Source organism: Amyelois transitella, chromosome 3 (genome assembly GCF_032362555.1).
Source record: "Amyelois transitella isolate CPQ chromosome 3, ilAmyTran1.1, whole genome shotgun sequence".
Classification (NCBI taxonomy): domain Eukaryota; kingdom Metazoa; phylum Arthropoda; class Insecta; order Lepidoptera; family Pyralidae; genus Amyelois; species Amyelois transitella.
In genome coordinates, this window is record NC_083506.1 from 8185102 (window position 1) to 8761817 (window position 576716).

General features: G+C 34.8%; 46 protein-coding genes and 4 non-coding genes across 69 annotated transcripts in view; 24 read left to right on the forward strand and 26 right to left on the reverse strand.

Moving 5' to 3' along the window:
• Nucleotides 1–36461: 36461 nt before the first annotated feature.
• LOC106137818 (uncharacterized) lies at nt 36462–58500 on the forward strand. Its single transcript, XM_013338731.2, has 5 exons — nt 36462–36701; nt 52827–53052; nt 53351–56302; nt 56397–56514; nt 56749–58500. Exons 2-5 carry the CDS (start codon nt 52875–52877, stop codon nt 56810–56812), a joined length of 3312 nt encoding a protein of 1103 aa, XP_013194185.2. The 5' UTR covers nt 36462–36701; nt 52827–52874; the 3' UTR covers nt 56813–58500.
• Nucleotides 58501–58754: 254 nt separating this feature from the next.
• On the reverse strand, nt 58755–93656 carry LOC106137793 (dynein axonemal heavy chain 8). The gene is made up of 90 exons (XM_060949331.1): nt 93278–93656; nt 93077–93187; nt 92255–92366; nt 91574–91716; nt 90770–90971; nt 90251–90414; nt 89572–89748; nt 89217–89320; nt 88920–89139; nt 88567–88713; nt 88286–88425; nt 88132–88216; nt 87904–88049; nt 87606–87750; nt 87385–87483; nt 87089–87215; nt 86897–86999; nt 86575–86740; nt 86202–86337; nt 86002–86113; nt 85658–85722; nt 85265–85424; nt 84632–84764; nt 84293–84410; nt 83910–84049; nt 83651–83831; nt 83288–83495; nt 83052–83181; nt 82812–82975; nt 82468–82611; nt 82180–82290; nt 81884–82038; nt 81712–81797; nt 81394–81593; nt 81006–81177; nt 80677–80925; nt 80460–80594; nt 80245–80373; nt 79967–80172; nt 79662–79800; nt 79286–79496; nt 78868–79024; nt 78481–78674; nt 78207–78372; nt 78032–78133; nt 77379–77601; nt 77173–77302; nt 76820–77037; nt 76556–76692; nt 76425–76477; nt 76107–76314; nt 75734–75995; nt 75502–75624; nt 74437–74554; nt 74155–74250; nt 73926–74032; nt 73680–73843; nt 73221–73421; nt 72922–73062; nt 72721–72825; nt 72460–72644; nt 72248–72381; nt 72031–72162; nt 71736–71938; nt 71550–71664; nt 71279–71455; nt 70604–70771; nt 69950–70050; nt 69574–69772; nt 68769–68980; nt 68253–68391; nt 67582–67766; nt 67337–67463; nt 67130–67265; nt 66246–66463; nt 65836–66078; nt 65307–65442; nt 64873–65026; nt 64578–64697; nt 64079–64139; nt 63808–63987; nt 63470–63668; nt 62909–63170; nt 62134–62373; nt 61740–61907; nt 61072–61213; nt 60792–60981; nt 60446–60567; nt 59587–59748; nt 58755–58880 (listed from the first exon to the last, which is right to left on the reverse strand). The coding sequence occupies exons 1-90, from the start codon at nt 93575–93577 to the stop codon at nt 58755–58757; spliced, it is 14016 nt and encodes a 4671-aa protein (XP_060805314.1). The 5' UTR covers nt 93578–93656.
• Nucleotides 69208–69280, reverse strand: Trnak-uuu (transfer RNA lysine (anticodon UUU)). The gene has a single exon. It is a non-coding gene; the product is annotated as a tRNA-Lys (tRNA).
• A 670-nt stretch (nt 93657–94326) lies between the features above and the next one.
• LOC106137830 (DNA helicase MCM8) lies at nt 94327–101864 on the forward strand. The gene is made up of 15 exons (XM_013338751.2): nt 94327–94676; nt 94819–95051; nt 95316–95403; nt 96025–96156; nt 96383–96498; nt 97085–97189; nt 97576–97722; nt 98000–98219; nt 99036–99178; nt 99368–99507; nt 99747–99837; nt 100011–100135; nt 100615–100840; nt 101148–101309; nt 101637–101864. Exons 1-15 carry the CDS (start codon nt 94457–94459, stop codon nt 101862–101864), a joined length of 2376 nt encoding a protein of 791 aa, XP_013194205.2. The 5' UTR covers nt 94327–94456.
• A 30-nt stretch (nt 101865–101894) lies between these two features.
• Nucleotides 101895–106052, reverse strand: LOC106137831 (protein-cysteine N-palmitoyltransferase Rasp). The gene is made up of 4 exons (XM_013338752.2): nt 105652–106052; nt 104430–105214; nt 103848–104065; nt 101895–102681 (listed from the first exon to the last, which is right to left on the reverse strand). The coding sequence occupies exons 1-4, from the start codon at nt 105749–105751 to the stop codon at nt 102192–102194; spliced, it is 1593 nt and encodes a 530-aa protein (XP_013194206.2). The 5' UTR covers nt 105752–106052; the 3' UTR covers nt 101895–102191.
• An 891-nt stretch (nt 106053–106943) lies between these two features.
• Nucleotides 106944–111431, forward strand: LOC106137799 (endoribonuclease CG2145). The gene is made up of 7 exons (XM_060951009.1): nt 106944–107178; nt 107773–108604; nt 109121–109232; nt 109405–109489; nt 109713–109856; nt 110298–110386; nt 111060–111431. Exons 1-7 carry the CDS (start codon nt 107115–107117, stop codon nt 111291–111293), a joined length of 1560 nt encoding a protein of 519 aa, XP_060806992.1. The 5' UTR covers nt 106944–107114; the 3' UTR covers nt 111294–111431.
• Nucleotides 111432–114244: 2813 nt separating this feature from the next.
• On the forward strand, nt 114245–123763 carry LOC106137814 (5'-nucleotidase domain-containing protein 3). 2 transcript variants are annotated; one of them, XM_060948613.1, is made up of 9 exons: nt 114245–114609; nt 114844–115019; nt 116421–116648; nt 118115–118249; nt 118711–118868; nt 119177–119363; nt 120312–120452; nt 120988–121139; nt 121779–123763. In XM_060948613.1, exons 1-9 carry the CDS (start codon nt 114459–114461, stop codon nt 122002–122004), a joined length of 1554 nt encoding a protein of 517 aa, XP_060804596.1. In that variant the 5' UTR covers nt 114245–114458; the 3' UTR covers nt 122005–123763. The 2 variants fall into 2 exon arrangements, with proteins under 2 accessions (XP_060804596.1, XP_013194182.2); XM_013338728.2 differs by having other exon boundaries at nt 114247–114609; nt 121800–123763.
• A 294-nt stretch (nt 123764–124057) lies between these two features.
• On the reverse strand, nt 124058–128435 carry LOC106137815 (endoribonuclease CG2145-like). The gene is made up of 6 exons (XM_013338729.2): nt 127892–128435; nt 126751–126862; nt 126196–126280; nt 125339–125491; nt 125000–125088; nt 124058–124659 (listed from the first exon to the last, which is right to left on the reverse strand). The coding sequence occupies exons 1-6, from the start codon at nt 128269–128271 to the stop codon at nt 124423–124425; spliced, it is 1056 nt and encodes a 351-aa protein (XP_013194183.1). The 5' UTR covers nt 128272–128435; the 3' UTR covers nt 124058–124422.
• A 1350-nt stretch (nt 128436–129785) lies between these two features.
• Nucleotides 129786–131092, forward strand: LOC106137816 (uncharacterized). Its single transcript, XM_013338730.2, has 2 exons — nt 129786–130054; nt 130423–131092. Exons 1-2 carry the CDS (start codon nt 130003–130005, stop codon nt 130863–130865), a joined length of 495 nt encoding a protein of 164 aa, XP_013194184.2. The 5' UTR covers nt 129786–130002; the 3' UTR covers nt 130866–131092.
• Nucleotides 131093–149755: 18663 nt separating this feature from the next.
• LOC106137813 (cuticlin-4) lies at nt 149756–169608 on the forward strand. Its single transcript, XM_013338727.2, has 3 exons — nt 149756–149791; nt 160672–160742; nt 167666–169608. The coding sequence occupies exons 2-3, from the start codon at nt 160695–160697 to the stop codon at nt 169367–169369; spliced, it is 1752 nt and encodes a 583-aa protein (XP_013194181.2). The 5' UTR covers nt 149756–149791; nt 160672–160694; the 3' UTR covers nt 169370–169608.
• Nucleotides 169609–170092: 484 nt separating this feature from the next.
• Nucleotides 170093–173441, reverse strand: LOC106137792 (uncharacterized). Its single transcript, XM_060948844.1, has 6 exons — nt 173259–173441; nt 172910–173071; nt 172437–172568; nt 171713–171928; nt 170929–171111; nt 170093–170260 (listed from the first exon to the last, which is right to left on the reverse strand). Exons 1-6 carry the CDS (start codon nt 173439–173441, stop codon nt 170093–170095), a joined length of 1044 nt encoding a protein of 347 aa, XP_060804827.1.
• A 469-nt stretch (nt 173442–173910) lies between these two features.
• On the forward strand, nt 173911–174543 carry LOC106137791 (uncharacterized). Its single transcript, XM_013338700.2, has one exon. It carries the CDS (start codon nt 173911–173913, stop codon nt 174541–174543), a length of 633 nt encoding a protein of 210 aa, XP_013194154.2.
• A 1527-nt stretch (nt 174544–176070) lies between these two features.
• Nucleotides 176071–179854, reverse strand: LOC106137800 (E3 ubiquitin-protein ligase MSL2). Of its 2 annotated transcripts, none has more exons than XM_060952544.1 (4): nt 178982–179854; nt 178260–178448; nt 177473–177647; nt 176071–177051 (listed from the first exon to the last, which is right to left on the reverse strand). In XM_060952544.1, exons 1-4 carry the CDS (start codon nt 179714–179716, stop codon nt 176846–176848), a joined length of 1305 nt encoding a protein of 434 aa, XP_060808527.1. In that variant the 5' UTR covers nt 179717–179854; the 3' UTR covers nt 176071–176845. The 2 variants fall into 2 exon arrangements, with proteins under 2 accessions (XP_060808527.1, XP_060808519.1); XM_060952536.1 differs by having other exon boundaries at nt 178260–178469.
• A 1891-nt stretch (nt 179855–181745) lies between these two features.
• Nucleotides 181746–194868, forward strand: LOC106137835 (tsukushi). Its single transcript, XM_013338759.2, has 5 exons — nt 181746–182043; nt 189443–189626; nt 190091–190655; nt 190741–190823; nt 193117–194868. The coding sequence occupies exons 1-5, from the start codon at nt 182036–182038 to the stop codon at nt 193339–193341; spliced, it is 1065 nt and encodes a 354-aa protein (XP_013194213.2). The 5' UTR covers nt 181746–182035; the 3' UTR covers nt 193342–194868.
• Nucleotides 194869–194924: 56 nt separating this feature from the next.
• Nucleotides 194925–199043, reverse strand: LOC106137801 (regulator of nonsense transcripts 3B). Of its 2 annotated transcripts, none has more exons than XM_013338710.2 (6): nt 198911–199036; nt 198548–198761; nt 197986–198174; nt 197418–197566; nt 195471–196211; nt 194925–195343 (listed from the first exon to the last, which is right to left on the reverse strand). In XM_013338710.2, the coding sequence occupies exons 1-6, from the start codon at nt 198935–198937 to the stop codon at nt 195218–195220; spliced, it is 1446 nt and encodes a 481-aa protein (XP_013194164.1). In that variant the 5' UTR covers nt 198938–199036; the 3' UTR covers nt 194925–195217. The 2 variants fall into 2 exon arrangements, with proteins under 2 accessions (XP_013194164.1, XP_013194163.1); XM_013338709.2 differs by having other exon boundaries at nt 194926–195343; nt 198846–199043.
• Nucleotides 199044–199618: 575 nt separating this feature from the next.
• LOC106137826 (small ribosomal subunit protein bS1m) lies at nt 199619–200908 on the forward strand. The gene is made up of 2 exons (XM_013338746.2): nt 199619–200003; nt 200560–200908. The coding sequence occupies exons 1-2, from the start codon at nt 199749–199751 to the stop codon at nt 200836–200838; spliced, it is 534 nt and encodes a 177-aa protein (XP_013194200.1). The 5' UTR covers nt 199619–199748; the 3' UTR covers nt 200839–200908.
• A 299-nt stretch (nt 200909–201207) lies between these two features.
• Nucleotides 201208–210146, reverse strand: LOC106137825 (glutaminase liver isoform, mitochondrial). 3 transcript variants are annotated; one of them, XM_013338743.2, is made up of 9 exons: nt 209895–210146; nt 208873–208925; nt 205369–205465; nt 204478–204838; nt 204082–204234; nt 203469–203749; nt 202860–203168; nt 202477–202631; nt 201208–202081 (listed from the first exon to the last, which is right to left on the reverse strand). In XM_013338743.2, exons 1-9 carry the CDS (start codon nt 210054–210056, stop codon nt 201724–201726), a joined length of 1929 nt encoding a protein of 642 aa, XP_013194197.2. In that variant the 5' UTR covers nt 210057–210146; the 3' UTR covers nt 201208–201723. The 3 variants fall into 3 exon arrangements, with proteins under 3 accessions (XP_013194197.2, XP_013194196.1, XP_013194195.1); XM_013338742.2 differs by lacking the exon at nt 209895–210146 and adding an exon at nt 209048–209297; XM_013338741.2 differs by lacking the exon at nt 209895–210146 and adding an exon at nt 209015–209296 and having other exon boundaries at nt 201211–202081.
• Nucleotides 210147–210538: 392 nt separating this feature from the next.
• On the reverse strand, nt 210539–235327 carry LOC106137789 (uncharacterized). The gene is given in 27 exon segments (XM_060948853.1): nt 210539–210862; nt 211022–211201; nt 211974–212142; nt 212313–212381; nt 212456–212847; nt 213697–213879; nt 214296–214386; nt 214714–214823; nt 214932–215124; nt 216317–216495; nt 216804–216983; nt 217323–217491; nt 218002–218070; nt 218582–218979; nt 219613–219795; nt 221401–221491; nt 221784–221893; nt 222386–222554; nt 230184–230335; nt 230692–230865; nt 231216–231384; nt 231582–231650; nt 231876–232270; nt 232562–232747; nt 233668–233758; nt 233915–234024; nt 235162–235327. Coding segments are annotated over 27 exon segments (4596 nt in total). The 5' UTR covers nt 235310–235327; the 3' UTR covers nt 210539–210695.
• A 497-nt stretch (nt 235328–235824) lies between these two features.
• Nucleotides 235825–237581, forward strand: LOC106137788 (uncharacterized). Its single transcript, XM_013338696.2, has 3 exons — nt 235825–235866; nt 236522–236733; nt 237383–237581. The coding sequence occupies exons 1-3, from the start codon at nt 235825–235827 to the stop codon at nt 237579–237581; spliced, it is 453 nt and encodes a 150-aa protein (XP_013194150.1).
• Nucleotides 237582–237918: 337 nt separating this feature from the next.
• On the forward strand, nt 237919–245052 carry LOC106137810 (myrosinase 1). 2 transcript variants are annotated; one of them, XM_013338721.2, is made up of 9 exons: nt 237919–238078; nt 239150–239241; nt 239449–239717; nt 239795–240199; nt 240325–240627; nt 241839–241973; nt 242436–242542; nt 242832–242967; nt 243660–245052. In XM_013338721.2, exons 1-9 carry the CDS (start codon nt 238014–238016, stop codon nt 243678–243680), a joined length of 1533 nt encoding a protein of 510 aa, XP_013194175.1. In that variant the 5' UTR covers nt 237919–238013; the 3' UTR covers nt 243681–245052. The 2 variants fall into 2 exon arrangements, with proteins under 2 accessions (XP_013194175.1, XP_013194176.1); XM_013338722.2 differs by lacking the exon at nt 243660–245052 and adding an exon at nt 243498–243635.
• Nucleotides 243724–276877, reverse strand: LOC106137811 (transcriptional coactivator yorkie). 3 transcript variants are annotated; one of them, XM_060952040.1, is made up of 6 exons: nt 276246–276876; nt 250504–250652; nt 247893–248030; nt 247429–247586; nt 246527–246832; nt 243724–246210 (listed from the first exon to the last, which is right to left on the reverse strand). In XM_060952040.1, exons 1-6 carry the CDS (start codon nt 276719–276721, stop codon nt 246115–246117), a joined length of 1323 nt encoding a protein of 440 aa, XP_060808023.1. In that variant the 5' UTR covers nt 276722–276876; the 3' UTR covers nt 243724–246114. The 3 variants fall into 3 exon arrangements, with proteins under 3 accessions (XP_060808023.1, XP_013194178.1, XP_013194179.1); XM_013338724.2 differs by having other exon boundaries at nt 247893–248033; nt 276246–276875; XM_013338725.2 differs by lacking the exon at nt 247893–248030 and having other exon boundaries at nt 276246–276877.
• Nucleotides 276878–282005: 5128 nt separating this feature from the next.
• On the forward strand, nt 282006–285162 carry LOC106137804 (zinc finger protein 813). 2 transcript variants are annotated; one of them, XM_060952059.1, is made up of 5 exons: nt 282006–282627; nt 282720–283345; nt 283657–283852; nt 284247–284528; nt 284888–285162. In XM_060952059.1, the coding sequence occupies exons 1-5, from the start codon at nt 282478–282480 to the stop codon at nt 285044–285046; spliced, it is 1413 nt and encodes a 470-aa protein (XP_060808042.1). In that variant the 5' UTR covers nt 282006–282477; the 3' UTR covers nt 285047–285162. The 2 variants fall into 2 exon arrangements, with proteins under 2 accessions (XP_060808042.1, XP_060808050.1); XM_060952067.1 differs by having other exon boundaries at nt 283663–283852.
• A 1722-nt stretch (nt 285163–286884) lies between these two features.
• On the forward strand, nt 286885–300844 carry LOC106137820 (nicotinate phosphoribosyltransferase). Of its 2 annotated transcripts, none has more exons than XM_060949481.1 (11): nt 286885–287292; nt 288186–288356; nt 288433–288559; nt 288652–288735; nt 290998–291125; nt 292185–292647; nt 293681–293946; nt 295690–295808; nt 296945–297106; nt 297379–297507; nt 298271–300844. In XM_060949481.1, the coding sequence occupies exons 1-11, from the start codon at nt 287220–287222 to the stop codon at nt 298346–298348; spliced, it is 1800 nt and encodes a 599-aa protein (XP_060805464.1). In that variant the 5' UTR covers nt 286885–287219; the 3' UTR covers nt 298349–300844. The 2 variants fall into 2 exon arrangements, with proteins under 2 accessions (XP_060805464.1, XP_060805469.1); XM_060949486.1 differs by having other exon boundaries at nt 286888–287292; nt 292185–292497.
• A 1892-nt stretch (nt 300845–302736) lies between these two features.
• LOC106137809 (adenylyl cyclase-associated protein 2) lies at nt 302737–342353 on the forward strand. 3 transcript variants are annotated; one of them, XM_060951928.1, is made up of 9 exons: nt 302737–302893; nt 320745–320965; nt 321612–321697; nt 322189–322571; nt 324895–325044; nt 327991–328169; nt 328637–328843; nt 340574–340717; nt 341087–342353. In XM_060951928.1, the coding sequence occupies exons 2-9, from the start codon at nt 320933–320935 to the stop codon at nt 341174–341176; spliced, it is 1272 nt and encodes a 423-aa protein (XP_060807911.1). In that variant the 5' UTR covers nt 302737–302893; nt 320745–320932; the 3' UTR covers nt 341177–342353. The 3 variants fall into 3 exon arrangements, with proteins under 3 accessions (XP_060807911.1, XP_013194174.1, XP_013194173.2); XM_013338720.2 differs by lacking the exon at nt 302737–302893 and adding an exon at nt 313441–313591; XM_013338719.2 differs by lacking the exon at nt 302737–302893 and adding an exon at nt 319134–319347.
• On the reverse strand, nt 331697–337659 carry LOC132903504 (uncharacterized). The gene has a single exon (XM_060951919.1). It carries the CDS (start codon nt 337121–337123, stop codon nt 331799–331801), a length of 5325 nt encoding a protein of 1774 aa, XP_060807902.1. The 5' UTR covers nt 337124–337659; the 3' UTR covers nt 331697–331798.
• A 237-nt stretch (nt 342354–342590) lies between the features above and the next one.
• On the reverse strand, nt 342591–387003 carry LOC106137797 (mucin-2). The gene is made up of 13 exons (XM_060952442.1): nt 386945–387003; nt 378676–378868; nt 350180–350354; nt 349531–349765; nt 346441–349241; nt 346004–346210; nt 345753–345920; nt 345533–345668; nt 345068–345274; nt 344679–344813; nt 344040–344323; nt 343471–343640; nt 342591–343265 (listed from the first exon to the last, which is right to left on the reverse strand). Exons 2-13 carry the CDS (start codon nt 378787–378789, stop codon nt 342873–342875), a joined length of 5025 nt encoding a protein of 1674 aa, XP_060808425.1. The 5' UTR covers nt 378790–378868; nt 386945–387003; the 3' UTR covers nt 342591–342872.
• Trnaq-uug (transfer RNA glutamine (anticodon UUG)) lies at nt 352216–352287 on the reverse strand. The gene has a single exon. It is a non-coding gene; the product is annotated as a tRNA-Gln (tRNA).
• Nucleotides 353597–353668, reverse strand: Trnaq-cug (transfer RNA glutamine (anticodon CUG)). Its single transcript has one exon. It is a non-coding gene; the product is annotated as a tRNA-Gln (tRNA).
• A 2969-nt stretch (nt 387004–389972) lies between the features above and the next one.
• LOC106137786 (uncharacterized) lies at nt 389973–395226 on the reverse strand. Its single transcript, XM_013338695.2, has 4 exons — nt 395069–395226; nt 394493–394676; nt 392832–393014; nt 389973–390209 (listed from the first exon to the last, which is right to left on the reverse strand). The coding sequence occupies exons 1-4, from the start codon at nt 395224–395226 to the stop codon at nt 389973–389975; spliced, it is 762 nt and encodes a 253-aa protein (XP_013194149.2).
• Nucleotides 395227–398615: 3389 nt separating this feature from the next.
• LOC106137785 (uncharacterized) lies at nt 398616–402252 on the reverse strand. The gene is made up of 3 exons (XM_060948861.1): nt 402230–402252; nt 400210–401019; nt 398616–400098 (listed from the first exon to the last, which is right to left on the reverse strand). The coding sequence occupies exons 1-3, from the start codon at nt 402250–402252 to the stop codon at nt 398616–398618; spliced, it is 2316 nt and encodes a 771-aa protein (XP_060804844.1).
• Nucleotides 402253–402536: 284 nt separating this feature from the next.
• On the reverse strand, nt 402537–414288 carry LOC106137802 (uncharacterized). Its single transcript, XM_013338712.2, has 11 exons — nt 414040–414288; nt 412285–412550; nt 411791–411945; nt 409951–410150; nt 409225–409726; nt 408836–408994; nt 405992–406188; nt 404413–404576; nt 404052–404255; nt 403470–403637; nt 402537–403059 (listed from the first exon to the last, which is right to left on the reverse strand). The coding sequence occupies exons 2-11, from the start codon at nt 412379–412381 to the stop codon at nt 402650–402652; spliced, it is 2256 nt and encodes a 751-aa protein (XP_013194166.2). The 5' UTR covers nt 412382–412550; nt 414040–414288; the 3' UTR covers nt 402537–402649.
• A 460-nt stretch (nt 414289–414748) lies between these two features.
• Nucleotides 414749–418055, reverse strand: LOC106137803 (nucleoside diphosphate kinase 7). The gene is made up of 7 exons (XM_013338713.2): nt 417841–418055; nt 417343–417623; nt 417099–417260; nt 416796–416994; nt 416004–416249; nt 415672–415785; nt 414749–415004 (listed from the first exon to the last, which is right to left on the reverse strand). Exons 1-7 carry the CDS (start codon nt 417841–417843, stop codon nt 414864–414866), a joined length of 1146 nt encoding a protein of 381 aa, XP_013194167.1. The 5' UTR covers nt 417844–418055; the 3' UTR covers nt 414749–414863.
• Nucleotides 418056–430477: 12422 nt separating this feature from the next.
• Nucleotides 430478–431549, reverse strand: LOC106137806 (ARL14 effector protein). The gene is made up of 3 exons (XM_013338717.2): nt 431244–431549; nt 431027–431170; nt 430478–430759 (listed from the first exon to the last, which is right to left on the reverse strand). Exons 1-3 carry the CDS (start codon nt 431342–431344, stop codon nt 430678–430680), a joined length of 327 nt encoding a protein of 108 aa, XP_013194171.1. The 5' UTR covers nt 431345–431549; the 3' UTR covers nt 430478–430677.
• Nucleotides 431550–433300: 1751 nt separating this feature from the next.
• On the forward strand, nt 433301–437108 carry LOC132903760 (DNA-directed RNA polymerases I, II, and III subunit RPABC4). The gene is made up of 3 exons (XM_060952779.1): nt 433301–433634; nt 434399–434491; nt 436280–437108. Exons 1-3 carry the CDS (start codon nt 433577–433579, stop codon nt 436300–436302), a joined length of 174 nt encoding a protein of 57 aa, XP_060808762.1. The 5' UTR covers nt 433301–433576; the 3' UTR covers nt 436303–437108.
• A 1385-nt stretch (nt 437109–438493) lies between these two features.
• LOC106137812 (uncharacterized) lies at nt 438494–449562 on the reverse strand. Its single transcript, XM_060952770.1, has 6 exons — nt 449189–449562; nt 443820–447055; nt 443548–443715; nt 442188–442438; nt 441394–441587; nt 438494–440626 (listed from the first exon to the last, which is right to left on the reverse strand). Exons 2-6 carry the CDS (start codon nt 447033–447035, stop codon nt 438939–438941), a joined length of 5517 nt encoding a protein of 1838 aa, XP_060808753.1. The 5' UTR covers nt 447036–447055; nt 449189–449562; the 3' UTR covers nt 438494–438938.
• A 13917-nt stretch (nt 449563–463479) lies between these two features.
• Nucleotides 463480–469757, reverse strand: LOC106137832 (proteasomal ubiquitin receptor ADRM1). 4 transcript variants are annotated; one of them, XM_013338757.2, is made up of 6 exons: nt 469606–469757; nt 469164–469497; nt 467795–468012; nt 467507–467682; nt 466408–466625; nt 463480–463817 (listed from the first exon to the last, which is right to left on the reverse strand). In XM_013338757.2, exons 2-6 carry the CDS (start codon nt 469491–469493, stop codon nt 463698–463700), a joined length of 1062 nt encoding a protein of 353 aa, XP_013194211.1. In that variant the 5' UTR covers nt 469494–469497; nt 469606–469757; the 3' UTR covers nt 463480–463697. The 4 variants fall into 4 exon arrangements, with proteins under 4 accessions (XP_013194211.1, XP_013194208.1, XP_013194210.1 ...); XM_013338754.2 differs by having other exon boundaries at nt 463480–463940; XM_013338756.2 differs by having other exon boundaries at nt 466372–466625.
• A 3236-nt stretch (nt 469758–472993) lies between these two features.
• Nucleotides 472994–479557, forward strand: LOC106140147 (tumor protein D54). Of its 2 annotated transcripts, XM_013341695.2 has the most exons (6): nt 472994–474911; nt 476025–476191; nt 476546–476649; nt 476890–476949; nt 477895–478057; nt 478579–479557. In XM_013341695.2, the coding sequence occupies exons 1-6, from the start codon at nt 474527–474529 to the stop codon at nt 478696–478698; spliced, it is 999 nt and encodes a 332-aa protein (XP_013197149.2). In that variant the 5' UTR covers nt 472994–474526; the 3' UTR covers nt 478699–479557. The 2 variants fall into 2 exon arrangements, with proteins under 2 accessions (XP_013197149.2, XP_060805603.1); XM_060949620.1 differs by lacking the exon at nt 476890–476949 and having other exon boundaries at nt 473029–474911.
• An 84-nt stretch (nt 479558–479641) lies between these two features.
• On the reverse strand, nt 479642–494696 carry LOC106140149 (protein argonaute-2). The gene is made up of 14 exons (XM_013341696.2): nt 494561–494696; nt 493922–494256; nt 492902–493102; nt 492085–492328; nt 491491–491713; nt 490939–491184; nt 490279–490444; nt 489834–489958; nt 489285–489469; nt 487854–488020; nt 486868–487016; nt 486201–486378; nt 485430–485621; nt 479642–485157 (listed from the first exon to the last, which is right to left on the reverse strand). Exons 1-14 carry the CDS (start codon nt 494577–494579, stop codon nt 484849–484851), a joined length of 2739 nt encoding a protein of 912 aa, XP_013197150.1. The 5' UTR covers nt 494580–494696; the 3' UTR covers nt 479642–484848.
• A 693-nt stretch (nt 494697–495389) lies between these two features.
• Nucleotides 495390–497535, forward strand: LOC106140110 (large ribosomal subunit protein mL53). Its single transcript, XM_013341643.2, has 3 exons — nt 495390–495625; nt 496575–496702; nt 497142–497535. The coding sequence occupies exons 1-3, from the start codon at nt 495480–495482 to the stop codon at nt 497294–497296; spliced, it is 429 nt and encodes a 142-aa protein (XP_013197097.1). The 5' UTR covers nt 495390–495479; the 3' UTR covers nt 497297–497535.
• LOC106140111 (uncharacterized) lies at nt 497299–497535 on the forward strand. The gene has a single exon (XM_013341644.2). It carries the CDS (start codon nt 497299–497301, stop codon nt 497479–497481), a length of 183 nt encoding a protein of 60 aa, XP_013197098.1. The 3' UTR covers nt 497482–497535.
• Nucleotides 497536–497943: 408 nt separating this feature from the next.
• Nucleotides 497944–504331, reverse strand: LOC106140181 (eukaryotic translation initiation factor 3 subunit E). Its single transcript, XM_013341742.2, has 9 exons — nt 504094–504331; nt 503857–503973; nt 502749–502916; nt 502341–502463; nt 499901–500142; nt 499407–499541; nt 498998–499192; nt 498384–498618; nt 497944–498067 (listed from the first exon to the last, which is right to left on the reverse strand). The coding sequence occupies exons 1-9, from the start codon at nt 504187–504189 to the stop codon at nt 498041–498043; spliced, it is 1338 nt and encodes a 445-aa protein (XP_013197196.1). The 5' UTR covers nt 504190–504331; the 3' UTR covers nt 497944–498040.
• On the forward strand, nt 500136–502264 carry LOC106140182 (zinc finger protein 91-like). The gene is made up of 3 exons (XM_060949534.1): nt 500136–501547; nt 501625–501784; nt 501872–502264. Exons 1-3 carry the CDS (start codon nt 500448–500450, stop codon nt 501944–501946), a joined length of 1335 nt encoding a protein of 444 aa, XP_060805517.1. The 5' UTR covers nt 500136–500447; the 3' UTR covers nt 501947–502264.
• Nucleotides 504332–504741: 410 nt separating the features above from the next.
• On the forward strand, nt 504742–506887 carry LOC106133328 (putative nuclease HARBI1). 2 transcript variants are annotated; one of them, XM_060949543.1, is made up of 5 exons: nt 504742–504980; nt 505090–505186; nt 505383–505517; nt 505982–506117; nt 506360–506887. In XM_060949543.1, exons 3-5 carry the CDS (start codon nt 505413–505415, stop codon nt 506773–506775), a joined length of 657 nt encoding a protein of 218 aa, XP_060805526.1. In that variant the 5' UTR covers nt 504742–504980; nt 505090–505186; nt 505383–505412; the 3' UTR covers nt 506776–506887. The 2 variants fall into 2 exon arrangements, with proteins under 2 accessions (XP_060805526.1, XP_013188477.2); XM_013333023.2 differs by lacking the exon at nt 505090–505186.
• LOC132902855 (uncharacterized) lies at nt 506683–507847 on the reverse strand. Its single transcript, XM_060949558.1, has 2 exons — nt 507391–507847; nt 506683–506771 (listed from the first exon to the last, which is right to left on the reverse strand). The coding sequence occupies exons 1-2, from the start codon at nt 507741–507743 to the stop codon at nt 506726–506728; spliced, it is 399 nt and encodes a 132-aa protein (XP_060805541.1). The 5' UTR covers nt 507744–507847; the 3' UTR covers nt 506683–506725.
• Nucleotides 507848–509535: 1688 nt separating this feature from the next.
• Nucleotides 509536–520476, forward strand: LOC106140123 (uncharacterized). The gene is made up of 17 exons (XM_013341655.2): nt 509536–510016; nt 510613–510774; nt 510959–512759; nt 513066–513258; nt 513435–513662; nt 513743–514267; nt 514859–515191; nt 515277–515429; nt 515510–515637; nt 515710–516228; nt 516359–516618; nt 516723–516838; nt 516948–517156; nt 517273–517483; nt 518077–518236; nt 519152–519336; nt 519760–520476. The coding sequence occupies exons 1-17, from the start codon at nt 509884–509886 to the stop codon at nt 519919–519921; spliced, it is 5478 nt and encodes a 1825-aa protein (XP_013197109.2). The 5' UTR covers nt 509536–509883; the 3' UTR covers nt 519922–520476.
• Nucleotides 520466–523173, reverse strand: LOC106140124 (mitochondrial ribonuclease P protein 1 homolog). The gene is made up of 5 exons (XM_013341656.2): nt 522719–523173; nt 521962–522182; nt 521524–521672; nt 521077–521443; nt 520466–520868 (listed from the first exon to the last, which is right to left on the reverse strand). The coding sequence occupies exons 1-5, from the start codon at nt 522852–522854 to the stop codon at nt 520488–520490; spliced, it is 1254 nt and encodes a 417-aa protein (XP_013197110.2). The 5' UTR covers nt 522855–523173; the 3' UTR covers nt 520466–520487.
• A 477-nt stretch (nt 523174–523650) lies between these two features.
• Nucleotides 523651–524498, forward strand: LOC106140125 (peptidyl-prolyl cis-trans isomerase-like). The gene has a single exon (XM_013341657.2). The coding sequence runs from the start codon at nt 523818–523820 to the stop codon at nt 524394–524396; it is 579 nt and encodes a 192-aa protein (XP_013197111.1). The 5' UTR covers nt 523651–523817; the 3' UTR covers nt 524397–524498.
• LOC106140126 (solute carrier organic anion transporter family member 5A1) lies at nt 524293–564648 on the reverse strand. Of its 2 annotated transcripts, XM_060949582.1 has the most exons (18): nt 564357–564648; nt 548812–548863; nt 543219–543350; nt 539380–539544; nt 539165–539294; nt 538870–539086; nt 538432–538634; nt 537935–538076; nt 533225–533332; nt 532621–532851; nt 531881–532045; nt 530886–531087; nt 529692–529864; nt 529265–529365; nt 528792–528928; nt 528063–528254; nt 527617–527768; nt 524293–527514 (listed from the first exon to the last, which is right to left on the reverse strand). In XM_060949582.1, the coding sequence occupies exons 3-18, from the start codon at nt 543287–543289 to the stop codon at nt 526928–526930; spliced, it is 2976 nt and encodes a 991-aa protein (XP_060805565.1). In that variant the 5' UTR covers nt 543290–543350; nt 548812–548863; nt 564357–564648; the 3' UTR covers nt 524293–526927. The 2 variants fall into 2 exon arrangements, with proteins under 2 accessions (XP_060805565.1, XP_060805568.1); XM_060949585.1 differs by lacking the exons at nt 543219–543350; nt 548812–548863; nt 564357–564648 and adding an exon at nt 540241–540519.
• Nucleotides 564649–565035: 387 nt separating this feature from the next.
• On the forward strand, nt 565036–565107 carry Trnap-ugg (transfer RNA proline (anticodon UGG)). The gene has a single exon. It is a non-coding gene; the product is annotated as a tRNA-Pro (tRNA).
• Nucleotides 565108–569047: 3940 nt separating this feature from the next.
• LOC106140106 (uncharacterized) overlaps nt 569048–576716 on the forward strand; it is a 7739-nt gene continuing 70 nt past the window's right edge. Inside the window, exons 1-5 of one of the 2 annotated variants that reach the window (XM_013341638.2) lie at nt 569048–569159; nt 571938–572137; nt 573973–574072; nt 574488–574526; nt 576141–576716. The exon at nt 576141–576716 is cut by the window's right edge and continues 70 nt beyond it. In XM_013341638.2, the coding sequence (XP_013197092.1) occupies nt 571948–572137; nt 573973–574072; nt 574488–574526; nt 576141–576153 (342 nt within the window). In that variant the 5' untranslated portion in view covers nt 569048–569159; nt 571938–571947 and the 3' untranslated portion in view covers nt 576154–576716. The remainder of the gene's footprint in view (nt 569160–571937; nt 572138–573972; nt 574073–574487; nt 574527–576140) is intronic. The other variant, XM_013341639.2, reaches the window with a different exon arrangement.

A 576716-nucleotide genomic window follows, 5' to 3' on the forward strand; every position in this document is an offset into this window, starting at 1 on the left:
CTTTGTTCACCTTTTATGACATTAATGAATTAAGATGGCGTGCCGTGTGGTTTCCGGCATTTTTAAATAAGGCCACTACCCATGGTAGGCGTAAAAGGCAACTAAGGGAAAAACAAATAATCTTGGGATTATTCTTGCAGGCGTTGGGCTAGCAACCTGTCACTAATTGAATCTTAAACGTGACCTTTCCGTCTTTTCAAGACTGTTGGGTCTGTCTACCTGCGAGGGATTAAGACGTATGTATGTATGCATGAATTAATTCAGATTAATATATAAAAAATAACTTAAATTGTAAATGTTATAATGCGACAGCAATCACGTGTCAAAAGTGCATGTTTGGAATAGCACGGCGGATGACGACCGCCGACGTCGCTCGTCTCTTACGCATCTATTTTAGTAACGTCCGACTGCAGAGTAAGGAAGCGCAGAAAGGCACGGTTTCAAATCCCACCTCTGCGATGTATCAATGACCCAAAATGTCAATTACTATTTTCAAACTATGTAAATTCGTTTAAATACTTACCAATGCTCTTAGAGTGAGGGAAAAACATCGTGACTAAACCTGCACATTCAGGCAACTGGAACCATGGATCCAATAAGAGTTACGTTTACCTGCAAAGGTCGCTGAGGAAAGATGGGAGTCACTTTATCTAAAAACCTGACTCATCCAATCTGAGATCAATGGTCAAAGGCATACCCCGGGCTTCTCTCCAGGGTGAGGATGCAACCGGGATTAAAGCCAGGAGGAAGAAGAAGAAGAAGCCTGGTCTTTCCAGTACCTAATTCCTTTTCATTCATACTAGGAAGTAAAAACCATTAGGTAAAACTATTTAATCATTATTACTTCCGGCGTTATTCAATAACTTAGTTTAATGTTTTATAACAATGTAGTCATATTAAATCATTCAATCAATCAGTTAGATATGATAAGTAGAACCAGTAACCTGTAATCCTTCTGTAAAATTATTGCCCATGCAAGGTCCCAATACCATTGTTATAACTTTGACCTTTATAAAAATGGACGGAATAAAGAATCAACATTGATATTTTCATATTAGTATGTAAAAAATGATATAAATGAATTAAGTTAACGTGCCGTGTGGTTCCCGGATTTTTGGTATAGGGCTACTTCCCATGGATGAAGCGAAGGAAGTATGCAGAGATCGTGGCAAGTGGAAAGATGTAGTCTCTGACTACCCTTCCGGGCAAGCGGTGTGATTTAATGTATGTATGTATGTAAAAATAGGCATCAATGTTAATTATGTGCGATAAAATATAGGAAGGTCTTCATGATATACCCAAGGTAAAGGCATTTCCTCCAATGAGAGCTCTTACCAAGGGATACACACCTGCTACTTAATAGTTTTATGTTATCCGCAATCCGGTCCTTAACACTATGGGTCAGCCTTACGGATAAACTGATAGTAGATACAATTTCAGAAACTGTTACAAAATCGCGACAAATAGATGAACCACTTTATTGCACTAAATTAATATATACAAATCTTACTTTGTTTCAATTGTAGTTGATGCTACATCATATTGTTTTTAAATTAACAAATCAAATTATTTAAACATACGTACAGTTATGATTTACCTAATAGATTTTTTTTTAATCAATCAATTAATCATATTCACAAATGCTGTTGAAGAATTTAGTTAAAAATATACACCTATTTATATGAAGAAATTCCACGTCCTTTTTTTGTAGTTTAGTATGGTGTATTTCTTTTCAGTTCTTATGTAAAACTCACAATTAATCTACTTAAGCAGCTACGTCTGCTATTTTAATTTCAATATTTGTTTGCGTGTATTGGCTTTGCCAACTTGGTAATCTGATTAATATGAAGACCAGTTTGACGGGATTGAACAAGTCTACTTGTAATTACATCCACTAAACAAATAAACAAACTCACTAAGTGATGACAGGATTGTGGTCTGCTTGGCTTTAATCCAAAGTAATTCGCGTATGTAGATAGATTTTTTTGGGTCGTTGACTCGAATACTTCTTGGCGCCGTCTAAACTTAATCTGATTAAATTACAAAGTTAATTTTTAAAAACAAAACCGAAAAAAACATTGTTGTCCTTTTCAGTCTAGTCCCCTTTTCTCATTTCTTTCATACTAGTACTAATTTATATTGCATTTTCATTCAATTCTTACTCAAGGGATCAAAGCGTAAGTAGTAAGTACCTACTTTTCTCTTAGTATATACCTTGTATGTAGACCTTGATTTTCGTCTCAGACATATTGAAATGAAAAAGACTAAATCAACATTAGATTGACAGCAATAAGTGCTCGGCAATATTTGAATGGCTTCTGTATACTGGCATTCGTATGTAGTGAGACGGCGGCTGTGCATTTCGGCGCGAGCGTCGCGACGCGACGGATCGATAGCGTGGCCACCACCCGACGCTGCTAGAAACTCCATCTTCATAACGCCCTTCAAAATATTTATCTCTGACTCTCACCTTGGCGTGTTCCTAGTCGCTCATTCCACTGCAATGATTTAAGGCTCAGAGTCTACCTTCTAACTTATCTCTCCACACTTTGTTCTATATTCGCCGTCTTCATTTTTGATACAACTGATAAATACAGAAGGTTTATTACTTAAAATGATCTTAGCTTATAAACCTTATAAAAATCAATCACGAGATTTTCCTTTTAGCGTATATGTTGTATTAGTTTTACAATATGACCAAAAAAAAATCTACGTACTTTGCACTTGAAATCATAGTCACCTTATTGCAACATTACTCCAACCCTTTATACCCAATCCCGAGATATGAGCAATCGTCCAATTTATCGGAAGAAAAAGAGTAAGTAAGTATGTAATGTATTGTGTGTTTATATTATAATTATTTTTATAGCAAAAATCTAGTAGATTATGAAAATGTAACCGTAAAGTGCCCTTTTTCATAAAAACTCGGCAGTTGTGAGTTGTAGAATATTGTTAAAAATCGTAATCGTATTTTATGTCCAGTATACATTAATGAAGAATGTTGTTTATACTATGTTTTTATGAACCTTCAAGAGCACATAACTTTACCACGACCAAGATATACCTTAAACTGTAAGCCCTACCCATAAAGCCGTCACTAACTCCCGTAAGAGGCTCCCTTTATGGCGTCATACATGCCACCTTCAGCGCGAGATGGGGTATCATGACCCGTACTTAATGTAACGAAAAGGATATCATGCATGTCTTTGGTTATTGAAAGTAATAGATGTAAAAAAGATTTTTATGGAGTTTTTCGGATAGGTAATTAGAACACAGATTTTCTCCGACATACGTCATATTACTTTAAATATTCGAATCTAGATAAATAGCTCAAAAAAATAATAATATAAACTTCATACATATAGACAAAAACGTCTTAAAAAGACTGACAGGCCACGTTCAGCTATATATATATGTATAATTACAGATTTATGAATGAAATAAAAAAATGCGATTCTCCCAATAACGAAATGATTTAGGACACGCGCACACAACTATAAAGACTTTTTCATTAAACAATATTAGTATTGTTTGTTACTACTGCTTCGTTGATACTTTAGAAGTAGACGTCAAAACATTAGACGAAGTATCAGGTGGCAAGGATAACGCCGGCCATTGATCTCTATTTACCCGGACCGTTGGCGGCTAGACGGCAACTAATATTCGTCTTATCCTTCTTTAGAAGGGGCACGTGTTTCGCCAATTAATCCTCTTTTGTACAATACCTACCTAACATTTCTATTTGAAGAGTGCTAATACTTTTATAATAGCAGGTTGATCGCCGAACTTGTTTGAAGAGAGGTACGAATATGAATGAAGCGTAAGAAATTTGCAGAGATCGTGGTAACTCGAAACATATAATTATTTTATTATCTACGAAATTTATAATTTTGTTCGTATCTATGAAAGCCAGGTCAAAAGTACCAGATATCAACTAGGTGAGTAACGAAGCAAATAAAAGTTAGGGTTTTACTGTTAAACATAACCTCCATCCATTTATACATCCAATGAAAGTAAAGTCTCATTTATTCATTTATATACGCCAATGTTATATAGGAGTAGCCGTTATTATGTCAGAGAGGCAGAACCTTTGTTATACACTTAGGCCACTTGTTATTTTTTTCTGAAAGTGACAAGGGTCGCTGGACTTTATTTTCAAAATCTCTACAATTGAAGTGAAAAAGTAGGTGGTTTTCACTTCAATTGTAATTTTTAATTTCCTTTTTTAATTTTGCTGCGTCTTAAACCATTTCCATATTCAGCTTATTTATTTTTCCGTTTTCATATACAAAAATAATTAGATCAAATGCTCTAAAAATACAAATGAAATTGGGAAAGTTCGTCGGCTTTATTCAACGCTTTTTATGGCGCCATTTGCATTTCGATGCGGAAATGCAAAAGTGATGTTATTGCCGTTCGTGTTATGAGCTGGCTCCATGAAAAAGTTTTGTTTTATAGAAACAATTTGTTGTTAAATTATTTGACTTTTAATGCTTGAATAAAAACAATGTTACTATAGTTTTTTTAATAAACAAAATGCATCAATAAAAATTGAAGTCATTAAATTCTACATGTACTACTTTCGACATATTTAACAAACAACTTTTACTTGCGAGAGAATTCATATAAAAAAAATATTTACTCCGTCATGTTATACGATACTTATATTGACACAATATGACTCTAGTCTTAGTTGAAAGCAATAAAGAGAAATACAGTAACAGGAAGAAGCAAACGTGATTTCCGCAGTCAGCTTGCGAACTGGCAAAATCAATCGGATGTGAGCCGGATGTGAGGATATGTTATACAGTTGGGGTCCGACACTATGTTTTAAATTTGGAATACTGTCTTGTCTTGAAAAAGTTTGTTGTAAAGTTCAAATTAATTTACGAGGATGGAACTCGTGAAACATTTTATACCTATCATAAATTTTATAAGTAAATTACAATTTTTGTTGATTAAAGCCTGCTTTTATTCATTTTAAACATAAAGTTCCATTTATATTCGTTAAGTGGTAGACAGCCTGGCGCCAACAGAAGTTATTCAAGATTAGTGAACATATATCAAACCATCGCTTACCACGTTGGCTGACCTACTAAGTGAAATCAGTATGAGATATTTTTACGAAGCTCATCGAGAAAACAAACTGATAAGCTTGGAATAATGAGTCGATTTGAAGCGATGGGGTTAGCAACCTGTCATTAAAATAATCTAGAATTCAGCGCTAGGTGTGTTAATCAAAATGTGTTATTTGCACGCTTAAAATAGGTCTTGACAATCTGGAACACATCACTCAGAAGGTTCTGGATTTTATCACAACATCCGACGCCTCGACTGATAAGCATAAAGGAGTGGCGCCGCTACGTGAGTCGCACAAATACTGTTAGTTTCCTGTTTTTTCTGCCAGTTCCCGGGGGAGATTGCCCTATAAATATACAGAGGCTATATATTACTTTGGGGTGATTCCGACTTAAAGCAATATTTGCGCTCACACAACTCCGTGCTTGCCATGTGTTTTCACATATGACAATAATCTCACTACCATACGTAAAAGTTGATAAACATATTTTCCCTTTCAATCAGCATGTTCTTGATTGCATTAGCAGTTACTGACTTTAGATCGTTCAGAGCCTGTAAAATACTTTACATACGATGAAACCATACGGTTTAATACTTATTCAGAATTTACATAATTATTTATTTGATTATATTAAAATATTCATTCCAGTTATTTCACGATCAAACGTTGCTATTTTCTGAACAAATTCTTAAGATTCTTGACATTTGGATCCTACAGAATGATATTTTTTTTTTCACATTTTGAGATTTGGATCTTGAAGAAATTTACATTATTTTTCGACATTTAATGTGTACTTTATAAGACCTCACATATAGAACTTTGTATACGCAGTATGCTACAACTTAATGTGTATGTATGTATTTTATGCATTTATTAGCATAATTTTTGAACGAGATGTTACAAGTATAAGTATGTTGTTGACTTTTAGTGGAACATAAACATAGCCCTATAAGTGTCGGCCTATAAATTTACGACTTTACTGATTCGATCGGTAATATAGCAAAAGAAGTAATACAGAAACCTATCTTAGCATAATACACACGATCACGTCTTTATCTCTTATGGGATGGACAGAGTCAACACGTTAAGCTGTATGGCTTATTGAAGGAATTGAGATTTTAATAGTGACAGGTTGCTATCCCATCGCCTTAAAGAAAAATCGCAAGTTAATAAGCCTTTCCCTTGATTGACTTTTACAATCTGCACGCAGCTTGGTAAGTACCAGACCAGTATGACAGCATATCATCATCATCTGACTATATTTTCTAGTTACAATTTTAGCTCAGTTGCTTAAGAGCCAGCAAAGTAATTTTAGGTTAGTGGTTTTCCAAAAGACTAAACTATAACGAATCCTTGAATAAGTTTACTGTTATTATTTTTGTGGAGTTCTAGCTACTCTTTGTCCAATCACAATTGTTTGGTGTCTTACTTAGGATTACTTTAATAATAAGAAAAAGACGACAGAATTTCTTTCTTAATTCTGATATTTACTTTTATAAAACTTTATTGAGCCTTCAAGCCACAACAGGTTAACTTAATGCTACAGCATTCTTTGTATGACATTGCTGGATAAGCGTTATTGAAAATTAACGAAGTAAATTAAGGTTTAAATATGTGAAAGGTGATTTTTTTTGAGATTATGACGTTGCAATTACGTGCTCTCATTATTTTGACTACATATTATTTTATTACTTGCTTGATTACTTTAATGCATTGACTTTCAACAAAGTTGCAATTTGCAGGGAATAAACATGTGTGCCTGATAGAAATAGTTATGACCAGAGTATTTACCTTTACAAGGGACAACGATTCTATTTGTATGTAGGAAATTTCATAATTATCATCAGTCATTGTATGCGTAGCTTGAACTTTCAATCGGAAACAACCATTTGTTTTGCACATTAAGCAGCTTGGGTTTAAGCACTGCTGGCCTCTGTCAATGTATTTTGTTCTTTTACACAACTTATATGGTAAAATATCAAGGCATAATATAATAAATTCCGCATTTATCAAAAAAATATCAGAAAAAAGCAATGAAACGATTCATCATCTTGCTTCTGAAGGTGTAGTCACGTTACAATAATATCATTCCACAAATACAAATATGAATATTATAAACAAAAAATATATAGGTTGTCTATTTCTTCAAACAAAATAATGAAGTCGTCAAAATCATTCATCATTATACCATTCCAGGAATTTAATATACCTGCTACAATATCGTTCACTACTCGATTCCATTAGAGATGAATCACATCCCATATATCTGCTCTTTCATAACAGGAAACTGTTAATAACTCTTGGAAACAATTTCACAAGTAGTAGTAGTAACATGTTTGCAGTATGGTGTTCTGAGACACAAGTCTTGCTGAGTTCAGATATTAGTCTCTCTTTTGTCTGGGGTGGAGCTGCGGGCCATAGCTAGTAAACTATAATGTTCTATATGCACGATTGTAACTAATTACTATACATTCTTCTGACAGCGAATGACCGCTATATGTTTGAGCGAAGCAAAACATTAAGAATATAGAAAACACTCCACATAAGCGAAACATTTGGTTAATATTCAAACCTTTTCAATACATGATAAATGATCCCATAATTCATTATGACAATCATTGATGACAATATTATTATTAAAATCTAAGAATTCATACAATTAGATATTGTCCGTCATTGGTCCATCACTTCTTTATTATCTCTAAGAAGGGTAGGGTGACAAATCTAGTAATTAAAGCTTAAGAAGAAGTTGATAATCAAATATAACAAAAACTCCCCCTAGATTGACTTTTACAATTCGCGAGAAGAGAAGTAGCTGGCACCCACCATATTCGTCCTTCAATAAGATACCAAATGACTTTATTTCTTTCTATTTACTATTCTAAGATGGCACCCGAAGTAATACATTTGTATGACAACGGTGGCCAATGTGGCCATGTCTCCAGTATGGTCAAGTTCCGGGAACTTCGAAGCTTTGACTTCTGCTGTTGAATAACAAGTACGTCATACTCATCCTTCCGCCATTTTTTTTTTGTTTACTTTACATCTTATCTTAGGCATATAAAGTTAAATAAAATTGTTTAATATAAATTATAACAAATTTACGAAGAAAGTCAAAACATAAATAATTTTAGGAAATATTTTTGCTCATTTCAAGGATTCCAGATTCCACTTCTGCTGAAGAAATATTCTAATCAATTGTGTTTCGCTATCCACTAAACTCCTATAAACTAAATATTCATTATTCACGTAGTAAGCAGAACGCATTGCATTTGTAGATAAAATTGGAGGATGGACTATGGATACCGGGGAATGAAATCCTGTTGACAGTACAGCATACTGAAATCTACATCAAATCAGAAGAACAAGAAACAAAACATCTTTAACATAAATAGGAGTCGTTATAATACGAGTAGTAAGGTGTCCATAGCGGCGATATATTTAAAAGAAATAGCGGTACTCCGGTGAAGTTCGAAGTAGCTAAAGGCCGTGTGTTTGCCTTTATATGTCCATCACGTACACATACTCGAAGCGTCCTCACGAGTTAGCTTACTAAGTTGCCCACATTCGCTAATGAAACGTGCTTACATGCGCATGCTACGTCTAATTAGTGGATTGTCCATCATTTCTTTAAAATCTTCGATTCTTTTTTGCCGTGTGGTTCCCGACACCAATAAAATAAAGAATAGGACCACTCCTTTTTCCCATGGATGTCGTAAAATGCGAATCGTAATCATTATAGATCAAATCGTATAGGTATTACTTGTATAACTTGAATTTCCAAGGCATTGCTACCTATGCTGATTTGTTTGGGAAGAAAAGGCGGTATCAGCCGCCATAACGCTTAGATTGTATAAGTCCGTCAACGGAAAAAATTATCATCTTGGGATTTTCCGTTTAGGTGATGGACTAGTAGTATCTTTCATTATCACTAAATCTCAATGCGTTTAGTTGCTTTTTTACCTGGAGATGTTTGGAAAAAATGTTTGAATTAAGGTTACATTATTTACAATTTTACAAAATACTAGACAAAATGCATGAGCGTACACCTTAAAATTAATTTGGCTCTATAAATTTTTCCTATAGTTTTTTTTTCAAGCGTAATTTCACTTATTTTGTATAAGATTTGTTAAAATATCATAAACCTGATTAAAAATAATATAAATAAAATATGACAGCCAAAATTAATGTCTTTACAATGTTGCAAATCAATGTTCAAGATATTTTAATAATTAAAAGCCCGGCAATTAAAGCAAAAGTACTTTTGATATAAAATAAAAAATAAGGTAGGTACATATTTCGAGATACATTTATTTTGGCTGTCAATTAAGTTATAACTTTTATCAATATCAATCTTGGCTCGTAATCTGATGGTAAATATTTTAATGCAATATGAATGTTACAGGGACAAACGACATTTTAACGAAATAATGTATTCATACCGTCGTTTATATACATACATACATAAAATTATACCTCTTCCATGGGATAAGCAGAGACTTCAGTTTCCCGCTTGCACGATCTTGTAAACTCATTTCCCTTCATCCTCAAACCCAAAGCCGCCAAGTTTGCATGAAAACATTTATGAACATAGATGAAGCTATAAAAATAAATAAATACACATTTATCATTAAAGCTATATAAAGCTATATAAATACACATTTATCATTATAGGTATAAGCTGCCATGTTTTATCTGGACATTTTTGAGTAGTCTACTCTTCCAAGTTGGCCGATGCAAGAAGAACATGTGAAAATGGGGATTCGCAACGATGTCTCACTTATTGCGAGTCACCTGAATGCTTATCGTCAAATGCTACCTATCTGTAAGTTACTTGAATTGTTAGTCGAACCTGGCTGGATGCAGGAATAGCCCTAGAGGCAATACCAAATGTAACTCAAGTAAATATGGATTGGGCTGATAAAATTTAAATTTAATCATAGAATATAGACATGATCGACACATTTAGGATGGTCGGTCGGTACAATAAAGGACTTTCGTTTTATATCTATACTAATATTATAAAGCTGAAGAGTTTGTTTTGTTTGTTTGTTTGTTTGTTTGTTTGTTTAAACGCGCTAATCTCAGAAACTACTGAACCGATTTGAATAATTCTTTTACTGTTAGATAGTCTATTTATCGAGGAAGGCTATAGGCTACATTTTATCCCGGATTTCTTACGGGAAACGTCAACAATGCAGGTGAAAGTTGAATGAGTCAGCCATCTGCGAGCTTTCTACGCGAACGCTGCGCAAACCAACAAAGATATAGTAAAACAATGTACTAAAGATGTGAAGTACTCATTTTTTGCCACAAAAAAGTCCGCGAGAGCATATATCTATCTCTTAAGGTTTACTTACAATAACCACTTTTATGTTCATTTTTTGAGATTATTTTTTCATTATAAACATAAGTTATTTTGAAACCAATTTTCTTTAATTCATTATTAATCCTTATCCAAATAAATATGTTTATTACTTTCGGCTTTTCATGTAGACTAAAATTGCCATTTACAGTACCTATATAAATCAGACGAATAGGTTTTGAGATATAGTCATTATAAGCAATTTGCAGCGAAACATTTAATACGGCGAACCAGCGTTCTTTCTAATACGCGTGACCGCCTAACCACGATGAGTCGCCAAGTCGCATAACAATTAGCAGCTATAATTGATAAAGCCGAAGAGGATGTTTGCAAAAATAATTATGATGCCCAAAATAACTATTCCACGCGGACGAAGTCGCGGGCACAGCTAGTTCCTAAATAAATTAGACGCTCATTTATCTACAATTGTCAATTAAGTAGTGACTAATTATAAAAGAGTCGTGAATGATGCAGTTTGTAGGTGAATGCCACCAAACGCATTGAAAATTGTTAATAAAGGCATCGCAACAGTGCTAACATTTTCAACGCCTTCAATTTGTGAAGTCAAGGTCCATACGAGCAGACTGGCCATTGCCTTAACCTTGGAAGATATATTGCCAAGTTTCAACCAACGCTTGGCCAATATTTTGTCCATTTATAAATATATTTTTTTTATTAGTTACCAGTGTCAAAAGTGGCCATTGCGCAAAGAGGACGAATAATAATTGGCTGGCTGGAGAAAAATGGAACGAAACTAGGCACTAAGGGTAGGTATACACTTAATAATAAATAAATTAGCGTTCGAAAATGGAAGAGAATAAAATTTATAAATGTAGATTATAGTACGTCTAAGTACGTATACTGCAAAAATATTGTTTTAATTTACCAAGTATGTTATTCGTAAATGATTTTCTTTTATATAAATAGGCGGCTTTATATGAAATCAGTTCAACCTCATTCAGATTATTTTCAATTCACCCAGTAAATCCTTCCAAAAAGAGAGCATAAAAGGAATTGAATTTGTCGAAACAAAACTTCTGATTGAATAAGAAAGACGGAATTCGGAATAAAAACACCCGCCCCTGCCCTATTTTCGGGCTCCATTCGTTGGGTCAAATAAATGGTCTACGAAAAATTTATGCCTTTGATGCTTCCCTTGTGTTCTGGATTTGCCGTTTAACCATTATCGCTTTTGTGGCTTCCCGGACTTTAATCTTTCGTATTTGGATCAGAAACTTGTTAAATAAAGTAGAGAATGTTAGTTTTAATGTTATTGCAAACTTTAAATTACTATGCACGATACTAATAATAATAAATTAGGGTAGGCGTTCGAAAAGTCTTAAAAAATAGTTGATTTTTTGTCGTTAGAATTATTCTATTTTATTAAAGCCTAATAAAATAAAACATTTTACTATAAAAATCAGACCATTGGATGATAAGTAACGTAACTTATTAGCTTATTACCAACTTAAAAAGTTCTACTACCTATTCGTAGCATTTTCGCTCTAAACTATTAATATTTAATTGTTTACATTTGAATTAAAAATGTGTTCAAACATTAACATGATGGCAAGCCGCCTGAGTCAATATTATGAGACTTACTGAGACTGTTATTTACATGCTGTGCAAACGACACGACCTAAAAGATGTTGAGGTACAACCTAATTCATACACCAACACGTGGAGTTTATGTTTTAGACGGATTATAAGATGGTATATTTCCATTATCATTAAGGTCTTTCTTTCCTCAAAATGTATATGCGATAGCATTCTTAAGTAACAATTCCAAAGCTCGGATGCAGTGTCGAACTAAAATAAACTCACTACGAAATTTTTTACAAGTTTTTAATACTTTCTCTAAAGCAACCTACAGATAGAAATGGATGGTTCCTGCTTTACCAGAAACCACGCGGCCTGAATCCTAAAAATATTTTTTGCTTTTGGCTGATCTTTGATCTACTGAAACTTTTAATAAATAATAGCAGGATTTGTCATAACATGGGACTACTTGTTTACAGTCGAGTGACTAGAATGCTTCAAAACAAGGCCAAGGTGCGTCTACCATCAAGCAGTAACTCCCCGTTCACGGTTCAAATATTATAGCCTAGCTTTAGCATGTCTAATTGATATACACTGCCGTTTATGTTGATATTAAGTGCAGTTCCATTTTCCAACCCATTCATTAAATTTTAATTAAAACGACGGCCTACTTCAATCTTTTTAGTCTCAATATTCAACGTTCCGTTCGTCGGAAGACAGATGCGCCAAAAAATAGAATTTTCTCGTTCTTAAAATACCGCCGAGCGCCGTCAAAGGAAACAGTTCCAAAATTGTTGCATGCATTTGTGTCACGCTTGGAACGAGGTGCGTGCACGCATGTTTACTATCTGCTTTTAATTATCCGACCATTGTAAATCTTTGGCCTAAACGCCCGCAACATACCTCAGCTTACAAATTTGATAAAACTTATCTCATATGTCACATGCTAATATCTTGTCATACTAAAAATTGTACTTTAAATAATGCATACATTATAAAACAGCAACAACCTGTTACACTTTGAGAACTGGTTATCGAAATATGAGCATGCATTTAAGTTGACTAAACCAGTGCATTCTATCTCATACCCTGATAAACTGAATAGGGGGACATCTGGTGCCGCTTCAAATCTCTCAAGTGTGTGGACTAAACCAGATCTTTATAATGAAAAATACTTTCTCAATTATAATATCCTAATTATCTAATCATGTGCTTGTTATAAAGTCAAGTAGCTTTTATTAATCAGACAATTGGTAATTAAATGTATTATGAACATAGTTAATTAGTCACATTTCAATTAGTAAATGTAGATGCCTCTCTTTAGGAGTTACACTGAAGAAGTGTTAGCAGTTTGGGGCAAATAGGTTAAAGGTCAACGGCCCGAACCTGGATCTTTGCCAACAAAAGCCTAGCCTTTTTCGTTGAACAATTCCCGCATTATTAGAACCCTGTCCGTCGAGCAAAATTGTAAAGCTTGCCAACTTTATATAAGTACTTTTTTTATTTTTTGTACCCAGATAAGTATTTTCTATTTAGAAGGTCAGATGGTAGTCGCTTTATGTAAAATCCCAACTTACCCAATCCAAGATTACAATCAAAGGCGCTCGCGCCCGGGGTCCTCTTCAGAAGAAAAGAATGGCACCGGGACCAATCCCAGGACGTAGAAGAAGCCACCTACTTATTTTCTATTTACCTAAAAAAATTATGCATTCGTGAACCTTCCAACCTTCAAGCTCTTCATAATTGCATAGCAGAATTCCAAAAAATATATAACTTTTTTGGGACATAATACAGTGATTCATCACTACTGTTATTTGAAACTTTTACTCTAATCGTTAGGACATTATACAATATGCATGTTCGTAATCACTAAATATTATACACCCACTAGACAGTTAATCTAAGATACCATTCGACAGGGCAATTATCGGGTATATAATAATATCCCTTCTAATTTTCCTTCTCATCAGACAATGTCTAATCGATAAACTCATAGAGGGGCACAGTGTAGTTCTATCGATGGTTTAACAATCGATTATTGTTCTTAAAATAATTGACAATATTTATCTATCAAAAGCAAATAGTGTAAAACAGTATTGACGGCAATACTAGTTCATAGCGATAGTTCTTGAGATTGTGTTGCGACTATTTTTCAAGGTCACAGAACTATTTATAATAAGTACTATCGATAGTCAATGTCATTTCCACAACACTTAGAGGAAGGTCCCCCATACTCATCGAACCTACGTATATTTGTCGTTAAGGTCGTATTTTCCTTGAAACATAATGACACGATACACCTATGTAACAGGACCCTACGCTGATTAGCGCAGATGACTTGCCACTTTATTAGCTTTCCATCGGTGTGCATAAACAAGCGAGTGGGCTTTACGGAAAGTGCATGTTAATGCACCATAATGCGGCGAGTCGTCAAATACCTTTTCATTTGAGAAAAAGGTTACAGAATTGCAAGTAAGGCCTGTGAAATTACGGTTTCAGTTAACCAAATTCTTGATTGCTTGTCATTAACAGTAACTTTAGATAATAAATTTGTAAAAAAACAACGTTACACACTAAATATTACTTTAGATACCTACTTTTTTAATGTTTTTTTTTTTAATTTGACAGAAATGTAGAGGACCTCCAAACTAAACATTGTTCGAATTCAATGCACACCACGCTTCAAAATAATGACTTTAATCTATATTTGCCGTAATAAGGGACGTGACGTTCGTATACACAAAGCAGCCCTTGACACTTAAGTGATAGTCCACCAAAGAAGCGAGGTATTATTTGAGTAATGTAAACAAATATATTCAACGTTCATAATAGCGTTATAATGGTTCGTCATTTAGCCGGTGGGATCTTTCGTTTCGTTACAGATGAAGAACAAAGCGTCGCCACGCTCCTGTTAATTCCTCACTTTCCAGCGCAGTAAAAAGGAAGTCACGGTGCCAGGGTCAGTGACCTGAAGTTTCCATTTTGCTTTTTATCGACGAGGCAATTTTTTAAAAAGGACTATTTTTCAAACTGCCTAAAGTAATAGAGGATTAAATCCAACACAAATATACGAACGTAATTTTTTTCTTATTATTTTAGTTAAGTTTCTTGAAGTTTTTTTGGCTGTGTATATTTTTGTGAATGTATAAGTAATAACTACATATGTATCTTTAAAAAAACATAGATAACCTGCACGTAAGTTCAAAGTTTGAAAGACTGAAGTGTACTTACTCTAAACTAATTCTTATGAGCTCGTATTAACACACGTTTTCGATCACTACGATGAAATGAAATGTTTAAGGAAAGAATTCAATATCATTAAAAATAAAAGATCGTGGCCCAAAACCCTGCAAGTAAACCATTAGGACTAATTGCTTTAAGCCTCCTGCTTAACCAGTCGCTTTAATGATGCGCTATAGAATAAATCGCTATCGATTTCCTCTTACTGCGATGATTTAAGTCGATTACTACTTAAATGAATTTCCAATACTGATGTTCTATATGAATCAATTAAATTTTATTAAAGGATCAATTAATTTTAGTAAAAAATCAAATTATTACAAATCCGTTACAATATTAAAATCCACTTTTATTTCGTTTGTAATTCTACTTTGACTACAAAATCATAAGAAAGGTTTGTTTTTTCAATGGATTATGATTACTTATTTTACCGTTATCAACTTACAATATAATCAAGAAAGTAAATAAAATTAAATCGAAAAAATAGGATTGTATGACTGACTTGGCTCCTTGGTTAATTAAATCTACATACATTTATTCGACTTTCTACAAATCACATTTATTCATCATTGTTTATTACAAAAAAACATCTAAACTAGAACAAATGTAATGCCCCGGATACCATTGCATATTAAAATCAAGGGCATAAAACCATATGTAATATTTATGCGCCACAAGATTTTATACATGTTATGGTCGATGGTTGGATCGACCACATACTATGAAAATGAAAGTCGATTGTAGAAAGTACGAGTTCGTATAGTAGTGAGACAGTGGATGCATTAACCGTATTTTCATGGTAAATTTAATATAAATAAATTTAAACTATGATTTGAATAAAGATCGGTCTATAGAGTTAATAATTGTACTATGTATTTGGATGTCAAATACTTAGTAGTTAGATAGGACATTCAATAAGCGTTACATAATTTACTAAACGTTTATATACTTTGCAAAGTAATTATTGACCCCTAACCGCAAAGGCTACTGGACACGCTTATTTATACCAATCATAAGCATATACAACTCATATCTATAACGCGAATCCGAAAAAGTGCAAACCAAATCTAAACCCCCCATAATACTTTACCTTTAAATAAAAACGCTATAGCGCCACTACTAAACCCAGACGCACTGGGAATATGCTTCGAAAAGGCAAATTTAACATAAAGAAATAGTTACAGATTTAACTGCGTTGAACTGCAATGCCATCACATACTTGCATTGGATCTTATCTTAAGCAAACTGCAAGAACGCTCTTTAATAAGCATATCCATATAAAAGCATCAGCCAACAGGTTCCCAATGATAATATCAATAATATTAATAGCAAACGACTTAAGATCTCCTTTCCAATTACATTTTATGCATTTTGCTAGCGTTTAACATATTTGATGGAAACAATTACACATTCATAAGCTATTCGTTCTCATGTGTCGAGATATACAGGTATCCTACAGCGATATCTAATATTAAAGTTTTTTTTATTTGTGCAATTATCAATTGGACATTCATTTTACCAACGCAGATATTATTATGTATTGGTGCATTCAGTACACACAGATATCCTTTATTATTACCTACCTACCTTACCTACCTTACCTACCTTACCGTACCTTAGCTGGATCCCACGTCTGGGAAGATTCATTATTTCCTTTTTTAACCTAAAATCATTGTCCCATACTGGATTGTTGCTAGGTTACGTCATGTGTGATGTTATTTGAAATAGTTAACAAAATACACTTCCACTCGATAACCAAATACTATAACGACTAAAACCTAGTTCTAGTAAAAAATAATAATGATAAGTAACTTTATTTATAAACATTTATATGTTGATCAGGTCCGATTAAACTAAAAGTAAATTCTTCCCACTTAATTTTTTTTACGATGTTTATCCATTCCAACTTTAAAGGCTTGCCATTTAAATTTATAAACGATTTCTTAACAATATTACCTTTTAGTCATTCATGCTGTTTTACAATATAATTTTATGAATGTCTTAAATAAAAATATAGGTTAAAGTCCAGTTAAAATCGAACAGCACTGACATCATAAATTATAACAAATTGGCAATAAACCCTTATTATAAGGGTTTAACGACTTTTAAACAGCGCTATGACATAAAATAAAATGCTCTCACATTGTGTTGCCAGTGGAGAAAATACGTTTTATTTTATTTCATATGAAAATAGATACAAATAATTAGAACAGTCACCATTGTTCCAAAAAAAATACTGTTCATTTTTGCTTTAAGAATACAAATTCATCAAATTGGTGTACATACGCAGGTATCAACCTACGAAATAATATTTTACCATCTTTACACTTGGTAAAAGTAAATGACAAACTCAATGAACAAGAACATTTAAAAGTCACATGTAACCATGACAATGTAATCAAATACAGCTACTTAGAATTTCAAGTAGATTTTGGAACTATCCCGAGCAGATTTGATAAAAGATAAACATCAAAAAGAATTCCGCAATAAATTACCTCTATGTAAAGTAGGTACCACTATTGTATGTACTTGCTACCTTTAGCAGACCAATTGAGAATATCTTTTGTATAGTGAAAGATTCAACCCCAAAATGAATGTAACAACTACATAATGTGTGATCCAAAAACTTATCATCTCACCTGCAAAAAGGCAAATGACTCCGACATCAACATGGCAGCGAAAAAATATCTACATGTATTGAAGTTGTTTGTGTTTAAGGTATGTATCTATATTCTATTGGCCTTTGATGCCTGAGAAAAATAAATATACAAAAACACCACTGAAGGAAATACGTGCGACATACGCTACGCATGTCGCCAAACATTTAAAGCCATTTTTAATTTTATTTGTACAATGCCTTTATAAAATAATATTTATAACTATATTCAAGAGTTCGTAGCTCTGTTTTAAAGATGTATTAATTAATATCTATTTAAATACAACTATCAAAATAACGCATTGTCTTACATTGATGTTGGTATGGCTGCAATTTATAAACAGTCATTGTTACTCTCGATAATAATACAAGATGATCATAGCTCTAATTTATGTCACAACTTTCTGAGAGAGTGTGATAATTCACCAGATGTCGTTGCAAGCAAGCATGTCGTTGCATTTCATTTAAAAATCGAATGTTGTTTTATAAGTATGTTAGAGTATGCCACATAGGTCAGTTAATGTTAAACCTATAGAAAAGTAGTTCCTAAATCCTACACCTAAAATATTATTACAGTGTGCGATCTTGTAGTAGCGCTATTTAATATCCTTTAACGAAAAGCTGACCATAAGATTCATGATATATAAATGTTACATACAACCCTGAACACATATTGTTGTGATGAATCCATTACCAAAATATGTGTACAGGGCCATTTTCCCCGCCACAGATGTTTCTAAGCACTTTGGATGTGTTGAATTCTGATAATATTCGGAACACAAACATTTTTGGGAAATAATAGTAGAGTATGTTTCATATTATTATTAATTTTTTTTTTGGAAAATATGATCTATAATATTATATTTTTAAAAGATAGGCTGAATTATTAACGTTTAACTCGTATTAAATCATTCATATTTTGCAATTTATCATTATAATTGAAAACTTGATAATGGCAACATGAGAAAAAGTAACAAATATATTTATAACTCTCACGTTTTGCTACTCTCCATACATACATAACATACACAACATAAATGATTACAACGAGTGCTGTAATCATTGCACGAAAAGGGAACCATAAATACGCTTGTAAAAGCGATGAGGCATCGTAAAATATATTGATTGATAGTCGATCAGCAAAAACAGCCCTATTTCCACAACTGCCAGTAAAAAGTCAAATAGGCTTTGATTGGGCACTTTGTGGACGCCAGGGCGACCGGTGTCAACAGATTGCGTTTATTACGAGAATTATTAGACCTGATGAAGCAGCTGTGTGCACGTAAAGGTAATGGCGCTAGTAGATTACTTTTGGTGTGGGATCGGGAACATCCGCCCTCTGATGTAATTGGTCGTTCACTTCAATGGACCCGGTCTCACGATGTATGGGAAACGTCAGGATGTCGAAGAATACTCGAAATGTACTCGATGGATCACGAGCGTGGCTCTGTGCGGCCGGCGTTCGCACGCGATCTTTGCTTCGATTGAAATATTTGGTTGGAACAGACCCGCTTGATTAAATTCTTATTACGACACGTTATGTTATTTATTACTCAATATGTCATTAGCATATCAAGGTTAAATTGTAAGGAAGGCAGTGTATCTGAATATAAGCTAAGAATTTGTTGTCATTAATGAAAATCATCAAATATTATCGTCTTAACTTTAAGGTTCAAACCGTGTTCAAACTTAATGATACTTATACCAAGTCAACATCATTAATATTTTTACGTGTACCTGTTTTTTGCATAATTATTATTTATTATAAGTACTATAAAGATTACCATAAATACCGGAATAAACTAGTATTTGTAAATATTCATACGTAATTAGCCAGTAATTTTAACTATACTACTTATAAAAGATCTAAACAATACTTGTCATAGAATATATAATTAAAGCTAGAACCGGCTAGGTTGGCCATTTGTCGTTCCCTGTAATGAGGACCAGGAGACGCGTGCTGTTCCTTGATGGAATTTGTATTAGTGATGCCAGCTTACAGATTTATTGTCCATTACATTATAAACTGAACATTAATTTATATAGCTAACATAGTTTCATTCAAATATTTTAATGATTTAATATTACACAATAGCTAAAAAAATTTGAGGTTTTTTAGACAAATTAGTACAATTTTTGCAACTTTATTTTAGACTTTATTTCCGTCGCATAGCAACATTGGAGACAAGAGCAAAGGTATCAAGTTACTACTAATTTTATATATAAATCAAAAAATAATAATAATTAATGAAATTTCTATTTTGTAAATCCCAATATGTAGTGTAATAAAATATTTTCAAATCCGCGTAAATTATTTATTTAATATAATTAATATTTAAAATAACATCAGTGTAACTTGTAGTTTTTCAGATAGACAACTCTCAATTATGTAATATTTATGTAATTACACGGGTAACTAATCGAATATAGCAACACTAGTGGGGAGCCTGATCCAGGGCGCATTCCCGATTCGTTACCCGTTGTTTTTGCGGCTAGGAACTCGATAATGGCTACAGGTTTAGCTTCGGAGGCTGCTGCTGAGTCCCTCTTATTATATACATTTGGCGACAACATATGCCATCGGTCTGGTTATTTGTACGAGGCATGAGAGAGAAATAGACTAAGCTATATATGTTAGGCAAAGTAATTAACTATAATCACCAAGTCAAAGATAAGTGATTAATTTTATAAGTCACAAGTACTCAGCATATTATCATGACCTTCTTGACATCTTTATTATCCTTAACTTAATTAGGTATTTTCATCTGAAATAAACCGACCGTAGAGAAAGAAAGGTCAAGTAAGTACCTACTTCTCCGTGAAGCATCCGCAGTCTCCTCGCATAATTGTCACCATTATGAGAAAAAGGCACATTAAAAACTCGAACCTGCATACATGCACATGTTTTAAGGTATTCATTTACTGTTCTTAGTTAAGCTTAGACTAAGCATGTATGGTGTTCTCTAATTGGCTTGCTTCGTTGCCATGTTTGTAATATTGTTACGATAAAAAATTTAAGTTCAATTTATCGAAAAAAATATAAATGATGACCTTTGTTAAACTCTTAGGATTATTAAAGATTATATTAGATTAAGATTTTCTGTGATGAAAATACGAGAATTCTATATTAATATACACAAATACCTACTACAGTATTCAAGTCTAGCTTTTAATATGATAAGTAGAACATTATGTACTTATTTATCCTATAAGATGAACACAGTTTCGGAAATACATTCTCTTTATTATATTTATTGTATTGAAATTTTGAAACCTGTATATTGGGCCTTCATTATGAAGAATTTATGAATACGAAACGTTGAGGCTTTGCAACTTTAAATGTTTCGAAAATCGCAATACTCCGAATATTCGCGGTAAACGTAATAATTCGTAATTGCACTCATTTGTTTGCTAACAGCATTACTAAACGCGAACACTTTCCGTTTTAAATTAAACTTGCAGCTCAATGTACAAACTATGCGAAAACATTAAATGTGAACTATACTCCATGAGAAACAACTTAACTCATTTTTAAACTCCCGTCAAAAAAGCGCAAGTGTCTGTCTATATAGTGTATCCGCGACATCGTAGCTCCCGAACGGATAAACCGATTTGTTCATTAATTAATTTATAAAATCACGTCTTTCCGATTTGTATTTATTTATACCTTTTGTGTGAAAGGTGATTTAGTCTGGACTGCTCTTATGTATGTTTGATACCTCTATTAGGAAGTCTAGGTCTTAATACCTTTATCATTGTTATCATCACGATATGCCATCTCCTCCTGGTATTGCATCAATCCTGAATTTTTAGTAAGTCGTGTAATAACACAAAGCGGCCCTATATTTACTAAGTATATTTAAACAAAGGAACTTAACAGGCTGTGAGGTTTCTTTATCATGGTAACTAAGCACAACCACGCAAAACAACCAAATTTATAACGACACTTGCTACCCCGGGGCTTCGTTCTCGTAGGAATTTCGGAACAAAAGGTACCGAATGTGTTCTATTAGATTATATTCTACCCTTGTACAAAATTTCATCAAAATCTGTACAGTAGTTTTTGCAAAGTGTAAGAAACACGCACAACTTTCGCATTTATAATGATTCATCCTCGCATACTATCACGTTTCCAAATCACAAACAAACTTAAAGGCATTCGGTATCGTAGCGCCGTGGAACTGGAACGACCTCGAAGGACGCGCATTGTACCCGCGGCCCGCAGTTGCGAGATATCCGCATAGTTTCGCCGCCTGCGCAGCCAATTAAACAGAAATGTGATACGAAGAATAATCATTTTACGCAGAATCGACAATTTTGGTTGCAATAATTACCAAATTTCTAACAAATCATACTTTAAAAAAAAGTTAGTATTTTAAACTTTAGATATTCGAATGTGTAAGGCAGCCATACTCGTATATTAAAACTTTGCCAATTCATTTCACAGCCTATATCGTCCCTCTGAGCTTTGAACCATGAATCTAGATCGAATACAAAAAATTCAAGTAAGCTGCAAAACTATGAAAAAGACACAGGAATAAAATTTTTATAATTAAAGGCCACAAACTACAAATTTGAGTCTTAATTCCACATAAAAACTTTCTCGAGTTTTATACGATTTCGATACTGCCTTTCTGTATACCAGTTAGTATATAGCAATCAACGTATTAGGAGATTGAGCATGAATTACCAAATAGACGAGTGCCGCAGGAAACTATAGCATTCCGATAGTCCACTGACTCGGATTGATGTAGGCTATTGTGACCTAGTAGGGTTGTCGAGTCTGTCATTGAGATTAAAGTTCATTTTTCTAAAGTTGCGAATAAATCAATATAATATTAGTACATTCATATCATTCCTTTATTATATTTTTACGCAAAGTTGCTAATTTTTCTAATTATAAATTGGAGAAAGTCTCATTTTTACCTAGACATAAAATTATTTTCAAATTTAGAAGTGTATGAATACTAAACAATAGGTGATTTTATAGCACACTGAAATGTACAGCAGAAATTGGACCACCTTATACATATATGAACGTACGTTTTGGACATCCTTTACTATTCGAACTGGTTGGATGCGCGGAAAAAAATAATACCTACTACGCTTCTTAGAAATACAAATATCATTTGAGAGTACAAATATTTCCTGTCGATAAAATACCAAAGAGTCGACTGAGAGATTAGTGAAAGATAGTGAGATCCAACAACAAATATTTTTTAAAAGAAAACTAAACAAAATTTGCTGCTATTCTGGCTCGGTAGCGAAGAAATTTTAAAAGTCAGTCAAGATAAAGACTAATGAATTTGGAATTTTTCCATTGGGCAATTGCTAGCAACTCTACTACTAGTCTCTATTTGAATATTAGTTGCCATCATTCCCATTATGCCATCCAACTGAAGCCATTGAGCCGTTTTAAACTGTTGGCCCATAAGGAATAATGGACCTGACTATATTGATGTACCTACGAAGAAAAATATAACTCTGTTTGCTTTTGTGAACAAGTGAAACGTTGATATTATTTTTCAACTTAAATTGGTTGACCGAAAGATAAAACAGATAACTTTTGTACACTGTCTTGGAATTCTAGATATCATGAGTAGAGCGCCGACCCATCCCAACTCATAACCGCACCCGAAATGATAAGTTTGAAGTGCTTGTGGAAAATGTACCTAAACGTTAATTTTTTTACTTTTTATAGCTGTGCACGCGACTTCGTCCGCGTGGAATAGTTATTTTGGGCATCATTGAAGCCCTCAAGGATAAATAACCCCGTCTTTTTTTCATATATTTCATTATGTCTTTGCTCTTTATAGTTGCAGCGTGATGTTATATAGCCTAAAGTCTTCCCCGATAAATAGTCTATTCAACGCAAAAACAAATTTTTATTCGAACCCGTAGTTCTTGACATTAGCGCGTTCAAACAAACAAACTCTTCAGCTTTATAATATTAGTATATATATAGATAATGAAGACCCACAACTTACAAATCCAGCTTAGAACCATGTAAGATAAAGTGTCATTTACAGGTCCTCGCTAACAACAAAAGAAAATTTACAAATCGGTTGATATCTTAAAAAATATATATTTTTGCGTGCAACAACTAACTAGTGCTTTTAGCAAAATACTGTAGAAAACATGAATTAATCACCCAAAATCCAACGTAAAATATAATTTGAGCTCTTAATTATAAATACATGTTATATATAGAAGTTTTAAATAATCTAAATATTATCGCGACCTACACGCGAACGGAGCCGCGGGCAACAACAATGTCCTGTCCTATTTCAATCAAATGATTACAAATAATACATACATACATATAGTCACGTCTATATCCCTTGCGGGGTAAACAGAGCCAAGAGTCTTGAAAAGGTTGATAGGCCAAGTTCAGCTTTTTGGCTTGATGATAGAATTGAGATTCAAATAGTGTCAGGTTGCTAGCCCATCGCCTAAAAGAAGAATCCCAAGTTTATAAGCCTATACCTTAGTCGAGTCGCCTTTTACGACATCCATGGGAATGAGATTGAGTGGTTCTATTTTTTTTAATTGGTGCAGGGGACTACACACATTTAAAAATAATGACTATATTAATAGCAATATTAACAAAAGCTAACATCGTATATACAATACAATCATGTTGACTACTTATATCATAAAAACAAACGGATAATAAACGAAAGGTTTTCTTATAAGCATTACAATAATACGAGGGTGGAATACGGGATAAGTTTCGTATTCCGTAGAGTAGTGGGTAGTCCGTAATGCAATAACATAAACTATAGGACGGACATTCTCCCAAATAGGCCAAATATTCCTTATTCCAAATCCTACTTTTTCGATTTCTATGCCAGCCAAAAGTAACCTTTGTGGATTGTGCTTATTGGCTCTGTCTATTCCGTAACAGATCATAAAATATTTGTATGTAATCTTTTTCTTTTGGCAAAAAGACTTTTACACTCAGTTTTATGTGAGTTCAGTTCTTAAAGCATGTTAAAAAGGTCTATCTACTAGATGATGATTATGAACTTAAAAATGACCCATCGAAACATACAATAAATACTTTTATCTCTTTCATTTGTCTTTGCAGAGTAAACAATAGCTTTATCTTTATATTTTCTTATCATGAATAAGGTCGGAGTGGGAAGACCTAGACGAACCTTAAATTATATTTAAATTAAAAACAAATTAAAATTTGATTCCTGAATTATTTTATTAGCTTCTCAAGCAGGTTTACCAATTTATCATTTCTTTACGGTATTTCCATTGGAAATATTTTTTCTAACGTGAACTTTCAGTGTTTTCGAGACTACTGGCTCTATCTACCTCGTAAGGGATAACGACGTGATTATATGTATGTATATTCTCAAACATAAAAATTAATCGTTATTTTTATACAAGGTGCGGCATTGTTTCATGTCATGCATACTAACTAATTAGGAACAGGCTAGGTGAAAGTGTACGTACTTACTTAAAAATTGTCATAATGATGAAAATACCTATGTCCTGTATATTTTAATAAAATATATGCTATAAAAAGAATAATAATCAGAATTAGAAGAACTTCTTTAATATTTTTTTGCCCATATCGAAAAAACTTTTAGTTAGACATTATTCTGGGAGCTTGCTTTCTTTCACATAATTCAGAATTCACTCATCATAAAATGACATTACATCAAGGTCGCCAAGTATGATAGTAAAAGTTTCTCTCATACCAATTTTTTATTTATTTTGAGATGAATAAGTCACCATTTATCCAGACAATAGGAGCGTAACCACGTTTCCAGCATTAGAAAAAAATCGCATGAGTCGTAACAAGAGCAAGTGTGTCGTATGCGCAGACGCAGATGCTTTCCGCCCGCCAATCATTCTGTTAATTGGAGAGAATCATTGTAGAAAGTCTATCAGGGAGGGACGGGAAATTTGAGTAGATATTTACTTTTATATTTTGCCTTATTGTTACGTTTTTTTCGATTGCAATCGTGCTGTTGACTCATTAACTATATATATTAATTAAAAGGTTTCACCTCTTGACCGTCGACACGTCAATTTACTCACTGTAATCATTCATATGTAGAAGGCCCAACGCACTACGCGGTCGGGTGGAAAAACTACACCGGTCAAATCAGAATATAAAAAATAAATCCCCCAAAGATGTACAAGTCAAGAAAATATAGATATACTTAGTTTAAACTACAGCCTCCTCTTTGTAGCTGTTGAAAAAGTTTGACCTTTTGACCACTATTTCATATCATATACCTACGCAGTCACGTGTCACAGGTCCGTCACTATGAAGGCGCAGTGTCAACGCACAACGCGGCCGAGTGCAACAAACTATACGGCGGTCGTTCACGTGAACATTAATTTGTACACCGATGCCGTGCCACGTCCGAGCTGAGGTACAAAACTAGTACAAAATAAACACATTCATACATTAAATTTCTTACGGGGTGCATAGACCAGTGGTCCCGAAACGACTCCTTGATAACTTGCAATTTGATAGCTTAATGACGGAATTGTGACTTAAATAATGAAAAGTTACTACCAGAAGAAGATTTTCTCTTGATAGACTTTATGGATAACAATCAGCATGGGAAAAAAAGACAAGCCTGTGAAGAATAAATACTTCTTATTTTACATCTTAGTTGATATAAAATTATCTTAAAAATAGGAAAGCATAATTTTTTTATACATCTTTAATAAAAAATAAAAGTAAAATGTAAAGCGACTAGTGTTATGTAAATGCTCCAGACAGCACATAATTCCAGTTAATGTCATTAATCAGAGGAACGGCAACTTTAATGAATGCACACCTTTAGAATGTTATGTAGATATTAGCATCAATACACCTGTCTTCGGTCTCCATACAAAGAGGCAAATAAAGCCTGAAGATAGATTATAACGAAATAGAATAGAATGCATATCAATAAACGCACATCGAAGATGGCAGCATATTAATTTTCGTGAAAGGCTACGATCGCCTAAAGCGGTAGAGTCAATTGAATCGACGTAAGAGGCGCTGAGTCAGTGGCCCTTCCTGCGCACATGCCTTTTCGGGAATAGTTACGTGAGCGGACGCAACGAACACTCCAATGCCATCAAGCATTGTCTTCCAGACCAATGAACAAATGATTGTTAAGATTATAAATCTAATAACATTCAACCAACGTGGGCTGATCGTTTACGAGACCTCGCCAAGATACAGCTTAAACATCTGCATAACCATATTTAGTTTTACCGTCGAGGCACGTTTAAATTATGACAATCGCCTGCTTCAGTTCATTAGCAACTAATTATTAGATAACCTTCGATAAAGTTGGTAATCGCATGAATTGATATTAGTTAAGTTGTAGTTCGTAAAAATTAAAAATAAACGAACAAAACTTAAATGATTGATGTGCGCTGTTTACAGTTGTATGTTTGTCAACATTCTCAAACAGATGTACTGTTGCGGAGACAGATTACCCGTGTACAAGAATTTGCATTTATATTGATACCTAATTAACATTTACCGTTCGATCTTCAATTTACGCATTCTTATCGCTTCTCTCATCAATCAAAGGCTGCAGACCAGAAAACAAGTAGTTAATACATAATCTATTCATTTATCTACTACGACGTCGGATATTGGAATGTCTCTTTATTTACGCGACTGTCTCCGAGTATACCTCAGTATATTCATAATATTAACAATTCTTCAAATACCTTGCAAGATTAGTGTGACTATCCAAAACAAAACAACAGCATTCGACCGAAATCAGGGTTTAAACAAAGTTAAAAGTGATTATTGTTGTCTTAAATGACTGATCACACAGCAAAATTATGATAAAGGCTTCTTGACCTACCAATTAGAGTAGTCAGTAAGAGCCTAGGCATTCAACTAAATTGAGAGCGGAGAAGTCGTGGTCGACATGTAGATGTTTCGTCCTCTAGCTAGTTATGATTGTTAGGTTGACGAGCGAGTGTAATGGACGCACGTCAAAGGACTGAACGTCAAAGTGCGTTCGCTTCTCGATTTGTCAACGTCAAGGGACATCGTCTACACTGTCAGCTTTATAATAATGAAGAAAATTGACGAAGGCAGCAGAGTACTAGATTGGAACATGTGTCATCGTCAAAAACAAGTTGAATAAAATATTGTATCTCTTGATAATATTATTACTAATAGATTCACGCCTATTTATACGATGAGGCAAACCAAGAATATCATAAAGACGAATACATTAAGTACGCAATTAAATAAGGCCCGGAAATTTAAGAAAATTTACAACACACTTTTATTTATACCTACCGTAAATAATGTATTAAAAAATAATATGTTGAATTGCACTTAAGCGCATAAAATGATATAAATATTCCAGTGAGACTGTCTACTTCACCCAGCGTTTGGATAACATTAAATGTGGAACTTTAAACGAATCAAGTCGAAGTAAGTACTCGTTATTTAATATACCTACGACATTTTAGCCGCGACAGGTGTCTAGATCTCCTTTATTTCTGAGGATGTCGGGTGACATTTTTCAGCCGGTTAATTGTGGAATTTGTGCTTTGGTTCAACCCTGGTTTTTTGAAGGACTGCTAAAGGAATCCTGCTGGCATTAGCGCACCTGTCAAGTAAAACTGTACTAATATAATTAGTGAAGTATGTCAATTTGCCGGCGTTCCTCTGAGTTTATTTTTAAGTTATATCTACAAAAGACGTCTACCTAAATACTCGTTATAATGTTAAAATAAATAATGTTTTAAAAATTAAATGCAATAAAATTTAATTAAAGAATATTCTGTAATAACTATTTAGGTCCCTACTACCGAATTTGTTAAATTTGTAATAGAGGCCTTAATAATATACAACGTACGGATTTAATAAAAACTATTGATTTAAGTATTAGCAATCAACAAATGTGATTTAAGCTATTTAAAGGACCAAACATTACTTACTTTTTTTAATTTTTAGATTTACTACTGCTTGTATGTGGACTGCTGCTTTGATAGTTTCCGTTGCCTATAAATAGTCATTAATGTGATAAGATACCTTCATATTAATCTGACGACTTTGTTCATGGGTTGTGGAAATGTAAATCGCTAGTACGCCTATATCATGGTCCTATGATTTTGCCATTTTTAAATGCTTAGTGTATTATTGCCCAACCAGTGAACACCATTCACTTCATGCGCGTCAGCAGAATTTTGCATATTTTGTTAACATTCCGTAGTTGCTTAAGCATAGCACCACTAATTTTTCAATGCCAAAATAGTTCTTTCTAATACATAATGCAATAAAATTTTAATGTTTTATGACTCGTTACATCCGTACTTAGATAACAATAAAAAATATTTCTCTTAGCCATTTCCACTTGAACTTGAAAAAGAATTAGAAAATCAAAATATATTTCTTTCCTCTATTATTCTGAACCTTGCGTCCTATTTAACTAAATAAAATAACAATATAATAAGAAAATTGATATCTTGATGACACACTTCCACATTTATCTCTATGCGTTTTTAACTAGTTTATATCATTATGATGTCTATATACGAATGAATAACAAGTATTTCGATTCCTTCATATTTCACAATCATTGCTTTACACATTTGTTCCTTAATCTCAGTGTGCCATCTTGATCGCGCCACTTCGCTGCATATTCCCTGATTACCATTTCTAATATCATTAACACACATGTATATTGTATATTCAAAGATCATTAATTCATATACAATTACAATGCTCTTCATGTACTAATTAACATACATTTTGTAATACCAACTAGCTTTCCGAGACGACTATCCATATTAGATTTATATTACATTTCCTAATTTAAGTACATAATTGCTCTTATAATTATAATGACTTATTCAGTATATATATTTGATTTGAATTCGTGAACTGATTAATTTATGTAACATTAAAAATTAAAAATTACATCATAATAATATTTCATTTAATATAGGGTAACACTAATAACTACAACTGGCCTAGAACTTCCTATGTAACAAGCTTAGTCCATCCTGGAGGTTGCTCGGCTCATGTAAATGGAATTACGTTGCGTGCGTGCACAGCCTGCGTAAATCTAGATTTAACGCTTCATTTGCTCCAATGACAACTCGGCTGACATAGCTCGTTGATGTCCACTAAAGCTGATATGGACTGCGAAGATATTTACGGTCTAATCCCACACGCCAACTTTGTTTAATAGATTTGTTTTCTCATTCAATTATTTATATTTTTAGTCAGTAAAACAATCGTAAAAAAACCACGACAAAATTATTTCATTCTTAAGAAAAAGTATAGCGCCGTATCAGTATTAAATATGTATAATAATTTTGCCGGATTATTGCAGATTTTTATATTACCTACACATCCTCATAAATGTTACGATACATAATTGTCTCCCAAATTTGATGTTATTATACATATATATATCTATAGACAGAGCCAAAAGACTGAAACCATGTTTAGGCTTTATAATGGAATTGAGGTTTCAATAGTGACAAGCTCATCGCATGCAAGATAAATCCCAAGTTTATAAGCCTATCCCTTAGTCACCTTTTACGACATCCATGGGAAAGATATGGAGTAGTTCTATTCTAAAGTGCCGAAAACCACACGGCGGATGTTGTAATTATATAATTGTAAAAAGCAAGACAGGGTTTTCATTTTCATGTTGCAAGCCCATACCGTCCGCCGTTTCCCCAGCGGACGAGTTGGCCAACACTTGATGGTCATTTATAATCTGATATTGCTAATTTATAGCTGCTTATCAATTCTTTCTTAATAACTACACGTTTTTACAGGAAAGCTTTAAATTGATTGTAAGCATCGCTGGTGTAGCGGTTTAGTAATCAAACTTAAAAAAAATGTGTCCGTGCATCAAGCCAAGACTAACTTGGAATAATGAGTCGATTTGCTTAATTTTTAAACAGCTTCTATCAATATGCCTATTCAAAGTTATTTCCTTTGGCTGCTTCCAAGCCAGGCAGGCCAGCATTATTTTTCGTATTCTTCACTAATGAAAGAAATGTGAAAATTATTTTGTATGTCTATTGGTCTCTGTTGCGCGTACGAAACCGCTCACTTTTCTTTCATGAAATGAAGCACAGAGACTGGGTTGATAAATGTCTTCCACAAAATATAGATAAGTAGTAAAGAATTCATAAAACACTCAACATACTATGTCATGCAAACAGCTGTGATAGCTGTTAAATATTTAGTTAAAATATGTAATAGCTTGGTCGCGAGTCAATACACCGCAATGCGTATTTCACTACGGATACAATTTTTAATTCACTATTATAGATATGCTGTACGATTTTCCTGATTTGCTACAATGCACTTGTAAGTTAAGTTGTTTATACTGTAGCGACATTATAACGTAATTTAAATGTTGGTCACCTAAAACAGACATGAACATTCTATTATAATATTTTTCTTTTCATATAATTAAAACTTATATTTTCAACAACTATAAAAAAGTTGGTTTTTTAGATAAATATTAATAAGAAGTTAACAATTTACGAACATCTAGCTTATAATGTTAAGCCTATAATTTTTTTTTATTCTACTCTTAAGAATTTTTCGCTTATCAATAGGAATTAATTTTAACAATCTTTACATACAGACAGCACATACAACTCGTGCAGATGGTGTGGTAGGTGACATAGTTCAAATAATTCTTAAAAATTTGGTAACAATAGAGAAGACAAACACCTCGAAACACATTTTAGGGCACGAAGTAACCGTACTCGCCGGCAGGCTGGGACTCGTTTCACTAACACCAACTGTGTAAACATATTACTGAATGCATTTATAAAGCAAGTACGGCGATACTAACTAAAAATATGTACACAAGGCATTACTATACGGTACTTACATTATGTAACAATGCCGTATTTATCACTATTTCTGCCCAAGTGACTGTAATTATACAAGAAAATTATCTAAGCGGCTAGATAGGTATTCATCTTTTTATCTAAGTTCAATTTTATCGTTATGGATTATTTTACTTATAAGCTCACAAAAATATATTTTATGATGTACCTCATATTGTAGGTGATAAGAATGATGTCATACTTAAAAACTATGTTTATGTGTAATTAAAGAAAATCTGCTTATAAAATGAGCTGTGAAGAATAAACAACAAATATGTTAAGTTAATTTTGCATTTCTCTTATCACTACAAAAGTTGGGATTATAACACATATAATTAAATTAATGTACAATAATATCTTATTCCGTTTCGCTTTTACTATTCACAATTTTCATTTTGATGATTCTTACTTACTTAATAACCATTTCATAACTATTTAGCAAATCACAAAAGCGCAAACGGTTAGAACACAATGTGTGCATATTTTGCGGAGCAGTCACCTTACAAGTAGCATTTTATTTTTAGCCCAATCGCATTCTTGCAAACATGGAGCTTTGCTAGCATTACTCAGAGCCGTCCAAAGGAAGAATAAATTCTATATTATAGTGCCCAGAAAGAGCCCCAGGGATGAATTTGTGCTCAATTATTAGCTGTCCATATTGATAGTAAAAGTTAAATATTTATGGTAATTTTGACAAATTCGTCGTTAAAAGCATGAACTACTGAAATGGGCTTCTTTCAACGCAACTCAGGACTAATGTCGGAGTAAAAGTGATTCGCTTTTAATTATTGGGTAAGTTAATTTTAATTCTTTTCATTGGAATATCATTATCAAAGGTTAAAGTTTCTTATCTATCTTGGTCCAAAACTATTAAAAAAATATCATAATAGGACTACAACTACAATTATGACCAATTATTGACGACGAAAAACAAAAGAAATTGGAAACATAATATATAATGACCATGGAGGACTATTGTTAATGATGAATTCAAAATCTGTGTAAAAAACTTTGTGGCGTTCAGTAATGTTTTCTGAAATCATTATAATCATGTCTACGGAAAATATAATGTAGCTATTATCCAGGGATTATTTTAAATTCACTGTAAATAAAACAGTCTCTATGAACACATAGTTTTAAATCTTGTAAATATGTGTAATTGTTACGCCGTCCTAGTTTCATCACATACTTTTTTAATAAGGCTTTTCTTTTTTTTCGACATGGCGAAATACACATGTGGGGATTTAATATGACCACGACCGTTACTCTTGCCATATTGTGTATCCAACTAATTAGCAAAAAAGTGCATAATTTTGCAACTATGGCAGTGATGTACTTACAGCGTGGTATTAATTTGCGAAAACCGTTAGATAACTTATTTTTTATAACCTTTTACAAGTGTTTATCTTATTATTAGCTTATGTTTGAGGCTTTGTCTGCTTGTAATTGAAACTGCGTGAACAGCATTTTTTAATAAAAAAAAGTTTACCTCTGTCAAATTTGTGTCTTCTGTTTTTTTAACAACCATTTTTTATACAATTACGTTAATTTTTTTTTACTTTATTATTTATTATTTACTTGCATAAAACTATTTTATACAACAAATATCCTCGGCCGAACCTTAGTAACTTTGTTCATAAACTTGCAGTACAATAGGCGGAAATAACGCTTCACATACACAAAGGCAGTTTCTAACAAACGTTTACAATCAATGTAAAAAGTGCATTAGCGAATTAGGCACTACTAGGAATCCAAACATAGTTTACATCGTTATCAATGGTAAGTCGGGTGTTGACGCACGTGGTGCAAACAACACAAAATATACAGATTACAAATGAAAATCTTATTACAACTAAGAAGAAATTGGTATCACTACTTACTAAGAAATAAATGATATGATTATGATTCCCACTTCCACTTCTACATATTCCCACATTTTCACATTTATTTTAGAAAGGAATGTACTTTGTCAAGTTTATTTTTCGAAGTATAAAGTGGAATTTGTACATATACATACGCTGTTTCAAAATAACTAAAAATTAAATTGAAATCATTACCATTATTTCATGTTTTTGTTTCAAATATTTTATTTCATTGAAAATTATATCTGTCTACCTCTTTAATTTGTACTGTGAACGTGATTAACTCTAATCGAGAACCCTGGCCGTGACCGTCCGAACATTTAATTAAATTAACACGTTTCCCTCCAATAAAAATAAACATACACTCTCGTCATGCTCTTTTTTTCACGTTCAACGTGAATATTTCTTTGTGACAAATCTTATCTTTCTATCTCATTTGCTTATCTTGCGGCGATGAAATGAGCTACTAGCAAGACATTCATCTCGCTTTATTTTACTATTTGAATGTTGGTAACATACACGCTCATATGTTATTTTTTTACGTTTATATAATGATTTCTTTTGGTGTCACATCTTATCTTTCTAGCTCAGTCGCTTATCTCGCGACGACAGACCGAGCTCTTTTCCAGTCTCTCATCATCTCCTTTTTCATTCTTACTTTTATATGTTTAAAAGTAGGTAAGTTATGGATAAAATACGTTTATAGAATACCTTATCCTAATCCTAGTCCTTGTGCTATATAATGCTTTCTATGAAATTTTAATTTTGAGTTACTCAACAATAATCGTAATCGAGTAAGGCCGACTCTACTCATACTTTTAGGGGTGGGGAAGATACTTTACTCTGTCTACCTGCCCACCTGACACCCAGACGGTTAAGGGCCGACACACACATGGATATGTGGTAACTAAAATTCGTTGACTTCGAAGGTAAAAAGGTGTAAACCACGAAACTTTTTTATAAACTTGTTTGTTGTCCTTTGCATTGTTTCCGTTTTGTCTCTGCAATTAACATGTCCATTCATAACTTTACAAATTGTTTACCGTACCTACTTTATGGCGACCGGGAAATGGCTTTCATCTTTTACCGATTGGTTTATGGACGAAATAAAAACCAATTTATGAAAAGAGTTTAATATTATTATTCCCTTCAAATCCTTACATACTTATTTCACGTTACGTCTTTTCCATTGCGAGGTAGACAGTGCCGACAGTCTCAAAAAGTGTATAGTGTCTTTTCACCATAGATAGTTTTCTTTTATTAGATATGAGATACTAACTACGCTAACGATAATAGGTATATGTAAAACTACCTAATTATACTTTACATTTTCTCAACGGGATAAAACTCGGAGCCTTGTTAAAAATCTTCATCCATTTATTAAATACCTATCGAATGAGCTTTGTTAGTAGATTTAGTAAACGATGAAAGGCGAATTGAAATACCAAATATTACAAGGCTGTTACGCGAGTGGGCTTTGAAGGTAAGTATATAGTCGTTAATATTCACACTCGGATTGCTAATGAAACTAAATGATTATTTGCCTAATAAATAATGATTCATTGTAATGATGATACATCGCATTTAACGCATATACGTGGTTAAATTTTATTGTATTATTATATCATCAATTTACTAGAAAACAATCAGTTTTCTAAATATTCAAGTCACAAATTCAGGAGAAATGTTTACTGTACTCTGCAGTTATCCTAATACAATAATTTATTATTCTTAACACTTAAGATTAATTATTACTTCTGTCATCAATTCTATCAGCATTTATGTCCATACGGCGGGGGAACTGGCCTACCTTGTATATGGCAAATGATCACAATGATTGTATTATTTAGTAGTGACAATATCGCTATAACCAGATAAACTTTATCATCATCCTGCTAACTGCCGCCAGTATAGAAGCCCATCTATAAGTTATAACTTACGTCAGACCTGTGGGATCCTGCTACCAAAAGTTATGTTACCTAACCTAGCTTAGATTATTATATTACACTGTACGGTCGGCACTGAAGACAACTATGGAAAGGAGATAAGGGACAGAGCTGCATTTTGTAGCTCAATTAGGAACAAGGCTGCATTGTTATTGTTGAGATTACGGTGAACCAATAGACCTTAAACTCAGAATGTCCAAGAGCAACCAAAAAGAAACGTCGCAAAGCGGACCCCGGGCCCCGAAGCATAGCGCTGGAGAGTGCAACCGGGAACACGCAAACATGGGAGAGTAAGTAGTTAATTAAAGGAAGGTAATAACGGATAACGGCAAGTGCTATCAATTATCTCTTATAGACAACGCGACGTGTTTATCAGTGCGCGAGAGATCGAAGTAGGAAATTTGCCCAGTTTCTAGATTTTCAGTTTCCATTGATAGCTTTTATCAATAAATATTATAAACAATTCAGTTGCGGATTGAACTTCGTGCCACGTTATTCCCGGGAAAATAATAATAATAAGTCTTGCATATCATTTTAACAACATTGAGTTAATTAAAAAGATTAATATTAATTTTGTTCAGATAAATAACTTAATCAACATACTTTTCAGATGAGGTTATCACGTTTGTAAAAAAAAGAAGCATTTTGCGTATTTGATAATGAATTAATAAAATAACAAACAAATGTTTTAATCTGAACCATCAACTTTTAAACTTCATGTTTCTACAGTTCCATTAGGATTAATCTCACATCCACCATAATCTATTTCAGTTACCTTATTACCAAAGCAATGTTATTTCGGGACGAGTAAAAATGAATGGGTGCACTTGTCGCAAGACGAGATGTTTCGGCTTATCGTCCAAGGATTCGGGCGGAGTCACGTTACTCCAGTAGTCCGAGTCTTGCCGAAGCCCGGCTCAATCGCGTCGCGAGCACCGTGGCCTCCGCTTCGCCGCTACACGAACACCGCCCTTATCAAAACATTCCCGCAGAGCAATCGATACGCACGTCTCACGCCGTTTGATAACGAACTCGCGACCGCCGTGACTTTGTGACTCCAGTGCTAGTGTTGTGAATGACATGTGATTTTTGTTGGTCAAGCAAATATATTTTGGAACACACAGAAAATCTACAGAGTTTTACCGCTGTAAGTTTGAAGTGAAATAGTACAGTGCCAGTTTTTTTTTTTTAAATATCGTTACCTAACTAAAAAATCTTAGTAAATATATAAAAAAATATTACAATTTCATATAATTGAAACAATGTACCTACCTAAACTTCTTATCATTTACTTACCCAAAATCAAAAGTAAAAAAAGTATTTTAAGATAATATGATTTAGATTTTAAGTGAAACAAAACACATTTACTGCTCCTGTTGGAAATAAAAATAATCACATTATTATATACCTACTTTTTAAATCAAAAATATGTATGTATATATAGTTTCTGCCTCACATGAAACAGTTGCAATTAAATTTCGAATCATGCGTGTACGTGTACATAATGGGTGTAAATATAAACTAAGAACAATTATATAGGAAGGAAATCGAATTCCCTACCAAAGCAACTGCAACATTACTTTTGCCCCAGCGAGCCGTTTTAATAACAACACACATTTGTAACTTTCTTAATAACAGCTCTACATAAGTATAATATAAATTGTATATTGAAGACTCCAAGTAAATATATGTCGTAGTCGATAGACATCCCTGGTTTTAATTTTGTGATGTTAAGAGGATGCGATGTTTAATCTCCACATTTGAATTTTCTTAAAATCTGTGCCCAGAATTAGAGACCAGTGCCGAACAAACCCATGTTTTTTCACACGAGAAAAAGAATTGTATTTAAAATGAAAATTACTATTTTTCTGCGGTTTTTGTATCAAGAGAAAGACTAAAATATTTAAAAGAGCAGCGTTTCGTAAATACTTATTTATCAAAATATTATTGTTCATTTATAATGCGTGCTTTAATAATGTTTACTTCACAACATCTGTTCTTCAAAAGACGTGAATTGTTAAATTTATCTCTGAATATGAAATAGTTTTGAGTAAATGGAAAAATAAGGAGCACAGCCGTTCGAAACTATAATTTATGGCATTATTAATACATTTTATGGCAATCAAAACTTTTTTTGTAGCCTAATTCTAGGATATGATGAAAACAATTTAAAACATACAAGCATTATTAAAGTGTTAAACTAACAACTTTGATGAGAACCAAAAAGTTTGTTTAAAAGGATTTCTGAAGTCTAAGTTCTGCAGTCTAAATCATCGAAATGAAGCTCTGCAGCATAATCTGGTCTTACGTCTCAGAAAGCCTGACCTTTTCTTGCTCCTGAGCACAGTGTCATTTAGCTCCAGTCTATATTTACATCCTTATTTCATCGCCATCGGCAATTCATCTTAATAACAATAATACCGAAAACGCGCATAAACGATGTATGCACAAAATGACTTCCCCCTTATTTAGAGACAGTAAGAAAAGTGCAATAAATTTCCTTGATGGACATTCTTAGATAGATCATTATATAAAACTAAGTAAAATAACTCATTATAAAAAATAAACGTATTACTATATAAATATATAATTAAACTTATTTAGTTAAATTAAGTGTGTACAACAAAATCGGTATAAGGCGCGATCACAATTATACTGAGAACTTTATTTTTATCATGTAACTTTTGTTTGTAAAAAATATACTTAAGTAGGTAGGTACTTCAGCTTTTTGCTAAACCCCAATGATCTGTAATTTTGCTATTAACTGCTCACCGCCTGTTTCAAGGTTAACTGCAAACTCCAGTAGCGCAATTACATAAATACAAGCCACTTAAACATGCACTATACATACGTTAATTTTAATTTAAAAAGTAAGCTTTTGTGGGAAAACATCCTTTGCAAAAGATATACGCCAGGAATTTTAATGAATCATCTTCCCTACGATTCAGTAGTTAGTATAAGTATATATGATCAGTTATTCTATCTCACGTTCATATCCGATAATACGCGATATTAAAATGGAATTAAAACACTTCACGTTATACTTAATCATCGATCTAAGTCGCGATAAGTCGAGAATATGTTTTTATGCGAGATGAGACAGAACAGAGCTCATTGAGAACAACTGATTACCGTATTGCGGGCACGCATGTGCGACCTGGATGCTATCAGACCGTCTCAAGTATTAATCTGGAGAATTCATCAGCGCACGCCTCTATAATTAATATTTGAACATAAGCATGTTTCAAAATTCAATCTCGCTGCACATTCGTAATGAACAATTAGCACAGCAGAATATCCCAGTTTTCATCCCAAATTAAATTGAACGCACTAAAATGCCTTTTAATATTGTGATTAATGAATAATAAATCTTCGTTTTTTTAAGTACAGAATATGTTATTGAAAAATTGTTTAATCGACATAATATTCAATTAAGAGGCTCTCAGCTAATAACACCTCTTCGAATAATTACATAATGAGAGACCGTGGAAGAACAGTTGAAACGTCTTAAAAAATATTTCAAAAAACAAATTGGGCGCCAGACTGGTTCTGCGTAACTCCGGAAGCAAACAGGTTCCACCGCTCGACATAACTATTAATTGGAATTTTAATTCTGACTAATGAAATAACGAATGAATCGCCATCTCTGGGATAACTTTTCTATGCCTGTTACGTGGATTGAGTAACAGCTTTCACTCAATTCAACTAACTAGTTATTATAAGGCAACACGCAACACTTTTTAGGTAACTAAACACAATTTGTTGATCATGTCCGACTACAATATAATTGTGGTTCATTCAGGTATACATAATTTCGATACGCGCAATTAACTGTCCACTTAAGTACCTGTGACTTCAATTAGATAATCCCCGCTCAGCTGTCACCAACTGCGGCGCTAATGATGCTTTACTCATGGGAGTACCTATCGAAAACCTACTACTACTATATGTTCTACTTATACTCACAACATATATATTTTCATTTAATTTGACCTTCAACAATTTTTCTTTTACCATTACCATAAAAACAAGACTTTCAAACCGGCTCCGACTTAAAAGTTATTATTAGGTTATTGGTCTCCTTCGCACAATGAAAATATTAACAATCAATTTAAGAATCTACATAAATAGCAGAAATGATGATTCATACCTAACATCATTCAGTTTTTTTAGGTTTATACGATTAAGTTGTCGTGTTCGCTCACCATATCCAATCTCCTGAAGATAACGTTAATTGGCGAATTCTCTCTTCACACGTGAAATCAAACTAAAGTGCAAGTTCCGGATACATGATTCCTAAGATTAGAAAAGCTATGACGTGGCTGTTTCTACTTCATTTTATAGAATAGCATGCTCGTTATTATGATGGAACCGAACTAGAAGAAATTTATTAAATTAACTGTGAGGTAGTGTTTTCTTGCACAAGCTCTTCTATTCCTCAGCACTCTGGACAGCAGCCCGGGTATGCCTTTGACCATGGATCCAGGATTGGGTGAGTCAGGTTTTTACACGAAGTAACTCCCGTCTGGCCTCCGCAACCTTTGCAAAGAAACCTAACCCGTATTGGATTGATCATGGTTACATATACAGGTACCTGAATGTGAAAGTTTCCGACCACCGACGCTCAAGCTAATTCATCGAAATCCGTAGAGATCAAACGAAAACAATTTCACTCCACCACGGAATAATTAGTTTTATGCTAAAAACTAATCGTAAATATCTTTGGCTATGAAACTGCCGGTTACAATTTTGAGACAGGAAACAGTCTAGTTTGTTTTATTGCATGCTATTAATGTCGCTTAGCTTGACGTGTTTGATTTACTCCGCCTTAGGTGGGGCGGAGCAATCTCCAGCTATTTCTACACCTTCTACATCTATGATTAAGGTCATCGGCCTCGCTTATTTCTTATATAAACCTGAAATCGCAAGTAACAATAGACAACCATCATTACCTTATTCCAGTAATGGAAGAAACAATTTCACGACGACAAAAAATAACCCTTCAGAGATGGTCGCTTACAAATTGTTGTCGTATTGTTCTCATTGTTTACTTTCTAAATGGAGGTGTTAGTGTAAAGTTTTATTGAGATGTGTTTTGTTGTAGATCGTAAACGTGCATTTGTTTGTGTGGGTGCGTGAGGAGCATTTCTTGTGAATGACGGCGTCCGCCCACGCCGAGGTGCGCGTGCGACTCCCGCCCGCCTACACGCTTGTAAATTACCTCTCTAACTGTACCAGCGACAAATTACCCATGTTACAATCATAATAAGCAGTCTTTTAACGTAATCACTAACAATAATTCATTGAAATTATACACGACGATAGTTACGAGTATACGAACATAAAATTCACTGTCTTTGATCTTAAATCTTTTTAAGGCGTAGGAATCCAAATGCCAAAAAACAATTTTTACACTTATCTTCACATCTATGTAATCGGTTAAATGAAAAGTTAAATATATACCACCTAACTCGTCGTAATTGTAAAATACTTAAAAACGACTGGCTAAAATCCCAAACATGTAAAGAAGTCGAATCACTTTTATCTATACTCGTAATTAATTAAATTCCATCCAATAATGCTTAGTTTAATTGTGTCATTACATTTTGTTGTTTGCACGTTAGTTTTAATTTTTAAGCATTAAAAATATGTAATTGCACATTGTCTGCAAATTACACATATTTAATTATTAGAGAGCAGGTATTTCTGATACAGGTTTATATAACTTAAAAGAAAGGCCCAACCTTAGTTCTAAAATTGTAATTTTCAAGACAATATTAATAAAATCACGCATTTTCCCGGAGGGGTAGGCAGTGACTACATCTTTCCACTTGCCGCGATCTCTGCATGCTTCTGTCGCTTCTTCCACATTCATTAATTGTTACTTTAATATCAATATTACGTCAATTCAAAACAACAACATGGCCGATACTAAACATTTGTCAATCGCATATATTAATATCTTAGCCGCATACTTACGCGTAACTTGAAAGTCAAATTCATAATTGGCGGCCTCTGTGGCTCAGCGGTAGTACGCTTGTCTGTGACACCGGAGGTCCCGGGTTCGAATCCTGGCCAGGGCATGATGAGAAAAGAACTTTTTCTGATTGGCCTGGGTCTTGGATATTTATCTATATAAGTATTTATTATAAAATATAGTATCGTTGAGTTAGTATCTCGTAACACAAGTTTCGAACTTACTTCGAGGCTAACTCAATCAGTGTAATTTGTCCCGTATATATTTATATTTATATATTTATATTTATATAGTTAACTAAGATGGCTTACCATTGTCCTACTGAAAGAGAACTGAGTACCTACCTCACATCTCTTAGTAAGTCATCACATGTATGCGTTTTTCAAAGTGCGGCCACCCTACACGACTTTGCGTCTCAGCTCCCGCAAAATCACGGACAGTTGCTAATTATTTCCAAACAGAAAACGGTACACACTCGTATGAAATTTGCTAAAATAATATTGTACTTTACCAAGAAAAGTTTTCTTTGATCGACTTGAATGAGAGTCACTAAAAGACTGGATTCTCTTTTTGTATTATGTTTAGTTCCTTACCACATTTAATGTTTATAACAAATAATTTTAACTTATTGAACCATTTATGGTATCATTTATGACCTATTTCTAAGCCTAGCCTAGCTGAAAAACGTAAGCAGTCTTACAAAGTTTGGACCCTAAAATTTTACCGTCACCATTTTAAACCATCAAGAATAGGATATTCTGTTATTTGTGAAAAGAATAATATTTTACATCACAACACAAATCATATACAAAAAGCGCAGCGTCAGAAAACATAAACCATAAGACCATAATCTCCGCCAAGTACAGAATAACAAATTCTTTTTACCCCATAACAGTTGTTATTAACGTTTCACTGGTGCCCCAAAGTACCTGTCGCATGCAGCAAAAATACACCCCTCTTGAGATTAGCCATATTAGACCCCGACGAGACCCGATAAAGAGTAAAGTCAAGCGATAAATTTCATCACGTACAGTACAGTAATAGCTTCGGGGGTCACAGACGTAATTTAGCTAGACCTTGCAAGTGCGCCAAACCACGTGGATCAGTAAGTGGTGTCTAAACCACGTGGATAGTAAGTAGTGTCCATGAGACACCACTTTTCGAAAGTTTTTCATGCTGTCTTTATAATTAACCGAAGTATTAAAATCAGTACTTAAGTTATATCAGTATCTAATATCTTGTAACAAATTGGTCCAAATCAACTGATTTATTTCTAATTTCACCCCAATAACTACAGGAAGCTCGTGGCGAGCTGTTTGCACATTGAGTACATGATACGATAAATGTAGACCTATGTAAGTACAAAAAGTCCTAACGTTACCCTTGTGTTTTTTATCCTTCATTACTTTTTAGTTTTTTAAACTTGATTTTATTATAAATTTACTGCTGTAATATATGTATTTAATTTTGTCTTTCACTCTCTTTTAACTATTATTTTCTACTTGAGCGATACCTTTCATTTGTTAACTTCCCCATAAGCAACTGTATTTGACACACTTGCAGGCGGGTGAACTTGCGGTATGAACCGAGCGATCTGGCTGAAACTATGTATGTCTGTGGTCGGGGTAGGCGCTCGGGGTATTAGGATCTGGAATACATCGGTTTGTTTATGTCTGCTTTTAGTTTACCTCTGGGCTTTTTTAACTTGTGACTACCTACTAAATGACTTTGTAGGTGGTGGATGGTTACACCCTTATGTGTTTACATGTAAATGTTATGTGGAACATCAGTATAAGTCTATCTGAAATCTGTTACTTGAAATCTATAGGAAGCTAAATCGGAATAATATTGAATTTGGCGTATTTCAGAGAGAAACTTGTTTATAAAGTAAATATTTGTTGTATTGACATAATGGTGAATAATAATATCTACCTACTCATACAGAGTTATTTCAACTTAACAGATTTAAATAGAATTAAATCTACCATTTCATACCAAAAGATAATGAAGAATGGTTATAATAATGGTGAAATTAAGTTCAATTACTTATATATATTCCCATATCTTCTGAAACTTATTCTACAATCCGGCAATAAGCCCAAGCAGCGTCGTAACTTATTTACATATATCACACATAGCACTGGCGTTTCATTTAACAAAGACGATAAAATTAAAATATTTATGAACCAAGAAAGCTAAATTTGCGAAGGAAAATTTGTGAAAGATAAACGGAGTTGTTTATATATTCAATGCAATAAATTTATATTGTTATGTGCCTGTAATTTTGTGAAAACCTACTAAAAATACAGGTTTTAAAGGGTACCTAATAATATTAATATTAATGTATTTATTTTGTTCCTGCAACACTTAGTCCTAAGGACTAAACCAAATCTAAATTTTCAGTAATAAAAAGTAATTTATACGTAAAGTAATAAAAGATACTACAGATAATTTCCGCACAATCAATCAGAATACTCCCACGCTTCTCCATAATAGGGTCATGACTTGAGTGATAAGATAACCCACGGAAGCGCCGCTCTATTTCAGTTCAATAGTCCATCAGAGGGCACATTGTTTCAGGCCCTGAGAAGGGTAACGCAATCGTGTATTTAAACTCGGTCCTGTGGGTTAAATTTAAATGTAAATAGGACAAATGACACAGATTGTCAAAGACGTCTTACCTAGTAAAATGACTTAATAAAGAAACAAACTACTAATTTTGCTTTTCTATTAGAATACAATAAACATTAGTAAATAGTTTTCGCGTTATATTTTGCTTTGCTGTGTTCATTAGACAGCGCGGACGGCCCTATTGTCCTGCGGTAGAGGCGATAAAACAATCTACGTGATGGCATTTTTATATTTCCGATCGGTAGACTTCGCAAGCATTTCTATAGAAAGGTTTTATAATGAAAATGTTGACTATTATGCTTCATTTGTGAATAGACTTATCTTTATTTTTATTAATACAATTCTTACCTTCGATTAGGCCATAATCTTTTACTTTCGGGATAAGAAATTTCTGAAAAAGAAATATATAACATTTCTACAGTATTAATACACAAAACAAAAGGTAAATTTGAATGCCAGGCTCAGTGTTGCGCTGAACATGTTCAGCACCGATTTTCAGCCAGAACCTATTGTGGCATCAGGAACACCTGACCGACAGAACAAATAGATGTAAAGAAAAAACAAAATACTTTAGCCGACACTGACCCCTTTTTTATTTGGTGTTCAGAGTAAGAACGCTTTACACCAAAAGACATAAGTACGGTAGAATATCAGTATGATTTACTTAGGTAGGTCCAACCGTTAGTCCAACAGTTACGAAAATGATAATATATATAGAAAAATTTCCGAGACTCATTATAATAAAAAAATGGTTTTCATTAAGCCTCGGATTTGACGACTACAATATCTTCACAGTGCAAATGCAAATGATTAATAATATAGGGTTTAGAAAGAATGCAATATAATATTTCAGTTATAGCTTTACCGATATTATAGTCGTACTGGCTCCATATGCTCTGGCACGAGGTGACTCACGTGCTGGATTTAGCTCTGTTTACAACCACATTACTGCATCTAAGTACACTTCGCCGCGTGTTACTTCATAAGAAGCTATTGTACTTATAGGTATTAGAAATAATATTTTTATATTATATTATTATAGGTATTTAAAGGGGTAACAGTATTTGTCTTTATTTTTAAATACCTATTTGCTTTATTATCATTGCTAGGCTACTGGCAATGATTAAATTTCAAAAGGTGGCAAAATATTATGTCTTGAAGAAGTCGCATTCCCAGAAACGTAATAGATTCCAAAGAGACTTTTAACAAACAAAAGCAACATTGGTTTAACTATGGTATTGTTGATTTTGTGTACAACAATGGAAAACTATCCAACCAATTTACTGTAGACCTCGGGGTACTTTGTTTCATTGCGGGAGATTTTTAAGACAAATCATTCTACCGATTATTAATATTTTTGTTAACGGATTAGCATAGTCATCCTACGCGGCAACACAACTTGACAACAATCACTTTTAGACAATGATCTCGGTCTCGGATAGATTTATTATCCCATCGGTTCATTGCTTTCGGAATATTGAAAAATACCTTTTTTATGAAATTATGCTGTTAATTTAAGGTTTCAGTTTGTCGTTAAAATCTTACGACCAAACCTTATAAAATCGATTGATAAAAACAAAAATATACGTACTTAAGATAAAACTTCACTAAAATCTATTTAAGACGAACTATACCCAGCACAACCGCATTCTAATGCATTTAGAACTTTGTAATAAAGGATGTGTGGTAGAGGTTTAACGTTCATTTTCAGCCGGAATTACTTTAGAAAAAAAACTATCCGAGGTAATTACGGTTCAAAATCAATATGAATGTTATTGAATTTTTGTTGTTTACTTACATCTAATGTACTGCAAAACAAACATATCTTATATAAAACCATTATTATTTCTTAAAATCAACCTTCGCCGTTGTCGGGTACAACGGCGAAGGTTGATTTTAATTTTAATTTTATTACAAATAAATGATTACATAATTTTCCCAAAGTAACAAATCTCGTATCAGAAATAATTTGAATGCACATAAGTATTGAAAACAATAAGCATGAACTACGTCTACTTCTTGCTACAATACGTTAGAAAGTTACTTTTGAAAGTTAACAAAATTAAAAACAAAGACTATTTGAAGGTTGAAAGGCAAAAAATATGACGTCTTAAGTATTTTCAGTTATTAACATTGAGAAACAATATTCAATGTATTAATATATTTTGTTTTGTTATAGATATAAAATAAATAAAGTGATAATTTAAATAAAGAATAGTAGGTAAATATTGCTATGCGATTTTACAATCTTAAGCTAAGTTCAGAAAATTTGAAAATAAAAAAATTACGACTTTTTGCATAGGTTTCTGGTGTTATAATACTAAACCCACACATATGTTATCTTTGCGAGTTCATCATCAAAATAAAGTTATCTTATATTTATTTTAAAGTATCTCATGGTGTATTCATTATTTTTTTTTCCTTTTAATCGTAAAAAGATACAAACAAAGATCAAACTCTAGTCACTTCGGTTCGAAGCTAAATCTACTTATAGATTTAGAAATTTGGAATTCCAATTTTCATAGGAAGAAAACCTTGATCAATTTTACATTTAGATACCTCCCTTAAGTTATGATATCCCATAAGTAATATGATCTATATTACGATCATGAAACCTTCACTAGCCTAGCGAACGCATTGTCGTGAGTCCGCCATTAGTCTGCGCAGACGCACACCTGCTCTCGATGTCAATGGCCGTCAAACACAGTCCCCAGACTCACAAGAGCAAGGATACACTTAATTGCCCAGGACACCAGCTCATTTGAATAAAATGCTATGTCAAACTTTTACAGACATGAGTTTCATATATCCATACTAAATCAATACGTACATATATTTTACAGGGAAAAGATTTTTCTAGTGTCACGATTTTGATTCTATAGTTGACCTACGAGTATAATTGTTATAGGTAAAGATTTACCTAACAATATTCTTCCATTCGTAAATATCAATTTCCATGTATTTAGGACGAACTATACAAGCATAAAGTCACGTGTATATCCCTTGTGGGGTAGACAGAGTCAACAGTCTTGAAAAGACTGAGGCCACGTCTAGCTGTATAGCTTTATGATTAAATTGAGATTTAACTACTGACAGGTTGCTAACCCATCGCCTAAAAGAAGAATCCCATGTTTATAAGCCTATCCCTTAGTCACCTTTTACTAAGGGATAGGCTTATAAACTTTTTTTTCCATCTCGTTCCCATAGATGTCCCATGGGAACGAGATGGAGTGGTCCTTTTCTTTTTTTTTTTTATTGGTGCCGGGAACCACACGGCACCATTATATATATAATATTTTTATATCATTAAAATCGGATGTCTAACTGAAGTAATAAACCCTTGAATTAAATATAATTTGTATGTTTCTAAGGTTTCAATGTATGGGACAGAATAATTGCTTAACGAATTTCGTGTCGCAATATTTTATTGAGCGTCCAATAAACTTCACAAAGGCTCTTTTCAAGAACAATTATACAATGTCACGCTTACTTCGAAATTAACTGTATATTTCAATTTATATGTCAAGAGCCCGCATTCAACGTCTTAAATATTTAATAAACTTTGGTTTTATTTTTATTAACAGTATGAGTTTAATTATATTTTTTTATTGCTAGACTAGCTTTCCGCCCGCGGCTTTGCCCACGTGTAATTCGGTTATATATATCTAGCGTTTTTTAATGATCTCGACAGGGCTTTTTCTTCCACAGGCTGAAATCTTGTTACAACTGGAATTAAATATAGCCTGTGTTACTCAGGGATGATGTAGCCTCGTGATAGTTAATAGAAAATAAAATTCGGGTGTTTTATTTATGCATACCGATTACGCCGAGATTTATGGACCGATTTACGTGATTCTTTTTTTGTTCGGTAGAGTATACTTTCAAGTTGGTCCCGTTGTTACCTAGTCAGGATCTGATGATGGTATTCCAGGGAAATCAAGGGCAAACCTCAAATTTACAGGCAATTACGTTTTTGACAATTTCATAGATCTGTTTAAGTATTTGCGTCTGATAGTCATCATCCCATGTGAATGAGCTGATGATGGTAGGTACAACTCCTCAACGGTTAGGAGTTGAAAGAAAATTCTTACGAAGTTATACGTACATGTGAGGCTATTAGGTTGACCTGATAATAAAAAGTAAATCTCATTAACGTTAAGAATTTAGGTGAAAATGGATGCGGACAAATTTCGTCTCTTCACTTGTTTCCTTTTAGCTGTTTGTATGGGTAGTGTTAACACAAAATAGGGATTTAAAGGCGTGATGTTATTAATGTTATGCATGTATATACATAAATTATGTATGTTATTATGTATGTTAAAGAGACGACTGAAAGTTGTCATACAAAGTCTTTTTTTTTAAGGATGGGAAATCATCAAATGACCTCTCCCGCTCTGGGTGGAACGGAAGGGAGTGTCAGACTTTTACTGACTAAAACCCACCTCGTTCCTTCAGTTGCCCTTTGCGTTCCGGGGCAACGGTATCTCGTTAGAACTTTCCCGCAGCCCCGGCTCAGTTTATCCCGTTTCCCCCCCTTGGGGGTTGACATTTCAAAAATCCCTTCTTAGTGCTCACTTATGTTACTAAAGGAACCTCTGTTCAAAATCTCAGACTCCTATACCGAGCGGTTTCGGCTGTGCGTTAATAAATCAGTCACCCAATCGCACCCCCTAAATCACGATTGGAGGGTAGTTTGAAAAAAATTTATAATGTCAAACATATTTACTTGCCTATGTACGTGTTCATGCCAAGTTTCAAGTTAATAAACCCAAGGAATAAGATTTTTCATAGAAACGTTTTTACCCCTTTTCCCCCCCTTGGGGGTTGAATTTCCAAAAATCCTTTCTTAGTGCTCTCCTACATATCCCAAGGAACCTACATTCCAAATTTCAGCTGTCTACGACCAGTAGTTTCGACTGTGCGTTGTCTGTCAGTCAGTCACTCAGTAACGGAAGAGTTTTATATATATAGATAAAAGTTAATTTTCTTATGAAAAGAGTATTGAAATTTTGAAAGTAGATTTTGAAAACGAATACAATTTATTAAGTTTAAATATTATAATTTATAAGTAGGTATGTGTAGCATTTGACTCTTGAGAGTTGCTTTGGATTATATCGTATGTTTATATTATATGAGGAAACAGTACCTCGGTATATGCGAGAATATATTTACCGCAATAATTGCCATACATTCAGGTCCTGGTAAATAGTCTTTACCTACGTGTCCCCACAGAGGCGCCATTAAGAAAAACGTAATTACGAGTCACGTAAACAAATCAGAACCAAGAATGGCTTCCTTGGCATGCGAGCCCGCTAGGAATCTTAAGTGGTAATCTAGGCATATCCCAGTCATTACACTGAGGTAAGATTTGTCGCATTTGTCAGAATGCCCTGGATGCACCAACTGCCTTGAATTACGGTTTAATCGTCCATCTAATAATGTGCCGCATTGCAGCTTACAACATTTCAAAAGCACTCTTATAGCGTAAAGCAGGTCCTGTAAAAACCCGACTGGTTTAACTTGATCCTACGAGTATTTTATTCTTTACGTACGAGAGAATACAACTGTTAAGATATGTATTTTCGTTATTATTTTGTTATTTTTTGATAATAAACAGCATTACCATGATAAAAATTGTTGTAATGTAAGGAACCACTTAGTTTAATTGCAAATATGGTTTTAGCCCGGTGGCACATCGCTTTGAATGAAATTTTAAAAACCCTTTAATTTTATATCCTTAACACTGAATAAGAAGCTAGATTCAGCCCATTCTTGCATTTGTTACAACTATACCTACTCTCTTTCTACCAATACAATTCAGATTCAAATATAAATATCATATTATATTCGAACTACATTGAAAATCTCCACATTGATATTCAACATTACCTTTTCGATTTATAGCACTATTTATTTTATTCCTTTACCAAACCATGCTGTTCACAAACAAATTCACTGTAGTCTTTTTAAAATGATAACGACGCCATTTTAAATTGTTTTATTTATATTTATCCGTTACCGTCCTCCCATTAATGAGTTAAGTTTTGTATTTACTATTAGGCCTTAATGTTTAATTTAAGACTAACGATCCGGTCCGGCTTCGCAAGGGTAGCATTTATACTTAGACATAAACCTTTCTCAAAAAGCCTCTTTGTAACATTTTAAACAGTAACAAAATCCGTCCACGACTTGTCGAAATAAGTCCATTTATTCCTACAGACAGAAAATAAGGGGACTTCATAATAAGTAGTGACAAAGCACATTATGTGGCAGAGATAGAAAAATTGTGCAAGTATCACTTTAGTGACTAAACATTTCAATAACGCAAATTCTAAAGATGACAGGTGCAGCTTTAGCAAGCTGGTAAGTACCTATCTAAAAGATAACCGTGAAGTGGCATCCGCCGGAAGAAGCCGCTTCCTTGATGCTAATGAGATATTCACATGGCGACAACCACACTTCATATTATATCGATTATTAGTTGTATAACACGTAACAACTTGGTGACAGCAAAAGCAACAGGGGATTTTTTATGGCGAGCGAAAATTGATTGTGAGACATATGTGCATAATGTAAACTCATTCGTGGTTTTATTTATGCAAAAATTTTAAACCTCAGAGCAATATGAGTTTTTTAAGTAAGTAAGGAAACATCAATGTTTAATGTGATCCTTATATAAAAACAACCAAAAAAGGATTGTAGTGTATGTCAATATCGTTAGAAAATACATAAGTATACAATAAGTGTACGTACCTTAAAGAACATACTTAATTTTGAACTTATCAACCGAAATAATCAGCTACCTTAATGACAAAACATATGGGTTTTAAGCTTGGCGCAGGAAGCTCGTAAAGATTTATAGTAGGTTCAAATCAAAGTTCGCGGTACACTCTGCATCGATTTATTTAAATTTGACACTCCATTTAAAATTAAATCAATCAATCACATTTTTATTGCAAGTTTGGATATTGCTGAATTGACGATATTAAAGAGAATACTGCAGTGCAGTTTGTTACCATTTCTTCTGCACTGACGCTTTGGAAGCGGCAGTAAACTTAGTTTGAAGTAGTTAATTCGACGTCAACAAATGTGAAACCAAAAGATATGACGAATTATCAAATTATGTTTGAAATGTGCCATAATAATGAATAAAAAAGTCATACTATTTTGACATATTTATGACTATCGGGTCATGTATAACTATCATGTAAAGTCATACTACTAGAATGACAAATTAGTATGACCACGAGGAAACAGCGGAATATTTTTTTTTTATTGACAAAAAATATTTAAGTTATATATGTATATTTTATAATATTTTGCACCAAATATCCTAATATAAATGACAAGTCAATAATACAACATTTAAAAAGATAGTTACTTCTGTTTATTTGCAGTTTATTTGTAAGAAACTAGTGTTGATCTTGTGCAGTGAATTCAGTCAACCGTCTAAAGAAGCAGAGCATAAAACGCGCATTAAAATCCTCGAGTTGATAGATTATTGTTTTGTTTGAATACGAATAATAAAACGCAAACATCTATCTGATGGAAAACTGTCTCACTAATGCATAGAACCATAAATTATCAATATTAACTTGCGTATTTATCGCATAAACATACAAGCCTCGTCAGTTTCATCTTCGCGATCGACGTTAAACACTTAAATTCTGCGCCGCTACTTCCAATGAGACCCTCATGTTTAATCCATTAAGATTTCCTGTAACGGACAGTGGTAAATGGTATTAAGCATTTCCTAAAGATAATTAAACTGTCATTTTATAACATGCAATCGCGCGTGTCTCAGGGGTGATCTACGTGGTAGTTCTTAATCATCAGAAACTAAAGCTTAGTGTGATCTGTGTGGTAAGGTATCCGGTTAAAATGCGTGATGCGCTGAAAGGCACAGGCCTCAATCCCACCTCGGCCATGTACCAAGAACTATTTTCGAAGTAATATATGAGAGATATAAAAACTAAGTTTGAATACTAACCTATGTTCTTACGGTGAGGGAAAACACCGTGAGGAAACCTGCACATTCAGGAAACTGGATGTGTAACCATAGATCCAACACGAATTAGCTTGCAGAGGTTGCGAAGATCAGATGGGAGTTACCTACTTCGTGTAAAAACCTGACTCACCCAATCCAGGATCCAAGGTCAAAAGCATACCCCGGGCTCCTTTCCAGAGTGGTGACGATGTAACGGGGACTAAAGCCAGGAGAAAGGATAAGGGATTACTTAATCGATGGTCTTTGCCTCTGTCGACCATGTTCTTACAAACCTTACTTCTAGCGACACACTAATCACAAAAATACTTATGGACATAATCCTGCGGCTATGATCTAGAACTGGTTAGGTTAGCATCCAGTTATTAGACGGGCGTCTAAGCCGCATGGATTTCCGGTGATCCCGTCCAACTACTAGCCATTTAAGATGAGTCATTCCCAACTTGACCAGAGTGGCGACTACGCCACTTGTGTAATAATAACGTCTGTCAATCATACACTAGCCATAATCATAATAGTTTAATCATAGCTACAAAAGTATCTGCATCCTATGGCTCCGGCAGTCGAACTAGTCCTCTAATAATTTGTTCTACCTAATACCCAATGGAATTGACTGATATTTTAAGACTATTCATTAAAATGTCCGTTACAAATTTCAGAACAAAAGACGCGTGCGGCGTGGCGCGATGGATGCGTGAACGGTCATCATGCGCCTCTTCCGCGGGCCGAAGCGCAGGGAAGTGACCGCGCCGCTAGCCGCCGCGACGCCGTCTCCACGCCGAGACGCCGCCGCCGCTGCCTCGCCGCAACCCCAACAAGATTTTACACTCGTCACCGCTCTCCCCGCCATGGTCATGGAAGACGACGTCCGGGAGATGAAGAAAGGTATAATTTCCGAGCCATGCTATCAAAATTTAAGATCTCGTCCAGCTAGCTTCACAATCTGCAACTACAACATAATTTTACGCCAGTCACCGCTTTCCACGCCATGGTCATGGAAGTCGAATTCGGGAGATAGCTCGCAAGAAGAAGCAAAGTATCAGTCTCAAGCATCCAAAATGTAAGATCTATCTCTGCCAAATTCATTACTACCATTGTCACATTCATAATCTACGTTTATACTTTTGTCAGGGTGACATTCATATTATCTAGTTTTATCTTTTTTCTTTTGTTTCCTTTACAGTTTTCGCAACGTGGGGTCGTCGAATGGGAAAAAAGCTGGATATGCTAAAGAAACCTGATGTAAAAGAAACTTTGGAAAACAATTCTGTTAACGAGAATGCTAATGAAGAAAATTCTTCGATTATAACCGGACAGTATAAGAAGAAACAACAATGGAAAATGGGTCGAAGTAGTTCAGACTCTACTTCTTTAAGAAGAGATCCTGATTCAGATTCAATACGAAGCATTCGTAGTGGATCTAGGGATCGATCTCCAAGTCCTTTTAAATCATTCTTCCATAGAATGGGTTCCACTGGTATGCTTAATTCAAGTAAATCTCAATCCTTAAACACGCAAAAAAATAATGAATCATATCCCGTCGCTAATGGACCTTCGCTTTATCGTAGTTGTTCTACATCCCACCTCTCAACGTATGTGAAAGCTGATGATCCATCTGATGACATAGACTTGCAAAACGCCATCAATGAAAATAAAAAGTCTCCAATAAAACACAATAATCTAATATCTGATGAGGCATTGGTAGCATCGTCAACTAAAGCTATTAGTTGTGATAATATACCAAACTTAGAAGGACAAAATAACAGTGGCACTACCAAAAAACCGAATTTTCCATATGCTTTTCTAAGATCTAAATTATCTGTACTACCCGAAGAAAATAGTTTGACTTCACAACAAAGAACCAACTGCGTAAGACAAAGTTTTTCAGAAAGATTAGACCGAAAATCACCAAAACTACGGAGAGAAAGACTATATTTGCCTAATTCACGATCTGAAGAAAGATATCAAAGTAGTGACAGTATAGCGTTCCATGAAGAAAATATGCTGATAAACAATGTCCTAAGAAACGAATATGATTTTGCAAGAAGTTCTTTGAGAAGTATTAATGAGATCGACAATAACATTTATACTGGGCGACGCGCAGAAGAAGTTCCTAGAAGATCCTCAATGATATCTCAAAGAGCTCCATTTGATTATGATCCAATGCTCATACCCAGAAACAGAAATAGTTTACCGGTATATGAATATAATTCTGTTTTAGGGTCGGTAAGGGATATGAAAACTGAACTGACGTCTTCTTCTCATAGTGCGCCGGAAACTGAGGTTCTTCAGGCTCATCGTTTAAGTAATTATGTTAGCTCCAATGAATCTGGTTATGACAGTGATGGCCGCCCAACTGATGAACACAGTAATCACTCGCCCCCAGGATATTCTAACCATTTTTCCACTATTGCAATGAGGAATGAATCTCTCGATTCCCGTTTAGATAATAATCAGAGCAATTTTTCAAGGCAATTAAGTTTGAACCATAAAATAAATGTAAGCAGAGTACAAATTCCTGCTCGTAGAAGTTCAACGCCTTGTGCACTATTTCCAGTAGAAAAAATAACATCAGCCGAATATGAAACAGATAAAGGGCAAGGTAATAAACAAGCCAGTTTATCAGTGAATACGCAAATTTTCGAACACAATGACAGTAAACCACCACCATTACCTAAAAAGACTGGTAACAAAAAAGCGCCTTATATTTATAAAACAATAACATTAGATGAACGAGTCCAAACAAGAAAAATTAAATTATTACATTCGCAAATTCTTCCTGTGGAGCATTCGTCTACTCCAGACGTAAATAGAAGAACAATGATATCGGAGAGTCAATCGGCAGTACATCAAGTAGATGGTACTGATATAGATATATTTGGCCGTGGTCCGTGTACTAAAAGATTTAGGAAAATCAGATTATTAAAATCAAGATTAGATGAAAGTCTGGGAGTGTATCTGGCACAGCATAAAGTTGATTTTGATAGTTGTGGCGCAAATTATGAGGTACGGTATATTGTCGTGAAATTGGACTTTGATGGTATCGCCCATAGAGACGGAAGGTTGAGAATAGGAGATGAAATAGTCAATGTAAATGGAAAAGTACTTCGTGGATTGTCTTCCTTGAAAGAAGTTCAACACATTGTAAACTCGTGTTCTACTGAAGCCACAGTTGAAGATGGGGCCCTATTTCAAAGATATCAGGTAGACCTTGTAATGGCGCATGATGAAATTACTCCAATTACGCTTAGTCGAATAATTAACAACCATACTTGCGAGCAAAATCCAATTTTAACAACAGAACCACAACAAGTAAATGTACCTCCTGATATAATCTCAGAAACGGTACACAAACCCTCATCTTCTAATCAAATAACAATAGAAACTCATTTTCCTAGTGAAAATCCCGCACATAATGCAAACATTACCAGTGGCCATATAAATAATCAAATCACTTATAGAACTAATTCTATGAGATCTGAATTGCAAAAAAGTTGTGAAGTGGGTGTACAAGTAAACAACGACTCTTTGAATTCAAGCCAAAAAAGCGATGATGAAAAGTTACTGGAGAAACATTCCTATAACCAATCCTCTTCGTCTTTGCATAATATTACAAATATTGAAATATCAATGCGGTCATCAGAATCCCCAATACCTAGAAAAGGTAATGGAAATAATTATAGACCCATATCATTACATAATTCAAAACCGTCCCCAGTTCTGTTACACTATCCAAATGACAATACGGTCAATGAAATCAAAGAGAATTCTTCCCACTATATAAAACATGTGCCACGCCTGTATCAAAATCGATCTTTCGAAAGTATACCAGAACAACTCAGAAATGGCAGCAGGAGTAGATTTTTCAATAGAATAGGATCGCAACGATGTTCACCAAATCACAGTTTACATGTATCACGACAGCAAGAATATAATGCACACTATGAAAATCAACATTGTGGTCACTATGCGCAAACTTTTATGAACAAGGTGGAATTTTGGAAAGGGCCAGGTCATAAGAGTCTTGGGTTTAGTATTGTAGGAGGTACTGACTCGCCGAAAGGAAAAATGGGCATATTTGTCAAAACCGTTTTTCCAAATGGTCAAGCGGCGGATAAGGGTACTATTTTTGAAGGTGCGTATACTTGTTTTCTTCTATTCGTGTTCTTATTGTCATTATTCCATTTATTGTATTTTTTTTTTTGGTAATTTTATTTTAACACTTTCAGGTGACGAGATCTTGTCGGTAAATAATGTGCCAACACGTGGACTAAGCCATGCTGGGGCCATATCGCTTTTTAAACAAGTCAAAGAAGGAAAAATTGAATTGACGCTTTCAAGACGAAGGTATAAATGTCTACAATAAACACTCACTTAACGGACAGCCCCGATCAACGAACAGCCGTTTAACATCAGGATTAACGAACGGACATAACACACCTAGAGCCACACATAATTTAACAAATTCAAATATTTGCCCGCGCTGGGAATCGAATGCATATATTTCACATTATAGTAATACCTACATATAATTTTATAACTAAAAATATAATAGTAAAATTTATATGTTGTTGTTTTCAGAGCACCTAGGTCAAGATCTGTAGAACCACTCGGTCACTCTCGTGAAGACATCAAGCGTGACTAAAACTCAAGTGAACCCTAACTCCAAAGAATCATCGCATCAAGTGCAATATTCTCAGTAACTATTTCTTTGCCAAAGGCGAAATATAATGCTTGTTTGTATTTTTATGAGTTATCGTTGTAACAACGTACGAACTGTACTATTATCAATATATGGATTATTTTCTTGTTATTCATATACATAGATAATTATAAATGATGGCAGCGATATGAATTATAATGAACGCTAAGCATTGTATTTAAAACAAAGGTATCTGATGTATACCATAAACACATTCTACGCTAGATGTTTCATGTTTAATAACATTGTGCTTAATATTCATGGTATACATATTATAGGTACACTATATTAATATAAGACTGTCTATACTGTAGCTGTAATATATTATTGTTTAATTTGTTACTTGAAATCAAATTGTTACTTTTCAGTAGGAATGCTAGATCTCGTTGATATCTGTATAACTAGACTGTATATTTGCGATCGCAGATCATTAGGTAGCAGTAGGTTACTTATATTAAAATATTACAATACTTACTGTGTCAACAAGATCAAATTTAAGGTCTAATATATTTATTAAAGAATGGTTCACTAGTTATTATAAATAATTCGGAATACTATAAAACTTAGAAGTGGTAAGTACTAGTGAATGTGATGTTGCAAGTGATGGTAAAATGACACCATTCTTTTTTCGTCTTAATTTAAAACGAGGTAACACCTTTTCTACAGTTTTAAGTACAATCATAATATTTTTTATTCATATTGGATAAGACATTTGTCTCCCATCACCTGATGGTAAGTGACGATGAAGACAAAGATATTACATGCCTATCCAAGAGATAAGTATTTATTCTACTTTTGACTGTATGACAATTCTATTGTGTTATTTTATTCCGAATTATTGTGGTGTAGACTTCGTGGGCTCCCACGAAAGGTCAAATTGAGGTTATATTCCTTCTTTGAGCAGTTAAGTGAAAGAATTTAATTAGATCGTAAAATATTCTGATTTTAGTCATATTTTGATTGGCACATTGAAGAATTGGCCTACGGCATCCGCCTACACGGCTATGCCCTTCACTAGCAAAATTTGAGCACCTAGATCAACAAGATTGTTCTGATTTTACATTAATGCTACCTACGACGGGCATAATATGACTGTATATTATATTGAATAAATAGACAATATTCTTAAAATTTTAGAACCATGTAGAAATACTACTTATACTTTTTCTTCTTAAAGACTGATCAACAATTATTTTATAAATTAATATTGATTTACTTATGAAACAGAAAAATACTTTTCATTGTAACCAGGCAAATACCAACAAATAAAATAAACAACAAGTAATGGTTTATAAAAATTGTATGTATATTCGTTATCGTATTTATGAATTTCAAAATGCTTCCATACATGTTGTGATTAATGAACTACAAATCAGCGAATACTCCGTCCATATAAAATGTAACAATTATTTTGTTTGTACCTAAAAGATAAAAATTCAGATTCGAATGTAATTTTGCGCAATCTGAGTAGATTCTTCGAATACTAAACCATCCATGTCCCGTGCGCACACCAACAGTATTTGTAAAGTTATGTTGTATTGTAAATAATGTTATTATTAATATGTAAATCCACTTTGAATACCTCTTTACGCTTGGTATGATTTCTCCAAAAATAAACGTATAATGAATAATATTTTTGTTTATTTTATGTCAAATGATTACAAACTAAAACAAGAAAAAATAAAATACATCGAAATTATCACAAGACTACGACTAGAAAGACTTCCTCAAGGGTAGGCCGAGGGGCCTAAAATACTACCCGCACGCAATAAATAAATGTTTTGCAATATTTACCTGATCATTAAAATATCAAACACAAGTTAAATACCAAATAATAATACTAATAATATTCTATCAAAGTGAACAAAATAATAGATGAAAAAAATTATTTAATATCACACAAGATGGCTACGCCTCGTAGGATCCAGTGATCAGGGTTCTTGATAGTGGGGAGCCACAAAGGAGTAATGAAGGTCAATCCTGTACGGCAAGGTTTCTTATATACCGGGCACTGCAATAATTAATAACAAATGGAATTTTTCACAATAAAGTCAATGCTAAGATAGAAACATTCGAAATATTTAAAGCCAGCGTGACAGTGCTTTTGTAAAGTGTTACGTAAGCTTTTATAAAGTTTTACCAGGACTGAAGTATACAGGGTGATATTTAAAACAACTGCATCCTTTTAAACATAGACTACACCCATGCTTCTGAGCTGTTTGAGCCTATTTTTATTTAAATTAAACGTCATCATTTTCACATTTAAAAAACCCTCAAAAACTACGTCACACGCTTTATTAAAGACCAATACTACAAAAATAAATAAAACTAAACATGTAAATAAATGTCTGAAAAATAAATTATTTTTCTAGTATCAAGATCAAGTAAAATACAGAGTTATCGAGATCGCTCAGCTAAATGAATTGTATCGTTGACCTCTGAATCTTACGCGTCGCTTTTTCGCCGCCCGGGGTGATATGACGTATTTAGGATCGTGGATTTTAATACTTTTATTTTTTTTTCGTACTTTCTGAAATATGAATCGATATTTTTCTTTTAACGTTTTTAAATATCCTTAAGATGAGTACACTTAACAGTAAAATTTATGCAGTTGAATTAAAAGTCACCCTGTATAATATGATATTTATACCAAATTTATGATTTTTTATAGGTACATCTACAGAAGAAACAAAATGTCGATATAAATGATTTATTACCTGATAAAGCTTGGGATCCTTAGGAGCTGTAGAGTTGATAGCGTATACGTGGATAACTGGTAATGGCGTATACAAGACTTTTAGTATAGATTCGCAAAGGCGTAAATTTCTGCGATCCCAACCCGCACCATCAAGGAACACACCGTGAATGAAAACTCCCTCCTGCAATAGTTCACAAATGCTTGAACATGAAGTTATAACTTATTTATTTATTTATTGTGTGGTTTTGTGTCTCTTCTTCAAAGATCGACCGCTTTCAGCCACTAGCGTCTTTTGTGAATTTTAAGAAATCATCCCTTTGCCCTTGGTATTTGGTTAGATGACAGACAAAAATGGTGTGATGGACGATCCGCTTGGGGCTCTACACCGGCACGCCGGTGACTCGTACCCATTCCATTCTTACCATAGTAACCTATGCACAGTTCCTAAATTCCGTTCTAATACAGTGTGATCAGCATAATCATAATCAGCATGCACCAGACGTTTAGAGTCTCTTCAAATCCAGCGTTCGCGCCTTAAGATCTAACTATGTCATTATCAGGAATTAGGTTATCGTCGTTTGAATCAAATTAGCCGTAAGTAGACATTACATAAAGCATTCTTTTGTTTTTATTTCCAATAATTTGTACATTGGATTTCAATTGAATTTTGCTAAAATTTCTCTTCAATAAAAATAAAATTGACCGGTCTACGTTTATTTTTATACAAAACTCTCACTTTTTACACATTAACAAATATTCATTCCTGTTAAATATAAATCTTACCACCAACAATAGTCCATCACAAACCTTTCAAACTATAAAGACAAATCTCGCATCATGAATAAGTTGAAAATGAAAAATAGAGAGAGGGATCTCACCGGAGGGGGTGCTTTGATTTCTTCTAATGTGTACTTTGTAACATCATTATGTAAAGATACCATGTCCAATGCCCAGCCTTTATGCGCTCGCGTCACCTCCTGACGCATAGCCGTCAAAAATCCTAGGCAAAAAATACCGTAAAAGCTAGATTACTACATGGACTATCTTCAAGATAGGTGGGATTTTAAAATACTAGTTCTCTTTATATGATGAAATATCATACTTTTTCACATTTTAATAATTTTCTTGATAAAAAGGTACATAACAATGAGCAATATCAGGTAAAAATTACAAACAGTATATAGTTATAACAAATATATATGATTAAAGAAATACGATAGCTACCTTGAGGATTAAAGAAACCAGTCATCCAAAATGAGAAAGGCCTAGCTTGGAAACACCACGTTGAAAACTGAATGTTTCTTTCCAAGAATTCTGTGAACCAAAATCCTAGAGTAGACGAAGACCACGAACTCCTCAACCAAATTCCGGGTACTTTAGCATCATATATGTTATCCAATGAATCACGAAGTGCCTAGTTAAAAAAATATATGTTAATACGAGTAATATCAGTTAATTGAAATCAATGAAAAAATAAATTGAAAATTAAGGATGGATTTGTTACCTCATTCATAATAATGGTGCCATCAATAGCAAGAAGTAAATCTCTTAAAGTAGAACGGACAAGGCCAATAACTTTTTGCATTCGGTCAAGCTCTTGACGAAGGAAAATCACCATAGGGTTTATAGCACCATAGACCCTCAATCTATAAGGAAAACCATTCTCAATCATCATAACATCTTTAATAGTCTGACTTGCAAAAGCAGTATCTTTTTTTAATCACTCAGAATAATCCCATTAATCTAAATAATAGTTATTGCTTGGGTCCATTATCTTTACAATCTATACATATAATAAAATAGTAAAAATATTTTATCTGTACATTTAGCATTTTTGACTGAAATGGATAGAGATTTTATTTTTTAATTTTTTGTCTGTCTATCTATATCTGACTGTATGATTAAAATTTAACTCGAACTTTACGCGGACGAAATCGCGGGCAACAGCTAGTGAATAATAAAAAACAAATGAGTACCAAAACCCAGTCAAATATTATGCAGATGTGGAGAATATGAAGTCTATATCATGTGCACACTACACAGATTTAAAAGTCACCTTTTAGTCACACAAAACTTTCATATATTCGTAGTTTCGGTGTCATATTCAAACAGTTAGTTGGATTTCATGGAAATTTTTCCATGAACTTTTTGTATTATTAAAGTAATGTGTACCTCTCTTTCACCTCATGGGGATCAAAGTTTGGCGGTACTTTGTCAAGCATCTCTCGGGATTGGCGGTATACTGATGCTTCTCGCGATTCACCACCACCACCACCAGACTCTTTCGGCTGAATTGACAAGATTGTGTCCAACAAATCTTGAGTTTTATTACGCTGATACCTAAAATTATATTTTTCAAAAAAGAACGTATTCAAAAATAGTTATACAAGTTTTAATGGATGAAAAACTCGAGGAGTCAAATGAACATATAAAAATTAAGGAAATTTTCTTTCGATGCAAGACACAAAAATAAAATATTAAATATGGCGTTGTCAATGAAGTGTGAAATGATATATATTTTAAAGTCAATAATATTTTAATAGAAGTTAGTAGAAAATTAAATTACGTTATGTCTGCATTAGTGTGTAATCCATAAGCCTGAGGCGGGTCAACTGTTTTCATCTTATCAATCTCTTCAACATACTCTGGTATATTCTTGAACTTCATAATTCCGTAGCCCTTATAAAACTGGAATTCTTCGGTAAACAACTGATCTGAGAACCATACGCGACAGAATGTCACCAGCAGCCGAGTATCGTAGTCATCTGTTACCCTTCCGCCATATTGCACCGCAGATACCATGTAGCTGTTTTGAATTAAAATACAAAATTGTTAAAATCTGACTGACATATAATGATCATACTTATAGTAAGTCTACTACTAAAAGACAATAGAAATGCCACTTTGTTGACAAAACTTTTTTAGGAATAATGTGTCACACTTTGAAAACCACACGCATTTTTCAGCACAGTTATATAGCTGTCAAATAAATCTCAAAACAGCGAAATCAAAATGAAAAGGCTGTGATGCTATCACAAAAATCACTTGCGTCGTTGCATTATTCACTAGTACATAACATTTCTATAGTTTTACTAGAGGCCGCCCGCGACTTCGTCCGCATGGAAACCCTATCAATCCCGTGGGAACTCTGGGATAAAAAGTAGCCTATGTGTTATTCTGGGTCTTCAGCTACCTACATACCAAATTTCATGGTAATCGGTTCAGTAGTTTTTGCGTGAAAGAGTAACAAACATCCATACAAACTTTCGCCTTTATAATAGTAGTAGGATTTATTATTCATAATTCTATGGTCTTATTTCTATAAAATTGCTTCTGCTTACCGAACAGTTGTCCAACTCACACCCTGACCAGGTTCCAGTTGATCCAAATGATTTTGCACGAACATGCACGACGCCAACCAGTCAGCAGAGTTAAATTCATATGGAATATTCCATCCTAGAGGACCAAACTTTCGTCTCTCTTGCACAACAGTATGTAGGAAAGATACAGTGTAAATCATTGGAAGGTAGAATGGGCTGTCGCTATAATCCAGGAAGTCCTGACTCATGGAATCATAGGTCCTCATCAAACCTGCTTTAATTCCTGTGTATATAGAAACGACTATTAACAAACAAGCATTATTAAAGTCAAACGATGGAAATATTTTCAATTCAATGTAAATTTATTATGCACCATTTATTGGATGAAATATTCGTGGACAAGCATCAGTTTAGAAAGGCACATAAATCACATGAGTGCAAAATTATGGTAACGACTTTCAATATTGTTACGGAAAAGGTCCTAAATAAAACTTAAGTATATGATATCAAATTTGAAATAGTTGTTCTCTTACGAGTATGTAGTGAAATGACAAAAAAGATGTATCTATCTGAAACACGTACCAGAAGGCGGCTCACAAGTATATTTGATAGACATCTGTAGCAAAGTAATGGGGAATTTCTCATGAACCTCTGTAGTAATCCATAACCTAAACGTTTCGTGAACCTTTTCTGGTTCTTTTTCTAGTTCTGCGAACTGTTCCATGATTTCCACCATGTATTCTAATCCCAAGTGACAATTTTGAAGTAAGACCCAAAGACCCTAAAATGAACTTACTACATTAATTTCACAATTTTATTCACAACCAATACAAAGATTTTTGTTAACATTTAGTAAGAAGACAATATTAATATGTTTTGATATTCATATAAGTAACTATTTGATTTATTCAAATACTAACCTCCTTTAAAGCTCGGTCAATAAGTTTTCTGGCGTGAATTTCCTGCCCTTGACCCATAGATATAGAGGAACACAGGCACTCCAGCCGTTTCGCCGTTACTTCGATCGATGGAGTTGGATCGGAACCCATAGCCAAAAAGCCGATAAGTGGTACCAGCGGACGCGACTCTAAAACCATTTGCTGAAAAATTTTTTTTTATAAATTCTTGTCCATAGACAAAAGTCTTAATCCCCTTTTAAAATTAATACCAGGGCAGTGAAGTTATTCATACCTCGTAGTTAACAATTACTGCTTCTGAAAATCTTGCACCCATTGATCCAATAACATATTTTCTGAAACGAAATATTATAGCATTAGGAAATATTACTAATATCATGTAAAAGATACCTACCGTGGACGTCCGAACTAATATTACAAATGCGAAATTGAGTTGTTTGTTTATCCTTCACGCATTATCTACTAAACCAATCTTCTTGAAAAAATTGCGTATATACAATTAAAAGTATGGAAAACGACATAGGGTACTTTTCACCCCGGTAAGAACTATTATGTGGAATTTGCGAAAAACCTTTTCGTTTTACATTTAACGAAAGTGAAGTACACCATTAAGCACACAATAGTTCACACTAAGCAAGGAAAAACAATACTTTACAAAATTTTCACCGTGTGTATTTAGTGAGTTAAGTACTTACTACAAACGAACACCAAAAAATCATTTGCGCGTCCTTAAAGCTAGCTACTTTGCAATAAATTAAAATTTTGAGACTTACAAACTCTGTGCCAATGTTCTGTCTGGACACCAAGCGCGAACCACCAATAGCTTTCTAAAGACGTCCATTGAATGATACCCATCTGGCAAAGGTTCGTCTTCAGGCGCCTCTTTATCAAACCTATACAAACCATTCATCGCATTAAAAAAGAAAAAAATATTAGAAACTTAAAATGGTACGTATCAACGTACTACACGTAGATACGTACGTGATTTACTTTTAAATAATATATATATTTATTTTGCTCTAATTATCGCACATGATAACTTTTTTAAAGCTGTTAGCTTCTACTTACCAGCTTTTCCAGCCTTTTTCATTATTAGAGACTTGATTCAGAATATTGGTAAACTGTCTCAGTTCTGACAACTGCACCAAATTTAGCCAAGTCATGTCAGTTACCCACTTAAATGGTTTCGGAGGACATGCATTCAGATCAAGTGCAGCACCACCTGAAATTTATTTTTTAATTCACGAAATTTTTATAATACACTTATTTTACCAATCGCCATTACTAAAAGACTAATTTTTTCTTTTGCCATCGTCACCTCGTCAATTATGTATGCACAACATATACACACGAGTGATATAACAACAAAAAGGGAGGAATTAACAAATCATTGGTTTACTGAAATACGGCATCAATAACACCATTTTTCCGTTAATTTTTTATAGAACCTTTTCAGCATTTGGTTTTAAATATTTTATCCCTAAATCAAAAAGTATTCTTACCTTTAATAAATATTTGAAACTCTTCGTATGTAATGTATTCTTTTTGTAAATCAATCTTCAGAGTTAGCAGCAGCGTAAACAAATATTTGTGTTTCTCATAAAATCCTCTGCTTATGAACTTGAAAACGTCATAAGTCTTGAAAAGAACATAAAATAGATACTTAGACAGACAGTTGCAGGAATTCCGATAGGTATAGGTATTTTGTTAAGTGAGTATTGTATTGTGGTCATGATGGCACTTGTTAGTAATGAGAATTGATCATCATTAGAGTATGATCATTGCTAGCTTTGCAAAGTAATCACTGCCCATTTTATGGGAAAATGAAGGAAATAGAATTATTTACTTTATATTCGTTAAAAAATTACCTTTTACCAACAATTTATTTTTATGTATATTATACAACTAGTTATGTGCCAATTGTACTCGCGCACGAATGGTTCCGTATGGAAAAAATTTAATGACAAATTATTCCATAGGAAACTATAAGGGATTTGGCTACAAGGACTCCTAAAATTTAGACGAACTTACCAAGTATTCGATAATGAATCCAATTCTTCTTGTGGTGATCGGGCTCTGTGGTGACTTGTCCATAGAAATGTCGAATCTCTCCAAGAATTGAGCCAAAGAAGTCTGATACATATTGCAAACTAACGACATATTACAAATGAGGAAATATAACACAGAGCCTCGTGTTGCGACTGGCCGGAACTCTTCTCGGGCCAAATTGATTTTGATTTCCGTTTCTTTGGCTACGTCCAATTTTTCTTTCACCTAAATTAACATTAATTGTTACTACCTAATAAAAACATTATTTCAGGTTTTATTTGGAGGTAAAGTTAAAATATGCAGCATTTAGTTGCTACTTTTGTATGACATAGAGCGACATTGCAAAGTTTGTCCCACGGCATATAATTATAGATAGATAGAAATATTGATACCTCTGTTGCGGTAGATTTCGTAATATTTAGCACTTGGATCAAAGAAACGTCCTCTACCAATGACCCCTGTATGGTGGTCAGTTTATGTAGCAAATTAGCTTCAAGTTCCTGCATCTTTCGCCTATTAGCCGTTACGTCCTTTATAAGTTGTGTGCGTTCAGCCTCCATCTCTGCTTTCTCAGTCAAAATCACACGCCCTAACAACTGATCTTCCAAACCTGGTAAGTCAAACTATTCGATTAGGGTGTCAATTATGAGGTTAATTCAAATTTACCTGAGTTTTTACTTAAGGTAGACTGTTTATTTTTTTAAATATTATAAACTACGTGATGAAACGTGACGTTATAAAAAAGAAACACAAAGGAAATCCGTAAATATATTTTTACACTAGCTTCCGCCCACGACTCCGTCCGCGTGTCGCGATGTCGGTCTTCGTGTGGATGGTTTATTTCTCCATTTTGAGTAACTCGGACAATGACATCTTACAAATATCTATTGGACCCAAATACGGCTAAGCTTTGCCTAGCATGTTTCGATGTTTTAGTAAGAGAAGATCGCTTAAACTTAAAAATTAAGATTTTTTTTCTACGTATTTTTCCAGGATTAAAAAGTATCCCATTTTGTGCCCAGGATAATAAGGTATAATAATACCAAGTTTCATCGAAATCGAACCATTAGTTTTCACGTGATGCCTGAACATACAGACAGACAGACAAAAATTTTTTTAATCACATATTTGGGTTAGGTATCGATCCAGTAACACCCCCTGCTATTTATTTTTTCAATATTTTTAATGTACAGAATTGACCCTTCTACAGATTTATTATATGTATAGATAGATAGATGACATCTCTAGATATAGCAGCTATGAATCAATAAAATACCTTGCATGGTTACAGTAAAGTCTATAATAGATGTTCTAGCGGATATCTCAGGCGTATAAGCAGGGTTGGGTAGTTTTGTTGTTATGTAAATTTTATGACCGGCAGTAACGTCGATTTCTTTGTCGCCCAATTTTACCTGGAAACACGACAATTGTTAAATTTGCATGTCCTTTTAGCGGATATAGTTATTTTTTTTTAATATATTACCTTATAACTAGAACCAATTTTTATGTAGTTTCTCTCTAAAATATTATCAAGGGCTGGGTCAAATTCTTCACCCACGTCTTCAATCAACAATGGTCGACCAAGAGACACACAGTCTTCGATGTGATTCCTTGAATGCATTTACTGATTAATACTTATTTAAAAATTCACACTATTTTCAAAGAATGAATGGAACGGACATAATGTTGGGCTTAATTAAAATTTCCCTCTAATACAGTGGAACTAACCTAAAATATTTGTGATTCAGCGTAGTGACAATGAGGTCATTAAATTTCTCCATGTTCTTTATCCAGATTTTTCCCTGTGTTTGTGGATCGATAAGTAATGGAAATCTTGCCGCCTTGGTAACAATTATGCCGTTTTGAATTGACAAATCGTCCGTAGGCAGTCCACATAGATTCCATTCACCGATCTATTGCAAAATATATTGGTTATTGAATAAGTATTAAGTCTTCAATTTAAATTGAAGACCGGGATTAAGGATTTATAAATATGAAATAATGTCTAAGAGATGTGTAGTGTAGATGATTATAGGAAGTCCAACTTATATTATTCTACACGCGTTATCTACAAAACTAACCTTCTTGAAATTGCGTATATATAATTAAGATTCTAGGGAGAGACATAAGGTAATTTTTATCCTGGCAAAAACTAGAGTTTCCGTGGGATTTACGAAAATCCTGGTTTATTTTGTAGGTGGCGCTAAATTCGCGCATGTAGGTCTTAGAGTATCTACGAAATTATCAATAAATGATAGTTGTTTAGTAAACGTTCCCTTCAATTAATTTTTTATACTTTTTATCTGTTAGATCTGTAATTAGCTAAAATGTTAATTTATAAGCTATGATTGTAATATTTGTTATTGGTCATCCAAATGCATAAAAAAAATATTTGTTACCGTTGCAGTGTCCGTCAACTGATCTGTTATGTTTAAATTCATTGACACTGGTATTTTCCTCCTCAATAACTCATTAAGCCAACTCGTGGTCAATAAAGTACGAAACTCTTGATTGAAAGGTCCGGAGTATGATAAAAATCTGAAATGTAACTTATTTGAAATATCTACACTATATTTAATAAATGAAATATTACAATACATCGCGCATCGACATTATCAACAATGACAACATCCCACCCACCTTTTGAGTAGCACCTTTTGAATATAATCCTAGATCAAGTTCATATCAAGTAGTAAGTCAGGTTTCTACACAAAGCGACTTCCGTCTGACCATACTATTATAACATTATAAATTCAAAAGTATGTCTAATACAGATCGATCAAAGATTCACATGATGAAAAAATAGGTTATTTAATAGTTTATTTAAACATTTCTACGAATACAACACTGCAACGTCCAAAAACTAACGTATAACCCGACCCAACTCGACAATAACAAACGACGGTTGCGCTCACCCAGTGAGTAACAGTATATCTCCTACAAGCCGCTCAATCTCAGACTTGAAGAGCGCTGATTGTTCCGTCCATCGCACTCTCTCCCCGCTGAGGCCGTTTATCAGGGCCGTGGCGGCGTCCATCTTCTGCTGACATTTGGCCGCGTCGTCTAAAACTGCCTGCTTCAGAGACATTGCCTCCTCAAACGTTTTCTGCACTTCTGCTAATTCTGCCTGTACAAATAAAAAATCTTGATGATTTATGAGTGAACTAATCTCGAAATGGCAATGCCGAAATCATTAGATAAAAATAAATTATTAAAAAATATAACAATAACAAAATAAATATTAAGTCAACATAAACACATAAAAAAAATTAATCGCTCATTCATACATACTCGTATAAATATTTAATAGATAATAAGATTTACAATCACTATAAAACACTATAAAATTATTGCCGCCCGAACAGGGACTTGAACCCTGGACCCTTGGATTAAAAGTCCAATGCTCTACCGACTGAGCTATCCGGGCTTCGATATGAATTGCGAAATATATCACTGGTTTCCGATTGACAAATAGCATTTAGTTTTACAATAATTACGTAAGTGTTATTTCCGTCTGTTATTATATTTATATAGAAAAATGTGTAATAATTAGTTAGTTTTAATAAGTACCTGATCAGTTCACAGTAATTTTATAAAATTATTTGCCTTATATAAAATCAATAATTTTACCTAATATAAAATTAATACCTTTTGGTGATAGAACATTTAAATCCTGTTGTATAATTGTCAAAGTATTATAAACTTAAGCAATAAATTCACCTCTTTGGCTTGCAAAGCTGCCTCAGCCGACTCCAATTCTTTCTTAGCAGCCTGGTATTTGCCCTGCATTATAGCCAGATTGGCTTTGAGGGGCAAAACGTCCTTATTTACAGAGTAAAATTGAGCCATGGCAATAGTCCACGAGATCAAACCGGCCACATTACCACACGCCACTTTTGCGGCTTCAAATGTATATTGACTGTCAAGATATAGTACTATTATAATTATTTCAATATATATACGAGTTGAAAACACAGAGCACGGAACCCTAATATTCAATGAGTATATTAATGCTACAGAATATTTGGGCTACAAGTAAACGAGTTCTTAGAGAGAAAGATAAAAAGAAAAAAACAAGATAATAATTGGTACTAACGGGAAACTAAAGTAAGGTTGCAATAGGTCAACCATTTCCGCATTTATCTCATCCTTTGGATAAAACTTCAAATTATTCAAAAACCTTGAATCAGCCATAACCTGGATAAAAGAGCAAGCCACAGTTAAAAAAATGGCCCCATGCTGACTCATGTACGTTTGTGTATTATTATAATGATACTACTAAAATATTAATTTTCAGTTTCCGAGAAAATGTTCACGGATCTTAAAAAAGGTAAATTACAATAACTATTTCATCAATTTTGTAAAGATTCATTCAAAACCTCCATTTAACCATATATTTATGTAAGCATAGTCTCCGTATAAAATGGCTGTGACAAGCGGACAGACTAATGTAAGAGTACCTACAAAATGAAACTGTAGTTATGTTTTACCAGCATGGAAACTTGCACCAGTTATGTGCTTATTTCTTCCTTAGTCGCCACTTTAGATAATCACAGGAAAGAGATCGAATGGTCATATCCTAACGTACCTAAGTACTTGGAACCACATGACACATATAAAATTAACTTACTTATAACAAAAACTGTGATTTATCTAACCCAGGATATGTTAAATATCACATCTAGAGCGCCTAAAATATGGTGACTAACAAAACTTCATAAAACTGCTCAAAATAAACAATTTAAATAACCTTTAATGATTCCGCCCACGATGCCATTAAGAATTGCTTTTCTGGGTCAGGCTTGATGGAATCAATACGTTTTCTGAACAGTAGGATTACAGCGTCCATAATAAGGGTAATAAGATACGGCGGCTTTCCCAATTTCCTCACCGTTGCAATATCAGCAGCGTTGATAGTCTACCAGAAAATAAAAATTGTATTATAAAGCTGTCAAATATCCTTTGAGAAATAAAATATACTTTATCTTCAAAAGTACTCAAGGAGCATCAGCTTTATTTAATTACTAGTATAGAAATCCGACTCCCGCCCCTAAGTTGATAGAAGTTGCCGATTTGGTGTCAGGTTTTTCTAAGCATACCTTTACATAACAAAGAAGTATCAGACGGCCTCTGTGGCGTAGCGGTAGTACGCCTGTCTGTGACACCGGAGGTCCCGGGTTCGAATCCCGACCAGGGCATGATGAGACAAGAACTTTTTCTTATTGGCCTGGGTCTTGGATGTTTATCTATATAAGAATTTATTATAAAATATAGTATCGTTGAGTTAGTATCTCATAACACAAGTCTCGAACTTACTTCGAGGCTACTGGCTAACTCAATCAGTGTAAAAATTTCATCAAATATTCTCTTTGCGATTATTTTAATGAAGTACTAGTAGTTAGTATAAAAAAGATTCAAATAAGACCAGTAGGGCCGCCTCAGCTGCATCCAAGGCTGGTTTTGCTGCCGCCAATTTCTCTTCAGCAATAGCAGTCTCCGCTGCAATGACAGCGACGAGCTTCACAGCACGGTCTTTTACTTCCAACACCTCAGCCTTTACAACCTCGGCTGCTGCTGCCGACTCGGCCACTGCTGCTAACACCTAAAAATATAAGTACCGAGATTTCGGTATGTACTGACATATTATGTTCTGCTCAAGCATTACGATCAACATCACATTACAATTAACAACTTACCTCCTCTGCTTTCTCAGTAGCTACTTTTATTTCTTGCTCCTTTAGCTCCAATTCTTTTTTCAATATATCAACACTAGCTGCGGCTTCTACCAATTTATCGAGGCCGGTAGTCATTCTAAACAAACGAAATATAATTTTTAATTGTGAATTTGACCAAAAGCATATAGATGAAATGTCGAATATTACCTTCTAGCCATTTCTGCTATGTTAAGATGTTTCTCCTTGTAAAGTACTTTATAACCTTCCAAGAATGACAAATACGACTTCGGAGTGACATGAGTTTGTCTCCTAAACCTGTCATAATACATTGTACAAGTATCTGCGACATTATCTTGCACCATGCCCATTATTTCAATCAATTGTATTTTAGTCTCAGGAGAACAAACAACCTAAAACATTCAGTAAAATATTAATACAAATATATATTATATACGTCACGCATTTTAGTATATTCAAAATTTAGGACCGACACTCTACTAACATGAAAATCCCATAAAAAGTGGTGAGCTACTTCAATAAGCGCTTCTTTTGGCCATTTTTGGAACCAATCCATCGTAGACCCGGAAATTAGTCCAGGGAATTTTAGTGCTCTGCTACGGAATTTCTCACCAACCTATCCAAATAATTTAAAGGTATTTATTAGTTTACTTCTCCGCAACATACCTACTTCAGTTCGTAATAATCGTTAGTTAACTCACAGGAGAGAAACATAATACCACATGTAAGTTGGATCTTGATCTTATAATAAAATACTCGTACAAAATATCTGGAACTGGAATTCTCTTTGGTGCGTACTTCTTCATTATTGGCGTCAACTCATTCAATATTTCATCTGATATTAAAAAGAGTTAGCATATTTAATTCAGCTAAGAAAGTACATGACATTAGTAATAACAAAAATAAAACTAACCCATTTCGTCTTTAGGGAACAAGTTGGCAATTTCCCCTGAGCTGAGTATGTTATTGAGAAACTCAAGAAACTGTTCATCTTTAATATCGTTATCAGTAAATATGAAACTTATACCCTGCCCTTGTAGACCAGCTATTCTGTATAAGATTTTTATATCGTCCATAAAGTTACTCACATTGTAAGATCTGCGAAACACAAACAACTCATCAGAAAATGTAATAAAATGTTGATGAAATTTAAATTATGTTCGAATTTTCTTACCGTGTCAATGTTATTTGATAAAATGAAAAGTTCGCTATATAAGATGCCAGCTTTGTCAAGCTTTGTTTCCCTGAACCACCGACTCCGACCAATAGAGCATTTCCACTGAAAAAATATTAATGTTGTGATTACAACTTACTCGTATATTATCGCCTATTGTGTCTTCAATATATGAATCTTAAATGATAAAAATAAACCTACCGTGGTGTGTTAATAATGCGCGATATGATAAATAAATGAACCATAGCATCATGGAAAAATACCAAATCCAAATGTGCTCCTCTAATCTGTTCATTGAACTGTTCTTGAAATTGTCCAAGCTTTTTAAGTACAAAGTCCCATCTAAAACCAAGCAAGTTGATTGTGATCTTCTTTACGCCTTACTATAGTAATTATTTGTTAGTATTTAATAACAAATTAAAGCTGTTTGAAAAATTATTGAAGGATTAAATATCTAATTAGCTTTTAAAAATTTATTTGCGTAAAAATGTGGCACTTACGAAGGTAACTCTTCGTATATCTTCGGTGCATCAGTGCTGAAGTCCTCATCCTCATCACCCGTTGGATCAACAGGCTCTCTAAGGAAATTCACAAAGAAGGTTTCTCCTTCCGGGAACTCACTAGCTACGTCTGGCATCTCTGCCATTGCTGTCTTCCAAAAGTTTGCTACGAACCAGTGTTTGTCATCAAATGTTGTGAATCTAGGAAAACATATTCGTATAAAGTATCGCTAGAAGTGAACTCAAAAATATAAACAGAACAAAAAAAAAATTTTTACAAAACGAACTTTATCCAGATTTTATATATTTTCTTACTACTTTTGACATCCAATGCTCCCAAGCAAATTAATCCTGTCGTTAATTTCTTGCCACGCCTCTCTGATATTTATATTCGTCAGTATTTAAATATATGTAATTTTTTTTCTTTTAACACGCATTAGTTCTATTAATCTTGCTTACCTATCAGAAATAACTCTCAGGCATTCATGGAACCACAACTTGAGAGCAGTGTTCACAGATTGCAATTCTTCTTTCTTTATAAATAGTATTCCTTCCCAAATGCGAGATAAATCACGAAGATTGAATACATAATGAAATTTCGCAGGAGTGGGAAGCATTTTAACCTAAACCAAAATACAACTCTTAAAGTTCAGACAACAACATGCGACTAATTTTATTTTTGAATAACTGAGTATTTGTACATACTTTAGTTTGCTGCCAGATAATTCTAGTAACAGGTACAAGCCTCGGCATAAAGTCTACAATTTTTTTATCGAAACGAGTCTTGCAGAAATATCCTGCGCTAATAGTTTCTGAAATATTAATTACTCGATGTAAATTCTAACACTACAACATAATATTTTAACGACAATTGAATATGTTAAGTGAATGAACACGTAGTATTTGAAACTCCTAAATAAATACTTAACCTTACCAAAAATCCTGTCCATTGACACGTTGCTGGGTAAAGTGCAGTTGAATATATTAAATTGCCGTTTCAATCGAGGAGGAATGTCATTTCGACCACCACCTTTTTATAAAATAGAAATGTAAAAATCATCGCGATATTGGTACATTAAAAATAAATTAGATAAATCATTTTTCAGAATTAAAAAAATGGGACTTACAATTTATTAGCCGGTAGGCTAATAAATTGTAAGTCCCATTTTTTTATAAACTTCTTAAACATAGTAAGAAGAAATCTTAAATTACTTACCTGGATGAATCATTGCACCAAACATTTGTATGTCTGCGACAGTGGTAAAGTCTCCTGGCTTCTCCAAAGAGTAAAAGCCGCCACATTCCATCATTTGCCGCACTATTTCATTAGTAACCTACAATCGCAACATTTCATCATCATAATAAAAAAATATTTCATAAAACCTGATATTAAAACAAAAGACGAAGCCAGCTGTCGTCAGCCGAAGAGATACAAGAGATAGTAAACTGTATGTATGAAGCTTTGAATAAGAAAGGAATGAAGTTGAATGTAAGTAAAACATTGGTTTTTGAAATGAAGGAAAAATTAACATCAGATGGCAAGTGTGAGAGTGATATTAAAAAGAGAGTGAACGCGGTGAACATGGTGATTGGAGCGTTGCATGCCTTCAGTCGAAAACTATACAATACTGTCAAAAACCCTATGCACACATAAGGACGTGTTGGTCCCATCATTTATGTATGAGAGTGAAAGTTAGTGGTGGCAAAAGAAGCACGAAAGCAGAATAACTGCGGTGAAAATGAGAGCGTTAAGGAGTATGATCGGTGTAAAATTGAGTGACCGTGTAAGAAACAGAGTGATAAGGGAATGTTGTGACGTGAAAGAAAATGTACGATACGAATAGAAAAGGGTATGTTACGAGTAAGATGTTTGGTCATGTGGAGACGATTAATGTAGTCCACCTGCGACTAAGCAAATATACAAGGAGAGTGTGGAGGGTAAGGTCGGAGTGGGAAGGACTAGACGAACGTATCATGATCAAATTATGGACGTCCTGGCAAGGTTCAGGTCAAGAGTACTCGAAACCGCCGAAGAGAAGAGAGTTATGATTGTGGATAAAGCGAAAGAAGTATGCAGAGATCGTGACAAGTGGAAAGATGAAGTCTCTGCCTACCCCTCCGGGAAAAAGGCGTGATTTTATGTTTGTATTAAAACAAGCAATATCTACAGATGTAGACATTGACTAAATAAAAAAGGTAAATAGTATAAATTAAGTCGTATTAAACATCATAATTTAATTCCAGTTTAGTAATCAGAAGTTTTTCTTATAATCAATATTACCTGATCACCCCATGCATTGACAACTGGCATGTTTATATCGTCCACAAACACAGTCATTGATCTTCCACCTGGCGGTCCGTACGTCATGCCAACTCGTTTTTCTACATATGACTCGATAATGCGCTGAAAGAATGAAAATTCTTATAAGGACGGCTTAAATATTTTCTTATAAATGGTTTCCAATAAATAACATTGTGATCACTATCTACATTTTAGATATTTATACTTATACCTGGAACATGTTTGGTGTTGTAGCCGAAGAAAAGTTAATCATCTTGTACAGCTTAACTTCGTTATCATACTTCATCATATAACTCTTCAACATAACAGTCTTAGCTGTTCCCTGCTCACCTATCAACAGCACTGCCTTATTTTGTTTTGCAATAGTATCAATAAGGAATGATATACAGACGTTATCGACATTCGGTACCAATATCGATGCGTACTCTGGTACACTATCTTCGGGATAAATAAAATCTTCAACACTTTCAGACCTAAGAATATTAAAATATTATATTATTTTTACAAATGATAAAAATACATCAGTAATTTCATTTGCGGTTAGCTTATATATTTTAAGAAACATTGAAATTCATTAAACTCACCAATGCTGCCATACGCCTGTCTCATTTACCATGTATTCAAAAGGCATCACCCACTCTTTAGACTTTGCGCCAGGCCAGTCCATCTTTACTGGCAACTTGGTCATATACTCAGCCATACGCGTGCGTGCATCCAATTCCAACACCGCCCCCAGTGACCACATCATAGAGAATATAAACAGGCGCTCTAGATGACGGTCAGTATGCATTTCTAAAATCATTATTTGGTATTTGTAGCCCAATGTGGTATAAAATTAGCACAATTTAACAGGTAGATATATAAACTTCTTTTTTCTTCTAATGAATATTGAAATAACTTACTTCCACCTGGGATTTCGATTTGCAAGAGACCAGTTAAGACGTCCACCGCTTGCCTAAAAAATTAAGAATTTTTATAACAAAGTAATGCACGCAATCAATCCCAATGGCCGGTTTTATAATTTTTTACATACCTGACATAAATAGCTTCAAGCAACTTCATCTTTGCTGGTAATCTTTGTTGGACAAATGTATGTACATCGTTGTACACTTTGTTGAAGGCGTTACGAATAGAGTCAGCCTCTTTGGGACCACGTTTCTTCAACCAACCCTTTACAAAATATTAAATTTTAATAATGTTTTATAATGATTTAGTATTCAATTCCAATGTAAACTTCATTGTAACAAATTTTCTTTACGCAACAGCAACCACATAATAAAAATATCTCAAGTCTTACCTCAAGAATAGGCTGCCATTTAAGAACAGAAGATGACAAAAACACCATTCCCATCCGACTGACCGTAGCAGGTGAAGCATTATCTACGTTATCTGGCTCGAAAACCAGCTTACTGTTCTGCGCCATCGTGATGCGATCACCATTAGCCAAAGTCAAAGTTTTATTATCATCAAGCACAGAATTTAAATTCTCAATCCATACAGCATCTACGGGACCATCTATAAAAAAAAAATCTATTAATATGAACATACTGAATTACAAATAAGATATATATCTTAACCCTCTTTGTTAGGCGATGACTTAATTTTTATTATTTTTATAGGTGAAAATGATACTATTAAATATATCAATACCGAGTACAATCCATGTTGTGTCCGATTTTTTCACTTTGAGCGCTCGTCGCCACAAAGTAGAGAATATCCCGTCTGTCCAGTCATTAGTAGCGACATCCAATCGACCAAACATTTGAGGAGCTGTTATAGCCTAAAAAATTAATATCGATATTATCAAGTAAAGAAAGTGTAACCATGTGGGTATTCAACTCTTAGCTAATGCTTACTTTAGGATTCATTCTCATCTCCTTATGTGGCTTACCCACTTCAGTGAGTGCAGACATCAAAGTATGAATGCAGGTTGTTTTTCCTGAACCAGTAGGTCCCATGGTCATCAGGCCATGTCGTACAAGAGATGTCTCGAATAGCTGAATAATTTTCAAATTCCAGTCGGGATGATTGATAAGACCCGCTCTTTCAGTACACAAAGTGATAGCACGCTGCATTTCTCTGAAATTGACATAAAAATAATTGTCAAAAAAAATTTACATACCTATTTATATAACTATTTATAATCTATGAGAATAGTGACATTTTCACATATCCTTATATACGGGAACGGGTGACAAAAATAATCTTGCTCATATAAAGAAGCTACCTCGAAATATTTATTCCCATAATCCCAACACTGTCACTTATGCAAAAATTGCAAAAATGAGTTACATATGTAATAACTCTCCTAATGCTTCCCTTAACTTGGTGCTATAACGTTACTTTTGTAGTACACATAGTTACCGCAGTATAAGCTATTCATCTTGTAAAAATCTTCAAATATGACAATGTTATGGGATGTTAAAGTTTTAAATGCTTCTCTTTTAAATTGTGTTTTTGCATAAGTGACAGTGTCGCACCGGGGGTGCGTGTGATTACGTTATTTTACCTGTGTACAGTCTGACTAAGCTTCATACCAGGGAACAGGTCTTCAATCAAAGACACAAACAATGGTTCATCTTCATCCACTAATTTGGACACATTCATTTCCCTAGGAATTAATAAATCAGATTAAAATTTCAGAAAAAATTTTTACATATGTAATAGTAAATAAAAGAACATACTTCAGTACTCTCATCATGATGTTCTCCTCTGTGCTATCCGGATTGGCTCTCTTCTGGGCACCCATAGTTCTCAACACAGACAAAATGTTTCTCAACCCGAAGTCATAATGCACTTGTTTCGATAACTGTTCCTCGCATAATTTGTATAACGTAAAGAATTTACGTGCTGAAAATTGTATAGCAAATAAGCAATGACCAAATCAGCACAAATACTTACTTTTTCTTTCTAATACTTCCTCTTTTTCCCAAAAAAAAATAATAATCATGAGATTACCTAGCAGAATATTCTCCTTGAAGCCACAACTGGCCAGTTTTACTCGAATAATGATCTGTCTGTCAGGTACCATCATGGCTACGGAGCGGAACTGAATCTTTAAGTTTTCTGGCAATTCCTGGCGTCCTGCGTATCCAGGATTCATGGTGATAATAAAAGCGAATTCAGGGTTTAGACTAACGGTGTCGCCATCGCTTTAAAATAAAAAAGAATTGTTATTTAGTTCCCTTTTATGGTTTTAAGCTAAATGAGTACTTTCGTTAAAGCTTTAAAATCAACATTCATCACGCACGTGAGTTTTAGTTTTTATTCTAAAAAAAGTGTATGAGGTCCCAAAGAAAAATAGGTCACTATAAAACAGAAAATGAAATTAAAAATCATTTTTACCTAAATATAAAGAAATCTCTCTTTTCTCGTCTAGCTGTCAGACAAATATAGATTTGTTGTGCTGCCACCGATAGTACAGGAAGTTCAATTCGGTTGAATTCGTCAAAGCATCCCCAAGTTCCTGATTGTGCAAGACCTTTGTAAATACGGCCAAGACCTGAATTCAGAATATTTTTATCAATCTCTTTTAATTACATAATTTATGTTTGTGGTTAGAATTAAATATACTCGTAATATAATTGCCAAAAAAAAGGAATCTGACTTTTCAAGTCGGACAGTTACATAATACATACATACAAGTACACAGATTTATAAAGCATAAGCAACAGTACAACCAATTAACAAAACTCAGTTTATAAAAGTTAAGTGCTTTTGAACTTATTTGCATAAATAAATCAAATACCATTTTTTGAAATACCTCTGAAATCCATTTGATCTGAACAATTGAACACAATAACGAGTTTTCCGAGGGTCCGACCCATATCCTTGGTAGTTTCCGTCTTCCCAGTTCCGGCTGGACCTGCTGGGGCGCCCCCCATGCTCATACCGATGGCTTGTGATAACGTAATATAGCACCGATCAGTCAGCGGCGTGATTACTAGACGCTCGGTAATACCAAGATATTCATTCTAGGTAAAATCATAACGTTTTATTAGAATTTTTAGTCTTGAAATCTTAAAGTCGCAGAAACTTGTATAAATTGTCCTCTATCACTCAGCTAAGCAAAGGCATATTTGTATGCTATCAACATAATTAAAAGTAAATTTATCTCATACTTGTCATAAACAATTTACCTGATACAAGAAATCGACATCAGTAATAGACACAATACAATCGTCTGAATCTTCAAAGTAGTAAAATCGGGCTTGCTTCTGCCATTCAAAATCGATTGGAGACTTTATTCTCATGCGCACCAAGTCATCAAAAATATCTCTGGGAATTTAGAAATGACATTTTATCAAACATCGTCTATACCTCATGCGTATGCTGCTTGTAGGTAGGCCAACAATCATAAGCATATTTGGACCTTGGATAAGAATTTAAGTTTAATTGTATGAATGAAGATAGGGTTACCGTCAGAAATATACAATAAGCATACCTTTGATGTACATGGATAGTGATCATCGTCTCTACTCTTGTTCTAGCCAATGGAGTTAAATCAGTCACTGTTTGATCAATCAACCCGTTCAGTAGGTCCAGATTCTTCTGGTTGGTCAGTCTCATAATGAAACGATCTACCTTCGCCTTTTTCAAAGCATATTCGGCATCAGATGTCCACAGAATTTGCATACCAAGCAGACCAGCCTTAAATAGAGTAAAATGTAGAATTTTTCACAATTATATATCATAAAAATTTATTTTGTATGTGGTACGCACCTGGCCAGGGAAGTTCCAAAAACCAACTAAAAACTCAAATTCAGGATCGCCAGCCATTGTTTGTGATATATTTGCTATCATGTTTCTCACTGTATCTTTCATTGTATCCAGCAATGTGTTTAACCAAATCTAAAAGTTTTTTTTTTAATAAGAATATAATGAAAATGTAAATATTTTGTCAATCTTAAGCAATGTAATTTTTTTCAAAAAGTTACCTCCACACCTCCAATACATGCGACTGGTCTGTCAAGTGGTATTGTTTCTCCATTGTCAGAGTTCATATTTATTATCCTCTCTTTGTCATCGAAATCGACTGTATACATTGCATCGAAGATACTTGGTAGATGTGGCTGTATACAAAAAATAGGGCAGATAATACGAGTATATAAGTGGGGCAAAGAAACAATTATTAGTGAATGAAAACTCGCAAACCTGAATAGAATGGGGATCCGAGGCTTGACCCAAAATTTCCAACAATACTGGATCTGATACAAAGAAGAACCTTGGGAAAATAAGTCGTTTAGTTTCCAAGTAACCAGTGAGCGACTTCTGGCAAGCTTCTAGCTGTTCATATAAATGAGGCAGTAACTGTTTTAACGTATCATCTGATGTGCAAGTTTCTACACAATTAACTATGTCACGCGCACGATACATGATTTTCACGTAGGTTTTATCGATGGTCTGAAAAAAATATTTTAATCAGATATTTGTCAAAATTATACAAGTATCAAAATAATCTAGGTAATTAAATGAAAACTGACCCCAAACCTCTTTGCTTCAGCTGGCAGTTGCTTAGCAATGTCTCCACCAACGAATACGGCTTCCAGATACATCCACAAATTCTGGACTTGAAGCCACTTCTCCAGAATTTCACTAGTGCTCACCAATTTGTTGATCCAAAGTAAAATATCTTTTTTAAACGGAGCATTGTACCTTTAATAAATACATTTAAAAATTAATATAATAAGTATAGATATAAAATATTGATAGATAAGAAAATAATATATATTGATAGCAAATAATATAAATAGATAGCAATATAGACAGATAGAAATAAATTAAAAAAATTCTAATGTAAGATCACTTTTAACTTAATTTTTACTTATAGACACATTTTAACATAAAACGTAGATTAAACTTCGTACATACCTATTGGAAGCTAAAGAGTTAAGGACCATCAAAGAGTCTTCCAGTAACGTGATAATATCCAGTGTATCTTGAGCTTTTATCAACAACTCGCCACGGTTCTTAAATGGTGCAAACGTAAGATCTATCACTGCCCAGTCAGCAATAATCTGTTTGAGTTTCGCTTCGATATCTTTCTCTTTGACGGCACTTATGCAAATATCCTGAAGAAACAGGTTTAAATTAGAAGCCAAAGATAATAAACGATCTTATAATTGTTAAAAATATACAACTTTATTAAATCAATGTCAAATAGAAATAAAGCATAGTTAAACATCTCACCTCAACATCTTCCTTGTTCTTCAACAATGGAGCTTCCATAACATTGGCTAAAGTGAAGGAATCAGATTCTACGTCCAACACACAATCTAAAAATGAAATGATTACATTAGACCAAACCCAAACATTTTGTTTACTAAAAATAACACTATAATAATATCTATTTTATACTAACTCATCAACTTTTCCAGCCTTCTCCAGTGGCGATCTTTCATAGACTTATCTGCCATTAGCTCTAATAATGGACAGGTTTCGTTGAAGTCATCAATTTTATTCTTCAGTTCTATAAAAGCTGGCCAATCCTTCATACCTCTTGGCAGCTTACGACACCTACGTATTATTAATTAAAAACTATCACAATACAAATAAATATGTAGTTACCAAAACCTTAAGATATTCCTATGTTCATTTTTACAGTATTTTTCATAGTTGAATTATTTTCAAAGGAAAATTTAGAAGTATTAACGTCACCTTAAATCAAATTCAGCTAATTGTGCGATGATTTGTTCGATGTCAATTTCCACCCACGGCGTTTCAAAATAGCCATCGATCGAGTTCATTACTGCTAGATATAAACTGTACCTGTTATAGGGAACAAACGAAAATTATCTTTGCGAATACTAAATATTTAAATAGATTGTTTCTTAACGGTTTTATTTCAAAATATATTGTTATTTATCAAATTACAACAGACTAGTAAAAACCATGTCTTTGAATATGAAGTGAAAAGTATTAATAAATATCATTATATCAACGAACAGTTTGCTCAATAGATTGAATTCTTTCTTCTTTTGGTGTAGAATCGGGTAGTCTTTTACTTCCATTCCGAATAAAGTTTCACCATTGGAATACATTTCAAATCTTCTCCATAAATCATCAAACCTTGACTGGAACATTATGACTCTGAAACAAGATAGATATATATTTACTTATGTAGGTACATAATTCAGATAGCAAAAACACAGTTTAATAATAAACATGGCCTTTGAGATTCCTAACGCGATATACATTTTCAACATACTGATTTTCGGTATGCTTTAAATAAATAAACACGAAACCTTTATCTAGGACAATCATTGAATAAGAAAACGGAATTTGCAAACCTGTCACTAGCTTCTCTAGCGCTCAGCCCTGGGCTCATTGGTCCAAATGCATCATAATCCGCGTCAAATTTCAAAACATCTTCCATGAAGGTAGAAACGCCTTCAGTCAACTCTTTTTGGAGAGGACCTTGCATTTCTACAATCCTCTGTTGTACTTGTTGAGACTAAAAAAAATATTATTAGGTTTTTATCATACAATTTATTATTTTTCACTAATAAAATTTTAAAACCAATTCTTACCGTCGTTAGCATATTTGTGAATGCATATCGTAACCCATACACTATATCTGCATCTTCTTTTGGTATGTCGATGTGAAATTGAGCGAAGGTTGCATAACTTTCTTCAATCAAATCTAATTCCATGTCCATTCTACAAAATCAATTAATATTCATACAAAATAATGAAGCACCTAAATTGGCACTAATGTTTAAAAGTATCATTTAATTTTACTATTAGGATACACGTTATAGTTTACCCTATAAACTCTTCACGAATCAAAGCCAGACACAGCATGGCAACTCTGACATCATCCAAATCTTTGATTTTCTTGCCCATGGTCTTCATGCGATCATTGATAAACTGCATCATTTTTAATACTCGTTCTTTATATGCGTTGCTCAATAACTTTCCAAGGATTCGTTTCCACTCTATCGACTCCAAGTGCAACGCCAACTTAATTTTTTCTAAGTACAAGAAGTATTTGTATTTTTAAACTCTTAACTTTATGAATAAAACTAGTTTAAATATAAGTTTAAATTTTGAAACAGGCAGTCAATCAGTTTCTATCTACATTAAGATCAAGACAATTTTAGGTGAAAAATATCAGATATCATCATACCCATATTTATTTGAATAGAACCAATTATATGTCTTTCTGGCAAGTTGAGGACCTCCTCTGTTTGTCCCTCGTACTTCTTCAACATATCACTTATAATAACGTTCAGTGGATTAGAGTCTACAAAATCTTGTACTTGCTTCACTCTATCTTCAGCCCATAGAGGAGCAAATCTTCCATAAGCCTTATCACATAAAATTTATTGAAATAATAAAGTCTCAACGCTTAATAAAAAGAGAACTCAAATATAATTAAATGATACCTTCAACAGCTTTTCTATGTCCGGTTTATACATATACATCATTCCTTGCAAAGCCATCACCGATCGTACAATATCCTTATGTTCGGATACCATACGAAAATAACTTCTTATGCCCATCATGCCAGAGCCTGACTTCGAACCTTAAATATACACAAAAATTGATTGAGCTAAAATTATATGAAAACCAGGTATTGTAGAAAATCAAAGGACACGGCTATTTTATTTATTGGAGTACGGTGTCCCACACTTGGAAGTAAGTTTGGCGCTCCATCACTCTAATCATCCATCAAACATCAAAGCATATAGTTAAAACTAGTGATAAATAATGAACAAGCAAGTGTTTAACAATGACATACAAAAAATAATATAAAGCTTAGTCATACCACTCATGCTAGCAGTAGCAGTTAGTGAATGACCTTGCATTTGTTCTCTCTTTAATTGTTCTTGTTGACCCCACATAAATACATTACGATGCAAATCCATTATGCAGTTCAAAACCACCTGGCAAATAAACAATTTTCAGTTTCTAGTCGTATCTCAATAAATATTATCCAAACAACAATGATTGACCATGCTTTGTACAGGCTTAGAGAAATTTATGTTCATTTCCATTAAATTTACTAAAGATGTATGTATACATTATGAGTTTATTTTATATTTTTCTGCATTACAAGACTTTAATTGTGTAATTATTAATGCTTCAAAATTAATTGCTTAAAAACCTGTGAGAATGAAGTTTGGATTTCTTCCAGTGTAGGTTTAATCAGAATTCGTGGTATCATCAACTGCATCATGGTCAGCATAAGTGGCTTTAACTTTTTCTGCTCTTCTGGATCTATCGTCATCGTCAAAAAGCTAAAAAACACACCACACACATAAAAACCTATTAATAAGTATACATTTCACGCAATTATTTTTCCATCTCCCTTCATGATCCATTCCCTTTTGCATTCCCAGTTGTTGATTTCCAGACTCGGGTCAGGTCATAAAACAGCAAGCAAATATTCTCCCGCGCATGTTCAAAGGTTTGGTAGAATCTTAAGTGTTGGTTGCCTGCTTTTTACTGTAAGTGGGTGGTAATGTTACATACATACATAAAATCACGCCTCTTTCCCGGAGGAGTAGGCAAAGACTACCTCTTTCCACTTGCCACGATCTCTGCTTCATCCACATTCATAATGTAATTCATGATGGTAATGTTAACCATATAAAAGTATAAAGTATGTAGTCATCTTCCACTTCCACACACGAAATTACATAACTATTGAATAAGCTTCCTTGTACTAAGGTACTGATAAAAGATGTAATTATTAATCCATTGACTTTGGTGAAAACAAAAAGTAACTTAATAAAACCTGGATACTGAAGCTCTCCTTCTTAACATATCCAAACTTTGTCTGGTACATTTGATGAGTGCCTCCAAACATTTAGTAGCGAAGTATGCGAACAATTCATTGCATTCGTTTATAGTTGGGGTTATTTCAAATCTGTCGGGATTCTCAATCTCCAAAAATGCTACAATTAACAAATTTATTAATTATATGATGTGAAAATGGTCTTGATGATATGAAAAAAAAATTGAGTTCGGTAATTTGCAAATTTGTTCGGTAATAAAGACTGTGTAACTCCCATTGCTGGGTACTAATGCTGATAATCATAATTATGTTGTCAGCTTTCTATTAGTTAGGACTCTTGAATATAAAAATACAATCGTCGAGACAATGATTAAATATTCATAAATATAGTACCTGCGTCTTCTGGGAACACTCTGGTTGCTGAGGTGACTGGTTTTAAAGCTTTTTCTATGTCCAGCCTAAAACGAGCAAAATTTACATACATACATACATATGGTCACGTCTAGATCCCTTGCGGGGTAGACAGAGCCAACAGTCTTGAAAAGACTGACGAAGAGCCACGTTCAGCAAAATTTAAATGCGCAAAATCTCTTTTTTTAAGTTAAACAATATTAAAAAACTGAAAAGGTCCCTAAACTAGATAACGAAACGGACAAAATCTTTGCACAATACTGCCAGTGTTTTAGCATCTAATATATAAAAAAATATTTGAGGCTAAATAAATGAGAAAAACATACCAATTGTCTTGCAAGTCCTTAATTTGTTTCGATGGAACACTGTCCAGAAATTTATTTATCAATTCAATGACGGCGATTTCAGCATTCCAAGACTTCTGCTGTAAATCCGCAGCTAGAAATTTTAAAATTCGTTAAATTCGTATTTATCAGTGTATGAGAATTTTCTAAATAAGTTGATGAAAAATGTAAAAAGCACTTACCTATTTCATCTCGCCTTACCAAATTTTCTTCGTAAAAAACAGTAGGATCAACTGCTTGCTCCGGCAAGTACACAAGCATCGTCTTAGTTATTGATAATAAAATAGCATCAATTCGAGCTTCTTTCATATCTACGACCTAAAAAATAATCTGTGTTATTGTATAAAACAGAATATTCATGTAATCTAAATAAGAAAATAAATACTTAGACGCAATACAAAGTTAAACTGAAAACCACATTTGGCACGTTACCCATTAAATTGAAGTGCTATCTATGCTAGCCGTGTTACTATCCTTGAGTGATCACTTAGAAATACTTGTATCCAAGAGTACGCAATTAACAATCTTAATAAAATAAAATAAATAAGTGATCACCTCTTTTACGAATAAATCCACCTCATCCAAAATAAATTCTATCCTGTCACAATACGCTGGTATTTCTAACGAAGTCCAAGTTATTGTAGATAAACCAGGCTGGAAAGCCTTCTCCAGTTTTATTAGTTGAGCCCGAAGCAATGGTAAATAGAGTTTTGGCATACTCCTGTTAAATTTTTCGGAGAAATTATGATTCGAAATTGGTTTATTATTCAAAATCACAAAAATCTTACAAAGTACCTCGACCTAAAAGAACAAAACGTTGTATCTACTAAACTATTCGTACACCTAACTAATAAATTCGATGAATTTATTTACTCACTTTCGTATTGTGTTATTCCTGTCAACTAAATACTTGATTCTCTCGAAACTACCCAAAATTTTTTCCTTACAAAATGCTACTATTTGGGCGCCGTCTGGTACACCTTGAAATTTTATTCATTGATTAAGAATTTCAATATAAAATGGAACATAAAAAAATATAACTATTTCTAAAAGTTAAATCAATACTAACTTAAACCCAGCTGCCACATGTACTCCACCTCCCTTATACACTCAGGAATGTAGACGCTAAAGTTTACGATGTACATATTGGTCACTGGATGCCTAATAAGAAGTGGTGCTATTAATCCCAACCGCACCTAAAACCAAAGTTTTATTTCAAATCAAAACGAAATGATAAGGATAGTAATTTTTTTATTTAGATAATGTTCAGATTACAACAAAGCGGTTGTTGTTCTCGTAATAAGTATGGACAAAAAGAAATATCTAACTAAAAAAATAAAAATGAAATTCGTTTTATTAATTTACCTGACCGACATTTTCTTCCCAAGCTCTGTGATAAATTAACTCAAACTCGGTAAACACGATGGTCATCACATTGTACAATTTTATACAACGCTGGGTGTTCTGAAAAACAGAATAAATTTTGGCTAGCGAGAGAGAGTAATGTAATGTATGGAGGTCAATATCCAGTAATAATGTATATAACTATGGCTACAATGGAAATGAAGAAGTGCTTCCAGACTTACCATGTGCGTAATTACTTCGTGATGTTGGATAAACTCTTGCATAGGCGCTTTTATATTTTGATCATAAAATCTTATCCATAGAACTCTGCCTGCTACTGGGGGCATGTTCCTAGGTAGCTCCGGATTTTCTCTTTCTTCGTTATATCTACAGAATATATGATGGCACGGTTACTTTAAAAAGATTCAATAAAACTAAATCTTGTACTTTATCTTCAGCAATTGAATTAAATTTACCAATATCGCTAATCTAGACTACAAAAGTTACTTAAAATATTGGATTATCTAAAAATTAACCAACCTATCACGTAACGCTTCAATTTCCGATGTGTACATACTAATTAAGTCATAGTATTGATCTTCTAAGTACAAACAGTCTAGCTTGAGTGTTTCAAATCGTTTGAGCAGGTGTAATGCGATTTCAGTTGTGGGACATTTATTGACGCTCTAGAAATATAAACAAATGATAAAGTAAAAAAATATATAAAAAAAGAACTTCATAGAAATGAACTCAAAAAGTATTATTTACAGCAATCATGAAGTTCTCCAACAGCAGTTCTTGAGTTGCTACATTATCTTTATACTGTTTGTAATCCTTATCGAAATCTGGACGCCTGGTAAAAAAAATTAAATGTTTTAAAATTTTTAACACATTGTGAACTTGACTCTGAAGTATTTAGTACCTGTGATCTAAAGCATCATACGTCTTCGTGGATATAGTTTTGAATAACTTGTTAAAATTTGCAGCATACTCTTCGATACCCTCTAAAGTAGTTTTATTCAAAACGTAGTATGTAATATAAGTTTGAAACAAATCTGTTATCTGTAAAAGTTTTATGAAATTGTTGCTACATTTTTGGTAAAATTAGTACCTACATACTGGATTTAATGGATAAAAATCCGGAAAAATCAAGTTTTCTATGTAAATTGGCAATTTCCTAGAGAGTTTTGCTTGGTTTCTTACCTTCAACAATCTTCGCTTAAATGTTTCAAATTTTCCAAATATGTACATTTCAGAGCAATCAAAAGGTCTTTCATCTGCCGCCTCCATCATTTCTTTTTGGGTTTCAGTGTAACATTCCCGGTAAAAACTATACAATCCTAGACACATCTGTAACATAGGTTGAATTTAATGAACTGTTGAATACATCTCCTTAATCGTTCAAATCTTTAGGTTTAGGAATCGACAGTTTAACTAAGAAATAAAGCCAAAACAAAATAAGTTTTATAAATATGAAGAGTAAATAATATGATGAAAAGCTAAATCAACCCCTTATTATTCGCAAATGGAAAATAAATATTTAATAGTCGACCTACTTTGGCTTTCTTTATGAAATTCCATTTGTCCTGATTCCATATTGTCTTCTTGCCACCATTTGTCAAGTAATCCATACACATATTCAAAATCTGGTTGGTTACTTTTACTAGCAACGTTGATATCTGTTTTGTAGTGTTGTAGTATCGAGAAGTAGCATAAATCATTCGAATAGTGTACAGGAGACCAGGTATATATTGTTGCATTGTCAAAGGATCGCATCTAAAATAAGGGAATAAAGTTTACTGATGCATATAACCATGAACATCAGAAGAATGCGACGTAACTGATATATTTACCTATACAAGGGCTCACAATATTTCTCCAAAGCGTATAAATATTTAACGTTATCATAAGCTTCATTATAATAATCAGTCACTTGATTGTCCAAAAGTCTCCATTTCTAAAACAAAATAGTAGATAAGCCTTGAGGCAGTTAAGCAGTTTATTTTCGGCAGAGAATCTGGCAAAGGAGCTGTTCGCGTTTGTTAGGTACTAAGGTGGGTAGATATAATACAAGTAATTAAAGCGTAAACCACAGAACAAATTTATCTGAAATATAGATCATTGTCTCGTAGGCATCCAATAATACAGGATTAGAACTTCTTGTGGGAAAACCAGAGAACTTAACGAACCGGATGTAGCGGAACGTACCTTTATCAGCTTCGACTTCGCACGAATCAACGTGTGAATGTACATGTAACAAGGATCGCTTTTGATGTGTTCTATAATGGAGGTGAATGTCGTGAGCTGTCTTCTCCAGTGATCCAGCTCGGCTAGAGGGCCTATGTGAGATGGCTCGCGGCGCAGCTGCTGACTTTGCACCAAGACCTAAGTACAAAAAATTAAATATGAATAAATATTATTATGTATTACTCTTCAGTATCAAGTTTTGAAAATTTTTGAATCATCAAGATGACATCTATAAAGATAGACAACCATGCTCCAATAATGCTTATTCACTGTTGAAAGTTCGTCAATCGTGTTTTTGATAACGAATGATGTATCCAGCATTTATGTCTGTTGTATCCTCTTTGGGAAGGAAGCCGAGATCCGCACATGTCTGTGATCCTGGAGGGGGTAACACTTGAAATTACTCGGAGCTAACTACTTTTGAAAGCCAGCAATGAAACCTAAACTCACCCAGACATCTGGTAATAAGATCAAGAACCATATTCCATTGGTTTTAGATCTAATTACCAGATGTCGATAAGTGTTTCATGAAATGAATTGAGAAGCAGTCACCGAAGCCGAAGCCTTCCGAATACTTCGGGGTGCTTCCGGCTTGCGAAAGAAAGAAAGAGAGAAGAAGAACTAAGAACAAACAACCTACCATAGTAATTTGTCTCATCCATTGCTTGACGTACGTACATATTTCTTCTAGAACGTGAGTCTTCGTTATAGCGGCCTTCATTTTATCTTCATCTATCAACTCGTCCTCGTATAGCGTTAAATTAATTTTAAACTTCGTGCAGCAGTCGAGATCTATTTTTGTTTCTATGACAAAACATTATGTCTATACTATTTATAAACAACATTATTTACACCTTGTTTAGTACCAATGCGCAACTAATAAGAAAGGTAGCCTTCTTATATAAATATTGTGTCACAACTATACTGTACACCTAGATAGAGCCACTTGCTTCTCGCGCTTAAAGTAACTTGGTTTTATGGTGAATGATAATGTGTTTGTTTGCTAGCTTCACGGCAGAAGTACAGATAGGTAAATCAATATGGATGATCTGTCTTAAAGCAAATCCGTTTTAAAGTGAAAAGAGGATTATAAAAACAAACAGTAACAAAAAAATGGTCATAGGTAAGTTATTTACAAGGTACTTAATAAATATCTTACTTTCCAAATAATCGACAAAAAGCATTATCTTCGAAATATAAGACTTTATGATGTCTGCGCTCCGAGGGTTCGGTGGGTTGATATCGCCCCATGCTTTGCACACTTGTAACGCCGGGATGTATACTCGACTTATAGTTTTGTATATCCCTGATACGACGTTCTCGGTTTCTTGATTCATGTCAAAAAATACCAAGTAATAATCCTAAAAGAACGAAACTTTTAAGTACTAATTATAATTAAATTACTGTTAGATTATTATGTGCGAATAATTCCTGTAACCCTGTAAAGAAGCATTGGAATTTCTGTGATAATTTACGATGAGATATCAATGGAAACTTAAGTTGTACATAATTTGGGCGCCATAAAGTTTCGCTATATCCTACATACAATCACGTCTTATACCATGAGAGGCAGACAAAGCTGAGACAGTTTCAAATTTATGCGAAACGATGATTGAACCAAAATGTGTTATGCGAAAATATGATTATTCCTTTATTTTATAGGACTATAAGAACCATAAATAAGGATTTGCATAACGCAACACAATAAAGAGTCGTAGAAATTTGTATTATTACATATGTATTAGCATATGTAGGTTATAATTCTGGTAAAAAAACTTTGTAATGAACGGTTAATTCTGCTCAAAAAATCTTGAAAAAGACTCGGTAAAGTTTTACTTTCGTAGACTTGAAAAAGACTTAGATTTCATAACAAAAATAAACGAATTGTTCTCGTGCTTTATATATAGTAATTTAACTACATGCAAACGAAGCTGAGAATAATAGCTAGGATACTAATACTCACATCAGCAACATTTTTAGTATCAATCATTTTATTTTTAATCCTATACATTGCAACGCACGCACCCTCCGTTCCTATAGTCGACCCGTCAGAAATGTATGTTCTTTCCATTCTAGACTTCTGGTTTGGTACAAATCTCCCAGATTCTAAAGAAAATATTACACAAATCAATGCAAAAAAAATTGTTGCAGTAACTCTAACAAGGTAACTAAAATAAAAAGCATCGATGGTCGAATGATAAGGTGCCCGATTAAAAAAAGATTTACTTATTTCAAATCTTACCAGCACCGGTAGCATGCCACGCGATCCGCTGTTATCGCGCGAAAAAATCGTTTATTATTTTGGGTATAACAGTTTTTTGCGCGATAAAAACGACGTCGCGCGTTCCATGCTAACGGGGGCAGGGCACTTGTTAGGTTGGTAAACATTGCTCTCTTATGCTGAGAGAAAACATCTTATGGAAAACTCACATTCGGGCAATCGGCTGTGTAACCACAATTAGACCATTGATATCTGTATACCTAGCTTATGTTCTCCTACAAAGTTTGTTGCTGTCAGACGGAAGTCGCGGGTGGATCCGACTTTTTCCATTACCTATCTATCGGGCTCCTCTTCAGAGAGATGAAAACGCAACCGGAACTACCTAGATTATATTTCCTGCTCAGTCAAGAAAAAATTACAAACCCATTTTCAATGGTGGCAATAAAGCATCACAAAGTACAATGCAGTTTCGGCCCCCTTCAGCTACCGCACTGTCTAGCAGGTCGATGTGAACATCAGCGTCGTAAACTCCTTCCTATAAAATATAGTGCAATACAAATATAGCTATCACAAAAATTGAGACATTCTTAAAAGCACATATAGGTAGCCAAAAGTAAGGAGAGCAGGCCACGTTTAGTGGGATGGTTGTGTTGTACTCTGCAATAAATAAAACAGTAGTTAAAATAATAAAGTTAGATAAAACAATAGTTGCTTACATTTTCATTATTATTCTAAAACGTACATACTAATAAACGTTCGTACATCCTCTTATTAAAAAATCAGCTTTCTAGTATAAATACAAGTAAGTATTCTGAGTGGCGCTGCTGTAGAGTATACTCTCTAGCAGCGCCCTATAAACTATCATTTTTTCTCAAATTTACTGTACGTACATACTAAATTGTTTTTTGTACATAATGTTCTTCTGTTGTAAGTACATTAAATTGCCATAGGTAGAACAAAAATGCCAACAGGGGGCGTTGCTGCAGAGTACAACACGGATAGTTTGTATTGTACTATGAAATAGAGGTTTAGGAATAGTAAAGACTGGTAAGCAACAGCAAATAAGTTCTTAAATTTCCGTGTATAAGCCTTTCCTGGACTTTACAATTTCCGCGAGTAGAGAAGCCATAGCCTTACGCATACATTTTAATTCACTACGTGTGAAAACTAGATGAATTTGCTAATTTCCTTAGTAATTGTTACGAATAATGTTGACAATTGAAAAAATATCGAAAATCGTCTCACCAATACGTATTCAGGTGTTCTATTCAAAATAGATGCAGCATTTTCTAACAAAAAACGATGCTGGGTTTTCAAACCTCCCATACGATTATTACGAGCTTCTTTGGCTTTTGCCTATAAAAAGAAAAATAAGGTAGGGGTAAGTCATTTCGGAATGCCTAACAAAATAAAACAAAAGTTATTCTAATTAGAAAATTTATTTACTTGCTTGTCTTTATAAGACTCTTGGCCCAAAGCCAACGTACTCATGGACACTCTACTCTTCTTCTGAATATCTTTCAAGCGTGCCCCGGCGTCCAGTATGGCCTCCAACGCTGTCCTGTCTACTTCAACAAGCTCCTGATCTACGCCCTCCATATACATGGTCGACCTTGACTGTGGCCGCATTCTGCTAACTGCTTCATCAAGCTTTGCTTTCGTCTCAGCCACGTCTTCTGCCTTTTCTGCATCTTCTCCGGCATCGCCTCCTTCAGCTGCCGGAGCAGCCTCCGCTTCATCAGCCATATTTTTCTACCGCCTACGTAAATAGATGGATTTATAATTGAGGTGGCAGAAACTTCAAGCAAAAATTTATCAACATATGTTTCTGTCTAATCGGGAGACAGAAATGATTTGATATTTTAATTTCGTGACAATCTTACATTCTAAATTCAAATACGTTTGAATTTGGAGCCAATGAGTGTTTCAAAATTTTTTTTTCCAAAAAAATACAGCGATTTGGGAAACACTTTTTGTCTTTTAGCAATCAAACTTCTTAATGATCTTGTTTTTGCCACTGTCGACTGACGAGTTTAGACAGTTTTTGTCATAGAATTATGCTAATATTGGTTAAGTATAGCTGTGGATGCTGAGTGAGTGCTTCGGAAAAGTTTGTTTTTCATCATGCCCTAGTCATGACCGGGGACTTTGTGGTGAGGCAGGTGCACTACAAATGACTCTGTTATGTACATTAGATAGTTTAATGCTTCTAAATTGTTAAAAATATGTTATGCTCTTACGGCCAGAGATAACATCGTCAGGAAACCATATTCAGGCAACGGGGATCATCGTCGAAAGGTTTACTGTGAGCTCCTTTCCAGAGATATGTGACCGGGATTAACGCCAGGAGTCTTACTTTTGTTTTCTGGCCAGACCCTCATACAATTTCTATCTATTTATTATCCAAGACCATGTAAGGCATAAAGAAAAAATATATATGTGCCAAATGTCAGTGTCACTACTGTCACTTTTGTTGTTTCGATATAGTATCTCTATTTAGTTTGTGTTTTCGATTTGTTTACCGCCACCTGCTTCCCCCAGTCGGATCAAAGCAAAACAGATATTAAAAATTATTTGTTTATCATTATTTTATAAATTATCCGTGAACCTCTGTATAATTTTACTATGCGTCGCTCTTGGAGAGGTCGTTACCGAAACAACTGGCCTCGATTTAACAGAAATAAATCAAACAACAATTGCGATAGTACAAGTTTGAACAATTCTGCTGATTCTACCCGAATAAACAGTACTTCTGGATCTACTAGACCGCCTTCAAATCAAACACCTATTGTATTTCCTATCAACACTACAAATAGCTTATGGAAACTTTATTTCCCATCAGAAGGTATATAATACACTTGTATTCATTTTCACATCATAAAATCCACTCAGCCCTTAAATTTAACTTTTTAAAATTGCAAAGTACTATACTTACTTTCGCTTGCGACGTTTCCTGCATATGACAATGAATTTCTGAATAATTACAGACTATTCTTCAAGTAATGATACAGCTGAACATATTCAACACGTTAAATCATACATTGAAAGAAACAGAAGTTTATTTGATCTAGAAAAAATAGATCAAACTCGTAGTGTACCATTGGATGTTCAAAATTTAACAAATGATGTTGAATTCAAAAATGGATGGGCTACTTTTGAAACTGATTTGTTTGAGAAACCAGAATCCACATTACACCTGCTTGAGTTTTGTTTACATGAGGTAAGTATTTTTATATAAAAAAATTCAAATACTATATAAGTATACATTTGATCATGCTTAACAAAATATGAAATGTGAAGTATATATATATATATATTCTGTCTTTCTCATAATGGAACTCTAAATTGTTAGTAAAATTTCTGAACAATGGAACAAGACAGGTTAATGGTATGTAAACAAATATTCTGTCTACTTCCCTTTCTATGCCGAATTTTACAAACATTTTTTCCTCAGTTCTAAATAATATTTTTCTTTATCTTTCAGTGTTTAAAATGTGAGTCAAAAATCAAAGTGCGCATTCTAAACCATCAACCAATAATACCACTATCCAATTTAAAAGTAAATTACTATGGTAAGTAACCCATAACTTAAAACATAGCTAAACTTCTGATTCATATAATTTTAAAGTAAATAAATTTAGAATTCAATTACTGTTAAAAAAATATATCATAATTACTGTCAAACAATGTTATTGTTATAAATTCAGTGCCACTATCCTGGGTAACTATATTTTTTTTAATCATTTACTTCATAATATTGTTACTTTATTTCATATAATGTTACCAGTAAAATTAACACTAAGAGGTAAAGTTAGTCTGTTTAATGTTAATTAAAAGAAAAGCAATGGACGCGGGACACACAGCACTGATAGGCAACAACACTTTAGTATTGATATTTGGTAATGTTATTTAAAAAGAAAATTGGTGAAGTTATTGTTAATGTTAATTGGTTACAATATATAATGTTATTTAATATCTGTTATATAACGTTATAAGATTACATTACCAATATCATGCCAAACATCTATAACAGTATCAGTCATAACTTTTTAACAATTTCATTATTTACCAGTACTTTTATGTTAACATGCCCTGATTATTCATTTAAACTCATCTTTTGGATTGACAGTTTTTAACTTACAATTCTTCAAATGATTCAAGTAATCATCATGTATCTATTAAATTGTTTTCAGGAAAACTAGTGACTATAAAAGGCACTGTAATCCGTGTGGGCAGTGTTGGTCTGATATGCACTTCAATGGCTTTCGAGTGCTCCAGTTGCCATGGCGTCCAGGCTGTGGTACAACCGCAGGGAGTATTCACAGGTAACTATATGAATGAGGCAAGATTTTTCACAACATATTCCAAGGTGAACAAACCCTTGTTTTTGATTGATGTAGAATTATTTCACCAGGTTTATATATTTCAGAAGTCAATTGTGGACACTAAAATAGTGTACATTGTCCACCACACCAAGGTGGAACAAATTGTGGAATTAACTGAATTTGTTTTAAGATGTAATGGAAATTTCTTTCTTGAACACTTTTCCAGCTCCAAACCATTGTCAAAGTTGTAACAAAGGTTCCAAATTTGAGCCTTTGCAATCCTCGCCTTTTACGAATACTACTGATTGGCAAGTTGCAAAAATACAAGAAATACAGTCACAGGTGAATACAAAATTCAAATTTTCTTTTATCAACTACTTGCGACTGCCCGCGTTTAATTCCATTTTCCGTTTTTCCTGTTCCCATGGAGATTCCTTTCCTTCCTTAAATAAAACCTTATCCTGAAGTCTTATCTCTTTGCCAAATGTTAAAATTGATCCAGTACTTTTGGAAACATAAAACTTATCTTTTTATAATATTAGCAGGTATAGCTATATATTCATCTCTTTCCCATGGATGTCGTAAAAGGCGACAAAGGGATAAGCTTGTAAAATTAGGGTACTTCTTTTAGGCAATGGGCTAGCAACCTGTCATTATTTGAATCTCAATTCTATCATTAAGCGTTGGCATAATGAAAGAATTGAGATAGACAGAGCTGAACATGGCCTATCAGTCTTTTCAAGACTTTTGGCTCTGTCTACCCCACTAGGAATATAGACATGACTATACGTATGTACGAATAGGTATATATACTATATATACATAAGTGAAAGTTTTCATTAAAAAAGTTGAAATAACCTTTAAATTTATTAAAATTCTCTTGTTGTGAATGGTTAATTTACATATTTAGTGGTATTTATTTTTTCAGAGTGTTTCTGGCACAATACCCCGAAGTGTAGAAATAGAGCTACAAGGCGACCTGGTGGGAACAGCTTGCCCTGGAGACGTATTGTCTGTTACTGGTATTGTACAAGTGTGTATCTGATTAATTTTTTATACATTTTGTCCCACTACAAGAAAAGAATTCCTTTGACTTTCTAGACAAGCTAGGTCTTATCCTTAGATTGATGAAATTACCCCTTTCAATGTGATCAATTGAAAAGCTTAATTTCGTCAAACTCTTTCGAATTATTTTATGTAAATTTAATTGACAAAATTATGGCATGGCTATGCGTGGAGTTTCCACAAAATTACGAGAAGGTATCTTAACATAGGTACTTAAACATTCCTACTCTTTTTTGAGCTAATAACCTACAAGATCAATCTTTTGGGAGCATAATATTTTTTCCATTCCATTAAAGCCGTAAGGCGATTTGTATTTTTGCTCGTACCTAATACCTAGGGATAAACATTTTTCAGGTCCGTGGAGAAAGTAAGGGCGGCGAAGATGGCAAAAGGGCAGCAAGGCTGTTGCAGCTCTACATAGAAGCAGTGTCCATACATAGCCAGAGGAATCTAAGCAACCCTACCCTATCTTTTACTTTGAAAGATTACTATGCAATACAGGCAAGATTTTTTTTTTTTTCAAGATTATAATGTACTTTTAAGCTGCAACTTCACCCGCGCAAATTGATTTTCGCAAATCCAAAATGGGAACTATACTTTTTTCGGAGATAAAAAGAACCATAATTATGTCCTTATATAAGTACCCTAGGGAGGTACTAAAGAGAATTAATCGTAACTCCCACAGAAACGGGACTAAGGGTTTTCTTTACACGCAATTGTAGCCGCAGGTGCATACTTTAAAAACAGAGAAATAACTTCAACTTTTTCATATTCCCAGGAGATTCATGCATCTGACGACGTTTTCAAGCTGCTAGTCCACTCGCTATGCCCGACCATCTTCGGCCACGAGGCCGTAAAAGCGGGGCTAGTGTTGGGGCTGATAGGCGGCACTGAACTTGACAACGGCCCCAGGTCTAACCCCCACGTGCTGGTAGTGGGAGACCCTGGCCTGGGGAAATCGCAGTTGCTGCAGGCTGCTGCTCATGCTGCGCCAAGAGGTGTTTAATAATACATACATAAAGTCACGTCTATATCCCTTGTAGGGTTAGACAGAGCCAACAGTCTTGAAAAGACTGAAAGGCTACGTTCAGCTATATGGCTTTATGATGGAATAGAGATAGGTTAAAACCATACAAGAGGAATCCCAAGTTTATAAGCCTATCCTTTAGTCACATCCATGGATACGATATGGTGTGATCCTATTAGGTATTAAGTGCCAGAAACCACATGATTTTGGTGATTATAGTATCTTTTATTTATATACAATTCACTAGTGTTATTATAAATATTGCATGCTAGTCTAAACATAGCATACAAATGGGTAACTAAAGCATAGCAAAGATTTTAATGAAACTTTTGTAATGCTTTTCACCACCTTTCGCTCATCCTAACTAATATTATAAATGCGTAAGAAAGTTTGTTTGTTACCTCTCCATCCGTTATCTACTGGACAAATCTTCTTAACAACAAGCGTGTATTGAGTCTGGAGAAAAACATAGGTTACCTTTCATCCAGGCGAAAACTGAAGTTTCCGTGGGATTTACGAAAAAACAAAGTATTATTTTGTAGGTGGCGCTTAATTCGCGCAGGCGAAGCTGCGGGTAAAAGATTATCGTCAAATAAATTTTAAGTGTAATAAAAATAATTCAGGAGGTTGATTCACGATGACTTGATAATGTCTCATCTATTCTCTCTTTCTATCTTATTGGTTTTCCTAATTTATAGAAAGAGGTCATTGATAAGACTTACGCTTTGTACCTAAACGTTCTTAAATAAAAAGGGCAAGTGTTTTAATAAAGGGTTCATCGCTTCAGGTGTTTACGTCTGCGGCGCGTCAGCGTCGGCCGGCGGTCTCACCGTGGCGCTGGGCAGAGAAGCGGGCGGAGACTTCGCCCTGGAGGCCGGCGCGCTGGTACTCGCCGATAGAGGTGTCTGCTGCGTCGATGAGTTGGACAAGGTTAGTTTGGTATCCTAAGGCAGATAGCAGAAACAAAATATAAATATAAATTTAATAAAAAAATACTTCCATACCAAATGTTGCGAAAAAACTCGCGAGACATTTCATACTTCGGGAATAATAATTATCATTATCATCATTCATATCAATCATTTATTATGCCTAACCTTAGACATTTTTTGAATTCAGATGACAGCGCACCACAGCAGCCTGTTAGAAGCAATGGAACAGAGGAGAGTGAGTGTAGCCAAAGGTGGAGTTGTGTGCAGTTTGGCGGCGCGAGCCACTGTACTGGCGGCGGCCAATCCGGCTGGAGGCAGTTATAACCGGTATAACTTTAACAAAGATCAAAGAAATCGGAGATGCAATACGAAATAGTTTTAGTGTCTCAACAATTAGCTATGACGTCACATTTACCAGTATTTACAACTTTTATTGTCTAAAACGGTATAGTGACCGTCAAATTTATTACAGACCAGACTTGAATAAAGAGTTAATATAGGTCTTGTTTAATAAATTCAATTTTTTTTATGTTCTGTAAATTTCATAAAAATTTGTTACTTCTTAGGGCCAAAACCGTGGCGGAAAATCTGAAGCTCAACTCGGCTCTCTTGTCCAGATTTGACTTGGTGTTTATTCTTCTAGATCAACCCGACGAGGTAGGCATCAATCTAATAAGATTCAAGTCATTTTTACCTAAAGAAACATAGTCAAATGCAAATAGACGATAAATGTACAGTCAACTGCCAAGAAACTTGACCCGTACTTATTTCTGTCGTTAAACCGACTAATACCTATTTATATATCTAGTAATACCTATTTGCTTTTTTAGAAAATTGATGCGATGTTATCAGAACACGTCTTGGCCATGCATAGCGGCCATAAAACGAACGTCAGAAGCCAGGATGCTAATACTAGTATTATTACTAGTCAGTGTAAAAAAGAACCCTCACTAAGGTATTATATTTTTTTATCTCTGGATAATACAATAAGGACAATGAACTGAAATCCGAGTACGCAGAAAACCACTAGATTCGGTTTTCTGCGTAATCAGATTTCGGAGAGAGAAAAACTGGAAGGCGGACCAAGACCCCAAAACACTTTTGTGAAGGATGTAACCGGGAACACGCAAAGATGAGACAGAGGCAAATTATCATACATACACAAATCACGTCTTTATATGGTAAAGTAAGTATAAAGTTAAGTTAGATGGTTTAACGATGGAAATGAAATTTAGAAATAGCTACAGGATGCTCGTCGCCTAAAAGTTTTCCCTTGATTGTTTTTAACAATCTGCACGGAAAGTGAAGCAGCTGGTACATAGTTATCTATGCTACCAGACCAGCATGCTAACTAGCAGTAGATAAATCAGCTTCATTCTTCAGTCGCCTTTTACAACATCTGCTTGACGAATGCTTACCTAAATTATGTTTTAGCAAACGTCTTAGACTGAAACCTGGGGAAAATATCGACACATTACCTATAGTATTACTACGAAAATACATAGCTTACGCTCGCAGATACGTTCACCCAAAACTGTCTGTGGAGGCGGCAAATACCTTACAAAATTTCTACTTGGATCTTAGACACAATCACCAAAATAGCTGTGATGGAACGCCTATTACTACTAGACAACTGGAGGCTTGCATCAGACTTGCACAAGTAAGAGAGCTACTTTTATTAAAGAAATATTTATTTAAGAAAATAGATATCTAACTTATATAAGGTTTTAAGCAACAATTTCTGTCTAACCTCCACAACGCAACTTTGCAAAACCATACTGGATCATGGTTACATAGGAAGTTGTCTGAATTGCAGGTTTTCCCCACAATATTTTCCCTACTGAAAAGCATTGCTTAGAAGTCAAACTGTATATAACTCAATAAATGTCATTGGTAAATAGTGTAAAACCTTAAAACTAATATATCTAGTTCATCATAATGATCATTTTAATATTATTTCATTTTAGGCCAGAGCAAGAGTGGATTTAAGGGAAAATGTTACAGAACAAGATGCTAATGACGTCATTAGTTTGGTGAAGCACAGCCTAATGGACACATTCAGTGATGAGTTTGGAAATATACAGCTATCCAGATCGATCAATGGGTCGGGAGTCAGTTCTAGAAATAAAGTAAGAAGCATTGTGCCACAGTCAAATTTTAATAATTACTTATCTCTCTATTAATACTGAATTTACTGCAATAAAACAATCTCCGTAGTATAACGAATAAAGCCATTTGTCTGTAATAGCTTTAGAATCACGTCAACTGTAAAATTTTCTGTGATTATGAATTTTATAAATACTTTTCCGTAACACTATGGAGAACCTTTCGTGTGCACTGTATTTTTACCATAGAAAAAATAATATAGTATAAAAATAAAATAATATAAAAATAATATCAAGATAAATACTTTATGTTGATCATTGAAATTATAAAAAAACTTCATTTTGTTTCAGTTAAAGAAGTTTCTTGACGCGTTGACTAGGCGATCACATCAGTTAGGTAAAGACGTTTTCACGAGGCAAGAAATGATACAGATCCACAAGGCGGCCGGCGTGCCGGGTGATGCCAACGACCTCATTGAGGCTATGCACGTGCATTCCTATCTACTATTGAAAGGATCTAACACATATCAACTTTTGCCATATAAATTAAAATTTTATAACAATACATTCTTTGATTAAAACTTAATTGTATAATTTTAAGCATTCAATAAATAATTTTTTGAGTTCATTGAAATTACAATTTTTATTTTAATAGGTAAATTTGCTTATGAAGAAATGATATGTAACACAATTCGTCAGATCTAATAACTTATGACGTGAAGATAAAAATATTTAGTTACTGAATAGAAATTCTTTTTCATCTAAAAGAGGAATTTTTCTTCAAAAGTTTTTATGATGTAGCTATATTTCCTGCATTTATTCTACAAAAGAAAAATATATGAAAGATAATATTATAAAAGTATAAAAATAAAAAATATCACAGAATATCAATTAGGAAACTATATGCTATTGCATAAATTTAGCATCGTTTATCTTTCGGTCACTGCGAGAGGAAACATTTTTCAAAGCCATAGAGACTTGACAACATGAATATAATGCAAGGCTTATAATTATAGAATTCCAAAATGTAGGCTGAGCTAAACGTTCAAAGAACAAATCTCCCACTTTTGTACCAGCAAATAAATAAAAATTTGAGACGGCTGACACGGCTAGCAGTGGTGCACATAACATAGCAGTAAAACGAGTTTCCATTTGGTCTGTTTGTAATATGTTTTCTTTAAACCATTTATACTCTGCAGTTTCTGATATAACTTTTCCTGTTACTTCTAATGTTATACCTAAATAGTTTAAAACAGACCAAATAAAAATATTCCATGCAGTGCCGTGCCACATAAAGATGAATAGAAATGCAGCAAAAGATGCAAATAGTTTGTACACCATCTTAGGGAAGCAATAATTCTCAATGAGAGTATTAAAAGATGGCTTGTAGATGTACCTGAAAAACAAAATAGTTACACTTGATAAAATAAAGTTCATGTGGGTCCATTACAAAAAAGAATAGGACCACTCCATCTCTTTCCCACGGATGTCGTAAAAGGCGACTAAGGGATAGGCTTATAAACTTGGGATTCCTCTTTTAGGCGATGGGCTAGCAACCTGTCACTATTTGAATCTCAATTCTATCTTAAAGCCAAATAGCTGAATGTGGCCTATCAGTCTTTACAAGACTGTTTGCTGTCTACCCCGCAAAGGATATAGACGTGATTATATGTATGTATGTATGTTGATAAAATAAAATAACCCTTTATTGCACCACAATAAATAACAGCAAATTCGTCATGTATTAAAAACGTACTATGTTTTTAAAACATGACCAAAGGCGACCTTATCACTTAAAGCAATCTTTTCCAGGTAACCATGTAAATCATGTATAAAACTTTACCCAGAGAAAATATTAGCAGGTGGCGCTGAGTTAACTTGCAGCATATTCTAGAGATAATTTATCAAAATATCTACACAAATTCAAATTGCAATGTCACAGACTCTCTTATCTTGGTAAGTTCCCAATTGAACCCTCTGCCACTGTGCTTAGAACCTGGGGTCGGCTTACAGACTTTAGAAAAATATTTTTAAATATTTATTGAGGCTTAGCTCCGTGTTCTATATGGAGTATATGTGGATTAAGAACAAAAGCCTAATATAAAAGACAAACTAAGCAATAGTAACAAAGCAGCTTACAAGAAAAAAAGGGTCACCATTGTAAAAGTTGCTAAATGTATTGCATACATACGTACACACATATAGTCATGTATATGATATAGGTACAGTATATCCCTTGCGTGTTAGGCAGAGCCAAGTCTTGAAAAGACTGAAAAGCCATGTGCATCTGTATAGCTTTGTGATCGAATTGAGATTCAAATAGTGACAGGTTGCTAGCCCATGGCGACAACACAACAACATACAAGAGGAATCTCAAGTTTATAAACCTATCCCGTAGTCGCCTTTTACATTCATGGGAAAAATATGGAGAGGACTACTCTAAAGTGTGGGAAATCACATGTTCTGGATGTTTTCCAATCTGGTATTCATTGTAAGTTCAATCCTTTGTTTACTCAATGTGCCATTTTTATAATAAATATAAAAAATAGTGGAAGCACTTACTTCACTAAAAATTTATATAGGCCAACATCAAAGTATCTCCACATTTGAGAATACACATGTACCCTGGCTATACATCGAGGAGTGGGGGGAGGTTCCAGATGGTCCAGTCGAGCAAAAGCTGATGTAGTTCCATACGAAATGACGTACTTCAAATGAAATTCTATGCCCATCCACAAGCCACCACCACATAAAGCCAGTGGCGGCAATTTTCTGAGTGCCTAAAATGTAACATGGGGTTTACTATTTAGCACAAAAAAATTATTAATAATAAAAATATTTTATTTGTTTGTAACTAGGTATAAAGAACCTGAACTGATTTTGCATAATGTGACACAGATATAGACTTATACTTTACTTTCTTTCTGTAAATTCCCAAGAGAGGCCCTAAGAAAAATTATAGTTGTTTTGTCACTAAAATTTCTTTTGCTACAAAAAAACTTTAAGTGATATTATGACAGAGATAAACATTTGGAGATAACACTTTTTTTTAAATTCCATGGGAATGTTTTAACTAATCACAGGTGGATCTGTAGTTAACAGCCCATATCATAGAAAAATAAAAAACTTATGTGTTTATCTTACCTCCATATTGCTCTGCATTGCATAAAAATAAATGTAATGAAATGCTACATCCAAGCAGAAGGAATAGATTTGATATAACAAAATATCTGAAATAAATCTTTTCAGTCTTGGCCACAATAGTTCATTAGTAGCATAAAAGCTCTTTTCAAAGTCTTCATAGAGGATCATAGGCCCAATATACAACAATGGTAAATATAGGACATAGCTTAACATGTTCACCAAGGTCTCCAATGCTGAAGGCAAAACACCATCCATGTCCTGTATTTTTCTTTTCTTTTCTACATAGTCAATGCAGAAACTAATACATCTTAGTTCAATCCAAGCTACAGTGAATAATACAAGGTATACTTCTTCATCTTTTAGTTCTTCATTATCAAGAAAATACCAAAAGAAGTATTTATATTTTAGTGAATTGTAACAAACAAGTAATATTATACCAGTAAACCATATGCTTAATTTTTTTCCTCCTAAGATTATAATTGTGAAAAATATTAATGGTTGTGCTATTATCAAAATGAATTGCCGATATCCCATGTGAAAAATTACAAAAAATATACTTGACATAATGTACCAATATTTCAAAAAACTTTTATTATGTACATTTGTTCTTCTGATAAGTTCAGATACTGAGAACTGTATTATGAAGCTATACCAAAATTTTTGAATGAAATATTTCCAGCTAATCCACTCTATGTCAGAAACATCCTTGAGCCTTGATATAAATCTCCATCCTGGTGTTAAGTCATCAATGGAACGTAGTAATCCAGAGTTATTATCTAATATACCTGAAAGATGATTTAGTACCAAATTTATTAAAGAATAATTTTTGGCCAATGAAGAAAAGTAACTACAATAATTCATTAACTACTAGTGACCCGCCCTCGCTTGTTTCGCACGGGTAGCATTTAAAGATATAAACCTTTCTCAGAAAACCCTCTTTCCAACATATCTAACAGGATCAAAATCAGTCTAAAACTTTCTGAGATTAGCGCATACATACAGACAAAGAAAATAGGTGGACTTTATAATATGAAGTAAGGTGATGATTATTAGTGAAAGCTATTGTTATATGTGAGTGTTTGTGTTTATTTCATGTCAAAACCAATGAACAGATGTACATGAAATTTTTCATTCATTTAGTTTGAAGAACGAAGAATAACAGAGGGTACATTTAATGCGGATTTGATGAGCGAAAGCTAGGAAATAATTAGTATGTGCTTACTTGTTTGTGCTACGTATAATTTATACAAAGAAAATATGTTCGCAAATATCCAAACAGAAAAATATGCAAATAGTTCTACTTTATTCAATTTGCTATCCATTTCGTTACTTTGATGCCTCTTATGTAAACAAAACAACACATTAATTTATCCCATAATTATCCTCCTAAATAATAAGCTACATTATTTGTCCTCAACGGTCAACCACTGACTGAACTAGTGCTGTCCACTATCGATAGCTATATAAAACGTAGTGATTGCGTACTCTTTGAGCTATATCATATAATATCGATAGTTTTGCTCCTTTGCTACTGACGATTGCAAATTGCAACTAGAAATCGATTGTGTCACTTCTATCGATAGGTCTGAACTAGTGTTGCCGATCGATAATCCGCTATCAATAGTATCGATACTATTGTACCAAATTGAGCTATTGCTACTATCAATAAATTGGCAACGCAAAATTGAACTAACTGTGCGTGTTTTGACAGTGACAATAACAACTAAAACTATTCGATTTTTTTTAAATTGGCAATGAGTTATTACGAGCTGTTATATAAAAAAAGAATTCAGAAACAGTAGGTAAAAAAAGAATAATCTCAGCGAATTGTCCAAATCTTGCAAGCAAAAGATTACTTAGCACTTACTTAGCACTTAGCCTTTGCGGTGATTATGGCTCCCGCTGCAGTTCTTACTACGTACGTATACACGTACTACGTAGTAAAAACTCGTATAGGACCTCTGATTATATATACGGATACGGATACGGACCTCCTCCGAATGGAGGAAGTCCGCATTTTCGTCAGTTAAAACTTTGATATTATTAACCAAAGATACGAGATGTGCATAACGTTTATTAATTTATAAATATTCCTAAGCTACACGTAACATAGATGAACAGGCAACATTTTATTAAAATCTGAATATTAAATTCCCAACATAGTTTTTAGTTTAAATTTTTGTTGCATATGTAAAGTTATGATTTTTATTTCGTTTAATTGTTTTAATTTTTTTTTACAAAAGTATTATAGTTTTACTGATGTCCACCGAGCACCGTTCTGTCACCCAGGTACTATAGATATACATACAGGTTAAAATCTTAACTTTTCTTCTTGCTTCGGCCTAGTCGGGTAAAAATAAAAATGCAGGTATGTAGATACGTAAAATTTCTTTGGTAGAATTCCACCTCGCCCGCTCCTGTAGATCAATCACAAAACTTATCTCAAATAACAAGCAAATCAAATGACGTCATGTATGTAACTAGTAACAAGACTGGCAGGTTCGCAGTGCAGTTGACCCACACTAGCCAATCGTCTTTGTTTAATATTTAGACTACCAAAGTCGTCATCCATAGTATCTTAACTCAGCGACCCGTTAGTAAGGTCAATGTTTTATCAATCTAGTCCACAAAATAATACGTTATACACTTCGTATTAGAAGTTTGTGCTGTAGCTAATTTTAAAATATGCAAAGATTTATTCGCAGTGTTTTTATTTTGTTACAAATTTATGTTTTTAATAACATAACAGGTACGTAATAATGTTTATGTTGTCTTAGCAGATAAATTTTGTGTTATTACTTCAGATATAATTTATTGTCTATAAATATGTCTTAAATTTTATTCATTAAAAAATCTTACACACAAAATACACTAAATTGAAAAAAAAGAAAGTGAACATTTGGCGATATCCTAGAAATTTTCATTCATTGTCTGTATTAGCGCCAAATTTGAATCTTTGATTTTTCTATTTAATGAAGAACATAGAATATGTGGATACTAATGCGTAAATCTTTATTAAACTCATTTTAATAGCTTTTTTTTAAATTAATTTAAAATTAAAGTATCAAAGTTATGTGTTTTACTTCTGATTGGAGATCTGCTCTATTCTATCTCTGTGCCAACTGTCAAATTTAAAAGTTCCTATGTATGCATTGATAATAAACAAACAGGCCAAAATACAAATCTTTTCATTTTGTATTAATTATACCAAAATCACAATTCTTTTTTAATAGTTAACATAATAAAATTACACCTTATTTAGGAATGATATGCAACCAAAACCATTTCAACCTTAGGAGTGTTTTATTAAGCCTATATTTTGTTACAATTTTCTTTTTTTCAGGATTAGAATACGGGAAACAGCAAGAACGACATAATGCCAATACAGATTTTTTATTACACGAAGGAAATCCTCATCCTTCTCAGCCAAAGAGAGATTACGTAGTGCCACAATTTTCGAGCAATACTGTTTCCCAAAACAAACAAACCCTGAACCAAAATGATTTTCCTCCTCTGCGAACATCACCAACACCCTCCTTGCCCCCTTCCACTGTACATAATACAAAAAAGACCGATTACCCACCACTTAAGTCAACACTTCCAAATTCTTCAAAGTCAAATAATAATGGTTACACTACAAGTCTATCTGGTAAACGAGACTACGTTGCATCTCAATTTACAACGAGAAGTACTGGCCCAACTTCTGGGAAAGTCAAAGATTTGATAAACTTCTATGACAATAAAGATAAAAAACAGAACTCTCCACAAAAAAGTCCTAGTTACAGTTCAATTGTTCAAGGATCAAATGGTATTAATAAACCAATGTCAAGTACAACAAAAGCGATGCAACCAGTGACATCATCAACACATCCAACAAATTATACTCCAAAACCTGCGAGTTTCAGCTCCGTTGTAGCTGGTTCAAAACCAAGTAATACCGCAACAACACCTAAACCTCATAACGCTCATCCAGGAAGACCAAATTTACCAAGTATAGTAAGCAATAATAATAAAGGAAATCAAGCCAGTAATCAGAATAGTCCCAGTGACTCTGACTTACAAATATTGAGTGAAGAACTATTAAGAAAAGATTCAAATAATGCAGCCAAATATATCACAGTTAATTATCAAGGAAAAACTACGTCTTCTTCTAAGGAAGACAAAGCTCCTAGCCCGTAAGTTCTACCAACATTGCTATTTAAAATGTGATTTATGGCACAGGGTTTTGGACTTAATCATCGGATTCACTGATACATTGGGTTGATAATACATACCTATATATAAATATACAGAGAAAATAATATCGAAAAAACCGAAAAACTACCTTCCTGTATGGTCCAATGATAGAATTGGGATTCTTATATTGACAGGTTGCTAGCCCATTACCTTAAAAAGGCAAACCTATTTACCATTATTGACTTTTACAATCGGCACGAAAAACAACACAATTGATACACACTACTTTTGTTTTTTTCTTCGCTACTAGACCAGAACGGAAGCTGGCACTAGCTAGATGAATGTGTGGCTTTTAGACATTACAATAAAATATGTTTCGTTAGTTTAATATTTCACTACCGATACAGTCTTAGCTGATTTTTTACCTTATTAGCTCTGTGCTCTAACGGTATACTTAGTATATTTATTTATTACCTTATCTTTGCAGCGATTTCTCTGATAAATTTTACTTTCAGATTACTTACCATCAAAAATGACGTTTGGAATATACCAACTGTGGAAAAATTTCTTCCCTTGTTGGATAATTATGAACGTGACACTTTAGTTAATGAGTATGTTACTCCACAGGTAACTAATTATTATTATTGACATAAATTATAATTATTATATTACAAGTTGTTATTCTAAATGCCTATTAAGTCTAAATGCCTATTAAGATTGAGCAGATATCATTATTATAGAAATAAAATAAATGTATTTGTGTAAGTGTAGGTAAAATTATTAATTATGTTTTTTACAGGAGAGAAACGAAGAAAATGCTTTTTTGGATGCGATTATGTCAACAACCGTTATACGTCATTTAATGAATTTCTTTAAAGAAAAGGGTATATGTATAAGTATTAAAATTTTTTGAGAAACTTGTAAAAGCATATCAATTTAACATAAAGTGTGTTTATGAATAAAATATTCGATTAATAAGTTGTATGTTTTAGGTGTTATATGTATGTATGGATAATTCACTCACTAGTACAAATATAAAATACCTAATAATTTATTTAAATAAAGTTGCATGAAATTTAAAAGCTAATGATTCTTTTTTCCTTTTAGGTTACGTTACTCCTGATCCCAAACAGCAAAGAGATTTCTTGAAACAATTGTGGTTTAGTTTGTATTCAAGAGGTAAAGGAAAGATCAGCAGCTCTGGCTTTGAGCACGTTTTTGTTTCAGAGCTGAAAAATGGAGAAGTTTCAGGTTTATGATTTTATGAATTACTAGAATTTTGAACGGCGCTTCTCTCCCTTGAGAATTAAAAAAAAGCTTTTATCTATTTTATCAAAGTAGTAGTAAAAATAAAACTCTTTAATACTTTTTCTTCAGAGTAGGTATATGCGTCTATGTTCAGTTTGCCGTTATGTACCTACTGGCTTTCACCCGCGACTCTGCTGGCGTGAAAATACCCTATTTCTTTTTCCATTCATACACACATAAACATATAATATTGGTACGGATGGATGGATTAGAAACCTGTCAGCACCTTTACTACAATTTCAGTCTCCGGGCTATTTTAAAAGAATTTAAATACTAAATATGAGGAATATTATATTTGTATGTTTTACTCGGTGCTAGTTTTACTATCTAATATTATTCAAATATATTTTAATTAGTGCATAATTGTCATATTTTTAATTGCAGGCTTGCACAACTGGATATATTTTTCAAAAGAAGAAACGGCATCTCGTGTAAATTATTTAGGGTATTTAAAATACGAAGTGATTAATGATGTAAGTAAAAATGTACAATACTGCGAGTAGAGCCTAGAGAATAAAAATGTAGTTCATTGACAAAGTACCTATAAGTATACACTATTTATGAATTTGTGTCCACTGAACACCCAGAAAATATATATGTATGAAAAACTAAAAATATTGTACACAGTATATACATAGGTTTTGTTTATTATTGTGATATTGTTAAAAAATAATAATTAAAAAATTAAAAATATATATATGATACCGGAAAATAACAAGAACCGCAAATTTACAAACTTCCTCGGAAATTATAAACACTTGTTAGATTTTATACGACAGATGAATTATATTTCTTTCGTCCAAATTTTCGCAAATTGATAAACTTACCGAAAGAAGAAAACATTTCTTTCTCCTTCTTTCAATACACTGCACTAGTGCATGTATAGTGCATATGGATGGATGACTATGGACAATTTGTATGAAAATATGCACAGCACAAACCGCTGGGTTTATATTTGTTTGGCATATAGGTTCTATAATTTGCATAATTAGGGAGTTTTTGCTGTCGTAATTTTATGCTCTTTAGTTTTATTGAAATTGTCACGGGTCAGTCAGTCAACAGTTGCAGGAATATTTTAGTTTATTAAAATTTTCATAACTTATTTTATCTCACCTGTCAGTCTGATCACTTCAATTTTATTTTCAGAAAGGGGTTGTTATGAAATTGCATTTCAATCAGCAAGGTACGGACAAGCCCGTTGATAGTATGTTTATTGGGACATCCCCTGAGTTAGAAATAGCTTTATATACGCTTTGTTTTGTCACAAGGGCTGACAATGAATGCAAATTAAAGCTTGGTGGCAAGGATGTGGACATAAGGACTCACACATTCCGATATCGGAGTAAAAATTTAATTGGAAGTGCCTTTCCTCAAATATAAAAATGATTTGGTTACAACGATTACTTTGAAAATATTTTGTAATAAGGATTATTTGAAGAAAGTTAATTTCACGAACCTTTATCTTACTCATACCAACTCGTACTATTCTCCTATATTTAATCCATAATATAAGATTTGGCAAATTTTACAATGTATATTCTATTTATTTAAAATAAATAAGAAATACATTAGAATTTTTATTTCAGAATGAAATTTATTCACACAAATATCTAAGCTTTAACTCTTACGAGGTAGATAGAACTGATATAAGACTCGAAGGCTTCACTTACCTAGGTGACTTTATGATGAAATGAAAGCTAGCCCATCACCTAAAAGAAAAAAATTTAAATTTCTAATCGTTTCCTACTATTGACTTTTACCAATCTGCGCGGGAAGAAGAGACGCCGACTGCTTCAGATTTAAAATCTTTTTATCATAGAATTAAACGAAAGTCATGTCACTCAATGTTTTGTAACAGTTCCAGCAGGGCAATCGCATTATTTAATATATAATCTGTCCACTTTAGTCTAGGTTACTCATGGAATGAAAAATAAATGTGCGCCCAGCCTTTTGGCACGTTGCCGCCGACAACGATTTACAGACAGGGACTAAAAAATTTTTATTTAATCGTAATAATTACTTTTTCTGTTTTTTTTATTATTAAAATCGATAATTTTTATTTTTGGTTGCTCAAAAAATTTTATTTTTTAACCAAAAGCGTTCCTAATTCCTGTTAGTGCGTAAAAGTAAAAGGATGACGTAGAAGGACGAAATGTAAGCAGTGTTGCCTGATACGTTTTCTTTTTTTTGGATTATTATTTTACTTATGGGAATTACACGATTTTTGTGATTTTTCTATGTAAGTAAGGATATCCACTCAAAAATGCAAACTACAAATTTCTAGTTACGTAAGTAACTCAATCTAGTTCAAATGCAGTCAATGCCATAGGTTAAAGAACATAATTTCGTTCATTCTACGTACTAGAATTCGTAGGTAGTTAGATAGGTACAAGTACACAAATACCGTACAAGTGACCTCTCAGTCGGTCCATTTCAATATAATACTCACGGCAATAGGCTATTTGACAAAGTTCTAAAAACTATCTTAGGGTATTTATTTGTTTATAAGGAGCCCTACAAAAATACTTTTCTGCCTTTATTACAGCTATTTTATTAAAAAATCGAAAAAGAAAATGCAATATTTAAATATGCCGCCAAAACGCGACTTTTAGCAATATGGCGGCCATGGCATGCAGTGACGTAAATTTCGTGTAAATAAGCTTATTGGTGTTTCGAAAAGTTTTGATTTTCTCTTGTTTTATTTAACTTGTGCCACGTCATATGTGTGAAAATTATTAAAATGAGTTCCTATAAATGTTGTGCAGTGCCTCAATGCACTAATACAACAATAAAATCTCCTACGAAACTGTTTTTTTCTATGCCGATGGATTTGAATATTCGCAAGAAGTGGTTTCAGATCATGATCTAAGATCAGTGGTTACCAAGATATACTTACATTGATGTTTTCACATTCCTCAGTTCGGCAGCATAGAAATCTGGATTGTCTGGATTGAAGAAGACAATCCAGATTTCTTCTTCCAACCATTATTGCTTCCACTTTTGGTAGGTTTCGACTGTCAGCTTTCGCGGAATTGATTTCCATTATTAAATACCTATGTTATCTGAGTAATCCTGAGCGATCAAACACTTATAAAATCTTTAAAAATTATAGCGAACACTAAGGAACGGTACGAGCCACAGTCTGTTTATAGATAATTGACGTCATAATAGAAATAGCCAATCACGTTCGTTTTTAGTCACGTGACAGCTGCATATAAAAACCTAATTTTCTGAGACGGATTTTGTTTAAATAATGCAATATTTTTATCTCGCGTTATTACAAATCGCTCCAAAAAAATAATATTAAGACTGATGACATAAAAGAAATGTATATTTTTTATACAGTCAAATAGCCTATTGTATGACATATTAGTCCAAAAATTCTGAAAAGTACGGTCTTGCCTTCGATTTTGCTTTGGTTGAAACATGGACGTATTAATTTCATTTAAGTCCGTACCACTAATAGCTACTTAGTCTAATGGTCTAACGTTACTTTTTTGATTGATTTAATGACGGATTCGCCATGAAAACTACTAAGCGCTTCGCGTATCATACAGTTGCGTTGCGATAGACAAACTTTAAGTAAGTACCTACCTATATTTTATAAAAAAAAGAACAGATTTTCATTACACATAATGGTTATGTAATTTATAACGCTAATTGGTAACGTTATTTATAAAGTTAGGTCGTATCGCTATGCTTATCGTTAGTTGATCTTATATATAAAATTCTCGTGTCACAATGTTCGTTGCCGTACTTCTCCGAAACGGCTTGACCGATGTTTATGAAATTTTGTGAGCATATTGAGTAGGTCTGAGAATCGGCCAACATCTATTTTTCATACTAACAAGATACAAAACAACGTTTTCCGGGACAGCTAGTAATGATATAATAACGTAATTAATTATAGTTATAAGATTATAGTACCGATATATCGTCTTTAACGGTATTAGTCATAACATTTTGAAAATAACGTTATTATCCGTTACCGTAGTGTGGCCTAACTGTCGATAGTTTTATTATCGATTGTCGACCTCGAAACTCATCTCTACCCCATCGAATGCGTTGATTGTATCGATAGTTCACTTTGGTGAAATACTATTGATAAACAACAATACTATCGATAGTATTAAACCTCAATATTGAAATTACTACAATAATACAATACGATCTATAGTATTTTTGGGTGTTAATAGCATTGACGGTAACTGAGTTAGTGATACTATTAATAGTTTAATTGATACTATTTCTTACTCAACTATTATTGGTAGCGATTATCAATAGTCAATCTTATCGATACTGGACTATCGATTCGCAACACTAGTATAATTGTGTACAGTTAGACACTAGACAGTCAATTCAATTTGGACAATCAGTCATGTGTTCAGTACGTGAATTTAGAATTATGTTTTGAATTATGCAACGATATTTTCTTGTCTACAACACCGGATTAATTAAATATCGTAAAGTTCAGGTCTTGCATCAGAAAATTCAAATTAAGTCATCCTAACCTTTTTACAAAATTGTTTTTTAAACCCATTAAATATGAGTCTTTTCACTTCATTTGTTGGTGGTGTTAGAAGATTAAATCGTGTTTCTTTAGTTAAATCAGAAAAATGTATATTATTGAGACGAGAATATTCCACACGGGAGTTGCTGAAAGAAGCATATTGTCGCACGAAGTTAAAATGCAGATGTGAGTAGAGTACATACCTCTAGTTAGTACGCGGTTTCATATACCTACATAGTTATTAGCCAATCTCTGTGTAGGATTTGAAAGATTTTGGGGAGGATTTCTTATTATTTACAGGAGAAACACGCGACAGCACAATAAAGAATACATATTATCTTCTCCCACAGGCTTGACATTTTTTTTGTTACTTGTTACAATATTAATAAGTTAAAATAAATTACGGTGCCTGCTTTACAGCCAAGAAATTGCCCCAAGATGTAAATCCAAAAGGTGTTTTCGCCTGTAATGAACTGGACTTGTCAGAAGTTAAAGTATATGGGTTTGATTATGATTACACCCTTGCCCATTACAAACCTACCCTGGAACATTTACTATACAATCTGGGTAGAGAAATCTTATTGGAAAAATACAATGTAAGTATGATTTAATTTTGTTTTATTATTTGTTTTTTTAATAGTGTAATAAGCATCATCAATTAGGAACCAATCAATACCAGAATGGCATCAAGGGGTTGCTCACTTTCAGTGTGTTTTAAACCTTACTTACTTACTTAATGAGCAAACTTTTTTAAGTTTCTTCCACCACCAATAGGCATCATAGGTTTCAGATTTGCAATGTAACTTTTATTGTCAGTGTTAGCTCTATTTATGTCCTTACTGCTCCAGAGAAGGTTAGGTGCATAAACAGTAAGTACATGAAGTCATTCCTCAGTAATTTTCCTCAGTGAAGAGGAACTGTACCAATTTTGAAACATGCTTACATATTCGATGGAGTGTGCAGGTTTCCTTATCGTAACTAATGTGGAATTTTCACTGTTTAATCATTTTCATTATTAGCAATTTATTTTGTAATGCATAAAAGAATATTTTACATTGCTACAGTATGATTTGAATCTGTGCATCATTTTCTTTTTGATCTCTGTACTATCAGTGCTCTTCATTTCCAAGGTAAATACAAGTACATACATACATACATAAAATCACGCCTCTTTTCCGGAGGGGTAGGCAGAGACTATCTCTTTCCACTTGCCACAATCTCCGCATACTTCCTTTACTTCATCCACATTCATAACTCTCTTCATGCAAGCTCGGCGGTTTCGGGTACTTTTGACCTGATCCTTTCCTAGGACGTCCTTAATTTGATCAAGATATGTTCGTCTAGGTCTTCCCACTCAGACCTTTCCCTCCACACTCTCCTTGTATATCTGCTTAGTCAACCTGCTTTCATTCATCGTCTCCACAGGACCAAACCATCTTAACATACCTTTTTCTATTCCTGTAACTACATCTTCTTTTATATCACAACCTTCCCTTATCATGCTGTTCCTTATCTGGTCACTCAATTTCACACCCATCATACTCCTTAACGCTCTCATTTCCACTGCATTTATTCTGCTTTCGTGCTTCTTTTGCCATACCCAACTTTCACTCCCATACATTAAAGTTGGGACCAACATGCCCCTTACCACTTGTATTTACTTACATTCACTTTCATTCCTTTCCTTTCCTTCATAAATAGGTTGAACAGCCACGGTGACGTAACACATCCTTGCCTAATGCCTTTCTCAATCTATAATAACCACTTGGTGTGCACTCCGTTTATCCTGACACAAGCACTTGAATCCTCATATAAGGATTTCAGTGCTTGTATTAAGAGACTGCTCACCCCATGCATAGAAAGTGCTGACCACAATTCATTCCTCTCAACTCTGTCATAAAATACTCTGTCATAAATACTAGTCTTACGTCATATTCCTTAATACTAATGCTATTTTGTGAAGCATTCAAACTCATTTGATTTTTTCCTAATTCCAGTATCCACCAGAAATATTGGACTTGGAGTACCGACCTAACTTTGCAGTGAGAGGTCTTCACTATGACATTGAAAAGGGCTTGCTGTTGAAACTGGACTCTTTCTTACAAATACAGTTTGGTGCAGTATATAGAGGCCTAACACCTGTGTCAACTGAAGAAGTGCTCCAAATGTACAAGAATAGAATAATACCAATAGCATATGTTGAGGGAGATATGAGAGCACACAAAGTGAGTAAATTTTTTTTAATGATTTTTTATAACTTTCTATCATCACCATGTTCACCCTGATTTACATGTCCATGGAAAAAAACCTGAGGTCTGTCAAATCCCACTATCCAGATATAGGCAAATTAATTGAAGTGTAGCAATGCTGCCTTGTGAATTCTGTTATCATTGGATTGTGACCCTGATTATTTTGCCTGAAATTTCTGATAAAAAAATTTTGATCAAAATATCAAGCTGTTACTGTTTCTCTTCTAATAAGCCTTATCTACACTAATATTATAAAGAGGAAAACTTTGTTTGTTTGGTTGTAATGAATAGGCTCAAAAACTACTGGACCGATTTTAAAAATTCTTTCACCATTCGAAAGCTACATTATCCACGAGTAACATAGACTATATTTTATTTTGGAAAAAAATAGGGTTCCGTAATATATTTGGATTTTTCGGACACAAACTGAAAAAATTCAACCAAAAACTTATTTTGCGTACGCTGCCTAAACTACAAAAGGTAGAACCATAAAATGTTTTAATTAATTGTAGATCTTATAAATATCTACAAAAAAGTCCGCGACACACTATACCTATCTATGTCGAGTGAGGCACAACAACCACATTTTTATTTAAAAATTTTGAATTTTTTTGGTCTACATTTAAACGCGTTTTTTTTTACTCCTACTATTAATCCTTATCAAAATAAATAATTTCATCAATAAGTACAGTTTATGTAGATAATATTTGGTCTTTGAATGATTAAAATTGGACGTTTGGTTTTGAAGTTGTGGTGAAATTAAAATATTACGATTTCTGCTGCACGGCCCGTTGCGAAGTGAGCAAGACTTAGCCACTTTGCGGGCGGTCCTTTAGTTAGTTCTAATAGAGATATATTTAGTATCGGCTGTGCATCCGTGCGAAGCTGAGGCGGGTCGCTAGTACATTTATAAAATGAAATTTTCTTTGGCCTTACAATACAAATATATTATTAAAAGTTCATAGAAATTCTTGTTACTATTAACGACAAATCAAATAATAATGAGTCAATTTAAATTACCTTTTAAATTCCACAAGAAACTAAAATATCTGATAAAAATAGTATCATTATCTTTCAGTTAAGACTAACTATAGTATGTATATACTATCTACTATCTTATCTTTTGTCTTCATGTGTGTTCTAGACTTATGTGTCTAATGAGTAGCACTTGTAGGCAATCATTCATTTGTGCTCCCCTCAGTGTTGACACAAGTACATATTGTCACATTCAATTGTTAATAAACTGTTTATATTGGTATGTGTGGAGGGAGGAATGTATTATGCACATGGCAATTATTGTTCTATCTTATATGGTAATAGACCTGTATATATATTTATAAGTGAAATGATAGAGCAATGATATATTATTTTTGATTTTTTTTTATTCTTTAATGATTGTATTTTTGCACTAATAATGTTATATTTGTCTCTTAAAATTTCAGGCCAATAGAGCAAAGATGGTTCATTTAGCAGATTTATTCTCTGTGCCAGAAATGGGATTATTGTGCAATGTAGCTGAGTATTTTATCAAAAACCACATTGATTATCATCCGGAAATTCTATTTTTGGATGTTAAGGTAAACTATTTGCATTTTTTTGTAATGTATATATTTTTCAGTATGCATGTATACTTTATCGCACCACCAACTTAAAGTTTTTCTATTTGGTAAGCTGGTTGACTGGTAGAGAATGCCAGACGGCATTAAGTCCGCATTTTGTACATTTTTTTTGTGCAATAAAGTTTTAATTAAATAAATAAGCCATTTGTTGCAAAACTGTAAGTTTCCCTTTCTTTTGATATGGTGAGGTAGAAGGAGGCCCGTAGTTTGCTTAATCACATATTATTTAAGATATCCATCATGAATGAATACTTATGACATAATAACATTGTAAATTATAATGAAAGTACCTAGTTAATCTTAGAACCTAATTCAATGTAAGATGACAAAAGGAACCATATTAAATTGGCTTTCTCTTTTTATGTTAAATTTGCTTTCACTTTATATTAAAACTTCTTGAAATATTTTATGAATTTCAGAACTCAGTACAAAGTTGCCACCCACTGATGCATAAGATAGTGGCACAAAATGTCGAAGAATACATTAGGCCCAATCCAGACTTGAGAAAATACTTTCAAATGCTCCAAAGTAGTGAGAAAAAGTTGTTCCTAGTCACCAATAGCCCCTTCCATTTTGTGTACGTATCAAGTTCAATATTCATATATTAAGCTGAATATTCCTACTTAGGCGATATTTGAACAAAATGACTAATTGACAAAATAAAGTATTTGTGCAATTTAAATTAATTTATTAATTTAATTTAAATCATTATTTAGTAAGATAAATTTATCAGAAGAAGTTATATATATATGACAATTCTAGTAATTAGATTGCATGATCCCAAATATTTGTTTATAAAGTATTTAGTTTGTTGTTTAAAGAAATTGCCGTACTCAGTTGCGTGATTAAAGTATGAAAATTATTCCTAATGTCGTCATATTTCAGAAATGCCGGTATGGAGATGTTAGTGGGCCACGATTGGCGCGATTTCTTCGACGTGGTCATAGTAAATGCAAACAAGCCCAAGTTTTTTACGGAAGTATCAAGGCCAATTCGAGTTTTTGATAAGAACGCCAATACTCACATATGGGAAAAGGTCACGTCGCTCGATAAAGGCATTATTTATTACGAGGTATGTGTTGCATTGACCATTTTTCTCTGAGTTTAATAAATAGGTGGTTGTACTTTTTTTTTTATGTTTTCATGTACCGACTTATCTCCTATCAAATCATCGTCATGCTCCTCCGGCGTTAGTCTCAGTTACGTCTCCCGTTCGCTTATGAACAAGATCCTGGATTTCATAAGTCAGGTTTTTCACAAGATGCGACTACTGTCTGACTCCTCCGCAACCTTTGTAGAGGAAAGTGACTAAAAATATAAAGGGATATTTTTTAACTTCTACCTCGACATGAAATAATAAAATAACATATGTTTAAATTGGGTTATAATTTTATAAATACCAATGATTTTAATGTTACAAAACACGATGTCTATCTTCATACATTTGTTGTACCAAAGCATCTCATTAATTTGAATGTTCAATTACATTTTGGCACTTTGCCAAGTACGCTAATCAAATCAGCGTAATAGCACGTGGCATAAGCATGTTATTTATATCAAATGTTGTTTTATTTTGAGAAATATATAGATATATTTTTAAAAACGACGAGTTTGATTGTTAAACAAGCGATATTGTATTTTTTTTTTAATCCATTGGCAGCATACTTAGATAATCGCGTCTTTCTCTCTTACGGAGTAGACAGAGCCAACAACCTTGAAAAATTGGTAGCTCACGTTCAGCAGTATGGCTGGCTTTCTCATACCATTAAAAAAATATAAAGTATGAAGTTTACCAAAATTAAAAAAAAATCTAAGTAAAGATATGCCTGCAATTGGTACATATTTTTTAATTTCAGGAACTGCATTATATCATTTTTTTATTTTGCATTAAAGAGATTACAAACAAACAAAAAAATCTGCTCCCATTTTTTTCCCGTTCATGTTAATTTAAGCTATAGCTGTCACGTTTACGTTTATCAGTTTTCATATGTTTACACAAAAATATTTTTTTACATTTCAGGGTACGGTGAAACAGTTACAAGACCTGACCGGCTGGAGCGGCCACCAAGTGCTGTACTTCGGCGACCACCCCTACAGCGACCTCGCTGACGTCACGCTCGAGCACGGCTGGCGGACGGGGGCTATCATTAATGAGTTGACGGTAAATAAACATTTTATAGTTTTTGTTTTTGATATCATCTATTTTGAATTTAAATGGGTGGCTAGGCAGTCAAGTCACACATATAACACCACAGCAGCTTAAGAGAGAACGAAAAAATGTAAAATGGTTTAGAATCAGTCCCGTATATTTTTATTTAATTTTTTATTTATGTTGATGGCATCACAAAAAAAATTGGGTCACGCCTTCAAAGATTTAGATTTGTATTTTTCTCACCAAAAGAACGTTTGACTGTTAATTTTAAAAGGCGACTAAGGGATAGGCTTATAAACTTGGGATTCCTCTTGTAGGTGATGGGCTAGCAACCTGTTACTACTACTCTATGTACTACTACTACATAGAGCCATACAGCTGAATGTGGCCTTTCACTCTTTTCTAGACCGTTGGCTCTGTCTATTCCGCGAGGCATATAGACGTGACAACATGTATGTATGAATGTTTTTTATCCCATCGAACATCCTATCTTTTGTAAATTCCAAATCACAATCAGATTCATAGTAAAATTTATTTATTTTAGCACGAGATCAACACGCTTAACACGCGCTCATTCAAAGAAAACGCCAATTGGCTACAGATGCTCACTCAGTTGATTGAGGACCACCAGGACTATAAGGAACCTGAGGCGATTCAGGTTTTAGAAGAATGGATGGCGGAGAGAGACTATCTCAGGTTAGTACATATTTATTTGATAGAAATAACGAATGGTTAACTTGCTACGCTTTATGTTTGTGCAATGTTGTATATAATCGGTAAAAATGCTGGACAGTGTCACAAAGAAACTGCAGAAAGTGTAATATTTAACGTTGTCGCGACTTTTTCACAATATGCTATTTGATATACATCGTGTAATGGTTCCTTGTTCCAAGGAAATGCATGAGCTTATTAATAACATCAAAAGTTATTGGGATTTTCATTTGGATTTTCAGTCAGTCGGGGTCCTCTTTTATTTTTATTTATATATTTATGTACAACAAAAAAAAAAACAAAAGAAACAGAAAGTAATACTTTGTATGGAGGCATTATTTATTTCTTTTATACATTTTGAAGATTGTTTTGTGCTGTTTGTCTATATGAACTTAATTACTGTGCCGGCATCATGTGGGAAAAGGTATCGTCGAAAGATTAGTAAAGATTGGATGATGAAAATTCCTGCAGACTTATTATCATTATCACTTATACAGAATATGTTCAGTGTTATTGTTGCGTTATGCGATTGTTGACTTGCTCTTCAAAATTGATGTTTATTGTTCAATTGGCGCTGTAAATAACGCGTGATTGTATCTTTTGCTTTTCATGCTGTCATTGTAGGAGTTATTATATCGCTTCCAGGAACGACATCAAGGCAGTGTTTAACCCACAGTTCGGTAGCGTATTCCGGACGTACCACAACCCGACATACTTCTCACGGCGACTATTCAGATTTGCTGATATTTATACCTCAAATATCACTAATTTACTCAATTACTCATTAACTCACACGTTCTATCCCAGACGTGGCGTTATGCCACACGAATATGGCTCATATTTCGTATAGTTTTAAGATTAATTGTTTAAAGTAAAAACTTTAAAAGTAGATTAAGATCAATTGTGTTTCGTTGTATAAAGACTGGAAAGGAGTTATTATACCATTTGTTTAGGAGATGTTTGACATTTTATAGATGAATATTTTTACAATTTAAAGTGATACCGAAATCGATATATCGTTATTTCTGGTATACTCATAATTTTTGGTATATTTTACATAAGCAAATTTTGGAATATGCGTGAAAATTATATTTTCTTTTGTGGAATATTACTTTTCTTGTTGTTGATATTTTTGTTGATAAACTGAGTTTATATACATGTTATACAGTATATATATACTAAATACATTAAGTAATTTTAACTTGGGGCTACTTATTGGATTTGCTCATTTTGATCGGCTTCTTGTGTTCATTGTTTAGAAATCGAATCATGTCTTTGTAGAATATAAGTATTCAGCCAACTATATTCTAGTCAAATGTATTTAATACTGTCTCGTTAAAGTTAAGTTTGAATATTTTGTAATGTTTATAGTATACCTGCTAAGTTAACATAATTGTATAAGGTGTTTTAAATCATTCATTTTAGAGTAAAACATATTTATTATATTTTTTAATTTAATATTTATGTTAATTTACCTTAGACATATTTATTTATGGCAGTTTTACATGCATATAAATATATTTTTGCTGCAATTTGTATATTTAGCAGTTTTGTGAATAATATAGTCTCCAATGCTCTGTACATGGGCCATCCTCCTTGATATTCTCCAGTGCTTTCCAAAGTGTATATTTGGAGTGTCAATTCAGTGTTGTGCCCCACACAATGATTATATTTTTTCATTCTTGATTAACGAGTCGGTGCCAGATCAAAGTTTTCAGTGGAACAGAAGGAGTTAAGGCTCCTGATAAAAAATACATTAATACCACTGGATGGCGCCAGGCACTGGAAAGTGGAAATTAATTTTACTCTTGATTTTTGTTTTTATTATATATATTTTTATTTAAGTCTCTAAGGAAATAAATCTCATACATCATTATACGAAAATACATTTATGCAAACTTAGCTTTAGACCAAAACATATCTTTGTCAATTTGTAACATCATACCTACATTATACAAAATATAGTTATATTTTAAAATTACTAGCAAATTTCACATGACATGATGAAGATATGGAAGTATTAAATATCACGTTTCGCTATTTAGAAGAATTTTATTTAAAGTTTCGATCGATATACCCCGAATAAAATGTAGTCATTTTATGTATATAATCTTATGTATTATAAAATCATTTGTTTTGTTCGAATGATATAAAATAGAATAGGCATGTTCTGACAGATCCGAACTACATTCAGCGACTGCTATTTGATAGAATCAGTATTTTCGGATGCATTTTACTACTATACAAAATATACAACAGCTTTACAAGTACTATTTAATCAACTTAGTAGCTACTTTTAAAATCAGTAATGTTTTTGCCTAAATATCCAAAAGTGGACAACGTAGTGATTCTCTTTATGAACTGTCTGTAGTTATTATACAATATGTCTAAATTGTTGCAAATTGAAGATTTTGATTACAATCTTCAATTTGTCTACACATAATAATGTTCTAAGTTATAACAAAAACGTAGAGTTCAGCAAGCGTTGAAATTAAAATTCAAGTAGTTACTGTAATACTGTAAGCCTTTGTTTGTTTTTAATATGCAGATGATTATTGTGCCATTACTTGACTCATAATAAACTAGACAATAAATCATTGAAATATCAACATTGCGTTTTGTATTTTTTTCCATAGTATTTTCCCCGTAAATGTTAACCTATCATCGACGTGTTTTAAAAATAATAAATAAAATATTTTTGTCTTTATAATTCTGATTGATGATCGTATTCTACTTATTCGTTGTAGCGTTATCTCAAAAGTCGTGACATGACCTGTGAGACTAAGTTCTATCGATAACAACTATTTGCTTCGACACAAATACACTTCGTAGAAATCATACACAAGTTTGGAGATGATTAATGTGTGATAATAAGATTTAAAATATAAATAAAAACAACACTATATGTTTAATTTTTTTATACACATGCAGTTAACACAACGCCTATTTAAATAAAAATATGTATTAAAAATAAATTATTTGTATTAACTTAAATTAACTATGGCAAGTCGGTTTTACTAAAAATGGGGAAATGTTTTAATTATTAGTTGCTTAAATGGTTGTAAGAAATCTTCATATTAACTTCGAATAAATTAATCTTATTTTATGACATTTAAGAAGAACAATGTTTATCTCTGGAAACACGGGTAACGCAACCTTATATTTTCATTATCATCCTTACGTTTAACTCGGTTATGTCCTTCCACGGGAACAGCCCGTGGTACGCCTACGACTATTATACAGGAGAAAAATTAATCAAATAAACATGTTAAAATTGTGGGTAGGCTGTATCTATGAGTTTCACATTCTCTGCGGTAAGAGTCTTGGTTTGTATGCTGAAGTTGATGTTGTTGTAGCGAAGGTTGCAGGGCCGGTCTGGGCGGGCCATGAAGCAGAGCGTGTATAGAGCGGTCTCGAGTTCGGGGGAAGTTCCCACGAACATTGTCACCTCTGGCGCATCCTTGGTCTCCGACAGGACAGAGTGCTGCTTCAGTATCATGCCTTTCTGTAATGAGTTTAGACCTATTTATGATTGTCTTTGGCAAGTTTTTAAGGCACTCTTAACATTTAAGCGTAGCGTATTCTGATAGGGAGGTCGCGTTTTTAATATAATATCGTCAGTAACACATTGAGACGCCTCACAGCTTTTGCGGAATTCGTAAACAAAGGGACGGGAAGCAACTCATATTTAAAGTTCTCCTTTTAATAATTTTAGAGATAAGCAAACAAATTATTCTCTGTTGGACGTTTCAGGAACCTTTATTCCTCCTATTAGTCCATGTTCTGTGTCCACCTGTCTGGAAGAAAGCTCGGGGGGAAATAGGTGTTTTATTTTCAGTACTTACTCCCGCAAGGTCGAGTTTGTTGATGTATCCAAGGTAGTTTGCTTTGTGGTCCAATTCGCGCTTGGCAAAGAACAGCCAGCTGTGCAGGCCTGAAATTTTTGTATTTGATTTGATTATATTGACTTTTGTAAAATATAATATCATCAAAGACAGAAGACAAGAAAAATTAATAGACATGATATTGTATCCAGTTGCCTTCCTTATGTTACTGTCTAAATCTTTCATCATTTCTCAATTTCAAAGTAGTGGTTCTCAACCGGAAGAATAACTGGCAAGCTGGCTAGCAACCAACTGGTCGCATGAAACACTAGGTAATAATCATAATTCTGATTCTCTTACCGAGTACAGTGTCAGATTTGAGCTCAGCCATGAAGATGTTTTCGAAGGCACAGCTGCATTTGCACAGTCCAGTCCAGTGCCGGGCGTACTTCGTGAACCAGATCTTCTTGAGGAGCTCCACTTGTTCCGGATATTCGTTTAATTGCGTCAAACCTGCGAGTTAAGATCGAACATACATACATTCATCAAATAATTCCTCTTTCTCGGAAGAAGGCAGAGAGCCCCTATATATTTCCGTTTGCCACGATTTCATTCTCTTAATGCAAGCCCATCGGTTTAGGGTACTCTTCAAAGGTCAAGCACTTTCCACAGAACGTCCCCGATTTAATCAAGGTACGTTCGCCTTCCCCTTCCAACGTTCCCATTCACACTGGCTTTGTTTTATTTGCTTTGTCAATCTGTTTATGAACGAACTCATAAATAAGGTGAGTAAGCGCAAACAGATATGAGCACGTGTGATGGATAAGTTTAACAATGTTACGAACACTTGCAGGTGGGTGACACGGAATTCTACATTTTTTAGTCATCTGGCTGGTAAGTTCAGCCGAGGCGAAATGCAGTCTTAGCGTACTCACATTGGTAGTTATATATTACTATGATTGTTCTCTTGGATACTTTGTAAAGAATTATTTTAAAACCTTTGGCGCAGTAGTAGCGTTCATGCCACTTAAACATAAAGTCCTTTGATTTGATCTCCCCATTGGTATAAGACGAAAATTACCCATTTATCTGCTTATACTTTTACTTTTAGTCTGGCTCAATCTTTATAATACTATTTGTGTAATATTTCATAGCACGAAGTCATGCTAATCTAAACCTTGAATTAAAATTATGCTTTATACATGTAAATACCTTACCTTTGCTGACCAGATATGTCATGAGACTCCTAATTGGGCCGGTCGCAAGTATAGTGTTAATGTAAGTGACTTGTTCCGTTTCTTCCTGCAACATGAGATCACCGTTAATAAAGGTTGTCTGCGTTTTGTTTGATAAAAAGCAAAATTTATGATATTTTATGCATTGAAAGATTGAGTGTCATCCTAGGTTTATTACCAAGGATAGTACTTATAATTCTTCAATAAGAGCCGGTTCTCCAGGGCAATGTAAGTTTAAGGCAGACCTAAAAATCGCTACAGTGTGTAAGAAGGAGTACCTATCGGTTTTAAAGTTGCTTTATAAAAAAATATTTTGTCTTTCCTTCAGCAATATTTCATATATTTTATTGAAAATACTTATCATACTTTGCACGGAAATTATTTAGGTAGGTAGGTACTTACCTAGATTTCACAATAGGTAATTTAATTTTCATAACATTCAAAAATCTTAAAATGTGGCTTCAATACATGGAAATGACAATATTGGCATATATTATTGTTTTAAGTCTTAAGAATTCGAATCGGAATTTTACTTACATTAGGTGTGACGAATTCTGGCCTAATCACGTTTTTGTGATAGTTATCGAAGAGGGCCACAAAAGGTCTTATTGTGGGCCCATTCCACACATTTTCCGGCACGTTCAGAAGACTGGAACAAAAATAATATGTAAATATTTATATGCTACATACTATATCTTGGATAATATCTCGTCGACGAACCTAATTAGGTAAATAGAATGACCTAGAATACCAATTCTGACAAAGGTTTTATCAGCTGTTGTGACATAGTTACTTATATAATCACGTCTATTTGGGTATATAGCCTTGCAGGGTAGACAGAGCCAACAGTCATGACTCAGACTGAAAAGCCACGTTCAGCCGTTTGGCTTAATGATAGAATGGAGATTCATATTAGCCCATCGCCACATAGTTTACTTGTAGGTAAATAAAAGGTAAGTTTTAAACTTTATATGTAGGTACTACCCTAATTTCTAGATTCTAAAATCGGATCCTCGTGAAAATCCGCTCTTAAAATCAGATCATAGTAACCATGTTGTTGTAACATCACAGAATTATTAAAATAACATCACAATTTCAGTTGCTAGAATAATAGATAGGTACTTTGTTGGAAAAAGGTAGGTCTGTACTAAGGCAATTTCTTGATTCCTCGTTGATGCTTAATCAATTTGTGTACTAAATCATGGAGCTACAAAAATTATTTATCAAACTCGTTTCAAGTTTCTGACAAGTTCTACCTATATGTTGGTATTTCTGATGAAGTCATTGTTAAGATTCATTGTTATGTAAATTAAGTTCATATTGTATACATATGATTTAATCTTGTACCTACCTAATATTGACCACTTTACTATTTAGGGCGAATATCTATATAAGATTACACCGGATGCCTTGACAAAAGTTAGAAACAATACCTACTTAATTCTTATTATGTACATGATATACGTACATAAACATAAATAAATACCTAGTAACCTATTAACGTAATTACGGTTTCATATCGCATTTCATTTAAAAGCGACGGAGAAATGGGAATGAGTATCAACAAGTTCATTCTATCTATCTACTAAATCGTTAGTGGTGACGTATTATAAATAAATGGCCAATCTACTTGGTATTCAGGCGGTGTTAATGAAAATGCCTGTCCAAAGTGACTTACTTCGATTGCGCCTCGTCGTTCTTCGACATGGGACTGGTTTTGCCTTGAAGATTGACCTGAATGTAGTTGAATGCATTATTGATATCCGCGTTGAACATCTCATCACTGACTCGGAGGAGGTCATCGTCAGTGGTGGAGTCTTGCACTTGCTTGAGGAGGTCATCGTAACTTTTCTTCTTCGCGTAATCTACCACTCCTCCGACGACAGTTCCGATTTGCTGAAGCGTGTTCGTGGCGGAGTTTCCTTGCTGGCCACCGTTAGCGACTTGGTTACTGATGAGGTTTGGCAAAATGCTGTTGAAGATTTGCCCGGCAGCATGGGCGATGTCGTCAGCTCGAGTAGCCGCCAAAAGCGTCAGGAAAATAAATGAGATTTTCATGGTCAAGTAATTGAATCAGTACGTTGAGAGTGTAGGGATCACGGCGCACTAGTGATCTCTGCGCCCGCGTCGGCTTGGCCACACATTGCGACCTCTGGCTTACGTCACTCTAGGCATACTCGTATGTACGTTATTAAGTAGATACAGAACGCTATTGAGATTTAACCTGCAGACTTCCAGTTTTTGCGTTTTGTTGTGATTATTGACCATGACTTGTTATTGTCAATATTTTTGTAATGTGGTTTATAGTGGTAAATTTGTTACGAAAAAAAAACTTTACTTTGCCTACGACTTTATCCACGTTTATCTGGGGTTTTCTTCAAAAAGTAACATTATCAAATTTTATCAAAATCGTCAAGTTTATTCCATAACAAACAGAAAACAAATATTATTTCTCTAATTAACTAAATGTACCTACCTATTATTCGTATGGATTTGCCCTTCTAATGAGAACTGTTATGATACCTACTCTAAATCATCTGGATATTGTTTAGATATATACGCTTTTATTACAAAAGATAGACTAGATAACTAATAAATAAAAGTTTCTTGTGTGCAAAATTATTTGAAAAGTGTATTAAAATACAGATTGACTAGTAGTAAACAATGAAAAGTTAACATTCCCTATCTTCGGTAAATGCAGATCAGACCTGTCTTTTGTAGTAGTTTCTCCGAGTTATTTGTAACCATTTTGCCTTGGGAAGTACACCCATGAGGTCACTAGTTTTATTTCTAAGGCTGACAACATCACATCATGTCATGGCATATGTAGTAGTGCAAACAAAAAGAAAGTCAGAAAAGAGACATTACCTCGACGGTCGCAGGCGAGCGCGCATCTGAAATGCAACAGTTGCGTGCGCCTGCGCCGGGAAAATCTAAACTTCACGTCATGTTTTATGCATCAGGCGGCTTCCAGCACCGTCTATAGATCAAAATCGACGCTTCAGTTTAGATAGGGTAAGTAATAAACTTCAATGCTGCCAAATACCATTGAAACTCTACTTTTAATTTGAAATAAGTATTGAATAAACCTAGTTGATACTGATAATTTTAATGAAATTAATGGATTTGAAGTGAAACTCACGACTGGATTCTGGAATATGCTGCCAATCAAGTATAACCGCAACTTCTCATTTGGGTTACGTGGAGAGAGAAGGCCAATATCACATTGCTTCACAGTCAAAATTATAGTAGGAAGGGATAATCTTGCTCCCGAAACTGGAGTTGTTTTACCTTAAAAGGTAAACAAAAAAATGTAAATGCTTCAATGAAAGAAATTAAATCTGATTGGTTTTATAGCTTCTGTGGAAATCCATCTAAGTGTGTCAGAGATTGGTTGGTTATTTAAATTTTCCAAAACAATTTTAATATTCACATGAGATCTAAATAAAAAAGTGCTTAAAACTATTTTATATTAAATGATATTTATAAATTAGGTAATATTATAAGTGAATCGAATAAACAAAACCTGTTAATCTGTACCGAGAAAATGGTTATCGCAGAGGCCACTGTTAAGGTCATCGAGCGTTGTATCGAAGCTCAGTCGAAATCTTGTCAGATTGCCAGTGTGTTCAGTCAATATCTAACATACAAGTTTATAGCCTATAATCAGTGTCCAAGAAGTTTAGTTTTTATTTTAGTAGTCAGAAATCCTTAACTGAAGAAGAAATAAGGATATTTTATATTAGAAATAGGAAGCAGTCGGCCCCCAGCCTTTTTAGTAAGGACATTATGAAGGCCGCCGTAGTTGTGTTGTTGTTTTGTCTTCATTGCAGTGTAGAGTGTGAGTATTTTTTTATAAGTAATATTATGTTTCTTTTAATATCAGTAACCATTTAAAAATAGTTTTCGTATGTATCGAGTAGGTATAAAGGAAAACCATATGTGCAACACTTGATAAATGTAACCTAACCATAACCTAAAATATCAAAAACTTAGTTGTTAAGAATACTTTTTAATTTATAAAAAATGTTATAATTCTGATGTATACACAAAAAAAATGTTGATATCCTGGTCATCTTGCCGTCTGCACCCTATGGCTTTCTCTCTGCAAGTTATTTTTACTTGTAAATTAGACGACATTTTGTCGTTAAGATTGATATTGACGGAAAACAATTAAAGATCGATAATTGATTCTGTAAACAATTACAGGTCGTAAAACGTATGCACCAATCGACAAAAATGCAAACTTGGCTTTCATCAATATGGAAGGCGGCGGCGGAGCGCGACCACCCTCAAACCAGAAACCTGCAGTATCTTCAAACCAACAACCCCCACTTTCTTCAAACCAGCAGCCCCCGCCCAGCTCTCCGGGCAAGCCATCGTCTCCTACCAAGGTCAACCCTCCTCAAGTTTCACCGACGCAACCCCCGGCTAAACCGATAGTAACAATGGTTGCTCCTACGCCAGCTAAACCTCAGCCTCATGTAAACCCGACCCCCGCTCCAGTGAAACCTAACCCAGTAAAACCTGGATCACCTGTAACCACTCCTGGACCGGGAAGCGTGAAGCAGCTAGTCAATTTCTACGACAGTCAAGGCAAAGCGAGTGTCATCAGGCCATACAGCTACAGCCAAGCAGTAAAACAGGGATAAAGGTTAAGAATGATTGAATATGAAAAAATAAACAACCAGTAGAAATTGGTAGTGTTCTTTTGGTATGTACTGTAATAAAGGTAAACAATATTTTTATTGAAAAATATATTTTAATTTAATTTGCCTAGGGAAGACAAAAAATAACATATGACATAATAAATTACTTATACTTTTATAAAAAATAGAAATTTGAAACATATAGATAGATTTGAAATTTGTTTTTTTTTTTAAGACATGAAGCATCATTCAAAAATAACAATTTACACGTAACTCTTCTATAGAATTAAAAATGAATAATTATCAAGTCATATAATGAAGTAAAAGTGGCTTTTTAAAATAGTAGAGACTTAATTAAAATGCCACTCATTTTAAAACTAGATCTTTTGTTTCAGCTGGGTAGTTATGTTCCTATATTTCGATTAGAAGATATCTTACAGTTTTCAAAAATAGAGTTACCATTTGATATGTACTTACGCACGGCTTTTTTCGAATCGAATCGAAGTTTTTCTTTCATAAATAAATATTTTTGATTGTTGGCGTTATGGTAAAAACAGTCTGGAAATATAAGCTAAATCTTCAAATTTATTGATTAAAAAGTTTGTATTTTTCTACAAATAAACTCAAAAAAGATTTGCCGAAATTTGCACAGAGATATAAAAGACCGGCAGAGGTAACAAACTACTTTTGGCTGCACGCCTTTGGAATAAACTGCCTCTTCATAGAAAACTGTTTCCTTCTGCTAATTCCTTTAAAAATAATCTTAGTAAATTCTTTCTCGAGTCTTGAATTTGTTATTAATTTAAGTATACAAACATGTTTATATATATATTACTTTATTTATATATGTACGTAAATTATAAGTCTTTAGGATGCTAAAGACTTATTATTTACATACATATATAGGCAAGGGTGAACAACAGATCATTTACGAGGTATGATGGTACCTCGTAAATGAACTGTTGTTCACCCCTGCCTCAATTTTGTGTGCCTTATTGTCAGGTTGGCTGGAAGAGATTCCACTTAGGGATAATCCCGCTTTAGTGTACTGTACCTAACCTACTACTGTTTAATATTTGTTATGTACTCTTTTACCTGAACAATAAAGCATTTACTTACTTACTTTTTTCTAGTCCCGCTCAAAAGCTGGACCCACAGTTACAAATCTGAATACTTGCATTGAGATTTCTGTGTTACTTGTATTTAACATTGGTGAGCATGCTTCTTATTTTCTAAATGCAGATAACAGCTGCGCTTCAGTGCAAATGAGCCTCTATTCGATTAACATTAATCAGTAACAACATAAATTTATTTGCATACATGTACATATAACGATTAAATCAAATTATTTAATGAAAAAGTTCGAGAAAATGTTGAACATAACTTTCGTAACATGACGAAATCAATTATGTATACAATTAAAGGAAGAAAGCGTTTAATACACTTAAGATTTTAACGAAACTTTGATTGCAACCTGCTTCTCTGAGGTGAAGATGATTTTAATAATAATAAATATTTTATTACAACGTAAGGTTAACACTCCTGAAACTAAAGTGTTTTTGTTATACGAAAATAACCTCAACATATAAATAGAAGAACATATTATACTGGGAGGCGTCCTATATTATGATTGTATTTTATGTTTTTTATATAATTATTAATCGTGTTATAAATTTTTCATTCGATAATAGTGGAAACACCACGTCAGCGAAATAGGTATCTATTTCTTTAAAATAATCAAATAGAAAGTGGAGATCATGAAGTCCTATCTTCCAAAAAATACAAAATTATATATGTTATAGGTTTATTTAATTAAATATCATTTAAAAATTACGACAGGCAAGTATTTTCCATTAATTAAACCCAATGCAAGGGACGAGGGGCATTTAGAAACTGCTTTCATTACAATTTATTAAGCTAAAATTTTATGAGACATTCACGCTTTCTTGTTACGTTAACGCTGTATCATGCGGTTGAAAGAAGAGTACCTTTATAATAACGCGACCACGTAAATTATATTAATTTAATTGCTTAAAAATGTTACATAAGAGTGGTTAAATAATGTTTGTAAAATTAGAAAAGGAGTCAATGACCGTCGTTAGCCGGATATTATATAGATAGATGCGACATAAAGGGGCATTAAGACGTAAACAATTGCATGGAGCCTATTTGGTGGCAGTGAAAGTGCGTGGATGGGATTGGCGCGGCCGCTGCTAACTCGTAGAGGTATTTTCTAACACGGATCGGGTGGTTCGGACACGCCTTGCAAATTCTTTTGTTTTTATGACTAACCATGTATAAGTACGAATTAATAAAAAACATGATAAGGCGAAACATACATACATATACACAAGAAAACTACATACATATATCACGTCTTTATTTTTTCGTTATAGGCTCAAAAGAGTCATTAGTTACAAGACTCAAAGGCCAAGTTTAGCTGGATGGCTTAGTTATGGACTTGAGAGTGACAGTGGTTGCAAGCCCATCTTCTGAAATATAGAAATAATTAACGAAACCCCGCAAGCGATGTCCAAGTAAGCCGGAGGGGATAATGTTCAGTCCAAGTTAGCTGTGAGAATATTTAGTATAGAAACTTAGTCAACAGAGGATTTATCGGAGAGATAAACATAGTTTTGATCAAATATATACAGTAAAAACCCCACAAACGACAATCAAGTGAACACCCTGCATCATAGGACTTGAAAATTTACTTGAGAATAAGCAAGTTTAGACTAAAAATAACCCTGAGATCTAAGTGTGCGAGGTTGACTGAGCTGGCTGCATTATAAGCACCAGACTTATCATACTTTTGGCATTAGTTCAAGTTTCTTCCTCACATTTCTTTAGAGGTATCCAAGGTGCACCAATGACAACAATCTACGACGATCCTGGATTGAGTAAGACAGGTTTTATATTTTTACACGAAGCGACTTCGCAATCTTTGCTGAGGAACCTAACCCATATTACATCCTGGTAACACATTTTCCTTAAGGTTTCTTCACGATGACTTCCTTCACCGTAAGAGCATCAGTTTCCAAACTACATAACACAGTTAAGAAATAGTAATTGGATGATTTAAACCTGTGCCTTTCTCTGAAAAACATTTTTTTTTTATTAGGTCACCCACCGACGCCTTATTATTCAAGTTTACACCGGTATTAAAACGGCAAAATGGAAGCCCCACAAGCCCCGGATAGGACGCGGGCACTGGGCTGAGGCGGCGGCTCACGAAACGTACCACTTTCACCTTCGAAATGAATCATCGCGGTTACGTCGCAGGACCCCTTTGTTTGTAACGGCGACATATTGTGCAACAGCTGTTCTGTATTGCAGTCTCTTAATAAAAACAATGACGCACAACCTCCTTTTGAAGTATTAAGACTTGCCCTATTAGCCAATGTCCTTCAGCGGATTCTATATTATGAATAAGCATCCGTTAGCTTTCTCTCGAGATTATCATATTTTATTTTTTTATTATTCTACAATTTTTTTCAATGCTCGTTATTAATGTAGTTATAAAACATTTAATACTAGTATCATCAAACCATATAATTTCATAGAATCGATTACATAATGTAAGAAATAGATCAATTGATACAGATAATCATCTGTGAAACGAAAGTAATAGTAATTTATATTTTAGAAAATTCTGTTACGTATTTTTAACAGGTTTATTTGATAGATGCGGACATTAAAAGTAGTGCAGTTAGTAGAGAAAACTATTATAATAAAATGTGTAGGTATGTAATATTTGTTGTAAATTTTCACCAATTTTTTCCATAAACAAAGCAGCTTTTGAGAGAAATCTTTTTTTTTTGGTGAGAATGTAATTTGAAACCCAATTAAGTATAAACATTTAAATAGTAGGCATTATCTTGATAACAATGGCTGAGGGACAGTTCACACAACTTCTTCAGTTTGCTTTGATTATAGGGCTGCTTAACATTATTCATCTTATAATGAAAATGCAAATACATTGTCATATTATTTATAATTTTGCCATGAATGAAATTTCCAAAAAGTTTAGTAGTTGTGCCAAAATAGTTTCCTAACATTCAAAATCCAAAATGGTGACTCTCGATTATATTTTCACGTTGTTGTTAGATTTGACAAAAATAACCGCTATCATTAAAAATATCAAAGGATTATGACCATACTCAATCAAAAAAGATGTCAAAGAGTTTAAACCGTAACTTATTTCTGTATTTGGATGTAGTTCAAGGTGGACAAAACCGCAATGTGACTTGATTATTAGCACAACTTAATTGTCACGACAACCCTACGGAAAACAATGGAGGCTAACACATCGTGGTATGGTGCCAACTAATCTACACACAATGTTACAGATAATTCTACTTTATACATTTATACACACATTCAAGGCAAGCGAAAGTGGTATTACATTTTGTATGTGAAACTGCTGTTTCATGGAACAGAATGAAAAACGATAAGTCGTCGAGAGAAACTGTAATCTCTGTAAGTAAATATACAAATTTAGTCTTAAACGTAAGTGTAATATAAATTGGAGCTAAGTCATATGTTAGAGACTAAAATAATTTCGCCGTAATCAATGATTCTATATTTTTGACTGAAATCTCTTCACGCGTAGGTACTCCTTCTGACAAGTTAGCAATAAAATTTCGCACACATATTCCTACCTAAATGTGTGGGAAATTTTATTAAGAAAATAGCCATTATAGAGTACTTTACTCTTGAAGAAATGACTCTTGTCTTCCAATTGGCGATAAATTTGCTTTACGCGGGTTTAGCCGCTGGCGAGAGCCAGTAGTCGACAACAAATGGCTTATAAGTTTTCTAATCCAATTTAGGAGATTGATGTTTAAATAAACCTTTAGTTTGCCGCATGGTCGTTAAGAAAACTATTGCAATAGGGATTTCCTGTAAACATCCGTCCACGAACTCTCACTTTCGTCGAGGCAGTGACTTCAGAGTCCGTGTTATGAAATATTAAAGGTCCGCCCCCATTCTGCTGGCGTCCGCATTGTATTGAATCATTGAAGCCGCCTGACCCATTCTAATAGCTGCTTATTGACGCATGTGGTGTTACACAACAAAATAGTTTAGGTAAGGGTCAATGGCGTCGGTTGCGTGGCCAATGTGAATAGCCGACGCCGGTCAACGTAATTACTGCGTGAGAGATTCTTGCGAGTATCCGCTTCGAACCATAGGTAATCCTTATTCGAAAAGATTCATTTCTTCCGAGTTTTTCAGATGATTACACAGATATAGTAAGAACATTTAAATTGTCATATTGTTCCGAGTGCGATCTTATCTGCCCGTATAGAGGTTAAATGCGGAGAAATGTGTCTATGCACGGTCCAAGCACGGATCTAAGGCGCTGCACTGTTGGTTTCGAATGCATCATAATTGCTGAATGATTGCTCAGCGTTTGCGGATGTAAGAAATAGGCTGCGAAATCATAAACGACGTCATTTTCCGAGTCGCAGTGTAAAAAATGGAACTTCTATAAAATTAGTAGATTGGATACTGAAAACGGAGGTTCTTTTTCTAGCAGGAGGTGTCTACATTATTAGACAGAGAATAAATAAAGGTTAAAAACACGTCTCAAATACAATATATAACACTCGTAATGAAAGTTAGGTATATGGGTTGGGTATATCTACTGCAATTTAGTACCTACTTGAATACTTTCACTGATACAAATGCATTGACATACAATAATACAGAACTGTATAGGCACATTCCGCACTAATGATAATACTTTGTAAGCTGCTTATGTAAATCGGAGCAAATAGATGCATTGGTGACTAATTTACCCCGAATCCAGTAGTGTGCCGTTTACAAGAAAGTTTTTGTGTGACATACATTGTTATGCAAAATACTCATACTCGTAACTACCGCGCTATTGGTACCTACTTTCATTTCAGTTTGAAGGATATTGCGTTGTATTTTACGTAAAGTAAAAACAGATCCAACAACAGATGCGACTATAGTGTATCTGGGCTGATAATTCAAAATCTCCAACTTTTTCTAGCAGTACCAAAAACTATTCCTGTTTCCACTACATAAAATCTAAATTTTAATTATACATATTTACTAATATTAAAGACAACATTCCTACTGGAACTTCATGAGTGTTCTGAGAATTAACAGAATTCGAGAGGCATAAACTAAAACTACTGAGCCAATTTTTATCAATTTACACAGGTTTCTAAAATTTGGGTTTAACTCAAATGATAGAATACATAGTTTAAATCCATGCTATGTCTAATTACTGAGCTATAATACAATAACCCGTGACTGTATCAAGTAGTGTAGCAGATTTTAGGTAGTATAGCAAAACATATCAGAGCCGCTCGGTTTAAATTGGGTTTAAGAGTTTTTCGTTGCACTTACATAACTCCTTTAACCAGTTTTCGTTGATGCACATTATATTTTACATACTCATAGATTTTATGAATAGTGAAAGTATAATTAGGAATAATTAAGAGTAATCAAGCCAAGGATATCCGTTGCATAATCGTGTGAATAAAAGAAAAGTCAGCGTATTACGAAACCTAATGATCTAGCTGATCTAACAGCCACACGTGGGACTAGTGGACTTTGTTAGACATATGACAAAATAGCGAAAGCAGAGGGGAATATAAGTTTACATAGCCTGCAGGTTACTTAATAATACTGTTGGGAATATATCAGAGGCCTACTTTTACTCTTGCTGTGAAAATTGAATTGTAAGATATTATGGGACAAACATTTTCACCAAATCTTTCTCTTGCGGTCGATCTCATAAAACCTGCGAAAGAACATACAAACAGAGATTTTTTAAAATGTTTAAAAAATTTATACATTAATATTATATTCAAAAACTACGATTAAAGTTTATAAAGTATTAAATGGATATATTATATCTATATATATTAAAACAGAGATTTTTAGGGATTTACGTACAGGATTTAACAGAGAATACCTACGATAGATTATAACGTTACAGAAAAATCTTTCTTGATTCAGTCAAAACACGTGAACGATGACGTGAGCAACTTGTCACTATTTGAATCTCAATTCTATCATTAAGCCAAATAGCTGAACGTGGCCATTCAGTCTTTTGAAGACTGTTGGCTCTGTCTACCCCGCAAGGGACATAGACGTGACCATATGTATGTACGTGAACGATAAACTCTGTACTTTTATTATTTTTAGTTCACACGTGGAGAGAAAAGCATAGATTTCTTACCGAATTCGTGCACCTTACGAACACAATGGGCAATTTATTCGATTTCACTATTTACGTCAATTCCATGTTTCTGTTGGGCGCGAGCGATCTCACAATTGAATCATGAATAGTGTAATTTTGTACTTTGATTCTAGTCAAGGGTCCAGATGTAGCGTAAAGTCAGCAATTTGGTTCGTTTAAGTTGTATGGGTATAACCAAATTTCGCCAACAACAAATTACTGTTTTTTTATGATTTAAAGATGTGTCAAAATTACATAGGTATTAATTTAATTTAATATATCTTTTCAATAAGAATTAATGAAAGTTATGATGTAATAAAATTGTTTTGATGTAATATCATATAATTTAATATTCAAATATTAGTTATACATAAATACATTTTTATAAGATCTTAAATAAAATTACGTTGACAACCTTACATGTTAGAATAACTGGTTTCACTTTTAAATAATTTTCTAAGCTCGCTCAAGTTTTTTCGCTCGTTGAAATCTTTTGTGTGAAGCATTTCAATTAATGTAAGTGTCACATAGACAATGTATTTATTAGCCTATGTAATGTAATATTTGTTTTAAAAATAGCTTGGCAAATTTTCGGTTGGTTGTGTGGAATATAATATAATCAATATCATAGTTTAATTATAAATATTATCGCTCAATTAATATTTATAAAACTATTTCAGAGTGACTGTCTGACAGATAACAAACGTAAAACCGAAATTATTAGGCGTAGGAAGCAAATATTTAGCTTACGTAGAACATTATTGCAAATGTAGGGACCACTAAGTGAGGTTAACTTTATGTTCCCATGGGAACAAGAAACAAATGGGATTTTTCTACTGACGTGGAAGCAGCTGCAGGCGTGACAGTTTAATTATTAGTTTTGGTTCATTTATAATACCGAGGTAATGCGTTTAGCTTTGATGAAACTGTGAAATCAGGGCAATCTCATAGATGATTCATGAACATGATTTTCTGTAAATTTTATGAGGAATCTACCTTCTAAAACACTGTAAATCTATAATTGTTATATGTCAAAATTAAGAGCAATTTTTTAATATGTACCTTAACACTCGTAAGTATAAATATTTAAAGTTGAATAAGTTTACTCTTTTGAAGAAGACTCTTATCTTTATTTGATAGATGTTTTGAAAACTTTCTCATATGTAAGGAATTGAATAGGTCAAGAAACATTTGTTTCACCTACATTTCGATAGAATTCTGACATTGAGTAAGAGTCGGAGTATTTCCATTTCCATATTTTTTGGGTTACGACTATACCGGTTTTATCATTAAATACATCTCTCTCACCATAGCATTTTCCCGGTTGCATTTATCAGCTGTTTGCTTTAAGGCATGGGAACCGATAAAACAAAAAATAAGTAGTGATATTTTAAATGACGTGATTTGCATTTTTCCCTTCTTCTTATTGTTTCGTTTTTAAATGTAGGTTTGCGATTAGTACTCTTTATCATAATTTGGATGGTTATCATGATAATATACATAGATATATGGCAGTAGTCGAACTGACGTCATGAATATCATGTACGCTTGCTACTACTAGGACGCATGGCCTAGAAGTATCGTTGAGAAAAACTTATCAAAGCGTAAAGAGCTCTATTCGAACGGCAATAGTATTCGCTGGTTTGTTTTAAAACCTGGTAGGAGTAATTTTTTATTAAGTAAAGAGAAGATTATCCGTACAAGTGGCAGATGACTTAGACATCGGATGCAGTGTTTTAGGACTTAATTGATTATAGGACTTATGTGACATAATGCCCATACACACCATTATTGTATCGATGGTCTTTACTATGTTTGCACTTTCTGTACTTGTTAGGACTCATCCAATGCGTTTATCGCACGTAAATATAAATTTAAGTTATACTTATTATATATTTGATCCGTTTTAATCTTGTAACTAACTCATTGTTTCTGTCAGAGTCTAAATTTGTCAAACACAGGTAACATTTGCGTTATTTTTAATCATTTTGGTAGGAACTCGGCACGTCGGCAGCGATGATAATGTGAATTCAAGGACACAAAACTGTAGTTGAACATTGATAGACGGTAGACAGATACCTACAGGATGGAAGAAAATGTCATCTTCGGTTTTAAAGAGCACCAGAAAAGGGTTCAACCGAGAAAGAAAAGATAAATTTTCAGAAAAAATTTAAAGCGTAATTTTTTCTGTATGTCAATTTTTTAATGCAAATTAATTTCACATTCATTTACACTTCATATGCGGACTTCAATATAAAAATCGTAAATTGGAAAGTTGTGAATCAATTATCAAATTTGTACAACAACATCGTATATAGCCGCTGTTCCCACGCGTTGCCCGCATCAGCCGGTAAGGCACATGCCGATGACATCACATGAGTAAGGATTTCAAAATCCTCGCCTCAGAGTCCTCTTGGATCCGGGATGCGGTATAGTGACGTCCGCGCGGAACTTTCACGCGTATAAAACGGCAGAGACTGCGCCCGCCGCGACCAGTGAGAACTGAGACCTTGCACGAGTATGCGCATAGACCATCCAATGCGCACGCGAAATCGAAAGTGACAGACTGACGGATGAACAAAACCTGTGACATAAGGATAAGTGGTGTGTGAACTCTGGAGCAGTGATTGGTAGCTGGCTGTGTTATCCTGAAACTGTTTCTTCTGTGCCTGAAACCACCTGAAAAGGTACATGGATTTTGTGTTTAACCTGGATTGAAGGAACTTTACAGTGAATTTGTGAGATTGTTAATTTATATTTTTGAAGGACTAAGTCGTCTTTTAGATTCAAATTATTAGCTTCATTTTAACACTAATTAATACTAGTGTCATAAAGTTTGACAATAAATTTAATTGTTAACAAAGCCACTCAAGCCACTACAAATGCAATTTTGTTTGTTAGGATCAACCCGGTAAACAGGATGTTTTTTAAAAGTCCTATTAGCTCATATAAATGAAACTTAATAAATGAAAATTAATGTATATTGAAAATTAACTTATCAAATAAGGTCCGAAAAAATATAATCCTTCATAATATTTTGCTACATTTGCGATCTATAAAAGAACATACTTGAGATAGGATTGAAATTAAGGTATCTATCCTATCCTGTTGCTGCATCTATCACGGTTTTATCTTATAACTTTTGTTTTGAACTTATGGACATGGCTCGTAGTAAATTTCTTGCTTATATATATTCTGAAAATTTAAAACTACATTGCCGTAATAAAAACCTCTTCTAGAAGATAAAATGATGAGCGCGCAAGTTTGCCGGTAGTAGAAAGTTGCATAATTTTGCTTTCACTTACGCGTACCCAAATAATAATAATTCGCATTTCGCGGATGTTTAAAAAAAGCGCATTTCCATGTAGCCGGTTCGCTTTAACTACTTGCAGCTGATTTTTAATAAAACATCGGATGTACCGATGGTGTTCTTTATTCTTATAGTATTAAGAGTTAGGTGACTTTAGAAACGACATGTGGTGTAGCCGGTGTGGAAAGTAGGTCACGCGTCACACAATTCGCATTTTATAGGTGTACTGAGGGGTTTCTCGTATATTATAATCTGTGAAATTGTAACAAATAGGTTGAAATAAACTCGATACATTAGATAAGACTTGCAGATTTATCTAGCAGATGGAGTTAAGAAAAATGCTGCTACGATGTTATTATACTTATTATGTCTGCCACATTTTTTTTTTCTTAACGCAGACGTTGACTTTAAGTTGATGCAAATCCGTGGTATCTATTTATATTTTTTTTGTGTTATATTTAAGCGCGTTTTAAACAAGATCCATAAGAGTTTAAAAAAATGGGTTTTATAGTTTTACTAACACATACTGGAAGCCATACTCAATGCCTATAGCAACAGACGAGGCAAAAAAAACCCAACCGCAATTTATTATAGTTGACATTATTTCTTATCTTAGCGGATATAGCAACAGCAGGTTATTACTGGGCCATATTGTACGCTGGTTGCAAAATCCGTGCAAGTAGCACTTCCCATGCTATTGTTCAGATGCGTCCGATTTTGTAACCTAGGAGAGTACGTCACGGTACTCTGCCAGTCTCCAGGGATTGTACTGCCTTGTGTAACTGTAATGTAAATTGCAAAAGCATTTTAGTTCTAAATTTTCGTAACATAGACAAGGTTGGCACCTGTGTGCATGTTGACTTAAAATTACTTACAATCTCTTAGATTTCCTTAGCAAATACGGATTTCTTTATTCATCTTCAGAATGCGAATAAGTATGTGTAGGTTATAGTTATGGATATTTAAGCAGCGTTAACTAAGTACAAAACAATCATAAATATAATCATAATTATTTTTTACGGGGTAGACGGAGCCAACTTTCACGAAAAGACGTGGTAAAGTTGAATCAAAAAGATTCAGTGGTGGTGGGGTCCATAAATTTCGGTTCATTATATTTATATGTGAAATGTCGGAAGGCAGATGTCAAGCCAGAAGTGTAATATCGGTTGCATTTGTAATTGTATATATCATACATTTCTTTTAGTATCTATCTAATAATTGTACATTTATAGAAATTTTTGCATTTCTGTTAATAATTATTCAATAAATTATTGCAGGTAAATAAACTTTCTCCTTTAGTGTAAGTATGTGTAGGTTATATGTTTATAAGTATTTCTCGATTGTAACGGAAACGCGCGGAGAAAGCGTTAATGAGCATGTCCAGTTTTAATTTCCGTCAAGATGTCTTACTACAAGTGATACAACTTAAAGTTTACAATTTGTAACATTAGCTTTTCATAACAATTATACCTTATACTACTTTATATTATAAACGGGTAAGCTTGTGCATGTTATCGAAACTGATTTTCGCAAAAAAATAAATCTGAAATAATTTCTTTGGAACTTTACAGTTAATAACTTTTTACTATAAAATATTATTTTCCGCGACAGAACTTTATAAATAAGAATATTAGGTACTATTTTAAGAAAAATTGCTCATTTTGATTTTAAATCATCAATTATAATATCATATCGAATTAAAATGATAATTTTGAGTAGTTAATCACCACTAGGCATGGTTTCATCTGTGAGATACGAGAATTTATCTCGTAAGTATAAAATACCTATAGCTCAGAAAATTGTTCGTGGTTGCACAATTTTTGTTTGAACCAAAACAATTACCTGTAAGCACAGAGTATTATGTGCTGTATATCTAAGCTGAATGATAACATAATTGACATTGAATTTTCCTACATTAGACTTTGTCAAGGGATGCATAAAAATACCTTATTTGACCCCACAGAGTAATTTCCATCTTAGTGCCAAATTTTCATTGCTATCGTATTTTTGTAATAAACAAAAGACTACGGTGTGAATTGTTTTTGTTTATATATTACGAACTTTAAAAAATACTTTCTTCCTTTTACTCATTTCGGCGTACCTATTTCTAGTCGAACTTTCAGTAATATTATCTCGGAACCTGGGAACCTCGGTGGTACGTGGATCTTATATGTTTAGCCTCAGCGTTATCAGCATACTCACATTAGTTTTGCTGAGCACTTTGCCAGTAGTTTAACATAATTTCGGAAACTAATACCATTGGTGTTATCTGTTTCTGTCTGTGGAATACACTTCACTGAGTATTCCATATAGCAGTCAAATATAATTAAATAATGTTTATTTATTTAATACAGGAAATAAAATGTCCCATCCCACATACAATAAATATTAATTCAAACAACATCATATGTATGTATGAACTTTACGATATTTGAAGCCATGTTTAATTTGTAAGCAAGCTTGCGAGCGGTTCCTGCAGTGTGGAAAGCGAGTCAGTGTGTCAGGTGCCCACCTCTCTTCTGACACCTGATCAATGCTTAACTAAGACCCTTGTCATATTCCATAGTAGTGCTGAGCGTCCGTGGTCGAATCATTAAGGTATAGGCATAGGCATAAAGGTACAGGTTCACATCCTATCTCGACCATGTGTAATAACTATTTCTAAGTTATTTACATTAGATTGAATACTAACCGATGGTCTAAAGGTGAGGGAAAACATTGTGAGGAAACCTGCACATTCAGGCAATTGGATATATTACCATAATAGATCCAATACGGTTTAGGTTCCCCTGCGGTTGCGAAGGTCAGATGAGAGCCGCTTAAAACCAGACTCACCTAATCCAGGATCGGATCCATGGTCAAAGGCATACGCCGGGCTCCTGTCCAGATTGTTGAGGATCCAACCGGGACTAAAGCCAGGTGGAAGAAGACTACCTAGTAGTACAAACCAACTATCTACTGCTGACAGAAGGTATTGTCGAAAGTTCAGTACAAAAACTAACTTCAAGCGTTCGCTCATTATGCTAATATTTATGAGAGTACTGTACTGACATTCCTCTCTGCAAAAGTCGAAGATTTCACTTTTATGTAATGAATTATTTATTTTCAAAAACATGTATGTAGGTGTATATTTACTAAATTCCTTAGTGATTTCAGTTATATCGTGAAATGTGAATTTGTTTGTTGAATTTGAAATTCCTCTAAAGAATGCATTTAGGACAAAAAAGTAAAACATTAAGTGCACATACAGATTTTATCACAAAAGACGTATTTTTGAATGCCGAGTGAAAATAAAACTTAATTTAATCTTGGGAAAGTCGATGAACATCCAAAATGTAATTAAATTGAAAAAACGAAAGCTTAAATACGATGTTGTAATATAGATTAAAAGACAATAGTCAGTATATAAGGAATAAAATAAATATTAAAACTACATCACTTAGTTTTAGAAGGCAATCGCCTATTGAGCATTTTTAAACAAAGATTTTAGAATTGTTGAAATTTTTTTAATAGAACCAATGTTATTTTAATAAGGCATGATAAAGAAATAGGTACATTTTCATATTTACATCTTAAATACGATACCAATTGTTTCAATAAGCTTATAGAAACAAAAAGATTTTCATATAAGGTATAAATCGCCATACAAGAGACATCAACGCGATCCAAGTAATCTTTAGATTCCAATTTCCAATATTTCCTATCATAAAGTAGATAACGTAATCACAGCGTGTTGGATCGTCAATAATGATGACAGACAAGGAATTGAGGTGCGCTATTGTTCGGAGGCACCATTCGGAAGTGGAGCTGATTTCTTTTGCCTGGGAAATGAGTCACGAGCCATGCTTTGTAAACACGGACACTGCAAAACAACAGGTTGCATAAAAATAGGTGTACCACTAATAAGAGTTTTTTATTTATTTGGGAAACGTAAAGGTTTACCATTTGTTACTATAAAACTTTTCATTTTGTATTCTGAAAGAGGTTACAATACTGAATGTAGGTAATTCTAACGTTGCATAGTTAGAGCATACATATCTACATATAATGACGTCTATTTCCCTTGCGGGGTAGACAGAGCCAAGAGCCTTGGAAAGACTGATATGCTATGTTCAACTGTTTGGATTAATGATAGAATTGTGATTCAAATAGTGACAGGTTGCTAGCTCATCGCCTAAAAGAAGAATCCCAAGTTTATTAGCCTATCCCTTATTCGCCTTTTACGACATAGTTAGAAATTAACACAAAATCACTTGCACGTTGCAAGTGTTAAAAGCTATTGGAAAATACATATAGTCACGTCTATATCCTTTGTGGAATAGACAGAGTTAACAGTCATGAAGAACTGAAAGGCCACGTTCAGCCATTTGACTTAATATTGTAATAATCATAATATTGTATTGGAAAATATAATATTAAAAAAGGGTTAGAGAAATACTAATCAGTTAATAAATCTCATATAGGTATGTTAAATATTTACGTAATTAAATTTATTTTTGGCCTAAGTTTGGAGAGGAATGCGGTTATGCGAACGGCGATCGGTGGACTAACCGCTTTCCACTTATTGTTGTGATCGATTCTGTCGCCCGCGGCACTATCTTGACGCTTGTTCCAAACGATTTAGGCTAAAGGCATTAAACAATTATAAAATAAACTAACTGCTATTTCATTAATTTGAAATTGAAAGTGATGCCGTACTTTCTACATTTAATAACAGTTTTCCAGTCTTCGGCGAGACAGCTCTAATTATTTCGTGAAAATGTTGAAAAGAAATTATTTAGGCTTCAAGATTGTTATTCTGTATCAAATTTGACATTATTTGTTTAACTGAAAAGTAGTAATTTTTTTTTGTTTTTGTAAGGTATAAATATTAACGTTATGAAGAGGCTTCAAATAAATGTTAACGTTATGAAATGAGAAGAAATTAATTGAATAAGTAACGTATTTTAACACAAGTAATCAATCACTTAGGATTATAAAGTGTTTTGTATGGTTTAAGTAACAGTTTCAATGAATTAAATAATACCCGTATCTTGTTGTAACAAGTTGACAAACAGATACAGCCCCCATCTGTAATCCGTTTAAAGTAATAAATGGGAAATTGCGTAGTTTTCACTTTTGTTACTGCGTTATTGTCAAGGGCTCTATCACGTCGATGATTTATGTTAAATAAATTATTATCTATTTCATATGATTGATAACGATGGAAACTGCACATAACTACTTTATTGTGTTTATTTTTTTATTTGATACCTTTTTCCTGAGTATGCTTAAACATAATAGGATTTACAATTGATAACAAATAATTTAAATGTAGTATAGCAATTTTTATGACAAATTTCTAGTGAAGTTGTCAATAAGAACAAATACGAAGTCAATCTAAATGAAATCGTTGAAAAATAGTAGACTAGCGGGCTAAAGTTAAATCATTGTTCATAAAAATTCAAAAGAACAATTTGTAAAAAATAAGTTTCACACAAGAAAAACCTCATGCAAAAGTTTATATTTAATATAATAGCCTCTGCGCTTGTAATACACATTGTCTTTCTTTATAATACACAATAGAAACTAAAAGTAATTGAACAAGTAGAATTGTAAAAATTCGTGCATGTGTGTGAATTTTTATGAATTCATTTAATCGTCGGATTGGAGAAAGTAACTCAAATTATTGTGCTCCAATTATGATGTGATGTTTGGAGTTACGGCAGATAAGTTCGTTAGGTTGAACAAACGCGAGCGCAGCTTCCATGTCTCATACCCATGTCTGATTTGACGATAAGGTTCGTCTCTTTCACTGGAACCAATTACCACTACTAGTAATTTTTAACGAAGCCGAAATGTAGTCGGTTTTAGGAAAAACGAATACTATATCAGTTAGTTTTCAATCATTTGATTTTCTTCTTTTACAGGAGAATCTAGTAAGGATCTGAAAATAAGGAAGAGAAATAAATGAAATTTTAGTACTTCCTTCTCTTTTTCTGATTACGAATGTATTGTAGTAGTTTTGGCTTTTATTGGCGATTTGTACGTATTAAATAACTATTAATTGATAAAACTAGTAATGGTACTTAATCAACATATTGTCATCATTAACTCTAGATCAACTATCCACATACAATCGAAAAACAGTGTCCTCGTGTCTGTTGGCGTAGCCTTTATAATGACTTTAGGCCACACAGAATTTCAATCTCCTTCGATCTTGTCACATCTATTTTAAGAATTGACAGCACATTATATAAACCTTCAAACGCCCTAAGTACAAGTAAACTTTTATGTCGCAAGTAACCGGACACACATTTTCTAATCCGTTTCTCTAATCCACCGCTCGCAATCCCTTGTATACATGTCCGCACGCCCATATCTGTCACTATATCTTGTTGTCAAAATACTCTCATACGAAACCAGTTAGAATATCGAAGGGCCTGCAGGCGAACTAGTGCATTATTTATTGCCTCGGAGATTTCTCGCGGGCGCCGTCCAAAGATTTCACCACTTTCATCTCGTATTTACGAGTGCGAGCACGCCAGGCCATCCTCACAGATTTTCCGCTTCAGATAGCAATCATCACATCAATCTCTATTTTATAGCATTTTATCAATACACATTTAATATCATTAATGTTTGTTATGAAATTGTTTTTCACATAATTTGCACTTTTAAAAAAGCTTTGATATCGTTTGTCGCAAAATAATTAATCTGATGCGTATTGCGATATACCTTTATCACATGCAACAGCAGTAAAATCCTAATTACTGAGTCTAAATTTTTAACTTCAAAACACAAAGAAAGAATGAACAATTCCCGTAGTTTAGAAATATGTAAATAGCTACTGTAAGATAAGATAGGGTAAACGACTCCATCCGTAAAACTTTCACTTTCAGTTTCCGCGCAAGTCCCAACGCGGAAAGATAAGTTGGCGCGAAAATGGCACATTGTTCTCCTCGTATTGTCTGGCAAGGACGGTTTCACTGCTACAATGCGCGGGCGCAGGTAATCCGCGCACGATAAGCGGCAATTGGATAACAGAATTGTACTGTTTGTGACATTACTTACATCACAATGAGACAATGAAGCTATTTTATTTCATGCGCACCTTGATAGGGTGAAGTCGTCCTTTGTACAATGGCAGCAACTTAACTAGCACTTAATATACCCCGGGCCATATGGCTTTACTAATAGCCAATAAAATAACAATTTACTACTACTGATAGCAACTTTATAATTTGAATTAAATTTATTAATATCTCATAGAGTGAAGACGATATATTACATCCGAGGGCTAAGTATGTTTGTATGTCAGCTGGCGGCTGATCAATGGGCGTATGTCAGAAATATGTAAAAAATATTTTCTATTATTAAGAGGCAGATGTCACGAACTATTAGCGGTTTGTTATGCAGAAACTAGCGGTGGGTGACAATGAGATGAGATGCAGTCATAGAATTTGGAAAAATATAAGACTATAAAAGTGATAAATGCCTATTGTCATTCAGTCATAAAGAATTTTGTATGATAGCTTTACAATAGTGCATCGAAAACTGCGCTCGGTGCAAAATTCACAAATTCTTATATGTTATATGAAATTTCTTGCGTCAAGGGAAAATATCATGAAAAAAACTTGTATAATTGCACATTCGGGCAATTAGATGTATAACTATGATTCAATATTGGTCAGTTTCCCTGTAATGGTAGTGGGGGTCAGACGATCGTGATCATAAACGCACCTCTAGCTCCTCTACAGAGAGGTGAAAGTGCAACTGGGACTAACACAGGAAGACGAACAAGAAGACGATATGGCATTTCTATTTTCTTTTATGATTCCGATTTCTATGGATGTGGTATTGTTTTTGACTTCTAAATGTAGGTATTTGGGTGAAGTGTGTCGCTTTGGCGCCGAATGTTGGAATGAGGCCGGAACTTTTGCTTTTATTGGCGTTGATGCCTCAATACTTGTTTTGTTTTAAAGTTGGAAATTACTTATTTAAATGTAAACTAGCCAAATTTTGATATAAAATATTCGATTTATGTGATAGTTTTATGAAGATTTATCTGCTTATTTTTTATTATAAAGTGGTAATTTTGTAAATTATGTTACTAATCTCCCGAACAAAATAAAACTAAACGACTTAAATAAAACAAATTCAGTAACATCTAAACTTATTTAAGGTTCGGCGGATTTAAAGATCCGGGGTAATTACCCTTGTAATCATTTGTTGTTAAACTACAGTTTAAGTGCTCATGGATAAAAAATTCCTTTTACAGATTATAGATGTCCGATTGTCCATTGCTAACGTAAGCATAGTGTTCTTTAAGAAAAAGAAAATAAAATAAAACTTTTCTTATTGTTTCAGGTTTTCAAGAATCAAGTCACATATAAATATATGTCACCAAGATAATTCATTGTAAGTACCTATCAAAATCAAATTAAGAGTAAGCTTTGTTATGAGGGTCTTAAGTTCTAGAGAATAATTGTTTTGGATTGTAAAAGACATTCAAGTAAAATGCTTGTAAAGCAGAATTACATGTAACCAATATACCTACCTAAAATTTTTCAAATAAATGAATTTATTTGTTTATCATTCTTACACAATCATTAACAGGTTAGCCCAATGCGATATTTAGCTATATAAACTTAAATTTGGTAACTGATTATAGTTAGTGATATATGAATTGACCGATTGATGATGTGTTAGCAACCTGTCACTACATCTGGCCTTCAAGTCTTATAAAAATTTACTTCGTTTACTCCGATTGAGATAAAGATTTGATGTGTGTCTTGAGTACATTATTTAGTATTTTGGTTTGTTGGATTCTGCACCTGCTAAAAAAAACTAAGAAGCAAAAGTTAATAATCAACTAAGTATTTCTGGAGATCTGGAGTAAAACAGATAATACTTAGTGTAGTTCTGGACCTTATTCAGTTAAGTTCCCGTGGAATGGCAATTTTTTTGAAATTAATTAAGAACTAAAAGGTATCTAATAAGATCGAATGATAAATATATAGGCCTAACCCTTGTAATGCAAGAAAAAGTCGACAAAAAACAATTTTTTAACATAAATCTTAATGAATTACTTACAATATTGCCTCAGATAATTGCGTAACATTTCAAATTTCAATTCTATGTATTGTGCAACAGGGTCGTTAAGACACGGAAGCACTCGGTCGCTCGATCATTTCTCGCCAAAATGGATCGACTTTCTCCACTGTAATTATCTCGCTAGTACATTATGCAATGTCGTACTTACTGAGTATATTTCGTGCGAGTGGAGACGTGTGATAGTGAAAGTACGTATAAAAAATGTTAATATTTCGTTTGTTCCAGGCATATATTTTTGATGGAACTTTGAATAAGGCTATATAATATACTCCCAAAATTCCCGGCAGAACGGATTTAACGCGATTTTTAGTTTAACGTGGGTGGAACTGCAGGCGTACTCTAGCATAACATGATATATTTTTATGATTTTTAAATTTAGATTCAAAAACAATTTTGTTTTTTCATGTCTGCTTTATCGCAAGTACTTCTCTATGTTATTTACTTCTATATCTATTAATGCATCGCTGAGATGAAGTTTAAGTGAGATGAAAATGAATTGAAAGTCAATCACGTATTGGTCTTAAAGCTATAATTAACTAATAATAAATCACATGAGTTGAGTTATAATCGAACTATTATTTATTGATTACTTTCTATTCTATAAGCCGGTAGTTTTATATGATAGCTCGTTACGTATCAGAATAGCTTGTCAAGTTTAGACGTAATAATACTTTTATAATGCCTCCGGCCTGCCATTGAACTTTACTTGAAGATCGAGTGAAAGCACTGACCTCGAGCGATGATGTTCCGAAACCGGAGTCATCGTCCTTAAATAGGCGGTATTTTGTGGTTTCAACACAATCGCAGGTATGATGCGGAACCATCAATTATCTTTGTTACGTAATGCAACAGTGCAATGCGCAGGCACATCGGGATCGACGCCCGCGCCTCGTCCTTGAGCCCGTGAACCGACTTTCTCTTGCCGTGACCGCGCACTGGCCACCATATAAATCTCCCATGATGTATACAGACTACGAAATGAAGATAAATTGGAACGATAACTTGGTTTGGACTACTGTTGCTTTATGTTTGGTGTTATATGTGACACGTTTATTTCGTTTTATGGCAGAAGACTGATTTAAGTTGGGATGGCAAGATAAATTTAAACATAAACTTATGGGAATGAAATATAAAATTTTCATATAATTTATAACTTTGACTTTTTACTATGAGATTGTGACGAATACAAAAACAGGTTAAATATATATGAAGGTAATAATATTTCATCGCATCTAGTTAAAAGAAGGCTGCTTATCAATTTCCATACTGTTATTAAGTTGTGTTTGTACGTGGTATACCCAGCTGACGGGTAAACTTAGTAGCATATAGATAGCTACAACCACAAACTAATAGAGATACTACAACGACCCGCACAGGCTCGCTCGCATGTTTTACTGTCTCAGTGACATACATTATAATCGTATGCAATGCGTGTGCTCATGATATAATAATTATAATGACAACATTTTGTTATTCACACAGGGGAACAGTGAACTCTTTTTCATATGATATTTGTTCAAAAATTATGCACCTATTATGCAATTCATTGCGCTGTTCCTAGTAAAGTTTATAATACTTGGTGGGTATATCATTGACATAGAAAATTTCATTTCATTCTAATAACACTTAATAATTTTATTTCCATGAGCGATTCCTAGATGGTAAAGAGAAGTACTTGTTTACCAACCTTATATATTAATTTGATCTAGAAAGTTAGGCAGGCAATAACCAGAAACACTACCTACTTTGTGTTAATATAACCCTCTATCATACTCTGTAGCATAAAGTAAATGTTGTTAAAATTTTCAAGTACCTATACGTAGGTGCTAAAAATATCATCGTGTTCGAATATCGGCTATCGAGAAATTAAGTTGCGATACTAGTCACGTTTCTCCGGTCGGAAGTTCCGGCTATACCAGAATGGAGATATTGGGAAGAGCTAACACCTACTACATTCGCCTCGGCTGCTCGTTCTGAAAGAAACATGTGGAAAACCGCTTTCCTATCAGTCTTGTAGTGTGAGAGCTGGACATGCCCTTTTAGACAGGGTCTAACACGTAACGCAGGTGTGTTATCTGTCAGTTTAGAGTTAGATTGTATAGGGGTGACTAGATTCGATGATAAAGATATACTGATCGTGATCAAAATATGGATTATTGTAGTGCATATCTAAAATGACCGCAATATAATTTCTAATACCAAATTCAGCTGCAATAAATTACGTACAAATAGTTACGTCATTATCCCTAAACGACGGGAGGACTATGATACTTAACTAACAAGCTGTTATAAACATAGGCCACGTTCAAGTTATCAGTCACTTGATTTAAATGATCATGAAGATGGTCCAAATATATTGTGTGAATTTATGTTTTAATAGCGTTTAAAAAGATGTGGTAGTAGGTTATTGGTATGAGCAATTTATTGGTTTAATTTATTTGAAGTACATTAATATACAACGGCCTACTGAAATTATCATTAAATAGTAGGCAAGATTATTTTCCCAGAAAACCAGGCCAATTTCTTCAAGATAAGGAAGTAGACTCCTGACTTTGCATAGCTGACACTGGCGCCTAATTGCGTTGAAGCTAATTTAATGCCAAGTACCAGTCTCGACAACTTGGTGTGTGCGCACCTAGTGCCTTCATTGGACTCCTGATATGTAAATTGAGGGAAATGCTCTAGTCTAGCAGACTTCAAGTTAATATGTAGGGCTAAACACACCGGAAATCCGTCGTCTAATAAACACACAGGCTGTCACGTGAATGAACGTAAATTTTAATGTTTTCTTAAGGCGACTTGTTAGATTTCCGGCTATAACAGATTTCTAAATTGCAATCGTTAGTGTTTTATCGGGATTTAATGTACATATTGGGGTAGGTTGTTATGAAAGTCGAAGTGTAAAGAAATAGTGACGTAGGTGACACTATACAAACTTGGACATGCAATTAATTGTGCAACTACATGTCTTAGATTCCAAAGAGTAGTTATGAATATATTTCCTTTTGAAACGACCGATGGAATCTATAATCTAGTTTACTTATGTCGGCGTCCGTTTGTTTCGATCAACCGTGGCACCGCAGCACGTCTCGTCCCTATTGTGGCTAGCATTTGTTTCTTAGTACCTGGTTATTGGATCGCGTAATTTGCCTGGGTTATCAGATTACAAAGTACTGTCAGAAAAATATCCGCTTGTCAGTTTGTCATGGTCGCTTGAACGATTTGTTTTTTCACGTCGTTGAATCTGTTTATTTGTGGTAGACCATAGTGCTCATTGTTTTTTTTAAATGCTTAAAACGTAACTTAGGACGCGTCGTCCTATTTATTTGGTCATCCATTAGGCCAAATTAGCCTTAAGTACTAAGATAATTTTATAGATATTTGTTAATATTTATAATAATAAATAAATTAAATAATAAAATTAAATCTTATTGATTTCTCATTTAAAAAAAGTAGGATATTAGAAGGAAAGAAAAGCAAACACAAAAACAAATATGAAAGCGATAGAAATAGTACTTGAATCCTTTAATTGAAACACACGTGGACGCTTATTAGTGCGACTACCTATACTATACAGTATGGAAACCTTAATAAGGTGTTTCAAATAGACTGAATTGACCGGTTTTAGTCAATGCAAAGATTGTGACAGGTTGTTTGAAACATACAGTAGCCAATTCGATCTAAACCATTAGGGGAAAAGTAGTTCCAACATCTTGCCATAGTAAACAAGTCTTTGGTGTTGGAAAGTACTATGTATATTGACTTGTTTCACAAGATATATAGTCGCAAAGATAATATGTGAACTGATTAATATCTTGACATGTGGTAAACGAGACGATTTCACTTCGTTGAATATAGTGGCATATATGTTAGTTAGTCAGTCTATTTTGTCCTAAAAAATTGGATTTCGTCGTTCTAATAATTTGGTAGTTCGTAAATCATAAAAGTATTTCTATTTATTTTAAATATTAATGGTACATATATTGCTTTCTACCTGATGGTCTTAATAGGTATTTAAAAGAAGACTATCTCACATATCAACGCGCAGTTCTAACCACTGGGTCTAGAGATTTGAAATTTGGCATGTAGGTTCTATATGTAATCTAGGGGTTAGCCATTCCTAGAGAGGATTTACCGAAGTTCCCGCAGGAACAGAAATCAACGGGATTTTTCACATTACGCGGGTGGACTCGCAAGTCTTCGACACAAAACAATAATTTAGGTAAACGAAACCACAAAATAAATCGACGATTAATTGTAACGTATTTTTAAATATTTCAGCTTTTTTATTAAGGTAATCGCAACGTTTGTTGTTATCTTATTAAAAAAAAGTTAATCGTTACATAACGCAACTGATTGAAAATCAGTTAAATGTTCCGCGAATGCGCGGGCGTGTCACTTGCAAGACAAAGATAAACCGGCGCACTCAGCTAACGAAAGTTACCGGATTTTGTGCACTTCCAATGCTAAGTACCGCGAAGAAAGCGATCTGCTCAGCTTCTCCACACGAAACATTTTAAATACAGTCGTCTCTCTCATTGGACTTACAAACTGTAGTACGCCAGAGAGAGACCACGTGCACTTAAAAGAGAAAGTGGGCCACGTTACGTTTCTCGGTACCATTAACACGGGCATTGAACGTAAACGTCCATCGGATAGCACCTTCCACGATGTATGCTGGAAAATGCGTTTTATTGTGGTTACGTTTAGGTTCGCTTTGGTAGTTGTAGTTCGAAGCATTTCAAGGTGCGAACTTGGGCGGTTGGCCATTGATACGAGATGCAGAATTTGGAGAGCAACGAACTGCGGACGCGGAGAAAGTGTTGTGGCGTAACCTTGAGAATTGAGCTTGTGTCGTTCTTCATTGGATCACCTAATCGATACGTCACTATAATGAAAGAGTACTTGAATTCACCCACACACTTCACAGAATCAATTAAATTTAGGAAAAACTACTGTAAAATTTTACTTTCGTTTATAAACTTAACATGATGGGATTCACGTTGAGTATATTAATGTTTTATCTGCAACTATATTGTATTTGCCTTTTTTTATTTAAACCAGATAACTACTTATGCTTTAAAATCGTGTCGTTTTTTATTTAAGACCCAAGATTATACGTCCAGACGTGATGGGAAAATAAACTAAGCAAAAAATTTAGAACGTCAATATAAATATTGAGGTAACGTTTCGCGATAGTAGATTATTCGGTCACACGTTTGCCTGTAATCGATTGTGTTTGGTTTTTTGTACAAAGTATTTTAAAGAATACAAACGAATACAACAAAAGCAACAAAAAAAAAAATAAAGTCGAAAATTTTTGATAATTCGTAGCGTCGTAGCTCTTCGTAGCTAACTTGAAATATCTCGTAGCCTCGTAGCCCTTCATTTGCTCGTTTAATACAAAATTAAAATATGATAGGTTTTTTTTACGCTGTACTTTTTAATTCGGAACGAACAGGGTATGTTTATATTCTCCTTTTTTCTATATATATTTTTTATGTCTGCTTTAGTCTTGAAATCCATGTCTAGGAAAATCTATAAATTCCAATATTGATTTGTTTACCTATAATTCCAATATTAAATACGACATACTTATAATCTCTTAGCGCTAACGATAGGGTGAGGTGTGAAGTACGAATAATATGTTCGCTCTTCATTCTTGCGAGAAACATTACAATGGTAATCAACGAAGTTCATCGTTCAATGATCTATTAAGTGAAATTCACATTAAAGGCTTCGTCATAAAACTGTGATCCATCGTTTTTCTTCAAATTCGAAAGCTGACAAAACATCGCACATGTTTCTATTACATTGTCTCTTATGAATTCAGAGCTACTGTTGCGCTTGAGACGACGTTAACAATCATACCCATTCTTGGATACGCTTCAATAGAGCTCAATAATTTTACGTTTTTCTGTTGGGTGATAAGAGAATTTTTTTTGGGATTTGCAGTGTATTCATACATATATTAATATAAATCGTAACAAAATAAGGGTGTTGTTAATATTGCGTGTACCGTGACGTTCACTTTCTAATGTCTTGAGCCAAAAGAAAAATGCTTATTAGTCGATGTTTACTGCTCCCAGCTACTAATTAAATAAAACTTTCAGGTCGTTACCAGATAATTAAAAGTAAATTTTTTTGCTCAGGCACCGATAAATCAGAGATGAAAAAAACTCGTCGCAACGTCTTGGAATTTTCTTAAAATAGAATATGATTTTCACTTTCGAATAATTTTGAACATCTTCATTTCATCTTTAATGCGTCTGTTATTACTATTTATTACTATTCTATTAAACATGTTATTTTATTAGTGTTGCGGACTTCAGTTGTGAATAAATAAGTATATTCTAACCTCAGTCTCGAAAATTTTACAAAATATAAACTACAGAGTATTATTTAAATAAATACTATTATTACTCGTGACGAAGTACAAAATAATTTAAAAACTTATATAAAAATATCCTTATAAAATAACTTTCGATTGTCTTAGTTTAATTAAATTGGTCTGCTTAATCTTCCATTATGGTCGATTCAACAATAGCTCAGTGAGAGATATGATGATTGCGCGGCAATTGTAATTAACTAAAGTGACGAGGTGATTTCCCGCCAAATCCGGAACACCAAGCGACAGGTGTGTACACCGATTACAAAACTTTGATCGAACGTCATAAAAAAAAAATTTAATCTATGGAATTTTGATGCGATATTTAAATAATTTCCTAAAGCTAATAAGAATAATGCCTTCTCAGTGGTTAATATATTAAAGCGAAAGTTCTGAATTGTTCAAAGTCACGTCCGTTTTTGTCGATCATCTCGTGTGAAATCTTACATGACTTTTTATGTATTTAGCATAGCGGAGAATAACACTTTGTTCTGACTTCTGAGTATAGTTTTCACGACAATGGATAACAACATAAACATAGAAATGGACAGTCTGCAACACAATTTTACAATACAACTCAAGTTTACTGTAAAAAAACAAAACAAATCGAAATAGTATGTAATCAATTCTATAATATAATAATTGTAATAATTCACAACATATAATGAAAAAAAAACGGAAAGAATTTTGGGATATCCTCCTTTATGGTGCCTTATGATATACTTACTCTTTGGCTGTACTTTGTCTATCAGTCACTCAGATAGAGAAGAGTTTTTATATATTGATTGGGAACACACCTATAATATCTTTTTACAAGTGCAGAACAAGTAATATCTTTACAACGCATATTAGTATTTAAATTCAAAAAGTTAAATCATCACAATGTATAAATACCCGTATTCACTTCGCATGCGGGTTAATCTATGAAATATTACAACTAGTTCATGTATATCGACGATGATAATTGAATTATTTTCGGTTAATTCAATATTATCTTATTTATAGAAATCGGAATAATTATTCTATGTTCATGCTCAATGTCAACATAACAACAGAACTTGGATCATTCTTAAAACTACATATTATGTAGACAATACAAAGTGCATAATTGCAGGTATGACGACATGCTTGAATTATTGTATGCTAGACTTAAATTTCATATTTTTACTGTTACCTTTTTGTTATATGCTTTATTTTTAAATTATGACGTGAACACATAAGCTACTGCTGATTTCATCAAAAAATTCAATACAGAAAGTCTGTTATCATGATAATCACAAAATATAGTTTACGTACTATAATAATGTTGATGAGTAGTAGTAGTAGTAGTAGTTATAGCTATGTAATACTATCATAACAGATAAGTATTAAAAGCTGCTTTCACTGAGAGTTGATCAATAAACGATAAATTGGATAATATTGGCTGTGTTCATTTTTGACGAACGATGACTACTTTGACAGAGCAATTAAAAAAGCTTCAAGTCGAAGTAGCCCTGTAGACAGATATATAAATAACAGTTTGTAGATATTTCAGATAATATCTAGCGGTAGTATTGGACTTATATTCTCTCTTCTTATTTACAATTACTGCGCGACGTTAAGATTTCTAAATTCTTTGTTAATTATTAAATCACTAAAAACTGACGTGTTATTTCAATATTTGCAACAAATAAAAATTCGCTCTTAAACAGAGCGGTGAATACGATTTACACATTTCTCAGAGAAATATACAGTTAGAATCAATTAACCAAACGTTTCTTCAGTTATGATTGCGGTCGAGCATACATATTAATAGGATAGTAGCGGTTTTTGCAGATTGATAGGGGAATGAAAGTGATATATGGTATTAAAAGCTGGAAGGGCTCAGGTGCCATACCGTAATAGACTTTATTTCCAGTTCGATTGGGCGTCAGGTGTCGAGCATTTGTCGTATTTCTGGTCTAAAGCGCTTAATTGGGCGCAGCACCCACTACAGTCTATTATTATAATATCGCCGCAGATTACAGAAAATAGAAAATGCCCGAGGGCCCGCTTTCTTACAAGTAACTAGCGCTAGCCTAGTTGTGAGCAGGTGGGTGCAGCCGCAAAGAAAAAATATCAATCTCCGTTCTCGGGCGATCATTATGAACGTTTCGGGGCTCCACTAACGATTTGTAATTTCGCGACTACCTAGATTTAGTTGTAATTGTAATGTTCATTTAATTTTGATCTGATTATTATCAGGAGTCTCGACATGTTTAGTTTTATTTTTGAAAGTAAAAAAAGATAATTTGGTTTCAATTACGTTTAGAACGATAGCGTTTTATTTATATTTTTTTTATTTATTAATGAATTAACAGCACATAAAACATTACAATCGAATATATATTTACTTAATGCCAATAAGAGATTTTTGTTTCATAGATTTAACTTTGAACTGCTTAGAAAAATAAACAAGTAAAGGTACAAAAAGAACGCTTAGTGTAAATTTGTGTATGTTTGTGATAAGTACGCATATGCGTGAGTGTACATGTTTGGTGTGGTGTTGGTGTAAAAGGGGATGTTTGATGATTTTTCTTATTGGATAACTGTAATATTATAATTATTAATTACACAAAATGTAAGTCACCAGTATTATTCCGCCTTGCTCTGTAACTATATGTCAACAGAACATGAGATCATATTATATTTATTGAGTGTCCGTAAAACGGATGAATTAGTTGCATAATTGCAATGACAGACTCGTATGAAGTAATCTCCTGAATAAATTGCCTAGTCCCATGGTTACAATTACACATAGACCCGATAATGCTTAGACCCATTTACGTTGCGCATAAATATTGTAGATTTAAATTAATTTGTTACCTCTGTGTATTAACATAAATATAACATTGCAGCTGTCGATATTCACAGTCATGTATATTCTTGCATCGATCGGCGACTTTCTGTGCTTTCTAACCAGCGATCGAGTGTCTGGGGTGAAATCGCCAGCGCACCCACCGCCGTATACGGCTGTCTTGTATCTTACGTCCATCTGTCCATACTCACTTGTTCAATGTTAAGATAATTGTAGTAATTGTATTTCAAAGTCCTTCTATTTTCTTTACATTTGGATGCGATAGATTAAGAAACGACATTCAAAAATGCTTTAACGCTGAATGAAAATAGCATTTAAAGCAGTCTAAACCACTGATGGTTTTATTGAAAGCCGAAAAAACAGAATGAAAGAAGAAGTAACTCGGAACTCGGTATAAGTGGAAAAACTTGGGCAAAAGCTTATCAATAAATAACATATACATGAATTTCATTTCCTTTGCATATATTTTTATCAGATTTGGTAAAGACATAACTAATTTAAGTTATTTTTTAATAATGAGAAGGGTTCAGATATAGTGACAGGTTACTAGTAATTAGTACAATTATCCGATTTTAAATTTAATTAAGACCATCTTGCCAAATTATACTTTGATGGTAAATTATAAACAGTACGACCAATATTCTCGATCACAACGCGACCTTGCCTTTAATAAGGTGAAGGCCACGGCGGTTTCCTCTCGACGCAACGGGAGCGGCGCGTGCGCAGTGAAAGATGCCGCCGGTGCAGTTCCGGCGGCGTATGCACTCGGTCAGTGGGTCAGCCCCAGTGGTGGGGAAGTTGCGGACACCGTGTCGGCAACACGTCCGTGGTAGTGCGGCGCGGACAGTCGCTGCAATGGTTGTCGATCTGTTGTTGTCTGCGCGTGCTCAGCGCCGATGCTAGCGCCGCCTGCGCAAGGCGCTTAGTGCTGGAAGTGCTCACTTGAAGTTGTTGTTGCAGGCCGTGACCGTTGGACTGTGACTATGAAGAGGACCAGATTACTGCTGGCGATAGCGACGCTCCTGTTACAGGTTCGTGAAGCTTTATTTATTTTAATTAAACTGAATACATAGAAAGTCACAGTTAAAATGCTTTTTTTTAATTCTGCAGATATATATCAAACAAAAATATAATAACTAAAAATACATTTATTGTGATCAATAAGTATAAGACAAAATTAACACCAGCTTACCATTTCTATATGCAGGTGACGCAGATAACCATAATATTTACTAGGTTAAATTTATATTTAGATTAATTAGTACTTTCTCTGACACTCTTAATATCTATTACTCGAACCTTTTGCTTTCCGTTACACTTCATGAGATGATATTTTAAAATAATATTAAATAGTGACAACTTTATGTGGAAACTAAAATAGTAGAGCTATTTAAATTTAATTTAATGTGTGTGCAGTTACCGCTCATATCAGAATACAAATTACTGAAATATAGAAATAAAACGTAGTAAGTAAATTGGGCACAACACTCCTATATCACTTATAGTATAATCAATTAAGACACATAAAACTGTCAAATCGTAAATAGGTAGGTACCTATATCAAATCAAATATAAGATTATTTGTAAACCGAATGCTAATGTATATATAACATTTGAGAAAAAAAATTGTAACAGTTCCTTTAAATATAAAAGCATTGCCACTAAAATAAACGCTTATATCTTATTTGTTTTCTGTATTCTCATTGTTTTATGATCGATACTCCGTAGTGAGGATACCGTTTCAGCTCTGCCAGATCTAACTGACCACCTAACTGACTAGTGGCCGCTCATTTGGCGACAACGCCAGTAACGTAAAGTAGAAGTAGTTGTCGACATATAACTATGTGATAAGCGGAATGGTCAAGATCAGTTATTTTTAAGCGAATAATGGTTATACACTCTTGTGTTCTTTTCTATCAAACATGCACTTAAAAACAATATATAACCGATTTGGGAATGAGGCTATTATATATTATTATTATAAAGCTTATTATACTATATATTCGAATTATACAAAATTAAAGTTTTCCTAATAATTTTGAAGTATTTTGTAGACACAATATTATATAAATACAGTTTTTTCAAATATCGGATCACCTTATGCCGACAACTCGATAATTTAAGATAAAACAGCCACAAACAGTTTTTCATATTGATTTTTTTATAAGAGGGCTTATACATACATAAAATCACGCCTCTTTCCCGGACGCGTAGGTAGAGACTACATCTTTCCACTTGCCACGATCCCTTCATACTTCTTTAGTTTCATCTACATTCATAATTAGAGGATCGATATGAAAAAAATAAAATTTAAAGTCCTATGAGATGTATTAATAAACAAAACGATAAATTGGACGATATATCATTAATCATGTCGGTGTGGCGTTAATGTGGCGGTGCTCATCTGTACCGCAGTTGGCACATGCGCACGCGCGTAATGTGGCGCTGTTATAAAGTAATTAGAGTACGGACGGGATACTAGAAAAATCGTAAAACAAGTACTTTAAATCCTGTGAATTACTGAAAAGAACATAGAATAGTGAAGTCAATTGAAATTTAAGTTGTCAAAGTTAACTTCTTGTGATTCAATCATGTACCTATTTACTTTGTATACAGTGCATGGTTCCAATCGAATCCTTGGAATCAAATCAATGTATTTAATCCAAGTGGCTATACATTGGGTCGATAAAATTATGTTATACTGAAATTATGCAGTACTCTGAAATAATAGACCATCCACCAGCGTATTCCAAAACGGGTTAATATTATTATTACCGTATTTGTTACAAATGCAGTGATAACACGACACATCTATAACATCCTTATTTGCGGCTGCGTGCAACATTGCTGCTGTATTCTTACATTATACAGCTTTTTCCGTTCGCGTTCTCGGCAACTAGGCTAATGATTCCGTTAGCACATCCACAAAACAGACCATCGGAGCTAACTGCATACTTATACTGATATACGTATATTGAATGTCTGCAAGAGAAATCAACGCTAACTCAATGATTGCGAATTAATTGCCGCGCCGTTGTGTCTGAGAGCATCTAAAGGGTGGGTGCGGTAAGAGCAGCGACCATTTTTATTAATATTTAATTGAGAACTGGTATATTTTGAGCCATGGGTTGAAAAATAATTAAAAAACTGTCATCATATATATAAATAAAAAGATGGAAAAAATACGAGAACAACTACGAGAACAATAAAGCAAATCTTCGCTTTCCAACATCTTTGCATAAAAGACGGGCCACATAAAAGAGAGTTGTAACGTCGGAATGCATATTAAGTACGCAATCTAAATCCGCAGTTTCGGTACGTGTAATTAAAAAAAACTTTCATCTCAGTATTATTCTGCTTCAAACTGAGTTGCTACGAAAATAGGGTAATTTGCATAATGTGAGCTACGAAGCTCTATGACGGCCGGCTACAAGCTACGAGGCCTACGACGCGTCATCGTAGGTTCATTGACCGCCAAAATACCCTTAAAAGCACTTTCACTGAATGAGGTTTCGCGTTTTTGTTAAAATGACGTAACATTCGTAAATTCGATTTCATCTCAGTTCGTGAAAACGATTCCATTTCTATTGAATTGGCATATCATTGTTGATAGTAGTTACAGCGATTACGTTGCGATCTGTCGTGATTAAAAATCGGATGATTAGGCTATTAAAGCCTTTTAATTATCTTCAATTTCCTCGACCTGTTTACACAGACAAATTTGAACGCCTTAAAGGCGACTAAGCTTATGAACTTGGGATTCCTCTTGTAGGCGATGGGCTAGCAATCTGTCACTATTTGCATCCCAATTCCATCATAAAGCCATACAGCTGAACGTAGCTTTTCAGTCTTTTCAAGACTGTTGGCTTTTTCTATCCCGCATGGGATATAGACCTGACTATATGGATGTATGTATGTAATTTGTGTGTAAACAATTCTAGTAAAAGACATCAACGCGTCTTTTTAAATTTGCTTAATTATATCAAATATTACATTTAAAAGTAAGCGCTTATTAATAAAATAAATAATATAGAAATAAGTCAGATAGAGTAACTTATTTATTTCTCAGAATAAACATAACCGCCAAATCATGTTAGAAAGCACTGTTATTGACAGAACTACGTAACACTGAAAGTGCAAATTATCACTTTCGATTGTTCGCCAAAATTTTTACCAATCGTCACCTGTTTGTTAAACGATAATTTCATGATAGATCTAGTACAGGTGCTTTTGTTGAGTTTGATTTCTTTTTCAACTTAAATACAATATTCTTGTCAGTACAATGATACCTATAGCACAAACGTGTATCTCATAACCTTCATACGTATCTCGTCTTTATCTCTTACTATAAGGGTTGGCTGAGTCAAAAGCCATAAATCATACGTTCAGCGGGATGGCTTAGTAAAGGAAGTGAAATTTCGTCCATCGCCTTAAAGAACACATATAATTTTAAATTAAACTATCCGAATGAAGTTAAAGCGAAAAAAACACATTTAGAAAGAGATGTAGTAACTTGAATTTTAAAAGTAATATATACAAAAAAGCAGTGATTTGTAAAATCTTCGTATAGAAGTGAGAACTGAGAACTTCTTTTTTTAAGGTCGGATGAAAATACAGTCATGACAAAAAGACGACACACTACAACTATACGTGCGGGGAAAGTGGTCACGCCGCGTCTGCCCTTCACGAGCGCGGGTCAAGTTTACGTCTTACGATAACATTATTGCAAACTAAGAGTCGTTTAGGGCATTACTTTGTTATCAGAAGACTCGATTCATGAACGAAAATGTGAGAGAAGACTATTTTTCTTCATTTGGAGAAAGAGGTATTGCAGTAAATATTGTAATGTTCAAATCGTTAACGAAGTCGTCCCCGTATACCTCGTTCTCCAATTAGCTAATGCTAATAACAATATAAATAAGCGAGTTTATTAATTAAACGTTTTCTATATTAAAATAACAATACCATAAACTTTAACGGCTCATGTTATTTGCTTTTGAAATGAAAGTGGTAATTTGAAAGTAATGCTGATCGAAAGCGGGGACATGTTTGCAGTAAAAGTCTTCTGGCAAAATAACAAACAACAGATATGATCCACTCCTTATTATACATTCACGATTCTTATTTTTCTTAGCAACAGTTCTCATCCGTGAGAAAAAGCCCCCCGGTGACATGATTCACAACGTAACATACATTTTGGTGCAATAATTTTACGAGAGAAACAGAAACACTTGGGAGGATCAAAATTTTAGAGGTGATAGCTTCGGTGGACGAGTATTTAGACGAGCTTAAGGAATCATTTTTTTTCGAAGGAGGAATAGAGAAAGTGCATTGAACTAAACGGTGATTATGTCGAAAAATAAAAAAAAATCTCTTTAAAAAAAATTGTTTTCTTGGTTAGGCCACAAACTTTTGGATTCACCCTCGTGTGTAGGCTACTATTCATTGGGTAAAGCGCCTTTGGAGGACGTCTTTAATGAAGGTTTTATGGGAGTAATGGGATAGAAGTGATTTATTTATAAAGGTTGACATGTATATCTCTGAAAATAGGCAAAATTTTGCTCGCGTGTTAACATTTCCCTGTCTTAGCCAAATCGGTACCTAGCTTAACAATAATAATACATATAGATAAGTATATACATACTCCGCAAGCTTCGCTTTTGTTAGAGTTAGCAAACTTAAGAGATAAAAGTACAACTTAGTTTAAGTCACTACGTGGGGCGTGTTCGCAAGTTGTTGAGTCAATCACGAAGATCTTATAGGCCACGCACCTCAAACACAATTCTCACGTCCTGGTATATCGGAATGGGACTGCAGACAATATGAAACGAGTTAGGTCGAGTGTGCGACCTCACTTTCTTTGCGGCTAATTTAGATGCGAGTTCAGATTAACAAATAAGAAGTTTTAAGAATATGTCCGCGAATTGTTTTATGGCTGGAGTGATGTACACATCAGTGACAGTATTTTTAAAGAATGATGTTATCGCCCATCTGAACGTTGCCTTTCAATCGTCACGAGACTAATGGCTATGTCTACCCATAAGGGATGGGCACGTGATGTACGATATTATTGTTTCATTACAAATTTACGGAAAATCTGTCAGCGTCGGTTATGATCACATGAGTGGCCAAAATCTGAATCCTTTTTTATTGAAGGCGAATTACAATGAAGATTGATGTACTGGCTGCAAATTTTCTAACAAAGAAAATTAAGGGAAATTTCTAGATCAATGAAATAGAAATGGAATTCACTTAAAACCCACTTAGGTAAGGAATGACCAGAAAACATAAATAACATCGACCTTGTTGGTATTCGCAAATATTTTAGAAAGAAAACAAAAATCCGGTTCTACTCATTTCGCGTTCATATAAACAACTTTCATCTGAGTTGTACCAATTTGTAAAGACGTTTGGTCATATCTAGGTTTACATATACGATATTAGTACCCTTGAAATAAAAGTGATACATTTTTATAACTTATTTTAAAGTATCAAAAGAATGAAAAAACTTACACGATAAAATAAAAAAAGCGAGCAGAAACAACTTATAATATTTCGAACGCAATTTATCTTAAAAAGAAGAAGTCTAAAAATAGAAATACTTCATTTTGTTTAACTATCGTCGTGCTGCTAAAAATAACAATAGGCAGGATATGAACCTGCTGCAAGTACGCGGGAAGCGGATTTGGGTGCTTTCACCTGCGCATGCGACGGTCGCTCACCTGCTATTGCCGCAAGTTGTAAGACATCTATAATATACTCCTTGCTTTTCATTCTTATAAACGTAAACGATTTTGTTTTTTTTTCATATTATCCCTCTTAGACAAACCTATATTTATAAGGAACATAGCAGGTTTAATCCAATTTCAATTTAAACTCAAATAAGTATAAGTATTTGAAATTTTAAGCATAAGTTACCTACTGATAGTTAAATCATCTTATACGGTCAACTTCAAAGTAAAAGCTGCGATTTAAAGGCCCTACAATGCCCCAGCACCCGAGATGTCAAAGAAAGCTCCAGTTGTCAAGCTGCTATGTTTATAGGTCCAGTGTTTTCTTCCGTAACTGACAATCTCGATCAGTGGGTAATTTCTAACCGGTTTAGAAAACAGGAGTGCCACTCGCAACCTTACACTTCGATTCGTATAGTCTCATATCCCAGTATACATAGAGACCAATATTCCATGGTTTCCCCACCTTGAACCTATTACTCGTCTATGCGAACAAGTCTGCAAACATCTCACTTGCCTATTCTTGCACATATATGTCGCCTTCATAGGGGGACTTGTTTGTCGCTCTCACTCCATAAAGTTCGGATCTGGATCCAGTAATTTATAATTTTTTAGAAGTTCTATAAGTACCGACATGCACTCGTATCTGTTATAAAATATAACTCCATTACCACCATGGCTTTTATAGGTCCAGATTGAAACTGAATAAACTTACAACATTAGCTAATAATAGCGGCAAATAAGAGTTCCATTAAAATATAAGCTTACAAAATAAGTATCATTTTGAGCTAATTGACGCAATAACCTACACTCAATTAGCTACATAATAAACGATTTAAAGTAATGTGATAACGTAGCGTAGTATAGAGCTGGTTATCGTGAAAGCATCTTTGGAACTCATCTAGGCAGTATGATTGCGCTGATTAATATTATAATTGCTTGCGCGAGCTATACATCAGTATAGAAAGTCGGAAAGAACGCCGCGGCCGCCCGCGAGAAGGGGCGAGCAGCGAGATGGCCGCAGCACGCGTCGCGTGGCGCCAACTAGAGTGAGACGGTGGTGGAATGTACTTCTTTGCACACGATCCAACACACAATTATTATCTAAAGTTATATTCACAACATGCACAATGAACAAAGGTTTCCCTGTAAAAACCGATGACCTTGTAATGTTCCTATTTAATAGATGCTACATTTACTGATTCCATATTTTCTTATTTCAGGAAGCAACATGCGAGCCTCCAGTCGATTCGGCGTCGTTACCATTAGAACATCGCGCAGGAGCCGGCTATGGCCCACCATTGGCACCTACACATTCAGATGACCCCTGGCCACTCGCGACACCTGACAGCCCTAAAATAAAACATCTACAAGTACAATGTGAAAAAACGCACATGAGGGTTAATATTGAATTTGATCGTCCATTCTACGGAATGATCTTTTCTAAAGGATTCTACAGTGACCCACATTGTATGCATCTCAAGCCAGGAACCGGTCATCTCAGTGCAACCTTCGAAATTTTTCTCAACAGCTGCGGTATGTCCAGTTCTGCAAACCACAATGTAGCAAGTTATGGGAGTCCTACACCAAGTGGTTCTTATGTCGAAAATACAATCATCGTACAATACGACCCATATGTACAAGAAGTATGGGATCAAGCACGAAAACTACGATGCACTTGGTATGATTTCTACGAAAAAGCAGTCACATTTAGGCCTTTCCAAGTAGATATGCTGCATGCAGTAACGGCCAACTTTCTCGGCGACAACTTGCAATGCTGGATGCAAATTCAGGTCGGCAAGGGACCATGGGCATCAGAAGTGTCCGGTATTGTAAAAATAGGACAAACAATGACAATGGTGCTTGCAATCAAAGACGATGAAAATAAATTTGACATGCTTGTTAGAAACTGCGTGGCACACGATGGTAAACGCGCACCAATTCAGCTTGTTGATCAATATGGATGTGTAGTAAGACCAAAGATAATGAGCAAATTCCAGAAAATAAAGAACTTTGGACCGTCCGCTTCCGTAGTGTCTTTCGCCTACTTCCAAGCATTTAAGTTCCCAGACTCCATGAATGTTCACTTCCAGTGCGTAATTCAAGTATGCAGATACAATTGTCCAGAGCCAAAATGTGGACTGGGCACTGATTACGGTGTCCCATTATTAGGAGGCAATTCGCTTGGTGCTGCAGAATATGGTGTACCCAACTCACCACATGCTGAATATGGACCTCCGCCACCCTCTCCTCATGCGGAGTATGGTGTCCCACCGGCGTTCCCCGACCCACGTCATCCAGCTGATTCCACAGGGTCGTTTTCAGAAAAGAGGGACGATGCTGTACCACCACCACAGGCCCAAGTTTCTTCAACACCAAACGCACCCAGCCCATCATCGCCTGCCCCCACACGCGATGATGACGAGGTTAATCTACCACCACCGCCACCACCAGGGCGTCGTGGAGTATACAACACTGTGAAGAGGAAAGATGACGCGCACGGTAACCTTGCGACACTCGGAGGTAGACCCCGATCGGTAGAGGACTTACCAGAAAGGCTAGTAGGCGTGAGGCGGCGAAGAGAAACTTCAACACCAACTCGCATCTACAAGCGTGATGCTCAAGAGATGACAGATGTGAACACTAGTCGCACCATTCAAGTAGTAGCGCCGGGTGACGTGAACTTCGCACTGAATAATGCAGTGGCGAACGAAACTGTAGTGATTCAGTCTCCAGCAACGGACCCGGAGACGATATGCATGTCAGTGCCGTCGTTCGTGGCGGGGCTGGTTATGTTATTGTTAGTGTTAGTGGTGGCATCGCTGGTGGCCGCGTTTCTTTTCGTGCGCGTCCGAGCGCTCGATAGGAAGGGTGCCCACGGGGCCACCGCCTATTATGAGACGGATTACGTGAAGCACACGAATTAGATCAAAGTGTGCAAGTGTGACGCGTGGACGTTCTAATAAACTCTTCTCGGATCCAAAGAGCGTGCGTTCTTCGGCCCCGGCCGGACGGCGCGGGTGCCGCTGTCGCGGTCGCGAACGAAGCCCGGCCGCGTGCGAGTTATTTATTTAGTGTCTTGTGAGCGTGATGTATATGTTCGACTGTTTTGTAAATTATTTTATTTGTGTGGAAAGCACTCCTGTACTGCCTTATTTAGTCCATATGTCTGTTGTAATTTTGTAAAGAGTCGTAAGTAAGGATATAGTGGTAATGAAGTTGTATACCAATTAAAGTGCCGCGTGTGAAAACCTGATTTTGTTTTTATTATTATTCCATAATTGAGACGCATAGAAACATATTTTAATATTTATTAATAACGATAAAATAACCTAGAACTTACATGGGAATAAATAAATTAGAAACAAATGCTAGAGAGAATCAAGATTACATTATTTTGATATTGTAACTTGTAATAAAAATCAGCGTCGCACCAGTATTTGGCATCTTCATGAGTAGGTAAGTATCTACCCAAAAATGTAACAAATAATGTATGTGAATAACATGATGCATACATAATTTGTAAGAGCAGCTTAACTGAAAAGTTACTGGGTTTTAGGTTGGATGGTGAACAAGAATGTCATCAGTATAATCGTCATTAGAGCATTGTAACTCACAAAGAGAATGCTTATTGTTAGTTCGCACGCGTTTCACCGCCACGGCGGTATTTTCCCACTGCCTTTCCGTTTCCGTTTGCCTTTGGGAGTTTCTAAAAGAGTGACTGAAGAGTTAAATCTCGATGAATTTGGACTATAATACAAAACTTCTATTTCATTCTTGTTGACTTTTTGTTGTTCCTTGATTTTTTTATTACGGCTCTGGAAGGACAAACAACAACCATAAGTCAGTAAGATCCACCTAGACAAACTACATAATCATCAATCAATTTATATATTACAAAATTACTGAAATGTAAACAGTAGGTCACAGTCAACGACTTATAAACAGATAATGCTGCGTTTCCACAGTTTGAAGATGGCATGGCGCCCTGTTGGACGTTTGTTTTGACTGTTTTGATGTCTAAAACGAAGATTTTCTTGCTATACATAAACGGATAATGTTAAAGGTCTAATAGAGTAGATATTGCCTAAAATTTCATAGATAAATATATCTACTGGCATCAGTGAATAATGGTTGTTATCTCCGTTTGGTTTAAGTGCTTTGATGTCTAAGACGGATATTTTCTAACATAGCTTCACCTGATAAGGTCCCAATCCCAAGTAATACTATAAATGCGAAAGTGAGTTCATATGTTTGTACAAACAAACAAACGTCTTCACGGGTTATCTACTGAGTTAATCTTCTTGAAATATCATATAATATACTCTAGCATATTCTATCACCCGGTATATACTAAGTTCCGTGGGATTTGCGAAAAACCTATATCCTTTTGTAGATGGCGCTAAATTCACGCGAGCGAAACTGCGGGTGAAAGCTAGTAGACTATAACCCAAAACTAACAAAAAGGTTTAATATATGTACTTACATCAGTCAATAACGGTGGAGATGACTGTCGATGTTTTAATTTCCTCGGCAACAGGGTGGTTTTACCGGGACAGCGGTCGAAGGACGCGGCCGGGACGTTTGACGACACCCGCGCGCTGGCGTGACGCCTTATAGGACGTTTGGTCTGAGTGCTTTGATCTACCATTACAATTCTTGGGTCTAGCTGTGACAATACACACTCGTATATCAATATCATAATTTCAAAATATTGAAAACTCTCGCACTACTGACTGACGAGCCGAAGAGCCGAAGAATTACGAGATATCCCATATATCTCCAAATCCCTACTGGAACGAGAAATAAGTACTACCTATATTTCATTGATTTCATTGTACCTATGCAAGAAATAAATTACATGCAATAAATTTTCGAGTCATAAAAAGGGAAAGTATCTACTTACTATGCCGCTATTTTAATGTTTTGAACACGCAGAACTAATTACCAGATTGACAGGTAGACTTTCATTCATCAGTCTTTAATTATATTTTCGTTAATAAGTTCCTTTAGGCTTGTACGGAAGATTTTTCCCATATTAGTTGTTCCGTCTATGCCCAACTAATAGATATTGCAAATGCGAAAGTAAGTTTGTTTGTCACTTCATTCATAGATATCCCATTGAACAGATTTTGATGGAACAATATTGGTAAGTATACACAAATTTTAATATAGTGGCAACTTTTCTTTTAATTCTATCTATTCCTACGGGCACGGGGATAATGGAAATTTTAGTACAAAAGCTGGTGAATGATAAAATCAACACTTACAGATCTTCGAAAATATGTCTGTGATCCTCTCTCACGAGTACGTACTGAACGATAATAGGACTCGGTGCGACTTTTGGCAGAGGTAAAATGAGGTTGGGTAAACCAAGGATGCCATTTTTCCTCCGTTAACGGTCGAACTGGTGTTTTCTGCGATTTCGTATTCGCAACAGTATTTTCGGGATGGGATTTGGTGTTCTTATATCTCTGGTGTTGATTCTAAAAAGGATAGAATTATTTTTAATTTGGTGACCCAAGTGATATGCAAAAGGTGGATATGCTTATTGCATTCTCTATAGTATATGCCGTAGTAGGTACTTAGGCTTATTGGTGCCATGTGGTCCCCGGCACCAATAAAATAAATAATAGGAGAACCACCAACCTTCTCTTTCCCATGGATGTCGTAAAAGGCGACTAAAGTATAGGCTATTTGAATCTTAATTCCATCATCAAGCCAAAAAGCTGAAAGGCCACGTTCAGCTTTTTGGCTTGAGACAGAGCCAACAGTCTCTTCAAGACTGTTGTCTCTGTCTACCCCGTAAGGTGTACAGACATGGTTATATGTATGTATGTGCTTAGGTATTTCAACGTCTTTGAGCAGGTTGAGAAATCTAATGCTGTAATTGCTAATCGCTTCATCCACATTTATCACTCCCTTCATGCTAACTTCGGTTTAGGGTGATCTTGATTAATTTACGATTTGTTGCAAATAGACCATAATATTTACCAGAGATTGGAGTATTAACTGCAGTGGCGAGGTTGGGGACGCTTGCGCTGGCGGCTTGCGACACGGCGCTTTCGATGCTGTTGGCGGCGTTGAATAGCAGTCGGCAAAGTTGACACTTTGATGCTGATGATGCTGAATTAAAAATCATACGATCAGTTTTTGAATGACTTACAATATTGTTAATATAAATTAACAAAAATTAAGCGGATTCAATTTTGAATTTAATGTAGCCTAAAGAAGAAAAGGCTAAGTCCTTATCATTTTATTTATTATAAAATGGATCACAAACATGTACATTTTAATACGTTGCAACTGTGCGTCTTTGCGACTTAATATAAGACAAAAGCAATAAATCATAGAGACAACACATCAATTTATTTTAATTCAAATTAAAACAGCTCGTGTCAACTCTAATTTGATAGCCAAATAGTTTGCAAGATAAAGGGATGTCGGTGCTGAGTTGAGGCCCGTACATCGGAGGCAGCACCTGGGTCGTAGTGGGAGCAACCAGGCGCTCCAGGCGGCACCCGCTTGTAGTCCCCGCTGGCTGGACTTGCGCCGTCACCATGGATGTGCACCTTTATGTTGTTGCGGATTAAATGCGGCTTGATATCCTCGAACCACACGTCGCATAACTGGAAATGACAATTACGAGTAGGTAGAATTCAGAGGTTCCAGTTGCAGATTTTTATTTAATAAGTAGGTATGAATAAACCGTATGTTGTATGTATTTGCTCTGCTAACACTACACAGGTTTTTAAGAGGCAACAAAATAAAAAGCAAATTGTAGATCGTCACTACGGTTTTAAACAAGGCGCTTACCCCAACTAAAGCATTGTCCAAGTCATAACGTAAGTTCCTCGGTATCTTATTTTTACTGCGACTTCTAGGATGTTGTTGACGTTTAGGATTTAATGTAGAATCGCCAGAACTCTTGACGAAAGTAGACCGAACCCTAGACACCTCTCCGGCAGCACTCGCCTTTCGCATCCGAGGCTGTGACATTGTGCTACTCTTACCGTCGACGTAACATGAAAACACGAGCAATCAAAGCTATTAAACCACTAAAAATAACTTTCCTTAAAAAACATTTAAAATACGTGTATAAAAAGGTTACGTCAAAACAGCACTTTCAACTGTTATGTATGTCATTCATAATGTCATATTACAATTTGTAAAAAAATCAATCGCAAAAATACAAAACAATTTCTCAATTAAAACTGAAACAAAAAGTATTAATATTCATTATTAATATAATTGTAAAGCTTTTGGAATGCGGCGATCCGATCAACTGCGGGTAAAATTAGTTCACAGTAGGGGATTTACGTTGACAGCCAATTGAATAAACATGAGGGTAGATATAGATTCCGAAGTATTGCAGTCGTAGTGCACTCGCATGGAGGAAGTAATTGGTTCGGAATTTTTTATTGTATCAAAGTCACAGATCAAAGTACTACGTAAATTTTTAATCAGCATGAGTTTACGAAGCTGGAAAACTGCATTGTGCGCTAGTGGACCGGTAGTTGTTTGTGGTATTGTCATTAAAATTCTACGGCGCAACATCGCTCAACCTATCAGCAAAATTGACATCAATGAAATTCTAATTTATGGATCAGAAGACGAGCGGCGAATGATAGAAATAGGCTTAGACAACCTTTATTGTATCCATTACGTGCTGGCTCACGCTAACCAAAGTATCGACGTGTGCGTTCCAAGCCTTGAGAGTGATACCATAGCGGACTGTCTTATCAACGTTCAAGAGAGGAGCAAAGCGATGATCAGGGTAGTCATACATAATAGTAAGACCTTTAATCATTTGAATCCATTTTCTAAGTGTGGGATTCAAGTAAAGGTCGTTCAAACAGCTGAACGAATGGAACACGAGTTCATTCTTATTGATGCCTCGGAAGATTCCAGCGATGCTGTGGCGGTAATCGGTTCCCTGGACTATCAAACGACTCGCGTCAACTGTAACAGGGACATAACCCTTCTCACTTCGGATATTTCCGTCGTGACTGTACTCAAGAGGGAATTTGATAGAGTGTGGAACTCTGTACAGATCGATTTAGAAAATAACAACCAAGAAACCATGGCAAATACTATTTAAATACATATGTAGAAAGAAGTGTCTGCTCAAAACTAAGCTTTTTTTATTTCTAATAATTTTACAAATAAAAGGTGTGTTTAACATAAAATATTGATTTTATTTCATTAATCTATTTAATAATTTTACAAATAAAGTAATGCGAACTTAACATTAGTTTTACCATTATGTTTATTTGTACTGGAGTGCTGTCAGCCTACTTCATTCTCAATACACGGTGGTCGCTTAATCATATGGCGACCACTTTTGATCACAGATTTTTCGTAATTATGCAGAATATCGAATGAAAATATTTCCGATATTCAACCGACTGAATAAAAAAAAATACGTGTGTAAAATACATGTCGTGTAGCCTATGGACATAAAATGATAACAAGTACAGAAACACAATTCACTAATCACACGGTCCAATGTCTACAAGCATATGAATAACTATTACAAATGATTATGCAACGAAATAATTTCATCTTGTCGATTTATAAAACTAATGACAATAGATTAGTAAATTCAAAAAGTCCCAAAAACTATTCCAGCATAAAAAATGAGGCTATTGAATAAATAATCACTTAATTATATGTTTATTTACTACATATTGGATTATACCTTATATTTGGTAAAAATATATCTATATAAATAGTCTGTAAAATAATGAAGTACTAACTAGTTACATGAAATGTGAATGTTCGCATTTATACAGCGCGCTGATGACATGAGATGCATATGAGCTGCACAGCAGCTACAATCTACGTACAGAACTAATATTTGGTTCGTTATAAAGTTATAATTTAAATATACATTACACAAGCTACAATTGAAAATCTACACAAGAATTTGGGGGGGTTTTTCAGATTGTATACTATTTCTTAATTCCCAATTAAGAAACTATGGACATCAGAAATGCTATGATTGTCATTGTCAATTATGTAAATTAATAAAAAATAAATTTTTTGTTATAGGTACGCTCATAAGATATTCAGAAACTATAACTGATAAATTGAAAAGTAGAGACAGATTAGCAACACTTAAAATAGTGAGTTTATTAAAATAAAAATGTATGACCTCCAGACATTTTTATTTAGATGAAGTGATAATAACGTGTTATGTGTGTGTATAAATAACAAATTGCTTGCCAAAACTTTTGTTTCTTCCTTAATTTTAAAATGATTAAATGTAACAAGGGCAGAAAGAATAATCACTTACTCAGAATACACTTAGTTATACTTACATAGATATCAAATAACACTACTTGGGACTTGGGAATTATTAACAACTAGCTTTTACCGCGCAGCTTCACCCGCGCGAATTCAGCGCTACATTCACGTCAAATTTAACGCTACTTACTAAAGAATATAGGGTTTAGCAAATCCCACGGAACTATATTTTTTACTGAGATCAAAAGTATCTCTAAAAAAAGTAAGTAGTATAAGTAAAAGTAAGTAAGTAAGTATATCTATAAAAGTAAGTAGTAGTAAAGAGGTAGTCTCTGCCTACCCCTCCGGGAAAGAGGCGTGAGTTTATGTATGTATCAAAAGTATCCTTCTCCAGACTCTTGATTATAGCGAAATTTCAAGAAGTTCGATTCAATATATAATGCGTGACGAAGTCAAAACAAACAAACTTATTTACTATCTATCGCACTTTACTATCGCATACTATGTAGCAATTATTTTCTTAGTTTTGATTTTTATTTTGTGACACTAGTGCCTCATATTGTATGTTACATCAAATTAAAAATTTCAAACTTGTTTGGATTTTTTACAGTAAGTTTTCGGTAAATTTTTAATCAACATGAATAGACGAAGCTGTTAAATTCTTAGTATGATAAAATTAAGAATTTCTTTGATTTCATGGTTTTTATGTAAACTTACATTGAATGTTAACTATGGCACTAGTAGCTGAATAGAACAGACAGTATGAAAATGGTAGATTTGCAACTCTTGGCATTCACAGTAGAGTTTAAAATATTTAAGAAATGTGTATCATAACAAAATTACTATAAACAACAAGCAATACATATTTACAACAAAGATTCGACACATAAATACACATAGGTACGTACATACACCACGGATTTCACGTTTCAATTTCTGGGACCCATCTTATCTCAATTTCACTGACACTTAACTAAACTATGTAATACACTAAACACTTATTTCATATTCATAAAATAGTTCGACATAAATGTGACTAGCAAGATGATTGCGAGGACAGACATCTCCCTCATGGCCTTCAGTGCATTTTCTAAAACTGATGTCAAGAAAATGACACTAAAGAGGTCCTAGTCACTCGCAATGGACAGTGGGTGTCATACATCGACTTCGATGTCGCTATTGACATCATGGGTGCCTTCGGACTGAGGTGAGCCAAGATCAGGGTCCTGCAGGTCTCTCGGAGACAATGTGTAGTCGTGTGGGGAACTCATGTCGTCGTCAGGGGACCCCGGCAAGTCCTCATCCATCATGATAGTAGCAGGCAGAGAAGCAGATATTTCTTGTAATTGACTGGAATATACTGGAAAGCAATAAAAATTAGTAATAGTCTTACATTATTAAACATGCATTGTTTTTTGTTGTGATAGCAATTTGTAAAAAACAATCAAATCCGTTACATCCTAGTATCCAAAAGTAGGTTAAAATGTGACAACTCCATGTGTCATATTAAATTTTCCCTTTTGTGTGGCATCTGGCAAAAGATATCTTTTATATTATTTTATTTCTATTGTGTAATTTCATTTTAGTAAAAATTCTGTTCTTATACATTGGGCGCCGCCTATTTACCATTCCTGTAAAGGGATGCTAAGTAGTAAGCTCCTTTCTTAATTTAAGACCAATGTACCTACACTTAGTTGGCAAATAAATAAATATAGATAATTACATAGCAAACTTTCTAAAAGAACATTAATGTAATGAGTTATACAGAGGAACAGGCTTACCTTTAATATTAGAAGATTTGAGATCAGAGCTGAAGTTGAGGGACTCCTCCATAGCCTCCATTGTCAGGGTGTCAGTGTCCAGACTGTCCATGGAGCCTGAGCAAGACGGCGAGCTGTCGGGATTGGTGTTCAATGTCAACTGCAAGTTATCCAACTGAAGGATGTGTGGCCGCACCTATAAGACATTGTTTTCTCAATACAGATATTTAATATTGACAAATTTTTGTTTCAATTCAAATAATAAGTAATTTTATTTTTTAGACGGCCTCTGTGGCGCAGCGGTAGTACGCTTGTCTGTGACACCGGAGGTCCCGGGTTCGAATCCCGGCCAGGGCATGATTAGAAAAGAACTTTCTCTGATTGGCCTGGGTCTTGGATGTTTATCTATATAAGTGTGTATTATAAAATATAGTATCGTTGAGTTAGCATCTCGTAACACAAGTCTCGAACTTACTTCGAGGCTAACTCAATCAGTGTAATTTGTCCCGTATATATATATATATATATTTTTTTTATATTATTTGAAAACTTGGAGCATTTCCTCTGTTCCCTTCATTTATACTTAGTTTTTGTTTTGAAAAATCCCTATGACAGAATAGATACCAATCTTATTTGTGTGAAATAACTCCTTGAATGTATTTTAGTATGGTCTTTGTTTTTCAATAAATTAAATCTAACATATACATTTATGCAATGAAAAATAAAATCACATACAAAAGTTAGCTAAAAATGACTACATAATACAAAACAATCCAACTACATAAAAAAAAATCTAGATAAAAAATACCTTCATTCCATCTGGTCGGTGGGGATTCCTACAACCTTTGCACTTGCATTCTGTGCAGGGTTTGCTCTCCACGTAACAAGGACACCTCTGGCCACAGCAGGTCAGCTTGCCCGGGGTGGCGGTTGCGTTGCCACATCTGCAGCCTTTGCGTTTACTGCTCGCTGAGTTTCGAGACCGGTTTGAAGGCTTCTTGAAACCCAGTTGATGTGACTGTTAGTAAATGTATTTAAAGTTTGAGTTCGGAGGTTGAGATAATTTCAATTATAAAGTTGAAGTTGGGTATACAAAATTCATGATGACATAAAGGAAAAAGGTTGTTGGGTATTTATCTCTGATGCAAATAATAAACAATAAGTCCTAACTAATATAATAAATGGGACATTAAGTTTGTTTGTTATCTAATGATCCAATCTTCTTCAATTTTGTTTATATAAAAAAGTCTGAAGAAGCCCATAGTCTACCTCTTGATTGCAGCAAAAACTAAAGTTCCTGATGGGATTTGCAAAAATCTGTATTCTTTGGAGGTGGTTCTAAATTTGCGGGGGTGAAGCTGCGGGTAAAAGTTAGTAGGTAATAAAAGTAAAACAAATTGTTCTACATTGCACTATGCTAATAAGAATATGTGTCAACAACTAAAATGTAACTATGATCCAAACTGGTTACATTTTCTGCAAAGGTTGTGAACTTCAAATAAAAAGTTATTAAAAATTTTCAAAACTTACTTTGCTTTCTTTTGGAGGTGGGTCATTTTGGGATGATGATGATTCATTATCGTCAACTGCTTTCCTTTTTATTGTAATCTTATTACCAGAGCCTGCATACATTACAGAATACATAGGAGATCCATTAGAGATTGCTCTAGAGTTTGGAGAATCTTTACTTGATGATCTAGTTTCAGTATTACTTGATGAGGATGCTGCTTGTGTCTGAGTTGATGCTGAATTAGTATAAACACATGGCAAGATACTGTAAGCAGACTTGGAGAGGCCTGCAGTGCTCTTATAATCATCTGTAAATCCTGCACCTTCTTGTATGAGATCTATTAAGCCAGAACTTGCGACTGTGCCCCCATTTACACCTGCAGCTATTTCATCTTCATCTAATAATGTCTTATACACATCAGTGTCCATAAAATATTCACAAAGTTTCTTATAACATTGTAATAATATACGTAACTGTAAATTTTCAGCGTAATTATCGTAGTCTTTGCACCAACTGCAAGATGGTTTAAGTTTCTTTCTTCCACCTTTACACTTTTTACAAACATGATGCTGGCATCCTGAACTAGTTGGTGTGTAGGGTTCTTTGAGTAGATTACCGCAAACAGTGCAGGATAAAGATTGGCGTAAATAAGGAACCAAACGAAAAAGATCCGTCCAAGAGGATTTGTCCGTCGCGTCCGCCAATACTATAAGTCGGCACGTGGACACATATAGACTTGTCGCATTCATCTTCATCTAAGTAATATTATAGAATAGAACGATTGTAGACATTCACAAGTAAATCAATTACTTACTTTAAAAATACCAAGGTAAAATAAAATCATATTGTACAACATGAAAAGCCGCAATTTTATCAAACAACAATGTTGTCACTTGTCTTGTGTGTCAATAATGTCACGTCACTGTCAAAAATAAGTTTTTTTGTTAATGTTCGCGGAAAGGCAAAAGGATTTGAAGCCAATACAGCCATCGTCTGTAGTTTCATAATTCATTATAAAGTAAGCCTTTGTATAAGAAAGTCTGATATCCAGTCAACGTCTCGGTCAAATCAACAATAGTCAAAGACAAGTTACAGCTATGGTAGCTTTTCCTCGTACGTTAGGTACGAGTACGGTAGAATATCAACCATTTCGAGACATTTTGGAACAACAGTAAAATTCCCTCATTCCGGAATTCTTATACTTACTCTCTTCCACGAACAATAAATAATGACAATGATCAATAATCAACACTTACATAACTGTTAGATTATGTGAATAAAAATTTTCTGATAAAAATATATAGCACAAACAATACGACATTTATGTTCCCGCCAAAATAACATTCCGCAAAAACAAATTTTTTACTTTTATTTTCGTAGCAATAGTAAGCAACCGAACCAACTCAACGGCCTCTGTGGCACAGCGGTCGTGCGCTTGTCTGTGACACCGGAAGCCCTGGTTCGAATCCCGGCCAGAGCATTAATGAGAAACGAACTTTCTCTGATTGTCCCGGATCTTGGACGTTTATCTATATAATATTAGTATCAGTATTTTTATAAAATATAGTATCGTTGAGTTAGTAGGCACTTATCACATAACACAAGCCTTAAACTTGCTTCGAGGCTAACTCAATCTGTGTAATCTGACCCGAATTTATTTATTTATTTACTAATCAGTCGTGTTTGTTTTGGCATATTGGAAATTTTGAGCACTGTTTATTTATATACTACCTAAGTATTTCAGGTAGTCTCAAAAAATATCTAGGTATACCACCTACCTATGTATCTTCTTTGAATTGACCGTTAATTTTTTATTTTTTGAATCTTCTCTCTGATGGGGAGTATCCAAAGTTTCGTTTATGACTACGATCACGATTCTGTAGTGTTGAGTAAGCTAATTATACGTAATGACTTCCGTCTAACCACTGCGACCATTTAGTATAGGAGAACCAAAACTAGCTTTAATGGAGTAGCATTCAAACTAATGTAAGTATGTACATATGTACGTACATACTTTACTCACATTGGCAAATACAACGCGGTAGGATTCAAATCTTTGACCGATTTTGGAACGGATTAGGTCGTTTTAGTTTTAAAGATGGATAACGGATTTCTCGACCACCAGCGCCACGCTTTCCGTATCATACCTAACTAAGACATATACTTATGAAATTGACTGATGTCCGCGGCATCGCTAACGTTTCAATCGTAGCCTATTAGTTATTCTTATGTATAGCTATTATTACTGTAAAATTACATCCAAATTCGTTCAGCAGAAGTTTCTGGATTGGCTAGCCAACGATGCAGGTTTCGGCGCAGTCTAGAAGTAATATAACTTTTTCTCTACTAATGAGTCTCACAGCGTTTGAGACTAAAATCCAGGCGAATCTACAACAGGTAAATAATAAGTACATATCTAGATGCCTACGTCTGGCTTCTAAGACGCGCTAATAAAGCGTCAATTCTCTCTATTATTTATCCAATTGCGCTCACTTAACACATTACCACTGTGCTCTCTTTATGCATTCGATGATAAGTATAAAAAAGATATGGAAAATAAGCTAATCACATGACATTTTTGTATCTTCTCAAATAATTAAGATCAACATTCTGAGGCTTGCTCTTTTATCGCAAGTGAAGGCAAAACAAAGACATCATTTATAGGACAAACAAGAACTATTGTAAACTTTAATGTAATCGATTAACCAATCAGGCATTTAGATATTCATATCTAATAATGGCACCTATCAGGCCGAAATGAGCGTATCGTTTATTGTCTCATAGTAGTTCGGCGGCGTGCATCGCTTCAGAAGGACAACTGATAAAAGATTAAAGCGGGTCTAGTATCAGTTCATCCTCCGGTGAGTGAAGACTCCCTATGCCGAGGAATCAGATGTAGGCAGTGAGTTAATTGAATCAGTTCAACGAACGCTTCCCGTCGTTGATTGCGGCTCCCTAGTGAATCTCTGGACGTGCAACGTTGTTCAGAAGGTTGTGAAGTGGTAGTGATGAGGACCAGCTGATTACTGAATCCAGAAACTTCTGATTGTGTGCAATTTTGTGGATATCTGGAGATGTACAGGTATGAGGAAATTCTTATTCTTAGTATTTAATTGGACTTTTAGTATACTCTTATCGTCGTACTCTGCTCTTATATCGTTGCGTTTTAAGTAATTAAAGTGATTTGACTAATTTTGTGAAATAATTTTCCAATTAAGCTGTAATTGTTAAACCGGAATCTATTCATACCAATAATAATGCGTAAAGTGACACAATACTTGTGACTTTTGTGAAAAAATACCTATTAGGTACTTTACTCGCAACGCCGTAACTGTACAAGTGGAAATGGAAGCTTGTAATCTTCTATACCCATGTCTAGAAGTAGACTAACCTCACCGCGTTATACATAAAAACAGCGCTTGATAGGTAGGTACTTATATAACACATATTCGTTTTTAACTGATTTATCTGTTACATACTAAAAACAACACTTCTGATAGGTAGGTATTTACTTAGGTATATCAAAGTCATGTAAGTTTTAGTGTTTACTCGTATTTAGCAAAAGTAATAAAGGTAGATAGATACATAGACAGGCACAGTAGATATAGTGTAGTAATGCGTATTCTGTAAAAAATTGTACATAACATGTTATTTCGTATCGTAGTCGTTTAAACGAAATAATCGGCCACCACATAATTATCATAAATACATACATATAATCACGCCTTTATTCCTTGCGGGTTAGACAGAGCCAACAGTCTTCAAAAGACTGAAAGGTCACGTTCAGCTATTTGGTGATTCGAATAGTCACAGGTTGCTAGCCCATCGCGTAAGAGAAGTCTCCTTTTACGACATCCATTGAAAACAGATGGAGTGGTCCTATTCTTTTTCTATTGATGATTTATATAAAATCTCTAGACATACCGATTTGGGCTGTGTCCTCTTTAATATTTTACTCTTAGATATGGATAAATCTCTACCTTACGAGTAAGAAAAAAAAGCACTGAAGAGATTAAAGAAGAACCTTCATTGCATAAGTAGGTAGGTAGCTACTTATGACACAACTAATTTCGCCGCTGTTTTATATGTCAAGACAACACGTGTAAGAAGTAGGTACTTACTTGCCAAATAAAGTGATGAATTCGTATGACTCAAAATCATGACTTACACTTATGTCCACGAATTGTAGCAGCGAAGTTGTATGGCTCTAATCTACCTACCCATACGCTACGAGATTCATACTTATCTCATTTGTAATGAATTGGTTGAATTTTGAAATTCATACCAATATGTTAATACGAGCCATAAAAGGGATGGAAGCAAAGAAATATTCATAAAAACAAGGTTACCTAGTATGTGAATGGAACGTTTAATTTTAAGGTAATCAGTTTCCGGCAGAGTAAAGTACGAGCACACCACCTAAACATTATATAAATATAAAAATGTCGATGCGAATGAAGGATAATATTCACTAACTCAAAATCAAATTAGGTGGTGTCAAAGGGGCAAGCAAACTATTGCACCTACACCAACACTTAAACTATATTTTTATTTTTCAAATACTTAGTGTACATCAACATTCACTATTTAGATTTAAGAGATCTATATATGTAAACTGACGTCCGGTGAAAATGCTGCGGTTTGGTTTGTTCCGCCGTTTTTTCTACAGATGCGCTTTGGAAGCGGTATGAGTTATAGTAAGTGATGTGACATCAAGAAGTGATACCTTGTATCCAATTTTGAACATAAATCTATTCTATTCTATTCATTTTGAAACGTTAACACAAATAGATACGTTATTTAATAAAACTTTATTATGTTTCTAACTGGCCCGAAGATTTGCAACCAGCCAACAACCAGGGAAATTAAAACCGGCCAAGTGTGAGTCGGACTCGCGCACGAAAGGTTCCGTACCATCACCACGTTTGTTTCTTAAATATGTATTATATTTTTTTTATATTTGCACATATATATCTGTCTATTAAAATCGACCAAAAATTTTATTTAAAATCACGTTTGTTTTGGTGAAAACCGACCCGAAATTTTTTCTCATTGTAATGTATAGTTAATGTGAGTACCTACCTAAGATAGGTTGTTAAAATTTTTGTCCTCTATTTTATTTAACGTTCACTTCGTTTCAGAAATTATATTTGAACAGATGTTTTTTATTCTAAATACGGTTAGGTAAGAAAATAGAACGCTTGTAAAGTAGACATTTTGAACAATAACTTGAAAAGAAAATGACGAGCTAAATAACTGCGGCCAATCTTCCAAGTGAATATACATATGTGGTTCCTAGTTAGTTAAAATTAATCATGGAAAATGTAACTGTAAACCGGAATTAGATACCAAAAAGTTGCCTGGTTAGTGGTTATGATATCTATATGTCGTACGTAGTTCGATTATTCATCAACTGCTGTATGACTTGGTATTACGAGAATGTGCATCATCAAAATTAGTATTATTAACATCAAACTATGATTCAATTAAGTATTATTTACATTCTTGAATAAAAATTTTGTATGACAAACTATAAAGTTCAGTAATTATTTAGATGAATTTCTTTGAATCGCGATTACGGGGGCGTGGACGAGTCATAAAGATCAATCAGACAATTGGGGCCGCCACGCACACTGCGCAGGAGTGTCCCTCGGTCGTACCAACAGCTTCCGTTCAATGCTTTATCGGGATCGATACAATTCAAATCGGGTGCAGTTCTAGAATAATACTTCTTTGTTAATATCTGATCACTCTGGTATCAGCTGATATCTAGAAGCAGTTCAACCATTACCCACGATCATGGTCACAGGCGGACATCAGGATCCTCTACACAGAGGTGAAGACACAACCAGGACTAAACGTCAGGAGGGCAATGAAGAGCAAGTACTTACGATCAATCTATCGATATTTTACAAAAAGGCACAATCAGATAATAAACAGGATATCCTTATGACTAAAAACTTTGAATTGATAAAGGGCATAAAATATATAACTCATGAAGAAAGTAGGTAGGCATACCTACCTACTTAGTATAGGTTCGTACTTGTTTGTATTTTCCTACACTCGAAAAGTTCGATAGAATAGAAAGTTATGATGAAAGCACCTTTATCCAATTTATATTTAATCCAATTATTGAGTATATTTTTCTATTTTAAAAGCTTTTAGGTACCAAAATGGTTAATAATTTTAATCATTATTGATAGTTTTGGTTTGTGTCAGACAGGTACTAGTAGCCGATTGTGTAAACATTGCCGAATTTTTGCAAAGCGTAAGCGTTCATTTAAGAGCATGATATGATGAGAGAGAATTAACAACTGGAACAAGTGATGAATTCAGAATAAAACAAACATTCCATTTAAGATAACAGTAGGAAAACATGTTTATAGGTACCTACACGTGAAGATAAATTCACTATCAAGAATGATTCATTTCATTTCTTATTCTGCGAAGTTTTCTGTCCAGAACTGAGGCAGCAATTACTGGGAATTAATTTGACCTCTGCACAATTAAGACGGTTAACTGCAAGACCCTGCACATGTAGATATAGATAGTCCGCTACAAGAAGCTAATATAAAACACAAGTGATGTTGTCGACTTGTTGATCAATGTTGTTATTGAATTATATAAAGATACTACAAGTACCTATAAAGAGTCGTGTTATGTATAGGGACATGATGACATCTTGTTAATGGTTTTATAAATTTTAAAACTTGATGGCACCACTGCCCGGGCTTAGTTTTACAATGATTTGAAAAAAATTGAGATTTAAACTGTATCTTTTTGATTATTTGGTACCCAATAAATCGGCCAATTATGATGAAATGTTGATATTTGTTTATTGTGAATTTCAATTTGAATATAAAGGAACGAGAAGAAACCAAACGAACCTTTAAAATTAATTTTCGTAATGAATTGTACTAGTTTACAAAACTTCACCGGAACAAAAAAAGGAGTGAAAATATTAAGATCACCGATAGATATGATCCTATGTACCTATGGCGTGTTATGCTCAATATAGTGGCAATTTAGTAAGGAAGTCCTTATACTTCTTACTTCAATCGATATTTTAAATTGTTATTTTAAATGAAGATTCATTATGATTACCTTGAACATTTATCAGTGCGTATCTAATCAAACTGAGAGACTTATCTCATTGCTAAATGATATCATTGAAAACAAAGCAAAATCATGGCTCTATGGAATCGTAACCAACATGTAGGATTTTACAGTTTAATAAAAATTGTATCAACTGAAATTAAGATAGCTTCATTTGAAATTTTAAAAGTGAGTATCTATCATATCTATAAAAATTGAAATTAAATATAATTTCAATTTCTATGATGACATGCACCTAATGTATGATCATTTACAAAGCAGATAAAGGTACATTGGCCATTTACTTGGCTTACTTGTTGTAGTTTTAAGTAATTAATTTAATTGTCATCTATCTATTAAATTTATTTCTTTCTGAGATGAAACTTTATTTCAAACTAAACGCTAATATACATTACATGAAAATCTTATTTTTCTGTGACAAATTCAGGACAGTTGACTTTGAAGCTAAGGAGAACATGTTTGTATTTTATCAACCCTTGCTTAAAACAAAAAATCCCGTTTATTTCCAGGAATGTAGGCAAATCCTTTCTAAGTGGATGTCTAAGTTACCATGATGTAATGGTTACTTAGCCTAAAAGATTTTGTAGTTGAGTATGCGTTTAAATATCAATCAAAATGCTCCTTCATCATCAGTCACCTTTGCGTTTTAATATTGGTAGACTTGGTAACAAAAGATATAACATAAGTGTTATTCAAATCCTCTGGAATTATTGAGACCATTCATTTTAAGATCATATAGGCACAAAATGGCCATGTAAGAGCAGCTTTCCCATTTTGATAAATAATATAAGAAATAGGCCATAGTGGTATTACCACAATGAAAAAATATGTAACAAACTAACATGTAAAATTAAAACAATTAAGTAGCAAAATTGTTGCTTGTACTCAAGAGTTGAAACTGAAAAATGTGGTCTTTGCTTACTTCCGAGAAAGAAGTGTGATTTATGTGTTACACTCTGTGCTCAAGATGAACATACGCTTGATATATTTTTATTAATTCTAAGATAGCGATAGATTCGAGTTCAATGACAGCTCTTATCACAGTTCACACTATCAGGGTTATATTGGCGACACAACAGCTAGCGTTCCCAAAGTACAATTAACGACAACAAAGACGGCTTGACGTCAGGAATGGCATGGCTTGACATATCACGAGGATCGCCATTATACACACTATTATAGCATTACTCTAAACCCTCTAATTTGATATTAATTTAACTTCCATTATTTTCATTATCTCTGCTGACATAACATTAAGAACAACTAACTCGTTTTACAATGTCACCGTATTATGAGCAAGGAAATTATAGGCACCGCGTTGGCAGACCATTGTAGAGGAATAATATGGTACCTACCACTTTTCTGAAAACAGTTTCCGTATAGAGTCATCCGGCAATCACAATATATAGATAGTACCTTGCTAATTTGCAGCAAACTTCGTATTATAAAAGTTATAAAGGCAATAAAAACCTGATGATTTACTAGCCTATTCATATAACCGTAATCATCTAGGTATATGTTACTTTCAACATCATTTAACTTTCAACAAAATATTACTTTTGTAAAAATTAATAGAGTCATAGAGGTACCTTAGTATTAAGATACAATAATTATCTAACGTTCAGTACAAATTTAATTAGGAAGTTAAATATTTGTATAATGATTAGATTGTTGGAGACTGCTGCTTGTTTACTGAAGTCGTACAACAATTCTTAAATATCCCTAATGACGAATTCGGTACATGCCATTGCTTAATCTATGGCCTATGCATATACCTAGTACAAACAAATAGCAAAAGAACAACATCGGCCTAGTTTATGTGCATCGATAAAGATATCTATGATACCGTCTAATGATTGCAAAAGAGCATGGCAATTCGGCGTTCCCCAACGCTCAGGTTTCCAGGACAAAGACCCAGAAACTCGAATCACTGTTGTCACTCGAGGCCTTAATTGCCGCATCTATTTGCTTACTATTAAGATATGATACTTTATTATATTTATCACGTGGAATAGGCAGGCATACTGTGTCATGGTTTACTTACGTTACTTATATATAAACCAGTATCGCCCCCATTATAACAAAAGTATTTTCTACATACGAGTGTCTTAGGGCCGTTCAGATCGTAAAAGTCAATCATTTTTATGTATGTTTGGACGTACGTATTGTATGGACCTATGATTACTAACATGTGGAGACTGCATAATTATTTCATCATCATCATGCTTTTTTTCTGCACTAAACGCATCCTTTCTATACGTCTTCGATAAACATCTTGTGTATTGTTTAATGCTTGGATAGATAGTCACAAACATTATTCTATTCAGAAATGGTTATCAGATTTAGTTGAAAGGAGGCAAATAGGTAATAGGTATACACAACTCTTCCTAGTTACAAAATGTTTGGATGTAAGATGTGGTATATCGATAGTTCATGAATGAATAGGCCATGAATAATATTTTTGACTTACGTACTCGTACGCACTTTACTGTTTTGTTGAAAGATATATTTTAGTTCAATTTTCGAACTGAGTTCTGTGTAAGTTAAGTTTAAATAAATATTAAGATATCTTGCATTCAAATTAGATAAGTACAAAAATTAAAAAATTGCGCTAGTTTTTACCCAACCGCGACAGAAAGAAGGTAAGTTAAGTCTCGAGTGTATTAATTGAATTTTATTACCAAAGTTACATAAAATAAGTAAGCGAGCTGATGGCTTGGCTAGTTGCTCGTCTCGGTTGCAACATTATTTTGCTTCGTTATCTTCATATGCATAGATATAGTTACCTACTTTCGTCCCTTATCATTGCATGCGTACAACAATTTCGTGATGCCAACTAGAAAGGTTGATACTAACTATGATAAACTTTTGTAAACATTCTATCACCCGAATATGCAGCCATTCGTTAAAGCGCAAGGGTGCAACATCTCAAAGGAAATTTCCTAATAAAAAAAAATAAGGCTGACTCACATTAATTAAAAAAAGAATTATTCAGATTTCTGTAAGTACCTTACCTGTGAGTTACCTAGACTAGAAAAACAGAAATAATAAGGCAAGATCCTACTCCCGATATAATTATTTACTTATTCTAAAGAGATGAAGACCCATCGCTCTCAAAAAAAAAATTTAAACAAAACAATAGGCCATTTAAACCTCATACATACATATAATCACGTCTATATCCCTTGCGGGGTAGGCAGAGCCAACCGTAGAATGAATTAGCGGATTAAGAAAGTAGTAAAGACCATATTAAATTTTTTACTTGAGTGCTTAACATAGGACAACAAGACAGACATACTTGATCATTTTGGATTTATCCTTATTCAACACAGAATTTATTTTAATAGAATACAATTATTTTTCAGATTCAGCTGTTGCGCGGTCGTGGCATGGTTGTGTATAACATGCGCCCAAGGAGATTCCAACCCCATGGAGGTTCTCTCACCTAAGCTAACGCACTGCAGTCACGAAAGAGCTTACGATATGTATGGGGCTTATTGCGCTGGTCTGCGTCTGAACAAGATTCCAAGTTTGAAGAGCGGCATCGAGGTAGGATCAGCCCTATTATTTACATTTGCTTAAGCTTATTCTCTCCCTTCTTTATCACTTTGGTTAATCTCGAATAAACTCTATAGAGGGAATAATATACGTTTATTAGGTATCGTGACCGGTCGTAACACGTTACCGCTTGTGGCCCTCTATACTCACCTATTTATTTCCTTTACCTTGTCAACGTTCATGAATAAGCCAAGATCATCTCCTTTTAACTGATAATTTTTAGAGCAGGAGCACGTTAGGTTAGGTACCTACCTACTAGGCTGACGAAGGAAACCTAATTTACCTACAGTCAATTGTGTTAATCAACCTAAGGTCAGGATCATTTAAACGCCAATAAAATTTCATGACTAACATGGCTACTTATGAGATGATAACAAACTCACTCTTTATATGGATGTACCAATAAGAAATTAGACCTAAATTACTTATCACTTAAAACATTTTTATGATTTCAGATCTTGGACTTCAGTGACAACAGATTATACGAAATCCTGACCGATACGCTGTCCAGTTACTCAAATATAAAATACCTCTACTTGACTGAAAACCAAATATACCGCATTGACAAGGATGCTTTCGACTCTCTACCGTACCTGCAAAGTTTGGACCTCTCAAACAACGTCATACTGGAATTACCAAATTCTATTTTCCAATTACCATCCTTGCGCAACCTTTATTTGAAAAACAATCCATTGCTTCACATGAGTATAAGTAATTTACATCTCAGTAGACCAATAAAAGCTCCTTTAGAACTGCTAGATATATCTAATTGCAAACTAGAGATCTTACCGAACTGGGGGACCCTGCCACATTTAGTGCACTACAACGTTTCGTATAATCCTCTGATGTCGCTTGAAGCGCAACAATTCGCTGCAATGTGCAACTTGAAGAAAATTGATCTAACGAAATCTATTGAAGTAATTAATTTGTGTAAAATAAAAACCGCTGTCTCCTGGTATCAATACAAATCGATTAATTTCATATTGGATTCGGATGACTACAAAAAACTTAATTCCGATGGTTTGTATAAGTAATTTCACCCAATTGTTTTATGGACATTGAGTTACGTAAAATTTGATATTAAATTTGTTTAATTCCTTTGCAGAGTTTCATAGGTGTTCCACAAACGATACTTACTTGGAAGTTCTCAACGTGACGTATGTGAGATGTAAGGATATGTATTCAAAGGTACGTTTTGCATTACGTCGTACGTTACGTCTTCCAATTAAGTCTATGGGTCAATAATCATTTAGCAATAAAAGAACTTCGATTCTGTAGTTTGGAATATTGTTGAACAATCCGAAGTCTATTCCAAACTGAAAGTACGCAATAAATTCTTTGGTAACAATAAAATATAGTTAGGTATATACAAAAAATCTTAAACTAGGTTACACGCAGTGTCGACTAAGTGTGGCGCGAAACATATGTCAGCAGGTAAAGCTTGCTTCATCCATATACAGAATGCCACACATACATTTTACATACCTACATGATACGATAATATTTAAGCTACCTAATCTAAAAATACTGTTCTCGCGTTGTGTTAATTATTCCTTCATACATTAAAATTTAAAATACAACTAATAGATATGCCCAAACTTACAGCGAACTTAACATTAGGTACATAAAAGGTTGGTATTTTTCTTTACGAGTATGGTCAAATAATACCTACTTACTTAAAATTTACTACTTTGGGATATACTCGTACAACAAACGTCCACAAAAATTCTGATGAATTACATCCCAATATTAATCAAGATATTCGGCCCCTTCAAAGGAATATGCATATAATCACGTGTAGATCGCTTGCGGGGTAGACAGAGCCAACTGTTTTAAAGTCTGAAAGGCCGCGTTCAGCTTTATATGAGAACTAGCTGTTGCCCGCGACTTCGTACGCGTGGAAGAGTCTGTCGTGGTTATTCTCCGTTGTATGCTGTACATAGTGTTATCATAAATGTATTTTTGTACAAACTTATTTTTGACGTACTGTTTTTTTATCCAAAATTATAAAACACCCAATCAAATCTTTTCCACATCTGTTGTTTAATACATAAGCAATTTAAATTTCCCTATGCTTATAAGGTCATTATTTTTTTATTGGTATCTCAGATAGTTAAATAAATAGATGGGTAACATAACGCATGATAAATAACGCTGATCATAATACACTGATATCCATATAAATACCAAATATACCAATTATCTAATAGGGAAAAGCAGAAACAGTATTCCTCTTTGCGAAGAACCTTTTTAAAACTACATTCATGGTTGTAGCATCACGTGAAAATCCCGCTGTAACTAATTCGCGCAGTCAGTGACCAAGACTGGAACTCATAACTATATATTGTCTGTTCTACATGCATTTGCCGTAATTTCTAAATAATGCCGTAATATCTAATAAACAAAACCCAATGAGAGTGAGTTAACTTGCGCGACAAAACGACATCGGGTCTTCCCATACTCCCTAAGGGGAGTCGGAGTGATTGGTCAGGTCAGGTCAAACATCGCTGCCTGCGACTGTAGGCAGGTCGATGGGGCGGCCGTGGCGGCCTGGGTCTTTACGTCTTCACTGGGAGTTCCCATTGAAGGCAGCGAGGGGAGGGTTTCACCCGACGGTCCGGAGGGCGGGCGTGGAGTGGCGCGATGCCGCGTAGGTTAGCTGTGTGATGACGCGTCCGCCCTCTCGAACATGAAATCATCAAATGACCTCTCCCGCTGTGGGTGGAAAGGAAGGGAGTGTCAGACTTTTACTGACTAAAACCCACCTCGTTCCTTCAGTTGCCCTTTGCTTTCCGGGGCCACGGTATCTCGTTAGAACTTTCCCGCAGCCCCGGCTCAGTTTATCCCGTTTCCCCCCCTTGGGGGTTGACATTTCAAAAATCCCTTCTTAGTGCTCACTTATGTTACTAAAGGAACCTCTGTTCAAAATCTCAGACTCCTATACCGAGCGGTTTCGGCTGTGCGTTAATAAATCAGTCACCCAATCGCACCCCCTAAATCACCATTGGAGGGTAGTTTGAAAAAACTTATAATGTCAAACATATTTACTTGCCTATGTACGTGTTCATGCCAAGTTTAAAGTTTATAAACCCAAGGAATAAGATTTTTCATAGAAACGTTTTTACCCCTTTTCCCCCCCTTGGGGGTTGAATTTCCAAAAATCCTTTCTTAGTGCTCCCCTACATATCCCAAGGAACCTACATTCCAAATTTCAGCTGTCTACGACCAGTAGTTTCGACTGTGCGTTGTCTGTCAGTCAGTCACTCAGTAACGGAAGAGTTTTATATATATAGATTGAGATTCAAATTCTTAATGACAGGTTGCTAGCCCATCGCCTATAGGAGGACACCCAAGATTATAAGCCTATCTCTTAGTCGCCTTTTTAGACATCCATGGGAAAGATATGAAGTGGTTCTATTCTAAAGTGCGGGAACCACACGGCACCTATCATGACAAAGTCGATTAAAAACTGTTTTTACAGTTCCAGAGCGTGCACACCGCCCGTCGTACATGGCTGACAGTGACCGGCGGGCTCGCCGGCTTCCTTGTCGGCTTCATGCTGCTCCTCTACCTGATGCATCGGCACAACGTGGCCCAGACCAAGACCCCAGCGGAGAAGATCAAGAAGATTGTGCCCAAGAACGACAGCGATAGACACGCGGCCGTGCCGATCCTCAATAACGATGGCGGTTCTTCTACAGTTTGATTCACTATGGTTTAAGTTTAGTCGGTTTTTATAGAAAAATGGTTGTGTGCTTCGAACCTTATTCGGGTATTTTACGTCATTTTTGGGCATTCGGGTATTGTAAATTTGGGTTTTTAGCCTAGATCGTTAAAGATCTAAGAACGACCTATTGTCAAAATAGACTAAAAGTGGCCCAGACGGAATGTTTACAATATGCCATCAGATCTATAAATCTCGATGTCTTTTCTTTGATCACGCTAAATTATGAAGAATAATGTTATAGAAGAGATAGTTTTTAAAAAATATGCAGGATTTAGACTGGGCGCGCCCTTGTCATACCAACTTGATTTGTGATATACATATCTACCTACCCTTTTTTTTTATTTGCCTCATTGCCAAATAGTCTTTTGGGCCGACGTATTTTGGAACAAAAAATTATACTTGTAAATTCACCTCAAAAAAAAATTATTGCTTTGCACTTTCTTATGAAATAGTCATATCATAGGCCGGTTGGGTCAACTATTTAGTTGAAGTATGATTCTAAACTAAATGCACGATACCTAAGTTTCAAACACCAAAGAGGGGTAGTCTATTGTTTACTTATAGTCTAATAGATTTTTTAGATCTGATATTATTAGATTTCTTAGTATTAAGGCACTTTGTTGAAAAATCTATAGGATGGTATTTTACTAGTCTAGGTCGATATTAAGAAGGTACGTGCTAAACCTCTACTATAAGTCTTGAGTAATGCAAAACGTAGACCAAACACAATAATTGTGTGAATTATCTTAATAAATTGTCATGAACATAAGGTAGAACCTATTTATTTCTATCCCAATATAATGATTAGCTCACATTTATTTTGGTTAATTCTCATAAATAAAGGGCTTCCAAAGTTTTTCTTTTTTTTCAATTTATAAAACAATATAAAATCCGTCCGCGAGCTTTGTCTGTCTCTTTTGGAATCTAGGACATTTGGTTATAGTTTTAACGCATTTGATATCTTCCATTATATTTACTTTAAGAGGCTTATAAAGGCTGACTAGATTTATAAATTTGTGTTTATGCCTATGTGTACAATGTCCTTTTTGCCAATATAAATGGGACAAATATATTTACTTTGAGACCAAAGATTTAAATATTATCTAACCCAATTTTTTTTAAGAAAGTTTTGAGATCTTGTGATTAATTTTCCTCGTACGTAAGATTTCCTGTAGGTTTTTCATACATAATTTTTATTGCAAATAACATTTACTCTGTATATTTATTAAAAACGAATAAACAAAGAAGAAACGTGCAAGAATTTTTTCAAATTAATGGCAACTGCTGCCTATACCACAAGGTAGGATCTTATACTTTTTATATAGTATATTAATTTAACTCTATTAATAATAATAAGAACACTTTATTATGAATTAGTCACTGGATTTGTAATAACTATTTTTATGTTGATATATCGGTCCAAAAATTTAGTCTAAGATAGGTACACTAAAATTACTGTGATAGAGTAGAAATCGTTATTTTTAATAAAGTTATCATAATAAATTATTTCATTGTTTCATTACTCCTAAAATACCAGAAAGAAATCAATTGAAAAACCAATGCAGTTTAAGAAACGAATTATATTTAAATGAACTAAACAAACGGAACTAAATGATCACAAGCTAAATAAAAATACGAAGCACTGAATGCTATGCCGATTGTGAAAACATCGCCTTCCCATCACTGTATGTTAACTAAGGAAATAAAAACAACAGCTTAATAAACTCGAACAGAGTGTCCATCAGTTGGCATATTCATTATGTCCTCTTCTACTTCCCCAAGAACATGTTTTGAATGCCAGCTTCTGGTGATTCCGTTAAATGGTGTCCAATTTTCGGGTGGCGTGACCATATTCTCAGGTGTCTTTCTTTTCACTATCGTTTATCAGCTTAGTCTGTGGTTGTGTCTCCTTTTCTTTCGCTAATCTTTGTTTGCTGAATTTTCCCATTCCTGGTTGGTATATGACCATGCTTGGGCGATCCTGTGAGAAGAAAAGTTAACTTTTATCAGCTAAGTTTAAATTGTACTATAAAGTTAAAGTACCAATTGTAAAGTTCAACAATCCGATTTAAATAATAGTAGAAAGTTTCTCTGAATGTTATACACACCTTATTTCTAATCCTTTTCTCCATGCGACGATCACTACCGTCGCTCTTGTCTTTTTCCTCAGAGCCTTCTCTGTCTGTCGATTTGCTCCTGTCATCAAGTGATTTCTGCCTTTTTAAAACGACTTCTTCTTTCGTGGATAGTTCTCCCGATTCTAAACTGCTCCTTCTTATTTTGGATGCAGATGTATTCTCTGATACATCATGATCTCTTTGAGCTTCATCAAGTTTCATTTTTCTATCCATACCCTCTATTATTTTTGTCAAATCATCTGTTTTCACTTGTGGTAACTGAGTGAAAGGTTTTATATCGTCATAATTGAGAGATTTAGATTTCCCGTCAGATGATATTATTTTATTAATTACTGATTGCTTTTCTGATTTCACAAATTCAGTCTGCTTGATTCTCTCTTTCCTAATTTCGCTGTATTTTTTACTTTTAATTTCTCGTGCTGACTCCTTTAATTTGTCTTTTTTATCTTTTTTGTGTCCCCGGTCCGAATCTTCATCTAAGTCACCGTCTTTACCAGAAATATCTTTCTTGTCAACATCAGTTTTCTTTACTTTCTTATCACCAACAATTTTGTTTTCAATTTTACGCTGATCTCTGTAACTTTTAGATTCAAATACAGTTCCATCTTTATTTTCTGATCTAGAAGAATCATCTTTCAAATCTGTCGAAGATTTCTCTTTTTCCCATTCACGTGATTTTATTTTTTTAACTTCATCTCCAGTCTCCTCTTCCTAAAATATTAACAGTAAATAAGCAGAGCTCGAAGGTTTGCATTTAACTCTAAGCTATAATTTGTGGACTTGTTGAAAGGTAACCGAAAATAATAAGCACACCTTAATCTGCAGACAAATCTATGTGAAAAACTGTATAAGTTATCTACTAAATCTCCAGAATACAGGATTATTATAATGGGATAATCTCTTTACCATATTATGATAGGATACTTACATACCAGGAAGTGTTTATTTAATAATAATTGAACTCTGCAGTTAATTCAATGATATGAATGAATACCTGATGCTATACTAAGTGTATTTTTGGTTAGTTTCTAATTTAAACTTTTACTTGAGCAGCTGCACTAAAATTATTTTGAATACACAAACATATCATAACATATCAATCAATCACTAAATAATGAAAATATACCCTCACAATTTCTAATGTATATTTAATGTATTTAAACTACTTTACAGTACAATATCAATATTTCTTTCCTGACATTTTTACCCAACTACAGTAAGAACTATTTAGCACCTTGACATAAGTATCTCCACCACTTTTTTCATTTACTCCTACTGTTTCATCCTTTCCATAAAATTTACCAGAAGTAAGGGTAAAGGTATTATGGGTTTTCATACACAAAGCTGGAAATTGACTGTCCCAATCTGAATCTGTGCTTATAAATTCATCAGACCCATGGACAATTTTAAGATCAGGTTTCACATTGGGTTTTACTCTACTTTTGTGATAAACTCTTTGTTCTCCAAACCAAAAGTTCTTGTGTTTGTGTTCAGAATAGTCACAACATTCATTATAAGTTTCATCTTCTGATATGTCGCCAGGCCTCTAATGAAATGTTCAATAAATGGAAGGAAGGAAATGAATGATAATCAACAAAAATAATTAAATGGCCTGTTAAAGTAGTTATAATGTTGGCTCAGACAATGGTGGTCAACCTATACCAGTAAATAAAAGATTTATCACTTGATGCACAGGGCATAAAATATAATGTATCAATACGATAAAAAAGATAGTTGATCTCAATATTAATCTAAGAATTGAACTTATGAATGTTACATTAAATGTAGTTGCAGATATAAATACTATATTTTTAATAATTTTATCTTCCAGTTCAGTGGAATCAACCTATAAACCTTTTTTCCTACTTACGGAGAGTGGGCATGACATTACTGAATCAAAATAAAAATCAAGCATACCTTGATAGGCATTTCTTTAGTCTTTCGTTCGATTCTCATTTTCCTCTTATCATTTTCCCTTCTCCTGCGCTCGTCTCTTCCGCGCTTGTCCTGTTTACGGGCTGCCAGATACTCAAGTAGAGGTGTAGACTGCACTTTTTTGTCATTTCCTATAAAAACCAAATGATACAGGTTGGTTGTTTTTAAACAAAATGATCAAAAATAGGATCATTTTCACTGATAGACATTGTTGGTATTTAACATATGTTTGCTGTTAAATTATTTGGTACAACAATTTACAATCAACAGGTTAAAAGGATTTATTGTGTAGTTACATTAAATTGCAGAACTCCTGGTGTAACATCGGATCAGGAGTATCCTTAGTAATGAAGAGAGTAATTATGGAGATAAAGTAAACAGGGCCTGGCACAAGTGGGAAAATATAGTCTCTGCCTTCTTCTTTGATAGAGTTAAGATTTTATGAAGGATGTACATACATTGGTTTAACTAAATTAAATCAACACTATTAATAAAGAGAAAAGATTTTATGGGAGTGACATGGCTATGCAAAAGCTCACAGATAAATTACCATCATTCACTGGATATGAATACTCCAGTTTTGGTTGATTTTCAGTTTCTGGCTCCTTGTTGAGGCTCTCAATGAATTCCTGATAGATGGGGTCACTCTCTATAGTACCACACTTGGGATCTTTTTTCTTTTTCTTTTTGGGTATTCTTTGGAAAAGCGCATATTCCACAATACCTACATACTCCACACCTGTAATTATAATTAAAGTAAGGAAGTAAATGCTTTATTGTTAATTAAAGGAGTACATTACAACAATTATCATATTTTTTTTTAATTATTCACATTTTTATTTATTTTGATCTGGTACTACAACACACTTGTAGTACAACACAAATGTAGTAGTTACTTCTATCACTAAATTGTAAATGTCATTGAGGAAAAGTTTGTATCATAAGCATGGGATTCTTCTAAGACCCTTTCACTGACTCTTAAAACCATAATTTACCAATCCAAATATTGATAAAATCTTATATGCAACAGTAAAACAAAAACCTTATTAGGTTAACATGAACATTCACCAGCATATTACATCAAAAAGTAACATAAAACTTCAATATTTTACCTTTCTCATCTAAAAATATATAGCCATCAAATTTATCCCTAAAAAGGTATATGTCCTCAACGTTTACAAAGTTTATGTAGGCCCGCGAGTAAACATTATGCCCCAATGAAGAATCAGGCTTAGCAAAATAAAAGTGGTCATGCTCTGGAATAGGAGAAACCTGTTCCAGGAACGATTCTTCTGTCATAGATGGAGGCAGGCGCCGAAGCACTATCTGAAATAACCAATAATCAGCCATTAAATTCCACGTTACTGTAATAAAGAACGTTTCCACATTGTGAACAATATAAATAATCACTTTGGTCAGCGGACGTTGCGGTTTTAACTTTTTATCCTTATTCTTAGAGGTGAAAGTTTTGATACCAGAATCCGATTGCGAGTCTTTAGCATCTTGATCTTCGGTCATTTTCAAGAATTTATTTAAAATGCCCAATAATATTCCGAATAATCGACATATTCAAAATTCCATAACCAGTCGTCGTGTGTAATTTGACAATATAATGACGAAACGTAGCAAGACGACATGACAGTGACATTTTTGAATGCCGACATTCCGAATTCTGTGGCATAAAGTGTTTGGGTTTGACCCATGGGTTTGACTGAATTAGTACCTATATCCTATTATAAATGCGAAAGTTTGTCAGTATCTCACTCAGTATGGATGTTTGTTACTCTTTCACGCAAAAACTTCTGAACCAATTACTATGAAATTTGGTACGTAGGTAGCTAAAGATCAGAATAACATATAGGCTAGGATTGATTCCACGCGGACAAAGTCGCGGGCGGCTTCTAGTACCAAATATTTACCCCATTAAGTAAATCAATTTAATATAGCATTTACAGTAGAATCCCGATTATCCGAACATCCGATTATCCGGACTTGCGTCACAGCTCTGGTACCGCGCAAGAGATCGTGGCAAGTGGAAAGAGGTAGTCTCTGCCTACCCCTCCGGGAAAGAGGCGTGATTTTATGTATGTATGTACAATAAAAAAAATACAAAATTCCTATACGTAGGTATATAAGTATACGTAAGTTTTTGGATCTTTAAGAAATACTGACAGTCACTGTCATTGTTTCTAGTCAGTCAAAAAGTGAAAATAAAATAAGAAAATAAGAATAAGGAAGGAAAATTGCTCATAAATAAATTATTACTTAATTTATTTTTGTTCTATCTAGATATAATAAAGTACAGGCATTAAAATGCATTACATAAGGAAATCTCTTAGACACATTCAAGCTATGAAAAGTATTGTAACCTATAGACCAAACAAATACCGAAACTACTGTTCGTCTTTAGGACCTTCTGCACCAGAAAAGACTTTAAATACTTCTTCCTCAGCTCAAACTGGAGGCTTTGCAAAAGCGTATGAAAAGCAATCACATATTATTGATACCCAAGATACAGAGGAAAATTATACATTCGCATCCTTACTCCGCCAATCAAAATTAATTGATGTAAGTAACCTTCACTTACAAAGTTTGCCCTTGCACACTTCTTTTTTTTTCATGTGATACGCTTAAAGGTACATTGAGGATGCACGTTTTATTAAAATATTGGATTATTTTTGTCTAAATTTTTCTCAATACCCTACCCTTTGCGCCACTCATAAGGCTGCCTACTAAAAAAATTGTTTAAGTGCATTTGTTTGTTTAAGTATGTATACCAACCCACATACCGGCACACACAATAAACATAATAGACAGATAAATAGAATACCCTTTGCACATAAAATTATAATTATATAGCTTTATTCTAAGCTTATGTTAAGGTAATGTCTGAAAGGCAACCTAGTAATAGTTATAGTCAGGGACTACATCTTTCCACTTGCTACTTTCTTGTATACTTCTTGTGCTTTATCTACATTCATAACTCCAAGCAAAAGGTTTTGCAGGAATGTGGACATTCCTGCAAAACCTTTCGATTTGAACTTCACCCTTAAACTTTTTAATACTATATTGCAGGAAAGATACATATATTTCAATAAGTAACATCATTTCACTTTCTTTTCAGTTGGGAGATCCTGCAGGGAAAGTGGTTATTGGTAAAATATTCCATGTTGTAGAAGACGATTTATATATTGACTTTGGATGGAAATTTCATTGTGTTTGCACTAGGCCCACAAGCAGAGGCGATGAATATGTACGAGGAGCAAGAGTACGTATCCAGATTAAGGATTTAGAATTATCTTCCAGGTTCCTTGGTTCTACTACAGACCTGACATTGTTGGAAGCAGACTGTAAATTGTTAGGGATAGTTTCATCTCCTGTTAGAGCTAATGAAAAACAGTAATTATGTGTTTGAGGTAGTTACGTTTTTGTTAAAATAGATTTGTACCTATTAAATTAATGACATTTACAAAGTATTTCATTTTTCTTTGACATGAGATCTTCATTTATATCTCCCATGGAGTAATTTGGAGCACCCTAAATTTATGAACCCATTTTTGATTTATTTTTTTAAATTTGGCTTAAAATTTTATTGATTTACTGTTTTTATGTTGCTACATATGAATTAGCATTTATTTATAAGCAGCTTTGTTAATATTACTCTACCAAACACATGAGATGGAGATGTTTTTAATTAAGTAAGTTAAAGAAAATATGAGAGAGGCAGACTATCTTTCCACTTAGGGTCTTGCAAAGATGAGAGAGAAAGACTTTTTAATTCAACAGTTTAATTGACATATATATTTGGACAACACTAATAAATGACATGGAATATAATTCTTAACCTACATTGATTAAAATATCTATTTATTGTCTTATTCTTAAAAACATTTTTGTATATTTAAAAATCTTTTCTAAATTTTCTAAACACTACAAGGGTAAGTAAAATTTTCTTTAACCTGTAGCCAAATTTTATGTACTAGTTAAACATTTAGATATTTGTTTTGTAGAAATCAATGGAATGTAGAATATACAATAGCCTTAACAGCAGTATAGTACCAGAAATTTTTACTTTACATCAACAGTGTAAAAAGTCAGAGTTTAGATTTACATCTATTAACTGTCCAAAACTAAATGCGTCAATTTGAATAGGCTAACTATCAGTTTCTTTTTTACCTATAAATAATAAAAGATTCTAAACTTGATCAACTATTCAGTGATGAGATCGTCATTTTAATTAATACCTAATAAGGTTTGAGATTCGTGAATACAATCATAACATTTTGATTCACTGAACTTTATCACCGTTTCTCGAGACGATTTCTTGGATACTAGGATCTTTAACCGCATCATTGACATTAGTTTTGTCGAGTATGTCGTCTACAGCTGAGGGTGTGACGTCCGATTTTTGATTTTGCGGATGTACGCGTTCCCATTCTTTGAGGTATTGTACGACGGCGGTGTGTCCGAATGTCTCGGCCTCATTGAGGGGGCGGCTGCCCCAGCGGTCGCGAGGATCGTGGGGAACGGCGCACTGAGCCAGGAGGAAGTCTACGCAGCCCAGGTGACCTTCAGCAGCTGCTAAATGCAAAGCTGTGCGGCCATCGTAGTCTGACAAAGTCATGTCCATACCGGAAAGATGGTGCCTGAAAACAATTTTTTAGTCTCATTAAACATACCTACGTCTGAAATATTGAGCTAACGAACTATGATAACAACCGTTTATATCAATTTCGTATTCAAACATCCTTGTCGCCAAATGAAAAATTATAACTTACGATTAAACCGCGACCTTTCAACTAATTTAAAAATAGTATCAGCAAAACAAAAGACAATTTGTTACAGTAATTAATTGTTGGTATTATTAGTCTTGCTAATTGAAAATGTTATTGTACCTACCAATAACATCTTAAGCAATTAACTGTAACGCATGCAAAAGTTTCACTCTTTTAGCGATGAGCTCATCGTAGAGACTGCCAAAAACAATATGAAATTACAGAGTACGTAAGTACCGTGCAACCAGTATTCTACAAGACATTACCTTCTCAAAGCACTTATATCGCCACTTGCCGCGGAAAAAAGAAGATTGACGATACTGAGGCCTGTGGTTTCAAATTTATAGCGCCGCGGATCTTTCTTATGGCTCGCATAACGAATGTTGTCATATTTGTGAAAGTTGAATCGCTGGATCAATTCCTGAAGAAACATGACAAAAAAGAGATATTTTAAAGCCAGGTGTTGTCTAAAACGACATTTAATAATGAAGCAGGAACTGAGTCTTCAGTTACATCTAACATACTCGTATACATGTATGTTTCTGCTGATTTGCTTGTACTTATATTTGTGAGAGATTTGTCAGAGCTCCTTGCTTAAGAATATATTTTATTATTGTATTCTAGTAGAACACATAATTTTGTAACTTACGTCACAAAACTGTAGACCTCGGCAACTGTTGCCCAAGGGATCCAAGGGCGGAGACCAAGTGCAGATGCCCATAACATTGGGCACGACGATGAGCATAGCCCCCGATACCCCTGATTTCGCCGGCAGCCCCACTTTGAACGCGAACTGGCCAGAGTAGTCGTACATTCCACAGCTGTGCATCAACGATAAGACGTTGCGCACAGAATCTGGCCGGAGTACTTTTTCGTCGGTTATTGGACAGATGCCACCATTCGCAAGAGTAGCAGCCATTATGGACATTATGTCGCAGTTAGCCTCCATGGAGCAACACTGAAAACAAACCAATTATTACTTTATTTAATAAATAAATTAGTAACGTTTGCTAGTTTGAGAGGAAGAAACATGTACCAAATGCTTTTTGCTCATAGCTCCTTTACCCACATAGTTCGTGCAAGTCAATTAAAAAATTTAACTACTTACTAATTCTTCTCCATGCGGATAATGGGCTGGCAACCTATTTCTAAATTTTTCTTGTTTTTTTTGAACATTAAATAGTCCACCAAAATCTAAACGTATTTATTTTTTAACAACCACAAGAGAATCTATTATATTATTATTTAAAACAATTACCTGGAAATAGAAGTCCATACATTCTCGTAGGTTTGTCTTTTCTGGGTAACATTTATGCTCACGCATGTAAAAGCCAAGTGCGTAGTTCCTGTCTGCTGCTTCTCGTTCTGAGAGGAATACGGCATTGTTAAAACCCAAAACCTCGTTTCCAGCAAGTCGGCTAAAGAACGACATTACATAGTCAAACTTCTCAGCCAAAGTCATCTCTGGCTTGTCCAAGGTCTTGAGTAAGGAGCAAACCAAAATCGCACCAGCGTTGATCATAGGATTATGCGGCTTCACTGTAAACAAATAAATATTATGATTGCTCATGCATGATTTAACTTGGTAGATAATTGATATTAATACATTGTTGATATGCATTGCATTTGTATGTTTTATTTACAAAACTTATATCCGTGTTTATTCAAGTTACGTTTATTGTATGATTTGGTGGTAGTAGTAATTTCTGTTGTCACGCAACATGATAATTGCATATAAACATAGCTACCCCTCTACTAAAAACATGATGTGTCAATCGAAATCAGAGGTTCAAAGAAATTCGAACTAGTTTTTTTAAATATATCATATTACATAATATTTGTTTCTTTACTAAATCAATACATCTACATACTGTTGTAGTCCAATACAAGTTCATTGAAGTTGCGTCCACTGGGCTCTGTGCCAACGTAATTGTGCACGACGTCTGGGCCCAGCGTTTCCAGAGCCATTGCGTACGTCAGCGGCTTGCTGCACGACTGTAGAGTAAATGGGACGGTCACGTCACCTGTTAAGAAAATAATACTAAACTATACAATAAATCTCTATTATGCCACAAATTTACAAAATAATCATATGTGGCAAGCTTTTGGACTGGTGCCGGAAATTTCAAGGAAGAAAAGTGCTAGCTTATGTATTGCTGAAGTTTTATTAATGTCATCGTAAGGAATGATGTAGGATGACTATACAATTCGAAATGGGTCTCGTTTCTTTTTTCAACAATTTCCTGAAATCTTTATTACTTACTTACCGATAGAAAACCGTTGACCATCAATAGTGCATACGCTGACTGCCCAACTATCCGAACTTGCTCGGGCCAACTGCGGAATATAACTGGCGACTTTGCCGTCAGTGTTACTCTTCGCAGACCAATACATTTCCTCTATGTCTTTTATGAAATCCTGGAAGTCTGGAATTACGAACTGACTACGGAAAGCTCGCGTGATCAGGACTATGTTAGGTGCAATCACATCCTTGAAAGTTTGTCTGTCCAGTTTTAAAGTTTCAGGAGATCCACCCTCAAAGTTCGACTCCTTGTGTACTTTGTACAAATTGAGCATTACTTCTTTAACGCGAGCATCGTTTTTCCTTATTCCAGTTGTCCTCAGGGCCTGGAGATGTTTGAAAAAGCATAAGATGACAATCAGATAAGTGATTTGTAATCTATGTGCTATAAGTACCAAAGATACTTACTACGTCTAGACACGAGACAGAAAGCATAGTAAATATTGATATAAAAATATAATATAAAGTTTTATCTTCCGATAACATTTAGACTTTGGAGACATTTTTATCAAGAGTTTACTGTCAAGAAATTAACGATAGTCTTTTATCCGTCAAAGACGCTCTGTACTGTAAACATGTGTAGAACATTTATTATTTTTTAGTCCTATTTTTCGGTATGTAGTTGAAAAAGGTAACCCTAGCTGATCACCATTAAATACATATAGGCACAGAAAGATTAATACTACTACCAACGGTATAGGTATTGATTAAATGGAATTTAGAGACATTAAATGTCTGGACTATGGTATGATACCACACTAGTCATAGGTCATCGGTACCTGGTACCTAAAACTTTTTATTTTTACGAAATCCATTTTATTGAATCTATACTTTAAACGATTGTGATTAAACTTACCGCCAAAAATTTTCCAACGGGGAGAAGTCCTGTTTCTTCATTTTTGAACATGTCAAATAGCACATCGTCGGCATTTTTGTGTGAACCTTCACGACCCCTGTATTAATTAGATGGATTAATTTTATTTAATATAATTTATGTTAAGAAAAATTCCTTCGTATAAAATAATGTCAAACTAGTAAAAGAACAAATACTAAAATAATACAAACAAACTATGGAATTAATTTCTACTGCTACAAAACTGCTACGAAAATCGTAGCGTGTGCCACAAATAAGCTACGAGATTTGTAGGGTCTTCACCACGGGTCTACATTATACGATAACATGTGACGCCTAGGAAGAATTTAAATTAAAAAAAGAAAGGCGTGTAGTTCAATTATTTGTTACTAAAATTATAGTATTGGTTTGTTATTCAAATATTTTTTTATTGTTTTTATTAATTTAATTTAATTATTTAAGCCACCTTGTAAGTAATTCATTAGATAAATTTATAGCTGTTCATCATATAAATGCGTATTCTTTGAAATTTTTAAACTTCAACCTGTAGATATTGGACAAAATCTTCTGTCCACATTCTCAATTCTGCTTTACATTACTCTACATCAGAAAATATTGATAATGCGATTTGCAAAACCGCAAGCATGACCGACCAATGTCGCGCTCACTTTAAAATAAATCGTCACGGTTACGAAATAGATTTGTTAAACAAACATGTTCCGTGATTTATATGGAAAACAAGTCGTGAATGTATTAGGGGCCAATATTTATTTAGATTGACGTCACAGCGACGGGTGTGTCGGCGACGTAGGATCATCACCTGACACTTTATTTTTATCATGAAGAGACATGAAAAACCGTGAGAGACAAGAAAATTTCCGACTATCAACAAGTAATTTTGGTAAACAGCGATCTGCGCATAGTACCATCTCTTTGCGCGTACGCATGCCAAAACCTTGTGATCTGTGTGCAGATTGATCTTCTTCCTATATTTAGAGCTGAGTTTGTAGTCGTTAGTACTTTCTTTTTTCTTATTTCTGTCACATGGACACATCAAACAATATCGCTTATTCTTTAGTTTATACCTAACTAAAACAGTGTTTCGCCAGAGACAGTATTATTTGGCTATATGTATATACTTAGATTTATTTTTATAAACGTTCTTTTCGAAATATTGTTCAAATACTGTGTTTATAAATAAGTATCTAAGCTATAGACGAATTTTAAGGTTTCACAGTTTTCTGGTTAGCAGTCAAATACGAAACCTCATAAATTCACAAGGAATACCTACTCGTAATATCAATATTGTATCAAACTTACGAGGACACTGGAGGTATATCAAAATAATTTAAATAATTGGCCGATACACAAAAATGCATTATACTTCAATCGATCTCCAACGAAACAGTTGATATGTATTGTATTCGGCTTTATCACGAATATTTGATTTACGATACGAGTGCATAAAAATACGATTTTAATTTAAATGGAATGAACAATTCAGCATTGCTGTACAACTAAAAATAAAGTTTAAAATCATTTCCAAATAACAAGTTATCTAAATTGCGTAAAATTAATGGATATAAAACGTTACTTTGGTATTGATGGTTCTGAAGGTAAGTATCGTGTTTTTGTAAGAAATTATAATCGACTGTCGTCTTTGCTCTTTTTTGAATTAAAATCATTCAGTTTGTCCAATTACTTATCGACTTAAAATATTTATTGATAAAACGGATTAAAAGTTATTTATTTTAATACCCCAAATGCCGTAATACTTGTTTTTCAGTTTGCATCATTACTTATGCTTATTATGGTGTATTAGCTGGACGTCGATTTCGCACAACGTCGATCCATCCATGTTTGCATTCTCATGACGTCGATCCGCTTATAATTGTATTCTCATAAAGTCGATTCTATTGTTTTACTACTTTCCAACATAAGAAAGGTACAGTTAAACACAACATTTTTATTTAAATTTTTATATTTCAATCAACAGGTTATATAACGTTAAATAAACAGATTATAGCGACCTTTGTGTAATTATCCAGAGACATTGGAAAGATTTAGTTTAGAAGACTTATCAGACTTGTTTAATTAGGCATTACACAAGCCGTTTAGTTAAAAATCCCAGATGCATAGATTTTTATAAAGTTATAGGACTAAAATTTTATTCTTTAAACCTCTAAAAAAATATAAGTATCAATAGGAACACGACTAACATAATCAAAGCTAGGTAAAACATTTAAAAAATGTGATTTTTTTATCACCGTTATCTCCTATTATATCATTGCTTCGACACTTAGTCGTACGACTGTCATCCTCCAATAGGACGACAGGAAATTTCTAAACCAAGCGTAGTTCTCTCGTGTGTTCAACTTCGTGTGCTGTTAGAGCTGTTTGTACTATGTTATATTTAAGTTTTCATAAATACTTGCATGGAAGGTGAAGGAACCTACACTTTTAAAAGAATACAACAAAATGATTATTACCTTCATATATTCTTTTTTCGCCCGATTGTACTGCAAAAACATTGTAGTTTCTTTTAATTTATTATAATTATAGCATTTTATTGGATGAATCGATGTAATGCGAAGAAAAGCCAGGTAATAACTGTTGGATCGATTTTATGCGAATAAAAACGTAGGTCTCGATAAAATCGACGTCGTGCGAAATCGACGTCCAGCTAATACACCCTTATTATTTACTACTTTTTCACTATCATCATTCCATAGTGTTTTATTTTTAATAACAAGCGTAAAAAATAATAATAAATTAAATAATTAATATCATGCAATACTTCCACACACCAAGTCATAAGTACTCACAATCCAGAATCGATGTTATGCACGAACGAATACGCCCTGGACCTTGGAAGGGGAATATAAAATGCATGAATACGACTCACGGAAACTCCAGGAAATGTTAAACAATTTGATTTCATATAAACAAAAACTTAATCGAGTCATTTCACGCGCAGTTATCCGGTAAGTGATGCACTAAGATAAATCATCAAAAAGCCGGCTAATGATTTGCGTTACATTTGTGTTAGTTATTTTCCCTTCTTTGAGATTTAGAACTTTGAATTAAGTAAATGTAGGTTCTGGTAAAGCCGTGTGAGTTATTTATTCTATTTTCTATGGGTAAAGCAGTACCAATGCTTTTTTATTTTAATGTAAATTACAGATTTCTGTGTCCTCAAAATATTTTACCTTTTCTATGTAAAAATGTTGTAAATGTAGACCAAAAACCCACCATAACATAAGCTAGGTCAATTAAAATGTCAAAGTTGAGCAAAATAGCCATACCAACCATACTTTGTATTATATAAAGCCGGGGCATGGCGTTGACGAATGCGAGGATATTACCCACTAGAGTTTAATATAGATCAATAAGACTTGATATGGGTCATTACCAGCAATTGATTTGTAATAAAATGACGGCAATGCATTCTGTATAAATCATATCGGTGTGAAACATTGAAAAAAGTAGATTGTAAAAGATTCTTACCTCATTTCCATAGTTTGAACAGAATAGAAATTTGGGGCAGAATTGCGCCATTTCTGGAACAATAAGAACAAGAATTAAACCATTGACGAAACAATAAAGAGAAACTTAGAAATTAAATTTTAAAGCACACAAAGACACTCACTTCTGGTTTTTCTATGATATAATTTGGTCTCACTTGACTGTATCGTCGTAAGCAAATACAGGCGGGATGCTGTGGTAATGGTCTGGCGGCGGCAGCCAGACGCCGGAGTTGTCGGGCATTCATGCTGATGTAGACCACAGAAAGGGACGTAGGAATTTATTAGTTCGAAACGTTCTACTGAACAGCTGTGGCCAAGTCGGCCAAGTTTTGATGAAGGACGTTCGCGCTGGCGCTCTTCCGAGAGTCTCAACGCGCAGGCGCATACTGCGACCCCGCCCTCAGACGTTCTAGGCTTATCTGATAATGTTTACTTTCAGTGTTTACCTGTCAGTGACGTCCCGTTCACGGGAACTCCGCATTACGAATTCAATTTATTTAATGTAATTCATATCACTCTCGTCTCGGCTTTGTAAACGTGAAAAAAAATTTGTTTTATCCCTGAAGCAGTGTAAACGGCTATAGATATTTAATGACAAACTTAATAAAAAAGTTTAATTCAAGTTTTTAATGTGATTTCTCTTTTGTGGTAAAATTTTATTTAGTTTTAATTTATATTTGAAAATCAATGCGAACGTCTTGGTTTGTATAAACACTTTAGGATTAAGAGTGTTTAGTTATGCGAAAATTGAAAAATATTCTAAAGAGGTAAAACGTTGAATCTTTAGACACGACGGTTAGAATATCGTGGTATTAAATAAACGCGAAAACCAAAATATTGAAAACATAGCATTAGTCAAGCTTTCTATTTCCTATGGATTTCTTTTTATTTATCAAATCTAACAAATACTTACATGTATAAGACTTGAATTTGTTTGTCACGAAACAATTAAAAAAACCTCCATGAATAAAACTTAATTCCCGAGTTATAAAGCTATTTTACCTCAAATTCATTATCACACTCCATGACGAAATCCTGGTATCCTCCAGAATTGTGTCGCATAACACTCGGGAGCACTGAATGAGACGCAACTCCCGCGCCGCGCTTCAGCCGCGAAAACGCGACTATTCTCGCTCCCCTTGCAAACACTACAAACTGAAACATTCTTCCTGCCACGATGGTATAAATATTCTACTTCTAGTGCCAAGCGATATACCTAACTGGCAACGTCGTTATATTTAAACCATGTAAAAAGTTAATTAGTGATGCAAAATTACATAATTTCTTAAGAATTCGTCATTCGCTGCAAAATATATCTTTCAAACTTTTATATTCCAAATCTATTTTGGAATGTTATAATACCTCTAAGTATTTATAAAGGTCTGTTTTCAGGTTGGTTTCAAACATTCCATTCCTCCACGTTTTCTTCCAAACATTATGAATCATTTACCTTGGCAAGCCTACCTCTTGAAAATGTGATATAGTCTTGTGAAATTAAAAAAATTAAGTTTTTTTATTACCAAATTCTAGCTTAAAGATATCTTTGCAGCATCTTAGCAGTATATGAAATTATGTAATGCAGGTGTTAAATGTTCGGTATAAAAGTACCGATTTTTTTTTGTCGCACTGCAAAATTAAAAGGCATGTAATGTCATATGGAACATTTATTAGTCTGCCTTACAAACTTTAGCTGCGTTTTAGCTAGCAATATCTACATAAAAAGGTATGTAAGTACATACCACAGACTAAAACTATGCATATCACGTTACCCTTAATTATTGTAAATAAATCTTTTAATATAAATTATGAAGAAACTCTTTTGTTGAACGTGACGTAAACAGGTTGAGAATTCCTCAGCACGAGGTCTGTGATGATTTCCAGGTCTGACTGCCGAGTCACCGGCTCCAACTCGAAGTGGCGGAGGATTGCAGACAGGGCTGACTTCATTTCCATCATTGCGAATTTTTGTCCTGTAATACGTTTTTGTATTTACTTGGAATTAGGTGCATACAGATTCTTAGTATAAAAAAACATAACATACATACGGCGACCCACGCTGTTCTCAGAGAGAAATCGGTCTGGGTCGATTCGATACAAGGAACGATCAAAAAAAGGGTAAAATAAATTACCTATGCAGTTTCTGGGGCCCGCACTAAACGGTATGTATGAATAAGGATGGCGCCCGACGCTGTTTTCAGGTAGAAAGCGGTCTGGGTCAAACTTCAGAGGGTTTTTGAAGAGGGTCTCCCTCCGGTGCAAGTCATAAATGTGAATGTTGCAGTACGAGCCAACGGGTATTGTGTAATTGCCTATGAAAAAATAAAGAAGTTTGTGAGTGGATATAAGAAAAGATTATCAAAGTACAGGTAAATGGAGTTCATTTTATTGCTTAATGTGTAGTTTAGTTTATTTTATCTTATCGTTTATGAATGTTTTTGCAATCTAGTCCTCCTAGTTACATACATACATATAATCATATCTTTAACCCTTGCGGGGTAGACAGAGCCAACAGTCTTGAAAAGACTGATAGGCCACGTTCAGCAATTTGGCTTTAAAATAGAATTGAGATTCAAATAGTGACAAGTTGCTAGCCCATCGCCTAAAAGAAGAACCCCAAGTTTATAAGCCTATTCCTTAGTCGCCTAGTTACACTTGCGACTAGTGCTCACTTACATGCCATTTAAAGATTAGATTTTGACGATTGACACCTGTCTGATTCCAATTAGCCAAACCTAACCTGTCTCTGACGTAATTTACATCAGAACAACCCAGACCAACCTGGTTCATGATTCACATAATCATGAACCAGGTTGGTCTGGGTATCACATATACTCGAAACAATCACTTTAATTGGAAAACCCGGTTTTATAAATCAAAAAATCTAAAAAAGAGGACACTGACTGATTGTTTGACGCACAGCCAAACCGCTGGATTTAGAGATTTGAAATCTGGTATGTGGGCTCCTGATGTAGTTAGGGGTGCACTAAGACAGGATTTCCCGAAATTCCCGTGGAAAATATAGAAATTATCTCTTAAAACACAAGTCCTTTTTTTATTCCACTTACTGAGACTGAGACTTACTGAGTTTGACAGTTTCGCTCAATGCGCGACTGATCACAGGTACAGGCGGATATAGACGAAGACACTCTTTGATGCAGCACTCGAGGTACCGCATTTTAGACAAGTCTTCTGAAGTAGCTGCGCGCGACGAATCCCCGAATATCTCTCGCTGTTCTAGGTAAATTTTGTTCTGAAATGATAAAAAGTGTTAACTGTCTGTGCAATGGTGTAATTTATCGAACAAAAAATTAATACATACTCATTAAAATTAAAACCATCACCTTCATTATTTAATTTCTATTTTATTAAAATTAATTGTTGATAATCAAAGTATGGTTATTTTCAAAAAAGTATAATTACTTGTATATCTTTCTCCTCGGCTAATAAAACTAGACTAAATGTCAAGCCGGCAGCTGTGGTATCATGTCCCTGTTAAAATAAAATTAAAAATTAACAATAGTTTAAGTATACTTTTTCATACTTCTAGATTTATTATTATTGACCTCAAACATAAAAGTTTCTACTTCCTCTTGTATGCCCACATTATTTATGAGTCCTTCCTTTTTAGCCAGAATTAATAAATCGAGCATGGCTGCTTTTTTCTTCTTCTTAGTCATAAAAGTATCATCTGTATGTATATCGTCACTACTCGAAATGCGATTTGTTTCAATGTAATCTTTTCTGTCTTTGATTACTTTTTCTGTGAATTCTCGCACAGTGTGAAGATATTCCTTTTAATGTCGTCCTAAAGATGAGAGGTTGAAAACAAAATCTGTATGGTAGTAAATTCTGCTGATTCTTTGAACGAGCAAATTGCCAAGACCGTAAATAGCTGCTTTGTACGATTTTGCTGATCCAGTTGTTTCTTCAGATAGCTGAGTACCCATAGCAGTTTCTGAAATTTTTTTGTAGAAATTCAAAACGTTGTTAAATAAAAATAAATCTTATGAACTGCTACGTAAGTGTAAGATTTTGAAATCTTAAGCAATAAATTAATTTGAGTATGATGCATACCGTTACGTGCAGTTATGTAACTGTGGTTCCTGGCACCAATAAAAAAAATAGGACCACTGCATTTCGTTCCCATGGATGTCGTAAAAGGCGACTAAGGGATAGGCTTATAAACTTGGGATTCTTCTTTAAGGCGATGGGCTCGCAACCTGTCACTATTTGAATCTCAATTCTATCATCAAGCCATATAGTTGAACGTGGAACTTTCAAGACTGTTGACTCTGTATACCTCGCAAGGGATATAGACGTGATTATATGAATGAATGGAATGAATGAGTTAGATGAATTCATCGGAGATTTACAATGTATTCTCGATAAGTAGCTTTGAAATCAACCATATTTAATGGATATCTTCACTATTGTTGATCGTTCCCATGGTCATAGTACAAATTATATGTCTATTATTAACCGACTGTTGCATCAACTGTAGATATTTTTTAATAGTTCCTAATCTCAAAGCAGAACCATAGAGAATGGTCCGTTTGGATTTTTATTTTTAGGTAGTATATCTTTTTCAGTCATGAATATTTTTGACAAAGTGTATTAGAAATCAACTTTGATCTACTTAATACAAATACAGAAAAAAAATGTACAGGTGACTTTTATAATATGCTATGCTATTGACGTTATATGTATATTATTATGCTCGTGAAATTTCCATTCGATTGCTAACTACCGAATTAAAACATAGAAATCGAAATTATTTCGAATTCTATTTTAAGATATCACTTACCACAAATAGAATTGAGCGTATATTCAGAGAGCAGTGATACAATATCGATAGCTTTTCCAGGTGTTCTTTCAAGAGATTTGATTAATCGATTACTATTTTCTTCCAAAATAATATGAAATTGCCGTAAAATGTTAAAATGAAAGGCGGGCGTAAGAATTTTTCTTCGTTGATGCCATTTAGAACCTGAAAAACGATTAAAATACCCATTTGCCTTATTTGTTTAATGTAATTGACATATTCGTATCACAGTTGGTACCTTCGTAACAAAAAAATATAGACTAAGTTTAACATTATTTGCCAATCATTCGCTAAAGACTCAGTAGGAAATTGAGATACTTCCTAATTAACCAGAGCAGAGGTCAGACAATACCCTGGTGTTGACCCTGGGAAATAGAAAAACTTTACGTTCCTTGTGGTACCAAATATAGTGACCGATTAAGCACAGGTTTCCTTACAAATTGGTTTTTCACCTTTAACATTGGGAAAAACCCAAAAACACTTCTATTTTTGGCTCACTGAACTTATATCAAAATAAGAGATAATAACTAAGGGAAACAAAACTTTTTACACCTATATCTGAAAACATTAAAAGTACATACCAGAGCTTAATAGTAAACCATCCCACAGCCATGGTTTAAGGAAATTGTACAGAGGGCTCTTGCTATTATGTTTCGACGTCGCTATAACGACCTGAAATTTACAATATACCTTTTTCATATCTTGTTGCAAGACGTAAAGCCTTTTGTTTGATTTGGCAGTATTATATTAAAAAATCAATATAATAAAATTTTTTTAATTTCAATTTCTTATTGTTATTGGTAAATCGAACTGTAACGATTTACCAATGAAAATAAGAAGTTGAAGGCTGATGATTGAGATTTATCAATACACAGGTGTAATGAATAGACAGTTTGTAATTTACATGTACATATTATTATTAATTCAAGGACTCTTTTGTAATTTGTTATATTCCTTTTTTATGTGCAATAAAGAGTTAACAAACGAACAGCTACTTACTTCTATATCTTCTGGGTTGTAAATATTAACCGCCGAACGAGGAAAGGCCCAAAATCTGTAAATCCCATTATATTTCTGAGCATTCCGTCTCCCTAATTTGAATAATTCGACTGAAATCAAATCATATTACATTAACAAAAATTATAATCTCAGAAATGTTATGATGATTATGATCAAGCGTATTAAATATACTTTAAAATAAATTATCATATAATTACCAGGTGTAAGCATAACTTCTAAGGCATTGCCTAGTAAAAAAACGTCCTTAGGTCCAGGGATTTTCTTCAAAATTCTGGCCTTTTCATTTTCATTGATGAGATAATGAATAAAACACAGTAACAGCGCAAAAGCGAACAATACGAACAACATGATGGAACTCCGAGGCCAAGATAAGACTTTACTGACTGGCGACTGACATTATACTGTTAATAACATCCATAATTGAGGAAGCTTGTTAAATATAATATACATATAGATACAATAACAGCAACTGGACCCAAACATTTGTACTTATTTGACTCAATCTGGGTTCTGCGAGTAGAATTACCTTGCATTCTCGCCCTTAGGTGAGAAAACCTTAAGTTTATACTTGATTACCGATATTCTTGATGTGTATTCATAAAAAAGTTCTCGTGAGAACGACACAGGTTTTTAAACCTTTGGACTCGCTAATTGTTTATCATTTTGGACTTTGAACTTTGATCATTTTCCTCAAATCTGTTTGGTCAATTTTATGGACGATTTCTAAGTTTGTTATTGTGGCTTAGTAAAATTTAGTTCGGAACTATGTTCCATATTTTTAAATCATGGATTAAAGAGGAAAGATTGGATATCTTAGATCGGTAGATGGGAAATTCGTGACGGAAACGGCTAGGATAGAACCAGAAAAAAGAAATGGCCAATTAAAATAAATAAGTTAACATTTATAATATGGTTCTTTGAATATTACTATCACTAAATGAAATTAAATATCAGTATAACATCACTTTAATCAAGATTGTGCTATTCCTTTCTATATATTTCACACCTTCACACACATGAAAAAAAATGAAGAAATAATAGACTTCTGTACCAACGTAGGTAACGTAATATAAACTATAAATTTGCGTTTCAAATTATTGTCATTTTAATATCGCGAGTAATTTGTGAAGGTTCTATCTTGAGTATTAGGTGAATGTCGTATAGTCCAGTTAATTTCATAATTATAAAATCTTTTCGCAATATTTAATATACATTTCCTTCAAATAATTTAACATTTTCGATAAAGAATTACATATCATAGTTACTTATACAAAAAATCTCATTGGTCTGGGTACTGTTTTAAGATCAACATTCGCCTTGTATTAAAATAACATTACCTATTGCAATATTTATACCAATACCAATGGGTAATGCCAAAATACATTGAGAACACCAGTAAAAAAGACACTGTCATGTCAAAGAATGTCACTTTAAAATAAAATATTTGTTTTTATCCTTTATACTTCGAATATTGGCTTTATTTCTGTGATCCACAGACATATTGGTTCCACTTTTGGAAACTAGAGTTACTGGCAAAATACCTGGTTAATTTTATTTTCTTGTATTAATGTGTCATGTTTCATAACAAATAATTATTATTTTTATTTCTTTTTTCAAAGCGAACGGAAACAGGACCGGAGTTCCTTAAAACCAAGTCAGCAGATATCCTGATGTCGTCGGGAGTGGTCACTGGGAACAGCTGAAATTCCCGGAGTACCGCAGATACCACCAATTTCATTTCCAGCATCGCGAATTTTTGACCTGAAATTGGATGTGAGATTATGTGTACCATTCTTCTTGTGTATTGTATATTTGTGTTAGGTAGGTACCTAAAATTTTATAATGATCATATCGAAATTATTGCCTTTATATTGAATGCGCAATAAGCGAGTGAAGAGGGTAAAGGTTTCAACGTAACCGAATAGCTGCTTCAGGGGTCTGTTCATAAACATGCACAAGGGAAATATGTCTTATCTTTTCTTTCGTTTTGTTTTACTCCCGAGTTAGAGATAAAGGGAAAAATGAGACATTGTAAGCCTTGTTCGAAAATGATCCACAGCTATTCTTACCTATACAGTTCCTCGGGCCAGCACTGAAAGGTATGTAAGCGTAAGGGTGGCGGCCCACGCAGTTCTCTGGTAAAAACCGGTCAGGATCGAACACCAGAGGATCCTTGTACAGGTCCTCCCGCCGATGGAGGTCGTACACGTGAATGTGGCAGATCGTCCCTGGAGGCACGGTGTAGTTACCTAAAAGTTTAATGATGTTAAGGTTACAAAGATATAAAATCATCGCAGGTTAGTTAGTTTATAAATATACTAGTTCACAAAGTATGTATAGTATATAAAGAGGCGAAAATACATCTTAGTGCGCATTCAAGGAGGTGAACTCAAATGGTATTAGTACTTAATAGGTGTTAGCTAAACTAAACCTTAGTACCAAATTACAAGGAACCTCGGTGCAGCATTTATAATTTTGTTACTGGTAGGTAATAAGCAAAATGTTTTTATTAAATAACGTATATTAAAGCTGCTTGCTTTAATCCGCACGTTATAAAAGAAAATGTTGAACATTCCCTTTTCACATACTTAGTTCAACAGTTTGATTCAAGTTTCGACTTATAAAATGCACGGGTGGGTACAGTCGCAGAGATTCCTTGATGCAACATTCAAGGTATTTCATCTTGCACAAGTCATCAATAGTTGCGGAGCGAAGTGATTTTCCAAATATTTCGTGTAGTTCTTGAACGATTTTGTCCTGAAACAGTGAGAATTTGCAAACATATCTACATTACTTGGTTATTTTACAAAATCTATAATCATAGCCTTCTACTTATATTAAGCTAGTTGCAGTGCTTCCAAAAATAAATAAATGTAGCTTTACTATGAGTGTTAAGAAAGAAATACGTTATTCTATTGGTGCATAACTAATATATTTTCTCGCCCTTATTTTCCGGTTTCCAGTTGCATCTTTCGCCTCTGGCTTTGTCTTTAGGTATAGGCTTCGTATCAACTATAGGATTGTCAGGAAAGTTGGAATAGTTACGATAGATAGTTTAGAATCCTTGTGTAACTTTTACTCCATACAATTGCATTCTTACCTCTATGGAGAGGACCCCGGGGATTTTTAATCCATATAAGTAGGTATATTTGTAAAGAATAAAGTCTCTGCTCTACTGCCTACTAGACAATGCACGGCCAAAACTAATCGGCGTGGAAAGCTAAAATTTCCATGTATGTACCTTAGGGAGAGTATGAACAAAATTACCTGTTTGTCCCTGTTGTTAGCAAGCAGCATCAGGCAAAATGTCAAACCCGATGCAGTCGTATCGTGTCCCTAAAAGTAACATTTTTATCAAAGAGTTGTCGGGGCAAATGAGCTTGGGAATTGGGAACAACATTGTTGGACGTTTGCAAGCTACTGAAATATGCACTTGCTGTGTAGAATTATTTAGTTCTTACTTAGCTCATATAGCTAGTTTGGCCTTACGGAATCAAATATGAATTATTATTTTTGACAAATTTAAATGCCCCTGATTAAGTCAGCAACGCCTTTGCAGTCAATCATTTATTGCTTATTAATATTTGAATTTATATTACCTAACTATCGCACATATAGCACAGCTAATACAATAATAACAAAATCTTTTCATGATTTGCATGATTATTGCATATTAAGTATTTTCTTATCATTAGGTAGGTACCTTTATTATAGCCATGGAATAAATAATGTACATGTATTTCCATAAGCACACTAGCATATCAACACATTTTATAAGTATCTAAATGTACCTTTTACTTCAAAAGGTTCTAAAACATTTAAAAAAAACATTGTTTTTGTTTCTTACCTCAAACATAAAAGTGTCTACTTCTTCTTGGATGCCATTTTCATCAATCATGCCCTCTTTTTGAGCCGCAATAAGCAAATCCAACATGGCCGTCTTTTTTCTCCTTTTATTCATATACACATCGTCTGATCCACTTTCAGTAAAATCATTTAAATCGAATTTATTAAGTTCCCAATACAGTTTCCTGTCATGAATAACTTTTTTCGTGAATTCGCGTATGGTAGTTATAAATTTTTGCTGTTCTTTTCCCAAAGGCGATAAATTAAAGATGTTATCAAAATAATATGGCATTTTGATAAATCTTTCAAATACTACATTTGTTAGCGAGAGTATGGCCTCTTTGTAACGTTTTGCAGATGCGCTTGTCTCCTCACTGAGTTGAGTCCCCATGGCAGTTTCTGTAAAAACATTTATAATGATTACAAACCTATGTAAGATTACGATAAATCTGTTTGTTCTCCACTTAAAACTACTTACAAAATAAGGAAGTATTATTATTTTAATTCGTATTATTCTACTTATTATACTAATAATAACAAACATAAAAATCCGTTACAAAAAAAATATTTTGTTCAAAGAAATGGGATCCAAAAATATAGGTATTGTAATTATATTAGTTACCTTAAACAAAACATTGCGATAGTAATACAATTACCGCAAAAACTGAACGGACACCGAATGTTGCGTATTTCACGCTGCACTGGCGTTTCCTTACATATATTACCAGTGTCGAAATTGAGTTCATAATCTATACCACCGTCGGAGGATAACTGAACAATGTTCATAATTTTTATCATTACTAGAATATTCCCTCAAAAATCCTGTCAATGCTTGTTAAAATTTCACTTTCACAATACGCAAAGTCTACCTATCGCGCATTAGTCCTAGTTCATACCTCCGCCTTTAAACATAACTAACAGGACTGGATAATTCAGATGCATGTGGTTTTTTTTCTAAAAATTAATCAATTGAAGAATTAATAAGAAAAACTTTATATTCAAGCCGTTCTTGAAATAACTAATATTCCTTACCACAAATGGAATTCAGAGTGAACTCTGACATAACTGGTACAAGGTCAAGTTCCTTTCCAGTATGCTGAGCCAGTTTGGCCACTAAACGGTCAGAATTCTCCTCCAGCACCACGTAGAACTCCCGCAGGATGTTGAAGTGAAACGCAGGAGTCAGTATCTTGCGACGTTGTTGCCATTTTGATCCTGGGGGATAAATATTTTGATAAGGATAAATAAAAAATAATCAAATAACGAATAAATATTTACATACATCTTTCTGTGAATCAAAATGAAAATGTGAATAAATATTTACATACATCTTTCTGTGGCTTAAATGAATCTCTTAAAACTCATTACATACCAAATGCATACATGGTGCCTACATTGATTTTAAGGGTGTAGTGCTTTACTTGCTTTACTCTAGAAGTAGGGCTCAATTCGTTCAATCATAAACTGAATGGCCACCATATTGGCAGGTTTATATTTTTCCTATTCCTTTCCATTTATACCTAAATGTGTATTCGACATATATTTACAAAAGGATCATTTCGAACTACTGACGTATTCATGTTACCAATACCTGATAGAAGGTATTGCAGGTATTGGTCGGTAAATCCTCACAGCTGATCAGACCTATTAGGTTTGTTGTCAGGACAAAAACACTTATGTACCTAAATAAATGCACATCAAACATACTTATCTATGTAGATACATTTATGAAAACCTGTCTGTATGTATTAGGATTAGGTTTACTTTCGAATAAATTATATTTAACTTCTGTCTTTAATTGGTTATATTTATTGTAAGATAGAAAAGGTTCCAGGTACGAGGCAGTAAGTCTATACTTATTTCAAATTTATTTTCTCTCTACAGGAATATTTTTCGTTAATAGGTATATAATTTACCAGACATAAATAATGTCAAAGTTTATCTTACTAGATAAAATTATCACGCATGAAATAATTATTCAGCTATACTCGGCCTTCGAATCTCGTGGGTGAATATTCGCTCTATCTACCCCATAATATAAATAATATTTATAAATAGAAAAAGCTTTAATTATTATTTAATAACTTCCTTATTAAAATGAGATTTTTAAGATCCAACTTTTTTTATCCAAACCGTTTTAAAAAACAATTCCAAAGAATTTATTAATGCCCCTTTTGAACCGCCTTTTTAATATAAAGAATTTACATACATACATATGGTCACGGCTATATCCCTTGCGGGGTAGACAGAGCCATAGTCTTGAAAAGACTGAATGGCCACGTTCAGCTATGCCGTGTGATTCCCGGCACCAATATAAAAAAGAATAGGACCACTCCATCTCTTTTCCATGGATGTCGTACAAGGCGACTAAGGGATAGGCTTACAAACTTGAGATTATTTTTTTAGGCGATGGGCTAGCAACCTGTCACTATTTAATCTCAATTCTATCATTAAGCCAAATAGCTGAACGTGGCCATTCTGTCTATAAAGAATTTCTTCGTCGAATTTTATTTTTTATGATCGTACAAAATGAACCTCGTTTTAGTTCTTATGCGTCAAACTATATAAATTATCGCATCACTTGTTTATCTAAACAGGATACAATGAGACTGTTTCGTGGAACAAATATCTAGTGTACTTATAGGTATTTCACATAATAAATATACACAGTTTATCATTCTCTTGACGATAAATCCAAATTATATTCCTGCCTTCAGGATAGGAGCCCCAGATACGCCTATGACCACGATTCTTCTCTCAAACCACGATCTCAGACCACAATCTCTCACAAAATTGGCTAATAAATAAGTCTATAAATACCATTGCTGAGAAGTAAACCATCTTGAAGCCACGGCTTTAGAAAATAATACACACGGCTTTTTTCGTTAAACTTCGTTGTCGATATAATAACCTGAAATAAGGTAATAAATAAAATAATAAATCTCCATATTCTCAGAACAATAAAAGATCGATATTGTTATAAAGAAACACATTTAACACAAAAATAAAGTAATAAGTAGTTAGTACTTTTTCCGGCGCTAGAATAGCAACTTCTTAGTTTCTTCATCTTCTTAGAATCTTAAATTCAGCCAAAAAACGGCTATGAATGGAGAGACTCCAGTCTTGTGACACCGTAAGGTAGGTGTTATCTCTCTGCTTAAAAAAGTATCGGTGATTTTGATAAAAAAGTACTGCATTGTTACCTCGATATCCTCTGGATTGTAAATGTTTACTGCCGACAAGGGGTAAGCCCAAAAGCGGTACAAGTTTTTCCATGTGTTCGCATATTTTCTGCCTAACGCAAACAGTTCCACTGAAAGCACAAATTAATTTTTTTTCAATTTGTCATTTCATAGTTATTTTATAGTTGTCAATAATTAGTAAGGTATTTCTTATTGCAATATGACCATTGTCACTATTTTAAATAGCGATTAATAAAGCTATTTTATAGAATTTTTAATTAAGTTTTTGCTTATTAATAATTTGTATTATTAGTTTCATAACTAAAGCAATAATTAAGTATTTAATTTATACGTAGGCACCTCAATATATCGAACTATCAACTCAATGACAATTACAATATTTATATCTCGAAAGGTTTACCAAAGTATCTTTAAAATTTATTGAGAGTTAAGCAAAGAAAAGAGAACCTTTTTCGCTCACACCGCACGATTTCCTATTATCACGATACTGACAACTAGTACGACAATACAAAACCATTTCTTCCAGGCTTTGACTCTCATAAGTCTAGGATTTAACTATATCTGAAATATCCGCGGGTCCAACATACAATTGATAAAATTACCTGGCGAAACGATGATTTCTGGAGCATTTCCTACCAAGAAGGTCTCCTTTGGCCCTGGGATTCTGCGCATCATCCGCGCCTTCTTATTGTAGTTGATCAGCAAATGAATCACACACAGCAGAACCACAAGAGTCATCAAAACATACGCGATCATCGTGAGGAGTGCGCGCTACGCTACACAGCATAATATACTGACTGACGTCCAGATAATGGTTTTCGCTACTAAATGCCTGCATATTTCATTTATTGCCGTATTGAACAGCAGTATATAACATACACGCATGCAATGTACAGTACGCATAAAACAGTTTTGTAACTAGCGCGTGATTCTCTCCTGTTAGAATTAGCCTAAGCCTGAAGGTTTTGTCTGTCGCTTGGTTAAATAACTTCAAAATCAGGCCTTGTTTAGTCGTTACAAAAAAAAAAACAAATCTTTTCTCTGTTAAATATCAGCATGGATAGCTGATTTATGTAGACGACGACGCACTCGTAAAAATTATGAGTAAACAAAAGTAGGTTATCAGATAAGATACATAAAACTTCAGATTTTATAAGCAGAATTATTATTTAACCGGCTATTAAATGAACATATCATCCCATTAAATCATAGAAAATTTGTGATATACTTAAAAAAAGAACATTTTGAACTTTCTTTATCATAGTGATAATTGAAGCCACCTTTACGTCATACAAAGGGCGTGCTATGCGGAAGTCAAGCATTTAATTTTCATCTTTCGAACCAGACGCAATCAAAATTATAAGGAAAAAGCTTTTACGCAAAATCATCAGTCAATTAAAGACACAAGGAAGTAAGTATTGTCTTTATTTAAAGGTTAATTTATGAAATTAACGAGGAGCTGAAGAAATTCGTGAAACTATCGCACAAGATAATCATTCATTTTCGACGTTTTTTAAATAGCATATTAAAAATATTAATTATGTATCAATATACATCATTTTTGACGGGCTCTGTGGCGCAGCGGTAGTGCGCTTGTCTGTGTCACCGGAGGTCCCGGGTTCGAATCCCGGCCAGGGCATGATGAGAAACGAACTTTCTTTGATTGGCCTGGGTCTTGGATGTTTATCTATATACGTATTTATTATAATTCGGGTCTCCACCGAAGACGATATTTAATTACAAGCAGCAGTACGCTAGATGATGCTGTCTCCGTCACATGTTTAGAGATTTATATGAAACTGAAAAATCAGGTATTCCCCCCTCTCCTTCCCACCCCACGCGGCTGGTCCGGTGCGGTCGCTCGCCATTACGTTTTTGTGTGCTGTCGATGTCACATCGTTATTAAAATTTTTCACGTCACTTACTTAATAGTTTCGAACTCTTGAGTTTTTTATTCATTTTAAAAATGGGAAAAAGAAAAAGGCCTATGGAAGAAGATTACAAGGATATCATAAAGAAAATGAAGAAACTCGAAAGGAGGTTAGAAAAACGTAAACGCGATATCTCTTCTTCGGATGATGACAATTCATCGTGCAGCGAAAAAATATCAGGTAACTAAATGCATTTCATATAGTTTCAACAGTATTGAATCACACATATCTCTAACGGGAGATTTTATGATCTACGCTCAAAATACATATAAAATACAAACCATCAATCGATAATCAGATTTTAGTTTGCTTGATTGATAAATAATAATAATTTGATACATTCTATGATGAAATATAGTTGTTAGATATCATGTGTGATCGATCGTGTACAGATCGTACGGTCATGGTATGCTGGATTACTTTAAATGTTTTAACATTGTTATTCTCACTAATTATGCAGTCCCTAAGACTAACTAGTGTTTATTGAGACAACCTATATGGTTAGTCGGTTATTACTACATACACTGGCGACCTATATAGCTAGACTAAAGCATAAGACAACCTATATGGTTAGTTTTACTGCTACATACTGGCGGCCTATATGGCTAGACCAAAGCAAAAGACAACCTATATGGTTAGTTTTACTGCTACATACTCGTACTGGCGGCCTTTATGGCTAGACCAAAGCAAAATACAACCTAAATGGTTAGTTTTGCTACTATACTGGCGGCCTATATGGCTAGACCAAGGCAAAAGACTACCTAAATGGTTAGTCTTGCTACTATACTGGCGGCCTATATGGCTAGACCAAGGCAAAAGACTACCTAAATGGTTAGTCTTGCTACTATACTGGCGGCCTATATGGCTAGACCAAGGCAAAAGACTACCTAAATGGTTAGTCTTGCTACTATACTGGCGGCCTATATGGCTAGACCAAGGCAAAAGACTACCTAAATGGTTAGTCTTGCTACTATACTGGCGGCCTATATGGCTAGAGCAAAGCATAAGATAGCTGATATATACTAATATACATATATGTATTATATGCTTACAATTACTTGTCTATTGCAGACATCGCTCCAACAGTAGAAGAAAATGACAATGGTAACCATGATGTTCATTCACCATCACTCTCCTGTACCGAAAACGATAATGATACTGCGGAGCTAGATACCACGCCAGATTTAGACCCAGATATACTGGAGATATTAGGCGATGACCCGTCAAAAGATAATTGTGTAGGCGAAAAACTACACAAAGATATAGCGCTCAGATGGACACATATTTTGAAAAATGGCATGAGTAAAGAAATTAAAACCGAATTGCAAAAACAATATTTAGTGCCTGAGAACTGCGACAGCATTAACCCACCAAAATTAAACCCGGAAGTTAAAGCTGCCATAGACGAACAAAACCTTAAAAAAGAAACGTATAACGAGCATAAACAAAAACAACTATCTAACTGTCTAGCTGCAATCGGTAAAGCACTGAATATTGCTCTTAGTAATGAGGAAACGTCACAGGATCTTATAAAACCATTAAGTGACGCCGGTCGACTCCTGTGCGACCTCCACTACCGAGAATCACAATCTCGTCGTTACGCTATTATAAACTCACTTAATAAAGAGGCTAGAGATACCGTCAAAAATACCAAAATAGACGAATACTTGTTTGGTTCTGGCCTTGGGGAACATTTGAAATCATCAAAGGCCATTAAGAAATCGGGTACAGAAATGAAACCCAAACCGGTACGACCACAGTCTAAACCCTCAACGAGTCAACCTCAGCGCGGGGCTTTAAACGCAAGGGGGGGCTCGCGAGTGCCGGAATCGCGAACCAATCCCGGAGTCCGGAAATACACAACGGCACCGGAAATACAATAAAAAAAAAAAAAATCCAAAACACTTAGTGTGATAGATATGCATCATGGAAACTTGACCCATGCTCCGAAGTGGTTGACGCTTTTACTTTTGATTGGCAAAATATCTACTTTTACGCGTTTCCTCCATTTTGCCTAATCGCAAAGGTTCTAAAAAACTTATATCTGATAAAGCAAAAGGTATCGTTGTCATACCTTGGTGGCCATCACAACCATGGTTCCCCATGTGGTCAAAACTAACTGTTTCAAGAGTCATCTTTTTTGAACCGAGTAAACACTTGTTATGTTCTCCTTTCAGAGAGTACACAGACCTTACCCTGGTAGCAGCGATGTTATCAGGGAGGGATTAACAAGACAGAGCGTCCCTTCGACGTCCATGAGAATAGTTATGGCATCATTTGCTCAAAGCACACTAGCTCAATACAACTCCTCAATTAAAGCATGGTGGGATTTTTGCCAAGGTAAAAATTTAATCGTTTTCCAAACAACAGTTCCACAAGTAATGTTGTTTCTGACACAAACATTTGGAAATGGCGGTCCATATAGTACTATCAATACACATAGGTCAGCATTGTCCTGAAAGGATAAATTAAAACCCCCTGCTCCCAAATATAACTCTACTTGGGACACTAATAAAGTCTTGACGTTTTTATCGAATTATTACCCACATGAAAATTTATGTTTAAAAAAATTATCATTTGAAACAATTACTCTACTGGCTATTGCCTCAGCTCAGAGGATGCAGACTCTAAGCCTTATAAAATAACAAAATATTCTTAGTCAAGAAAATTCCATAATTATAAAAATCCCTGACATAATTAAAACATCGCGCCCTGGAGCATGCCAACCGCTCATCAGACTACCCTTTATACGAGAGACCCCTAATATTTGTCCAGCACTATCTCTTCAAACTTACATAAACAAAACAAAATCCTTGCGGATTCCAGAATCGGGTGATTTTTTATTCATAAGTTTAAGAAAACCCCACAAAAAAGTGGGTTCCCAAACGCTCGGTCACTGGGTTAAACAAGCGTTGGAGGATAGTGGGATAGATATTAGTTTGTATGGCGCGCATAGCGCTAGGCACGCCTCGACCTCGGCTGCTCACAACTCTGCTGCAGGGGTAAGTCTGGAAGCGGTTCGCAAAGCTGCGGGGTGGAGCGATACTCTGATATTTCTGAAATATTATAAAAAAGATAATATTATTAATTCTAATAATGAGGAATTTGCATTATCTATTTTCAATATATGATCAAGTTATCTGTAAAAGAGAAATGTGTTGTACTTATTTTTAGTTTACTCTTGTTTAACTATAAATTTGATTAGTCAGCGCAAAATCAGAACAATCAATTGCATCTATTGTATTAATGAGTGATGTCATTAAAAAAAATGTAAATGACATATTGATTGTTATGTACTTCATCGTATTTTTATTTGACCCATATGCCTTTCAAACTCTAAACATCTGCTTGTAATTAAATATCGTCTTCGGTGGAGACCCGAATTATAATTGGGAATTAAACGAACTTACCTAGTGAAGTTCGATTCCAATTATGAGAGGGTCCCACCGAAGACGATATGACTTCCCCCCCAACCCAGAAAATAAAAATACAAAATCAGGCAAACTTTGAAGATAATGGCGAGCGACCGCACCGGACCAGCCGCGTGGGGTGGGAAGGAGAGGGGGGAATACCTGATTTTTCAGTTTCATATAAATCTCTAAACATGTGACGGAGACAGCATCATCTTGCGTACTGCTGCTTGTAATTAAATATCGTCTTCGGTGGGACCCTCTCATAATTGGAATCGAACTTCACTAGGTAAGTTCGTTTAATTCCCAATTATAAAATATAGTATCGTTGAGTTAGTATCTCGTAACGCAAGTTTCGAACTTACTTCGAGGCTAACTAAAAAAAAATAATATATATGTATATATAATTTTACTTCTTGTAACTGTGAATTGCATCACAATTAACAGGTTAAACTTTAGATTTCTAAATATCCCAGGATTTCTCGTTGCCATGGGAATTTTGGAAAATCCTTATGTGGATTTAAGTACATTAAAAATATTATGTATTTCACGTAACCGGTAGTCTACAATTACCCAGACTTGTTTTTCTCGTTTATTGATATCCATAAAACAAATACGAAATTCTAGCTTTAGGTACCTTAATTAAATACGTTTTTGTACCGCATTCAACTGTGTTTACAAGCAAGTGCTTGAAGTAAATTTTTCAATCGACCATAACTTCTTTTCCCCTTAACTGATTTTGATGAAATAAACAACGCTCCTAATTATATATAATCCAACTTTTAAAACTGCATTGAAATCCTTTGAGTAGTAATAACGTACCAGAGAGACAAAAATAAAAAATATACATTTTTGTTTCTGTTACTCTTGTTTAATCACTCCCTGTCAGTTTTTTGCAAACATATGAATTGTGCAGATACTCTATTTTTACTATCCTATTGTCTTGATGGAAACTTGAAGAAATCAAAAAGTTAAACTTATTGTTTTTATAAGATTTCTAAGATTATTCAGACTTTAGATTTATTTAGTCTATACATTTAAAGGCAAATTTAAAACATCATCATTCATTTTGAGATAATTTTTTAAAATCATAACTTTTGTCTTCCGTACTCGCGCTTTTAACTACCTGGCTGGCGTGTATAACGTGAATTTGTTAGTTTTTCTTTTAATTTTTAAGGAATTACTATTTTTTTCTATATCTGTAGAAAACGAAATTAGGTTCTTGAAATATTATTAAAATACATACATACATACATAAAATCACGCCTCTTTCCCGGAGGGGTAGGCAGAGACTACCTCTTTCCACTTGCCACGATCCCTGCATACTTCCTTTGCTTCATCCACATTCATAACTCTCTTCATGCAAGCTCGCGGTTTCGGGTACTTTTGACCACACCCTTCACCAGGACGTCCTTAATTTGATCAAGATATGTTCGTCTAGGTCTTCCCACCCCGACCTTTCCCTCCACACTCTCCATGTATATCTATATATTAAAATATTTATAATAAATAGGTATAGATTATCAAATCGGCATTATAGAAATAAGACCACTCGTTTTAAAGAGAAAATGGGAAAGCCCATGGATGTCGTAAAAGGCGACTAATGGATATGCTAATGAAATTAGGATTCTTCTCTGGGCGATGGGCTGGCAACCTGCCACTGTTTGAATTTTAATTCCAACATAAATCCATACTGTTGAACGTGGCTTTTCAGTCCAGTAAGGGATATAGACGTGATTAGGTATATGCATATATTAAATCTTCTCAATAAATGTACCTACTACGAATATTACTTCTCTTTTTCTTATTACAAAAAACCTTTAGTACTAATTAAATATTAATTTATGAGTTTTCCTTTCACATCTGAAAGCCTATGTTATAATTTATTTTTATGCGCCTTGTGTAACAAATTTCTTTAAATCATGTTTTTTATTTTGTAAAAATAAATGCACATAATTTAAAAAAGTTTTATTTTCTCGTACAATATGAAACTATCACATGTAAAAGGTTATTTTGACAAGGAAGTGCAAGTTTATGATATTGTCTTACTGACTGCACCCGGCGAAGATTGTGAAAGGTGAAAAATAACACATCCTGGACCCTGAACTCGAACAGTCATCGACCGGACAAAGATTCTTTAGGAAAGATTAAGGTCATATTTTACGTCTCTGATACACTGTGCCGTGTGGTTCCCGGCACTATTACAAAAAAGAATAGGACCACTCCATCTCTTTCCCATGGATGTCGTAAAAGGCGACTAAGGGATAGGCTTATAAACTTTAGGATTCCTCTTTTAGGCGATGGGCTAGCAACCTGTCAGAATTTGGCCATTCAGTCTTTTCAAGACTGTTGGCTCTGTCTACCCCGCAAGGGATATAGACGTGATCATATGTATGTATGTATGTATGATACTGGTACTTAATTTTAAACACACAAAATTTAAACATCATTCCAAAAAAATATTTTATTTATAACATTTTATTACATAAAACTAGTTACCAAATTACTAAATAACTTTTTCTATTAGGCATTAAAATTTTCTGAATTGTAGGTACTTTAAAAATATAAACCAATTCAAGTATTTAGACCACTTATGGAACTAACGATGCAGACATAGAAAAAATAATAAATATAAACGAGACAGACTACACCGATTGAGTTTAATTCGATGTTAGTATGAGACTTGTGTTATAGATCAAGCCAATCAGAGAAAGTTCGTTTTTCATCATGCCCTGGCCGGAAACATCGGGCGTCTAAGTTCAATCCACAAGATTCTAAAATCTTCTACGTACATATATAAAAATAAGCGACTTATTAGGCATATAACTACTTCATATTTAAAAACACATAGATTAATTATTTTTAAGATTACTTATCTTAAACAGTTCGGTAGTCCACTCTATAATCCGAAGATAAAATATATCGTAATAAGGTACATTAATTACGAGTATTTTTATTTACTTTAATTTTTATGCTAATATTTCTAACTATATACAGATTATATTCTATTTATTTTCATAAAAATACCTATCAGTCTTGTTTTTTGTCGTTCATCATCGTTTCTGGAATTTAACGTAAATGGGAGCAGTGGTCCGTAGTATGAAATCGGTGACGAAAACCAGATCCTGTGGCCTGGTCACCGGGAGCATCCTGTACTTGCGAATCACCGACGATAGAACTAGTTTCATCTCCATCATAGCAAACTTTTGGCCTGAAAATGTAATGCAAGCAAAATTTATATATAATTAATATCTGATTTTATAAGCAGCATAATCATTGCAACCATATTTCTTTTTCATAAGGATAGATGGATTAATTGTGGTGGTTAGCAGAAAAAATAATAAAAAGCATGATATTCATATCCCACCGTGACTATGTAACCATTGTTCATTAATTTTGATAACCAAATGCTTTACGACGAAGGCAAACATCGTGAGGACACTTGCACATTCCGGCAATGAATATGTAACCATGATCCAATACTGGTTAAGATACCAGCAAAGTTTGCTCAAGCTACTACCAGCCAGAAAACCTGGCTGCATTGAACAATTAATTATCACGACGTACCAATACAATTTCTCGGTCCTGCACTGAAGGGGATGTAAGCGTATGGGTGCCAAGTGGGTTCAGCGAGGAACCTCTCGGGGCGGAATTCCAGGGGTTCCGGGAACTGGTCACTGCGTCGGTGCAGGTCATATATCAGGACCGCGCATTCCGTCTCAGTAGGTATCAAGTAGTCTTCTGTGCATAAACAAAGAGATTTTAATAACTTAATAAAGAAAAAAGATTGATATGGATGCATTCTTACGATTTGCTTCTTAGGCATGAAATAATAACTCTAGCTGAAGTTTTTTTATTGAAATTTGGCAGGTACCTTGGACACTTCGTTATAGGTGAAGGTTAGTTGTACATTAAAATCAGTAAATGAAAATTACAAATATTTTATATGAGTGTAGTACAGAATTTGACATCAATATGGCGCCTAAATAAAAGCGAGATTCGCGTTTGCAACCAACGACTTCTTATTTTAAATTACATTCAGATCGCATTTTTGGGTTTCTTAAAAATAGTAGTACGACAATATATCTTACTCAATTGCAGTGGTTGTAGTATCCTCCTTACAATGAACGGTACAGGTGGGTAGAGCCTCATAGTTTCCTTGATGCAGCATCCGAGGTATTTCATCTCAGACAAGTCGTTGATGTCCGCTGCCCGGTCAGAAGAACCGAATATTTTTTCGCACTCTTCAAAAATTTTCTCCTATGAAACATGATTTTGAATCAGTTATACCTACTCAAGAGTTAATGATTGAAATAAGGAGATATTTTCCTAAAATGAAATTAATATTGTACTAGACTATTATTATGTGTTACATAAGTCCAAAGCACGCCTCAACGCATCAACCTTTACGTTGAACAATGTCAAAAGAAAGTCAATTTTTGTTTTATTAATCGTACCTGGCATTCTTCATTGTTGGCTATCAGCATGAAAGCAAATTGAAGAGCTGACGAAGTAGTGTCGTGTCCCTGAAATAATTTAGAACAAATTGTTTTCAACAGTAACAAATAATGGATCAAATATTTCTCATGGTAATCTAGTGGACCAAATCTAATAACGTCATGTAAAGTACTTACATGCCAGCTTTAACAGATCGACTTTAAAGTTCATCTTCAAAACCAACTTTTATTTAATGAAAGAGGAAGAGAGGTGTGTCTTGAGAGTAACGTATTAACCCAATATAAATGGCCTACCTCGAACATGAACGTGTCTACTTCCTCACCAATACCATCCGCGTCAATCGTACCATTCTCTTCGGCATGGAGCAGCAGATCCAGCATAGCTAGCCTCTTCTTGCCTGACTCTAGCGAATCTTCGTACTGAACATTATCGTCTTTATCGAAGACTAGATTTTTAAATTCCTTATCATTCCTCCTTTTATCTACCACCTTTCGACGGAATGAAGTCAGTAGATTGAGCAATTCATTGAACTTTCGACCGACTCGCGTGCGATTGAACACGATTTCGAAGTACATCCAGCACCGCTGCCCCCTATACACAACACATTGACCGAGCTTGTGTATAGCATCTTTGTAAGTTTTCCCAAATTCACTGGTCTCAGCATCCAATTGTGTACCCATGGAAGTTTCTAAAATAATAATATTTTTTTTACTTACGTATGCCTTACTTTTAAAGCATAGATAACTTATATCAAACGAGCGCCTTTCCCTGGTTTGCTTTAGTAGAATAATGACTCATAAAAGTGACATTGATAAAATTTAAACTGGTGTTTATACGAATAATAACATTTAAGTAAATAAAGCATTCAAACCCACATTTCATTAAGTATACCTAAATGGTGCGATATTACTGTAGACAGAACATAAGTCAGAACGATTTAATCTTATATGACTTTGTACTGTTCCGCCTCATTACTTACCACAAATAGAGTTTAATGTGAAATCTGTAATCATTGAAGAGACTTCAGTTTTACTCTCATTTTCTTCATGACGTAAACGTTCTACAAATTTCCAACTGTTTTCTTGTAAAATATAATTGAAATTACGGAGAATATTGAAATGAAATGCTGGTGTTAAAATCTTTCTTCGCTGTTGCCATTTGGAACCTGTAATCATTATGAAAAAAATATATAAATAGAAATATTAATGGAATGAAAAGGAGTAGCGCTATTCTAAAGATCCCGAAACTATTTTTAAATAGGTACCTCTCACTCTGCAATATACGAAAATAGTGTTTCTTTTTGTGAAATTCAAATCCACGGTCTTCGAATAGCTTATCCACAATAAAGATTTCGAAGTTATGATATGGTGACTTAATTATGGATCACATTGAAAAAGACTAGCTTTATCGTATCTACAAAAACAATAACAAATGTTATCAACACTATGATGACATCATTAACATATAAGATATTTGTATTTATATGCCGTTTGTATTTAAGTTTGTCAATCAATAAAAACACGACGTTACATTACTCGTACGTATCGGTCAGTACTTTCACCCTTTGAACAAGACGTAGTTCCTCTATCGGCTAGTCAATTTTATCTGTTTATTGACATGACCTCATTAGTCCTCTCATAAATAATTCTTCCGGACGCTGGATAGCAATAAAGTCTTAACAAAGATTTTCATTTTATGGCTACAATTTGCCCGACACTTAAGTATTTCACGTGGATGTCGTAAAATGCGATTAACGTTAAAAGCACATTCATCTTGCTGCTAGACCAGATTGGAAGCTTATATAAAATATAATTTGGTGGGTCATTGCTGGGTCAATCAAGGAAACTCATAAACTTGAGATTGTACTTTTAGGCAATGGGCTTGCAAACTGTTACTGAATTTTATTTTTATCATGAAGCCATCTTGTTAATTTGGCCTACAAGTTACTTCCAAAACACTACTAGGTACGTCTAAAACATACTTGTTTGGGGTTTATAAATAAGATATTCGCTAGGTAAATCAATTATTTTATCTTATGAAATAAAATGAAAAGTAATTAGAAATAACATTTATTCATTTACTTACCATCACTAAGAAGCAAGCCTTCTTTCAACCACGGTCTAATAAAACTGTATACAAAGCCTTTTTGATTGTATTTTGTTCCGGAAATTAAAGTCTGAAATTTTAAAAATAATTGAATGTATGCCTTCAAAAAAGGACTCTCTAACATTTTTTTAACTGTTCTTTATTTAGAATTACGAGTACTATCTCAATATAATTGTAAAATCCTATTATTATTAGAATGTAATTTTGTTAAGCGCTTTTTATTCACCTCTACATCTTCAGGATTATATAAAATTAAAATCTTCATGGGTCCCATTTTTAACTTGAACAGCTTATTGTATCTACTGCCCAAAGTCCGAAAATGATAAAATAGTCGCACTGAAAAATACAATGCATTTAATTTATATGCAACACTAGAATATTTTTTTAGTAAATATAAAACAATATTTTGATTGTAAAGTTTTGTCACACTTTATTGTATAAAAGACATTTTTATTTACAACTGTCAATTTTTATATCAGTGGATAGCTTTACCATGTGGGTTCTTACCCTTGATCTAATTAAAAAATTAACGTTACACTTAGTTCATGACAAAATCGTATATTGTGATTAATTTTCATAAATAAATTAATGAAACAAAATAATAAAGCCATAGTTTGAGGAAGCCAAAAATAATGACACATAGGTAATGTATTCCATTCAAAAGCAAATATCAAAATAATTATTGTACGGAAGTTTCGCAACCTACGTTCTTTTACGCAAAATGCCATCTTGAAGACAATAAATTCATATATTTCGATATTTACTCTTACGAGAAAAGAGTTCTGCACTGTATACTTTATCACCTGTATGTAATTGTTATAAAAATATATGAAATGATATTGAAATAGAAAATACAAGTACTACTAAGTAAACTTGTCTTACAAACTGTGATCATACAAAAATTCAGGTATTACAGAAAGCAGGCTCTCGGAGAATCCTTGCTAACTCTAATAAATATAAGTTGGATTTCGGATAAATACTGTAATCGACAGAACTAAGACGACATATTATAATGTGAAACAATGTTTAATGACAGGAATAGAAAAAGGAATTCTTGATTGTTTGGACACGTTAAGTTGAGAGGATGCATATTATACAAGGAAGGCGAAAAGAACCTTGATCGAATCGGGGACGTCTGGGTTTAAGGTCAAGTTAAGAGTACACTAAATAAGACTGTCATAGAAATATGGCAAGTTGAAAATACATCTTTAAAGAAACTGCAATATCTGCCTATCCATCCGAGAAAGAGGCGTGATGTAAGAAAGAATGATTTTTTAATAGTTAAGGGAATTTTCACAGCATGTTTGGGCAATAAAACGGATACAACTGGGAAGAAACTTCCCTGTTGTCATCCCGGGGGATAGCGCTAGGGGGGACTACGGAGAATACTCGTAATCTTAAACATATTTACACCCTGTACATGAATAAAACTTATTATATTTGGTTAATAAACAATAAAAGAGTTACAAATACCAGTATCCATCAGAAAAAAATCCAGGGCATTTCCAAATATGTATAGACCCGGTGGACCTGGGAGTTTATCGAACTGTTCATGTTTGACCAGGCGGGCCAAGAAAATGAGGCAAAATAATATCACAATCAACCACAGAAATAACTCCATAGTGAGACGTGCGCCGCCTCCAACTTAACATTAAATAATTGAGCATATACACTGATACCGTACTTATACCCATTCGTAATCTATAAATAGTGTTTATCGGATAAATTGGACTTTAATGAATTGTTTATAAATTTTAGCTCATTTTTTTCATAGTAAATAATTATAATGTCAGACATTTAGCTCATGAAGCCTCATCAACAAACGGAGTGTTAACTTTAAAATAATAAAACTATAATTATATGGATACTCTAAGAATAAAAGTCGTTTTCATTATTTGATATGGATATAATAAACTCAAACGAGATTAAAAATTATATTAATCAAATCAATCAATGCTTATTGCTGTCTTTCAATGACATTGAGTCATTTATTGTATTTGTTATGACATAACACGATACCTAACTGGAGAAATTTCCTTTTATTTACATCCAGCTTTCATCCAGCATGGCACAAAATGCAGCAGAAAAATTACCTGATGCCATGGTTTGAGGACTAACAATAATCTAAGACATAGCATGAAGCCATATCGTCGGGCTAATAAATTATTTATGATGCAAGTACGTATTCTTTCTAATTTCTAAGCAATGGGAATTTTGTAGGTATTTCGGAAAGGTAGGTACTTAAAGAAACTATATATTACTCGACAATCGAACAGAAAGCACTGCCTACTTTTATCTGTGGCTGTAATTCTAAATCTATTAATATAGCATACACGATATAGCATAGCATGAATAGACATTCATTTTTTTTATATAAAGATCATTAATAATTTTTATTACCTGACGTCCCTAGAATGGGGGCGATTATTTCATTTCGTAACTTATCAGTTCACATCTCTACCTATGAACAATAGTTTCGGTATTTTCCTTTGACGATCCGGCCTGAAATTCCTTTGCATTGTGCGCCAGTTGGTTCTATTATGAAGCTTTTCCTTTACCTTTTCGCTTATCATCTAATCCCTCCGTGTTCACCAGAGTAACACAGGAATGAGTGTCGGGTTCCCACGAGGGGGAGTAACGACACATTCCATGAAGATGATAATTTAACATACATACAAAAAATCAAGCCTACCTAAGAGGTAAAGACCGACCTACCGAGGGGTTGGCAAAAACTACATCTTCCACTTTACACAATCCCTGAATACTTATTTGCTTCATTCACATTCGTAACTCTATAATTATAAGTAAAACAGGAAATAAAGTTGTTCGGCAGCTGCGCTCGACGTCAGGACTTGCGAGGCTGAAGGTTCTGGTGCGGGAGTTCGCCACCGACGTGCACGCCCTCTGGCGGTACGGCGCGCCGTTTCCCACCTTCCTCAAACTGATCGGCACGTTAATTCTATGTCTGCTCGCTGTGATGCCTCTCATCTACCCCATTTTTGTGGTGCTCGTCACCTACTTCACATTCGAAGGACTTTATCTTAGGTAACTTTGTTTTTATTATTGAAAGTGACGGTGAATCGTAGAAATATGTAATTGTGTGCAGAAGTTATCTTAAGCGTAACGAAGCCTCCAGCAAAAGTAGTCTCGTTATTATGAAATAAATATTTTCAATAAAATCCGAATGCACCAATCATTCCACCATGCTTCCATCATCCACAAATGCAACACTGAAATTAAATTATTAGCTAAAGAGATACTTACTGAATATTTCTTAAGTATCTAATACCTAGATATATCCATTACGATGCGAGAGAAAAGCGACGAAAAGGGGATACAAATATAATCACGTCTATAAACTTTGCGGGGAAGTGGTCCTATTCTTTTTTTTATTGGTGCCGGAAACCACAGGGCACGAAAACGAAACGAAAAGGGGATAATATGTAGATATTATGTTCTGTGAACTATACCAATAGAAATCGTTAACTGATGTGTAGTTCCAGTGTATAATAAAAAGGTACAACCATTCATACTATTTCTTTAATCAATACGGATTTATATAAGTTTGAAATTCATTATTTTAATTTTTTTATTTCACTGAGTTTGTTCTCCTGCAGTGGAAACTAAATTTTTCTGGTTATATTGTTAATCGTTTAAATTGGCTTTTATATTACTTAATTGAAAATATTTTCAGCTGGAGATTAGACCAACCCAAACTGTTTTACCCGTCGAATATACTGAGACGTGCTCTATCCAAAGTATTCCGGCCAAACCATGTGCAGGACGTGTGGAAAGTCCGCGAGGTCCTCACCAGGGGCGTCCTCCTTGCCCATTCCCTGGCCACATCAGTTGACTACCTCTGTGTCATGCAAGGCCTTTTGGACGAAACTTAAGTTATTGTCGTCATATGTACTAACGAAAGTTGATCAGCAAGAAATTTACGGTAAATCAAGATCTCATAGTCAGGATACATATAAAAAATAGTGGCTGAATGATCGCTCGATCAAAACTCAGACGGAGCTATGAAATACAGGCCTTCTGGGCATTTTAGGGAAGCACTAAGACCCCCGACATTTATAATGGGAACAGAAAAAAAAGAGAGTACAATATCGCGTGCAATTTATAGCTAGTTCCGAACAAGCCACAAAAACATACCTAGTAGTGCGTGACTAGAAACATCCATTGTATAATTTACCTTTATGCAGTTTATCAGTTTTTTTGACGATCGGCGACTTTATCACGAAGAGGACTAAACTAGCTCTTGAGATACCGTTATGGCTGTGAAATAGCGTCGCTCTTCGCCGCAGTGGCTCAGTTGGTGGGAGATGCCTCCAATGGAACACGCCATGCCCATTTGGACCTTTATCGCGGTGTTAGCACTCAGCCAAACGTAAGTACTGGATTGTTTATACACTTTTCGACGATAATTTCAAGGTTAAGCAATGCAGTAAGCGATTTCATCTATTTGCATGTATTTTTAGCTAGCTTTGTTGAATTAGGTAACTATAAATAATTTTTTGTTGAAAACTTTACCCATAAAAATGTCCGTTTTAATCTCAGTTCCGTCATTGGGTGTTCCAGCTGAACGTGATCTTTCAGTATTTTAAACAATGTTGGCTCAGTCTTACCCGTAAGAGATAAAGACGTGATTATTATGTAATATATATTAAACCAGGAGGAAGATGTTTGTAAAAATGACAAATGTTTGAAAACGAGACTTTCACTTTGTCGAGTATTTCGATATTATAATGTTAATAACTAGAACTTTTTATACAAATTGTTTCTTATACAAATTTCATATAATTAATGTGTTTCAAATTGATGTCAACACCAGACCAGCGACATCGAACACATGCTCTAAGCGCTGCAGGATGACTGTAATTGAAAGTAACCTTTACATGTTGTGAATTAATTAAATTGTTATGGTGTCATAACTATACGATACATATATAACGAAAATATTTGACTAAATATAAAGATACAACTTGGGTGTTAGATGTTTGTCTCTTTAAGTGTTTATTACAATATTTAGTATCGTTGAGTATCTCGTAACACAAATCTCGAAGTTACTTCGAGGCTAACTCAATCTGTGTAATATGTTCCGTATATATTTATTTATTTCTATAAAAATTTACAGCCTTGACACACATGATAGCTACAATTTTGCTACAAAGTATTTTCTAGATAAAATAGGTACTTTCTTTTTTCCTAAGAACTAGGAACTCATAACTATCTAGTGAAATTAATTCCACGTTCTTTTAATTTTTAACGTTAGTTTTATTGTTAATGAAACTCAAAATTAATAAAAATGGAGCCCACCTAATTCATAACTTCTATTAATAAAGTTTTTATAAAGACAAAGATTTAATATTTCTTATATGTACATTACTTTTAAAACATGGGATTGAGTTGTAAAAATAAACAAAAAAATTGTAGTTGTATGTTCTGTAATTCATTACAGATGCTTCGCTCGTTACACAAAATTCCCTGAAGGGTTTACTTTCGGTGTGGCGACAGCAGCCCACCAAATCGAGGGCGCTTGGAATGTCAGCGGTGGGTGAAAAACATTGCATGATTTATTTGATATGCCTACATTATGTCTTTTGTATAAATCGTACCTACTTACTAATAGACTCAGTGTACCTATTTATTCAACTACGATTTTCTAGATAAGTTGTGGAACCTACCGAAAAATTGGTTACCACTGCTCTTGGTTCTTGCCTTGTTTAAGAACCATAAGTATATGTTGTGATTTTCCAGGAAAGTCCGAAAATGTATGGGACCGCTTGTCTCACAGCCGGCCCGAAATGATAGCCGACGGAACTAACGGAGACATTGCTTGCGACTCTTACAACAGATACCTTGAGGATGTTGCCGAATTGGCATATTTGGGTGTGGACTTCTATCGATTTTCACTGTCGTGGGCCCGAATCTTACCAAGTGGACGCGTTGATCTTATAAATCCAGATGGAATCCGCTATTACAATGCTCTCCTTGATGCTCTCGAAGAGAAGAATATAGAGCCATTGGTAATCCATGTTTTATAAACCGCATTTACTTTTACTTTCAAGTAAAGATGTATGAATGTAATCAATTTTTCTTTAAGGTTACGCTTTTCCACTGGGACCTACCACAATCCCTTCAAGATTTAGGAGGTTGGGCAAATCCAAAAATGATCGACTATTTCCGCGACTATGCTGATGTATGTTTCCGTGAATTTGGAAACAGGATCAAGTCTTGGATAACTTTCAACGAGCCTTATGAAATTTGCGAAGATGCTTACGGCGACGAAAAGAAGGCACCAGCTATAAATAGTCATGGTGTCGGAAACTACCTGTGTAGCGACACCCTCTTGAAAGCACACGCTGAGGCCTATCATTTGTACAATGAAACCTACCGACCAATGCAGAACGGCAAAATAATGATCTCCATCAACTCGATCTGGTATGAACCTCAGGATCCAGAAAATGCAGAACAAGTTGCTTTGGCTGAGGTAGCTAATCAATTTAAGGTGAGTATCATAAATGATAATTGTATCTATGTTAGTTATTTATTTTGCGTTGCAAGCAACTGCTTAGATGGATTGACATTTTATGTACTGCTCTTAATCATACGTTTTGGTTTTTTTGTTTACAGTTCGGATGGTTTGCCAATCCTATCTTCACCGCAGATGGCGGATACCCAACGGTCATGGTCGAAAACGTGGCCAGACAAAGCCAAGCGGAGGGCTTACCGAAACCGCGACTTGAACAATTCGACAGCTACTGGATCCAAAGAATCAAAGGCACTTCGGATTTCCTCGGAATTAATCACTACACGACCCACCTTATCACTGGAGCTGGTGTCGATTACTCAGCCCAGTCGCCTTCTTGGTTGAAGGACATTGGAGCCATCACTTCAATGGAAGTTGGTGGAGATTCCGCCTCAGAGTGGCTCAGAGTAAAACACTATACTTACCTTTATATATAGTCTTCTATTCAAGAGATAACTGATATGGTTTTTGACTACTATCTATGTAACGTCGTGCCGTCGGGTATACCGTCTACTCTGCGCACCTCTTCACCGTCCGGGGACCCTGTATAAGTGCGTACGCGCACCCCGGGTCTTTGCCTTTCATCTACGTCAGCGCTCACTAAGTGGCTCGCTATTATCTGGCAGCTACTTACTGTATTTTGTGTCTCTGTTACAGTTTAAACTAGTTTTTAGATAGAACGCGTTTTCCCTAGTTAGAACTAGTTTTTACTAAATGCCTTTGTTAAAACTAGAATTAACTAATGCTCAAAATTAAATATCAGTTAAAACAAGTTCTTACTAGACAACACGCGTTTTCCCGAAGAGAGCCAGTTAAAACTGTTCCGACCAAGTTCAAAAAGGTGTCTCTGCAAGAAAAATGGTTGCCTTTGTAACTCGAAAGTGCCACGATAGTTTGTCTTGTAATACAAGTAGATCCTCATCCTCTTTATAAATTTAAGATTGTTTAATTTTAAGTATATTTAAATAATATAGAGGAATGAATTGTGGTCAGCACTTTCTATGCATGGGGTGAGCAGTCTCTTAATACGAGCACTGAAATCCTTATATGAGGATTCGAGTGCTTGTGTCAGGATAAACCTTTCTCAATCTTAAACCACTCAGTGTGCGCTCGCACACTGAGTGGTTTAAGACACTCATTCCTCTCAACTCTGTCACCTACAATATCATACATAGTTTGTCATACAAGACAAACTATCGTGGCACTTTGTGTTACAAAGGCAACCATTTTTCTTGCAGAGACACCTTTTTGACCTTGGTCGGAATAGTTTTAACTGGCTCTCTTCGGAAAAACGCGTGTTGTCTAGTGAGAACTTGTTTTAACTGATATTTAATTTTGAGCATTAGTTAATTCTAGTTTTAACAAAGGCATTTAGTAAAAACTAGTTCTAACTAGGGAAAACGCGTTCTACCTAAAAACTAGTTATAACTGTAACATCTCTAGCTAAAACCACGCTCTCTTAGAAATTGAAAAATAAGCCTGATGAGGTTGTAGTTTTTTATGGATTTTTAACTTATCAGTCATCACTCTTACCTGCGACGTTTTATCTTCACGTCACAACTACTTACCTTCTATCTCGTTGCCTAGTAGTATATGCATGTATTTATTTTACTTAAAGGTTGTCCCTACTGGTTTCGGTAACTTCTTGCGCTGGTGTAAGAGCACATACAACAATCCAGCTATCTACATAACCGAAAATGGATTCTCTGACTTCGGAACATTGCAAGATTATGGGCGCATTCAGTATTTCAATGTAAGCATACCTCATATTATGATATTTTGTTTAATCAGATACATCTTGAGAAACCTGAATACTTGCAGAGCGCTTTTCACCTGACCAAAAAATATCGAAATATAAAAGTTTATTATTACTTTTAAGAAAATGAATACTTTTGGAAAAAGATAATATTCTTAGATGTTTCTTTACCTATTACCCTACAAAATTTGACATGGACCCATTGACGTCTTTTACCTAGGTGTCAAAATCATAAAGGTTCAACAGGACTGTTCTCTCTCGGGAATATATGGAAATCCTTCAAAGGCAGATTCCTGTGTTGTAACTTACTAATGTATATCGAAATTTAAGTTTGTGTTAAACACCAACCTGTTTGATTGGTGTGTATAAAGTTTTGAAGACTGTTGGCTCTGTCTACCCCGCAAGGGATATAGACGTGATTATATGTATGTATAAAGTTTGTATACTTATATATTACAGGACTATCTTACCGAAATCTTAAACGTCATATACGATGATGGTGTAAATGTTCTTGGCTACACAGCGTGGACCTTGATGGACAACTTCGAATGGAGAGCTGGATTTTCGTAAGTATAGAAAAGGACTTTGTTAGTATACTTATGTAGTTACTAGAGTGCCCTCGCTGCAACGCTTCGAAACTATATCGATAGATAATGCAATGTGTTCAGTTGAACAAAGTTACATACTGTGATCAGTCAGTTTTTGACAACTATCATTATGTAGTTCGCTTTTTATATCAAAGGAACGTTTTTTACAAAACTCCCTAACTAAACTTGTCCAAAACTTATTTTAACAAAGTCCTTCGAAAGTCCATCTACAATAATCTCGTCAACTGATTTTCCTTCTCATTCTCAGCGAACGCTTCGGTTTCTACTACGTAGACATCACTGAACCTGACCGGCCGAGGACTCCGAAACTATCCGTGGAGTATTTCCGCCAATTGACAGCTAACAGAGAGCTACCTCAGGACGACCGGTTCAAAGACCCCTCCGTAAGACTATTGTAGTTATATGATTTATCTTAGGTATACTAGATAATATGCATTACTTAGCGGTGCAACTCTGATAATGGAAAGGGTGTATAACTAAGCTTAGATACATTTCCTACATTACCAGTTCAAAATTATTAGTGCAATTAAAAAAGCTTTACCTACGCATGATAGCTTCGTAAATATTCAATGCTTGTGATTGCATCTAAATTGTAGTTATTCATTTAACTGGTAGGTAGATATTTACAAAACTTCTTACTAACTCGATACAATGTTCACAAGACTACTTCACAATTTTGTACCAGAGTTCCTTACACTTCAACCGTTTTTCAATTTGTAGGGTAAACCGCAAATATAAAATGTCTCTGACATAAAAATATGACAAAAATATTGGGGTTCCCTTAATCAGTTTCGATACGGAACCCTAAAAAACATGTTTCAGTTTTAACTAAGGCTGTAGCATGTTATTTGGTAATGAATATTATGTTTATATGTAGAAACATGTAAATTAGTAGTAATTCCTACTTCAACAGGTGAAGCATTCGAAGTGAATTGGGTAATATAGTGGTGCATGCATGAAACTGTTTGATTTGTTGGTGAAGCACGTTGGATAGCCTATTGCAATGTCTGCATGTGACTCTTTGTATTCTAAATAAACAAGTTTAAATGAACCAGCCTTTTTTTCTTTCCAACAGAAGACAAGAATCGAACTCTAAATTACTAGGAGATATAACACGAAATAAAATAATACGTTGTATGTATTAAAACAAATATTTATTTACTTCGTATAAGAATATCGAATTATTTACAATGAAATTATTGTAATATTACCTTTGACACTTCATTGTTATTACATTGAAACACGTAATGTTACATACACTACAGAGAAAACTTGCATCTGTTATCAGACTGAAAGATATGTTTGTAAATAAGACTATACTTAGAAATAAACGATATATTTTACATTTAAAATATTGTTCTGAGTATTATTCTGTCGTCATCACCGACCAGACTACCAGCAGTGGCCGGGACTGGCAAACTGTAAGCAATATGGAATGTTTCTGAATGTGTTATAAGAGCAACCGGTGATTTAAAAAACTTACGTTTAGGTACCCCGCCTACCACACACGCGTTAAATTCTTCGCAGCCGCGCAACTAAACGTATTCATCTTTCAATGCTTCATTCCGCTCCGAGAAGCCGCAAACTATAATATTAGGAAGCTATCATACAGCATGGAACGAATTACACTTTAAAGAATAATAAACCGAACAATATGTGAAGTATCGCAACTTATGGGATATTAAACTATTACACGAATACAAAAGTACAACAAACGGATCTACGGAATACAAAATTAAATGTATCAAAAACCCAGCACCGTTACCTCTAATTACAATAGTTACACAGATGCTTATAACTATTAAATTAAACTGAAGATTACATTTAGTCTTACAAGAATAATAGTATTTTACTAATATGGCAAAGTTTTCAATGTAGCATTTAATACATAATTAAAGGCATAATTTCATTAACATAAATCAATCAAGCTATTTGAATTCATCACACGCATAAAAGTAATAAAACATCTAAAGACTAGGTGGGCTAAAACACAATTTTGAGAAAATTTTAGGTAAGATAAGTCAATCAATGGCATAATACTTAGAAAAGAAAAAAGTAAAGAAACACTTGTAAATAGTATCAGTCGGCCCCGGTCGGTAAGCCATGATAAAAGAAAATACATTGCCGATGAATTCCACAAATGTTATTCGACTGGTGCTTATCATATACGAGTAAATATACGTCAAATATATCAATTCGTTCATATTGCACGTACTGCCACATTTACTAGCTTCATAAATGACAAATGCACCACATGAAGTGATTGTAAAATTAACTGAACTTATTTCAGAAGCACTATAATCACATTTTCTACTAAAATCGCATTCTTCTTGAGGCAACTAGTCGGGTTCCCGGTACACTTTCATTGTAAGCTACTATTCAGCAACGTTAACCTTACATATCGCTCACATGTCTAACACTATAGCACTATAAATGTAAATATATAATAGTTGCCAACGCAATTATAAGTCCCAATTAAAAATAAAACTTAACAGCTATCAATAATCTCGATATGAATAAGTATGAAAGGACGGTGTAAGTCGACAAAACACATTGCTATAATTACATAATAAGTAATATAAATTGATTTAAAGTTAATACATCAAAATTCCGAGCGTACAAAAGTGTAGAAATAGTTTAACTTTTATTTAAATTTTAATATAAAATACAATAAATAACGTTTGTAAGGCACTGTTAAGATGTTGTTATCACATTCTTAGTTTAGTAATATAGTCAAATTCAGAACACATCTAGGTTTTTGTGTACCTAACGAGTGCAGTCTAGGTTTTCTTATAATCTTAACCGTGAAGAATATAGAAAACCGAGCCTGTTAGTTAGTTTTGCAATACATCTTCCTTCAGTGACGAAAGAAGGCTTGCAGTTTCGGCCCCAATCAATTGTTGAACTATCTAACTAAATATGACTAGCCATTCGTGACAGTCATGGCTCAAGCAGTTCTCCTCTTGTTTTCACTGACAAACAACATTTCTACTTTACTTTTTACGACACAGTTTAATTTTAAATCACTTGTAAATAATTTTTATAATAATAGGTACAAATTAAATTTTGATAATTTGTATAATGTTATTTCAATAATGGTCTCAATTCAAACTACATAAATCATTCTAAAGGTGATTCGTCTTTTAGTCAGGATTTAATTTTGTATCCTATTTAAATAAATGCAAAGATAACAAAACTAATTCTGACTAATAGACGAGTGAAAAGAGAGAAGCGGTAACTTAATGTCATTACGCCTCCTGTTTTAATGCACGAGTCCATCATTAAACCCTCTATATTTCATGCATACATTTATACTAGTTATTGTAATTTAATAGTGAAATATACACCATTTTACCATTTCGTCACCGGCACTGTGTAGAGATTGATGCCGTTTTGAAGCGGTAAGTACACTAATAAAAATAATACCTAATTTAAAAGTTTGTGAGCATTGAGCATGCACATTTCGTCACATAACTCGCGCCGCGCTTGCTCGCCACCTCCCGAGAGCGAGCGAGCGAGCGAGCGGCCGCCTACAGCCAGGTCAGCACGTTGCCGGCCTTGCTCGGCGTCGAGTTTATCAAAGACTGCACGTCATCCAACAATATGTCGTTTGTGAACTCGCTCAACTGAAAAGATAAGACACCTCCATTATAATTATTTGTCACAAGTCTTCCGTTCCTTTATTGTATCTAAAATACCAAGGTCTAAGCGTAATCGCATTCTTAGGCATTTGTAATGATTGTACTTTTTTATTTTGAAAATCTGCGAGCATTATATTACGAAAAAAGTACACAATGTAAATAGTAAATTTACTTATATAGGTACCATTATGGACGTGATTAAAAAATATTCTGTAAATATTTGCTGAATACAAATAAAAGTCAACTGATTCGCAATTTTTCAAAAGAAATATCTGGACACAAATAAGTACATGTAATTTACCTGCAATGATGGAACCAAATCCTCCGTAGTGTCAAGGTTATCACCAAGCGTCATGTCAGTAGAGTCTAAATTCGCGCCAGCCTCACTACTACAATCCATTCGGTCATCCATACTGGCCAAAAAATCTTCGGGCGTGTGAGGCATTGAGTATGACTGAGACACGGCCATTCCCAGGCCGCTGTCAGCTGATTCTTGTCGTTGGTGGTCAGCCAATCCCGACAAGAAGGGATCCAATGATAGTTCTGTATTGGTCACAGTGCCTATACTATTTGACAAGGACGTCACTTGCCGAGACATAAGCTCTTGCTGGAATTAATAAAGGAATCATAATAAACAAACTGATAACGAAATATATTGCGTAAAATCGGGTGATTCATCACGTGCTTGAACTGCTAATGAGCAACCGAATGACGATTTACCGGTTCTAATTTCCTTACTACGGAGATCGCCAGCGCACTGATTACCGCAAGTCTACTCAAATAAGTTGCATTGGTATTTAACAGCTCATTCATTTTGTAAAGGTTGTCTAATAGTGCGCTTTAATCTTCTTCCTTCCGGCGTTAATCCCGGTTCCATTCTCACCACTCTGGAGCGGAGCCAGAGCAACTCTTTTGAACGTTATCTTAGATTGGGTAAGACAGGTTTTTTAACGAAGTGACTCCCATCTAAACTCCTCCGCAACCTTTGAAGGAGACCTAACCCATATATCATCAAGGTAAAAATTGCACTAGATGAATATAGAGTATATTCATCTAGTGCAATTTTTACTTGTAAGTGCCGTATAATAAGTGCCGGGCACCAATAGTAAGCTTAAATCCAATTGAGATCATAGAAATCGGAGAAATAAAGTACCTATCTTTATGATAATCTTTAGTAATCTTTGAGATGAGATGGATTAATACCTGCAGTCTGATTTCCTGCTGGCGTTGTTTTAAGCGCTCCCTTTCCAGCTGAAGCGATTGCAACCTCAGCTTTTGTTGAGAAGCCTGCAAAGATGCGTTGGCCCACCCGCCGCCCGCCACGCCTGCGTTCGCCGCTGGCGTGCGCTGCAAGTGCTGTGCTGTAAATAATTGCAATATCTATTTAGTATTTTATATATTTCTATGAGAAGTTTATGAGGCAATCCAGGAGCATAAGCCACACCTCTCCAGAAAGGTGTGTATGTAACCGACACTAAACCAGGAAGAGGATGACATGTGGCAAATAAAAGAAAATGAAAGTAAGCTCTCCAAAGGTATGTAATCAGAAATTTGTGACAAATGATGAGATGATAAGTAAGCACCAACACTAATAAAACAAGATAGAATGAACAACTTACTAGTAACTCTCTGCCCGCGGTAAGAACTTTGAAAAATGTTAAACTTACGTATTCTTGGGTCGAACCATGACGTCGTGCGAGTAGCATGATTGATGAAATACGTTTCTCCCTCCAAAGTCGTCGCCTGCTCCCAGCCTTCCGGTAACGGTATGGACTCTGTAGTCGTGTTACTACTTGTACTCTTCGCTGCTGAAACCAATCAGAGGCATTCGATGAAAATAATTGATTTTCAGCAATTTTGATAAGGCGATCGATGTATGATCCGTTCAACAGCGACTAGTTACAAGCCAATGGCGATAAAGTGTATTAGAACGCACGTGATTGGTAATTAGGTGGTCGTCGGGAAGGTCACAGAGAGCTGGTTCCAAGAAAACAAAACGGCGCCAGACGCTCGCCCGCGCATCTCAGCGTCTTGGCGCACGCGGAGCACACGCACCAAAATTGTAAGATAACAATAGTATAGAAGCACAACTTACACTGATATTTCAAAAACAAATCATGCATACTATATCTCTATCCGTGTTTGCCCTAAACATTATATTCGGTATTCTCAAAATCTGATGAAGAAAGGAAGAATACCTACAACTTCAAACGGTAAGTTAACCATTTAGAACAACCAATAATGTAAACATGACAGGTTCATAACTGGAGGCACTTTTTACGGATCAATGGATCACTAAAACTTTGTGAAATGCTTCATCTATGTTTTGGTTATTTTGTGTTAAAATGAATCATTTTGCTTGTTAGCTACCGCGCCAATACCGTCACCATGCCACTCTCGTGCTCACGATCTTGTGTACTAACGTATCATTCATAAACAAATTTACTTATTCATTTGAACTATATATTTGAAAAGAAGGAAACTGATTCATCACCGCCGAGCTAAACCTACCCATGCTAAATGCGACTTCAATTTCCGTACCTACGTTAAACTCCGGCACAGATTGATAAACCCTATTGTTTGAATTACAATCTCAAAGCAACCCTGCTTACTTTTCTCTCATTTGCATTAAGTCCGCCAACTGTTGTATTTTGTCTTTTAAAACATACGCTTCTGTGAAAAAACTTGGTAAAATTTTCCCACATCGCTTCGTTCATGTTTTGTAACTAAAATATTAAGAATCGCAATGCAATAATAAATAAAACAGACACCTACCTACATATAAGAAAAATTATCGTTTGGATAACACATGCATCCATAGTAAAGCCATTCAATGTGTCATAAGTCAACATTATTCTTTCAATTTTCATAACAACAAGAATGCTTAGGGTGAATCTATTGTTAATAGCAAAACAATCAATGCACACCTAAGTTAATTATGAATGAACATAAAAAAATCATGCTCTTCAACGTTATCAGATAAAGGTACACCGTGTACGTCAGTCTAAGACGTCAATAGACAATCATTTTAATGTTGTATACAATCTTGATTACAATTTACTTACAAAAAATATACTCACATATTTTAATAAAATCAAAAGTAAACTTAGTGACGAGTCTTAAGACTCAATTTGACGTTTGGTGTCCAATCTACACTACGGTCTACGGCTTTTTTTTAACGAAGATTCATCTCACTCAGATATTTTTCTAGCCTATCATACAAATAGTGCTTCTGTAATAAGAGAGCTATGCGATGTTAGTTTACGGAATGACAACTCCTCCAACCTGCCGTCATGTTATCAGATTAAGGAGGAATGCGCTGTAACAACACAAATAATTGTCTTGTCACTTGGTCTACATATCTTGTCTCTGTTTTCATTGTAATTTCAGTAAAGACGATGGTCATACTACAGGAACATCAAACCTATTATAAAACGTGACTAAATCACGTACCTACCTACTATTTAGGATATTATAAGAATTTTACACAGTACTAAAGCACGTTCCAATGATTCTTCAAATGTGAACGAAACATCTAATTTAGATAAAATCTGTCAAATGTTTCTCTTTAAGCCTAAAAAGAGTTTCAAAGATCAGTGAACGATAAATAGTTATCATATAGTAACGGGTAAATTTATGAAAAACGCTTTGTCTTAGGAGTGTGTTATACGGACGTGTCGCAATATAGCGCTGAAAGCCGCCGCGGCGGGCGCCAGCGCCGGGCACTCGGGTGGCTCGCTGGCGCCGCGACATCGATGTATTTTCCGAACACCTTTCAACGCTCGTCTCGCATCGACCGACGGAAACAACGCGTTAATTCCCGTCATAAAATCAGTTTTAGAATTCGGGTTATTTACTTGTTTTTATTTCAGTTCCATGATAATTTTAAACGCGGTTCTGTGGCCAATCAGATCACGTGAAAAAGGATAGCGCCATTCAAAACGATGCATCCCTAAGTTTGGCTATTTTTAACAAATACGAAAAGAGGTTAAACTCGACGCGGTCATGCATGCTGCTCAATTTGTTGGCGTGATTCTTCGAAACTGTTTACTATTACTATGAGCTAAACTTGTTATTATTCTAGGAATGAATCATGATTATAATATTATAAAGTCGTACTACTACTATAACAAGATCTAAACATTAGTAGAAGAAAAAGCGCAGATTTAGTAACTATCACTAACCTTGTAATTTTCACTGATATATCCCAAAGCAATCGCTAAGTTGTATCTTGCTAATTAGTTAGCTGGATTGACGTCTTTATAATGAATGTCTTACCAGGTGTCGCGACAGGAGTGATGGCGGGCTGCGCGGGGCTCTGGTTGATGAGGGCCTCTGAGCTCTGATGCTGTTGTACGGCCGACGCAACATTCTGCGCCGCTAGAGTTTTACGGGGATCGTCCCATGTTGTAGTCTTTGTTATGTGACTGGAAATAAAAAAAAACTCAATTAAAAATCTTCATAATTAAATGATAAAGAGAAAACTCATGTAAACATCGTCTAAATAAAAATATAACTAATGAATGTTTGTTTGCGTTTATCTCAGCCACTCTCAGCTTGACGACCTTTGATTAGGTAAGTACCTAATTAATACAGGATATCGATACCGTTTCTGTGGTTCTGTTTCTACTCTGTTATTCGGTAAAAAGTCTAGGTGTTTGTTATTATCAATTAAATAACATTATAAAAAAATATTGACATGTTCGGAAAATAGTTGTCAAAAATTATTTTCTACGAGTAAGTTTTTGGAGCTCTACGTAGAATCACCGTAGATCACCATCTACGATGGGTCAACGGAGTCGTCGACGTTGATTATTCTTGTAGCTTCCATACTGGCGTGGTAACGAAAAAAATACACAATGTTTATAAGCTAATATTCTTCCGCAGATTATAAAAGTCAATCAAAGAAAGGTCTTATAAAACTTGAGGCAACTTAAGTATAGACAAGGGGCTAGCAACATGTATTTATCTCTGAATCTCAATGCTTAACGACATCTAGCTAAGGGCCAGAGCTTTTGACTGTTAGCTGTATCTACCCCGTAAGGGATAAAGTTATTATAGCTAAATATTTAAGTTAGCATAGCTAAAGTTTGTGCGAATACTGTACTCAAACAACAGTAAAATAAATTAAGCATGTGTGTATTTGGTAAAGTTCCAATAGCATAGAATTACCGGAAAAACAGGTTGTAATTACTGTTTAATCAGAGATAGTATCTGATCTACATTTTAAATTCTATGAATAGCTACACAACTCGTAATTATCATACAATGCTAACAAGTCATATTGCTGTCCAGTTACTTGACTGTTCTTCAAATGTTTACGAATAATAATGTTATTCGTTTTCACTGTTTGGGTCAAATGGTCAAACGTTCCTTAGGTCTACTCAGGGACGTCCTGACGAAAGATCGACAGTACATACCCTTAACCGACGAGTTGGCATGAGGGGAGTTATGAATGTAAATGTGTATATGGAGAGATCGTGGAAAGATGAAGTCTTTGCCTAACCCTCCGAAAATAGGCGGGATTTTCGTATCTATGTTTATTTGGGTCAAGTAAAACTGCTATGGTGACGCTATGCACTATAAGCTACATCGACGTATTTGATCGAAGATTAGTTAAGTAAATAATTCTACGGCGTTTGAAACGAATTTAATAAATTAAATAAAATGTTTGTCGTGTATTCTTTATACTCGTAATGTAATGCCGTTTTGTGACTGAGTGTGCACCGAATCCTCCCACTTAGCGGTCAATGTGACCAATTTTTACGTAAACCGGACACGACGCGAGCGCGAGCGCAGTTTAGTGAAGTCAAAGACTTCACTGAACCGCTTAAAGATATTTAACTACAACTTTGAATACGCTCATATATTCTCAAATATTAAATATACCTACTACATTAAGTCACAGTTTTTCACTTAACGAGAAGTTCTTCTCACATTCAACAATTAAGTACCTACATTCGGTAATTCGCACATAAGTTTGGCTGTGCGAAACTAACTATTCGCTGGCGGTGAGATAAGAAAGTGTTGCGTTGGAAAGTAGGTGGGCGCGTCGCCACTGGTACAAAATAACAAGAGTTCAGAACATTATACAAAACTAAGCAACTTTCGGGCTCACAAAGATGGGAGAAATGTGCAGGCTTTAGAAAAACCTACGACATATGAGTTAATCAAATAATTCGAGTGTTCACAGTCAGGATGCGCAGTTATAATTGACATCAAGCAAATTATGCATGGTTTCTCTTTGCGCGGATACCGCGCGTTACATTTCGATAGTAAACCATTACTTCGCGTGTATACTTCTCTTTAATAATTCTTTTGTATATCTGCGCCGAATCGATTTGCACGCAACGGTAATGAACTTGGACACTATCAGCTGTTCGCTATAATATAACTAATGCCCGTTGACCACCTGTAGGTAAGCCTTGCACCTGCGTTACCGCGTGCGCTTATCAATGTGTATTCGGAAGGTTCATACCTACTTCCTTTTATGAGTTAACCTTTACGTCACACACCTATCATACGGACCACCTACTGAGGGTCTTATAAAGCGCTTTAATTTTTCAACCGACCGACAGTTGCAATTACTGTAATGTGCAACGATTGTTTTAGGTACTCGTAATATGAATGTTTCATTGGTAGGTATCTCGCTTTTCACTTGCAGATACCGCCACCTATTATTTACGTACGTAATACAAATCTATTAATAAATATACGTATTTTACAGTATTTCATTTTGTTTTAAATTATGTCTGTAAAACTCAATGTTTCTCTAAGAAGCATAAAGGATTTATTTAAAATAGCACGAGAAAACCAATAGTATATATACACATATATATTTACATAAAAATAAATTTACCTTAATACAAAGTCAGTCCGGCAAAGAAAACCGTGAAAGAATCGGCTGAACTGGCTTCTGTAAGTTTGTGAATTGGTATATTCAAAGGTATACTTCCTGTCTGAAATTCAACTCCAGGAAATCATTATTTACTTAATAAAAATAAGTTCCGTATATTTAATTACAAAATACCGATAATACTCAGCTGCGCTCAGAACGTAATAAAGCTAAGCAGTCATATAAAATTTCTATATAAGATATATTATTTAACATATATCACACACACACACGTACACAAATACTCGTATAATCACATCCGATATGGATGCCTTGCGGGGTAGACATAGCCAACAGTCTTGAAAAGTCTGATAGGCCACATTCGGCTGTTAGGCACAATGATAGAATCAAGATTCGAATAGTGACAGGTTGCTAGACCATCGCCCAATAGAAAAATCCCAAGTTTACAAGCCTATCCATTAGTCGCCTTTTACGATATCTATGGAAAGGTGATGGAGTGATCCTATTCTTTTTCTATTGGTGCCGGAAACCACACGACACCAATAGAATATATATTATAAAATTTTATCAATAAGTCTATATATATACGTATATATACATATGTATATGGACATTTATGCAACGGATGTTTTCAGGTGATAACAATAATACTTTGAAGTGTTTGCTTTCTTTAAAATTCCAACTTATTTTTGTATTTTAATGAGAACATATCAGCTTTACTCGATTTATGTATAGTATCTAAAAGATGAGACAGGACGAGAAGGGGAGGGGAGGTATAGCGGATTGTAATTGGAGTGCAGGTAGTGTGAGGATGTCTCAGGTTGCATAACACCGGCCCAACTGTTGCATTGCACCGCTGCATCATCACATGACTTGTACAGTTAACGTCATGACAAACTAGCCAGCATGTACCCTTATGTTGCCGTATTAGGTGTATTACAAATGTGTGTAAGTAATATATCGTAAAGTGTACAGTAGTTAAATATGCAGCACCGCACTATTTACTCACACCCCGAGCGAACACGTAATATCACGTTCTAAGAAACATACGATATTGGCAACGTGGACATAAACAATATCCAGTACTCCAAATGGTACTAAAGAATATCATACCTGCAACAATGCGATGTAAACATTTCTGTGAATGAATAAGTATAGCAATTATCCGTTTGTACCTGTTACCCGCTGTGTTCACCCATCACACTGTCGGGAAATGCAAATTAACTAAGTATGAAAATTTAATAAAAAAAAAAATAAATTAATTATGCTTATCACTCATTGTACGCGTTAATATAAGAACTATAAGCCCAAAGACTTCCTGTATTTCCGCTGAAGCTGTCACCGGAATCGCTTTAAATGGATAGCCAAAATATTTAATTCCTCTGGAGATTTCCCTGAATGAAGAAAACCTATGTTAACCTATCTACATCAGAGCCAAATTTAATTAAAATCACTGTATTGTAACCATAGGCGCGAAGAAGACCACGTGGTACGTGAAAATCGCGCTAAGGTTGCCAGAACAAAAAAGAGGAAGAGGCCGCCCGCCATCGACCTGATGGTCAAGTATTTAAAAGGATCTCAGCAAGCCCAGTTTCCAGAATCGACAACCCAAGACCGAACGTCTTGGCGCAGAAGAGTGAGGAGACCCGACCCCACATAACGGGACCAGGGACGGAAGAAGAAGAAGACTGTATTGTAACCATAGGTTTTTTATAAATTTATTTTAACGAGTATGTAGAAATGTAATGCTCACATAGATACCGGTAGGCGTTCTAAGTAGATACAGAGTTACAGACCATTTAGACAAATTACGTAAACGAAGTAATAAACGGTTATGACGTTTTAGCACATGCGTCTGTAAGCGAAACCGAGGCAATTTGTTTTAATAACAGAGCAAGTGGGTTTACACATGACACGACGAGTAAGTCTCTCGAAATTAGAATTTACATAAATGGGTCATAGAGAACAATCGATGACAAGGAGAATTAAGAAACTGCCTGCCATTTCTCTCGTGCGAAGGCCTTCTACTAGATATTATTACACAACGTGCACTAGTGTTGGTGTTGGTGAGTTTCGAGAACACAATCTCCAGTCAGACTAGTGTAGAGTATCGTGATCGTAGGGGTAGAATTCGTGTCTTGCGCAATATTGCTTTGAAATATCAGGAAAAGATCGACTATTTAGCTTTCAAAGTTTTAACACGTACCTCTTTTGACGATACAAATAAGATGTGACAAATACAAACGAGCAAGATTTAATATAATCCATAAACGGTGCGAAAAGATGTTTGTCTCTGTCGACAGCCACTCAAAAGCGCATAAAGTCTGGCAACAACAAAATACGAGTCGTAAACTGAATCGCAGGCATAATATGACGAATTCGGTGAAATGCATCGTGTTTCAATTAAAAGGAAAATAAAGTTGGCATTGAGTACGTCCACGTAACATTAACACTAAAATAACTATGATTTTCAGAAACAACTTTAAATCTTATTGAGCTATACGACTTTGAACGCCCAACTTTAATTAGGAAACATACATACATGAACAAACACAAACCAATCCAACTGATAGTCATAAATGAAGGCCAAGGACAGAAACACGTGATATAAAATGTAAATAAAATCAATTTCATTTTGCCTAAAGCGGTTTGCATCAACAAAGTATCCTTCAAAAATAGCTCGTATCTAATCCTGAAACCGACGTTGGCGCCGGGTTCCCTCTCAACCAAACCATAAAGTGGCGAGCTTTAGGCCATTACGATCTCTAAATCAGCATTTGTAACTCGACTGCACTGAATCCCGATAAACAAGCCAATTAACTAGTTAAGTCGAGTACAATCTGCAGACGGGGAGTACGCGCCTTAGATGGCGCTGGCCACCACCGGACGCGCGTCATGCTCATGTCGGACGCACATCCTCCTCTCGAACGTAATTTTTCCGCTTTACACTTGATATACACAAACCAGAGATACACAATGAACATCAGCTGAGTAACCTCAAAATAAAGCTGCCAATGTTCCTTAGATTATGTAACAGAGTTGATTGTGCGGTTACAATGAAGAATCGCGAGGGATGCAATCAAGTCTTTTAGAAGAGATAATGGAATTCATTATATGCAAATGCTGAGAAAACTAATAGAAATTGAATATCAAATTTGATCCTGCCGCTACGATTAACAAAATATATTTATTTGCGTTATATATTGGCTATGGCTAATATATGACGCAAATAAATAAAGTAATGCCACAAGCGTAAAATATTTCAGCATATTTTCAGCTGTCTATATTTTTACAAATCAACTCACTAGCTTTTATCCGCAGTTGTTGTTGTTTTTACCAGGATGAGAAGTATCATATGCCTTTTTCTGGACACTTCACACACACACTTCTGGACAAGCGAGCGAAGCGAGTAGGTCTACCAATCAACTTGGGGCGAAACGTCATATTTTGTTCATATTAATGTTTATAACGCGATAACTTTCAGAACGTTTGTCTGATTTTGATGAAATTTAAAATGAAGATAGGATCTTTAAATAGAAATTTTAAGTTCAAAGGGCATCAATATGAGTAGTTATTGAAATATTCACAATTTTGTAAAATTTAAAAATGTTCGCGAGGTTGATATACGCAAAATTCAAGAAGATTGGTTTAGTAGATAACACATGAAGTGGCTACAAACAACTTTACTTTCACATTTATAATATCAAGTTGGGATTTATTTTGAATTCAAACAATTTCCTATTATGATCAGGGATCTCAGGGGATCAAAAACAGAAAGCAATAAAGACCTAAAGACAAATGAAATAACAACTATTAAGGCAAAATCAAAATAAAACTTCATGTTCATACAGTTCATTTCGTTGATTCATTTGTATGTTATTTACAAACGTTCTTAGTTTACCTCGTATAATGACGATGTTGACATGCTAATTTCTTTGTTGTGGCAAAGCAACAGATAGAATAGGCTAAACACCCGATACCGTTGACCGAAGTGTGCCGCTCATACATTGACGAGCTAAACACAGGCGGGTTATAAGTGCTTTGTTTTGTAGTCTCCTAGCCTAGCTTTGCTTAATAAGTATTTCTTATGGAGATAATTTACAATCCTTTTAAAACTGGTAAGTAAAAAAGAACTGGTTAAATGTAACAAGACCTACATCTTTATAGTTTGGATGAGTCCCTGAACGGAATTAGTCCCTCTTTGAATATTTCTGTACAATGTGATATATTTGTTTTTTCGTGATATTACAAACTATTTATAAGTACTTATTTCGGAATGACTGTAAGTTAGGCGTAATTAAGTTGAGATCACAGACCGTCTAGAGCTATTCTAGAGATGACTCAGTCATTCATTCGAGCATATTTCTACGCTTCTCTTATAGCAATATCCTTAACAATCTTGAGACTATCCTTTATAGTTTATAAATTATTCCCTAATACGACCAAAAATGTCGTTATTTTTGATATATTTAGAAGTCATTTTTTACTTTGTTTATGTTTGTCTTCATTACCTCCAGTTTTTCCACTTTTCTCCATTACTGCCTGCCTGATAGGTACAACACTATCTACATCAACTTTCTCCAACGACTTTTGAGTTTGCCTTGGTGTTCTTACCTTTTGAAAACTATACCAAAAATAATACAGGAGTATCGTTAAAACTATTTATTAAACTGAATCATATACAGTACAGTCACAGTACCCAAAACCAAAAGTAATCATGGCCGCGCTTTTTCCAAAACATCGTACTAAAGTCAATACAATTCTGTCTATGTATTATTTGCTGTAATGTTACATTATATACCAATTAAAAGTATTTATTTATTTATTCTAATGTAATTAACATATTCATTTTGTTATACAATTATATTTTTCAATAATTATTTTATTAAATCAACACATTACTGTTTCCTGTTTTCAACAATAAGTTGCCATATCAAAAAAATATATATATTGCGAATCAACTTTTGAAATATGGCAATTATTTTTATACCAATTTTATTATTTTTACACACATATTAAATACAGAAAAACCATTCAAGTCTATTTATTTGCTTTTGCTTTCACTTTTTATTATGTATTTATCGCGTTTGTCCATTTTCTTATTTTCCAAACATATTATTCCCAGACTCTTAGATACGGAACTCTTCCTACTAGTAATCATCATCAGAAAATGGGTAACAAAGGACCTATTTAAATCGTTCCATAAGTACCTTGTTTTATGACTTGGCTAATTAATCAAATTGATTGTTACATACTGTGATATCAGTACTGATAACACTTTATCTTTTACTATTTGATCAACTGTTTTTATCTAAAATGCGCAATTATCAAGGCAACAAACAATTCAAAACTAGTATTATCTTCGTGACACATCCACGGTTTCCACGCGATGTATCGTAGGTTTTTCACCGAGAACAACATGGCGGAGACGGCGTTCTAATTTTGAATCTCGGACGAGTCGGCGCTCGCGTACGTAAATAAACGCACACACTAATAATCAGAAACACTATACAATTTATACAAGTGTAGGGCTATTTAACTACTCAATAAATCTAACATTTCTAAAAAGCTTCAACTATTTAAGTATTAGCTATTTTACTGTTTTAAATCCAAGATTGAACGTTGGAGCGTCGGACTACCATTGGCAGTTTCATTAGCTTTTTATCTGCACTTGACAATGAAAACTCAAAATACTTTGCAGTTATAGTCATTTTGTAATTAATCTGAGATTGAGCCAACCCACACATATGAAATGCTAGTGTTCATATCCTACCCACACAAACAAACTTGGACGAAAACGTAAGAGTGACGCATCGACTTCCGGCCGGTGATTTTATTATTGGGATCTCTACTGTTTCATCCAGAAGCAGCACGCGCTGTACGTATTTTCCTGTTCATTGGGTATAAGTTAAGTACCTATAGGTATGTGTCAGATATTGTCTAATATAGCCCTAAACACATTTTATTTGCAAAAAGGTATATCCTTTATCAGTATTTCCCAATTATTCCCTTTTAAGAGTTCCGTGCCTAAAAAGTAAAAAACGAGATCCTATTACTAAGCCTCCGCTGTATATCTCCGTCCGTCTGTGTGTATCTCATAAAGCTAAAGTTTTCATAAATTTACAACAGATGCTAAAAATTAACAAAAATTGAAATATTAGGATTTGGGATGTCCCCATACAACAAAAGTGTTTTTTATCGTATTTATTGCTCAATATTGATAACGGTAATTGGTAGACATTTAACAATATTTACTTGTAAATTAAGTTTCAAAATAAATTATTCAATAATAAAAAAGTAATTTTTATAGGGAGCCCGCATACTCGTGTTTTGTCTACGACAGTGCCATTAAATTAATTTCTCTGAACTAAATAGGAGTGACCATGCAAAGTGGTAAGTATTGACTGCGTTTTACTCGTAGTTCCACCGATTTTTGCTAAATGATGTTGTTATGTGATTTTGCCGATATGTAAATTTTACCAAATAATGTACATTTAAAATGATTCTTATTCCCAAAAAACAGTTTTAACTAGTTTAGGAAATAAGCGAAATAAAAGTTTATATTCCAACGGCCCTGATTGGCGTGCACCAAGATATAGACCGGTCCTTAGTTTGGAATGGGCGCCGCTCGTTCCCTAAGCTTAGTTCACAGCCTGTACTTAGCAATAGCTTAATACTTTTAGTTGAAAAAGATGTGTACAATGTATTAGAAAATAAAGAATTTTGATTTTTGATTTGTATTGTTTTTATATCCTATGCATTTCTGATTCCGATCAGATGTAAAAATATTTAGAAATAAACGATGTTCTACTTTATTTACTTATTAAACCTACAAAGCCTATAAATATATTGCATGGCGTTTCTTTATATTTTTAAGCAATTTTTGGTCAATTTCAATAAACAGGTAGAAACGTGAATATAAAAAAAAATGTTTAAGTAACAAACGTGATGATGGTACAGAACCCTTCGTGCGCGAGTCCCGAATCGTACCTGGCTCTTTTTCACAGTTGTACTCTTATTAATTTCCATTTAAATCACAAAAATATCTTAGAATAATATTTATTTAATTTATGTGACCAACGCACTACCTAATGTAGGACCGTATGATCTATGAAAACATAGACAATTCATAGACGTTTGTCAGTAATGGAACTAAACTGATCGATGAAAGAATTCATAATCTGAAAGCAAAATGTTAACAATTGCACAAACATAAAAGACACAAAAACACAACGAGTGTGATAAGCAATCAAGACATAATCATGAAGAAGTAACAAACCGTTACTTGTAAGCGATAACGCATGGCGCCAATGGTGCAAGTTTGCGACAAGGACCGATTGATTTACATGCAGGGACATCAAAAGCTGGCTTGGCGCCACCTTTGCGAACGCTCCATTCGATCTTCAAATACATTGATCAACAAAGGCATTTAAACACACGCCTATGTCAGTACGAACACGTAAGTTTTATATATTTTCTCACTCCTACACCACATGAACTCTACTGATCTAGTTATTGCAGAGAAACTGGTATGGCATATAATTTTTACTAGCTTATTATCTACAAGTAAATATTTGCGCGACAATAACATGAATAAGTATACCTAGGTATCAGTCATACTTTATATTATATGACAAACACACCTAAAAAGAGCACATGATATAGGGGAAGTACGTCCAAAATGACATATACGGACAAAACGACACATTAGTGATATTTGAAAACCTGCACGGTATAAACTGTCAAAAGTTAGCCCATCAAGAAGCACCTACACCGGAAATATACCATTCGAGTTTTGAGAGCCGTTTAAAATACAGAACGGACGCCATGTTGACATTTGTTTTTTGAGGTTGGAAAGAAATTTGATAGTGGTCATTTGTTTTTTGTTTTTTGATAAGTTTTCATTTGTTATTGTACTGTCCTATAATTTTATATTTCGAAGCAATTTGTGTTTGAGGTGATCGCGTTGAATTTAAAACATTATTGTCACTGCAACAAGATTATTTTTCGAATTGTAATATTTTTTGAGGCTATGTACAAAATGACATACAACCACTACGGACAAAACGACATAATGTTTCATTTTGTCCGTAGAGACGGTGGTAAGAGAGTTAATGTCATTTCTCCAGTGCCCAGTGGTAAATTTGTAAGTGACAGGGTAAAAGAAAGCCAAAGAAACGAACGACGACATTCCTACTTACGTCATCACCAAATATGGCAGAATTAAAATACAAACGAGAGAATGCATCTGAAAAACCAACTCGTAAAAGGAAACAAGCAGTTACTAAGTCTCTTTACATTGATGATGACTCAAATAAAGAGCGCTCTGATCAAGAAGACGAAGAAGATGATTGTGCCTGTATTTATTGCAACGATCTCTACTCACGTTCAAAGCCTGGTGAGGGGTGGTTGAGGTGCAGGCGGTGCAGTCGTTGGGTTCACGCAGCCTGTGCTGATTTGCCAAAGCGTACCAAAAATTTTGTTTGCGAATTGTGCAATTAATTTTTACTGTTGTCTCTTATTTTATTATTTTTTTTATGTTGATGGCTGTGTATGTCATTTAGTCCATACGACTCGTGTCGTTTTGTCCATACGGTATGGACAAAACGGATTTTTCTTAATCTTCATTTAATACTAAATATTTTTGTAAGTGTTGATTTTTCTGACAAAATCTATATGATTCCTGTTAACCAATTAATATAAGCAAAGTTGTAAGTAAAAAATATGTTCCTATTATGAATAATATTAAAGTTATTGATGATTGATAAAACGATATGTCATTTTGGACGTACTTCCCCTATTGATATGCGTACGCACTCACGCACGCAAGGTGGTGCAGGCGTCGATGGCGGAGTGAACGCGCGGAGACCAGTCGGCCTTGCGGCCCGGCCTGCTTGCCTGCCGCTCGCTGCCAGAGGTTAACAACGTGTTTTTTCATCTAACTTTAGAAAGTAGCAAGATAAACTGGCCAGCCACGTTATCGCACACACTACGATTTGCTTGTCGGATATAAGATGCTACACAATAAAACATTTGTAGCGTCTCAGAATTGACTTATTAAAAGAATTATTTAAAGTTTAATTGTTGAAATTTATTTTGTTGTTTACAGTTTTCCAGCCATGCGATTATAGGTAAACAAGATTTTATATATAAGCAGATGGTAAGAATATTATTGATATGACATAAGGGACTCATCGTAGGGACATAAGTCTTTGAGAATCAACGTTGAGTCAGGGGCCGCTCGAAGCAGCATCCGGGTCGACGCCACAATGCTCCGCGTTATCTTAGTCTCAAACAAAACTGCCGAATATTTCCAAGAATAAAAACTTTGACTGAGTTCACTATTCATTCGAAGGACCGGTTTCGAATTGCTTTGAAGTCGTCTGACCTCTAAATGTTGGTTTCTAACAAAATAAGTTAATTATAATATCATTATTTACCTAATCAAAACACAGGTAAGGAAACGGGAAATAAATAAATCGCTTACTAACGTAGTACAAAGCTAATAACTAATGTTTTATAAATTTGTTAAATTAATTAAATTATTTCAATTGGCAAATTAGATGGACACTGAGAAACAAAATAAAAAAATCTAAAAGAGTCGTAAAGTTATTTTTAAAAGTGCTCATAAAGTCACTTTTAGAATCGCGTAAAGGGAATATCTGTAGCAAACTGCGTCAATAATACTTCTCGTGTGGCAGAAACTTGCTCTAGAACAGAAAATCCCCGACTGAAAACTTGGAAATCACGACGATATTTACTGTCTGGGAAAATTTTGCGACAATTAATATTAACATTCATTACAAACACATAGATCTCTGGTTTCTCTTCTCACTCTTAGATTCGAATTAAATATCTACAATACTAACACAAAGCACATGCAATCGGAGTTGTAAACTTTCACCCACTGTGTCAATTCTTAAACAAAGCAGCATGAGCAGCTATTAAGCGACACTGACTCACTAGGAGTCATGTGGTTGAGTTGAGAGCTGTGCCCTAAAATTAGATGTTAATCAGCTAAAAGGGCTGAACGTGGAACATGTGTCCGGCGCCAACGGAAGACGGCCTGGCACGAATAATTCATTGTGCAATACGCGTCCGCCATTCATATGGCAACTAGGCAGGTCGCGGATAGGACGCCCATTCACAGCGAAGTCACACAGGAAACTCTAATGGTCGCAATCGAACTGCTGCTCCGGAACTGGAAGTTGTCAGGAACTGAACAGTTAACGCTGGACATGGACACCCTTTCATTAATGTTCTGGTACTCAACGTTTTTATAATAACGCTATTATCCGCTCAAAATATTTAATGGGTGACGTGCGACTGAAGTCCCTATCTTTGGTAACTTGGCAACTGTTTGCTTTATCTTTAAATGACTTATATCAATAATCGTTTACTTAAATCTAAAAAGAAAGTGCAAATTAGATAATTATCGATAAAAAAGAAAATGTGCTTCTAATAGTATAAAATACACAGACGAGGGATGATCATACGTCATCATAGTGTTTTACTTATCCTAAATGATAACTCGAGTGGGGCTGGCATTGTAGAATGGATCAAAAAGAGTAAATAAACGCAAAAGATTCTGGACTCGCTCGTTGGCGAGCGAGTCCGGTGAGCGCAAAGTGGCGAGGCTAGTGTCCTGCAGCGGCCGCGGACTTTGGACCCGACTGTTTGTATGCATGTCCCGTTCTCTCCTGCGAACCAAGCAGGATCATTATCTCTGTGTCCCGCCCTCACCTACACCTCCCGCTTTCCTGTATGCACCAATGTCATTACCGCAACAATTCATATGTATCGGTGCACTTCTGACACAAGACTACAGCGCTCGACTACAACTCGCGTTCCATAAAATGGAAAAATAGCAGAAGCGTAAAGATTATAGGTAGTTACAATAAATAAAGTTGACTTTGTGTATTTATTATCTAATAAACTGGTCGCTCAATGATTACTTATTTAAGAAAATATATGTTTGAATATCTCAATATTACTAGATGATTTAAAAAGACATTTGAATTAAAAAGAAAACGTAAAAATGAGCTCTCAATATTCCTAAAACATGATTTACAATAGGATATAATTCAACAAATGTCTCAGCCTACTTATAAACTGGTTATACAGGATGGCGTCAATAAAAATTCACGAGAACGAGAAAATCAATCAGCTTGAGGCATGGACCATTGTCCTGGTTAAGTATATGACATAGGTGGTCATGTTTCAATCTCGAAATTCTAAATTATGGTAAATAAATAAATATATACGGGACTAATCACACAGATTGAGTTAGCCTGAAGTAAGTTCGAGACTTGTGTTACGAGATACTAACTCAACGATACTATATATTACAATAAATACTTATATAGATAAACATCCAAGACCCGGACCAATCAGAATAAGGTCTTTTCTCATCATGCCCTGGCCGGGATTCGAACCCGGGACCTCCAGTGTCACAGACAAGTGCACTAGCGCTGCACCACAGAGGCCGTCATGGTCAATGTCAATATCAGGTAGATTTGGATAATGAGGACAATTTTAGTTTTTACTGATTTTAGGTATAATATTATAATATATATGATCGAATGAAGTAGGCTGCATAGAGGAACAAAGGTTGTTTCGCAAGGCGAGTGAGTATTACCAAACTTGCATGACTGGTTTAAGCTACTCCTTTCTAACAATATAAAGGTGGTATTTGAGAACAATCTACTTGAAATTCTAAATTAAAAACCTAAAAGTCATAACAAATGTTCCAATCAAGGACAATCAAACAAAATCATAGCAAGAGGCAAGAGTATTTACTGAATTGCGAAATGCTAAAGGCGAGAAGGGAACGCGTAATGTAAGTACAGTCCCGCCTTAAAGAAACAAAATGTCAGATGTAATATCACAATCGTCCTAGATACAATTGTTTAATCGTTCAAGGTAAAAAACAATTTAACAACATATTCGTGAATCATTTCTCAAGAAATCTTCACCTTACGACATTAATGAATCATTAAGTGATTGCCAAAACTCAAAAGTTCAATTATGCTTTTACGTTTTAAACAATCAAGCTGCTTTTTTGAATCGAGCGAGGATCGACAGATCCTTTATTGTAATTCTACGCCACCATAAAATTTCTGAAAAGTCACTGTAAATTTAAAGCAGGTAGTTAATAGTAGTATATAATATTATAGGTTTGTGCCGTGTGGTTCCTGGCACCAATAGAAAAAAGAATAAGACTACTCCAACTCTTTCCCATAGATGTCGTAGAAGGTGACTAAGGGATTGGCTTATAAACTTGAGATTCTTCTAAAGGCGATGGCCTGTCACTATTTGAATCTCAATTCTATCATTAAACCAAACAGCTGAACGTGGCCTTTGTCTTTTCAAAACTGCTGGCTTTGTCTACCCCGCAAAGGATATAGACGTGATGTAATAATTTATGGTATCATTACCATACATTTGCCTTATATAAAAACCAAAGTTTAGCCTTAGCCTTAACCAAGCCTTATTTAAAAACCGTACAACGAACAAACTACAAACGCACACGAGATTAAAATTATCAGAAAAATTATACTAAGGCAGCCAACTTGAATTCTAAAAGGTTTTTTTGGTCCTATTAATCGAAGGGTCGGTTCGAAACGAAGAAGCCGACCGATGGTCGTGGTGCTATCGGCAATTTCAGATCACTGAATGATCGACGCCAGTTCTGAGAAATGCGGCGAGCTGCAAAGGCCGGGGCGGAGCTGAGAGAAAAAATAATCCCTTTGTTACTAACAACTCAGGTGTACAGAAATAAAATAAAAAGAGCTAAACACGAACTGCCAGTACGCAGGGAGGCGCCGACGCAGCTACACAATTTATCGATATAAATGAGATGTTTTTATAACGTGGTTACCTGGATGAACCTGTTCTTGTTAGTCTTATTCTTTTTTATACTTGTAATAGGTACCGGAATTTAAATAAAATCTAATTTTTATCAATCAGATAAATTATAGACGCGTGGGTTTGTTCTATATATCTTTGACAAAATATGCTAAGGTACAAAACTCAGTGTTTTAAATACGTACCTACCTACTGAGTTATTAATTTTAGGGCATACCCTTTAGGGGAAAATGTTTTGAAATAACACGCAAAATATGATGTGTTTCACATGAGCTAGACTTAAACCTAGTAGCAATACTTAGTTTGTTCGATGTACATACTTCATGAATTTATTGAAGGGATCCAATGTTATCTCAACCGTAACAGTATAAATCCAAAAAAAATCGAGTCGTCTATCCAGCCAGGTGCCCTTTTAAAAATATAAATATAATATTGTTCGTTACTTGTCGCTCAATTAACGTCAAGTCATAATAAAACATCACTTAAGTACGTATTGATTAGCTGCAAAGAGTTCTTAGCACGATTAGGAAAATATTAATAGTTAGAGTATGAAATGAATACCTAGGTGAAGATAGTATCGAAAATTATTTCGAACCGAAAACGATTTCATTAAAACGTTAAGATTGTAAAATTAAACCTGGTAAAGTTAGAGTGCTTATATTAAGAATATTTGCTCTACATGAGACCTGAGAATTGCGGTAACCTCGCACAATAAAAAATAAAAACGAGATGTTACTGGATAATTCGTAAATAAAATCATGTGAATGTGACGAAAGCTTTAAAAAAGTGCATGCAGTGGGTTCTGAGAGTTACCATATTCCGACTTTTATTAACACTTTTTTATTTATTTATTTACTAATTTATGTACACAAAATACACCGAGAATGATATTCACAAGAAACAAAATTACATAGGTTCTGCCTTATTTCAAAAGAAATCTCTCCCAGCATACCCGAGATAAGAGACATGATTGAAAGGGTGACAGGCGTGTACTCCACTCACACAACTATTTACAGACCTACATAAACAAATACCTACATAAATAAAATATTAGAAAATACTTATGTAAATACCAAATAATAAACTTACATAATATAGGTATACAAAATATACCAAATGAGCAAGTCGAGGTGAGGTAATAATTTTTAATATTTTTTTTAAAGTAAATACTTTGGAAACTGTGTACTGTATGCACTTTTTCAAATTTTCGTCACATTTACAAAATGTTATTTACTTATCACAGTAACATCTTGTTTTGATAGTTAGGGACTTTTTTGCTTGCGTAATACACAGTAAAAAAATTAAGATTTAACGAATGTAACTAGGTTACTCTCAAAGCTAAGCGAGTGGACCTTAAACTGGGACAATAAACTACGAAGAAAGGTAAGATTTAGATACTTTTTCAAAAGGTTTATATAAACTAAAATCTTCTGCATTTGGAAGTTGTTGTTTTTAAAGGTGAAATATGAGAAAAAAATCAATTTTAGGTACAGTTGGTAACTGTGAGGTTGGTAAATAAAACAAGATTATATGATAAGTTGGCACATTCGAATAAATAAGATTCTGTGAGACGTAAGTTGGCAAGTGAAAATTTGGCCAACAATTTTCGGTGATAAGGCAGAGAACCTTTATTTCTTCTTTGATAAGTATCTCCTTTCGTCCTCTATACTACCTATTAAATCCAGACCTTATGTTTTATAGCTTTCATATTACAGGCTTCAGGGAGGCTGAGAGTAAGATCGTTGGCGTCACGATGCCGGCTTTGCCAAGCCAAAATAACCGCGCGTACCGTGTTCAATGGACGCGGGGCGTAGGCGCGGAGGCAGGGCGTCGCGGCGCTCGCGCCAAAATTAGACGTAAACACGACCCACGTTTATGGCTACAGACTTCTCAGTTGTAGACTTCTCAGTTCTACATACTCCCAGAAGTCCCTAATTCTGTCTTAACTTCTTTAAATATCTTCAACGCCAGATACAGATAATAAGTATCGGTAAGGAAACTTACAAATGAAAAGAGTAATTTGACATCTGGTGGTCGAATGGATAAGGTGCCCGATTAAATGCGTGATGCGCGTGAAGGCATGGTTTGAATTACCATCTCGGATGTACCATAGACTCTCTTTTCTGTTATGTTTAGTTATTTTACCTCAAACCAGGTGCTGGTGAAGAGAAAATGCACATTCAGGCAACTGAACAAGTTACCATGATCCAACACGGATTAGTTTCCCCTGCAAACCTTGTGGAGGATTGATGAGAGTCGCTTCATGTAAAGACCGATTAACCTAACTCAGAATCATGATCAAAAGCGCATCCGCTTAGCTGTGTGACTCCAGACACACAGCTAAGGATATACCAGAATTAAGCAAGGAGCAAGAAGACTGGTAACACTGCACTGGATTTAAGTTTGTTACTTTTCCGATTTGACAACCCTAAATACGAGGCAACTACTCTCAACTCAACATACTATTTTATGCATAGGTATCTTATTATTTATAATTTAATACCCTCCTGGTATTAGCCTGGTTAACTTGGTCGCTCCTTGATAGATCCGGAGACGATTAAGGAACACGAATGTGTTTTTTTTTAAATTTATTTTTACCTTAAATGATGTACAATAGGTATACTTAATGCCATTCTCTACCAGTCGAACCTTTAGACCAAACTGATATTATAATTTGTTTGGTTTCAAAATAAAAGGGACCACTTTACAGTACTAAAAAAAGTATAATTTTACCTAAACGACCGATGATATACTGCTGAATAATGACTCTTCAGTTATAAATATATATAATGTATATACCTACTTGTTTCAATTCATAGAGCCCAGGAAATATGTAGAAATACATGTATTCGAATCATGAGCAGTAGGTTATATGAGTAAACTTATCAGTATTCATTAAAGGCGTATGCGCACAGTAGCTACCATCGACCGGTGCCTTGCTGTGACATCGCATGAGTAATATGGAACCACAACAATCAGCCCACAATAGAGAATTGAACACATTGAATCCAATCACACGCGTAACTTTCGTCCCTTCTGAATCTTCAGACTGCGTTTGCCCTAATTTTTTCAACAATTTAAATAATAGCTTTCGTCCGTACTACCCATCGCTTAATTTTGTTTCGGTCATACTCAATATGTTGGTTATAACCTAAAGCGGACGTCAAAAAATCAATAATAACCAAAATTAAAACTATACATTGCAGGGGGGGGGGGGGATCAATCCTGAGTTCTGCGACGTAAAAACTGATCGTTCTGATTTTTTGTTAACTGTTTCAAACTAGGAGTACCGTAACTACTTATTAATAATTCACGTCAGTGACTAATTTGTTAATGGTTTCAAATAACATAAAAAAATTATATGGAAAAATTTTTGGATAAAAAAGGGTGAAATATAAAAACAACGATTTTTCCCAGATATAGCCCCAGCTACTAAAAATTTCAAAATTATCGTTAGAGCCGATTTATACAAATATTGCTTTATTTTTGTTGTGTAGGATTATGTAAAAAATGGGTTGAGCGATAAAGACAAAAAGTAAAATTTACTTTTACAATAAACATTGTAAAATAAGAAAACCTAGTTACATGAACTTTACAAAGATTAATAATTAATCTTCAGATTAACAATTTAGAGTTACCGACCAAAGTAGTTCCTCTTTTCATGAACGCATTGGTTCATTATCGTGTGCTTATTATCAATAGCTATCATGTTATTAATTATATTTTGTTTCTTTGTCACATTATATGCATAGATAAGCCCGTAAGGTATCTATTTTTGTAATGTACATAATCAGTTATGTTATTATGTGGTTACTCTATATCATGTTATGAATATACATACATACATATACTCTATAGGCACGTCTATATTTCTTGCGGGATAGATAGAGCCAAGTCTTGAAAAGACTAATAGGCCACGTTCAGCTTTTTGGTTTGATGCTATAATTGAGATTCAAATAGTGATAGGTTGCATCGTCTAAAAGAAGAATCCCAAGTTTATAACCATATCCCTTAGTCGCCTTTTTCCAGATCCATGGATAAAACAACAAAATAATTGAATAACAACAAACAATAACAATAAGACTACGAACAACAATACTTCAACAAAAACAATTGGACCACTCCTCTTTTCCATGGATGTTATAAATATATAACAAAATGACTAAAATAATAGTAAAACTATGTGTAACTTTACATTATGTGGATGTAGTCTCAACCGGGGCATGAAGATGGAACTACCTAAGACGCTTGTCAATATACACAGTTGACCCCTTTTGATCCTACAATTAAGCACGGCGATATACTGAACATTCGGTTTTCAACTCTATATATCAGAACAAATCTTAATGCCTTTATTCTCAACTTAAGTCCAGTTTAACTAATCGAAGTTTTATCTAACAAAATATCTTACGAGATAAGTGTGTTTTGAGCGCAGGGTGGGCTATAGGGTGGGCTTGAGACACCGGTGTGGTCTGAGAATGAGTGAATACACCGTCTCACACGCAACAAGCGGCTCAGTTCGAAATGGCAAGTATTATTGGAGGTACATTAATACTGATGACACAAGCCGATGAGAGCCATCTGTGTCCACAATACACAAGGCTTGATAATACCTCGTAGAAAAGTTTGCCCTTGAAGAAGCCGCGACTAACATTCTTTAAAATTTTACTTGTATTACATTATGCATCCGAAACAAAACAGTCAATCAAATGCATTTGTTACTCGTCCAAGCACTCAAAGGAATTCAAAGTATCTCAAGTGTTTCTTGCATTGAAATGAATGCAGTTGAAATACCAACGTGGGTTAGGGCCAACGTTGGTACGTTCTTTATTATAGTAAGAAAGAAAACATTAGTGAAATTCTGTGATACAAGGACTGCTATCATGAAGAAATCATTGAAAGTTAGGAATATCAAAAAAATTTCCAGATCAACTCAACGTGCAGAATCTGAAATTATGAACTTTTTTAACAGGAATCAATTATTATTGTTTTGACTATGAATAACGAAATTTAATGTGGTATATGTTATATTCCATAACATACTTCATAGTTAAATTATATTGCAGAGCTCCTGGTGCTAAGTTTCTGATCGGCGCAGATAAAGACGTTGTCTAGAGCCAACATCCAGTAATCAGAGCGTGGAAACTGAGTACCTTGCTGCATCTCGTGATGGGGAATAGTCAGCTCTATAACTCATTCATAAGACGCACTATAGTAACTTGCAACTTTCAACACAAAACTGAACGCGTTAGTACACATAAGGATGTTGTAGATTGTTCTCGTAGATGGCATATGCCTATCGGAAGATATCAATCTGCAAATAATATATGAAGTTCCCAAATATCTGATTAACTAAAGCTGAATAAAATAAACATTTAAAACTTTAACAAAGTATTTCAATAATATTAAAAAGGTATTAACTAATTAATATAATCACAATCAGTGACCATTTGGTAATACACCTGTTACAGAATCGGTTTCACTGTACTTTAATAACTGATATTCTACGCACACGTTAAGAGAAAGTATATTAACGGCACATCATTACTTTGTTCTAAAACTAAAATTGTATTCTCAGAGTGCCGTTAGGCTAGAGCTACCTGTCGCCCGCCATCGCGTTGAGGCGGACTTCTCGGAAGTTGATAGTGAGCCGTATTTTAAAAAGTTATCGCTGTGAACACTCTTCGATAAATCTACTTGCATGTGGCTTGTGACTAGTCCAAATCCTTACATGCCCTGCTAAGAAACCAATGTGACGATTTATATAATTATAATTGCGATTGAATTATGCAGGTACTTTTTAATATTCTTATTTTTACTCATAGGTTCATGCATATAAAATAACAGTTATCCCTTACAAGGAAGGAAGAGCCAACAAAACTAAAAGGGTACGTTGTACATTGAACAGATTTAAATAATCTTCAAACGTCTTTCAATTAAGTTAACTCTTGTTACCCCCTTTCACCGTACAGGTTTTATCTTCAATTCTTTCACTGTTAAAGCTGTGAGGTTCTGGAAATCACTTCCCGAGTCCATCAAGACGTCCCCTAGTAGTTCTAGTTTCAAATCGCACGTAGATATACAGGTTTCTTTTCAGTCGCGGGGGATTTAAAATCAATACGTCTTTTCACTCATTTCGGTTTTAACTGCACCTATTTATTTATGTATGTTTTTTATAATTATTTCATTTTGTACTAGTTGACGCCCGCAACTCCGTTTACGTGTTATTGGAAATACGAAGGTTAAGGTTATTAAATTTACTCAAATTTCGGTACATATTACAGAGTAGCTGTTAGCTTGGCTTCTACACCACATGATCCAGATCTTCCATTTTTATTCGCCAAAAGATAATGCTCATCTGGTTGAACAACTTTTGTCAATACGTTTTTTCCATAATTCGCATAATATAGCTGGTCTTTATTCTGTTCTGCATCAGGTGTACCAGATCTTCGATTTTTATACGCCAACAAAATATACTTAACAGGTTGAACAACTTTTGTTAAGACGCCTTTTCCATAATTCGGTTGATTTAGCTGGTACATATATTATGATTCTGCATCAGGTGTTCCAGATCTGCGATTTTTATATGCCAACAGAAAATGCTCATCAAGTTGAATTAATTTGGAAAGACGTCATTTCGATATTTCCTATAGTTTAGCTGAGTTGTTATGGTTTAATATCAGCTGTACCAGATTACAAAATAAATTATACCCTAATGTTGGCATAAGAGCTATACAGCAAAAAAGTTTCATTCAAAATATTATAAGAACATGAACTTTACTTTTACTAGATAGATATTAAAAAAATATTTATGAAGCTTATGCAAGATTTGGCAACATATTTTTATAATCATAAATGAACAAAATATATTAATTACAAAACAATTGTAACTAAATATTTACTTAATGTTCCTAAATATTTTTGTGCAATAAATGTTTTTTTTCTGAATGTAAATATATAATGAATATGTAGGTAAATAAAATTAGTTTTGTGTTCATACATTAAAAATGTTGGTATTGACTTGTATAATTGTATTTTTAATACGGTGTTGTTTGTCTATAATTATATGTACCTACACGAACGACCTTGCTAAAGACGTCCAAAGGCTGTGCCTTTCGCATGTTGCGTCATTTTTATGCTATGTTATCAAAATCATATTTACATGGCTAATATTATGCCTATAGTTTTCGATTTAATACTTATTGTCAAAGTTTGCGACCAACCTTTTAAAAATCAAGTAAGACGCTAATAAACTTGGGATTTTCTTGTAGGCAATGGGCTAGCAACCTGCTATTTGAATCTCAATTTCATCATTAAGCCATACAGTTGTATGTGACCTGTCTCTTGAAGACTGTTGTGTCTTCCCCGTAAGGGATATAGACGTGAACATATTTAGGTACGTAAGTAAGACGTTCAATTAAAGTCAGCCTAATAATTCATATTTACTATGGAACTCTACCTGTCTAAATAGAGTTGAATGAACTTCGCTATCTTTTTCTTACATGTTTGTTCCTTTGTATGCAGCGCGAGAAGTTTCTCTGATTAAGGATTCAAAGAGCGACACATAAAAGGAAATATTGTCCGGAGTCCAATCACTCGCTCATTGTATGAACAAAGCACTACGTACTCGTATGTATGACGGGGGATACATGTGGTTTGGTTACACATTGAATAAATCGAAAACGAAATAGATTGTTAACTGCCAAAAATATGAATAGTACATCGTACTTATAATATAAAGAAATCAAAACATATACTTATCACGTCTTTATCTCTTAAGTGATAGTTACAGCCAAGAGTCATAAGAATAAAATGCCACTCACAACTGCATAGCTTAAAAATGGAATTTAGATTAAGAGATAGAGACAGGTTGCAGCTCGTAATTGAAAAGAAGAATCCAAATCAAAGCAAAAAGAAAACTAATCAAAATTCTGTATAGGAACCTCAAATTTCATCACTGCGGCACAAAAATAGGTAGTAGGATACAGGTAAAAGCTTAGGTCAAGAGTCAGCTGAAAGGTGTGACGACTCAAAGCCACTGGAGCTGATAGCGGCGCATTGGGCGTCCGCCAAGGCAATTTGCATCGCTACCCATTTCGGAACATCGCCAAGTCTAGCCGAACAAAACCACTGAGAATTACCCTCCATTCCAATAATAATTAAAGCAACATTTCGCAGCCGAGACGTACGCCGACGAACGTTATGGAGCTTATAAAGCATCGGCCATAGCTCGCAATTAAGAAACAACGCGAACGCGACGTCTATTTAGGAACACACGGAAGAGATGCAACGTTTTCAATGGCCCATCGCCGCCTGGTCCTCTGGCTGTCGTCTCGACAGCCAGCCAAGCCAACCGCCGTCTATATTAATACCTTTGATATTCAAAATATCAATATTTTAAGGGAGCTTGAACAACGGGCCTTCCGCATTGGCAGTCCTAACGTGCGCTAACGAACCGAGTTAAGCGGAATACATAATAAATCGTCGGAAGAAGCATTATCTATTGCCACAAACATTGTAATGTATCACTTTCTTGAACAAATTACACGTGTCATGAAGAATTTGTACTTCATTACTGTATTGTAATTGCAGATTTGTTTTTAAAATTTATTTTTTAAGTAGGTTTATAATGCACAGTTTCTTATCATTTTATGTAAAACGTATTGTACAGCGGCTCTTCTTTATTTATGATGTGGCGAAACCTTTGATGTTCTGTTGGCTGCCGTCCACGTACGGTCTATCGAACACCGATTTTGACGTTTTACTCGAAGACACCCATCAACCCTATTATCCTTTAAAATCTGAATCGGAAATCATCACAAATAAATAAGGAAATATTGTCTGAGAAAGGGAAAAAATCCAGATTAGAAACGGATCTTGTATTTGCACAAAGTAAAAGAATATAATAATTATTTATTTTTTGTTATAACAAAAGTCTCGAACTTTCATAAATTTATATTAATAACACACATTTCACATAATTATTCCTTACAGGTTAGAAACAATCAGTAGCCACAAGACTCGAATACTACAATTTTCTGGATGACTGACTTTGGAAATTGAGATCGTAGTTTCCTCGTGGTCTTAGATATAAGTAGTAAAAGATTGCTAAGTAGTGTGGTATACAAATAAATATGATCATGCAAGGGTTGTGTGGATTCTTTTTCTTCGACCTTCTGTTCCTTGTCTTTCATTTCTTTTATCATTTGTAATGAAAAACATTACATACTTAACTATTAATTAGTTGGAAAGTGGGTAGTCATCTGTTATTGTTTATTTATAAAAGCTTTCTTATTTGCACAAATTTGAACTTCTTAGTTTAATATCTTCATAGTAAGGCCTGCCTGCTATTTGCTAGAGCACTGTTCCATGAATCATATTTCTTCGTCTAATCATGCGTTATCATTGTGCACTGACGGCAGGTAGGTATAATGTGATCACGATAAGATAGCGACAGTGTATGATGACGAAAGTTCAGCACGATAAGTAAACTTATATAGTTTTACTTCTCTTTGCCGTCAAGAAACAAAAAATTGTTATACAAAGGTGCTTAAGATATAAAGTTTTACGTGCCTTCCTAACTGATTTTTTTATTCCTGGATTTATTTTTCTACGAGAGAAGTATAATTTATTTGCTGCCTAATTATTTGGTTAGACTTAACAGTTAATCTCCTATCGTCCTAATTAGGCTCTCAATCAAAGTAGGTACCTAAATATCAAAGTCGCAACATAGTTTTTAGAATGAGTAATAAGTCCTTTTAGTAGCTGTATGAGTTAGCATGTCCTCTTAGAAACCATATAGCTGCTGTGTTAATAAATTTACCTAACTGTTACTAGTCAGATCTCAATGTTTAAATAAATATACCTACTGCCATTATGTTTTGACATATTGGTACCTAGGTGGTTCCTTCTATCTTGGGACAAAAAAAATCAAGTAAGGTAAGTGCGCAAGTCAAATTTAAATAGGTATAAAAAAATCATAAATATAACAAGGTCCAATCTTGTTTCCATAACTATTATAGTACCTAGTATCTACGTAGGTATCATACTTACCATCCTTTATTCTAAATTCTGATTCTCTGCTCTGCTAATTGTATGCTAACCTATGGTAGTTTAATTAGCAAAGCGCTAAACAAAGGTCTTCAGATTCATAGGTTGGTAGGTGCCTTTTTACGCACCAATGTTTGCAATTATAATCCCCAACGTAGCTTGTCGTATTTATAATTATGTTGTAAACGATGTATCTATACCGATGTAATTTCTTGCAATAAATAAATTTCGAAAATCATTAACTTACTTGAGATAATAAATCTGTCCTTCTGGTGTTCGAGCTTGTTCCCAACCAGGTGGTAAAGGTCCAAGATCGTCTGGAATATGTGAAACAACATCATACGATCTTTGTTTAGAATGTTGATGATGCAACGGGGCGGCCTGCTGATTTTGCTGACCCGCAGCATAAGTTTGTTGTAAACTGGCTGGTGATGAATGTGCTCGTGAGTGCGACACTGGTGCGGCGCCAGTTGCGGACGACGATCCAAATGCCGAGTCCGCTGAGTTTTCTCGCGAGTGAGACACAGATGGCGACTTGGAACCGGTTGACGGCGGGTTAAAGAACGACTTTGGAAGCTGTCGCATACGGAGAGGCACCTGCAGCGGCCGTTTAGAGTCCGGCTTGAGCACTGTGTCGAACAATGACTGTAGAACCGAGTCCGAATCCTGGTCCACGCGAAGAACCAGATTCGATTTCTGCTCACCATCCGTGTTGAGAGCCATTATGATGTCGGAACGAATAAATCTCGAAACCGACCTGGCCCACCGCTGTGACACAACACTAGCACACGACGGGTTGGCCCGGCGCCACCCGACGTCCTTGCGATATAGCGCTCGTTGCGCGACTGTGACTGACGGCACGACAGCATGCCCCGCCCGCACCGCGCAAGACTCCCTGCCCACGCGCACCCGCCGCACCACCCGCGCACAGACGGCAGACCGGTCTTCGAGAACGAACCCCTCCCCCCTCACTCTCGGCTTACCTACAATACTATCTCCTTGCCTTGGCTTGCCTAACCGAACGTATGTGTAAGCATTAATTAAGATAGAACTTTATGAAATCACTATTTTACGAAAAAATAACGAGTACTAGGTACTTACCGAAGTACCAACTTAATGAATACTTAGGTACCTAGTAATTTTATTGTGAAACTTGAAAAAATAAATCAATTAAAACAAAGAAACCACACCTACCTACCTAGGTATGGTTTCTTTGTATGCGAAAGATGGTTAGTCGAATATGAAGGTACCTTCATATTCGACTAACCATCTTTCGCATTTACAAATATAAAAGTTGGTTAGTTTATACGTCATCATCATCAAATCAACAGTTAGGACGTTCACTGTTGAATAAGGCCTCACCCAATGACTTCCACCTCGCTCTGTTGGAGGCAGCAGCATCCAACGTTTCCCCGCGGACTTCACCAGATCATCGGTCCATCGACCTACGCTGGATATTGGTTGGGTTAACCACAACTCATCTAAACTATAGGAAACATCGAAATGACGTCTTACCAAATTTATTCAACTTGATGAGCATTTTCTGTTGGCATATAAAAATCGCTTATCTGAAACACCTGATGCAGAATCATAATATACAGATTCGATGTTGTATAACCTCATGTGTAATACCTCATCAGAACATGCTCATCAGTAGGCTACTGAACAACTTCTGTTAAAGCGTCATTTCTATATTTGTTATAGTTTAGCTGGACTGGAGTGTTACAGTTTTTAAGATCAGTTATAGCCCTTATATGTTTCCCAAGCTTAATTTCTAAATACCAAAAAATGTTTCGGAGATTAGCCTGTACAAATTTATAAATTTTATTTTTACTGAAAGAACCTTTATGGTAGTCATTTAGGATAAAAATATTTAAAAACAATTAAAAATAATAATAGTCGTAAAAGGCGACTAAGGGATAGGCTTACAAACTTGGGATTCTTTTTTAGGCGTTGGGTTAGCAACCTGTCACTATTTGAATCTCAATTCTATCATTAAGCCAAATAGCTGAACGTGGCCATTCAGCCTTTTTAAGACTGTTGGCTCTGTCTACCCCGCAAGGGATATAGACGTGACCATATGTATGTATGTATGTATGTAAAAATAATAATGATTGCATTTTTATAATAAATTATCAATAAATTGCACCATAATACAACACACGAAGAATTCCTTTATTTATTGTCGTTCGCTTAAAATTCCATATTTTGACAGAATTAATAGAGCCCAGGAAATAGGTAGAAATACATGTATTCGAATCATGAGCAGTAGGTTTTATGAAGTAAACTTATCAATATTCATTAAAGGCGTACGCGCACAGTAGCAGATATGAATTTGAAGATTTAGAGGAAATGAGCGATATTGAAGATGGATGGAAGGAATTTAAAGAAAGAATTGTGAAAGTAGCTGTTGAAGTGTGTGGTGTAAGTAGAAGAAGGAAAGGAAAAAATCACAAAAATGCGTGGATGAGTAAAGATGTGCAAGAACTTGTGCGATTAAAGAAGAAAGCATGGCTGGATTTGTTAGCAGCAAAAGCTAACTTAAGAATGCAAGAGGTTATAGATGAAGATGTGAATGAAGCACGTAAGGAATATAAGAAAATGAAAGATTTGGTTAAGAAAGCTGTGATTAGAAAGAAAGAAGAGTATAAAGAGGATTTTGATAAAAGGCTATCAGAAGACTTTCAGTCAAATCTGAAAGTATTCTGGAAATCCGTAAGGTCAGCCCGAGGAAATACTATAACCAGAGAGCTGACTAGGATCAGATGCCAGGATGGTAGCGTTGTGAAAGGAGAAGAATGTGTACTAAAGATATGGAAGGACTATTTTGAAAGTTTATTTGAAAAAAAGGAAGGAAATAAGAAAGATTTCTGCTATAGCGAAGAAAAAGAGAATGAGATGGAAGGCGAAATTGAAATGTTCGAAATTGTGGAAGCACTTAAGAGTATGAAAGCGGGAAAGGCTGCTGGGTGTGATAGAGTGTCGGTCGAGATGCTTAAAGCAGGAAAAGGCGTAGTAGCTAGTCAGTTGTACTGCCTTTTCAATTTGTGTTGGAGAAGCGGCCGAGTACCAAAAGATTGGTGTAAGGCTGTTATCGTGCCACTTTACAAAGGAAAAGGGTCACAGCTGGACTGCAAAAATTATCGTGGTATAAGCCTGCTTAGCGTCGTCGGCAAATTGTATGCTAAGGTATTGATTAATAGAGTCAGGAATGAAACTGATGACAAAATATGGGATGCTCAAGCGGGATTTCGAAAGGGAATGGGATGTACTGATCAGGTCTTTTCCTTGCGGTGCATAGCCGAAAAGTTTTTGGCCAAGAGTCAAAAAGTCTATTGCACATTCGTAGATCTGGAAAAGGCCTATGACAGAGTTGAGAGGAATGAATTGTGGTCAGCACTTTCTATGCATGGGGTGAGCAGTCTCTTAATACGAGCACTGAAATCCTTATATGAGGATTCGAGTGCTTGTGTCAGGATAAACGGAGCGCACACTGAGTGGTTTAAGATTGAGAAAGGCGTTAGGCAAGGATGTGTTGCGTCACCGTGGCTGTTCAACCTATTTATGGATAGCTGTTTGACAGATTTGAAAGAGTCTAAAAGTGGATTAAGGATGAATGAGTTACTCGTCAAATGTCTGCTCTATGCCGACGATCAGGTTATACTGGCGTCATCAGCGGAGGAGTTACAGGAGATGGTAAACTGTATGCATGAAGCTTTAAAAGAGAAAGAAATGAAAGTGAACGTAAGTAAAACTAAAACACTGGTTTTTGAAATGGAGAAAGAAATGACAGCATGTAATATTTTGATTGGAGGAGAAAAAGTGGAGCAAGTGAAAGAGTTTGTATATCTAGGATCAAAGTTTACATCAGATGGCAAGTATGATAGTGATATTGAAAGGAGAGTGAACGCGGGGAACATGGTGAATGGAGCTTTGCATGCCTTTATGAGCAGTCAGAAACTATCCAAAAAGGCTCGACTGGCTGTGCACAGGGGCGTGTTGGTCCCGACATTAATGTATGGGAGTGAAAGTTGGGTATGGCAAAAGAAGCATGAAAGCAGAATAAATGCAGTGGAAATGAGAGCGTTAAGGAGTATGATGGGTGTGAAATTGAGTGACAGGATAAGGAACAGCGTGATAAGGGAATGTTGTGATGTGAAAGAAGATGTAGTTACAGGAATAGAAAAGGGTATGTTAAGATGGTTCGGTCATGTGGAGAGGATGAATGAAAGCAGGTTGACTAAGCAGATATACAAGGAGAGTGTGGAGGGAAAGGTCGGAGTGGGAAGACCTAGACGAACGTATCTTGATCAAATTAAGGACGTCCTGGTAAAGGGTCAGGTCAAAAGTACCCGAAACCGCCGAGCTTGTATGAAGAGAGTTATGAATGTGGACGAAGCGAAAGAAGTATGCAGAGATCGTGGCAAGTGGAAAGAGGTAGTCTCTGCCTACCCCTCCGGGAAAGAGGCGTGATTTTATGTATGTATGTATGTATGTATGTAAACTGTGTCAGCAGTTCATTTGTAGGTATTAGTTCTGAAATTACTGTAAATAGAAAGCACAATAACGCTTCCAACTCGGAGTGCCGATACATGTGATACACCCGCGGCCCCCGTTGACCCCGCAGGAAGAGGAAGACCTCATTAGTGGCCGCCACGGCCACGCTCGCGACCTGCCTGCCGCTGCAGGCAGCATAGACAGTCGCTGAAGAGGGCCACAAGCCCTGAACAGCAGCCCCACATTTCCCCCCCACAGAAGATCCCCCCCAGGGAAGACCCCACGACGTGTTGTTCGGCGAAAAATTTAACGTCATAAGTAAAACATTGAAACGTGGCCCACGCAGCCTCGGCAGGTGCCATTTGATTTGATTTGGTTATAGGTTTGAGAAACCGTTTCTGTAACGATTTTAATGGTAGAAAGGTAGTAATAATAAAATACTTTTTAGACAACTTTGGGTATTCTTTATGTCTCGTCAGATTTAACGAACGATAGACGTCAAAAGTCGATCGAAATATTAAAATGAAGCACACGAGAGTTAGGTCCTCGAGCCACAAGTTTGCGTACTTACTCGCGTGTCTGTCACCCACTTAAGGATTTACTGTCTTGTCTTTGTAAAACTAATTGTTCTATCACTCACTGTCAGGTTAACTTAACAGTCATGTGCCAGATTGGCAGTGCACATTGTCAATTTCAGTTAATTCGACAAAAATTATACCCTACCCTAATTACTAGGGATGTGACATTGCTGATAAAAAATCGATTTTTTTATAATCGATTTATTTTTTAAGTATGAAAAATCGATTAACAAATAATCGATTTTTCTTAAGAAAATAATCGATTTTATTATATTGATAGATTTTTTCCTAATTTTTCAATTTATGTCAAAATAAACGCCATATACATTATATCAATAGATTTATTCATTAAAAATAAACAACAGAAACAGCAAGTTCTTATATAATCAACACAAATTAAATTTTTTAACAATCAAGTGTGAATCAAAATGAAGTTTCAGCAACGAATAATGAATAAAATATCAACCGAATGTCGGTAAAATACTATTCATCGACTAATTCCATCTAGAGAATGTTTGATTAAATTAATCATCTAAACTGTAACTCAATTCTATCATTAAGCCAAATAGCTGGACGTTGCCATTCAGTCCTTTCAAGACTGTTGGCTCTGTCTACCCCGCAAGGGATATAGACGTGAACATATGTATGTATGTATCTAAACTGTTTTAAGAGCAAAGAAAGAATGCACAGATGGCGTTAATGTAATATTATGGAGCTATGATAGTATTCTTTGGCAGTTCGCGTTCCGGGCTCCAAGCCAGAAGACAAAAACGTAATGTCGGAGTGCATTTATTGTATGATTATAAAAATCGATTTTTAATCGATTATTAATTTAAAAAAAATCACGTATAAAAATCGATTTTTGCTTTAAAAAAATCGATTTTTAATCGATTTTTTCCATAATCGATTTTTTTTTCACATTCCTACTAATTACCCATTCAATTCAACCAACATTCAACAAAAAAGAACGCACCTACCTAGATGTAATGGTTAGTAATGAAGTTAATGAACTAAATAATAATAAACTAAACTAAATTTGACTTTTCTTTCCTGTTCCTTCCGGGATATGATAGCCCAACGCCCCTTTTATTTAGTTCAAGATAATACAACAAAGATAGGTACATACATTTTGTTATTTTATACATCATGATGATAAAATTGGGCGGTAATGCACCATATCTCACCGCATAGAACAAATTGCCACTCGAGTTTGCGCATTGCAATAAGAGATGAAGAGTTATACTTACCTTTCGAAAAATATCAATATGAAGTATACAAAACTCGACATCGCTATCTTCCCTCACGCATGCGCTATAGTTACGTGGATAGACAAGTGGAAAAATCATTACAGTATACTAGAAAAGCGTGATAAGTATGTTCAAAGTATAATCATTCAACATCGAAATGGCAGTGGCTGAAGAAGACATCAAAAATAGTTTCGAAAGATGCTGTCGCCTTTGTGCAGAGGAACAAGAAGCAACTATAATGATATTCAGTGAAGAGGCTAAGGCCATGCTTCTCCATAACAAGCTCAATAAATATCTATTGATTGAGGTAAAATTAACTACTCAATTATGTTATAAAAGTGAGTTTTAGAGTGAAATTGTTGGATGTTGTAATGATATTGAACATGTCATTATTTTCAGGTTGAACAACATGACAAACTACCTAAAAATATTTGTGTCTCATGTTGCACCAAATTGCAATCTGTTTGTGACTTTATTGATTCTGCTAGAAAGGCACAAGAAGTACTTATGAACCGTAACTCTATGGTGGAACAATTTGTATCTGAACAAAAATTTATGGTAAAATCTGAACCCAAATCTGATCATGAAGATGCAGATATTTCGGATGATGAGAATAAGTGTACTGAAATGGAAGTAAGTGTTGATCCTATGATGGTTTTACAAAATTGTGAGAGACCATTGTCACCAACAAATTTGTTAGAAAATGAGTCAAATGCTGCATTTATTACTGAAGATGTTACACATATGCATAGTGTCGATCAAGATAATGTTACCATTAAACTAATAAGGAAAGACTTTAATCTAGATTTGACATTGAAGCAATTTGTATGTGTATCAAATGGATGTGGTAAAAGTTTTGCATCAGAATTATCATTAAAAAATCATTCATGGATTCACTGTGAGAGCCAAGATGAAAAACGATATAAATGCAATTCATGTAAAGCTGGTTTTGACATTAAATCCAAATTGATAGCACATATACGGGAACATAAATTGAGTGGTTTGTGCAGGATATGTGGACGATGGTAATGTATGAATTAATAATTAACAAGATTTTCAAAACTATCTAAGACCCAAGTATCTCCTGAAATGTTAAATCATTTGGTGTACTTATAATAGTGTTAATGAGTGAAGAAAATGCTGCAGTGCAGTTTGTTACCGCTTCTTCTGCACTGACGCCTTGGAAGCGGCAGTAAACTTAGTTTTAAGTAATTTATTTGACGTCAACTAATGTTGTTAAACCATACGTTTTGAAGCAATATGAAGTATCCTATAGTAATTAATAAAAATTTTGAATTTTGGAATGCTTTATTTTTATGACAAAATTCATGGACAGTTTCAGGTCAGAAAGAAATTTAAGTGTACATATGGCAGCACACTTATCAAAGGGAAAATCATATATTTGTAAGATATGTGGTCGCTCCTACAATACTAGGAGCAATCTGAAGACACATAGCATAACACATAGTAATGAGAGGCCTTATGAATGTCATATATGTAAAAAGAGTTTCAAAAGGAATCAAGATTTAAAGGTATGTAAGAATAAATAAATACAAATTTGTGAAGACCAACAAAATTAAATGAAACATTTTCCTTGAACCCAAGAATAATATTAAAAGCACAAACAGCCATAAAAAAAAATTCAAAAGAACAGCTTGTAGAAAAACAGTTGGTAGAAAAGTAGTTATAGCACTGAACAAGTACCTAGTTAGTTGACCAGTATACCAATACTTGAGAAATAAATAAATAGGAAATTATAAATACTACCAAAATTAAATAACATAAATTATAATTGCCTTTTTGAAGTCCCATCAGGCTGGATAGCTTTGTTTTATTAAATTTTCTTATGACAGCAAATAATTAACAAATATTTTAATTATGTGTTTCTCTTTTGCTTTTACATGTCTATTTTGATATATGTTGCAGTTTCACATCAACCAGCACACAGGAGCAAAACCATACAAATGTCCATTTTGTGATAAAAGCTTTGCCAGTTCAGGCAATTGTTACTCCCACAGGAATCGTATGCACCCTGGGAAGTGTGTAGACTCAAAGATGCGACGACTTTCTCGAGAAAACCAACCACTTTTATACAGACCCATAGCGCCAAAGCCAAATAAGCCTAATAACCAGCCTTCTTTTAAAGGAATAATTAAATACCAATGCACCATGTGTGATCACAGTTTCATGAAAAGAGATAACTTCACAGTAAGTTGATATTTTCAAAAAAAATATATAGCAACTTATCACAAATTTGAAATGAAACCTTTATATTCACTGCAGTTTTAAAACTCTGACCAATATTAAATGAAATATTAGGATACTTTGAGGATATTGACTGTAGATAATTGTATAAGCAGATAGGTAAACTAAGAGAAGTAACCTTCACATATCTGTTATATCTTTGGTTTCAGACCATTCTATATTATTATTTATCAAAATTTTGTTTATTATATACCTAACCACTTGATCACATTCAAAATGAGCCTTAAAGTCCAGTACTTAATAACAATTTTTATTTTACTTGAAGAGTTGAAAAAATATTTATTTAACAATCTTCTTTTCAGTACCACATGTATCAACATACAGGAGAGAAGCCATTCCATTGTTCACTGTGTCCAGAAACATTTGTAACTAGAAGAGGATTGTTAATACATCATAATAAGGAGCATCCTAGCAAAGACAGACCTCTAGCATTAATTTCTAAAAATGTTTTGTTAAAATGATTCACTTTAAAAGCAAAAGAAGCAGCAGTACTTACTTTACTTATAAGATAACTCAATTTCATAGATATACTCTTACATATAAGCTATAAAATATTACCCATGCTTTTATACTGCAGTTTAATTTTTAATCAAAACAAAGCCATACCAACTTAAGCAAATAGAAAGGCACCTAACTGATCTATAATCTAAGCAGTTATAGTAATGAAAGGGTGTGCAAGATACAGACTATTCTATATTTTTTTAATAAAACAACCTATATGTAAACAATATAAAGAACTCGTCGCTTATTAGTCAAAAAGCAAATCTTACTATAGCTGTGTCAATCAACAAAAAGTAAAGAAAACCGTAAGATTTTATTTCATAGGAAACTTATAAGAGATGAATCGTATTATCATGCGTCTACATTTTCGCAGGTATTCATGCCCTACCCTCCATAAAACCCTGCAAAAATATGGACGTAATGACTTTTTTTCAGTTTGATTGCTAAGTAGTTAATTACCTACCTATATACATATAATTGCTTTTCTTACAATAAGTGAAAACATTGTAAGGAAATCTGCAAACTGATTGTCAAAATCATAATAGACAGAGGTCAGATCAGACAGCACAAGCTTCGTGAAAAAACCTAACTTACCCACTTCAGGATCATGGTAATAGATGAATAGATTTTGTCACATTAAATAGCTTAAACTTTTACAGTGCCACCCATATTCCTACAAATAGGTACTATACTCGACAAAATTTTAATGTAATACAAACAATTTTACATGTATCACAATAGTAATCGGTTTCAAAATATTTTTCTTTAAGTTTACAAAAGTTACTACCTAGTAAGTACAAAAAACGAGCGCAAAACAAGAATTAAATTTTTCCAGTTTGCTTTGAAAACATAGGCAATAACATGATGAATATGCGGCCTAGCTATGGACTCCATGCATTTTGCAATTTATCCCTGCGACTTGTTGTTGTAAGCAAGTTGCAATGCACGACCTATCGTTGTGTCCCCAGCGACACTAATCGCAAGTAGGGTTGGCGATCTGAGATCCATTAATCGATGAATCCACTTTTAAGTCCAAAATATCGATATTGTAAATCGATATGCAGTACTGAATCGATCCAAGGAATCGATGTTTCACCCATGAAAAACGACATTAGTTTTTTTTAAATTTAGATATGAAGCATTTAGAGCTTTAAGTTTTTCATGTAATAAATACATTTTGGGAATAAACTTAAAGACTTCTTTAATACTTGATTTGACTTTGATTTGGTATTAAAATGATTGATATTTATCAAATTCCCTGTACTTAAAAAATGATTGTACTAGTAATAGATCAGATATTATGTTATTTATCTTGTTTTTCATAAAATGGAATTATATTTACATTATAAATGCAAACTTGAAAAAAATGATTTTTGAGAAATCCAGTTTTTAAACCTTGATTTTACTGTGAATCGATACATCCGCTTACGATTCGTATCGATTCAAAAATATAGTCACGTCTATATCCCTTGCGGGGTAGACTGAGCCAGTTGCTAGCCCATCGCCTTAAAAAAAGAATCCCAAGTTTATAAGCCTATCCCTTAGTCGCCTATTACGACATCCACGGGAAAAGATGGAGTGGGCCTATTATTTTTTGTATCAGTACCGGGAACAACAGGACACTAATTACTTCTCCTAATTATATCGATATTATCATATCTAGATAGTTGAAATATCGTTGTGTACCTGTCGATATTATAGCTGCGATGTTCAACCTTCGAACTTAATCAAAGTTAACATATTTTCGATATTTATAGGTACCTAACGTTGTAACCCTAGCGTCAGCCTGCTCTGCTCAGCTGCTCTGCTCTGTGCCAAAGAAAATGTATTTTGCTGTTGTGTTGTGTTTGTTTATAAAACCGAGTTTGGTGTATGTGGAGAAATATAAGAAGTTTTAGTTTTTGTTAAAAAATTTAAATGCGACCTTCATGAATGACCTTCAAACAACAATTCGTCGATAGGACAATATACGCATGCGTAAATTAATGTCAAATTGTGTTTGGCGCGCTGATAAGGTGTTGTTCTGTTCACGATCACTTGATCGCGATGTTACTATTTTTTTAGTCGCGCATCAGATAACATACATTTCTCACGTTCTTTAAATCTATTGTCGTCACATTACTTACTTTTAAGATGTCGAATGAAAAAATGGATGTAGACAAACAAATGGCACGACAAAATGGCATTGTGCAACCTTTATTAACTGGTATGTAAAAACTATTTTATAATATTTAGTAATTTTCTAAGAAGTACTAATATACTAATTATACCTTGTGTTTTGTCTTGTACCTTAATAAATTGATTTGGATACAGAACATCTATATATAAACAGTTCATATGTTTTTAAATTTCGAAGTTACCTACCTCTTTAAAATAAAAGTATACACTTAAAGTTTATATCGTCTTCCTCGATCATAAGGCAGTCATAGCAAAATTATGTCATCCTGGTTAATTGTTGTAATAGGGTAAAACAAAAATTCAGTTTTACATTACGTTTATTTGCAAGTGACAGCATCTTTATAGCATGATCACTAATTCAAATTATCAATCTTCAATATGTTGTCAAATAACATAGTTTTAGGCTGAGCATATTATTTTACTTATGATACATTAGCGCTTCACACGGGTATCATTTAAGAGATATACTTAAACCTTCCTTAGAAAACCCTCTTTCCAACATTTCAAACAGGAACAAAATCCATCCACAACTTTCAGAAATTAACATATACATACAGACCAAAATTGGGGTGACCTTACATTTTAATATGAAATTAAATTGAGGTACAAAACATTGATTTATTTTAAACCTTCCATATTAATGATGTTTAATCCTTTTTAATAGTTACTAACTCAAATTTAATGTAATAAAACTTTCTGTTTCTTCAAATGTCACTATGAGGTACTTTACATTACAATAACTCTTTATTGCACCACAACTAACAATTTGAGGTGAATAAATAAATAAATAACAATGTGTGTGAAATAATACCCATCAAAAATATACTACTGTAGTGAGATAAGAATATTCTTTGTGGTCTGTATTGAGTGTATCTATGGCTTATTAATTAAGGTACTTCTAAATACATATATTTTTTACAGACCTTTATCAAATAACTATGGCTTATGCATATTGGAAATCTGGAAAAGTAAATGATGTTGCTGTTTTTGATTTATTCTTTCGGAACAATCCTTTTCAAGGAGAATTTACAATTTTTGCTGGATTGGAGGAGTGTTTAAAATTTTTACAAAATTTTCATTACTCTGACAGTGGTATGGCATGTTTTACTTTATAGATACCTGTGTTTGAAGAAGTGTTTACAAACATTAAATATTATTTGTGTTTTAGATATCGAGTACTTAAGACAAACTTTGCCTGGTAACATTGAACTTGAATTTTTTGCATATTTAAAAGATTTGACATGCAAAGACATAAAACTCAGTGCTATAGAAGAGGGATCAGTTGTCTTCCCAAGGTTTGTAATATAACTTAAATAATGTTAAAAACTACAATGATATCATGAGTTGTGTGGTGAGTGTAAGATTATATTTTGATTATTTTTTACAGAGTTCCTCTTCTAAGGATAGAAGGACCTTTAATAATTACACAGTTATTGGAAACCACTCTACTGACCTTAGTAAATTTTGCAAGGTAAGTGTCTCTACATTACTTGGCATGCCAAAAGCGCCATATTTCTCACTTATTATTAGCTGAGGGTCCAACACCGTCCTATCTGTACAATTGAACATGGGATATATTAAAAAAATATATGAGGGGTATTGATTTGACAGGACTAATAGAAGCCAAAATTTATTATTTTTATTTTAAAAAAATCGTCTTTTTTTAGATTTATATTTGTTTGCACATCACACAAACATACTAAATAAATTTTGATGAAATCTTTAACTAACATTTCTGCCAAATCAATTGTGCAGAAATGTACCAGCAACATTGTATGTGGTACCTATATATAATGTTGCTGATCAATTTTAAATATTCTTGCCAATCATATGATCTCAAATATCTTTAATTCTACATGTTTGATCTCAATCAAAACCCTATTAATATTAGATTTCAAATTCATACTCTAAGTGACACTTAGTGACAATCACTAACTATAGTCCATTTCTTTAGGTACCACTGAAATAAAAGAAAACAAGTTTGAAAAGCATACATACATACATATGGTCACGTCTATATCCCTTGCGGGGTAGACAGAGCCAACAGTCTTGAAAAGACTGAATGGCCATGTTCAGTTATTAAGCTTAATGATAGAATTGAGATTGAAATAGTGACAGGTTGCTAACCCATCGCCTAAAAAAGAATCCCAAGTTTGTAAGTCTATCTCTTAGTCGCATTTTACGACATCCATGGGAAAGAGATGGAGTGGTCCTATTCTTTTTTGTATTGGTGCCGGGAACCACACGGCAGAACTTTGATAAGTTTTGTTGAAAAATATTTTAAATTAATTTATAGCCATGAATTGAAAAAGCAAAATAAAATAATGTATTCTGTAATGAACTGAAATTACATTTGCAATTCTCAAAACATACTTACTAAAGAAAAGACATTTCTTTAATTGCTGTTCCTGTGCAATATTGGGTTTGAAATCCCAATCCCAACTAATATTATTAATGCTAAAGTAAGTTTTTTTATTTGTTGTCTTCACGCGGTATCTACACAACCAATCTTTTTGAAATTTTACGTATATAATCATATAATTAAGAATTTGGAGAAGTGCATAGCATACCTTTTATCCCGGTAAAATAAAAACTAAAATCCCGTGGGATTTGCGAAAAACCTGTATTCGGTTATAGGTGGCGCTAAATTTGCAGGTGTAGTTGGCACTAAATTCACGCGGGCGAAGCTGCGGGTAAAAGCTAATAATTTGTAGAACAGAAAACTATTTGATAAATATGTTTTACGTTGATCCTATCGATTTATTTCACGGTTACCTACAGCCGACGACAGTAAGGTCATAAAGTTTTTGATATGTAGGTATTGACTGCTTGACTTTGAACTACACGGGCTGTACCGCACGCTTCTATTCCGTTGCTTGTTCAAGATTGAAGAGAATTGACTTTATAAAACTATTGTTTATATTCTGCGATGTGACATTTATGATGGGTGGATATGGTTTATTTTTCGTACTTTAGTGTAAGAACGGTACTTGTACACATACGAATTTTGTCAGAGAAATCCCTACATATTTTCTATGTATTATTAGCCGAGTCGTCTTTTATATTTTTCCTTTATTTTATCTGTACACTTAATGTAGTAACGCCGCTGTGGCTCCTCCAACGTATTACAGAAAATCCTGTTAATTTCCGTTATGGTTTGATCGGAGAAGAATATAAAAAAATCATTCCAGTAGTCCTACCGAGTTGTATTACTAATGGAATAAGTATAAAATTCAATATTATATGAATATGCATACAGTATACCAGTACATACTCGTTCGATGTTTTGTGTACATATACATAAGTAAACAATATTTTAATTAATCTCATCCTTTATTAGTTTTGTAATGAGTTTTTTGTTTGAAGTATATTGATAAGATAGTTTATCTGCTTCGTTTCTATCCTCTGACTATGGCTTCGACCCCGTGAGTTTTGCGTTATAGATACTTACGTATATTATATAGCTACAACTGGCTGTCCCGGTAACCGTTGTTTTGCCATATCAATAATTTTTAAGTTATTTCTAGTCAAAAAAAGTGCTAAAGGTGGACAACCCTTATCACTAAGGGGTATGAAAAATAGATGTTGGCCGATTCTCAATATGCTCACAAAATTTCCGCCGTTTCGGAGGATAACGGGAACGAACATTGTGACACGAGAATTTTATAGATGAAACCTAGGGACATTAGTAATACTTGATTTTATTAAATGTTAAAGTTAAGTTTGTTTTTAGTTTAATGGCTACAAACGCTGCTAGATACCGTATGGTAGCTGGGAAACATGTATCTCTATTGGAATTTGGATTGCGGAGAGCGCAAGGACCTGACGGGGGACTCTCCGCTTCAAAGTACGCATATATTGGTAAGAAAAACGTATGCAAGAATGTGCTTTTTTAGTTTTTTTAATTCTGATTAATAGTGCCAACCAAATGAAATCTGAAGAAGTATTTTTTTTCTAACAGAATTTTATGTACTTATTTTTCTTTGTCACAGAATGGTTAATTATGTCGTGATCATAAGATTCGGAATAAATTTGTTCCGTCAATTATGATGGCCGTACTTTAAAACCTACATTTTGTTGATTGAGAAAATTCATAACTTACCGAATAAGATAGGGTCGCCTTGAAATACTGTTTTCTGTATGTACCTGAACAAACAAATAACAGGACGATGTATCGTGACTTGTCAACGAATAATTGTATTTTTAAAAATCTATATTTACAAAAACTGTTTCCGCATGTTTTGAATTTTCATTTCCTAAATCTGGGGTGATGAAAAAATTAACATGTTTTTGTATTGATTATATTACCATGTTTTCTCGGCTTGTGCGGCTCAATCCAACTCGGTGCCAGGCACCGACCGCATCGCCTGTTCAACTTGTGCAATATAACACACCCCATCGCGCCATTGACTCATGAGAAGCTCCAATAACGAATACGTTTATTTAATAGCTTTAATCAGGCAAATTTTCCCAACCCCGTCCTTGAACTGCTTGGTAGCAACAAAGTTCTGATGGCCTTTGTTGCCTATTTGATTTATGGTAAAAGACACCTTGAAATACAAAAGTTTATGATCGTTTCAGGTTGTAAGGGAATTTCATTAGGTATTCAATTTACTAAGGGATTGGCTTATAAACTTAGGATTCTTTTAGCCGATGGGTTAGCAGCCTCTCACTATTTGAATCTCAATTCTGTCATTAAGCCAAACAGCTGAACATGGCCTTTCAGTCTTTTCAAGACTGTTGGCTCTGTCTACCCCACAAGGGATATAGACTTGATGATATGTATGTATGTATTCAATTTAAAATATGCTACTCTAATAGTACCTATATTCTCTAAACAAGCTTGCACAATTTCGATTCTTGTACTGCTATGACTTGACATAATAAAAGAATTTGCTGGCATATATAAATTTCTTTCAGGTGGTTTCGATGGGACGAGCAATGTACTCGCTGGCAAAATGTTCAATATACCAGTGAGGGGGACGCACGCTCATTCGTTCGTGACGTCATTCAGCACGCTGGCGGACCTGTCCGCGGTGACACTCGCACACGCGCACACGCACGAACCACGGGACCTGCTTTCATTGGCTACTGACTGGCGCCAGAGAGTTTCGTCCATCATAGATATATCGCCCGAAGAAGCCAGTGATGGAGAACTTGCTGCGCTCATATCATATGCCATAGCTTTCCCGTCAGGTTTCTTGGCCTTAGTGGATACGTACGATGTCAAGAGGTATAATTTTCAAGGCTTACCCACACGACACAGCGAGCATTTGAATGGGCATTCTGGCTACAATAGCAACTGTGGAACCAATGGTCCTAGAATACAAAAATCACCGGTACATAGTACATATGGATATAGCACGGTCGAACGCACACTGAGGTAAAAATGCAAGTAGACTCATTTTGACATTTGGTGTCTGATAAATATGTTCTATTGTTTTGCATCGTTCATTTATGTCTAAGTTATGTGAAGTTTGATTTTATTAATTAGACAATTTTTTGGAAGCTGGCGTGGCCCCTCATCGCAGCTCATGCATTATCATCGGCGGGAAGGGCATGTGTAACTCACTCTGGAGGGATGACATTAACGTTCAAGCACCAGTAACCTCACACGCTCAGATGCCATGAGGCCTCAACATGATATACCTAATCCATGGCCGTAGAAATACATATTTTGTTTAGCTTATTGAGTGAAGCGCATTTGGACGGCGCTTCATGACTTACCGAATGTAAATAAATGTGAACACAATCAAAATATTTACTTTTGCTTCAGTGTGACGTATTGTCCTGGACCTATGAATAAAATTAGGGACAATCTTAGTCATTGGGCACAGTTGCATTGTATAGGGAGATGCACAATTCACAGTTATTAATGTTTGTATTTGCATGCGTAGAAATCATTCATTCATCGCAACATTAATTAGAAATTTAATCATAATTTATTCAGATATTGCTTAAAAGTAGTTTCAATAAGTATAATGTAGCCAATCATGAGTTATGAAATACGCAACGTTGAATGACATCATAGTGCATAACCGCAGCGCACCCACAACGAGAACACTAGTAGTAGGTAATTTAATTCCTGCGAGTAGTTACCGCGACATTTAAATACAACTCGCAGGCATGGTGAAATGGTCCTTAACTGCTACTACTACGATGCATTGTTATTTATCAACGAGCTGTTTACCTACAAACTAAATTGGACTTTAACGCATGTCTGTAGTATGCATGGCGATATAAGAATTACGTACATAATTAGTTTTGATTGATGACCTAATACATCGTATTTATGTGTCATTATGCGAATAATAAATATTCATTTGAAAAAAAAAATACATGAAGGACTAACTAGCGGTGAAGGATTGTATTCAGACTTCAATTTTTTTTATGTATTGATTTCATTTGTCTAACAGGAGTGGGTTGTTGAACTTCTGTGCCGTTGCCCTTGCGTTGAACGACTGCGGGTACCGGGCGGTAGGCATTCGAATTGACAGCGGAGATTTAGCATACTTATCAGTACTAGCCAGGGAGACCTTCGAACAAATTGCTGAGGCTTTTAACCTGCCCTGGTTCGCTAAATTGACGATCGTGGCCTCAAATGACATCAACGAGGAAACCATTCTCAGTCTTAATGAACAGGGCCACAAGATCGACAGTTTCGGCATTGGAACACATTTAGGTAGGTCTCCACCTTCTTTGAGAACAACTAAATGTAATCTGTATATATATAACCGGCCAAGTGCGAGTTGGACTCGCGCACGAAAGGTTATGTGCCATTATCACATTTGTTACTTAAATTTTAATTTTTTGATATTCACGTTTTTACCTGTTTATTAAAATCGAAAAAAATAAAAATAAAAAAGGTCCCGTTGTTACCTTTTAGGTAGGGAACCCTAAAACTATTTATAGAAAATTCAATCTTAAAAAAGTCTTCGTCAAATTTCCTTTATCGTGCTGAGAGTAAGTACATTTAAATAAAAATATTCATTTAGACTTACTTTTCATCGCTTATTATCTTCTTTATCTGTTTCTGTCGTCTTGATTACAATTGATGAAGGACATGAAGTATAGTTATCCAATTAGATATCAATTGGCCATGTCATTAAGATTACAGATACTAATAAAATGGTTTATAGGTACCTATTTTTCAACCAATTAAAAACTGTTTTTGGGTCACTTGAACAGTTTCCATGAACTAATTAAATCCTGGTTTGGGTAAGTTAGGTAATAACACGAAGCGGCTCCGGTTTTACTTATTATATTGCAGGTTGCAGGGGAACCTAACCCGAATTTACAGGTTTCCTCTTTATGTTTTCCCTCAAGCATAAGAGCATAGGTTAGCAATGAAACTTGTCGTAGTATTCAGAAAAAGGTAATGGTACATGTCCTTGTCACATTCTTAATTAAGTAGGTACTAAGTGCATTTATAGTATTAGCATGGATAACTTCATACTAATATTATGGATAACCGTACTAATGGTATGGATAACTCCATACTAATATTATAAATGCACAAGGAAGTTTATTTTTTCCTTAACACAGTTCAACTACTTGGCCTCTATCAAAGTTTCACTTGTTTTTTATTTCATCTTATATATATAATTCGCGTGTCACAATGTTCGTTCCCGTTCTCCTACGAAACGGCTTGACCGATTCTCATGAAATTTTGTGGGCATATTGAGAAGGTCTGAGAATCAGCCAACATCTATTTTTCATACCCTTAACATTTTTTTAACTAGAAATTACTTAAAAATTATATGACAAAAAACATTTGCCGGAACAGTTTATTTATATAAAACTCTATTTACGTTACGTGCGCGTTTAAACTCTGTATTATTAATAAATAGTATAATGCAACGCGAAAGTTTAAAATCAATTATTTATATATAAATCCCATATGATTGTTTTAAATACATAGTCAATTTACTAATAACATACATACATACATATACTCACGTCTATATCCCTTGCGGGGTAGACTGAGCCAACAGTCTTCCAAAGACTGATAGGCCACGTTCAGCTATTTGGCTTTAAGATAAAATTGAGATTTAAATAGTGACAGGTTGCTAGCCCATCGCCTTAAAAAGAATTCCAAGTTTGTAAGCCTATCCCTTAGTCGCCTTTTACGACATCCATGGGAAATAAATGGAGTGGTCCTATTCTTTTTTGTATTAGTGCCGGGAACCACACGGCACTACTAGTAACAATCAGTTTTATTCACTATATTAGCATTGTTAGTTAAATTTATTATATAAGCAAATTATAATTTCATATATAGAGCCCAAATGAATGTAAATAAATAATTAATTGGCGCATAGTTCCCTAATACGATTAACAAAGTATTTTTTAGTAACTCGATTTTAATTGCCTTTGCTTTATGTTTAATGTTCTATCCACACTATATTTACTACTGACCTTACAGTCACGTGTCAAAGGCAACCAGCCTTAGGCTGCGTCTACAAATTGGTGGAGATAAACAGCCAGCCGCGGATCAAACTGAGTCAAGATGTCGGCAAAGTCACTATCCCTGGTCACAAAGAGGTAATTAAGTTTAATATTGTTAGTGATGCCGTTGTATATTTTATTTACTACTAAAAACAAAACAAGCTTCTATGCTTGTTTAGTAGCGATGAAACAAACATAGTGTGCAAGCTGCTTATCTTTCCGTGTAAATTGCAAAAGTCAAAGGAAAGGCTAATAAATTTAAGATTCTCCTTATAAGCGACGGACTAGAAATCTCTCACTATTTGAATCTCAATTCCATCATTAAGCCATACAGATAAAAATAAGGATTAAGACGTGATTATATGCATGTATCATACAAGCAACAGTACTAAAATTTAATCAAGTACCTTCCTATGTAGAAATACATTTATTGCAGTGTTAAACCACCATATTTCAGTGTATGTAAACGAGCAGAATATCTTCCAAGATTGCTTATAGAACATAATAAGACATCTTCAGTTTCATAAATATTGACATATCGATAAATTACGTTTACTTTTGCATCATGTGTTGTTAACAATTATAGTGATATAATTATTCACCAAGGTTTTCCTGCATTGGAAATAGTACCCTAATACCTACCTAGTACAATGCATAAATATTTCTTAAGAACTGAGTATACCTATCATAAATGTAGCTATCTTTCGCAATAAATATTCGTTTGAGCCTTAAAATATGGACACAGTTACTCCGCGTTCTAATTAAGATAACAGAAAATTTGTTATATATACTTGGTTCAAGGAGAAAAGATAAAGCAGTGTTCTGTTTATCAACAATTTCTGCTGTAAATGTCTTAAATGTTATTTACCTTATAACGGAAGATTTCTTATCCCATCCTTACAAAAAAATTTTTAATTCAATATTGGATTAGGCATTCTCTTACGAGTACCATCTATGAAGTATATCTACGTCATATGTGCAAATGTATAAATTATTATTATCTATTGTATTCATATTTCCAAGTAAACGAATGTTACAATGTATTAAATATCTACTAACTATCGAAATTATTTATTTTAATATGATGGAACCAGTCTGGAAAGTATCATTATATTTATTTAAGTAAAACATATTTACCAAACAAACTATTTGTTATTTAAAAGTAGTACCTTTGTAAAATCTAACCTTCTTATTCATGTAACTTTGCTCATTTTATCTTTTTAACTTTTCAGGCTTATAGATTGTTCGGCGCTGATGGCCATGCACTTATTGATTTGTTGCAACGATCGTCCGAGCCGCCACCTGCTGTAGGTCAGAAAGTGTTATGCCGACATCCTTTCCAGGAATCGAAGAGGGCTTACGTTATCCCAAGTAAAGTGGAACATTTGTATAAGGTAAGGATGGATGCTTACATTCTGATGTGGTAGAAAAGGAATGACATTCTCACAATATTGTGTGCCCTATGCTTATTAACCTGTAAAAATCAAAGTGTGAGGTTTATAAACTTCACATATTTGTTTTAGCTGATGGTTAATCGAATTTATATTTGTGAGTATCGGTGTTGTTAACACTATAAGGAAGAAACCACATATAGAAACACATACCATATGTGTGTGCAAAAAATTAAATGCCGTAGAAAATGTTAGATATAGATTTTTGTTTTCAGGTTTACTGGAATGACGGCCGGATTTGCGTACATCCAAAACCATTACTGGAAGTAAGAGAAAGAGTGCAATCGTCTCTTCGCACTTTACGACAAGACATCAAGAGGAATTTGAATCCTACGCCATACAAGGTATGGTCTTGATGATTTTGATAATAATAAAATGTAACAATCTATTAAGGTTTCTAAAATAAATAAAATTGGGTATGTCAGGTTGTTACACAAAGCGACTCCCCGCGTAACCTCCGCCAATTTTGCAGGGGAACCTGGCTCATATTGGATCATGATTACACATCCAGTTACTTGTATGCAGGTTACTGGAAGCATAGATCTACAAACTATAATTGCGCTAATTGCTTTGTTGATTTACGTTCTATTTCTGTTGTATTACATTTTGTTCATGGTTTCCCATCTGAACCTACTTTTAAATTCTATTGTAGACTCATTTTACCCTACTGTCCCGCCGTCTCAGGGCCTTTTTAGTGTGGAGTGGCTGGTTTCTTTACATCCCATAATAATAAAGCCGTATCATCCCAGCTGCCCAGTGTGCAGCAACTTTCACTAAAAGCCCCCTTTTCATTCTTTATTACCTTCACTAAAAGCCCTGTTTTCGTTCTTATATTACAGTGCTAATAGATAGCCCTGTGGTTCCTGGCACCAATTTAACAAAGAATACGACCACTCTATCTTTTTCTCATGGATGTCGTAAAAGACGGCTAAGGGATAGGCTTATAATCATGGGATTCTTCTTTAGGCGATTGGCTAGCAACCTGTCACTATTAGAATCTCAATTCTATCATTAAGCCTAACAGTTGTACCCCGAAAGGGATATAAACGTGATTAGATGAATAAATGATAATGCTAATACAAATACTCCTATTTATTTTTGTTCCAGGTGGCTGTTAGTGACGATCTTTACAATTTCATTCATGACCTATGGCTACAAAATGCTCCGATTGGTGAGCTTTCGTGAGTGTTTCTCGGTGTTTCTCAACCTGGTTTAGTTCTGGTATGGAATGGAGCTTTATTCATTAAGATAGATATAAATAAAAAGATGAGAATACATTTTTAGGGCTAGTTCTCGCTTTCACCATAAAATTTTTCAAGTATTAGTGCACATTAAAAGGAAAATATAATTATAAATATATGCAGCTTTCATATATTCTTACTTCTTTCTTAATGTGTCCTACCGCTAAATATATTTTACTCTAATGGCCCATGTTGCTAACTGTGAGGACTTAGTAATTAATTTAAAGGAAATCGTAATAATTATGCTTTGGTAGAAAACATTAAAAAAGTGGTGATATTATTGCTCACAACACAAATATTGTTGTAAATACTAAATAATGTTTATGAATAGAACATTACGAAAGTAGGAGTTCCTTATTTATTAAGATTACTGAAATCAAGTGTATTCAATCATTCACCAATGATGCCAGTTTTATTATACTAGTCAAGAGATACAATGTTTTTAATTTATTAGGTTATTAATTTAGTATTGTTTTTTAACTAAACAGCATTCCTTAACTACTTCGAATAGAAGGAGAGTGACCAAAGCAGCAATAAGAGATATATTACAGCAGCATAAAGGGCAATGTATCTGACAAGAATTAAAAAATATACTAGTGCAATTTAAAAAAAGTTAAGTAATGCGAAAAACGTAAACAATGAAATCTATTCCTCTCCGGGATATTTATTCAGCAGTATCGTCTAGATCGGTAAAAAACGGTTTTTGTTTACCCTCTAAAATATATTTCCCTCTTATCTTTTTTCAAATACATGCTCTTTTATGAGGCTCTCGATTAGCCTTCATATAGATCCTAGATGTAGATTTAAGCTAATTATACTCGTAAGTATCCATATTATTTACTCAGACTCTATCCTGTTGATTATAAAGAGAGATAATTGCAATGCATTGTACAAATAATTATGTATTTATAGTTCTACATACAGTAGCGCATTTAGTTTTTTTGGAAGAGTTTTGATATTGCAAATATAAAATCTATTGTTTGGACTATTGACTTTATTCTATGTCATTATAATGTTATTAAACAGTCCATTTTATATGTGGTTACACATAATATATGTTATAATTTTATATTATGTTTATTTAAGGTTACATATATTAGATTGTTGACAAGGTTCGTTTTAACACAATGAAAAAATATATTTTTAAAAGTACATATTATATGAGCAAATATTTTCAAAAATAGTTTTTAAACTGGGTAAAATTAAAAAGTGTTATGGTTTATCTGTCAAAACTAGTAGTTTATCCAAAACCATATATTTATCTCGTGTGCAGCAAATTGAATTATGTTGGTAATTAGCCAATACTAACAATCAGAGAGAAATTCTTTTCGCTACTTTTATATAAACAGCGTCAATAAAAGTATGCATGAGTATGCTAACTTGTGTGTCAACTTACTAGAATTGTCATAAAAACGACGGTACAAACAATAGTATCAGCTCAGCTCAGTTACCGCCTGCATTGCCATCGCGTTACCAGGTCACATACAAATTCGCGTTTACATGCTCGACTCGTTTGATCGAGTAAAATTCGGACTAATCCCTCGGATGACAGTGTTACGAATTTTTAGATCAGGTCACATGTCCTGACTCTTGACGCAAGTTAAAAAACCCATAAAAAAAATTCACAACGCCGAAAAAAAAATTTCACTGCAAAAATATGAAATGTAAGTGTATGCAATGCAAACTTTTTATCGAAGTTGTTTGTGTGTACAGTAAAACCAATCTTTACGCATTTAGTACAAAGCTGTTATTTAAATGACACTTCTGTTGTATTTGTTTAAATGGTTAAGTTAAAACCTGAATGTTAATTGGATACATGGAAAAACAGGGTTCAATTTCATTATCCATCGAAATATGTTATAGTAAGTAGTAGTGATAATGGCATAGTACACTAGAACCCTAGAACAAATAAGTTTATCTGGCTGGTTTATTTATTCTTTTTCTGTAGTTATAGCCACCGTGGTCGTATTGAGGGTTGAGAAATATAATGAATCGCTTCAAATGCAATACAACACAATGTTTTCTGGATTCATAAATGTTATTTCATTTATAAAAAATAAATCAATATTTACATGAATAATGTCACATTCTAGAATGTTTTTCTGATATGATTATTTTTTATCATGTATGATAGTGGCACCCAATAATAATAAAGTATAATTTATTTATATGCTTGATTAAAATTACTATTTCATAATTCGTGATACACAGCTTTATCAATGGGCGGAGCACAGGCTTAAACGGGATGTGAATGTAGGCAGCAGTATAAGGTTTTTATGAAGACGTTGAAGTAGGCCTGTAGAGATACTTGAGATGGTTATGTGCCTTTGATTAAACGAACATAAACTTAGTTATTTACGTCGCACAGTTTAGGTAGTTATTATTTATCTATAGAAACATTTTATTTAGGAATATTAATATATACAGTACTTTTTTTAAATTGTTTTATTTAAAGAAACCTGGCTTTCCCAACACCACATCTGGACCATTCACTTCAAGGGAAGATTTTCCGCCAGGCTAGGTGTTATGCCCAAGGAGCCATGGCGCCGATCTTGTGTCGGAGGTTGTATTTATGCTTTAATCTGTGAAGGCGAAATTTTAGGAGATGTCGTCAAAACAAAGTAAAAACGTTGTGGCAACATCTCTACGCCACAATAATTACCGTACCGTAATTGTGATTACCGCCATAGCATCTAATTTTACATTAAATTAGTAGTAGTTGTACGTTGTGGGAGTACCCATGTACCTAACTTACCCCATTATTACATTTACCCTACTGTTTCCTACGTATATAATACAGGGCCTTCGATCACTGACGCGACTAACAAGCACGCTGTACCCACTGATCTCTAATTTTCGCAATTTTGAGCCTTGAAAGTGCGAAAGCAGCGAAAGTCTGGAACTATAGCTTGTTCAACGATGTATCTTAATTTTAACAGCCTATTAGTGTTGTACTATAAATTAACCAAATACATTTCAAATAAAAATCACCAAATAAACTAATAGAAGCGCATACCAACCAAGGATGTGAAATATAGCAAAATAAAAAATCTGAAAAAGTGCAAGTGTCCGACTCGCACTTACACTTACGCACGAAATCATTCATTATTACGTTTGTTACTTTTTATTTTTTATATTCACGTTTGAAAATTTGCTTAAAACTATGAAGAAATGCCATGTGATTTCCTAGGTGTTTATAACAGCATCATATAGCGTTAAGCGGTAGAACTACAACGCGGTCAATACATACCATGTTGTATTTTTATGTCCTGCCTCTTAATAAACTCGGAGAAATTTATTATATTATGTCGCTGTCGCTGACGCTGTCGATAGACAAAATACGTTTGTATGGGAACCCCCTTTTAAATGGTAATATATTATTTCAAAATCTATTTATATTTATCACATGAAAATTTCGTCGAGCGTTAGTTTCGAAATTATTTGTAGGGTAGGTGTGCTGATTAACCGCCATCAAAAAAGGTGGTTCTCAGTTTGACCTGTATGTTTGTATGAATGTTTGTCCGCAAGTATCTCGCATTTCACTGAACCGATTTTGATAAAGTTTAAGAAATTTTCCCGATATAAATAAGGAAGAGATTGAAGGCGACTTTCTGTTTTTGATCGCCTTTAAATAAAATGTGGTTCAATGTTTGACCTGTTTTTATGTATGTTTGTCCGTGATTATCTCGCGTTTGGCTGAACCAATTATGATGCGGTTCTCAGAAAAGTATTTGTTTTATCTACTTAAAAAGTTCTTAAAATTTATCCGACTTCAAAAAAGAAGGATACCGATTGGAGGCGGACTTCGTAGTCTTTATTGTGAATTTTACACAATTTATTTTTAGAATGAGACAGGGGCATCTGGTATCATCAATTATTTCATATTCCTAAATCATTTCATAGAAGCCTTCAGTTTGATTTAAAAGATGCCATTAAAATTATAGTAACTATAATTTGTGTAAGCTTGTGAAAGATGGCGTTGTTCTCATATATTAAAAAAATATTTTTTACTAATATATTACCTTTAGCTATTATTTAAATATATTTGAATTAATTAATAAAAAATTATATTAGTCATATTTGTTCTGCTACTTAATATAACGAATACCTCTGTTATGGGTCCTTCAGCATGCCGCCGATCTAGGTCTGACCGACTGGCACAGACTGGATTGAACGTGCGTTAACAAATAAACAGCGCAGTGAAACGTGCCACAATACAGTCTGTCCGAATCTGTCAGACCGAGGTCGGACGAAGTCAACTGCACGCTGTTCGGGCCCTTATTCTCATCAGTGACGTCGGTGGCCGGTGGATAAAAAAATATTTTTGCGAGTTGAAGTTGGTAACACTATTCACTCACAACTACACAAAAGTGACAAGTAACCTTTAAAAGACTGATTTTTTTATCAATTTATACGTAAATAACGAGTGATTTCGTGTTTACAAGTGAATAAATAATACCGGTCTGCGAGAATTTGTTGGTGAAATAGTGTAAGTTTGATTATTTTCTTTATTTACAGTAAATTTCGATTATCCATTCATTAACATTACCCTCCGCGACGTATACCTATGTACTTCATGTTTATAATCATATATTTATTAATTCAGTCACAAAATTTTATGGGACTATTAACAATAAAAAAATAAATAAAAGGTATCATAAGTTTGAACTTAAATCAATATAAATTAAATAGATTTATTCTAAAAGTTCAACAAGTAGAATTGCAATTTTACCTATTCTGGAGTATGAGTATATACAGTACGTATCTAGCTTGATATAATAGGCTTATACAATTTCAATCAAAACAGTTGCTGCTTAATTTGGCTTATAAGCCAAATTCAAGTACATTGCACTTAACACATCTAAAGTTGCATATCATAATGATGGAATTTAGTGTGATTAAGAAATTGTGCAAGTCTTTGTTTTGATCTGAGAGCACAAACTATGCCAAATAAGAAAATCTAATAAAATAAAACAATTATAGCCTATGTGTCTACAAAACGAAGTGAAATCCAAAAATATTTTGTAATGAAAACTAGCCAAGTCTCAATGGAGCTGTTTGTGTATCTCCAAAAAGTAACAACATCTAGATAAAGTCATGCAAAGACTAAGGTTCCTTACAGAAATTTCTTTATTATTTTAGGTATATTGTATAAAGAATGTTCAACAGCCAGTCATATAACATTAATTATCATAATTATTTTTTTATTTGGGATTTTTGACCACAAATATTTGATACAATGTTTATTTTTAAAAACATCAAAATGCATTTTTATTATTTTTTACAGCACCTAATTGGAGACATTCCTATTTACTAGCAGTCATATGGTTGAACACTGCCAATGCTATTGATAGAGCACAGTAACTTTATGTTCTTCCTCGGTAGTAACTTTGCTAGTTATCACATCCTGAGATCATTTAGGCTCTTAGACTTAGACCTTAAAACCTAGTTAAGAATAGCACCTTACTATTTTTGTGTCATGTGATGAGAAATGTACTTGGGTATTTCTTTCAATTTAACCTCTTTTTCGTTTTACTAAATTTAAAAAAAAATCTTTTTGCTGTATCATTAATCTCTTTACTTCTCATTATCTTTCTACTTTATCCTAAGTATATGTTATTATTATTTATTTATGTGTATTTGTATGGGTATGTTGTGATGGTTCGGTCATGTGGAGAGTATGAACGAAAGCAGGTTGACTAAGCAGATACACAAGGAGAGTGTGGAGGGAAAGGTCGTAGTGGGAAGACCTTGACAAACGTATCTTGATCAAATTAAGGACGACCTGGTAAAGGGTCAGGTCAAAAGAACCTGAAACCACTGAGCTTGCATGAAGAGAGTTATGAATGTGGATGAAGCGAAGGAAGTATGCAGAGATTGTGGCAAGTGGAAAGAGGTAGTCTCTGCCTACCCCTCCGGGAAAGAGGCGTGATTTTATGTATGTATGTGTAGTTATATGTATTCATGTATTATATATAGATATATTTTCTGTGTGCATTAAATTATGTTTAATCATTTATTTATCTAACTCTGCGCCTATGCCAATCTCCTGTTTAATTTCCTTCCACTCAAAGGTAGACTGGAAGAGATTGCATTAGGCATAAGTCCACCTTTGTACCCTCTATATCTGTTTTGTATGTTTTACTCTTATGATGCAATAAAGAGTTTTATAAATCTATCTGTATTGTTAATATACTCTGATCATCCTAATAAAAATTCAGGAGTTATCAGTCTTAGGTTTGTTGTAATAATTAAATACTAGGTATTTAAAAATTACACCTTTTAGAACCTCAATATACTACTACTACTACGTACCTATATTCTAAATGCCCTATTATCGTTGGATTGATTCTTTTTATCTAACAAATCGTTAAAAAGAAGTAAAGCCATACAGGATTTTTGTCCTCATGAATCCCAAAGAGCGGAGTGATGTGGGTGGGTGGCAGTCGGCAGGATGCGCCGGGCGGGCGGCGCATCCGCCCTGCGTCAGTCGACCGCCGCCGCGTGCTCGGCCGGCCGCCGACCCCCCGGACTCTCGCGTTTTCAAAAACGTCAACAAAGGCTACGACTCCCATAGTATATAATTATTATAATAATTACCACTAAAAGTTAACTTTTGAAATTTTAATAGCGTTAGAAGATTTTTTATTCAATGTTGTAATACTTCTAAATCCATTGTTAAATTATTATCAATATAAATACTTTTTAAATTATTTAGATTATAATTATGTTCAAAAGTTGTTGTACTCGACCTAATAAAAAAATTAGTAAAAGTAAGTCGAAATCTGAAAAAATGGATTCACTAACAGGGTCGAATATGAAAGAAAGCAAGTCATATGGAAATGAAGAATTATTGACATCTAGTGCCGTAACTAAAGAGACTGTTGTCATGAATGCTGTACAAGTTGATGATAACATACTTGAAGCAAAACATGCTGACTTGGGGCAAGCTAAGAATAAGGTAGATTGTGATGAATCAACGAGTGACGTTGGGGATGGAGATACTTTAGATATAGATAGCGTGCTCGTTAAAAGAGATTTCTCTAAAAAGAGATATTCAGTAGATTACAAACGTAATCGACTAGATTTCAAGCGTTTCTCAGTAGATTGCCGCCGAGATTCGGCCACTTTAGAAGAATTGGCGCGACTCGAACAAGAGTTAGCCAGAACTAACGTTGAAGTTCGACCCGCTTTTAGAAGAAAATCTTCAGGGATTCTTAAATCAACCACAAGCACCAGTAATGGTATATCCGAGCCTAGTTCTGCGCCTAAAGAAGAATCCTGTTCTGATGACGATGAAGTCTTTGGAGAAACTGTATTGAAAGGTGGGGAAAGTGAAGGCCCTGCAGAACCGCCAGCTACTCCTGTTGGCCGAGATGAGTTAGCTTTACGGAGGCATAGATTTTTTTCTGACTTGGTTTGTGCCGCACGTGCAGCTGTCGAACATCGTGTCCGATTCGATCCTCTCGGTCCTGTTATAGCAGATTCAGGTGAGGTAAAATAGTATTAAACTAACATTAAAATAGCCGAAACAAAATAAAATAAGTTATACATTCGTGTATTTATAATTTCGGTTGTTGCGACGAAAATCTCGGTATGTAATATGAAGTTGCTAATGTAATGTTTGTTCGACAACTTAAGATTTGGCTTGGTACAGTAACCGGCATCTTAAGTTTTAGGGTGGGCTTGAGAAAATCAATGCGGTGGCTGGCTGATGCCCAAGTAAGCTGTTTATCTTCCTATACTCGCAGTCATTGATTAAAAAGATATAGAGCGATTGCCTTAATAAGATTGTTGCTTTGTAAACACCTATAAACATTCGTAAGGTGTTAAATCTATTCTTCGTTAGAATTTTACTATTGTATTCCTATCGTAAAACTGCCATTTATGGGACGACCAGGATGAATGGGAAGAACAGAACAAGCCTTTTACGTACCCTCGAAGAATGAATCATAAATTGTATGTATGTGTGCCATGACAGTAATTATATTTAACTTTAACCTTAGGAAACTTCCAAATTCAACTTGCATAATCGGAAATGATACAGAGGACCACCAAATTATTGTTATATGTATAAAGAAAAATAATGATGGTGATATGATGATTGGATTGTAATCCAAATTATATTAAATATATATACTTTAATTAAATAAAGCATATTATACAAAAAAAATATAGAAAAATAGATAAAACTTTAATTGCACCATAAGAGTAAAACATAAAAAACAGCACAAAATAGATAGAGATGCAATCTCTTCCAGTCAACCTTTGAGTGGAAGGAAACCAAACAGGATATATAATATATACAAAAATATATATTATTATTTTGAAATAATGCTGCCAAACATTAAAAGTGCCTTGTGAAAAAAATATACGCGTCATTAAAAATAAATATTTCGCTCAAAATAAATAAATGAGATCTTTTATATCCGTGGCGCGCGGGAAGATCTTGACAACTAGACCTACATGTTTTTTTTTTATTTGTCCAAACGCTTTCTAAGCCTATTATTCACCTTGTCAAAAAAAAACAGCCAGATTGGTAGAATAATTGCGGAGATATTGCATTTGGTAGTATGTGGATAACTCGATAATTAGGGTTTTTTTCTTGACAAGACTATATATCAATTTTCGAATTCTCAGAACTTTTGTGAAAATTATTACAAGTTGTTTTATCAACTTATGATCTGAAAACAAATGAGGTTCCTAATCTGATATGTGAATTTGTTCCTTTAGAAATTGTACCTCATTCCCCGATGTAAACTGATAAAACGAATTAATCGGTTATACTCGATTTATATCATACGTACGTTACTTAATATTTTGATTAATACATTTAAAATTTATTTATTGTTTTACATAGTAAATTGATATATTCAGATAATTAGTTAATCTTACGCAAGTATAATTGTTTTCTAGTTTGGTAGGTACATAACTTTGATCAATCTCACAATATTTTTATATTTTAATAAATATATATAATTGACTTTCGTACTAGCTGTTGTCCAAAGCTTCGCCTGCGTAAAAAGTAACTCACATCAGGCTCCATCGAATACAATATACAATAAAAAGGTTTTTACATTTGTAAGCATTTTGTCACTAGCTTTTATTTTTAAGAAATATAAAAAAAGGAAAGATTTGGTTAAGAAAGCTGTGATTAGAAAGAAAGAAGAGTATAAAGAGGAATTTGATAAAAGGCTATCAGAAGACTTTCAGTCAAATTTGAAAGTATTCTGGAAATCCATAAGGTCAGCCCGAGGAAAAACTATAACCAGAGAGCTGACTAGGATCCGATGCCAGGATGGTAGCGTTGTGAAAGGAGAAGAATGTGTGCTAAAGATATAGAAGGAATATTTTAAAAGTTTATTTGAAAAAAAAGGAAGGACATAATAACGATTTCTGCTATAGCGAAGAAAAAGAGAATGAGATGAAAGGCCAAATTGAAATTTTCGAAATTGTGGAAGCACTTAAGAGTATGAAAGCGGGTAAGGCTGCTGGGTATGATAGTGTCGGTCGAGATGCTAAAAGCAGGAAAAGGCGTAGTAGCTAGTCAGTTGTACTGCCTTTTCAATTTGTGTTGGAGAAGCGGCCGAGTACCTACCAAAAGATTGTTGTAAGGCTGTTACCGTACCACTTTACAAAAGAAAAGGGTCACAACTGGACTGCAAAAATTATCGTGGTATAAGCCTGCTTAGCGTCGTCGGCAAATTGTATGCTAAGGTATTGATTAATAGAGTCAGGAATGAAACTGATGATAAAATATGGGATGCTCAAGCGGGATTTTGAACGGGAATGGGATGTACTGATCAGGTCTTTTCTTTGCGGTGCATAGCCGAAAAGCTTTTGGCCAAGAGTCAAAAAGTCTATTGCACATTCGTAGATCTGGAAAAGGCCTATGACAGAGTTGTGAGGAATGAATTGTGGTCAGCACTTTCTATGCATGGGGTGAGCAGTCTCTCAATACGAGCACTGAAATCCTTATATGAGGATTCGAGTGCTTGTTTTAGGATAAACGGAGCGCACACTGAGTGGTTTAAGATTGAGAAAGGCGTTAGACAAGGATGTGTTGCGTCACCGTGGCTGTTCCACCTATTTATGGATAGTTGTTTGACAGATTTGAAAGAGTCTAAAAGTGGATTAAGGATGAATGAGTTACTCATCAAATGTCTGCTCTATGCCGACGATCAGGTTATACTGGCGTCATCAGCAGAAGAGTTAGTGGAGATGGTAAACTGTATGCATGAAGCTTTAAAAGAGAAAGGAATGAAAGTGAACGTACGTAAAACTAAAACACTGGTTTTTGAAATGGAGAAAGAAATGACAGCATATAATATTTTGATTGGAGGAGAAAAAGTTGAGCAAGTGAAAGAGTTTGTATATCTAGGATCAAAGTTTACATCAGATGGCAAGTGTGATAGTGATATTGAAAGGAGAGTGAACACGGGGAACATGGTAAATGGAGCTTTGCATGCCGTTATGAGCAGTCAGAAACTATCCAAAAAGGCTCGACTGGCTGTGCATGGCGTGTTGGTCCCGACATTAATGTATAGGAGTGAAAGTTGGATATGGCAAAAGAAGCACGAAAGCAGAATAAATGCAGTGGAAATGAGAGCGTTAAGGAGTATGATGGGTGTGAAATTGAGTGACCGGATAAGGAACAGCGTGATAAGGGAATGTTGTGATGTGAAAGAAGATGTAGTTACAGGAATAGAAAAGGGTATGTTAAGATGGTTCGGTCATGTGGAGAGGATGAATGAAAGCAGGTTGACTAAGCAGATATACAAGGAGAGTGTGGAGGGAAATGTCGGAGTGGGAAGACCTAGACGAACGTATCTTGATCAAATTAAGGACGTCCTGGTAAAGGGTCAGGTCAAAAGTATCCGAAACCGCCGAGCTTGCATGAAGAGAGTTATGAATGTGGATGAAGCGATGGAAGTATGCGGAGATCGTGGCAATTGGAAAGAGGTAGTCTATGCCTACCCCTCCGGGAAAGAGGCGTGATTTTATGTATGTACATATGTCGTAATAGAAATATGATGATAGTAATAGAAAATAATGTTCTGGGGGTACATTTTTAATAATGGCGGCCCAGTTTTCGCAAGCAAGTCAAGGTCGCAAAGTATGCAGATGAAGTTGCTGCCCATCCACCAAGGATTTTTATAGTTTTTGTTTAAAATTGTTGTTTACTACAAAAAAGACGAAATATAATAGGTGAAAAACTTGATAACTCATCTTTACATTCTGGAAAATATATTGATAAATGGATTAGTCACTTGATAAGTCGTCGGTACGCATATTGACATGTCGATTATTTCAAAAACTAAGAAAAATTATGCAAATTACTGTACGTTATTCGAATTATCGTAAAAAGTTTACCTTAGATAAAGTATAAGTTATAAATGTAACAAACAAATGCATTTTCCAGAGGAAGCCAAAGTTTAAAATGGCCGCCCTGTAAAATTGCTTTTTTCAACATGTCAAATTCTTCCCGCGGGGCACGGATATTTTGATTCGTTTATTTTTTATATAACTGGCACAAGAAAGGTCTGCACCATAATCACATTTGTTGTAAAACCTATATGTATATTAACATTACCTGTTTGTTAAAATCGACCAAAAAATTGATTAATTAACATTTGTTGTATGGGCCTTTAATAATAACTTTATTTTTATTATTTTGAAAGATAATATATAAATTAAATAATTGTGAAAAATGTAAGCTGTATGTTAAAAAAAATAGGAAATACCGTTTATAGTGAGAGGACCCCACTTAATCTTATTTTTTTTTTAGTATTTCTTGTTATAGCGGATAAGGAAATACGTAATTTGTGAAAATTTCAACTTTATAGCTATCATGGGTTACGAAATCTAGCCTGGCGACAGACGGTCGGACGGACAGATAGACAAACGGCAAAGGCTCAGTATTAGAGTTTTTGGTTAGGAATCCTGAAAAAAGAAATGAGAGAGAGGGAATGCCTGGGGATAACGTTGATATTTTCATAAAAATGCTAGCTTTTGCCCGCGACTTCGTCCGCATTTATTATAAGTCCGCGTCGAGTTTCCATACAAACATCCCTTCTTCCTTTTTTCGCGTTAAAATATATGTTCCTCCTCGGGGCCAACTCTCCACAAAATTTAATTCAAATTAACGAACTACGTTAATTTACGCGTGAAAACGCAACAGACAGCTATAGTAGAACCGCCTAAATGAGTCCTCGCCCGCGGAGTACAGGGGCGCGGGGGTATGACGACGAAGGGGAACGAAAGAGGTGCGGGCGGCGGTCGAGCGTAGCGTGTAATACAAGGGGCGAAATGTTACTGGACATTTCTTGAGATATGTGACGTCATAGTGGTTAGCGGCAAACAGGTGAAGATTTTTATTAAAAAAATAATAATGGCTATACAAAATTTGAATGAAACAACTGTAAACTATACAACGTGTTCCTTTTGTTATCCCATAACTCCATGGTATCAACGAGACCACGTACATGAATTAAATAGCATAAGCATTTTTCGATTATTGTTATTTTCAAATTTTTATTTTTCATACAAAACAATTCGATAAAAATGTGATTTTATGATATATAGGTATGATATGTAGGTAAAAAAAAGGTAATAAAGTTATGTATGTAATATTTATTTATGCAAAATTTATCAAAATTATAAATCAATCACTTATGTCCATAATATCACTATCACTGGAACTTGATTCTTCACTTTCACAACAGCCATCATCAGAATCATCAGAATCGTCTTGCACATTAATAATAAAATCAACAACTTCATCTAGGACTCCATCATGTTTGCAATATTCGTCTTCGATTTTAATCACGTGTTTAACACAATTCTCCCATTTCTCTTTGGGATATTCAGCAAATAATCTCTCTAATATTTCTTTTTTCTGGTCCAAATTAGAGTCGATACTTTTTTGTGCTAATTGTCCTTTGATATCACCCCAGACCAACTCAATTGGGTTCAGGTCTGGGTGATATGGAGGCAAACGCAATACTTCGTGTCCGTTTCTTTTCAATACCTCGTCAATTTTGTAAATATCTTCTGTGAAATTACTTTTAATTAATTTATATAAGTCATCCTTTCTAAGTTTTTCATCAAAAGGCACGTTATGTCGTCGTAGCCATTCTTGCATAGTTGGCTTGGTAGAAGCCATAGTTGGCTTTTTCTCTTCTCGAACCGAATGATAAGCTGCGTTGTCCATTACTATGACAGAATTTTGCGGTATATTAGGCATGAGCTTTTCATTTATCCATTTACTGAAATTTGCGAAATTCATAGAATCGTGATAATCACCTGTTTTACATTTGGATTTGAATATCACAAGGGCTCCGTCTACAAATCCAATTTGACCTCCACAATGTACGATGATCAAACGGTCCCCTTTACCAATATGAGATAGAACGCCAAGTTCATCCTTTGATTGCCAACATTTTGAAACGTTATGAGACGCGTTTACATAAGTTTCGTCAAGGTATAAAATATGTCTTCCTTCTCTACGATATTTTTTAATAGTATTTAGGTATTTCCACCTCCACGATGTGATATTTGGCTGTTCGATAAGGAGTTTCCTTTTAGATCCGCATTTCTTAAATTTAAAACCTAGATCATGTAATAATAGCCTTAAATATTCCCTGCCGCAGTGTAATATATTCTCTTCTCTAAGTACAGCGTTCAAAGTTTTCAGAGTAGGTATTTTTTTGAAAATTGTGTAAAACTGAGTGACTTTTCTTCTTACCACTCCTTTTGTGAAATCGTCTATTTCCACTCTTTTTCTACGAACCTGTTTTGGTTTTCTCGGTGATTTAAATCTCTCGTTGTCATTTAATGCTTTCCCTTGTTGTACAATTCTAGATACAGTCTTTTCTGATAGTCCAGTAACTTCTGCTACAGTTTTATTTAAAGGTATATCTTGTTTATATTCATCAGAATTTGGGTCGAGTTTCTTTTTTCTAAAATATTCATATACGTTAAACGCCATTTGTTTGCACTGACTATTAATTCTATGTCCGAAAATATTTCGACTCATCTTGAGAATGTAATCTCATGTATAATTTTCACAAGGCGTCCGCAACTGTCAACACGTGTGATCGCTAACCGCGTAGCGAGCGAACTGAGTTTTTACAAGAATGCGCCCGCCGCCCGCACCTCTCTCGGTCCCCTTCGTCGTCATACCCCCGCGCCCCTGTACTCCGCGGGCGAGGACTCATTTAGGCGGTTCTACTATAGACCTTTGCATTTATAAAATTATTAGCAATTGCCCATAACTTCTAGCGTGGTTTCTCTTTTTCCGTAATAAAAAGATGCTTATGTTCTTGCTCCGTACCAAATTTCATAAAAATCGGACCAAATTTCATCAAATGATCATTAATGATTTGTTACTTTCGCATTTATAATAATTAGTAGGGATAAGTTAATAAGACTTCTTATTTTAACCATTTTTAACTGTTGGCACTTCGTGTACAACACCCTTCAGTATTACCTACTCAACTCAACTTATACCAATCAATAAAATATAGCGTCAAGGCCAACTATTGATAATTATTAAATTTCTTTAAATGATACAGTTAATAATTTTATAACATATTTGATTTCTTTATTATATTTTTTGGGTAGAACAAAATGCTACTCTCAAAGAGATACAATGTTTATGAAGGCTTATCACAAGGACAAACCATTTGTTACTAGTATTTCTTGAAATGCTATTATATATATATTATAATACTTAGTTCCAGTTCTGTCAGTCATTAGCTCAACACACAATATCTATAAACGTATTGTAAGAAAGCACTCGCCGCTTTACATATCAAATATTCATCAATATGCCATCGTTGAGGCATATCAATATCGACTTCGCTGGCGATCCGCTCTGTTTTGCTCGTAATGTCTACTATGTCGTCATTACGAATATGTCATCGCTAAAAGTGAGTCATTGCGATGCTTAACCGTGTTGGTCGGTGATCATACTGATCATTTAGTTGGTTGAGATTCTAGTGCTGACGGTGCGACTGGTGGTGGTGATTCACGTATCCGCTAGCGGACACCGATACGACCCAGTCAGTGTCTGCCGGCGTACGCGCATGTTTACACGCGCATCTGTATTCTGTGTTATCAGTGCATGAAGACAATATAAGTGTGCATAACTGTGTTTATCTTGACGGATTTTATAGAATAAACGGTGAGAATTAACGAATTTTTACTCATTATCGCCAACATTCCCAATTAGAATTATCTTTGTACTTGGTCCGGCTATTAAAAAGTTTTTATAAAATGAAATGGGGACAATTAAGATGCAAAACATATATTGCACAGATGTGTAACTTCTTCACTTAAATTACAAAATCATAAAAAAAATTTTTGTAGTTTTCTGATATGGTTGTGTTATGTATTTTCCAAGCCTCGATTAATTTAAGAGTTCAATGATCATATTAACCTTGCATATTATAATTTTACAACCGGTCGTCTGCGCGACGTTGTTGCCTTTCCACTAATCTTCCATTTTCATGAGTAGATATAAGTGAATAATTTCGAAATATTTGTGTTTTGTTATTGTGATTTCTAAATGGTCGAACGTATTAGATTTAAAGTCAAGTAGTAAGTCGTTATAAACATTATAAATAAGGTAAAAATAAGAAATAATCAACAATGGGTATAAAATTGTGATTCACAGAATCACGTTACTTGTTTTATAATAATTTTCTTTTTATTGACGTAACATTTCCTTTATTCTTCATTAAGAATTCATTGATTTGATATAGTAGGTTTCGAAATAATAGAAGTTTTAATAAATTATAGATAGATCTTTGTTTCTGATTGCTGATTGATTTTTGACGGTCACTGAGGAAGCTGTTCCCTAACAGATTTGATTCTATTCACTATTGTGTGGAATGAAGCTTATCGATCTGGAAAATGTGTGTGCGCTCAAGTAGGTAGGTACCAAAGGAATATTGCTAATTCTGAAGAACAAATTTGATTTAAAAAAAACATGTATTAAAGCGTAGATTTGACGTCTTGAAGAACGAAGCTGTGCATCAGTTTGTTTTCGTTTATTATTTTTATATCATACGCACATTTAGATTTTACTTATTTTCTTTTAAATATAACTTAAACATATCTTTATTCTTTATATAACTGGATTTATTCATCTCAAATATGAATTACGCAGGCCGTTTTGTGGTACTATGAGTTGACCTGGCTGGCAAAACTCCCAGGCTAAATGTAAATATAGAACAGAGAATATTGCTGGAAAACAAACACATTGGTATCTATCTCTTAACATCTGGTTTCTAATACGCCTTGACTCCATGATTCGTCATCGCCCTTGACACTTTCATAGACGTAATCGTTTCTGACATTGTCAAATAGTAATTTTCCTTTGGACTTTTTCTTGCAAATTCACCTTGGAAAAAAGCTCCATCTGCTCCGTCTTAAAGTCTTTAGTGTTACGACTTATAACTCTGTCTATCACGTAAGACGTGAAATGTACGAAAACTTATTGGTAAACTCGAACTCTTAAAATCTACAGATGACATTTTAAGACATGAAATTTTTAAAAATAACTTGGCTCATTAAAAATATTCTTGAAGCTCTCGTTTACTTGGTGGTTGTGAATGTGGAGCAAGCTGAGGGGTCCTTGTGACTCTCACCTTACTTCACTTTAATCAGTGAGGTTTTGAGTACCATAGCGAGCGCTTGGCAAAAGTTCACCATCCACTTACCTATTTTCTGTTTCTACTTAGTGGATTATTTTGAGAATAATGTTAAAAATTTAAATGTCGATAAGCATCTGGCAAAGCAGGTCAAGCGTGAATTCGCAAGCTCTGCGGTGAGCCATGTACAAATGTATCAACGTATAAGGATGATTGGCACATGGCAAACAGCTAGCAGAGAAACAGATGGATCTTAAATTATATTACATGTCTTAAGTGATTGGCGTATTGTGAAGAATTCATGTACTTACGTCCATATACTTATTTAAGATGAATCTTAATATTTTGTGTTATGTGTTAATATATATTATATTGTCTTGTTCTGTGCGGCAGAGTAGAAAAGAACCACTCGCTATTTCGCTCGCACTAACATGGACGCAAATGGCCAAAAGTACCAACAACGTTAACAACCAATATTTTAATGCATTTATTGAATTTCACCTTTTACACGTTAGTTCTTAATACAAAAAGTTCTTAAAGTAAAAAATTAAGTGTCAGACTGATAGCCGACTTTAAAAACTTTGCCAAATCTAGTCACAGCACGTACGCGAACTAAAGAATTGTTTGATTCCGTTTTTTTTTATAATTTTAACATAATTTCTGCAAATTAATAAAATCTTATACATTTTGTACGCTACTACTACCTATAGAACTTAATATACTTTCACATATGTCTACACGTATATCGGATACCGTTATAATACAGCTAGTCCTGGAACATGCTTAGATGCAGTATTAACGGTGATCGAGTAGCTAGCAACAATTTTATTAGCATATCCTCTATAAAAAAATCCAAATTATTTTCTTACTTTTAGTGATAGAAAAACGGCAACAAAAATTTAGTTGCAGTTGCAAATTCGGGTTGCATCTGCTCATTAGTTATTTTCTAATAAGTGTAAGGTAACGTAAAGCGAAATCGTTTGCTTATTAAGGCTCGGGAATAAATCCGGCTATTTGGTAATCCCTAGTAAACCACATGATTTATTGGACATTTTGCTCCGATATTCATTCTGAATTCACCAAAAAATGGGCGAAACTACAGCAAACTTCTGATCTTTAATATTTTTTGCTCTTTGATATTTATTACACGCCATCTTTTTTCACATTATATGATGTATTATGATTTGCTTACCAGCAGCATCACCCGCGTGAATTTAGCGTCTTCAAACAGCGAAAAATTAAACGCCACCTACTAAAAGTGACTAATTTAGCGCCGCCTAAAAAGTATCTATATAAAAAAAGTCAAGTTAAGTTTCGTTTTTACCAGAATGAAAGTTACCTTTGCTCTTTTTTAGATTCTTAATTATATATTCGTGATATTTAAAAAAGATTCATTCAGGAGATAACCTGTGAAGGGGGTAAACGAACAAACAAATGAATTTACTTTGGCATTTGTAATATAAGTTGGGATTTTAGTTAGAATTAGAATGTCATTCTGTGGCTTTTAAAAAGCTTCAATTATAGTTATGCTGTTCTACTATACTACTATACCGAAATTAATTAACTTAACCGTGTGATGGTTCATTTGACATTTTTTAATATTTTAGTAATGATTAATGATAGAGTTGAGAGCTAAATAGTGACAGGTTCCTAACCTGTCACTATTCAACTCTAGCCCATCGCCAAAAGATAAATCTCAAGTTTATAAGCCTATCCCTTAATCACCTTTTACGACATCCATGGGAAAGAGATGGTGTGGTCCTATTCTTTTATATATTGATGCCGGGAACACAGTACGAAACCCTAAAAAGAAAAAATACTTAACATTGGCGGTCGTTTTCGATTACAATAAACAACAGTCAATTTCATTTTCTTAACAACTTAAAGAGTGGTTTCTGTATAAATTCTGCTTACCTTAATTCCAAGCTATGAATTAATCGGGGAACTTCAGACGTGCCTTTTGGAAACAACTTTTTTAGGACGCACTTTTTAAGGTAACTGAAACGAAAAATTAGAATTCGAAGAACAATATGTACAAAGCTTTTTTAATTATTATTTTTTTGCCTTTTATTGTTCACAAGATTACACGGCTATGCTCGTGTATCTAACACATATAAACTTCTTAAATTTAATTCCCGTAACAATTTCCAGCAATCTCTTATCGAATCTCTTAGAGAACCTTCCTCTAGATCACGTAAGGTACCTGCATGCCAAATTTAGAACCATATCCTCATTTTTTGGAGTGAAACAATATTGCCATTAGAGCAATAATATGCAGCTCACTCGCTTTACGTAACTGCTTTTAAAATGTTAAAGCGGCCTTGGCCATGTCAGCCAAAAATACAGCAGTGAGAGAGCAACGTAACGTATTGGCCTATCCAATATTAAAACATGTGCGTCTATTATGGTGGTATAGTATGACTTTACATTTAGAACTAAGTGTAAAATTAGATGATTTACCAACTTTAGAGACCTGTACTAGTTTATGTGCTGCCTTGATTGATTTTTGTTTACGGAAAATCGCAATCGCTGTTGTGTTTCGCAAAATATCGGGTTTTATTACAAAATCGGAACTGCATCAAAATTGATTATTTAATAAATCAAGCAAAAAGTCCCAATTCACAAGTATGAAAAAGATAATAATATTAATTAGATATGGTACATGGTGTGCCGTGTGGTTTCCGGCACCAATAGAAAAAAGAATATGACCATTCCGTCTCATTCCCATGGAAGTCGTATAAGGCGACTAAGGGATAAGCTTATAAATTTGGGATACTTCTTTAAGGCGATGGGCTAGCAATCTGTCACTATTTGAATCTTAATTATATCATTAAGCTAAACGGCTGAACGTGGCCTATCAGTCTTTTCAAGACCGTTGGTTCAGTCTACCCCGCAAGGGATATAGACGTGAATATATTATGTATGTAGACATGGTACATTGTAGAAGGTTCACATGTCACGGAGGTCAGACGGCAGTCGCCATAGTGATTTTCTGAATCTGTGGGTAATAGCAGTTTACGCTCTAATTTATCTTAAACGAGCTTGCCATAGAATACAGACAAGAAATGTCATTGACGTCAGTACAGTAATTAGAAGCCGTTTCGTTCTGGCGATTACCGCTCTGTTGCCGACAAAGAAATGAATTCACTACCAAGCAGCACACTTGTAAGTTAGTTTTAGTTTACAAGGTTTGATCTGCCCGAGTTATGTCGACTATGTAGGTGAAAAAATTCATTAATTTTAAAGTCTATTCCTTATACAGCTTTATAGACCTTTGGCGCCCTAAAACTCCTGCATTATAGATAAAATATTATTTTTAAAACATATTTTTCAAGAGACACATTTTAAAACTGGTAAAGAAAGTAAATGTACTCAGTGAACATAAAGCTTTATTACCGGTTCATTGTTACTTTTTAGTACTTATAATTAAGAAGGTTTATCGCTTTAGCTGAAGCCATTAGGAAATTATATCTACAATGATAGTTTATTTTTTAATAGCATAGTTCACAACAATTTTCTTCAATGTCTACGCAATTTCAAATACTTCAATATCTATGATTGTAATTTTAAGCTTTAGGAAATGTAGGATAATTTAGACAATCGTTCAATGTGAGGGCATGAAATGATTTTAAATTTACAATTTTTTTTAATAGGTACTTACCAGTATATACTTAACAATATGGTTGTAGGTTTTGCTTCCATTGACATTTATTGTCGCGGTTCAGCCTATTGTTAATAAGTTCGCGTACGAGAAATGGACTTAAAATGCCAATCGATTTATTCATTGTCACAATTAAGCACTGTAGAATTAAATTCGTTATTTATTTGAACTTAAGTAAATAACGTTATTCAATTGTTTTTGCTTTCTGCCATATCGACACGAATTATTGGTTCTTATTAATATAATAAATTTTGTGTAAAAGAAGCAAATTATTACCAAATAATGTGTTATTGGTTGGAACACATTATGCTTTTGGTAACAATTGTTTTAGTTATCGGGCAACGATTACTCAGAATATCGAATCGTCTTTATAAACAAGTTTTATCATTGCCATATCTCTAAGTCACTTGATAATAAATATTCAGTCAGTGTGAAGTAATACAAACACTTGAACAGCAAATTTGCTGTAGTGTTCTGATTAATTTTAATTAGGTATATAAATTATATTAATCCAAATAATGGATTCCGATGGCGGAGTGCGTAATATGCGCCATCTTATCAAAATGTTTGAAAGACAAATTGAGGAAATAAGAGACGAGGATAACGATGGCTTAGAACGCGTTGGTATGTAATATTATTGTAGATTTATGTTTTATAATAAATAACTTAATATTTCATTGGCTTCCCAAAGTGTATAAAAGAGAAAAAAGCTATTGTAACTTTTTATCTAAAATTTAAAAATATCCATTTACTGATGTAAATGTCAGGTGCAAATCGAATACATTTGATATACTCGTACATGCCACAATCTTCTTTGTATACTCTTACATACTTATTACTTTTAACTAATACACTGCTAATACACTACGATAAAATTAAGGTTGCCTGGAAGAGATTGCATAATGCGAAAAGGCCGCCTTATGTACATTGCCTTAGCATAAGTTTAGGATCAATTATTCTATATAATTTCATGTGTAATAAAGGGTTATCTATATATATTTATCTAAACACAGGCTAGCTACAATATCGCTGGCGGAAGCTTAATATGTCCGTTAGTCATTAATTTGGATAATTGATAAAATTTCAGTTAACGCTCCCTGATCCGCTATAGCAACATAATTACGACCGGCCCATATTTATTCAGGTTTTATGGGCTTAGTTGTTTGCTTTTAAAATTGGATTCAGCAATATTGATTGTTTAAGTTATAATCCTGCTTTTTGTCTGAAGTACTCAATACTACCTCGTACGTATAAAGCACCAAAATTGTGAATTTGTCTTCAAAAATTACAAACAATTCGAATGTGTATATTTTGGTTTTCATGCACATGTCAGCTAACTTTTCCTTCTATATGTACCAGAAGACTATGTTACACATTTTATGTAGTAAAATGCTCGGGTTGTTTCTGAAATAGAATTTCAAAGAGCCTTTGATACGGGGCCCTTTCAGGCAAACTTGTTTCAAAGTTATTCACAATTAGAGGACACAAGAGGCAGGGGTCCCCTTGATGTGTCCTATAATTGTGAAAAACTTAGAGATTATCACCAAGTATGTTTTCGTTTCATCAACAAACCTCTCTCTCCATCAACCTAACTCTACAGCTTCGGGTTATTCGTGCTGATTTACAGGGGCACTCCTATAAATCGGTTTCTTCGTCCTCTCGCTTTTATGCTTCTTTCATGGTCTCTTATTAGTTAACAAATTTTCTAGGCAAAGCTGCCAATACACGATATTCTAAGGACTTGATGAAGTGTACTATTTGCTACTAGAATTCGCCCGCGGCTCCGCTAGCGTGAAAAGTACCCTTATGTTCTTTTTGGACTTCACAATACGCATGCAATTGGTGCATTGTTAGTATGCGTGAAGGCATAATAAAGAAATTTTATTAAGTTGGCATATATGCTTTCTCATCTTTGGGTGTTGTTACCATTTGCGCCCTGGGCTACTATAATTTGGGCCTAGGGTCCACTTTCCGACTCCTCTTTCCTCATTGCGATACAACTTCTTAATTTATTTATGCAGGTAACGAAGCAGACCCGTCGGCCACTAGCCACAGCCCAGCAGCCGAGTTCGAGTCGCTAATCGAGCGGCTGGAGCGCGTGACGTCGCGGTTGGAACGCCTGCCAGTGCTGCGCGTGCGCACGCCCACCCCGCCCCCCTCGCCGGCTTCCGCTACCCCATTGCAAACGGAACTAGTGCGATCAGACAACATGAGCGTTAATGGATACCAGGATATAGTGCAGGTTCTTATCTATTTCTTTATCTTTATATTCTTAGATATTTTTAAGGGTTCATGTTATGGGGTAGGGACATAAAGCCATACAGCTGAACGTGGCCTTTCAGTAATTTCAAGACTTTTGGCTATGTCTACCCCGCAAGGGTTATAGACGTGACTATAAGTATTTATGTTTTGAGTGATCAGTAAAGTGACCAAAGCTTTATGTCAACCATAAAGTAGTTTACAAAAAAGAAGCTCATTGAGTAAAACATTCACGATAAACTAGAACAGGGATATGATTCCACAATATGTTTGATTATTAAATTCTATAATTCAAATATACTCGTAGTACAAAGAACAGTATGTATTTATTTATTAAATATATTTTGTATTTCGTCATCTTGTAGTACACGTGATGGTTTATTTTCCGTCTACATCTGTCAAATGCAAATAATTTCACAGCGACGACAGTTGGATTTGCCGTTGCATAAATTCTAGTTAATTCATAGAAAACAACTAAGGATTCCATTTAAATGTTTTAAGTTATAAGAATAGCTGGAAATTGCGTTGCCATGGCATTGTTCGTAGTAATAAGTAGTGCCTACCTAATAGGTTTATTTTTCATTTTGCTTTACGAATTTGTAAGTGTGACGAAACCTTTTTTTCGTCAGGGTCCCCTGCGGACGTATCTCGACCTCTCCCAGCAAATTGGTGGGGATGTCGCCACTCACGCCAATTTGGTCAATGCTGCCTTCCAGTAAGTATAACACATAATAAAAACATAATTTATCTTAGGATTTTAAATTTAATAACTGTCCTAACATTCTAATTTCAACTAATCAAAAGTGTTAAAAGAAAACTTGTATGTATGGATGCATCTATCCTTTACCTTCATTATTTTCTTGTTCTCAATGAAATTTAACACCGCCGCGCCCTAATGGTAGTAACGCTGTGTTAATTATCAGAATTTATTGTTACGCAACAGATACACTAATTGATGAACAAATAACAGATGAACTAATTTATATTTGACGACATATTGCTTAAAGTCTTAGCAGTCAGCTATTTGTTGAAGGACACGAAAATACTATTATACACTGTACTACATGGTAATAATCTTGGACCTGGTCTTGTAATGTTTTTAATGTCTCTTTAATTGTTCTTCGCCAATGTAATAATGCTTTAATCCAGCGATTTATGTAAAAAAAAGCTTTAATTATAATAGGAATCATTGAAATATTTGAACAGGGCACAGCTGCGCTACATCGAGCAAGCGACGCTCCGTAGCAAGCCGTCGCAAGCAGAAGAGATGCAATTGTTGACTCCCACCAGCCAACAGATCACTGCCATCCAGCAGTTTCGCGAGAAGAATCGTGTTTCACAGTTCTTTAACCATTTATCCGCTATATCGGAGAGTATTCCGGCCCTGGGATGGGTAGCGGTGTCTCCTACTCCGGCCCCGTACGTGAAAGAGATGAATGATGCCGGCCAATTCTACACGAATCGTGTGTTAAAAGAGTGGAAGGAGAAAGATAAGAGGCATGCCGATTGGTGCCGCGCGTGGGTGCAGCTGTTGTCTGACCTGCAGGCTTACGTGAAGCAGTACCACACCACTGGGCTTGTTTGGTCTGGTAAGTAAGATTACAGTTATATTCGCCTGTTTTTAGCTAATACAGTAGTTCTTTTAAACATAATAAGGTTATAATTGTTAGGTTTTTGTTGGAGTTCTGTTTTGAATTTGTTTATCACTTTTATACGCGAATCCGACAAGCAGTTGACCTGTTCATTATTGCTTTTCTTCCATGAGGAATTCACTATATCATTACACAAGTAGCAACTAATCAATATAATAGGAATAAAGTATAAACTCTGGATAAAACACAAAGGTCAAACAAAACTTTTCTGTGGCTGCGTGCGGTGCGTTAGCGTCATAAAGAATACGCATAGCTAAGTAATCGAACTTGTCAAACGGGAACAATGTACGAGGTCAAATGAAACAGTCCAATTAATTTTGCAATTACAAGTTCGAAGAGCCCGGCCAATAAAGCCAAGCTCTTGCATATTTCAGCACTCAATTATGTGGAGAGTGTTCACTGTTCAGCCGACAAGGACGCATCCTAACTCGACTCACATGGCCGATGTGTTGGTTTAGTGAAGTTGCCTTCTCTGATCTTATAACAGTTTTGGTACAAATTATTTATAATATTGAACTATCCATCATTATCAAATTTAAAGAAGGAAAATACAATTAAAAAGAACAATTTATAGAGGTTCTAATGGACTCAAATAACTCATAAGCCATTTCGTGCAGTGTTGAACTATGTATATTATCAGCGAGTTAAATTATGGCCATACAATAATATGGCTGATGTTAATTGTAACTTGTAGCCAAAATAATTTGTATGCATGTTCAATTCTGAGATTGTGACGGTGTCGAACTTGAGAGCTTTTAAGACAGCCAAAATCGAATTAAGCTAAATGAGTTAAGAAACTTTAGTATTAAATTTAGACGAGTTAGGCAATTTAAGCATAAATTGCTATTAATATTAAATTGTTCGATGCTGAAGAGCTTTGAACTGTTTGGTCAACCTATTTATTATGGACGACACTTTAAAATTGATATTTTACATGCGATATAAAAGTCAAATCTGAATGCAATAAGTTATTTGTATATAGCCTACAGCGTTATGGAATTATTTTTATTAGCTGTTTAATTTTTAATTAAATAATTTTTATCAATTCATTTTAACAAGCAACGACAACGACAAACAACGACAATTTATTTGTCGTAATTGGTTAACGTTCCCATCACAATGATTAGGCATTGCTTATTAATATTTCAAATATGCTGGATACATCCGAATAAATATGCCCCAGATCTTTTAATTATTCAATAACTATGCCTACGCTCCATTCTCATTTATATTGTAAATAGTAATGTACAAAGTAATCCATAAATCTTTCAAATAATACAAAAGTGTGATTTTATACATTAACTTGCGAACACCGGAAAAATGGGTCAAGTGGTACAAATACAATAAAATGTAAAAGTATATATAGAGACTGGGAGAAAGACTACGTGCGATTGCGACGTGAATGATACATCACTATTCTTGTACATATAGTAGGAAGGTATGTTATGCTATCTACGCGTATCTACTTGCTATATCTTGATATGATTACACTCATAAAAGCATTCATGCAGGAAGCCTATTTATACTTTGTCTCGATATAGCCGATCGCAATATCATCGCTTTAGTTTTGTTATCCTGTTTAAACAGTAACTATGAATAATAATTTTGTAGTAACAGGATATTAAATTTCTAATGATCAGTCAAAACCGCAAGTTGAATTAAGATTTAAGATTTTTAGGTAAATCTAGGCTAGCGAATTGAATCTTATTAATTTTAGTTCGAAGTGATTTATTGTAAAGTGTGTGGAAGCATCATTTTCAAAAAATATGGACAAACAAAACTTTAAACAAGGTTTAGTACATATTTTACATACATACATAAAATCACGCCTCTTTCCCGGAGGGGTAGGCAGAGACTACCTCTTTCCACATGCCACGATCTCTGCATACTTCCTTCGCTTCATCCATATATTTTGTCGGTTAAAAATTGATATTAAACAATGATAACTTTATGATAAACTAGAGGCCGCCCGCGACTTCGTCCGCATGGAAACCCTATCAATCCCGCGGGAACTCTGGGATAAAAAGTAGCCTATGTGTTATTCTGGGTCTTCAGCTACCTACATACCAAATTTCATAGTAATCGGTTCAGTAGTTTTTGCGTGAAAGAGTAACAAACATCCATACATCCATACAAACTTTCGCCTTTATAATAGTAGTAGGATAGCGTATCCCAGGTTCCGAAGCATGGTGTAACTGGTGGAGGGTGCAACTCGCAAAGAGAGAGACGATAAGATGAAATACAATATTATTGTACTCAGGTAAAGGCGCCGGGGCTCCGCCACCGCCTCCCCCCGGCGGCATGCCGCCTCCGCCACCGCTACTGCCGGAGGCCGACTTCGCCAACCTGAGCGTCGACGACCGCAGCGCTCTCTTCGCGGAAATCAACCAGGGCGAGGGCATCACTAGCAGTGAGTAAATTAATAAGTTTTGAACAAAACTGTGTCAGCTATGTCTACTCCGCAAGTGATGAAGACGCGATCATGTTTGTTATAATAATCTTCCCTTTTTCATTCTCTTTTACTATCTGCGTGGGAAAAGAAGCAGATCAGAGATCAGACACTGCTTTTTCTTTTTTCGTTTTGTAGTATTTTCGTAGAGAATGTTACATTTACCATACATTTTGATTTGATTTAATTGATTTTGACCTTCCTCTATTTTTAGGGCGTGGTCTCTTTCGATAATTGAGTCAAAATATTTCCACGAAATAATTTTTGCGAACCTTTATTTACACAATGTCATTTTCCGGTGATTGATTGCATATTGATGACATAAAAAAATGTAGCTGGGTTATCAGCCTTTAGCTCTTATTTTTACGAATAATATTATAATAAAATAAAGTGTGCGAAATAAAGAGCGAATCGAAAGTAAATCGCATAGTATAATTTTATTAATAAGTATATATTATTTGCCGCAATACTGTCGCCAGCTTTACAACGAGAACCAACAAACCCCTTTGGGAGATTCGGCCAACCAAAGTTGTGATCGGAATAACATTGCGGACTATTAAAAGGGCCTTGACAAATGTCCTTTCCACTTGCGTAGGCAAAAACGCTACGAGTCAATATGGAAAAAGTTAATTTAATTTCGCTTTAAGCTTTTAATCTGTTCAGTGAAAATTAAGAGCTTAAAAATTTGCGCATTAATGAATTCGCAAAATGAAATGAATATAAATAGAACGAGTTAATAAATGAGAAGTAGGCGTAAAGTGGTATTTAATAAAATCATTTCCTTTACTGAATCAACAGGAAATTTCGCATCTATTGTGAATTCTTAGCAACGCTGTAGATCTTAACAAAGGTTAATTCGGTGTAATTAAAAAAGAACCACTAGGGGTTTCTTGATTTGAAACGAGAGAGCTGTGCAGCAAATTGTCTAGTGAATCTTTTCAGATTAGATTCTGCGGGATAATCTCAAGCGGCCTTTACTTAGCAAGAGCAACAACTCGATTTTCGAACTTAAAATTCGACTGTCCGTTCCTTTTTTCAACGAATATCTATCAGATTCCATGTGACAAAAAATCCTGTATGTGATGGAGAGTCTATCATATTATTATGATAGAAACGCGGCATTAATTATACATACCGGAATGAAGCTACCGCGTTTGTCCAATATTAACATTATATTAATCCAAATCTGGTTCAAAGATTTCCACCATAATTCATATCACTTATTGAATTTATTTGCACCCTTAAGCCCTTATTGCATATGATTCAGGTTATTCCAGCTTGTTGTTACGAAAATTGTCGTGTGGTTCCCTTCACTTTCGAATAGGACCACTCACTGTCTGTCCCATGGATGTCGCAAAAGGCGATTAAGGGATAGATTAATAAACTTGGGATTTTTGATGGGCTATATGGGCCAGCAATCTGTAACTTTTTGAATCTTAATTTTAATCCCATCATAAAGCTTTACGACTTTTAGTCTTTTAAATACTGTTGGCTTTGTCTACCCTGCAAGTGATATAGACTTGAATATATGTAGGTATGTATTAGGTAAACAGTGATTTTTATTCTTTGGAAAATTAAAAACGAGGTTCATCACAGTTTTAAACTGTGTTTATTATAAAAGTATATTTAGGTTAAATAAAAAGTTCAATGGTATAATAAAACTGATCGATGTTATGTTCGAACAGATCTCCACAAATTAACGCCGGACGTGTAAACGCACAGGACCCCGCAGTTGCGACCAGTGTTACCCTCGGATTTTGAAAAGGACGTAGGCCAGATTAGAAAATTACGTAGAAATAGTAAAATTTCCATATGAGAAATACGTAGATCTACGTACTTTTTTCTGATTTAAATGAAGACAGAAAAGTAGGTAAAAGTGAATAAAACGACAATTCATAAGACCCTAACAGTTGCAGATAGTCAGCAGATAGATAAAACTGGTTAAAGATACCTCCGCTAACAAAATAATAAAAAACAAATAAATATTCCAGTAGCCAGTTAGTTTTTACATTATCTACATTCTACATGTAAAACCGCCATTTACAGATAATTTAAAAAAGTTTGCTACTTTTAGGGTCATCGATTTATTTAAATTTTATAATGATTTTCAGTCGCGGTTTATTTTTAAGCCACTTCGTGAAAAGTAAGCCTGTTAACGTTTCAGTGGAAAGTCTGTTTCTTATGTTAGTTTTCATCAAATTGATCGCAAAATACAGACGCTCAACATTTGCACTACTATGTGGCAATATTAATAAATTTTGCACAAATTGGGCCAGTGAAAAGTTTTTAAAATGAATGGCGTAAAAATAAGTTGAGTGGTGAGGCAAGTGTGCGCTAGTATGAAACGGAACGTTTATTAAACTTTTTTTCCGAGAAATTAACGGAAATAATGCCCATTCAGTCTAACGACGAGATATGTTATTTTGCAATTGAATAATTTTGATAGAAAATACGTAGATTCTGGTATAAAGTTCGTAGGTTTGCGTAAAAGGTTTAAAATACGTAGATCTACGTAAAAAGACGTAGAGTTGGCAACGCTGGTTGCGACAAAGGCCTGTTAGAGCAAGATCTAGCTAAAAAATCACGATGTTTAATTGAACTTATTAGCGTTAATAGGTTTGAACAATCATGGCCTGAGTCTATTCTAATTTTGAATTTGATCATAAAATAAGGTTAATTTTTGTTTTTGTTTTTGTTTTTAAAAAGAAATATGTAATTGATTGTTATTGAAATCGTACTCCTTCGCCTTCGCAAAGTAAGAAGTATATGCAAACGAACAAGAAACCGCAGTTGAGGCAGGGCCCGTTCAAGCCAGACAAAATGCATCCGAATCGTTCATAAACTCAAAATATTTCCCCTTATTGACTACTACTAATCTGTATATATAATAATGTTTTGTTTGGACAGGCCTCCGCAAGGTGACGTCGGACATGCAAACGCACAAGAACCCGCAGTTACGGCAGGGCCCGGCGCCGTTCAAAGCGACGGCGGCTCGCGGCGCCTCCAAGCCGATGCCGCAGCCCGGCGCTGGTGCGCTGCCGGACAAGCCGCCCGTTTTCATGCGGGACGGGAAGAAGTGGCTCATTGTAAGTCACCTTTCGCTATATTGTGCTAGTTGCATATATGCGTGTATGCAAGTGTCATATGGGTGTGCCAGATGTTAAATTGTCAAACACGTTAAAGGTGCTGTAACACTTTGGTAAACGCAACTTCCTTTCAAGTCGTATACTGTTTTATGTATTACCTAACTAATCGCAAATATTTAATATTTATATTTTGATAAAACCCAATCCGAATGCGAGAATCTTTGTTATAAGTACTCCTAACATGTAAGATACCCTGGATATTTCGAGGAATCGGCAGATGTTACCTGCTCCTTCGGGAAGTCACCAAAACTTCTTTCTTTGCGGGGAACCTATGCGAAATTTCAGCGAAATATATCATTTGTCTCTGAACAACATTGATCCAAGTCGGTCCACCTATCACATTCCGTCATTATTCTGTCTATTCAGAAATAAAAAAATATAACACAGCATTTTTTATTCCAACACAGGAGTACCAGAAGAGCAACCCAAACCTAGTGGTTGAGAATGCCGATATGAACAACGTGGTGTACATGTTCCGTTGCCGTGACTCGGCTTTGACGGTTCGCGGGAAAGTCAACGGAGTCGTCTTGGACTCTTGCACCAAGTGCGCCGTGGTCTTCGACAATCTGGTTTCAAGCATCGAGTTTGTCAACTGCCAGTCCGTTCAGATGCAGGTTAGTCTTATATATGGCGTGTTGAATATTTGATGGCAGCTTTAGTCAATGAACCAGAATTTGTGCTAACCAAGCAGCTACTTAAGGACCAATTTCTTTTTCAAAATCTACGTAGTGGCTGAAGGTGGTCCTTTTCATAGAAAAGACAAACATTTGGAGAGTAACCCTGTTCTAGCATCCATATCAAAACAAAAATCTTCCATGATTATTTCGTAAAGCGGTGAAGCAACGGAAAATTTGCAACATGAGCTAAGTAATAAGAAATAGTACATCCTACGAGTTGCTAGGTAAAGAAATGTTTCCATCAACTTTGTTTATCCTTTTTTCTAGCCCTCGTAATAAAACGTGATTAAAATCTATACGAAATCTGCCATAGAATATATAAGACTATCAAAGTTCAATAAGATCATGGCATGAACTTCCATCTTCGCGTTCGTCGTTGGATTTACTTTCTTCGAAAAGAATCTGGCTTTTTGTCTCCTCCAATAACGTAGCGAGTTTTTCTGACATCTTCGGGTTGTCGTTGTACGGCTGGTTGTATGGCTCTGGCTGATATTTAAAATCATTGATGTCCTCAGAGTCGTAATATTCTCTCGACACGTTATTTGGAATATCCTGAAAATAAAACCTCCGTCATCCGGCTGTCCAAAGAAAGATTTTTATTTCATGCCCTAATTATTACTAATTACATGGATCGATTTTGTTAAACATAACAAGATATACAAAATTACAGTAACAAGTAAAAAAAAATGCATTCATTAAAAATCGACTTAAGTTTTTAAGGATTACTGCTAAAAGCCTTTCTGCCTTTCTTTAGGTAATTTGTCATAGTCGTTATAAAAGTTATAGTCTGAGGGAAATACTTTATACATATTTAACTTAGTAGGGTCGACAAGAGTGATTACTGAGGGTTCCATCTTTGACGGTTTTGCACCCAAAGGGTAGCAATAATAAGTTTTTGTGACAGTCTATTTCCACGTCCTTTAAAACGTCGACTACATAATACATACTTATAATTATGTCTATAGCCCTTGCGGGGAAGACAGAACCAAGTCTTAAAAGAAGTTAAAGCCGTGTTCGGCTCAGCTGTATGGTTGTGCAGGCCATGATTTACTTAAGACTCAAATAGTGACAGGTTGCTAGTCCATCGCCTACAAGAAGCATTCAAAGTTTTTTCCTTTAGTCGCCTTTTACGACATCCATGTGAAAGATAAGAAGTAATCCTATTCTAAAACGTCGAGGTCTACTATTTATCTATTTTATTTTGCCACAATCCACGTTTTAAGTCCATATTTTAAGTAATTCGATTAAGCTTTAAAATTTTGTGAGACGAAAAGAAAGATATAAAATATTCCTCTTCGTTTATAAATATCCTTACCTGGTATTCATAGGGATGGGAGTAGCAGTGTTGCAGTATTGCAAATCGTAAAAAAAAGCAGAACACTTACCTCATATTCATAGGGATAATTTTGATACGGATTATGGGTCCAATAATCGTCGTAAGCGATATCATTGTTGTTTCGCAAATCGCTATCGGAATTGGAAGATTCCCGCAGTGTAGGCTTGGAATAGTCTCCCATGGCTTCTTGTGAAGTATCCTCGGCGCGTGAGTCTACGCAGCCATTCAGGATGTTCAACTTGCTATTGATCACCATGTTGAGAGACTTCTGCCAGTCTTCGAGAAGCTTCTTTATGGTCTCAATCTGTGCAATGTTGAATTTATTTTTAGTCTCAATCATCTTTGCCCCCTACATACATACATGGCTGCTTCAGAGTCGAGATACTGCTTTAGAATTACTACTGAATTCGTCATTGATGTAATTTAAACTGATAATAAAAGGCTTTCATGTCGTGAAATTTTAATGTTCAAATTACTGTTAGCCACAACATTAGAATGTGTTGAAGATTAATTCGAGTGTAAATATTTCTTTTAGATGACTTGAATAATTTTTACGCAACAATATTAAATCATTTACCTTCTTCTTCAAGATCGCTTGTTTATTCGCCCGCCGCAACCTCTTCTGCTTGATGTAATGCCTGAGATATGCCACCTTGTAGACGTTGGTGACCCTCACGATCTTCACGTGGCAGTCCTGCTCTCCGTCACTGATGGAGGAATACACACTGTTCTCAGATATAGGCTCGCTTTGCGGGTGCTCGCCGCAGTCCATGTTCTCTGGCGGTTTCTCGGCGATTGAATTGTTATCATACTTCAAATCCTTGAGCAACTCCAACAGGAATTCTCGGTCTAAAAATGACATATCTGAAGTCGAATTATTACAGTAGTTTTCATCACAGATGCAAATATTCGTTTTTTTAAAGAACTACACACTTTATCACGTTTTTTCTCTATCTCTCATCTGTCTTTTCCTTGCGATGTATACAAAACCATCCGTTAGAATTCACACGTAGGACTCTCACGCCACGCCCAGCTAGATGACTAATGATAGAATTTAGAAGAAACATGTTGCTGTTAGCACATCGACGCACATTCCTAGTTTATAACACTATAACTTGATTGATTTTTTTTTAATCTGTGTGGAAAAAGAAACAGCTGGGACACATTATATTTTTATATTATATAAAACGCCATCAGAATAGCAAAAAGACAGCATTAAATTAATTAAAATTTTAGAGCTGTTGGCGCTTGGGTCTTGAAATGAATGATTCCTTTGGTTCAAATGCCTGTGTAATTCCGTTTATTTCTTTTGATGACAATATTTTTGCGAAATGAGGTTATGGCGAGCACAAGATCTAGCGTGATTTTTTGTGAATTAAGGAAACGGATATAAATGCAATAGACAACCGCCGCGTTGTCGTTCAGAAACTAATTTTACAAAGTTAAACATTGTCTATGAAATGGTGTAAAAATATTAAATTAATATTCTTTATTTATGTATATATGCTCCAACATGCCCCCGGCCTTGGAAGCTCGTGCTTTCAATGTGTTCTCTGCTACTCGAGCAAAGGACATATCTTGCTGTACGATCGTTTGACAATGCCCGTCGAAGTCCGTATGTCTGCCACTCTTGCAACGCCATCCTTTCCTGGGAAGATGTCGATGATTCGTCCAAGATGCCACTTCAAAGGCGGCAAATTATCATCCTTGATAACGACGAGCATTCCGGGCTTCAACGGAGTATCATCCTTTGTTGTCTTGGTCCTTGCTTGTAGTTCAGAAACATATTCTTTAGCCCATCTGGACCAGAAATGCTGGCGAATCTGTTCCACACGTTGATAGCGAGTAAGACGATTCGTCGAAATTTCAGTCACGTCTTCACAAGCAGGCGCAGTAAGTGGACGGCCAAGCAAAAAGTGAGCTGGGCTCAAAGGAGTGAAGTCTTGCGGATCTGTGGACATAGGACTAAGGGGACGGGAATTCAAAACGGCTTCAATCTGAACCAAAACCGTGCTAAACTCCTCAAAGGTTAAGTGTGCATTTCCTACGACACGTCGTAAATGATACTTACAGGATTTCACTCCAGCCTCCCACAAACCACCAAAATTAGGAGAATATGGAGGAAGAAAAGTAAACCTGATATTTTGACTTATTGCGTAATCTATTATCTCCGATGAGCAATTATTTATAAACTTTTTAAATTCATTCATAAGCCCAACAAAATTTCTACCGTTGTCGGAGAATATTTCTAAAGGTTTGCCACGTCTGGATATAAATCTTTTTAATGCAAGTAAATACCCTTCAGTGGACAAGTCACTGACTAGCTCCAAGTGAATGGCACGAGTCACGAAACAAATAAAAATACAAATATAACATTTTGTAGTCCTCGAACCTTTACCCCTACGATTTAGCATGAGCATTGGCCCGGCGTAATCGACACCACAACGCATAAAAGGAAAAGTAGCGTCCAAACGTTCCATTGGTAAATTCCCCATTAAAGGAGTTGGAGTTTTTCCCCTTAACCGCTTGCAAACAATACAATTATGTACCACTTTCCTAGCAAGATTCCTACCACTAATAGGCCACCAGGTCTCTCGCAAATTGTATAAAAGCGCTTGTGGAGCTGCATGTAACAAACGGGTGTGCTCATACCGAAATAGCAAAGTAGCAAAAGGATGGCTACCAGATATGAGTATTGGATGTTTTTTATCCAACGAGAAAATTTGTGAATTGGAAATACGACCACCTACACGTATTAATTTGTTGTGATCAATAAATAAACTTAGCTTTGCTAAATTGTGTTTATGTCCTAAACAATTATTTTTAGTAAGCGACATGTATTCAACTGGAAAAGATTCCAATTGAGACAGCCTAGCTAAAGTTATATCAGACTCTCTCAATTCATCGACACATAGGACGCCTGATCGCGGGTTATTAGTATTGCGTGAATTATAAATAAACCGATTTACGTATGCGACAGCGCGTCTCATGCGATTAAATTGAGAAAATCTATAGAAGGGAAACAAGGAAGACTCGGAAACTTTATCAGGCACAGCAGAAAGCGTCACGCCCGATTTTAACTCTGGTAACTCATCAGGCAAACCATTTATAAATGAAGGCACCAGATCGCATCTAAAATCGGGCTGGCGAAGATAGGCCGGGCCTTCCCACCATAACGTAGAAGTTGAGAGATCTTCTAGCGACATACCGCGGGACACTAAATCAGCTGGATTATTTTTTCCACTTACATGACGCCAAGGAAGTTCCCTCGTCAACTCATGTATTTCTGATGTCCTATTTTGTACAAAAGTTTTTTGTAAGTTAGGTGGCATGTGTAACCAGCCTAGTACAATTGTTGAGTCAGTCCAAAACATAATATTTTTAAATTGTAAATGAAGTGCCTTATTCACTTTGTCGTATAGCCTTGCACCTAATAAAGCTCCGCATAATTCTAGCCGCGGAATACTAACGGGCTTCAAAGGAGCAACCTTGCTTTTTGAGCACAACAGTCTCACCAATGAATTATTGTCACTGCTGACTGAGCGTACGTAAATACAAGCGCCGTACGCTACTTGCGATGCATCGGTAAAAATGTGTAACTCCGAATGTGTAGCAGTAGTGTTAATAACATGACGAGGCACACGAATGGTGTTAAGTTCCGATAGGGCGTTCGCAAACTTAGTCCATGTAAGTAGAACATCGCTTGGCACCACATCGTCCCAACCTAATTGCAATAACCAAAGTCGCTGTAATAATATTTTCACTATTATTATAATTGGACTAACTAAACCAAGGGGGTCAAAAATTTGAGATATGTGTGATAAAATACTACGTTTTGTTATCTTGTTAGTGTCACTCTTAAATTGCGTATTAAAATAAAATTCATCACTAGTGTTGTACCATCCTAAACCCAAAGTCTTGCACTGAACAGTATCACCTAATGTTAACTCCTTACCTGCGCTGAACGGACCTGATGACTGATCACATTGAAAGTTAAATGTCCATTTTCTCAATGGAAAACAACCGGACTGTAAACACTTTGAAGTCTTGTTACAAAATGATAATAATTCATGTTTATCATCCCAACCTGTGATCATATCATCAACGTAAAAGTCCTCAGAGATGATTCTCTTTACATCAGGGTCAGTACACTCAAGTGCCAGCTGTTTGAGGCATCTAACAGCAAGATAGGGTGACGCTGCCATGCCGTAGGTCACGGTGTTGAGCTGGTACATACTTAAAGGCTCAGAAGGATTATCCCGCCAGACAATCAGTTGCATGTCGCGTTGTGACTCATGTAATAGGCACTGCCTGTACATTTTTTGTATGTCTGCACACGCAGTAAACCTATATCGTCTAAACCGCAATAAAATATCAAATAGTTCACTTTGTAGTGGCGGCCCGACAAGCTGAATGTCATTTAAGGATACTCCATTACTAGTAGCAGCACTTCCGTCAAAGACTACTCTCAATCGGGTTGAAGAGCTATGCTCCCGATATACACCATGGTGTGGTAAAAAATAATGTGGTGTTCCATATGAACTTACCTTTTTCATATGACCCAAATCAAGGTATTCATGTATGAAATCAGTGTATAATTTTTTATAAGTAATATTACGTTCGAGGCGTCTTTCTAAAACTAAAAAACGAATTTTAGCCTGAGTGTACGACTCGCCAAGGCTAGCTGGTGACTTCTGAAGCGGCAGATGTACGCAGAACCTTCCATCACTTGTGCGCGTTGTAGTGTTAATAAAATGTTCTTCGCAAGCACGCTCGTCGTCCGTGTGTGTGAGACTAGCCTTAGGCAGTTCCTCTAGTTCCCAAAACTGCCGTAATTGTGTTTCAATAGCGTGCGAAAAATTACATTGGAAAGACCTATCAATATTGTGCGTATTACTGTGTATAGGCCCTGAAATTATCCAACCTAATTTTGTGTTTTGTAAAACTGGGCCATTTGGTAACCTTATTTTACCTTCGCATAATAAATCCCAAAATATTTCTGCGCCAATCAAAATGTCAATATTGTGGGACTCGTAAAATAATGGATCGGCTAGCTGTATATGTTCAGGGATGAATAGTTCGTTTTGATCATATGCAACCGCCGGCAATGTACATGAAATGTAAGGCAACACAAAACATTTTAAACTCGTAGAATAGGCACCGGTGCGCGATCTTATTTTAACATCACAGATCTGTGTTGAGTTTGTAACCGAGTTACCTATTCCTCGTATTTCACAAGTGGACTGTATTAAAGTAACATTAAGTTTTGTACATAAATCCTTAGACAAAAAACAAAGTTGACTTCCTGAATCGAGAAGACAGCGTGCAATATGATAATTATTGTGATTATCCGCTATTTCAATCATAGCAGTCGATAATAAAACAGAATTTATACTTTTAACCGATTGATTATTGAACGTATAGCGAGTGTTATCTATGTGCGGCTTGTTTACCTGTGCCGTGCCAGACTGATGCATGGGGACGTCGACCGCGGGGACCGCGGGGGTCGCGGGCGCGGTCGGTACATCTCTCGGCTCACGATTATTGCAATTTGAATGAAGCGTCATTACTTGAGCGTCATTAGACGTGTCACTATGAATTAGCGTATTATGTTTTCTATTACATTTTCGACACGGACCAAACTTACATGTTTCTAACGTATGTCCAGAGCGTAAACAGTTCTCACACAACTTGTTGGTAGCTATAAAGTGTAGTTTAGTGTCTATATTAGCATCCAAAAACTTTGGACAGGAATACAGTGCATGATCATTGTAACACATTAAACATGGCTTCTTATAGGCAGTGCGACTTTGTTGTGACTTGGTGGAGACATTGCATTGAGCCTTATGTGTAGTTTGTTTTTTGGAATCAAGATTAATCTTACTATGAGAGGCTTGCAATGTTTCCAACATCTCAGCACGGTCCCTGAGAAAGGTGAGTAGATCATCCACCTTTAGTGATGATTTAGTTTCATTGTGTTTACGAATAGTACACTTATATTGCTCCCACTCGCGTTCAGTAGTTTCATCTAATTTAGAAGTGACTATGAATATGACCAGTGTATCCCAGTGCTCAGTGGGTTCACCAAGCATTTTTAAAGCTCTTAAATTCTTAAGTATTGTATCAATTAGGCGCCTGAGCATGTGGTACGACTCCTTAGTTAATTTCTGAATGGTAAATAAGGCCTTAACATGGTTGTGTATTAACATACTGCTATTATTGTATCTATTGAGAAGTAATTCCCATGCTATAGTATAATTGCTGGCTGAGAACTCCACAGAATCTATAACCAACTCCGCACTGCCCTTTAATGAGGATTTTAGGTAATGAAATTTTTGAATATCGCTAATTTCATTAGAATTATGAACTAAAGACATAAATGTATCTCGAAACTCGAGCCAATGCTCATATGAACCATCGAATGTAGGCATAGATATGACAGGTAATTTAATTGATTTTATTTTACTATGACACACACTGGAGCCATCAGAGACTTCGGCTCGGTTAAGTAAGTATTCAGCTCGTGACAAGGCACTATAATAGCTATCCTCAAATAAATCTCGTTGATTTAATTGGCAATCTAAATCAGAGTCTATCACTATCTTCTCAATCATTGTTTGAATATTATTAAATTCAGTAAGTAAGCTGGCTGCGCCTTGCATACGCAGTTTTAAATCAATGCATTTTTGACTATTTAATTGATCTCGAGTTATGCTATTAATAAAGGTTGTTAGTCTTGTGAGGCGACCTTTGATTATGCCTCTGCCTTTTACTAAATCAGTCAACTTCTCACTATCTTTGTCACAGAAGGCGGTAGGGGGCCTACTGTACGGAGACCTATCGCGAGATTTAGGCTTAGCTTCATCATTAACTAGGCTCATTTTGGTTGTTTGTGAAAGGACTTACGGTTTGTGAATATTCCTGTTCGTACTGTGGCGTCAGCCGATGCTAGCAACGGCACAAAGCTGACTATAGCGATGCACAAGAACTGAAATATGAACAAAGCACGGTATTAGCACAGATTGAACTCACAGGGACGAGGTTAGGAAGGATGGCTGGCCGTACCGAATGTATGCAGCAGTTCCTCCGACGTCTTAACCTCGCTGGTTCTATGTCTTCATGCGGCGACGAAGGTCCACAACGTATGTTGGCGCTTGGGTCTTGAAATGAATGATTCCTTTGGTTCAAATGCCTGTGTAATTCCGTTTATTTCTTTTGATGACAATATTTTTGCGAAATGAGGTTATGGCGAGCACAAGATCTAGCGTGATTTTTTGTGAATTAAGGAAACGGATATAAATGCAATAGACAACCGCCGCGTTGTCGTTCAGAAACTAATTTTACAAAGTTAAACATTGTCTATGAAATGGTGTAAAAATATTAAATTAATATTCTTTATTTATGTATATATGCTCCAACAAGAGCAATTAGCATTAACACCTTGTGTACACTTTTAATACCCCTCAAGATATTTAAAGAAAGAAGAATGGTGGACCCAATTATGTATTTTGTTTTAGATAAATTGCAGTATTTACATTTAATTATCCCTAAAACGACACGACAAAAAGTATGTTTTTTTTACCTTGCTCAACAGTGGTATTCTGGTAGGAACTGACATCCATTTCCAAATTGTGAGCGGCGTTGTCCAAAGTCCTTTGCAGCGTGTCGTCCGCCGATATAAGGTCTCGCACCCTCGCCCGCACTAAACGCAGCCGTTCCATTCCTCGCCGCAGTAACTCGGCGCGTTCAGTAAACTCCGCGTCCCGCACACATATCTTCGTGTTGACGATTTGGATCTGTTAAATCCGTACCCTAATTTTATAAATATGAAAATGTGTTTGATTGGCCGTCGGTCGCGTCAAAATTATTCAACCGATTCCCATGAACATGACTGTTGAAAGGAAAGGGAATAATAAAATAACTTGTTGCTAGAATTGCTTGTTGTTGCTTATATTAAAACACCCTGTTTCAGACAAGAGCCTGATCATGTGTGCGTACCCTGTTTCATCGGTCTCAGACTGTCATTTTACTTAGTATGCTCATATTTTATTTAAGTTAATAGACAATTCTCAATCGATACACTGACTGCAAATACTTTATATTCATTCACGTTTATAACCCGTAGAAATTCGATCGTATGCATGCTATGGTACATATGTAGGGCTAATACGATATATTTATTGACACTTGTATTCAGAATAGTAAACATAAAACTCAATCCATTCAATTAGCAATAATTAAATATCTCATACTTTTCAAACTAAGTAAAGTGTATCGTTGGTTCGCGTTCAAGTTTAAAATGAATGTAACTTATATTATTAACCTGTAACTGTATATCCTCCAATTCCATTTGCTTCTGCTTTATTCTGTCTCGTGATGTCACATAAATTCTTTTTATAAATTTGTACATATAAATACCGGTTGGCACATATTTAAGAATGAAAATAACCTACAAAAGAAAAAGGTCAAAAAATATTCTACTCTTTCATTGTATTCTTAAAGTCGTAATAAAAATTACTGGCTTAAGCATATTGCGGAGCGTACAAGATGTCTATGTCTCTGTTAAGTTTCATGAAAATTTGGTCAGAAGTGTTGACCAAACTTACGTTTTTAGTATTATATGTAAATTTATATTACATCATACTCCGAGACTTTGTTTCCGTGGAATTTTACAAAAAAAGTCGTGTTCTTCGTTACAAAAAAAAAAAAACAATATTCACTTTATGCTATCAGTACCTGTATGGAAGTATGGATTTACCTTTTTTTTTTACAAATTTCATGGGTTTTATACAATTTGAGTAAAAATATAATTGAATAAACAGAAAACGGCTAACAATACCCAATCCTAAAAATCATTTAACATCTTAATTTGACGACGAAACACCCTTGAAAAAATATTAACATTAAATAAGCGAGAACATTTCTCTTTCGTGCCGACATCAAATGAGGTTTCACGCTTCAAGTACTCGACAACTTTGCTTTACATTTTAAAATTCATTTGCAAAAGGGTTACAGAAACAGAATCAGCACTGAATTAAATAGGTATGTCACACATAATAATATGTTGCTTCAACTAACATTTCAGAAGGACTAATATATGATATTTATTCCTGCGTGGAAATATAAATCTAACCATCTTTACGACTGAAACTATATCTACTAATTCTATACCTTTCTTAAACAAATACCTTTAGGTACCTACTGTTTTTATATTATTTCACAGTGAATCATATTTAAATTATCATTGAGAAAAATCTTACTCTTTCTGCCACTTCTGTTGAAATCTAGTGCGTCTTTTCCATGTACTTACTGAATTGGTAAAATATTTTATAATAGAAGCGAAACATTACGTACCAAGTTGAAAAACGAAAACCTCAGATACAAGCCATAACAGTATCCAATACATGTGTGCCCCGCAGGTATTATAAACTGATTTTTCATCAATTCCCAATAATGGTGAATCCCTGCGCCCCCGTTGGCTATCTGTTCTTTACTCGGAACCGCATCCTTGGCGACACTCTCAGTAATCATGAGTTTTCTCAATCGAAACGCTAACAATATAGAGGTCACTATTCCTATTAGAGTATACATTTAATAATGGCTATTGTATGCCAGACAGCGTTTTTCACTACGCATTTAAATGTGGTAAATAATAAATTTCGGAAAATCTTTAAAATAAATATACTGACATCGGACATTTGAGCATTTCACTCGTTTGACTTTTTCAAGACAAAGTTGAATTTGATATATTCTATCTTTGAATCTTGGTACTTTATACTTCTAAGTTCTAAAAGAAGTTCGTGTAACGGTGTTTAGACGCAGAGCAGCCAGCTGAATAACATGCTATATGTATACATACATACGTCGTCTTGTTTGTTTGTAAGGGCTTAGGGCTAATCAGCGCAAATCCAGAACTGATCATAAAAATTATTTCACTGTTGCAAAAATTATCTTCGGGTGTTACAGGCTACTAGCGACCGACCGGGCGACCCGCCCCAGCTTCGCACGTGTAGCATTATTGATTTCATACAAACTTTCACCTACCATTTTAGTTTTTTAGAGGTTAATTTTTGATAAAAAGAAAGTATCCATGTTAGAACGCGAATTTCAACTATATGCATACCAAATTTCATTCGAATCGGTCCGGCGGAAGCGTGCAAGCGGAGGAGACAGACAGACTTTCACAATTATAATATTAGCAAGGGAAATAAGGGATCATAAAATAATATGCCGAGTGAAGCCGTGGCGGGGCGCTAGTGTTTTATTAGTTTATTTATTTATATTGCACTCAGTATTTTTTGTCATCATCATTCATTATCTAAATTCACCAGGTACTGGGCAAGGTGCCGACCATATCGATTGACAAGACGGACGGCTGCCAGATCTACCTGTCGCCGGAGTCGCTGGAGGTGGAGATCGTCAGCTCCAAGTCTTCAGAGATGAACGTCCTTGTGCCTAATGGCAACGGCGACTACGTAAGTCATTTAATTGTATTGGGAAATTCTATTTTCTAGGGAAAATAGAAAGAAATCGAGGATTCTCTTCTCTCAAAAGATATTTAATTAGAAATCATTTATAATTTCACTTCATTAATGCACTTCTATGAATAACCAGGTGCAGTAAATCTATGTTAATATTTCTGACGAACGTTTAGGTTTAGCCAAATGGGAGCAACAAAGAAGAAAATATTTTGTTTTGAAATGAAATTCGCTAAATATGCTTACCGACTTCTGACCATCAAGCTTCCAACTCTGGTGTCAGCCAGCAAACTAACATATTGTTAGTTTCTTCCAATTTGTTCTGACAAGATACTTCTTTCCTAAACATCCCTATATTGCCAACAGACGGAGCACCCAGTACCGGAGCAGTTTAAGACGACCTTGAGCAAGGGCGCGAAAGGCTTGGTCACTTCCCCCATCGAGAACAAGGGCTAAGGAGCCCGCCGCGCCCGGGAGCTCGTCTGTTGATCGCAGGCCACTGTTTGCGTCCCCTTTAATTTTTATACTTACTTTTTTAATTGCTTTATGATAATATGTAAAGATTTAATGGTCATTACATTGTGTTAAAAGAACCTATGGCTGTTGGATATGATTGTAAAACCAGCTCATAAGTTTTATTTCGCTTGCAATAATTTAACTGCATATATCTCATATTGTCATCATATTCCGGCACCATATGATAATACAACCCAAGTATGGAATTGAACGGTGTTTCAGGAATTACATACATTTAGATAAACGTAAGTGGTCTGTCCTCGACAGAAGAAGACGCGTGTTTTAGATAACTGTAATAACAAATCAGAGACGAGACCGGCGTTCTTTAATTAATTAATGAAAATATTTTGCACGGTCTAGTTCAATATTAGTTCACTTTGTAAGTCTCGTCTCGAAAACGTTAGAGCACAAATTATAATTCATCAGTAAATCCCATCGGCACTCGTTCTCGGGCTGTAATATTATTGATAATCATTTAAATATCTTAATTTCTTGCTCATTTCACTCATTGTAGTATTATTAAAGTTATTAATCTTAAACGAGTAGAGATTACAATATAACTTGTATTTACTGGCCTTCATGTATAATTTGAAGATGTTCCTTACGCTTGTCTCGAGGTTTTAATTTTGACATTATTCGTATATGAAGATAGCTTGGAGTACCATCTGGTACAGGATAAGTTAAGATTTATAAATAGATGTAAGGCGTGTGACTGTCTGATTTAATTTTAAGGTTTGCATTCTTGACTATCGCTATTTTGTGACTAAGTGATTCTAAAACCCCGTTTTGTATGAAGGCTATTCTTTTTAATGCTTATTCTGTAAGTGTAACATTCACATTAATATTCTCTCATTTATTTTATTTTTCCAAATATTATTTATTTTAAGAACTACTTTTTATCTTTTATGGAAAGTATTATGGATGGATCAGTATAATAATTTAATTTTATTCAGATAATTACATATTTATATTGTGAAGTCGTGCATAAGAATTGTAATAATTTATATTAATCATAACTACTCTCCTAATTTGGAAGAATATAAATATAATATTGTATTACCTACAAGATTGCATTTTGTTAATTTATTTGTCTAATTAAAATCATTTTTAAGAATAATCTATTCTTTTATATTTTTAACCAAAGTCTTGCCATATCATGCCCAAAATCTCTAATCGTAAAATAAAAATAATGTTATAGAAAGATAAACATACATGCTAAAGCAGGTATCTCCTTACATTAAACACGTAGGTAGGGCTAATTTTATGAAGAAAACACTCAAGAACATGTTATTTTTTATTTCTTTTAAACATGGGTTACGTCGTCCATTTGATTCTGATACTATTACTACTCAAACGGAAAAGGCCACCCATGAACTTCAATAAATAATTTTAGCTGTAAATATGTAGTGGTAAAATCAACGATTGGGCATAAATATAGCTATATATACAAACAAAGCCCTCATTTTCTTCAGCTATGGCAAAAGTCTGGAGGCTGAACTGATATGATTCACATTTATAATGTATGATTCCATTGAGAGTCAATTATCTTAAATCTACTTAAAGGTATCAGTCGAATTCAGAAAAATATTCTATGACCTAAGTACTGGCTTACAGGTAATTTAATTATTTTCTATTATTAATCTGGTTCGTTGATGCTGGAGTTGAGCGTGTGTCTACTGCAGTGCCACTCGTCGCTGCCGTCGGAACATTCTAGAAAGCCGTTACATTTGCTCGAGGCGGGTAGGCATTCACCTAACGGGCATCGGAAGCCTTTACAGGTATCCGATTTGATGGAGGACTCTTTTAGATTTCTCTTGTTTTCAGCTGCTTCTAGATCAGCGTAGAAGTCTTCGTCGGAGGTGTATTCAGCACTGGTGATGGTTTCGTTGCGGGGAGGCGTGTAAGTGGCGATTACGCTGTCGATCCAGTCGATGTAGTTGGACACCTTGGTGTAGACACCGGGTCGGTTGGCGCGAGCGCAGCCGTACCCGTTGCTTGTCACGCCATAAATGTACCATCTGCCAGACTCCTGTTATTAAAAAATAAATAAATTATGCTCTAGATCTCTCTAACAGATTTTTCTACACGAGGACTTTGAGGAATAATGCATTGAATAAAAATAAGAATATTTTAAAAATATGAAAATGGGATTACTTTAAAAAAAAAGGAATTGAAAGTAAAAAAATTGATTCCCCTTGAATGATGACTCTGAAAATGATCTACAAATTACCTACCTGGCACATGAGCGGTCCTCCAGAGTCCCCGAGACAGGCGTCGCGTCCGCCGCGCTCATAGCCTGCGCAGAACATGTCGTCAGTGACTCGGTATAGCGGCAGAAGGCGCGTGCGACGCCGGCATTCCGCTGTCGATATCACCGGCAATTCCACTTCTTGCAACGTGTCCGCTGTAAGTGAAACACATATTAACAATAGCGAAAGCAGTAAGTACAACATATGGTCAATAAATTTCAATAATTGCCGCTATGGCTACGGTAAATATAACCACAAAGACCGGTTAATAATATGAGAATTATTTTATGCATTAAGCAATTCTTAAGATTAATCAATAGCTTATATACTAAGTAAAATTGTGAGAGGTAACCTCGCTGAGTATGTACTACGTGTTCTACGTGCAACAATATTATTTGCTGGTACATCTCGTAGGTTACTTTGTTGCTACCGCAATAGCCGCTTTCCAAGCCGAAAAACGTACTGTAATGTCCTGTTGGAGGCTAACTGTGGGGTCTGCCCTGAGCAGCGCAATATCGTTGCGGCAGCTTCGGAATTTAATTTTATTGACTCACGGAAAACTCTCTCGTGTTCATAGAGCTGTCCCCAGCCGACGACCGTACAGTAATGTCCTGCTGGAGGCTGGCTTCGGAGTGGGGGTAGACACGCTGGCCGCAGTCTCGCGTGCAGTGACAACGGGTCCACTTTAAGCAGGGCGATGTCGTTGCGGAAACCCCGCGGCTGGTAGCGTGGGTGGATTATGACTTGACGAACTCGCGCTACTCGCTCCCAAGGCCCTCGTGGCCATGCCCCGCGACGAAGAGCGCCAAGCCGAGCTACCCAATGAGCTTCTGTTGCTCTGGAAGTGATTATTTTTGTATAATAAGTAAAGTACCTATAATACAAAATGCAGTAAGTACCTATAATACAAAGTGTCATTTCCAGGCCGCTGGATTAACTTTTATTAAAGTGAGACGATGACATTGTAAGTGGTATTGTAAATGACTCGTCAAACCCCATCGCTAAAAATTAGTAATTTGGCCTTTGTCTTTTATTGTACTCAGGACTCCGACAGACCCACGACCTAAGCTTAGATAGAGCGTAATAAATTTGAGGTAATTTACAAAAAAAAATGTTTTATTTAACATTATTAACATTAACACCCTAAGTGGATGTGACAAACTGACATTAATCTATAAAGAAGAATGACTTACTGGTAAAAACAGTGACTGGCGGAGAGCAGCCATTGTTCAGAGACGAGGGTAGCGCCGCACTGGAAGTCTCCGTCGCGGTACAGCGCCGCCTGCCATGGCCACGCACCCGCTGCCGCGCCGCCGCCGCCCACCACCCTGCTCCATCGCACACGGCCCACGTCACTTACAGATCTAACGTTACACATGCTCAATGTGGCCATTGGCTTTTTGAATCGACATTTCTAGAACAAAAACTGTAAGTCTACAGCTTTTGTTTTATTTGGAGGACAGGGACAGAAAAGTATTGAATTTAACTAAATAATATCAGGAACAGTCTAATAAGACACAGCAAAGGCGATTATTTTAATAAAAAGCAATAAAAACTATCAACAAAAGTTAACATAAATCACCTAGGTTGCTGTGCATCAGCATGCGGCCTGATTCCGCAGTCGAGGTCTGTGCAGCGCACGCGGAGAGCCCGGCGTCGCGAGCACGAGGTCCTCCTGAAAGACAGCCTGGTGTCGGACGCGCGCGCCGCAGTGTTGTGCCACACTTCCCAGTAACCAGCGGAGCTCGCTGTGCGCCCCTCGCGGGCTTCTCGGGCCCATGGAGAATCGCTACAATGAAAATATACGAAAAATAGCTTATTTGGTACGATGGTTGGCGGTCACCTTAGGTATATTTTCCGGGTCAGCCTATCCTATACCTAATAGCTCCCATTCCATAAAAAGATGTAACTCGTAAAATATGATATCTCGCATCTACAAAAATAAGAAAGGTTGAATCAAAGAATTAAAAGTACAGAAAGCAGAGATATTCATTCTTCGCTCGGAGACACTTTATTATTAAATCGTTTCTAATTTTATTAGTCTTACTGAAATGTCATAGCTCGGCAGACGGCTTTGCCAAGATCAGGTAATTTGAGTGATGAGTGGGCCTGTGTTACCACATCATCAAAACTCTCCACGCAGAGCCGACCCCAAACTCCTTTCTTCCGCACCATGACGTATCCTAAAAGAATAAATTTTGCTGAGTACGTAAACTAGCGTTTAAAAGGTTTCCATTTCACATTAACCTACTCATAAATAAATTTACCTTCTTCATTATAAGGGATCACCTCATTATCTTCTAATTCTTCGGCCAATGCTACACAGCTCTTTTCATCATCACCAAGCGGGCAATCGGGTGTACCGTCACAAACCTTTGCCATTTCAATACACTGCTGTGCATTGGAACAAACATACTGGCCTTCTTGACACCAGTCTGTAATGATTACGAAAGAAAGTTTGAAATTTAAGGTCACACTTTAAAGTAAGATTGTTAAGCAAAATTATATGGAATTTTACCGCATTTATTTTCATCTGAATAGTCCCAGCAGTCCACAATACCATCGCAAATTTTAGCTTGGGAGAATTCAGCCCTCAGATAGTCAGCACAAGTACAAGCGTGCTCGTCTTCACCTCCAGGACAATCAAGAAGTCGATTGCAGCGAGACGTTAATGGCAAACAGGCACCAGAGTTGCATCGAAATGATGTTTCGTTCAGACATTCCTCTAGAAAAGTAAATAAAGGTTTAATCAGGGCTTTTAATTCTACTTACAGTTTATTTCTTGCTTTTTTCTTTTTATTATGAAAAATAAAAATCGTGTCTTTTATGTTAAAATCTGTGTTGTTCTTTAATTTAGTGATAAAGTGTATTCTATTCTCTTTTAAAATATAACCTCACTATAATTTGTACATTAAAGAAACACTAAAAATAAATAAATATTTCACTTTTTCATACCTTCTTTGATATCCTTTTCTTCGCCATTTTCTTTTTGGGGCTTGACCGGTTTGTTATAAAAATTTTCAGGTTTGTCTAGACTATTTTCGTCTTTTATGTTATGAACTTTATTGTATGTTTTTGTTAGAATTTTAAATCCAGCTTGATTTAAAGTATAACTGGAAGGAATCGCTTTTGTAGAAATGACCCCACCAGGAGCTCGAAATAGAGTATTATTATTAGAATCTGATATTGTAGCCAGATTCGCCAATTGTTTTAATTTATCTATAGTTAGGCTACTTGACTGATTAAGTGGTATTTCTAAAACAACATCAGGTTCTAAGGCTAATTCATAAGCTGGTAAGTGTTGAGTTTTATTTGCTTGTTTCGTACTAACACTCCCTGTGACATGATAAGAAACTCTATATGTACCATTTGGCACATATGAATCGTTATTTAATCTTTCGAGTTCTGATGTGACACTATTATTGTCCGATTCATTTAAATCGTCGCTAGATTTAGGAAATCGGTTATTGCTCGGTACAAATACGGTTGAATCAGTAACTTTTGAATTTTCTGTAGCTGTTGCAATAACCATTCGTTCCTCAGTAACTTTTTCTTCATTAATCGTAGAACTTGGAAGGGAGTCATCTGCTCTTGGTGAAACTTTCATTATCTGCGCATAGTGTTCTGTGCTTAATTCATTTATTATTTTTTGTGTTTCTGGGTCATTACGGAAAAAACTACGCAGGTTTTCTTTTGAAGTCTGGGATTCTATATTTATTTTTGGTCTGGGTCTTAAGGGTCGATTAACTCCCAAATTTGATTTTGCTGGTAGAAGAGTGATAACGGCTGCCGTCGTAGTTGGTAAAGTTTCATCAGGCACAACTTCAACGGATCCTGTTCCCTTTATATTAGTGCCTTGGTTATTAATTGCTTCATTGTTTAATTCTTTTACAGATTTTTCAGTTGTATTTGGTGAATACCTTTTTATAATTTCGGTTAAATTTCGGAGTAAGGAAATTTTACTAGGAAAACGTGGCGTTGTATTTGATATAACAACATCATTTTTTGTTATTATCGCTTGTAAGGTGTCGTTGTAATATTTCTCTGGAGATGTTTTACTAAATGTATCATTTTTGTTAGTAGAAGTATTAACTAGTTCCCAAGTGTGGTGAGGTGAAGCAGTTGTGGGAATAATAGATACTTTATTATTTGGACGCCTTGTAACATGTTGCTTTGAATCATTATTATTGTGATTTTTGATGTAATCACTTTCTTCTATTTCAATATTCGGAAGTTCATCTTCACCATCTTTGCCCTGTAATGTGTCACTTGGTGACGTTTGTTTTACTGTTGTTGTGGTCGTTGTACTTGTAGGATAAGAAGCATGGCTTGTACTTGTTAAAGTAATACCAAGACTAGTGGTGTAGCTAGAACTTTCTGTATTTTTAATACTTACAATAGAATCTGTTGCACTAGATGTACTTGTAGAAATTATACTAGGTGCAATGGTTATATTATTCTTCTTTAATATTGATGCGCCTTCAATAGAAATTTCTTTTGTATTATTATCTAAATGATCAAGGTTAACATTTAATACGGCAGATGTTGTCTTCTCTTTTGGTGGTCTTTCAACTGGCTTTCCATCATCTTCGTCATTTAAATTATCTGATGAAACTTCAACAACTGAACTTATTTTATCAACAGGTATCGGGTGGGGTTTGACATACCCAGATCCTAATGTTTCCATATTCTTAAGTGGTGGCGCATATGTAGGTAGAGTAAAACTTGTATATACCGGGCTGGGTACATACACATGGGCAGCTAAATTTGGATCTACACTATGAGGTCCTATCGGTTTGCGAGTTGTTTTCTCTCTATTCTTCACGGGAGGTATGGGAGTTAACATACTTTCCAATGCCGATATATCTTCTACAACCTCAGCAACCCCAATTCTGTCTTCAGCGTTTTGTTCATTTGATTCCTCATGATGAGGAGTTTGAATACTTGTTGTTTCATAGTATGGTCTTGTTATCGGGCGCCATGGTTCATTATCTATGTCCACATGGGGGACTGTGAATAAAGTATCAATTTTTGGTAAATCTTTGTCATGATTTTCATTTGTTAATAGATCTAGTAATATTTGTGATACATTATTTGTTGTAGTCATAGTTGTAGTTGATACGGGATCCAAGGTAGAGGGTGTAATTTTGGTACTAATATCTTTTTTTGGTGCCGGTTCTGTTCTTGTTTTCATACTAAACGAAGAAGTAACAGTGAAGGGCCGAGATTTCATTGTCGTGGGAGAGGGCTTTTTTGTGGTTATTTTAGTCGTTGTTTGTTTCATACTTGGTACTCTTGTAGTTGTACTTGTTTTTGAAATAGTTCCTCTATGACTCGTTTTTTCATCATGTCGTATAGAGCTACTAGATTGTTGTTTATTTTCTGTTATATCCGCTTCAGTTTTGGTAATTTGGAAAGACCCTTGCACTACAGGAATATTTTCTGTATCAATCTCAGGTTCATCTAGATCACCTTTCTTTCCAGGTTTAACGGTTGTTTTTCGAACTACTCCAACCCTAGTCTGAGTTGGTTTTTCCTTAGAATTTTGAGGTGAGAGAGATTTTGGATAATTTGTAGCCATGCTTTCATTCATGGCTTCTTTCACAAATGATTCTGAATGATAAGTGTGCTCTAAATCTCGCTTTATCACAATGCTAGATGTATCTACTTTTATTGTTGGACCGAATGCCGGGTGTTTTGATAAAATATCTTGTATTAAAATGTTCTTAAGAGTTTCTTCAATATTTGAAACAGTACTGAAACAAATAAATACATTGAATTATTTATCTGCTTTATCTTCACTTTTATACTAATATTATATGTATACCTATAGAGAAAAGATGCGTGTTTTCGTAGTTTGGTATTTTTGTTTGTAAAGAATAAACCCAAAAACTTCTTTAACGATTTTAATGTAAAATGGCACTGAGTTAGAATACACCTTCAAAAGAAACATAGGCTACTTTTTTAATTCTTAAGGGCGCGTAGTCCCTCGCAAAAGCTAGTTTTTAATAAAATGTTTGGACATGTTGTTTAAGGTTATTGTACCTAGGTATTTTTCTTCTATCCAGGTATAACTTGAAATGTACATCAAGTCTTCTGTCGCCGAAGCCAGTGACAATGGCCCCGGCAAAGGCCTGCCGCAGTGGTGATGGCGCGGCGTACACCTGTCGCAGAGCGGTCCCGTAGCGGCGCGCCCGCTCGCGCCACGCCGGACTGCCCGGCGCTCCGCCGTACACGTCACCTCTGGTTACTCGTAGTGTACCCTCGAAGGCCATCATAGCTGAAATTATTTACCAATTTATGAAAACATACAAATGATAAACAGTTAGTTATTGATAGTACCTTAAACAATCTTCTTCAGAATACCCCCATGTCCCTTACATTGAAATAGTGACTCACAATTATTGCATTAACATCATCATCTTTTTCTGATTGCACTACATAGAGACCAAAAAGGTCTGAAGTCTCTGAACCACCGAGTTGTGTAGGCTTACCTATGACTGTTTGTCTACTCGTACAACATACCTTCTTATTGTACACTGAAAATGTATATAGCTACGTACATATAATCACGTCTTTATCACTGACGGGGCAAAGAGAGCCAATAACCTCGAAAACACTGAAACGCAGCGTCGCTGCTAGTGTGAGAGTCTTCTCCAACCTCGAATCTCTATTAATAATAAAGTTCACTCACGTTCTCCGTTATCCGGCCTTAGCGCCCCCATGTAGAAGGCGAGCGCCGCGACCGCCAATACCGCCACGGCCGCTAGCAGCGCGCCCCCAACCAGCGCGGCCGAGCATAACCCCCCACTGCGACTGCCACCGCTGCTAGTATGGGGGTACCCTCCGCCGGCAAACCTGTATTCACTCTGTAAAACAAAAAATATTATTGAGTAACAAAATTCATTAATAGGCTTACCTATCACTAAATCACAATTCCTTCAGTCACCTGTATAAGCTTAACCTGGCTTTGTCTAACCCGCATGTATGATCCATAAGGTAAGGCGTGATGTGTATAAAAAATAGTAGTGTATAATAGAATATAAAGCTGCTGTTGCTACTACGCCTGTTATACCAATATGCTAGAAAACTTTAAAAATGTAGGTTAAAATAAAATCAACGAAAAGCGAATAGATACAATCAATTGTGAACCATTTATTTTTTTCAGATTTTTATTTAAATATGGTTTATATTACTGTATACTTAACTAAATTGGGTTTAAGTACCATCTTATATTTTTTTTATCCTTACATCAAAAACAAAAAAATATTTATTTATTAGGATAATAATAATTTACAGTCATAATAATTGTATAACAAAACTGGATTTGATAATAAAAATGGTACCTACGTCGTGCCCGCCCTTGTAGTAACACACGCGCGACACCGTTTTCATCGCGCGAAAATCTATCGCTGTCCCGTTTCACGTCATAATTAGAAGCGAAACAGCGATAGCTTTTTTTTGCGCGATAAAAACGGCGTCGATTGTGCTGTACTACGGGGGCAGGTATTGTATGTAACATAACATGAGAGTGATTTCGTACTTTTATTTTATCAAATCGGTAGCCACCTATTGCTATCAATTAAATTATTTCAACCCCAGTTTATTTGAGATAACAAACATTACATACCCCTATCTGAGGGTTACTCCGAAACAGGACAGCTGGGGGTGTCTAAAAATCAATATCCCCCACCACGCCACCCCATTTTGGCATTTCTCTGCATTCTCCTGCGGGAATCTGGCAGGTGAATCACGTAATAAAAATCATGCATAAATTTTAAACACAAAGACTGACAAGTAAAATGCATGTTTGTTACTCACACAAAAACTACCCAACTTAGTAATACTTTAGTACAACATATACATCAGAACGATAAGAGATGGCTTTCACACAAGTAAAGCCGCAGGTGGAATATTACTTATGATAAATATAAGAAAGTACGTATGTATATCTAAGAAAAATACTTATTTCAGTTATGCAAATAAATTATTTTTGTTATATTTTCAGTTTGTTACCTGAACAGTCAAGAAAATATTTGATTGCGCCAATGCTTTATTTAGGCCAATGCTTACTGTTAAGTTTTATTTAAACGCCCAGCCTACTCATATACTTAGACATTCATAATATCTCGGAAATTGCCTTATAAAAAGGCCCAATTAAACGAAAATATAAAACGGGAGAGGTGGTAGGTACGTAAACTCTGTGCAAATAAATTGAAATCACAAAATACATGTCATCTTATTATGTTATCACATCTAATCTTTTAACAGGCTACGTTAATAAAGTACCTAAATGTTCATGGGAATGTATATGTATTTGCCTGGGCGCTGTATGAGAACCGCCCGAGGTGGGCTATTCGTCTGCAATCCTTCTTGTTTCGCCTGTCACTTGCCGCTGTTAATCATCTCCTGACAAAAACCAATCTCGTTGAAACGGCTGAGAATGTCGCACGGGCACACTTTGATAAAGTGAAGCAGAAGCACATCTTTGGTGAAACTTGTTTATTTTTATTAGTTACGTAATTAATGTATTGATTAGCTACATACCTTTAGTGATAACATAGAGATATATAGATACATTATTTAAAGTAGTATTGTTTTTATATTACAACTATGACGACAGCAGAATATTTATTAATTTTAAATGGATACATAAAGATAATTTAATCTTTTAAGAGATAATGATATTAAAAAATTAATTAATACAATTAAAAACAAAAATGTTCCCTGAGGTCCCACCGAGATTTGAACTCGGATCGTTGGATTCAAAGTCCAAAGTGCTAACCATTACACCATGGGACCGCGACACTAGCGCCACGAATTTATCCATATAGTAGTAGATTTTAGCATGTATCTTCATTCATTTTATTGATTTTATCACTGTTTTGTGAACAAATTGTTATCTTTTTCATAATATTAACAACAAAACAATGTTGAATGTTGACATTCCTTTGTTTTCCTTCCCGACCGTCCCAATTTTAGGAGAAACCAGATTTTTCCTGAGATAAAAATGTGGACCTGCGCTTTTTAATGGAAGTACTTTAACAATTACAACATTTATGTGATACACTTAGTCATAATTAAAACCAAGCATTTTTGTAATGGGAAGAATTAAGTGAACTGGCTTCAGAGAAATGATTCCTCGCGACTGTTTTCTTTTTCATAAAAAGTAACCATTTTCTGTATATAAGTCACAGTACAAATAAATGATCGAAGGGTAAACCTACAAAATAGGTAGGTATGCTTTATAATAGCATAAGAACTTATATAAGTCCCTAATAGCATAACAATTTAACACAAGTACCTAGATAGAGATACCAACTTTGTACCTTTGTTCGGAGACTCTATGACTCTCCCCTTTGGAATGTATTTATGATTAGCTATAAAAAATTGTACCCACTTTTTGTCAACGATACTATCTCCGATTGGCTAATTGTAGTTAATTGGTTGTCCGCATCGCGTCATGCAGTGGAGACTGGAGACGAAGCTTCGTAATTATCTATATAAATAAAGATATATATTTGGCTGGCCAGACATCCGCTATTTAATTACCCTTTGCACATTTCTTAAAAATTTCATTGCGTAATGAGGCTATTGACCCTCTGAGTATTATTACTGTGGCGGGCATATATTTAGTTGTTTACATCGTAACAGAATTTAGTACATAAAGAATCTCTGCCTATTTAAAAATACGATTGAATTGAGAACCTCCTCCTTTTTTGAAGTCCGTCAAAAAAATCTGCATACCTATCTACAAGAAGTGCTCTAACATTTTCCTTATTTTTTATTCAATATTGAATTAAGCAATTGTCTACCATCTTACCTGATGGTAAGTGACGATGAAGACGAAGATGTTGTTACATGCTATCCAAGAGATACTCGAAGACGTTCTCTATAGTCTCTTGTCTTTCTATAGACTCATATACTTTACTTATCCCTACCTAAGGCTGACAAACACAACAACAGAATAATTTTAATTTTGAAAATGTACATAACATATACCTATTTAGAATCTTTTTAGAAATATAAGAATCTTTTGAGAAATGGTACACTGGTGATTAGAATGCTTTTTTCATTACACCGCTCTATGTCACGTCATGACAAAAATAACAGGTTCCACCGAGATTTGAACTCGGATCGCTGGATTCAGAGTCCAGAGTGCTAACCATTACACCATGGAACCGTTGACCAACGTATCGAAATAACACAAAACTTTTCATGTTCGATGTAGTTGCATGCAGGTATTTATATTTTTTTAATTTCTAAATTTATCTCTGAGAAGATGCTGCTGAGGTGATCGAGCAATCCGAGGTCAAATCTCGTAACAAATTATTAATTAATGGCTCATGAACAGTAGTTTCGTTTCAGCGTTGTTCATAGTCTATCGGTGACCGATTAGAAGGGTAATAGTTAATTACTATTATTGATGATCATGCTTTAAATCATGCATGCATGTATTAAACCATGGTAATTGCCACTACACTAACTTAAATTTTTGACAGAAGTTGATTAATGACATACTTACTTATTTATTTTGGCAAAATACCCACTTTACCATCTTTCCATTAAAAGTCCAATTTTCTAGTAATTCCATGACAGCTTTTGTATTTTATTTATTTATATGACTTAGTAAACACAATTACATGCATGACCCAGCGATCTCATTGTATGCTTCTTTTCTTAAATAACTATATTTAGTTATTGTATTTTCTTAATAATAAATAAATTCTTGTCCTGCCTTGACACAACCTACTTAGCTGTACAGCATACATTAATTGGAAACGTAAATAAAGGTGTAGGTAATGAAAACTGTAAGTAAATTATGAAAATCTCTAAGATGAGATAATGGGACTGTCAAACGATACGATTCTAATAAACTAATTAATATTAATAAAGTAAATTGAATTGAAATTCAATTAATGAGATTTTATTCCACCATACTTACGTATTACCTACCAATTTGAAATTGTATTTTCTTAATAATAAATAAATTCTTGTCCTGCCTTGACACAACCTACTTAGCTGTACAGCATACATTAATTGGAAACGTAAATAAAGGTGTAGGTAATGAAAACTGTAAGTAAATTATGAAAATCTCTAAGATGAGATAATGGGACTGTCAAACGATACGATTCTAATAAACTAATTAATATTAATAAAGTAAATTGAATTGAAATTCAATTAATGAGATTTTATTCCACCATACTTACGTATTACCTACCAATTTGAAATTACGAGAAATGCTTTTTGTTCTAATGACCTTTGAATTTATCCGTGGGTTCTTCCGGGAAAATTTCCCTCAAGAACAATAAATAAATACTTTGTTAGTACTCCAAAGTATGCGTCATGTAAGTATTAAATTTTTACAGTTTTAGTTACATACATATTACATACCATGACGCCTGTTTCCTATTGGGTAAGGCAAAGCCTATAGATTTCCACTTGCTCACTCTCCCGCTTCATCCTCACTCATTACTCTTTTCATCCATATTCGACGATTACGGGTACTCCTAACATCTCCCTTTTTCAAGACATTCGTGGTCCTTGAAAGTTCGACGTGGACGACCCGTCCCATTTTTACAGTCAGCTCTGCCTTATAAATTCTTTTCGTTAATCCGTCCTCATCCATTCCCTCGACATGTCCAAACCAACTAAACATACTCTTTTCAGTATTTTTTTCAATTTTAGTTGAATTCTAAAAAGTAACGCTTTTAGAAATACCTATAATTTTTAACTAGTTACATACAAATATATTTAATATTGGTTGAGTGGATAAAGCATGAAAAATTAACAAAGAAACTAAGGAACTGAGAAGGACATTACAAGGGTATCTTTCATCAAAGAAGGAACGCATGTCGGGATTGATGCGGGATTGTCTATGAACGACAATGTGCCGACAAAAACCGTAGGATTTAATTATAAATATCGTTAATTTGGCATGTTTGTTTCTTAGATTCCTCACGCCTCAAGCCTTTAGGAGTGCTGAGAACATAAATACTTTATACATTTTATCCATGAAAAAGACTCTTTAGGTAGAATTTGCATTGAACTATACAGCTAGTATTATGATAAAGTAATATGAAGAAGCTACAGATAATATGATGTAAATGGCTATAACCGGTTACTCAATGCACTGTGAGAATATAATAATATATTAAATAGTGCTATTTTAAGTTGGAATAATGAACGCCCTTGCAAGAAGACTGGGCGACCTTGTGGCGGATCTGATCGGCCTTACTTCCAGTTCTAGAGCCTAGTAGGCATAACCCTATTTTTACAGTGTCTTGTGCCCTAGCATAGTGTGATACCCCCACCAAATCTTTGTCAACACCACTGATGAAATTGACTTCCAATTAAAAATCCATAAATAATTTCGTAATAATATGTGGTTTTGATGCGATGAGGTTTTTTTTAATTTGGATATGTTGTAGAAACATAATTAACAAGATATTTTTCAGTTTTACCTGTATTCTGGCTAAATATTTCTTAAGACGATGGCATGTGTTAACGCTTATTAACAAACTCTTGCATTTTCTCATGAATATTATTTTCCGAAGTTCTAAACCTTACATAGGTAGAATATGTAGGTAATTACACATATTGTCCCTTGAAGAACGGCACTACATTATGTTATGGTATTTGTTTTGTATAAGACTACTTAATATTTACTTATGCGATGTATGCCTGCCCTCTAAAATACCAAGATCCACAGCACGTCAATCAAACAAAGATTGTTTGAAAACTAATTGGTGTGCAAGGTCCTATGCATGTTGTTTGTGGGTGTAGGTCACACAGCGCATCCACTGAGGGAACTAATGCGGCCGAGGCAGCGCTGAATGACATAATAGCAAACAACACACTAATTACAATCAATTACGGTCGCTTATTATAATACAATGGCTGTTTATGAATACAAAAAATAATTTTAAAGCGTATAAACATGCTAAAATCACCGGTTGGTATATTTTGACGAGTTTAATGTGCATAATTCTGCTTGTTTTAATGTGCCCAATTACCCCGTTCGGTGGCATGAGACATTCGTTTCCGTTGCTTAGATCCACACGACACCGCGGCAATCTGACAGCCTTCCTAGGCAGATTACATGTAATAGGTCTTATTATCTGTAACTATGCATGAAACAGGAAGATTTTTTGTTAGAATAACCTTCAAGCTGTGGCAGCTTTGTAACTTCTTCGTATTTTTATGTATCTTAATGAAGAGGTAATAAACAGTCAAATAGAATATGAAAAGACAAAGCTTATACATAATAACTGTTATAACCTTTTGGTCTTTTGTGCGTTTTGACAAATAGTCATCATTTTACAATGCCACACATATGTTATCGTCAACTACTACTGGTTTAATTTTCAAAAACAAAAACAGCATACATTAGTTGCGATCTCAACAAAAACAAAGAGAAAAAAATTATTAAAACAACAAACCATCGCATTGGGCGTTGGCTATTCGATACGATCTAGATCAGTCAAAACTCAGAATGAATCATGGTTGCCGTGTGTAAAATAATTACCATAGTTCTTGCTTGGATTGATAAGTGACAAAAAACCTTGACATGCGAACACATAAGCTTCTCATAAGTCATAAAAAAATAAGACATTGATTCGGAGGCTTTGAACTGTACCAAGGTTAATTGATATCTTTAGTCAAGAAATAATTTGACACTCCTTTTGTTAAGTATTGGTATTTTTAATAAATATATATGAGTATCGTAGAAATCAATTATTTCAATTTTAATGGTAAGTAAATACATTCTAAGGGTAAATGGATTGAATTCGTCACTAACTGGCTGATTTGAATGTGAATTGAATGTTTAATATTTTCTTTCATTTCAGGACTATATACTTGTATGCGCACACATACCTTCCTTTATGTGCATTACAAGTCTCTAAAGCATTTTACAGTGTAAAACTAATAGGAATTCAGCGTGATAATCGATCACGTCAACTTGAAATGTCATGTGGAGTAAATCCGGGATGGCGATTACTTTGGAATTCTTGAGGAAGATTGTGAATAGCTTTTTCTATCATCTTAATAGTGCATCGTATCAAGTTGTCATCAAGACGTCATTTCCGCCCGTTAGCAACACGTGCTGAGAATGTAGAAGTGGTCCTATTGTCAGCAACGGTAGTGGTTACCATGAGCAGCCTACATGAGATTTATGTTATAAAATGGCAGTCATGATGGTGTAGTAAGCCCAAGTAGCGAACCATTCATAATAATGCTTGCTTTTGACCGCGGCTTTGCTCGCTTTGTGGTTTATCTATATATATTTGTAAATTGACGTTCGGTGAAAATGCTGCAGTGTAGTTTGTTCCGCCGCTTCTTCTACACATGCGCTTTGGAAGCGAAAATATAATTGGATTTAAGTGATGTGACGTCAATGAGTGATACTTTGTATCCAATTTTGAAAATAAATCTCAAACCAGGTGTTTACCGGGAGAAACAGGAACAGGAACTCGATGATCTCTTTGGTACTTCTAACCTGACTTTGTGTGTGTGAATTTTTGTACAGGATTAGGCAAACAAAAATACGTTCCTATTTATAATATAAATCCGCTCGCAGCTCCGCCCGCGTAAAACCAAAAATCAACATTAGTCCCGTTCCCCCGGGAATTTCGGGAAATCCTTTCTTAGTGCACACAGAGACCACATAAAGAACCTACACGCCACGGGGATAGACCCAGCTGTTTGAGCTGTGCGGTGTCTGTCAGTCATTCGCATTTCTTTTATGTATTTTGATGTTAATTAATCTTTTCATGTGAACATTTTCCTCCTGGTCCTCTTCAGGGAAGGCTGAATCATAAAATTGTAGGACTGTGTCGATGCTCTTAAACAAGACTTATTTTGATTTTGGTAGAAACCTTACAATCTAGGTACACATATTCAAAAAAGGTCCCAACCACGTTTCCCTTATTATCCTAATCAATTGGATTATATCCTTCTCACCCTAAAGATAAGCCTGGGGTGTGCCTTTGACCATGAATCCTGCGTTGGATGAGTCAGGTTTTTACACAAAGCAACTGCCATCTGACCTCCGCAATCTTTGCAGGAAACCTAACCCGTATTAGATTGATCATGGTAACACTTTCAGTTGCCTGAATGTGCAGGTTTCTTCAAGTTGTTTGCCCTCACCGTAAGAGAATCGGTTAGTACTCAAACTAATTAACATAACTCAGATTTGGTGACTTACATTGCTGAGGTAGTATTTGAATATGTTTAAAAATGTAGTAATTCATGTACAATCCGCAAAAAAAATTGTGACATTAACTTTGTAGTACGAGTATGTCAGTAACGGGACACGCGTCACGGCACCCGTGCACGTCAGCGGAGGCAGTCTGCAGAACTGCACTGTCATTATAAGGCAATCAGTTATGTAATGTTATAACGCCGAAAATATGAACAAAATTGTTGAAGATTCGCTGGTTACGCCTGACTGAATAGTTATGACTGACTGAATGATTCAATCGATGATAACTAATAATTATTTTGCTTGTAATTTTATTTAGCTTATTCACATCATACAAGTGTATTTCTGATAGCACTCTAAGGGCTAAGGTAACGCTTCAGAGCTAAAGGTCTACAAACTTAATACACAAAGTACCTGCCTCCGGACCGCCGCAATCGTAAGTAAATCTTACGATAGGAAAAGTTACTTTCTGTGTTGGTAAAACGCATCGTATAACCTGCGGGAATAAATGTGTGCGCTGGGCGCATTATCCCTAACGAATTAACTTCCCTTCAAGTAAAACCAGTTGTCAATTTCCTTAGAAAAATTAAAGCGCAGACTTTATTCAATAAACTATCGTACGTTTAGATTATTTTATTATAAATATGAGAAAACTATTAATTACCTAAATATTATTATTAGGGGCCAACTGTAATTTCCATAACACACACAATTAATTGCTATTTCTCTGATAATTTGAAACCGAGCCCTAAGAGCCCTGTTTACAAATGTCAGGAGTACTTGAAGCATACGCTCTATTGAAAATCGTAAATAGTCCCACTATATCTACTTATATGGACGAGTCGTAGGTACGTAATTGTTCCCAGACCCAATCACACAGTTTTGTCGTCTTATAGAAGGTATGTGTATTTTAACATTATATTAATCAATGTTAACGCTGGATGTTAAATTTCCACCACGTCATGATCTAGCCCCGTTGTGAATAACGGAAACACGTATTACACGTATGTCACAAACCCAGCCGGCGACGCGACGCTCCGCGGCGATACCGGTTTCCGTCACAACCCAACTCTTTATCACATAATGCAATGTAATAAATTTTTGTTCTACGTTCCCACGAAATCCCGGCCACTTTGAATACCGTTATTTTTAATTTAGAGAGCAAGTGGAATTTAACCTTTTAGGTTTGCAAGTTAGTCTGATAAATAACACTTAACTTCGGAAGGTGATAAGAGAGAAAATTTTCTAACACTCGTATTTTTAAACTGCAAAATACATTAATGGATATTTAAGGCGATGAGCTAACAACCTGTCACTATCTTAATCTTAACTCTATCATAAGTCTATCCAGCTGAACGTAACCATCGAGATTTTCCAAGAGTTTTGGATTTGCCTGTCTCGTTAGCAATGAAGACGTGCAATATGTATTTAGGTATATTAATTTGCATAACAATATACTTTTTTTCACGACAATAACGCCCTGTACAGTGTCACTCAATGTGTCTTATGCGAAACTCGAACTTTATAAATATATAAAATGTTATAGAATATTCAATTGTTTAATACGGAAGACATCAACGCATCAAACGTGTCATTATAAACATTAGAATGACAGATTTATATTTTTAAGTTTTAATTATTTAAACAACATTTATGCTGGAAGAGATTGAATAATTCGTACAGACGATTTTCACCTTTGCTATGTTATAATTAATGTACAGTAGATAAAGGGTATTCTATCTATCTATCTAGGCATCGGAAATGCGGAACCAATTGCAAATAAATAGAATCTTTGCTTAATAACGACGTTTACGTGTAGCCTTGTTGTGAAAAAAATAAGGAGGACAAGGAAATTAACCTTTTGTAATAAAAAACTGAGAAATTAAAAATTATCTTACATTTAAATATTTTGTAACTTTGATCATAACAGATGAATCATTAAATTAATCGTTTAATGAAACGACAAATAATAGTCATTCTTAAATGAGAAACCGAATAAAACATCTTCAACTTTTGTCCTTATATACACGAAATACCGCGTTCAGTCTGCGCCCTCGTTTTTATAATGACTTTGTATTCAAAGCACTTTCTCCGCGCGGGCTCCATCTCCAAATGGGATATAATGTAAATATGCCTAATAGTTCCGAGATGATAGGCTGGCTGTCGGTCAAGGCCTCGGTCACTCACCCAGTATCCTCTCACGACGAGAATGTGACCATGGCTCTTGACCATATCATATTTGATCATTCCATAAAATATGAAATCGTAGATGCGGCATTTTATGCGGAAATGCTGGATATTTTTGGTAATAATTATGAAATTTTGAAAAACTGAACCAGTTTTTCTTTATGGCTAAATTTAGTGCATTTTAAGTACAAATTGATTATTATTTTTAACAGCGATCATAAAATAAAATAGAAAGTTCTAAAACCTTTTTTTTCATCCCGATCAATCCGACTTGATTTATTTGGGGTTGTCTCAGGTAGGACGCACCTTGAAAGAGCTTAGGGTCTAGTTATAATCCCCACCTAACCTTCCATTTATAGAATAAAATCCATTACTTAAATAGAAAAAAAAAACTTCTTGTTTAGCAGAAGACTCTCGCTCGCATGTTTAATTGCTTCAGTGTACGAGTATATACTACTCTGTCAAGAAAGTAGCGGGAAAAGATCAATAATACACAAACTGTTTGTTATTCATCCAAATTTATTTTATCACCTTCAAAATATGCTCCTTTAGAAACGATACACTTACGCCAACGAATAATCCAATCATCAAAACATTTTTTAAACGCTGTTTCCGGAATTGAGGTCAGTTCTCGCCGCGAATTCTCTTTTATGTCTTCTACCGATTGAAAACGGGTGCCACGAAGTGGTAATTTGAGTTTAGGAAAAAGAAAAAAGTCGGCTGGAGCCATATCTGGTGAATATGGTGGTTGCTCGATGGTATTTGTTGAGTGTTTGGTTAAAAACTCGTTCACAATGATGGCCTTGTGCGAAGGTGCATTATCATGGTGCAAAATCCAAGAATTTTCTTTCCACAAATCTGGCCTTTTTCGTCGGATTTGCTCTCTTAAACGCCGCATAACACTCAAATAATATTCCTTATTTACCGTTTGACCTTCCGGCAAGAATTCCGAGTGCACAACACCGCGATAGTCAAAGAAAACAGTCAACATGACTTTGACTTTTGAACGACTTTGGCGTGGTTTTTTCGGTTTCGGTTCAGTTGGAAGGCGCCACTCCGAAGCTTGTTGACTAGTTTGCATGTCAAACTCGTAAACCCACGTCTCGTCACCAGTAACAATGCGTTTCATGAATGTTGGGTCGGAATTGACTCGTTCTAGCATGTCCTCAGCGACTTTCATGCGATTGAGTTTTTGAAAAAAATTCAGGTCTTTTGGGACTAGCCGAGCGGCAACATGTTTCATACCCAAATTATTAGTTAAAATGGTACGGATCGACTCGTGAGATACAGAAAGTTCGGTGGCTATCTCTCTCAAAGTTGAATGAGGATTTTCTGTCACTATTTCCTTCACTTTTGCGATGTTAACTTCAGTTGCAGACGTTGATGGCCTACCAGAGCGAGGCAAATCTTCCATCACATCTCGACCGCTTTTGAACGCTTTGTACCACTCATAAGCACGAGTTTTTGATAAAGTCGATTCACCGTAAGCCTTCTGTAACATTTTCAGTGACTCCGAACACGATATTCCATTGGCAATGCAAAATTTAAGACAAACTCTTTGTTCGATGTTTTTATCCATTATGAAATTAGCAATACACACTAGATATGATATAACTAAAAATAGCACTGTATTTAATGTAAACAACAGATGCAACTCAAACTCCGCGCCAAAATGGAAAACAGTTGTGCCAATCTAACAACAACAAAAAAAAAACAAAAATTTGAATTTGGAACCATAAATAAATAATCCATTCCCGATACTTTTCTGACTGAATGTATAAGAACTCAAAAAAGTGTTATCACACAAAACCTCTCACTTACCCTACATTCTAATAACTATCTATAAAAATCATTATTTTTGTGCTCGGAGAGTTCCATCGTGATCTGTGTCAGTTTAGATTGTATCTTTATTTTGACTGCTGGGTTCAAGAACACGTCATGACGCCAACGACACACGACACACTGACCGAAGAAGAGGACCCGAAAAGGAGATTCCTGCTAACTTATTTGTCATCTATCGCCATAAGTTTCTCGGCTGAGGTAAGTGACTTTCGATTTCAAAGCCTTATAAATTTACACACCATTTTCGTTTGATGAAGATAAGTTTTCTTTACTAATATCCATACTTACATTATAATATTTCTAACATTACAATTTGTATTTTGGAGTATGTCTTACAATTCTGGGGTTCTTTAATTAATTAACTTAATTCTATACGAGAGTTCGAATCCAGGCCAGGGCACGATGAGAAGAGGACTTTTTCTGATTGGCCTGGGTCTTGGATGTTTATCTATATAAGTATTTATTATAAAATATAGTATCGTTAAGTAAGCATCTCATTATACAAGTCTCGAACTTACTTCGAGGCTAACTCAATCTGAGTAATTCGTCCCCTATATATTTATATTTATTTATATATTTTCAGAAACTATTAGTCAAATTTTATATGGGTAACGAAATACCTCTATGGTATTTATTTTTTGAAATGCTATGTCAGCAAATGTACGGGCAGAAGTTTAGTCTTACTAAAATAAATAAACAAGTATAAATTAATTATTTAATCATAAAGATGTACGTAATCAAGGTAATTGTAAGACATAATAAGTGTCTACTACTGAAATAATTAGCTGGAACAAAAAATATTTATATATTTAATATTAAACATAAACATTACGCGGCTATGGCAGGTGAATAGACCAAGCAATTATAGAATAACGTGATCGACGTTGTAGGCACTTCCTCTAACATAGCCTTCAAATTATCTATCTTTACATAAAAACCATCAAAAACGGACGAAATCATTTCTGTGGTTGTACAATAGGCTTGTTTTATTTTTTTAATATAATGAATAAATGCAAAATATTATTTAATATACATAAAAAAGCAAAAATAAAACAAAATAAAATCACTTATTAGGTAGATATAAATGCATTTGCAAGAATGCAAGATTAGGTGGCTATTATTCTATTAAATCAGCCAGCCTTCTTATTACTTTAGGCTAATGACGCTATCATGAGATAAATTAAATTATTTTTATGGGCATGGTGAGGAGTCGTTTAACGTTAGTTTACTATATAAAAGAATATAAAATATGTACTTAGTCATTTCTATAAAAATGTTATTTTAAGTACAAAGCCCGAAAAAGTACTAAGTAGTTATTTGACTTATTATTTTTGCTTCATATTTTCCTAAACGAATAATCAATACATATAATAAAACAGTTAAAAAAATTTGTCTGTACATCAGTATATTTTCAAAAAAATAATTTATAACGATATAAAAATAGTAACCGAGCATGAATTTGAAAAAAAAAGTTAGTCTGTTTGTTTGTACACGCTAACCTCCAAAACGAATTTGAATGAAACTTTTTTGTTGTATAGCTTTTATGCCTGGCCAACATATAGGATATAATTTATTTTGGAATCTGGTACAGCTGATATCGAACCATAATAACTCAGCTAAACTATAGGAAATGTCGAATTAACTTCTTAATAAAAGTTGTTCAACCTGATGAGCATTTTATGTTGGCGTATAAAAATCGAAAATCTGGAACACCTGATGTAGAACAATTATAGACCAGCTAAATCATCCGAATTATTGAAGAGACGTCTTGACAAAAGTTGTTCAACTTGATGAGCATTTTCTTTTAGCAAAAAGAAAATGAATATCTGGATCATGTGAAGTAGAAGCCAAAGGGACCAGCTACTCTGTAACATGTACCAAAATTTGAGTAAATTGTATAACCTTAACCTTCTTATTTCCAATAACACGCAGACGGAGTTGCGGGTGTCAACTAGTCTTTAATAAAGTAGATCAGCAAATTGTCAAGTCCAGTTATGCCATTAAGTGTAATTCAATTAGATACGTTTGATAAGACGGATGCTGCATGATGCTATGATTCTCAGTTACAACAGCAGCCACACCTATACTTACTTATTTATTCGTAACTCATACTGAAAATATTGGGCTATATCAAGAGGACAATAAACCAAGTTGACAGGTGAGAATAAAAATTGACTTACGGTGTTGTGAGACTAATAGGAGTAGCTAACATAGATTGTTGCTCGAGTGCGTGTCGAGAAATAGAAGAAAAAATGTAGAAGGTTTGGCATTAAGGTAAAGGGATGATGACAGATATAATTAAATGCTGCAATCACCGTTCATAATGAAACACGCAATGTTTTAAAAAAAACCCCTATGTGATCGATGGCCAGCAGTCGTGTTATCTTATAAATAATATGTTTGATATTTTTAAGTATTTTTAGTCTTCATACGATGGTTTAAACCATCTATGAAGCCATCGTATGCATCAGGATTATATTTGCATTCCAGAATTTTAATACGGATAAATAGCTAGACAATATATTCGAAGTTTCATAGGTACTACACGTTTGAATAGTTGTTATCTTCATAGCCCTGAGATTGGCTGATTAGGTACTAATCACCAACATGCCTTGTAATGTAAGTAGGTAGTGAATATTTAAATTGTTGCAGCTATAATAAAAAATCTGCATAATTTTTTTTTCTCAAGAACTATTCTAAAATGTTATCCTGCATGTTATCTGTTGACGTATGGTCTATAATTATAGTTCTGTCATTAATCATATGGATGGACGCACCTGTACATGGCTATCTGACCATATTAGAATGTTGTAGTATGTCGTTAGGTACCTATATAAAAAGAATTAATAAGTGATGACATTTTCTCATCCGCAAGTACATCACACGGAATAATAATTCCAATTTCTATGTTCCGAAATATTCACTTTGAGGATAGAGCAATCGATGGATTTGTAAAAAGAAACAGTTTGCTAATAAGTTAAACCAATAGGCTAAAGCTGGCTGGCTATTTACAACTTTTCGCAAGAAACAAGGTCCGAGCAAAATGTCGATTACTAAAATCTCAATAAAAGCTTAACCTACTATTTTTGCAATAAACCTATTTTAAAAACAAATTCGTATAAGTAATCTTCTTCTTCTAAAATGTAAGAGCTACTCTTGTCGGCGGATGTAAGTAGAGCGCCTGAATTCATTCAATATTCGATTAAATCAGGTCGAGGTCGATTAAAACAGAGTAAAAGAAACAAAACAAAATTATTTTTGGCATTTTCGTCTATCTGTTTTTATGTTTGGTACGTTATAACTTCAAACTACTCAACGGATTGGAACGTGGTTTTTATACGTGAATTACATATATTTAGGAGCGTTGTCAAAAAGATCTGTTTCGTCAAAATCGGTTAAATGAAAAGAAGTTACCTATATAGTCAATTGAAAATTTACAACTTTAAAACATAGATGAATGCGGTAAACATACTCGTAAATGTTCCGGTATAAATTTCGGAATGCTTTGCTTGATGATATGCGTGACAAACGGTATTAACTGAAGAGGTTCCGAACAGGACAAAATAGAAGCAAAAATTTCGGAAAGTGGACCCCAGGCTCCGAAGCATTATAGCAAAGTGCAACTGGGAGACGCAAAGAAAGAGAGAGTAAAAGCGACCTTCTTTTAAATAAAATTAGATGTGTCTGCCTAAATAGAATCTTTTAACCCTGATATCCAAAGATCAACATATAGATCTATTGGATATCAGGGTTAAAAGATTGCTCGTTCAAAACAAAGAATAGTAAACGTTTGCACGTGCAATGCCCGAGGAGGAATGGAACTTAGATGGACCATAATTTATGGAGAACTGATGCTGTAATGAGAGATCTTATTGTTAATGTACAATAGGCGTAGTAGGCGAGTCTTCAACTACGATAAATATAAGGCATCTAGTTCGTATCGATTACCATAATTACTCAGTAATCATAGGATTTACACTCATTGTTTAGGTACCACGTATAATCGGTTATTATACTCGTATCAAAGTTTTATAAAAATATTGTAATTTTAACAAATGGATAACAATGGATTGAAGCATGCTTATGACAAGTGTATAAGTAACCAATGCCATTAGAACACTGAAAATAAATAAGTGATTGTGCAAGTACCTACTTACTAAAAGAAACAACATTACCAAACGGCAGGCCAAGCTATTTAATTAAATTCTACGTTTCATCTCATTACACTCATTGTCTTTCAGGAGAAAATCTACATAATGACTGCAATAAACACAGATCATTAAAGAATAGGGTACACGCCCGGACGTTCTTTAAATCCAAATCTGGTACGAATCCAGGGTTTCTCGGAGCAGGGGCACAAAAGGTATACAACACTGTAAGTACTCCACTAACTAAATTTTGTATAACCATATGAGCCTTATTCATTTCATTAATTTATTTTTTATAATTACTTAGGCATTTAATTCCACTTATGCGGAACTTTCGTATTCTGTATCAGGTAATAATATATATTTATTTGGTACAATAAATATTCACTCTATATTCACTCGATACGGTTGCTTATATCATATCATCCTTGAAACGACCCTTATCATAATTATATCAATTATCATCAGTATAAGGACTTTACAACCTTTACAATGGAAACACAAAGGATACGAAATACATCTGGGGAGGGCCACGGCCCCTCTGAATGCGCCCTTGGTTCGGATAACCTATTAGCAGCATTTGGTCTAGCTGCGAGCCCGCGAGCATTGAACTCGGGCAGGTCAAAAGCCTCGCTTGCAAACCGTCTGCACATTTTATTGCTAATATAGTTTTCTTCGACGGCGTCTATTTTATTAACGTCATCCCCAAATGACACGATCGCACGCATCTGAGCTATGCATCTTTCCAGAATTTTTTTTATATGCTTAAAGATTGATAAGTACTTGTGAATTGTCGAATTAATCTATAATCAAAGGTGATTAGGTAAATTTTGACTGTTACTTTCCTGATGCAGATTAATAGTAACGTAATAAAGGTACCTAATGTAAAGATTCACAGTGTAAATATGCAACATACCTGAAAAACAAAGGCTTTAAACATTCTGGGAATGTTGTAATTAACATGTGCGATTGAGTTGGTCGTGTGAAGTTAATTGATGCCTATAATTTCCATGTCGAGTGGAATGTGCGGTCCACTCGTAAAGGCGTCACGGATAATGCGATTCTCGATATGTAGAATAAGGTAGCCTTAACGAACTGTGTCAGCTCTACAAACTATCCAGTTTTTTAAAGTATATTACTAAGTTTATTTCTGGAAATTTGCACATGTTTATTTACAACAGAGTCAGGATTACTTACTATAATTTCATAACTTTATTCTGGGAATGGTTCTGATTAACTTTTTTTTTCTGAACCAGGTCATCGGATCTTCTGTATACCTATAAGTTTTCTTCTGCTGTCTTGGTGTCAAAAGGTTTTAACGAATGAAACGAAAAATGATACTGTTTTACATAAGGTGTGATATTATATTTTGCATTTTTGAATATTTTAGCATTTAACCCAAGTGCGAAAGAAGGCAGTCATTGATATGCGTGCCAGGCGACTGCGTGCTTCTGCGTAGAGTTTAACATTCGACCGAGAGCCCTCAATTCGGGAAGATTTGCACTATTCATTTTTAGATAGTTACATGAGATTAGTTTTGTGTCTGTTCTTTGTTCTAGTGGGAAAACTAGCGTTTCTGTTGATTTAAAAGGATTTAGGACGTAACTACAATTTTAGTTAGTATTAGTTATTGATGTCCTGACTAGAAATAAATGTAAATAAGTACTCAATTTTGAATCTTAAGAGATCATTTTTAATTTTTTTTTTAATTTTTTTTTTCTTGAAGAATGCTATCACACTAGTTATTTGCTATAAAACAGTCATTCCAGGAAGACGGTTCGTGCTCGGCTGTAAAGCTAGACGATAATTCAAATATATATAGTCCCATTAACTACCACTACTAAATGTTATAAACACTTTTTAATCAATAAAGCAAAAACGGTTCGGATCAAAGGCTTTCTTATTATAAATTATTTGGAAAGACATCTTTGTTTGATTAGTATGCAAGAGAAACTTCATGTGATGAATGAAACGCGTAGTGGGTACCACGAAATCAGCTGTGAAATATGTTTTGTGCAGTGCGATGTGCCGGCGATGCGGAGAAAGGTAAGTCTGGACCTACTGACATACTCTTGAGGACTTTCCTTGCGGTTACTCACTTTATATTTGTCATTTAGAATGGCATTGTCACATGTTTTGTATTTCTTTAACAACGTACAAATAAAATTCTTTGTTTCTCCTAAAGTCTAGGTATAGGTTCTCCTAATTATATAATATAGAAGTAGTTTGTGCCATAAGAAAAAAAAACAAACATGTTCTCTTTAAATTAAAGGATCATTTATTATTCATTTTAAGCAAACAGAATCAAACTGAAGAATTTAAAAACGTCTTGTTGAAATGGTTATATTTTGTAAGAAAATGTTGCCATTTTTATCTTCCCTCTAGCTATACGGCATGTTTAATTAAATTAGTGACGAAGTATGGAGAGTTTGTATAAGCTGGGTGCAGGACAGGTTGGCAGGTAGGATACCTGGCTAAATATAAACCCTACACGACTAGTTTTTATTTTAGTCCGACAGATAGTAAATAATAAGCTGGAAGACTACTAACAAGTTTTGTAATATCGATTATAAGTATATTTAGAATATGTATGTACGTTATTAATGTGAAGAAAATCTATGAAAAATATCTTTACTCTTTTGTAAAAATACGTTAATTATAACACATTTGTGAAACCACGATCGAATAAAATCGTATAGAACACTTAAACAGTTTATGATACAAGTTAACAATTTTGATGTAAAAGACATTCTGATACATATATATATATATATATATATATATTAATAGTATAATATATATGTATTATACATATAATATGTATATATATATATATATATTAAAGCTATTAATATATATATATATATATATATATATATATATATATATATATATACATTAATAGCTTTAACCTACTTAAAGCTAAGAAAGTAATGGTCATTGGGTATATACTCTCATATTACAATAAAGAATGTTTAGGTTCACACGGAAATGATAACAATAGCATATTAACTCGATCCCGCTAATCCCGAACTATGCCAGCAGCTTAGGGCTATCAAAAATTAGATCCTTACTACATATGTTATTATTTTTCTCTTCTTTCCTAAAAATGTGAGTGTTTTGCATTAGGTATCTATAAAAATTACAAAATCCGCAGAAGCGTGTAGTGTGACTAAGTAATTTTATACTTCAATTGTCCGTTGAATATGTGTGTTTTAGTTTTTGCCATAGATTTGACGCAAGTTAAAGATGTAACTATGTTAAACTTAAATGACAAGTAAGTAAGTAGTTATTTGAAACAATTAATGTCGTAAAAGGCGACTTAGGGATAAGATTATAAACTCGAAATGCTTTTTTTAGGCGATGGGCTAGCAACCTGGCACTATTTATGTGTATCTGTATGTATGTATCTCAATTCTATCACTAAGCCAAACAGCTGAACGTAGGTTGTCGACAAACCAAAAGATTTAAATTACAAAATTTACAACCGAGAAGTCATTGTAAGCAATTACTAGCGTTGTATTAAGTATTTGTATTTGTCGACAACCCTGCCGGTAGCCGGTTTATCTGTTGACCCGAATCGCTTAGCTATCGCGAAGCCGGTCCGGCCAGGGCCAGCCGCGGCTGTTGCACTGAAGACGAGCCAAGTGCAAGGCGAACCACTCCACGTAACACCGAGTTATCGTAATGCAAGCCAACTCGACCCAACCGACTCATTACTAGCTACCACCGCAGAACACATTTTTTATTTTGTTTTGTGAATGTCTTTACTGCCAGCCAGTGTCTTTGAAAATAATATTGGCAGCCTTGTTAAGACTCTTTTCATGGCTTGTCATACTAATCAAAGCCCTCACAACTTCCCTTAGTAAAATGGATCATGTGACTGCACAATACTCGTATACCTTAGAATCTTCAAAACTGTCTGTAAGGCCATCGGTAATATTTTGTCTTTGTACGTTAACCACTAAATAATACCGTAAGATCATCGGTTAGTATTCAAACTAATGTACATAACTTTGAAATTTGTCATTGGAACAAGACCGAGGTGGGATTTGAACCTGTGCCTTTCTGCGCATCACGCATTTTAACCGGGCAACTTACCGATTTGAACACCGACGCTCTATTTTATTATATCTATGGATGCTTAATTCGGTATTTACTCTATGGACGATTTTTGTATCAAAATAGTTTAACTTTCTCTAAATTGTTTAAGTGTACTTAGTCTTGTGTTTTTAGTGTACTTTTTGGGTACTTTTTATCTTATTTCGAACTACATAATATAAAGCACAATATTCAGTAAATTCAATTCAATTTTATATTGAAGAGGCGTTTTCTAGTTTATCGCCGGACAATAAATAAACCGATACAGACAATAGCTATTTGTGAACATCTCATCTTCTACGATATAAATATGGTAACGTAATGGAATTGAGTCCGTCCGGACATACTTGGTAGGTACCTAGTTAAGTCGATATGGATCGTAAAATAAAAATAAAATCTTGTAAGTAATAACTTGCAAGGATTGTATTAGACATACAAAAACATACAAGGCTTTTTTCGAGTGCTAGTTACAAGTTACTATATTTTTTATAAATCTAGATAATGAACTGAGATTTGAACTAGCACACGTAGTAAAAAGGACTGGGTGATGATGGGAGGCGCGATATTCTTGAGTAATTGAAATCTTTTAAAATAATTATTTATGTATTGAAACTTTACTACACAAAATGTATGGCACTATTGGCGGACTTAATGCTAAAAGCATTATCTATCAGTCAACCTATTCTATTTTACCAAACACTTATAAAACCAGGCAGGGTTCTTTCAAACGAGCAACAAAATGTTAAAAATTTGTAAGTAATTTTATCAAAAAAAATTGTCTCGATAGGAATATTATTATTATGTTGGCAATTTTAATCACCAGGATTCTGAGATTCGACATAGGTGAAATTTGCAGACGAACTAATGTGGCCCGGCGACGACGCAACAAAACGAGAGCACCGGCGCGGACGCCGAAGGTCGGATAACTCATAAAATTGAACTGGATGGGAACCCTTGCTCGCAATATTTACTATTTACATGGATATGTATTATTTTAAGTGCGAGTGCTTTTCCAGTGCCCATAAATGGCAGCCATATTCCATCTGTTGTCTTAATTTCTCCTCGAGTTTAAAACTACAGGTCATATTTCATTAAATTCTGTTTAGCGGTTTATCCGTGAACATGTTAAATTAGTTAAGATTTTTCTATGTATCGGGGCCTCGAACATCAAATGAAAAACAAAATCATCTTTATAAAAAAAAAAAATAAGGTTGTAATGCAAGGCAAACTCCGTACGTAAATCCGTAAGCAGAAAACCTCTTGGCAAAAAAATCGAAGAGATTATTTCACCCGAATAGCTTTATGCTTTCGTGCAAATTTATAAGAAAGGTCATGTCGTAGCTCGTAGCACGTCGTGTCGTAGCAATCATCGGGCTCCGTCAATATCCTCCGTAATAGGAATAAATTATTGTGTTACGACTGTGGTCTGCGAGCTAATTCCATAACGGCAAATAAAATAGTCACGTAAGAAGAAATCCTCTCTTTGTTTCAAATTAAATGGAAGACTTTTCAAGTCTGTTGGCTCTGTCTACCCTGTAAGAGACTTTACCCTAATGTAGCTCGGAGCAACTTATTCCTCTTTTATTATACGGTACGGTATATGTAAATGCCTGTTATCAACAAGAGCTGAGCGAGAGTGGCGTTTGTTCCATCGAAATAGTTGTCTAGCGAAGTAATTTTACATAGTGAGAGCTGCTCAACATAATGATACACCTCCTGTGAACACAGGAGATTCACATTGGTATGTGGCGACTCGAGCAGGCGAATTAGGTTTTACTAGATTTATTTATAACTTTTAAATTTGCGAACAATTTGGTGACTATAAATAAAGATTGCAGGACCTAAATACGAGATAACAATAAATATATAAAATGGTTTTACAATATTGTTATTTATAAGACAAGTAAAGAAACAGAGTTCAGGCAATGAATTTCAGCAGATCTCTAAACTAAAATTCACGTGTTTTATAACGCTATTTTACAAGTTGCCTCTGTAGGCGAATTTATCAATCCATTGTGAACATTTCCTAACGTTACAAGCCCAGTGGGACTGGAAAGCGAATTAAAAGTGTAACGGTAGGAGGGCAGAGAGCGGTGACCACTTTGCATGTCAGAGTAGCGGCCGTCACGCACGATGCCCGCCACACCTTCCCAACCGAACTCTGGGGACCTTCTGTTTTGTCTATTCTGTTCTAGAACAGGTACCTATTTCTATTTATTTTTAAAGCAGCAAATCAGTCATAAGTCATACTTGCAGAATCGCCATTATTGTGTAAGTACTTAAGACATCCCACTCTATACTCTACTGTCGAAAAAGAGGTTTAGTTATGTTTACGATTCAAATCAAATTTTTCACAATATTATATCCGATATACACTTGTACTTAAGTATTCTTTAAATATTTATATAATTTACACAAGTACCCCAAGTAAGTTCATGACGACAGCGGCAGACAGCGAAAACTTTATTAAATTATCATTACTGAACCTCAACTATGACATACACGCGGGTAACATTAAGTTAATGTATTTTTTGACAGCTTATATTAATAAGTAGGTACCTACTTGGTTTAATCTTGTGCTTAAATTTTTCTATCATCGTATTCAATAAAAAAAATAATAATTACAACGTGCGTGAAGCGTATCTCTCATCTGATTGGCATTTAATTATTAGAAATGTTCATAATACCGTTACAGAATTTTGGCTTGTATCTTGAATAGATAAGATACCAATAACAAAGTATCGAAACAGGTTGAACGTGTAGGAATTCTCAACATTATTATAAGTCGATAGATGTACCTACAGCTGTTTAAACAGGAAATCTGAGATCGTTGACACAAAAATCAGGCGCGATGTTGGAGCACCGTTGCTTGACTCTCGACCTTCTCTAGCCTGTCTTCAGTAAACATTTCGACATTACCCATGTTTTATCCAGAGTTCATTGTGCCAGTTCTAACGCACATAATTACTTTTTACTTATTATGCCGTAACTAATAACATGAAGGTTTTAAGAATAGCATAATTTTATTAGGTTGATTAATATATATTAAGTACCTACTTACTACACTTATTACACACATAACTTCTTGCCGTATTCCTGAATAAAATAACATAAAATAGACTTAAACTTATGCAGTGTTTTTTACTAAGCTCCATAATTTATCCACTCTGCACTCTTAATTAAATAATCTTAGCTCATGACTTGATCACATGAGATTATTACATAATTGCGGAAAACTAGATTTAGTAGCGCGTGTCTTTACGGTCAGGCGCGCCCGCCGCCGGAGCCGCATAAGAACAAACAAAATTTACATTGCGCGTGCTAGCTTCAGCTATGACGAGTAATTAAGCGAACATGCGGAAGGCCATTCATCATTATTCATTAACAGCATCAGCACGTTTCCTGGGTTTTTCTGGCCAGGATCAGCCGTAGATGAGTCTCGCGTGCCGACCCTCCGCGCTCGTGCGCACACGCCGTGCCACCTACTCGCAATTCTTACATCATTTCATTAACTCCGTAGAAGTTTTATTTTGCATTAATAAAAAGTATTCATGACTCGCTCTATGATTTCTTTCTTGTTATCTCTAACGGACCTAAAGTGCAATATGAATAGGTAGATCTGTGATAACAAGAGGAAATAATATTTATAACCGAGTAGGTGATTGATTGGTTTACACAAATTAGGTATTTTCTATATTAACACCGACTAAATATCTTACTTTTGAAACCTCATTGAATTTTCAATGATTTTCCAAGTGTTTACAAGGTTACGATAAGATAATGCACTGCCTTTCGCTTGATTTTATTTTATAATTCGGTGGGTCTATTCCTACGGGAATTATGCCTCGGGCACCAACTACTTCGTATTAAGTTTCAAACCCGTATATTGTTATAAATTATAAAGTTGGAACTAAAACGTAGAGTAATAATGAATAATAATAGCTGTACATCTATTGTAATAGGTTCTTTTAAGATTTTTCTATTCTTCACATAACTATTCTGTAGACTACTACAACGGCAAAAATATGAGGGTAATGTACTCTCGTGTCTCGTTACAGATTTAACTCGCCTAATCACAAAAGCGTGAGCATTAAAAATTGAATGCTGACGTTCTCTGTCAAAAACATATTTTTAAAACATTTGTCAAAAGATTCCTTTTATATCAACGGAAAACTATATTATCTGAAAACCAGCCATTCTTATTACTTCTCTTGCTTCATAATAACTTTTCCGTTATTCCTCAACTGCTTCTTAAATGTAGTATATGTTTATAGTAGATCTATGACCGTATTCTATATTAATGTATACATTTATGTTAAATAAGAAAATAAGAATCAAATTTTTATAGCCATTACAAGTTATAAGAAATTGATTGTTTACTTTGTTGAGTTCTTAAATTGTAATTGTAAATAAAATAAATTGTCATACACCTAGACTAGGTAGTCTACCCATAGAATTAATAATTAAATCAAATAATTAAGTCACATGTTCATAGTTAAAAAATATTTGTACAGCACAGTTTACTTATATATAAGTACTTATTTGATTTTTATGTCAAAAGTCTATCTTGTTTTATGAAAAATTTATTCACCTAACTTGTTATATAAAAAATGCATTAGACACAATTAAAACTCTTTAAGTTCTCCATGAATATTTGAATTTAACAACATTTTCCTATTAACGAAACACACGCCAGATGCAACCTGTTTTTACTTGGCACATCAATGATAGTCGAAGACCATGTATACCGTTAATCACAATCGACAATCGATGTAGCTAAATGACCACACCTGGATTATCACGCCGATGTAGCTCACTAGAGCATGAGATCGACGTTTTTTATTTGTTTTCGTCACGTAATCGATTCTCAACGTATTGGACCCGCTGGTGCTATACAATCACAACGTTCATGACGAAGTCTATGGTTTGTCGAACTTGAAATAATATGTATATCGAAGTCATAAAATTTGAAATAAGATATATAAAGTCCGTATAGCTGAAGAGATATAAATATTTATTTTCTTCTATTTCAGGTTATATTCCACCCGTGTACTGACATTCATCAAAATCCGTCTAGTAAAAATGTTGCGTGAAGGGGCTACAAACACAACCATATATATTTACCTTAAAACTCTCGCATTTATAATATTTAGGACATTAGAAGATGGTGACTAGTGGTAAGACTGATAAAAGTGTCGTCGCAACTCTATAGTATTTTTATATTACATTTCTAGTTTGAGACTTATCTGAAAATTTGATAACTGTTGAGAAAACTTCATACGATACAAGTCGACGATACAGTCTTTAGTTACAAATATAATATGACATTTCTATGGCCCTATTCTGATCTCTATGGCCGTAGTCAAAATAATTTGTTTATTGCTACAGTATGTGTCTGATGTACGAGTAGCAGCGTGACCATTTTTTGCTGAAACTCGTACGTGAGCAATGAGTTTGTGGTTAACTTTAGTACCAAACCTCAAATTGTCCAATTTGGATCCGATTCTTTTACCTCAAGCTCTATCAAAGATGCAATTTTTTGAAAGTGTCCTTATTCTTATATATAACTGTGTTAATTTATTTTCAACCAATCCAGAGGTGGGATAGTTAAATATTTTTTTATTGCTTATTGCGATAAGGCCGCTTTTTTCACGTCACTTAATATGAGTTACAGATTTAAAAAAGTCTAGTGGGCATAAGTTTATTCATTTATTAGGTAGTAGGATCGAAATTCTCATGACAAATTATACTTACACACACTACCAAAATTATTCACTGTAGAAAAAGTAACGGTCGCGTCCCGTCGGTGAATGACACTAGATGTTCCTCAAATGAATTCTTGTCATTGATTCAATGCAAAGGTTTTTTATCGTAGTCCTTTAATCCACATCAATATTTTATATGCAAAAGTAAGTTTATTTGTTTGTACCTGAAACTTTATGAGATTTTGAATTAATAACTAATGTGGTATATGGAGAAAGACGTAGGATACATTTCAAGTAGCCAAAGCCACAGGCGAGAGCTAGTTATAAAAGTGGCCTTGGAAAGTTGAAAGATTTAGTCTCTTTTACGTTGTTGTAGCGCAGTTGTTCCCGTTTGCCCGTGGTCAAACTAAGATTGAATAAAAGAGAAAATGAGTGGTTAGATAATGGGAAACTGACGGTATAAAAAATCGGCAGTGATAAACTTCTCAGTTTGTCTTTGATTAGTATATTTAAATCGAATCTTCTTATAATATGACTCAGGTATATTCACAAATATGCCCGGATTTTATTTAATCTGTGTAGCAGCCTCCTTGATTTTTTATATTTTCATTGCGTTAAACTACATAAACCAAGGTAAGTATATAAGAATAGTAAAATATATAACAAGAAACAATGCGTCTTTCCTATTCTAAGAACATCCGTATACTCGTAACTAATTAGTACGTCACTCTACACGAGTTTTGAAGGCAAAACAATATTAGCTTGACAAATTAACTCTGCCGGAACAAACTTCCGTCAATTTTATTCTTGAAACACGATTAATATCTAATAATATTTTTTTTCCACTACCTAGTATTATTTGTGTAAGATATTATAAATAATAACATAAATCAACTCATGAAAACGAAAAGTAAGTCTTCTAACGTTACCTGAAGATTATTACTCTATAAGTATTTTGTACTCTTTGTAAAATGGAACAAGGCACTGCATATTGTCTACTTAATGCTTGTATAGGTGATCTAAACACATTGGAATGTTTTTCTCACGCTGATCGCAAAAATCGAGCAGGGAACCAACGAGTTATTTTGTTCTAAATTGGTTCCATTCCAATAACTTGTTAATTGTTACCATCATTGAAATAACAGCACTTTAGAATTTTTCCCGTGTTTTGATTGAATAATGTTAAAATTAAACTAAAATACCTAGTCCAAACATTTGTTTATCAATACATAAATAAGAACAACATAAATAACTTAGCAGATGTTGTCTGCTGACAGTTCATTACCACCAAATTGAAGATTCCGTACAATTTTCGAGATGTCGGCGTTGATCCGGGCCATTCAAGCCGGGGCTAGGGCCGGTGGGACATTCCCGTTAGTTGGAACGGTACTCTACAACGATCGCCAGTTGAATTAAAATATCGTACTCTCGCTCTTGTTCCGACAAAGAACGCTAACATAAATATCCAAAATCGTCACTAATCTGAACGAAGGTATGTACGTAAAGTTAACCGCTTCTCGTGTTAATTACTTTTAACGTATATAATTTACTTATCTCCAATTTCTTCGTTTAATTATAAACTTTTTGTAAACATATCGCACGTGTTTATCAAAGCAAAATTAAGATGATTTTAAGGTAGTAGAAAGAAAGTATCATATAGCAATGTCGCAGAATATATATACACTACTAATAAAGAGAAAATATTTGTATTTTTGTATGTTTGTTACTAATAAACTCAAAAACCAATTAAGTGATTTCTCTAAATTTGGCGCAGATTAGCAAAAAGTAGGGATTGGCAAAAAGTAGCTGGAATTCTACTGGAATTTCTCACAAAGCGTTCTGCTAGATTGAGATTCAGATAGTTGATAGGTTGCTTAGCCCATCGCTTAAAAGAAGAAAACCATTATTGAATCTTCGGAAGGCCTTAGAGTTAGAATGAAATCTGGTACACACTATGTCTTTTCTTAAATGCCAGCATGGAAGATAAGACATATCAACATACCTGAGGACGGAGTGTGGTGTGCCTGGAGTAGTAGTCATGCTGGTAGAAGTTGGTGGGCGACAGCGGAGGCCGGTATTTTTTGTGGCCATAGCTCATGGTGTCCATCGTATGCATGGTGACGTCACTACTTTAACACCAGAGTCCATTACAACACTACAGTCCAGCTATTGACAGTCACATAACAGGTTCACATCTGTAACAATTAATTTTTCCGTTGATAACATGACAGTAGGTATTTAGAGTTGCTTTCAGAACTCACCATCTGTTAAGAAAGGATTTCTCAAAATTTCCCGCGAGAATGGTCGATAGCGAGAATTTTCATTTTAGACAGAGAGCCGAGGATAAAGTTTTATTTATTTAAAATAATCCTATATTATTCATATACAATCTTTTATTTAACCACTGTTTACCACAACCACTGAATACAGCACAAATGATTATTGCCTTGTCCGGTTTATTTTATTAGTATGAGTAGACTTTATTCGTAAGTAGTACTATCGGTGTAAAGCAAGTTTTAAAATACTATATTTCTTTTTATTTAACAAAGCGTCAATGACAGGAGGACTAACCGACCACCGGCACATGCTTCGCATCGGAAACGTGGGATGAAGGTGTGGTACTGCGCATTCATAATCATAAATTCTTTTATATAATTCTAAAGGAACAAAACCTGGCCATTATCGTGTCGTCGCACCTTTAGTTAAGATGTTATAGTTCAACGTGATTTCCAGTTATCTTCTGACCTGACTTAGTATTCATTTATCATTTACTTTAAATAACTCATTGTGCGTGGAGAAAGTACATTTAATTTTGCTTTTATCCTTTTTAGTTATAGTATGCTTTTTAGAATGCGGCCTATAACGGAATCTTTTGAACGTGTTCTTTCAACATTGAATGCACACACACTATGCAAAATATCAGTTGGATATTTACATACATAGATACTCTGATTCATGACGTTCTAGAATAATGATCCAACTAACAAGCTAGATTTAATTCGTAAATGTTAAGAGCGATGTAATTTTGATGGGTCAACCACCTGTGCTTTAATGAAAACCAGTCTTGTATTTTATATTTGTGTTTCAAAGATACATTTTATAGATCTTCAAAAAACTAATTTCTTTACATTCCATTAAGGTAAATTAAATTTTATTGAGTTCATAGCGAGTAAAAACATATATTTATTCATATATGACTTTTGGCTTATCAAATAATAAAATCCTCAAATGACTTGCCAATTAGCCAGACTGCGCTCCGTTTTTCATCAAGTGGTTATTTAAAATCTGGTGACAGCCAAAATGAATGATATCGGCGACAAACAATTTTGATTTGAAGAAAAAAGTATAAGTCCTCACACCAATTTCAGTCTACGATGAGTAACAAATTAAAAAAGTTTTTAAGATACAAGGAGTGGGAAAACCAGCGATGTTTTAGTTAACCTTTGGTTCCTTCTGATAGTGATAGATAATCTGAAAGGCGTTTATCTTTAGGTTTATTGTTCTTTCTTTTAATACATTTATGTATCCTTTAACTGCTGGCATCATTTTGATTTATCAGAAAATTGGCATTTTAGGTGTGCGGTAGTCAATCATATTGTTGAAGAATGTAATGCAATACGTAGTAAGAAACAGATCAATAATGCTCGAAGCGACCTCATCTCACGGCCAGACTCTGCACCGCTCCGCAGTCACACGGTTCAATAATCGGTTTTTACTCAAGTTTTTGCACCATGATGTGTTTTAATCATAACCACTATTATCTATAAACACCACAAAAAAAGGCAATGCCGATGTTATTGTTAATTGTTGATTGGTATCAGGAAGCCGCTATTTTGTAATAGAACGACCTACGTGGATGTTCGATATTGTACTTACCATAGTAATAATATATTCCAAAAAACGAAATCAATTTAAAATTATTTATTGGTGTATTAGGAGTTTCTACTAAAAAATAAACAATATGAAATCGATTTCGTTTCTCCATAAAAAATAATAAAGTATTAATATACTTACGCAGCATTTAGATACTATATGAGTCATTGATTTTTTGATAAGCATTACTATTAAAAAAATACTTTGATTAATACCTTTTGCTCTCACATAAATATGTAAAGATAACTTTAAACACATAAGTTTTTGTTCAAAAGGAATAAATAAATGATAATACATATTTGAAAATGACATAAATAGAGTTAGTTAATTTTGATTGTTTCTTTTTTGTCATTGGCTCTCCAGAGAGGAGAGCCTATATGCAAAAATGTAGGAAAATAACTTTAACTAATAATTTACCTTATAGAAATTGTGATAAAAATGTTGCTGCAGATACTAGTGGTGTGTTGTTAATAAGAGCAGGAGATAGTGTTGTATTCGGCTCTAACAAAAACGCCCTTAAAATTTTCGTGGCGCAGTACTCCGTCAATTTAGTGTCGTTAGCACGTAGCCTAGTGTTGCCCAATGCGCTCTAGACCTTGCCCTGGTCGTGGGCTTGGTTGACTCATACCCTTGAGGATCGTGGGAATGATCGAGTTATCAGCCACCGCTGCGTGGATCATGAACTAATTATGCGTACTAAGTTGTTGTAAACAGTCTTGACGCAAACAACAAGTGAATCGCAAGTGCCAGGCCTATTTGATGTTGATGGTCATTCATACATAATTACTTTGCAATACAATGTAAGTGGAATATTTACATATGTTACCTCTCGATTGTAATTTATTTATGAATTCAAATTTAAAAACTACATGAAATAATATAATCTGAGAACTAGCTTAGTGAATAACGGACAGTCAGGCAGAAAATTATATATGTCATTACAATAAGAGCGATACATTATCTACGAGTTATGATAGTACTGTATACGAGGGATCAAAGAATACTTTATTTTTGTTCTTTAAAAAATAAGGACCTCAAATATTTTCACCCGAAACATTTGAGCCACACATCTTGAACTTGGCACAATTTATTAATAGAAACAAATTTGCATATTAAGATTGGGGTGCATATTAAGAATTTGTCGCGGACTGTTTATAAACAAAATACCTGCAAAGTTCAATGCTACTACAGCCTCGTCAGCAATGTCAATGTCACCTTTCCCGTCGCTGGGCGCACTGGGTCGCGGAGCTTTGTCTCACACCCACGCAACTTGCTCTTATAAATCAAACATTGAATTAACATTTCTTAAATAAATTCTTGCTTTATATTTGGCAGCAATTTGTTTCAATATGGGTAACATATAGACATATGAAAAATAAAACTGTTTTCTAAGTTCTGTGGGGTATGCTATTGTAATGTAACCTATGTATCTTGATATTTGTGAGTAGCCGCAAAAAAAAATTGGTTAAGTTTTAAACCGTTAGATAATCATACTACGCAATTAGACAAACAAAACGAATCTACTTGAGATGTATGTTTACCATAACCATGTTTTTGTACAATGCGCGAAAGAATTTGTAATGTGGGTTAGTTAACCCGAATTCGCTTCGGAATTTGGTTTGAATACGGTATCGTGCGTGTGCCGTGATCCAAACCCAGTTTCTATTCTCATTTTCACACGGGACATTTGAAATTACTCATATAAGTATATTTTAAATGTTAAAAGAATTCATTTTCTATTTTGTCTAAATACTCAATAATATAAAGTTAAACTCCTTCCGAACATTTATTTAATTTGCATCTATGTATCTAACCTACTTATGCAGTTCCCTAAATTTGGATTTCAATAACATATTGTACTCGCGATTTCCATTTCTAAATGAATTAAATAGTAGGTAAACATATAATTATTAACGAATGAATTGATAAATAATGAACGTTAATGTTGCCTGCGCGTGATAAATACTATTGCAGAATGTTGTTATGTACTGGTCTTGATATTGAATGTAAATTTTTATTGAGCAGGTAGGCGAAGTGAACTTGCTACTAAATATTTCTGTCACACTCTTTATGAGCAAAATTGTTTCAGCAACAACGGGTGTAAGTATGTATTGATTAATAAGCAATGTCACACCAGGGAATTAATGAAAAGGTATGTTAAAAAGTTTCTGACTTTAATAAATATATTATGTAGGTAAATATACATATACCATGTTTTTATCTTTACAGGGTCAAAAAGTCCATCTCCCCGTAACGCTATTTCTCAACCTTAAACTGCCACATCTAACTGAATAGCTGATATTTTGGAAAAAGTGATAGGTTGCTAGCTTACCAAATATACATATGCTACTGATCACTTTGTATTTGATACCAAAGCTAGGTGCTAATTGTATGTTAAACAGGAAACCCATAAAAGCATCTTCATGCCTAACAAATGCAATGGTTCAACACCATATATTTTTTAATTTGGTAAGTAGCAGTTTGCTTCCTGCTGCCGACGATTACCAGGCTTGGTCACGACCGGGCGTCCTCACTGCGGAGTCAGGGAGGATCCGTGAGGTCCATTAGCCTCGAGTGACGCCATCAGATGATACACGAACTATGCAGTTATCTAATACATTATATCACGAATCTATTTTTTTTACCTTAAGCGTGCGCAATTATTATTTCTGGGCATTAGGTATGTATTAAATCGTTGCTAAATAAGTAGAGATTTATCTTTGCGATTGAATGGAATTTACCAGTAATTAATTTTGTTTCTCGTTCACAAATTTCTAGCAATAAAGAATCAATTACTAAGTGATCTCTTGTAAACTTTTTGCATCGTAATCCAAATTATCATTGTAATGTGAACGCTTAATGTCGACGTAATAATAGACCATCAATATCACCAGCCACTTCAGTCACATGCTGGTTCTCAAGTAACTGTGAACTTAACAAGATGTTACGTTATATGACGTATCGACATTAAAAAATGCACGCATGCTATAACAAGCTTACAAAGTACAGTCAACAGCAAATGAAACTATCCTGTATAGGCTTTTTGTCGTAGCGATAAATGTGCTTTTATCGATACTACTAAAAGTAGCTGTGGGCAGAGAGGTAACGTAGCGATATCATTGAACATGCAACCTATGGGAATTTACATTCAATGGGTAACAGTGCTAGAAAACGAGTGAACTGCATGATTACAAAGTATTGAAACACCGGCAACAGAGCATGCGACTTTGCTTTTTCATGTCCCAGTCTTTTATTGACAACCCTGTGATAAAAGTTTGTTTTTATATTATTAAAATACCGAGAAGTATGATCCGATGACGTCCCTTAGATAAATATAATTTTGTAATTTACCTTAAAATTAACTCGTTTTTTGTTGTTTTTATTTTTTTTTTCTCTCATTCGTCGTACACCTCCCAGGGAGGCTGGGATACTTGGATGTAAAAACTGAACAAGGTACCAGTCTCACACATTTTACTGATAATAATGTAACGTATGAAAAAAATAATTGTAGCTATAACTGTTATATAATATTAGCTATAATTGTAGCTATAAAGAACAATGCATACAGTTTTGGATGAACAGAAATATAAATTTATCGAATGCGATATCAGTATTGTTCATATAAACTTCTTTTTTTTTATTTTCGGCCAATAGTTTTATCAACTAAATGATTTGGATAAAGTCAGATTATTATTAATTTTAATATTTTTCTTAAAGAAAATAACCGCTCACATTTTGTAGGTACCCTCTTTATTAAACGATGTTTAAGACAACTAGCATACAACTTCACGATCGATAGAGTTTATCGATCACCTAACTGTATTAAACGTTATGTCGTTAGTTCGAAAATGCAAATAAAATAAATATAACTGGACAAAATAGCGGATATCACTTGGCCCGGGTATAACTGGTTCTAGCAGCCCTATGGAATTATTAGATAAAATTATTTTCACTTTACTTGTATATCTTACAGTCAGTAACGGGTAATACGTGCGATTGCAACAACAACACGGGAATATATATGTATGCTGCCATCGGGACCCCCGGGCTCCGAAGGAAGATGGAGGGTGCAACTTGGACAAATATGAGAGAGATGGAATATACATTTATAACGAGGTAAAGGAGACCAGATATTTAAAATCATCCAATCTTAATGGAACGGAAGGCTTTATTTGCTAAAACTAATAATTCATGTTACATGTAGGAATGTGGGTATTAGATCATCATAATAAAATTACATAGATTTTAAATTATGCACAGTTATGTAATAATAAATTATCATGAATTAAATATTTGTTTTAAGACATAAGCGTTACTTAATCTCATAACTTTTTGTAAATGTAATATAGGTATATTATTATACAAGAATTCGCTAAATACTTGAATTTTTTATTATTATATAGAGTAGACCCACATTTCATACAAAAATATTTATTATTTTGTTTAAGTACATTGTGGTTAGAAACAATTCAGAATTACGTACTTGCGATTGGAACAACTATTGATCCCATACTAAAGATGAGTAGAATGGGAATCTCATTTCAAATGTATTTGCTGATAACTTACTTTTAATGAGAACTAGATTATTATATCTTCTTATGAGCTTTCTTTATAATTGAAACGACAAGTAATTTTATTAAGCGACTCCATTGAAATCATATTTTTCTTTTTACTTAAAGTTTTAATTTTTTAAGGTTTTTTAACTGGCATAACTTAATTATATTTTAAGTATATAATAATATAATTTAGGATATGCCGTGTTATTGTTGGCACTTAATAACAAAATAGGTTCATTCCATATTATCTTTTATCATATTTTCCAAAAGTTAGGGCGTAATAGACTTTTGGTTCTGTTGTTGTTGACAATGGATAAAGACGTGATTATTGTTAAATTCAGTAAATACCTACTTTTATAATAATTTTTGTGTAAAAAATTTTAATCTGTAAAACTCACATACTCAATAAATTTGAATAACGTCGGAAATTTATAAAGGTGTTAAAAAATCGTACGACTTGTAAGTACAGTAAACCCCGTTATGTTTCTTCACGGTGTGCTCGCTTATAGAAGTCTGGGCGCTACTTCGTCAATTACGTATTTTACGTGTCATGTTCATACTTCGTTAGCGAGAATGAATCTATTTAATGTCGTTGATTGATAGCCAGGAACCAGTTCTGCTGAGAAACTATGCCATTGATTGATCACATCTATCAGTGTATATTATTTTGCAAACTGCTTTGTTATATCAGACAGAATGATGAAGGAATATATGTTATGAAGTAAAGTTATTCTTGCTGTCTACGTATTTAAAATAATTATATTTAGGTACCTTATCGGGCACTAGTCATACATTTATTGTTTAAACTAATTTACGAATCTTGATATTAAAGAGCTTAAAATAAACAAAAGCTCTTTCCTATCAACAACAATCTCAAAATTGTCTGATGAGTCACCACAGATACATTGTCTTGGGAATATTACATAAATAAGCGAGTTACGAGTATCGTGCAGAACTCATCGAATAATAAAAGCAAAAGCGCGCGGCAGCCTCCGCGGCCAACATCTACGATAACGACGGTATCCGCAGGCACATTTTTATTTAGAAATACATTACGTTATTTTTTTAAACCATATTTATTATATTGATTTAATTTTATGTTATATTTACATGCCACGTATTTAAAAGGAAATATTAGGCATATTCTAGATGTAAATTAAGATAAAAAATTATTTGGCGGCGCGTTGATGTCTTTTTAAAGAAGCAGTTTCGCTTTGGGAAAGTTGGCGCATAACGCATTGCAACTTCACTTAATTATCGCTATAGGTATTTTTAAAAAAATGATTGATGATGACTAATTTGATAGCCATTTAATTTAATAAAAACTCATTAAAATATTATATACCAAACCCACAAAGGAAAATATTTTATTGAACAATTTTATTAATTTGCACCTTCGAACACAATATCGTATTTTTGACATGATCATGACATAATTTGTACAGTATGTTCATTATTATGTATGTTATTTTATTTTTTTTAATTTGACGAAATATTCGTATTGACATAATTAGTTCTACATTCATTCATGTTTTTTAATGTAGCCAATGTGCATTCGTCCACGATTTAGATTTAAGAGATCTATATTTGTAAATTGACTTCCGATGTAAATGCTGCAGTGTAGTTTGTTCCGTCGCTTCTTCTACACATGTGCTTTGGAAGCGGTAGTAGTTATAATTAGATTTAAGTTATGTGACGTCAATAAGTGATACCTTGTATCCAATTTTGAAAATAAATCTATTCTATTCTATCAATACAAATGATAATGTATAATATTTCTATATTTCAGTCATTTTCTTAAACCTAACAAAATCTAAATAAATAAAAGCTTTATATATTTACCTTTTTAATTCGACCTAGATAGAAACAACGGTTACTGTTTCAGTGGCAACTGATAGAACAGATAACGCTGTAAAAACACTGGTCACTGATTATGGTGTCCGATAATGTATAGGTATGAATAGTTCACAAGTTTAGTCAAAATTGTTATATTGTTCGAAATTCGAGAACGGAACGTAACACAGCATAAAGTCCGCGCAGCCGCGCACAGAAACGGCCCCGTCCGGTGTGCGGCCGCGCTGCACTTGAACGTTGAACTAGCGCGGCAACCCGTTCAAGATTAAATGTTATCCGCACTCCTCAACAACCACAGTAAAAACTGGCGTCTGAACTTGACTGGTTTATAGCAATACGCGTGCTCGAAACTAAAGTAATTGTAGCGCAAAATCCGAACGCGGGCAATGGACAGCAAACCGCAATGGTAGTTTGGAAAATGTTGTGGTCAGCCGCCGGAGCACGAGATAGCTTAATTGATCGCCGAATGATTGTCGATCGCTATCGTCTGCAGTTATCTGTTGTGCCTAACTGTTTCCGAGATATCGCTTAATTGTCTAAAGGGTAAAACCACCAATAGATGTTTTGATGACAAACAAATTATGAATAATCTATAACTGTTATGATAGTCATTGCAGTAGGAATTTCCTGTTCGTCTGAAGTACATAAAGGCTCGTTTACGTCAATCAAATTGTAACTTTTTGCACAAATTTTGCACACGCAAAGCTACTCCAATATTCATTTTTCCTTTCGGAAATACTGGAAAAGATGACACCCTAGCTTGTAGGTACTTAAATTTTTGTCCCTAATGCACATATAAGAACTTTGTAAAATAAAAATAAAAAAATATGATTGTTAATTACAGCCTAATAACATTATGATTGTACCATAATGTTAGGATTCGTCTTTAAAGCGATGGGTTTCTCATGCTTAGTCTGTGACATGGTGTATGATTCCTGTATACAAATTTTGTTTAGTATTGATAAAAAATAAAACTTGCCTAATATGTTGAAGTGCAATATAAATTGTTTTTTCTGGAAATTAGAGAATTTCCAGAAAAAACAACGTATATTGTTGTAGGTGTAGATTTCCATAGTTTGAAAGAGTTCAAACTATGGAAATCTACACCTTCTAGGTTGAAGCTATAAGATGGAGAAGTTTAAGAAATTGAAAAGGTGAAACACAAAAGAGGTTAGTCAGTAAATGTGTTAAATAAAAATAAGCAACAGATATTGATTCAATATTTTATAAAAAATAAACAAACTTCGAATTCACCTGTTATGACGCGGCCAATCACAAGACAAAAAAAAACAACAGCAATTTCATGTATTTTTTCGTTAGCTTCGATTTGATAGCTATACTTTTGACAATAAACAGTGTTTTATATAAGTTAGGTAATCCCAAAAATTATATATGTTATTCCTAAACATACCTATCTCCATTCCTAAAATGTCTCTATTTTAGTAACAGTAGTATGTTATTACACTAATTAATTATTTTTTTTACTAATAAAACTGGTTAAAAGCTCTGAAATAAACCGAGAATTACCTTTCTGTACTATGGTTATGTTGTAATAAAAGTACAATAATAGCGACATCCTGTGCATATCCTACGCCGGCGCAGGCGCAGCGCAGGCTCGCCCGGACGTCGAACCCGGCCGCCACCACACCACGATAGGATGGTCACACACAACTATGGAATTTACATTTCACTTTTGTACAGGTTTATAATATTTATGTTTATATTAATATGTACATATCATTAATGTTATCAGAATCGTGGAAATCTCTGCACTATAAGGCAACCTGCTCCTGTAGCATGGCACGCGCGACGCCGGCTTTATCGCGCGAAATACTATCGCTGTCCCGTTTCACGTCGTAATGAAAAGCGAAATAGCGATAGTTTATCGTACTAGGTCTGGTGTGTACCAGTTTGCTCCCGTAGCATGGTATCACTACGGCGAGCTTTATTCCAATTTTGCGAGCACAACCTACTGAAAAGTCAAGCACGGTTTCGAAGGTCAGATAGGTCGCTTTATGTAAAAACATGACTTGCCCACTCGTGTATCGTTTGACGATGAAATTTATTAAAATGATGCATCTTCAAGACAATGAAGGAAGTAAATGTCTAAAAGTGGACTCCGAACACCGAGGCAGTTTATTATTAGTGGAGTTTGTACCACACAAGAGCCTATTTATGTTAGTAATGACAAAAAAGTTTGGATATAATTTAAGTTATTTAAGTTAACCTGCTTGTACACTAAAACATCTCGGTGGCCTACGCTAGGCCTAGCTGTTCTAGCCGTCAATGTTCCAGCGGCGGTGGCGGTGCGGGCGTTACATCACATAAAACCTGCGGCTTCCACTCCCATATTTTACGGCCCCATACAAATCCCACAAGCTTTATTGTTCGAGGTTTTTGTTTTGTACTTTATAGCTTTTTGAAATAAAACTAAGTCCGCTACTCTGTGAAACATTTATTTCCTTGAATTCTCACTGAAGTCTAAACACTAAAATTGAGCACCAATTGTTATTATTTTATCAAACATTTATAAAGTACCTAAGGGGTAAACAACAATATCAAAGTATTTACACATTATAAATAAATTCCGATTCGATATTTTTTGTTGTAAATACTATCAAATCGAACATTTAGTTCAATATAGGGTAACAAGGACTAAAAAATCAGGAACTTTATTTAAAAATCAAATATATACTTACATAAACTGATGTCATCGTTACCCTGTAATGATCTCCTCTTCATAACTGTACATTTGAATATAAGAAGCTTATTATACTCATATATGAAAGAACCTACACAAAGCACTGCTCCAATTTTAAAAAGAATAGTCAAGCTTTCTAGTTCGCTTTATCACGTTAAAACACAAATGTTCTCTATCGCATTATAGACAGAGCATATAATATTGATCCCCATCATTAAAAAAATATTACCCTTACGAAATTCCTTCTATCATTAAAAACAACGGAAATTTAATATTCTTTTGGCTAAACTTGTTCAAACTAATAATTACTTAAACCTATTCTTCCTCGTAATGTTTTACTATAGCATCTAATATAAACTGGAAGGTTCTGGAATTCATCCAACTCAGCCCCGAGGGTAGCTCCGATGTATCCAAACTCCTGGCCTTTCTACCCACAGTTCTTTCGAGGAAGTAGTCGTCATACTCCATACTGTAGTCCGGAAGAATAGGGTTGAACTTCGCGTAGTAGATAGCAGAAAATGCAGCGTATAGGAGAAGAGCTGCTGTGAAGAGCTGTAAACAAAGTAACATACAAGAAATTAAAATTTGACTATTTTCACTAAACTTATGATGCGGGGGTAATGTGCTTCCATCTGCGGTCAAACGATCAGGTTTCGACCCCGGCCAGGTCATCACGAATAATGTCTTTTTCTGATTGAACTTAATATTAAAATTTCTTACATTTAAATAGGTAATACATGTAAAGGTTTGCATGCCATTTTATATCAAAATCCAGTTGTGTAAGAAAAACATAAGGTTGTCCTGCTTTACAAAACGTAGTTGGGTAAATTTAACACCTCTTACTCGTCGTCAATTAATTGAAGATAAGTGTTAGTTTAACATATTAAATAAATACATATATTCAATGCAATCTTCAAGCTTCTGCCACGACCACGACTGAATCATCAGAGCGATGGTGTGAAGGAGCTTGACCTACGACATGAATAATGATTCATCACAAAATACAACATATCAATGATTTTGTTAATTGTAAATCGTAAAAAATTTAAACAGACGAACATGGTTAATGGCCAGTATGAGGTAATATTTATTATACTAACAAAGTAAAGTGATATATACCTATCACGTATGATGTACTAACACTTCTTTTTAATTAATATTTTTATTGGTCTTTAATAATGGATAAATATACGTTTATAATCTAGCGGCAGCTAAAGCATGCCACAACACGAGCTTCAAACTTATTACTTCTTCGGACATGTATCAGTTACTTATAACATGGCTCACGTCAAATACCTAGCCTATAAGTGCAAATTTCCTATCTTCCTTCTACTGCATCGTGGTTAAAGGTGAACAGGAATCTTTCCTAAAGTGAGCTAGTTAAGAATGGAATGAAACATACCTAATTAATATTTAAGTTTAGTGCCTAACTAATGAAATCCTGTGAAATATTATTCTCTGTTTATAAGCAATGCATATACGAGTATGCCTTGATCAAAGTTCAATACCGCGACCCGCACGCGTTTTAACTTCGGTCCAACTGCACCATTATCAGATGTAACGATGTATTCTACGCGAATTGCATTTGTCATTTTATTAACTAAAGACAATGCGTTTATAATATTTACTTTTATGGCAAGTTCAAGGCTTCAAAATTTTAAAATTACAAATTCAAAATTACCAATTTTTTGTGTGGTGTTTTATCTTTTTAATCAATCTGATTTGAATTTCCACTGTAAAAAGCTACTATATATTTTAGAAAAAGTACCCATCCTCTGTAATTTGTACAAGTTGACTTATCTTAATTACATATAATAGCTATTGCTAAGTTATGTGTAAAGAAATGTTTTTAATACAATGCACAAGTTTTCGGTGGAGGCTTTCTTAAATTTTCTTTTCAATATTTAATAACGAATAAATAATATCCGGAATATTTTTTGAAGAAGCACTTAGAGTGATCAGGGTCGATGTACGAATTAAATGTTTTTCAATTTGCTTACTGGCCTCGTAAACGTGGGAATTAATTATGAGAAATCAGGATGCGGGAACAATACGACCATCTCCATACAGTAGTCTCGAAAAATTTTGTTCAAAAGCGTTTTCTCATAAGTACAAACTTTTATAGTTATTATAATATTGAGTTGTTATAATATTTTATAACAACTCAAAGTTACCGCCATAATTTTGAGTTGTACAAAACGTTGTTAAATGACATGAATTGCACGAAATTTGTAGAGTACAGTGATAAATAGAGAAGATAGATAAATTTCTATTATGCATATTTATTAGATAGGTCCGCTAAAAGCAACAGCTATATTAAAGAAATGGCAATGCCTGGTGATCTAGATCCTATTCCTAACAGTCTCTGATAATCATACAATGACAAATGGAAACAATTTTGATCTTTAAAATATTCGTGTATAAACATTTTTAGTAAGTAGATATGCGTTAAAGCACTTCAGTATTATGAATGTTATGACAGCGCAATATAGACAACGTAATCTCAGTAGGAACTACATCCATTATAACAGGTGCAAGGTCTCCAAGACCCCAGCTAGACGTCACCCATACAATGACGAAGACATTAGCAAACTATGTCAATGTTATCGACACTTTTTGGTTGTAAACGCGAAGTAATCGCGCGTTTTCAGACAAATAATTAACAGCAACGTTTTCTCGGTACGATGCGCTACGGTGCATTTGAGGTCGAAATCATTTAATATACAAATTGACCACTGGCAGTCTTTGTTATATCTACACAAAGTGTAAGCGGTAAAAATACTGCGAGGATACTTTACAAGATTAAAATTAAATGGTTGGCACCATAGGCAATGAGTTTCAGAACAATTAACAGTACTTAATTTATTTTCAGGTTTTTTCGCCTAGATACTCTCTACACAAGAGCCCGTCTGCTAACGATCACGATCCTGGTTTGGGTAAGTCAGGATTTTAGACGAAGCTACTTCACTCTGACCATTTACAATCTTACAACCTTGGGTAAGGTTTACCCATATTGGGTAATCGTTACACATTCAGTTGCTTTAATGTACAGTTTCCCTTACGATGTTTTCTCGCCACAAAACCGTTAAAGTAATCAAACTTATTTACTTATGTCAGGAAAGAGTCATATGTTATCTTGATCTTTGTCAGATACACAAAAACATATATATTTACCTGGAAAGCGCTCCAGAACTTGAAAGAGCCCTCGTTGATGATCCAGTCATAGTACCCGGCCCAGGGGTCGGTATACCGGCCCTGCTTCATGGGCTTGGCGGTCGTGGTCGTCGTGTCGTGGTAGTGGTGCTCATCATAGTAGTCATCGAAGCCGCGCCCGCTGCCCGTGCCGTTTCTATGCAACTGTCAATAAAGAAAAGCATATTTTTTAATAAACAAACAATAAAGGTATGAAATATATATTTTTTGGAATAATATCAAAAGGCTTCGTTTGTTAATGTTGTTACTTAATAAAAAAAGAATAAGTTGTGTGCTGTGTGGTTGATACATAGAAATCTGAATAATATAGGGCAACTTTATTATTTCTATGGTTTCGCCCTTTGGTAGAATTTTATCCTCTGTAGAGGTACCGTGTTCGATTACCGGTCAAATAAATTAAAAATGAACTTTTTCTGTGGCCTAAGTCATTGTGTTTTTGATAGTATACCAATATCACAATTTAATTTAAGGTAAGCTAAATCTATGTGATTTGTTAGTAGACATTTAAGTATTTATTTACACCAGAGATGCATGTGTTGCAAAGTCTAAAATATTTATGTCAGGCCCGTTTGTTACCAGAAACAAAAACCAGTATAAATTTTGGAACTCCCTAATATAATCAATGAAACAAATATAGGTAAGTAGGTATGCCTTCTAAAAATATGAAAATTCATGCAGAATATTTTAAAGCTTAGCTCATATCCACAGCTGGCAGTCGTTATTCATTTACACCGAAGTGTAAACACAACAAATGCCTTGTCTAAACAAGGGAGCCTTCAGTTAGCGACGCCTGGTCACCTACTTCAGGGGAGGGGTACCGTTAGCCCGTGACCCTGATACTGGTGACCCGACTGTAGTCTCTAATGCGTAGGTTGACATTAAAAGATGTGTCACAAAAATGATATGGTCAATTCCGAGTACGACTGACATTTTCAAAAACTGAGTGGGAAAAATAAATCATTTTTTTTTACATCAAAAAATGAAATTGTCAATTGCAAGTACGAATGACATCTTCAAAAACTGAGTGGGAAAAATAAAGCCTTTTTTTTACATGTACATTAAAGGTCAGTCTCACTTTTGTTCTAAATTTACCTACACGCTACATCTATAGAGACGTAGTATATAAAATACAGATGATGTAAAAAATTTACTGTCTTTCCAGACAAACAGAAGTCGAATATTTTCATTCAGTTGATTCATCAGACATTGAATGGAAAAGGTAAACATTTATGAGGCCAATTTTTATGAAAACTTAAACGAAAAAAAAAATAAGAGCATGTAAGAGCAGCAGAGTGAACTAAGGTTGGTCCCGGCTCCCGGCTGGCACCTTTTTAGAGAGGTACCCAGTGTCTGGTTGGAATATGATGCTAAAGTCGGTCAGTTAGGTTTTATTACACCACGACTACGATCCTTGAGTGGTTGAGTCAGGTTTTATATTTAGTTAATACATACATACATATAATCACGTCTTATCCCTTTCGGGGAAGACATGATTATGTGTTCATGTTTTGTGTAGGTGTAAATATATTTATTTACGAGATGGAGTGGTCCTATTATATTTTTCATTGGTTCCGAGAATCACACGGCAGTTAATTAATATGTTATTATAATAAGTAACTTACCGCCAGAGCAGTTGAGTTAGCTTGTATTGCTTTCGAGCTAGCTCTCTTCTTATTGATGTTCCTGATGACGTCCAGAATGGTTCGAAGACCAGTGAGTATCATCTCGGAGGGTGCCATGTGAGAGCCGCTGGGTTCCTCCTCGCTGGCGGGCTCCACGGGGTCGTCAGAGTCGTAACCGTCGCTGCTGGATATTTAAGAACCAAAACTTAACAATCCACACAAAAGAGTAGAATTTGGCTTTATTTATTTGAACTTAATTGCAGTTCATAACTTGTGCAAATAGGTGGACTTCATGTTATATGGCATTATCTGCCAGCCAAACGTTTGTAACAAAACTGAGACGTAAGGTATACCTATTTTGTGGCTTAAATCACTATCTGTGATACGCCTGCAGAAGAAATTTAAAAATTATACGTTAGCTTTCATTTATGATTTAAAAGAGATACCAGTATAAAATAAAATTACCCAAATCTCGCTGTTCTTCAAATATACCAAAATGACAATTTCATGTTATCGTTCCGGCAAAGTAATCAAGACTTTATATAATATATAAAGTAAAAATAAAAATTTACTTACTGCAGTGGGATATATTTGTATTTATTGTAAGGCGGCGCATGCGGCGTGGCCGTGTCGTAGCGAGCCGCTGCGCGCGCGCCGCCCGCCCAAAGCGCTAGAACGGCCGCAGCCCATATTAACCCGTGACATGACAAAAGTAACGTGCCTTTTGATACCATTTTTTATAATTCACTTAGTTAAAATCTTAAAATCAAACGGTTGACTTAAAATAATATGTATTGAAAACTAACATTCGTCTTTTATTAAACACCTCACAGACGAAGGAGCGCAAAGCGACTGAATACTTAAAATGCCACCTAGTCGTTAACAGTCAAAAGAGAGCACCTGAAAAATGAGTTTAACAAACAGATCGCGTGTAAGTCTCAACGAAAAGTGTAAATTTAATTTGTAAATGACAGCGAAAGCTTTCCAGTCGGTAGGCAGTGCTGGCGACGTTAGAAAACTTATGTCACATAATAACGGTATGTCTTATCTACATCATACCTACTAAAACGTCTTGTAGACTATCAACATGTGATAATTATACAAAAGCCATGACTGGACATTTTTACTATGTTTGCCTTACTTAATATTATCAAAAAGAGTAGGTAAGGATTAACGCTAAGAGGAAGATGGCTGATAGGTATGGAGTTATTCGTTTGCAAAGAGACGGTGGTCGAACCATTAAGGTTCCTGAATAAAAACGCGTGATGCACAAAGAGAGACAGCGGTTTAAATCTTATGTACCAATGACCCTTTTCCGAGTTATATACATTAATTATCGGCCTCTGTGGCGCAGCGGTAATACGCTTGTTTGTGACACCGGAGGTCCCGGGTTCGAATCTCGGTCAGGGCATGATGAGAAACGAACTTGCTCTGATTGGTCTTGGATTTTTATCTATCTAAGTATTTATTATAAAATATAGTATCGTTGAGTTAGTGTCTCGTAACACAAGACTCGAACTTACTTCGAGGCTAACTCAATCTGTGTAATTTGTCCAAAAAAAAGTTTGATGAGAATGAACGATGTTTTTCCTCGCCTTGCCAACCGATGCGATTGGCAAGGCGAAAAAGACATCGTTAGGAAACCTAATTATTCAGTCTACTGGATATGTAGTACCATGATTTAAAAGGAGTACAAACAGATGGCTGAAGTCAAAACGTCAAAATTATTATAATATAATATGTTATGAAGTCAAACACAGGATCATGGTCAAAATCAAAGGCGCATTCTATACTTTTCCAGTTAAAGGTAAGGACAGGACTGAGGCCAGGCGGAAGTAGAAGACTACGGATTTAATCGCTGTAAGTGGGGACTCGCCCGATAATCTGAAATTACGCTTAACAACGACGTTTAAAATAGCGTTATCACGCATTTTTAAATTATAAAAAACAATTATCGACCGAGATCGGGTTTAATTTTTTAGAGTAAGTTTCTTTTATTAACTTTTTGGCATAATTTTTCACATGCACATGGAGCTAATTTTTTGATCCAAAAATTAACTCCATGTGAATTGTAAAAATTACTGATTTCTGATATACTATTTGCATAAAAGCCGACTGTAATTTGAAAACCATTTAAAAAACAGTTGACATTTTTGAGAATTCAAAAAATTCAAAATTCTAAATTTTTATTCATTACTATAGGATACTATATATCGCTTAATAATTGTCAAAACGTATGGTTTAACAACATTGGTTGACGTCAAATAAATTACTTAAAAACGTAAGTTTACTGCCGCTTCCAAGGCGTCAGTGCAGAAGAAGCGGTAACAAACTGCACTGCAGCACTTCTTCAACAACGTCAACTTCACAATATTAATTAAACTTAGAATAGAATGTGGACGAGAGAATACATTGTGCAGATTTATATATTTATGAGATTTAATATTGAAAAAAGAAATATATATATATATATATATATTATGGATTGCCAATTTTAAAAAGATTTATGTACAGAGTGTACTGAATTTTGATTTGAGTTCAAATCAAACTACAATTAATTACGAGGTTCCTGTGCCAAGCTCAAGCCAGATGTTTTTATCATTAAGGTAATCGTCAGTCCTATAATAAGCCTTCTCACAAAGTACTTTCTTTACATACTCTGAATTTTCGGTTGGGCATATCAAGAACAGACTCCGGCAACCTATTATAAAATCGTATACAGTTTTACCCCATAAATTATTTACTGACTTTGCTAAGCCTATGAAACGGCATGACTAATTTATGTTTATTACGTAAATTTCTATCAGTTGTGACACTAACTTTTTGAAAAAAAAGAGGTATTTTTCCTAACATACATTATAAGATCAAAAATGTACTGGGACGCTACTGAAGGTATGTTTATTTTCTTAAAGAGTTGTCTTAACAAGTCTCTTTGTCCTAAGCCGTAAATTGCGCGAACGGCCGTAAATTTAGATGACGGGATGTGGCTGTATTTGTCTACTTCCGCAAGTTTTGGCGTTCTTACCTTAGTTTTGTCAATTGTTAATATTATGTACATGAACCGCCCTAGATCATGTAAGTAATTCTGAAGTGCCATTATGCTTACGATATCGATGATTCTCATAAGTTATAGGTAAACTTGTTTATGATTATGGACGAACATGGACTAAGCGCTATAATTGCACTACCAAAATTTATGTCACGTTTAGTAATTTATGCTGTTTTTCATCATAATACTCCTGGCGTTAGTCCCGGCGTCCCCCTCCCCCACCCCTCTAAAGCGGAGCCCAGAGTCCAACTGTGAACACGACGTTAGTCAGGTTTTGATACAACATTACTGTTTGACCTCCGCAATCTTACAGGGGAACCAAAGAAAGATTCTGAATGTGCGAGTTTTGTCAAAATATTTTCCTCACCATAAGGGTGTGATTTATTCAGAAAAAAGCATATAGGTACATATTATATTAATTGGAACTTAATAACGGGCAATCTTTTTGAATCAAATGTCTTAACAGATCTAAAGCTTTTATAGTACCATTAATATGTAACTATTGCATCATGACGTCATAACTCTGGTGCCTGGTCATGGCGTTCGGTGGTTTAGACTTAATTCTTAAATATGCAGATCTTGATGATGTCACGAGGACAACAAAAGTTGCGAATTTTTATATGAAAAATCGGTTAATTACGTCACTCACTCTTACTTGGGTAAAAGGAGTTTTAAAAGAGAAAACAAAAAATGAACATCGAGTATAAGTTATAATTATATTTGGCATATTTTCATGTAACACATTACAAACTTCAATTTTCAATGGCGCTTTTTTTACAAGGGATCGTACTTTATAGGTAACAAAAATATAAACAATGTTGAAACAATATCATTATTTATTTATTTTTTTAAGTAAAACATGTCGATGTATTCACCTATTTATACCTCAAATCAGAAGTTAAAATTTCTTTCATATTTATTTCAGATTGCTTTCGTTGTAATAATGAACGATATCTAAATCCATATTACAAAATTTTCATTATTATTAAATATGTCCAGTTTACAACAATTTTAAACCTTAAATCTATCTACCTAAATTTATATTTTACAATTTAAGAGCCAACTATCAATGTATTAATCAGACTTATCCTTTCCATTTGTATACTTCTCCGCTGCATCAGCTATAGCTTTTGTAACTCTGCCAGTTATTTCATGTAAGTTTTCATGTGATAAGTCCCATGAATTTACAGATCTTTTAGAGAAAAATGATGCTGTCTGGTCATTAGGACGCCAACTGTTGGGGTAAACGATCTTATGTCGCAACACGGCTTTTATGATTAAAGCTCCTACGTAGATTATAAAATATACGCTGAAATAAAGTGGTAAATAGTAAAGTTTCTTTCCCAAATAATAATAACTATATCTGTTTACACGAGGCATTTCCGTTGTTGTTGTTGTCGTTGTGTGATGATGATGGTGATGATAGAAGTCATGATCATGATCAAAGTCATGATATTTAAAATCACCAGGGAAATCGTGTGGAAATCCATGATCATCTGGAGGTGAACCTGCGTCCATTTCTGATTTCATATCTTGGGGCGGCATATCCTGTGGTGGTGGTGGCATCATCATACCCATGTCTTTAGAGTCATCTGCACCTTTATGTCCATGCGGCTTGTCAAATATTAATTCAGGATAGTCGGCGTCATGGTGGAATGGCGGTGTTTCATGTGATCCATAACTAGGGTTTGCTGGTGATTCCGAGTGATGATCTTTTGTTGGAATTGGCTTATCGTAATGATATCCATTAAAGTCAGGTTTATCATTATCCATATTCATATCTGGCTGCGGCTTATTGTAAGAATTGCTGCTCATATCTGTATCCATAAGTGGTGGAGAATCAAATGCTACCGATGGTTTCTTATAAGAGTAACCTTCCGAATGTAAAGAAGGGTCTGGTGTGTCAGCAGCCATCATTGGTTTATAACTATCAAATGGATTGCTTACTGGTGGGACAGTTGGTACAAAGCCTGACGGTGAAGGAGGTTTATATCGATATCCTTCATCCATTGGAGGGCCATCGTCATTATTATCATCTTGAGAAATATCAACCGAGGCTATATTTGGTGGCTTATAAGAAAGAGGATCTAGGGCAGGGGAAGGTAGCATTGAAGACACTGGTTTTGAAGGAGGGTAAGGAGGAAACGACTCGTAATTTGTCGGCGCAGGAAAATCATCCGCGGTTAATTGAGGGGCTGGTGGCAGTGGGGGAGGCACTAATTTCGCAACGGATTTTATTGGTTTCGAACTTGGACTGGACTGTTTTGATTTACTGCCATACTCTTGTGGTAAATATGGCTGTGCTGGATTATACCGATCGATAGGTTGATGCAAAGTAACTACATCCTGGGCCTCTCCTCTTACAGGATTTTTGAGTTCTTGGAAGCTGTCCAAATTAGTAAATACATTATTTCCTTTTTTACTATTGTAAAATGTATTAATGAGTGGTTTTTTCATTTGAAATGGTTTTAAACTAACATATGGAAATCGTATATTTGGTTCTGTGCGAATAGCTCGAGATTCATTTTCTGCTCCATGGCCAGGATTCTTGCCAAATCTGCAATAAAAAGAAGACAAATGTTTTCATCTAATCTTGTTTAGATTATATTTTTTTTATTTACGATACTTCTCTTTAACGTGAATACAAAAAAAAAATTAATATACATACCCTGGTAAGGCAAAGTTGTCATCAAACTCTTGGTTGTTTTTGTTTCTGTCCTCATTAGATTCTCCGAGGCTACTTTCATCGTTACTGGAATTTAAAGAAACTTCATTCCACTTTCCGACGTCGTCATCTTGTTTCTCCTTATCAATAATGTGCCAAATATTCTCAACGTTCATCGCAGCTGGTGTGATGGTCGTAGGTGAGGTCGTAGAGATCGTTCGTGTCGTTGTTGCCCGAGTGGTGGAGGTCTGGTAAACAGGAGCGGGAACATTATGGTTTATATTATTATACAAAGTAAAATAATCAGTCATCTCACTGCCGCTTTGTTGTTTTCCCTCATAATCTTCCAAATTTGATGAGGTGAATTCATTTTTATGAATACCGTCGTCCGAATCGTCTTCTGGTACATATATTGGCCTCGATGTCGTTGATGTGCTGGTACTTGTCTTCGCTTCTACTCTCTCTTTTTCCAATAATTTCCTTATAGATTTCTTCATGTTGTTGTTAGATTCTGATTCAAATTCAGCAAATATTAAATCCGGTGTCTTGACAGTTGTTGTAGTCGTAGATGTCGAATTAGGTCCTGTGTCCATCCGCCGCATCCAGTTTCGATAATAAAACGGCGCTGATCTACCTTCATTTGCACTTGATGTTTGCGTGGACGGAGTAACTACATACACTAAAGGTCCAGGAAGATTCAAAGCTTTCACGTTTAGAATACACACTAACAAGGAACAAGCTATTATTCTTTCCATTTTTAGTTTATTGGTACATTGGGCTCCCACTAATCTAGACCAGTGACCCTCTCGAGAACTGACAATAAAATGAGGAATACGAGCTGAAATATTCAAATGCCACAGACTGAAATGGTCCGGGTGTGAACTTGCGATAATTGCTAGCGGTACTGGGTATGTAGCACGTTTGAGACACGATGCGGATGACCTGCGCTCAAGTTACAATTTACATTGTTAGCAGGATAAATCAATGTCACTCACTACGTCTTTTCAGTAGAAAGTGTTACATATTTGTATAAGTTATTTAGGGCGAGAAATGAATTGGAAAATTGTTATAAATCGTTTTTCTTTAAATAGTTTTTACAAATGTTCCACTAATTTTCATCCCCCTTTCTTTTTTGAACAATTATTTTCCGTTACTGCCTACATCTTAAGTTCAGTAAAATTATCAACTTAAACAGATTATCGTTTTATTCTAAAAAACTGTGTTAAAATGAACGCAATGATATGCCTACAAAATTTAATGGATCTTTAGAAAATATTTGGCAAATATAATAATAAAAAATAGGTATGACTAAATTACACCGTCCTTCGCTTTAATGCTTTTTATTATTGGCGCCTCTTGTAAGGCATAAAAAAGAGAATATTCTAATCCGTGTGGTTCCCAGTACTTTAAAATAGGACGACCCCTTCTCTTTTCTATAAATTTCGTAAAGGCGACTTAGGGAATGTGCTCACATTCATCTTATGCAAACTTCCATGCTGGTCAAGCAGTAAAAAGAAAACATAATATTTTGTGGCAGCTGCTTCTCTTCACGGGAAGTTTGTAAGGGTCAATTAAGGGAAAGGCTTAAACTTTAACTTTTGAACTTAGGATACTTACTTGTTATAGGCTACGGCCTGGCAACGTGTCACTATTTGAATTGCAAAAATTCCATCGTAAGCCATAGGTACCTACAGCTAAACGTGGTCTACCCCGTAAGGTATAAAGACGTGATTATATGTTTGTTCTAATGGCCCGGAAACAACATATTTGACAAAATGTTTGTAAGTAACATTTGCTACATTAAATAAATATATACGGGACAAATTACACTGATTGAGTTTAGCCTCGGAGTAAGTTCAAGACTTGTGTTACGAGATACTATCTCAACGATACTATATTTTATAATAAATCCTTATTAGATAAACATCCACGACCGAGGCCAATCAGTTCTTTTCTCATCATGCCCTGGCCAGGTTTCGAACCCGGGACCAGGACCCGGTGTCATAGACCAGCGTACTACTACCGCTGCTCCATAGAGGCCGTCATTGCTATGATTTTCAATCTCTAACGGTTAACAAATGCCGGTACAATTATTTTATCGTTAGGCGAGTACGTACTTACTGTATAATCTGAATCTCCTAATATCATTCTAGAATTAGCAAGGTTTTTGTAAGAGAAATCATGTGATTATAATGAAATAAAGAATTTTAGTTTATCCGGACCCCAGGCCTCGGAGTATAGGGGCAGATTGTGTAACTAGGAACACGCAAAGATTGAAGAAGTTTTGTCTTAAAATAATTTATTTACCTATATACATTATACGTAATTAAAATAATACCTTAAATATTTTGTGAACTTCACTAAAATGTCCATATCACGGAAGCACTAATAGTTATAGGCACTAAGTTACTTCCATGGTTTGTGATAACATTACCCGTCAATTTTATATTTTCTCATCCTTCCTATCATTACAGCTTTCTGTGTCATTGTATGCTGGATTATCCACTCCGGAGTCGCTACCGCCATCTATGCTATCGGTTGCGCATTTTATCTTTTGGTGGGTTACTTGTGCTACATTGGTGCTAGTATCAACTGTGTCCACTTCGGCGACATCTAGTGGCAGATTCGTTCTATCTGCATCTTTACATGCTTCACGACACTCTACGTCTAGTTCCGGTTTCTTCTTACAGGTGTCATTGTCGTCGCTTGAGGCTCTTTTACGGAGATAAAATTTATTGAATAAGAAGTAAATGCATCCCGTGATAAAGGTTGCCCCAGCGAAGATTTGATACGTTGGCCTGTCTCCGAAAAATTTCATTAGGTACCCACCAATCAGACTTCCAGACCCTTTTCCTGAAAGTAAAGAGATTCGTGTTAATTAGATTATCACGGCTCGGCAGGCATCCCAATAAGATTTGGAAAAAAAAAGTAGAACTAATAATTCTAATCCCTAATAATACGACGAGCCGAATCCGGGCTTCTATAAGTATGAAAAGGTTCTTTGAATAAAATCTTTTCGGTCGATTGATTATTTTCGGTCTATACTAAGACTGACCATTTAAGGAGAGTAAAAATAATTTCTTTAACTTTTTTTTAGTGTTTTAATGGAAACCTACACAGTTTCATCGTCTAAACATGCTGTGAAAAGTTCCTTAATAATTTAGTTAATAGCCGAAAATGGCGAGCTATTTCATACTGCATGAAATCATCTTAAAGCGGTGAATATATTCTTGGTAATAAAAGGGCAACTAATGATAACGCACCAACTCCATAGTAAAGTCCGCCTAGAAGCCCTTGTACCGAGGTGTCAGTGGTGGTAGAAGAGAGCTGTGCGGCGTACGTGACGGCCGCCGTGAACGACAGCGAGGACGTCACCGACTCCAGCGCCTCGAAGATCAGGCACAGCCACGGCGTGTAGATCAGGGAATAACCTACATTACAATCAATCAATATATTAAACTATTCATGAAATATATTTTTTAACACTCTTCATTACTAACATACATTTTCATAACTGTCGGACTAGCAGAGAACGTGCAGCTGCAACCGCTACTAAATTTTGATTTATATGTATGTTTCTTAGAGATTACTATCGAAGAATTTTTGAAAATTCACACGTGTATAACAAGATTTTGCGCGGACAAAGATCGAGATAGTGGATATTTGCATTTGCAGTGGTTTTCGGTACTTTGGAAAGTTTCTTTCGGACCAATCATAAAATTCAAAAAAAGTGTCTTGTTAACTGCACGTTTAACTAGAGAAATAACTATGAACCAGATGGGTCGCGTTCTTTTGTTGACAGGCTTTATGGAGGTTAACCGTAAAAAAACTTTAAGTCCACTCACCGAGCAGCCTAATAGCGTAGAAGACAAATCCGATGAACAGCACATTGGCGTGTCCCAGCCTCCTGATGATGGGTCCAGATAACACCAGTAGCGGCAGGCCGGCGATGCCCCCCACAGTGATAGTGATTCCCATCAACCAGCGAGACGCGCCCATATCCTGCAGCAGCCAGAATAGCCAGCTCTCTATGAAGCCCCATGCGGTACCTGGAACATAAAAAGTAAGTGGTAACTACAATGATGTGTTGCTGATATATATATAATACAAAAACGAGCCATATATCTTTGTACAAATCAAACTTTACTATTTTTATGATCTACAGAAAATGAAAATTAAGAAAATAATAGCACGAAAATCACTTACCCATTACGAAACAAGCAATCAACAAAGCCACCATCTCAATATTCTTGAACACAGAGATGACGTCCCCCAAGAGATTTTGCGCAGGTTGCTTGAACTGCAAGTCGATGCTCAGCATCAGGAAACCGGATGCTACCTTCAGCACCGCGTACAGGTAGAACGCCGGCCTGAAATATGTATACCCTTGGCCGTTTAGAGAGGTTAAACTTTATTGACTTTAATGGAGGTGGAAGTGTTCGATTCAATTGTTTCCAACTTGCCCAATTTTATAAGTTCTAAAGTAAACATATTATGGAATTAAACATGCATGAAATATTTATTAAATTAACTTAAAAGTCTGCATTTTGAGAAGCAAAATTGCGCATCCACGACTCATCTCTTTCTGCAACGTGTGAAAGCATCTTCTCCCAATTGGCTACAAGAATGAACCACAATATTTTAGGTGTGGCCAAATCCTATCGATCAATTTAAAACTCATAATAGCTTCTCATATAATTTGACGGCCTCTGTGGCGCAGCGGTAGTACGCTTGCCTGTGACACCGGGGGTCCCGGGTTCGAATCCCGGCCAGGGCATGATGAGAAAAGAACTTTTTCTGGTTGGCCTGGGTCTTGGATGTTTATCTATATAAGTATTTATTATAAAATATAGTATCGTTGAGTTAGTATCTCGTAACACAAGTGTCGAACTTACTTCGAGGCTAACTCAATCTGTGTAATTTGTCCCGTATATATTTATTTATTTATTATTTATTTATTTATATAAGTATAACAGTTACTCTTGAGTAAATAAATTTAACGGAAGATATTATTACGTAGTCACCTTCATAAAGTAACGATTCTATGCCTCGGATGTATTTACAATCTACTAAACATCACTTCCCTTTCACATGACAAACGTTGTGGCAGAGGTCACAGCGAGCCTCATAGTTTATTATGTAATGGGTACCTACATACAATTAGTCTTCTAAAAAGATCAATTCCGAATAGAAACTATTATAAAGTTAAAGAATACTACTTACAATGACACAATGGGTCATTTTTGAACTTTAGAAAATATTTAAATTATATGTTTGTTGAATTAAATCGTCTTTGAATTACATAACTCTGTCATTTTCGAAATCTATTAGAGGAACATTGAACCGACGACGCTCATTGATACCTATTATTAACATAACCGGTACTTTACTAGTTATGCAAATATATGGTGCAGTTTTCACTTCACATAGAAATGCAGTCTGAATGCTTCTTAGACTGTTGCAATAATCTTACACACTATTTAACAACCTCGTTATCAATCATTCTTATCATTACAAGTTGTTTGTTGAATTATCTTGGTCAAGTTAATTAATTAAAGGTTACTTTACGATTGCATAATAAAGGTACTACACATTGTTTGAAAATGTAACAATGCAATCAAGGCTTGTTATCATTCATTACAGCCTGACGGATCTATGGATGAATAAAGAATTTTATAACTATAAATTACACGCGGTCTTGCCTAATATAATAAACAATAATTATTTTTTATAAGAGAGGACAAGAGTCATAATATGCCTGCTGTTCTCTTAAAGGAGCAATTACCTAAAGTCTGTATATCCTTTTCCCCTGCTAGCGTAGTCAATGAGCAATCCGGAGAGCGGCGAGGAGATCATCCCTCCGATGCTGCCGTACACCCTCTGGAGACCGTAGTCGGCCTTCTGTTCCCTCACGATGGCGATCACCGCGCCTTCGAACATGGCGAACGCGGTCCCGCTGATGATGCCGATAAACACGCGGACCTAAACAATCACATTTCATATTTAGGTAAAACTAACTACTGCTATTAAATTAGATATATTTAACACGCTTCTTTTTAAAAAAAGGTCATACATACAATTAAGACGTCTGCGGAGTAGACAGACCCAACAGTCTTGAAAGCCACGCTCAGCTGTATGGCTAAATGATTCAAATTAATGACAGTTTCCTAGCCCGTAGCCTACAAGAAAAATCCCAAGCTTATAAGTCTTTCCCTAAGTGTGGTCCTATTCTACACGGCAAAACGAAAGTTCATCGTTAACATTGCACCTATGTTCTCTCTTGGCCTCGCCGCTTATAATGATAGGACACCTATATTAAAATTTTTGTGTCTCTGCTAGATCAAATCAGAAATAAGATAAACTGTAAAAGCACCAAAGCCACCTATGTACAAAGTCCGGTAGATTACTCGTAAAAATGCGTGAAACACACGTCGAATGGGGCAGAATAGTTTCAAAATGGCAAACAAATACCGGTAAGCAAATCGTACGTCATCCAAGTTCATATAAGTTGCAGAAGGCGGGATAAATTGCTTTTAACAGGTCCAGATGGAAATCTTTGGGAGAGATAACAATAATGTCTCTTTTTTTACGAATACAATAATAGGTACCTATACAAGAAGATATCAACAACACAATATTCGTATATTTAAAAATAATAATTACTGTTATGTAAACATCGTCGCCATAATTAGGTATTTTCCTACCTACTATAATACGAGTAATACCTATATTTAGTTGAACCGGAATAAAAAAACTTTTGTACCGGTTTCACTGGCGATATTTTTGGAGCTGCTATTAGGTAAAGTACTAAAAAACATATTATGTAATGAAGTATACGGACACAGGTCCTTAACTACTATGAAGTATGTGTAAAACAATTTTGTATCAATATAAAATTTTAAGTACTAAGATTAAGCTCACGTCCGTGCCACATGTGGGACAAGGCTGAGGCAGAGCTCGGGCGATTGATTGCGAAACAAACAATCGTATGTAAAGTGATAAACTGAGCTCGCATTACCCACGTGGATATTGGATACTTATTCGTTTTCTAGAAACTGCCTCTTATTTAGTTTGTTACAATGTACCAGAACTACATCTTATCCCCAGCAGGCAGAAAAAAATACCTAGTTGGACTGATCCTGTCATGGTTCTCTATATCTTAATAAATATAGAAAGCAATTTCATGTACAAAGACCTGAATTTTAGTCATAAGTTAATTTAATAGCTCGTTGAAGTCTTTTGAATTAAAAAAAATTGTCTATTGTCAGACGATGGTTATTGCATTTTAATTGGGTTTTCATAATTGGTAAAAAAAGGTTTTATTTTTAATGCCAGCAATATGAAAAACATCCATAAACACTTCCACGCGTAATCGTTAATAATAATTATATTATATATAAGTTTTGAACTTAAAGTACTAGTTTTGAAAGAACGTATCATATATTTCCGCGTTCAATAGGCAGTTGCCTATCGTAGTGTAAAAGTTATTTATTTTGCGGTTACAATGCGTTATCACAAAGTCACGTTGCGGCTTAGTAATTCTTCTCGTTTTGATAATTAATATAGATGTCAATTTTTGTATTTTTACAATGACAGACATAGATCACTGGTAAAAAAATTGTAATCTGTTTAAATGTAGAACACATCATACACCTAGATTAGTCTTACTTTCTTAATCACAGCTTCATCCTTCTTATTTTCCTATAAATAAATATGTCCAAAAAAATCTTATTCAGCGTAATTGATATAAAGACATGATAAAGAATATACGGTTTGATATAAAAGTAGGAACACGCATATTGAGTCCTCCTTGGCGAGCTAAATGAAAACACACTTTCATTACTAAGAAATTTCTTCTGTATATGGAAATGGGGTCTATTTATCGGTCAGTGTAATGGCATTCTCGCGTATACATCTAGAAAACAAATAGAAAAACTGGGGCTTACTGCGTGATCGAAACAGCAGACGGCACGACGTGGAATTGGGAGCAGGCAAGGACAGAAAGCAATGAGGCGATAGAAAAAGTACTTTTAATCCGCAGCCTTGATACACCAGCGTCAGAATTAATACAAATAGAAGTAGGTTGCGAAAACATTGAAAATGCTTGTAAGATGCTTCAAGAGCTTCTTTTGACTATCGTCACTTAGTATTTTAATTAAGGCGTCAACTGATTTATATTTGTTTATGTTAGAGATCCTTTTTAATATTTAGCTAAATTGAGACAAATCATTGAATGTGCGAGTAAAATGAAACATATTTAAAATAAACTTGCTTAAGGTGAATAGAGCAAATATTTTATACGCTTAACTTATTATTGACAGAGAACAACAATGGGCGCTGGGCCGTTCCATTTCCAGTTCGCTATTACCCAGTTAGCTGAGATCAATCTTCCCATCAAGTGTTCCGGTGTTCAATATGCATGCGTTTACGTTAGCGTTCCACGTGCTCTTTGAACCGGCTTGCACGGGATCCATTGTAAGTATATATACACTATTTAGCATATTCTTCGAAGAAAATATAATTATGTAGATTTACTTCCGCATGTTTGCATGCGCCTAGCGCTTCTGAGCTACTGCTCAGGCACATAAGTAACCATGTAGTAACATGGTTACTTATCAAAAATACTTACAGCAAGATATGACCAAAAAGTAAACACAGGGTCTATTTCGATATGTTGTTCTGTGTTTTCACACAAAGTTTTCCTCGAGATCGTTGCAATACATGCGGCAGAGCACTCGTCCAGCTGCCTCGAAGTTGTTCGCAAAGTAATTCCTTCCGCGTCTTGTAACTAAAAGAAAAAATAATAGCATAAAATTAGTAAAAAAGCATAATAGATCTCGTTGTTTGTTACTCGCAGGCCGGACAGACGCAGATGTAAGCGAGTTTATGGGTCCAAAGGTTTAGGTTATTTTTAGTTTCGAAGGTTTTTGCTGGGTTATTACAAATAGAGATTAATATATTCTTTTGATTATTTATTACTTCGCTAAAATTGAACTTTGCCGTAAAATATCGCCTCACCTGCAAGTAATCAACGCAAGAAACTTGATCATCTTTCCCGAACTCTGTAGAACTATCCGCAGCGACGCCATTCACCCAAAACTCTTTAACGGTATTCTGTTCATTTTGTGCTTCGTAGGAAACCCAAAGGTGATATTGCGTATCATTACTTTCTACTGTCATTTGTGTAATTGTGTCCACGTTTCCCAAAGAACAAGTGTTGTTCATAGGGTCACATTGTAACTGATATAATTTAGGAACTGGAAAGAAAAGTCTATCATCATCGATTCTTGTTACAGTGGTGTTGATATACGGGTCGTTCTCCATGTTTCGTGTGGCGTGGTCTTTGTTAGGCGGCGTTGGACGAGGGACCATGGAGGAAACCGAATGCCGGTACAGCAGCTGCTCGGTGCCTTGTCGTGATTCAAGTCGCACTTCGTAAAAATTATTATTGACGACAGCTTCTTTTTCTTTACTCGATAAGCCAAAGGGTAACTTGCAAACAAATCCACATATCGGTATTCTAGGAATAAAAAAAAATTAAACGATAAGCCCATTGTGAACTTCTAATAGGTATACCTAACTATTTTCTTGCAAGGTAACATTCGTGCCATAAGTCTAAATATATAGGCAACCGCAATTAAACTTCAACTATAGTCTGTGGTTTTGGTGCAATTTTCTTATAATTGCCATTGGAAGGATTTTTTGTATCATTTATGAAAACAAAACGTTCAAATTCTCACTTACTGCACGTCAACGTCATAAGAATAGAGGTGTTTAGGCTTGCAGCCGTGGTCGTGCCGCGGCTCGAGCAGCAGGCCGGCCGGGCCGCAAGCCGCGAGCGCCTCCACGGCCGGCGGGAACGTGATCTTGACTCGCCCGACTGGCACCAGCAACAGCAACAACGCAGAGAGACCGCCCAGCGTCGACGATAGCGCCAGGAGTAACTACATGTTAACAAAGACTTCGGTTTAATTTCCTCGTTTGATACTATTAAAGTATCTTTAAATCGATGTGTACTCGCATTTATTTTGATCACTTAGTAGCTTCAAAAGTTATAGTTAAAACCTATAAAGTATACATTCCTACGTTAATAAAAGAAACATAAATAGTGAACTGCATAGGTGTATAGGTATCTAATGATAAGCTAAAAAGAGACGTTTACAATCAAATATAGACAAAACTGAACTGATTGTCATTACCGGTCCTTACTAAATTGAATAATCACAATTAAAATGTCATCCAAGAATAGAATATTGATGTGCAAATGCGACCACCATGCGACGATCGTAAATTGATGAATGCGATCAAGGTAGAGGAAATAAAAGGTAGGTATTGTCATAATAGTCAATAAGTGTCGCGTGTTCTAGATTATTACTCTAGAACACAATAAGCATACTTATTAAAAGATGAATTCTATGAAGCAAACTCGACAATCTGTCTTTGATGTAAGTAAGTAGAGTCTTTTAAAAAGCAAAAATAGAGATGTTTTCATGATTATGTTCGAAATGATTTTGGCCAGTTAGGAGATTATTTAGTGCATCATAGCTGCTGGTCAAAAAATATTTTACAAATACAAACTACTTACTTGCAAAAATACTAACTACCTAATTATAAATTCAACAGTGCATTGTCTTAACGGCCTACTTTCTCTATAAAGTGTGAACCGTGATGTACTGAATAGTGACAACGTCCCGCAATGATTTTTGTAAAATACTAAATATACTACGGTTGGAAAAAAATAAATAGGAAGACCTGATAGAAACATGACAAAAAAAACTCAATTGGTATTTTTCGAAACATGGTATTGAATAATAATGTTATTTGAAAAACTTTAAAAATTTTTCGACTTCAGGTAGGTAAGAACTTAGTAGGTATTTGCAAATTTGTTGACCACAACACAAGAAAAATAAAAACCATCTTCATAGTAATTTTGTCGTCTTCGTAAGTGGAAAGAGCATGGTTAAACAAACATTTAGTTACCTAAATGTGACCTGCGCATACTACTGCGCCGTTCTTTTAGTTATAGGTAGTACTGTGCCGTAAGAACGTCTACGGTTAACATTCAAACTAACATATGCAACTCATCGAACAGTCATTGATATAACCCCAATGATGCTTCGAGCCCAGGTATTTTGGTGAGGCTACACTTAAAAGTTATCTTAATGATACTTCTCTCAATCTAACTTATAAAATACCTAAATTATGTATACGTTAATTACGACATTATTCCAAAAATAGAGGTGCTATTTTGCCGCAATTAAATAGTGGTTGATATGGCATGGCATGTCTGTAAAGGAGCGTCGTTGTTTCCGGCGGCCGGTTGACGCACGCGCAGTTAGTACATGCCCTATAGACGCACTTACAATGGCTCGAGTACAATGCAAGGTAAAGGTTATTGTAACCAGAATTTATCGTTGTTGTCAGATTGGCTGTAATATACTTGGCTAATGCCTGAGCTCTTGATTAAGTTGCACCGAAACCTTTGCTAAACCAACTATTATGAAAACGTTTTTTTTACTTTGACTGGTACCTAGTTTCTCGTTGATTGATTATACTATATTAATAGCCAAGTGTTGGTACTCACTCTAAAATTGCCAACTTTGTCCGCCAACATGCCGGCGAGCGGCGGCATGACGATGGAGACAACAGGAGTGACAGCCGACATGATAGCCGCTTCCTCCACGTTGATCCCCAACTCGCGCATATGTATAGTCAAGTACGGATACAGAACAAACAATGCTGAAAATAACAAGAGGTTACAACGTTTTTCGGAATGAGATAAGTTTGTATTGTAGGTATTTCCGTGAAATGAATTCATAAATGACGGGGACAACACAACTCATCCAGTGTTGTGCCCGTCAATTTTTCCAAGTACCCATGTAAAAATAAGCAGAAATTTATCTGCGCTGGTTGCAACTACAGAAACTGCACTGCAGACCAATGAACTGGCGGCAACGTGCTTTAGGGAAGTCGTTATTCAGTGTGCCAAATTAATTTCGATTTTTTTTTTCTAAATTTAAAGAAAAAAAAATTTCTAAAGTCCTTATATTAAGTTTTATAATAGGTACCTATACTTACTGGAGGCATGTACAAAAAACAATATCTTCAGCGGTATTAATTTTTTTTGCCTCAAGTCATCAGTAATTCGCCTGCAGAAAGAATGTAAAAACTGCATGTTTGGTTCACTTATGTCCTGATGTATATATTTTAAAACAGGCCAATTTCGAGCTCGAGGGCAGCCTCGTGGGTGACGTCCTATGTGGGAAAATACTTAGTCAGTCTGCCTCCCTCATAAACAATCTTCTGATGACGTGCTTGATTCATGGAAGATATATTTCTGATTTCTGCAACAAATTTATAAATTTTTGCGTCTTCAAAGCTCTAAAACTTCCATCAACACCTCGACCCCAGATAAATAAGTAAACCCAATGACAGAAGGGCTAAGCATTTAACTCGAGACTTGGGAAGACACTACCTGTTACTTGTAAATGTGTTAACGATTCTTTCATTCAAAGAGGATCTCGAATATATCTACCAAAAAGGCATCATCATCTAAGTTTGCATCGGTTTTATCCTTAGCAGTGATGCTTTAGAGAATGGAATCCATTAGGTACTTAACCTAAGTGAGCTGGTTTTTACAAAGAGTGCACCTACTCTTAGGTAACTCCGCAACTCAAAGGCAAGACGAGAACCAACCCCAAGATTTATTTACTCTTCACTGAGGTAGGTACTTTTAACTTATCTAAGTATTTCTCTTAAGTCGCTTCTAACGACATCCACGAATAAATTTGGATTGGGATATAAGAACCTAGAATTTGTAAAAGTGAAGGGTATTTATGCTTCAAGATCTTGATTTGGTTCCATCTTTAATTATAATTCTACGCTAAGTCGCGACCATGGAACGTAGACCTTCAACTTTTAAGATATCCACATCTTGCGACCAAAAGCTGCATTCCATAACCGAACATAAAATAGGATCTGTGTAGAATCGGTTCTGAAATAGATTGATACGTTCATACATACATACATAAAATCACGCCTCTTTCCCGGAGGGGTAAGCAGAGACCACCTCTTTCCACTTGCCACGATCTCTGCATATTTCCTTCGCTTCATCCACATTCATAACTCTCTTCATGCAAGCTCGGCGGTTTCGGGTACTTTTGACCTGACCCTTTACCAGGACGTCCTTAATTTGATCAAGATACGTTCGTCTAGGTCTTCCCACTCCGACCTTTCATAACATACGTTCAACGAGTTCAAACAATAGATGTTCACAATGGCCGTTTTATCAAAATATAAGCAACGGACACATCGACGTGCCTTACAGGCTAATCCCAGCCGCATTGACTCAATTTTTAAAGTATAATCTAAAAGCATTTTAAGTAAAAAACTGCTTAGTACCTAACTACGTTTATATTGGTAATAGTAGGATTCTATAGGTAGGACCTACTATTATACAGTTCTATCAACAGACTTCTAAAGAGTCTATCATTCGTCATCACTTCACGATGTGTTTTTGTATATTTAAGAAATAAATTAATCTGAGGAGCTACATAAATTAAAACATAAGTACTCATGTAACTCATATTCACGCCTATTGAGCGAATTCGCCTGAAACTTTTTATTGTAAAAAGCCTAGGCAACATAAATGTTGTTCAGGTGTTAGTTTAACATAAGGTTACCTACCTAAGGTATTTTACACATATTATCAACTGACCAATAAAACATGCTCGGACAACTGATAATTTCTGGATTTAAATATGTTTAAGTAGGTAGGCAGGTATCCAACAAGCAAGTTAAAACGATAGAAAAATGTTAATTAAAATTTCTTACCGCAAACGTAGTTAAAATTAAAAATCCCTTATCATGCACTTTTCTTGCGTGAAAAAATGCCAATATTTTTTGTCCAACAAAACCATATCAGCATCATTAAACAAACTGTTTTACATATTTGTATTCATAATCCTTTATATAATAAAAAGATACAACAGGATCACACAAAACATAAAAGGAGCGTCTGATATGATGCAGGGAAGTGTTTGTACGCATGCGCGACCGCGAGTATGAAAGTTTTGCGCGACACTGGTTTGGGTAGTCAAAGCCAAGTCCAACACCACCACATTCGTATGTATATACGCGAGTGGATTTACAACACCACAACATTCATTTCGCGATACCACTCGCTCGACGCTGCCTGCACAGTGAAAGGCTTATGGTAGATAGTAACATTTAGATACCTAAGTAGAAAACGGACATGGTCAAAGACAGTTCAATAAATTTATTATTACTCAGGGCAACAAAATTTCAGAATGTTATTAATGCCAGCCCACTGAAGTAGTTTTTATCACCTAATTTTACTATGAATTATTTATTATCAGAGACGTCGGCGGCAAAAAGGTTAATCATTATCAAAATCATCTGTGGAAACCTGCACATTAAGGAAAATGGATGTGTTACTTATCATGATCCAATAATTTTAATATGGGTTTGGTAACCATACGGTTGCCAAGTTCAGAAATTATGTAAATGAAAATGCTTGATGTAAACGCAATATTTTATTTAATCACACATTACTTCAAACTGTAAATTTTAATATAGTGCGCAAGTAATTTTATTAATAAAACATCAGTCTCAAGTGTGTTTGGTTTCAACACGTATTATAAATCTAATATTTTAAAGAAATATTCGACCTCTAATAAGCCGTCCTCTGGTAAATCACTGCAGTGGACTGCATTCTGAACTTTCGTCTTCCCCAACTTCGCTCGTAAAGTGTTTGGCCGCAACAGTCTTGCTATTTCCTGGGGAAAAAAGATTCAAATGTAGGTATTTACTTATACTTTAGGTACTCAAATATTGTGATTTGCAAAAACATCAAGGTTATTTTAAGGATTATTAGCATGAGAGGTATTCTGTACCTACTTAGACACATTATACATCGTCACGTCCATGTGATGTCCAATGATAAGCGATACTTATCATTGTCAAAGGTATATGGGAAAAGCAGTAAGATATCTCAAAATATAGTTCAATCATAATAATCTAAAATTATTCTGTTTATTGTGTACTAGCTGTTCCCGGGGCTCGGCCCGCGTAAAAATCGCTTCTCGCCTTATGTAATAGATTTATAGTTTAACAGTACCCTATTCCCGAGCCAATTTTATAAAAAACGACCAAAAACCAAACAGACCAATAGAACCATATTAACAACAACAACAACAACCAACGTTTCTTTTTAAGTTTTAGTAATAATAATTGCTGTATGGAAAAAATCTGATTTGCTTACCATAATGCGGTAAAATAATTATTTTTAATTTATTATATACCGTATTCAACTCAATTTTAAAGTTTTGAAGCAGTGCTTTAAGTAATTTTATACCTGCACTACTCTCTATGGAGTGGTTGGCTAAGACAGTTTGCGAAAGGGGCATTCTGCAATGAAGCCATAAAAACAATTAATAAACTTACGGGATCGGAAGGCCCCACAATTTTCCTGAATTCTACTGCTGTGTTTAGTGATTTGTCTCTGCAAACAATCTCCATTGCTACACAAGGGCCGCTCGATAACTCTTCAACCATCCCCTAAAAAGGCATTACATTTTTTTTACTGTACTCTCTCTCTCATCTTCGCGAGGTCCCAGGACTAACACCCGCAACAGCCGCTTAACTTCGGAGTCTGGGATTCGCTTATTCTTTACAAGTGACAATACTACTAAGAAAATCGGCACGTATTAGTGTTGCCATTTAGCCAGGTTTTTTTTATATCTGTCGAAAAATGAAAAATAATTGATTCCACAAACCTTATACTCTGGAACGATTCCTTTATAAACTTCATAGAATTCAGCTGCATTAACATTTTCCACAATAAACATATTTAAGGCAGTGATATCAAATCCTCCTTCATCAATCCCCTCTATTGCAGCTCCCAATTTTCCTTCACGGATTGCATGAGGCTTAACAATACATAGTGTGCAATTAGATAGTGTTGCTGTCAGTCGGAGCCTCACAGAGCGTAATGGCGGTGGAGGAAAAAAATATTCTAAATCCTGGAACAACAAATTTAATTTTACAAAACATATCAGATATATAAAAAAATCTCAAGGCTATTGTTTTTCACAGTTAACTTCCATAAACCATAAGAAAATCTCCAAATGACAAATATTAATACATAATCAATACATACAAAATAAATCTGATAGGGGACAATATAAGAATAGAAACAGAAACCAAAAACATTTTAATTTTTGTCTTCGTCTTTTGTCTACTTTGGAACTACTTAATGGATTTAACAGCCTGTCAAAACTTTGTTTCGTCAAAATCAGTTATGGGAAAAAGAAGTTATAGACAATTAAAAATTTACTTCAAGCTTCTATTGGTTTAATTAAAGTTGTTTGTTGTGTTGTAAGTCTAAGTTGTCTATTTGAATTAATTGCTTGGTTTGGTTTGACTTTGGTAAAAAATAATTAGCTGGTCAACCATACAAAGTAAAATATCAATTTAGTTTGTTAAACATGTGAATCTGACTCTATTCCTATATTTTTCTTTAGACAAGGTTTTCAATGAAATTGCTATTTTTATACCAATACATTTACCTCAGCACCTGATTCTGCTGACGGTGAACAATATACACAGTTTCTAACAGGATCAACTCCATATAAAGCTCTGATAGTTCCAGGTTCTGCTTTTAGTGGGTCATTATCCCCAACAATGCGAGCACATTGAGCCACTGCATCTTTTCCTACCAATTCTAAACCATAGACATGTTTGCCCCCTAGAAATTCTGATAGGAAGCTGTATAACATAAATAATTAATCTAAGTTAAACAGAAAACACATTTACAAAAAACAAAATCTGTAGCTTAGACAGTATTTTATTAAGTAAATAAGAATACACACGGAAATGTAGGATCCGACAGCATTGATCTAAAAATGAAATTAACATCATCATGAGTCATTTGTGCCATCTTCATCTTAGTAACTCGAAGCCCATGTTCATGGAAAAATGTTAAAATTTTACCAATGATATTTAAAGGTCCAGGCTTGATGATACTAAATGTTCTGAAATAATAACATTTAATAATTATTGTATATTGTCAACTCATTATCAAAATATAACAACTAACCTTTTCACAGTACTTACACCTGCACATCTTTATGTAATTTCTGTCTTGTATCTTCACAAGCAAAGCCTACAATTTTAATTAACCGCCCTAATATATACAATGTGGCACCAATGTAGAAACTATCCAATTTTATTCCATCCACTTTAACTCGACGAACAAACATTTTTCTTAATTTCAAATCATACATCTCTAGTGTATCATCAGTGGGGTAGTAAAAAACGTTAAAACGGCGAATTAAACTCGCTTGATTGTCGTACCATTCGCCTATAAATGAATATTTGTCTTTGTATGATCCTTCCTGAAATTAAGCAAATTATAAAAAGTAAATGTATAATTTCAAAAAGTTCAAACCTGTACTCTCATCACTAAAACAAGCTGCGACAGAAAATAATTTTTTTTCCGAATTTTTGTAAACACGAAAAAAACGTAAATATATTATGCTGCCTTTACATGCTAAGATACAGCAACAAACGGTACTGGAAAAAGCATTAATATGATCAAAAATAAAAACTTACCATTATGGAATTTTTAACTTAATCGGAACTCCTAGAACTTATCGTCTTCTAAAGTTTTCTATGTTCATAGGGGAATTATAATATTTAAAACAGTCTTCGAAAACCAATGCTTTATAAATTAATTCAAACGAAATAAATTTCTTTCACTGAGCTACTGTGAGTTTATCAAAAAAATAATGTAATCACAAACTAAATAGAGATATGAATGTAATCAGTGAAATCTTTAATGTTTGACATTTTGTAAACAGAAATATGTCAGTACTGTCATATAGGAATGTGAAAAAATAATCGATTATGGGAATAATCGATTAAAAATCAATTTTTTTTAAGTAGAAATCGATTTTAATACCTGATTTGCAATGCAATACATGCACTCTGACATTACGTTTGATCGTCTTCTGGCTTGGAGCCTGGAACGCGAACTGCCAAAGAATACTCTCATAGCTCCATAATATTACATTAACACCAACTTTGCATGCTTTCTGTGCTTTTAAAACAGTTTAGATGATTCATTTAATCAACCATTCACTAGATGGATAGTCGATGAAATTCGTTGTTGAAACTTCATTTTTCGAAATTGATTGTTTTAAAACTTTAATTTGTGTTGATTATATAAGAACTTACTAGTTCCTGTTATTCATTATACATTAATAAATTGATTGATATAATTTATACGGCGTTTATTATGACATTAATTGAAAAATTAGTAGAAAAAAAATTATCAATATAAAAAACCGATTATTTTCTTAAGAAAAATCGATTATTTATTAATCGATTTTTCATACTTAAGAAATAAACTGATTAAATAAAAATTGATTTTTTATCAGCAATGTCCATCCCTACTGTCATATCTTTTGTCAGTGCGGTCTGTGGCAGTGTTGCCACATGTAGAAGTTGGTAGCATTTTTAAGGTAGATCTACCGACTTTGCCCTCAGTCTACCTGTCTACCAACATAAACATCAAATCTACCTATTTTTCGAAATTTTCTTACTGTACATACATAAAATGACGCCTCTTTCCAGGAGGGCTAAAGAGGTAGTCTCTGCCAAAATTTTCTTTTTTGTTTTATTTTCTTATTTTTATAATTTTATGAAACGTAAATTTAAATAATTTTATTTATGAATAAAGGAATTAAAAGTAAAAAAAGTTGTCAAAGCAATTATTGAAAAAAAATATAAAAAAATCTTACTGAAGGAATAGGCGGTATTCTATTAAGATTTAGATAATTTTTTGTCAAAAGACTATGCCATTCTTATTTCACCGGTATTGATTTCACCTGAAGAGTTCTGGAAGCATGTTTCATTAATCAAAAAAGGAGACCAGTATCCAATGTTCCCTCTGCAAAGTCAATTCATTAGAAAATTACTGGCACTTCCTTATAGTTGTGCCGATCTTGAGAGATTGTTTTCCTCTATTAATAATATGAAAACACTCTAGAGGCTTTGTTACATACCAAAAGGTTTATCACAAAGAATAATAGGCAGCCTAGTAGTAATCATTTAAAACTTTTTAATAAGAATATGTAGGTATAAAATAACAAACAATAAATTAAATATTTATTTTTTGTTAATTTTTATTTTAAAAAACCTATAAAGTTAAGGTGGTGGTTCTACCTATTTTTGATCTTGGATTCTACGAAAGCGATTCCAATTTCAAAAATGGAACTCTTTAGCAATAATAATGAGTAAAAATTTCATTCAATTGTTGTTATTGTAAGTGTAAGTTAACTCAACAAGAAAGATCAGTAGACTTCGATTGGCCTTTCATAATGAAGCCCCATCTCGTGCCACTCTTTACAACTGGTTCAATGAATTTAAGCGTGGTCGGTCTAATCTCACCGATGATCTGCGTGAGGGACGGCCTTCTACGGCGACGATTGAAGAAAACATCAGTGTTGTGCGGCGTATGATAGAGGCTGACAAAAGTGTTACTTATCAGCAGATTCGGACAAGTCTAGGCATTGGTATGAGCCAAATCCATAAAATCCTCCATGAACATTTAGAGGTCAGGAAGCTTTTTGCCCGGAGGATACCCCATAATTTGACTGAGGCCCAAAAACGCCGTCGTGTTAATTGGTGCCGTGATATGATTGAAAATTTAATGGAGGTGACTCAAATGCCGTATTCAACATACCTACTTACGGGTGACGAAAGCTGGATTTATTGTTATGATTCAGAAACTAAAAGGCAGTCGGCCCAGTGGATGTTTCCGTTCGAGGAGTTTCCCACAAAAGTGAAGAGAGGTCGAAGTGTGGGAAAAAAGATGGTGGCTTCGTTCTTCGGAAGGACAGGCGATTACGCAACAATTGTTTTAGAGGATCAAAAAACAGTTAATGCAGAGTGGTACACCAATATTTGTTTGCCACTTGTCTTTGAAAAAGTTCGGGAGAAACGACCTCGCAGTATCAATCCTCCTTCATCACGACAACGCCTCGGCGCACACCGCCAGGCGAACCATAGACTTTTTAGAGACATCAAATGTGGAATTACTGGGTCACCCGCCATACAGCCCCGACCTTGCACCTGGTGATTTCTATTTATTCCCCAAAAAAAAAAAAACTTCGCAGTAAACGTTTTGTGAACGCTGAGGAAGCAGTCGCTGCATTCGAAAGGGCCGTCGAAGAGACACCTAAGGAAGAGTGAGCAAGGTGCTTCTCCCAATGGTTCCATCGGATGCAGCGATGTATTGACTTAAAGGGACACTATTTTGAAAAGATATAAAACTAATATTATAGTAGAATGCTCAGTTTTTGATTTTCTAAAAAAATTCAGTTTGACCCTCGTACCAGCTTCAACCGATTTTTGGCACATTATTTACAAATTTTCTAAAATTAGGCAGCAAAGGCGAAATATGTGTAATCTATTACATGTACTACACGAACAGAAAAATTAGCTTCGCTTGCCCATTTTAAAAAAAAATTGGCTCTGTAGATAACGCGTGAAGAGACAACAAGCAAACACTAACTTAAACTTTCTTTCGCATTTATAATATTATTTGAAATTGAAATTAAAATAGTATGAAACTTTCTTATAAAGTTATGGACGTAATGGAATCTCCATGAATAAACTGCTTATGTTAATTTGGTAACTAGTACATAAATGTGAAATTTTCCGGTCCAAGGATTTGAATAGCACAACATAATAAGTCCTTTCCGTCGTATTTCACCTTAAAGGTATGTAGAATGATGAAGAAGGATGTTTTAACTGTGAACAGGTTACAAACTTTAGAATTTATAATAGGTACCTATTACTTACTTACCTAGTCGTGATAAATAAAAACCAAAGAAAGTGAAATGACTAAATAACGTGAACGAGCAATAATTGTTTTTTCTTCAGTAGGTGTACTCATACATAAATCCTTTACATAGGATGCTATGGCGGTTAGGGAAACAGCTTTTTGATTAGATATCAAAAATATTCTGTGAATTATTCAGCTTCTAAAGTCTTCATCTTCATTCATCATATTACATACATCTATATCTATATCTATCTATATCTATATCTTCTATCTTCTATATCTATACTTATAATAAATCTATCTATACTTATAATAAATCTGTAGAGAGGTCAATTCTGTACATTGAATATATTTTCAAAACTAGCTATGCCTGCGACTTCGTCCGCGTGGAATAGTTATTTTGGGCATCATTGAAGCCCTCAAGGATGCTCCTTCCCCGATATTTTTCACATCTTCCATTATTTCTTCGCTCCTAATAGTTGCAGATAGACGTTATATAGCCTAAAGCATTCCTCGATAAATGGTCTATTCAACACAAAAATAATCTTTTAAATCGAACCAGTAGTTCTTGAGATTAGCACATTCAAACAAACAAACAAACTCTTCAGTTTTATAATATTAGTATAGATTAATATAAGATCGTGGCAAGTGGAAAGAGGTAATCTCTGCCTACCCCTCCGGGAAAGAGGCATGATTTTATGTATGTATGTACAAATCTAAGTGCCTATTTAAACTAAAGAAAATATTCTAATATAATTATAATCAGAAATATGTACCTACAACTTACAAAATAAAAAGAAATGAGAATAAAGTTGAAACGCCTGTGCAATACTGTCTTGCCGTCGTCGGGTCTTCCCATACTCCCTTAAGGGAGTCAGAGTACATTGGTCAGGGTTTTTGGCCCTCTTCAATGGCATCATCGCTGCCTATGACTGTAGGCAGGTCGATGGGGTGGCCGTGACGGCCTGGGTCTTCACGTCTTCATACACTGGGAGTTCCCATCGGCGGCGGCGTTGTCACTGGTCGACGACGTCAGCCGCGAGGCAGCGAGGGGAGGGTTTCACCCGATGGCCCGGAGGGCGGGCGTGGAGCGGCGCGGTGCCGCGCAGGTGGCTGTGTGATGACGCGTCCGCCCTCTCGAATATCTAGGTTCTCCCACTTCAGGTCCCTGAGGATCGTCGAGTTCCTTACGTAGCACGGGGCTCTGTCGACTGCTCTGAGACTTTGGTTCTCTTGGGCTCTGAGTCTTCTCCTGTTGGTCTCAGAGCAGAATGCGTACCACGCCGGGGCCGCGTACGTGAGGCGGGATCTGACGTACGTTTGGTAGATCCCGAGCTTCGTCCTCAGGGGGAGGCTGGAGGAGAGAACTGCGTGAAGTCTCCCCCTGGCTGCCTTGGTCATGAAGCTTACGCTCGCCTCCTGCCCCTTTTATACCCTGCCGCCGCTAGCCGCGTCGAGCGCGGCAACCGTTACGCAAAAATAATCCTTATAGCATGATTCAGTATTTACGCGCGATGGCTTGTTAGGGTATTTTATTTCATGTATAAGTTTGGTGTTTCTATACCGATTTCGATGATTCTTTTTTTATTGAATAGGTACTTATATTAATTTTAAGAATAACGAATGAGTGTGAGTGTTATTGGTATTATAAACATCAGAGTAAAGAAATATAATCAGAAATCTCCGAACTGCTAAGCTATTAGGAATTAAACGTGTTATTGTGAGTCAACTATAAAAGATAGACTTATGCTGTCGTGGGATATTTTATTAATAATTTTATGTAGAATATTTCCGTTATACATGGTTTCGCTGTATCTTTAACCATTAAGGCTTCACACGCGACGGAAGCTTAAAAAATCAAGTAACTTCTCCCGTTTTCCCAACATTTCCTTTCACTGCTCTGCTCCTAGTGATTGTAGCGCAATGAAAAGTATACTATAACCTGCTCAGGAGTATGAAGAATACCTGTACTAAGTTTCATTAAAATCCGTCCAGTAGTTTTTGTTTCTATAAAGAACATACAGACAGACAGACAGACAGACAGACAGACAAAAAATTTACTGATTGCATTTTTGGCATCAGTATCGATCACTAATCACCCCCTGATAGTTATTTTAAAAATATATTCCATGTACAGAATTGACCTCTCTACAGATTTATTATAAGTATAGACAACTTACAAAAGAAAAATAAATGAAAATAAAGTTGAAACGCCTGTGCAATACTATCTTGCCGTCGTCGGGTCTTCCCACACTCCCTTAGGGGAGTCGGAGTAGATTGGTCAGGGCTTTTGGCCCTCTTCAATGGCATCGTCGCTGCCTACGACTGTAGGCAGGTCGATGGGGCGGCCGTGGCGGCCTAGGTCTTCACGTCTTCATACACTGGGAGTTCCCATCGGCGGCGGCGTCGTCACTGGTCGACGACGTCGCTGCAAAGCAGCGAGGGGAGGGTTTCACCCGACGGTCCGGAGGGCTGGCGTGGAGCGGCGCGATGCCGTGCAGGTGGCTGTGTGATGACGCGTCCGCCCTCTCGAACATCTAGGTTCTCCCACTTCAGGTTCCTGAGGATAGTCGAGTTCCTCACGTAGCGCAGGGTTGTTTCCGACGACTGCTCTGAGACTTTGGTTCTCTTGGGCTCTGAGTCTTCTTCTGTTGGTCTCAGAGCAGTATGCGTACCACGCCGGGGCCGCGTACGTGAGGCGGGATCTGACGTACGTTTGGTAGATCCCGAGCTTCGTTCTCAGGGGGAGGCTGGAGGAGAGAACTGCGTGAAGTCTTCCCCTGGCTGCCTTGGTCATGAAGCTTGCACTCGCCTCCTGCCCCTTTTATACCCTGCCGCCGCGAAACGCGTCGAGCGCGGTAACCGTTACGCAAAAATAATTCAGTATTTACGCGCGATGGCTTGTTAGCGTATTTCATTTCATTTATAAGTTTTGTGTTTCTATACCGATTTCGATGTTTCTTTTTTTATTGAATAGGTATTTATATGAATTTTTAAGAATTACGAATGAGTGTTAGTCTTATTGGTATTATAAACGTCAGAGTATAGAAATATAATCAGAAATCTCCGAACTGCTAAGCTATTAGGAATTACTCGTGTTATTGTGAGTCAACCATGACAGATAGACTTATGCTGTCTTGGGATATTTTTTTAATAATTTTATTTAGAATATTTCCGTAATACATGGTTTCGCTGTAGCTTTAACCATTAAGGCTGCACACGCGACAGAAGCTTAAAAAATCAAGTAACTTCTCCCGTTTTCCCAACGTTTACTTTCACTGCTCTGCTCCTACTGATTGTAGCGTAATGAAAAGTATACAATAACCTGCTCAGGAGTATGAAGAATAACTGTACCAAGTTTCGTTAAAATCCGTCAAGTAGTTTTTGTTTCTATAAAGAACATACAGACAGACAGACAGACAGACAAAAATTTTACTGATTGCATTTTTGGCATCAGTATCGATCACTAATCACCCCCTGATAGTTATTTTGAAAATATATTCAATGTACAGAATTGACCTCTCTACAGATTTATTATAAGTATAGATAACTATCAGGGGGTGATTAGTGATCGATACTGATGCCAAAAATGCAATCAGTAAAATTTTTGTCTGTCTGTCTGTCTGTCTGTATGTTCTTTATAGAAACAAAAACTACTTGACGGATTTTAACGAAACTTGGTACAGTTATTCTTCATACTCCTGAGCAGGTTATTGTATACTTTTCATTACGCTACAATCAGTAGGAGCAGAGCAGTGAAAGTAAACGTTGGGAAAACGGGAGAAGTTACTTGATTTTTTAAGCTTCTGTCGCGTGTGCAGCCTTAATGGTTAAAGCTACAGCGAAACCATGTATTACGGAAATATTCTAAATAAAATTATTAAAAAAATATCCCAAGACAGCATAAGTCTATCTGTCATGGTTGACTCACAATAACACGAGTAATTCCTAATAGCTTAGCAGTTCGGAGATTTCTGATTATATTTCTATACTCTGACGTTTATAATACCAATAAGACTAACACTCATTCGTAATTCTTAAAAATTCATATAAATACCTATTCAATAAAAAAAGAAACATCGAAATCGGTATAGAAACACAAAACTTATAAATGAAATGAAATACGCTAACAAGCCATCGCGCGTAAATACTGAATTATTTTTGCGTAACGGTTACCGCGCTCGACGCGTTTCGCGGCGGCAGGGTATAAAAGGGGCAGGAGGCGAGTGCAAGCTTCATGACCAAGGCAGCCAGGGGAAGACTTCACGCAGTTCTCTCCTCCAGCCTCCCCCTGAGAACGAAGCTCGGGATCTACCAAACGTACGTCAGATCCCGCCTCACGTACGCGGCCCCGGCGTGGTACGCATACTGCTCTGAGACCAACAGAAGAAGACTCAGAGCCCAAGAGAACCAAAGTCTCAGAGCAGTCGTCGGAAACAACCCTGCGCTACGTGAGGAACTCGACTATCCTCAGGAACCTGAAGTGGGAGAACCTAGATGTTCGAGAGGGCGGACGCGTCATCACACAGCCACCTGCACGGCATCGCGCCGCTCCACGCCAGCCCTCCGGACCGTCGGGTGAAACCCTCCCCTCGCTGCTTTGCAGCGACGTCGTCGACCAGTGACGACGCCGCCGCCGATGGGAACTCCCAGTGTATGAAGACGTGAAGACCTAGGCCGCCACGGCCGCCCCATCGACCTGCCTACAGTCGTAGGCAGCGACGATGCCATTGAAGAGGGCCAAAAGCCCTGACCAATCTACTCCGACTCCCCTAAGGGAGTGTGGGAAGACCCGACGACGGCAAGATAGTATTGCACAGGCGTTTCAACTTTATTTTCATTTATTTTTCTTTTGTAAGTTGTCTATACTTATAATAAATCTGTAGAGAGGTCAATTCTGTACATGGAATATATTTTTAAAATAACTATCAGGGGGTGATTAGTGATCGATACTGATGCCAAAAATGCAATCAGTAAATTTTTTGTCTGTCTGTCTGTCTGTCTGTCTGTCTGTATGTTCTTTATAGAAACAAAAACTACTGGACGGATTTTAATGAAACTTAGTACAGGTATTCTTCATACTCCTGAGCAGGTTATAGTATACTTTTCATTGCGCTACAATCACTAGGAGCAGAGCAGTGAAAGGAAATGTTGGGAAAACGGGAGAAGTTACTTGATTTTTTAAGCTTCCGTCGCGTGTGAAGCCTTAATGGTTAAAGATACAGCGAAACCATGTATAACGGAAATATTCTACATAAAATTATTAATAAAATATCCCACGACAGCATAAGTCTATCTTTTATAGTTGACTCACAATAACACGTTTAATTCCTAATAGCTTAGCAGTTCGGAGATTTCTGATTATATTTCTTTACTCTGATGTTTATAATACCAATAACACTCACACTCATTCGTTATTCTTAAAATTAATATAAGTACCTATTCAATAAAAAAAGAATCATCGAAATCGGTATAGAAACACCAAACTTATACATGAAATAAAATACCCTAACAAGCCATCGCGCGTAAATACTGAATCATGCTATAAGGATTATTTTTGCGTAACGGTTGCCGCGCTCGACGCGGCTAGCGGCGGCAGGGTATAAAAGGGGCAGGAGGCGAGCGTAAGCTTCATGACCAAGGCAGCCAGGGGGAGACTTCACGCAGTTCTCTCCTCCAGCCTCCCCCTGAGGACGAAGCTCGGGATCTACCAAACGTACGTCAGATCCCGCCTCACGTACGCGGCCCCGGCGTGGTACGCATTCTGCTCTGAGACCAACAGGAGAAGACTCAGAGCCCAAGAGAACCAAAGTCTCAGAGCAGTCGACAGAGCCCCGTGCTACGTAAGGAACTCGACGATCCTCAGGGACCTGAAGTGGGAGAACCTAGATATTCGAGAGGGCGGACGCGTCATCACACAGCCACCTGCGCGGCACCGCGCCGCTCCACGCCCGCCCTCCGGGCCATCGGGTGAAACCCTCCCCTCGCTGCCTCGCGGCTGACGTCGTCGACCAGTGACAACGCCGCCGCCGATGGGAACTCCCAGTGTATGAAGACGTGAAGACCCAGGCCGTCACGGCCACCCCATCGACCTGCCTACAGTCATAGGCAGCGATGATGCCATTGAAGAGGGCCAAAAACCCTGACCAATGTACTCTGACTCCCTTAAGGGAGTATGGGAAGACCCGACGACGGCAAGACAGTATTGCACAGGCGTTTCAACTTTATTCTCATTTCTTTTTATTTTGTAAGTTGTAGGTACATATTTCTGATTATAATTATATTAGAATATTTTCTTTAGTTTAAATAGGCACTTAGATTTGTACATACATACATAAAATCATGCCTCTTTCCCGGAGGGGTAGGCAGAGATTACCTCTTTCCACTTGCCACGATCTTATATTAATCTATACTAATATTATAAAACTGAAGAGTTTGTTTGTTTGTTTGAATGTGCTAATCTCAAGAACTACTGGTTCGATTTAAAAGATTATTTTTGTGTTGAATAGACCATTTATCGAGGAATGCTTTAGGCTATATAACGTCTATCTGCAACTATTAGGAGCGAAGAAATAATGGAAGATGTGAAAAATATCGGGGAAGGAGCATCCTTGAGGGCTTCAATGATGCCCAAAATAACTATTCCACGCGGACGAAGTCGCAGGCATAGCTAGTAGGTACATATTTCTGGTTATAATTCTATTAGAATATTTTTTTTAGTTTAAATAGGCACTTAGATTAATCTATACTTATATTATAAAACTGAAGAGTTTGTTTGTTTGTTTGAATGCGCTTATCTCAAGAACTACTGGTTCGAATTGAAAATCTTTTTGTGTTGAATAGACCATTTATCGAGGAAGGCTTTAGGCTATATAACGTCCAGCTGCAACTATTAGGAGCGAAGAAGTAATGAAAAATGTGAAAAAAATCGGGGAAGGAGCATCCTTGAGGGTTTCAATGATGCCAAAAATAACTATTCCACGCGGACGAAGTCGCAGGCACAGCTAGTACATACATAAAATCACGCCTCTTTCCCGGAGGGGTAGGCAGACAATAAATAAAATAAATAATGTGCCAAAAATCGGTTGAAGCTGGTACGAGGGTCAAACCGAAAGTTTTTAGAAAATCAAAAACTGAGCATTCTACTATAATATTAAATCTATATCCCTTGCAGGGTAGACAGAGCCAACCGTCTTGTATGGCAGATAGGCCATGTTAAGCTGTGAGGCTTAATGATAGAATTGAGATTAAAATAGTGACAGGTTGCTCTCCCATCCCCTTAATAAGAATCCCAACCTATATAAGTCCTTAATTTTGATTGGAGGAGAAAAAGTTGAGCAAGTGAAAGAGTTTGTATATCTAGGATCAAAGTTTACATCAGATGGCAAGTGTGATTTTGAAAGGAGAGTGAACGCGGAGAACATGGTGAATGGAGCTTTGCATGCCTTTATGAGCAGTCAGAAACTATCCAAAAAGGCTCGACTGATTGTGCATAGGGGCGTGTTGTTCCCGACATTAATGTATGGGAGTGAAAGTTGGGTATGGCAAAAGAAGCACGAAAGCAGTATAAATGCAGTGGAAATGAGAGCGTTAAGGAGTATAATGGGTGTGACATTGAGTGACCGGATAAAGGAACAGCGTGATAAGGGAATGTTGTGATGTGAAAGAAGATGTAGTTAGAGGAATAGAAAAGGGTATGTTAAGATGGTTCGGTCATATGGAGAGGATGGATGAAAGCAGGTTGACTAAGCAGATATACAAGGAGAGTGTGGAGGGAAAGGTCGGAGTGGGAAGAGCTAGACGAAAGTATCTTGATCAAATTAAGGACCTCCTGGTAAAGGTTCAGGTCAAAAGTACCCGAAACCGTGAGCTTGCATGAAGAGAGTTATGAATGTGCATGAAGCGAAGGAAGTATGCAGAGATCATGGCAAATGGAAAGAGATAGTTTCTGCCTACTCCTCCAGGAAAGAGGCGTGATTTTATGTATGTATGTATCCTTAAGTCGCCTCTTATAGATAGGCTTATATCAAGACATCCATGGGAAAGAAATTGAGTGGTCCTATTCTTTTTTATATTCGTGCTGGAAACCACACGGCACGGGCTTCTAAAGTAGGATAGTATTTTATATAGATGGGCCGGGCTGCAGCTTAATCTAGTCGTCAATAAAACCATTTTTTTTAAGTACATTTAATTTTTTTTTAATAATAAATATAAAGACCTTCCACATAGACATTTTTCTTTCCTGTAGTAAAACTTATAGTAGATACTATTATTTATTATTAATACATATATCAGTATAATCACATCTTTATCACTTCCAGGATAGACAGATAAGAGCCAAGTGTCTTGAAAAGACTAATAGGCCACATTGAGCTGATTGACTAAATGAAAAGAGTTGAGATTGAAATAGTGACAAGTAGCTAACCCATTGCCTCTATCAAATCCCAGATTAATAAGCCTATTGGGACATCCATAGGAAAGGACAGGTCCTATTCTTTTTTCTATTGGTGCCAGGAACAACATATTATAATAGGCTATTTGACAAAGTTCTAAAAACTATCTTAGGCTATTTATTTGTTTATAAGGAGCCCTACAAAAATACTTTTCTAAAAAAAAAAAAAAAAATGCAATATTCAAATATGCCTCCAAAACGCGACTTTTAGCAATATGGCGGCCATGGCATGCAGTGACGTAAATTTCGTGTAAATATCATACAAAGCTTGTTGGTGTTTCGAAAAGTTTTTATTTTCTCTTGTTTTATTTAACTTGTGCCACGTCATATGTGTGAAAATTATTAAAATGAGTTCCTATAAATATTGTGCAGTGCCTCAATGCACTAATACAACAATAAAATCTCCTACGAAACTGTTTTTTTCTATGCCGATGGATTTGAATATTCGCAAGAAGTGGTTTCAGATCAAGATCTAAGATCAGTGATAACCACCAAGATATACTTACATTGATGTTTTCACATTCCTCAGTTCGGCAGCATAGAAATCTGGATTGTTTTTGAAGAAGACGCCAACCATTATTGCGTCCACTTTTGGTAGGTTTCGACTGTCAGCTTTCGCGGAAGTGGTTTCCATTATTAAATACCTATGTTATCTGCTATAGCGATCTAACACTTATACAATCTTGAAAAATAATAGCGAACACTAAAGAACGGTACGATCCACAGTCTGTTTATGGATAATTGACGTCATAATAGAAATAGCCAATCACGTTCGTTTTTAGTCACGTGACAGCTGCATAAAAAACCCTAATTTTCTGAGATGGATTTTGTTAAAATAATGCCATATTTTTATCTCGCGTTAATACCAATCGCTCCAAAAAAATAACATTAAGACTGATGACATAAAAGAAATGTATATTTTTAATACAGTCAAATAGCCTATTATTAATAATATTTTCATGTTCAAAATTTGATGTCAAATTTAATATCACAAATAAACTAATACGGACACGGTATTTGGTGTTACTCTTTTGTTAATCAGGTAGGTATCACACTCATACTAATTTGTACAAGACAATGACTTTGTCCCAGAAAGTCAATCTACTATTATACCACATGAAGGAAATTTCTCTTCATTTTGTGTCCTTCACTTATGCTTGTACTCATTTTTTATAACAAAATCATTTCCTTCTATTTCAATTTTGTCATACATCCATTTTCTATTAACCCTGAAATATTAATGTTAACATAATGTTTAAGCACTGGTGGTCAAAAGTTAAGGTTTCTAACTTTAAAAAAAAGCCTTATTGTTTCATGCTGTAAGCTGTCAGTTCAGTACAAATAATTTAAAGATATTGTATTATGTAAATCAAAGTTTAATACTTATTTGTAAACTACTAAGGGCAAAAAAATTGTTAAGTATTAGGACATAACAGTTTCAGGTATCTACTAATACAATATTAACAGGTAACTAGGTAGGTACCTAGTTCGATTACCTGCATTCATGACCACATTTTGCAGAGCTGCACTTAGGGCATGGAAAATGACATCCCGGACATGTTTCATCCAGGCAATCACAAAGGTCTTTGCCGGTGACTGCTATCTGTCCCCGTTCATTGTAGATATTTTTACTTTTACGACTAAAATAAAGTCACTATTACAAATAAATCGTAAATAATTACAAAATTCTATTGGCAAAAAAAAATTACTTACTTCATAAAATAACTTTTACGATTTAATTTTCTTCGTTCGCGTGCTGATGTTTCTGGATCAAAATTACCAAGAAAATCATTCCTTGCGACATTTTTCGACATCGTATTGAACTTATGTACTGTATGCACGTGAACAGATCTTCCTTTCTTCCTTTTTATTGTATTTTTAACCACAAACTAAGAGATACTATGTATTAACGTAGTTTGTGATTATATTGCATCCTCTCGTCATTAATGTACCTACAACAGATATTAATTTTTAATTTCTAAGAGATAATCTATGTTAAAATGTCATAGATAAACAAAGAGAATGTAGTCACTTCACTACGTTTAAATCATACGGACGTTATAATTTTCTTTTAAGTTTAGATATTCTGGAGTTGCCTTAACATGTACTTTTCCTGCATAGGTACCCTAAATAAAACGCCAAAACGGGTGATCAACATGGCGGACTAGAGATGTTCACTTGTTCGTTTAGTCTAAAATATTTTATCGATAGATGAGTGAGTTAAGATTGTTCATTTCCGATCACAGTTTTACCTATAAAGTTTAATACGTCTGTGATTTGGTTCTATATTGAGAATCCTAACTATCTTGGCTATAATTCAAGGTCCAACAATATTTTATCTATCACCAATGTCATTCTGATAAAAAGTGTTTGGAAATCAAATATTATTAATACCCTGCCATTCTAACTGCCTTATTTCGAGAAACAGTTTAATTTTTAGATTTTTATTAGCTGTCCTGATCCCAGTGCAAAGTGTAGTTTTTTATTTAAATATTTGATTAAACGTTATTATGATGTGCACAAAATGTTTGTCGGATCACTCCATAACATTCACGTTTAAAGGGTTAAGAGATAAATGATATCAATAAATAAGAGAAATAATAGCAATTTTTCTCTTAGTTTATTTTTTCTTTGAAGTATTTATGGTCTTTTGAATCCGCGAGATTTCGTTTTGACTAAATTATATAAACTTTATGATAAGCGAGTGCCAAAAGATTGTTGTAAAGTCGATTGTTCTTTCGTGCCCCTAGAAGAGGCCTGTAGCAGGAACGATTATTCGAGCTCGACCGCCTTCAAAGGAATGATCTTCAGTAAGGTTTTATGCATGGAGAACCTGTTGTTTGTTCCTGGCCGGATATTTTCTATGCCAATCATGTATACCCATCACGCAGATTAGTTCCTTGGTAAACTAAAACGAAAAAAAAAAATACTAGAACATAACTTAGACCCTAATTTATCGATGTTTATTCTATGTTCGATGGTGTTCGACACTAGCACCCGTGTTTTCGATGTGAATGAAATATTAAGAATATTATAGGTTTCTAGAAAACTCACAACAAAGAAGATTTTTCTTAAATACTAATATTAACCACTTACCGGTGAATGGTTAGATTCGGCCTATTTTTGCTTGGGCATAGGCCACAATATGCTATAGAACACTTCAGCTTATAGTTTATTTTCGATTAATATTAGCACAGCTTCGTACATAGTCTAAAAAACTCGGGAAAAACGTAAACAAAGCGGTAAAGTTCGATGGCGTCCGCGCCAGCAAAAGGAGCACCATACTACATGTTTGTTTTTGTACATATTTTTGTTTCCTTTTTTGTCTTTTTGTTATGGTGTTCTTTGAATAAATTCTTTTTACTTTACTTTACTTTACTTCTCCGTAAAACCACTGATGTGAGAAAGAAACAGATATATCATTGTTATTTCTGAATCAAGTTGAACAATTACGGCATTTTCAATCTAAAGCATTGGGAGCTTTAACTTTATCATGTAATAAATCATTTTGAAAATAAATATCTTCTTTCATACCCGATTTGACTTTGATTTGGTAATAAAATGATTATTATATGTAAAAACAGATTTTACTGTTAAGAGATCAGTTATTATGTCATCAATCTTATTTTTCAATAAATTGATTTATTTTAACATTATAATTGCAAACTTGAAAAAAAAAACAATCTTTCTTCTCAATTTTTCTTTCAATCGATAATTTTAGGAAAGAATGGCCTTCACATCCCTTAACTAACCATAGATTTTGTAATTAATAATTAATCTGGTCTGAGGCCTCTAAGGATGGTGTCTTGTCATTGTCATCGATGTCATCCCATTTTTTATTTTCGTTTAAATTAATTCAAGCAAAAAGCGGACAGGTGGTTTTTTGTTTTGTGGTGTGCTATCATTTAAATAAAAAGATATATGTGGTAAAAAGTATCAACCTAGAAAAAGGAATTAAAGAATATTTGTGCAACGTACTGTGAGCTGTTTATGCCAAAATACCTATAACATCAGAGAATCCAAACGAGTAAATATACCTTTCTACCATGGCCGATACAAGTAAAGACCAGTCAGTTACCAAAATTATGATTTATGTATGTGGAGGTATGTATTACTTTCTACAGGTTTATCAGCCCCCAATAGCTGTTTTCCTCCTTGCAATTCCAAACTTTAGTATCCGCGCGGAGCCGCAGGCAAAAGGTACCATTACAATATTTTTTTATAATATTTTGTATGGTTTCCCAAATTTAGTATTTCAGTAAAATACTTGGTTAAAGGTCTTTAAAAGCCAGGACTATTCAGCATTTATTCATGTTATGTTCAAACTGTGTGGGGCCAGTAATTTAATAAATAGGTTGGGTTGGTGGGTGAAAAGCAAAGTGTTAACTACAAGTCATACATACATACATGTAATCACGTCTATATCCCTTGCGGGGTAGACAGAGCCAACAGTCCTGAGCGGACTGATAGGCCACGTTCAGCTATTTGGCTTTAAGATAGAATTGAGATTTGAATAGTGACAAGTTGCTAGCCTATCGCCTAAAAAGTAGTCGCCTAGTCGCCTTTTAGGACATCCATGGGAAAGAGATGGAGTGGTCCTATTCTTTTTTGTATTGGTGCCGGGAACCACACGGCACTACAAGTGAACTACAAGTCACTACATGGAATCATCAGTAAATTCTTATAACACATCCTCAATGCTTTTGTGCAATGCCATTATGAGTTTGGGTATTCCTTTTTAAATGTTGACTGGAAAAAATTCCAATAGGGTCTGCTATTGTAAAAATAACTTTGCAATTCAATTTCTGTATTTTATTTTGTTGCATTTTAACAATGTTGTTGTATTAATTATATTTTTATTTTTTCAGAATGTCATAAAGAAAATGAAATAAAACCAAAAGACCCAATCAGATGTAGAGAATGTGGATATAGAATCATGTATAAGAAGCGGACTAAGAGATGTATCCTTTTAAAATTATGTATTAGTTAGGTTTCTTGGCAAAAACCGAATCCTATTATTTTGCCATTATATCAGTCTGACCATGTAAAATATCCCCCTTCTCTTTAAACATTACAAAGAAGAAAAATATTTGGTTTGACAATATGTACATAATAAAAACTTCAAAACAAAAATAATTTGAACATGTTTCATGAACATAATTTGAACATGTTTCATTAACGTGTTTCAAAAATTTGTTTAGAAAATTTTAATTCTTTATTTTATGTGTGTAATATTTGACATTACACAGAAAAAAAAGAATTAAAATTTTAATAAAGTAATAAGTATCTATTTATTTTTTAATTAAATTTTCACAAAAGATAATTACTTATAATGTTTTTGGGATCACTGAATAGGCTATTTGACAAAGTTCTAAAAACTATCTTAGGGTATTTATTTGTTTATAAGGAGCCCTACAAAAATACTTTTCTGCCTTTATTACAGCTATTTTATTAACAAATCGAAAAAGAAAATGAAATATTCAAATATGCCGCCAAAACGCGACTTTTAGCAATATGGCGGCCATGGCATGCAGTGACGTAAATTTCGTGTAAATATCATACAAAGCTTGTTGGTGTTTCGAAAAGTTTTGATTTTCTCTTGTTTTATTTAACTTGTGCCATGTCATATGTTTGAAAATTATTAAAATGAGTTCCTATAAATGTTGTGCAGTGCCTCAATGCACTAATACAACAATAAAATCTCCTACGAAACTGTTTTTTTCTATGCCGATGGATTTGAATATTCGCAAGAAGTGGTTTCAGATCATGATCTAAGATCAGTGGTTACCAAGATATACTTACATTAATGTTTTCACATTCCTCAGTTCGGCAGCATAGAAATCTGGATTGTCTTCTTCAAAGACAATCCAGATTTCTTCTTCCAACCATTATTGCGTCCACTTTTGGTAGGTTTCGACTGTCAGCTTTCGCGGAATTGGTTTCCAGTATTAAATACCTATGTTATCTGAGTAATCCTGAGCGATCAAACACTTATAAAATCTTGAAAAATAATAGCGAACACTAAGGAACGGTATGATCGACAGTCTGTTTATGGATAATTGACGTCATAATAGAAATAGCCAATCACGTTCGTTTTTAGTCACGTGACAGCTGCATATAAAAACCTAATTTTCTGAGACGGATTTTGTTTAAATAATGCAATATTTTTATCTCGCGTTATTACAAATCGCTCCAAAAAAATAGTATTAAGACTGATGACATAAAAGGAATGTATATTTTTAATACAGTCAAATAGCCTATTGTCATGCTTGGCTTTATGAAATATTTATTTATCATATTCTACTATTGGTTCTCACTTTAGAAGATACAGTGTCTTGGTTAATTCCTATGTGCATGTTTTGCTGGTAAGTAAATTTGTTGTTGTATGAAAATTTTGTATTTTTTTTTTACTAATTATTCTGCTTGTTTCAGTCCTGCATGATAAATAACCTAACTCCAACCAAAATAGTTTGACCAGATTAGGTTTTGAAGTTTCATGTTTTGTTTAAAAGTTATGCATTTGGGTTAGGGTCTTCATATTTATGTTGTTATGTTATGTTTGTATTATGTTATGTTACTAATTGAGTCTATATCACTTTGACCTTATAAAAATGTTTAAACATTTACATATAAATAGCACTGCTTTCCTGGAACAGTAGCCACAGAATACTTCTTTTAACTTGCCACTATCCCTGCATACTTTTTTCGTACATCAATATTATTAAAATTATCCTGAACTTATATTTCAGTGGTTGTTTTTGATGCTCGCTGAAAAAAGAAGACTACAAATATTTCATTTACTTTATTATTCTTACTATTGTAAAGTATCCATCCATACAATGTATAATTATTATGTAGGTATAAACAATAAATGAGTAAATATTTGACAAGTCTTTCATTTATCCAATATATACACATTAATAATACATCTAAAACACATATTTTTACATATTTTATTCATTTTATACTCTTAAGTTTCAAAGTTCGTTTATAAATTATCACCATTATTATATACTTAAATAGTTTTTGCTTGGTGGTGTGGGAGACCAATACACTTATTTATCAAATTGTTTTTCGTTCAGAGCTCTGCACCAGCTAAGCTGAATAAGGTAGCTAGATTATTTTTTTTATTTTATTTTTAAATAAATTTTATATACATATAACAACTTATTACCAAAATGTCACATGGGTCATTTTTTTATATGGAGGTTTCAGATTATTTACTTCCCCATTGCATTAACCGCCTTACTCTGTTTTATGAAAGTAAATATATGTTATGGTTACATGGACCATAAGCTATTCACAGATTATCTATATGCTTCGATATGCCTCTCATGGACAAAGATACTTGCCTCTGTACTCAATTTACCACATTTTGTTTGTATGATAATATTTAACCATCTTTTAATTGTTGTATATCGACTTTATTAAATCCATGCTTACCCATTTTTTTGTGAGCTGCTATATAATTTTAAATAATTGATATGTCACTTTCGTAATATGTACCTACATAATTGTTACATAATTTTGAGACTTGCTACATACTAAGTACGAGTATGCATACATGGTAAAATGATATACCTTCCCAAAAAGTTACCAATTAGCGAAATATCCTTTTGTTCCGAACTGAGCTCAGAAATTTGGTGGTAAATATATTTTCTTTTATATTTATCGCGTAATTATCTCGTAGTTGAAACCGAAACTCATACGACACAAGCTTAAAAATTAACACCCTTAGTTTTGAGATGATAATTTTTTGTAAATTTTTATTTAAATACAATTATCTCTAACGATGAAGATACAATACTTTATAATCGAATAATCTTTTATCCATATTTTAATTAATATCTAATCGTTTTATTTATTTTACTCGCAGTTCCGTAAGTTTGAGATCTTCCCCACATTGTACGTCTCATACTGTCCAAGACATGTTTTCATCCCTTCTTCTTCTTCTTAAATTTAAGAGCTAACTCTTTTTTCGGTGGAGTTAAGTGGAGCTACCTCCATTCATCTCTTTGTTAATTTTTTACTTAATGTATGTTGTAAAGTTTACTTTTTGCTTTATTTGATCCAAATAATCTCTTCCTCTCTTTCCGTAAATTAAATGGCCTATAATTTTCCCTCTCCTTTTTTCTATCGTTTTAAAAGAAGTTCTTTTTTTATCTTATTCTGAATAACACTTCTTCACACAAAAAAACGACTGCACAAAAAAACGTCAGCATCCAAAAATCAAAATAAAAAACAATCAGTTAAGCTCAATAATCAAAAAGTAAAACAAGTTTACAAATTCCAAAATTTAGGCAGTATTATTATGCATGGAAAATCATGATGCTCACAGAATATTAAACCGAGAATAAGAATAGCAAAAACTACTTTCAAAAATAGAAAAGATTTATTTTGCTCAAACATATGTAAAAATCGACTAATTAAAACATACATTTGGAGCATGGCCTTATACAGATACGAAGCGGACAGATACAGAAAGACAGGAAAGGATAGAGGGATTTGTGATGAGGTGCTGGAGAAGAATGGAGAAAATAAGTTAATGGAAAAAATCACAAACGAAGAAGTGTTTATCCCAACTAATATTAATTCGAAAGTGAATTTTTTTGCTTATTACTTGATAGTTATATTATGAAGCCTTGTATAGGTAATCATGTATACAAGGCTTGATCACAGTACCCTCTAATAGATTGAAAAATATGGTTGTATTATTTTTTAAATTTTATATGATTAATGATAAATTAGATAGAAGCTTAATCGTTGTGGTTTGGAACTTCCACACTCGTCAAATATTCACCCACATGAAGAGTTACAAATTTTTAAAACATCTAGCTCAAGTACAATTTCGATATGGAAGACTCTTCAAGGATTTTATACATATATCTAAAATTTCGTTTCTGGAACTTGATATGCCAATAGTATAACTTTAGGGATTTTGGAAGTAGATTTCACACAGTGTAAATACGTCATGGTATATATTTTATAAAAATACATACAAAAAGTAGAACGGTACGTTAGAAGATAAACTTCACTACATCTCAAATTGTTTGTAATATGTCTCACTGATATTTTAAACGTTACCTAAACCTGGACCACTTTTAAGTTAAAACTTCAAAATTTTTGAAGTTCGGAACTTTTAACATTTTTCTTATTTAGTAACAAATATCGTATCGTAAGCCTTATAATGGAAGCAAATGTAACAATTTTAAAATTATATCGATTTCAAATATTTACAAGGTACTTGCAATTATATTGAAACTAAATTCAAATATGTATATAATTAAAGCGCATAATTTTGTTTTTACAAATCCCGAGTCAAACCCCAGTATGAAGACTTACATCTTAAATTAACAATTAAACAAAATTGCACATTAAAATATCCTACTTATCAAATTAATTTTGGCACTAATTATCTGTGGCACTACAATTAACTCGTGTTTCTCCATTCAGTCCTTCAATATTTTCGTTAGTCTTTTTCTCACTGTCTCTTTCACTATCAATGTACATTTTGTCCAAACCAGTTTCTTCATCATCAGAAGAGTCTTTACTAGCAGTTGCTGTCGATGTGACAGCACTGCCGCCTTCTAGAAAGTCCAATTTGGTTGGATCTCTCTCGTGAAGCTTCTGAGCAAGGGACTGTAAACTGGCGAGTGAACTTGCGCAATCGGTCGTATCAATATCTGTTAAACTAACTCCAGCCCGTTCGATTTCAGTAAATGTCCCAAAAGGCAACTTGAATAAACATTCTAGCCGCATTACATGCATCTTGCTTCTTAGATGTTTAGCTAAATGCCCATGAATTCTAAACGCAATGTTACAATCAGAACATCGGAAAGGGCGAGGATTAAAAGAAGTCGCCGCTCCGAATGTCGATGTCATTGACACTTTGTTGTGATGAGAACCTGAACGTTCGTGTTTTTGGAGATGTCCTCTTGTTCTGAAACTAACTGCACAAACACTGCATCGGAAAGGCCTCTCCATATAATGTATATTAAGATGCAATCTGAGTTGAGAAGGTTTCGTGAATGTCTTATTGCAGAAGTCGCACACTCTCCGTCCATCTTCCATAAGTCGTCCAGGCGAAAAAGACGCATTTTCAAATTCCTTTCCTTTACTAACTTTAAACGCCACACCACCAACTCCAATAACAACTTTCCTTGCAACCGGATCATGATCTAAAGTTGGCAATTTCAAGGATTCTGCATCAGCGCTGACATCATTAACATGAATAGTGTCTTCATTGTCTTTTATGTTATTACCATCATCTTTTGTATTATCGGTAAAATTTTCTTCTTGTAATTTCATATTTAGTCTAGCTTGTTTTAAATACTCTGATACTACGTATTTTGCATTTTCGGAATTACTTTGAGTTGATGCCCGTATCTTCTTCATTTCGGTCGGTATATTTTCGGGTAGTGGAGACTCCCTTACTTTACATAGACTGTCTTCTGTTGACGGAGCTAAACTTTTTAGATTATCATTTTCAGTCATCTGTGTATTGTAATTATTTTTCGGAGAAATTTTAGGTGAACATGTAGTGCCTTTACTGGAAATTGAAATATTGATATTGGTTTCAACGGCTTTATTGTTTTCGGTTAAAGCAGATTTATCCAATTCTATTTTCCTTAATTTGGTTAAATTGGATGTGAGTTGACTTTGTTTTATTTTAGAATCTAGAAGCGCGCGTTCTGTCAAATAAGTGTGTAACATTGGCTCTCCATTTGACCATTGAGTCTGATGCTGTGGAAGCTTAGCTGTGTTTGAAGCCAGTGATGCAAGAACACTCGACTCTCGAGCGGTTGGGATTTCAGGAATGCTGGGAAATGGTTTTGATTCGTTCTTGCTAAGATCCATTGGTTCATTTTCAATGTCCACTCCAGAATCAACTGAAGTGCCGCTGATGCTAATAAGTTTTTCTTGTGTTATGTCTGAAGATAATTTATCTAACCCTACTGGAGTGTACGGATAGGTGGATGGTCGCGCACTTGTTATCAAACCAGGAGTAGTAGTCGTCGTTGGACGAGAACCTCCTAGCGATAATAAACAATGCGCCGCTTCATGTTCCGGTAATCTTGATTTGCAAGCTTCAGTATCTGAAAATAAACAGTGTTTTATTAACAAGGCTGACAGATTTGGTACATTATTTTGTCTAAATGTTACGTATATATGTAACATTTCTAGTATATAGCGCACCAATTAAAACTTATCAGATTAAATATTTATATTTCAAGTTTTTCTTATTTACCTAACGAGTATGCTTTTTTATCATACTAATCCACACTAATATTATAAATGCAAAAGTGAGATTGTTTATTTGTTTGTTAATTTTTTACAGTTACTTCAACTGCATTCCTTTGTATGTGATGCTAATTTTGTCGCCTTTTTTAGATGACGTTAAATTTAAATTCATTGATGACGCTAAATTCACGCGGGCGAAGCTGCGGGTAAAAGCTAGTAAGATTATTAATGCGAAAGTGAGTTTGTTATTTTACCTCTTCAATGCTAAACTACTGAACCGATCTACATGAAATTATAAAGTGTGGAGTACGGAGATGGGCATAGAGTACCTTTCATCCCGGTAAAAACTAAAGTGCCCGTGGGTTTGCGAACAACCAATATTCTTTTGGAGGTGGGGCTATATTCGCGCGGTAAAGCCGCGCGTTAGAACGGTGTGGTATTGCTCAAGGCAAGAGTATAATATTACAATGCCCAAATAATTAAACTGATACTTCAAATCTTAGGATAGTAATTCCTTGGACTCAAAGTATTAAAGTATTTCTTGACATTGTAACAATTGTTAATTGAAGTAACTAAGTATCACTAAACTAACCAACTTCGTTCAGGATATAAAAGTATTTACCGCTAGATTCAGTCTCTCCCTCGTTGCCTTCATCTCCATCAGATTCTGTGTCATCATCAGTTTCCCCTGAACACTGCATCATTTCACCACCTTCGCCATCGTTATCTTCGTTTGGATTGATTCCTAATTCACAACATTTTTTGTAATGCGCCTTACTCTTCATGTGTTTCGTCAAATTTCCTTTTGTTTTAAAACTGCAAACATGAGAAGAATGGTATTTTTTGATCATTCGAATACAACATTTATAACTTTAGTTATTACTAAAGTTATAAATGTTGTATTCGATATATACAACATAGAGAGGTTTACACTTTTAGTTACAGTTTCTACTGCATACATTATTATGTATGCAGTAGAAACTGTAACTAAAAGTGTAAACCTCTCTATGTTGGACGACATCGTCATTGAATACTTACTAAGAAATATAAACTTCCTCCATAAGATTTGAGCCGAATTATTAAAAGAAAGAAAGTATCTAAAACTAAACTTACATTAAAAATTTTCAAAGTAATTTGTTTGGAAACGAAACTTCGAGAAAGTTTCGTAATTATATGCGCACCGACCTGTTGCATCTTCTCTACTCTGGAGAGGAGCCTGGGTTAAGCCGCAAACCTATCACGTTGCTAGCCCATCGCCGTCAAGATGAATCCCAAATTTATTGGCCTATGCCTTAGTTGCCTTATACTTACAACATCATCATTACATCATCAGAAATAGAGTAGTCCTATTGTAAAGTGCCGGAAACCACACTGTAGATATAAAGTTCTCTAAAATATATAACATCAAATACCAACCTAAAAGCGCAATGAGTACAAGTGTACGGCCGCACATCTGTGTGAGTACGGATATGCTTCTTTAACATTGATGGTTTCTTACAACGTATTCCACATTCGGAACAAACATATCTTCCTCTGCCACGACCACGTACATACGTATATTCCTCATTGCTCTCGAATCCTCCAGCAAGTTCTTTTTTTGGTGTTGTTGCATCTAATAACTGAAGTTTATTCTCATCATGTTTCTTACTTTCTGCTATTGTATGAGTCTGAAATAAAAGTAAAAACACTAATTGTAGTCATTAAAATAATGTGAAATTGTCTCTTATTAAGTTTATTGCTACTAAGTTTTGACCAAGTGAAAATTCGAATATATTGCGCAGTAAGATAGAACAAGCCGTAATTTAGTTTTGTCCTAGGAATGTTACACAATTATAAGAAAGCGATTCATTCCTATCTTACTAGGAATATAATTATAAAATATTTTAAGTTTAGTGATATGATTTAAGATTATTTTCAACGAAATAGAAATCTACCATAGATTGAAATAGAACAATATTACATTATTGTTTTTATTTAAATTACATAATAACTGTTTGTGACCAAACTACTTTTAAGTGTTGCTTAAAAATATTTAATTTTTATAATCCATTTATACAGGTAGTGTTTGAGTCCATCAACCACTAACCTATTATAATCTTTTTGACCAATACCTAATTACCTCGATAAAAATCTAATGAAATAGTTATAATTTATACATACTTTGTCAACTATATTATTACTAAAACACCTTGCGGGGTAGACATAATCAAATAGACACGAAAGTGAGATTTAACTGGTTGGCATAAATGTTGGAATTAAAATTCAGATAGTGACAGGTTGCTAGCCCATCGCCTAGATTCCTAGAAGAAGAATCCAAAGTTATTAAGCTTTTCCCTTGATTTACTTTTAGAAAATGCGCGGAAGCTTCTTATTTAAATATGCATACATAAAATCACGCCTCTTTCCCGGAGGGGTAGGCAGAGACCACCTCTTTCCACTTGCCACGATTATCACGATTTAAATATATTTATAAATAATTGTGTTTCTATGTATTTTCAATCCATATATGTACTCGTATATAAAACTCTTCTGTTACTTAGAGACTGACTGACAGCAACGCACAGCCCAAACCGCTAGGTCTAGACTTGTATGTAAATTTGGCATGTAGGTTACAGGTGTGGTGTGGTCTACAGATGCCCTAAGAAACGATTTTCTGAAATTCCTATAAAGGATATTAACAGGATTTTACGTTTTACGCAGGCGGAGTCGAAGACAAATTTTAAGTAGAAGAGTAGATAAGTAGATCACCTGTAAAGTGAGGTAATTTAATACTAACCTGCATAATTTCTTTCAAATTTTTATTCCATTTTGAAGAATGAGTCAGTATGAGATCTTGTTTGATGGTTGCTATAGAAGTTTTTTGAGGACGATGGCGTGAGTCATAGAGAGACATAGCTATTGACGTTGATAATCCGAGTGGATCTGGCGTCAGTTCCGATAGTAACTGTAAATTTAATAATTCGTTAGTAATAACAACACAAAGGTACTACGCGTACCTATGTAAAAGTAAATGTGTGATTTAAAAACAAAATATATAGCTATATATACCTGCCAATTGCTGTACATTGATAAGAAGTGTTGATTAGGAACGTATGTAGGCTGTGGTCGATTGATAGTGCAATAGAACACCTTTGTAGAACACTTCAAACCTAAGTAAGTATAAGCATTTCCATTCAAATAAAGCTGCCCATAAGCCTTTGCCGGACGTGGGGTCTCCGGTGACACCAAGGGCATAGTGTTTGCGTTAGGTGTTATACCATGGTGCCGTTTAGGTGTGAATGTGCCAGGCTTCAACGGTAAAGTCGATGGTCGTAAAAACTTAGGTTTTCTTTCTTCTGAAGTTGCTTTAGAAGTAATGTTCTTTTGAAAATATGATGTTTCTGATCTTTCATTTGGCATACCAGTACTATCCACCTCTTCATTTTTTTGAACATCCGTTGAACTTTGCATTTGATTATTAAATATTTCTACCTTGGTTATTAAGTTTTCGAAATTGAAATTTTTCACCTCATCTGTTTTATTTTCTATACATTTTCCTGCAACGTTTAAAGTGATTATATCCCTGACTTTTAATTTATTTAGTGGATAATCAGTGTTTTCTTTGAGAACTGGTGTCCTGGGTATAGTTTCTATGTAATTTCTTTTAAGTGACACTTCTTGTCTTGAGGTTATTGATTTATTGATTGCTGAATATGATTTTGTATTATTACATGATTCCTCTACATTGTTTACTTTTATTATTGGTATTGCCGACACATACGTTGGTGTTTCAATTAAATTGTCCTGCATACTTTGCTTAAACTCGGAAGAAACTAATCGTTTTACTGGACTTCCAGTGTTTCTCGATATATCATATTTTAAACTGACTTTCGAAGTTGAAATATTTGAAGAACAGTTATTAGCTTCGTCTCTAATTGATTTTGTTGTACTTTTGCTGTTTTTACTGGGGTCATCATGTTTTATTTGTGAAATTGGATTCTCCTGAAATACCCCTGGTGTGTTCGGTCCGGGTATTCCTGGTACATGAGGAATTAGTTTTCCTCCATGAAGAATTGTTGTGGCACCACTTGGGGATGATGACGGACTTAATGGTGGCAGCGTTAAAGGATTATATGCTGTTATAGCACTTAATGGTGGAAATTGAAAATGTGTTATATCCCGCATTCTCGGTAAATTTCCAGAAGTCGATATTGACGACATTCTTGGTGTTTGTGGAGCATTAATTAATTCTTTTGGTGTCGGTGGATTATGAACCATAGTTCCGCCTGATTGTAATCCTGATCTGACTACTATGCTACTCGCTTCGGTTTCATTGGTTAGTTTTGATGGAGATAAACTTTGCTGTATTAGTATTGGTGATAATTGATTTTTACTTGGTTCTATACGCAAAGTAGTTGTTCCGCCTGAATGATTAACGATTTTAACTTCTCCTCCAAACATTTGAAGAGAAGTAGAATTAGTTCGCATGTGATGGGATATATCTTCCAACGAGCGAGTAGTTATAGTATTACCATCCACGCAGCGAATTTTCGCTTGAGGATACAAATCTGTTCGAGGTGAAATATTTTCAATTAATCTAGGACTGTAAGTTTCCGATCTGCTGTCAATTCGTCGTTTCGGACTGTGTGTAGATTTAATTTTAACGTTTTCGGATTTCCTTGTGTATTCAGGAGTCCTTGTGTCTACAAGTCTTGTATTTCCTAGTAGAGGCCCAGGTGAAGGTAAAGGGGCTACTATCTCATTTGATTCAGTTTTAGTTATGACGAGATTATCCGGTTTACTTCGTAGAGGTAATTTGGTTATTGAATTCGGTGTCGCTTCAGGTAAACGGACATTGATAGAATTGCTTCTTACAAATACGTTTTCAGGTCTTACAATTTTTAAGTCTTTTTGAGAATTAATTTGCATGTTACTGAGGTTACCTTTGCAGTAATACAGCCTATGTATTTCCAAATTGTCCGCACTTCTATATACTATCTGGCAAAGAGGGCATATAAATAATGGTCCTAACCCATCTATTAGTTCCCCTGTATTAGATGTCAAGCAATTGGATTTTGTTTTTAGAAGAAGATCTTTTATAATAGATCCTTCTGGATTTAGTGGATGTTTTTGGAGATCTAGGTGAGAAAAACTTTCTGAGTGAGATCTTTTCCTAAATGAACTTTCCATTTCATTGCCATTTTTAGTAAGATTTAGTGGCGTTGATTCCTGTTTTATTTCCAAACACTCACTTAAAAGCTGCTTGCTTTCGGCCATCTGCTTGATTTTTCCATATTTCTTTTGTAAAGGTGTATCTGTGACATCTACAATAGCTTCATTATCTGATATAATTTTTGAGATATGTTCAGTAAGAAATTCGGCGTTTGGCGACATTGTTTTCTTTGCTTTATCTTTTTCATCGGATTCTTGATAACATTCTACTCTGAACTTAGGTTTGTAAATTGATTTGGATTTAATGTTATCACCAGACGATAAATTCGCACTTGGCGACGCATAGTCAGATAATTCAATACAGGACAGCTCATTACTTTTAAAATTTTCTTGTCGTGCTAAAGAAGAATCTGAACCAGTGTCAGATATCGATGTAGGAGGTAAAGACGTATCGCTTTCTGATCCTCCAGATTCGTCTTCGATAGCAACGTTAACATCTGAGCCTTGTAACCTCAAAGCATGTGTCCTAGACCTCCTATGTTTGTATAAATTAGATTTTGTTTTAAAAGCAAAACCGCAAGGTACACAAGGGTAAGGTCTCTCGTTTGTGTGAGCTCTGATATGTTTTTGAAGAACTGAAGGCTTGGCACAAGACAATTTACAATAGGGGCATACATAACGTCCACCTAATGTTCCATTAGAAGCATCCTTTATAAAGTCATTTTCAAAGTGCTCAGTCTTATTTGAAAATTCATCAGTAAAACTGGTTTGACCAGATACTTGAACCTTATTGATTACATTACTTAACCTAGCATTTACATTACAATTAGTTTGTACAATTTTTCCCATGTATTGATCTTCATGTTTTTCTGGATTTTCTTTTATTTTTTCTATTTCTGGATGAGCTGCAGCGATACTCCCGTTGGAAATTAAGGCATTACTGTTAGACTGTATTACATCAGATTCTATTTGTCGAGTTTCTAATGCTTTGTTTGTGTTTAATTGAGACACCGAAATTGTTGATGCCATTTTCTTAAACTTCTTATGTAGATAACTCTGATCATTGTTGTTGGAAAAGTTACTATCTAAACGATTTTCTTGAGTGAGCGGCATCTTGCCTGCCTCTTTTCATCCTGAAAAGCAATATTTCATATGTAAGTCAATTTATTAAAACAAGGCTATTTGTTTTTTTACATAAAATGTGATACAATAATAAATACATATTGTCGGTTATTTACAACTAGCTATGCCCGCGACTTCGTCGGCGTGGAATAGTTGTTTCGGGCATCATTGAAGCCCTCAAGGATGTTGCCCTCATTTTTTCCCGTTTTTTTTCAAATATTCCATTATTTCTTTGCTCCTCATAGTTGCAGCGTGATGTTTTATAGCCTAAAGCCTTCCTCGATAAATGTTGTATTTAACGCAAAAATAATTTTTCAATTCGAACTATTACTTCCTGATATTAACGCGTTCAAACAAACTCTTCAGCTTTATAATATTAGTATAGATAAACACCAAGTAGTGAGAATATTAGATACCTTATATTAGTACATTAAGTACCTGAAATTTTCAATTTTACTCCATAATCAAAAATCACTTTCAAGTGTTAAAAATTATTGATATTTTATATCCGCGTTAATGATTAGGAGAGTTAACAAGACGCAGCATTGCAACTTGCGACAGTGGAGCTATAAATGACGCAATGCGCATGTGCCTCTATTTCTATTGCTGTGTAGTGTGTGTCTGACATCACCGTTACGTAGCCGCAAACTTGTGCGAGTCGCCGAGGATATCCCCGCCCGTTAAAGTATACATAATTTCATTGTTGTTTTGGTCTTATGAATAACTCTTTAATATCAATAACCATCATCCAATTATATGTTAATTTGGCGCAATTTAATAATGCAATGTTAAAAATAATTATTCTAATATAAAGATATATACCTCTATATATATATATATATATATATATATATATATATAACAGAATTAGCTTGCAATGAAATAAATTATTTTACATCATTTCAAGGCGTACACTGAATATATATTTGAATGTGTAAATTTTTATATTAAAAGTTCAATACCTACGTTAGTACTAATCTAATCTTAAAATAAGTAGTAGCGCGGCAATGTCGACCTCGCTTTGCGTTCACTCGTCGTTTGTGAACGACTGCGTTGGTGTATTCCGAGAAGGCGTTACAATTTCAGAGAACCGGAGACAAACTAACCGCTCTGACCACTTTATGATGGAACCGGCAAATAAATACGCACACAGACACGCACTGTATACTATGTAGTGTGCGAGACTGTCCATCCAATTTTAAATTGCGGAGGTCAACTTTTAAATAATACTATCGATAAATTAATACATAAATACCAAGCAATAGCTCGTCTATTTTGTTAGTACAGATTAATATTTATGTGATGTCATTTTGGAAATAATCTTATCAGCAATATAGGTTTGAAAATGTCATCTTTATGTTTACTTTCTAATGTAATGATAGTTATTGTAGAAGGCAAAATAACATGTCAGTGTTGTAATGAGACAAAGGAATCCCGGCGGTTGGCCGCCGCCCGCCGGCCTGGCGCCAAGCCAGGCGGCCCTGGCGACGCCTGTGTTAGCCGCCAGCCTATATTGCATTATACTTTACACCATAACTTCTTTACACTGTTAGAAAGAACGCTTTACCGGTTTAACTATAAGTTATTTATTACTGTACCACATATTGCGTACATTGTGTTAGTATAAACAGTAACTAATTTTAACTATTCGCATATGTATCTCTTAATTATTTGCCTTCTTACCTACTTTGCCTTCCAAATCTAAAAACTTGTATCATCCTTATTTGAATATATTGCATTATATCTGTGTAGATATATATCAGTATCTGCTCAGATAGTACTAAATGTAAATCTATTCATATTTCTTTTTACAAAAGAAATAAAAATATAAAAATCGTAAAAAGTTAGAAATAACATAAAAAAGCAATATGCAGAGAATATATCTTCACACCCTGTACAAAGGGGCATCTGTCTCTGCATGAAGCATTTTCTTATTTCTTTTAAGATAGATGATTAACGATTTAATCGTTTATCATAAATGATTAACGTAGGTTAGATAGAAATTGTAGGTACTTACCTACTTATGATAAGATAAAATTTAAGGCTTTAAAAATTACTAAATGTAATGTAGTTGTAAGTAATATAAATTAATTGAATTAAAATGTGAAATACTATCAACTAAAAGAATGTTGATAAAATCTTACCACGGGGTATGAATCAATCCACCATTATAATATGGCTGTCACGATCACGATATCATTTGTTTACGCTTACAGAATAAATGTCAACAAGTCCGATAGGCTGCATTTCACCCGCGCACAAGTGAATCATCGTTAATAATTGCGCGACGATCCACGCCGCACTCACACATATACACCTAAATTATCGTCACACACTCCACTGGTACATCGTTTCGTAGCTTTCTTTTCTGCTGGAATAGCTAATGTAGGTAGCAGCGCTTCTTTATCAGCCAAGGTGTTAATAATTTTGATCCCAAAAAGATAATATGAATAAGCAACGAACGATGCAAGTTGTCTCACCGGGGATGACTGTACAACTGTTTGTAGCAATCGTGGGTTCGTTTCGTTCCGTTCGGCTATTCTCCGTACGCCCCGCGCCACCCGCGCATTACCCGCGCGCCGCCCTGACTCTGTGTTCGCTGTGAGTAGTGATTCATGTCGCGTTTTATCTATCTCTCTCCTTCACCGCAACCGGATCGGTCGTTCTTCGTAATCTATTTATACATATCTATATAAGCACGGACTTTAACACTGCGATTGTAATACCATATTTACGAATCCAAGAACAAAATATTCACGAATGATTTACCTACTGATTATGCTCATAAATATGAAGGACTAGGAGTAGCTTTTGATCAATAACTATAATTATACTCGATGACCTCTGTGACGTCATATGCTATCAAGCCACTAGACCGCTACTCTTATAGGTACCTATATCCATGATTCAATTTACTATTACAATTTGCTACGAGGCTAGAAACTTGTAAAATTCATGTTTGTCTGCGGTTCTGGGTTAACTTTATTTATTAATGTTACAAACCTGCTAAGTACATACTTACATCTCAAGTTATTTTTTTACTAAGATCATATATATTTCAACTAGTAGAAATTACATATCAATTAGCTACGCGGGCGTCGTAGTATAGTGTTCATGCAGGAATGATTTCGTAACGGTTGCATTCGACTAGAACGGTTATTGGCTTTATGCGCATCTTCCATTTAACAGTCCTTAATTCATAAATAAACTTTATGCGACAAAATGATCATACTATGAAACTTTAGTATTTTCATACCTTTTGCTACATAATGGTAAAGCAACCAGTACTATAGCAGTAAATAAACTGTTCCTAATAACGTGTTGCAATATACGATAATTATATTATTTAGTTGGTACTTTCCTATATTTAACTTATCTCGTGAACTTGTTATCTGCAAGACCTCTTTATCGAATTTATTCATATTACTTACAGACAAATAGCTTACTGTTGAAAATTAATCTAAATACTGGTCCTTATCGTTATGTTGCGCCATAATAATTTTAATGGAAACTCCGCGATACTCCAGCAGATACGAAGAAATAAACACATTATATTTGCAATGATAATTGGTTGGCGCTTATCAGCGGAGGCGATGACGCACGCGTTTCACCGATAGCACAAGCAGTCGCTTGCAACGAACTCGCGAGTTGGGGTTGATTGGCAACTGCTACAACTATTCGAACGAAAATTGTCAGTGTCATTCAATCTAGTTGACAATAATGTAACCGTTTCATGATACTTACACACTCCGAGAAAATATTGTCTAAATGGAATAAAATTCGGCGACTTCCTGTACAGGTATCGTACGTCACCTCCGACGTAAACGTCTTTTGGTCGCAGTCGTCTGTCTTGCAAACACTTTATTGCAGGAAAAGACAAAACAGGTTATCAGATGATGAACATCTCGATGCTCTTAAACTAGTTAAGAATATGAAAAAGACTTCATCTTACATTATCACATGCCATTGTAGCATAACATTTAGGTAAGTCGATTTCAACGGCACATTATATTATGCTATGACAATATGACAGCTGTTTCGCGAATGGCATGTGAGACGAGGAAGGGGCGCGGGGCACTTGTTGCGTTGTTTGGTTGGCGTTCTCGCCTGTTGCCGAACATCGACGTCACGCTACGACCTTGAGCCACGCGGCACTGAGAAGGTTATTTCTTCGTCTTCTATATAAGCAAACAAGCCGCATAATCTAATAAAACTATCAGTGCAAATGATCATACATTAATTCGTTCATACTTATTTCACTGCTATTATTTTTATTATAGTAGAACCGCCTAAATGAGTCCTCGCCCGCGGAGTACAGGGGCGCGGGGGTATGACGACGAAGGGGAACGAAAGAGGTGCGGGCGGCGGTCGAGCGTAGCGTGTAATACAAGGGGCGAAATGTTACTGGACATTTCTTGAGATATGTGACGTCATAGTGGTTAGCGGCAAACAGGTGAAGATTTTTATTAAAAAAATAATAATGGCTATACAAAATTTGAATGAAACAACTGTAAACTATACAACGTGTTCCTTTTGTTATCCCATAACTCCATGGTATCAACGAGACCACGTACATGAATTAAATAGCATAAGCATTTTTCGATTATTGTTATTTTCAAATTTTTATTTTTCATACAAAACAATTCGATAAAAATGTGATTTTATGATATATAGGTATGATATGTAGGTAAAAAAAAGGTAATAAAGTTATGTATGTAATATTTATTTATGCAAAATTTATCAAAATTATAAATCAATCACTTATGTCCATAATATCACTATCACTGGAACTTGATTCTTCACTTTCACAACAGCCATCATCAGAATCATCAGAATCGTCTTGCACATTAATAATAAAATCAACAACTTCATCTAGGACTCCATCATGTTTGCAATATTCGTCTTCGATTTTAATCACGTGTTTAACACAATTCTCCCATTTCTCTTTGGGATATTCAGCAAATAATCTCTCTAATATTTCTTTTTTCTGGTCCAAATTAGAGTCGATACTTTTTTGTGCTAATTGTCCTTTGATATCACCCCAGACCAACTCAATTGGGTTCAGGTCTGGGTGATATGGAGGCAAACGCAATACTTCGTGTCCGTTTCTTTTCAATACCTCGTCAATTTTGTAAATATCTTCTGTGAAATTACTTTTAATTAATTTATATAAGTCATCCTTTCTAAGTTTTTCATCAAAAGGCACGTTATGTCGTCGTAGCCATTCTTGCATAGTTGGCTTGGTAGAAGCCATAGTTGGCTTTTTCTCTTCTCGAACCGAATGATAAGCTGCGTTGTCCATTACTATGACAGAATTTTGCGGTATATTAGGCATGAGCTTTTCATTTATCCATTTACTGAAATTTGCGAAATTCATAGAATCGTGATAATCACCTGTTTTACATTTGGATTTGAATATCACAAGGGCTCCGTCTACAAATCCAATTTGACCTCCACAATGTACGATGATCAAACGGTCCCCTTTACCAATATGAGATAGAACGCCAAGTTCATCCTTTGATTGCCAACATTTTGAAACGTTATGAGACGCGTTTACATAAGTTTCGTCAAGGTATAAAATATGTCTTCCTTCTCTACGATATTTTTTAATAGTATTTAGGTATTTCCACCTCCACGATGTGATATTTGGCTGTTCGATAAGGAGTTTCCTTTTAGATCCGCATTTCTTAAATTTAAAACCTAGATCATGTAATAATAGCCTTAAATATTCCCTGCCGCAGTGTAATATATTCTCTTCTCTAAGTACAGCGTTCAAAGTTTTCAGAGTAGGTATTTTTTTGAAAATTGTGTAAAACTGAGTGACTTTTCTTCTTACCACTCCTTTTGTGAAATCGTCTATTTCCACTCTTTTTCTACGAACCTGTTTTGGTTTTCTCGGTGATTTAAATCTCTCGTTGTCATTTAATGCTTTCCCTTGTTGTACAATTCTAGATACAGTCTTTTCTGATAGTCCAGTAACTTCTGCTACAGTTTTATTTAAAGGTATATCTTGTTTATATTCATCAGAATTTGGGTCGAGTTTCTTTTTTCTAAAATATTCATATACGTTAAACGCCATTTGTTTGCACTGACTATTAATTCTATGTCCGAAAATATTTCGACTCATCTTGAGAATGTAATCTCATGTATAATTTTCACAAGGCGTCCGCAACTGTCAACACGTGTGATCGCTAACCGCGTAGCGAGCGAACTGAGTTTTTACAAGAATGCGCCCGCCGCCCGCACCTCTCTCGGTCCCCTTCGTCGTCATACCCCCGCGCCCCTGTACTCCGCGGGCGAGGACTCATTTAGGCGGTTCTACTATAGTAAGATACGGAATTACTGTAAAAAAAATTTTAACTCGATGTAACATTCCATTTTATTTAACGTGAGTAATTCTTTGTATTAGATTATTATTCCGTTTAAATAAATACTGCCATTGATAGCCTAGATTTGCCAAATAAGGTTCAAAGTAAAAGAGTTATGGATTTCTCACACTCTAACGATATTATACAATATTATTTTATTACAATTTATTTCAACGAACAAAACCGAATTCATTTTAAACATCAACGTGTTTGGCAACGTAGGTATTGAGTAAATGTGTTGGCCGATCCGGACGGGCGCCATGATGTCGCGTGGGCGGGAAACCCGTCTTGGTAGCGAGCAATAACTAATATGGTATCGAAATAAATAGGAAAGTAACTTTTAAGTGTAATTTAATGCAAAAGGCTTTTTTATTTGATTCACGAGACCAGTTAATTTCAATTTCAACAATTGTATTATTTAAATGTGACTATAAAAGCAAAGAGTGTACGTACTTGCATATAGGTATAAATTGTAACCAAATTACTATATGATTGTTCGGGCTTCCCTTGGAACCAGGTCATCGTCTGACTGGCCTGACCGCTAGCCGTCCAACCAACTCCCAACTCGAGCGAACAACAATCCAATCAAATATCCATTTTATAGTAGGTCGGTATCTCGGTAGTTCATATTCTTCGCGTTGCTTTCATAAGGTTTAAAATAATAAGAGTGCATTAGTACCTACTCGACTAGTGAGTTTGTTCCTAACCTGCATACATCAAAATTCTGGAACTGGCGCACGCCGCGCGCGTCACCAAAAAAAAAGGTTTAGTTTGCAATCTATCAGCAATTGACACGAAATTAGGTACTCAAATATATTGTTTTGGTATTATTTGAATTTAAGCGGGCTCCGATTTCATTTTCGTACATATTTTTCCAAGTCCAATGATTTTACAAACAAACAAAAAGATTAGATTATAGTATTTCCTGGAATATCTTCCACATTTATGACCAGACCTTAACCAAATTTCTATAGGACCAATCGGACACTACTCTTTTCAATGCAAAAATATTTTTTCTAATCGAATTATTAATACCGGAGATATGCGGTTAATGTTTATAAACCATAAGTGTACTTAAGGTACTCTTGGAGAGAAAAAGATAACTCTTAGGAGAAGCACATTAGGTAAGTTCAATTGCAAACATAATCGACATGTGCGTATGGCCAGACCCTCACTCCTCACATATAGGATTGAAAGCTTTTTTTTTACTAAATCCTGAACATATTTTTAAAGAATTGTGCAGGAGTGGCCCCTAGATCACACGCACATTAATCGACCATGCCTGCAAATAGCTAGATATCCATAGGTATCTAGTACCTACAATCAGAAAACACTTGTATCAAGAGAGTATGGCGTCATTCTCTGCGAATTCAGGCGTTCGCAAACCAACGACTTAAATACGGAGTGTATGAATGTGACAATAATATGTGTGAGTCAACCTAAGCCAGTCAATACCACTTGCCCAAATAAATACGTATTAATTGCGTTGCACTTACCTCTTCAGAAATGAACAACGCTAAATTTATTTCCTTATATTGCATTACTTTCTTGTTTGTGAGTATTAACTACTTGGGTATATTCATATTAATATGAATGAAAGCAAGTTGATTAAGTAAATAGATGGAAAGTGTGAATAGGAACTTAAGAGAGGAACGGCAAAAGATAATGAACGTCCTTGTTTATCTTGATAAAATTGGAGACGTCCTGGCGAACTATCAGGTCAAGATTACCCTAAACAGACTAGCTTGAATATGGATGTAATATCTGCCTGCCATACCCATATACCGCATTATCTATCAAATATACGTTTGTTGTATGGGAGTCCTCCTTTAATTTATTACTTTATTTTATTATTTATTTTTAAAAGTAACTAATATACAACTAAATAAACAGAAAAAAATTTAAGCGTCTACTAGTTACCGTTATCAATATTGAGCAAAAAATGTTTCGTGTATGCCACCCAGAAGCGCAGGCAGACGTACGGACAGACAGCGCCGCTGTCTGTCTGTCCGGCTTTGTAATAGTGTCCCGTGTTTACCTTTTAGGTACGAAACACCAAAAAAATTATAAATAAAACTGTGTTTATTAGTTTGTACACGCTAGGTAATCTCCGGATCAACCAAACGGATAGAATTAAGCTTTTTTGTTGTGCAGGTTGTCTGGTTAATCGCGTTGCATATCTATTGAAAAGGCAAAAGCGAAAAAGTTAGTATTTTTAACCCGCAACGGAAAAAAGGGTTGTTATTAGATTGACGTGTCTAGAATAGAATAGATTTATTTTTAAAATTGGATACAAGGTATCACTTATTGCCGTCACATCACTTACCTATATCTAATAATCTAATCCACTAAGTACTACTTCTCTACTGTGCTGCTAAGCTACATTAGACTTTCTTACTTTTTAAAGGAGACGTAAATTTTTTTCGGGGTTTTTTTATTGTACATTTTATTTTATATACATAGAAAAGAATAGATTTATTTTCAAAATTTGATACTCAGTATCACTTACTAACGTCACATAACTTAAGTCTATATCTACTACCGCTTTCAAAGCGCGTGTAGAAGAAGCGGCGGAACAAAGTGCTGCCATTATTTTTAAGAAGTGTTTCAGCTTCATTAGGGCTAGAATCAAAATAAGAAGTTAATTCCAATGAAGTTGTAAAAAATATCGGATAAATTGGTTATTTCTAAAGTTGAGGTAATTTTCCTATTTTCATAATTAAGTGTGTTCATGATTTACTATGTCCGTAAATATGAAACGCGATTAACCGACAACAACGCGACACCCTGTATATCTATAAATAAACCAGGCTTATTAAGCCTGGGTAATATATCTGCACTAAAAATAAAGAGCAAATATTTATATTTTTGTAAGTTTGTAATGAATAAACTGAAAACTAATGAATTGATTTCAAAAATTTTATTCAGATCAGATATTGAACTCTTCGAATTTTCAAGACTGTTGGCTCTGTCTACCCCGCAAGGAATATAGACGTGACTCAATGTTTGGTAAACCAAATAAAAATATTCAGAAACTTCAGACTATTAAATTAAGAAAGCACGCTCCCACGTTATCATAGATAGTTATATTATTTTTGGATTACTTCCAAATTTCCAATGTGCAGCTACTACCCAGCTTCCCACGCATTATTTTGGTAAAAATAAAAAATAAACTTTACAAATAAATGTGTTATTTTTAAAACTTTATTCTTTTGATAGTTATGTCTTCTTCTTAGTCGAACACTCTAGTCAGAGTGGTCGTGGTTGCGCAGACGAGGTATGAGATGAGAAGTGTTCGGCGGGTATTCTTTCCCGAGGATTGTTCTCTCAGTGATGTGCTTTCATTTCTGCCGGTTACAGACGTTGCGAGTACACTGACCATGGAAGACTCAGTAGCTTTTTGATCAGGTCAGTCCAGCAAGTTGGTGATCGGCCGCGTATTCTCTAGCTTCATTGCTCACCTGGCCCTGAATAACCAGTCTCTCCATCGACTTCTCATTTCGGAAAATGTGACCAAAGAACTTTAGTATTCGTAATTGCACAGTTGACGAAAGTCGGTTTTTAATATGAAGCTCTTTTGAGGATGGAAACATTGGTGCGGAACGCCGTCCAGTTATATTGCTTCTTTAAATTTGACCGCTGCTGCTTATGACTTCATTTATTAATTAAGCACGTTGTTTGTGAATATTTATTATATAATACATAGTTGTGTAGGCTGGTATGTATATTCAGTATCAGGTTTTTCAGATAAACATTATCAATTGTTAACTTGCCTTCTATTTCGCGATTAATAATACGAATGTACTCTAACTATCTCTTTTTTATACTTGTTTATCTTGTTTGTATTCATTATACGAACTCCCCTGCCCGGGGCGCAATGACTGACATGCCCGTGCACTGCACCACTCTGAGGTTCTAGGTTTTACCAGCACGGGCAAATATTTGTGCTTTGTTTTGAAAGATTTATTGACGATTCCGAATGACTTGTGCTGGTTAATTTGTTTTTCAATTTTATTTCATCAATGGTTTTTTATTTCGGGCGGCAGTTTTGCTAATATCTCAGTAATTACTACCAGCTTTGATTAGGGGCTAAGGTCAAAAGCAGATGGCCTTCTTTACTTGTGTCAGGAAGAGTTGAATAAGATCTGGTTTAAAAAAGTAGAATGGAAGCCATGGGCATGGACACAGCCTCCGAGAAACGGTGTGCTTTAGGTAGTCTATTTTTACAAACGCAGAAACATCGTCCTAAAGGAATGAACCATTGGACTGGTGGTTACCTACTCTGATTATTGGAAAACTTGTTCAGTTCCCAGAAATAGGCAATGAATCTATTCGGGATGATAAATGCCGGCCCAACCACCTTGATAATCTCCTCCCGCAGGTGAATTGCAGATATAGATGATCGGAATAGATATTGGGGAAATATTCAACAGCGATTTCAGTCACGAAATAATGATCGAAATTAAAAATCAAATATCATTTAAGCGACTCCTTGTATGATTTTATCCTACATAGGTATCTTTGTATGATTTTAAATGAACAATAGTTGTTAAACCATTCGATTGACAGAAAGAAATCCCCATTGGGATAAAACCGCCATTGAGCATATTCTTCTATCCAATAACTGCTATGTAAGTATTTAGTTATATTTCATTTTATGTGCAATAAATAATTTACAAAGAAACTAACAATAAATTCCTTTCCATAATGGTTAAAAAAGTATACCTAAAGACGATAAAGGATAACCAATGGTTTAATTTTACACCACATGTGAAACAAGTTGTAGTTTTTTTTGAATAGAGAACAATAATTTTGCTTTAATATCTTCTTTTTTTGGAGTTGTTCTTTAAAGTTCAAATTGTTTAACTACGAAGGTTGCTTATTAGCTGTTGTCGGGTGTGTTCGATTCTCAGAAAACGTCCAAGCACGCGCCGTTGCCCGTCAGCCGAGTCGCGTCAAGCTTTTTCACATTTACCATTACAATATTTCCAGGAACGGTTCATAGTTTGCCTTAAACCATTATTTGAGTTATTTTAACAACTGATAGGGCGATGTTTTGTTGAAATGTCCATTAAACTAGCTAATTTAATGAAATGTCGTGTAGTTAGCTGTTATTAGCACAAAAAAATATTAGTAAGTTTTTAAATTATACAAAATAATTGAATTTTTTTTGATAACGATTATCTGGTGGCATCTACCGAAACAGCATATTTCGTTCGGCAACTGCAGTGAGCGCCACCGAAATACCATGAAAAATTAACCTGGCGAGCCTTAATAACATAAGTATGTAAGTTCTTGAATAGCCATTCAAGGGCCTTCATCGGAACCATATCAGAACCGAATAGATGGATAGCGAAAACAGAACATAACAAAGTTTGTACTGGAAAATACATTTAAGTACACCCTTTTGAGATAAATTATGTCAATTCGAGTGCCAGTATGAAAATCAAGAAAAGGTGAGAATAAAGGTGTTTAAAAATTATATAAACGGCTATAACAGAGAAGTAACAAGCATGATTACTAAATCAATACCTACAAAATGTTTTCCTGCCATTAATTTATGTAAATGTCGCACAGGTTACTAGTAATACAATGCTAAATGACCTTCATTGAATTTTCTTTAATATTGTCAGACTTAAAACTTCAGTTAGAAATTACCAGTCTAGACAAAATAATGATATAGTATGTAGTAAACGTGAGTTTATAGAATGAGTAATAAAAAGTACTAAGGGGAGTCAAGGGTTCCTGATCTGTTTGTATGCGTGTACCTATCTCCGGAACTAAAAAGACAGATTTAGATGAAACTGTTTGTTATGTAACTTAATAGTTACAAGTATTAACCTGGGCAAGCAAATACATAGGGTACCTGCGATAATTAATGTGGGTAGAGAACACCCAAATATTGCTGGACTGAGTTATGATACTTTATTGGGCACAAAGACAGACGAAAATAGCTTAGCTAACTAACATAGACTACGTTTCTTAAAAAGCTACGCCACGGGTAAAAACTAGTTTCATATATAATTATATAGGGCTTCAAATTTAAATAAGGTATAAACTATATTAATGTTTGATTCATCTAAGAACGGCCGATTACATAATTTTGACAATGTTGTCAATGTTTGACATCAGCACGAAACCGTTTGATGCTCAAAGCAATTTAAGTAGAAGTTAACTAAACCTGATTACTTATTATGATTACCTAATGATTTATTTGGAACTTAAGAAAATTGGGAAAGAAATACCTAATTGAATCTGTCTAAAAGATCAAGGCACTTATTTTGTGGCATGCAAAAGTTACTAAACCAGTAAGTTCAGGAGGGCGCATTCGTGCACCTGCTCAAGAACTGGCGGCTGCACCAATGTCCGGTGAGGATATTTTTATTTATAGCGGCCTAGTGTTTGCCAAAGGTTCCAAAGTGCAGTAATATATCTAACTACTTTACAAAATATTAAAAATATAATGACTAATAATTTCGCCAAATCTGTTTGGTGAAATTTTTAGCCATGTGTCACAAGTGAAGGACTTCATAAGTAGGAAGTACCTATATTTCTTAAGTACTTAAATCTTTTATTGTAGTTATCAGAGCTAAGTTAGAATCTTAAAGGTTAAGTCGAAAAGACTGCAGATTATTTTTAAGGCGTTAGAAATAGTAAACTTCATAGATCAAACAGATAAGTAGGTATATCGTGAAATAATCAATTTGAAAGGAAGTAAAAATCATGTCATCGCGAGAGATTTCGCGACTTAGATGAATGGGAGAGGAACGCAAGTGGATCGTGAGGCTGCACTGCAAATGGAACCTGTAGGACCGGTCTGCGATGCTTTTTATTCCCGAGCCTCTGTCGCCGCTCGACTGCGCACTAATGAGAGATCACAACTGAATGGGAATTGATGATTATACTTGAATAACTGGCCTGCAATAATTTCCTGTCTGTATCTCGACTTCACAGAATTTTTTTAAATAAATATAACAAATTTTAATAATTAATACAGTATGTACATAAAAGGCCTTTAAATGTAAGCCTAGTACGTTAGAGTTGGTAAAGGTACTGACTTACTTTCCTATAAGAATATTAAGTCATTACGCTTAGAATAAGTAAGTAACACTAACTAGATGTCTAAGTTTAATATAATCTTTGGCATAAGTCAAATAAACCCTTCGCACCATTTCAAAATTTTAGCTAGGTAGGTACGGATGTTGGGTCCAGTCCAGGAGATACCAGCTCTCCTTAGTGGTATACAGCAGTACCTATTCCTTTCGTCTTCTGCACTACCTACTTAAATATAACACCAGAGATCTTTATTATAAGTAGTCTATCATAATTAAGCGTTTTGTTGGATATACGAATTATAATTTAGTATACAACGTGATCAAGTACTATAACACGTTCTACTTTGTTCGCATTATCTTCAAGTGTGATGACGGAAGAGTTGCGTTCGTTGCAATTAGAAGGTGTGGTACGAATGAGATAGGACGGAGATCGGCATGCGGCGGGGGCGGGCGGACGTGCCAAGGCAGGCAGGCAAGCAACATATTTACTCATACGCCCGAGGCGTAAATCACTGTGCATCTATTTCGAGTTGGCCGGTGCGAGCGCGGGCTGAAGGCGGAGGGGGCGGGTAGACGCCGATGCCGGTCTGGCGCCAGAAGGATTCCCCAACGCCCCGCGCAACCCGCACACCGCACTCCGCGGCTCTCCCCGCACCGTCACTCGAGGAGGCACACTCGAGGTCACCGCGCACCCACTTACCTTTCTTATGTAGTCGCAAATCCGACACCAATATATCTACGCTTCCCAAACTCTAACCAAGTTAATGCTATAGCTTTTGTTGATAATTTTTAGGAATAGGTATCCTTTGTTGTAAAACAGGACTTGCGCCATAGAGGGTTTGGGATTTGCGTTATTGAATTGTATAACATGCAATTTATAGGGTACCTAATGTGATGAAGATTTCTAGAAGATGACCAATTTCAGAATATTAAACTTATGGAGTAAGTTCGGTGTTTTGTTTTGCCGTGTGGTTCCCGGCACCACTGCAAAAAAGAATAGGACCCCTCCATCTCGTTTCTATGGATGTCGTAAAAGTGGTTTTTATTATATCCCTACTTTTAAATACGCGTTTACAATAATACCTAGTCCCTATTTATTTATGGAAAAGTATAAAACGAACAAATGAAGTACATATTTTCATGTAAATACTTCCCGGGATTCCCAAGCTAAACGCATTTTATATACTTACTAGCTGGTGCCCGCGACTTCGCTCACGGACGTTGTTGTATTAATCAAACCCTGCGTTAACATTTCAAATCATTATGCTGGATGAAAGGTATAAGGTACCTACATTTGTTCTTCTCAGGCATTAGGCGTGCTTTGGATAACTCGCCCGCGAATTCGTACGAACAATGACCCATTTTTCTCCCGTGGGAATTCTTGGAAATACTAAGGTTGTTTACTACATTATCTAAGGAATAATCATGCCAAATTAGCTATATTTATAATAAAATAGCATTTTCCGCGGTTTGCTCCGCACATTGTCGTTCTTAGACAATCTCGCGGGAACATATAATACATTCCTTTTTAAGCATGCAAGAAACTCATAAAATATCCTCTTCAATTCCTTATTTTGTTTGTTATCTCTTTATGGTTTATCCACTCAACCAATAAGTATGGAATCTTTCAATGTACTTACATAGTTCGAAATTATTTCTAAACGCGTAACTTTCAGGATAGATTTAATACTAGGTAGGTACTGCTAAAATTCAATACATAGCGATTATTTCAAAGTACAATGCACTTATTTAATGTTTCCAAGGAAAATTTTCACAAAAGAACCCGCGGAGATATTCAATTTCTTCACCATAATTTTTTCCTATAAGAATCACCGTTAGAGCATCTATTAACAGAGAAACTAATCAGAAAAGAGTCATTAGTTCATAGTCCCAGGCAGGATTTAAATTTGTGTCCACACGTACTGTTTGCAATCAATCCTTCAAACGCCGACGCCGAATCTCGAGTCGCGATCGAAAGTAGGTACTTACCTTTAAATAAGTAATTCAAAGCACGCATTTTAATTTCACGTTATTTCAAAATCCTTGAATCCAATTAATGTGCTGAAAAGGCCAAAATTTATCTCCGTTAAATTATCTTGATGATGAAATAACACTTAATCATAAAGATTTTAAAATGCACCTTTTAATTAACATAATTTTTAATATTAAAAATACCTTATAGCTTCTTAATTATACATACATACGTAAAATCACGCCTCTTTCCCGGAGGGGTAGGCAGAGACTACCTCTTTCCACTTGCCACGATCTCTGCATATTTCCTTCGCTTCATCCACTTTCATAACTCTCTTCATGCAAGCTCGGCGGTTTCGGGTACTTTTGACCTGACCCTTTACCAGGACGTCCTTAATTTGATCAAGATACCTACGTTCGTCTAGGTCTTCCCACTCCGACCTTTCCCTCCACACTCTCCTTGTATATCTGCTTAGTCAACCTGTTTTCATTCATCCACTCCACATGACCGAACCATCTCAACATACCCTTTTCTATTCCTGTAACTACGTCTCATCACAACATTCCCTTATCACGCTGTTCCTTATCCGGTCACTCAATTTCACACCCAACATACTCCTTAACGCTTTCATTTCCACTGCATTTATTCTGCTTTCGTGCTTCTTTTGCCATACCCAACTTTCACTCCCATACATTAATGTCGGGACCAACACGCTGTATTAATTCTTAATTATATAAGTAAGATATATGGTATTGCGACCTTTTTATAGATCTATTAAAAACCTTTATTTTTGTAGTACATTGTATGCATATACAGACAAGGAAAGCTTTTTGGAAGCGCTTTTTCCCCCGGATTACTTAATAAATATTGATAAATCTATCTGAAGTCTAATTTATGTCCAGTCCAGAATATTCACCGACAGATACGGAGCGATTGATCCTATAAGTTTCGTTTTTCCATTTGACCCTAGAAGTGTATAAATTAAGTAGTAAATTCATTAGTGAAAATATTGCCATTGCTTCAAGAAATCAAACAAAATATCATTTCAGCAAAACAGCATTTTAATCATTAACATTCAAAATTTTATACATTGCAATTAATGCTACAAATACATTGAGTGGATTCTGTCAATTTATCAGATTGCCAGTTTCTTATTAAAACATCTAAGAATTATTACTATTATTATGATGAAATAGGTATATAAATTGTATGTAACTATTATAAAGTTACAATGACGAAAGCATTTTTTTTATTTATTTTAATCCAGTGACATTCCGGCGTCACCGTCTTTCTTGTCTCCTTTGTCGTCCTTGGGTTTCTCGTCTTTCTTCTTTTCATCCGCACTGCTGGACTTGGTTTCTGATGTATTCTCCAGGGCCTTAAAAAAGGCATTCATGTCACCTGTGTTAGCAGCTGAGACAACTTCAGGAGCTAGTCCAAACTGTGATAAAACTGGACCTATCTGCCCAGAAGTTAGAGCAGATGAAAACTGGTTTGCTGCCTGAAATTGAAGAATTTATCATAAAATAGGATAAACTATTTAAGTATATTTTATAACGACGGATTGAGCTACGAGAGCAAGGTTTTTTGGGGGATTTACATTGAGCATTATTTTACTATGACATGTGAAATGCACTCATCCAAGTATTGTAGTTAAATTTTAAGCCCTACGCCATGAAAAAAAAATGAAAATAACTCATAACATATAATTTTTATGGAATAATTTGCTGATAGTTTCTTCTAAAAATTTTAATTACATCTATGCCATGCACTAAACGCGAATAACGAATTTTAAAAAGTAAAGATATTTATTTGTCAGCCATGTTTAATTTTATAAACTTCCTTTGACTAGACCTTGCAATGTTTTAATTAAAAAAAATCAACAACTAATTATTCAATTAAAAAGTCGTAAAGGAGTTTGCTTTAGATAAAAATATTTATCCTATTTTATGACTTATTGTATATTTTCAGGCAACAAACCAGTTCTCGTTGGCTATTTCCACTCATTTACCTAGGTAAATTTCCAGTTTATTAAAATTTGGACTGGCTCCCAAAGAAATATCTGCTGGTAACACACACTGACGATATTTGTTCCTCGAATAAGACATTACAAAAGCTATAATATGCTGAACAGTGTGATAAGAATTAGTAATATGAAAAGTGATGAAGAATAGAATAACATGAATCTCCAAATATGAAATATGAACATGACTAGCCCGTAAAATAGGCCCATTGCTAGTATAAAGCAGGCAGCTCTACCAGGATTTCGCAAATAATTTATGATCGGGCTGGCAGTAAATTCTTTCCAAAATTATTTTTTTACCACTTAAGTGTTGTCTCTAGCGGTTCACCAGATAAAACACTCACGCTGATGATAAAAGAGCAATCGTATCATGTTAAAAAATTTTTTTATTCCATTGAGCAACCCACACATACTACTCTAAGTGTGTCGTTTTTCCACTACATTTAAACTCTTACTTCGTACTTATGGAATGAGATTGGTAATTTTTTTCCGCAAAAACTGCAGGTAAACATCACCCATGCAAAGCTGTCAAATATTGTTGTTAGTTATAAATAAATATTCAGATATTGATGGTTTTGAAGATTCACAAAACATATATTCAAATTACAAAATAAGCTAAATCAAATGTAACTACAAAGCTTTTACCATCTCTGCACACCCGCAACCATGAGGTCAATTTAAATATGCACAGGGGCGATAAGCAGTTCAAATTATCTATCTCAAAAGATATTAAAAATAATGAAAACGGCAATAAGAATATAAGCCCGATACCGATGCCACACTACTAAATTATGCTTTGTAAAATGTAGTAGGTAGGTATGGGTTGTTGTTCAAAAATATTATTTTTCCGTCACACACGAATATTGGGCTCTTAGTTCATGGGAGATAGCTTCTTTTCGTATTATTGTTGATGCAATTGCGGAATGCAGACTTCATTTATTGTTATATTTTTGCCCGATCTGTATTAGACAACCAGATTCCATAGTTAAAACACCAGTGACTCGAGCTCGTGACTTCGTCCGCCGTAAAACGAAATCTGCGTGAATAGTTCACTGTGTCAAACATTTGCTAAGATCTTGTTCTATTAGTGCCGTGTGGTTCCCGGCACTATTACAAAAAAGAATAGGACCACTCCATCTCTTTCCCATGGATGTCGTAAAAGGCGACTAAGGGATAGGCTTATTAACTTAGGATTCCTCTTTTAGGCGATGGGCTAGCAACCTGTCACTATTTGAATCTCGGTTCTATCATTAAGCCAAATAGCTGAACGTGGCCATTCAGTCTTTTCAAGACTGTTGGCTCTGTCTACCCCGCAAGGGATATAGACGTGATCATATGTATGTATGTATGTATGTTGTTCTATTAAGAACATATTATAACTGGGATGGCACAACAACAACAATAAAATGGAATGGACAAGGACAGAAAAATCAAAAATGGCGATTGTCAGTCTTTTAGGAAAGCCTGACGGCAGGTACGGGCCATTTGTGGTGTGTGTTTTATGGAAAAGACGGTAATACACATCACAAGATGATATGCATCTTGAAATTATTCAAGTTGGGGTTTATAAGGTTAGGACGTTTACTACTTTTACAAGTATTGTATCCCTCCCCGTGAGATCGTTAATTTGTTAAATGCAATACAACAATACTACGGTAAAGTGTAAAAAATCCAAGATGTTTAGTTTTGTCGTCAAATAGCAAAACCAGAACTATTTTAGTTTGGCATGTCAGTCCATGTGTCACAGCATAGTCATTTTATTAAGTGATAGTTGTTAATGAATGAAATCAACGATCTCAAGGGAAAGGCTACGCTAAGAAACACTATAGCAATATTTACAAAGCATAACCGACAAACGTGCTAGCGTCGCTCGAGGTGAGAAGCGGGTGCGCATTACGTGAGGGTTCACCTGAGCGAACTGCGGTGAGAGCAGGGTGGTCCTTACATCGTCTTGCGCGGCGCCGGCGGGCGCGGGCGGCAGCAGCGGCGCCAGGCGCGGCGCGGTCGCGGGCGCGCTGGCCGCCGACACCGCCTCCGGCGACGCCAGCGCGGCCGCCAGCTCCACGCGCTCGGCCGCGCCGCCCGCCGACCCAGAGCCTTCTGGCGGCGCGTTGCCGAGCCCCGAGAAGTAGCGTTGCAAATCCGATAAAAATATCTGTCCACCTATTGGACATTATTCTAGTTAAACTCGGCATCCTCCTGGCCTGGCAGTGTCACCTCTCTTCATAGGATATGTCTATGACCATGATCCTAAATTGGGTAGGTCAGGTTTTTACACAAAGCAACACCCGTCTGATCCCTGTAACTGTGGAAGGGAAATCTAACCCATATTAGCTCATGATTACATTACAAATGAAGTTTCCTGAAATAACAGATTTCCTCACGATGTATTCCCCCGCCGTATAGTTAAAACTATATAGGTATATAGCCTTATTGATAGGAGCTAATAATAATTCTTATAAATTTGTTCATTATGCTTTTGAAAAATCCATTACAGCTTGTTAAGCCCTGGTAAACATACATACATACATACATATGGTCACGTCTATATCCCTTGCGGGGTAGACAGAGCCAATAGTCTTGAAAAGACTGAATGGCCACGTTCAGCTATACCTGGTATACATAACTAGCGCAATTGCTGCTTTTTCCAAAATAACAAAATTAGAAATTATTAATATATGTAGAAATACAGAAGAATAAATACAGATATATATGGAAACACCAAAAACTAGTAAAATCTTGAAAGGAACCTATGTTAAAGTTACCTAAACATAAGAACATAATCTATAAAAATACATACACACATAAAATCACGCCTCTTTCTTGGAGAGGAAGGCAATCACTACATTTTTCCACTAACAATAGTAAAAAAAATGAACCCATAAATTATACTTGTCTGTATGTGTGTAAACTCTTAATTGCACATAAAAATACTTTTTATTTATACTTTTTACTTGATTATGTATAAAAAAAAACTTAAGTAGAAATAAATTGTATTTTACATTAAAATCACAAAAAAAATTGAAAATAAAAAAAATACTCACTACGAGATTGATTAGCATTAGCAGTGTTTGGCGGAGTGGCAGTCGGGGCCGGGGCGTCGCGGGCCCTGAGCGGGGTGCGCGTGGCGGTCGCCTCCGTGGTCCGCGGGGCGCTTCCGCCGCGTGAGCTGTTGTTGCTGCCAACCGGACGGGTTAAGCCACTGCTGCTACTATTATTCCTGAAAAAGAGACAATTATCATGTTTTTGATATTGACTTGGGTTGGCAGACTAAATTGAAATGAGGAAGAAAATGATCATTATTAACTTTGGCTTTACACTAAATAAATTACCCCATTGTTCCAAGGAGTGATGATAATCCACCCATTTGGCCGACACCCCCGAAAAGTTGCATCAGCTGTTGCTGTGACATATTATTAAGTATGTTTTGGAGCTCCCCATCTTGAGTGCCACTACCGCCCCCACCACCTCGCCCTCCTGAAGTAGGTGGGTTGTTCAATGCTTCATTAATACGGCGGCAATAATCATCATCCTTATCAGTTTTAGGTTCCTGTAATAGTAAAGACAATTGATTTACAGTATGTAATTTGTCACCCATTGACCTGCTGGTCTGACCACATAAAAAGCTATGTCGTGATAACATGGGCCAGAAAAACCTTTGACAGACCTAGGTGGAAAAATATTGGAGGCATATAAAAATAATAATTTGTCACTTTATTATTTGCAGCTTTACAAGTTTATGTATATCATGACGGATAGGTATCTCTTTTTGATTGCATTTGATGTTGAATGTGTAATAAATGTTATAATAGGTAGTGTAGCCAGAGAGATGATTCAGCTTGACCTCCACCAAAGAGTAGATCTACCATCACCAAGCTAGGTGATATGCCTAGGGAACCGCGGCTCTGACGATGCAGTGTTGGAGGTTGTATATATGCTCCAATCCATGAAATCTTTGCTTGCGCAATTTAGACTTTTTGCAGTTTTTGACTTTAATTGTCCCATGATTTTATTTTTGAAACTTGTGGTGTATATATGCTGCCACAAGTGTTCAAGTCAGTCCCATCAAAGAGTGTGATTTTTTTCTAAAATCTACACTGTGCTCTTTTACTTTAACAAGTATGGGCCTTTTTTATTTTTGACTAATTCATAGTGTATTCATGTGCATACATCATATAATAGATAAAAATACCATTAAAAAATCTTAATGTACTGCAATACAGCTCAAAACCTTTTTTTTTTCTTCCTCCTGGCTTAGTCTCAGTTGCATCTTCATCACTCTGGAGCCCAGGGTATGCCTTCAACCATGGATCCATGATCCTTGGGTGAGTCAGGTAACCCATATTGGATTAATCATGGTAACACTTTCAGCTGTGTGAATGTGCAGGTTTCCTGACAATCCCTCACTGTAAGAGCAGCACAACCCCGCCTTATAATTATAAAACTCGGCTTGTTGTGAATAAATAGAGCCAGTTTCAATTGCACAATGGTAGCGTGCTTGCCTATGCCACAGTATGAAGATAAATTAATTTCTCTGATTGACCTGGGTCTTGGATGTTTTAAATAGTTTGACCACCACACCAACACTGTATTAACACTATAATTTAGTCTAATTGTTAGTAGAAATTACCAACCTGTCACTTTACAACATTTCAATAACGTAACTTTATGAATCAACTTCCTTAAGGCAAAAATACAAACCTGCATCCAAAAGAAGTATTTCTTAGCAAATGATTTAAATTTCAGGACATAGACCCGGCCTGTAGTGCATTCATTTACACGAACGAATTCGCAATCATCAGGAAATATCAATAAATCGTCCTCTACTTCTCCAGTAGTCCGATCTTTCCAACAAAAATGCATCAAGGAATCTTCTCCTTGATATACGTAAAGTAAGCCTTTCCTTTTGTCAGGGTGAACCATTCTACCCTTTAGTGTCATTCTTCCTGCACGGAACTCTACTATATGTTTGTTACCCCCAGAACTGCCCCCCAGGGCTGATGTATTTCCAAATAAAGCGGTGGCCGACATGACGCTGAAATCACAATTAAAATTGATGATTTTATTTTAACAATACATGTAATCTATTATCTACGTTAAATAGACAAATTTGAATATGTAACATTATACAAAATCAACTTACTTCAATTAAAAAAACTGTAAAAACGCGTTGCTGAGTCTTGGAATGAATTGAGAAATTTAATCCAATCAAATGATGATGATGAAGTTTTTTGACTTGGTTTTTTTTTTGTTTTGTTCAACAAAAGGCTAAGATCAGATACTTTACTGCTTAGTCTTTGGTATATTGATAAATATAAATAGGTAGAGTAATTAGGGATGGTGCGTATTAACGCAACAGATGCCCTGGTTTTTTCGACAAGTACGTAAACCAGGGTTTAGCCCGCTTATATTTACATACTAAATACCTTATATTTACATATTTTTTAAACAAATAGATCGACTTGGACTTGGATTCTGGTGAGGAATTCGGTTGCTGGCCGTGCTGTGTAGTGTGATACATACCTACTAATAATAAAATCATGCGATGTCCAAGTCGATCTATTTGTTTAAAACGTAAAATATTTTTTAATATTGGCATGATAACAACTTATGTAATAACTTAAGGCAGAAGGTCCTTTAAGAAGAGACTAAATAGATTAACCGACTTGGTATTATATGGATCTCATTACTTTTAACGGTAGAAAGACTGAGCTGCGATACTTGGGTTTTTTACAGGATATTTTTGATGGTATCTCACTTCTTTTTGTGGAGTCCTACTTTTTGGTACGATTGGTATTTGTTTCTTAGATTTAACAAGTAATAATGTTGTTCAGTTTCATGGGCTTAACACACCCTTACCCACCTTATACCCCCTCCTGTTATGCCTCATATAGTAGGTACCTATCTACACCTTACCTTACTATTATTTTCTATTATACAGTAATAATGTGTCATTAACCGCAAATGTAACCTTGTAATCCTATACATTTATATAGGATTACAAAGTTATTAATGCAGTTGGTGTATTTAGAAAACTGGGCCGAAAGTACAAAATATTTTGGTTTTTAAACTCTATTTGTATTCTTAATTTGAAACTTGCTAGACTTTTGATGATGGGTGATTCGGTCAGTCAGTGAGTGACAAAATTCAGAAACTTTAACAAGTTGTCATTCTTAAACTACCGGATCAAATAGACTGAAATCCTACTACTATTATAAAGGCGAAAGTTTGTATGGATGTATGGATGTTTGTTACTCTTTCACGCAAAAACTACTGAACCGATTACCATGGAATTTGGTATGTAGGTAGCTGAAGACCCAGAATAACACATAGGCTACTTTTTATCCCAGAGTTCCCGCGGGATTGATAGGGTTTCCATGCGGACGAAGTCGCGGGCGGCCTCTAGTTTTAAATATACCGTGTTTATGTAATGCCTGATTAGTTAGGTTTCTTGTTTTATCCAAAACGATTATAGGGGGGTCGAAAATAGCCTGAATTGCTTCGAGAAAAGGATGGTACTTACGGCCGTGCCGCTTTTATTGCTCGACTTGGCGTGGGCACTGCCGCGTCCCCAGATTATATTGTTAATAGCTTAAGGAACACATAATCTTGTGTTTGAATGTGAATTGAACCCAAACGAATTTAAGCTTTATGGATATTATTTTTGGGCTAACGGGATGTGGGCATCACAGTAAGGTGTACTGTAAGGTAGGTATCCGTGATTTGACGAAGAAGAAGTCATTTGAGTATTTACGTACTGGGTAATGCCCTTGCCCCATTGAAGAAAAAAAAGAAAGAAAAAATCTTTATTTGGCGCAAGAGGTAAAATTACATTGTTCATAAACATATAAATAAAAATATATTACATGATATTAAACTTTACCATTATATTTATATAGGTATTTGTTTCAACTTTAGCACGATACACGTCTTATTATGACATATCGATCAAAAAGACTAAAAACCAAAAAATGTTTTTATAACTGTGCATCCAACTGTGGCATCAAATAAAAAGTGTAAAATCTAATCAAGCGGCAACACTAAAGTTCACCAAACTAATGTCATTTTCAATATTCTTGTTGGAAATTGTCGTGGTCATATTTTTGTAAACTAAACGAAGAAAGCTACGAATTTGTGCTGCAAATTAAATTGTGAAAATATTTTAGGAATACTTTTACGAATCTAAGGCTTAATACTTCGTGATCGTGTTATCAAAATGAGCAACATTCAAACAGGTAAGATGAATTCATTCTTGAGTTGATGACTCTGCTACGACTCCTTTTGCTTTCTGTGACTATCTTGCTTTTTATTTTGTCTCGAGGGCTAGTAAAGTAGGTTACGTACCCAAGTAAGCTACATTTAGTACTCTTCTACATCGGAGCTTTATAGTGTTAAAAATTCTATCCATTTGATTTTGTCATATTAAATGGTACTTGCTCTTTAATGTAATCTTTGCAATAGGTACTTGTTGAGTAGATATTAAAGCCCATTGTATAATTTGATTCTTGTTTTTGTTAAAGAATTTGTGAAAGAATTGGGTATAACAAAAATATATCTGGAATATGCATTAACAAAAATTGGGTTTTTCAATAATAGTTCAACAAATATTAAGGTTTTCATGAAAATGTTATCTTATTGGTGACTCATATTGAGTGTAATGTAAGTTGTCAACACACATTTCCAGGATCATCTAGAATTGCTTCCTCATAATATTATTTTATGGACCAATATCACTAGATTGACAATCAAATTGTGTCATAAAAAATATTTCTAGAAGGTTGATGATGCTATTTATGTCTATATTTTAATTTGAAATTTGACAAATATATGATGGATATTAGGCTCTTATCCTGTAAGAAATTGCTATAGCAATGGCAGCCTTTGCACCTACAAAATGAAGTGTATAAATGTTTTTTCTGTAAATCATGTTATATTGGTACAATAAAAAGTTTTTATTATTAGTTAAATCAGACTGCTGAACTACTAATGTTTAAGATATTGACACTTGATACATAAAGGTACCTTAATATTTTAAGTTCCACTTGTGTAGGCAGTATGTGATTGCATCCTTCATCTACACTAATATTATAAAGAGGAAAACTTTGTTTGTTTGGTTGTAATGAATAGGCTCAAAAACTACTGGACCGATTTTAAAAAATTCTTTCACCATTCGAAAGCTACATTATCCACGAGTAACATAGACTAGATTTTATTTTGGATAAAATAGGGTTCCGTAATATATTTGGATTTTTCGGACACAAACTGAAAAAAATCAACCAAAAAGTTACTTATTTTGCGTATGCTGCCTAAACTACAAAAGATAGAACCATAAAATGTTTTAATTAATTGTAGATCTTATAAATATCTACAAAAAAGTCCGTGACACAGTATACCTATCTATGTCAAATGAGGCACAACAACCACATTTTTATTTAAAAATCTTAATTTTTTTGGTCTACATTTAAACGCGTTTATTTTACTCATGCTATTAATCCTTATCAAAAGAAATAATTTTATCAATAAGTACAGTTTATGTAGATAATATTTGGTCTTTGAATGATTAAAATTGGATGTTTGGTTTTGAAGTTGTGGTGAAATTAAAATATTACGATTTCTGCTGCACGGCCTGTTGCGAAGTGAGCAAGACTTAGCCGCTTTGCGGGCGGTCCTTTAGTTAGTTCTAATGGAGATATATTTAGTATCAGCTGTGCATCCGTGCGAAGCCGGGGCGGGTTGCTAGTATTATAATAAACATACATATACTACATAAGTTGGATGATCGTAGTAGGAACTTCCCCAGAAGTGACACATGCAGATTGTAATACCAGGATTATGATAAGTATTATTATCCCTTCATAATGAATATATTTTAAGGCCTTTTCTTAATATTTTTCAATGTTTCTTCCTAAGGTCAACAAACTTGACTTGACTCTCCCTAGCCAAACCAATGGGTTTCAATGAACAGGAGGTCATCAGACTGACCTAACAAAACAACTCCTAACAGAAGAACTTTGACGAAATGACCATACATTTATAGCTTAATAAATCACTGCAACCAATTGCATGCCTGTATCTGTATATGTTAGTCAGTCAATCAGTAGGCCCTTTTATGCATATAGTCCTAGTCTATAGAACCTACACCCGCATTTCCGCTAAGGTAAAACGAAAATTCCTTCCCACGGGAATAACCCGAAATAAGTGGAAATTCCCACGAGGCCGAAGCCCCGCGCGAATTATAGTAAGTAGAATATGATTTCAAGGAATGACAAATGGAGACAAGCTATCAAACACAAGCAAGTCTTATTAATTCTCTAAGTAAGTATCTACTTAATTTATAAGCAGCAAGTATGAGTCATAGAAACAAGTCGTGCTTTTGTGGTTTTTTGATAAGTTTCGACAATTCAATGACGCAACGCAACCCGTCTGCTGGCGACCAACTCCCCGCGCTCGCATGCCGCGCATCGCCTGCTGCCGCAGGCACTGTCAATAAACTTTGGCCGCACAAGGTGAGCTCACTAATGTTGTTTTGTTCGTTGCCATTCCGCTCGGTCAAAAACCTGTACTTGCTCTGATTACCGGCAAGCTGTGCATGTTTTCCCGCTTAATTCTTTATTTATTTACCTCGTCGTATAGAATTTCACAAATTTTAACCATTTTAGAGGTCATATTAATATTTTAAAAGTTGCCAATGTACGGAACTCAAATGGCTGCTGGTGAAAGTGGCAAACACGAGGAGTCGGGCAGCGGCGCGAGACGGGCGCGGGGAGTACTGATCGGAGCCCGACGTGGCGGAAGAAACTGACTTTATTGCGCGTCGACCGCACATGTATTGGTGTCGTTTATGACAGTGTGCAAAACGCACGTAATGTTTATAATATTGCCTTAGCTTCACGTAAATTTATCATGTAATTATTACTCTTTAAAATTCAGTGATCTCGTTATTTGCCACAAATGTGCATTAACCTTTGTAGAGTAGTGTGCTCTCAAGGAGAATCTAGTTGGATAACACAGCCGAACATTGAAATGTTATATTGCCGCGTAAGAGATAGATAGTGATTTGGAGAATGGCGAGTGATGAGACGTCTACTGGCGAGGGGGGCATGGAGCCTACCAGCCTGGAATATATGGAGGACCCGTACTTCGTCACTCCGGACAACGGCTCCACGCCGAGTTTCGACTTAGCGGTGGATGAGCTGGATGAGGCAGAGGAGCTGACCAGCTGGCCCAACGACGACGCCGACGCTGATTGGCGCGCGTTGCCGGACCTCGCAGACTCCGCACTTTGTATAGAGACAGAATTCTATATGGACAATCGCCGACGTCGACTACGTATCTTTAGGAAAAAAATGCGCGATGTCAGAGTCACGTTCCAAGATCTATCAAAGCCGTATCTTGCAAAAGTATCAAGCCACACGAATTATAAAAAGTTTTTAGGTATAACGCTTGGAGGTGAGTTGCAATGCCCTGTCTATTGTAATATTTTTTTATCACCCGGCATTATGTTGTGAACAATGTTACTTATTTTGTTTCAACAAGGTTTTATTTGATGAATTCCAAAAGTAATAAATAAAACACTATACATAAAACTACGTACCTACGTAGTAGGTACCTACCTACACGATTTTTAATAATAAATTATCATCAATCTTTTCCAGTTACATCACACTTATGTCACATCGAAAATTCGCAACCTTTATTAGCTTACTAGCTACTACTACTTTATTGTACCTACTAGCTGTGGCCCTCGTGTAGGTCGCTTCCGCGTAACCTGTGAAAACAACAATTATCCAGACATAATAGGTCTGGATATTTGTTGTTTTCAAACTTCTTCACTTATAGTTAATTCTATAGTATTCTTCTCCCGTGCCACTTTTATATAGCCAAAACAAAGTTGAAATTCTAGCTTTATCTAAATTTAATACTTTTATTTCAACCGTATTTTAGATACTCTTGATTAAAAGTTTTGAATGGCTTTATGTAAATTTCCAATTTAAAATGTATTGACAAAGGCTTTTTTAAATCTTTTTGGGTTTAACACATCACTTCGTTGGGTTCTGTGTCGGTTGCGCCCTTCACGAGTATTACGCCTTTGAACTTAGAGTGGGGAGCTCAGATAATTACGATGTTGTTGTGTGTAGTAAATTTCAGTGAGTAGTAAAAATATATTTTTTTCTGAAACAATACGGACTAATTATACGGTGATAATTAATATTTTCACATTTACATATTCTATGAATAGGAAAGTACTTTTTCATGCAAAACATCAAAACAGGTTGGGATAAAAATTTAGTCATATTACTAATACATCAAAACAAACACAGAAAGCTTGTTATTAATAAACATTTAAAACATTGGTATATTATATATACTTAAAAATAAACTTTATCCCATCGAAATATTAAGTACCTACTTACCTACGAATTTGGACTTTTATTTTTCATCGTTTAGGTAATAGAATTTTTTCTTCCTTACGAAATATGGAATAAGAAAGTTTATTTCGGTACTTACCTATAGTAGTATTTAGTTGTAACCCTTAAAGACATGATATAAACTTGTTGGCAGCCGAGGAAGCCATGGCGGGCACAGGAGGCGCGGGCGACACCCACGTGGTGGACGAGTTGGCCGGGCTCACCCCCGAGCAGGCGGAGCAGCTCCGGGCCGAGTGGAGCCGCGAGCTGGCTAGGGTCGAGGACGAGATCGCTACTCTGCGGACTGTACTTCAAAGCAAGGTATTTCATACATAATACTAGTTAATCTGAACATAAGAACCAAGTTTAAAAAAATAGGACCTTAAGAACCAAAATGTTATTTAAAATTTTTTGTTTGTTTTGGTTTGCATCACGCAAATTAGCACAACACTAAATTAGCTGTCAAAATTATAATAAATGAATGTACAAGGTATGGTGTTAAGCTTCTATGCTTGTCTGTTAGTGAAGAAAAAACAGCGCAGCGTGTAAAAGTCAATCAAAAAAGGCGGCGAAGGCTAGCAACCTGACACTATGTACATTTCGGTTCCAATTATTAGTTGAACGTGAAGCTTGTGAGATTTTTCGATACTTTATATCACTTTTGTTTACCCTCAGATCCGTCAAAGCTCAGAGCTAAAGAGAAAACTTGGCATCACAGTGTGGAAGGAGATCACCGAAGATGTTAACCAGGGCTTGAAGAATGTGAAAGAAAGCCAAGTGTAAGTACCGAATTGCAATGTACCAGCACTTAAATGCTGAACATCACATAATTTTATTTTCTCTCGAGGGTTAGAACATTTTTTTTATTGAAGTGAATGTGGTAGAGGCACTAAGTAATGTTTCCATTTTGACCCCGCTTTATAGTACCTAGTTATCTGCCTGTGCTTGCCATTTTATCATTAGATTCGGTGGCGTGTTTTTGTTTCTTTTCATTTCACATTTAATTTATTATGCAACAGCTATCAAACGATAGAAACACGCGTGGCTGACCTTACAAAGGCTGTGACTGAAGCACCTATGTAAGTATAGTGTTTTGTATATTATATGTAACTATCATAAGAAAAGGATGGCATCACTACGTTATATTCTAAATCAAGTCTTTATATTGCAATATAAAAAAAAATTAATACAAACACTGTAGCTTTATTCTTTGGTAAGTTTTTCATAAGTTATAAAGTTGTAGTTATTACATGACATACATATGTAAAATGTCGCAATAAGTCTAATAAGGCTTTTGTCAGTCTAGTATTCTAATGTAATAAATTATAACACTATAAGTCATTGATCTAGTATAAGTGTATTATTTCTGGGAAATTGAATTTGCATTGCATCTTATATTTTGTAAAATACCATATAAATATTTACATTATCAATTTATACCATCGATGTAATGATGCCAACTGTATCTTAAAGCATGATCTCACAGCTCTAATAATGCAACATAAATGGTTGTGGATGTGATATTTATGGATTAATCTATAATTTATTGAAAAAAATATGTGTCTTGGTATGGTAGTTTTAGAAACGGTGGTAGTTTTTTTATATAACATACCTAGCCTTAATGATGACTTACTTTAAGTTTTAGAAAAAAGGCTTATAATATTTTATCATACTGATATTATAATATTAATAAAATTTATTTAACTTAATAGTACTGCTCACAACAATTGTCTCATTATAGATATTAAAGTATGTAAGCCTTATGCATTTTCTTTTCAAAGGTGGATAGTAACTATAGTTTTTTCACTGAAATTTCAAGATCAAACCGTTCCAAATTATGGACAGCGGACAGGGTAGAAATAGGTTGTTCAGACAACCTATTTCTACCCCGTACCTGTAACCCTACCTACGTACGCTATATCTAATAAGAAATACTAATTAAAAAACTTTTTGCGAAAAAACTATATAAACATCATATTTGCATCATGGGCAGACAAAAATATTAACATATCAATTATGTATAGATACCAAAAAACTGAATCTGTGATAAAAACTACGGCGGAGAAAACAACGTCTATCCTGGGCGGCATCACGGCCGGCGTGTCCAGCAAACTCGGCCAGATGCGCAACTCAGAGTCTTTCCGATCCATCGAGGAGCGAGTCGGCTCGGCCTACGAAAACGTTAAGGTAATCTCTTCTTTAAGGTGTTGCGCCGAGACCACCAAAAGATGCGCGGTATTTAGCATGTATGTCCATTGCAGTTGCAGAAAATATTTTGTTTTATTTGAGGTATAAATTTAAGAATAGGACCACTCCTTCCTTTTCCATGGATGTCGGAATGTGCGACTAAGGGAATAACTCCCTCGACTAGCGCAAGCATCTGTTTTATATTCGTTACCGGACCAGCATGAAAGCTGGTCTGGTAACGAAGAAAAAATTTTCCCATACAAATTGTAAAAATCAGTCAGGGGAAAGGCTCATGAACTAAGGATTCTTCTTCTTCGGCGATGGGCTAGCAACCTGTCACTATTTGAATCTCAATTCCATCATTAAGCCACACAGGTAAACGTGGCCATTTAGTCTTTTCAAGCCTGTCAGCTCTGTCTACCTCTTAAAGGTTAAAGACGTGATCCTATGTATGTTTTGAGTTTGTTCGCACTTTACAACTGTATTGTATTGCAACTGTACTGTTACGACATAATTTGCAGGGTAAGGTGGCCTCCCGGTCCAATTCTACACAGAGCTTCGATGAGGCGCTCCGCGACGCATCCCGCGCGGCCAGTGGCGCCACCTCCCCCACCATCCCCGAGAACAAACCCTTGCCTTAGTGCAAAGTGAAGAATAACTCGCCTCACCCCCACGCCCTACATTGAAACATCTAACGTTTCAGAATTACTTCGATACCGGCACTTGATGTTTCAGCTTGGTACGGTCAAAAGAATATCAACCTACCCATTCCGATTTCGCCTCTATTTCTGTGTCTTTCAGTACCATACAAGGAACTTGACAATGAAAATTAATTTATTGTTGTGTTTAAAAGATTGGACATCACCCTCGAAGCTTTGTTATGCTAGTCCGGATGCTCACACCCTACATTTACTTGTTAACGTATTCTGAGATGCAATAAGGACAAAAAGATTGCTTAGCTATTCGTTCAAAATTTTAACATTTTGTAAATTTTGACTATAAAATAATGCGTGTGATATTAAGGTATTTTTGGATTTAAAGTATTGTAGCGTGGATATTGCACTGAAAACTTTGAATGTGAGACTGTTGGGGAAACATATACATAGGTTACCTATTCACATTTCATCATTCATTATCATATTGCATTCCAAAACGATCATGTTAAGTGTCGTCGTTTTAAAATTAAATCACTATTTATATTGAGTGTTCATTATAAGAAAACGAATTTGAGAAGGTATATTCTTGAAAACTACCTATTTAACCTGTATATACAATGTTCACGATGTTAATATCACTTTTGAATGTATTGAACATTTCACTGGAACCACAAATTATAAAACCCAAGTTGTGTAGCATATTGCGTATGGATCACAATAACTTGCCGATGCCTCTTAGGTCCATAAAATATATTTTTATAAAATGCTTAGCTTTCTGTTACTTGTAAAGTATTTTCACTATTTACATTACATAAAATGGTAAATAAATTATGTACTAAAATTACTTCTTGTTTTTTTTTCATAAATCGTTAGTCTATAGCCTTACAATAATTCTTACAAATTAAGGGGAATAAATAAAATTATAGTATTAGAAAGAAACATTTAATAACTTTAAATGTAGTGCACAAAATATAACGTACGATCCTACAATTACTCTGTATTTAATATGTGGTACGCTGATTCAAATATAATTTGGGATATTAAGGCGGCTCCATCCGTACAGCGGCCTGGATCGCCCAGGCCCGGATTAAACATAATATCGATAGTTACTGCTCGTCTCGTCTGCGTACGATATCCATTATGTTTGCTCGTCATCCTACCACATCGGGTCCCTCCACTTCGGACAACATATATAGCTACAACATACTGCTACAGTATCTAGCAGACACAGTGGAGGGAAGTCCCGTATTTGGCTTTATTTCTAGAACGACTATTTAAGACTCTTCTGTACTCTAATAAAATTGTCAATTGATACAGAGCTGATTTCCAAGAAATCCAAAGTAGTTTACATAAAAATGAACGTGAAAGTTCTAAGTTTCTGCTTAAACTATAAATCTCGTATTCACTAAGCTTCAACGATGCACAACCGCTCACCGACGACGATTTTCATGAGTAAAATAGAATTCATATCTCACTAAAATAGTGGTGAGCGAGAAATCGCTTAAGACATGTTACCTAGTGTAGGCAAGCTTATCACAGCTAAAACGGCCTTAAATAGTCATTCTCGAAAAAAATCTGACAATTGCAAACACAGATGAGATATAACATTATTTGTTCTAAAATATTATAACATTAATATCTAAATCGATATATGTCATTGAAAATATAGGAAGTTCAGACTAGTACACAGAAAACACAGATTCAGAGTCATTGAAAAATATATTGGGTACACTCGTTGGTTAGTTCATGTCAGTTACGATTCTACCACAGTAAAAGCAAAATAGCCTCAAGTGAACATAGTAAGTAGTTCCAACTCAAACAATTTGATTTCATTACATATATTGTGGAATACAACAAAATGTTCCCTCGTTTTAAAGCTATCATAAAACATCATCTTACGTGATCCAAAAAAGGCAATTACAAAAAAGCATCGCTAACGAGACTTGAAATTTTTAAGTAAGATTGGAGTGCTACCGTTTTAATATTAATCAACAGACATGGCCTTCATATAACGTTAAGATTCATGAATTACCCTGCACGAAGAAATTTGGAATCTATTTATTATACAATCTATCCATATCTGAGACCTAACTGCGATTTCTACATTTATCAAAGCGAGAATAAGTGCACTATTTAAAATATATTCACATACTACTTATCCAAAATTAATGCTAGAAGCCATGCAATACTACGGTCCATTTATAAAAGCGAGAATGATATTGTTTAGACGTCATACGTAAAATTAGCAACACATCGACTGCGATATGTACTGAAAAGCAGGACTAGTCAATTGCGGCAGTGCTTTTGTAATTATACATAATAATGTATTGCATATCATTGAAAGTGTCGCTTGTCCACCTCGCCACGCTTGTTCTCGACGGTCTAATGGCGTTCTTCGCAGTCAAAGTGTTAGAAAAAAACATAATAATTTTAGTAATCGAAAATAATTTTTGGGATTTAAAAAGCTATGCTAATCTTATAACATTTTCTATCAACAAGTAGCAATAATAAAGAAGTGGTGTTAAATCATACTCAACTTAAATTTATTATCGAAATAGTAGATAGACCCTACTTAATAGTGGGGCTAGGAAAAAGTGAATGAACAGAGCAGTTGGTGCAAGTGCGAACATTATAACTTAACATACATATATGCTTGAACACCAAGTGATAAATAAATTTTTAGTTTATTTAAGAACACAATTGAAACAAAAATCTTATACAATATATAGTTGAAGGCCGATCTTTGATCTACTAAAATAACATTTATGGACATTAAAATATTCTGATATGAGACATACGATAAATAGGAATTTTTTTAATTCAGAAAAAATATCCGCCATATATATATGTAAATTTACGATAACGTAATTACACACAAAGTTATACAATAAAATACACACTTTGAAACAGCCAGCTAAATAAATAAAGTATATGCGATCAGTATTATTTTGGTACAATTTATTAGACGGAAAATACTACACTACTAAATACATAAAGCGTACAAATAACAGCTAACAATATATATACTTATACCTATAGCATCAAACTATTATCATAATTAATATGATGATGAAAGTCTGATGGTACCATAGGTGGTCCCATGAAAATTAAAGTTCATTATATTAGAGAAATAATTTTAAAGCTTCCGTTTAGTTGGTTTACAAAATAAGTGCTTGAACTGTGTGAGATCACATAAGACGTTAACTAGACTATAGATAATAGACAAACATACATTAATGAATACGTTCCGATGTTGGATTAGATCCTTCCCTTGTCCTGAGACGACTACCATAAAAGCGAACAACAAATTTTCATTTGGACCACCAATGCATTATCATTATCGCCTAATACAAATCGATTCAGGTCTAACCGAGTGGTCAGTAAGTAAAATTAACAATTAGCTAATTAAACTTGCCATTAAAATTATGTACTAATTACTAATCATAATGTTTTATGATTAAACAAGACTTTATAGTTAATTTAACTTTATTGATTGTTACAAGGCTTTGTTATCCTAATAATAATTGTAATCCTCGGCAGGTATTGATATTCTATTAGATATAGAATGAGTTGTCCGAATCCAGAGTGGCATTTCCTTACTTCGGGAAAATTGTGCAAAAACTTTGTTCGCGTCAACATGCTCAACCAAACCACACCCGTATGCCTCATAACGTTACAGCGACAATGCATTTGCAATACCTTTATTAACTACGAATAAAAATAATTAAAATCCATTTAGCAGTTTATGTAAAAATTATATTCAATATGAATTATTTCCTAAAGTAAAATATTTATTTCTATGATTTCAAAAATCTTTTGAATCGTTTGATTGCGCGGTTGCGCATAAGAGTACGTAAAATTGAATTCAATCTAGTGTCTTATAATCATGTCATTACTCTGCTTTAGGTCATTCTAGAGTTATGGGTTGTTTCGATTGGTCGTTAAACAAAGAGTAAACGTACAACTGATAAAAGGCAGTAACTACGTTACTAGAATGTTCATATTTCATAGTCATTAACATCACTACTTATGGCAAAATGTTCATAAAAATTTACCGCACCCTGCATGGGCGCCTTAACGATAAATGAAAACCCCAAAATATTTAAATCTTAACTATTACAAGAGAACTAGTAGGCCTGTTGAACTAGATCACTTGTTTTCAGAGCATAAAGGTGTCTGCGGTTTATACACACGCAAAAAACACTACGTTTCTATAAAGTTTCAGGATTAGCAGTAAACTATGGACGGGGTTAATTTTTAGTTCATATATGATATATTGTAATCAACGTGAATTACTGTTGTGTTCAAACATGAATTAATAAATACACGGACACGATAATTTAACTTAAGATAATATAAGTATAGAATTTGGAAGCTTTTCTAATAACAAAATAATTGTGTTAACACAACTTCATAGAAATGGAGTGTTTTGGCTGCCTCACAAACATTGTATATTTACCGAAATTACTCTATTAATCATAAATAAGAATGCGGAACGAAAGAATAATTTGAAGTAAATACACAAAATAATTTAAAATTTTTAATTCGTTTAGATAAAAATAATAATTCTCTTATTTTTTTCGTTAAAGGGGTATTTCACTCGCCTAAAATTAATTTGCGTTGTGAAAAAAAAAGACTGGATTGGTGTTTCTAATATTACCACCAACCTGCCTCACTTCTAGGGCTCACCAAATGGATTAGTGGGGCAAATTAAAAATTTGGTATAATCTGCCACACTAGGGACATTCATTTTGTGATAAATTTTCTATTAAAATTAATGACCGGCGTGTTTGTGGAGGAAAGTGGTACAATTTAGTGTTGATACTCTTTAAAAATTTGCTTTATGGTATTGATCCAACAGTAATATTCTTATTCTCAAGGTCCAAGTACTTTTTTCTCGTTGCTATGTTCAAAAATAGAATATAAATATGTATACATTTGCGTGGTACTCTCATTTACCATAAAAAATCATCGATGATAATGCTATGTATGTATTTAAAAGACCAGCGGAGAAAGTGTGGAAATTTAATTTTATGCATTATTTCCTTAAGCATTTTAACTGTTTTACTTCTGAATATTGGACCTCAAGAGTGAACATAACAATCATTACTCTCAGTGCAATATTTTGTTACATTTATAACCAAATCGGATGACAATGGGCATAGACTTTAAGTGCATCTCAATAATTATGCGTATTGGATTACATTTTAAGTAGACTGTGTCATCGTAAAGGCAACATAAATTAACAAATTAATTGCGACTTAATTCTAAATACTACTATATACGCTTAAATATATTTCTTCCCTCCTAAATTTTCAAAAAGTCCTAAATTACATACATATTGCGAAAATATGTAAGTATGCAACTCATCGTTAAAATTGTCGAGGACCACCATCCACAAACAAGTGACCAGTAACCGTCAACATTTTAAATTATATATAATTCTTTATGCTGGATGTTGATAGACCAATAACAATAATTTATGGCGTCATAAGAGCACTGAAATGGTCATACCTATATTTTTCGATAATCATGGAAGCACTGTATCAATTAAAGTTGATATTAATTTTATATTATAGCAAGCTTAGACACACTTCATCTCTACGATATCATAAGTTAAATAGTTCCTTTTTGTAATACAAATAGATAATGATGGCGTTTCATTGATCCCTCATAAACATACCCAAGGTAACTTGAATGTATTAAGCATTAGACGCAGAATTAAACAGCTTAGTGTAAACCACCCAAACAAAAAAAATCATTAAATATATTTATATACAAATATTGCATGTTTTCGCCTTTACAACTCTTGTTTATGAATTCCCACATGAAACAAATCAAGTGTCTAAAATAACGTTTAGTATTTAAAAAGTAGTTAAATTTTAATGTTATCTTATCATTACATTTGTGTGTAAGTATTTAAGTTAATTTAAAGAATTCATCACTTTCTCTTACAAATACATGTAAGATAATTTCTTGATTTCGATTTAATGTTTCATCCAGTGTTTGCTTGCTAATGTGGGCTTATCTATATGAATTTGTAAACAGAACACCGATAAACCAACAATTCTGTATAAATTGAATACTAGAAAGGAAAATCTTCAATGGACTGGTTACTGGCCATAAAGTTACATTCTAAGCGAAGTACATGACTTTCTTAGTGACCGCGTGTACTGTGATCGCCCTCGCCATGGCGCCGGGCGTGCGGTCCTCGCTGCAGGCCGACTGGTGGGAGCCCTCGCCGGAGTCGTGCTCCTTCTCCACCAGGTGGTACCGCGCGCGGAACGCCACCAAATGCGCGTAGTACGCGGGCGCCGGGATGGACACCGAGCGCGTGCAGCGCACGTACGTGTGGCACAGCTGGTACGTGAGGCATTGCAGCTCGTCCGACCCGAAGTGGTTGTCGTCCCACAGCACGTGGTAGTGCGACGGCCGCGACGTGCCCTGGCGGTGATAACACAAATTATTGCCGATACAATATTATTACACAACAACAGATAGATGAGATTACGACGAAACCTCCGATGAAAAATGTGTACATATTAGGTACATAGTTCTGAAAATAACTTTTTTCTTAAAAGATGTAACCAGAGTTCTTTAATTATTTAGTGCTTGCTTTAAAGGTTCCGTTTTTACATAGGTAGTTTGTTTTAAATATTGTTTATAAATTAAAATCTTTTCATATTCCAAAAAGAAAAAAATGAATTATAAAGTACCTGTATGCCTTGATGACTGCAGAGATAGAAGTCGAATTCCGTGGGATGCGTGATACCCAGGTCCACGGTAGTTCCCGCGGGAATGTTGCCCGACTTTCCAGACTGTTCCTTTTTGTCCGCGCAGAATAGCCGCGTGTGATGTCGCTTTTGTACCACGATGAAAGTGATACCGGGTTTGTATTCCGCTTCCAACTGCAAATAATGTTTGATTTGTCATTGAATTACTTATATATAAAGCTTCACCCTGTTGGAGAATACTTATAACATGAAACACTTGGTATTTATATAATTATTCACAAACTAAGTAGATAGAATCAGACAAAAAAAAAGAAAAATTGAAATTAGATATTTCCATTTTATTCTATCTAATTTCAATTTTCTCAAAGAAATAAACTAATTAAAATAACTACACAAAAAATAAAAAAAGATGAATGCTAAAAAGAACCAATTATGCCGAATGAAAGTACAAGAGGCAAATATGAGAGAATTGAAATTAAACAGTATAATAGGAAAATAAATCTTTGACTACATCAGAGATTTTTTAAAGGTGCGACTGGCAGAGAATGGGCATTAATTTCACCTGTTGTAAATGTTACGTGCATAAAGTTTAAATAAATAACACAATAAAGAAATAAAATTAACCTAACCTTTAATATTGAAACAAACGCCAGTAGGATAGGGATGGACTATAATTGGCACCTCTTTATACTCGTAAGATTGCAGGCATTACATGACGTATTTTAAGCAGGTAGATCACCAGACTGTACACACCTTTATACACGCCTCCCTGACAGCGGTGAGCTCGTGTTGCAGCACGTGTATGAACTGCCCCTCGGATATACCGTCGCGGTACATTATGATTCTGTGAGGTTTGAACCCGCCCGTGCTCTTGTAGAACATCAACAGTAGCTCCTGGACCATACTGCTCATTTCGTGGACGATTTCTTGTCTGCGAAGTTAACAATATTATTGTTACTCTTTAGGACCTCTTTAGAATTGACTTGATTTATGTACAATTTAATATTGACATGTACATACATATATTTCAATTTAAAGATTTTATAAACATGATTGCATATAATTTTTTTTCAAAACTTTGTATGTCTGTCAAGATAGATCACAGTGATACATTATATATATTTTTTAAGATCTTTGTGAACGCGTCGAGCAAGCAAATGAGAATTTATATGGTATTGCATTAGTGCCATCGAGTGACCACTAGGCGGCACTTATTAAATGACATACCAATTCGCGTCTTATTTCAAGTGCCGTGTGATTTCCGGCACTTTAGAATAGGAAAACTCAATCTCTTATTCATGGATGTCGTAAAAGGCGACTAAGAGAAATGCTAATAAACTTGGTATTCTTCTTTTAGGCGACGGCCTAGTAACCTGCCGCCGTTCGAACGTAAATAGCATGTGAAAGCCAGTGAGCGGACCTGTGCTGCTGCACGCGCACGGTGGCGGCGTAGCGCGAGGGGTGCGCGTCCATGGAGCCCACCACGGCCGCGATGGACGGCTTCTTGTTGTCGCCCGCCGGCGGGTGCGTCACGTCCACGCCCAGGAAGATCACCGGCTCGTTGAACACCTGCAACGGCGCTCGTTACAACACGTCTCGTACCTACTACCGCAGCGTGGCCGTTCAATTGACGTATCAAAATTCGGTATACTCTGTGCATCAATCAATTCATTTCAATTATATTTCTTCTTTACAATGTATTATTCTCTCGTGCACATTTCTATTCTTATTCTAAGTTTGGATAATAGTTAAGTTGACGTTATTGAAGAAATGCTGCAGTGTAGGTTGTTACCGCTTCTTCTGCACTATCGTTGTTGAAGCGGCAGTAAACTTAGTTTTAAGTAATTTATTTGAGATCAACCAAATTTGTGAAACCAAAAGAAATGACGATTATTAAGTGATGGTTGAAATGTTCTATAATAATGAAAAAAAAAATTGAATTTGTACACGCAGCGCTAACGTAGTGTTTAATCTACAGCCGAAACACGACAACACGACAGTTAACGTTAATTTAAAGCCGTAGTTAATAAATAATTGAAGGAATTGTTGCAAAGGCTTTCCTGTTGGTCTTATAACGAAAAAATATCATGTGTGTCAACTGCTACTCTTTATGCGCAACTTCTTAAGTCAATCACAAGAAATGCTATACTACGATATATAAATCTAGGAAGTTTTTTGGGCAATGGGTGAGCTCATTCACAAACTTCTTCTTCATCCCTTACAGGGTAGCATTGTCAATGTCATTATCTCGATGGCCACGTTTAGCAAAATGGGTCCATATTAAAAATTAAATTTAACAAATTGCTACTCCATCGTCTATAATAGCAATACTATTCTGGATTTCAAGCGCTAACGACGGTTATCCAAGACAACATTAAGCAAGAAGCTATCACGCTAAACTCTTACCTTCGGACGTAATGATGGAACTAAAATAGAGTTGATGCCGCCTAGTTTGACGTTGATTTTGAGACATAAATTACTCAGCGTTTGCGGTGAAGTTTTGTTCACGTTCTTCGCTTGGACGCATTGCGTCGCCATGCCCAATACAGTATCTCCCACTCGCTTTACTTCCGCTGAAAGTTAAAAACAATATCATCATTATTCACATTCATCCATTTTATAAAGGTAGAATACTAACTAGGGGCCACAATCACTTTTACAAAATTTAGATGGGAAAATTAACTTGAATGTTTTTACCATTCCCCGATATCTTATTTATCCCTAATAAAATAGAAAAGATACAATGAAAAGGTCCCTCTATGATATTATTTAATTTTGAAATTTTTATTTGGGAGATGGGCTTCCATATTTGTTGTTTTGTTTTTGTAACGTCAACATTCTTCCTTATTTCAAGCTACTACAAGGGACCCTTATTTTGATATCAATCCTTATAACTCGGCCGATTGCCATGTCTAAATACAATTACGCCTATTTGGTTAAGTTACATGCCGGCTATGTATCATTATTATCTTTGGCATGGAACATAATATCATCATAAAAAGGTTTATGAAATATATAACTTTCAATACCCTTATGACCAAACGCACTTAATTAAGTTCAATGGTAAATATGTTAAGAAAAGCAACACAACAAAAATAAAATTACTAATGGCTACTTTGTTTTCTCAGGATTTTCCACAGAATGACGATATTATGACACATCAACTAATGAGTTATTAGTTTATGATAGTGGCGTGCATTGTCGCTTAGTTAATCATTAAAGTACAATTACTGTATCAAAGACGCTATATGTCACCTGTAAACTGGCCATATTAGCAATGGTATGTTCAAATCTAAATGATAAAATGGAGAACCTTCTCCGACGATTATTACAGACCTGCCTTACTTAGTTCAAGTACTCCATCGTAAATTTGCCAACCCTCTACAGACATTTCTAATCTCTAAATCCCAAATACAACTTTTATTTTTAAATGGGGTACACAGGAACATACATACATATAGTCACGTCTTTATCCCTTGCGGGGTAGACAAAGTAAACAGTCTTGGAATGCCAAAGGCCAGTTTAGCTGTTTGACTCTATAATAGAATTAAGATTCAAATAGTAACAGGTTGCGAGCCCATCGCCTAAAAGAGGAATCCTATCTCCTAGTCGTCTTTTACGATATCCATGGGAAAGATATAGAGATTTTTTTATATTCTATTCTCAAGTGCCGGAAACTACACGGCATGGGATACGAAACGTAATTTTACTGCCCACAATTATTGTCTTTCAAGCGAAATATCTTAAAAGTAAAAAAGCACACTGGAATAATCATTTAAAAGTCTCATATTTCTATCTGTTTAGTAAACACCTTCGTAATTATATACATAAGCTTACCATAAACGGGAGTCTTGCCAGGCAGCACGACTACTACCAACTGGAGCTGAACGAAGGTGGACTTGAGGTATTTGAACATGGGCTCCACTTGATCCGGCCCGGTGGCGTACTTGCAGAAGCAGGGCTGCCCTATGATCGGCATGCCCGCGTCATTCGATATCTTTTGCAGTTGTTGAGTGAAGTTCCTGAGAATAAGCAATAAGTTTTTTTTTTTGGTAGAAATTAGAAAAGTGGACCTCGGATCCTGTAGCAAAACGACTAATGTGCACTTTTGATAATACGAAACTAAGAGATTCTTTTTTGGTATGATATACAGTGAAATATTTACTTGTATCATTATGACTGGATGAAAGAAAGATCAGTTCAAAATTGTACTGTATACTGCCTGTGTAAATTACAATTTAAGTCTGTGAAATTCAACTTAGAATTGGACATATTTTGATACTAACAGTAAGAACCTTTATATAAATGACGACTAACAACCATATTGAGAAAATGTGGGGTTTAGTCATTACAATGCGAAATGTTATTTAGTTATCCTGGACTTACTTCAAAGCATCTTCTCGTACGGTTCTCTGCGGCGCGAAGCATGCGATGGCCCACACTCGAATTTCAACTCCCATGAAGAATTGTTTCCCGCGCATGTCCCACACGCCTTGATTTGGTAATGCTTGCTGGAACATTATGTATTATTACTTTATTACAATAAAGAAGAAACCTTTCTGATAATAAATGATAAAAATGTAAGAGGCTTACTTTCAAGAAATACTATAGATGATCTAGCGTTTGCTCTTTACTCTCATACAAATCTCTTAAGTGTCCTTTTAGTTCCGTAATACTCTACCTATTCTTGGGGTCCGACGACACACGTAACCGTATCTTAATGTGTCATCGCCGAATAACATCTTAATTTTATTTCTTGTTAAATAACAATCTTAAACACCTTCTTGGTGTATGTTCAACATGAGTATTATAGATATGACGCAAGGTTTACCTGTCCGCCCAAAGAGGAGACGCGGCCGCCGTACTGCAGCTTGGGCGGCGGCAGCACGCGGCCGCGCACCTCCATCATGTTGTTGGAGATCGTCAGCCCGAACTCCTTCACGTACAGGTCCGTGTTGAAGTTAGCGCGCCGCACCAAGTTGTTGATCTCTCGCTCTCTGGATTATATCATTTTATTGATAAAAAAATTACTAAACCGCTTAAATAGCCCAGGGTGTTTATTCACGAATGTTGAGAAGACCTCTCCCCTTATCTTTATGTTTAAAATAGAAAGACAGGGAAGATACGAACTTGTTCCGCCCGAAAGTCATTCAGACAGAATTTATTATAGTTTAGACATTTCTATGGACATTTCTCTAACAGTACTCAAATATTGACATGTATCTGAACGCTACTGCTTGCTTTAGTAAAACAACGTCTTTTGTATAAAGTATCTGAGGCCTGTTACTATTGCAAATAACACCGCAGAGAACAGTACGAGACGACGTTTTGAAGTTGTAAGTCCAGTATAACTAAATAACAAAGTCCACCATTACAAGATTTCTTGTAACTGTGTAAATTTCTGTGAAATAAAGATAATACAAACAGATATTTGGAATAAGAGACTTAAAAGTACATGTAAGAATGTAATAATAAAAAACCAAGTATATACCGGTCAGGGGCTGATCGCGCCGTAGCTTTAATCATTGTGGACGTCTGCATATCTGTTAATTTCTTAATGCATCTCTGTCCGGGCACAATATTACACACTTCCAATGGCAAGTACGTGTGCTTATGTTCCTGTCCCACTTGCAAACATGGCAAATGTGGATACCTGAGCTTCATTTTATATTTGTCAAAGAAATATTTTGATACAGTACATTCTACTGTTTGTCCGTTTTCAAGCTGTAGAGGAAATCTGCAACAAAAATGGGTTAGGTGAAATTAGGTTTTCCTTGTATTAAATTAATGTTTAACTTTTGCATAATTCCAGCATTTCATGTACTCATACTTATGCTGTTGCTATAGTATATTTACATAGGTACATTCTCATAAAAATAATATTAAAAGTAACGAAATTTACTTGCTCATTTTTACTGAAGTCATAATAAGAACAATTCAATATAATCAGATCTGCAGCAAAAATAACTGTCTCAAGTTCATTCATAGTGACATGGAAATTCCTGAGTGAAATTTTATGTAACAAAGATAAAATAATACTTACGATTGCATTTGTGCAGGTCTGCGTGTCACATTACACACTCTGTATTTCCTCTTCATAGTGCCACAATGGGTAATTTCTATCTTCAAGCCTTTGATTTCTTTAGTGAATTTAACTCTTTGAGAGTCTGTCAGTGGTTTTCTTTGGTCATTTATGTCCCTTATATCTAATACTTCACACATAAACTCTATAACAGGCTGAGCTTTGTAAAATGCAGTTGCGGAAACTATAATAAAAAAAATACATAACTTTAATAAAATTGTAACAAAATTTTAACACAAAATATCAATTTTTAAAATTTTCATCCCTAAATCATACTTAAATACCGTTTTGTCTCTAAGAGTCCAATCAACCATAAACTATCTAGGCATTATGCCTTTAACTGATTTTATTCTTTCACTTTGCATTATATTATTTATATATATTATAAATTATAATGGTATTAAACACGCGCGTAACATACCTTTATTTTTGTCCGTCCTTAATATGACCAGAGATCTTTGGAACATGATTGGAATTGTCCAAGATAAAATAAAGGTATGTTTCGTACGCATTTAATAGTGTATTATTTATAAATAATATTATGCCTGTACTTACCATCTATATTTAACATCATTTTCCATTGGCTCGGTCTGACTGATTGATGGAAACCAAACCAGACCTCACGGCCACCACCCAAAGGGTGATAATACCCATCCGGTGAAGAGAAGAATGAACGTCCAACAGGTGTATACATCATGGAAGGCAGGTGTCTCATGACCACATCAAGAGCAAGTATTGCATCATTAGGTATTTGTCTTGTACGACCTTCTAATGCCTCCTCTAATGCAAATAGGGAGACCTGTGAACAACATCATTACATTATGGCCCTGAGTCTTAACACCTTGGGCATGGGTTTTTTCTGATAAGATTTACATACAATCCTCTTATAGAACCCATTTAATAGGATATAGGTTGCATAACAAATAAAATAGGCAGTTGTTCATTTATTAGCAATGATACAGACACAAATGTTCTTTAATTTATTGTTTTATATGTAGATAGGCATTTGTCTATCTTCTTCTTTTTCACAAACTTTGCATGGAATCCTAACCCATATTGGTTTGATCAAGATTACACATCCAGTCCTTATAACGTTTTGCCTCACCATAAGTACATAACTTTGAAATTAGTTTCTGGTATGTTGTGTCTATAAACTAATAAAAAAATTAAAGAATGCCTTCTTTAATTAAGTCAGTATGTTACATTCATATCAATCATCATAAATGTCAAAACAGATAATGTTAATTTATATGTATATATGAGGATTTGCAGAAATTTCCGCGTGAATGAGAATTAACAGGGAGAGTTAATAAGTTAGATTAGACAACAGGGGTTCCAGGCTCATCTCAAAAAAATTTACAAAATCATTTACCTGGGCAACCCATTTTATAGTGACACGGAAGACTCTGTCCTTGCCTTCTCCAGGTAATATTACTTCTAATTCAACTCTGTCATTGCCTATAGGTAAAGGATCTCTGGTATATAAATTGTTCCTTCCATCAAATACAGGTTTGAGTGCACCAAATATTTTGTTATAACAATGAACCATAGTCTCTACAATTTCTCTATTAACCTGAAAGAAAATTTAATTGATTAGTTAGTGTTTTTAATAATATCTTAATGGCAGAAAATGTATATTATTTTTACACATAAAGGTTAGGAAGCTGAATATTATTACATAGTCGCACCAAGTGAGTAAGGCTTCAAAAAAGAGATAGGTATTAAAATGGCTTAAAATAAAAAAAAAACACAAATTTTTCATAAGAAATTATATAATTTTTTTATTAAAAGTTTATGTTTGTCACAGGATTAGTCTTTATTAATGCACTTAAAACCATTACAAATTAACAAAATAACAACTTTAATAAAAAATGTTATTTTATCATATAAAATAACGAGGCCTATAACTCATTCCATTTTTTATTTGGAAGTTACTTTTTGCTTTTTCCCCAATTTATCATAATAGCATCAACAAATATTGTTTATCTTTAATTACATACCTACATATAGTCACATCTATTTGCCTTGTGGGGTAGACAAAGCCAACAGTCTTGAAGACTAGAACATCATATTTAGTTGCATGGCTTTATGATAGAATTGAGATACAAATAGTGGCAGGTTGCTAGCCCATCACCTAGTCTCCTTTTACAACATCCATGGGTCTACTCTTTTTGCTATTTGTTCCAGGAACCACACAGCACCAATAAAAAAAAATTGCCTCCCGTAAAATGGCTGTCACAAGTCTTGAGTAGTTCTTGTCCTTGTGACTCCCAATCAAACACTCAGCTGCTATGATACACAGGGTGGAATGTAAAAAGTATGATATGTCTACTATATTTTTTTTATATTCTAATTTTTCAATATTTATAGATCATCCAATAATATTACATACCTTTCTTGGGCATTTATCTGGTTGTATATTGACATCATAGTGATGAACAAATCCTCTAGGCATTGTTATTTGGAAATGATTTGCTCGTAACATGATTGGTCGTCCTTCATGGCCAAGGTTGGGTCTTCGCGGGCATGTCAGTACAGGTAAATCAGGTGGGGGTGCAACGGCTGGAGACACGAGAGCCATGGCGCCAGTACCACTGGCAACGCCGGGGGCGGGTGCACCAGTCGTGGGGACCGTGGCAGGCGCTCCGGCTGCCGTACCTGTAGTACTTGACGCACCACTGACTGTCGCAGCACTAACAGTGCCGCTACTCGCCTCCCCCGGTGGTGCTACAGTAAAAACAATAAGAGCATTCATATAAAGACATGGCAACTAGAATTTGAGTGACACCTCGTGAACAAAAACTTTTGGTTGCTAGTAACTATAGATAAAATATTACAAGAACAAGATTACAACTTCACATATAGTGGTCATTGTACCCGTAAGTTCATTTCGTTAGCAAGCAGTCACCCGTTGAACGTCTATGTAAACTCAACATCATTAATTTAGGACACATTTGGGACACATAGAAAAAAGGTAAATCCTCTTGTCTGTTCTTTAAATTTATAATAATTATGTGAAAATTATACTTACGTTGGCCAACGGGGTACATTTTTATATAAAATAGAAATCAATCAAACTGTAAAAAATAAGAAAATCCAGAATACATTTACTGACATGCACGATACTATTTTTTTTCTTTATGTTTTTGTTCTTTAGGCCAACTGAAATGAAGCACAGACATTTGATTAAATGCCACAGACATAACCTAAAACAAAAAAGACATTGAATGACGTTTCCGCGTACCAAACGAATAAATAGAAATCTAGAGAAGTGTGCCAGAAGTCGTAGCCAGTGTACCATATTTAAGACTCGGTAGTCTTACATGGACATTATATTAAAAGCCCGTGATGTCTATATCCTATCTGGACAATGTCACCGTATTATATATTTTTACAAGAAGTACTCTTCAAGATAACTTAATATTCTTTCTTTGAGTGCATAAAAAATACTAGCATTAAGAACTAAATAATACTAGAGATACTAGACTAGAAGAACTGATGTTTCTTATCATCGATAAGTCTATGATTAATATTTCACAAAACTTCCATGCCTTCATATGCATCAAAATTGTATTTTTTGTTTTTAAATTATACTCCAATCATATCAACCTATCCAAATTCGGTGCGAATTCGTCTCTATTACTGCGTCATTAAGCAGGGTTAATTGTACGTAAAATGTGCAAGTTTAGCTACAGAGGTTTCATATGGACCAAATAAAGGCTTCTTTTCCATTCAATGTGTTAATGAATTCTGTAATGCGTTTATTGCATATGTATATAAATAAGTCAGCGAATTACACATTGAATTTAAATGTCACTGTCATGGAGGTTTTGTCGATTATATACAATGGGAAAAAAGAGGTTATGCTGTCAAGTTTTCCACTCTATGACTTTTCCTGACGGTCCCAATATCGATCGCAATTTATTTGATTGATCCAGAAATAGAAAAATATGGCTGTTCCCTATAGTGGCACAGTAAGAAGATCTTTAGGAGTAGTTTCAGCTATCGGTAAACAATTAAAAGCAGTAAATTTGAAAGCTGCAAAAAGAATAACAGTGACATTTGATCCATTTGGCGATAACGTTACACATACTCGGTACGTAAATCTAAATTTATAATATTATGAAGCCATATGACGAAGCTAACAAAATTCAACTAGGCAACTACATTAATGATCCTGTATTTTACTAAAGTATGTATAGTATCAAAATTTATAGATAAACGTGCCGTGTGGTTCCCGGCACTATTACAAAAAAGAATAGGACCACTCCATCTCTTTCCCATGGATGTCGTAAAAGGCGACTAAGGGATAGGCTTATAAACTTAGGATTCCTCTTTTAGGCGATGGGCTAGCAACCTGTCACTATTTGAATCTCGGTTCTATCATTAAGCCAAATAGCTGAACGTGGCCATTCAGTCTTTTCAAGACTGTTGGCTCTGTCTACCCCGCAAGGGATATAGACGTGATCATATGTATGTATGTATGTTTATAGATAAACTAGTACCTCATAAACTTTCCTGCTAGCTATAGCTAAATCTTAATTGCAAATATATTTAATAAGTATTTCAATTTATATGCAGAATTTACATATTAAAAAGTATTTCAATTTCTATGCAGAAGTGTATATATATTTAAAATTACACAACAAATGTTTTAGCTAAAGGCAAGTTGAGATCCTGTTTGTTTTAATGTTTACTAACAAACATACATATAGCCACGTATATATCCCTTGCAGGGTAGGCAGAGCCAACAGTCTTGAAAAACTGTAAGGCCATAATCGGCTGTTTGACTTAATGATAGAATTAAGATTTAAATAGGTGCAGGTTGCTAGCCTATCGCCTAAAACAAGAATCTCAAGTTTATAAAGCTATTCCTTAGTCGCCGTTTATGATCTCAGTGGAAGTCCTATTCTTTTTTTATTGTTGCTGGAAACCACATGGCAAAAGTATATTTTTATTATATAAATTATATAAATGTACTTATAAAATGGGTTGATTGTATAAGTATTGGTGATTATTACAAAATCTTCCTTTTATTTTTTCAGAAACTTCTTACACTACATAAGTTCACCAAAGATTAGCCTTACAAACCCCAATTGTTCCCTGAAAACTGAAGTAGTGTGTGATCGAAGTGAACCAACTATTGACATCACTCTTTTGCCTAATATTGCAGGTATAACATAATTTTTCTCTCCATTTTATTACAACTGGATGTCACAGCATTCCTGAAGGGTTTTTTTTGGGAGGGCACTGGCGAGGGCACAGGGCATTAATACTTAATAAAATGTAATAATTAAACATTAGGCATACCAGGCCCAATCCTAGAACAGATTTAGATGAATTAGATTGCCTTCCAATGCATGGCATCTTTTAAAAGAATTTCATACCTTAGGAATGCCTACTGGAAGAAATTTCTCTACAAATAAGTAGTGCCCTTGTACTGAATTTCTCTTTAGTTTAAGTTCCATTCTTATTTTTTTTACCTTGTACTAGAACTAAATATATAAATAAATAAGGAAAACTACTGATTGAAGTATTGTTTAAGATCTTAGCTCAAAGTTTACATTTAATTTGTATGCATTAGATATATAACATGAATATTCCAATTTCAGAAAAGGCGAAAATAAAAAAAGTTACTTTCAAGAGCAGCAACCTAACGTGTTTAGAACTTTTACAACTTTTAAACAAACACGTTTCCTCCTTAGCTCCAGTTGAACAACCTGTTACAACTATACAAACAAAATCAGAGAAAAAGAAAAAGAAATAAAAATGACTAAAAGTGGGAAGAAGGGCAACCTTCATGTTGTAGAGGAACTGTACAATCAAATACCAGAATTCACTGATGTATTTTCTGAAGACACATTCTATGTGTTTGTTGTGTGCTTTGTTCTGTCTACAATATTGGTAGCATTTATTCTGTCTAGATTTATAACTATAAAACCTGTAGAGTAGAATTGTTATCCAAAGATGTGGTGTATTTAATATATTAATGAAAACTAAGAATAAGGTTGTTTAATTTCAAGTTTGATTTTTGGTAGCACTGGAGTTGTTTTCCCCAGATCATCAAACTAGTAAGAATGTTTTGACTTAGTTTTATCATCATCATTAATTAATGTATGTTAATTTTTCAGGCCATTCTAAGGTCACTGAAAAGCGTTGTGCTGGTTTTATTGCAACTTCATTCTAATTCCACCATGATAGGTGACATTGATAGGTATGTACCAGTAATTTAAAAAACGGAAAATCTGAATAAGTCTGCACATTCAGGCAACTGGAGGTGTAATCATGATCAAAGTTGAGTTAGGTTTTCCCCCAAGGTTGCAAAATTATATGCGTACCGGGGTCCTCTACTGAGAGAAGATGCATGATGTGGTGAAGGAAGATTGAAATGAATAAAAATTAAAAGATGATCTGTAAGTTACAACGATATTTTAATAAAAAATATCTCATTACAAAATGATGTTTATAGTAGAACCAATATTTTTGAAACTTTTACAAAAAATTGACTGGCTTAAAATTCTTGAGTTCCCCAACGAATCTGAAAAGACAAGCAAGATTTTTTTTAATGATAGTGATAGTGTGGTGTAAGCAGAGGTGTCAAGAATTTTCACATTTCTCTCAATCTCTGCTAAGTTATCTAACTTATGGTAGTCATAATATTGGCAAAACTCTATTTTCGTAGTCTATTTACTATTTTTCGCAAACTTCTATTTCACATAGGTTAAATAACACATCACGTTTTACCCCCAGAAATATGGAAGTTAAAATTGCAACTAAAGTAAGCCTTTAGTAAGTAAGCGCTCAGGTTTTAGATTGTTCTTTAATTACTTCATATACACAAATGATACACTTACATCTTGATTGCGAGCTTTATGTTTCCTTTCAACTAATGATGTCAGAGCTTCGGAGCGGACTGCGAGGGAGTCGATCCTCTCGACCAACTGTTGGTATGGCGAGAGCGGTTGAGCGCCCATTACCACGTGGCCAAGTTTAGAGTCAATCTTCGCGTCGAGGCGCGCGTTACGGATCAAGTTCACAATCCAGCACTCCGCCTCGTCAGGCTGCATGTTCAAGTTTTCAGCCAACATTCTGAAAATAAATAACTAAGTTGTATTATAAACGAAACAACAGAAAAAAAATTAAGATTATATAGATTAATTTAATCAAATTTAAGACGTCCTGGCAAAGGGTCAGTTCAAGAGTATCCGAAAACGCCGAGCTTACATGAAGAGAGTTATGAATGTGGATGAAGCGAAAGAAGTATGCAGCGATTGTGGCAAGTGGAAAGATATAGTCTATGCCTAGCCCTCCGGGAAAAGACGTGATTTTATGTAAGTATGTAGTAACAAACTGAACATAAGGTCACTCCTGGTTGCTAAACCTCTCCAACCACGTGATGTCGTTCTCATTTTGGTTCAGAACCGTCAATCATTGCATTCAGAGATTGTTAGCAGTACAATATTCATACCCAATACTGATGACTTGGTGTATCCTACAGAATGTTTCGAAGATCATGAGACGTGCATTTTCGACAAACTCGTCAAGACACGCGATCAGGAAGAAGTCCGTTAGCAACACAGCTTGACACTGGTTCAATTTTCTGCGGGCCGCCTCGAAATCGAAGTTCACGTACAGATGCTCAATGAACTCGGTGATAGGATCTCTGAAGTGGTACAACAATTAATTAGTGGGCTAGTTTTTTTTAATTACTTTATATTGAAGCGAGGTGGATGCTATTTTACTTTAATATGCGAAATTATAAACTTTCTCAACAAGCGAAAATAAAGAAGAGTTTTGGATCTTTAGGATATTAAAAATTGTTTGTAAACAAAAAAAAATTGAATATTCGGGCGCCAACAAGCATACTTCCTTCATACCTGTATGTGTAAGCTTCCTGTTGAATTACTTTCACTAAGTCTTTGAGAGCGTTTCTCCTTGATCTATTGATTATGACCGCCGTCGCCAGGTATCGGAGAATGTGTGGGCACATCGTCTGGATGGCATTTAAATATCTTTAAATAAAAAAAATAGATTATTGATTTGTAACACTCAGCCACAGGGCTTATTACACACTAAAATATATATCTATAGTGAAAAAACAAACAGTCAATCTGTCTTTAGCAGTCGGTAATCCATAATATTATACAGAGAAAAGACTTTTGTTTTTATTTGTTATTTGTTACAAATAAACTCAAAAACATCTGGATCGATTATGAAGACATTTGACACAAAGATAGAAAATACTTTCAGGACTAACGCAGGCTATAGGAGCGATATCCCGCGCGAAAGCTAATAATTGAATTTGTTATTTGTTTGTTTTTTTTCGTATGAATCCTTAAATGATCCAATAATTCTGTTTTTATTTACTTACAATGGCTTGTACAAGAACATCTCAATGATAAGGTCGCGGCCTTTCACGTGGTTGAAAAACACGAAGAGCGACCAGTGCACGAGCCAGGTGCGTTGCTGAAGGGCCTGCATGTTGCTGACCGTAGCTCCGGCCGCCCCATTGTCGATGAACTCTCTCAGCTTCGTCAGGTCGTCCAGCGCCCCGTCCCAGTTCTGCACCAGGATTTCACTGGCCAGTTTACCCCAGAGTACTGAGAGGTAGTTCTGGAATATATATAGGACGATATAATAACATTTTTTCGTTTCGATATTTTTCGTCTGAGGTGACACTATATCCAAAATGTAAGTAGACCAAAGTGCAAAGCATGTATGTATACAAACAAAAAAAAGGAGGTATGGGAGGCATTCATCTAGCAGCAATAGAAACTCATGAACACTCGTTTATTTTTTATTGAAACCACAAAGGTTTGTAGTAACCTTACCGATAAAAGCTTTATCATAAAGACAATTTTATGTCATTCTAGTTATTGTCAATGTGAAAACTAAATGGCTTTACTAAATTTAGAGACATGTCATCAAAATTAATTATTAATAAATTCGAAAATGGTGCAAATTTTAAATCTTTGCAGGTTACCATTGATGATGGGATGAGCAATGCGTCGGAAGCTAAATTCAGTGATTGGGTAGAGGGCAAAAGTCACCATAAAATAAAAGATATTGAGTCCTCGCGATTAGTTGTGAAAATAATCTCTGATAATGAATTGAATTACTACTTTGATTTGGATTCTTGTGCTAGAGAAGTACAAGTTGATCAGGTTTTGGACACACAAAAGATTTTTACGAAGGCCTACGATGAGTCGATACCATACAATGCAATGCTAACCAGTCAACATTTTTTGCATGAAATTGAGGAGAGTAACCATTTACAATATCAATTTCACGAAAGGGGAGAGGATACAGCTCTCACTCGCACACAATCAAGTCAAGATGGGGTAGAAGAACATGACAGTCCTATGAGACAATTTGAAAGGGCCAACGGTGATAAGAGTCCTTTGGAATATAGTTTGGAGAGAGTGAAAGAGAACAATGCCAGAATTATGGAGAATATTCAATTGTTAAACAGAACTCTTAATTATACGAAAAAGAAAGAGACCTTGGACATAATTTGCCCCAAGCCGATGCGGTCCCATCCCTGTGATACATGCGGTAAATGTTTTGTCTATGAAACTGGTTTAAAGAGACATTATGCAACGCGACACGCTATAACAGAGATGGCTCCACGTTGGCAGATTGTATGGACATGTATAGAATGTTTCCAAGTATGGCCGCGCCAGGATTCTGCTCTAAAGCATGCTAATGAATGCTGCAAATCCGATAGTGTAGACTGTGTTAGAGAAATAAAAACTTCATCTCTTCTACAATGCGAATTTTGCGAGAAAGTTTTTACTAGTATACCAAGACTGTTACGACATTGCAAGACTCACACAACAGAAAGAAATTACGAGTGTAATGCTTGTGAGGCTACTTTCTTGTCATACAAAACAGCAGAGCAGCATTGGTTATTGTGTCCATGGCTGAAGATATGCTATGGTTTCTCTTTGCCAAAGCTTTTACTTTGCAATGCTTGTGACCGAAAATTTAGGAATTATGAACAACTTTACACCCACAGGTTGGCCTTATTATTTGTCACAATTTCATGTAGCTTATTTAATGATATAGGCATTAACTTTTATATCTTCTTTCTAGATACAAGACTGGCCACTTTGCAATTAAGACTCATGGCAACAATAGCAATTTTAATTTCTATCAGTGTGAAATGTGTGGACAGAGTTTCTCAACTGTACCTTCTCTTCAAGTACACAAAGTGCAGTATCACCCTCGCTATGATCTAGGAGTATGTAACAATGTATGATATCTGTTCTAATTAAAAACATAAGTACACATAAGTTCCTACTTAAAACTTGGTTCATTAATTTTACTTTAATTTTTACAGGTTAAAAGTTACAGTGAATATCCCAACACCTATTACTTGGATAGTGAACAAGATAAACACCGTGACAACTTTTAAATTGTTTAACATATATTTTAGTAAATAAATAAACAATACTTAAAAAATTTATGTGTGCTATTTAATTGCATAACCCATAAAATGTAGAGGAAATATAAATTTTTACTTAAATCTGTAAACATTTTTAACAAATGCCCTTATGAAACTACTATTAAAAAGAGAAATAATTTGTATTTTTATTCTCTCTTTTGTAACAAAAAAAAAACACAAAAAACTACTAGAAGCAAAACCTTTAGGGGTAACAGACTCTTTTTTTTACTGAAATTTCTTGAATGAAAGCGGGAGTATTAAAGCTAGTATATAATGGTGGAATTAATGAATGTCAGACATAGATTTAAAGTAGTGATTTAATTTGCTATTTATGATAAATAGTAAAAATTTTAAACAGACTTACCTTATCAGTTGGTAACATAACTAACTGGCAGAAGTACAGGTATGATGCTGATTCAACATAATTACCACACTCATAGCGGTATTTTGCCAACCGATACATGCTGTCAATCATCTCAATTTTGAACTGGAAACAAAAATAAATTTTTAGTCACAATTTTTAATTTACCTAAGGTTTTGTTTATTAAAGCATTTAAAGTTGATCCTTAAATGTTGTCCATTTACTGGAATCATAGAATTAATTAACTAGAGAAGTGATTGCTTTCTTGTCATACCACTGGTGAGAGAGAGGGTTCACTTCACAAAAAAAAACTAATCAATACAATTATGTAAACAGTTATAACTGTTTGTTTTTTCACCTGAAAATGGGTTTATGTATCAGCAAAATAAATGTAGGTATTTCGAACATTACCTCGAACTCTTTATTAGTAGTTAAATAATTTATAAGAGTCTTAGGATCCCTCATAGTTTCAACAGTCTTCATGACATCATCTCTCTGCATCAAACGCAGCACTGGTTCTACAGCATCTTGGAGAATTTGCAGTTGTGATAGAACAACTCCTCTGCGTGATTTGATTTCCTGAAAAAGCAAAAATACTCTTCATAGAAGTTTTTCTTATTCGATAAAAGCAAATAACAAAAAAACCATTGAGAATATAGGATACACAAAAAAAAAAGATTTAAAACATTTTCAAAATAGGACCACTCCCATCTCTTTTTCATGACATTGAAATAGAAGACAAAGGGAATAGGTGCACATTTGTTTAGTGCCATAGCTTCCATATGCTGGTCTGGTAGTGAAAAAAAAACACTGTGTGCCAGCTACTTCAATCCCAATTCAGATTGTAAATGTCAATTAAGGAAAGATAGTTGGGATTCTTATTTTAGCCAATTGGCTACTAACCTGTCACTCTTTGAATCTCAATTCCATCATTAATTTTAAGACAGTTAGCTCTGTCTTCCCCATAATTACATACATGTCTTAGGATTTTTGTTATGTTAAGCCTAGTACAATTATTTATTGAACTATTGTATCGTGTGGTTCCTGGCACTAATAGAAAAAATAATAGGACAACTCCGTCTCTTTCCCATGGAAGTCGAAAAAAGGCGACTAAGGGATAGGCTTATAAACTTGGGATTCTTTTAGGCGATGGGCTAGCACCCTGTCACTATTGAATCTCATTAATATCTTAAAGCCAAATAGCTGAATGTGGCCTATCAGTCTGTTGGCTCTGTCTACCCTGCAAGGGATATAGACTGTTGGCTCTGTCTACCCTGCAAGGGCTATAGACGTGATTACATGTATGTATGTTTATATATATACACTCTCTACCTACAAACAGTACATATTATGTTGTCATTTCATACAACATGTAAAATTACAGGCAAAGTAAAACAACGCTGATTTTGCCTACTAAGTGAGAAAGGTATGTGTAGATTCTAAGTGGTTTTCCAGGATTCTTCAGCTCCCATTGGTAGTTTGGCTCACTTAGGATTTTGGTATAACTTTTTAGAATTACCTCAGGTGTATCTTCATCTGGATAAAGCATTCCACGGATGTCAATAACATAATCAATCATGTTAGTTTTGCTCAAAATTTCCAGCTTTGCTTGCAGCAGTTCCGATTGATCATAAGTCTGGAAATGTGAAGAATATTAAGATAAAATAACAAAAAAGAAATAACCGTCGTGAAAAGACATTACATATTAATTATTTAAAGAAGAAAATAAATAAAGATACACGGTGATGTAGCTCACCTCTTTAGCTGCTAAAAATTCCAGTAAAGGAAACACAAGGTGGCGGTCTAGGTATTGACCTATTTTAAACGTCAAATCAAACTTTGAATAACTCATTTTCTTTCTTAGTTTTTCTCCACAATGCACAAATTATTAGTGACCAAATTGTGGAAAGACACTTTCTAACCTCAAATTCATTTGGTTTTTGACTGGTTGTCCAAGTCCCACCATAGACAAAAGGACGAATGTCTACGGTAACGGTAAAATCCGTAGAACGGAAATGTCTTCAAAGAGAAATGGAAAAACGGGGTGAATGAAACCAGGAGGCTTACCACGACGTCTTATAGCAGGACCTAAATTGAACTGCACTGTTTTTTCGTACCATGACATCAATTATAAGCAGGCCTGCGGCAGGTCTGCTCAGTAAACCGTTCACCATTTTTTTTGTATAGAGTTTTCCTACCACAACGGCCACTTTTGACAGCAGGAATTGTTTCTTGCTCGTCGCAAATGTCAAATAAAGCGATTCTTAAAAAGTTACTTTCAGGTAGCTTCTTTGGACATTTTGGCGTTGTTTTGTAAGATATTCACCTAATGATCCGTGTTTGTTTCCTAAGGATTTGTAGGATAAAGGGCATTAAAATACATGCAAAGCTATTGTTCAATAAGAATTTGATAAAATACCTATGAATTTTTCAATAAAGTTAAATCTACAGAAGAGTAAGTTGTGTAAACATTAATAACACCCCTAACATTATTGCAAAGATGTGTGACGAGTATGAACTGTTTGAGTTTTTGGAAAGTGATTTCAACGAATCCAGAATGGCAAATAAAAAGAAACGTTTAAGGAACAGAGAAAATAATGATCCTTTTGACTTAGATGAAAATGCTTTCATCAAGGAGTACAGGTATGTAAATGTTCACATATCAACCGCCTTATGCTCTATTATAAAGAAAGATCTATCTCTCTCTTCTCAACAACATGATAACATAATTACTCGTATCTTACTTGTCTAGGTTAACCGCAGACTTGGTGCACAAACTTTGTGAAGAGCTGGAGCCAATAATGGCAAAAAGCTCTAAAAGAGCAACTGATTTAAGCATAGAAACAAAGGTCAATCAAGTTCCATAAAGTACATTATTTTAATAGTAATCCTCTCTTATACAAATATATAAAATTCCCACAGACTTATGAAAGTCGTCAGTTAAAAAGATTAAGGCACGCTTATATTTACTTAGCTAATTTTATTTATATTATATCATTATATCAATAATTAAGTTTGATAACAATATGCCTTTTTTGCCTGCAGATTTTTCAATAAATTTGGTATCCCTGGTGTATGATTGGATGTATTGATTGTACCCATGTTCGCATAGTAAGGCCTAATGAGCATGAAGATAGATATTTCTGTAGAAAGAAATTCCATTCTCTAAATGTTCAGTTGGTAAATAAACTTTTATTTAATAGTTTTATAGCATAATATATAACACATACAAACATGATCACATCTATGTCCCTTGCGGGGTATTCAGAGCCAACAGTCCCAAAAATACTGATAGGCCGAGATTAATGGTAGATAGAATTGAGATTCAAATAATGGTAGGTTGCTAGTCTATCACCTTAAAAAAAGAATCCCAAATTTATAAGCCTGTCCCTTATTATAATGTAGGTATAATCGAGTAATTTTGAAAAATGTATATTGAATATATACTAAGTACACATCTACTGGATGCCTTCCTGGGCCCGGGCCAGCCCTAATTCAGGAACAATGTCTATGAACTTTTCATGTTTATGAGTTGGCTAAAACTACTCTCCCATCAATGATTTTCTAATATACATACTTACATTTTTTTTTTCCATTGAACCACTTTAGTAATTTCAAATTTTTCTTATTATTTTTTTTTTCAGATTTGTGATGCGGATCAACAAATTCTAAGTGTTGATGCGAGTCATCCAGGGTCATTTCATGACTCATTTATATGGAGCCACTATCCTGTACGTTACCATTTGGAAAATTTAGGGTCTGAAGCAACATGGCTTTTAGGTAAGAAAACCTTTGTTGGTGAACTTATTATAGCAAATAATATGAACAATATTGTTTGAAAGATATATTTTTAACACACTTTTAATTAAAACTAAACCAATTAAAAACATGAAATAAAATTTTAAAAGTCAAAAATATTTGTAGGATACAATTTTAAAATAAAAATGTATCATTAAATTTATATAAAATATGAATGTTCAAATAAAATAAGAAAATAACAGAGTTATAATGTTTATTTCCAGGTGACTCTGGGTACTCACAACGAAGAACGATGATGACACCTATTTTGGATGCAGAACCAGTCACACCGGAAGCATATTATACACAAAAGCATGTAAAGGCTAGGAATGTGATAGAAAGAACTATAGGTCTTCTCAAAGCACGTTTCCGGTGTCTCTTGTGCCACAGGGTGTTGCATTATCAACCACAGGTTGCTGGCTTCATTACAAATGCTTGTGTAATATTGCACAATATTTGTAATGAAAACAACTTGCCTGAAGTAAGGTTGACAGAAGAAGAGCAAGCAAGGGAAGTTGCACAACAACCACCAGTGGAAGCTCTTCATGAACCAGCTGGGCAACACAACATTGAGCTTCAACATGGTATATCTACACGGCGTGATCTTGTGGCACGTCTCTGGGCTCTTCGCCGTACCTGAAAATCAAAAAATAGAATTTTATTGCAGATTTGTATTCAATAATATTTCGTTTTTAAGAGTAAGTTATAAGTAGCTATGCAGGTAGTTTATGAACAATAATCTTTTTCATTTAATATTCATCAAAGTAATATAGTTTTTTATTGTTATTAAATTAAATTGAATACCAATATTTTATTATGTAAAAGCATAAAAGTACATATTCAATAAGTAAATGTATATATATATCTATATAATAAGTAAATGTAAATGTTATGTTATGTTAAGTAAAAGAATTTTACATGAATAATTTAATTTGTACATTTAATTTTGCTTAGTAATCATCTTTCTTTTTTCTTTTTTAAAAATAGTTCTAGTTTTAATTTTGCTCATTCCAAAATGACATATTTTAAAATAACTTAATAATTATAATAAAAATTAAATAAAACATTTTTTTATTTTAAATATATACACAACATTCTGTAAATTTGCAGAAAAGTGAATATCTCAAAGAAAACTTCAAGTTATTAATGGATTAGCTATACTAATATTATTAAGAGAAATGATTGACATTTTGAAATGGTTTACAGGACCAATTTTGATGAATTTGGCACATTGAATAAATTAATTATTGCTCACCTTCTTCTAATTATAGCCACTAATTCACGGAAGAGACAAATAGCTTCTTGAAGTATTAAACTATTTGCAGCTTCAGTAGCAGCCCTCTGTCGTGCAGCTTCAACTATTTGCACCCTTGCTTCTGCAGCTGTTAAATGAGCACGTCGGCGCCGTCGCCTAGGTTGTGGCGGGGCTTCAGCCTGTACCACACTAGGTACTTCGACGCCGACAGCCTCATCAGAGACAGCTGCTGCGTGGCTTTGTGAAGGATCTGATGATGCAGTAGTAATTTCTACAGCTGCAGGTAGAGAATCTGCCTCGATAGAACTAACAGTTTGAGATACCTGAAAATAACAATTGAAATATTCATTCATACAATCACATTCTTATACCATAGGAGTAGACAGAGCTTACAGTCTCAAGAAGACTTAAAGCATTGAATTATTCATTTATCTAATCACATTCTATGACCATAGGAGTAGGCAGAGCCAACAGTCTCAAAAGGGCTAAGCCATGCTCAGCTGTATGGCTTTGTAATGTTATCAAATTGTTAAATTTATTATACAAAATACAATCAGTATGGTATATAATTCTAGGCTACTATGATATAGTCTATTCACTTAGTTTTATGTACTAGGCGCCTATGACAACACATTTTGAGATCACAATGCCTTAGTCAATAAATATTAATGTTTTATCTCAATCTAATAAAAATGAAATTGAATACATACAATACACTAGGAGGAACTTCTAACCATTCTTCTGTAATGGATTCAACTTCAATACCTCGAATGCCAGAGGGGCCAGCTTCAGGTTTCATATCATCCTAAAAATAAATGGTTTCATTAATACATATATAACATAACATATATTTTTTGTATTAATTATAATTTGTAGGCTTTAATGTATTTAAGGGATCTTACCTGCAATGGGTTCACCTGCACCGCTGGTAAACCCATGCCATATTCCGCACCAAGGATACTTAAAAATGTTATGTCAATTTCTGTTAGCTCTTCCCCACTTGGCGGGCCCACCTCCCGTCCTGCTGATGCTCTCTCGAATTGTTCTATTTTTACGTTTTATTTTGGCCTTCAGGTCCACCCAGTACTAAAACAGTTAAAGAACATTTAGGTATAGTTTAAAACTGAGACAATGTAATTAAAAGAGAAAACTCATGGATTGAGTGCCTGTAGGTCAACACACCAGGCAAACTGGTAGGGCTAGAGATTTTAAATTTGCAGGTTTCACTAAATAAGGATTTCCGAAACTTACTGCAAAAGTGAAAATAAAGATTATTGCCTTAAGCAGGTGAAGCTGGGAGTAGGATGAAGATGACTCTAAGAAATAAAGGAATCAATGTTTACATACCTTGGTATTATAAGTAAACACTTTCTACTTACGACATTATATAGTTTTCTTGTAAAATAAATAATAGCCTCAAAAGTTAAGAATATTAAAAATCACTGCGATCCGGCAAACTTCTAAAACTGTTGTGAGGTAAGGCGCGTCGACTTAAAAAGCCGTGACAAGTAAAAAAAGGATATTTAAAGTGGTTGCAGAACGGCTCTACACATTAAAAACATTATTTATGACTTAGGGACGAATTTAAAGTTATCGAAAACTATCAAGTATCACTCAAGTATTCTAGCAGGTACCTACCTACTTTAAATTTATGTGACAGGCCGATTCGTTCGGACGGTCGTTCAAAACCATTTTAAACTAACATTTATTTAATTTATACAAATAAAAGTATTTTATACCGTGCAACAATGCATTGCAATTCAGAAAAATTTAGGTTAACTTCATATTTAATTTAATTTATAAGTATTTGTTATCTTTAATTATATTATTATTGTATTATTATGGTATTATTATTTTTATTAGAGGTTTGAACGTTTCTTTATTGACATCTCCACATTGAGCCATAGACAAAATAACCGTTCATCATTCAGCTTAAACCGTTCACCTTATAAGACGTCATGGTAGGAGTTTTGAGCAGGCCTGCTAATAAACTGCCTTAATATTTGAACGGTTCTATAAAAGGTTGTGGTAAGCCTCCAAATATACCTATCGACAGATACAATTGTTTATCGATTGCCTATCTTATGTCTTTGCTAGACATCACTACCATTGTTCATATTCGCACTCTATGGTTTCATTGCTTATTTGTTTTCATTCACTCATTCTTTCGTCGTGAGTCTATGCTCGCGTTGGTTTTGAAAAATAAGTGCCGCTTTTGAGAAATTGGAGATTCCTTTGATATAAACTCTCATAATTGACTTAAGATTTAGTGCCCAAAATACAAAGAATGTACATTTTGTTTATAAGTAATAATCAAACTGTTTCGTATTGCTATTGTTTTTGATAACGCGAAGCGGCGCGGTCGAAGTTGAGTTCAAAATGGCGGCAGGCGTGCTGCGCTAGATCGCGTCATTTATAGAAGTGGTGTATGTGTGTTAAAATGGCTAAAAATAGAGAACTTGCATTGAAGTAGTGCATAAATTGATATGCAAGATGTCAAATACAGTGATAACTAATTATACGGACTTAAATGGACCTTCTACAAAAGCGGACAGTTCTGTCGTTGTTATTGTAAACAAGGATGGATCGCTATCAGTTGATCAGAATTTACTTGGAACTCTTATGGGTAAGCTTCTTTCGTGGTTATGGTGTAGTGTTACCATCCATCCTTTTATCTTAAGACAATGGAAAACAAAATAATATGTACGGACCCAGTCTAATGCCTTAAAAATCAATTGTTCTGACATAATTTCTCACAAAACCCGTTTAAAAACTATTTGTTACTGTTTTATATGTTGAATCTAAATAAAATAATTCACATTTTTTAAATAACCCGTTCTTCGGTAGTTTAATGGAATAGTAAACAAAGTTGTTTTATAAACAATGTTTTGGCGCCAAAGCAGAAATGTTTGTTTGGGGTGACTTTTATCTTAGTTTTACTAGCTATCACCACGGGCTTAGTTCTTGTGAGAATTTTTGACAAAAGTAACTGTTTGACTTCAAATAATTAACTTTATTCATGCAAAATTTCATCAAAATCATTCCCGTGGTTTAATAGTAAAAGCATAACTTCTCATTTGCTGTCATACTAGTGTCTGTCTAAATTTATTTACACATATATAATATTATTATTTTGCAAAAAAATTTAAGCTTTTTATTGTTTAAAAGAAAAGACGGTCTTGATAACCTACCCCCTACAATTAAGTTCCTATATAATTCTAGGGACTGATGGAACACAAGCAGCTGGAATAAGTGTGGTCAGAGTTGGTCATGAAGGCAGACCAGATGATGCTACAGACTCTGAGACAGAAGATGATAAAGTACCTCATGTTACACTCTCAGTAGATAGTTATTATGATGAACCAAACAGCATTATTAAATATGGTATGTGCTAATAACAAATTATTACATGTTTATAAATATGCCCAAGTTTTCATAAAACTATACAAATTAAGCTGTGGTGCATAATAAAAGATATAATTCACTGAACTTGCTAATTTATTAGTTATCACAATTTAGTAAGCTCATAATTCACTCTAAAGTCATCAGTTTTTCTTCTATTTTGCAGATAGTGGGGCCGAAATGCTGCAATCTTTAAGAATTGAGACTAGAGAAAACAGCCTTGTTGGATTTCAAAATGATCACTGCTACACAACCCTTACATCACCAATTGAAGCATTGCCAAAAAGTAATGACAAATTTGCTGGATATGATGAACCACAAATTGAGATATCCCATACACCACCTCCAAAACCAGTTCCCAGTTCTAAAAAGATCACTATACTTGAGCAGCAAATCATTCCAAAAGGTAAAAAGATTCTCATCAATCCCACAGAGGCACCAATAATTTTAAAAGGAAATGATGTATTGAACAAGCCACTAACAGTATTGCCCAAAATTAAAAAATCTGGAGATAGTGGAAAGGTCTCAAATATTCATAAGAAATCTGAAGAAAGTGGTGAATCATCTTCATCAGTAAGTTCTTCAGGAGATAGTATTCCAGATAGAGACTCGGATTCTGATTACAAAGATACCAGAGATCGAACTGGTTCTTTGAAAGTTAAAAAGAGTAAATTAAAGCCCAGGATCTTAAAATCTACTACTCCCAAAATAAGCAAAGAACATAAGATAATCTCCAGACACAAGCCTAACAAAACTCTCCTAAAACGTGATATTAAAGAGAAAGTTCAATTAAAGATTGCTTCTGAAAAGAAACAACATGAAGTGGATTTGGAAAGCTTAATACCAAGTTCGGAAATATCCTTAGTTGTACCACCACCCACCCCTGAACTTAAAACAAGTTCTAAACAAACTCCAAAAGTTTCAAAAAGGGAAAAGAAGACACCTGCACATGTCACTGCTCTTTTATCTGACATGACTTCACTTTTCTCTACCCCTGATGTTATAAGGAGAGTTTCAACTGACAACAAGGGACCTACAAAACCCGAGAGGGAGGTTCCAGTTCCTTCCAGTGAAATTAAAAAAGTAGCTCCAAGTGTTACCCAAGAAGGAAATGAAGTAAGAGTTGTAGAAAGGATGCAGATAGATAATGAAGACAAACAGAAAATACTGTTGACACATAAAACTTATGCCAAACAAAAAGATAAAATTATTAACCCTGCAGAAAAAGTTAAAGCTTATGAACTTATACCACAACTAGATGATGCCAGTTTGGCACAAATACTCCAAGATACAACCAGTGTAGCAAATCAACCAGTTAAAGTTCAACCAAGCATAACTACCAGTAATGCTATGAATAGTCCTGGTTTGGCTGGTCCCTTGTCACCGACTTTGGATTTGCTTGGTGGTTTACAACCAGAGGAAGAAGGTTTAACAGAAGACTTATTAATGCATGTAGCACAGTTGGTGGAGAGTTCAGAAAACCTGCAGGAAGTTATTGACAAACAAGTTTTAGGGAAAGTTGATACAACACCTAAAACTGTCCAGTCACCATTTCAACATGCACAAACAACACCTAATGCTTTTGGCCAATCTTCACAAAAAGTAGTAAAGAATATTGCTGTCCGCAAGGATCCAATTGAGATAGTGCGGCGTGATGGACGAGTTATTACGTTGCCGCCTATAGAAGCGCCGGCAACAAGGTCTTCGAAGCGCAAGAGCCAGATGGAGACATCCAGCAATGTAGATATTCCAACACCAACACCAATTCCTGTCCCAGTTCCTGTGGCTGTAGTTCCAGATCCTCCTGTGATTTCAGCTTCCAAGCAATATATAAATAAGAAGCTTGCAACTAAAAAGCAGGAACAAGTGGTACAACAACAACAACAACCACCTCCAACTCCTCCATTTGTTGAAAAAATATCTGCTGAATCTCAAGAAAGTTGGAACTCTGAAGATGATCCTTACAGGTACTCATGACAATGTTCAAAAGAAAATATTAATTGTACAGCTATTATAAGGTTTATTTATATAAAAGCAAAAAACACTCACTCTCTGATTGCAATATTACAAAAACTGCTGAGCGAGAAAGAAAGAGATAAATGAAATTTGACATAAATGTAAATTGTAATGGGACGGGTGATGACTGCTTAGAAAGGTTTTTGGGAAATCTTAAGGGAATGAAATCCTTCGTTTTACGGGGGCAAGAACGCAGGTGCTCTCTAGTTTCTTATATTTGAAAAATAAATATTTTATTAGAATATATTTCTCCACAGGTTATGGTGTATTTGTAAACAACCACACAATAACCGTTTTATGATATGTTGTGATAGCTGTGAGGACTGGTTCCATGGTAAGTGTGTGAACATTACGAAAGCCATGGGTCAACAAATGGAAGAGCAAGGTATTGAATGGCGATGTCCGAATTGCATAAAGAAGACAAAACCATCCCCTAAAACACCTGCTAAAGTAAGTTTTGTACATTTTAATTACAATTTTGTACTTGTTTTATATATTTTTATATTATTTTCTTTCTTTTTGTACCCCGTAAGGGACAAGAACTGATTATATGTATGTTTGCTTTGCGATTTGTAATGCCTTCAGATTAAGACAGTAGTTATAAGTTCTTGTATTTTTAAATATAGGTATTAACACAAAAGAAAACTGAAGTTGAGGGAACTCCAACAACATCAAATGTTAATAAAACACCATCTTCTAAGACTGGGTGTATTGTGTGCAAGAAACATGCTCGTGTGAGTAGCATATATTGTAGCGATGCTTGCATACTGAAACATGCACAGGATTCTTTGACTAACCAGTCTCCTATCAAAGCAGATGTCAATAAAGGACAAGATAAGAAATCAGAATCAAGAGTAAGTAAAAGTTTTATATTTATGAAGCTTGTTGTTGGTAATATTTTATGAATTAGTAGCTACAACTGAATTGTTTTCAGGTCATTGTGTATGAACGTAAATCGGGAAGATTATTGGCTGGACCAAATGCGCCAACAGCTGAGAACTTAAAAGCATGGCTCCAGAAAAATCCAACGTTTGAGGTTGTGCGTCCAGGTACTCTAAGCACCATCAAACCTAATATTAATAAAAAGAAGTCTTTGTTGGATACAAATAAAATTCAAACTACACTTAACTTTGAGAGGATTCCTAAAAAAACAGATCAGCAGACACCTGCAAAGGCTCATCAATTAGAAATCAAGGATAAAACACCTAAAGTTCTCCCATCACCCAAGGAAGAAAAGTCATTCAAAATAACGCCTTCTCCGAGGGAAGAAAGACTCTCTAAGATAATGTCATCACCAAGAGAGGAAGTTAAAATTTTGCCTAAAACACCATCAACACCCAAATCTCAACACTCGCAATTGATTGAAACTCCAAAAGCGAGTACATCTTTTGCTAAAAGTACAAGTGAACCGCGGAAATTAGCTCGGACTACAAGTAGATCACAATCAACATATGAAAAGGTAAGTCTAAATGAGTCATTATCATACATTTTAAATCCAGGTTACCACTATTAAACCATAGTTGTAAATTATTATGAAGATATTCTAAAATTTAAGCAAACAATTATGACGTGATGACCATGATTATAACAGATTATTTTATCGTCAGAGATTAAAATTGCAGCTACATACATGTTTAATAAAAGGATATAACTTCACCCATGTGAATATTGGAGTTTTTTTTTTGTATGAATAATGTGTATTTGGTGTAGGCGGACGGACATCCATGTGCGCATGTAGGATTCACAAGTAATGTACTAGATTTTTTTTTACTTTGAAGTATTATAATTGTGCAAATTTGAGACGCACTTTGAGTTATATCTCTGTGAGTTTGAAATCCCTCTCCCGCCTCTATTATTACCAGTTTTATCACTGTTGTTGCTAATTTAAATTCTATACACATTGTTTCCTTGCTGTAGCGCTTGCGAGCCCATAAAGTTTAGTGGAAACTTTATTTCATAAACAATCCTTATATAATCACCATAACCTCGAATCTGTTTACACTTTGATTACTCATCAGCCTGTCGTATTTATGATAATTTTATGTTACAGGCCCCTGCAGTTTCGCCATCAACGTCGCGCAGGAAAGACACACACATAACTAAAAAGATGGAATCATCTGAACCAATACGGGAAAATGTTAGAAAAGCTCTCCAAGAACAAATGGTAGCACGAATGGCAGAACATGACGGACCTAAGTTTTCTGAAGACGAAATACTGCAGTTCGTTTACGACACGGAAGATGAATTGTACGAGTTGTTTAGCCGAGATGTGGGAATGAAGTACAAGGCCAAATATAGGTCACTAATGTTCAATATCAAGGATCGCAAAAATCTTTCATTGTGGCAGAAGATCTGCGATCATAGTATTACTCCGAAACAATTGGTCAGCAGTTTTTATTTAACATTATAAAGTGTAATTTTACTATTTAAGATAAATTATTATATGCAATTAAATTTTTTTTTTGTAGGTGCGACTATCACCAGAAGAATTGGCGAGTCAAGAATTGGCTGAATGGAGAGATCAAGAAGCTAAACATCAATTGGAGTTGATAAAAAAATCCGAAATTGATCTTTTGGCTGCCAGCAAGACATATGTTTTGAAGACACACAAAGGAGAAGAGGTAAAAAAGCATATAAATAATATTATGAAAACTTATTGTAATTGTGAAAACAGTATAAAATTTATATTTAAATTTTTCAGGTTATGGAAACAAAAGAATCAGTATCAACAGAACTGGATCCAAATGTACCAGTTGAAGATTTAGTTACAGCTCTGAATGACCAAACTGTCGGCGATGTTCCTCCTCCAGAAGACATTATCCCTGGAACGTAAGTAAATTGACTTGTATTTATTGTGAAATAACTGTATGTGTACGTTTTAAAACCTTTTTTATCTTTTAGTCCTGCAATTGAAAAGGAAAGTTCTGAAAAGAAACACAGTAGAAAAAAGCGAGGCCGTGACGATGGCAGTTCCGGTCACAGCAAAAAGAACAAGAAGGAGTCAAAACGCAGTTCTGAAAGACGAAAATCTAAATCGACAAGGAGAGAATCTGAAAAGGAAAGGGACACTCGCGATGAGAAATCAACGCGCCGATCAAGTAGGAGGTCAAGTAGAACGAAATCGGTGTCTAATAAGGAGACGTCTAGTACGGAACCCAAAGAAAAAGCTGATTCTAGAGAGCGCTCTAGGCATAGATCGCGATCGAGAACGAAAACCAAAAAGAGATCAAAATCGCGAGAATCTTCTAGGTCAGCGTCGAAAGGACGAGAGCGATCACGCTCGAGGAAGAGATCCACCTCAAGAGAAAGCCCTAAAAGAAGGCGAAGCTCGCGATCCAAACATTCTAGCAGTACAGAAGAAAAAGTTAAACAACACAGGTCTAGGTCCCAAGAAAATGTCTCTAGCAAGACTAAGAATGAGTAAGTTGTTCTTCTAAGATTCTGTAAATAAATAAGCCATGTGGGTCTGTTTCCATCACTAGAAAACTTTTTAATTCCACTTTAGCTGTACAATACTTTTGATTATAATACAAAAAATTATATTTTTCAGTTCTACAGATTCAGACTCAGTGGAGAGGCCAAAATCGGCAATGTTAAAAGAAGCCCATCCTGAGTATGATCCTCATGAACCGATGATAACTTCAGCATTTTCTGAAGAAGACTTGCGGAAGTCGAGGGAGGACGTATTTGAGGATAGCTATAAAAATGACATAAATGACTATGGTACTACAGACTATGATTCAGCAAAAACATTTTCGTTGAATACAAATATAATTATCCCTACACCAGTCAAACCAGATCGGATCTCAGGTAAAATTGTATATTTTATGAATTATACTAATATATTTTTTGTTGTATGTTTATGTTTGTTGTTTTACTGTTCTTGTTTAATTATTTATTATAATTATTTTCAGTGGAAGCAGAGAGTGACCAAGAGCCCAGCAGCACTGTCGAACATTCCTCTGCTATAATTTGGAATGGATGCATCAACATGGTTGACGTAGCACGGTTCTATGTCGCTGCTCACGAGGTTGGAATGGAATAATGTGTTTTCGGCGATATGATAATTATATAAATATTCTTTATTTTCAATATATACGCAAATTTTATGTGAAAACATATTTGTTTTGTTTGTCCAGGTTTCGGGAAGTGCTGCAGATTTAGAGGATGATTTAAGTACAGAATTAGATATAGTTGGAAGAATAAATCCCGACACAGTGTGGGACTATATCGGCAAAATGAAAAGGGCCAGCAACAAAGATATTGTTATATTAAAATTGCAAGCAGCCAATGATGAAGAGAAAATGCAATATATAGCTTTGTATAGCTATCTTAGTAGTCGTAATAGGTTGGTGAATTTTACAATAATAACAATATCTTTTTATTTCCCGATACATTTCTGGTATGGAGAGCGGATGTATGTTTGTATGTAAACAATAACACAATGCAAAATTTACATTTTAGATTGGGAGTCGTGAAGGTATCCAATACAACATCAGTCAAAGATTTTTACATAGTCCCCCTGTCAGCAAATACCACTTTGCCCCCTGTGCTTCTACCACTTGATGGACCTGGTCTTGGAGAAGTTAAAACCCACCTTCTGATTGCTATAGTCATTCGACAAAGAAAAAAACGAATGGCCCCTCACATTCCTAAAGATATAATTCCAGCAAAGGTTAGTTGATTTGAATTAAAAGAACTGTAAATAAAGGTGTACATACAGAATTCTAATTTATTTTATAAATGTAAGAAATAAAGACTGATTTCTCTAAGCATCAATAATATAAAGTTGAGTTTTATTTCATGTTTTGTTAGCGCGTTTCCTATCTTATGAACTTTCGGAACAACATTACCTATGTCAATACGACACTGCGCTTTGGCAAAGTCGGCTAATAGATCAATACTTTGATTCCCTGCTATTTTTCCGGATCAATTTATTATTTACCTGCATAGGTAAATAATAAATTGATCCGGAATTATCTTCACGTTTAATTGGTACCAGTTGAAAATGATTAGACCGAGAAATTCAAACTATGCTATCAGTTAACGACTAACAAGGTGCAAACGATGTCTAATTGACAATGTTTTCTTAGTGAGATCATTCCATATTGAGTCCCATAAATTAAAATGCAGGCTTTGAAAACCTCAAACGTTTCACCGTATGAAAAAGTGACCCGTATGGGTACGCAGACAATATGAAATATAAGGAACGCAAAAATATATTGGTTATTTACATAATATAATAAATAACAGTGAATGTTATCGCAGGTTGCGCGTGAGTCACGCAAGCGATCGTACACCCCGCCCGTGGTGGGCAAGAGTTCGTATACTCCACCGACGTCACCAAAGAGACGACCTTTGCCCTTGCCTACGTATACGTCGCCCGCGCTCTCTACTTCCGTCAAGGACAAAATCGCCGCTTCGTTAGGTAAGAAAGGGAATCCAGAAAACATGCATGAATATTTTGTCAGATTATTTATTTAAATCTATGTCTTAGATGTTTATCTATATATGTATTTATTATAAAACTAGCTGTGCTCGCGACTTCGCCCGCGTGGAATAGTTATTTTGGGCATCATTGAAGCCCTCGAGGAGGAATTAATTTTCCCCTTTTTTCACATTGTTCATTATTTTTTCGCTTCTAATAGTTGCAGCGTGATGATAAATAGCCTAAAGCCTTCCTCGATAATTGGTCTATTAAAAACAAAGAATTTTTCAATTCGAACCAGTAGTTCCTGAGATTAGCGCGTTCAAACAAACAAACAAACTCTTCAGCTTTATAATATTAGTAAAGATAGTTTAGAACTGGGCTTCCCTAACTGTGCGTCGCGACGCCCTGGGGCGAGCCCTGTTTTCAGAAACTATGTTCAGAACAGCAAGCACATCCATCGCTTTTGGAGCCAGCCAGTTAATAAATATCTCTTTCTATTTATAGTTATATAGTTGAGGGTCATCGAAAAAAAATGGCAAAGACCCAAGTGAGTCACAAGTTTGGGAAGCCTGGATATAGTAGCAGGTACCCGTAACCGTCGAGCTTGCATGGAGGGACGTATAAACGTGGATGAAGCGAAAGCAAAAGTGGATGCATAGATCGTGGTGGAAAGATGTAGTCTCTGTCTACACCTCCTTAAAAAAAGGCGTGATTTTATGTATGTATGTCGTTGAGTTGGTTTCTCGTTAAACAAGTTTCGAACTTACTTCGAGACCAAACTCAATCTGAGTAATTTGTCCCATATAGATTTATTTAGTTATGTGACGTAGAGGACACGATATATCAGTACCGATTATATTTGTTGATTTTTTGTTAAACTTCCGATAAATATTTTTCTTTTTTCTTATGAAGCATGTGCAGACGACGAAGAGGCCTATAGTCCTGGTTCATCTAGTAGTGGAGGCACTGTACCTCCCACGCCTGCCAATCCTCCCGGCAATACGCTACGATGCAAGATGGAGGAGCTAAACAGACAGATTGAGGAGCAAAAACAACAAATTATGAAGATGGCGCAAGCGGACTCCTCGGTTGGAGAGGTAACTTACAGTTTTTGTAACTTTTTAATTAATCTAACCTATTCACCATGGCGATCTGACTGTTCATCATTTTGTGATTGTGAGGTAGTTTAAAAAGGTCAGCAAATTGACTCCGGTTCCAAATTGTTTGTCATTTAGGTGAATTAAGAGTAAATTCTGTTATTTCTAGTGAAATATTCAAGAAGTTAGCAGTTTATTAAAGTTGTTGTGTGTTGTGTAAAAAACACAGTCAGTGAGACAGTTTTATGACATGATCTTAAACCTTAACCGGTTTATAATGAACTATGATGAAGATCTTTTGGATTTTTATTATTTTTTTATTGATATTAAATATTAACGATTATAATACCGTAAGGTTATTTAAATGTGTTTGTATTTTTTTTTATTTTTACAACGTTGTAGTTAAATAATCGTTAATTTCAGAATGAGGCTTATTCTCCGTCACGACCTATGACTCCACCAGCTGTGCCGCTTGCCGACATATCTCTTCCATCTAACCTGCAAGAGATTCTTGCCACAATCAAACAGAGATCAGAGAATGCAACTGCCGATGTGGATATGCGCACTTTGCCGTTGCCTCCCTGAGTGTTTTAATCTGAATCTGAATAGTATTTTGAATGATCTTTCATTAGGCACAAGTTTATTTTATTGTGCAATTTAATTACTGTGTAGAAGTATCTTCCTGAAGCATTTTATTAGGCAGTAGTGGTCTTAACAAGTGACTTGGAATATATTTTTACTTTGTGTACCTATTTGATTTATATAGGCTTTGCTGTTTATATTTATTAATATATGCATTATATGAGAAACAAATCAAAGTACTTGATGATACTGTCAAATTATGCAAGCATATAATACCTATGTGAATTAATGTGCAATAGTTCAGAGTTGAAAATAAAATTTATAGATCTTCTATTGTACTTTAAAAACGTGAAATTCAGTTTGACTAACGAAGATTCCCATGTCTATTGTACATAAATTAAACTTTAGAAAAATAAATCATTTAATGCACTGTACAAAAGATAATATTTAGTTTACTTAATTTTAATATATTTTTCTCATGGGAAATATACAATGAATGGGATGGATGAGTGAAAAATGTGTGGTATAATAAAATGAAATAAAGACATGTTTATCTTACGAGATGTTTTTTATATACTGTCATCATCATACAAAGATTTTCGAGATTTAGATTTCCTGTCTTTGAATGGAGCCAAAGGATTATGTTTCATTGGTCCAAGATTAGCATATTTTTTGAAGTTCTTGATCACCTCATTTTTCAATTCTGGATTTCTTAATTTCTTTTGCATGGCTAATATTTTTGTTTCCAATAATTTCCTTCTAGGGATATGTCGTAAAGCATATTCCCAATCACTAGTTAGTTTTAGGTCCAACAATATTGGAATCATATGGTTAATGTTTAAATTTTTTTTTGAGCCTGGGGCCCATTCTAAATATCTATCAAGTGGTAATTTAGCCATTTTTAGACCATCTTTTTTAGCTTTTGCTAACGATAATGGTTCATTGTTAATCTGAAACAAATAAATATAATAAGTAAATTCAAATACTCATTCCAAATTCATCCCAAATTTGGCACAAATATAAAATTGACCTTCAGAAGTGACATGGACTACTTTTTCTGAAATTTCCCATGGGTGCGAAGCCACACAAAAGCTAGTATATAATATAAAATCAACACACACCTATCATACACTCTAATGGATGAAAAAAGTTAATTACCTTATCCACCATACATCCAACAATGTAAATAGAGTCATAATCATATCCTGTGAACTCTTCCCGACAGTGAGGTGTAAGATAAACTAACTTTTCCTTAGGAAAAATGTCCAAGTAACTTTCAGTGTGAATATTCATAGGAAACCAAGGTTCATCAAGTGAAGGTATATTTCTTTTTAACTGTTCCATGAAACTTCCTTCTAAATTAACATTGCACAAATGTAAATCAAATGGATCCTTGTGTATTCTATTATCCCCAAAAACATATGTCATTTGTTTGGCAGCATTAAGAATTTCTCTATGTACCATATAGTTTTCATATGAACAGTCTACAATCAAGGGTCGTCCGTGTATCATAGCTTGCAATGCTCTGAAATAAAAGAAATTAAGTGATAAAATAATTAAAATTCAATCAGTATTATTATACTGTATTGCAATATTTTTATTTACTTATAATTATCAAAATTGTTGATGGATTGATCACGGATTCTTAGGAATAATGATCTATATTTAATGCCATATAACAGGTCATCTGGAAATTCTTTTGTTTCTTCAGGAGATGTAGTCTCTAGCTCTTTTTTTCTTGCTTCCTTTTTGGCCTGTAAAAAATATTTTTTGCATAAGATTTCTCACAAGAAATTCTTCCAGAACCTATAACAGTCATTATCATTATCCTAACATCCTTCAAATCATTAGTTAATGACTCCTGCAGTCTTATCACAGGAATCTTGCAAAGAAACCTAACCCAGTTTCAATCTAGATAATGCACATCCAGTTGCATGATCCTCAATGTTTTCTAAGGTTTTCTGTCACAGTAAGAATAATTAAACTTTTGTTTTACCATAGAAAATAAATTTGTACAATAGAGTACTAAAAATTTTCACTTACTTTAGTATTTTCCTTTGTTTTTTCAGTTTTCCAGAGATAAGTTAGATACTTTATTCTTTGATTACGGCTTTCTAATAACATCAAATGTTTCCAATGCTGATTCTTCAAAAAACTTGGCGCTAACCTGCCATCTTGCCGCATTACTTCAACTTCTAACATTAATATTCTGAGTTTCTTTTCAAGTTTGGGGTCTTTATTGCAAAGTTCATCAATAAGTTGATCTGTGAAATAAGTGATATTAAAGAATGTACAAATAAAGCATGCTTTCTTTGCCTTTATAATACAATTGCCTGTGACTTCATTCACCATAAAAGTTTGCTGAAAAATCTAGCTCTCTGTATTGCTCTTTAGAGGGTGAGGAACAACTTTTTTCCTACAAGTTTCTAAGTTAAAACCAGCCTAACACATAATACAGACAAATAGACTGAAATTCTAAAAATCACATGTTAGGCCAGTATGTGGTGAAGTTTTGGGCAGTTACTATGAAATTCAATTAGTATAACTAAGATTTACGAAATGAAGACCTTACAAGAGATAATAGTACACTGAAATATCGTATATAAATGAATGTAGTAAGGCTGATTAGAGAAATTATTTATTTTTCACTATTGTAAAATGCATCAATAATTTGTAGAAGACATATTTAACAGAATTTACTCTGGAAACAACCTCCTTTTTTAAATGAAATATAATCATACAAATTTCAATTAAAATGAAATTATAGGAATTAAAATCTTCTAATTAACAAGAAACTTACCTGTATCATCCTTTACTTTTATTGAATAAAATGTATGTTGGGTTATGCTAGCCGATTTAATTTTTACACCATTTGTATAAGCTTTCACACTCCGAGGGCTTTTTAATTGATTTATAAATGCCCTAACACAAAACATAGTAAAATTTTTTGGTTTATGGGCTAAATTTTTTTCTTTTAAATAAGCTTTCAGGTAAATCCCGGAAAAGCTTTTGTGAGGAGAATAAATTATATTCCAGTGTAATATAAATGATATTAATATTATTAATAATGTACTTCAGCCGTTAACTAAAATCCTAACTTAATTTTTTAAGGTTATTTTTATTCATAAACTTTATTTTGGCCGATGTCAATTACAAAAACTGCATGACATGATAGAAATAGGCCTTGAAAAGGAATAGGTACAGTCTAATCGACTTGTCTAGTGTGCCGTCGACTTCGTTCGTTCTGGCCGACCAAAACCAGTGCAGGGTGCGGCTGCCAGGCTGACTAGCGACCACGACCAACGACTGATTTGGCAATGTTGCCAGGCGTACAATTACACACTTAGCTATACATAGTAATAGTTTTGTTGAATTTGAATATTGTTTCTATATTCGTATTTTGTCGTGTGCATTTTTCGTATCCCAACTACGAAAATAAGTTTTTTCGTTACCGATTCACAGTCAAGCCTCTGAACCTACTTTTGCGGTTTAAGAGAAGAAAGACAGGAATTTTAAGAAAGATGCAAAGGTCACAATCCCTGCTATAGATGCAAAAGTAAGTTTGATTGTTTGTTGCTTCTTCACAGTTAGACCAGTGAATTAACTCATAAAATTTTGCATACATAATATACTGAAGACTGTAATCTACAAGGTAGGTTGTATTTATACTCCAATCCATGAAATCTTTTTTTATAATCCATGACAGTGGCAGAAAAAAAGGAATTTAAAATAACATTTGACATTTGGATTATCAGTGTCATTAGTAAAACAAGCAAGATTGAGGTTATATTACGAAAAGAAAGCAATAAGCAATACCTACGTGCCGAGTGGCTGGATTGTAATTTATTTGCGATTTTGTCTATAAAAGATTGCGGTGGTATTGTCAAGATTTCGTCAGAATGGCTTTGGCAGCTTTAATACGAAGCACTGTAGTTAATAGCGCACTTTACTCAGCAGCTACTCTTCGTTTTGCTTCAACTCAACCAGATAAGAAAGTATTTCTCGATGTTACAGCTGATGGAGATTCTTTAGGCCGTGTCGTTATAAAACTTCATGCAGATATTGTACCTAAAACTGCAGAAAACTTCAGAGCTCTGTGTACCGGAGAGAAGGGATTTGGCTATAAAGGCTCAGTATTTCATAGAATAATTCCTGATTTTATGTGTCAAGGTGGAGACTTTACTAACCACAATGGCACTGGTGGAAAATCCATCTATGGCCGTATGTTCCCCGACGAGAACTTCAAACTGAAACACACTGGAGCTGGAATTTTGTCCATGGCCAATGCAGGACCTAATACCAATGGCTCTCAATTTTTTATTACCACAACACCAACTCCATGGCTTGACAAAAAACATGTGGTTTTTGGAGAAGTTGTTGAGGGTATGGATGTTGTAAAAAAAATGGAGAGTTTTGGCACCAAAAGTGGCCGGCCATCCAAGAAGGTTATGATTAAAGAATGTGGTGAGTTGGAATGAATATTTGTTTATTGTAGTAACCAATTAATCTGTACTATACATTAGTTAAGCACAAATGTAAATGTTTGTTAGTTGTGAATAGATACTATTTGTAAAATAATATGTCGGTCTTTCATTCAACATTCTTTAGCATCTAAAGATTATAATAGTTTTTGTAATACATTACTGTATCTTCTTGTATTTAACGCTGTAGTTAGTAGGTAGATATATTACATAGTAATATCCTAATCCTTATCCTATCCCAACATATTATTTAAGTGAGATTCTAACCATTTATTGTTTATCTATTTATTTCCTTGAAATTTAATATAATAACCATACATACATACTTATTACCATGGTAAGGTCTTCTCTGTACCAAGAAAAACATGAAATATTTATTGAATAAATAAATGAAATCTTTATTTGTAATTTGTACAAGTACAACAAGCTCCATTCTTTATTCTCAGGTGTCCTTGATATTGATCAAGCTTTGGAAAGTGTTCAGTGAATTCCTAGAGTTATAAAATGTACCTTACAAAATTAAAATAAAAAAGGTTTTAAAATATGTATGCAATTTTTATTAATCACTAAATGCAACAAATTAGTTTAGGGGAGTTGTTATTATCAAACACCTTTGTTTGACAAAACAACTTATTTGAATACAGCTAAGTCAGTATCAAGTCTTAAGAACTATTGTAATAAGGCAATTTTTAGATAAAACATTTTCTTTTATATCAAACTATTTCTCTCTTAACAAATATAATTATGACAAATTTACATTTTTGACATGAATTTGTCTTTTTTGTTTAAAATCCAAGATAAATATATTGCTTTAAAACTCACTTTTATACTAAAATAATATTCCGGAGCATCTCTCGCAAAAGTTTTTAAGTTGACAGAGATAAGCATGTGTCATTACACAATACTCATACTGTGAAGGGTGGTCTATGATAATAATTGAGTTGTTACTTGATATAGCAGCCTAAGAATTGACAAAGGTACACATACACTATTCAGATTAGGTTAGGGTTCTCTGGTTATTTATCATTATAATAATAATACATACAATGAGCTCTTCTTTAAAAACAAAAGAATTATGAAAACAAGATTATAAGTTATATTAGAACTCAAATTCATATAATTTTTTATTTACCTATTGCTGGAATTGGTCCCAGCAATTTGTTGACTTGCAAAAGATCATCCGAAATAGTGGGATATTTCAATATTTTTAGAAACTGTGTTACAAAAATAAAATCTATTATAAATTCGAAACTACTCAAAAAGAGGAAATCTATGCTTTTGTAATAAATGAAAATCTAAAATATTAATGAAATGTGAAACATATGACAAGGTAAATACTTATTTAAAACAATGTAAAGAACAAATATCTAAGCAGTACAGATTTGCAATAAACATTTCAGTAAAAAAAACCATTGCTGAGATCATAAACATTAGGACGAAATTACCTTAACACCACGAAGTTTGGTGGACTTGTGCAATAGAAAATAAATTGCCATTAGTGCTATGAGGAATGTTATTGCTAACTATAATTTACAATCTCTATTAACATCTAATTAAGAGTGGAAAGCAAGGGCGAGTGTGTCTAACAGCAATTGAACAAAATGATTATTTGTGCATTTTGGTTTATTAAGGTGTTTGTACTACCTGGTTAGTATAACGCATATGTATAAAAATATATTTTGTGGCACCATAAGGGCTTTTTCGTCTGTATTTACTGATTAAAGTATCATTAATTTTGTAGCTAAACTATATAAACATCCTACAGTCTAACAATGCTGATATTGAACATTTTTTAACGAATCAATTGGAACCCTATTTCAATAATGATAAGCAGGGATGAACTAGTATAAATTTTAGTATGACTGTGTGGTAGTGTTGACAGCATTAATCTTAGATATTATAATAGCTATGATATATTCTGATTCAGTGATTATCTTTACTTTGCCAAACATCTGTAATAAATGCTTTTCAATTTATCAGATTCATAAAACTGTAACTAACATTTTAAAATATGTGATGTATGTATTCACTAAGATATGAGACATAAAATTTTAAAAATTCAAATAAACAGCCATATTTAGTTTTCAGTGATAATGTTTCACCATCATCATCATTATTGCTTATTTTGTATATTAAATCCTCTAAAATGTAATTACGCATCTGGCAATTTGCTATTAAGTACATATAAAAACCAACAAAGGACTAAAAAAATTTATATATATTTGAAAATTTCGAGTTTTCAAAAGGTGAAATAACTAAATAAAAAAAAAACAACCAAAAAATCAAATTCAAGTGCACCACATTGGGGAAAACAAGTCACTGGAGCAATTAAAGAATTTCTCGATAAGTTTACCAATTGACATTTTTGCATGTTCCAATCAACACTTTGATCGCATAAAGCGAAAAGTTTTCATTCAGTAAGCATCGACTACTCTAGGGATATGATTTAAAATCACTCATTTATCTATATCGAGAACGCGGGTTCTATCGATAATTATTAATTAGACTATACACTGATCCCGGTCGGTTCAGAGATCGGGGCGCGCGAGGTGGTCGGCGCTGCGGCCCTTGTGCAGCTGCAGCGCCAGCTCGGGCTCCAGCGTGAGGTGGTGCGACGACGTGCGCTTGTGCTTGCCGCCCGCCGGCTTGAGGTCGCGCGAGCCCGTGCGCCGGTGCCGCAGCGCGCCGCCCTCGATCAGCCGCTTGCTCTCCTCGTCGCACTTGGTCAGCGGCAGCACCGTGAGGTCGAGGCTCTCCATGCTCTTGAGCGCCAGCTGCTTGAGCTGCTCGAGGCTGAGGTCGCGCGAGCCGCTGCGCGAGTGCTGCGAGTGCTGCGCGGGCCGCGGCCCGGGCTCGTCCTGCGCGTGCTGGCGCGCGCGCGGCTCCAGCTGGATGGTCTTGGAGTCGTTGCGCAGGTGCCGCGAGGCGACCAGCACCCGCGAATTCTTGCCACGGCTCTGCGAATCTTGAGAGTACTGGGAGTCCGTGCGCTGCAGTTTGGGCTTGTACGGGTCGATGCCGGATTCCATGGGTGTTGTGATGGCGGAGCTAGGGCCCGACGTTACACCCGACCTGAACCCGCTCGCGTTGTCCGTTGATGGCAGCTCTTCGAACACTATGATAGCAAAATTATACCATTTGTAATATTACTTTGTTACAAACAAAACATGATGCACGTGAAACAATAAAATAGAGGTAGAAGAGGAAATGTTCTCACATTTATCTAAACTGATGATGGAGCCGGCGATGTCCTTGCTGGGGTCGAGCGGCGCGGCGTTGTCGAGATGCTTGCGGCGGCGCACGAGCCACCAGTCCGCCAGGAAGATGCCCAGCGCAACGATCTTTATGCCGCCGCACAGGCCCACATATCTGAAATGTAAAAGTCAATTGTTCATCGCGCTCTATTTTGTTTTATTAATGTTTTCACTAAATGGAAGTCTTGATGAATCTTAATCTTTATGGTGTGTCTGGTCTTTTATTTCAATAGTTTTGATAATTTCAGTTTCAGGAAGAAAAGTAGCTGTTATCTTTGAACCGAATTTGATCTAAGAATTTTTGAGTCGATTTCTTCAAAACGGAATAAATAAAAATCAAAAATAGCCAATAAAGGCTTCATTAATTGACGACATACAAATTTATTCATAATAAGTATTGATATGAGACCTGTATCGGAACTGCTCGATGTCATACAACAGACAGCGGCCGCCCTTCTCGCCGCTGCAGGACTGCTTCCACAGCAGACACGTGGAGTCGATGAGGTTGCCGAACACGATGGGCGCCGGGATGTAGCCGAACAGTCGGAAGATCACGAACTGCATGCCCAGCGCGAACGAACGCTCCTCTTCACTCACGGATCTGTTATTGATCATGAAATTCGTTAATGAAGCATGTTATTACATAATCTTACTTAGCTCTTAGTACCTTCATTTCTTTGTATAGTAAAGAAAAGAAATTAAAATCTAAGAAAAAAGTTGTATGACATGTTACTACCGCCTAACGGTGACTGAAAACATTGCGAGGAAACCTTCATATTCAGGTAACTGGATGTGAAAACATCATCCTATACACGTGTGTACAAATGGGAGTTGCTTCGTGTTAAAACCTGACTTACCCAGTACAGGATCATAGGACCTCTGCCTCCTCTCCAGAGAGGCGAGGACGCACCGGCACTAACGTGATAAGGAAGAAGTAAACGATTTGTATCTTAAAGAAAAAGAGATGGTTTCAACTTTTGCTTTCCAGAAAAAGCAGCTTTAGTTTGTCCTCGTATAACTAATAATATTCATATAAAATATCATTGAAATCAGTCCAGTTAGGTAAGCGTTAGCGTAACATACAGATAGACTTTGGCATAAATATTGATAATTATAGACAGTTGGGTGCTGTATGTACCTGAGTACGATCATGAGCAGCGGCATCTGAGTGACGGCCACCACGAAGGTCATGAAGAACAGCAGCACCAGGAACGGGAAGATGGTGGTGCACGGTGGGTTGCACGCGCCTGCCGTCGCCACCGGCACCACGGTCACCTGCAATACCAAAACATTATTTATTTTCGTATCTAGATATTAATCAAGATTAAATATTTTTCTCACTAAAGTATCAAGCGTAGTCGCTTTTTAATGTTATGGTCCCAAGATAACTTACAATAATTTTGTTTCTGAACCTGCATATAAACTGAAAAAACATATTTTATTTGGGTATGGGTATCGATGAAGAAATTCTACAAATATTATAAATGCGAAAGTTTCAATAAATATATGCGTGTCTGTTACCTTCTTTCAAGCTTACAACTTATAGCTTAGACATTGGAATATCATAATAAGTGAAGTCGCGAGCAACAGCTAGTGTTTAAATAAGTGTACCTCGCTGCTGTAGTCGTGCGCGGCGCCGGCCGTGAGCGCGGAGGCGGACGCGCCGCTCAGCACCGCGCCCAGCGACATGTCGCGGCTGTTCTCATGCACGCCTGCGAAGGAAACGTATCGATTGTAAGTCTTAATGTCTTCAACCATTGTGATTTATGTAATTTTTCGAAAACTAACAGCTTAAAATAAGTTAAACTTTACAACTTGGCCATGACGAGACAATCATTCACAAAATAGCCTCCTGGTTTATTTTGTATCCAATAGCAAAAGTACCAGTAGGGTAGATTATTCACTAAAATTGCGAATAAAACCTATGCTAACATAAATAGAAAAAAATAATTCACAACCAAGGTTACAACTGGTTCTAGTAAGAAGGAACGACTAGTTCAATCGAGACAGTAGACGTCAGTCAGCAGTATACACTCACAGGCGCAGTTAGTGAAGTTGGCCCTGGAGGAGGAGAAGGCCGCGCAGCCGGCGTGGCACGGGGAGAAGTAGGTGAGGCCGTTGTTCCCGCACACCGGCTCCATGTCCGTCTCGGTACAAAGACAGTTGAAGTTGCACGCCGCAGTCAGATTGACCTTGAACGGCTCCACGTTGCTGTCGGGTTCAAACATTTCACAATAAAAAAATCATTTGTGTAAGTTACCCTATCAAATCAAAACTTGATACGAGTATAAATGATTTCATTTGATAAAGGTATGTTAATACCAATATATAATGTTGGTAAAATTGCACCACCACAAGTATATAACTTGTGGTGGTGCAATTTTGGGTCAATGAATATATATTATACCTACGTATGCAAAAAATATATTTACATTTTCAAAACTATACTCACACCAAGTACAAAAGAAACAACTAAATCAAATTCAAAATAATTGCCATTTGAAAGTTTAGAATAAATTTTATTGTGTGTACACCTTTGTAATTTATATATATTTATTTATCAGTTTAGATTAATCATTAAATTAAATTGTGCTTGTGGTACATATGTAACTTGCAAAAATATTTGTACTGTTATAGGAACAAATCACACGAAAACTGAATTAATATTTCGTGCTCTAAATGTCATTTACGCAATATTATAGGGATATCCGGCTCTCAAAGTTTGATGTAATCAGTCTGAATTGAGCAAGCAAAAATGGAATAGAATTATCAAACAGCGGAACAAATTTTTGCATGCGGTCATGGTAGCGAAACCGCGAATGCACTTCGATAAGAGCGTAGTAACATTCAAAGTTTTTAATTTGCAAATATTTGGATACCAATTTTTTGATTGTATTTGAAATTGAATACAAATAGCAGATGAACAAATTTTATTTTCGTCTAAATATTTTCTACTTTGTAGTATACAATTTGGCGCACCCAGCCTCCTGAAAGATGATGTATCCTGGACTAACGTCAGGATATTTAATAATATACAATTTTAAATAATCCGAATAATAGGCAGTTTTTATATGTGACTGCAAATTTCAAAACATTTAATGGGAGTGTTAAGGAGGGAAGGGTCTCATCCCGTAAGAGAGTTGGGTTTCTATTGAAATATTTTGCACAATACTTCTAAACGCGTGATTTCTAGCCCGCATTAAAAGATGGAATTATAAAAAATCTTACTCACCTATTATTAGTGTAAGGTATGGTCGTCCCGGCCATTTTGATGTTATCACAGCCGAGGAAGAACAGCAAAGCATAGCAGGACAAGCAGATTGTGTTAGAGATGAGGACGAACTGTACGGCGCCTTTCGGCCGCAGTTCCAGCCTCTTGAGCAAACACCCGCCCATGAATATCCCGATACACGCGCCCGGGATTGCTATGGAACCTGGTGACAACAAGTAATCTCTTTCAGCCCCCGTAGCATGGCGCGCGCAACGCTGCTTTTATCTCCCGAAAAACTATCGCTGTTTCGCTTTTTATTATGACGTGAAAAGGGACAGTGATAGTTTTTCGCGGGGCAGGTCTTTATCTATCTATAAAATAACATAAAGACGACATTGACATAGCTGTACTACAAAACAACGATTCCTCGTTTAACCGTTTTTGTTGTTCGTACCATTTCAGTTCAATCGGTCAGCTGCAAAGCTTCAAGAATTATTTGACATTGAAATGAAGCTATTGCTGAACCTTTTTTCCGGTCTTCATTTCTGTTACAAATTACATAAAAATCGATTAAACGCCTGACCTAACCCTGAAAGCTTAGCAAACAAATAAAAATTACTGTAGGTCATGGATTCATCCTTCTATGTTTAATATTTACTGTATCAGCCATTGATGTTCTTCTTTGTTAAGAAAAATATCATCCGGATACAAAAACTAACACACGCGATGATCATTTAAATGCTTAAATAAAGTACGGATTTTCTTCATTGGCCTTCATCGCGTTCATAATTTCCGTAATGGCAAGATATTTTTGTATATTTCGTCCTTGCCAATTCTTGCAAAGTCTTGAGGTTCATCAAAGACTTGAGTTGGATAAAATGTAGCTGTCGTAGACCAACGACGAACAAAGTGGAGAAGAACTTGCATGGTCTTTTCATAATAGTTTTGTCTTATAATTAATCCTTTCGCACAATTTCCACACAATCATCTAGGAGTTAGTAGTTTAAAAAAATTACCGGTAAAAACGCTAGCTTGACTCTTGCCCAAGCTGAACTGCGTCTCGAGATATTTTGGCAGGAACACCACGAAACCAGACACGATCATCAGCTCCATGCACGCGCCGAGGCACGTCACCACGTACACGGGGTTCTTCAGGAGTCGCCACATTGAAACCGGTATATCTAAACAGAAGATCAAAAAGAGATTATTTTTTAAAATATTAATGAAAAATACAAATCAAATATTTATTACGCGATTATAACCAAGTTGGCAACCTTTGAGTGATTTGACTCTTATTTTGAAAATACCTATCTTACCATCACACACCATGTAATGCGCAAATTACAAAAGATCCCAACGACATACACTACACTTTTAGTATAAAGAATCCAATTTTGTGAGTTTACAGACATTTCAATTAATAAAAATGATTTTAATTAATATTGATGACTAAACTTTTCTAGTATATAAATACTAAGAGCTAAAACATTTCTTTTAATACAAATAATTTTTAAAGTATATTTATGAATAAAAATGCTGATTGACAGAGAGATATAGAAGGAACTTCTTGTTGACATACACTTCAGAAAAAAAAGGTTATAAAACGTCAAACTTGCGAAAATTTGGTTCCTAACATAAAATATAAGTAAATGCTTAGAATTCAAGGAAAACTTGGCGATATCACATTCAGGAGATAAGTTATATACAAGTTTGTTTATGCATGCAGTTGGGTCAGCCAAAGAGGTCGAGGCCTAACCTTTAATATCTTTTCCATAGCCAGTATCCTTGATATCAGACTGCGGTTTCTGCGGTTTGGCGGAGCCGCTGCCGCTTGCAGCAGCCGCTTTTTCAACTAATCGAATCTTCTCCTTCTCCCGGACGAGAACTTTCGGGAACGAGAAGAATGGTATGGCCACCAGAATGAGGAGCAGCCCACATAGCAGGAACCCGCCCCACCACATGCCTACCCATCGATGATCCGCTGGCCCTGAAATGCAATCAATCAATTATTATACGTATTTTGACGAAGGTTGTTTACTTATCCGGATAATTAAAGCGATGTTTGGCTTGAATAATGTGCTGTCACAGTGAGGAAAGGTCAGTGAAGAAAAGTTCACACTGACGTGTCAAGGTGAACGGTCTATAAACACTTAAAAAATGCGGATACTTTATTTCTTCAACTATATTTTTGTCGCAATGATAGGCACATAAGATAGTAAAATAAGATTTTGAATTAGCTTTTTCTTGTAATTTGTAAACGGGGGGCAGATAAATTTCACTTTTATCGTGTTAAAATGCATGATCAGCTTTCTTTAAAATTGTACGTGAAATCAGAAAACAGCAAAATAAACATTCCTTACCGATGGCTATATTTGCGCCAGAAATGGAGTCCATGTGAAATGTCAGCAGATAAGCGCCCAGCAAGAATCCGAGCACTGGACCGAAGGCCGCCATACTGTACATGCATCCTAAAACAACACAACACAATTAACATATAAGTAAAAGGTAAAAAAAATAGGAAGGGTGAGTGCGTGTGGAAAACCGATGGCTGTAGCTCCCTATGGAAATAACATCAATCATTCTGTCATGTACATGTGCTATTTACAAAACAATGATTAATTAACCTATAATTAATTCAACTGTTCCGCTGTCGTTTACCTCCGTAGTCTAACGGTTTAAGTTTCTTTGTATAGTGGTATTAGGTCGTGGATTCGAAACCTACATAAGGTTGTTTCCGGATTTTAGTTAGAAAGGAGAACAGGTATTTTTAATTCAGGAGACATTTAATATAATACGTTGTATACCACTCAGTAAGATGGAAAGACAGACTTAATATATATTTTACCAAGTTCTAATTATTATTCATAGAAAAATTCAATGTTCTTTAAGTTTATTGTTAAAGGCACTCAAGAACGTGCTTCTCCAAAGTCCATAAATCTCCTATTACTAAATTGGAAGCCGTAAACTTACAAAAATAAAGTAAAAAGCGCTTTAAATGGTTAATCTGGCCATTAGCTGTAATTCAATTCCGTGTAGTATAATTACTTTTTTAATTTAATTATTCAAGACGCGGTCGAAGTAGTACCTTGTGTTGACTGCGTTGGGTAAGTGGGTAATAAAATTAAGATGTTATAAGCTAGAACAAACTGTTCCATTTAAAGTAGGTAACTTACATGATTTTGCATTGATTAATATTCCTATTAGAACTACACAAATTAAATATACCAACATAAAATGTACGATAACTGTTGTTAGCTTTTGCCAACGGGTTATCAAAGTTCTTTGAATTCTGAACAGAATTTAAGTACCTATTTGAAAATTATGTCAAAAGTATGTACTATCATTGCAAGTTAAAATACGATCAGTTTAAACGACCCCGTTATCCAATCGCATGCTCATAAACAAGAATCTATATATTCTATAAATATATAGATAGATAGGCTATAAATTCGTTTAGCGTGTGCAGTTGAGCAAAGTTTGACATCTGAAACCCATAGCAGTGCCGGGCTGCATGCAGTAACAGCAACTTGGTTGCAGACTGCAGAATGAAACTAGGTCACCGTTGTTTTGTGCGGTCGCAAATGGCCCGGATTTCGCGGTTGTATCAATGAGTAACTACTATTGCTACCAGCCGCTGCTTGGGTCCCCTTGCGTGATAATGACAAACATTTTTCAGCGCAACATTAAGTTTCGTTAATTAGTTATTGTTCTTGAACTTCAACCGACATCGAAGGTTGAATGCAAATATAAGCTAGGCTATTTAAGTAGATTGATATTCAAGCGGTTGATTAACTTAAGCAATTTTCTAATGAAATCATATAGCGAAACAAGCGTTATTGCTAAAAACAAAATTTTAAAAAAATTTAAGAATGTAAAACAAAGTGAGATTTAAGATACAGGTTTTATGAGTATTTAAAAAAAAAACATATTCTACTCAAATATGGGGCAGAAAGAAAGCAAATGAAGGAAGTATTTTCTGAGTGTACTTGTCTGAAGGCGACCAAAAGCAGCTCTCGACTCCACATCGTATCTGAAGAGGCTTCTCGCATAAGTAGGCCTTATTAAAATGTCTATTATTGAGCAACACGACATAAAGAATGATTAATAATGTGGCTGCTACTAATTAATTTTGCTGCTAGATTATAAGAATAAGTTTTAAAAATTTCGTGTTGCAAGAGAGATTACAAAGTTAGCTAACACTGCCAAACTGCCAACCGCGTACAACTCAATCAAGATTTTGTAACATGATTGCGGCGCATCGCTGCGTTCATCAATGGAATAGACCCAAGCGATTAAACAGTTCTTTCACAGATTTTATTGTTAGTTGATAAAGCCAAAACATCGATGAAGGTTTCAAATTTATTTGAAATAGGTAGGTTAACATAAAAGCCCCAATGAGGCCTTGTTTTGGCCGCTCGTTTAGAGAATTCAAGTTTTAGGACTTCTTGCCCCTAATAGTTTGGCTGTTCATTACTGTAACTGTACCTATTCACTCTTTCGTTGTTATAAGTTTATGTAATTTCCATCAAAAGTTGATAAACTAAATATTAGCAAAGAAAATTCAACCCGACAAGACATTTATATCAGTACAGACACGGAACATCTGGCACCTGCTTCTTATACCAACCACAAAGTACCTTCCTAAAACAGCTGCTACGTTAGGAAATCGATATTAAGGACAAATAGATATAATTAGCGGTGAATAACCAAGGTCATTTACCGCTATCGTTTCGAATCCCGGCCAGGGCATGATGAGAAAGAACTTTTTCTGATTGGCCTGGGTCTTGGATGTTTATCTATATAAGTATCACTACATAGTATAAAACAAAGTCGCTATTTTAGTATGTTTGTCTGTATGCTTAAATCTTTAAAATTACGCAACGGATTTTGATGCGGTTTTTTGTAACAGGTAGAGTGACTCAAGAGGAAGGTTTTTATGTATAATAACAAAATTTTGCACCCGTGCGAAGCCGGGGCGGGTCGCTAGTTTATTATAAAATAAAGTATTGTTGGGTTAGTATCTCGTAACAGAAGTTTCGAACTTACTTCGAGGCTAACTCAATCTGTGTAATTTGTCCCGTATATATTTAAATATATATTTACTAATTATGATGAAAAAATGTAGTTTTAGAAACTCAGAACAAACTCGAAGAAAAGTTTTTCTGATTGTATGTCACAGTTATAAAATACTTTTCTTTCCAATCGATATATGAACTACACATTATTTAAGTGATATATTTCAGAGAACAAAAGGTTGATAACTCCCCTTAGAAGGAAAGCTGGAGCAGTTCGAGGGCGGGTTTAGTTAAAGGTTTATTTCACCCGACTCCATCTTATAAAGGAATGACCAAGAGTGGTATCGCTATCCTAATAAAACAACGAATAAAAGTTGTCATTACCATTTTATTCTATTCATAAACATATCTTCAAAAAAAATTCTAACCAATCAATATATAATGGAAACGATAGTTGGAGCAGTTCAAGGGCAGGTTTGGCTCAGCTCTGTGCTCGCTTCACCTGACTCCAGCTCTTATAAACTGCACTAAACCCGCCCACGGTCATCTAAAAGCGGCTTTATTGCCGTTGCAACTCTATTTTACGACCGTGATTATGCTTCAATTAAAGAAAAAATCTTTATAGATATATATGACAGGCTTATCGACGTTGTAAATATTGTTGAATTTATCCTATTTAAACATCAAAGCGCCAAAAGCCTATAGTTGAAGAGATGCATAAACATTTAATTAAATTAATAAATATTTAGTACAAAACCATTTTGTTTGAATAAAACAAGCATACAGAATTCGTCATGCATTGCACACGTTACCAACAAATATGTTTATTAACCGATTTTGTGATGAATTCGTTGGTAAATTAAATGTGTCTTGTTTTATAGCAATAGTATGTAAACTAGACTGTCACGATATGCCAGAGTTGGTTCGCCTTAAGTTTTAATGAAGTAAGCTTTAACTTATATGACAAATTTAATATAATTTTACCATGCCATTTATATATAAATATAATTAATCGATTTAAATGGATGTACTGGACACCCAGTCAATGCGTTAGGAGTGCCTTTTGTGAAGATAAGATTATTTTAAAATAATATACTAAATATAAATTCCTATCTAATTTCATCGGAAGAATTTAACGATTATATTCAGTATTCTATAATATCGCTGTTACTAAAAGTTTCCGATAAATTTCTATATTTTTATGAGTGTTATTTCTTATCATAGATTAGACAATAACTTAATAGTTATCTACGCCTATGTTATGGGTAAACAGTTATGAATGGTGGCCGAAAAGGAATCATGTAGGTAATAGAAAAGCAGATGGAACCAATTTAAAATAACCTTTGATGATAAACTTAAGTTAATGCATTTCAATCAGGCTTGAATTAATTAAATGAAAAAATTAATAACTATCGATACCAATATTACAAACGCGAGAGTAAGTTTGTTTGTTTGTTACCCTTTCAAAGTTAAATTACTGAACTAATGTACATGAAATTTTGCATACATATAGTATGGTGTACGGACAGACGCACGTAAGTACCTTCATCCTGGTAAAAGCTAACGTACCCGTGGGATTAACGAAAAACCTGTATTCTTTTGTAGGTGGGGCTAATTTCGCGAGCGATGCAGGTAAAAGGTAATACGAAACAAAAGGTACTTATGTTCATAAAAGCTTCGTCGGCGTTGGTGACAGTGCGTTATACGGTTACGAGGCACGCACCAGTCGTAGGCTGATAATAAAGACAGGCAATAAGTTCTAAGAAGGTTGGTTGAGGTCACGTTATGTACAAAGAGAATATTAAGTACAGCTTCATTAGGATCTGGTACTGTAGTTATTATTATTAAATTAGACAGTAAGTTTAAGAAACAAAACTGAAATAGGTAGGTATAGGGTACCTACTACCGTCGTCGTGGCGTCGTCAAATTTATGTGAGTATTATAGCTAATAATTATGTAAGTGATTATAGCTAAAATGCTTTAGATGGTTTGTGTCTGGTCCTTTTTTATATATATTTAAGAGTAACAAACAGTATGAGTGTTTATTTTACTAACCGATATACATGCTAGACGATTCCGGGCGTACGTGATCGTCGACGTACGTTGTGCCAAGAGTCAACAAGGGGGAGCCGCCGCATCCCAGCAGTAGTTGTGCCACGATGAACACCATCACTGGCAGGAAAGTGCTTGGAGTGCTCTGTGCAATAATTTTACAATATTAATAATGGTAACATTGGTTAATGTGTACAAATATGTAGATTGTAATGCAAGAGAGTCATTAAACTGTTCGGATTGATAAAACTGAGGCGAAAAAAATATTATCTACCGATTACATAATCGTATACAAACAACAACAGCAATATCTCTTAGCACCTAAGTGCAAAATGCATAAGTACCGTAACGTTAATTATTACTCGTAACAACAAGTGTTGTGCTTATTCATTGTCACCTGTATGAACTACGCTATCATACTTGTGGAAGTGTTTTATCTGGGACAGGGCAAAACTATCTCTTTAGGGTTCTCCGTTCATCATGAATATTTTTTTACTTACTTTAATGCAGTTATCAGGTCTCAAGTTGCTAGGTGGCAAGCCGGCCTGGCCCGCCAGTCGAGCAAGACTAAGGTCCTGGTCGAGGCCAGGCAGTCGGCAGATGTTCTCCTCAGATTTGTTGTTGGCTAATGTCTCGCTGTTCACTTCCGCAATAAAATGCGGAACAACAAATACCAAAGATCCAATGCCCATTATTACGGCACCTAAAACAGGCATTTTTAGGTAAACAAGTAGGTATCAAAATGTTTAACTTTTATATACATATTTTGATAATTATAAAAATTCATTAAATAAAATAGGTTTTAGTAATACGTAACGACAATAAAGGCAAAATTAAATGTAAATAGGCTTGGTAATTGTACCAATAAAAATAATTAAATAAACAGGTATTGGCAAACTAAAACAAGAATAGAATGAAGGTAAAATTAGAATACGCACCGACTGCGATCCAAACTGGAATGTGTCTTCTGCTACCAAGGTACGAGACGAAGATGACCGTGATGACATTGCCAATTTCGTAACTGCTCGCAATCAAACCCGACAGACTTGACGGGATTTCAAAGCGTTTTTCTATGGTCGTGATCACAGAGTTTATATATCCTGAACTTAACGCTTGTTGCAGCGTAACTAGAAACGATAGGAAAAATACGAATACCTAAAAAAAAGAACCCAGTTTTAATGCTTGTTCAGAAAAAAGCAAGCCGCAGCAATTAAAATAATTCTAAAAACTCACTTTAATACTAGAAAATCTCTGAATAAAGAGCGGCCTCCACGACAAGATACCGCAGTCTCGTGTGTCATGAGGAATGTCTAATATTTCTGGGAACATTTGTCGGGGTTTTTCCTTTTCCCTTTCGCGATCTCTGCAAAACACAATTCGCAATGAAAACATAAGAACTATATGACTTTTTAGTGCGTATTCAAGTAGGTATTAATTACATATATTACCTGTCGCATATTCCAGCAGATGGGTTCCGGCTGTGACATTTGCTTGGATCCCGTGGGGGGTGCGAAGGGTGTGGCGGCGCGCTCGGTCCCGGGGGGTCGTCCGCGCCGTCCCCGCATCCCGACTCCGCGTAGAGTCCCGTCATCGCGTACATTGACTCTTGCCTCCTGCGCAAATATTAATGTAATGTAAATGTTTGTACACGGCCAAGTGAGATCATAGAAAAGCAAAAATAACCTATAAATTCGTCCCACGCGTATTCTCTCTAACATTTTTTACGTTGTCGTCCGCCATGAGGTAGACAGAGCCACAAAAAAAATTAATAATTCGTTATGAGGAAGAATCATCTAATAATGGTAAACTTAAAAATTTGTGCCGATACATAAATCCGTCAAGTGTATGGCCACAGCCACCACAGTCCACAAGTAAGTAATGCAGACTTCGTGTAGTATCATTGTATTTTTAACAATTTCTAATTTAGTGTTGTTATCAGCAATGGTTAAATACAAGACCAAGGCATTTTGTAAGTATACAATATAATGGCAAAAATAATACAGCAATGTGACAATTCTCCAATTTTTATTGCAGGTGCTAGTGCCGATGAAAATATATAAGAAAACAAGAAAAATCACCACATCACTTTTTTATTTGGTAACAATGGAACAGGAATTCTCTTTGATAATTATAGATACTTATTACACAGAAAACTTATTAGAGGGAAAGCGCACGATCGTGAGAATCACTCAATTCCACACTTTGTTTACAAACATTTATAGTGCATGTGTTTTTGTTTACCAAACTAATCGTCCCGGAATTAAAATAGTTATTATGTATTGTATTTACTACATCATTGAAATACCTACCTGTCTAGAAGCTTTCGGTGTTGTTCTAAGTTTTCAGGCATTCTCACCAATTATTGCACTATATTTGTAAGAAAACTTATCAAACTAAGCAACTCTAACTATAAGTAAGAAAAAATGATATACATCGTATACAATATTAAACCAAAATGAGCGATAAATCAAAGTGACGTGGTGGCACGTGCTGAAACTGTTGCAATCTGGTTTAGTATCTGAGGAAGGGCCGGTGTGAGCCTGTGACTAGGATGAGTGATATCAGCGAGGCTCACGTTCTGACACTATTCTTGGCCAGGTGTCGCAAACTCGGTTATCTACGAGTGTGACACAAAGACAAGCGTTATCGGATAAAATTCACTAAAATACTAATGTTGTTACATGCATGAGTCAGAAAAGGGAGGGCCATAGCGACATGCGGCCCATTTTCCAAACCTTTTTATATAGGTCAGTTAAATCTATCACATATGAAATCTCATCCTCTGATAAACGAACTTTTAAGTAAATGGTAAAAGTAACGAAAAGCAACACTGAGTACGAATATATTTTATGGATCAATTTACGGTTTGGTCTGCGAATTAAATGTTTTGACATACAAAATTGCATAGGACCTACCAATTGGATGACATGACAATTACTTTTTGTATGCTGATCTTAGAATAAGTATAAATTTATATAATTATTTCAAACCTAAGAGGAGGGTTTGGGGAAGGTTAAAATGACGTTGTAAGAGTACGTTTCATATTTTGGCTTGGTGACACGAGCCTTGATCTTTAGAAACATAAACATGTAATATTTACCGAATAATCGAACGCCAGATGTTGATCGCTGGAGACGTTCAACCAAACATCCTGGATGTATTGTAACAAGTAACGACCTAATAAAAACAAGATGTTTTTCTCTGTACCAATGAATATGCTTAAAAATATCGAACTGTATCGAAGATTAATAAATAGAGTACCGATGCAGATGCAATAAAACATAATTGAATTCTTATTATCATAAATATATAGGGAGCAGATGGAAGATACAGAGACGTACTAATGGACGTAATCAATAGCATAATGTGGGTCACAGCAGCCATTTCATGGATGATGAACACACGCGAATAAGAACACATATTTATTGAGACTACTAGTGAGTCACGTGATTAAATGTATTGATACAGTTGTAACAATACAGCACAAGATAGAGATAACATTTGTGCCATTTGTACATCCAACGAAAATTTCTTACTAAGAAGTAATTATCACAAATTGTCTATGACATTATATTTTTACAAAATTCTGTTTATACAATAAAGATGTGATGTTGCTCGATTGTGAAAGATTTGGAAGCATTTTCTTATTGGTGAGTTGAGTACCGATTTCTTATCCTCCATTTTGCAGACAAAGGTATCGTATCTAGTGTACTTGTAGGTAAATTCTTTTTCTTGGTCCATTTCGATTTCGTTTGGGACGAGAAAAGGAAAATCAAAGGAGTCAGTACAGGTATTATCATAATTGGTGATAATAATAATTGTACTCATAATAACCTTATTTGCATTGTATTTTACAATAAGTACTAAATACATGACTTAATAGATAACCTAGGCATGTAATTGGCAAAGCCGTGTGGTTCCCGGCACCAATATAAAAAGGAATAGGACCACTCCATCTCTTCCACTAATTAAACTTGGGATTCTACTTTTAGGCGACGGGGTAGCAACCTGTCTTTTGAATCTCAATTCTATCATAAAGGCAAAGTTAACAGCTGAACGTAGGCCACGAAGTCAGTCTTTCTAAACTGCTAGCTCTGTTTTCCCCGCAAGGGATACAGACGTGATTATTTGATATGAATGTTATATAGACGTGATTATATGATCTGAATGAATGAATGAATGTTATTGGCTTAACCTTGATTTATTCTAGACTAAACATTTTAAAGATGTGTCAAACACACATTAGTTAACACAATATGATTGTCCCTCTCTTATCTTTGCGTGTTAACTACTGGATTTTTTTATCCTCACTTTGAAAGGTCTTTGGCATTCTTTATCATGTTAAGTTTGAAAAATTTTCACCTGGCCTTTTCTCTCTATCACTTTCTTATCACAGCGCTTTCGCGACTGCCTTTATTCGCAATTTATTATCATTTTCTAGATCGATCAAAAATTGGCCTTATAAATTCTGATGCAATGACCCTTCTTTTGATATTAATTAGTAATAATTATTTATTTTAAATTCCAATTAAACAAATTATAAAATATCACAACTATAGATTTTACAACTTTAGTATGCATAAAAGTCGGAATAATATTAATCAATTATATTGTAGATACTTTTGTGTAATAGATTCCTGGTATCTTCCGTAAAAAACTGTCTGGCAGATGGTAAAATACGAATTAAAATTAACCCGCTGCGTGGGGGAGTTAGAAGATATTCATGCTGAGAGCCTGCAAGCTTTTACTGTGTATTAAAAACATATTGCGTAAGTATAAAATATCTGCCAACAGACGAAATTCTACTCTTTAAATTTAAATTCCATTATTGACATTTCAAACAGCTGAATGTGGCTTTTCAGTTTATTCAAGATTGTTGACTCTGTCTATCCCGTAAGGGATAAAGACGTGATTATATGTAATTGGATATGGTATATGCTTGGGATATAGGTTAAAACATCTCATGTTATGTTTAAATTAGAATCACATTGAATCGTGAGAAAATACATCCGCATTCATTTAGTGCCAGGTAAATGCGGTTATTACTCATTCTATAGAGCATTTGAACACATTGTGAGATTAATGTCAGTGAAAAACGGTATCTACGAGTATAAACGTTACAAATACTAATTACGCAAGTGCCATTGATCCATCTTTCCATTTTTCGATTGAGAATATATGTAGGTAAATCAGAAATTTGATAGCTTAAATAATCAGACATCTAAACTAGAATATTGAGAACCAAATTACTAAAATAATGAATCTTATTACATTATAGAAGTGTTACCTGTGTCCTTTCCTGTGTTGCGGCGCGGCGTTGGTGCCGCCCGCGCTTTGTTGCCGTTCTCCTTCTGTCATCTTGGTGAAAAGCTTCAGGGCTCACCGCATGCCCATAACACTCACAGCAGTATTCCTCCACCTATAAACAATACAATATAAGTACCAAAAGGTAGTAAGTATTAAAAAATATACAAACATAATCAGGTTTATTTCCATTTTTGCCCGCAACTTTAACGAAATCTATTAATTTATACAGCCTATGCTACATATGTTGCGAAGGTGGAAAGTGATATGTCAAGTTGACGTGGCAAGGTCGTTTTGACGCCAATGGGCTTGGTAAGGCAGCTCTCTAATGGCACAGGGGTTCGTTAATCGAAGAAATAACGACGCTGGTAGTCTGGAGCGTCGTTCTTTTATCAAAGGGAGTGGTAAATAAGTAAATTGAATTAGTAATAAGTAATAATACTTGCGCTTATTTTTCGCTCTTTTTTAACTATGTGCTCTAAGCTTTTTTCTAAACAAAAGGTTAGGTTACAAGTTTTTAAGAATTCTTTTGTTTAGCAGCAAATGAATGTGAGTAACAAGACTATTTAACTTCTACTTAAAACATAATTTTTGCGGAAGTTGCATAGAGTTATGCGTAAAGAAATATTATCTGAAGGGTACAAAGTATTATTTAGAAGGTACACTTATTTCAGTTTTATTTTGTGTATAGTCTACACTATTAATAAAAAGAAAATATTACAATTTACGCAAAATGTCAAGGAGTAAATGAACATTAAACAATCGGCACCATAGTCGTCGCGAGAACCTTTCATATAAAAATGCTTAATTGATTGCAATTATTGAAAGGAAAAGCACACACTGCTATTTATAGATTCAAGTGTGTGACCCTCAAATCCATTTGCACACCGGTAACCCGTAGGTACGGAAGACACTCAAAAAAATTAAGACTACTAATGTCGTATGCATATTTAGCAAATAAAAATCTTTGTCACATGTCCGTCTGCCTTCTGTGCTTTCATTACTTTACGATACAACTCTAAACCCGCCTGACGTTCAAATAAACATGCACGTGTCGTCTTTGTTGCACATTGTACGACGTTCACTCGTAAACATTTTGATTGAGAGGTTCTTGTCGTAGTGCAAGTATATACACTACTAAAAGAAAAATATTTTCATAGTATTTTCACCAATGTTTGTATATAAAACGTAGAAGTAAGTAAAATTAATATGCGGCAGAATTTTCACATCAGTCATGATTAACAAAACGCCTTAGTAAAATAAACTAATCCGTCGAAGTAATATAACCCTACCAGTTAACTGCGTAGACTTACAGTAAAAATACAGAACACATCGTTTACTAGTGGATTATTATTTGGCTGGTTTAAAAAACAACACAGAATGCATATTAGAAATGTCTACTTAATTTATATGTATATTTAACTATCCACCAGAACACTATTGTTTGTTTGTAAATACTTTATTGTACAAAACAAATATTTAGTAGTACATAAAAAGACACTAAAAAAATAACAATGCACAATGGCGGACTTATCCCTATGAGGGATTTCTTCCAGTCAACCAGGTAACATAAAGAAACATTCATATTAAAGTACAGTAGCTACAGCAAGGCGCAATGGTAAAATCACTTAAAAAAAAGAATACATAATTAACTACTAATTCTTACTCGATACCAATATTAACGTCTGCCAAATAAATATATTTGAGGTAGTTTTGTGCTGGTTTATCGTCCTATTCCCCTTCTATTGATTCGTGACTACGGCTTTGTATAGCTATTTAGGACAAAGGTAAACAAACAATCGTCATAACATTCTGAATTGTTGTATGTTATATCAATTATTCTCAATCTACATATAGTAGTTCACCTACATGTACACAAAATTGTAGTTATTGAAATGTTGTTCTTGTATTATTCATCAGCAAAGCCAGTTTAGTAGAGGGAGCGAACAATTTATCTCGATCAACCATACCGTAACATTTTCTTGTCCTGCTGGTGCGGACCTTTTGGCACAAACTAGGTCGCAATGGTTGTGTTCTTAAGTAAATATGTAGTCTGTGATGCTGAGATCCTGATATAGATGAAAGAAGTTTTAAGTCACTGTTCACCATCATATGCTTTATGGTTTGAAATACAAAAATCTGGTTAGCTTAGCTACATAGGAAAAATAAAACGGTTTTGTCTTTGTTCCATTTCCTTATCGATTGAATAAAAACAGAGTTATTTAAAAACATTCGCCGAGTAACAGACTGTGTTCTGAATTTACTTGTTACTTTTGGATCTGTTGCAGTCGTGAACCGACTTTGTGCCAAAAAAAAGTAGTTTTATTAATTTCAAACATTATGGATCCGTTTCCGGATGCGATAATATGCAATTTTCATTTGAGAATTGTGCAGCAGTGCAAGCTTAGATACAGTAGAAATCGACAAAACATCCTGTTAGTAGCGTGGGCGCAAACCTGCATTGTTATGTAACTTCTTTGCGGAGTGGAACGGATGCCAAAATTTCACTCCCGTCCCGCGGGCCTGAGGGAGTGTTAGAGGCCGTGACCGGTTTAATACACGACTAAGTGTATATATACATTTATATCTCGTCTTTATCCCTCAGGTGGTAGACAGAGCTAACAGGCTCGATAACATTAAAAGGTGACGTTCAGTAGGATGACTCAATAATGGGATCGATATACATGTAGTGACTAACATGTGCACTTACATGTCAATTATTTTCAATAGTAAAACATTGTATGTTGTGTGTGTTTTAAGAATTCAAGTATGGGCACAGGAATAACGAAGGATAAATAAGTATTGATGAGTAATTCAGAGCATATTAATTTCATAAAGATAAAAGGTACTTAAAATAGTAGTTATGTTGAATCATAATAACATGGTGAATATAAAGATCTTGATAAATTCAATGTATAATGTAATGTCGGTTACACACTTGATATGAATAAAGCCACACTCACTGGCCTACATTCGTAAAATCTGTTTATAGTATTTTGTAACTTCACTTACATACTGTTTAAATCGAATCCCGTTGTTGAATTGAAAGTGCAATGGGGAATTGAATGTAAACTATTATATGTAGTTAAGTTTCTAAAATATTTATTTGATTATTTCTTTTATGAGACTAGATGTCCAGGTGTTGTCCTGATATAATGAAGCGTGGTATTATTTGCAACAGATTGCATACCTGCAGATCTGGTTATCTCTGGATATTCACGCAGAATCTCATGGTAGTCGGTTTCACCCATTACTGCCTTAATTGAAGCAAGCATAGTTATGAGTGTGGATGAAGGAAGTATGCAGAGATCGTGGCAAGTAGAAAGATGTAATCTCTGCCTAACCCTCCGGTTAACCAGTTGTACATTTTACGTGTATAAAGTTTAAATAGATAAATATGTACCTAAACCCTAAATATGGAATCACAATATATGTATGTGATGTTGTTTGTTTCTTTTACAAACCTTTTGATTGCTATTTAAATAAAGAATAACTACTTAAAGAATTATCAATTATTTATGAGAAATTTAAATATTTTATTAAATAAGAAAAATTACTTTCATAGACTAGTATGTCATTGCGTGATAGCCATAAATAACATAAAGTCGACTTGATTATTACTTATAGCCAAGTTAGTCGTAGATATGTTTATCGGTTTAGGGGAGTGAAAGAAGGGATGTTTTATGTGAATCGGAGCGTGTGTCCAAGGTTAATGTCGTAGGTGATTGCGTTACGGTCGATAATGGAGGTGAGGCTACGATTCGAATGTTTGTTGTCACGATTCGACCTTTATTTTGTCTCTATTTTTTGTTTTGTGTCAAGTGCTTCGCTAGGCGTCTCATTTACTCCGGTGTGGTCCTTTGAAGTAAATGAATTTATTTGAATTAATGGACTGCTTTTTGGCGAGGTTACGTTATGCAGTACCTACTTATTAAGAATACGCATTTCTATGGGTTTTGTGTACGATTTGTAAGTACAGGTCAGTCTATGAAACTCAGAAATCAGAATAATATATTTGTTAAATGAAAATAAATTAAAGTTCTCTTGGTGAAAGCTAAAGCAAATTTCAAATATAAATGACTAAATCTGACAGTGACAGAATCTTTATAAGTTGTTTTAAATATTCTATTCTTCTATTTTATTCTTTTAATTGATTTCAATTTTTATTTATATCGGTTATATAACTAGAGACCACCACCTTTGTGTAATAAAACTGGAGGAAAAACAATTATTCCGATTTCATGGATGTAAAGCGACCAATATCGCAATCGTGACGCGATGGAATATTACACAACTAAAGGCCGACATTCATAGTTCACATGACACGAATAATATAATACTTACTAATAATGTTGTATTAGTAACTTACTGCTAATGATAAAGGAACATTTTTAGGAAGTTTTATAAGACAATGTATTGGGAGACCTTGAACTGATATTCTTCCTTCTTCTATTTTTTATCGTTATAAAATTGATTCTTTGTTTCATGCTATCGACATAAATCATTTAAACTGGGTTGTCATAAGTACAGTAATCCTAAATGTATACATTTAGGATTACGATGCATCGTAATCCTGAATGTTTACTAATCCTTGTCCACGTTACCGTCATCTGCGTCACGAAATGGCAAGGAGCGAATAATCAAACATACGGGAAAGGATATCGGACACATCAGACATGGCCTTTATGACCCATCAGCTCTTCATCATTCTAAGATTCAATATTATAAGGTTGAATTAGTGTATAAAAATATTTAAGAATTTATTAAAAAATGCGTAAATATTTTTTACTTATTTTCGTAGCAGTCTAATGTAGTTTCACAAAGATTGAATAAATTGGCTAAGTGCGTGTCGAGCTACACGCAGTATTTAAAATAACCAAACCCTATGTAACGTTTTAAATCGTCGTCACTTCAAAATGGACAATGCCGCAGCCTTAATCGCCTTGTAACGACAGCCGCAGAAATTGAGAGTGGTCATATCATACACACACTACTATAAAAAAAGGTACATATAATTATCTCATCAATGGAAAATTCCAGTTACGTGACTATAAACATTATTTATGCTATCCACTCCACTCATAGGTTTTGGGATTCATCTAATTCTATTGGCATATCAGTGACTTATAGAATTCTCTAGTACATATTTGAATTAGATAGAGAAATGTTATAAGACGCAAATTGCAGAAAGATAACAAAAAATCATACGAAAAAAACCCAATACTCTCTGTATTTCAGTGTAGTCGCTAGCAGTGCAATCAAACAACGTGACTCATTTATCGACGCTCGTACAAGAACAGTTTATTTTTCTTCTCGTATGAAAGCATTGGCCTGGCTAGACAACGTTATAAACCTGTTTTACAATTTGTGGAATAGTCACCTCAGGATTACAACTCCGCGAGATTTTATCACGCTGACCTCTAACTCGGTTACAGTTAGGTATTTTTTTATTTAGTATTGCTACGTCACAGATATCGCTTCTATTGTCATGGTACGGTGTGCCATGCATGATAAATATGTTTATACATGAAAACAATGTAATAACCAATGTAAATTAAGTGTACACAATTAATTACCTTCACTTAAAAAACTGCGTCAGGGAGCGTGTAGAGTTATCATTCCAGTAATCTGTAACAATTACAATTAAATTTTATTCATGTTTTGATAAGAATAATCTCATTATTTTATACAATTTGGCGGACCAGATCGACGCGACATTTGCGAGTTATAACCAAGATCTTAGAAACCTACAATAGTAAGTACAGACTGAAGTACAGGCTGATTAATCTAGTTTGTTTGCGCCCAAATATGGGACACTACGTACCAACTAGGAATTGATAAGGCAGCTGGTTGGAGGCAATCAGAGTCTACTTGCGTGACTTAACCGTTATCTATAATATAACGCCAAATTATTGGACTATTAGCAGATTGATACTAATTCAGATTTAATAAGTATAAGAGTATAAATAAAACCGTTGTTAGTTAAAAAATGTTTTGCCATTTTTTGTCCGATGCTTATTGTTTTTGAACAAGAGACAAGATATCAAATGATTAAGAAAGGGAATCTGCTCACCTTATCTTACAAATACATAAAACATGTCAAACTTACAAGAGCATATAATAATGTCAATTGTCCATTTTGTAAAACAACCAATGTCCTAACTACAATACTAGTGATATACGGGTTATCCGAAGTAATCTGGATTTTACATCCAGACAGATTGCCGTAATTAAAACGGTAGTTAAATTACCCCCGGAGTGTGCCCCAGCTGTTATCATTTATCAGCGTAAGCAAAGAAACAGCACTGAGCAAATTGTAAACATTTGAGGTGACGATACTGCTATCTCGAGATATGAGACTCTTGTTACTTTTCAATAAATGTTTATTTCTAATCTCACAATATACGTAAAAACAGAGAAGCATATATGTTTGTATAAAAATAACAAACAGTGCAAATCACTCCTTTTAAGTAAATACGCGGTTTCTATAGGTGAGCTCGCCATGTTGATTTCCATGCCATACCAATTCTTCTCCAACTCGTATGTCAAACGACTGCAGCACCGTTACTCAAAAACTAATAATGCAAATGAAAGTTTCCGGATTCACGGCTTGGGGTAATTTGCCGATTTTAATATATGTGTTTTCGTCCTCGTTTCCGTGGCAGTAACAGTAATTTCCATACAACTTGTGGCCCACATAACAATATTATTCCGTTTCGGAGGAAATAGGCATACTTTCACTAAGCATTGGTATAGATTTCCTGCAGTCGGTTGGTCAAGGCCTGATACATCGATTCAATTGATTGGTTGTATAAGAGCATGGCAGCGCAGCGGCGATCAGGCAACCAGTCGGGCAATCCAGCCCAATTCAATGTCATGTTTTTGAAATGATTAAATATGCTGTCACCACAAATGAGTAAGTAAGTAGTTTTGTTGGTTAAAGATACAGCGAAACCATGTATAACGGAAATATTCTACATAAAATTATTAAAAAAATATCCCAAGACAGCATAAGTCTATCTTTTATGGTTGACTCACAATAACACGTGTAATTCCTGATAGCTTAGCAGTTCGGAGATTTCTGATTATATTTCTTTACTCTGATGTTTACAATACCAATAACACTCACACTCATTCGTAATTCTTAAAAATTTATATAAGTACCTATTCAATAAAAAAAGAATCATCGAAATCGGTATAGAAACACCAAATTTATACATGAAATAAAATAATACCCTAACAAGCCATCGCGCGTAAATACTGAATCATGCTATAAGGATTATTTTTGCGTAACGGTTGCCGCGCTCGACGCGGCTCGCGGCGGCAGGGTATAAAAGGGGCAGGAGGCGAGCGCAAGCTTCATGACCAAGGCAGCCAGGGGGAGACTTCACGCAGTTCTCTCCTCCAGCCTCGCCCTGAGGACGAAGCTCGGGATCTACGGAACATACGTCAGATCCCGCCACACGTACGCGGCCCCGGCGTGGTACGCATTCTGCTCTGAGACCAACAGGAGAAGACTCAGAGCCCAAGAGAACCAAAGTCTCAGAGCAGTCGTCGGAGCCCCGCGCTACGTGAGGAACTCGACGATCCTCAGGGACCTGAAGTGGGAGAACGTAGATATTCGAGAGGGCGGACGCGTCATCACACAGCCACCTGCGCGGCATTGCGCCGCTCCACGCCCGCCCTCCGGGCCGTCGGTTGAAACTCTCCCCTCGCTGCCTTGCAGCAGACGTCGTCGACCAGTGACAACGCCGCCGCCGATGGCAACTCCCAGTGTATGAAGACGTGAAGACCCAGGCCTACACGGCCGCCCCATCGACCTGTCTACAGTCGTAGGCAGCGATGATGCCATTGAAGAGGGCCAAAAGCCCTGAGCAATCTACTCCGACTCCCTAAGGGTAAAAGTATGGGAAGACCCGACGACGGCAAGATAGTATTGCACAGGCGTTTTAACTTTATTTTCATTTCTTTTTCTTTTGTAAGTTGTAGGTACATATTTCTGGTTATAATTCTATTAGAGTATTTTTTTTAGTTTAAATAGGCACTTAGATTTATCTATACTAATATTATAAAACTGAAGAGTTTGTTTGTTTGTTTGAATGTGCTAAACTCAAGAACTACTGGTTCGATTTGAAAGATTAATAGACCATTTATCGAGGAAGGCTTTAGGCTATAAAACGTCTAGGTGCAACCTTATAGCGAAGAAATAATGGAAACTGTGAAAAAAACGGGGAAGGAGCATCCTTGAGGGCTTCAATGATGCCCAAAATAACTATTCCACGCGGACGAAGTCGCAGGCACAGCTAGTTATCTATATATATAAAACTCTTCCGTTACTGAGTGACTGACTGACAGACAACGCACAGTCGAAACTACTGGTCGTAGACAGCTGAAATTTGGAATGTAGGTTCCTTGGGATATGTAGGGGAGCACTAAGAAAGGATTTTTGGAAATTCAACCCCCAAGGGGGGGAAAAGGGGTAAAAACGTTTCTATGAAAAATCTTATTCCTTGGGTTTATAAACTTGAAACTTGGCATGAACACTTACATAGGCAAGTAAATATGTTTGACATTATAAGTTTTTTCAAACTACCCTCCAATCGTGATTTAGGGGGTGCGATTGGGTGACTGATTTATTAACGCACAGCCGAAACCGCTCGGTATAGGAGTCTGAGATTTTGAACAGAGGTTCCTTTAGTAACATAAGTGAGCACTAAGGGATTTTTGAAATGTCAACCCCCAAGGGGGGGAACGGGATATAGTCTGACACTCCCTTCCGTTCCACCCAGAGCGGGAGAGGTCATTTGATGATTTCCCATCCTTAAAAAAAAAGACTTTGTATGACAACTTTCAGTCGTCTCTTTAACATACATAATAACATACATAATTATGTACATACATGCATAACATTAATAACATCACGCCTTTTAATCCCTATTTTGTGTTAACACTACCCATACAAACAGCTACGAAATTTGTCCGCATCCATTTTCACCTAAATTCTTAACGTTAATGAGATTTACTTTTTATTATCAGGTCAACCTAATAGCCTCACATGTACGTATAACTTCGTAAGAATTTTCTTTCAACTCCTAACCGTTGAGGAGTTGTACCTTCCATCATCAGCTCATTCACATGGGATGATGACTATCAGACGCAAATACTTAAACAGATCTATGAAATTGTCAAAAACGTAATTGTCTGTAAATTTGAGGTTTGCCCTTGATTTCCCTGGAATACCATCATCAGATCCTGACTAGGTAACAACGGGACCAACTTGAAAGTATACTCTACCGAACAAAAAAAGAATCACGTAAATCGGTCCATAAATCTCGGCGTAATCGGTATGCATAAATAAAACACCCGAATTTTATTTTCTATTAACTATCACGAGTTGTCTCGATGCTCGATAGATGGCGTTGGCATCGAGATAGATCGCGCTATGGTTTCGTTACCGCCATTTAGCTAGGTAGCGTAAAATATTTTAATTTGTCGTGTAATTTTAGCAGCGCCCCTAGTGGACATACGCGAAACTACATATTACACTACAAATATTTTGATTTGAAATTATTATTCGTTTGATTCATTAACTTTTAACTTGACTTATTTAACTTATTTTACTCTCTATTTCAGTTAATTTTTGATTTGTTGATTAGATTTGATATTTTTGATAGTATATTTAGTTAGTGTTGGATAAGTTTTATAGTGTGAGTTGATTTTTTAATATATTCTTCATTTTTTATTCATTTCTTTGTTACTTTATTAGTCTTAGTTAATTTCCATAGATATAGTTTTAGTTAAAAAATTTCTAATTAAAATGGTTCAAGAAATTTTGTTTGTTAATGGGTATTATATTCCTCATGCTGTGGTAGATATAGAAAAAGATGGAGCCTGTTTATATAACCGAATTACACGTGGGCGAAGCCGCGGGCGGAAAGCTAGTAAAATATAATATCGTTGAGTTAGTATCTTGTAACACAAGACTCGAACTTACTTCAAGGCTAACTCAATCTGTGTATTTGTCCCGTATATATTTATTTATTTATTTAGTAGGTAGTCATGATGTGACAACAGTCATGAAGTGACGATGTGTGTGCGCTCGGTAAGGGTATCTGCATACGTATAATAGTGACTGAGGTGAGCGACCGCGGGCGGTCAACGTAGCTTGTTCAGCTTAACCAAGGCGCACCACAGACTGATTCATCTCGCAAGTTGCGCAACAAAAACGAAGCGCTCAATTGTCCTCGCATGTAAAAAGAATTTACAGCAAAGCACTTTCGCTGTGTCAATTTGAGGTTGAGGTATCATTAACACGTATTAATTATAACAGCTGATTTTATATAATTTATGACAACCATTTAAGTATAGTTACAGAGAAAAAGGTTCAAGTTCGTTAATTGAGAAATTGAAGTAATATTTCTTTGTTTTTAAACAACCACGCCAACTAATTGCATAGTTTGTGTAGAGAAGTCGTACTTATCTAAGTATAGGTAGGTTCATAGACGCGATGGCATTTAATAGAATATTTTAAATAAAGTTTCTACAAATAAGAAACTATGTTCGGTCGAAGACATGAAAAGTTAAGTTAGTCAGCCGTACATGGACGTCAAATGCACGATTGCAAACAACCGCAAGGTAAATTGCAACGTGCATCGCGTTGCTAATCGCCTATGTTCAAGGCGAATTAGTCACCCATTTCTCTGTTTTGTACGTTCTACCCAAACTAGGAATTCATCACTTTCTGTCTGTAAGTATGAAACAAAAAAATACTTTATATTAAATACAAAAATAACTACTTACCTTTCAGTTTTACTGCAATTGGATTATCTTCTCTAACTACTAATTATTTGTTGATGTTGAATTGATATTGTTTTACCATTTTGTAAATTTCTAAGGTAGAAACAGCTCTTATAAATTAAGTAAGTTATGATGGAAAACCGCCATTTAAGGTAACGAGTTATTGTTATTATATTCATTTTATATAAATAAAATAATTTTTACACAAAGAATATCGACACACTAACATAAATTGGTAGACCACTTCCACAGTATCAATTAACCATTAAAGATTGATGCAACTGACGTCTTACGAGCAGTCACATAATGAACCATTAATTCGCTGGTGTAATATTATGCAACCTGCCTATTAACGACCTCCGTAACTAGTACTGTAGCACATAATAGAGAAGCAGTGCTGTGTAGGTTGTCTATAAAGCGATTGAAACGAATAAACAACATCTAAATTACAAAGAGCCGTGAAATTGACTAGAAATCAGAGTAGCCATCAGTAGTTTTACTTAGAACATGGAAAGTAACAAAGTTACGCAACAAATAGTTTTATAAATAAGAAGTATTTTAAACCAACACAACATCGAATGTTATATACTTTGAATGTTGTCTTTTAAAGTACCAAAAGATAGATGAAATATAAACTACTATTGAATGTTTATACAAAATGTATAATACTTTAAAATGATAATGACCAAACATTAGTACAGCCGAACTTTTGAATAACAGAGTGTCACAGGCGAGACTGGTCCTTTTGTAGAAAAATGAGGGCAATTAGAATGCTCGCCGTGATCCAAGTTCGTGCTGCACTTTCTAAGGCGAGTCGACGTACAAAAAGGATGCACTCTCAAATATCATCCTTGTCGTTATATACACAAGCTAAGGTTTTGTTCAGCTAGCGCCGACGTGTTAAATAATACAAACAATATCAAATAGATAACGAGTACGGAAACTAAATAAATAAAACAGATCTAGTTAGATTGTACCAAGTAAACAATGAAAGGCAAATAACTTTATCAACCTATTCTTCTACAATTTGTATTGTAATTAAAATGCAAAATAAAGATCGTGCTTTGGGCTTTGATTCGCGTAATCAGTTTATCACATTTTGATCATCATAATTCGGGTAAACCAAATTTCAAACTTTTAAGATTCAGCACCTATCCAGAAACAGAACAGCATTTGGGGTTCTAAAAGGCTCGGTCAACAAAGATAAATTTAGAACATAATTTATTTAGATATACATGTATATACCTGTCTTATAATAAAAAAAATATTATATTGTCGGTCATTATTGTCCATCTATTGGATTCGGAAGCAACGTATTTTTTAGCACAAAATATGTATGTAACGGAGGTCGGTAATTGGGAAGCCGTTATCAGTTGGCGAGGCGATGACCTCGCTGAGCGTCGCATTGCGCAGCTGTGTGAGAACTAATATTATAACTTTTGTGGACCGAGTAATTTACAAGACAATAACTTAAAACCAATAAATACTTGGTTCGATCAACTACATACTCACATATAATCACGTCTATATCCCTTGCGGGGTAGACAGAGCCAACAGTCTTGAGCGGACTGATAGGCCACGTTCAGCTTTTTGGATTTAAGATAGAATTGAGATTCGAATAGTGACAGGTTGCTTGCCCATCGCCTAAAAAAAGAATCTCAAGTTTGTAAGCCTATCCCTTAGTCGCCTTTTACGACATCCATGGGAAAGAGATGGAGTGGTCCTATTCTTTTTCGTATTGGTGCCAGGAACCACACGGCACAGTTCGATCAACTAAGAGTGCTGTAAATGTAAAACACAGCGGGAAGGCAACAAAAGTGTAGAGTTCCTGAGAGTGCTATTCAATTTGGGCAAAAATTTGTGGTCTTCAATGGAACAGCCCTAATTTTTGCACCAAGTGTTATTGAATTTTTTTGCGTCATTATGTGAAGGTGTAATGTTGTGGTGTTGGGTGTTGGCGTCCCACGCAACATCAACGACCTTGCAAGGCCGAAATTCACCCCCTATTCACAAAAGGGACACCTTTTTTGTAGGTGTTCCCAAATAGATTGTTTTATAACCGTTTTTCTTGCTGAAACATTGTGATGTTTGTGATAGCATACCCGACTTCATTTCGATAGATTGTTTATTGTTGTAATTCCATTTCAACTCTGCTCGATTGTTTAGTAGAAGTAGAAAATTTGCTCAGTTTTTCTATGCTTTGTCTTTCAGCCTTCATGATTTCGCCTGTGGCTTTCTGTGGGAATTTCTTTAATTATTTCATACTAAATTTCTCTCAATGCCATTAACCAAAAATTAATCTATAGTTATTAAATATTCTTGATAAATGTCCCTTTATTCTTCAGATGATTAAATTATTATTTGCTTTGCTTTTATTAAATAATTATTAATTGCCGTGTGGTTCCCGGCACCAGTACAAAAAAGAATAGGACCACTCCATCTCTTTCCCATGGATGTCGTAAAAGGTGACTATAGGATAGGCTTACAAACTTGGGATTCTTTTGTTAGGCGATGGGCTAGCAACCTGTCACTATTTGAATCTCAATTCTATCATTAAGCCAAATAGCTGAGCGTGGCTTATCAGTCTTTTCAAGACTGTTGGCTCTGTCTACCCCACAAGGGATATAGAGGTGACCATATGTATGATTAAATTAAACATTAATACAGAAGCTGTGAGGAAACTTTCTATTAAATACGAGTAGTTTTCTGTGTTGATACGAGTACTTCCTTCTCAAGTTTCACAGGTTGAATTCTTACCGGTTAGGTTGAATAACGAATTGTTGGTATAATAAGAATTAGTATTTATTAATTAAATTAAACTTTATTGTATAAACAATGTTAAAACAATTAAGTTACGATAAAACTTCTCTATTTCTATTAAATTACCATAAAGTTATGGATTTATCAAAGATTTATTTTGGTATGGCCTTGTGTGTTTTAGGTTGCGATATAACTTGCGTGCCGCGGTCTTAAGTTATGAAAATGTGTGTTGTCGAAATGGTAACTATAGTTAAGAAATCCCCATGGATTTCTTAACAAATTAAGTGTAAGTACACTGTACATTAACTAATATGTAGGTAATTACTTCGCAATTATTAAAAGGCATATTAGTTACCTATACCTTTTGGAAATAGTTTGATTGGTCAATTGTTTCGGAGTTAAGTTGTTACACCATTTACGTAAGTTTCATGTTACGTGGACGGTATAAATTGGTCAAATGTGACTTGGACTCAAAAGATTACGCGTCCCCAAAAATATGTGTAGAAAGACGGACAACAATGTATGATACTAAAAGGATTGTGTTCTTTGCCCTTAAATGACGGATCTTTAAAATAAAACGAATTAAAATATAGTTGAAAATAACATTAAATAAACGTAAATTCAAAGAAATCTACAGGTTTGAATTGTATCGGTTTGTCCTTGTGCAGGCTATTGTCTTCGAACTTGTGAATATGAACGGAGACTGTTCTCTTTTCCGTTCCCATACAATACGCAAGTCGAAGTTATCTTGAAAAGAAATCACAAATCAAAGAGACGAATTTAGTTATTTAGACATATTAACTAAAATGAAAATAATGAACGAGAGTGGCAAGTGGGCCTGCCTTTTGAATATTTCCAATATAGATATGTCATAGAACTGAAGTAAGATACTGATGTTTGCCAAGCAATAATTGTAGTATAAGATGAAAGGTCATAAATATTTATGTAATATTAGGCATGTATATTATATGTATAAATATAATACTCACAGATATAGGGTAATTGCGCTGGTTTGGCGTCCAGTTCTACTTTTCGTCCATTTCACTTTTAAACGCATATAAAAAGAATATAAACACACCTATGCACGCATGTTGCAACTTGTCACGATCCTTCATACTTAAGCAACAGTTCTAACAACCACAAAATCCAATTTGTCAAGTGAAAACTTCGAAAAAATTAAACTCAGTGGCCGGCATGTGTTCGTGTTGCGTAGACGTCATTGCCGATACAAAAAAAATAGCTGGTGCAGGAACACTCCGTGGTGGGTTTTATGACTATTTCACATAGATTGAGTAATATTTTGGCATGTAAGGATATTTAAGAGTATAACTAACATTATGTTCAGGTTATTTTACAATGTTTTTGTAGTAATCTTAGTAAAAGTTTGCGGACGAATACTGACATGCCTATTTTACCAATTATTTGGTATCCGTCCACGTGGACGGAAACTAAAACAGCAAGCTAAATATTTGGAATGTTCATTTTACTTTTTCAGACCTATAAAATAATATGTGTTTTCTTTAGATATGAACTTTATTGGCTATTTGACAAGATATTTAGTTAACGTCCAATAATTTCTCAGTATTGCTTGTTTAAAAAAATGTTTAAATGGCATGGACGAAAACTAAGCAGCAATTTTTTTTGTATTAGTTTTCGTCCATAATAGTGTGGAATCTACTTCTAACACATTTTCTTGTTAATTCGTACAGGTTTTTCTAGTAGGTACTAAACTATGAAATTAATTGTAATAGATGGATTCGGGGAAATAAAAAAAGCAGGAAATCTACTGCTGAAGAATAAATATTTTTGTTGATTAAATAAAAGATTATAAAGACAGTTTTTATTTAACATTGCATTTTTACTCTTTTTTACATACTGGACGGAAACTAGATCACACCAGGGCGAAAACCAAATTTTTTGGACGAAAACTAGTGAAATCTGCCATTTAACATTTAATTATTTATATAAAAAACAATGTAGTTATAATTAAAAGTTTCTTTATTTTTATCAAAAATAGACTATATGAGGTATTTAAACAAATATGAGCTATTTTAATTAGGATACTTTATCATATTATTTTTACGTCTGAAAGCTAGCAACTCCGCTAATTGGACGAAAACCAGCGCAATCACCCTATATTTTATGCTTTCACAGATTAGAAATTATGCAATGTGCATAATATACTCGTAGGTACTCGAGACAGAAGCTCTACGATTGCTATAAGGTAGTACATAAGATAGCATTGCAGAAATGTAACAAAAGAAAATATTAATTTATTCTGATATATTTACAAAGCTATCTTCACTGAGAGATCAAGCAGCTCGACACGAATGGCCTTGTTATTGTTACGGACTTTCATGTGAGCGGTGAATGAGAGTGAACCTTGTGTAAATGTCAGTCCTCGGTATCCTCGGGCTTTGTTATGGGCAAATTACATTTGATTTAATGATAGCAGAGCATCCGTCACAACAAAAATAATATTATTTAATAGGTTATATTTTAGGTTTAATTCTGCAGTGTCGTGTGGTTCACGGCACTTTAGAGCAGGAGTACGCCACCTTTTTTCCATGGATGTCGTAATAGGCGGACATTCATGTAGTGCAAGATTTAATGCTGATCTAGTTGCGAAGTAAGAGCATGGTCTGTGCCATCTGCTTCACTTATTGTGCAGATTGTAAAGTCAATCAAGGGAAACGCGAATAAACTTGGGATTCTTCTTTAAGGGAATGGGCTAGCAATCTGTCACTATTTGAAAATAAATACTATAATTTGGCCATATAGTTGCACGTGGCCCTTGGATATTTTCCAGACAGTCTATTGGCTCTGTCTCCTTCGTAAGGTAGAAAGACGTGGTTTTATGAACATGTATGTTAGCTATATTTTAAACTTAAGATCTTTGCTACTACATGGTCAATGGAAGTTGCCGTTGAGAATGTCGCACCGAGAAGTTGATCTTGCGCAACAATCTTGCGTCAGGGCCGAGTGCTGCTAGCCGCATTGTGAAAAACATTTCAGCACTTTTCTTATATCTAGGATCTTAGCCGATCAGGCTTATTAGAATGATGATTTGCGTACCGTTCTGATTAACAAAAACATAAATATTTACAATAAACATTTCACATAGGCAAAAAACATACAAAAAAGATTTTGTTTTGACAGTTGTGAAATAAAAGTATGTAGGTACTTTCAAAATTGATCGTAGTATTTCGATCAATTTGGAATTTATTTTTATTTATTTATGGCTTGTGTATTTTTGGTAACGGTTGTTCATTCGGGATAGACATAATATTTTTAAGATTATAAACAGGAAATCGATTGTTTTTTCTTGGAACCTACAGCAACAGAGGCGTGGTTGCCACTTAGAAAGGTGTTTTTGTGTACTCGGTGTAAATCGTATTTTAGCTCAAATAGTTAAGAGTTAAATTATAATCCATTACTCATTTGTAAAAAACAGAGTACCGATTATAATCTTTTATTGTTTACAGGAAATACGACAGTACCATAAAGAATGACGTCGTAAACGTAGGTAACTGCTGACAATAACAACGTGATGTATCCTACTGAGAGTAAGTGAATTAACACGAATTAAGCAATCATGTGGGTCAAGACTGCTTTATTGCGTGCGATGATAAACAAAGATCATTCGTAAACAGATTCAAACACGTGCGATTAATTCATGAGTGAGCGCATGCTGACGCTTAGTCAAAATTGAGAAGGTCGTTATTTACATACATATGTCACGTCTATATCCTTCATGGAGTTGAGGCAACAGTCTCAAAAAGGCTGAAAGACCACGTTCAGCTTAATGGCTTACCGATGGAACTGCGATTCAGAATAGAGAAGTATTGGTAGGCTAGCCCATTGCCAATAAAAATTCCAAGTTCGGAAACTTTTACTTTGATTGACTTTTACAATCTGCACGGGAAGTGAAGCAGCCAGCACACATTTCTTCTTCGCCAACAAGCCAGGGTGGAAGCTAATTATTATTCGTTATTTATGTACCTTAAATAATAGATATTGTTTATTTTTACGTGCCATTTAGTCTTGAGACGTTTGGCATCGACTAGTGCATTTCACCGCTGGCAACAACGGCTAGGCGGAAGCGCATACTGAACTGACTGACTGACCCACTCCACTCGTTAGCTTAGTGGGCGATGCAAATGCGGATGTCTCAGAATTATTGTACTGAAACAGGCGGTTTAAAAATGCGTTACGTATCGTGAGAATTTTACGATGGTCCTATTGTGAGGAAAATGATATGGAGTTTGGGCGATAGAAATGGTAGAAGTAGACCAGTAATATTCAATGTGCATGAAGATAATAGAAATACCAGTAATTTGTAATACATATACAGAAGATTTCCCTCAGTTATAATTGGGTAATATACAACGCACTCTTGTTTTATGAATATTGGATTTGTGGGATTAGTGCTCGTACATATTGACTTTATGTTTCAAGCAATATCAGGACTCTCCATTTGAACTATATAATTATACGAACTGAAGAGATAGAAAGAAAGAAGACATGCATTCTCAAAGTTCTTGAATAGTTGTGTGAATTTTTAGGGTTCCGTGCCGTAAAGGTAAAAACGGGATCTTATTACTAAGCTTCCGCTGTCTGTCTGTCAGCTAGCTGGCTGTATCTCATAAACCGTGACAGTTAGAAAGCTTAAATTTTTACAAATAGTGTATTTCCGTTGCCAACAAATATATTAAAAAAAAATATTTTATGGCGGCCCCCATACAATAAACGTTTTTTGTTTAATTTTAATAACCGCAACAGGTAGACTAGACACTTATAATTTTCACAATATTTCACAACATATTAGTTCTACCTATTTGCGCTTGATGGCGTTGCTATGTGAATCAATTTTTTTTTAAATAAATAAGTAGAAACGTGAATATAAAAAAATAAAAATTTTAGTTATAAACGAAACCCTTTATGCGCGACTCCGACTCGCACTTAGCCGGAATTTTAATTTAAAACTTTTCTTAAGAGTATGCACTTTGACCATGTCTTTGTATTTATCAATGTGTTGAGTTTCACTTAAATCATTTCAGCAGTTATGTATTGATTAGTTGATTTACTTTTGCTTTAATTTCTGCTTTGATAACAAAATGATCTCTAAGGATGTGATACATGTTAAAGGGTAGTAGGTATGTGTTACGTTGTAATAATAGAAGGACAAACGCGCAAAAACTAAGCACAGACAGGCAGCGGGTTTGAAAAAATTGGAAACGGAAGCGGAAGTACTTCCGCCGAAACACATGAATTAGGTACATACAGGTAGGTATAATAATTTTTAGGAAAGTGTTATTGCAAAATTAACTTATTTATTTTATTTTGGAAATAGTAAGTATAAATAGTTAAATTAATCTTGCGGCTTGGGAAAACTATTGTGATGAAACCTGCACATGATCTAAGTTGGTCAGGTTCACCTGCTAACTGGGAGGATAAAAGGTAGTTGGCATCACTTAAATAACCTAACCTTCTCACTACTGAAAAACTACCTAAAAAGAAATGAGTCTTAATCTAGTAAGTAAACTTCATGGTTATAGCAAATAGAAGTAAAAACTTAGGTATCAGTTGGGACTAGCAAATTAAATAGGTGACATGAGGTAATAATGACAAAAGATGTAGTAGATTATTTGACAAAGCTTTTTAATAAATCAATAATTTTTTTTGTCAATATTTCTAGAATCAAAACTACAGAACAATCCTACCTGCACTGCAAATTCCTGATTAATTGCATCACATGTGCACTTCATGTACTAGATATAATAATAAAAAAATTGTAAAATACTTCCGCTGTAATGACACTGACTTAGAAACAGCTTCTTGAACTTGTATACATATTAATATAAGTTGCTATTAACAGACAGGTTTTAATATAAAATGTCAAATGTTATTTGTAGTATTTGGTTTGTATATAGTCACAAAGAAATGAAGGCCAGCCACTGCCAGTTTACAAAAAGTTTGTCACAAGTTTTGCTTTTATTAAAGCAACTTAAATAATCAATTAGATAAGTTTACACTAATCCAAAACTAAATTTATGTTTTGCTAAGTACAGGTTGGTATCCTTTAGCAGGGTTAAACAGGTCTTATTGTTCTAGAGACTGATCAATACCGAAAGAAATTTGTTTGTATTCCAAAAATAGAATATATTTATCCAATTTTATTTCATGAACCTATATTTTTTTTTTAATTTATAAGAAAATGGAAAAATGTCTACCATAATTTATGACTGACTGACCTATGTAGCACATAGGTATTTACAGACTAAAATTGAGTGGAAATTTAAGTATTGGGCATAAATTTGCTTCTATTTATTGTCCATTGTTTCAAAAACTTTCAAAAAGTAGAGTCTCTCATTAATAAATACACATATTAAATATATACATATTTAATTTTTATCCTAGCATTTTTAGAAAAAGAGCCCTAGGTGCACATATGATCACAATAATGGATTGGGTAAGTTGTTATATATGTAAATAATATGTCATGTCATGTCATTTAGATGCCTGGATAAGTGTGTTTCCAAATTATGTTTTTGGTAAGTTGGTGTATCAGTAAGCAAAAATCTAATGTTTAAACCCTCAAAATATCAACAGAACAAAAGGGATAAAGGATGAAATTTTAAACATCTGAAGAATTTTTTTCATCATTCATACATAGTTACAATGCAGGTTACACAGAACCAACAGTCTTGAAGAGACTGGTAGGCCATGTTTGACTGTTTGGCTTTATGAAAGAATTGAGATTCAAATAGTGATAGGTTGCTAGCCCATCACCATCGCTAGCTATTAAGCTAGCGATGGTGATGGGGATAAACTTGGGATTCTTATATTAATAAGAATCCCAAGTTTATAAGCTTATCCCTTATTTATTTCAATTTGTCACAAGTTAGTCAATACGACACAGACAAGTGGAAACTCCCAATTGAAATTGCAATTGCTGTACTTAATGGAAACTAAAGGCAGTTACATTAAGCTGGAATATGGAAAGTCATTATTGCGAGGCCAGGTAGAATTAAAACTCCTGGCTAACTCCCTGCTGTCCAATCAGGAATGATAGATTAAGGATGCTAAAGCAAAGTTTAAAAACCATTTAGTGATGTCATTATCAGGGAGTGATAGCTACAAGTAGCTTCTGTTCATCATAGCAATGGTATTCTCAATTAAATACATGCTCTGTCAGCTGTTTTATTAACGGTTTTTGGAGAGGATAAGGCAGCTAGTTTCAAAGTAGCAATACCCTATAGGTTAGGTAGGTAAGTACAGGCTGTGAAAGTCCGTGTACTATCTACTTATATAGTTGATACTGCTAGTCCATAAGTTGGCTTTGACGACTCCATAAACAATCATATTTAAAAAAAAATTGTGTTTATTCAAAATTTATGTCTGTTCATTTCAAATGTGCTCCAAAAGCATATAAGTTCAGCTTTGTGAGGTGATACGTTACTAAAGTAAAAATAAATAGCTTCAAAAATCAATACGTGACAGCGTAATTTTCATGGATTTCACGTATCTGAATCGATCAAGGAGAGGAAATTATTTTACTTACATTCAGCAGAGATTCTGGAGACTGTTTACAGGAAAATGACGACGGAAAACAGCAATGTCTCCCGTTTATCCTTTGTGTTGTGAAAGAAACTAGTTGAACACACACGAAATGTATATCACTTTTGAGTTAATTCTGATTCTTCTTTTTCGGTACAAATGTATTTAATTAGGAAAAACAGATAAGTTCAATCACTGTTTAGCAAATTTGAGCAAATACAATGCACAAAAACAAATCACAAAAGCGAAAATTTTCGACACGACTCGACTGGGTAATCGAAGGCTGTTCTGTCTGACTGAATGAATGAATTGAATGAACTTGCCGAGGAATGAAAACCAAAACATTAAAATTATGAACAAGAAACAGCTGTTAAAAGACCTTAACGCCATCTAGTGTTACGTAAGGTTTAATTAAAAAAATCTCTAAGTAATATTACCTATTTCACGTTAGATGGCAGTAAGTAGAACTACTGACAGTTTTTATTTAAGTGCAGCATTTTTGTGTAGATGTCGCTCATAAATTATATTGAAGAGAATTTAAAAGATTTCAGGTTTCTAAAGCGATGAAGTTATTTGTAATTAGTAATATCGAGTGGTCATTTTGTTTTTTAATAAATATTAATAAAAATGAAAAATATTATATGATTTTAATGTGATAATAAATTTCGAATTGAAGTAATAACGGCCTCTTGGTCTAGGGGTATGATTCCTGCTTTGGGTGCAGGAGGTCCCGGGTTCAAATCCCGGAGGGGCCCTGTTTTGAAGATTTTTTTTATGGTTTTTATACTTGTTTTAATTAAATAAATTTTATTTTTAATAAATAGAAGCTTTTCACAACCGTCAAAAAATAACTTTTCATGTCTAGCAACAGCTAAACTTAGCCTTCCAGTCTTTGTTCCAGTTTTTCGAGACTATGAGAGATGTATGTCTAGCAACTCGAACAATTTAGGGTTGGACAAGGAAAATCTTGATTTTAACATTATTAACATACTAGCTGTGCCCGCGACTTCGTCCGCGTGGAATACTTATTTTGGGCATAATTTATTTTCAAAGGAACATAATTATTTTAAAGTACCTACCTACTTCTGCGTAAATTATATTTTGGTTTTATTTTAGTGGCAGAAGAACATTTGATTCATACGTGTTTAAATGTTTGCCCGTGTGATTTATTCATTGTAACTTTTAAATTTTAAAGGTAAATAAATATATGGAATCATTGGGATGCGAGGTATGTATAAGCACAGTTTGACTAATTGCTGGACCAGTCAAAACTATTGCATCGATTACGTTATTGCGTAGAAATTTGATTTGAAATTAATTATCTGATTCATTAAACTTTAAAAAAAAAATTAGAACCAAAATATTATCCTTAATACAAAATGAAATAGTATTTAAAAAGTATAAAGTTTGATTAAAGAAGATGAAAGAGTAACATACACATGTCCTCATATCTTTACAAACTTTCGCATTTATAATATCAGTAAGATAATGTCAAAATAAATGAACATAAGTAGTATGAAAACTTGAGCGTAGGTGAATAGAGTCATTTTGTACAGATAAAACTTGTTGAAGTCATTATCTCCACTTCGACTGCGCACTGACATGTTGACTTATTTAGTAGGTACTCCGTACTCGTGTTTGACTTGGTACGAGTACGGAGTACCTATTTAGAAAATTCATGTATGTATATCTATGGCATAACGTTACCCTTGCAGGCACTTACTTGGCTATTGTTCTTTGCGTGTAACTACCTTATGTCATTTCGGCTACGGGTTGGACGTAATTAGCAACATTACGTTGGCACGACTAGTCGGCGAACATAGCATCGCACACGAACCGCGGCCGATCAGGAAACCCTCGCTTGCTTGATCGCAACTAATGTTAACTATTTGATCGTAAATAGAGGTAGTTTTGTTATGTAATTGTTATTTTTACTGAACTTTTGTTTAACATGATTAAGTACTCGTCGGCTGTAAAATAAATTGAAACTTTGAAGATACATGCACTTATCTAGTGTACTTACTTAAAATTAGGCCTAGGCAGGCTGAGACCGCCACTGGTCACGATGTCTCCTGCTTTCTTTTGCTTCACCCACATTAATTTCATTACTCTCTTCATGCAAGCTCGCCCGTTAAGGGTAAGTAGCTACTCTTAATCAGACTTCGTCAGGACGTCCCCGGATTGATCAACGTCCCTTTCGTCTTGAATTTCTTCTTTCAACGTTCCCATTAGGATATTTGCTTAGTCAATCTGCTTTCATTCATCCTCTTCACGAGACGCGTTAATATCTTTTTTGAACAACTACACTCATTTACGTATGTACTCATCATCTGTGTTAATTTTTCATACCGCATAATGGGCAGGTGGCAGGCACGGATGGATGAACAGCTAGAACAGTAGCCAAACAACATGACCTCATGGATTTACATAAGTAAATTCTGTTCCGCGAACTATAAAATGGCATAGACGTAATATTTATAAAATAAATAAGAAATTGATTAAATTTTGTGCTTGTACTCGTAATTATTGAAGTCCCAAAAAACTGATGGAAGTAAAGATAATATCGACAGGTCGCTTCGTGGCCTCGGGTTTAAAAATATCACCGCTATATGTCTTCGTCAGCCGATTGCCACCGAAAATGCACATGCAAGCAATTACTGGAATTAACATTTAAAACCTTGGTCTTCCGAGCCTTATGTAGCTTCTGGAGATTCGAGGTCACAACAGGACCACTGCAGATTGATGAACATGAAACGATTTTATTGCTTTGGGTAAATGTCAATATTAAAATTTTCATGAATGACAATATACGTGTATAGGCTAAGTCAATTTAGCTTTAGATAATATGGTCCTGACGTGTGTAGCTAAGTCTACGTCAGGCTCAACCTATTAAGATAAATTAGTAAAATGATAATTCATGAAAAAAGTAGCAGGTAAAAGCTTCATTGAATTTCCAGGTACTGGGGTCGTACGAGATATGAAAAAATGAATAGGTATGGGTATTCTTCTTTGTTGGACTAAATAATTTTGATTGTTTAGATCGTGTTGTGACTAGAGATAAGAACCTTTTCCCTTTATAAAGAAAAGCAGTTTTAGGTATAAGTGGGTGTTATTATATACATATATATATAGTAAGTAGGTATCGTGTATTTTAGTTAGTATACTTGTAGGTATTTTTCTTATTATTTCGTAGGTAACATAAAACTTGAATTTAAAACGAAGATTTTTGCATTGCGGTTCCCAGCAGCAAAACAAAAAATAATAAAACCACTCCCTCTCTTTCATATGTTAATACATAATTAACGACATAATTGTCGTAAAAGGCGACTAAGGAATAGGCTTATAAACTTGGAATTCTTTTTTAGGCCATCGGCTAGCAACCTGTCAATTTTTGAATCTCAATTCTATCATTAAGCTAAACACCTAAACTATCCTATCCGTCCGGCCTATCCGTCTTCAAAATTGTTGGGTCTGACAACCCTGCAAGGGATATAGACGTGACTATATGTATGTATGTATGTAGAGGACACCCGTGGCTCCGCACGCGTAAAACAAAAACTCCCGTCCATTTCCGTTCCTGTTTGATTATTATTGCACACCCACAATATGAATCTACATGCCATGTTTCCAATCTCTAAAAAGTATGTATATAATCACTAGGTCTCTGGACCAGCGGGCTGTGCGTCGTCTGTCAGCTAGTTATTTCCTTAGTAACGGAAGAGATTTATATAAGTATTTAGATTATGTGATCCACCTATTGATCACATAGTAATAAGTACTCGTTATTTTATCTCTCCGAACTAGAGAAGGCATGTTAAGCTAACCCGGCATCGGGAAACTTTATCCGTTTCAATGGCGCCAATTCGTTCACTTCAGAGCTTTTGTGAATATAAAATATACTTGAAGAATAGTGTTTCTTACATGTACAACATTATCCCAGTTCAATGTAGGTAAGTGCAATTTTCAGGAAATGAATTATTTGAGTATGTTTTTTTACAAATAAATGTCGTTATCTCTTACGAGGTAGGGTAAATTGTTATCGTTAGACTCGGAATGATTTTCATTCCACTTTGAGTTAGATGTGTCAGTTAGTGATAGTTGCTAACCCATCGAGTAAAAGAAGAATCTCGATGCCTTTTACCTAATTGACGTTTATAATCTCCGAGGCAGAGAAGAGAGACAGAGAGAGAAAAGAAGTAACTGGTAAGAATTATGTTGGTCTTCGTTACCAGATCATACATACAAAAAGTTAAATAGGTAAGGTGGTTAATATCTTCAAAAAGTCCATCCCAGCTATGTGGTTGCCGGCATGGTAGAAAAGGAACACTTCATTCTCATATTAGGATGTCGTAAAAGGCGACTTATAGGGCAATCACGACAAAAAAGAGAATTTAGAGGTGGACTAAAGCAAACGGCTTTGAATGGAACGGGGAAAATTTTTCGATAAGGACACTCCTTTTATTTCACTGAAGATTTAATCAGTCTGGAAGCTTAATATGAGCCAGTAATTGGGTATACTTCTAAATAATTTTGACACTCGTAAAAATGCTGAATCATAGCTTTGTGTCTAAGTGGTATTCATTGCCACAGCATGGTCAGAATTGCGAGGACATGAGTTTTCTGACTTTCCTTGAACCTACTGAAGACGGCTCGTGTCCGAATTGACGAAGCTAGCGTGCATTGTCCATCGCCCTCCCTCGACTCTTCGTATTTACAGTCTATAAAAGAATTGCCCACCAATTCATTGTGTCTGTGCGCCTGCGCCTGCAGCTGTGTTGTGTTGTGTTAACGTGCTGACCTGTCCAAGGTACTTGCTTATAATTCGTGACGTGTGTGATGTGCTTTTATTTGAGTACAAACTTGTATTTACAATATATTTTATTTTTAAAGTACCTAAATATCGTTAATGTGAAGGTGAAATTTACAGCATTGATGTTTACCTTTTTTATTTATACTATTAGTAGAAAATCAATTAATATTTGATGCTGACTAGATAGATTAATACTCGTATTAGAATAAATTTTAGCTTGTCTTTTATAGGCTCTTTCTAAGGGGGGTAAGGGCATGATTTAGTAAATTAAGTAAATATCATAAATGTAGAATAATTCAGTGCCAAAGGCTAAAACAGGCTAAATAATAATTTGAATAAATCATGATTTTACTTGAAATCCACAAGTATCGGTATTATTTAAAATTGTGCATTATTTATTTACAAAATGAATTAATGATACACGTCGTCTATTTTTCCAAAGCATTTTTTTGCAACATTTTAGGTAACCTTGGTATAAAAAGTAAGGCTGAAGTTTAGGGCAGGTTAATGCGACTGGGGTAACATGTAGGAGGAGAGGGTGTGCCACTTTTAGGAAATTTATGTAATGATGTCCAATGATAATTTTTCAACCTAACTTATGTCTTGACATTATGACTTATTGTCACACAAACGACATCTAAATTAATATACCAACAAGGCACTTTCAAAGTCCGCATGATGCATGGTAAAAGAGCTCTTTATTTGACATAGTAAAGTCTATTCGATACATGTAGTGATGTTTAACTTCCACATAATATATTTAAGAAAGATAGCGAATGTTTCCCCGAGCTAGCCGCAACCGGATCGCCGGGAGATAGCTAGGAAATGTTGAACGAAAACCAAATAGAAATGTCTCAATTTCCGCAGCAATGCTTCCCAACGGATCTTTTTCTTTTTCCTGAAATTTATTTCAAAATATTTTCTTTAAAGTTTCTCCATTGCTTCTTATACAGCACACGTTCCTACACTTGTTAGGCTTTGCCAACTCTTACATATGTAACAACGTGTTTGCATTTTGTTCACAATTTTACAGTGAGAACTGAAAATACCACGATGTTTAGAACCAGGGGTAGATCTCACACAACACATGGTCCCTAATTGTATGTGTTTTGTTTCAAAATATTCGATTTCTATCTAAGCCTCAATTTAGAATTATGTAATATCGTTTTATTTTCTAAAACTTCTTTGTATTACGGACAGACAGATATAGAATAATGTGATTACAGGTCTTTTCAAAAGATATGAATATTCTGTTAGTAGTATTCCACTCGGATTAGTAAGATTAGTAGATTCTGTTAGTAGTTATTAAACATAATTGCCGTGTAAAAGTATGTTAAAAGAAATAAAAGTATTATGCAAATCAAAATACTTGTGCCGTGTGGTTCCCGGCGCTAGGCAAGAAAAAATAGGACCACATCATCTCTTTCCCATGGACGTCATAAAAGGCGACTAAGAGATAGGCTTATAAACTTGGGATTCTTCTTTTAGGCGACGGGCTTGCAACCTGTCACTTTATATGAATTTCAATTCTATCAGTAAGCCAAACAGCTGATCGTGGCATATCAATATTTTGAAGACAGTTGGTTCTGTCTAGCCCGCAAGGGATATAGTCGTGATTATTGTAAGTATGTATGCAGATCACAAATTATCAATAAGTGTTAAGTTTAAAAAAAAATATTTTTACCCCAAAAATATCTGAATAAAAAATTTATTAAATACATATATTGCAATTTAGATTTCATTGAACATTACATTTGATTTTCATGTTTAACCGTTTGAATGTGCTCATAATACTCACTACTTGTTATTAAAAACCAAGTTATCCAGTTAGTTATAGCTAGCGTGCTATAAATAACATAATCGATTATTGCATAATTTACAGAGCATTCGTTTAGTTAATAATCGTTGCTTACCCTCCCGTGAAATTATCGGGAAAAATAGATTTCTTTATAAGAATTTTCAGTTAACCTCAAAACCTTCTTTAATTAAACTACATAATAAATGTTTTTCTTTATTTTTACAACCATTTTATAGACTAAGTACTGAAAAATCCAGTAAAAACAAATCCATAACTTTCAAGGATAAGCTCAATTCTAATTGTTTAATGATTGTTAATTGTGTTGTCGCAAACACTTTATTTTGATATTGCCAACAACACACATAAATTTACTTATGGTTTTTCTAAAATTAAATTTTATCTGTCCCAATATGGTATTGTATTCATTGAACTACATAAATAAAATTAATTACTCTTCACTCGTGTTTTACAATTAGGTAAAATAAAAAATAAATCCTCGTCGGCCTTGTAAAGCATACAATCACGAAATAACAAGGTGCAGGAAATATTGTAATGGTCTAGTTACCTGTCACTTCGCATACTAGTGCCCTTTAGAAGCTCTTATTTGCACCTTGATAAAGAACTCCGATGTTTATGTGAATAATTCGTTAATGACCAAACCCTAGTATATTATTGTAATAAAGAAACGCTAAATTGAATTTATGCTGGTACTGACTAATCAAGGCCTTATTCCATTAATCTATCTTGAATTGATTCCACTACTGAGAACACATATTATGTATTATTTTTTAAATTAGATACTATTTTAATATTATTTAAATTGAAATAGTGTTGTTTTTGCTGTTGAACTAGATTTTGAAACTGGTTTGTTTAAAATAAATGACAAGATATATGTAAAGTGGACATACATTTAATAAAAATAATAAAAAAAAATATCTTATCGATGTATTATACAAGGGTTACCCTACTGATTTCAGAAACCCGAAAATGAAGGTTGCGACCGTTATCGTCCTCGCATGCTTCGTGGCCGTAGTAGCGTCGGCGCGGTACGAACACCACCCAGCAGTGGATTCCTTGGCGGAATACGCGGTCCAGGAGGCAGCACAGGACACGCCAGCGCAGGAGAACATCAGGCCGAAAAGAAGTTTATTACTGCTTAAAAAGAAACTGATCCTTGGTGAGTATTTTTATTTAATTGGCACGGTATTCATACCGTTCAGATGTTCGAACACCACCCAGTAGTGGACTTATTGGCGGAAGACGCGGTCCACGAGGCAGCACGGGATACGCCAGCGCAAGAAAACATCAGGCCAAAAAGAAGTTTACTACTGTTAAAAAAGAAACTGGTCCTTTGTGAGTAATTTACTACTTACTAATAGAAATATTTTAATGCACATATCAAAGGTTAGCGTTCGATATTGCCTGTTAAGCTCATTAAATCTCTGTTTGTTTATCAGTCGTACCATTTCATTGCATTAATTAAAACCAAATGTTATTGAAGGATACATATACTACTAAAATAACAAAAAGTTAATACGAGTTGGGAGTTGGTTAATTGGGTCATTGCCATTTTAGCGGCTGCCGCACGTATGTGAATACTGAACTGTTTGCACATCGTATATAGATGTTAGTAACTTATGTTTGGCGAACTAACATCACTTGGGGAGTTTGGTTGTTTGCTGATATGCATTAGATCCGTCCTCGGACACGCCACACCTCATTCTTGTTTAGTTATGATACAATCTATGTAAATTGTATATATAGTAACGTCTTTACCTGAAAGTAATAAAAAAAAAATACTACTTTTGCTGGATAGCAAATCAGACAAACATAGGCTAAACGCAATGCAAGTTCGCGGGGACCAAACTATTAAGTCCAAATTTTAATACGAACCCTAGAAGAAAACAAGATTTTTTATTAAATCTATATATTTAGGTTGATACGAATAAGAACAAAGAACCACGAACGTTAATTTAAACAAAATATATGATGGTAAAATAAATGATAAAACTGTAAAACCCCTTTTGTTAAGAAAATGTGAGATAGTGTTCAATATTCCAAGACCGCGACTCGATTCAATGGCCCGCAGCTCAACGTAGTGCAGAAATAGTGGAAACATGTGAGAAGCAGTCATGTGGCTGCTTTGTGTGGGAACATTTAGTGTTTGCATGTTAAAAAGTGTTGGGAACATGTTCGTTCAATCTTCGAAGCGTGCTAGGAATTTAAAAACGCTAAAGTGCTAGTTCGTAAGCCAGCATTTCGAATAATTTCTTGAATTTTCTTGCTGATTGTGGTGTGGTTTTATAAAATAATATTTACTTTTCCTGTTTTATTTAGGTCATAGCATATTTTAAATAAATTAAGGCATTCAAGAAAAAAACACCCATGGTCTTCATGGGCTTCTTTTTATCTTCTTTTCGAAACTATCGCTGATAACTTACGGTGACAGTTAAGCGGTGAAATAAGAGGCACTTTTCTAGAAGAATAATACTTTTTATTCAAAAGACTTATACTTACCCAATTCATACTTACCCAAGTAATAAAATTTGGAACTATAAAATATAAAAGAGCGTTAAACTTAAATGCAGCAAAAATTTAATGATTAATTGAAATGCAACTGTTCACTTAGCAGAAAATTGGGTAGATAAATAAGTATATACTTATGAATACTTTATACGCACCTTGTGTAAAGAAATTAGAGTTTCATGAGGCTATATTTTATGTCATGCGCCAATGCACTAAAACTGTATAGCAACAGGGATAAATAAGTGAATAATAATTCTTCGTCCAGTAATTTGTTCATCCAGCTTGGTAACTTTCAAAATCCACCTCCCTTGTCTGTGACACTACTGTTGGCTCTCTGCTCACTCAAAGGATAAGTATCGCAATCTATCGAGGAAATGCTGCCAACGTTTTTGGCGCCCTGCCACTAGGATTAACTTGTTTATGCCGAAGTTCTGTGTACAGAACAAGTTTGAAAAGATTTTTAATTGAATTTCAACTTATTTCCAGGTGCTTTGGGGCTGAAAGCAGCCAAAGCAGCGGCAGTGGGCGCGATCGTTCTCAAATCCAAACCTAAGTCAGTACAACACGAGGTCCACTTAAGCCATGGGTAAAGGTTAACTGTTCTAACAAATACATACATCCATCACTAACTTTCACACTTTTTAAACACAATTTCAAATCCATCGACGGCAAAGAGACACCTTATGTAACTTTCCGTTTGCGCCATTTTAATCCAACTAATAATCGAGGACATTTGCGGCGTCTATCATGCAATAACTTATCATTGTTAAGACGACCTTTTGGTGATAGAGGTCAGCGATTTGAATATCGCGTATTCGATACTTATGACAGACGGTTTATTAGAGATAGGTACCACAGAAATTGCCAAGTTCATTGATTCCCGTGTAGACAAAGTTATATATAAATGTAAAAAGAGATACACAAATATTAAATTTTATTTTAATATGCTTATACATAAAGAGGGTAAAACTTATGAATGTTGATCGTTTGGATGTTTGCAGCCACCCTATCCACCCGACATGGGGCTTGGAGGTCCACCGGTGAGTCTACGTATACTTTTCAGAATTGTACACTTTGGTCTGGAATTGTTGGAATGTAAATAAGATTTCTTACTATTATTTTGTAAGGTACAAAATAATATAATTGAGTTTGTGGTGTAGCATATTATTTCTTTTTCTGCTTCTCTAGTAAGAATCAAACAGGTTTGAACTTATGATGTAATTCGTCACGGACTGCTTGATTTTCTAAGGATCCTTGTTACACAAGATAGAATAACAAAGCGCATGTAAAACCAGTAAATAAATCGATAAAAATAATTATATGCTACTTTTTTGTAAGGAAAAACGAGTTTACTATTACATGCTTCATGAATTGCAGTACTGGACTATACACGATAACTTGTCAAAGGTAGCACTTGCAGGTTTTACGTTATTGTACAAAAGGTAGGTAGTAGGAATAAGTTCCAATAAATAGACTAAGTTTAGGAGTGGTTTTCAAAAACCTACTATCTGCGTTATAATTTGCGTTGCGTTGCGTTGGTACTTATAATTGAAATATTTTTAATAATGACTATTGTTTAGTATGTAAGTACATACTTTCAATTTCCATGATAATAGATAATTGATCTTAGGTTATAAATTATTCTAGTTAAGTAAACGAAGTAAGTAAAATATTATCTGCGCTATTAAACAGATTTTTTAAGGTTTTCACAATGCTCTTAGGATAAGGGTTCATATTATGTATTCTATAATTATTATGAAATATTCAACAAACTTGAACGAATATAAAGTGACTTACAAATAATTTAAAGTGAATTTATTTGTGATCAAAATATGTGTTCGTGGTTATTTTAGTGAGATTTATCACTCATTTAAATCATCTTGGATAAACCCACGCAATGATGTCAATATACTCTAAACAATATCAATATACTCGTATATCTCTCTCTTTGATTAATATTAGTACTAAAAAAATTTAGGTTCTTAAGTAAAACATATAAAATATATTACAAATATAAAGACATTTACCTATATTTTTTTTCTGTTGATTGTGGTGTACGATTTACCTAATACAATTAGTGAAAAAGAAAAAACAAATCCGATCTGAAATGAAAGAATACTTATTCTAAGTTAATTCAAACATTAAAGTTAACACTTATAGGATGGGATGTAATCATCTAATCATACAAGCATGGGTCAAGATGATCTTTACAAGGCTTACTCACTTCGCATTACGAAATAAATTTGGTGGTGGTACAGTGTTTCAATAACATTGGAGTGGCTTACTAATAGTTGGGTAACTTTATGATCGATTTCTTTAAATATTGATTTAGAACTTCTAACACATAGGTAAAAACCGAATCAACATGGGCAAAACCAAGTCTCTGGAATGCTGTCCTTTGCAGAGGAAAAATATTTTATTATAAGATTTGAAATACTTATAACTAGTTTAAATAATCGATACTGGTTCTTAAATTTGATAAGTGAATGTGATGACGCAAGAACTTAATTCCTCATGCTTTTGCGTCAACAATACTCCGAGCTTAAATGTCGCGGCTTTAAAAATGTTATAACAGCGTCGTCTACAAACATTTACTACTAGTATAACGATCGTAAATATGACATGTAAACAAAGACTTCGGTTTAATTTTACAGATTTGGTTACTGAGAAGGCGTCAGACTTCCAAGCCTTGATGTCGACGAAAACTACGAGATGTCAAGAGGAGACGACACCTTTGTACATTTAGACATAAGTGTTCATTTTTAGACTAATAGGAATGCACTGTATGTCAAATCCCATTTTTACTGTCGCTAAATAAGGTAACAGGCATTTGTACCTATTTTTCATGCCTAGAGTAGAGCTTAATATAAATGCCTATACTTTACACATTTTTTGATATTTTGCGGATGAATCGTATTTTTTTTTTTTCTATATAATTTGCGTTCTCGTTTATCTTCGCATATCTTACATGAACAGAGAAAGAATATATTACATGTGAGGCTAATATAATGCATGTAAAATTAAGTAAGTATTTTATTTTTTCTTACTTTTTGCAACCAGATGCAAAATGTTATTCGGTCTGTGCCATTTTATTAATTTGAAATGTACCTGTAGCAATAGGATAAACTATGTTTTTCTGTTACCTTTTAATTGAATACTTCGGTAGTATAAGAATATGTAAATATTAAATAATTAATTAAGGAGGTCAGTTTAATTGTAGATACTTATGA

Bases quoted from the DNA above. Each gene is read 5' to 3' on its own strand.
- LOC106137806 (XM_013338717.2), bottom strand. From the start codon at position 431,344: ATGTCGAAAAATGTCGCAAGGAATGATTTTCTTGGTAATTTTGATCCA. The intron at 431,171-431,243 runs GTAAGTAATTTT...ACTTTATTTTAG, and splicing joins CGTAAAAGTTATTTTATGAA to TCGTAAAAGTAAAAATATCT. The intron at 430,760-431,026 runs GTAATCGAACTA...TTAATATTTCAG, and splicing joins AAATGTGGTCATGAATGCAG to GGTTAATAGAAAATGGATGT.
- LOC106137815 (XM_013338729.2), bottom strand. From the start codon at position 128,271: ATGAAAATCTCATTTATTTTCCTGACGCTTTTGGCGGCTACTCGAGCT. The intron at 126,863-127,891 runs GTAAGTCACTTT...TTTTTGTTCCAG, and splicing joins AACGACGAGGCGCAATCGAA to TCTTCTGAACGTGCCGGAAA. The intron at 125,492-126,195 runs GTAAGGTATTTA...CTTAACTCGCAG, and splicing joins GACATATCTGGTCAGCAAAG to GTTTGACGCAATTAAACGAA.
- LOC106140149 (XM_013341696.2), bottom strand. The intron at 487,017-487,853 runs GTAAGAGTTTAG...GCGCCGTTGCAG, and splicing joins TTCCATCATTACGTCCGAAG to GTGTTCAACGAGCCGGTGAT. The intron at 485,158-485,429 runs GTACTTTATAAT...TATCACCGCCAG, and splicing joins GCAGTCATCAAGGCATACAG to GGCACGTCGCGGCCGTCGCA.
- LOC106137812 (XM_060952770.1), bottom strand. From the start codon at position 447,035: ATGCCGCTCACTCAAGAAAATCGTTTAGATAGTAACTTTTCCAACAAC. The intron at 441,588-442,187 runs GTTGGTATTTGA...TCATGTTTGCAG, and splicing joins TGTACTCATTGCGCTTTTAG to TTTTAAAACAAAAGGAAATT. The intron at 440,627-441,393 runs GTAAATACTTTT...GTTTATTTTCAG, and splicing joins GGGAGAGACTGAATCTAGCG to ATACTGAAGCTTGCAAATCA.
- LOC106137804 (XM_060952059.1), top strand. From the start codon at position 282,478: ATGGCAGTGGCTGAAGAAGACATCAAAAATAGTTTCGAAAGATGCTGT. The intron at 282,628-282,719 runs GTAAAATTAACT...CATTATTTTCAG, and splicing joins ATAAATATCTATTGATTGAG to GTTGAACAACATGACAAACT. The intron at 283,346-283,656 runs GTAATGTATGAA...ATTCATGGACAG, and splicing joins TGCAGGATATGTGGACGATG to TTTCAGGTCAGAAAGAAATT.
- LOC106140110 (XM_013341643.2), top strand. From the start codon at position 495,480: ATGGCTGTTCCCTATAGTGGCACAGTAAGAAGATCTTTAGGAGTAGTT. The intron at 495,626-496,574 runs GTACGTAAATCT...TTATTTTTTCAG, and splicing joins GATAACGTTACACATACTCG to AAACTTCTTACACTACATAA. The intron at 496,703-497,141 runs GTATAACATAAT...TTCCAATTTCAG, and splicing joins TCTTTTGCCTAATATTGCAG to AAAAGGCGAAAATAAAAAAA.
- LOC106137800 (XM_060952536.1), bottom strand. From the start codon at position 179,716: ATGAAGATGAATGCGACAAGTCTATATGTGTCCACGTGCCGACTTATA. The intron at 178,470-178,981 runs GTAAGTTTTGAA...ATTTACTAACAG, and splicing joins CACCTCCAAAAGAAAGCAAA to TCACATCAACTGGGTTTCAA. The intron at 177,052-177,472 runs GTAAGCCTGTTC...ATTGCTTTCCAG, and splicing joins CAAATCTTCTAATATTAAAG to TATATTCCAGTCAATTACAA.
- LOC106137835 (XM_013338759.2), top strand. The intron at 190,656-190,740 runs GTTTGTATAAGT...ATTCCTTTGCAG, and splicing joins CAAAAAACTTAATTCCGATG to AGTTTCATAGGTGTTCCACA. The intron at 190,824-193,116 runs GTACGTTTTGCA...CTGTTTTTACAG, and splicing joins GTAAGGATATGTATTCAAAG to TTCCAGAGCGTGCACACCGC.
- LOC106137814 (XM_060948613.1), top strand. From the start codon at position 114,459: ATGAGTCTTTTCACTTCATTTGTTGGTGGTGTTAGAAGATTAAATCGT. The intron at 114,610-114,843 runs GTGAGTAGAGTA...CCTGCTTTACAG, and splicing joins CACGAAGTTAAAATGCAGAT to CCAAGAAATTGCCCCAAGAT. The intron at 121,140-121,778 runs GTTAGTACATAT...CTGTCATTGTAG, and splicing joins GCGGAGAGAGACTATCTCAG to GAGTTATTATATCGCTTCCA.
- LOC106137785 (XM_060948861.1), bottom strand. From the start codon at position 402,252: ATGACGGCCTCTATGGAGCAGCG. The intron at 401,020-402,229 runs GTAGTAGTACGC...TTTTATTGTCAG, and splicing joins ACGGCCTCTATGGAGCAGCG to TTCTCGAGAGGGTCACTGGT. The intron at 400,099-400,209 runs GTATGTATATTA...TTTTTATTGCAG, and splicing joins GACAACTTTGCCTTACCAGG to ATTTGGCAAGAATCCTGGCC.
- LOC106137810 (XM_013338721.2), top strand. From the start codon at position 238,014: ATGCCTCCAATGGAACACGCCATGCCCATTTGGACCTTTATCGCGGTG. The intron at 239,718-239,794 runs GTAATCCATGTT...TTTTTCTTTAAG, and splicing joins AGAAGAATATAGAGCCATTG to GTTACGCTTTTCCACTGGGA. The intron at 240,628-241,838 runs GTAAAACACTAT...TTTTACTTAAAG, and splicing joins CCGCCTCAGAGTGGCTCAGA to GTTGTCCCTACTGGTTTCGG.
- LOC106137818 (XM_013338731.2), top strand. From the start codon at position 52,875: ATGCGCCTCTTCCGCGGGCCGAAGCGCAGGGAAGTGACCGCGCCGCTA. The intron at 53,053-53,350 runs GTATAATTTCCG...TTTCCTTTACAG, and splicing joins CGTCCGGGAGATGAAGAAAG to TTTTCGCAACGTGGGGTCGT. The intron at 56,515-56,748 runs GTATAAATGTCT...TGTTGTTTTCAG, and splicing joins TTGACGCTTTCAAGACGAAG to AGCACCTAGGTCAAGATCTG.
- LOC106137830 (XM_013338751.2), top strand. From the start codon at position 94,457: ATGCGTCGCTCTTGGAGAGGTCGTTACCGAAACAACTGGCCTCGATTT. The intron at 99,179-99,367 runs GTTAGTTTGGTA...TTTTGAATTCAG, and splicing joins GCGTCGATGAGTTGGACAAG to ATGACAGCGCACCACAGCAG. The intron at 101,310-101,636 runs GTAAGAAGCATT...ATTTTGTTTCAG, and splicing joins GAGTCAGTTCTAGAAATAAA to TTAAAGAAGTTTCTTGACGC.
- LOC106137799 (XM_060951009.1), top strand. From the start codon at position 107,115: ATGCAAAGATTTATTCGCAGTGTTTTTATTTTGTTACAAATTTATGTT. The intron at 107,179-107,772 runs GTACGTAATAAT...TCTTTTTTTCAG, and splicing joins TGTTTTTAATAACATAACAG to GATTAGAATACGGGAAACAG. The intron at 109,857-110,297 runs GTTTATGATTTT...TTTTAATTGCAG, and splicing joins GAAAAATGGAGAAGTTTCAG to GCTTGCACAACTGGATATAT.
- LOC106137831 (XM_013338752.2), bottom strand. From the start codon at position 105,751: ATGGATAGCAAATTGAATAAAGTAGAACTATTTGCATATTTTTCTGTT. The intron at 104,066-104,429 runs GTAAGATAAACA...GTTACATTTTAG, and splicing joins CAATGCAGAGCAATATGGAG to GCACTCAGAAAATTGCCGCC. The intron at 102,682-103,847 runs GTAAGTGCTTCC...TTTGTTTTTCAG, and splicing joins CTATATAAATTTTTAGTGAA to GTACATCTACAAGCCATCTT.
- LOC106137786 (XM_013338695.2), bottom strand. From the start codon at position 395,226: ATGGTATCAAAAGGCACGTTACTTTTGTCATGTCACGGGTTAATATGG. The intron at 394,677-395,068 runs GTAAGTAAATTT...TTAAATATCCAG, and splicing joins TACAAATATATCCCACTGCA to CAGCGACGGTTACGACTCTG. The intron at 390,210-392,831 runs GTAAATATATAT...CTTTGTTTACAG, and splicing joins AGTTCTGGAGCGCTTTCCAG to CTCTTCACAGCAGCTCTTCT.
- LOC106137797 (XM_060952442.1), bottom strand. From the start codon at position 378,789: ATGCATACGATGGACACCATGAGCTATGGCCACAAAAAATACCGGCCT. The intron at 346,211-346,440 runs GTATGAAAAAGT...TTACTTTTCTAG, and splicing joins AGAAAAGGATATCAAAGAAG to AGGAATGTCTGAACGAAACA. The intron at 344,324-344,678 runs GTAAGTCATTCT...AATCACTTCCAG, and splicing joins GCCAGTCACTGTTTTTACCA to AGCAACAGAAGCTCATTGGG.
- LOC106137802 (XM_013338712.2), bottom strand. From the start codon at position 412,381: ATGCAGTTTTTACATTCTTTCTGCAGGCGAATTACTGATGACTTGAGG. The intron at 409,727-409,950 runs GTAAGTGAGAAT...TTTTATTCCTAG, and splicing joins TCTTATGACGTTGACGTGCA to AATACCGATATGTGGATTTG. The intron at 403,638-404,051 runs GTGAGTGGACTT...ATTGTAATGTAG, and splicing joins CTACGCTATTAGGCTGCTCG to GTTATTCCCTGATCTACACG.
- LOC106137826 (XM_013338746.2), top strand. From the start codon at position 199,749: ATGCATTACATAAGGAAATCTCTTAGACACATTCAAGCTATGAAAAGT. The intron at 200,004-200,559 runs GTAAGTAACCTT...CTTTCTTTTCAG, and splicing joins GCCAATCAAAATTAATTGAT to TTGGGAGATCCTGCAGGGAA.
- LOC106137791 (XM_013338700.2), top strand. From the start codon at position 173,911: ATGAGTTTACGAAGCTGGAAAACTGCATTGTGCGCTAGTGGACCGGTA.
- LOC106140123 (XM_013341655.2), top strand. From the start codon at position 509,884: ATGTCAAATACAGTGATAACTAATTATACGGACTTAAATGGACCTTCT. The intron at 512,760-513,065 runs GTACTCATGACA...ATTTCTCCACAG, and splicing joins TCTGAAGATGATCCTTACAG to GTTATGGTGTATTTGTAAAC. The intron at 515,192-515,276 runs GTCAGCAGTTTT...TTTTTTTTGTAG, and splicing joins GTATTACTCCGAAACAATTG to GTGCGACTATCACCAGAAGA.
- LOC106137816 (XM_013338730.2), top strand. From the start codon at position 130,003: ATGAAGGCCGCCGTAGTTGTGTTGTTGTTTTGTCTTCATTGCAGTGTA. The intron at 130,055-130,422 runs GTGAGTATTTTT...AAACAATTACAG, and splicing joins TCTTCATTGCAGTGTAGAGT to GTCGTAAAACGTATGCACCA.
- LOC106133328 (XM_060949543.1), top strand. From the start codon at position 505,413: ATGATTGGATGTATTGATTGTACCCATGTTCGCATAGTAAGGCCTAAT. The intron at 505,518-505,981 runs GTAAATAAACTT...TTTTTTTTTCAG, and splicing joins ATTCTCTAAATGTTCAGTTG to ATTTGTGATGCGGATCAACA. The intron at 506,118-506,359 runs GTAAGAAAACCT...GTTTATTTCCAG, and splicing joins TGAAGCAACATGGCTTTTAG to GTGACTCTGGGTACTCACAA.
- LOC106137803 (XM_013338713.2), bottom strand. The intron at 416,250-416,795 runs GTAAATGTATTG...TTGTTGTTCCAG, and splicing joins CAGCAGAATCAGGTGCTGAG to GATTTAGAATATTTTTTTCC. The intron at 415,786-416,003 runs GTTTGTGGAATC...ATGCCTTTTTAG, and splicing joins GAATCGTTCCAGAGTATAAG to GGGATGGTTGAAGAGTTATC.
- LOC106140125 (XM_013341657.2), top strand. From the start codon at position 523,818: ATGGCTTTGGCAGCTTTAATACGAAGCACTGTAGTTAATAGCGCACTT.
- LOC106137809 (XM_013338719.2), top strand. From the start codon at position 319,242: ATGGATTCCGATGGCGGAGTGCGTAATATGCGCCATCTTATCAAAATG. The intron at 321,698-322,188 runs GTAAGTATAACA...ATATTTGAACAG, and splicing joins TTGGTCAATGCTGCCTTCCA to GGCACAGCTGCGCTACATCG. The intron at 325,045-327,990 runs GTGAGTAAATTA...TTGTTTGGACAG, and splicing joins GGGCGAGGGCATCACTAGCA to GCCTCCGCAAGGTGACGTCG.
- LOC106137801 (XM_013338709.2), bottom strand. From the start codon at position 198,953: ATGACCGAAGATCAAGATGCTAAAGACTCGCAATCGGATTCTGGTATC. The intron at 197,567-197,985 runs GTAATTTATCTG...TGGTTTTTATAG, and splicing joins TTCATATCCAGTGAATGATG to GAAATGACAAAAAAGTGCAG. The intron at 196,212-197,417 runs GTATGCTTGATT...TTAATATTTTAG, and splicing joins CTAAAGAAATGCCTATCAAG to GAAGAGGAGACTGGAGATGA.
- LOC132903504 (XM_060951919.1), bottom strand. From the start codon at position 337,123: ATGAGCCTAGTTAATGATGAAGCTAAGCCTAAATCTCGCGATAGGTCT.
- LOC106140182 (XM_060949534.1), top strand. From the start codon at position 500,448: ATGTCATCAAAATTAATTATTAATAAATTCGAAAATGGTGCAAATTTT. The intron at 501,548-501,624 runs GTTGGCCTTATT...TCTTCTTTCTAG, and splicing joins GAACAACTTTACACCCACAG to ATACAAGACTGGCCACTTTG. The intron at 501,785-501,871 runs GTATGATATCTG...TAATTTTTACAG, and splicing joins ATCTAGGAGTATGTAACAAT to GTTAAAAGTTACAGTGAATA.
- LOC106137792 (XM_060948844.1), bottom strand. From the start codon at position 173,441: ATGTCACAGCCTCGGATGCGAAAGGCGAGTGCTGCCGGAGAGGTGTCT. The intron at 173,072-173,258 runs GTAAGCGCCTTG...TGTCATTTCCAG, and splicing joins TGGACAATGCTTTAGTTGGG to TTATGCGACGTGTGGTTCGA. The intron at 170,261-170,928 runs GTAAGTACATAT...TTGTCCTTCCAG, and splicing joins CTCCACCGTTATTGACTGAT to AGCCGTAATAAAAAAATCAA.
- LOC106137788 (XM_013338696.2), top strand. From the start codon at position 235,825: ATGAAGCCATATCGTCGGGCTAATAAATTATTTATGATGCAA. The intron at 235,867-236,521 runs GTACGTATTCTT...GTTGTTCGGCAG, and splicing joins ATAAATTATTTATGATGCAA to CTGCGCTCGACGTCAGGACT. The intron at 236,734-237,382 runs GTAACTTTGTTT...AAATATTTTCAG, and splicing joins TTCGAAGGACTTTATCTTAG to CTGGAGATTAGACCAACCCA.
- LOC132903760 (XM_060952779.1), top strand. From the start codon at position 433,577: ATGGCCGATACAAGTAAAGACCAGTCAGTTACCAAAATTATGATTTAT. The intron at 433,635-434,398 runs GTATGTATTACT...TTATTTTTTCAG, and splicing joins TATGATTTATGTATGTGGAG to AATGTCATAAAGAAAATGAA. The intron at 434,492-436,279 runs GTATCCTTTTAA...CTTATATTTCAG, and splicing joins TAAGAAGCGGACTAAGAGAT to TGGTTGTTTTTGATGCTCGC.
- LOC106137793 (XM_060949331.1), bottom strand. From the start codon at position 93,577: ATGGCTGATGAAGCGGAGGCTGCTCCGGCAGCTGAAGGAGGCGATGCC. The intron at 76,478-76,555 runs GTATGTAAAAAA...TTAATTTTTTAG, and splicing joins CTTGAAGCTATTTATGTCAG to GCAAGCGGTGGACGTCTTAA. The intron at 60,568-60,791 runs GTAGCTATCGTA...TTTTTTGCCTAG, and splicing joins TGGTTTCTTTAATCCTCAAG to GATTTTTGACGGCTATGCGT.
- LOC106137813 (XM_013338727.2), top strand. From the start codon at position 160,695: ATGAAGAGGACCAGATTACTGCTGGCGATAGCGACGCTCCTGTTACAG. The intron at 160,743-167,665 runs GTTCGTGAAGCT...TTCTTATTTCAG, and splicing joins TAGCGACGCTCCTGTTACAG to GAAGCAACATGCGAGCCTCC.
- LOC106140181 (XM_013341742.2), bottom strand. From the start codon at position 504,189: ATGAGTTATTCAAAGTTTGATTTGACGTTTAAAATAGGTCAATACCTA. The intron at 502,464-502,748 runs GTAATGTTCGAA...TTTTGTTTCCAG, and splicing joins CTACTAATAAAGAGTTCGAG to TTCAAAATTGAGATGATTGA. The intron at 499,542-499,900 runs GTAAGTAAATAA...TTTTATTTAAAG, and splicing joins ATGTTCTTGTACAAGCCATT to ATATTTAAATGCCATCCAGA.
- LOC106140147 (XM_013341695.2), top strand. From the start codon at position 474,527: ATGGCGAGTGATGAGACGTCTACTGGCGAGGGGGGCATGGAGCCTACC. The intron at 474,912-476,024 runs GTGAGTTGCAAT...ACTTGTTGGCAG, and splicing joins TTTAGGTATAACGCTTGGAG to CCGAGGAAGCCATGGCGGGC. The intron at 476,192-476,545 runs GTATTTCATACA...GTTTACCCTCAG, and splicing joins GGACTGTACTTCAAAGCAAG to ATCCGTCAAAGCTCAGAGCT.
- LOC106140111 (XM_013341644.2), top strand. From the start codon at position 497,299: ATGACTAAAAGTGGGAAGAAGGGCAACCTTCATGTTGTAGAGGAACTG.
- LOC132902855 (XM_060949558.1), bottom strand. From the start codon at position 507,743: ATGAATGAATATTTCAATTGTTATTTTCAGGTATCTCAAACTGTTAGT. The intron at 506,772-507,390 runs GTGAGCAATAAT...TTTGATTTTCAG, and splicing joins GTGGCTATAATTAGAAGAAG to GTACGGCGAAGAGCCCAGAG.
- LOC106140124 (XM_013341656.2), bottom strand. From the start codon at position 522,854: ATGTTTTGTGTTAGGGCATTTATAAATCAATTAAAAAGCCCTCGGAGT. The intron at 522,183-522,718 runs GTAAGTTTCTTG...CTTATTTCACAG, and splicing joins AAAAGTAAAGGATGATACAG to ATCAACTTATTGATGAACTT. The intron at 520,869-521,076 runs GTAATTAACTTT...TATTTGTTTCAG, and splicing joins TTGGATGTATGGTGGATAAG to ATTAACAATGAACCATTATC.
- LOC106137825 (XM_013338743.2), bottom strand. From the start codon at position 210,056: ATGTTTCAGTTTGTAGTGTTTGCAAGGGGAGCGAGAATAGTCGCGTTT. The intron at 203,169-203,468 runs GTAATTGTTTTA...GTTTGTTTTCAG, and splicing joins GTATGGACTTCTATTTCCAG to TGTTGCTCCATGGAGGCTAA. The intron at 202,082-202,476 runs GTAATGTCTTGT...AATTGTTTTCAG, and splicing joins GATATAAGTGCTTTGAGAAG to GCACCATCTTTCCGGTATGG.
- LOC106140126 (XM_060949582.1), bottom strand. From the start codon at position 543,289: ATGACAGAAGGAGAACGGCAACAAAGCGCGGGCGGCACCAACGCCGCG. The intron at 538,077-538,431 runs GTAAGTAAAAAA...ATTATTGCACAG, and splicing joins GACCTGATAACTGCATTAAA to AGCACTCCAAGCACTTTCCT. The intron at 533,333-537,934 runs GTTAGTAAAATA...GTGTTGTTTTAG, and splicing joins ATCGTCTAGCATGTATATCG to GATGCATGTACAGTATGGCG.
- LOC106137820 (XM_060949481.1), top strand. From the start codon at position 287,220: ATGTCGAATGAAAAAATGGATGTAGACAAACAAATGGCACGACAAAAT. The intron at 287,293-288,185 runs GTATGTAAAAAC...TATTTTTTACAG, and splicing joins TGTGCAACCTTTATTAACTG to ACCTTTATCAAATAACTATG. The intron at 288,736-290,997 runs GTAAGTGTCTCT...GTTTGTTTTTAG, and splicing joins ACCTTAGTAAATTTTGCAAG to TTTAATGGCTACAAACGCTG.
- LOC106137811 (XM_013338724.2), bottom strand. From the start codon at position 276,721: ATGGCTCTCAACACGGATGGTGAGCAGAAATCGAATCTGGTTCTTCGC. The intron at 250,653-276,245 runs GTAAGTTAATGA...TTTTATTTCCAG, and splicing joins GGACAGATTTATTATCTCAA to TCACATAACAAAGACTACAA. The intron at 248,034-250,503 runs GTAAGACATTCA...GATTGGTTTCAG, and splicing joins CACTCCTGTCGCGACACCTG to CAGCGAAGAGTACAAGTAGT.
- LOC106137832 (XM_013338753.2), bottom strand. From the start codon at position 469,493: ATGTCGGCCACCGCTTTATTTGGAAATACATCAGCCCTGGGGGGCAGT. The intron at 468,013-469,163 runs GTTTGTATTTTT...TTACTATTACAG, and splicing joins AATACTTCTTTTGGATGCAG to GAACCTAAAACTGATAAGGA. The intron at 463,941-466,371 runs GTGAACCCTCAC...CTTCAATTTCAG, and splicing joins TCTCACCGCAGTTCGCTCAG to GCAGCAAACCAGTTTTCATC.